We start from the raw sequence: 576,716 nt of genomic DNA on the forward strand, positions 1-576,716 counted from the left end.
TAATTCACATGTGTTATCTTGGCCTTTACTCAACCAATAAAGGCCATTATAAATAGAATATTGTTACTAGTCCTTAATAATGAAGGTGATAAGAAATCAACTTCTAAACTAAGAGCAATCTAGAAACTCTGACATCACGAAGCAGATGATTCAGAAATAACAGTACTAGGCACACAATAAAAATGACTTGTTTTGCTTGGTTTTAGAGTAACTCCTTAGATGTTAGAAAGGGCAAATCATTACCATTCATTTTCTTGTTCACCTTGCAAATGGGCTGGATCATTGCCAGAAATCTGAATTCTTGGGAGAGCCATTTAAATCTTCAAATAAATTGATTCGATATTCTAATAACTTATTTTGACGGTTAAGATTTAACATGAGTGTTACTACAGTTGAGTTGATCTTAAAAAAATACCAACCTTTGGGAAGAGAGAGGTAGAAGTAAGTCTAGATTAATAGAATTTATAGCTCAGTCACGGTGAATTTTAAAAATACATTTTTCTTTCAATAATTATTTTATGTTCTAAATGAGGTAAAATTTGTAAAATCTGCATTAAAGTAATGTTGAGGGCACTCTGGTGACAACAATGAGGTTTATTTTTGCCAAAAGGTCAGAGGGAAACATTAATTGCTGTTTATCAACTGGGAACTTCATACTACATCGTCCAAGGATAGAAGATTAGTGGGTATCACCCCATCAGAGAATCCTCACGAAAAAGCCAAATTCAAAGATTATGAAATTGGCAAGCCTTTCAAACAAAGATGTGCTCAGCACTTCACTGATGAGATGACGGGTCTTGTGAGTTACAATGGATGGGGATGATGTGAAACACAACCCCGTCCGGCCTATCCCAGTTTAGAAACCTGTGGGCGTGCTTCCATTTGCTTGGGCATCGCGCACACACACGTACACGGATGAATCAAGCTACAGCGTTAGAAATCACTGACATATGAGATCAAAATAAATAAGAGAAACGAGCTGTTCTTTATACCTAGAAATAGCTGAAAATCGCTGACAAATTTGAAAAGGTAACGGTTTTCACTTTAGCACCATGGATTGTGATGAAATCCCGTTTCTATCACGGTGGCAAGCAGGACTGTGTGCAATCAGGAAGATGGGGTGACGAGTTGGAGGCAATGTAGATTTCTGCTTCAAAAACAGAAGCTATGGTGTAATCTGAGAACAATGGGATATATATAGCAAATAAAAATTGTAAAATATTTCTTCTTTGCTGTTCTTCTTAGGCGGATTTTCCTGAACTGGGGGTCGCGGCTGAGGGAGTGCTTTTTGATAGAGGAAACCCGAGTCCTAGTCCTTTTGGCCTCTGCATGGCTTGAATTGGCTCAGCGATCCCCTTGCCATCTCGTCCAAGCCCTGATCCAGGGGTCCAGCCCATGTTCTGGAGCATTCGATTTCCAATGTTGTTTTCTAGGATTGGCTGTGCGTTTTCTCCTACAATTCCTGAAATTATAAAATGACGCAAAACATTAGTATGGAAGCTGAAGATCCTCTCAGGTTGAGAAAACCACGTTCTCCCAAGTTTTTCTTTCAATGAGGGCCGCAGGAGGGTCGTTTATTCATCTTTAGATAAGTAGCTTGTTGTGGTAGAGGAATCAATGGAAAAACAGACCTTGGTTAGAGTCTCAGATCTTCCGCTCAGTAGCTAAGTTATTTAACCTCTTCCGTGTTCTCATCTGTAGAACAGGCGTAATACGACCTGCTCTGGCTACTCACAAAGTTGTAGGGGTCAGATGAGATCACGTATGAAAAGCAAGTTCTCAGTAAATGACAAAGGACTCCACCAAGAGACTTATTTTCACCACCATGTTAGCCTCATAGATATTTCTGAAAATCACCAACTTACAGCATAATATCTTACATTTGCTCAGGGCCTTGACATTCAATAAAACCAAAACTAAAACCAAAGCAAAGAAAATGCATAATTGATGGGCATCCTTAATTCCTGGGATTTTGCATTCTTATAATCCTGTTCTTGTTATTTATTATTCAGTCTGGAACACATGCATCCTTTAATTCCATTCCTCTTCCTCCTTCCATTTCTATGTTTTTTGTGGAGTTTTTTTTGGCGAGGAAGATTGGCCCTGAGCTAACATCTGTTGCTAATCTTCCTCTTTTTGCTTCAGGGAGATTGTCACTGAGCTAACACCCATGCCAATCTTCCTCTATTTTGTATGTGGGATGCCACCACAGCATGGCTTGATGAGTGGTGTGTAGGTCTGTGTGTGGGATCTGAACCTGCGAACCCCGGGCTGCCGAAGCAGAGTGCAAGAACTTAACCACTAAGTCACTGGGCTGGCCCCATCCATTTCTATGTTTTATTGACTACAGAAGTAGGCAAGGAGGGAAAAATCGAGCAAAATAATATTAGACTTACATATAAAATAGTCTCCTTCCTATTTCCCTCCCTCCCACCCCTACTTACTTTCATTCCTTATTTTGGAAAAGAGATTGGCTAGAGCTTAACATGAAATACAGAAACTGCTGTTGTTTTCCCTATTTTCTTAGCAAAGACAACTGAGAGATGCACCTATTTTAGGCGTTTTCTATTTGGTGACATTTTCAAAGAGTGATTTTTAATTTACACTTTTTTGGCGGCTCTTACGGTAAAAGAACACATATACCATATATTTGATTCTAGGGGAAAACGTAGAAGCACTAAATATCTAACGTCGAAGGATTGAGAAATGAACAAATGCTGTAAAAGTCAAGGAATCTCAAGAACCTGGGCTGCTTCCTCCAGCCGCAGGCTTGGCCTTGGTCTGCCCGCCCCCGTTGTGGCACAGGCTGGCTCTCCGTGAGTGATCCATTTCTGTTCTTTCTCTAGCAGCGCCTATTACATTATGGTGTATGAAAACAGAATAGAGCCAATCTGGAGCTAACCAGATATAAGCGATCAGAACTCTCAATTACCAGAGCTGTTCTTGTGATTACTCCCCTTGCAGTAGAACGAAGCGATCATCAAACAAATATTGGATATTGTTTAGGAAAAAAGAGGTGAGGGTAGCTGAAAACCACCTTTGTTTCAGTGAGAACATATTCAGCCCAGTCTCCTACACCAGGGCTTCCCATGACGTCTGCTGCAGAACTCGGAGGCCACAAACGTACAGGGGTGTAGCATTTGCCCACCCTTCCCTCCCTCGGCCTCCAGGGAGAAAGATGTCTCACTTTTCAGAGATGGGCAGGATGCCTGTGCTCCAGCATATTTCTGCTCTGAAATGTGGGCTGTGTCTTCCGAGACAGTTTGAGGGTTGTTGACAGAATCATTCACGACTCTCAAAGGCTTGTGAGTCAGATGTCTCTTTAGCACCAACTCACATCCCCATCATCATCAATGTTTCCTCCCCCACTGGGGATTATGTCAGCATCTTCTACCCGACTCCTACCTCCCCCCAAATTTGGGACTCTCTGTCCTACTCCTTCTCTAAGACTATGTTTAAGATGGTGACACAAGGCACAGAAGGATCCTCAGTCATCAATAACAATAACAAAAATATTACCAATGGGACTGCAGAGCATAGTGTTCTGTTTCTTGGCTTGAGTGGTGGTTACACAAATGGCCAATTTATCACTGTTCTTTAAAGTGCACCTATACATTTCCATGTATCCTTTGGTATATGTATTTCACAGTAAAAAATAATAATAAGAGACATGTCAGGGTTGAACCAACAGTAATCTTATCTGGTAAACTGTAGCTGGCGTTCTGGGGAATAGCAAGTGGACTGTTCCTCCTGATTCTGACCTGTAGAAGAACGACTCTGCAAAGCGCTAGAGATGAGTTTTAATTACCAAAACTCTTATTTATTATAGAGTAATCACCAATGAACTTTCAAAGCCCTTTATGGAACATTTTCATATTCTCAATCTTCAGTGCATTTTAGGACTGAGAATTGAATACATTGTTGTCATTTACTAAATTCATTATCGTGAGTAAGAACTGGGTTACCACAATCATGAGTTGCCTTCGGGTTTGTCAAATTGGTTCTTAGCTCATCGAAACAAGTATCTCAACATGTAATAGCAAAAACCTTGGGGCTGGCCCCGTGGCTGAGTGGTTAAGTTCGCGTGCTCCGCTGCAGGCGGCCCAGTGTTTCGTCGGTTCGAATCCTGGGCGCGGACATGGCACTGCTCATCAAACCACGCTGAGGCAGCGTCCCACATGCCACAACTAGAAGGACCCACAACGAAGAATATACAACTATGTACTGGGGGACTTTGGGGAGAAAAAGGAAAAAAATAAAAAAAAAGAAAAAACCTTCAATTGCGAACAGCTTGAATGGCAACAAGTAGTGTCAAAGAAAAATTCTTGACTTACATTATTTACTGCTTGACCAGGGCAAAATACGCATATAGAGACTTTATATATATATTTAAACATATAAAAATATACATATATATAAAAAACAGAAAACGGACCTCAATTAGAAAACAAAACAAAGAAAAGCCTTTTGTGAGAATTCTTGCTTAATGTCATAACAAAAAAAGCAATTTTTATTTTGAAGTTACGATTATGGTGGCAATAAAGGCAGACCACTAGGCATCTAATTTTTTTCTTGAACAGCTGCTGATCAGGTATGTCAGCTTCAACAGCCCACTAACATTTTGTCCTATCTCTCTGATTTTTCAGTGATTGCCATGAATTAATTTAATTCCATCTGTAAGCTAGAATCAGATTGGAGGTCTAATGCTGCTCTGGGTGACACATCTGTTTAACCATAGTTTTGATACAAGAGCTTGCAAAAATTCAGGTCTAAAATTTGTTTAATATTTAAGAAAAAATATGAGGTCAATTTAAAACATCTCTGCAAAAATTGCTAAATGCGGTCAATTCTCAGTTCTAAAGGGAACAGCAAATGGTAATTCATTTCACTATCATAACTTTAAAATGTTGCTATTTCAAGCCTGGTGGTGGGATTGTCCACCCAACTCCTCCCAGGCTTGTGTTTTTATACAGGTGGAAAAGAATCCATTCTCTCTCTCTTTTGTAACACTCGTTTCCTTTCTCTTCTAAATGAAGATAAAAGAGAATGAGTAAGATAAAACAAAGCATTATCTTGTTCTTTGAAGAAAAACAATAAAAAGAAAGGAGGAGGAACATTTAATTTCTTAAATGCTACATCTTTCCACACAGAAACACGGATTCCTGAAAAAAAAGCAAAACAAGGGCTTTTCTATACAACCTTAAAAAAACCCCAGATACTTCATTTTTCACAGAAAATGATTCTAGAGTGAGACCTACTGTTGCTCTCTCATCCTTCTTTGATGAGATTAAGGCTTGGGAGTGGAACACCTCAGTCTCAGCACAGCATCCTACAACCATAATTTCCTTTTCTTTGGCTCCTGGCAGCGATAAATCCTTTAAGTCCTTTCCTAGAACGCTATCCTCCTGCTCGGGCAATTTTAGCAATACACAGCCCGCTAACCCTTCCGCAGGCTCCCGCTCCAGCCCCCCTTATGCTGGATCTCTTATATCTATTACAGCGGAGTCGGTCTGGTCCTTCCCCCTCAAATCTTCCACAGAGTATTGTGGATGGTAATTCACTTGCGTAATTGGCTCAAGAGATGAAAATCTTGTATCGGCCTCTCTTAGCTGCTAATCTATCCAGCTGACTGCAAGCCTAATTGGCAGCTTGTTTAGTAATTTGGCTCCTAAAGTGTTGTATTGATGTTGGATAAACAGCCAATGGAAGGGGAGGTGACACATGCTGCTTCCCACATCACAGCTCATGCACTCGCTCAGTCCCTACCCTGTATTCAGAAGGCGTGCCTTCAGTGTTCCTGCGCCCTCTTTCATCCCATCCTCCTTTCCCCATGACTTTACTAGCCAGCCGAAGGCAGAGCTGTTATTATTAGCCATGTTATTAAAATTGCGAGTTATAGCACTGTTGTCTGTTCTCAGTAACTAACTTAGGGACAGGAGTTTTTGATTACGGTTACGAAACAGCATTCAGCCCAGTTTGAGGTGTGAGAAAGCGGTAGGTGCTACCACTCTTTGTTAAATGTTTTAATCATTGCATTAATAAGGAAAAGCCTCACTAATTCTGACCATTCTACATTTTATCTGCAATATTGCAGATGGTTTTCATGTGAATTTTGTTAAATAAAATCCGTTCCAATAGTTAGCTCCTTACAAATATAAGACACTTACTTTTTTTTTTTTTTTTGAGGAAGATTAGCCCTGAGCTAACATCTGCTGCCAATCCTTTTTGTTGAGGAAGACTGGCCCTGAGCTAACATTGAGCTAACATTCGTACCCATCTTCCTCCATTTTATGTGGGACGCCTGCCACAGCATGGCTTGACAAGTGGTGGCATGTCCACACCCGGGATCCGAACTGGCAAACCCCAGGCCGCCAAAGCAGAACATGCGAACTTAACCACTGTGCCACCGGGCTGGCCCCCACTTACTTTTTAAATAACGAAAATTTAATGTAAAAGCAGTTTCTTGCTTTTTTTCTTAAGTCATGAAAACTTTGCAGAATAGAGAATGAAAGATAAGACCTGTATTGACATGTTTAGAGAAGGGAGTGTTTTCATTTATTTAATTTTATTTTTATTGAGGTAACACCAGTTTAGAATAATATATAGGTTTCAGGTGCACAACATTATAATTTGACATCTGTACACACTACAGCATGTTCACCACCAAAAGTCTAGTTTCCACGCATCACCATACAATTGACCTCCTTTACCCATTTTACCCTCCCCACACCCACCCAGAAGTCTTTTTATTAACAGATATTTTGGTTATACAGACATATTTCTTATGGAATGATTACGTATCAAAGAACAGTGTTTTCAAAAAACTAAAAAAATCTTAAAACTGTATTGGTTCTGGAGGCACACAGATCGTAACACTGTAACATTGTTACAATATAATCAGGACCATTTATGGTCTGTCTACTAGGTACCAGGCACGCGGTTTACTTGTTAGGCATATGACATTCATTATCTCCATTCCTCATCACAACTGTGCAGGGTGGGAACTATAATGAGCCTCAGAGAGATGAAATAACTTGACCATGACCGTATAGAAAGCTAAGATTCGAAGACTGGTTAAGCACGGCCTCCCTATGAGAATTAATGGCAAGCAAACAATTTTAGTGGAGATGATGTTTCAAATAATTTTTTAAAAAAATTAGTTGGGTTATAGATGAACTGGAATACTAACTCCTCTCAATTTGCATTTGAACAAGGTACAGCGCCCATACACTGGATAGCAAAATATAATGATGTCTGCAAGCTCTTAGAGACTGCAAATACTTCCATATCCATCATTTCTTTTGATCTTCCTTGACAACCTGAAAGGCAGGTATCATTGGCTCCGTTTTACAGATGAAACTGAGGTTTTAAGAGGTAACACACCTACCCAAAGTCAACTGGCTAAAAGGTGTCCAAGTTAGAACTTAGGATATTTCGACCCAAATGCCACCCTTTCACTGGCTGGACACTGAACTTAAAATATTACATCACCAATATTTTCCACTATGTCATTTATTCTGTCATATTTTCCCAAATGACTGAGATTTTGTTCTGTTCCCAACTTTCAAACTTCTGGAAAAATTACTAGTTTAAACTAGCATAGCAAGTCTGTCTGAAGAGAGTGTTTCAACTCTCCTGAAATCCTAAAGATTCATTTTGTTTGTTATAAATCCAGCCACTCTAGTTTCCTCTGGCTGGAATTTAAATTACAACCTAAGTGCTAACCTGTATTTATTGTGAACAGCATACACTGGGTTTTGTTCTTTTGTCCATTATGATAATCCCTGAATTTAACTGATACATTTATTCCATTTACATTTATTGTGATTATTGATATGTCTGGATTTATTTCTATTATATTATTTAATGCTATTTACTGTGCGTTTCTCTACATTTTTGTGGACTTCTCTACATTTTTGTTTCCTCCTTTCTGGCATCTATTGCTTGCTTATACTAGCTTGAAAATTATACGTTATATTTCTATTCTTTTGGTCATTACCTTTAAATGTCAACATGCATATCTGACTTATTATTCCCTCACATTTTACATATTGTGTCCATAGTTTTGGTTCCATCTTCCTTTTATATATCAAAATTAATCATTTTCATGGTCATGGTCACCATCATTATTACTTTTATATGTTCAATATCAGTTTAGCTTTACGCACATGTTTAACCATTTCTTTGCTGACAATTCTTTCTTGGTTTTCATCTTTTTTTTATGGATTCTGTTTTCTTCTACATGATGTATTAAATTTAGGAATAATGGGTCTTCAACTAAAAATGTCTTATTTCATCCTCACTCTTGGGAAATGGTTTAACTGGATATAAAACTCTAGATTGACTCAGCTATTTTATGTCTGCACTTTAAAAATATTATCTCATCTTCTGGACTATACTGCTGTTTTTAAGTTTTCTACCAGTGTAATTTCATTTCTATGTAGATTATTGGATTATATCTTTTCTCCTTCGGTGCTTTTCAGTTCTTTTCTTTGTCTTTAGTGATCTGAATTTTTATTACAATGTGCCAGGTATGACTTTATATTTACTATTTCCTGATAAAGACTTGTACTCTTTAAATATGAAGGTTCACATTTTTCTTCAGTTGTAAAAATTCTGTCATTCTCATTGAATTCTGTCAATATTCTCACGGCATACTGCATCTCCCTATTCTTTCTACTCCTTCGGGAAGTTCTATCAGACATATGTTCAACTTCACTGTCTTTCTAGTCCCACAGCTACTCTTTTATACTTTACGTATTTTTATCCCCCTGACCTTCTTTTAGCTTGTTTGTGACTGCTCTTAAAAGTCACTGTTTATTTCAGCTGTATCTAATCTGCTGTTGAACCTACCCAGTGAACTTACAATTTTTGAGATTTTTTTCATAATAAATAATCTCAATTTTCTACTTTGTTTTTTACCACTTCTGTCTTATTTTTTCTCCAGTTATTCCCTTTCATTTTTGAATCTGTTTTTATAACTATTGTTTTTTTTTCTTTCGGTTTTGGTTTATGAGGTCCTCTTCAGTAGGTTTTCATTTGTGGTGATTCTTGAGACTTGGTTGAAGGCAAGTACCACTAGAATGGTTTTGCATTTGCTTCAAAGATTAGTTTTTTTTTAAGGTATACTTTTTTGGTGAGGAAGATTGGCCCTAGCTAACATCTGTTGCCAATCTTCCTCTTTGTTTTTTTCTCCCCAAAGCCCCAGTACATAGTTGGATACCTTCATTGTAAGTCATTACAGCTGTGTGGGATGCCACCACAGCATGGCTTGATGGGCGGTATGTAGGTCCATGCCCAGGATCCAAACTGGCGAACCCTGGGCTACCAAGGTGGAGTGTCTGAACTTAACCACTCAGCAATGGGGGCCAGCCTCTAAAGGCCAGTTTTTATATTAATTTTTTGGCTTGGTGTAATTTTAAACTAGAAACTCATGTGAGGGTAGGCTCTTGGTTACAAATCTTCAGAATTTTCTGCTTGGAGCCCAGGTGGAAACAAGATTCTTTATTTTCCTGTGCCTGGCAGGGGGTGGGAGGAGGGGGAATGTGGACTTTGGTTTCTAGTATGCCCTTTTCTGAGGATAGAGCTTTTCAGAGGTTCTGGTGTGATAAGGAGCCTTACACTCAGTTCTCCAGCTTGGCTCCCTTCCCAGGTGGGGCACTAACTTATTGGCAAAACTGGGCATGGGCACGGTGGCTGCTAAGGACCACTTTTGGTCTTGAATATTTCTCTTTCTTTCCTGCAGTTTCAGCTATGCATGTAAAAAGATGGCTTTACATTTTGCTCAGCATGTCCAGGCATTCTGTAGTTGAGTATTTTCTCATTATTTAGTCTTTCATATTGTCAGGAACAGAAGTTATTTTCTATCTAATATGTTGCTTACCCTCTTGTTAAGTGATTCTTGTGCCAAATGCTAATGGAGAGCTATTTAAGATGCTACTATAACTGAAAGGTAGTTTGGTGGTTCATGTATCAAGAGGTGGAGGGTTATATATTTCCTTGGCTTTTCTTATGTGTTCAGATATAGTTTAGTTTCCAAATTAATAACAACAATCCCCCCCAAAAGTCTGCCCCTTTTAAAATCCTGGAAAAGATAAGATAATCTACAGTAGTCATACAGATTCAGTGATAAAAGAAGTAAAAATATAATTATCGACCAGATAAATTTGAACTTAAGACATATAGCATCCTGAAAAGGAGCTTGGTTACATCAAACCTTTCTTTCTTTCTTTTGGTTAGGAAGATTGGCCCTGAGTTAACATGTGTTGCCAATGCTCCTCTTTTTGCTTGAGGAAAACTGTCCCTGAGCTAACATCTTTGCCAGTCTTCCTCTATTTTGTATGTGGGACGCTGCCACAGCATGGCTTGATGAGTGGTGTGTAGGTCCGCACCTCGGATCTGAACCTGTGAACACTAGGCTGTCAAAGCAGAGTGCACGAACTTGACCACTACACAACTGGGCTCGCCCCCAAACATTTCTTGATTATGTGCAGTGTTGGATCTGAACCTGTGAACACTAGGCTGTCAAAGCAGAGTGCACGAACCTGACCACTACACAACTGGGCTCGCCCCCAAACATTTCTTGATTATGTGCAGTATGACTTTTAATTAAAAGCACGCCTTCTAAAAATCATCATCTATTATGATTTACAACCTGCCTTTACTGCCTTAAATATTCATAAAGATTATTTTATTATTGAAATATCAGTGAGATGCAAAGGAAAAAGTTGAAAAGCCACAAAAAGCTGCAATACAACCTCTTGCCAAGAACTTGCATGTCCATGAAAACACAGTTACCCTGGAGCAGTATCTACATTGAGATATTAAACTTCAATTGGCATCTTTTTGCATAATTTAAAATGTACAGAAAAAAGGTTGACTTACTATGATGAATATTTTCCCTAGGATATTATTTCAATAGAAAGCAAAATAATAATAGTAAATACTAATTGTGGAGAACAGTGAATTTAGTAATGTATAGTGGAAAAACATTTTTTAAAAAATGTAATAGCTACAATATCTCCATAAGCATAGTTAAATCTTTTTCCTATGAAAATCTCAATCAGCTATGACTTCCACCAAAAACAAAGACCAGAAGCGACATTGCTGACTGCCTTTTAAAAATGTGTTAATAATATTCCTATTCTGTTCACTGCTTTTCTTCACCTTTACAGATGACATTTTTCAAACTATAAAATGCATTCTGCTGGCAAGCCTCCTTGCTTCAACAGTTCTCAATTTTATAATAGTAAATCTACATCCTTTGCTACTGAGACATCCACTATCTTTTGGTATGTGACTTTGAATGAGGCAGAGAACAAGCCATACATTTAAAAATCAATATCTAACCTTATCAATATTCATTTTACTTTGTCAATACAAAATACAAAGGTGAAAGAGCAGTAAATAAGCAAAAGCAGTGAAATAAATCTGGTGTTCCTGTCACAATTAATAAATGTTCAACCGATAACACTGCTGGCTAGTCCATAGCCTTATAAAGCGACTGAAATGATGCTTCAGTGCTATTGTTAAAACAGGGTGATTAAAATTTTCAATACACTAGCAGGTAAAGATCAGATTTGGGGTGATTAATTTCATAAGGCACTTTAAATGTTTTTAAAAAATACTATTATGCATACAATACATAACTTATCTTCAGAGTCTTAAATTGTTGTATAAACTCAGTATGGGATTATAAAGTCAAAGTGCTAATTATAGTTTTCTGACAATTTTTTGGTAAATCTTTTCTAAACCTGCTGTTTGACCGCCTAATATTTCACATATAAATCAGACAGGATCATTAAACAATATTCAAGCTGTCAGCCTTTTATTCCCTGTTTCAAACGAGAGAAGTTATCTTCACCTGCATTTTTCCAGCTTAGACTGAATGTTCAATAAAGGCAGAAGGAACTGTGAAAATATGTCTCAATTCAATGTGATTTTTGGGAGGTCTGCAAGGGCCTAAATAAAATGGTGAGAATATTCTGTTTAAAATAATTCTACAGGCTAACTCAATTTGGGAAGCTTACAAATAAAACTGACTCTTTATTATGCGACTGACTATATTCCAGAATTTGAAAATTATAATTTTCAAAGATGAGATAATCTAGGATTCATAACCTCATTATCAAAGTGTATTTATGCAAAAGCATTTCTTACTTGAATTCTGATAATAATCTTCACCTTAGAGTTGCTTCACTAGTATTAGAAAATATTCTTTTTAAAACTGAAGACTTTTAAATAACTTCATTCTCTTCCTCTTTGAGAGGAGCAGTTACGCATGGATTTAAAAAAATGCATTGAAAATGAGTAACACAATTCTCCTACTCTGCTGCTTTTTGAGTAATTACAAAAATGCATTCAATTTCTACGAATTTTATTCTTTAAGTAAAAAATCTAGTATTATGATCAAAAATCCTGAATCTTAAGAGAATCACAACCGTTTTGAAATATAACATCTGGAATAGACTGGTGTGAGCTTATGAATGTTTTAGGCTAAAGTTTAATGTTTATACCCGTACTCTGTAGAAATGATTTCCTCAGATGCTATTGAGTTGTAACATCAAAATCACCTTGTAGAAATAATTATATTATCCTCTCCTCAACCATTATGCTTTTTCCTTCTCACTTCACATATGTTCTGAGTGTTAGGACCTGACCCTGATACTCTCTCTTTCTGATGGCTGGCACTAAGGTGCTTTAGTCACATTGCTAAGATTGTTCTTGTACTATTTCTGCCACTAATGTTTGAATCATTGAAAGATACGAGAATTCAGGGGACCATTCAGCTGGAATGGGGATATTAAAGAATCCTATACCTGCCTCATGAAAGATTTGAATTGAAGAACTTATGACATGTATTCGATCTAAGTGGCTACATGTTCCTGTATAAAGAGATGTATCAGAAATATTCTAACGAATGTTCTGTATCTCTACATAGCAATATTTAGAATAAATCTTCTATGAAACCTAAGACATGTCATAGTGGGTTCAAGTAAAGATATTAACTAAGACAGTCTTTACATATAGATTCTTACAAGAAGGCCATAACTATGTTGTCATGGAAAGAACATGGGTTTAGGAGTTATGCGGTGTGGGCTTGAAACTTTCCTTTGCCATTCAATATTCATGTCTTCTTAGGTAGCGAAGAACAGCCTAACACTTTTCTGAATCTTAGTTTTATGGTGTAATATAAGCAGGTATTTCCTACTTCCAAATTCTGGAAATTTGATACAGCTAGAAAATGAAGAGCAGATATTATGCTTATAACTACATGCTTAGTTTCATAATGTAGCCCTTTTGATGGATGGGACAACTGTGTTATGAATGCTTCAGCTGTAAGTTACTCCTCAGTTTTGTCATGCTCAACTACGAGATAGTTCCCGAAATAGAGAATTTAAGCTTCACATCTTTTATTTCCTTTGAAATCACCATGTCAAGATACATACATACACATAAATATTTTTCCCCCTCCTCACTGCTTACTCTTATGTTGACATGAATCTTATTTTCATATTCTATAATTAATCATGGAAAAAATAACTTTTCCTATAAAAGGTTTCCCAAATGGAGTTAAGAGAAAGTTTATGAATCTGAATGGTTAAGGGTCCCAGGCAACAGGCCAAGGCTATTATTCTTTGAAACTGATCAAGGATCTACACCGAAAACATTTCCTCCTAGTCAGCTTGCTGCATCACAAATCCATTATGGTTAATTGTTGTTTATTCCTACTTGGGTGTCTACGTTTTAATGCCTTGCTGGCTTCTTCCTATCACTGGTTTTTATCTCTGCCTCCCTTACCATTGCTCTTGCATGAAATTTTGCAATACATACTCCTGTTACTCATTTCCTTCACTACCCAGCTTGAGTCTTTGCCCTTCCAGCAAGGCGTCCTGTCCCCTCTGGTCTGGTAACTTCTCTGCTCAGCATGGTTTCCTCTCTACCACATTCATTGGAATGACACGACTTTTGACGTGGAAATGATGACAGATTTTTCACTCTAATGCTAATGTTGTCTAAATAAGAAAAGATGAATCTGCAGAATGGGGACTAGAAACCAGAGTGCCACATTCATGGCCAGTTTCCATTCACTACAACATGGGCCTTGTGTTTTGAAGTTGCTCCTAGACTTTGGAATTTATTACTATTCATCTCTTCTGTGGTTATTTGCCTTTTTGTCCATTTATGCCTTATTTTCCCAGTAAGTCTATAAATTTCTTGAGGTCAAAGACACAGCCTTTGAAGTTTCTGGGTCCTTCAGTATCTCGCACAAAGTCTTGCATTTGGGCAGGTGTGTAGCAAATACTTTATTGATCGGCTGCCTAAAAAATCTACACAAGGAACATGCAATACATCCCGACACCAAATGCAAATGATTTCCTAGTTTCTCATAACTCTGCCTCTTCTTCAATGCAAGTGATTAAGAATTATCGGTATTTTATTCTTGATAATTTATGAACTTTCTATTTGGGTCCCGCCCCATGCTCTTTTTCTTTTACCTGCTATAGAAGGTCCAGGCAATGGCGCAGCTTTTCTTCTCCGTTTGATATCTCCCGTGCATAAGGATCCTAAATGCATGCTTGTTTGCCTACAAGTAATTATCAGAAAAAACTATTAACAAAGAGGAAAAAATGCCACATAAATACACAGCTTGTATAATCTGAAGCTAAATCAAAACATTCTCAACAAAGATGGAGCAGCATAGTAAAACCACCAATCTTGCTTATATCGAAACATAATTACGTTTGTTGACAAGCGTTAAGCAGCTAAATGTGCCATCATAAATTGTTACTGGAATGAATAATATAAAAGGAATGCTTTTTAATTTTCAAAACTGGCAATCTTTCTGGCTCAACATAAAATCAAGCACTGTTGCTTCTGACAGGAAAATAGCTAAGATTAATTATCTAAAGAGATCACAATATTGTTGCTAGGTTATCAATTGGTTACTAATGCTTTACTGTCAGAACAACATTTATTACAGGAAAAGTATGATCAATTTCTTTTAGGATATTAGGTGGCAGTGAATTCTCTTAAAACATTTTAAATAGATAGAAGGAAATAGTGATGTTCTCCCTTATAAATCATATGCTTAGAATTCTTTAGTTAATTGTTTATTAGCTAGGTGAGGACACATAATTTGAATGCATTAATGCTGGTCTACCGGTACTAAACAGGTTAACTGGCTATTGGATTATGTTTGTAAAGACACGATATATAAGAACTGAGAAGCGGACCTTCTGCTATTCTTGCAACTAGTTAGATTATTCTGCCTAATTATGGACTCCTAAATTAAAGAGTTTTGGAAAAATTAGAAATGTCCCAAGCGGGAATCAACAAAAATGAATACAGAGATAGAAAGGACTTAAAAGTCCTCAAACCGTCCAAGCTATAGGACTCTGTGTTCATTTCCTGGATCAAAATCCCTGATGTGGAGTTGGGACAGTGTCTGGGGATCACGAAGCAGAAATAAATGAAGCGTGTTTATTGTAGCACATGTCCTTTTAGTAAGTCATAGAGATATTTGGTAGTACCCTGAAGTTTTATCAAACTCAATTTGAAAACCACCAGATTATTAGAGAAAAACTTAAAAGGAAAAAATTAGTTCAGGTAAACACCCAGATATATATTTATACACATACACTCAGGTGTTTAAATATAGCGAAAAATTGGAACTGGGGAGTAAAATCACTTTAATTATGAGTTCTACCTATAAGGTATCAAGTAAAGTGCAATTAATGAGCTGGCTGAGCCAAAGGGTGTAAGCAATCAAAGAAATATACCATGAAAATCCACCAATATAGAAAATAGCAAATGGGTATTTGTCTACTTTTCTCTTCCTTTTGTATGGAGGCATACTGTTTCTCTGTTATAGAATAAATATTTATAATTATTGAACTGTTTTTTAAAAACTAGTTCATTCAGTAATGACTAACTTTGCAGAAATATATATATACAGACACCTGTTTGTCAAAATGTTTATTAACATGCATAACTGTAACATTTTTATTGGATTTTGAGGTGTAACCTTGGCTCATATGCCAAGAAAAATGAATGGTTATGATCAGATTTACTTTTTAAGACTATACAGGAATTTTAAAAAGTTACAGTAATATCACAGAAGACACATCCCTTTTATATAAAGTTAATAAATCCACTTATTCGGCAAGCATTTATTAGTACCTACTACTGACTTAGCGTAAGACCCCATAGTGGTGGAGAAAATGAGAGGAGCAAAGAGGAGATGGAAGATAGAAAAGAAATGGAATGTTCAATTCCTATTATTGGAAGATTTTAATGTCTGAGTGGGGAGATAACGTCGTAAGTATATGAAATAATCAGGGACAGTGGTGGTAGTGATAGGCATAATCGACTTTATTAACTATTACTAGAGATGCTATTATTTAGGCCTTAAAACAATTCTAAACATGTTGCATTGAACACACCTTTTTTGCTTTGCAGGGAAAATTTGTGCTTCAATGGAAAATGATACTTTTAGAGTGTACCCTTTCAGTCACCTCATTCTGATTCTATGGGAGCTATTTTACAACTCTAAGTTACAGATAACGGAAAGCAAGGGAAAATAATTCTTGTTTATAGAAATGCAAATGAATTCTGTCCTGAGGAAGGCCCACCCTCCCTCCCGTGGAAAAGCCAGTTTTGCGTCCATTTGCCCATTCATTTCAATATTCGTCACTCCATACAAACTTGTGATTCTTTGACTTCTCCTTGGAACCTATAACAACATCTGCCTGGTTCCCTCATTAATTAATGAATTAAACAAAACCTCAAACACATGTTCATGGTATATCTGTAAAAGAGTCACGATTTTATCTTTAGGACAAAATTATCCTTTCACATCTCTGATCCCTCTTGAAACCCCTCCCTGGCAAAAGGCTGGAGGAGTTTACCTTCTGCAGAACGTTTACCAGACAGGCTCAGCCATCCGAAGGGCTGAGGAGGAGTGGAAGGTAATATTCTGAAAACAGAATAAAGTCAGAATCTGAACTCTGAAGCGTAGCCCTTGTGTTATTGAGCTGCGAAAACCAACCCGTGGACTATATCTGCTTCTGCTCCTCTTGTTAAAATAGAATATTCTTACAGTGTAAGCCACTGCTGGTCGGGTTTTCTATACTTGTGGCCGGAAGTGTTTCCAAATGATAGTTTGTTCTGTTCAGAGAATTGTGAGTCTTTCAGGATGGAGAGCCGTGTTTGGAGAAGGGACTATATAATGACAGAAGAAGAATGCTGGGGCTGGATCCTGGGCCATATATGCCACATATGCTCCATCAAGGCGGTTGGATTTTAGAGCTGATGTGGGGTCATTAAAGGTCACTCAGCAGGAGAGAAAGTTGGCCAGATTCGTGGGAAACTGGTAGATAGCTGGGGGTAGGCAGGATTGAGGTTAATGAAAAGGAGAGAAGCTAGGTTTGTGATAGTCCAGACACACATTTCCTCCGTGGTTATTCATCTCTAATTACGAATAACACAAAGTGGCCTCACAATGAAACTTCTTTGCGTTAGCACATCTGAGTGAGGACGTGGGCAGGAGTGGGAAGGCAGTCGATGAGAAGTCCTAATTCTGGATTATTTAAAAAATGATGCCCAGTTTTCATACTTTCAGATACATTTAAAGCTCAAATTAAGCTAAAGAAAATGAGCCAAGAGCATCCTTCTAAAGAAATATATTTTAGAAATAATTAGACAAAATACTTGAAAGTCTGATACAATAGAAGCTGCTCACTGTGACTGTAAGTACTGCTGGTTTCTACCTACATTGTCCCAGCACCAGTTGTATGTAACTGGAGTCTTTTAATTGCTTGAAAATCATTCTCCCAAGTCAATATTGCCTTTAAAACTTTATTATTTTTTTATACTATTAAAAATTATTAGGAAGGCCTGTTTACAAAGATGATGAAAAAACCCCCCAAAACTCCAGGAATAACTCCCTCTCCTAAACATTTTTCTCATCTGCTGGACCCCAAATTCCCTTTTGGGTCTCTTTATAGAACAAATGGAATATAACATTTTCATTCAACTCTCTTCCTCCACCCCCAACATAACTACAGAAAGCAAAAGAGATAAACATTCAAGGAGAATAAAGTTAGTTAATAAAGTCAGTACGTTGAACCCGAAGACCTGAGCCATAAGAAAACCAGCTGGCTGTATTTCAGTAATTCTATCAAGAATTGATTATCTGCTACGGCACATTGAGAGGTCTGGGTTATTGATCAGTAAGATTACCCCATTTAGGCTTGTCCTCCCCCCTTTTCCTTCAGACAGGTGGAATGGAGTTGCCACAAATAACACTAAGTAAGACCTACTCTTTTATTTAGTTGTCACTCTTAATGTAAAACATAGCAGTTATTTTTTAATTTAAAATCAATGAATGTCTGAAAGGCAGCCTTGGTGCTCCAGTCTGAATGAGTCATTTGTCTTTGCAAAGCAGAACACTTGGATTACTATTCAAGGTGACGGTTGGCAATTTTTGTTTTTTGTTTGTTTTTGGCTGTGGTGTTTGAAGAATGACAATACACTGGTGTTTGAAGAAGGACAATACATTGTCCTACGAACAGACCCAAAGTTATTAAAAAAGTAACGTTAAGATCCTTTTGTACGCGCTATAAGGAAATTACCAACCACCAATATCAGGGGATTTGTTCCAGCTGAGTAATTGCTTGCGGCGGAGGAGAGAAATCAAAACCTGGTAACTATAGCTATGGACACCTTTCATCTTAGGGGTAAACAAACACATATATTTAAGTGGAAAGGATAAAGAAATAATGCTGTTTGGTTATGGGTGATTAAGCATTGTCACTTAGTTATGATCTGAAACATGGTTTCCCGTGGACTAATTCTGAAAACTTTCCTATTAAATATTGGAAAAGCAGAGCTCAAAAAGAAGTCTTTGATCTGTTTTGTTTTGCTTTTGAAACAAACTTTGCTTGGTTTTTCCCATCAGCCTTTTAAATGGTGTGGTGGTAGAAACACAAAACACACGGCATTTTATCTGGAGGACAAAAGCTAAGAAAAATAAAAAATAAAAAATAAAAAATGTCAACAAACAAAAAAACAGAAACAAAAAAATCCTAGTGAGAACCACCTTGCCTGAAAACTTGGCTTTTGACACGGGCTGACAAGGACTGAAGCGGGCAGTGTCAAACACAATAAGATTAAAGAGCAGACAATAGGAACTTGTCTCTTCATTGTACGCATTTACCAGCAGAGGCTTTTCAGAGTATTAGGCCTAGTTAAAGCTGCCCTCTGGATAAAATGTGTTCCCAAGCAGCCTCAGACAAGCTGCAGAGGAGAGACAAACAGATGTGACTATGGTCCCTGGCATTTGGCAAGAACGCTCACTGTCAGTTAGAAAAATATAAGCCTGGACAGGGCATCAGCTGCACAGAAATGAAGCAGGTCTGTGGTGTCACTGGAGGAAGAATCCAGTGGTAGAGAGAAGTGTGCAGGCTGGAAAATCCAGTCCTGTGTGAGCTTCCCATTCTAGATCCAAATGACCCTCTCCTCCCTTTTATTCGGTGTCAATGTGTCTCAACATATTAAACTGAACAAGTAAACATCAGTATGTAGCTTTTTTCCTTTAGGACCCAAATGCACACTCAGTATTGAGTACCAGTCAAGCATAAATATTTCTTAACTACTAGGATGGCATTAAGTCCTTGTTTTTAACGGTGTTGTCTTTCAAAGCCCCTTCTTGTGCAGGAAGAACCCTCTGCATTTGGTTTTGTGGATCACATCTTGCCCAGCTCTTGGTTCTGGCACATTCTCTATGACATTGGTCGTTTGACTTCTCATTCTGCTTCAAGCCCATTTCCCCTCTCTTGGAACAATCCTGACTCTAGCAAGGGGTAGTTTAAGTTTTAACTCAGTGCCCTGAACTCAGTTCTTGCATCAGTAACTGGGCCCTTGCTTTATTCTGGACTTAGCCTCTTTCAACACAAACTTTCTGGTATCTTAGTTCGATCAGAATTAGGTCATTGCCTGCAATTCCCCAGATGTTAAAGTCTGGTTGAGAAATGCAACCTTGTGATTAAGGTTCTTTCTAATGCTGCCGGCAGACCCTCGACCAAGCATTGGCTGCTCCTGGCTCCCAACCCTGTTCACTGTCTACATGCTGGGACAATTCTTTACTCTGTGACTATTAACCTCCGATTACCTGTTGTCGAGTGATCTGCCTGCCCATGTGCAGTTCCTCTCAACAGCTTCGGATGGATCTGTCCTGTTCACATAGGCTCAACATAAGATTGACATAAGGGAAGCCATATTGTAAAAAAGAAACCATATTGTAACTCTGAATGACCTCTGATTAACTAACCCAGACAAGCTCCCAGCTGCTTTAAGTTAATAACTTTATTCTTTTGAGTTCCTTAGGAATGTGATGACCTCCAGGCAGAGAGTCTATGCTGATAACCATCATCAATGACAACTGCAAGATCAGGGTATAGGGCGTTGCTCTGGTCTCTGATGCATATCCAGTAAAACAAAAGACTATCAGAAACTAAGACCAGATGTCTGCCCCCACCCAGAGGCAAGCCGCCCATGTAACTGGCCTGTGGTCTTCGTTCTGTAAGATGGTTCTTTCGGACATTAGTCGGCCATCTTCCCTCTTGCTAGCAAGCCGTAATAAAACCTTTTCTCTCCTACCACCTTGTCTCCTGACTATTGGCATGTCTTGTGGTGGGCAGACGACCCCTCTTGGGCAGTAACACCGTCAGTGTCCCGTCAGAGAGTTTGAGTCCAGACCGACTTCTTCCCAATCTGCTTTATCCACATGACAGGTGGCTGCTACTGGAGCCAATGTTTGTTCTGTCTCTTCGGTGCCAGGTTGTGTGCTGATAAGCACTTCCCTCCTGTGGCTCCCAGTGCTCACAGCGAGCATGAGGGAGGGACTGCTGTGTGTCTGGAGCCTTCTCAGTGACCTTGGGGACCAGTTTCACTGCCTCATCAGTCAAGGACTCTCCCGGCTTCTTAGAGCAATGTCAGCGAGGCTGACCTGCAGTGAGCAAGGAGGAGAGACAGAGGGCTGGTGGGAGCCTTCAGGTGGTCTAGAGACCTCACGAAATCGTGTGTATGTACGCTTGTGTAGCAAGAGGGGCTGTGGTTCTTATCTGATTCTGAACCATTAACAGAGAGGGTTATCCAAATACTAGACAAAGTAGATTTATACCAAACTTCATAATCTAAAATAGAAAATACCTATCTTAAAATACATAGGCCAACTTTTCTAATTACATCATTGCAAACAACAGAATTTAATAATGCAAGTTTAAAAAAATCCTCCTCCAAATATCTACACTTTTCATATGCTCTATCTCAAAAAACACTGCCTTCATTCTGAGCCTCATCATCCTGTTTGAATTTTCTGCATGGGACACTAAACTAATATTTCCCAATCAATGAATATGCATGTGTGTTGGTTGAAAGGTATACGTGCAACAAAATACTGATGATGGTTCTCTCTGTGTGTTGGCATTTCGTGGCAATTTTCTTCGGGAGGCCTCTCATTATTATTGGACTTTATTTTTACAATGAGCAGGCAACAAAAAAGATACAAATTATAATTAGGTGGATTATAAACCGGCAAACAGTGGAATTAATAAATGCAAGTGGTTTTGGCAGCTGGAGAGGTTTCTTTGTCAAAAGCATAGTCAGACTTTTTTACCCTGTGGAAGCTGAGGTGCTAGTTCAAACTACAGGTTTTGGTGGCCTGATTTGCATCCGGGATGAGTCAGTCAGAACCTCTGTCCCTCTGATGCCACCATTTCTGCTTTCCCAACTAGTTCTCTGACAAAGCCTTTTTGTCACCATATTTGTCAATATCACAGAAGGATTTTTGCCCATCTTTGGCATGTTACTCAAACTCTCTTTCCCTCAATTTCTTTACCTTCAAGAACTGTGATTAGACTAGTACTTACCTCAAAGGCTTTTTTGAAGATTTTATTTAGAAATCATTTATGTAAGCACTTGGCAAAGTGCCTGCACACAGTCAGCAAGCAATAACTGTCAGCTATTAAATTTACTATTATTATCATCCCCATTGTATGGATAAGAAGCCCAGGGCACAGAGAAGTTAAATGATTTACCCAGGATCACACAGTTCAGGGGAACTGACGGGAATTGCTTTGTAGTACAAAACAGCCAGAGGAATGCCTAGTGCAGAATGTTATACACGCCAAATAAATACATGACCATAAAAACTCATTACATCTGAACACTATCGTATACTCCAATAATGATATGATTAGGGTCATTTCTAAATAACAAGTAGGTATTTTTTTGGTAGTTCAATAGAAAAGTTAAATTTTTCTTCAGGGCTTGCTTCTGCTTGCTTTAAATGTGTCACAGCATGTAAGAATAAAGTACTCATTTTTATTTCAAAAACTCAATAAAAATCCACGCGAATCTGGCAAGTCTGAAACCCACCGACTTTCTCAGCCCATTGCCGCCAATTTTCTCTCGGCCACCACTCAGTACTTCTTACTTCTAAGATGTCTTGCTTCTTCCATGTGGTGCGTCCCTTGCTTTACCTATAGCCCTGAGGATCTGCTATGCTAAGGATATCATTCTTTGTGTGTGTTAATAAACACACACTTCCATATCCCTAAACAACTCACTCAAATGCTTCTGCTTTTTGGACCTCTTCATTATTTGAAACAAATGGTACCCAAAAGGTGGTGGTCATTGTTTTACACAATTCAGGTAGATATTAGAAAAGTTCTAGGTGTATATGAATGAGGACATTCTCACATCCGGAGGAAAGCTCATCTTTTCATAGAGTAAATTAACTTCCATGGTACTGACATGCTTCCCAAATTTGTCCAATTCTTTTAGACCTGTTTTTTAAGGAAGTGCTAAGTCACTAAAGCCATTTATATATGTGCTAACACTAAAGCAATGTATTCTACCCGTTTGGAAAAACTTCTTTTCCATGTTTCCTGATTTCGAGCATCTTTGAGAGCCTGCTCTTTCTCCCTTCAGAGTTCTCCCGGTGCACTCAAATCTCAATGTCCTTTCTCTTCTTTAAACTTTCCTAATCTCACTGTCTTTCCAAGTGCTTTTTCTCTGTATTTCCTATCAATCTGGGCATATCTCTGTTGTTACACTTATCACACGGTATAGCCTCATGCTGTTTTCAGATTAAACATTAATCAGTTTGGCAGTTAAATATGTACCGGATTGTCAGTTAAATATATACCAGAAACAACCTGAGGCCAAGAACCATGCCTAATTCACAGAACCTGGCACTGCTTCTGTCATATATTAGAAACACAATAAATGTTTATGGAACTACAATGAATCAGACTACTGTAACAACCGTTGCTTCACATTTCCTTTGGCAATCAATCACGCTTTTTTGTGATAACACTTTTACTTTCTTGAATTGTTATTTAAATTCACTCACAAACATTCATGTAACAATGAACAAAACTTGACTGTGAATCAGGTATTCTACTAGATGCTAAATGAAACACAAAGAAGAGTAAGATGGTTCCAACCATCAAGGGGCTCATGGCCTAATGCAAGAAACACGAACAAGAAATTACTGTACAATGTAATAAATCCACAGGGCCACAGTAGCAGACCACCTCTCTGGGGAAATTGAGGAAAATTCATTTCGCCTGAATTCAAATTTGGATATTGTCTCTCCAAGCAGAATCTAAGATATTTGAGGAATCTTGGAGTATTCTTTATTCTTCACACCATAGTACCTAGGAAATAGTAGGCACTTAGTAAACTGATATTCATTTAATTTATTTGATTCCTAGCCATAGCTATACATTTCTGGAATCTGTTTATCATTGATATTTAGTATAGTTTTAACAATAAGCTTATTCTAATTTCCTTAAAAATGATAAAAAACAGCTGGCATTGACTCTTACGAGAGATAAAAAATTACTCAAAATAAACATGATTCTTTTGGAGATCTCCATTAAATGCAAGATGTGTCTACATTTCAAAAATTGGGATGTTGATCCTGATAACATCTTGCATCTTACATAAAAGAACCATCAAATCAGACTACAGATTCAGATATAATCTCATTCTCTCTCTGAAAATGACATTATGAAACGTTTCCTAGGATGTATGGTTGCCATGTTTAATATCTATCAATAAAATTATGGAGTATTCCTAATATTCTTAACTTTTTTGAGTGAAGTCTACGCATTACTCATTTTCGTATCCACTTCATTCAACGCAGTATATAATATTTGAATATGTCTGTGGAATTGACTTTTTACTATACTTTCTTGTTTGATATTTCTGACGTTAAACCAAGCTTTTAGTTCAGTTCTGAGGTAGCATTTTCGAACAGGCATGCTGAGTTTCTTTCATTTACCAGGTTCAGGGAACGATGGAGTTAAAAAGGGCAGGGCAGAGAATATATTTTATTATTTTGAATATATGTTGGTTTCTTAAGTCTTAGAATTTGTTATCTGAATTACCAGGAACATCTAAGCTCATTGGGTGCCAACTACATATGGGGTATTACGCTAAACATTTTCACATCCTTTATCTTGTTTAATCCTTACAGAAACATATCACAGGTCTGAGGAACCTGAGGTCCACAGTAACCGTTACTTGTCAAAGATCACATAAACAGGAAATGAAGTTATTGTATTTGAACCAAGGAATGCTTGCCTCAAAAGAATCATTTTTTTCCCCTGTACCATACTACCTCATTCAACTTAGTTTATTGTATTCCATTTAATAAACGTCTACTGAAAATGCAATGTACGCCATGCCCTACGCCATAAAACAGGATTGAGAAATAAAAAAGATATGTCTTTCATTTTCTAGGGGTTAAAGTCTACCGATCATGTGGCAAAATGATTTCAACGCAATATTCAAAGAGAATTCCAAGCTAGCATGTAAGGCATTCTAGGCCCCCAGGTGAGAGAATACATATGAAGAGGCACAAATGCCTTGACGTGCACACGATACGCCATCTTTGGGGCTCTGTAAGCAATTCGTTATGATGGGAGCTGGAACCTATGGAGGAGTGGAAAGAGACGACACCTCCTTGAATGCATCAAATTTTAATAAACTCAGTTAATCTGTCCATTTATAATTGTTTTAAATTCTCCAGGAAAATAGAATGAAGCTCCCTGTTTGACTAAATTAATCAGCTTATTAACTAAACTGACAGTTGAATTCAGTGGAAAAAGGCCTGTCCATAATTCTTTGTAGATATAGGATTTTATTGCAGCTGTAGTCAGAAAGTTAGTGCTCTAATGAAAAGATGGGATCAAATGCAGATCCATTTCCAAGGTACCTCTTGAAGTTGAGAGGTTTAGTTCATTCAATAGTCTACAATTTTCTTGCCTGATTGACTTGGCAGATACAGGCTCAAAACCGTAAAGGGCCACATGACTTTGCCTGTTGAGAGGGGACTTATGGCAATGTCATAATTCTATATGCTGCAGTGTACACTTGCTGAGTATGACTACTAAAGAGCAAAGGAAAAAGTGGTCGCTACTTTTATCTCCATATTGAGGAGGTGATAAAGACTACATATTTTAATAACAGGCCAGAATGTCTTAAACTTCTGAACGATGTAAGGAGTTATTTCTACTTTGGAATATGTCAGACAGCATTACTGTTTAATACACTTACTTGAAATTAGGTTAAATTATTGCTTGTTGGTGGAATTCAATTGGGAATCTATGACCCAGTTGAAATGCCACCTTCTTTACGCAGCCTTTTCTGATTGCCTTTGCCAGAAAAATCTCTTACCCTTTTGAGAAAACAGTATTTTCGAGCTTAAACTACAGCTACATAGGTACAAGAACTAGTACTCTAGCTAGACTGTGTATTCCTTGAAGGCAGTGGGGTCCACATCTGCTTTGTTTAAATAAATTCCCCTTAGCACTTAGAAGCCTTGCCAATATCAGGTACTTATCAAACAGTTATGGAATGAAATTTAACAAGGCATGCCAGAGTTTTTATAGTAACTTGTTTTTGTGATAATCAGTATTTTTACTGAGGTTCCAATTTCTATAGTAAATAAATGCTTACTTATGGTAGTAGAAAACCACAAAACTTATTCAGTCCATATCTTGGGCTTTGGGATATAAATAACTGCAAAAGCACTTGCACACATAAGCCAGCTTTTAAAGTATATGCAGGCACTTGATATTAAAGTATTCCCCTTTCTACATAATTTTGCCTTTCACTAAATTTAACTGTATGAAAAGAATGCTTTCAGTTCCTCCTCTTCCATGATAGTTTTTGGCAGATGAATGAGCATTATGTACACAAAACTTTTACAGACTTGTTAGCAAATGTTTACCAGACTGTGAAATATACCGTAACAGCTAGGTAATGTATCAGGGGGCTTGTGATGACTACATGAACACTAATGTTCTATAATCAGGAGGAAGAGTTCTCCAGGATTCTCCTAATTCAATTGAATGGAAATACTTGCAAAGTTGGAATGCATCAGCTTACATTCAAGATTAGTTTTGCCATCGAGATCTTTGAACCAAATATCCTTTATATGTATATAAATATATATATATATATATATATTTTTTTTTTTGTGAGGAAGACTGGCCCTAAGCTAACACCTGTTGCCAATCTTCCTCTATTTTATGTGGGATGCCGCCACAGTGTGGCTTGATGAGCAGCACTAGGTCCGCATCTGGGATCCAAACCTGTGAATCCCACGCCACCGAGGCAGAAGGCATGAACTTAACCAGTATGCCACGGGGCCAGTCCCCATCCTTTATAATTTTGGTAATTCAGATCTATTACTCTCAATATTTGGAAGATCTATTGCCTTTAAATGTCCATGGAGAAATATTCTACAAAAACTAATTTCAAATATAAAATAAGCCTTTCCTCTTCTCATTTATATAATAATTTTTTTTAGAAAAACATGTAAGCCTCTATATTTTTTAAATTTCAGAAACCAAATGCCAGATAATCGAACAGCAATCATTAGTCATGATTTCAAAATGTTGTCACTTTCTTTGCTGAATAACGTACAAATGGTCTAAATAATGTTTAAGATTACAATTATACAAGAGTCAATGGTTTTGCTTAAAAACAAGATACTATATTCTAGAAAAGTTAATCTTTATATGCCTTAGAAATAAGACTTGGAAAAAAAGGTACTGCTGTGTAAATTATCCACCATTTGCCCTGGAAAGTTACTTAACTCCTCTCTCTGATTCTTCATATGTAATATGGGGATAATAAGAATATCTACTGCATGGGGTAATTTTGGAAAGTAAATGAGTTAAAATAAATACATCACTAACACTCAATGAATCTTAGCAATATGCTATTAACTACAACAATGATGGGGATTTTTTTTCTTTAATTTAGGTATCATATTTTAAAATTCCCCTTCATTCTTGGTCCTCCTTACCTCCATACCCATTTATCTTGAAAGGCAGTATGGCACAATGGTTAGGACTGTGGACTCTGGAGGCAAAAGACATGATGTTCAATTCCTGTTCCTCCACTTAACAACCTAGGTGAACCTTGGCAAGGTACTTAATTTTTATGCCTCGCCTTTCCCATCTGTAAAATGGAGGCAATAATAGATTCAATCTCATAGAGATGATGTGAGAGTCAAATGAATGTGTGGCTCACGGTGTGCACTCAATAAGTGTTACCTCTCATTTCCCACAAAGGGAATGTGCATGGTGATAAATTAAATACTGCATAATTTGGCACCTATTTTTTCCAATCATAAGCCCAAAGAAGTAGAGAAACTCTGTGGACCAGAATATATTTTGTTGTTACAGTACAAATGAGGAAATATAATACGTTTATCGTTCACTAGTGAGGTCGAAATGTATTCTACAAACTAACACAGAAATGTGTCATTTATGTGAAGACAACAGAACATGGTATACCGAGTCATAGGTTGTCGGGCTGATTTCCCACAAGACCTTATATCCTTTTTATGAATCTTAAATTCTACCTTAGAGAGGACAGAGTTTACTTGAGGAATGGAAACAGGTTCATTGCAGCTGGCATATAGTGTTCAAGGTAGGGAGTAATCAAAGATGAGGCTGGAATAGTAGGAGGGGCTAGACCAAGAAAGGCCATGCAAGCCATGGTTAAGACTTGAGCCCAAAGGCAATGGGAGGCCATTAAGAATTTTTAAGTACATACAAATAGATCTGGGTTTTCCAAATGTCATTCTGCTATGTTATGGAGATGAATGAAGGCGACAAGAGTGAGAGACTGAAAGGAGTAAAGGGTAATGCCCAGCTTTTCCTGATCAAGATATAAGGTCCCGGAATGCAGAGACTGTACACGTCACCTGGCTTCCATACAGGTTACTTAGTCCAGTGGCTCTTATACACTCGGTATAAAAAGTCCTTAACTATGTGTTTAAGTAGTGCCTGAAACATCATTTTTTAAAGAAACATGGCCTATACCATACTAAAAGACTAGAAAATCATAATATGCTAAATGTATCAGTAGAGAAATGCAACCCTGACCACTATCACTCTAATAACTTATGTCCCCACTTAAAAATAAGCACGTTATGTAGAAGTCCTGGAATCCTGTGATTCTAAAAAAGAAAAGTCATAATTAGAGGATTCTGGGGATATGGTGGCAGTGACGCTTTTTTTCGTTTTGAGGAAGATTAGCCCTGAGATAACATCCATTGCCAATCCTCCTCTTTTTTGCTGAGGAAGACTGGCCCTGAGCTAACATCTGTGCCCATCTTCCTCTACTTTATATGTGAGACGCCTGCCACTGCACGGCTTGACAAGCAGTACATAGTCCACACCTGGGATCTGAACTGGTGAACCCCGGGTCACCAAAGCAGAACATGTAAACTTAACTGCTGCACCACCAGGCTGGCCCTGACACTGTTGTTTTTGAAGCTACATAATAACATGCAGCATAACCAAAAACCCCTGGACAACAATAACCAGCCAAAGAGAGATGACAGCATTCAGAAAGCAATTAGAAATAAAAGGAAAAAAGTCATTTCATAAATAAAACTAAACTAGAACACAAGAGTGAATAAATATGATGGAGAAGCAGAATATGAGAATATAATGAAACATGGAAAATGCAAAGGATAAAACATTAAAAATAAAAAGAAATAAAAAGGACCAGAGAGAAAGTGATAGCTACAGAAGATGTGAAAAGAAGATCCAATATATGTATCATAGAAAAATTTTGAAACAAAACCAAAGCAACGAAACAAAATAAATAAGAAAAATTATAATTGGAGAAAATTCTGGAATTTATTTTAAAAATAATAAAAACTACCTACTGAAGGAGCATATTTCATCCTTGGGAAAAAACACGTAGAATGACCAACTTCAGAATATAGTCTAGTCAAATTTCTGGGCTTTAAAGAAAAGGAAAATGTACATTGAGTATCTAGGCAGAACCAAGTCACTCACACATGAGAGGAAATCAGACTATATCAGACATAGAAAACAATGCTTCATACAGACAATGGAGTATCATGTTTAAGACAGCTAATGAAAGAATATGAGCCATGGATTGTATTTTGGCAAAAGGCCATGGACCAAGTGTTATAATATGCAGGAACTCAGGAGAATATTGTCCCCATGAGCCCTTCCAGAGAAATCAACTACAGAAGAAACTTCAGACAAACAAGAAGAATAGAAGAGCACTGACTTCAGCTCTGATGCAGATCATTACAAACATGTTTATTTGTAGAACTGAAACTAAATGAACTGAACTAGAACTGAAACTAAGAAGACACTAGGTATTGAATGGCTGTATAAGGATGTAGGAAAAAGAGAATAAATTTGCTGATTGTCCTATAGGTATCAGCAGAGTAATCACTGACTTCAAATTAAATGCTTGGGAGAGGGATGACAGGGGTGGAAGAGGTTACTAGCTAACTTCAGTGTTGCCCGTGGTGGGGAACCAACAGCAAGTAGCCCCTCACAAAAAGGGGAAATGGACTAAGGCTGTTATATAAGGGTATTAATATAATGGTAATTATTAGGGGGAAAAAAAAAAGCCTTCCTAAAAGTCAAACAGAATACCAGAGTGACAGCAAGAGCAAGAGAAAAGGAAATGGAAAAGCAGGGAGAGGGAGAAAGATATGTTTGCTTATGGTGTAGTGGTTAAGTTTGTGCACTCTGCTTTGGCAGCCCAGGGTTCTTCGCAGGTTTGGATCCCAAGTGTGGATCTATCACTGCTCATCAAGCCATGCTGTGGCAGTGTCCCACATACAAAAAACAGAGGAAGATTGGCACAGATGTTAGCTCAGGGCCAATCTTCCTCACAAAAACAAACAACAAAAACCAAACCAAAACAAAAACAGAAGAAAAGCCAATGGAAGGATAAACCATAAATAGAACAAAACAAAACAACAGCTTTGAGGAAGCAAAGGAATAAGTGGAGGGGACTGGGTAGAAGCTAGACTTCTTTGAAAATTTCTTGTGGAGATTTGATTGTGGAATCTGTAACTATTTTGATCTTATTATAAAACAAAATTAAATACATTTTAAAAAAGCAGTCTCTGTGAATTAAATGAATCTCATGAACCTAATTATACATTGGTATCTCTATTTACAGAGACACTATTTCAAGTAACTTTAAAACACAGGAATTGACTGCATATTCCTAGTGAAATATATACAAAAGTACAAAAAGAATAGAAAAAGGAAAATCTTAAACAACTTTTAGGAATTATTTTATTGGTGGTCATGATGGTATGGTAATTCTGAGACCATGGTGTGTGTATGGTGTGTCAAATTAATAAACAGAAACCTCATTAAATTGGAGTCAGGAGGCCAACGGGGGAGCTCTTATGCCCTAAGACATAGCAGAGCCCAACAGGAAGAAGAAAGAGTTCCTCTTCTTGACCGGCAAGCAGCTTAGCCAATGAGAAACTGTCATGAGTCAGCCAATGAAAAGCCAGCACACCTAACTCTTTGTTTACCACAGCCCTCCCACCTTTCTCTTCCTCTCTATAAAAAGTTTCTCCTCCCTTGCTGCGGGGGGACTTGCAAATGGCTTACTATGGTTGTAGACCCCGAAGTGCAATTCTTTCCTGATCCCAAATAAACTCATTTTTGCTGGAGAAATAACTTGCTATTTGTTTAAGGTCAACAGGCGGGATAAGTAAAACGAGTAACTTACCGGTGTCGTTGAGAGGTAATATTTTTAATGTTGAAAAAAGACATTAAAATCAATGATGGAAAGTACAAAAAGAATGAAGTCTTGAATTTGAACTGGAACTATCAGTATGAGCCAATATGTTAAAAAAAAAAAAAAAATTCTAACTCATTTCACTGAAAAGGCCTAGAAATAATGACATCCCTAACAACCAGACTGTGGTTGCTAAAACTATTTCCCAGAAAATGAAGCAGCACTTCTTAAAGAAATGGCTGATTCTTGGTCTAAGCCAGGAAAGGTCCAAGACAGCCCAGAAAATGTAAACATACTAGAAAGCAAGGAAGAAAGCAGCGCCTAGGAGCAAGGACACAGATTCAGGGACTAATTTAAATAACGTATTGCCCAAAGATGGGCCAATTTTAACATCAGTTAGGATAATAACTAATAGATTGAAACACATTAAGTGTATATAAATCAATGAGTTAAAAACAAAATAGAATAAAATTTCACTGGTCACCTTTGGAAAATGTAAGCAATAAACTAATTTTGAAAACAGATATGTAAAGGGGAAAGATCAAGTATTTATCTTGCTTTCCTACATGATCTGTACCTCAAAGTAATGACGGAGTTGAGGACGGGAAGTTTTTAACAGAAATAATCCAAGCAGTAAAAGTGAAATGATAGAGTTAACACATCGCCATTATAAGCCTTAATGAATGAATTTGAGCATTATGGCTAATAAATCATAGAAAGAGACGTGGAAGTGAGAGAAGTATGCAATATTACCTCTGAAAGGGTCTTGTCAAAACAAAACAAAACTGAGCCAGAATCTAATCAATTCTCTAGATCTAAATACCAGTAACAGCAAACACACGGGACACAGCACTATGTTATATCAGCAACATTCCTCAGATATGGGAAACTTCATAAGACAAACAATCTGACTTCCTCAGCCAAAAAATTTCAAGGAGAAAACAAAGAAGGGAGGAGGATTTATAAATCAAAGGGAACTTAAGAGAGATATATTCATCAATTATAACAGATAGATCTCATTAGGATACCAATTCAAACAATGTACAGGATCAAATATTTTAAAATAGAGAAATGTGACTGTCAACTGTTTGTATATATCTATACACACATATGCATATATACTCATATATATGAGGGAATTATTGCCTTTTTTATCGATGTAATAACGGTATGTGACTTTTTTTATAAAGAGGCTATTAATTTTTAGAGAAACATATTGATGTATTTCAGTTGAAATAATACGATAGATGGGTTTTGGAGTCAGAGGAAGGAGTGGGTGGGATATAGATGATGCAAGGTTGACAACACAGTGATAATTATTTAAGCCAGCTGATAGATACACTTAGTTTATATTTCTCTCTGTATTTCTGCATAAGATGAAATTTCCCATAATAAAATAGTTAAAAACTGCTTTTCCCATCCTCACATCGCAAGTGAAAGGCATCTTATCAACTCTTAAGACTACTGGGATAAAGTCTTCATAGGTTTTTCAAATCTTAGTGAGACTTCACAATTTTTAAGTGACCAAATTTGAAATTAAATTATCTGTGAAGTCTGTCATCTAGTCTGTATACACCCCTGGACTATAACTTGATATAAAAAGATTACAGAAATCCCTATCTGAGGTTTATTGTCCTTAGAAAGGATAATGCATAGTTTTTATTCCATCTTTCTAATTAGTAATTTAAGCATATGTTCAGCATTTAACTCTAAATGTTTGCCTTTTCCCCAAGCTCAAAGACAGCTGTCCAAGATTTGAATGCCAGAAAACATTTAAATATCAACATCTGTTGAATTATGTTAATTTAGTGTAATATAATTGGGCATGAGTTGGAATTTATCAGAAGTATATGAAATAAACAAAGGTAAATTTCCAACAATATCTTGATATACAAACAAATCACTACGGAGTGATGAAAAATATTTCTAAAGAGGAAGGGCAAGGAAAAATACTGATTATAAACAAATTGATTCTTTTAAAAACATAGTTCTAACACTATGGGACATTATTTTATGATTTTTAAATTTCTTTTTTAAATCGTGTCATAACTGAAAGGTAATGAAATTAGCTAAAACAAGTGATCATTAAATATTTAACATCTGAATATTTTTATAAATGATTAAGTAAAACATTAAAACATCCTAATTACACTTGTATATGCATTCAATTTTTTAGATTGCAGGATGATTCCTGTTCTATTATGAGCAATTACATACCTCAAAATTCAAGAGTTGATGTGATCTGTTCTACAAACATTAAATAGGATTTTTAAATTGAAAGTGTTGTCGACTTGGCAGAGGGATTTACCAGGTTTATTGTGGGGACTATAAGGGACAAATTATCAAGTAGCAGCTGTTGTTTATTGTATTGCTGATGTAAAATATTACTCTTTACAGTGATTCTTTTACTAATAACTTAGGAAAGCTTGTTGTTTGGGGAAGTATGCTGGCACATACACACATTGGAAGAACAGATCCCCAAACGTCCCCATAATGAAGTGATAACCCAGGCAGCAGGAGTGACACAAGCTGTTGTGATGTGGCCCTGTAGGTGTCTCTTCATTTCCTAGGGGAACCATCTTTGGGAGTTAAAGGTTAGTTCTGTGTCTGTGCCATTTAATCACAGGACCAATTTGGAGAGTGCCAACTGCGAAACAGACACCTGTCCTTAAGGAAATGGACCTCTGACGACAAATTTATTTCAGCTACAGGTCACTGGAACAGCTTTCACATGCTAACTATTTTCCATTATTAGTGACCATGGCCAAATGCAACGGCTGTCCGAAAGGGGAGAGGCTGTGCCTACTTTTAGTCATTTGAAAAGGTCTAGTTCATCTACCAGATTTCTAGAAAGGGAGGTCACCGTAATGAGTGTTTAACTGGGAGTCCTGATTGCTTTCTTATTTACCACACACTGGACACATCACGTATTTCCAAAGGACAGATCCTGTTTTTTTTTGTGTGGGTTATTCATACTAAACTGAAAAGCAACCTCTCAAAATGCTAACTGACTGATAACTAATTTTATTTAGGATAATCACAATTTAAAATAACTCTATAATCATTAGTTTAAAATTTTGGCAAGGAAGGTTAGAATTTCAGGATGCCAAATGAACAGGAGGCATGAGAACTGGCAATTTGAGGATACTGCATTTTTTTAACAGAATAATTTGGTCATATAGAGTAAAAGAGATTAATTAAATCCCTTAGAAACTATTTTATATTGTCTATGTGTTATGTTTCCAATTATTCTAAGTATCTCTGTACCTAGAAGCTATTCAAATTTTTTTTAATTAGAACACATATGCAACTAAACGTATTCCAATTAAACAAATATGGAATGTATACATTCTAATTAAAGGGAATATGTGAATATTTTCTTTTTGTTCATTCATGCATACATATGAATGAGTTAAAATAATCTAAAAGACACTTTTCTATCTGGAGGATCAGATAAACTTTTATAGAACAATGAAATTTAATGCAAATTTTAGGTTTAAAAAAATAATAAAGTACTAAAATTTTTTTAAAAAATAAAAAAGTAGTTTCAAGCCATTATATTGGACATACAAATAGAAAGTACATAAAATATATAATGTTGAGTGATATAACTTGCTTTAAAATATGGTGTTGAATTATTAGTTTTAATAGGACAAAGGAGGATTTGTTTTAAAATCCCAAATCTACTAACACAGGACAGGCAACTTCTCATCTTAAATAATTAAAATACAGCATCATTTTGTTGCTCTATTTAATTTTGTTGATACATTTCTGTGAAAGGCAACACTAAACAAATATAGTCCATGTCATTAAGCAGTACTCTAATGAACTGTTATCCTCTCCCAATTTATTAACAGCTGCTCAAAAACATAGTAATTAATAGTTTCATTTATTTTTGGCAAACCTGCAAAATGACAAATAGTTTCATATCTGTTGCAAATTAGGTCTCCTTCCCAAATAACAGATGACTCCATGGGGAGGGCTGAACAAACTGAATCCTTGAACATCTTTGGATCTTTAGAAGATCAAATAAAGAACAGCTGTAATTCTATTTGTCACATCTGCAACAAAATACAGGGTCTGGATCATCACAGGACAACAAATGTGGTCCGTGTGAAGGTAAACAGGAATGGTCTTTCAACGCGATGGAGGAAGTCTGACACGAATGTGAGTGTGTGAATGTTATGGGATTTACTTTGATTCTCTGGTTAAATCTATTGTCATCTTTTTCATTTTAGAAGGCTCTTTTTACTACTAATCAGCCAAGATGATGGCAAAAACCAAAAGTTTATTTCTTCCTCCTCACTGTCAATTGATGAGAAGATATCAGAGCACATAGCATCCAGGAATGACAAATCATTTGGCACTAAGTAGATGAAAAATGTAATGCTTCTAAGAAATAAGCAAAAGTGAATTAACAAACAGGTGTTTCTAAAAGGCATTTAAAAATATTATGTAGAATTTGATAACAGCAATAAAAATATTTTATTTTCAAATTACATTGGAAATGTAATTTCAAATACTTAAGTTCAAATTACTTATCAGACTACTGGATGATTTAGCCTTTGTGCTTCTCAAGAGTAAATGACAAAAATCATGTAAATAAGAAAGCAGGGAAAATTTCCAAAAAAAAAAACGATACCAGATCTAAAAGGAAAGGCCCTGACATGATTTAAATAATTCAGTAAAGTTGCTGTACACTATTAATCCTTTTGTATGGATTCTTAGAACAATAAAGACTAATCATAAACACAAAAATGTGTTAAAAAATGCACAAACTTTTCGAAAATGTACATCACTTAGTATCAAGCATCGCTTGATATATGTTTTACTGACTTTCAATTGGGGTAGACTCTATTAAGCTTTCTGGTACTAACCAAAGGCTATGACGGGAGAAACAATATGAAATGATTTAACTGTACTTTTAAATGAGGTGAAGGCAGGGGGAAAAGATCTTTGCAATTCTGAGGAGTTTAAAATCATATTTGAATACTGAAGTAAAAAATAGATATCAAGTCTGGAATGTAAGAGAAAGATACAGGTTGAAGAAATAAATCTAGATGTCACTAGTATTTCTATAAAACACTTAGGTGCATTGCCCCAAGGTTTAGCTGAGTGTGAGTGTGTGTGTGTGTTTCACTTTGGCTAATAATCTATTGCACCCAATGATCACTCAAAAACCATGCCTCTTAATTATTAAATATTGACAGTGACAGGTAATAGGTACTGGTTTTTAAAAATAACAATTGTATACGCTTTCATGCGTTTATTTATTGAAAGAATTTTGTGTTTTCCTAAGTTTTTATTTATGTTGTTAAAGGTTTTAAGGTATGTAAAAATGAAAGAAAGGGATGAGCAAACTCAGACACACTTACTCATTCAATATTAGATGAGAGATAAGATACACTAAAACTAAGATGAAACTTTATATTAGGAAAATGGACAGACAACACTGAAGAAACGGAAGAATGACTGGAAAAAAAAAAAACCCAGTTTGATTAGACTAGTCAAACAGAAGTATCAGATGAAATAATCAATAAGATATAAGCAACATGGAAGAATGTCAGACAGGAAACAGGTACCCTCAAGCACTGCAATGCAAAATCGTGGCAGCATATATCAAACGAATATGTGAGGATAATGTGATGATGCAAATTTTTCACATCCAGTATCTGACACACATACTCCATGACAAGGGCTTCCCACAGGGAATAAAAACGAAGCAACAGACTAAAAGGAAGATGTCTAAGACCAATATCACTTGAATCAATTAGATTAAACTATACCTCTGTTAATCATTAATGTTTGTTTAAATTAGTTTACATTATACCTATGTTAAGAATCAGTCAAAAGTTTGATTATAGGATCCATTAAGTATCATCTCTGAGAAGAATGAGAATGTTAATTATGTTTACAATAAACATATGATCAAATAAAATATTTCGTTAATAACTATTAGGAGATGATGGAATGGCACGCCACGATGATCACTGTTGATGGGAACTGAATCATGGGAGGATATACGTCAAGAGTGAGAACCAAGTTAAGAAATGCAAAGAAAGGCTGCCCTTTAGGACGAGGAAATATAGGAAACCCTGAAAAACAGAGTCCACTGCTCATGAACTGGAACTTCCTGAGAGAACCAACTGAAATTATTAGGGCGAGTCATTGGGGGGGACCTTTGTTTCAAGGAGACCTTAACAGGTTGTCACCTCCTCGGTACTGTTAGACATAAAATAGCCTAAGAGACAACTGTCCTGCATCCATCAGTGATTTAAACACCCCTGATGAACACTGAAGTCAATGTGGCAAAAAAAGGAGAAATGCTCGGAACTGGACACCCAAAAAATTACCCAACTGCATGAGAGTTAGTGGCACTGGTAAATGTGTCCCTTATACCTTTCCATGAAGGTGTGGAAAATTCCCCCAGGAGCTGAGGGTGATGTGTATTATACTTCGAAGGCTAACGCCATGACTGCACAGCCCTTTATCATCCAGAGGTCCAGTGAGGAAAGCCCACGTCAAGAGCAGGCTGTAGTCACACACTTCAAAATCTCAGCTTTGAGCTGTTAACAGCAGACCGCTTGGGTACTTAGCTTTTCTTACCTGCCTGGTACATTTTGGGAGTAAATGATCCTAAAATTTACTAATGCATGACAGTTCTCTTCTCTAACTTTTCTGTTTTTCCACAACATCCAAAAGGGAGAAGAAAAGTCAAGATGCTATTAAAAATACTAAGAAAGAAAATGACTTTCAAGGGAGGAACATGAAAAAATGCATATAAATAAGGAAGGTGAAGAATTTTTATCTTGTACTTAATATTAAACTTGATAATCAACTTGATAAACTCCTTGTGTTTATCTCACCTTTACAAATTGCCCCATGCCTACTACAACTGATACCCTCAGAGAGACAAGAAAGTACACTGCATCCAGAAAACAAGACAAAGAGTATATATGCAAGGAATGTTCCAGAAACAAGGCGAGCTCTTGCAAATGAAAAAATAATTTTTTTACTCAATAAAAGGTTTGGAACATAATGCTGATAAAATTGCCTGGAAATCTTTGAAGAAGACAAAAATATATCAAAGAAAAGGTAAAAAAAAATTGGAGGCTCCTCTAAGGGTGCTCCAACATCCAAATAATAGGAGAACAGAGAAAATGGCAACCAATGAGAACTAAAAGACATTGGAGCCATGCCTTCCAACCCCTGAGGCAAAATGGTTTCCAAACTGGAATTCAATTCCCAGATAAATCAATCAATGTGAGACTAGAATAAAGACATTTTCAAACATGTGAAGTCCCACAAATTTAACCACGCCTGTTCTCTTCTCCAGAAAGCTCAGGAAAAATAATGGAGTGGGATCCAGGGAACAGGTAATCCCACATAGGAAAGAGATGAAGAAAATCCCCAGGATGATAGTGAAGAGAAATCCCAGGACATCAGATGTGCAGCAGGTCCAGATAGTAAACGGTCCAGAATGGATCTTCAAGAGGGATGCCAGCAAGAAAAAGACTCGAAAGAAGTTATACTTCTGTGTAGAGGTGGTTGATGAATTGGGGACAGGCACAGAGAAAACAAGGCCAAAGAAGAACAAGACCATTATCTCTAGCACAACAGAAAAGTTATACATCTATGAATAATATCTACACCCATAACCATATTAATGCAAACACTGAATACTGATTTGGTCTGAATATTATAACTATTAGGGAGAAGGAGGGAAAGAAATGCAGATATGGTGTGTGCGTGTGTTGTGTATGGAGGGCACACAGCGGGAAGTTAAGAACTTCAAGAAATAGTAATATAAGCATGTACTTTAGGTCAATACTAGAAGAAACAGCTGAGAGCTGAAAGCAGTTGCTTTTGAAAGGTGAAATTAGCGAATGGGGAAGGACAGGCCCGAGGCCTGCCGTACTTGGTTATAAGTCTTAGAGAAGGATTTGGCATTCTAAACTATATACAACAAAAACATGATGAAAAATAAAATTTAACAAGTGCTTAGGAAATACACAGATGGAAATAACAATATCATACTTGTAGTAACAGCTGACATTTGAGCTTTTACATTTTAAATGCCTTATAGGCATGAACTCATGCATTCCCTACAAGGATGCTTTGAGGCAGGTACTACCATTTTCTCTATTTTACAGATGAGTAAACTCAGGGACAGAGAGGTTAAGTATTTTGCTCAGGGTCACCCAGCTAGTAAGTGGTGAACTGGGGTTAGAAGCCAGGCGCTAAAATTCCAGAGGCTGCACACTTATTCAGGGCACTCTACTGCCGTAGAATCAATTTTAAATTCATTCTACAAATAGTTTACGCAACAAATATTCATTGCCTATGTCATCAGGCACTGTTTTCTTTTACTTATTTTTTTAATTGAAAATGGCTCTCTTTTTTTTATTGATGTATAATTGATATACAACATTATATTAGTTTCAGGTGTACAACATAATGATTCAGTATTTGTATATACTGTGAAATGATCACCACGACAACTCTAGTTAACATCTGTCACAATATATAGTTTGAAAACTTTTTTCTTGTGCTGAGAACTTTTTAAGATTATTCTCTTAGCAACTTCCGAATATGCAATACAGTATCATTAACCACAGTCACCATGCTGTACATTACATCCCCACGACTGACTTATTTTATCACTGGAAGTGTGTACCTTTGACTCCCTTTACCCACTTTGCACACTCCCACACTCTTCCTCTGGCAACCACCAATCTGTTCTATCTTTAAGCTTATTATTTTTTTCTTTTTAGATTCCACACAAATATAGAATAAGTGAGATCATAAGGTATTTCTCTTTCTCTGTTCAACTTATTTCACTTAGCATAATGCCCTCAAGGCCTATTCACGTTGTTGCAAATGGCAAGGTTTCATTCTTTTTTATGGCTGACTAATATTCCACTGTGTGACTATCTATCTATCTATATATACATACACACACCACATTTTCTTTATCCATTTATCTGTCAATGGATATTTAGGTTGTTTCCAGATCTTGGCTATTGTAAACAATGTTACAATGAACATAGGGGTGCATATATCTTTTCAAGTTAGTGTTTTCTTTTTCTTTGGATAAATACCCAGAATGGGATTGCTGGATCACATGGTAGTTCTATTTTTAATTTTTTTCCTCCATACTGTTTTCCATAGTGGTTGCACCAATTTACATTCCCATCCACAGTGCACAAGGGTTCCCTTTTCTCTACCTTCTCGTCAGGCACTGCTTTTGGTACTGGGGATATACGAGTGAGTACAGCAAAGACCTTGTCCTCAGGAAGCTTAAAGAGAGGGGTAACAGAGACAATAAGGAAGACACACAAAGCAGAGAATGATGGTATCGGTGGAGTGGGCCTTTCCGACATTGAGCAGAGACTTGAAGGAAATGGGGAGCAAGCCACATGGATAGTTGCAGGGAGAGTGTTTTAGGTATAGGGAACAGCATGTGCAAGGGCCCTGAGACACGAGTGAGGTTGGTGTGCTGGAGGCACTGTGCCAGAAGCAAGTGCATAAGAGTTAGAGTAGGAGGAGATGAGGTCAGGTAGGAGGCAAAGAAGGGCAGGGCCAGATCACATACGGCCTTGAAGACTGAGATAAAGGCTTTGGCTTTTACTTGGAATGAAATAGGAAGTCATGGAGGATTTCATTAAAAAAATTTTTTTGAAGGACCTTTATTGAGGTGTAGTGTCAATGACACATATTTAAAGTATACAGTTTGATAAGTTTTGCCATACAAATACACATGTGAAACCATCACCACAGTCAAGATAATGTAGATACCCATCACCTTGTCAACAGTTTCTTTACGATGATTTGCAATCCTTCTCTCCCTCACCTCCCCAGTCCTCGTCCCATGCCCATGCAGCAACTGATCTGCTTCCTGCCACCATGTGTTAGTCTCCATTTCCTAGAATTCTACATAAATGTATTACCTGCACCAATTCTTCATTCCTTTTTATTGCTGAGTTGTATTCCACTGTATGAATATACCAGATTGTTTACCCATTTACTTGCTGATGAACATTGGAACTGTTTCTTTTTCTTAACTATTATGAATAACACTGCTAAGAATATTTGTATACAAGCCTTTTAAGCATTCACATGGACCGTACAGTAGGTCTATATGTATCACTTTAAGAAACTTCCAAATTGCTTTCCAGAGCATTTGCCCTATCTTAGTTTCCCCAAAACAATTCCATTTCGTCTACATTCTGTATGGTCAGCCTTTTTCATTTTAGCCATTGTAATAGGTGTGAGCGGTACCTTATTGTGGTTTTACTTTGTATTTTGCTAATGAATAATGATGTTTAACATCTTTTCATGTGCATATTTGCAATCCACCTATCTTTTTTGGTGAGGCGTCTATTCAAACTTTGGCTTCTTTTTTAATTGCTTTGATTTCTTATTGAGTTTTTAGAATTCTTTATATATTCTTGATATGAATCTTTTATCAGACACATTATTTGCAAATATTTTCTTCCAGTCTGTGGCTTGCCTTTTTATTTTCTTAACAGTGTGTTTTGAAGAGCAGAAGTTTTCAATTTTGATTAAGTCCAATTTATCAATTTGTTCTTTCCTGGATTGTGTTTCGGGGTTCTATCTAAAAGTCTTTGCCTAATCCAAGGTCACAAAGATTTTTATGCTGTGTTTTCTTAGTTTTACATTTTTAGGTTTTGTATTTAGGTCCATGATCTATTTAAGTTTGCTGTATGGCTTGAACCAAGTTCGTTTTTTTGCAAATGGATATCCAGTTGTTTCAGCACCATTTGTTGAACAGTATTTTTTCACCACTGAATTGCCTTTGTACTTTGTCAAAAATCAGTTGTCTGTGTATGTGTCAGTGTATTTCTTGACTCTGCTCTATTCCATTGATCTATTTTTCTATCTTTGCACCAATACCACACTTTCTTTATAATAAGTCCTGAAATCAGATAGTGTTAGCGTTTCAACCTCATTTTTTTTTTTAAAGTTTGGCTAAGTCCTTTGCATTTCCATATGAATTTTAGAATTAGCTTGTCAATTTCTATAAAACAGTCTGATAAGATTTTCATTTGGATTGTATTAAATCTATAGATAAATTTTGGGAGAACTGACATTTTAAGAATATTGTGTCTCCTGACCCACGAGCAAGGTATCTCTCTCCAGTTAAGCAGTCTTCTTTAATTTCTCTCAGCAATGTTTCATACATCAAAAAATATGATGAAATGCTTGGGGATAAATCTGATAAAATATGAGTAAGACCTATACAATGAAAACCATGAAACACTGCTGAGAAAAGTTGAAAAAGATCTAAATATTTGGTTCTTAATTATGTGTTCTACTTCTTGCTTCATATGGTTAACATTGTCCTGATTTCTTTTAGTTAATATTTATTATGCTAATTTAAAATATTTTGGTTTGTTTGTTCTAATATTTCTGCTTCTCTTGGAATCTGTAATCCAACATATAATTTTTCTTTCAAAATGGCTGTTCTCAAATGTCTCATTATCTTGCCCTACCAGGCAGTGCTACGGGGAGAGGCCAGTCTGCTGTGTCAGCTCCAAGCTGTTCAGTGATTGGGCTGAAGGAATCTTACTCCAATCAGAGAGGCCCTGGGACCAGAGGACCACAGTCATCACACCCCATCTCACAAAAGAACTCCTCTGGTCAGGAAAATTCTCAATCCCTCTCCTCACTCCCAGAGAGAATTAGAAGTGTAATTCTCCAGCTTCTTGGTTTATAGGAGCTGGAGTGAAGACATGATAATTTGTGACCTAGTCCCATCAAGCTTTCCCACTTCCTCACAAATACGCCACTGCGAGCTACTCTGGGCATACTTCTAAACAGACTTGGACCAGAGGTCTGAATCTTTCTGTATGGGGTAGACATCATTTGTCCCAAGGCAATGGCCAGTGATAAGCAAGTACAGAATTCCAGAGGTTCTCCTCACACCTCACTCCCCCTTACCCAGGCTGCACTGTCTCCTGCCTCAAGTCGAAGCCCCCCACCCCACATGCCCAAGTTCAAAACAGCCCCCCACCCCCTAACACCAGAGGCTTCCTGTAGCTTTCTGTTTCTTTTCTCTTTCTAAATTCCTCCTGAGTTGATCTTGGGGAGAGAAGCAGTAATCTTAATAGCTCAGAATCATGACAGGAACAGGAACAACACCAAATTTCTAATATAAATATTTAAAGTAGTAAAATTTCCTGTAATTACCATCTAACTGCAACCCACACGTTTAGATATTATCATTATGATTTTTTGACACGTGAGTTATCTAGAAATGCATTTTTTAACTGTAAACGTTTTAAAAAATTATCTTTCTGTATCTGATTTCTAACTTAATCACATTCAAGTCAGGGAACAGAATCTTTATGATACACATTCATTAAAATTTGTTGATATCATTTTATGGCCTGGTAAGTGGCCAATTTTTACAAATGTTGCATGTGTCTTTGAGAAGAATGTGTTTTCTCTAATGGTTTGGGTGAAAGGGCCTACCAAAAGTCACTATTAAGTTTGTTAATTTTGTGTTATACAAATTTTCTGTTTACACATTTTCTGAAGGCTTAAACCATCAATAATACGAGTTATGCTGACACAGGAGCACCGTGATAGTGGCTCAGTGAGTTTGTCCATGTACTAATATTGATATTTGCTTTACATATTTTGAGGCTCTTTTACTAAGTGTCTATAATAATAAAATTATCAATCTTTTTGGTAGGTTGAATCTTTTATCATTAAATGGCTTTTTAAGCTCATTAAGGCTTTTGTTGTTAAGCACTTTTGTCTCACGTGAGAGCTTTATTTTATAGAATAACTGGCATATCCTGTTCCATCCTTCAGTGCTCCATCTTTCTTTGTCATTATATTTCAGGTATATCTCTTATAAAGAACATATAGCTAGATTTTAAAAGAAAAATCAAATCTGCTTAGTTCTTCTTTGAGCTGACAAATTTAATCCATAAATATTTATTGTGATTACTGATATATGAATTCGATTAAATTATCTAACCTTGTTTTTGGTGTCCCATTTTCTCCATGCTTTTTTTTCCTCTTCCTTGATTTATTTTAAACGGCTTTTTGGGGGGTAATACTCTAATTCCACCACTGCTGTCCTCCACTTCTATCGATGTAGCATTTACTCCTGATATTTTACCGTGAATACTCAATACAGTCTTAGCAAGTATCAGTCTCTTAAAACATGAATGAAGTAAACATCCTAAACAATTCAAGGACCCTAGATTGGACTTTAACTATAATCACCAATACTACCAATTTAACATGTTAGTGGTATCTGCTATTTTAGACTGTCTTCCGAAAAGTCCTATAAATTACATATTATTATTATTATCCTTTTATATAAACAATGGTTAAATTTACCTAAATCTTTATCAATTTATCAGGTCTGCATTCATTCTTGCATCTCAGACTTTCCTTGGGAGATCATTTCTTTGAAGCACATCCTTTAAAAAGCCAAGGTCTGTTGGTAGTAAACTTTCTTAGTTCTAAAAAATCTGAAAATATCTTTACTTCATCTTCATACATGAAAGATGTCTTTCTAGGTACACAGTTTTAGGTTGACAAGGTATTTTCCCTCAGTACTCTGAAGATGAGTCCACTGTCTTCTGGTTTCATTGTTGCTACTGAGAAACCTGATGTATAGCTGTCATTCTTTTGAAGGTAACTCATCCTTTCTCTCTGGATTCTTTTAAGATCTTCCTTTTGGTTTTGGTGTACTACAGTATACTACAAAGTGTGGATTTCTTTTTATTTATTCTACTTGATACTCACTATGCTCTCTGCATCTGTGTCTATGGGTTTATAACTTTCACCAGTTTTGGGAATTCTTAGCCAAAATCTCTTCAACATCATGTTTTTTTCAGCCTTCTATTCTTTCCATCAAAGACTCTGATCAAATATATCTTAGACCTTTTCTGTGTCTCTTAATCACTTTTTAATTTTTCCATCTCCTTGTATTTTTATGCTATATTCTGGCCTATTTCTTCAGATGTACTTCCATTTCACTAATTATCTCTTCAACGATTATATTGCTTATTTCTAACAATTACATGTTTTTTATTCAATTCTGCTGGATTAATTCTAATAATGATCAGTTGCCTGCTCATTTTATTTCTACAAACATTTTATCCATAGTTATTTATAATCTGTATTTATACAGATTATAATTACAATCTATGTTTTATAATTTTAGGATCTGCATTCTTAGAAATAAATATAATAGTTTTAGGTTGACTATCAGTGATGGTCAACTTATTATGTGTTTAACAATTTTTGATTGTCTAAATTAGGCATGTTGGATAGGATTCACATTAACTTCTGCAGATATCTAGTGGGTTCCATGTTAGGGTGAGTTTGTACAACATGGTACTTCAAAGCCATATTGCTTTCTTGGGAATATTAAGCACAGTGGCTAGTACACTAAGCAACGGGAAGCCATGGGATGCAATGGTGGCTGCTGAAGCCAATTATCTTGTTAAAAATTGAGTAAGTTAAATCTCAGGGCAGTAGTTCTGATAGCCATTTTCACCTAAACAAAAATTAAGTTTTCAGAAACACTACATGCAGAATTTGAAAATATATTGTCTAAAACAATAAACTGGGGCGAATTCTTTCAATTAAAGAAAGAAAATAACATCAACTCAACAATATAAAATGAGCAAGAATCCAGAAGCACTTTTTTTTAAAAAAGAGTATATTTTCCATAAAATAATTTATATATTATTGGAATAAATATACATGTTGCTCTCTCATAAAGTTTAAATAGCAATTAAGTTTGGGGAAAAAAGATTAATTCTACTTTTTCTTTTTTTTTTGAGGAAGATTAGCCCTGAGCTAACTGCTGCCAATCCTCCTCTTTTCGCTGAGGAAGACTGGCCCTGAGCTAACATCCATGCCCATCTTCCTCTACTTTATATGTGGGACACCTAACACAGCATGGCTTGCCAAGCGGTGCCATGTCCGCACCCAGGATCCGAACGGGCAAACCCCGGGCTGCCGAAGTGGAATGTGCGAACTTAACTGCTGCGCCACCGGGCCAGCCCCTAATTCTACTTTCTTAAATTAAAAAAATCAAATAATTATTCTAAATCTTGATAAAAAATTCATTACTTATGGGAGACAGAAATTTTCTTTTCTTTTAAAACTTCAGTCTTTATTTCTTACCAGCTTTTAAAAATACCAATAAAATGGTATCTTTCTTTTCATTAGTAGAAATTCTGAAATAGATTCTTATAAAGAATACATAAAATATTTAAAGCTAGCTCTTTAGAACCAAAAGCAATCCAACTACAACTCACCATATTCATATCTGTATGAAAAAAATGGCCCATGACTTAATGATCAGAATTAAAAGGGATTTTGAATTGCTCACCTGCTGGCTGTTTTCACAGAACAGGTTTTCTTGTGCCCTCTTTCCGCTCGGTTATCTCTCAGAAGCTGATGCTACACAAAATGTTAAGACAAAGTTGTAGAAACAAAAACATTTTCATTATATTATTCTGTAAGTAAAAAAGTACTCTTCTAATTCAAAGGGACACTATTTGGTCACTTGCATTACTTTTTTTTTCCTACTGGTTTCTCCTAAAACAAAGACTACTACTTTCGCTAGGGATGCCCCCGACATTCTTGTAACCATCTTAAGAGTTGCTGGCCATTGCTTCCCTGACAGCTAACCCATTCTTAAAGTCTCTTAATATACAGCCAAGAGCTACAGGTCTAGAACTCAGTTTAAATACTGGGTCTCCAGAGTGGTCCTGGTTAAAATAATGTAACCTCCTTATCAATGGCCTCTACTATTCCATTTGGCTGTGAATTTTTTTTTTTCTAGATTTTATTTTTTTCTTTTTTCTCCCCGAACCCCCCAGTACATAGTTGTATAGTCTTTGTTGTGGGTCCTTCTAGTTGTGGCATGTGGAACGCTGCCTCAGCGTGGTTTGATGAGCAGTGCCATGTCCGCGCCCAGGATTCGAACCAACGAAACACTGGGCCGCCTACAGCGGAGCGTGCGAACTCAACCACTCGGCCACGGGGCCAGCCCCTGGCTGTGAATTTTTTTAAGCTTTGTCACCTACACTGATATAAAAGATCTTATATTATATTCTCTGTATTTACTGGCCTAACATGGTAAAAACACACACTTAAAACATTATTTTTCAAAGAAATTATTGGCTTGGAAATTTATAATTAGAAATATGTATATATTTGATTGCCTCCTCAAAATGCCTCCCCTTCCACTTCTCTTCACACTTGCTTTACCTAACTAATTGGAAGGAAAAACAACAAATAGTCAGTACTCTTTACTATGTTCACTCAAACTGTAGCTTATCTTATTTACGCAGAAATATGATTATACGCAAGACCAGGCTAAAAAGAAATTGTACAGCGTATTAGAAATTAACCCTAACAAAAATAGAAATCTTAGAAGTAATAAGGCAGGATGGATCTGGGTTCTAATCCCAGCTGTGCCAGTAACTAACAAGTCATTAGGTTTTCATCACAGATCTACCATTTACAAGCTGTGTAGCCTTACACTAAGTACTTAACCTCTGTAAGTCTCAGTCTCCATCTGTAAAACGGACATAATAATATCTACCTGGAAGGCTGCACTCAGTGTTAAAGAAGATAAACCGTGTAAAATGCTTAGCACTCGGAGTGGAACATAAGAAATACTGAGAAAATGTTCAAATGTTACAATTATGATCATAATTAATGAGCCTGATTGTCAGTGGGTATTGTCTGACCAGTCTCAATAACTTTTAATGAAATAACTGCCTTGAACTGTTTAATGACATCATTTAGAATCAATTATTAGCAACATCTGGCTATCTTTGAGAAAGAATAGAACTTAATTAGATCACCAAGAATGTGGCTATAACATTCATTCTTTCAGGAATGTCTTAACTAAATAAGTATATCTTAAATTTCTCTTAAATATCTACTTCTTTCTATCCTCACTACCACCACCCTAGTCCAGACCATCATTTTCTCTCACCTGTAACAATTTCCTAACTGGCCTCCTTGCCTCCAGCCTGGTTCCTAATTAGTCCATCCTCCATATTGCAGCCAGTAATTCTAAAATTGGAGCTGATTAATTACTCTCTTCAAATAAACCTTAAAATCTTGTACAAGGCTTTCACGGACCTTCATAATTTGGTTACGTTTCTAAACTCATAATTTACTACACTTCCTCCTACCCCCAACCTAACCTCCTTACTTCTAAATTATATGTCCCAGCCATATTGGACTTCTCAGCTTGGGGTGTGTACCACATTCTCACTTGCCTTTGGCCCTTTGTTTCAGTTATTCAATCTGCCTGCATCCCAAAGGGCCAGCACAGTGTCTGGAATGTTTTTAGTGCTCGATAAATATTTGCTGAATGAATGAATAAACAAGATAAAGAAATAGTGAGTGAGATCTAGTATCTGATATGTAGCTGAAGCCATATCTCATTATGATTCCTTATAGAAAATAGCAACCATTTATCTTAAGTCCATTAATCTGAAAGTGTTTCAATTTAGAAACACTTCGTACCATGAAAACGAAATTATTTCTGAAAATAAAAAAATTAATTGCTTTGGCATTTCTAAGTCTAGTGCCTTTGAAAAAATAACATACAAACCAACATTTGTGACACAGATAGCTACAGATGACATGATGAAATCTCTACCTCCGCTTTAAATTGATAGTACTAATTAACTAACTTTTCTAATTTTAAGATAAAAGACAGATAGTTGAACATTATTCCTGTGGTTTGTGTTAAAACAGTTAAAACAAAAGACTCATGGGGCTGGCCCTATGATGTAGTGGTTAAGTTTGCACGCTCTGCTGCTGTGGCCCAGCATTCACAGGTTCGGATCCCGGGCATGGACCTACACACCACTCATCAAGCCATGCTGCGGTGGCATCCCACATACAAAATAGAGGAGGGTTGCCACAGATGTTAGCTCAGGGCCAATCTTCCTCAAGCAAAAAGAGGATGATTGCCAGGAATGTTCAGTCAGGGTCAATCTGCCTCACCAAAAAAAACACACACACAAAAAAGACTCAAAATCCCAGACATAAAGTTCTGAAATAAGAAAAGAATTCCATAGTTTAGTTTTGAAAAATGCAACTATAATGACCAACATAAGTATTAGGTTGTACCTATTAGGCCTGGATAGTTCTCAGAGAGGCCACCACCCAGATGAACTTAAATGAGACAGCACCCTCTCTGTACTCCAGTGTCAGAGCTCCTTCTATTAGATGCATATCAGGATGTCTTTTCTTCCTCAAATTTATAGCTTTGATGGGCTTTGTATGTAAAAGGAGACAAATGTTAAGAGTTACCTAATACAATGCACCTATATTAAGAAGCCATCACAAAATTATCCTATTTTATCAATAAAATTATAAATCTGGGTGTACCTTTGCAAATTTAAAATCAAGCTCAGATAAAAAATACAGACTCAGATCTCTAGGCCACGAGTCTAACAAGTTCATAGGGGAAACTAGATCTTGTAAGGGACAAAGATGAAAAAATTAATCCAGAGTGTTACTCAAATAGGACACATATTTGTGTTTGAAAGGTTCCCAACATCTTTCTGCTGTGCCCCAAAGAATCAAAAAACGTGGGGACGGAAATCAGGTCATGAATTCATGAGGAAAGACACAAGAATCCTTGGGCTCTGATCTAATAAGCAGGAATAGCTCATCAGGTTTTGAGAAATTCTTCAATCATCTTATTGATAATTTTTCTGTTTCCTGGGACTCCTATCAGTGTCACAAGTGAGGTCACTTTTCAGGGTTCTGACTCAACAATGTCACCTCTGATTAAAAATAGAACTTTGAATATGGTGCGAAGTGCTTCTTACCTTTCGACTTTCAGATTGCTGGACTTAGGCCAAACGGAGACACAATTCCCTTATTAGTGACCTGCAGATGTATATTAAAAAATGACTCATATAAGAATCACATGAAAATTCATAAACACAAAGCCTAGTCCAACGTGAGGTTTACAAAAGGTACACAATTGAAAAAACTGCTGAGTTAAACCAGGGAGAGAAGTGTTCAGAACTGGATAATGGTTCTTATAGTTATAGAAAGGGAGTGAAGAATTTCGTTGGCTATTCATGATGATTTTACAAGATTACTAAAAGTTCCAAATGCCTAACAGAAGAATAAGAAGCAAAGGGCAGAATTCTTATTCCACAATGATCCTCCCTTACTAGCGGACGCTCAGAAGGCATTCAAGCTCAGGAGTGTTTCTATTAGCAGCCACTTTACAGCTAACTTCTCAAATGTCTACAAAATAATCTCAAGTCTCCTCACACTAAGCCTCTTAGTGTCCTCAACCTTAAAAAGAAAACTAAGTAATACCTAAACTGTGATCTATGACTCCTTAAGATACCTGTAAACGCAGTCAAAATGTCAAACCGTTAGATATTCAAGGAGCGAAAGCCTCAGAGTTAAGAAAGACAAAAAAATTAAAAAATGATGCTGTGTTTAGTTGCCTCTCTGTTATTCCTTCCACTTGTGAACCAACTTTCACACTTCTCTTCTGTGGCTTTTATTGTGTCCTCTCTGTGGTATTCCTAAACATTTATCAACAGACTGAATGATTGCTTTTCTGCCCTGGATTATAACCACCTATGCTGTTTTTATTAATCTCTCTTTTTGTAAAAATAGAGAGTATCTGATAGATAATGGCTGATGGATAATAGTTATTTACTAAATGTGTAATACAGGAATGAGAAGTATGCATGGTGCAAATGGAAATGGGAGTTAGCGCTAAGGAACAGAAAGAGGAATCATCAGGTGGGGAAACTAGTGAGGGGTGGGATTTCAAAAGAAGTGGAGTTAATGCTACCATTTCTGTATGTTTATAAGTTGGTAGGGAAAAAATAAAAGGTGATCATGCATGCTAATAGTCATTCATCCAACAATCTACGGAAGAATTTTATAGCTCTTCATGGTCTTGCATTCATCACTTGCACCTAGGTTTAGCCAATGGTTTACCGTGCTGTAGGTAGGTCTAAGTTGAACTAAGAAATTTGTATGCCTCAAAATGGAAGTAGTCTGTATGTGTTTGTACACACATGTATGTACAGTCATTCCTCATTATTTGCAGATTCCGTATTGTCAAATTTGCCTATTTGCTAAAATTTATTTGTAATGCCCAAATCAGTACTTCTGGCATCTCTGCAGTCATTTGCAGACGTGCACAGAGTGGTAAAAATTTAAGTTCCCTGTAGCGCACATTTTCAGCTGAGGTCTGACAAGGCGATGCTCTGTCTTCGTGTTTCAGCTCTCATACTGTAAATGTGTCTTGTTTGCGATGTATTTAGTGCTACGTTTTTTGCATTTTTGTGTTCTTGTTTTTGATTTCATTGTTTGCAATGGCCCCCAAGCACAGTGCTGAAGTGCTGCCTAATGTTTCTTAGTACAAGAAGGCTGTGATGGGTCTGACAGAGAAAATATGTGCGTTAGATGAGTTTTGTTCAGGCATAAGTTATACGGCTGTTGGCCATGGGTTCAATGTTAATGAAGCAATGATATGTATTAAACGAGGTGTCTTTAAACAGAAAACCACATCAAACAAGGATACGTATGGAGTGGTTAGTGAAAATGTGTGACCAGAGGGTCTCAGGGACTTTACCCAGTATTTTCCCCATGAGCAACGTTTCACTATTTGCCACTGTAGGGTTTGCATCAACTTTAAACATAGATAGCTACCACAAATAACAAGAATCAACCGTATTTATTAATTAATAACCCATCTGGTCGAGATAAAAATCTGAAATGGTATATCAAAGTTTAAGCAAAAGGCTGATTCAAAAAATGGTCAAAAAGACTTAAAAAATTTAAAAGAAAACATTGGTCAACTTTCTTCTTATGTTATTAGCTACTAGTTAATTTTTAAGTGCAGCAAAAAAGCTTGGCTGGAAGTAACCCATTATACTATAATTTGAAACATAAATTTACAACATCACTTTAATATCTTGCAAATTCTAAAGGGCAGAAAATGAGCTTTAAAAAATTGTACTTGGGGAGCCAGCCCTGAGGGTGGTTAAAGTTTGGTATGCTCCACTTTGGTGGCCCGGGTTCAGTTCCTGGGTGCAGAACCACACCTCTCCTCTGTCAGTAGCCATGCTGTGGCAGAGGCCCACATAGAAGAACTAGAAGGACCTATATCTAGAATATACAACCATGCACTGGGGCTTTTGGGAGGAGGAAAAAGAAAAAAAGAGAGAGGAAGATTGGCAACAGATGTTAGCTCAGGGTGAATCTTTCCCAGCAAAAAAAAACCTGCACCTGTTTTAAAAAAATTGTAGTTTTGGATAAATTATATCCTGATGCAACTTACTACTAGAAGCAGAATCTTACTGTAAACATTGTATAGGGAGGGATATGAACCATTTGGAAAAGCACAAAGTCTAATTTTTATATTCTGAACAATAAGATACAACACATCCCAGATGTAAGCTAGCCTAGATAATTTCCAAATCTTTAGAAATAGTGGTACATGTTCTATTATCAATGTGAGAAATATCTTTAAAGGGGCAAATCACTCTCATGGAAAAAGGCAAGTTTACAAAAATTCATTAAAACTGAATTCACATGATAATTTTCTTGAATTAGGCTCACATGTGTTAAGAAATATAGTACAGTTTCTAATGAAGCATTTGGCATTTTCTTTTTATAAGTAAAAGGAACTATGGTATATGCAATCAACTGTGGACCTGCTGGCCAGTTTAAGAAATAAAACATCACCAGTACAGTTATGTTACCAATTACCATTACCCAGCACGACCCCCTCTTTACCTTCCTACCTCCCTACCACTCAGAAGAAATGATCCCTGTGGATCTGAGGTTTTTTCATTTGCATGTATTCAAAGGTATTTCTTATATATCACATTTTTGGCTCACTTAAAAAATTACTTTTATAATCCACAATGAAAAAAACACTCAGCAAGGATGCAAACGCTAAAATGTAGATGCTTTAAAATTTATCAATAATTTAAACCTTAAATTACCTTAGCATGCTGCAGAGAGAGAACTAGCACATCCAAGGGACAAAGAAAGTGATGACTTATTTTATACGTAAAGTTAATTGGAATGAATGTCAAGTTCTTGCTACATCAGCGAATCATTGTGCTGCCACGTATACTAATTAGAAATTAAAAAAAAAACTCATCTAGAAATATAAACTTGTAAGAAACTATTACGACCTTCTAAACTTCAAAAATAAAAACATTCTCTTGCTGGCTGATCTTATGCTTAACACAAATCCACTTTTAAAGCATATTACTATTTTGAAAGCTTAACTTTCTGAAAAACAAATATAAATGGTGAAATCCTACAAACAAGTGAATTCCAGAACCTCTCCACGGAAGGGACACTTGTGACTGAGGAAGGTGGCAGTAAGGGAGAACGCTGATGTTTCTTGAGGATCCTTCAGTGTATTAAGCTCTGGCACAATTAACTCCTTTTTAAATAAGCTGAGATTTAGATACTTTCTCATAAAGCTGATCTACTGCATTGAAGGGAGATAAACACTTGAAAGAGACTGAGTAACTTCCTTTGGGATGAGAATGTTCCTTACCTGGCCATGCTCTGTCCTAGCCCCAGGGCTGAACCAATGTCTGCAGAGGAAAGAGAAAAGCAGTTAGTAGGAGCCTGGCTCAAAGCCCACGAGCTCACACAATCAACCTGCGTGAGCTTTAGGAAATGTGGTCGCCACCAGCAACAGCGCCTTAAGTACGCTTTATTTTAATGGATATTTCATGTAATTCTAGACTTACACCAATTTTGACAGAAATGTAAGAGTGCTCATAACCCAGTAATTTTCAATTTAATAAGCAAACTCAGTTAGAATTACATTTCCATTTAATTATGTTAACATAAACTGCTGGGACCGTATTCATTTTATGAATCAATTCTGGTTATAAAGTCTACAAACGCTATCATTTACCACAACTTAATTATAGCACCATTACAACAAATTATGACCTTCTGATTGTTGGAGTTTTAAAAAACATTAAAAATACAAGAATATTATATCCTCTGGCTATGTCCCCAGGAACCATCACACAAGCCCCTTGATGTGAATTCTGGAGCATCAGCTGAAGGCACCTCGAACCCATGGCTTCCATAGTTATAACAATCTGGATTCGGACTGAGAACAAGTTCAACAACATTTAAAATATAGAAGTCACTGCACAGTCTTTCCTTCTCACATTGTCCCTGCCTGGCCCACCCCACACTGCTTCAGCTTCTCCTTGGACTTTTAATAGTGACCTACCTGGCGATATTGTTCAAGAGGAGTTGCTATCATTAGCTATGTGTCCAGTCTTGTGACAGAATTCTGCATAAAAACTAATTGTAAACATCAAGGAGTCGAAAATCCAGAGACATTGTGGCAGATGAGCCAATGAAAGCCCACCATCACACGGCATGATACAGTTTATTTTTTCCAGAACAATAATATTGAGTACCTCTACGTACCAAGCACTCTTTAGACACATGACATGCATTGTTTCCTATGCTCAAAAAAACCTTACTAGGTTACTCTCATGTTCCAGATGCAGAAGTGAGGATCAGATGTTAGGTTATTTGCCCAAAATGTGCTTTCTCCATACCATACTGTAGAAGGACAAGGGGCTTCCATTGAAAGGGCACATTTCCTGGTACCCTCTAAGACTCCGAGGCATTCTCTAGCCTCTCCAGTACCAACATGTGGGCATAAACAGCCTCTATGTTAAAAGGATTTGTCTATGTCCTTACTGGAACATTTCTCAAGCTCACAGACAGCGATGCTCCTTGGCAGCTCAGATTCCACCTTTGATGTGGGAATGGAAACATTGGTATTGTAAATGACAACTGGATTAATTACCACCTAGAAACAAATTATTCACTGCCATTCCCCTGACAACGTGCCTACACATTTCCCCCTCTGCTATGGATTGTGCCTTCTTCTTTAAAGAAAAAAAATTTAATCAAATGCATACACATAGTTAAAACACAAAACAAAACAAATAAATGAAAAGGTTTAAAAACACTAGTGTTTTGTCTCATCTATCCTGATTCCTAATCTCTGTCCAGAGAAACCACTGTCAACTCTTTCAGTCTTTTCTTTTGCTACTTAATGATGCATTTGTAAAGAATATGGTTATACCGATATTTTGTGATTAATTTATTTTAGACATGAAGGACTGACTTCCTATTATTATAAATTTAACTCTTATACTACTCCCAACCCCCTATTTCTAGTTATAACACCATTTTTAATTATTGAATTGTGAATACTGATATTATGACTACGTGAATACTTTGTGCTGCTCAATTTCTTTCTGTTTCTCCTAAAGTTGGTAGTTGCCTTGTTTTTCTTCTTTTGCTGCTTTTTCTATGTACCCACTGACCTTCTTTATTAGAGCTGTCAAATCCTTATTACTGTTAATTTTCAAATATTAAAAAAATCTCTGATAATATACCCGTCTCTTACTCCTCCTCCCTTTTTAGCCCTGAGAGATCTCCTTCCAAAAGCCCTTTGTCCATTTGGTCTCATCTGGTTGCTGTTCTCCAGATCTGCCCTGGAGCTTCCCTCTGCTTCCACTGGGGCTTCACATGACTTCTCTCCCTTGCTGTTACCTCTGTTTCCTGTTTCCCAAAGCTTCTCAGTTTATTTCTGCCTTTTCTCAAATCACTCACTTGCACAGTATTTTGAGAGTGCTTGAGAAGTACTTTGTTTGAGCTGTTGAGTTGATCTTTTTTCTTCCTTATTTGTCTGCTTTCTTCTTCAGGTAATTAGTTTTCAATACACTAATTCAATATTTCTTCTTCTTCTTTTGCATGTGATCTGTACTTTTCTTCTCTGGATGTTTTCAAGAGTTTCTAATTTCACTAGTAGTGGGCCATTTTCCTTTACTGTGTTAGATGAGACCTTTCGATCTACAGACCTGCATCTTTCAGTATGAGAAAATTCATTCATTCGTTTTCTTTTCCCTTTTTTTTTTGTCTCTCCTTCTAACATTTAATTGTTAGATCTTCTGGATTGATCTGCTAAGTTTTCTTATTTTTCCCTCCTAAAATTTCTTTGTCTTCTTTTTTTAATTTTAATTTTTCCTTCTTCTCCCCAAAGCCCCCCAGTATATAGATGTATATTTTAGTTGTGGGAACTTCTAGTTGTGGCATGTGGGATGCCACCTCAGCATGGCTTGACGTGTGGTGCTACGTCTGCACCCAGGATCCGAACCAGCGAAACCCTGGGCCAGTGAAGAGGAGCGTGTGAACCCAATCACTGGACCACGGGGCCAGGCCCTCTTTGTCTTTTTATTAAGTTATTTCTTCAACTTTTAAAATTAAATTAAATTTTTTATTTTGAGATAATTGTAGATTTACATGCAGTTCTAAGAAATAAAACAGAGATCCCATGCACCTTTACATAGTTTTCCAAAATGGCAACATCTTGCAAAACTATAGTGTGATATCACAATTAGGATACTAACATTGATACAGTCCAGATACAGAACAATTCCATCACAATGATCCTTTTTGATGCCCTTTTATAGCCACACCCACTTCCTTCCCACTCTCCCTCTTCTGTACTTAACCCCTGTCAACCACTAACCTGTTCTCCTTTTTCAAACAATTTTGTTATTTCAAGAATATTACATAATGGAACCACAAGCTGTGTAACTTTTTTGGATTGGCTTTTTAACACTCAGTATAATTCTATGGAGAATTAACCAAGTTGCTATGTGTATCAATATTTTGTTCCTTTTTATTCTGAGTAGGATTCCATTGTATGGAAGTACTACAGTTTATTTAACCATTCACCCACTGAAGAACATCTGGGCTGTATCCAATTTTGGGTTTCTACAAATAAAGCTGCTGTGAACCTTAGTGTACAGGTTTTTGTGTGAATATAGCCTTCATTTCTGTGCGATCAACGCCCAAGAGTACAACTGCTGGTTACTATGGTAACTGCATATTTAGTTTTATAAGAAACTGCGAAAATATGTTCCAGAATGGCTACACCATTTTACAATCACACCAGCAATGGATCCAGTTTGTCCAGTTTGCCCACATCCTCATCAGCATTTGACGTTGTCACTATTTTTTATTTTAGCCATTCTGATAGATGTGTAGTGATAGCTCATTGTGGTCTTATTTGCATTTCCCTGGTGGATAATGATGCTAAACATCTTTTTGTGTGCTTATTTGTCATCTGGGTATTCTCCTTGGTGAAATGGTTGCTTATGTCTTTTGCCTATTTCCAAATTGGATTATTTTCTTTTTACCATTGAGTTTTAAAAGTTCTTTATGTATTCTAGAAATTAGTCCTTTGTTAGAGATGTGGTTTACAAACACTTTCTCCCAGTCTATACCTTCTTTTCATCCTCTTAAAGGGGTCTTTTGCAGAGCAAAAGTTTTGAATTTTATTAAAAAGACTATCCTTTCTTCATTGAATTACTTTTGAACTTTCGTCAAAAATCAGTTGACCATACTTTGTGTGGGTCTATTTCTGGGGTGTCTATTATATTTCATTGATTTATATGTCTATCCCTCTACCAATATCACATACTCTTGAATACTGTAGCTACATAAGTCTTGAAATCTGGTAGAATGATTACTATCCATTTTATTCCCTTTTAAAAATTATTTTAGTAATTCTAGCTCCTTTATTTCCCGATATAAATTTGAGAATAATCTTGTCTTTATCTACAAAAAAATCTTGCTGGGATTTTGATAGGAACTGCATTAAGGCTGTATATCAATGTGGGGCGAACTGACATCCTCATTATGTTGAGTCTTCCAATCCATGAACATGGAACGTCTCTCTATATTTTTAGATCTTTATTTCATTCATCATTTTTACCTTCCATTTCACCTTTCATCTCTTTTATTAAATTTTTTCCCAAAATCTTATTCACGAAATTTTGAAATATATGGTAAAGTTGAAAGAATTTTAGCATGAAGACACAAATCCATCATCTAGATCCTACCATTAACATTTAATATACTTGCTTTATCAGATATCTATTGATCTATTTTAATAACGTCTTCTGATGAGCAGGCACCTTTTTATCTCACTGTTTTGGTCTTTTACACTGAAAGCTTTTCTCAAATATTTGATGATCTGTAGTTATCCATTCACTATTTAAGAGGCACTAGAAACTGATTGGAAGAGATTTTCCAATGAATAAACTTCCCTAAAGAATGATCACACAACAAGTTTCTATTCATGGGGAAAACCGACAAAGGTTAATATCTTGTGGTCTTTTTAAATCTCAGATTGGTGAATTTATTAACAAAAGAATTACTCACTTTCTTGACTGGGACATGCTATTCCAGCTCCATGACTCACCCTGTTTCTAAGTTTTCAGCTTTTCTAGGTCCTATGAGGGGTAAACTGGCATTTCCTTCAGCAGATGCTTAAGTTTACAGTCCTTCTATCTGCTTAGTTAGCTGCAACCCTTCAACTGCTTTCCATCTCCAAAATCTGGTTGAAATCTCTAATCTCCTGAGGCGTCCTCTCCTTCTCTGTCATTGTGTGTTTACACCTTTTTCTTTCTTTCTGGTGGAATCAGGGAGGAAAACTGAAAATAAAAGTTCAGAAAGGCAAAAAATCCAAGAGACAGTGGTATCACTGAAGCCATAAAGGGGAAAGTTTCCAGAAGGGAGCAGTCACCATTGTTGAATACCATAGAGAAATCAAGTCTGACAGGGACTGACAGAACACAGTTGAGGGGGATGCTGGTGATCTTGTCCAGAGAAGTTTTCAGGCAGCAGTGTGGGAAGAATCAGGATTAAGGATTAGTACGTCATAGGTGGGTGCCGAAGAAGTGGGACGTGAGGAAGCAGAGTTGGTACAGTATCATTCATTCTTTCTAGAAGTGCAGCTTTCAAAGTATTTGTGTGAGAGAGAGAGAGAGGTCAGAAGGAAACTAAAAGAAGAGGTTTAGAATGTAGTAGGATAATGAAAGAAGCTTTTGGAAGAAAAAAGCTCCTTTCAATCAAAAGCACAGGTGTTGGAATCAGCCACAGACAGGAGAAGAAAAATCTAAGAAAAAAGGAAGTGAAAGAGGTATGTTTGGAGAAGTTCACCCAAATTTGTGGACCAACAGCCTTACTTCGCAAAGGTGAAGAAAAGGCCAGCTTCTCAGAGGGATGGCTGATAGCAAGGGCTTGGTGACTTGAGATATAAAATAGCTTTTGGGGACACAAAAAATGTTGTTAGGCAAGGCCACACGAAAGCACTGCTGAGGGATCTACTGAGGTGTAAGATTATAAATCTGTAGTAGCAACAAATCATATAATCTTGTGATTTTACCTGGCAGTGCTCAGCAGAGGAGCAGTGAAGATGGACAGCTGGATTGATTGACCTAAGGTTAGGAGTTTATAGGGCATTGTGGCAGGCAGAATTAATCCACATCCTTGTGTAACTTCCTCTCTGAGTACAGGAAGGACTTGGAATATGATGGGATATTCCTCTGATTAGGGTTATGTTACATGGCACAACTGGCTTTAAGAAAGGGAGAATATCTTTGGTGGGCCTAAGCTAATCAGGGGATGCCTTGAAGGGACTGGACTCTTTTGGGTGAAAGAGATCCAAAGCATAAGAGAGTTTCAAGGTGAGGAAGATTCTCCATTGCCAGCTTTGAAGATGCAGGGCCATGATCTAAAGACCCGAAAGGAACTTCTAGGAACTGAGATAGATCACTGGCTAACAACCAGCACGAAAACCAGGATCTCAGTCTTACAACCGCAAGGAAGGGAGTTCTGACAACAATCTGCCTGAACTTGAAAGTGGATTCTCTTACTCAAGTCTCTAAATGAGAAGACAGCCAGCTGATGCCGTGATTTCAGCGTTATGACACGCAAAGCAGAGAATCCAGCTGAGCTCTGCCTGTGTCAGATACAGGATTTGCAAGTATTTTCTCCGAGTGTGTAGTTTCTCCTGTCCTCTTATTAGTAGGGTCTTTCATAGAACAAAAGTTTTAATTTTGGTGAAAAGCTTTCCTTCCTCTATTGAATTGCTTTTGTACTTTTTTCAAAAATTAGTCGAGCATATTCATGTAGGTCTACTTCCGGGTTCTCTATTCTGTTCACTTATGTGTGTATTGCTCTACCAGCACCACATGCTCATGATTACTGCAGCCCTCAGAAATGGTGAGCTAGTAATGGGTATTCTTTTAAGTCACAAAGCTTATGGTAAATTGCTATGCAACATAGAAAACTAATACACAGAGTGAGGACACTGAAGGCCATGTACTGACCGGTAGAGGATAAATCAGAAAGGAGAGGACACCCCAAGGAGGATGATGGAGAAAATGGAGGACTTTTGGAAGGGCGGTCTTGATGAGTTTAAAGGGTAGTAAGCATAAGAGGAAAAAAAAGGCTGGAAGAATATTAGGTTGTGATAAGAAAATGACAGAATAGAGTTGAAAATTTCAGAGCTAGATTAGTTCTGGGTGATGGTTATGTTCACAGATGCAGATGAAGATCACTGGAGTCAAGAAGGAAAGTCAACTGTGCTAAATGCCAGCATATATCACCTAAGGCTCACCGCAGCTCTGCTGCTAACAGGAGAACCCAACATTTATTGCACCTTACTAAAAGCCAGGCACTGTTCTCATTTAATCCTAAAGGAATCCCGTAAGGTAGATACTCTCCCATTCTGCAAAGGAAAAAACAGGCTCACACTAGGTTAAGTGATCTGTCTTCCAAAGATTTCATAATTAAGTAGCAGAGTGGAATTCACACCTAGGTATTCCGATTCCAAAGCTCCTGTTCCTTCCAACCATTATACATATCGTCACCAACTTGGAGAGCAGAAATTGATGCAGAAAGGAAGACTGGCACAGGTGCCAAACTCCTCCCTGAATGGGGGCAAATGAGGAGGAATCAATGGTAGCAGGAACATCAAACAAGGTAGGACTTTTACACAGGAATGAAAAAGGAAGGATCTAGAAGGCGCAATGATGTGGCGGGAAAATGGTGGCCTCTGGGCCCCAGGGTTTATGGGAATGAGAGAAGGCTAGAAGTTACCTTTGGGCAGTCTGACTAACTCACCCTGCCAGATTTAGATGCTTCCTCTTCTAAACTTTCCATGTCTTTGCACATATCTCCATTAAAGCAGTTATATTCATATATTGCAGGTGTTTGTTTATCCTGATAAAATGTCGGAGGTCCTTGAGAAAGGGATAATGATAACTGTAATAACAGAACAGTAATAGTAGTTGTAGAAATGTCACAGTAGTAAGAGAAGTAGAAAGAAGAAGAGCAGTAGAAAGACCACAGCCACTCAGTAAATGCTGGATATGTGCTGGGTACCATGCTAATGGTCACACGTAGATTAACTTATTCAAACCACACAACAACCTCATGAGATAGTTCTATTACTCTTCAAGGTCACAAACCTAGCAAGTATTGGAGTTCAGATTTGGACCCAGGCTGTCTGATTCCATACCTTGCATTTTTAACCACCATTCCCCTTAAATTGCTTTCAATTAGAATCATTTTTTTGAAGGGGGGGAAGTAGTTTTTCCAGTTCTCTTTTCTCCTCCCCTCTTTTTTTTTGTACTACTGGAAAATAAAAGTCACTTAATAATTTTTTAGTGAAAAAATGAACAAATAAGGAAATACAGACCAAGTAGGGTCTTTGAAAGCCAAAGAGTAGAATTTATGTAAAGATAGAGGAGGAAAAATGGCATGGAAGAGGATGAAGCTGTAGAGGTGTTATTTACATTGGAGCCAAGGTTCCCAAAGGGACTCACAAGAGGGTTAACAGTGAAAGACGCATCTGGGAGGAGGGAGCACAGAAGAGCTTGCAACTGATCAACCGCAGGGAACGCTTGGCTGAGACACACAGCTGGATTGCCTGTTCTCAAGAATCAGAGGGGCTGAATGTGGTTTCCAAGCTCAGTTCTCCCTCTAGGATACAAACGCAGTTCGGGTCTGTCTAGGAACAAAGCTTGACATATATTATTTCATTTAGTCCTCACCTATCCCGCTGATTACAGAATCAGCTGTCACCTATTGAGCTCTTACTAGTATGAGTAGAGCTGTAATGATTGGCAACTAGAGAGTGGAAGGGAGTTGTTTTTAAAATTTTTTTTTTAAGTAACAAGTGGACAATAAATCCTTAGGAAAGAAGGTTTTTTGAACTAAAATCTCTGAAAATGCAGATCTCCATACTAATTCCTTCTCATGGTTCCTTAACCTCTTTCCCCAACCACAGTGTTGACCTACAAGTAGCAGAAATGTATCGGATTTCATGAGAAGTGAATTAATATTACATCCAAGCAAAAGGACAAAACCAACCTCAAAATTCTTAACTGAGGTCTCCTGAAATGTACTTTTTAGAAGGAAAGAGCTAGAGCAGCTTATAATACAGATTTTTATTTTCAGAGTTCCTATTTTTTTATAGAGTTTCTATTTTTGGCAGCATAATTTTATATTAACAGTGGTCTTGTGTAAATATACATATATATAATAGCCTAAATCTGTGCTCTCTAATACGGTAGCTACTAGCCATATATGGCTATTTAAATTCATATTAAAAGTTAAGTTCCTCAGTTGCACAAGCCACATTTCAAGTGTTCTGGACACATTTGATTAGTGGCTACCCATAATGGGTAGTGTAGACACAGAATATTTCCATTATTGTTAGAAGATCTATTGGACAGTACTAGTCTACATAGATTATCACTGAAAATTCAAATTATCTTTGGAAATGGTCTATAATCTTCTACACTAAAACATCTCTGTGAACCGTAACTATTTTATCGAAGAGATTTGTAAGTATGAAGAAGTACATAACAGAAAGGGTGGTTGGTGGGGAAAGGGGAAGTAGAAATATCTGCTGAACTCCTAACTCAATACCCTATAACAGGATTTCATAGATCAAAGTATGGAAATCAAAACTGAAGGGAGAGGATAGAGTACTAAGAAAAACCCACCTGGCTAGGTAAGAACTAGGTCTTGAGAGCAGCTACAACTGGGGATGTCAAAAGATCAAGGCGCATAAGACACTGACAGGGGGTTCCAGATGACCTTCAGAACCTAGGATGATATGCAAATTTTGATATTCTTGAGTCTATCTCTGGCCAGTGGTTCTCAAAGTGTTGTCTTCAAAGTGTGGTCTATGTAGGAGGGAAGAGGTCTCTGAAATAGGGGTAACTAGTAGTCATTGTATTCTTCACTGCCATGAACTTGTGGGGAAAAAATAAATAAAAGGAAGCCAGTGTCACTTAAGAATATTCTTGATATTGCAGTAAAAATTTTTATTAAATCTTAACTTCTGGGTATTCTTTAAAAAATATTTTTGTGGTGAAATGGGAAGTACACATGAAGTATTTCAAGTGCATTTGAAGTACAACAATTGTCTCAAAGAAAGTACTTATGAGCCACTGTTTTCATGGAAGACCATTTTTACCTCGAAGAATGACTAATGGACAAACTATGCTTATTTATACTTGGCTATTTGGAAGACATTTTCTTGAAAACTAAACAACTCGAGCCTCTAAATTTAAGGAAAACAACTACTTGTAACTCATGATAAAGTTTGAGCCTTCAAGCAAAAATGAGACTCAGACTTTAAAAAACGTGGAACTGCTGCCATGAACGTGACAGTTTCCCAACACTTAAAGTTTGTTGTGGTGATATTAATAAATGTGAGTTTTTCCAAATGAACAATGTATGATTTACTAAATGATGTACAAGTGATCCTTTCAGAGTTCAAGATAGACCAACAGATTTTAATGTAATAATGCAAAACAAGTTCACTGATGTGTTTTCAGATTACATATTATAATTAACCTTTGAGAAACAACCACTCTGTGTTTTGGAGTAGTATCAAGGAACATCCACACCCACAGTGATCTGAAAAGGCTATTAAAACATCCCTCCCTTTTCCAGCTACATATCTGTGTGAGGCTGGAACTTTCTTCATATGCTCAACCAAAGTAACATCTCACCACAAATTGAAAGCAGAAGCAGCGATGAGAATCTACTGTCATCTATTAAGCCAGACAATAAAGTGATCTGCAAAAACAATGTCACGTTCTCACTGAGTTTTGGGGGGAAAGGATGGCTATTTTTCATAAAAACATGCTATTTGTGTTAACAGGTAATGGGCTTATTTACTACATTTTTTAATGAACACACAAATACCTCCTAAAATATCCTTTTTGCTCCAAACCAGGTCTTGATCAGGAGGTCTCTAGCTCAATGAATGGCAGCACCAACCTTCCAGTGGACAACTGAACTCATCTCGGGCACCTTTCTCTCTCACAATGAAACCATCAGCAAGTCTATTATTTCATAAATCTCTCTTAAATCCACCCAGTTCTCAATATCTCTGGCACCACTTTAGTCCAAACTATCAAGTTTTACCTGGAAAGTTACAACTTTCCTCGTACCTACTGACTTTAATCCATTCAGCACACTGCAGAGCTAGCGATCATTTCCAAGTTTGATTCTGAATATTCAGTTATTCATACCCTTACTCAAGCAAACAAATAGATATTCACAACCAACTCCAAGTCTGAAGTGGCTTTCCACTACTCTTACGCGTGGAAAGAATCCCTAAAATGGCCTCTCAGAATTAGCACCATCTGGTCCTTACCTACCTTCCTCCAGCCTCATCCATACTACGTTCTCTTTCCTCACATTCTTTTAGTTTCTAGAACAGAGAAAGTGTTATTCTCTCTGCTTGAAATGCTCTTCTTGCCACTATTCCTCTAGTTCTCAGGAAATCTCATCTTAAAATTTTTTTTTTTTGGAGGAAGATTAGCCCTGAGCTAACATCTGCCACCAGTCTTCTTTTTGCTGAAGAAGACTGGTCCTGAGCTAACATCCGTGCCCATCTTTCTCTACTTTACATGTGGGACGCATGGCTTGACAAGCAGCGCGTAAGTCCGCACCCAGGATCCAAATCGGTGAAGCCCGGGCGGCCAAAGTGGAATGTGTGAACTTAACGGCTGGGCCACCAGACTGGCTCTTTAAGCTTCTTGCCCTTAAGGAAGCCTTCCCTATCTCCAAGGCTAGTTCAAATTCCTGTTTTTAAAGTTCTCTTTTGGAGTACTCAGCTCACTATAGGATAATGCATTTATGTGTCAGTGTATAATCATACATTTATGTTTGTGCTTATTGATTAGTTTATTTTCTCTATTAGGTTGTGCCACAAGGACAGCGATGATGTCTGCTTTATTCATTATTGTACACCCAGCATCTAGCACATAGTAGGCCCTCATAAATATTTTCTGAATGAATGACTTGAGATATAGGGCAGAGTTTATCAGTTAGAGCCAGCATGTTCTTCTACATGAAAGGACAAGAACAAGAGCACTGGGCTAGGTGTTCTTTCAGATGTTCCAGGTTCTTAGGGCTCTGTGGACTGGACGACCAGGATGGAAAGATATTCCTCATTCATTGACTTTTCTATGAAACAAAAAGTCTATTCTAAAACTATGCTCTAGAGGCCCTTCTAAAACATCATTTCTTTTATTAAACTATGAATGCAGGAAGGTCAGCCTGCTGTGGTTGCTACTCACGGTACATCATGCTACATCAGAAAAATCTAAGTTTGGATACAGCCTCTGGCACTTACTAGCTGGCTGAACTTCGACAAATTACTTTCATTTTCTGATTCTTGGTGCAATATTGTGATTTATAAAAATATATATATATCTGGTCATTCAGATGACTATATTTCTCATACATAACTGGTCTTCGTCTATGCTTCCTGACTCACAGCTCCCCAAACCCTTGGAATTTCCTAAGTGTTGAAAGTGACAAAGTTGTCTCTTGTTTTATTAATGAGGTGGCTTTTGGACCCCCACCTAAGGATGGGAGCTGGTTGCCAGAGGAACAAACCATGAGATTAGAGGCTTGGAACTTTCAGTCCCAGCCTCTAACCTCTGGGGAGGGGATAGGGACTGGAGGTTAACTCAATCGCCAATGGCCAATGATTTAATCAATCATGCCTATGTAACCAAGCCTCCATAAAAACCCAAAAAGGCAGGGTTCAGTGAGCTTCTGGGTTGGTGAACGTGTGAAGATGCAGGGAGAATGGTGTTCCTGGAGAAGGCATGGAAGCTCCGCTGGCCTTCTCCACATCTTGCTCTGTGCATCTCTTCCATCTGGCTGTTCCTGAGTTACATCCTTTTACGATAAACAGGTAATATAGTAAATACAATGTTTCTCTGAATTCTGTGAGCCGCTCTAGCAATTAAAAGAACCAAGGGAGGGAGTGGTGGGAATCTCTGATTTATAGCTAGTTGGTCAGAAGTACAGGGAACAACCTGGACTTGTGATTGGCATCCTGAGTTGGAGAGGGTCAATGGAACTTCTAATTTGTAGCCAGTGAGTCAGAAGCTCAGGTGACAGCCTGGGCTCGAGACTGGTATCTGAAGTGTGGGGGAGGGGGACAGTCTTGTAGGACTGAACCCTTAACCATGAAATCTGATGCTATCTCCAGGTAGACAGTGTCAGAATTGAGTTGAATTGTAGGATACCCAGCTGGTGTCATGGAGACTTGCTTGTTCTTGGTGACAAGAAGTGTCAGAAATGAAGTGTTCTTTGAGAGTTGTAAAGGAGACACACAGGAGAGAAACAGTAGGAAGGAAAAATGTGAGTTCTTCCTTTACACGTGGTTTCTTCCTCAACTATAAAATAAAAGTAATCTCACATCCCTTTTTGTATTGGAAGGCTTAAATAAGACGAAGAAATTGGCACATAGTAGGTGTTTAAAATAAATATTAATTTTCTTACCACACAGTACACAGTGGAATATAATAATTTGTGAACTTTTTTACTCTGTGAATTTTTGCAATAACTACCTATTTATTCCTAAACGTCAGCAGAGACACCAATGTTCATGGGCAATATTTCTAAGATCCCCCAACAGATGTAGCATGTTATCAAATACATAATAGATACTTAATATATTTGTTTCTTTAATTGACTTTTGGTTGAGGAGAGTACATACAGTGTGTGACTTTAAAAAAGTCAAATTATCCATAAAATGGGAGGGTAATACAGCTCTGACTACTTCAGAGAGGCAGTAAAAACATTAAAGAGAGTGGTACATACGAAAATACTCTGAAAAATAAAATATACTGTTCAAATAAAGCATCATCAATATCTTGAAATATTTTATACCTAGTTGAATAATCTTTCTATGTTTTATATAAGTACTTTGTAAAAATGTCTTATATAAGAAAGGACTGTTACCCTCCTCATTCTCTAACTAAAAATTAAGACACGTAAGCTAAATGACTTACCCAAGAGAATCATGATAAATCAGGAGGAATTGATCCTATATCTTATTTATCTCAAACTAAAGTTAAAGCCACTTTCACTATAAAGCAATAGATGCTAAATTTCAAAGTGTGAAAGTATTCCCAATGAACATAAACCTTTAATCCAGGCAAATCTTGCTTTAAGCAAACTCAATATTTACACAAAAGATAAAATAAAGGGAGAATAGTTGCTTTATAAAGGAATTCATCGTAGGATTATACATAGGCATCCTTGTGCATTTAAAATGTTTTGATTTACATAGAATTCTTCAGGTAAATATTTTCTACTTTAAAATACAATAAAAGCAAAATATAAATGTCAATTTAAAAATCAATTAATAAGTCATATTTGCTCAATTTAAAAATAGGTATCTCACAAGCGATTGGAAAAAAAGTTAGGAAAAAATTCTGGAACCATTTAGAGTCAGTACATAAAGGGAGATGGAGTGAAGAAAAAGAAACCCCATTTGATGCCTTAAATATTTTTTAAAAATAGGTAATCATATATTAATTTCATTTTCTACATTATAATATTTGTATTTTCAGAAAGTCAACAGAACAAATAAATGTGTATTTCAAGATTTAACATTATGTTTTTCTCAGAAATTAGACGTAATTTCTCTGCTTTAGTTGAATTGAGGTTCTTATTCCATACACAAAAATCAACTTAAAGGAATTAAAAACTAGAATGTAAAGATCTGAAATCCTAAGGCTCCTAGAAGAAAACAGAGGGGGTAAGCTCCTTGACTGTGGTCTTGGCAATAAGTTTTTTGGATTTGACACCAAAAGCAAAGGCAACAAAAACCAAAAATAAGTAGGATTACATCTAACTAAAAAGTTTCTGCACAGCAAAGGAAACCATCAACAAAAGGAAAAAGCAACCAACAGAATGGGAGAAAATATTTGCAAACCACATATCTGATAAGGGGTTAATATCCAAAATATACAGGGAATTCACAGAACTCATAGCAAAAATTCAAATAACCCAATTAAAAAACAAACATAGATATATTTCTATTGAATAGATATTTTTCCAAAGAAGGCATACAAATGGCCAATAGGTACTTGAAAAGGTGCTCAACGTCACTAATCACCAGGGAAAAGCAAATCAAAACCACAATGAGATATCAACTCACACCTGTTAGAATGTCAATTATCAAAAAAACAGGAGCTAAATGTCAGTGAGAATGTGGAGAAAAGGGAACCCTTGCACAGTGATGGTGGGAATGTAAACTAGTATAGCCACTCTGGGAAACACTATGCGAGTTCCTCAAAAATTCAACATAGAACTACCATATGATCCAGCAATCGCACTTCTGGGTACATACTCAAAGGAAATGAAATCACTATCTTGAAGAGATATCTGTACTTACATGTTCACTGTAGCATTATTCACAATAGCCAGGGCGTGCAAACAACCTTAGTGTCTATCGACAGATGAATGTATAAAGAAAATGTGGCATATATATACAATGGAGAATTATTCAGCCTTAAAAACAAGGAAATCTTGCCATTGGCGACAACATGGATGGACCTTGAGGGCATTAGGCTCAGTGAAATAAGCCAGATAGAGAAAGTTAAATATTGTACAGTACCACTTATATGTGGAATCAAAAAAAAAAAAGAAAGTCGAACTCACAGAAACAGAGTAGAATGGTGGTTTCCAGGGTCTGGGGTGAGGGGGCGGAGGTGGAGGAAACAGGGACAGGCTAGTAAAAGGATACAAAACTTTCAGTTATAAAATAAATAAGGTACAGATGGCAGCTATAATTAACAATACTGTATTGTATGCTTGGGATTTGTTAAGAGAGTAGATTTTAAGTGTCCTCACCAAAAAAAGAAAAAAAAGGAAAGTATAAATATGTGAGGTGATGGATCTGTTAATTAACTCGACGGTGGGAATCCTCTCACAACGCCATCTGTATATCAAATCATCATGTTGTACACTTTAAATATATTACAATTCTACTTGTCAATTATACCTCAATAAAGCTGAAAAAGAAATGGGCAGCTAAAACTGTGCAATACCCTGGCAGGGCATTTGCTGCAACGAACAGCAGTTGTGATCTTAGGGTGTAAATAACAAGGAAGGTCTTCTAAGAAAGAGAAAAAGAGGATAGCTCACCAAATTGGATATAGCTGCTGTGTCCTGCTGGGTTCTAAGTGCCCCATTTCCTGAATGGGAGTTTGGCTGAGACAGCCTGCCTTCTCCACAGTCCTGTATGGTATATGCAGGCACTTCTAATTTACAGGCCACCATACTACAAGGAGCCATTGTCAGATGTGATTAAAACTTCACTTCACTCAGCTGAGATTTTGAGATAGATGAAGTAACTGGACCAGATTCTGAAGCAGTCTTCTTTGGGAAAGCCAGGAAAAGTATTTGACAAAGTATGTATACAAGGGAGAGAGTGTGTGTGGATGTTGAGACATCAATGAGCTGAGTATGACATTTTTTTTTTTTGAGGAAGATTAGCCCTGAGCTAACATCTGCCACCAATCCTCCTCTTTGTGCTGAGGAAGACTGGCCTTGAGCTAACATCTGTGCCCATCCAAAGGTAACTGGAGCCAGATTGTGGAGGGCGTTTAACGATACGCCAAGGAGTTTTCTCCACTGACGATACGCGGTACTGGAAGTTTTCAGTAGGTGAATAAAAGGATCAGAACTGCACCTGAGTAGTAGAAGTAAATAGTATGTACAGTCATGTTTCACTTAACAACGGGGATACATTCTGAGAAATGCGTTGTTAGGCGATTTCGTCATTGTGTGAACATCATAGAGGGTATGTACACAACCCTAGAGGGTATAGCCTACTATAGACCTAGGCTAAACGGTACCAACCTTATGGGACCACCATCGTATATGTGGTCCGTTGTTGACTGAAACACCATTATGGGGTGCATGACTCTACTGACATAGTAAGAGAATGAGGACAGAAGGATTCACTAGGCTCCTATAATAATACAAAAGATAACAGAGCTTTAATTAAAGTAATGGAGGAGGAAGTGAAAAAGACTGGGTCGGCGTGAGACCATGAAGAAGCTGGACCAGCAGCATGTAGGATGTGAGGTAGTAAAACGACTCCATTTTGGTCCTGAGTGTTGAGAGAAGGGAAATCAAACACATTAGGATAAAGTAGGAAACTCCAAAAATAGTGACATTTGAGTTTCGCCCCCAGAGAATTTTATTTAATTGACGGAGAACCAATGGGGAGAGTGGTGTGGAAGGGATGTCAGGAGAATACAATGAGGGTCATACCTGCTAATTGGAGAGGCAATACTCAGTTGGCATTATTCAATTTGTCCTATTTTAAATTTACACTTTCACGTCTTCATTCACTCAATAGCTATTTAATGTCTACCAGGCACTGCTAACACAGGATCACAGTGGTGATAAAGAGATATGGCATTTGTCTGCCCTCAGAGCATTAACAATCGTTAGCAAATGAAATTTTTGGTTTTAAAAACAACTCAAATCTACTTGCTAGAGTTTTTGTTTGATATCAGAACAGAAAATTAAGAAGAAAACACACAAGTCTTTTGGTTGTCATTCCGAGATAAAAAATGCTTTACTCTTTTCATTTTCCTTTCTATCAGAGGGACAGTAGACAGAGAGGTCTTACAGGATAAAAAAAATGAATGAAATACTACTAAAACAGAAAATTACGATATCATAATCTATAAAAAATAAATAAGTATATAAAATAATAACCTATCTAAATATTTTACATTATAGAAATTATATTAATAATATATATAAGCTATATCTGAACAATAATTTGTTTTATATTTCTTAAAGAGTGGATTTTAAAAAATAGGATCTAGTGGATCCTAATTTGATTGCTTGCCAGAAAAAATTCATTCAATGATTAATTTATGTCTTTCCATACTTTCAGGCCTTTCTCCAGTTCAACCAACTTCACAGGAGACATCTGCGACCGAGCCAAAATATATAACGTATTTAAGCTATTCCAACAAAAATGTATCTGGAAATAGCATCTATTCTATCCAGAAATTCACCCAATAATTCACCCAAGTCAAAGCTCAACTGCTTAATGTTTGAATTACTTAGTAAATTAGTGTCTTCCTTTTGTTGGTAAATGGAAATATATTCTGGTCCCTTCACAGCTCCTGCAGGGCAGGAGCAGAGAGTAGAGAAATAACAAGAAAAACAGTCACTTACTCTTCATTTTAGTACTTTAGAAAGAGTTGGAGGAGGAAGGGAGTAAGGACAGAAGAATAGGAGGAGAGCTTGACGCTCCTTAATGTAATGAAAATGTAAATGTTTTAAGATAATACATGAACTTCAATAATGCATAAATTTCAAATTCTATCACAAATAAAAGAATGACTGTATTTAGAAACCTCTATTTAAATTTTTGCCATTGGTTTCATTAAAATTGTTCTTGCACAACTGTCACTGGTGTATGATGTTTACTCTTTCTTAAGATAGGTACAAATTAAATCACCTTTACTAGCAATAGCTACCAATTTCCCCAAAGAAAGACAGAATACCCCAACAAGCTTATGCAAGTACAGTGCGTACTCACTCGTGGTGATGAGAATCTGGGGAAAAGTGAACCATCCTCTTGTTACTGACTGGGCCAGGAGTGGTCACCTGAAAGGAAAGTTAAAACCCAAACTAAGTCACAGACAAGTTTCTAAAAAGACAATGAATAGCAGGGACACTTCCTTTTGAAGACATCCACTCTAAAAGGGAGAATATAATATTAATTCTCAAAATCTAAACAGAATTGCACAGACCAAATGTATTTAATTCCTGGTAAGAATGCACTACTTGTTTTGGTCTAGTGTAGTTCCTCTGCTAGAATTTTAAGGCTACTTTAAAAGTACCTTTATAATAGAATAAACAATTTTCTTTCGTTTTTTTTTTTTTTTTGAGGAAGACTAGTCCTGAGCTAAAATCTTCCAATCCTCCTCTTTTTGCTTAGGAAGACTGGCCCTGAGCTAACATCCGTGCCCCTCTTCCTCTACTTTATATGTGGCACAGCATGGCTTGACAAGCGTTGCCAGGTCTGCACCCGGGATTCGAACCGGAGAACCCGGGGCCACTGAAGCGGAATGTGCACACTTAACTGCTGTGCCACCGGGCTGGCCCCAAAACAACTTCCTTAAGAACTAGACCACTGACTCTTATTTTCAAATACCAATCAACTGCACATATATTTAATCATATGTGGAAAAAAAGAGGTTTACATAATTAGATTAGTGTTGAGCAAATGATATTTCCAAGGATCAATGTATTTGTAGTTAATTCCTAAATAGAAATAACATGCATTATAATGTACACATTTAAATGCATACAAAAACTTAAGTCAAGGAAATAGTCACTCGTCCTTTTTATAGTTTCCCCATAACGTTTGGAATATTTGTGTATTTACATAGAACAAAATGGCATTTCAACTAAAAGAACAATATTTTATTCTTCTGTTTCTAAACAAAATTAAAAATCTGATAAAGAATTAAAGGTTCAAATATTTTTTCATAATGTAACCTACTCCCATTAAAAGAAAAAATTCCACAACGTTCCTATCTTATAGAGGGCCTCAAAGGGAATGTAAGAAGCCTCAGGCAAGAACGAATGAACCATCACAATCGACAAGGTGTAAACTTACAACAAAAGGTCTTCAGTCATGCCCTGTCATAATTAAAAAAAAATCTTTCAATAATTATGGTGTAGAATCAAAAAAGGCACGATGAAGCAGAAAAATGCCTATGAAAAGAAATGAACATTTTCAAAACTTTATTGCCTCTCGTATCCCATGGGTAACAAGGATGCCAGAATATACTCTGAAATTCCACGAAATGCGAAAATTGCAAATGTGCACAGATGATGGCATTAATAACCCCATGGTTTGAGCACCACAGGTAAACATGTGGCTCAACCCCAGGACTACATACTGCGTTCACCTCAAAATGCGGTTTTCATGCTATTCCAGTGGGTATCCTTGGAATACGGTAATCCATTTTCTACACTGTGGCTATGAGAAAAGCCGACTGTGCCTATGTCATGCTTGGTTAGAAGTTCATGATCACATTATCTCATGGTGGACTTGACACTTTTATTCAGTTTACAGTATGTTCTATGTACAGGCAACTTATTTCCTTTGCCAGGGCTGCTGACAACCTTTTCCACACTATATTAATCTTGTTTACTGACTTTATCTTGGTACGAATATCAGAAAACTGAACTTTTTATCTCAGAGAAAGAATAAACAACGTGTTGACAGAAGCAGAAGCTATTTTCAGGGCTAAAATTGCTTGTTTACCTGAAGCTATACTTATGGAAAAATGTTTTAAGTCTTGCTCTGGCTTGAAATACATAATCTGAAATTTAATAAATGAAGAAATTTCACATACACCCATGTGATAAATTGCCTGATGAAAACAATGCAACTGAATACAATAAAACAGAATTTATAACTAATTTATACCACAATACAAATGTAAGCTTTCAATCTAGTCAGAAATAATCATACTACGTATTTCTCAGAAATCATATATATATATATATATAAACTATAAGCTCAATTCAATTGCTGCAAATAAGCCACAAAAGCTTTACAGTATCAAATGCAGACATCTAGATGACTTTATATATTTACCTAGTACATAGACCTTTTTTAAAAAAAACAAGAGGTGAACATCCTTTGCTGTCATTTCAAGTCAATTTTTGTTTTGCTTTTAAAGATATGCAAACAGGCAAATTTAGAATTTTTTCTTTTTAAATGAAACAAAATAGCACTGAGATCCATGCATGATTATCTTCTTAGGTCACTGGTCTGCCTCAGGAGTAAAATTTCTTCCAGTGGGAACCTTTTGCATCTTTAGTCACTAGACACTCTTACTGAAAATCTGAGAATAAGAGCTTCATGCAGAATTCAGCTTGTGGAAAGGAGTCCTATACTGAAGTTCCAGTGTATTTTAAACTTGAAACTGTGTTTAATGTGATTGATTAGATAATAATCTTTACACATAAAAATAAAATGAAGCAATTTTAAACATTCTGATCAAAGTATTAATTTCTAACAAAGAGTTAACTATGGAGATTAATTTTCCAAAATACATGCCTTCTATTTATTCCAGAAATGTCTTAGAAAGAAATTACAAATTAAAAAAAAACTCTCTTTAAATATTCAACAAATATTCACATAGTGAAGTTTATTTGTTAGAAAAAGTAGATTTTATTCCAACAGATTAGACAGGGAACAGGTATTCTGTCCTTCATGAGAAACGGTATTTCCACAATCCAATTCTTGTTATTTGTTAAAACTCTGGAGACAATCAATTATGTAATTAACCAATATTTACTGATGATAATCTCAGACATCACACTATACACTCGGAATTCTTATGATTCGTTACTACACGACATCAACAGTGACTACAATCGTAAATAAAGTAGGTATATTTCTTTTCATTACCAATGCTTATTACACAAATCATTAAATTAAAAAAATAAACTCAAAGCTAGAAAGGGATGGATGGTCTCTAGATAACACTGTTTCTGTCAACATCTGGCCTTTTTAGATTATGAAATAAACTATGAGGCTAAAAGACCACATGGGTCTTAGTTTTTGCTATCGGTATTTCATTCAAGTGTACCAACCTCAGAAAATAGGAACGCAGTAGTGATAGAGGAAGGTTTAATTAACACTTGTACAAGTACCACTATCAAAATTCATAAGGTCAGCAAGTACCCATATATGAGAAATTTAGCTAAATGATATCAATAACAAAATATCTATTTTCTCGTTTATTAGGTACATTAAAAGCAATTTTTTATTCTTTCTACTGCTAATTTATGGACACTAATTTTATGATTTTTTTCTCAAAAGATAAACAGAACAGTTGGTTTTATATCTCATTTCCATTTTGTTATTACCAAACCCATGCATCCCATCCTATTCTTCCACAATGAGATAGTTGACTAAATTACTTCCCAAATCAGGTCAACTTATCTGAGACACAATGGTCTTACAGGACCAATAAAGAGGTTGTTCCATATAGATGATCTCCTACTCATATTCTCAATGATTAAGATTCCTTCTGTAAATTAATGAAGTTTTATGCCCCCATTTAAGTACAAGAAACCATCAACCTATTTTCTCTCTAGTATAGTCATTCCCCTTTAACTTTGCTCTCATTTTCAATTATATTTCATTTGCTTTCCAAACGCTATTCTGCTTCAGTGCCCACACTGACAAACACTTAAGGTGGCAGGCTGCCGTTCAAAAGAAGGCCTTCAATTTTGTGAGGACTGGTCAATCAAAGCCACCCGGCCTCCAGGCCATAGGGAGACATTGCTTCAGCCTCCCCGTCAGTTTGTCAAGACCCAGAAGTTTCCGGCTTCTCTAAAGACCATTATTAATTTGACTCAACTTCTCTGAAGAAAGAATCAAGCCTTTAAAGTTTAGCAGGCTCTGCATGAAGGCCCCCTGGTACATTCAACAAATGTGTCAGTCAAATATTTGTGGCACATAATAAGGAAAACAACTCAACAAAAACAGGCTTCAAAATAGGACGTTAAACCCTGGGGTAGGAAATAAGGGGAGGAGAGCAGAGGTGGAAGGAAACTCATTGTAGTTGCTAGTCTATATGCTTATCTTCACTAAAAAACAAGCCCAAGAAAATAATATTCTAAACGTTTTCCAGTAATTAATTTTAGTTCATAGCTATTAAAATGAATGTGTGAAATGTTCATCTTTTAGCCCCATACAGAAGAATAAAGAAAGGTTCTCCAAAATTATTTCAAATGAGGGCACCTGCGTTTTTTATTGGTGTTCTAACAAGTTCTGTTACAAGATGGTTGGGAGAATGAATAAAATATTTCATTGTGTCATCCGTTCTCATATATAATATTACAGAATGTTCACAATTCACAAAAGGCACGATATATTTGGGGATGGAAAACATTCAAGAAAATAACACTAGAATTACTTTTAAAGTAACACATACAAAAAGTAAAAATTTTTACAATTTTACAATGACTTCTAAAGCAAATACAAAAAAGTGACAATGCAGGTAGCAAAAATGGCTATCACTTATAAGATTAAAGGGAAACAAAGTAGTTATCTGATTTAAGAGGAATAAGGGGCAAAAATCACCTCTGAGAAGGGAGCTGTATGCAATTCCTTTCTCCCCACTCCAATCCATTTTACCAACTTGCCAAATTCAACCTTCTAAGTCGCTGCTTTTCACTTGTCAATTTTCTCATTCCAGAGCCATCCACAGCTCTACACAGAAAGTAAAATTAAAACTAACGAGAAATGCATTCAAAGCCCTCTGTGACCAGATCCTTACTTGCTTTCCAACGTGATCTTTCTCTCCAGCTCCTTAGGCAGTAACCCATCCCGCCTTGTTCTAAACCCACAAGTGCTCTGCTTGATACAATTCAACAAATATCTACTGCTTACCTACTGTGTATATTAACTTATGCTTAAATTTACTACATAAGTGGCATATGGTTCCCATTCAGTTGGGTGACTTTAGTTATACTGTTATAGTGAACTAATTCTTTTGAGGTCATGATAAAGTGCTGAGTTAAGATACCCCTCTAATTCCAAAGTGTTTTTTAAAAGAACAAATGTATCAGTAAATAATTCATGTGATAATCTATATTTTACCCTCATTTGTCTAGATTTCTGTTAAAATAAAATTTGGATTTATACAGTGGACCAGGAAAAATCCTCTTCACTGGCTACAAGAAACTGAAAAATCATATAGGCACCCCCAGAATGCCTGATGTGTGCCTGGTAAGATGTTGGATACCAGGGAGGGGTCACTATAAGTCCTTACCTACCAAGAGTTTTAGCTTTAGACAATGTCCTTCTGGAAGAAACGTTCAGGAAAGAAGACGAACCTTTTCCGAGAAGAACTGAATGACATGAGATTTAAAAAATTCTTGTAATAAATTTACACATTATAACTTGGTTTTCAAACTAAGAAAATGATTCAAAATTTGGAATTTTTAAAACCTAATAATATGATAGGTAGATATACCAGGTTGTTATCATCACTCATATCTTTAAATATACCAGTATGCACAAACAAGCTTGCTCTTATCAGCAGAGCTCATACTGGTAAGACTTTTAGGGGAAAAACCTCTTACTAGGATTTATGGGGCATCTACTATTCACAGCATTCATGTTATCTAAACTATATTGTAGTGGATACAACACACGGGGTGAATCCGACCATTTTCCCTGTTTGTCAAGCTTAAGCTTCCACATTGTTGCATTGTATTTTTACTGTGCAGTTTTTAATCCTTCTTGGAAGGATGTAAGCATGAATAAATCAACAAAGAAAGCATCATAATGACCACCCACGCTACATCAAGAATTAATCTGATCAGAAGAAATATCATTATCATCATTAACAACACTCTTATTCTTTATAGCACTTGCCTGCTTATGAGGTGTTTTCACAAGCAAGATGGCTACAGTGAAGAGACATCATTATTCTCAAATAGTAGGTGAAGAAACTAACACTGTGGTGAGGTCACATGCCCCAGATCGCAAAGATTAAACAAAGCTGGATTTAAACCTAACTTGTCCTGTTCACAACCTACCACATTTTCCTCTCTAGGAGGCCACACAAAGGAGACAATATACTAAAACAAGTGATTTCAGTATTTGGGGATTTGCCACAGGACATGCTGGCCTGAATCTAGAATATACTCTTGGAACATCTCCGGCCTAGAATTATACATCCAAGGACACTCTGGTCCTAACTTGTGACTCCAGGGTAACCTATGGGGCTATTTTAAATATAGGCAAGAGTGAGCACAGAGGCTCAAACAGGGTTGTCAGCACACGTTACGGAGAGACTAACGAGAATCACAAATGGCTCCACTACTAGTCATTACAGCCAAAGTAGTAAAAAATTTAAAGACTGCACTAGAGAGGAATAAACATTCCATGATGAAAAGATGTGAAGGGACTTGGAAAATTAGAGACCTTAGACTATTTTTTTCCTTCAAAAGCAGATATCAATGTAAATGTGAGATGACACCTTCAAACCAGAAAGCTTTCACAAAGAATCAGAAAATCACAGAAAATAAAGCACAGAGAAGCACAAGGTTTTCCTTTTAGTTGAGGATTAGCCTTCCTAGCAGGAATTCTTGTGTGTCAAAGGGAAGATGCTAACCTTTGAGCTGTCAGCATCACATGGAGTAGCGAATGAAGACAGATTTCAGGTAATCTGGAAGTAATCTTAGTACGTTTTCAAATAACAGTGGCACATATATTTCTCCAAAAGAATTGTTAAAATGCAAATAACACTAAACTGGTGAAAGTTTAGAAATACACACACACACACACACACAAACACGTATGTATATGACAACATTAGCAATTGTTTTGTTTTTAATTTAAAACTAAATAATGTAATTATTTTAAATCTTCACTTTAAACAGTTTTTTTCCCTAGTTAAAATAAGTCAGCATTAATAATTAAGAATTTAGAATTATTGGCCTGTGAGGATAATAATACATACTTCTAATTATTAAGTGCGTAAATTCTCCTTTCTCGTATACACTAATAATGGAGGATCTCAGTGCGTTAATAGAAAAGATTAATCACGACATAATTAGAAAACAAATGCAACAACAACTTTTTTTGTACTGCTCTATGGTCATAATTTTTTTTGAGTAAGAAACTAAAAATTAACCAGCTCAGAATGACGGCCAATAGTGAGTAAAGAAAGAGTTTTACTTTGCTGTCCAGTTTTAGTAGCAAGCTGTGAGTGGCCTCTGCTGGCTGACCAAAGTCTTCCTAAATCACCCATTTATGATGCTTGCCATACCGTGGGTGTCGGGAAAATAAGCATACGTCAACATACGTTTATGCAAAATCCATTCTGCATAAAGATCTGCTTTTTATAAGAGTAAATGCCAAATTAATAAACAAAATGTGCATAAGATGGTGAAAAACTTTATAGTTTCATTCCAGTGCAACATACTTAGATTATACTCAAAATCCACACATCTAGAATTCTAATTTATATGTTATGATAGTATAAATGTGGATTATTTTATTTAATTCATATCAAGCAAGTCATGTCCACATTTAAAAATAAATATTTTCTTGAGGTTCATTACACACATGAATGTGCACAAGCACAAAGTTTTTCTCAGATTTAAGTGTTTGTTTAGGTTTGGCAAACTGACTTTGCAGGGAAATACAAAGAAAGGCTGGATTAAAAATCTTTAAAGAATTAGTAATTTTAAAAGAGGTATTAATATTTCATATTATGGGTTCTGAAGATACTATCCTGAAACCATAGTAAGGCGATGCAATTTTAAAGCTTTCTATATTAATTGCACCAGTGTTTGGATAGAAGTAATTTTATATTCAAAATTTAAAATAGCAATTAAGAAGTTGAAACCTTACTACTATTAGGTAATGTTAATTCAGTCATCATAACAGACAAGAAAAAATGTTTCCATTTTTGCTCAGCAGTTTTCTATTAAGAAAAGTCTCCTATGCATGGGAGAATTTGTGATTTTTTAATTTATCTCTTTTAAACATACAATTATATATTTGGTTCACTTCATACTCTACACAATCTATCCACTTAACATATACCCTATTAAAAATTATTATCAAATATGCCTAATGATGTTAAAGGTGACTACATTTATTTAAAAAACTTATTGTTCTCACATGTAACAGTATTCCAGTATATTTCAATGCTCATTTCAGAATTCAGTCACATTATCTTGCCTTCTCCAAACTGTTCACAGGGTTAGCGAGCTGACATATAAGGTAACCCTCCGTCTCGGTAGCCACCACTGGGATACGACACAATGACCCATAGTAAGCCCTTATTATTAGCCTGAAATACATAGGACACAATGTAGCGCCTGACAGGGAATTTGTTTATAAGAATCCTTTTATCTCTCTGAACATTCAAAACACTTTTAAAAGTAACGTTCAACTATTTTAAGGAATTTCCGACAATAAATAAAAATTTCAACGGGTGTTCTGAAGTCTCCTCTCCCATCTCTGGCAATTCTGCAGAAGTTAAAAAAAAAAAAGAAGTCATATACAGAAAATAGACACTAGAAAGTGTTTTCTCCTTGAAGCTTAGCTTATACAGAGTCTATTATAAAGGACAGAACTTAAAAAACAACAAAGATACTCAACAGCTCTCATTCTTAACAAGAATTACAACATACTAAAAAGCCTGGTACATGTGAAATTAAATTTTATTTTTTTAGTAGAAGAGGTCAGGGGTTAACACAGCAGTGAAGATAATTAAGATGTTCAGCAAACAAGATTGGTAACACAAAAAATTATTAAGATGGCTTTTTGGACAAAAATTCTACCATGTACATTAAACAATTTACTTTAAGAATATAAATACACTAGGAAAACTTTTAAGTGCTTAGTTCTAAAACACTTAAATTATTCCGATAATTGAAACACATGATCAACATTTCAGTAGCTAAAATTCTTTTCTTTCTATATTAATTATTTGATAATGTATCACATTATCAGTTATGCATATACTTTTTTTGACTTGCATATTATTTTTCTTGTTTTTCAAGTTGTCTTTACAAATTAGCCAATTTCTTCCTACCTTAAGCTGACAGTGATGTTATATGGAATCTTAATTTACAAGAAGGAAAAAAATTACAGCTCCCTTTGGTGTTTAAAAGATTGCTTCTAAGAATCTCAAGGATATATTGATAGCAATTTATAAGAACAATGTTGATAGTTACCCTGTATTTTTCTAGGAAAATTAGCCCTAAGGTAACATCTGCCGCCAATACTCCTCTTTTTGCTGAGGAAGACTGGCCCTCAGCTCACATCCGTGCCCATCCTCCTCTACTTTATATGCTGGAGGCCCGCCACAGCATGGCTTGACAAGCGATGCGTTAAGTCTGCACCTGGCATTCAAACCAGCGAACCCTGGGCCACTGAAGCAGAGCATGCGCACTTAACACCTGCACCACCGGGCTGGCCCCTGACAGTTGCTCCATTTTTGGACTGATATCTTAATATGGTTTACCTTTAGCAAATAAAATACTTAAAATATTATATTCTACAAGCTTTTCTCCTGAAGCAAACATGCAGGCCACCACTTCATCTTGTGTAACGCAGTTCAAGACCTGATTATTACACTGTCCATTGCACAAAAAATTTTCTATAACTTAAAAAAAAAAAGCACATAACTGTGACTTGAGGGAAGAGGAAAAAGATCACAAGTACAAACATAGGCAAACTATTCTTTAAGGTATAAACAAATGAGTGAAGGAGCTAATTAAAAAGAAATCAAATATTAGTCCACAGATAACAGTATAAGTATAATCTTATATTACATTCTCTCTTTCCTCAATGAGTGGCAACAAATCTCAAACAATAACCTGTAACTTTTAATATTCTTTGGCCAATATTTATTTCAAGGAAAAAATGACATAGTCAGACTCTCATATTTTTGGAATACTTACAAGTAGAATTAGCTTGAAATTAAAAATCTAGCTTAACTCTGGTTGCATAATAAAATCAGTCAGGGGGCCGGCCCCGTGGCCAACTGGTTGAGTTCACGCGCTCCGCTGCAGGCGGCCCAGTGTTTCGTTGGTTCGGATCCTGGGCACGGACATGGCACTGCTCATCGAGCCACGTTGGGGCGGCGTCCCACATGCCACAACTAGAAGGACCCACAAAGAAGAATATACAACTATGTACTGGGGCGGCTTTGGGGAGAAAAAGGAAAAAAATAAAAATCTTGGAGAAAAAAAAAAAAAATCACTCAGACAGCCATAGGTGGTTATGTGAGGTAAGTTCTGGTCAACAAGAAGTTCGTGCAATCACTGGCTGGAGCTTTAAGGAAAGTTCTTTCAATGGGATTTACTTAGCTGGCATATGCCTCGTGCCCGTCTTTGTACTTCAGGTTGCCTGGGATGTAGGCAGCAACATTCATTGTTTGACTAGGAGTGAAAGATCAAAAGAATCAAAGGTTTCTGCCCTGCCATCCTTTATCTGATAACGAAGCCATCAAATGCCTTCCCACGACATGAGGGAAAAACAAAACAAAACCCTCTCTTGTTCAAGCCACTGTTATCTAAGCATCTTGTTACATGCACCAAACTCAATCCCTAATGAGTAAAAATAATAATGCCAGTCATACTCATTAAATTCTACCTTTATTCCTAAAAAAACAACATGCCATTCAGTGGGTCAGGAATCCACAAAAAGAGAAGAGATATTGATCATCTTTTTATATGCCCAGCACTCCGTTAGGTGCTATAGAAGATTCTAAGGAATAATTTCATAATATAAACCCTGCTAGGTAATATGCTGCAAACTTAGAATTTATGAAACCAGTCAAGATTAAACAACTGTTAAGCTGTGGGCATTTCATCATAACTGCAATAGCAGTTCAAAACAGAGATCACTAAAGACCAATTTAGCAAATGTGTGTATTGGAGATGAGACTTAAGCTGAGTGCTAAAGATGGGCAGGATTTAAGCTGATGGAAGGAGGGAAAATATATGCTAAACAAGATACAAGGTCTGGAGCAAAAGGATATATAGATTGGAAATGAAGAAATAAGCCTATTTATATCAACTGTCAGAAATAAAAGTTGGATAGGTAACAAAGCCTCAGAAATCTAGGAGTATGGTTCATTCTCTAAAATAATCTATGCTAAAGTCTCCCAAAATTAAGATAGATTATCCTGCGTAGTTGATATTGTCAAACTCCAGAAATAAAAGGGTGCCCCAAATCAAAATGAATAGAAAGAAACAAGAAGGAGATCATATTTTTATATTTTAAATCACCATTTTTTTTTGCACTTTCTTTCGCCCAACTGTTAGATTTTTGCCCCACCGTACTTCCAAACTGACATCACCCCTTTAAATAAATGAATTTAAGAATTCATGAATAAAAGAATTACCTTTACATTAGAATAGATGAAAAATTTTTGCGTGATCCACACTCAGGCCATGGGGGACCAGTAGCATTCTCTCAGTCTGTCTGCCTCTTGCTTCCACAAATGCAGCATTTTTACTCTTGGGCCAAGTTGGGCAGAGTGCCAACTCAAATGCAGGGCCTCTCTTAGAGACTTTCGTCCTCTCCAGCTGTGCCTCAGGAAGCAGACATTCCTCAGTTCCCCAGCACTTCTCTGACCTTGTGCCTCATTTTACCCCCAGAGGAGTGGGGGCAATTAGAACATCGGTTTCTAACTTACTCCCCCTACTTCAGCCTCAGTTCTCCTTCCCATGCTCCATGGGAGTGTGAAAGGGCAGGAAGCGCCAAGGCCTAGCCATGCATCATAGGTAGAGTAAGTAGCAAAGCGTTAAATACTTTACTAGTTTAAACTTTTTCATTGTTTTACAGCAAAATTCCACCGAGCAAATATCTTTTTCAACCTGCAAGTTACAAAATCAATTGTGACAAAGAGGTAACTTTTATAACATTAGAAAACAAAGCAATATGGACTCCTTGCGTTAATTCTTGCTGTCCAATGCAGTGATCACAATGGGATATACCATCCACCAGGTTTACAAAAGAAACTAGAATTTATGGATTTCATCAATTTTCTCTTTTTCTCCAGTATAAAGTGGTTTTTAGAAGGAGTGGTTAAAAGTGTGGGCTATGGGGCCAGATTGCCTGGGGCCAAATCCCAATTCCTCCACATTTCAGCTCTCTGACTACCTCAACTTCCTCATCCATAAAATGGGGCTGAAAAGAGTACCTATTTTATAGAGTTATTATGAGAATTAAATGAGATTATTTGTAAAGCACACAAATCAGTGTCTATTAACTATCATTATTTGTATTAATTGTCAAAGTCTAATGCAAGATACAATCTCAATAAATATTACAGTAGATGTAGGCAAGAATAAAGGGGCTTTTAAAAGGCTTGGTGGGAGATGGGAGCAAGGAGGGTATGCATGCAGAGGAATGGAGCAACTGGAGACATCTATTATTGGGGCCATCATCACTCTTTTCAGTGAATTAAAAATCAGATGAGCAACTTTTTCTCATGAGCGTATTAGAAATGCAGATACATATTTAATATTCAAAACACACTGAATTATCAAGAAGAGTTTCTTTACAAATTAAGTTAAAACTACATGGTGGCCAGTCTGAATCACAAAACTTAATCCAGTAATTTCCACAAAGACATTATTAGTGACTACATAGGCTGGTGCTTTTCTGATGCTTTTCAATTAGTGTAAAGGTTATGAGTTTAAATAAAATAGAGTTAAGTATCTTATCTATAATAATAGTCTCTAAATTGAATGTTTCACAGCTGATTTGCTGTTCTTGGTCAATTCTAAGGGCCTGAAGGAAACTTGAACTGGCAGACCATTTGAATAGATGCTATTAGGGTAATAAAGAAAATGCCACTCCTGCCATGCCCTAATTTGAACAAACACACACACACACAAGCTTTCTTTTATTTTACACAAAATAACAATGAAAAACCTGGAAGGCTTCTCCAACCACACACAAGAGAAGTAATTTCTCTCTCCACTTTGAATTCCTATATTTCTTTGTATCTTCCTTATATTACTTAACAGACTGGTACTTGTTACAATTATTGTGTTGTGTACAAGAAAATACATTTCTCAAAAAGTGGCTATTGTCTAATTTACTCTTGTATCACAAAAAGAACTTGGTACATTTGCCCACCCTGAACCATATATTGAAGTAGTCAAAAGCACAAATATTATCCACTACAGCTGATCAGAATTTTGTCATAGTCATAAAACAACTTAGTATATATTCCAAATAATTCACAAGCAGGTTAAATACTGCAGTCTTGCAAAAATCTGGATATGTTGTTTTATAAGTAATGTTGCCATCTGTACAACTAAAACCATTCTAATACCAGTTTCCTAAGATTAAACAGTACAAAAAATAAAATTTAGTAGAAAGTATGCAAAGAATAAACTCAGTAAATCAATATAATTTACTACATTTTGCATAAAGGACAGTTCAAAGTTTTTAAAATATACAAGATGAAAGAGATGCTATTACTGTCTTTAATGAACTCCTAGAACACTTTCACATAGGTTGGTCAAAAAAAAGAATGCAAGAAAATAAAATTGCTGAATTATCTTTTTGGGATAGTACATTGTTAAAATAATTCATTGACAGAAAGGATGCTGTCAAGTATAAGCATATACTCTGAAGATATGGCAGGATATCATATGCTCTTAAAATCCATTCTAGAGAAGCTATCCATAAGGCAATGGTAGCATCTAAGCATCCTTATAACCAAGAGACTGGATTATCACCGACTATTCTCGAATTGTCCCTCAGATACTAACTATGAGCTCCATGAACGTTAAAGCACACCATGGAATCTGAAACAACAAGATTTTCTAACATGGTCAGTTTGAAACATTGACATGATGTCACTATAACCCACTTGTGGAACTGGATACACAAATGCAATGCTAAGCAGCACACTCCAGTGGACCATGAACAACTCCAAGTGAGAGATCTTGTTTGATTCTTTTCTTCTGTCCTCTGTGATGACCTCAGGTATGTACTCAGTAAACGGTACCCATTATTATTGATTTCAACAAACACGGAGCACTTTCTAGGGGGGCACAGACTCTTAGAAGCTGCATATACAGTATTTCTATGCTTACAACTCTGCAAGATTCTAATTAGTATCCCAATCTCATGGATGAGGCTCGGAGAGATTAAAACAAGCCATCCGAGGCCACTTACTTAACAAGCAAGAGCCAGTATTTTAGTCCGGAAACATCTGGTTTGCTAACTCAACAAGAAACTGTTGAGCGCTGATGATGCATCCTGGGCAAGAAGAGGAGGAGCTGCAGTGGGGAAGAAGGCCGACAAGCACTCTGCATTTATGGGATTCGCATTTTAGTCTAGGGAGATACAATGAATTAAAAACATACAAATTGACTAGAATACTATAGATTGTGGTAAATTCTATGAAGGAAATAAGTAAGGAGAAGATGGTGGGAGAGTGGAACCCCAGCTGAGCTGAGTCCTGTAGGATGAGATGAAGCAGCCAAGCCAAGAGGAGAGGGAGCGACACTCTCAGTCCAAGGGACTGGCATACAGTATATGAAGGCCAGGAGGCAGGAGAAAGTTTACATGTTCGAGGAGTAGAATCGAGGGCAGTATGGGCAAAGGAAGACTGGGATGGGTGAGGTCAGAGAGCAGAAAGAAGCCAGAACGTGCAGGATCCTGGTGACCTTAATTCTAAGATGCTGTCCTCTTTTCTTTATAGCAGCAGTTCTCAAACTTTACACTCTTAACAATGACTGAGGATTCTAAAGAGCTTTTGTTTATATGGTTTATGTCTATTGATATTTACTGCAATGGAAATGAAAACGCTGCTATTTTTATACCCAAGAATATTCAACATACTTCCTGGAGACTCTGGAAAATACCATCGTATGCTTGTGAAAAAATGAAAGTGAAAAAGACAAATCATATCTTAGTATTGTTTGGAAAACAGTTTGCCCTTACGGGTCCCCTGAAAGAGTCCTGAGTGTTCCCAGGGCTCCCCAGACCACACTTTGAGAAGCACTGCTGTGCACTGTGGCTGCCTAAGTGTGTTGCCCAGGCCAGCAGTAACAGCATCACTTGGGAACCTGTTGGATATGCAAATCTAGAAGCCTCACCCCAAACCTACTGAATCAGAACCTCTGGCTTGGAGCCCACCATCTGTGTTTTAACAAGCCCTCCGGGTGATTCTGACGCTCACTGAAGTTTGAGGACCACTGTTCTATACCTTACTGAAGGAGGTAGGACACCAGCAGAGAGGTCATAAGAAACGCTTTTAAAATATGCAAAAACTGGCTGTCATAAGCATAAATAAAAAGCTTGAAACCAAATGCGGGAAAAAAAATTAAAAACCCTGCGGTGAGAAGGAGAATCGATAGAAAGGTGACTTCTTTTTGAACAAAGGTTTCAGACTGAATGGAAATTGAAGAGGCAAAACTGTAAACACTGACAGATTCTGCAAACATGTGTGGCAGGAAATCCCAATGTCTGTTCGTGGGTGAATAACGCCAAAAGGGCTGTGTGTTACAGTGTGGGTCTTAGGCATATGGACACCACAGACAATAAACAATATCAAAGGTGCTAACCAAGATAACATATTTATGAAGGAAAAAAGCTACTTTTTATTGAATCATATCTCAGTTCTCACAAATAATTCTTCTTCTTAAAGAAAGGAACTCCACATAATTCATCAAGGCTTGTTTAGTGGTAGAAAAGAACAAACAAATGAGATTGTTTGGTGATGCATATTAATATCTTAATTAACTATTTTAAAACTGTCACTACATAAATAATATTTTGATTCCTTTCAGTGTATTGTAAATAAGCCCTATAACATTATGTACTTGTATCCATAGTGACATAATGATCATCCTTTGGGCTCCAGCAACCTCTATGTATCTTAATCACTGTATTTATATTATTTATTACATTGTGTTTTAATTAGGTGTTTATTTACCTAACCCTCTTATAGTCCGTAAGCATCAGAGAGTGGGAACCATGTCTTACTCAACTTTATTTCTCCCATACATTGCATGGTGTCTGGCACATGCTATGAAAGGAAATAAAACAATATTCACTTGTTGATTGAGGAATGTATGTTTTATCTTGACATCTACATTGAAATCTCAGCAAAGGCCATGGCCAATATTTTAACTGCTTTGAATCATATATGACAGAATCCTAGGTAGACACTCCTTCAGTAAGCCCTTGCTTATTGAATATAGATACAGGTATATATCTCATATAAATGTCAATGGGAATAACAAATATAATTAATGGGAAAACTCAGTGTGCTCTTTTTGTGTGTGTGTGTGTGTGTGTCTGTGTGTGTGAGGAAGACTGGCCCGGAGCTAATATCTGTTGTCAATCTTCCTCTTTTTGCTTGCGGAAGACTGTCGCTGAGCTAAGATCTGTCCAGTCTTCCTCTATTTTATGTGGGACGCTGCCACAGCATGGCCTGATGAGCGGTGCTAGGTCTGAGACCAGGATCTGAACCTGTGAACCCCAGGCTGCCAAAGTGGAGCTCGCAAACTTAACCTCTATGCCAACCAGGCTGGCCCTCATTGTGCTCTTTTAATTACGTATAGAAATATTTCAATGAATATAAATAAGATCTATCAAAAAGATTCTTATAGATCTTATAGTTAATTGCCCTCTCCCTATACTAAAAAAAATATACTAAAAAAAAAAAAAAATTCTATACCACTCACCTTTTGCAGACGTAGGAGCAGCCATTAAACATTCCAGCAAATTTCATTTAATTCTCAAATCAGAAAGCCTAGACTGCAACTTAAAATTATTATTAACTGGGTGGAGTATTAGCTTTATAACTAAAAACTGTCCATCTTCTTTCTAGTGATCAGGGCCTTGATGGTTCAATATGAACCAAGGCCACAAGTCACATTCAAAGTGAAATTCTGCTTTAAACTGCTTCTTCTGTTTATTAAACTACTTATAGGCTGAGAAAAAAATTCAGGATATTTAAAATTAATAAAAGCTCACACCTGGTATCCTCTGTACCTACCACCACCTGAACTAAGCAGCAATCAACCTTCTTCTTTAAATGTGGACCCTTTTGGCTCTCTCTCAAGTCTCGTAGGGTGACAGATGTCACATGACCACACAGTTGACAGGGATATGGTCTTTAGTATAACATGAGCTTAAGAGGTACTAATTATATTCAGTTTAGGATATTACAGACGCCTGGCTCAGTTACTTCGCCCAATTTGGCATTCAATAGTTGGAGGTTAATGTGGATTTTAAAGTCACATCATCTTGTTCAAATTCATGCTTTACTACTTTCTAGCTATACAAGTTATTTCACGTTTTTTTACTTCTGTTATCTTACGCATAAAAGGGCAATGGGCAATAATAGTAATCCCTGCCTGACAGGTCTTGTATGAGATTTACACTAATTAATACACATCAAATGCTTAGAAAAACGCCTAGCACATAGTAAGGGCTCAATGAATGATAGCTATTATTAGTATAAGTATTTCTAGATTTTATAGCCCCAATCTGTTTTAGCAACAGGCTTCACATTTCCCTTAAGACCTCGTTGTTAGGGCTATTCATTCCTTTGTTGTTGGTTTTTGGTACCAATCACTTGACTTAATCAATCCAAATGAAAAAATAACTTCCTCTGTATTAGACGGTTACCTCAATGTTAAGTACCTACCTTCTTAACTTGAGTGGGTGGGTTCTTGACATTGAGGTAACAGTTCAATAAGGAGGAAGTTATTATTTTCTTTTTAAGTTTATGTGCAAAATTTAGTCAAAGCCAAAAAGGAAAGATTCAAAATCTTATGGGGGCCGGCCCCATGGCCGAGTGGTTAAGTTTGTGCACTCCGCTTCGGCAGCTCAGGGTTTCGTGGGTTCAGATCCCGGGTGTGGACATGGCACCGCTCATCAGGCCATGCTGAGGTGGTGTCCCATCTGCCACAACTAGAAGGACCCACAACTAAAAATATGCAACTATGTACTGGGGGGATTTGAGCAGAAAAATCAGAAAAAAAAAAAAAGAAGATTGGCAACAGCTGTTAGCTCAGGTGCCAATCTTTAAAAAAAATGCTTCTTATTTATCTAATATAGTATCTACAATATTTGTTGAATGAAGGAACGGACAACTGACTTAGGTTTTAGGTGGGTATTCAGTATACTTGGAACTGGAGCTAAAAACCAAAAAGAAAGGAATGAACAGCTGACACAAACTAGCAATAGAGTCACTTCTTCAACTCTATTGATTTCAGATTTCAAAAATGGTTAAAAACTTTTTATTCCTTATCAATTTACCCACCTCTTTTTCTTCCACAAATCACTTACTTTTCACTTGTTATTTTCTTTGCATCGTTTAATGCAAACTCTGCAAAAGTTTCTGTTTATATGGTTATTCACTATGATTCCTTATTCAATTAGCAAAACTTCAAACCCACGTGTGTATCATCATGCCTGTCTGTAGAATATAGTTCTGGGGACTACAGAGGAAAGTAGACATAATGAAAGTATATATAAAATTTGGTGGTTCATAACAACGATGAAATAGTATAAAACAAAAAACGAAGCAAAGAAAACCCTGCCAAACAGTAGGACAGAGCCATCATATCTATACATTTGTTCATCTCTTCCAATTGAAACTCTCTCTTCTAATTTTCCAGTGATATCCTTTGCCCGTCATTCTTTTCTCTACATAATTACTCTCGGGGACAGTGCATTCACTCTCTCAGCTTCAACTACCATCTTTTTATTGACTCATCACACATATACAGTCTTTTCTCATCTGGAATTCCATTCTTAAAACAATCAGTCCCATACTTCCAGTAACTCTTTGGATGTCTCTTTTTGGAAATGCGAGAATCATCTCAAACTAATTATATCCAAATAAATTCATTATAATCCCTCTTGAATTAGTTACTCTTCATGAAGTTCAGTTTCTATTATTTATTTGTTTTTGACTACTGGTCAATGACGGCACTTTTCTAGCCTCACAGATGAGAAAATTGGGAGTCATCTAACTTTTGTCATGGTGTGGAAGAAAGAATGAGTACTTTGCAGTCAGATGAAGTTATCTTGGCTCTGCCACACATTAACTATGTCACCTTGCCATGTAAATTAGTTTCTCTATGCCTCAATTAGTCTCATCCATAAACTGGACCTAAGGCTGAGCTCACAGGTTTTCTGTAAGGATAAAAATAGAGAATATATAGGAAAAAAGGAAGCACAACACTCTGGCACATAGCAGGCACACGCATTCTGAATATTTTATCAGGACTTTTGTGCCAGGAATTGTCCCTTTTATACTTCTAATTTATTCCAGCCTCTTATTTCATTTTTCTTTTATTTACACTGTGCCTCCAGTACTCTCCATCCATCCAAATCTCACCTACACAGAAGATCCAATCGGCTGACATTATTATAGGGCATTCACCATTTTTATCAGCCTACATTTTTCTCTTCTTTCTTTGAAATCATATTGCAACTGTAGTGAATACTATACAATTTTGAATTTAACTACTTGTTCTCTAGTCATTAGGGAGGTTTTGCCTAAATAGTGACCCCTCTGAGTACACCAAATCCTTAACCAATGACTTTGTAAGATAAAACAAACAAAAACTCAGATGTATGAGCTTTAATAAGTCATTTCATGTCCCTGGACCTTGATTTTCTAATCTGTTAAAAAAATTTAATATTTTCTCTAAAATCCTTTACATGAAAAGCATTCTGTGATTCTAAGTTGAGTTCTTAGATCATTTTCATAGAAACTGGAAATCAAAGAAAAAGAGTTCTTTCTGGCTTTTTCCTTCTCTCTGAAGTTCCTCAGCTCTTTGTTCATTCCATTAATAAAGCACTTATCCTACCACATTAGATTAAGGACATGTCTACCCTGCGAGAAAGCAAATCCCATGACAGTAGGGCCTGTTCCACTTAATCTTTGGTGATTAACCTGGGGTTACTAAAGATGATGTCTGGCACATAGTAGGCATTCAGTATATTTGCTAAATTGAAATTAATTAGCTTAAGAGGTTTGAGATGGGCAAAGAACATACAAGCCTGTCTGCTTTGTACTGAACACAGTTCCCTCTCTACAAAACCCTCTTCATCACTCCCCATCCCACCATCTCACTGCTATATCTTGACACTACTCAAAATATTAAAATGTAAGTAGTGAAAGAATCATCACTACAATAAATGAAACCACTTCAACCTTATATACTAAGAATAGTGGAATGAATTCATCAAAGTACAATCAAATCCTTCAGGACTTCAATGCCCATTTAAATCAAATAAGAAAATTATTAAATTAATTTGGTAAATACAACTTTCCCACTAATTCAATAATTTGGATAATTCCAAGAATTTCCAATTGACAACGATATACTGAAATTTAAAATTTTTTTAAATTTCAAAAATAAAAAAACCCCATAATCAGATTATAATATCTAAATACCATGTAGATTTATTTCTTTCAGACAAAAACACTGGATTCTAATTACATAGACTTTACCTCTCCCTTACTAGGACTTTATTATCAGACTATATAAAGATGAAGTAAGTATAAAACCATTACTTTACTCCTATCTTTTCATCACAAAACAGATCAATTCTGCCTTAGATGGATTCATGGAGGTATCAACAACTGGAAAGTATATATCCTTTTTTAAAAATTTCAACTAAAAAAAGAGTTCCAAGAGAATTTACTCAAGAGTCCCAAAAGGCATCTGAAATAGCCATTCCTGATTTTGTGGCAGTTCTAAGGTGAATCACACGCATGGAGCAAGTTCCCGACGAGAAAGCTGAGCATCCATATCTCAGTGTTATCCCTAAACGTCATTATGCCAATATTGTTTACAATTTGTAGATTTTGTAAATTTGGGGTTAATGTTACTAAAATAACATTATGTGGTATGGAGTTTATTTTGGTGGCAGACTTTAATAGCTTTATAAATACTTTGGTCTTGTGTTTATAGAATCACTAATGCCCTGAAGGGTCACTTAATTTTTTTAGTTTTACTTTACTGGATTTTACGGGGAAAATAATATGCTATGTTACATCTTCCCACTTGCAGTAAACGAATGTCTCAGGACAAATCTCTTGTAAATGTCAAGGGTCTAGTGTAATTGTTTCCAGTCTGCCCATTGAAACTTAGCAAATGGGTAATACCATGGCCTCTCCATTCTGACCGTGACTTGGGTTGGAGGGTTAATCACCACAAACAGCAGAAGAGCTGAACCTGAAGCATTCAGATGGGCATAAATCCTAACTCAGAATGTATGCTTTTTTACCAAAAGGCTCTTCTGGTTACTATGGGCCAAGTTATGTCCATTGTCACTATACTTAACAGTATTGGATTGTAATTTTGCACATTGTTATGAATGTTATGTTATCAAAAAGCATGGGTATTTAGGGATAGATTCATGCCAATGCCTTGTGCCGACTGCCATCACCCTTTCCTTTATCAAATCACTTTCTAGAACTTTCTGTCCATGTAAAGGCAGATGATAAAGTTTATCAGCGTGGACGAGATATGCAATTTGGGGAGTGGATGTGGCTATACTGCATGGGTTTAAACTTTGAATTTGTGTGTGGTGAAAATTAAATAGTTTAATAGGTCAAAGTTAATTAAACCTGTAATTCTACATAGGAAGACATTATTGCAACAGTATTTTCTTTGTAATTCAGGAAAAAAAACATTGACAAGTATGAGTTCAAGTATAACATAAAGGCTAATTTCAGAAGGAGAAGCATCTCATTTTCCTCTGTATTCCTCCAAAATGTAACCTCTATGCTGAAGAAACGGTTATTTTCTCAGTAAAAGAAGGATCATTAATTTTAAATCAGAGAATGGTTTATATTTTTAAAACAGTATATATTTGCTCAATTTAATATCTGGAGATTCTATCCACAAGATGGAAACAGACTGACTACTTGAAATTTGAAAAGGGCAATGTTCACATTGTTCCCCTGGTACTATACAACGGCAGGTCAAACTTTTGTTCCTCTTGTCCTACAAACAATTTTCAAGCCCACGCTCAATAAATAAATTTGGTCTCAGCACTCCCAATCAGGGCTGCACAATTCCCCTCAGTAGCAGACCTATGATAAATGGACTTATTTTCCCAAATCAAACACTTGAATTTAAATTCAGATGAGTTAATGCAAAGGTCAACATTGTAATCAGTTCTTTTGATCTTTATAGAATTTCTGGAGTAATACATAATAAATCTGAAACAAGGCAATTTGCAGCTCTGTATGTGTGGCTGGCAATAAAAATCTTAACGATCACAGCCTTTATGTACTTAGGGATCGTTTTATAGTAATGGCAATGGTGAGAGCTTCAATGCATAGAAACAATGGTAATAGATAACCCTGAAAGACTCGATTTCTTGATTGTTTTTACAATTTATTTATATGTGTATTTGTATAAAAACAATGAATACACATCTATGCCCACTGTATTTTTGAATAGTCACTACCTTTATTATAATCATCCAGTTTTGGGTTAATATGTTGAACACAAAAATGGCTTTGGGTAAAAATGAGCATATCAGGTTCAACCTAAAATTTTTCAATATTTAAATTAGAATTACATTTCTTTGGAGTTTCTTTTTTTTACCTTAAAAAATTGGGCGAGATTAAGCTATTTAAAAATTAAGTAGTGCACTTCAATTTTATGACTGATAAAGATACACTGATTATGGCACCATCACAAAGAGCTCTGATGCTCTTTAAATTGAAACTTAAGGGAGGATGGGAGAGAGAGCAGGAGGAAGGGATGAAGTGAGGAAGGGAAAGAAAAGCAAAAAGAACAACAGACGATGAGCAGAAAGTGCCACCTGCAGCTAAGTGCCACCTGCACTGTGAGCTACTGGGTGCTACTGGGTGGTCTGGCTTCCAGCTGTTCCCTTGCTCTACGTGTCAATTCATCCTAAAGCATCAGAGTCCCTGTTTTTTCAACAGATTATGGGTGGAATAACATGAATTTTTATACAGATAGCAGTGATAAATTATAGGCTAAGTTTTTAAATTTGTTTGTATTTTTTATTTTTTTAGCAATACAGCAGAGATTACTCCTCTCTAAACAGTAAAGCCATTTCGTGGACTTTATTCCACTAAAGTGCCCGGTGCTCGCACAACAGTGCTGCGCTTTCATCAATTCTGATTCTAGTTCATGGGAATATTTTGAACCATTCTGGTGGTAAACGGGTTTTGACAAGTACTTTATTTGACTTAATATTCAAGATAAGTCTTTAATGAAATTAATAACGTAAAAAGCATTCGGATTTCTAGCAGTGAGGACTTCTAGTATCTACGGAATTTGAGGCAGTTGTCCTAGGACTATGTAGCTAAAGGGTAAAAGGAAAAAAAAGTCCCCAAGTGTCACGTAGCAACTGTGCTTCCTCTGTGTTCAGACCCATCCTAGGCCTAATTCTGCCAGAATCTATCCTCATTGTGGTTCTAACAATGAGGCTGAAATGGGGCTTCCTGCAAAAATTTACTGTAATTCGGGTTTCTGGAGACTCAATGAGAATACCAGTGCTTAAGAGACAGAAATACCCTGTGTAGGTGGAACATGACAGTTATGACTCCAACTGGATCCAAACATTGTACACAGTTCGGCCACAAAGGCAGACACTTAAGAACAAATTTGGGACAAATATATTCATCTGTAGCTTCTGAAATCAGTTCCTTCCTTCTTAGGCAAATCAGATTCAGGTTCATTCACTCCTTTTCCAACACTACTATACTGATATGCCTTCTATCATTCGAAGGTTTGATCTTCTCAGACAAAGAAAAACATGACTCATGCTGAAAATCCTGTCAATTTCTTCTAACTTGTGACTTTATTTCCCCAATAAACCTAGGCCGCTTCATAAATCTCTGATTCCATTGAACTCCAGACAATTCAGCAATAAGAAATGATTGGGCTCCCGTACTTCCTAAGACAAATCAGCAATGCTCCTGCTTTTTTCCCCTGCAGTCTCAAATTTAGAGTGTACAGATGTCCTGTCATAGCAGTTAAAAAGTACAGGCTTGTGAGTCACTAGGGGTCTGACAAGTCGAGTCTCTCAAAGCCTGACAATACAAAAAGTCCTTGATCTGAGAAAAGGGATCATTCAATTTTTTCATCAAGTTTCTACCTACAGTGTGGCCTATGTTAAGAAAACAGGCAAACAAAATCACAAAATTTAAGCTTCCATAGCCTGTTCAACCTCATAAGTACCCTAAAAACCGGCAATAGTTAAATGTACACATATAGGGAAAAATCCAATTTTTTTCTTAATCCATGCAAATATTTATTTATCACTACTGTGGGCAGGACAAGGCGTTGAGTAATTCACCACACCACCCAATAATTGTATCTGCAAGTTCACAACACAAACCTTTCAGGTAAACGATGCGGTAAAAGCTGAGAGCCTCCAAGGTGAATTTGATTAAAGTGTTGAAACCTCTTTCATAAGTTATATTTTAGGTATTCCGTCTGGACAGAGTGGAGTTTCCCACATGAAGACCAAACCTCTCAGTTTTCTTATTACCATGTCCTATGGTCCAACTACGTCATTTCTGCTCAAAAATGATGTAAGAACTTTCTTTTTGGTAAATTCTAAGGTCAAGAGGTCAAGAGGGTCTACACTATACTTACAAGCTTTGTTTCTTAAGGAATATTTGCTGGTTTTAGTGAACATCTACTGGTTGGGTGAAACCATCTACTTCTTCTTCTGAAAATAGCGCCCTGATTTTTTTTCCACATGAAAATATCCTTCTCCCATCCCAGCTGGCTAAAACTGTGCTGGTTCTGCAACGTAAATGGGCTGGAAGTTCATACTTAGGATGTTATCATATCTTACTTCTATTCTGTACATATAGTTATACTTGAGTTACCATCTATATAAAGTTCAGAAAAAATGAACTCCACGTATTTTTATATTAGACAGCTGAACTGAGATATGAACTGCAATGAAAACGCTCCTGCCTAGAAGGCATGGAGGGGCTAAGAGCACCCTGGAAGCTTCCATGAGCAGGCTTTCATGGGCTCTAGCTGTGCCTCGTGTACTAAAAATGCAACTGGATTTGAAGTTACAGAACATCTCACTCTGACGAAAATTCTATTCCTTTCCCACTTACTCTTATTCTTTCACCTGATAGGGATAATCAGTTTATTGACTTTTCCATTTTTTCCAAATTATCAGCTCCCCCTGTCTCTACTTTCCTTCCTTTCCAAACCAGAGGCCAAAATTGTTTTGAAAACAGTTCAATTCCCTTTGTCAACTGTCTTTTCTGCCCTAGTCATGAGCAGACTAACACTTCTCCACACCCCCGAACGTTATCTGCCTCCCATACCCAGGCTGTTAACTGCTCTCGGGGGAAAAACTACACAACTGAGGTGAGCAGAACTGTATAAATGTCTGCTCAGGTGGGCCATCCCAATGGTCTCAGATTAGCTCTCTCTTCAACTCTTTGGCCTTTAAAACATTCTCAAGTCTCTTCAAAACTTTTGACCACTTCCCTTCCCCGCGACTCATCTTAGCTAACAATTTTGGCTTCTATTTTACAAATAAAATAGAAATTTGAACACTTTCTCACTTTCTGCCCTGAAATTTGTAAACGTAATTCTAATCTACCCACCCCTTCTGTTTCTCCTAGTACAACGGAAGAAATGTCTTTCCTCCTACCTGAGGCTAGTCTCTCCATCCATGCTCTGGCTCCTGTTATCTGCCATGGAATCAGGAACCTAACTCAGTCCATAAGCCCCTCTCCTTTGGGTTTTCTCAACCTCTCCCCATCTACTGGAGCCTTCCTAATTGGCATTTAAACACACCCAGGCCCTCCTTTATTAAAAACAATCAAAAGTCTCCATAGTGCAACTTCTCTTTCTTTCTCTTCAAAGCCCGACTCCCTAAAAGAAGTCAACTCATGCTGTCTCCACTTTCTCACAGGCGACTAAAAACATTACATCTGTTGAGTTGGCCCAGCGGCCAGGGATTCCAGGGGACCCTCTAATTCAGAAATGGTAGCGGACAGCAACAGTGAAGCATTGTTTATTCACAGCCAAGAGCTCCCTTGTCCACACAATGGGCAAGAGTGCCAGGAGCACTCGTGGGACTTTGGGGAGAGGACTGGCTAGTGAGAGCTCACAGCGAGGTCTTGGCCTCTGCAGTCCTAGTCATAGAGCGCTCTGGGGCAGCAACCCAGAGTCCAGGGGCAGAAAGATGCATCCTGACTATGGTCCTCCTGCAGAAATGGAAAACAAAGGAAAAGGATTTTCCTAAGAAAATCAGATTTTTCCCAGTCCAAAATGATCCATCCTTCATTGAATGTCTAAAAAGTTAACAAACAGTAATTTGATTTAATAGCTGGCTGTGTAAAGACCTCACATTTGATTATAGGCTTCTTGGCAGCAGACTATGGACTATTTTTCTCTGTGTTGTCCATGGAACCACGCACAATTAGTTATAAGAACAAGCGAGAAAATCACAAGGCCAAACTGGGATTTTGAGGAGCCCTGACATACAGATAAAGTACACAGAAGATTATATAAACTGTGAAGCACCAAACAAATATGAAATTCTTTTACACACAGCTAGATTGTAACATGTATTTGCGAATATATGGATAAATGTTAATAGACCTTCATTTTCTTATAAAGACAACAATGCCATTTCAATAAATTTCTCTGAAGAGCTAGATGAGTGGGTGGGTTGAGCGGTGGGTCCGACTCTATGCCAACTGTTATGTTCTCACTTGTGAAAAGATTCTCTCAGCACTGAGTTTTTACATCACAAAGAATCGTGAATGATTACACGTGCTGCAAACAGGAAGAGACACCTGCTTCTCTGTATCGATGCAAAATAAGAAATATCAATTGTAAAAAGGATACTTTGAATATTATAGCTTTATAAAATGGATTCAAGAACTTATTCATTTAATACAATTTTTTACGGAACTTTTCTTTTTGCCTAGATTGGGAGACATGACAGTCTGGCAATGGTGTTCCATGCTCTTTAAAAACAACAAAAAAAATCCCCCAAGAGTTAACACCTGAGGATGCTTAACTGCCAAGCACAAATGAGCATTTGTCTTTGTATATAATTGCTTATTCCTTTTCTCCTTCTATACAAGCTTCATCTAATAGTATCTAAACACCTTCTTTTCAAAATATTTAAATTTTGGCTTAGTGTCTCCAGGTCTATTCATACAGTTCTGATCTAAGGCCACAGTCTCTCAGTTCCACTGCAAAACCATTTACTGAGCACCTATTATGGGCTCGGCACCATGGGAGATATATTTTATTTAATCTTAATTAATTTCAATGAAGGACCAAATGATAACTGATAACTCAAATAAATACTTTAAGATTTTTTCAATTTAATTACAAATTTACATTTCCCTTCAGGGTATAGACTTTTTTCTCCCATATGTCTTGCCTTGAACATTAGCATATGTATTTCAGGACTGTCAGTCATAGCTAACATTTGGGAAATGAAGATAGTAAATGTTGCTTTGGGATGAAAACGCTCCAGAAGCATTTAAGATATTCCTGCTACTGTGTATAGAATGATCGGTATCCCAGGAGAAGAGTCTGATTTGATATCTTCCTTTTCCATCTTTGACCTTATGATACAAATGAATGGTGCCATTCCATTTGAATTACAGCTCATACAAGACGGTTCAAAGGGAAATAACGAAATGCTTATGGCCTCTTGCCATTCACTCACTAATTTGTTTATTCGTTCTTCATTCAACAAGCATTCACTGGCCACTCCTATTCCTTAGTAAGATAAATCTACTCAGATAAAGAGCTATAGGAGAATAAAGAAGGAGTCCATTTAGATAAATCATTGAGGTAAGGAATACAGACAAAACATAGGAGGATTTCTTAATTGGCAAGTGAGTATAAAAACTAACTCGTCCTATGCAAATTCATAGGTAAAAAGAAAAAAAAAAGGGAAAAGTTAGTGACTGAAAACTTTCATTGCATTGAAGTTCACATGTCAGCTAGGTGCCAAAATCATGCTTTAGTTGGATGCCAATTGCTTTAAATGATGTGCAAACAAAATCAAACCTCATTTCCTTTTGATTAGCTCTTCAATGGGAGAGCTCGACAAGGAACAACTATCTATTCCCCAGTTTCAGTTTTCTATCTTCCTAAACGCCAATCTCATAAGTGTTTCATTCTCCTCTCCCCAAATACTATTCATGTTCCTAATTCACCCCTCAGAATATGAGACTTTGAGGCAGCCTGGTCTAGTGGCAAGAGCCTGGTTTCAGTAGCAAAAAGGCAAGGGCCCACTATTTGTTAGCTGTGACAGTGGGTAGATTTCTAATCTCTCCAAGCCTGAGGTTCCTCAGTGGTTAATATGTATTTTTATAGGCTCTGATGTGTATTGAAGACCACTAGGTATTGCTAAATACCTAGCAAAAGACCTACCATATAGTAGATGCTCAATAAAAGGCAACAACAATAATAATAATTCCTATTCACCAAATATTCATGGGTACCTGCTGAGTCCTGGGAAGTGACTTGACTCTAGGGACACAGTGGTAATCAAAGTAGACAGTCACTGCCCTCAAAGTTGTCATTCCCATGAAGGGAGACTAACTATAACCATGTGAAAAAATAAAACCATCTCAGATAGCATTAATTACAAACTGATGGTTATCATCATTAATTGCAATTCTTTTCAGTGAAGGATACTCATTCATAATTGAAAGTCAAGTTTTCTTGCTACTTTCTTGGTTTAAAAAATGACAACAAAGGGGGCTGGCCCAGTGGCCGAGTGGTTAAGTTCACGCGCTCTGCTGCAGGCAGCCCAGTGTTTTGTTGGTTCGAACCCTGGGCGCGGACATGGCACTGCTCATCAAACCACGCTGAGGCAGCATCCCACATGCCACAACTAGAAGGACCCACAACGAAGACTATACATCTATGTACCCGGGGGCTCTGGGGAGAAAAAGGAAAAAAATAAAAATCTTTAAAAAAAAATGACAACAAAAATCTATCGGTAAAGTGTTTAAGAACTTGCTTCAGTAACAGAAACTCACAAAGTAAAAGTTATTTCCAAAAATAAAGTACTGTACTTTGCACTAGAAATAAAATAATTTCAAAAATGATATTTTAAAACCATGTTTACTTCCATTGGCCAGTGAAAGACAACTGTTTGCTTTATATAATCTTAATGAACAAATATTTTCAGTATGAGCAGGAAAATGCCTATTGTATTGAAGCTATTTTTGTAATTATATATTATACTAATATAATTATTTAAATACATGTAGGAAGCAAGTAAGACATGATAAGATATGCAATTTCAAGATGAGTAAGTGTAATTATATAGCATACAATTAGAGATGTTATGGAGAATTTTTGCTTACATGGACAGATAATTTTTCATACACTGATACGTTATATTATAAATCTCTAAAAAGATTCATAATTTGAAATAATATTTTATTTTAATCGAAGTCATTCTAGAACCCCTAACTTCTTAAGAAAATAAAACAAGAATTTTTTATTAATCATTAATAAAACAGAAAGAAGTCTGGACCAATCAGGAGTACAAATCTGGCAGGTCAGATACAGAAAAAGATGTCCGGTCAGTAAACACAGTCCTCTCTTTGTAGCTTCACGGGCTTCCTACTTGGTGCCAGTGTCACCAAACAGCAAATGCTCCGTCTCATAAATTAAGTTCATTTCACTCTCTGGGTCAGTTCAGAAAAGGGTCTCTCTAGATCAGTGTTCCAAAAAAGAATGAGCATCACTTGAGAACTTGCTAGAAATACAAATTCTCAGACTCTAACCCAGATCCACTGAATGAGAAATTCTAGGGGTGGAGCCCAGCAAGGTCTAGTTGAACAGGCCCTGCAGGTGAGTCTGACACACAGAGAAGCTGGACGACCACCGCTCTAGGTTAATACATTCCAAGAATCAAGACTGCTATTCCTTTCTATTTTAACCTTGAAAACAGTGCCCCCAAAGTTCCCTTTGCGTCGTAGTTCAGCAATCTGAACCACAAACCGAGAGACAGGACCACAAATGTAATTCCATGCTGTTTTTGAACAAGAATGTCTGACACTTTTTGAAAATCTGGTGCAGAAATCATCTTAAACAGTTTATATCCACTAACACAATAAAATGCTATGAGATAAGTACTCTTATTTACCCACTTTTCAAGGGAAAATTGGGATTTAGCTAGAGAAATTATGTAACTTGTATATTGTCAAACAGCTAGTAACTAAAATAGCATGCTTGAAGACCACAAAATAACTACAATCATTTCATATCATCCATTTTTCACTTAAATTATTTAGTTTTCAATTATCAAAGTTGTAACCGTGATATGCCCTCGATAATATTTCTCAGCAATAAATGTCAAGCGTTTTATTAAGAAATTAAGATAAATTCTTAAATAATATCTCATTCTAACATAACTACAAATTGTAAGCCTAGATGTGAAATATCTAGAGAAAATACTGACTGACATACCAATAGCCAACCTGATGCGTATGAATAAAATCTCCTATATTCTTTCCTTGTAGTTATTGAAGCAACTTAAACTAAAGTTAAGCCTTTACACATAAAGGAGATACTTCAATAAATTGCTATTCATTAGATTCTGAAGCAGGTTCATATGACATATCCATATACATATGTATACCATTCAAAGGGTATTCAAATCATTTAACTTAGTGACTTATCTAGTTGAAGGTGTATGTGGCCTAATACAAATTCCATACCAGTTTACCTGTTCCAGAGGCAGGAAAGGTAGTGAAAGGAGCCACAGGAGGGCCAAGGGAGAAGAGTCTATGTACAACAGAGACTTTCAGCTGGACAGTGATGAAAAGTCCATATGTTACAGTGCCACCATAAATTATGTGAGAACGAATGGTCAGGCCACAAAGGGGTTCCAAAAATAGGTTGAAACTGCCCACAGTCTGAAAACAAATTGCCTAAACTCCAATATAAGAAAATAGTATTCTTGACATGTATTTTCATGTGGCCACGATTGGGTGAAGGTAGGTCTACAGAGATGAAATACAATATGCTTTGGCTTTGAAATTGGAAGTTCTTATTCCATCAAGACACTAAAATGCAAAGAAATCTGCATGAGCCTGGTGCCTCAAGGCTTAAAGATTTATTAGGAAGGAAAGACAAAATGAACGATGGCGTGTCTGCTGGCCTGAACCCTGGGAGGGAGCCTGCATTTTGGCGAAATGGAAACCTCAGAAGTCTTACCTTTTAATCATCTCAGGAGTTAAAGTGAATTTGAATTATATAATTATTGGTTTATCTACAAATGTACATTTAAATAATAATAGGAATATCATAAATCAAAAGCAAAAGTGCTCAAAAGATACCACTATTATTGAGCTCATTTTTCTTAAAGACCAACACCAAATCTAAAATGCTAAGAAAGAGTTATATGATCTTTTCCCTTAAAAGGTGGAAAATAAACAGAGAAAAAAGGTCATAAAAACACACTAAGAGGATGCTTATAATCTTTATTAATAGCTGCGGTTAATAGAAAGGGAAACCAATCACCTATTTTGGTTCAAATTTTCATTAAGAACATACAATGTTCAAATTTTCATTAAGAACATATCACAATAAAGACAACAGACAAAATACATAATTATATGGTCTTCATAAATGAACTGGTTCAACAGATTCTATATATTTAAAAACCTGATATGCCTCTAAGGGGGACAATAATCAACCCAAGAAGAATATCATATCGATAATCTTATCAGAGTTAAAATGTTGAAGGATCAAGTAAATATGGTTTTATTTTAAATCAAACAGTATTCAGTTGTCAATTTTGACAGAAATATCAGATGTACATTATTATTATTAAGAATATGTATACTATATATATTAACAATAGTCAACTATTTAGGGAATATTAAGTAATACTTCAAAAGTAATTTTAAAGTTCCAACAATTTTTCATATTGTCTGTATTACTGTTTTGAAAATTAAAAGTAGTAAGTTAGATTACGCAGAAGGAAATATACATTATTATTCCACATAACCACCTCATAGGATGCAGGATACAGATTTCCAACGTGACTCGGGTTGTATTAAAACTATGTTCTCATTTAGGAAGTCATTTGTCAACAATGGAAAATATTACTAGCTCAGTTTTGTAAATAGAACAGCATTTTTATGTAACTGAAAAGTAACCCAAAGCTTACAAACAGGGTAACAACGTTATATTGTATTACCAAGAGAGAACCAAGCAGTGTAAAGCCATATTGTCCCACAGTATGAAGTGATCAGATACCTGCCTAAAATGATGGACAGCTCTGGCCTAGTGAACAGGCAAAAAAAATCCCATTTACTCTCGTCCAGATGGGACCAACTGGACGCTTCAGCGCAAACAACTCATCCTTCTTCGGACTTTCTTGTCCAGCTCTTGAGCTAGCTCCAGCTGATAATGATGAATATCAAGGCTACAGCAAAGTGGGTGACAACAGAAGCCTTGTTATAGCTGCCAGTCTTTCAGTCTTGTCATTATTACACATTGAAGATTTATTTGAGTTTATTGTTGTGCACGGGGTCTAGCCATTTGCAATTCATCACCCACTACAGAAAGTTCAAGATAGTGGCCGAAGCTATAATTGCCACCTCCACCTGCTTCTGGAAATTATGAGGTCACTAGCTAGGGCAGCCCAGTCTTCACTGAGCCCCAAAAGTCCACAGCAGCCTCTAGTATACAATACTCGGCCTTATCTTCACTTGAGCATCTCTTGGGATCACATTAATAATGCTACATTGCCCGGCAATTGATTAAATTGTATCTATGGTACAGCCCGCTCTGTGGCAGATACTAAAAGGTTACAGTCACAGGAAAGAAATAATGAAACTATTAGAGCTTCCACAATCTAAGCATTATTGTTATTATTGTAAATGCTACAGATACTGTGTGTTTGATTCAGGAATATATAAAACCCATTAACAAGGCCCATTTATTTAATCTGATATAATCTTCTAATCTTCAGAAGTTAAACTAGTCTAACTACAAATCCGTTTTGGAAGCAGGTGGAATATAAATACTATTTAAAAACCCCAGGACTTTGGTAGAATTCGTAGGCTAGCTAAAATCAAATTTAAAGACATCATTTTATCTCTGTTCGAGACATAAGAAAAAAATCTTCGTACATTTGAGATTTGAAGATTACCACACCAGTATGTTAAATGAGTTTGACTCAAAAAAGGAATCAATAATAAAAATAACCATTCTTTCTTTTTAAATGAAGTCTTTTCTCCTACATTTATTAGTTTTATTTTTAAAAACGGTATCAACTTTTTTATTGTCCCTCCATAGTAGGAAAAATTTTTGAGAGCTTTTGTCTATACTATTGAGCATTCAAAATTTTACAGCCAGCTACAAAATAGGAGCTTATATGATCTCCATTCATCTAAAATGTATGATTCACTCATCGATGTACTTAGTATACAGATGTCTTGAAAATTTACGATACCTGAATCTTTTCCTACTTGGTATTATGCCATTGCTTGGTTTCTACAGCCTCACTGTTAATGGATTTCTAAAACCAAGATTTACTGAGATAGGTATTTTTTTGTTCCAGGCCCACTTTTTAAAAATCAACATGGCAAGTAATGCAGAAAAAAGGTAAGTCAGCATCATAATTTAATGTAAAACCCCAACTATTTATAAGGATTGTCTATACCTTATTTATCTCCAGACTCTAATGCTATTCAGTGATTTCCTTTTATAAAGTTAGAGAGGAAGCAAAGTTCTAAATGGAAAGTTTCTGTCTGTAAATTCTTTTACAAGTGGTTTCATAGATACACTCTTATAGCTTTCTGCCACACTGAGTATAAAGTCAGCTCAAGAGGACTTACTTCCTTGTTCCTGCTTGTATGTCAGGGTAGGAAGCTTTGGATGTTATGACGCATGTTTACTACCGGAAGTTTGGTGTCATTTGGAGTCTCACCTTGACTCACATCAGGAAGACCTGAGGTAAGAAATGGAATGTACGTGATACTTAATTGAATTCCTTCTCCAAAAACAAAACAATCATCAGCATAAATGAACACCTCAGGTCGCTGTCCTAGGGTTATCCCTTCCTGGAAGGCGGTGCAAACTGGACGCTGAAATCTTTCTCCTCAGTTTTCCCCCTCTGGTAACCAGCTCAGAACTGAAGGGACCCAGTAGCAATGATCACCTGCAGGGACAGCTGACAGGGAAAAAGTCTGCTGACCTGGGAGGAAAAGTTCACAAACCGAGATATTTCTACAAGAGTAACGACCAATAGGACAACAAAGGTCTATTCCCACCCACCCTATTTAGGGAATCTTTATGGCTCAAAAAAGTCACTTACAATCATCAAATTAGAGCCAACACACAAAACTCATATTTTGGTTTGGTGTTAGCCAGAGCGCTCAGCAACAGAAAAGGATGCCCAGAATTCTGATCTCATACACGCATTTTTAACTAACGTTGGCACTTCATCTTAAAGTTTATCAACTTCTTTCACATGCATTATCCCACAATAGTCCTCTGAGGGAGGAGTTAATATTATAACTGTTTTTACAGAAGGAGAGCCTGAAGCTCAAAGAGGGAGAGAATTTTTCCAAAGTCACAAAACTGGCTAAGTGGGAGAGCCGGATCTTGATAGCAGGTACGACTTCAAATCCTTTCCTTTGTACTGAACCACAGGCAAAGCAAAACAAGTTCCATTTGAAAATCATTTGAAGTGCTCCTTCTGTCCTAATACTGAAAAGACTTTTGAGATTGTGTAATAGATGGGTTTACATCTTTATATTTTCTCCAAGAAAGCTGATCTTTTTTTTCCTAGAACATGAATCTAAACTACTAATGGGACAGAAACAAAAATATGGAAGAAAACAATAACATTGTTTTCTTCCTTTTTTTAATAAAAAAGTATGAAATATAGCTTACATAGTTAAGACTGTACAAAAACACATGAACAGTTTCAGAAACAATAAGCTAGGCCAAGACCTAGAATGTTAACAAATTCCAGATGCCCTGTCCACACCATCACGTTGACATCTTCCCCCTTCTCCTTCTCAGCTAACCACAACCCTGAATTCTGATTTGATTATTCTTTTTCACTCATTAGTTTTACCATCAGTTTATGCATCCCTAAACAATATTGTTTAGTTCTGCCAATCTTTGAACTTTATAGAAATGGGATCATACTGTAGGTCTTATGCTGCAACTTGCTTTTTTCTTTCCATATTTTGAGATTCACTAATGTTGATGCATGGAGCTATAGTTCATTCAATTTTACTATCGATACAGTGTTCCACTGAATGAATATACCATAATTTATCCATTCTCCTGCTAATACACATTTGTGGGATTTCTGGTCCAGTTTTTTACTCTTAGGAAGATGGCTACTATGACTACTTTTGTACATGACTCCTAGCACAAAGTGCAAAAGTTTCTCTAGGGTATAGACTGCACGAGCAATTGCAAATTTACGACATGCACTCTTTAAAGGCTGTTGTCTTTTTCCAAAATAGTTATGCTGGTGTCCACTCGGCAGCAATGTTTCAGGCATCCCATTAATGCTTACTTTGCTAACAATTTGTATCGTCTGTTCTTAAGTTTTACCAATCTGATGAGTGAGAAACCATATCTCATTGCGATTGCAATTACTGTTGCATAATTTCTAATAAATTTGAAAACATTTCATGTTTATAGGCCATTTGTGCTTCCTCTTTTGTGAAATACCTGTTCTTTTCATTTGCCCATCTTTTTATCAGGCATTTATTTTTCACTTACTAATATAATATATGTGTGTGTGTGTGTAAGTGTGTGTGTAAGACTGGCCCTGAGCTAAGATCTGTGCCATTCTTCCTCTATTTTGTAAGTGGGACATTGCCACAACATGGCTTGACAAGCAGCATGTAGGTCCATGCCCAGGATCTGAACCCATGTACCCTGGTCTGCTGAAGCACAGTGCACGAACTTAACCACTGTGCCACTGGGCCGGCCCCTAATTTATATTCTTTATATATTCTAGATTCTAAACTTTGATAGTTATCTGTGTCCCTAAAAGCTTCTCCCAGTCTGTGGCATGGGGTGCATGCGTGTGTGTATATGTTTTCATTCTCTTTGACAAATGTCAAGTTCTTAATTTTAACGTGGTCAAATTTATCAATCTTTTCCTTCATAGTTTTCACTTTTTTGTCTTGTTTAAGAAATTCTTCTGCTTGGAGGTCTTAGAGTTGTTCTCCAATATCTGCTGTCAAAGTGCTATAGCGCTGCCTTTCCATTTATGTGTTTAATCCACTTGGAGTTAATTTTTGTGCATGGCGTGAGGCAGGGATTCCAGTTCCATTTCCCCCCATATGGATAACTCATTGTTCCGTCATCACTGATTAAAAAGCCCATCCTTTTCCCACTGATCTATAGTATCACCTTGTCATATACCAAATGACACGATTTGTGTGGTTTTGTTTTAGACTCCCTGTTCTGTTTCATTTGTTTATTTTTCCATTTCTGCAGCAATATCAAAGTCCCTTAACGTACCTTTCATAAGACATTATTTTGAATTCCTAAAAATTTCCAGTACATGATATTTATACTGTAAAATAAGCAGAAGTCAAACTTTATTACCATTTAACAAGTTAACAAGCTGAAGACAAGTTAATCTGTAAAATGCTTCTGGATCACGATCCACATCTTACGCTTCTCAAACTGATGATTTTCTGACCCACTGACTTTTTCAAAGCATTTTCATGGTATCTCATCAATCTCAAACTTAAAATGATACTAATTAAACATAATGGCTTTATATTATTGTGGGAAACACATAGGCTTTGGAGTCACACACAAAAGAGGATTAGAAACAGGGCTCTATAAAGACTGGGTGCATAATCTTGGGCCAGTCATTTACCTTTCTGAGGCTGAAGTCACCTCATCTGTACAGTGTTGATAACCACTACCTTTAAAGGGCTTCTGTACGTAAGAGGTAATATATTTAAACACGTTGCACTATGCTTGACACACAGCAAGCACTAAATAAATTATATATGTTTTAACACTGAATGCATGTGAACTTAGGAATCCTATACTAATGGGGTTTAATCTAGGATAACATTAAACAACAATGGAAGCAGACATCAAACTTCTGTTGTACTTAACTGCACTGAAGAGCTCTAATGCTGACCAAATGCATCCAATTGACTATTAAAAAGTTGAGAACCAACCTAAGAAGTCCACCAGCCATCCTGCCATCCAGTTCCTGTTCTTTAGCATCTAATATTTTTTTTTGGCCCTGAGCTAACTACTGCCAATCCTCCTCTTTTTGCTGAGGAAGACTGGACCTGAGCTAACATCCATCCCCATCTTCCTCTACTTTATACGTGGGACGCCTACCACAGCATGGCTTTTTGCCAAGCGGTGCCATGTCCGCGCCCGGGATCCAAACCAGTGAACCCCAGGCCGCCGAGAAGCAGAACGTGCAAACTTAACTGCTGTGCCACCAGGCAAGCCCAAATTTTTAAAATTAAATTCTGATATCTTTCCTGTTTAGAGTTCCCATATTCCATCTCATCAAAACTCAAAGAAGTTGTGGGTTATCATTAAAAGAACAGAAAACAAAAGACCACAATCAATCAACACCCAAGCAGAAGCCTGGAAGTCCCCCCACACTCCTCCTTCCTTTCACTTCATCCAACTCTACTGGGGGGGAATCAAATCTTGTTCACCACATCCACTAAACCTCTCTCCAGCAAACATCTCCCTCCTCAGGCCTCTCTGGCCACACTGCCTCACACTGCCACAAGAGAATGTGTGATCATATTACTTCAGACAATTAAAAACCGAATCAAGGGGCTGGCCCGGTGGTGTAGTGGTTAAGTTTGCATGCTCTGCTTTGGCGGCCTGGGGATCGCAGGTTTGGATCCCAGGCACAGACCTACACACACCTCATGAAGCCATGCTGTGGCGGCATCCCGCATACAAAATAGAGGAAGACTGGCACAGTTAGCTCAGGGCCAAGCTTTCTTACCAAAAAAATAAAACTGAGCCAAATCTTGAAAGTTACGACAAAATCCTACAACATACAATTATTTTAGAGCTGAGAAAACGGAGGCAGGAAGAGGTGACATGACATGTCTAAATCATACGGCTTCAGGGACTAGATCTAGACTTCGAACTAGATGAGCTAATGCCAAAACAAACCTCTCAAAGACCACACTAGGCCAGGGGCCATGACTGATTATTCTAAGTTGTAAACTTGTATCACCTCCCTGCTCAAAATCCTTTACAAGGTGTTGAGAAATGATCCAATTCTCGATATATTTTGAACATAGATCCTTCAGTGGCTCCCCTCTACCTATGACATGAAAAACCAAACCCTTTTTCTACTCCTCCACTGAGTGCTGGCGCTGCCTTCCCCGAGTCCTAGTTCTCACTGTCACTCACTTTGCTCTCTCCTCTCTGTCCTTAACAAAGGACCGTCCTTACTTTTGTCTTACCACATTTCAAACATAAAGCGGCTTAAGGGGATAGAAAAAAAATAAGGATAAAAAAACTGACAACCGGGGGCGGGGGGGTGAAAGCAAGAGGGAGAGCAGTCCTGGGAGAGCCCAGGCTTACGTGTGAGTGAACTCGAGAGAGTGAGGGAGCCTGAGAGAGCGAGCGAGCACATCCAGTAGTTCAAGGAGAAGCCAGAGTCTGAGAGAAACCAGACAGCAAGCAAGAGCCCAAAAGTGAGCGAGAAGCAGAGAGTTAGGAAACTGTCAGAACCCATGAGAGAGACTGAGAGATGCAGAGACACAGAAATCCAGCCACAGGGAGAGGTCTATGCACCCCTTGTCCCTCACCAGGCTCTCCTGGGGCTGGCGTGCCTTTGAGGCTGCCTCCCCACTTCATTCCTGGTGACTCCTCGTTGTCTTTGAAGCTCAGCTCAGGGGTCTTATACCACAAAGTCTTCCCCACAGCTACACTAAGAGTATCATGTGCCGCTCCCCTCTGCACCCACAGGATCCTGTCTTTACCACTATCACACACTTAGCAAATGGTTTTAAAGTCTCTCTATGACTTTCTTCATCATTCAACCACAAATTCCTTAGGAGGATTTTTTTTCCCCTCTTTAATCATCAGTGTCTTGCATACACTGGGGTTCAATAACTGTCAAATGAACGACAAAGGTTTTCAATTTTTCCAACAAACACTTTGCAAATATAATGAAGAAACACAGTGTCCCCAATCTTTCCTATAACACACACACGCTTTCTTAAACTTATTTTTTCTTTAATCAAGATTGAATGGTATCAAATAAAACCCTAAATGAATACATAAAAGCAAATATTTTGAATATAATGGCCCAGCAATATGAAGCATGGCTTTTGTGTGTGCTTCATTTAGATGAGGGTTTCTCAACCCCAGCACTATTGTCATCTGGGGACAGATACCTCTGCTGTGGGCAACTACTGTCCTGGGCACTGTAGGATGTTTAGCAGCATCCCTGGCCTCTACCCACTAGATGCCAGTAGCACTCTGCCCTGTTGTGACAACCACAAATGTCTAGTCTCTGCTCGGGGCTGGGTGGGAGGGGGCAAAATTGTGTTTAAGAACCATTGATTTACAGTAATTTTCATTTTCTTCAGGTACTGATCAGTTAATGTCTCATTCTAGGCTTTCTCCATATAGGACAGCTCCATTTTAAGATCTTAAGTTTGATATAGACTGTGGTATGGGTTATTTAACTAGGTAGGAAAAAAATAAGCTCAATTAGTCCAAACCTTGTTTCAGAAGGCAAGGGAATATGAGGACACCAGATGAGTTTGAAAAGAAAGTTTTCAATGTGTGACTATGTGCAGCGATGGCTTTAACTAACTTTACCGTAGTAATCATTTTGCAATATATACATATATTTAGTCATTGTGCTGTACACCCAAAACTAATACAATGTCATATGTCACTTATAGCTCCACAAAAAGAAAAAAGCCAAGAAAGTTTAAATAACATGAGCAATTCCATTCATTTTGGGAAAAAAAAAGAAAATACACTATCTGTGCATTATTTACACCTTTTTGGAACGCTACAGTTTTCAAAGTCATTTCTGTGATACACCTGTTTTTTGCCTTCTGGGCAGAATCAAATCAGACATTTAAAATTACAACTCAACATGAGGGTAAATAACTACATCTGCTATGAAACTTAATAAAATAATCACAAACACCACGGCTTTGCTGACAGGAGGAGCTCTGATGTCATTAGAACCGAATAAAAGGTTTATCTAAAAACATATGCACAGCAGTCACTGGGATAATATTAAATTTGGAGAGGAAAACACTGCAAAGTATGTGGCACTTCAAGCGGCGCGAAGATTTATGATGACATTTGTCACTGGTGTCTGTATATGTATTTAATGCATTTCATGCAAGCCCATCATATTTGGCTGAAGCTCCTTCTGTTTGCATTTTTTTAACCGCATAGTTCCACTACGCTTTTCAAATTTTGATCCATGCTAAGCTCATTTTCAAAATTGGATCTTCACACATTGGTATTCTTTCCTCTTCTACCAATGGTCTTTCTTCTAGAAGGGTCACTGAAAGTCTGGGTGGTACACCTACAGACTAAGCATCCATTAACTGGATCATCTTTATTCTCTCCCCCTGACAAGTGCAGGAGATAAAGCAGAGAGACCACATGGGGTACACAGCCCATGACACCCCTCCTCTGCAGGTATGGCTAGGTATTTGCTTTGCTTTTGGCTGGCTCAGAGGATCTTTTCTGGGCAACGCCAAGCCCTTAAGGACAGAAAATTCCTCTCTCTGAGGATTGGTTCTGGTTTGGGTTTCTGCAAGCAGGAACACTGGAATTTCAGAGGAGAATACACCTCTTTATCAGGCATGCTGAGCTTTGACCCTCCTGACCACATACCTGTTCTCCTCTTTACCACCAGGTGCCAGAGTACAGGAAAACTACAGCAACACTAGTGCCCCGGGAGTCAGTCTCAATTCTAGCAATTTCAAATGACCAGAAAAGTGCTCTAGTGTTTAGGGACGAGACAAATGGTTTGGAAATACCACTGAAAAGTGGCACCCAAAAACGGCTATTTTTTTTTAAATATGCATTTTATACTAACTTCACAAGCAGGTGCACATAGAGTTCCAGTAATAGTGTTACATGGAGTAGAGTATATTATTTTATAACTTTAGGCAGTAGAAACTCTCCTAATAAACTCTTGCTCAGAACCCTAAGTCTGACTGAATTACTAGACTGATGGCAGGCTGGAGTCCTATTCTCTTACCCACCTCCCGGCACCTTCACTAGGCCTGAGGTAGCATATGACAATCAAGGGCTCCATGGAACACAGCTGGGAAACAATTACTAGAAAAACACTGATCAAGAAAACGTACGGCCTGGTCTTAAAAACTTTAAGGGAAAATAAAAATAAGAGCAACAACAACAAACTTAGAGTCAAAAGATTAGGATGTGAACCACAGTTTTGCATTTATTAGCTGTCTAATCTGAAACCAGTTGTTCAGCTCACTGAGCTTCCATTTTTCATTAATGAACTGAAGGTAGACCTGTTTGCCCAAACCACAGGGTGTGATCAGTATCAAATGAGTCATTTCTTAGCTGGGTGGTCCTGAAGAAGCTACGTCCTCTCTGTACTTCAGTCTTTCATCTGTTAAAAATGGATATTATCCACCTCATGTAGTTACTGTAAAGATTAACTGAGATACGTGGCTTGTAAGGAACAGTAAAAGTCAGCTATTCCTCCTACTACTTTCCAGTAGTACAAAAGTACTATAAAATATTTGGCAACACACTATTTTTGTTACATTAGTAAACTTTTGTTGTTATTGCTATTCTTGATAATGACTGGTCAAGTTGCTAAGTTGTTATGGCATTTCTCTTGAGTTCCAGCCTACCCTTAAATTCCAGAGTCCTCACTTGTCTGATGTTTACCACCAAATTTAATCTATCCCACAAGTCAGGGAAACCCCTCCTTCCTACCCTTGTTTAATAATCTCAGCTTGAATTCCTTTTCAGAATTTTACTAAGCCAGGAGATTCTGCAACAGAGCGACAATTTGTCCATTTATCTGAACTACAGTTATGCAGCCACTGTTAACCTTTTCCTTGAGATAATGAATTGTGTCTGGTATATATTTAGGAACACCGACAACCACAAAAACTGGTTACACTGTTCAACCGTTCAGATTTTTAATACATAGTGAATTTTACTGTATCAAATGCTGCCTCCTCATGGACTGAGCCATAATGAATGATACTGGTTCTAAGGGAAACAAACATCTTTCTTTCTAATAAGACCTCCCATGGTAGTGTGCCAGGAAAGACTTACAGGCTAATGAGTTCAGTCCTAGATATCCAAAAGAAAGAAATCTGAATTTTAATTCAATTGACTTTGATGAACGAAACATTTTTTTCCCTTTTGAACTTCTGACATTCTATTTTCAATACCTAAAATAGTCTAAATTTCCAGAACTTAAGAAATAGAAAACAAATAAATTTTGACTGAACGTAACTATAACATTCAACAAAATAAAAGGTAAACCAATATTATCTCCTTTAACAGCAGCGTGTAAGCATGTCAGAAGAATGAAAAGAAAGTTTGCAAGAAGTATATGTAAAAAGGATAATTTATTCCAGAATAATTTACAGATAGAAAAGAATGTTGCAAATGACTCAAACAGTTCAAAAAGTTTCTTTAATACCTTCCTTGAAGTCTGATAAAAATCCTCACTTAAAAAAAGGGTAACGTTATTTGCAAATTGAGCAAGAGGCCCCGATGATAGCCATATATAATCAGTTGTCACCTTGCAGCTCAATTAGCCCTCATGTAAAAACGAGGCATGTAAGGAGAAATGAGGTTTTGACATTATCTCTGCCAGCAAGATAATTACACAGCCTTCATTTAACAGTAGGCCAACACTACTGTAGCAACAAATTAACTCAGCTCCATTTGCAATTCATGGTGTGTTTTCACATTTAATACCATTTGTCTTCCCCCAACTGAATGTTTCCATTAGTTTTCTCCAGCACAGCAAATACTCAGTTTGACTCCACACATTACATCACTGAGTCAATGCCTACCTTCCAGCAACTCTTGGAGAGCATATTCACAACGTGATAGACTGTTCCCTTTTTCCATTTCAGCTACAACTTTTCTCTGGTTTATGGCCAAATAATACAGTAGGTGTATCTGTGTTGAACAATCAAGGACATGAAATTCCCTACGTGCCTACAATCAGTTTCAGAAGAGTTTTCGCTTTTCATGAAGAAAAATCAAGAAAGAAACAAATATTAGCCAGGTCTTAACCTGGGTACAACCATATATTATTAATAATATATTTCCAAAAGACATTTTAGGAAAGAAACATTGTTTTTATGTTAAATGTTAAGTTTCTATATATAACAGGCTTAGCAGATGACTCCGTAATCTCATATATTTTCCTTTCCACATTTCATATTAAAACTTTCCCTTTGCTTGAATTTAAAAGTCACTTGATGCCTCTAAAAGTAGCCATGATTAAGGAAGGTTTAAAAAGAAGGAGGAGAATGCTTAAAAGGTCATGGGCACAGAAAACAGGAATTGGTGACCTTCCGTATCGTCATAGAAAGGCCTATCATTAAACTTTATGTTCAACTCTGAAAGGTAATGCTAATTTGACTACTGATTTATCATCTGAGATTTTACACATTGAATTATTCACTATTGACAATACAAGAGTTCGTACAAGTCCTGAGAGCCACAAGTCCTTACAATTGCTTTAGTCCAAGACTTAAACCTGTGCCCAGAATGCTGAGCTTCAAGCATTCAAATATACAAAGGCAAGTGCACTTATTTATAACCAATGTATGTTACTAGGGAAAAAAGGAAAATTGAATCCTATTTTCTAAGTGAATATACAAATATTCCAAAGTAAGAGATTTTCAAAAATAAGTAGTCACTATTCTGCATGAAATTTAAGGAAATTCCTGAGGAGAAAAACAATACTTTCCAGGAATCTTCTTTTGTTTATCACAATAGTGACTGGCAAAAATATCTGTGGAAAACTGCATTATTTTATACTCTCAAAGAATTAGGAATAAAAAGATACATATGTGTACACTTCACACAAAGTTTCATTGCTAAATGGTGACTTGAACATTGTAAACCAGCAAATAAGTGTCCACAAGATATTAGTTTTCTGGGTTTTTCTTTAACCATTAAGATAATTCATCAATATCTTTACACTCTCGAGTAAGTAAGTAACGAATAGATTCAAGGCTTGAAATTTAACTTATAAACAAAATTTTTCAAAAAGAAAGTTCTATGCCTTTCTGTGTGGTCTAATCTGTCTTTTATCTCTAGTCAAAGTTATGCTATGTGAAAGAAGATGAAAGAACCAGTATTTTGCTAGTTCTTACAAAAGCATTTTATAAGTGAAGCTTTCTTCTCTAAACAGAAATTTATTTCATAGACTCTGACTGACAGTTATCCAGCCTTGGCTCAAACCAATTGAAATACAGAGAACAGATAGGAAATAAAGACAATGAAAAGTTAAAATTTCTTCTTGTGCTCCTTGGCCTTATCAATTACACATTCATCCACTTGCTGTGAGGAGGGTATATTGCTTAATCTTTAGATGTTCTTCTAACATTAGCTCTAAAACTGGATGTGTATTACCACCACAGGCCACTATTTTGTGTACTGAAATGGTAAATTATACACAAATATGACAGAGAACAAATTAGCATTTTGTTATATATACAGAACACAAATCAATACTTGGACAAAGGATATGAATGAACGTCACATCCAGTGTATGGAAAATTAATGCATCAATCCAATTATGAATGAAATAGATGGGGAAATATTCATTCTTTTGTTTTCATTCCTTTATTACTCATTTAAATAGTTTGATCAGTTTGGACAAGATCAGGAAAGGCATGTATCCAAAACTGATATTTAAATTAGCACTTAAAGGATGAATATGAATTATCTTTAAAGTATGCAATTAAAATATGCAACTAAAACACTGTTATACCATTTTTGCACTTAACACAAACTAGACTGTTAAAATACAACATAGACTGTTTTGCTATGGCAGAATTTTACTCCTAAGAAACTACATAACTTTCTAAAATTCTTTTTTGTTTTTGCTCATGAAGATTAGCCCTCAGTTAATATCTATGCCAATCTTCCTCCACTTTATATGTGGGTCGCTACCACAACATGGCTGACAACTGGTAGAGGTCTGCACCCAGGATTTGAATCCACGAGCCCAATCCTCCAAAACAGAGTGCACCAAACTTAAACACTATGCCAAAGGGCTGGCCCCAGAAACTTCACGATTTTTTAATGAAATTGAAACAATTGTTTCAGTGGGACACGTGGTTGGAAGATCACTTTTAGACTCATAATAACAGTTATTTTCAGGCAAATATTTAAATACTAAAAGGCTTTTTATAAGTGTAGAGCTACAATATCTAAACATCACTAAGCAAATACAGCTCTTAATTATATTTAGCTTTTGTGTAAGAGTATTGGCCTTCCCTTTCCAATTCATGATTAGCACCATCATTAATGCAGTGCTTTATACATTTTTAAAAAATCATCTATAATAAAGCACAAAGCCAATAAAACAATGCAACTGTGATGTATGGGGTGCAAAAACCTTACCTTAGCTGGTTCAATTAAACTACTAGGCTCTTATATCCAATTTGCTTTATGAACATACACACATAATGCAAGAGAAATGCCCATGTGTAATGTTGGGGGGGACCTAATGAAACAGATTTATTTAGACAATACTGATAAATTGGTATAAGACTTTTGGCTTTAAATATTTAAAAAATCTATAGTCTTCAACAAAGTAATTCTATTGAAGTAACTCACTCTAAGGAAATAATTGTGTGTGTGTGTCTTGGAAGGGAGAAACTTTCATGTACAAAGATGTTCACCAAAATATTATTTATAAGAGTATAAAAATGGGAATCTAAACAAAAAAATCTAAACAAACATGATGGAATATTATGCAACCATTAAAATCTATGGTTATTAACATATATCCATATGTTAAGTTAAAATGCATGATTCAAAGCTACATGTTCAGTGTGCATTTATTTGTTCATTCAAACATGGAGCACGTGTCTGCTATAGGTCAGGCACTGTCCTAGGCCATAGGCACATAGTTATGAATGAAACAGGAATCTCTGCCTTCAAGGACCACTATGTTCTAGTGAGAGCCAACATACAATAAACAAATACAGATGGGAGTTTGGATAAGTGCTATGGGAAAAAGTAAAGCAAAGAAGAGAGAGAGAGAGAGCTGGGACAGGAAGGTTGTGGTTTTTAAATAGTAAAGGAATGCTTCATTTAGGTGAGAGAGTGAGCCAGGGGTGCACTCAATGGGAGAGTTTACATACAGGCAGAGGGCACAGCTAGACTGATGGCATGCGGGCAAGGAGGCCAGTGTTGCTGGAGAGAAGTGAGCAGAGAGACGAGGAGCAGGAGGTCAGAGAGACGAGGGTGGGCAGCGTTGATAGAGGGTCTTGTCTTGTAAGCGACGGTAGGACTTCTGCTTTTATTCTAGCAAGATAGGAAACCACTGGAAGGTTCTGAGCAGAGGAATACGGTGATGGGACTTACATTAAAATGGTTACTGGGGCTACTCTTCGTTTTTTTTTTTAAGGAAGACTGACCCTGAGCTAACATCCATGCCCACTGTCCTCTACTTCATATGTGGGACGCCTAGCACAGCATGGCTTGACAAGCAGTGCCACGTCCACATCCGGGATCCAAACCTGCAAATCCCGGGTCGCCAAAGTGGAAGGTGCAAACATAACCGCTGCACCACCGGGCTGGCCCTGGGGCTACTGTTTTGAGAACAGACTGAAGGAGGGCAAAAACAAAAGCCAGCAGCTTTGAAAAATCAGAAAAGATGAACTGTTGTTAGAACACGGAGGTAAAACTGAAGGTGATTAGAAGTGATCTGATTCTGAATACATTTGAACAGAGGTCCAGTTAGATTTACTAAAGGGGTGAGAATTCTACGAGAGGAAGAGAGGAATCAAGGATGACACCAGAGTTTATGGTCTAAATAACTAAAAAGAGGACTGTTTACTGTTTTAAGGAAAAACTATATGAAGAATAGTAGTCAAAATTTAATATAAGACTAATCAGAAGTTTTGGAACACACATTTCTAATTAGTTAAGTAATAGATTCGATTTGAATAAAAATACTAGAAGAAACTATATCTGAAAGAAGGATATGTTACTGTAATCAAAGTTCTGAATAAAATAGGATGACTGATTGCAATAAGTAAACAAGTGGGGGGGTGACCAATTTTATGAAGCTAATATTTAAGATACTAGATCAAATGAGCCCAGACTTTAAAAGAAGACGTACATTATCCAGAATGAAACCAAGGATGGACAGAAAGCAGTAGCACAAACTCATCACAAAACCACGAGGACGACAAGAACCCACAATAAACCGGGGCTGGCGGAAAATGCTAAAGGCAACACAGAATGGGAGTCTAATTTATTTGTGGCAATGTTTGAAGCAAGGAAAATGAACAGAAAAGATATACATTCACTGCTTGGAGAGCCGGTATAGGTGAGAAAATGAAGGCAGAATTTACTTCAAATCCTTATCTTTTCCAAAAGAAAAGTGCTCTTCAAATTAAGAAGGTCTAAACAACTACTAGTAAGAACTAAAGTCTAAGAGACAAAAGACATTTTAACAAGCACCTAATTCTTTTAAATGAATTCAAACTCTAGGCTCACACAGATTAAGCTGTACGGTATTGTCACATTTTTGAATATAGTTTTCAGAAATAAATTGTGAAAATCTTTTCCAAATCATGAAGAGGAAGAAAGATGCTAGAGAAGTAGAATTGTCTAAACTATATTTATTTTCAAAACTGGGAGATAAAAGGGGGTCGGCCCCGTGGCCTAGTGGTTAGTTTCGCACACTCCGCTTTGGCGGCCCAGGGTTTCGCTGGTTCGGATCCTGGGTGCGGACACGGCACCGCTCAACAGGCCATGCTGAGGTGGCGTCCCAAATGCCACAACTAGAAGGACTCACAACTAAAAATATACAACTATGTACCGGGGGGCTTTGGGGAGAAAAAGGAAACATAAAATCTTTGGAAAAAAAAACAAACCTGGGGGATAAAAAATACAGCTGGAGCATAACAGGCTAAAAAGGTTAGTGTCTAATCAACCATCAAAATTCTAGAATGAAACATAAAGCTGATTATTTGTCAGATTAACAAATATTCTCCTTTTTCTCTACACTGCTGAGAAGAAAAGGCAATCAGTAAGAATCAACAAAAGCTTTACTAAGAATATTGCACTTTTACAGTCTTTCCTAGTTTTAGCTGCTTATAGGGTTGCCAGGCCAGTGGATAGAACTGTACTTTAGAAGCAACTTAACGCGAGCGTGACTTTAGACAAAGTTTCTTACAAGATATCACAAAAGACAAGATAGGGCAAGGGGATACATTTATAGCTAAGTTACCTAAAGAATACTCACTTAGTCTCAAAGAACCTTAAAGAAAGATTCTGGCAACCTACACACTTGGTTCTGCCCTTGGGAAAGTAGTTACTGTTAAAAGTAACAATATGCATTTTAATAAACTAACATAAAAGTCCTATGTTTAGATAAGAACAATCAGCGATGTATAGCATAATGGAATTTTCCTCACAATTAATCAAGTATGTAAGACCTAAATCTTTTGGTTTTCCAGCAGTTAGAGACAAGAATAAAACAGGATTGCTAAAATCAGTGTAATCTTTTGACATGTCAATGGATGTGGAGTTTATTGAACACCTCCCATGTGTCAGGTATTTTATTAAAAATGTACCAGGTACCTCATTACAGGCTATATTCACAGATAAATAAAAAGCTAGAAAGGAAAAATACTGATTTCCAAGACCAGAATTGAATAATTGAATAAAAGAACTGACACAAACTCTGGAACCAGAGAGATTTAGGTTTGAATTTTGGTCTGGAACTTATTCAGTTATGTGACTTGGTTAATTACTTAATCTTTCTAGGCCTCACTCTCATCAGTAAATACATGGGTAATAAATTTACCTCAAAAAGGTATCCTGAGCAACAAATGAGGCAACAAGTATAATTCAGAACAGGTCCTTGAAAGGGGCACTAGAGTTCCTTCCTGTCCCCTTCCCCAGCTCAAACGCCACTTCTCCTCTAAATCCTTCCACTAATATCACAGCCCAAGACAGAGAAAAGAGAACATTTATTGTTTTTAAATTAGTTCAAATCTCTAAGTTCATACACATATCCAAAGATGTTTCAAACACAATCCTGGAATTGCATTTTCTTCCTATCTATAAAATGTTAGGAGATCTACAAACTAATAAGCATCACGGTGATGACAAGCGGAAGGACAATTCTGCATCACATTATTAAACAAAGAGTTATGAGGACCTAGAAGAGGAGATAATAATGACTAGGAGCTAGCAAAGGTTCACTAAGAAAAGTTCTACCAAGGGAATGGCATTTCATTTCACTGGCAAGGTTACTATGCCGAAAGGGAGATGGTAGACATACAGTATACTAGAACTCCAAAAGGTACAACGTCTTTAATAGTATTATCTGCAACAATGAGAGTAAGCTATGGCTGACGCAGAGTTTACTTTAAGTGGAATAACAGAATTAAACAACCTTAGGTAAAGGAAATTGATTAACAGATTGGGATAAACCTGCAAAGAAGTTTCTAGTGGCAGCCACTCTTGGCTCTTTCAGTTTAATCAGCATTATTATAACAGTACTGAAATGAAAAAATAGAAAGTATGTTTTTTACACTCAATGATACAAGACTACATTAGGTGACAGAATCAAGATTCAAAAGAAAACCTTGACAATTTAAAATTCAACCTTCAACTAAAAAGAAGAAAAGTAATAGGGGTATTTATCTTAACGCAAATACAAACACACAAACACACACACACACAGACTGCTCTAGAGAAAACGGACTTCTACCTTGATAGAAGCTTGTGTAAATTAATGGTCTTAGTTGCAAATTCAAAGATGCGCTCAAGAAATCTTAGCCTAAATACAATGTGAGAAGTCCCCGCCCCACCTCTGCCCCCAAATGAAGCATTCTTAAGCTGTTTTAAGGTAACTTGTGTTCCCAGAGCAAACGAAGAAAGATATCCAATTAATTCAATGGTATTTTATTTCTGGGCACCACATTTGAAGGACATTAACAAACAGGCATATTTAAAAGACTGCAATCAGAAAGGTGGAGAAGTTTGGAAAAATGTGAAAAATAACTGTAAAGAAATGAGGTGATCTAGTATGAAAAAGATAAGAGATAAAACTGTCCAAGTATTTATGGGATTATCATGTGGCAACTCTTAATTCCTTTTATTTGCCTAATATCTTTATACCCATCTTACAGGTGAAAAACTGAGGCTTAGAGAAGTGACACAGATAGCTAGTGGAAGAACTGGAACTTCAAGTTAGCTCTTATGAAATAAAGGTATCCAACTGATTTTGTGTAATTCCAGAGGGTAAAACTAGAACCAGGATATCGTGAAGCCAGATTTCAGGTCACTATAAGGAAGAGGTAAAAACAGAACAAAAACTTAAAACCTTATATGATCAGGTACAAAGTCGCCATAAAGTCTGGAGATAAAGGCAAATAAACATAATGTTATCAAGGACAACTTCAATCTGTAAAAACGTGTTATTGGTGCTTCCACACTTAACAGGCAGCTTGTATATGCGGAACAACCACTGCGCCAGGGGCTCTATACTCCCTTAATCTGCACAACAACTCCAATGGAAACACAGAATCTTATTAAAACACTAAAATAATTTGCCTAGGGTTTCAAAGCAAATAAATTAAGAACCAGAATTCAATCACAGGTCTTCCCGATTCCTTCTTCTACAGTCTCTCTCCTGTGCACACGTTAAAATCACCCAATGCTTTTTAAAAATTCCAGTGTCTGGGTTCCACCCCTGGAGGTTCTGATTTAATTGGTCTGAGATGAGGTCAGTTGTTGAGACCTGGCTCTGATTTCCTAAATAACTTGGTACAGATATGGCCACACATGTAGGAGAGAAAAGCTACTTTTCTGGGGGGGAGGGGAGGGGTAACAGTGAAAGGTAAGAAGAAATCTTAGCAAATAGAATGTTTAAGCATCTTTATAAAAATAAATTCCAAGTGCAATTTTGTACCTACTTAAGATATATTAAAACAAAATCCAGATGTCCTGAGGTCCAAACATTAGAAGTGTAAGAAAGGCAGGCTGACACTAAAGTTCATAAGCCACTCACCTAAAATATGCTTTTTAAACAAATAAAACGACACTTTTAAAAGTCAAATACTGTAAAAGATTACTTGTCTTCTGCACAAGTGGCAGATCTGTTATCATTCTCATCATATTGAAAGCTTATCCAACAGATGCCCTCTCCGTACCCTCCAACAGCTCTTTGTGCACTCAAAATTAACCCCACTATCACAGTGTTTCTTGGATTAACCAATGTAAGATATTTGAAGAGGGTCTTTGTTGTTGTAAAATGAGAAAAGTGGCATTAAAAGCATTAAAATAATTGTGGTCACTTGGAAGAAATATCAGCAAAATACTGTGCCAGCATTCTACGGGAGCCATTCCTTGCAAACAACGAATACAGTTTTCAGCTCTTTAAAGAGATATTCTTTAAAATTGGGAAGAAATGTTAAGTTGAATGTCATCCCTTTCCTCATAGAATGAATGACCTCTGATAAGTATCTGAACCATTTAAACACAAACACACATAAAATGTGATTTTTTTTTTCTTTTTATTTAACAAACATGAACTTTGGAGTAGTGGAAGAAAAGCAAGAACCATTTTCTAAACTTAAACAGAAAAAGACAGAGCTGATGAGCAGATGAATTGTCTAAATAAACTTTAGAAGCTGGATACCAAGAAAAGGAGTGTCATTTTTTGTTATAAGAGCCCAAGGTGACTGCGTATGTTTTGAACTGCTAGTTAATTCTAGCCGGGGCACAAATCTGTCTTCTCGCTTATAATTAATTCTCAGTGTCAGAACTGCTAGACGTCCTTTTCAGAATCAACCTATCCTGGCTGTTAATTATATTACAGAAATATGTTCAAATAATGTTCACGGCCTGATTCTAATGCTCACAGAACAAGGTATAGGTAAAGCTCAATTAATGACTTGGCTAAATATGTTTACTTAATTATTTTGCCGAGACCATGAAAATGATTTGCTATTTGCAAAAATGATACCTGAAGAGATGATTCTCACAAAGAAAAGGAACGTACAGTCTTGACATGGATACAGGATAAGAACCACTGCTTGGATATTAGACAAATACTGATTGCTCTAAGAAGTACGCAACACTGAAATATTATTTCTTAGACTAGAGGGTTTCTCAAATGGTGAGAAAATGGACAAATAAGAGAAATACAGTGACCAAGAAAAAAGTCTTTTGGAGGGTAGTGATACACAGTGTGCCTTTTTAACATTTTTATATATTCAGTTACAGTGGTCTTATTTTCTCAATGGTCTGCATTGCCTCAAGCCCCACCCCAGACCCTGCCCCAGAGGCTGCCAGGGAAATTTAGATGGAAACCAAGAAACCCATAACTGTCCCCAGGGAGAGCGTGGACTTGACCGAGTTGACTGGGAATGCCCTAGAGCTCCAAGACTAGTCTAAGTCCAGGACGCGCCCTTCTGCTGATGAGCATAATGGGGGATGACATTCAGTGACTGTGTTTGGCTTCTGCATGTGGACAGCTGGCTTGTAATTTATCAAAGTGAGACAAAAAATTAAGTGGAGTACTTGTAGACCTAAAAAGAGAGAAGGGGAAAAAAAATTGAACATTTCTGAGCACCTATGACAGGCCAGTCACGCCGCTAGGTCCTTTACATATGTTACATTCAACCTCTCTTCTCCCAAGAATGTTTTCAACTAACCATTACTATTCCCATTTGCAAAAGCAGAAGCTGAGGTGCCGAGAGATTAAGTAAATTGTCCAAAATCATGCAGTCAATAAGTGATAGGTCCAACCAAGATTTGAGTCGGGGTCTTTTTGGCTCCAAAAGCATGCTTATCTAGCAGACCACAAAGAAAAGCAAAACTCAAGATCACGGTCAGAGATAAGGAAAGTATAAAATTTAAACTCATATACTCATACTTGAAATGTAAAAAATCATTAATTTCCCTTTAATTCCTGACAAATTCACACACGGGTTTTGAAATCTGGTACTCATTACGTTTTTTTCTAGATCTGAGGAGTGATTTGAGCCTATGGTGACTTTTCAATTTAGAATCATAACGTGTAGGTTAAAAAAAAAAAGCTTTGGGGTTGGCCTGGCGACATGGTGGTTATGTTTGCGCATTCCGCTTTGGAGCCTGGGGTTTGTGGGTTCAGATCCTGGTTGTGGACCTACACACCGCTCATCAAGCCATGCTGTGCTGGCATCCCAGATACAAAACAGAGGAAGACTGGCGCAGATGTTAGCTCAGCAACAATCTTCCTCAAGTAAAAAGAGGAAGATTGGCAACAGATGTTAGCTCAGCAACAATCTTCCTCAAGTAAAAGGAGGAAGACTGGCAACAGATGTTAGCTCAGCAACAATCTTCCTCAAGTAAAAGGAGGAAGACTGGCAACAGATGTTAGCTCAGCAACAATCTTCCTCACCAAAAAAACAACATGCTTTAAGGCTTCCTGATTCTCTTACAAATGAGGACACAAAGACGTAAAATGCTGAAACGTCTTGCCCAATGTCACAGTGCTAGGTTTTTGCAAAGCTGAGATTAGACCTCAGATCTGACTTAAGGTCTACTGTTCTTTCTATTACAAAGTGTTGGGGTTTCACTGCTTTTTCCCCCCCAGTTCCCGAAAAAGTTGTAACTATTAGTTATCATAAGTACATGATACAATCATGAGAAGAACGTCATTAAAATCCTTCAAAAAATTAGCACACTCAATCATTAGCTTAAAAAGGAAACCAATCATCTGGGTTTATATCAATTTTGTTTTGGAAAATTATCAAACGGCATTAAGAGAAAGACAGAACTTACTTAACCAAAATAAAGTTTGGATTTATTGGTCAAAATTCCAGGTGGCTCAGATTTAAGACAGAACTGCTGTAAAAGATCAATGTATCATGACATGAGAAAACTGTTAGTGATTCTTTATGTGCTTCCAATTTGATTGCTTTGGCCTTCCAAACAAATAAATGGAGGCCCCAGAAACCTATTAGTATGATAATAAAGCCTCGCTCCTGGATGTGTACCATCTCTACGTCTGGAGGACAACAAATAAACAAATAAACAAACAAGAATCCGCGTAACGATCTGCTCTAGATTTCAATAAAAAAATATTCAAACTAATTGTAAAACGTGAAACTTTAAAGAATTTTAGAATAATCAGATTGTCTTTACTTTCTTTAAGTCCCTACACAAATCCATTTCTATGTCTTAAAAGCTAATAACTTCTATCTTTTAACCCATTGTTCCTATTTTAGTTCATATGTTTTCAAAATTGCAATTTTTAAAAATGCAAATCTAACTGCTTCAGGTTATTATCGTTTATTACTATTCAAGACACAGGGAGTACAGTGGGTCTTTTTATATACATAAAATAGTAAAGTTGACAGGAATACATTTTATTAATCACTGTTAGCAGAGAAAATGAAAATACATATAAGGCATGTATCTATACAGAGATGAGTACATGCACACGGATGCACATGTACGCAGATTTACACGCACACTTCAATATTGGGAATACGTTTATTATATACCTCCCATCCCCCCAAATCAAAGTAGTTTCATAATTTTAAAATGCATTTTCTTATTATGAATACATACTGTTTCTGTCATATGTAATGAAATAAATTTGGAACAGTGGTGACAAACTGGCTGGTAATAATTCAATGATCTATTTAAAGTGAAAGCGTACTTTCCTAGAACTTAACACTGCTAAATCATTTATGTTTCATTACCACAAATGATACAATACCATAAAAGTAATACTGATGGCAAAAAAGAAAATGGGTAAGAGTTTTCCTATTTTTGTTCAACTTATGTAACTTTAAAAAAGAAACACATGCAATGAGGCTCCCAGATTTGTACATATTCTATTTACTCAATTGTAGTCAGCCACATAATTCACATGCAGAACTATCCCCCTCTGAACTAAATGAATTCTGTGATAATGGAGAGTTGAGACTTGAAAAAATTGCTTACAATTGCACATACAAGCGAAAAAGATAGCTAAGTCTAAATTAAGATGTTGGCTATGAGGTTTCCAATAGGACCTTGACATGACTGTTGACCTACTCATGACATGATCACACCAGTACGGATTTGGAATTCTATTAGTATTACCAGAGGAAAAAAAGTCAAGGAGTCATCAAGAAAACAAATCTATATCTTCTACTCCATCAGCCAATTACTGTTGTTAAAGTGGAATTAGATGGGTATTGACAATGCGAAGGGATAAGGATTAAGCAGATGACTGAACATATCGCAAGCAGTAGTGATCAGAGTTTTTCAGCACTGCTGTGTTTTTGCTGCACAAAGTTTTTAAAAATTCTAAAATAGGAATGTGCAAAGTAGATTACTGCTAATACCATGCCTGAGAAAATACAAATTATAATATGTTTGCTGACTGGATAATGCACAAATATTTTCACATAAGGTACTATTTTATACACGTATATATGCAACAGCTTAGCAAAGATTTAACAGAAATCCGTGTCTGTCTATAAATAAAGGACCCTAGAAAAATTAAATAAAAGACTTTTAAAAATTCACTATTTTCCTTTAAGGCAGAAAACTCCCCAACTGCACTTTGAAAACTATCTTTTCTCAAAAACTAAGGATAATATAACTCAGCTGAATATAAAACCAAAGCCCTTCTATTGCATGAGGAGGCGGCACAGGGTAATATTTAAGAGCCTGATCTTTGACTTGAGAGAGATCTAGTTTTAAGTCTGGGCTCTGTCATTTGCTATAGCTTCATGACCTTGAAGAAATTACCTAACCTACACCTTAATTTCTATCTATGTCACATGGTTGTTGTGAGGATTGAACGAGTGCTTGTGTAAAAAACTTAGCATAGTATGTGATTTTTGTTAGCTTTTGCTATTATAAAATTTTAGTGCTATATTTCTATTGAAATCAGCCAGTTACTTTGTCTACAGATAAAATTCAGCTTTGTTACACGGTAATTTGGAATTCCTGAGCCACCACTGGTCCAAATCAAGGATCCTGTAAAAGTATTGGTTATCAATGCTGAAGTGTTATATAATAAAAGCTGGTTTCACTTCCTGCTACAACCCCCACCCTGCCCAGAACAAAAGTCACAAAGCATTGGGCAACCTGACTGAAAGGCGGGAGAAAGATTACTAGCCTAAACTGCAAATAATACCACCAAGACACAAAAAGTAGTTTTGAGGTTTTAAACAGAAATATTTCCTCCACAGCTTGATTAGTTCACCTAATCCTGGTTAAAGTTCCTGGTACTATTTTTTGCCATTTTCTTCTGGTATCAAAGTTTTTGCTCATTTACACACTAAGTTGTATGGATTAAATAACACTGTCACCTTCTCCTTATTACACAATTCAATTCACATATTTTGATATTAAGTATATTCATTACACCCTTTGTCTTTTAAAGTCAACTTTAGATATGAGAGTATTCATGCCAGTCTAAAATATCTATGTAAAACTATAATCTAATAAATATATCAATGAACTTGGATTAACACCATTCGATGCTACTAGTTTCTGTCTTTCTAGTGTGTGAATATGGAATGACGGAGCCTCTCATCCATCTTAAGTACATGATAACTGACATTCTGGGTTAGTCAAAATACGCATCGCTTTTACTTATGATATCAAAAAGCAAATGCTTTATTCATACGCACACTTAGAAATTATGTTTGATTATGCCTAAAGTTTTTAAAGATTTTATTTTCTTTTTCCTTTTTCTCCCCAAAGCCCCCCAGTACATAGTTGTATATTCTTCATTGTGGGTCCTTCTAGTTGTGGCATGTAGGACGCTGCCTCAGCGTAGTTTGATGAGCAGTGCCATGTCCGCGCCCAGGATTCGAACCAACGAAACACTGGGCCGCCTGCAGCGGAGCGCAAGAACTTAACCACTCGGCCACGGGGCCAGCCCCTGAAGTTTTTAAAACCTCATAGAACTTTTCTTATTTCCAATCAACTAAGGTAACTTTGCCTCACAGTCTGATTTTTCAAAAGGTGTAAGTTCTCCAAAACTTAAAATTTACAAAAAAGCATATAAAAGAATATGACTCAGTTTTGTGATTCAAATAAAATTCAAACAATAATATATTCCCTAATCATATAAAAAAAACTAAAAAGATATTGTTTTAAAAAACAGTAGCAAAGAATGCCAAGGATGTAATTAGGAATGTCAAGGTTTCCAATGGCCATTCACTGAAGACAATAATCACAAAAAATAGTAAGAGGCATGAGAATGTGCTATTAAAATTTTAACACTTTTTTAAAAATAAAATTCTAATCAGGAATAAAAAAGCAGAGAGCTGCCCAAACAGAGACAAGAAAAAACCTCTAGCAAATCTAATAAATTTAACTCACCCTGCCAGATCTTTTCAACTTATTGGAAAATTCGCTTGACTTAATATTGACACAGAGATGTGTAAATCAATACATTCAGAATGAAAGATATATTTTAATTTAAAAATGTTCAAACTGCAGCAGTCAATCTATGCACTTAGCACATAAAAATCATCAAGAGTTTGAATGCTGAGAGACAGTATTGGGGCTAACCAACACCTAAAAGTGAATACCAAATATTACATTTTTACCATTAAAATTTTTACTTTTCATTGTACATGTAAGGCAATCGTTACAGAATTTACTGAAATATATTTATAAGCACCAGATAAGCTGAATTTTATAGAGAATCCATTAAAGCCTGCAACCAGGGCACCACCTATCTGCTGTTTAAAAAAATCCTATTTTTATACATAACTAGCAAGCTACAGTGATCTTTCCAAACGAAATTGGAAAAATAAAAGAAATGAAAATAACCCCCAATATCAGTGATTTTCTATGCAGTCAAAAGCTTTAACAGTTATCCAATATGGTAGCCATCAGCCATATGTGGCTCTTAAATTAAGATATTTGTGTCACAAGTATAAAATATACAAGATTTTGAGGTCAAAAAAACTGTAAAGATCTTATCATTTTTGCTAACATAATTTTACAATTACATACACACATTTTCAGAGTACAAAACTAGAAATAATCATGTGTTTTACTTAGGAATGTATTACATAAGAAAACAAGACTTTCACACATAAGCATAAGAATTTACTATAGTTTAACTTTATCTCATTAAATAAATTTATTATATGTGCACAAGTTTAATTTGGTAAATCACACCATAAATCGAAATAGTCTTGAATTTAAATAAATTGGGAATATCCCTACTCCCTTATCTTCAACATGCTGCCTCTTAGATATTATAAAAAGTATGAAAAACAGAATAATCATAATTCTGATCACTAGTAAAATAACCTTTCATCTTTAAATTTGAAAGTTAATAGGAAAATCTTATACCTCTAAAAAAAGTCTGAATCAAACAAAAAAGGGTCAGGAAGTGCTTATATTTACGAAAGTGCATCTCATCATAGCTAAATTGTCCCAATTATCTCAAAATCACAGCAAAGAGATTTGCTTCTCACATCCTGTCTATAATTTATCTTCATAAGTAGTATATAATTATATAATTATATATTTATATAATTAGTGTAACTTCTCTCCTTTTACTCTTACCATCCTTCTCCTTTAAATCTTTCCCTTCCCCAACTACCCTCTCGAGCTCTGCTATTTAAGAGTGGTCCGCAGACCAGCAGCATCAGCATCATCCAGGAGTTTATTGGAAATGCAAAATCTCAGGCCCACCCAAGACTTACTGAATCAGAATTTACATTTTAACAAGATCCACCCCCAAGATTTGTACTGAGACTAAAATTAAGAAGCACTGCTCTGGGCTTGCTAGAAAGGATTTCCACTCTCACAGTCTATTTCTCTTGTCCTTACTCTTTACATCTCTTTACTGGTCTTAAGGTTAACAAGGTTAGAAAGCATCTTAGAAATCACTGATTCCAAAACTTTCATTTTACAGATAAAGCAAACTATAAGTAAGTATTAATATCTAGCACCGGGACCTTGCATGAAAAGGCCCTCAATAAATGACAAGTTGTAAGACAAAGGCCAGAGGAGAAACTGAAGCTGAAAGAGGTTAAGGACTTATACAAGTTCCCGTAGGTAATTAGTTGCAGGGCCAAAACAACAATCTATGTCTCATGCTGACTCTGAAGTCCAATGCTCTTTCCAATACTTAATGCTACTAGCAAGACATGGCCAGAGTTTCTGAGAGATTCCAGGTCTCCTCACTCCTCATTGGGATGTGTGGGAGAGTATGTCTCTTGTGACTGGGTATATGTGCACACGCCAACACACACATGCCTAGCTCTGGAGTTATTTACAGAGGGCCAGTTTTAACAATCGAAAGCATAAAAATACAACTTTTACAAACATGGCATATATTTTTTCAGTTTAAGGTCAAATTTCCTTTTCTATATTCTTCGATCATCTTTGCTTCTTTGAAAAATATCTGAGTCCCCTGAGAGGTGGGGACCAGGAAGTAACAGGTAAAGGTCATATGAGGTCAATTCAAAGCATGACACAAATGGCCTTAACCAGGTTGGGCATTATTACTTGAATTGGCCACTGTTCATTTTCCCCTACTTCTTTTCTTTTATGTTCCTCTTCCTCTTTGTCACCCTCTTCCTGTTCCATTGCCCACTCTTCCTTTTCTTTAACTGCCACAGAAAAGACAAAGTTGAAAAGTTACATGCATAATGCCTGACACTCTTTGGGAGGAAAATAGTACATAAATTATTACAAGTAATAATTTATAATTCTATAATATTTTAAAATTTGTACCAAGTATTTCTACGAAGCATTTTCATACAGCCATCATAATCCCATAAGGTCAAATGCTTTCAATAATGACAGTGAATATAAAGACTGACTCCACATAAGAGCATTCTCTGGACATGGTAAATCTGTTTACATTTTCTCGATTGATAATATATTATGAAAAGTTGTAAAAAGAGAAAAGTATTCAAGCAATAAGCCCAAGAAATGAACAGCAGAAAAGGCAACACCACAACTTTACCTTTAAAAAAACAAAATACTCAGTTTTAAAGTGGGTCAAAAAAGAAAAATATTGTAAAGCTCAAAAATGAATGCTTAACATCAAAATATTGTGGTGTTAAAGACAATGGATTAAATCATGTCTTATCAAAGACCAGAAGAAAGTGACAGGCATGTAAGTGATCCACAGTATAACTAGCCAGCCAGTCAGTAAACAGAGAGCTTTAATGATTTAAACGACTGGGTAATTCCTTATTCAGTATCTTCCTTTCAACTAACATTTGAGTATAAAATACACTTAACTGTGATTAATGGGAGCACCTGAGGTTGCAAAGTTTATACTACAACAGAAATAAGTCTACTGAAATACAGCATTCGTTGTAAGGATATTATATATTGCTAACCTTAATTATAAAGGGCTCAAAAATTAGAATTTTCTGAGTCTGTAAACTCCTTCTTGGGTAAAATGCAGTAAAACATGAGTAAATGAAAGACTACTAGCATCTTATAAATAATTACTGAAAGTATTAGATTACTCCCATTAACAGAAAAGATGAATTAAACAGTAGATTAGACACAGATAAAAAGAGAATTAGTTAACTAGAAGTTAAAGCTGAATAAATTACCTACAACGCAGCTCATAAAGACAAGGAAATGGAAACTAAGAGAAGAGGGTTCAAACACACTGAGAATAAAATGAGAAAGTGCAACATATGTCTGTCTAGAATCCTAGAAAGATAGAAGACTGATAGTGAGCAAGAGGCAAGGGCTGAAATTTTTTTTAGAATTGGTTAAAGACAGAAATTTCCAGACACCAGAAAGACAACATAAAAGCAGGGTAAATAAATTCACATCTGTATATAATGTTGTGAAACTACAGAATATCAAAGACAAAAAAATCAGCCAGAGAGAAAAAAACCACATTATCTATCATTAGTTTGACAACCGATTTCTCAACAGCAACAATGAATGTCAGAAGACAGTCATAGAATATCTTCCAAGTATTGAGAAAAATGATTTAACCCAGCATTATATATGCAGAAAAACTATTTTTCATAAATAAGAGATTAAAACGAATCCAGTTTCAGACTAAAAACAGTAAATGTATCAGTTTTCGAACTTCACTAAAAAAGCTTCTAAGAAAACACTTAAAGAAAAATGACCCCACAAGGAAAATATGAAATGTAAGATGAAATAGTAAGAAAGAATCTGGTAAACCTCAAAGATCTAAATAAACACTGTATATTAATAATAATGACTAATTCATAGGTTTATAAAACTAAAAGATTGGTGTGCAAGAAAATGTTTAAGTTTGAAGACAGATGATCAAAATCAGTATTCTAAGGTCCTTGTATTGTCTTGTCAGAAGTCCTGACATCATTATCTATGTATCTTATATTTAACACACACCTGAGTACTCAATATTTCTTAAACTAGCCAGGCATTTTTACAACTCTTTATCCTCAGTTATGCTGAATTTAAGCACTAGCCTTAGAACCAGATGACCTCTGTTTGCTCACAAAGGGAATATCTCCCAACAAATCTATGTTCATCTTCACAAGAACCCCATGTTCATCCATTTAATACCCTCACTAATATACTAAGTTCTTGTGATGTATCAAGCACCGTTCTAGACACTAAGGAGAGAAAGAGAGATGAACAAGACAGCTAAGAGACCCTCCCCCAGTAGTTTACATTCTATCAGTTGGAGACACTAGACAGGGAAAAAAAAAAAAGATAATTTCAGATTATGGTAGGTACTTTAAAGAAAAGAGATTAAGTCATATGAGGGAAAGCAATTAAAAGATGGAGGGAGATAAGAGATCAAAGCAACTTTGCCAAAGATCATGTAATAGTGGTAACTCAAATCGAGCTCCTTCTAATTCCAAATCTCCTGGTCTTTCTACTATAGAACACCCCTCTTTTTTTTTTTTAAAGATTGGCCCTGGGCTAACACCTGTTGCCAATATTTTTTTTTCTTCTCCCCAAAGGCCCCCAGTACATAGCTGCATATTCCTGCTGCAGGCCCTTCTAGTTGTACTATATGGGACGCCACCTCAGCATGGCCTGATGAGTGGTGCTAGGTCTGTGTCCATGATCAGAACCAGCGAGATCCCAGGCTGCTGAAGCACAGCACGCAGACAATCACTTGGCTACAGGGCTGGCCCCAACACTACCCTTTCACCTCTTTGTGGAAGGACCTAAGCAGTGAAACGTGCAGATCAAATACTCTTTTGTATACCCCCTGGTAGAAGTGATCATTCTCTTTATCTGGTCTCAATAGTGCAACTGATTTACATCTCTGTTATGGCACTTACAAGTTTTCTTAGCTGTGCATTAGTCTGTACATCCCAAATGATTGTAGGCTCCCTAAGAGTAGGGACATTTGTCATTCATTACTTTTGGACTTTCAGACCTTAGCTGAGTACCTGGGACACAGTAAATCTCAATACCATTTTGTTCTTCAACTCAATGATGATATTCATTTTAAATATATTGAAATAAGTACTATTTATTTATATAAACTGTGTCTTCTTCAATTAAAGATTTGGGCATGCTTTAAAAGAAACAAGAATAAATAATGGAGTATCAAGCCAAATCACCATAGTAATGATCTGATGGAGATGAACAGAAAGGAGCTGAAATTTTCAAGGGGCAGAAGAGAGATTCTCTGGTGGAGAAAGGAAAGGCAGAGATAGGGATGAGAAGGGACATGGCCATGGGTCATATATTATAATTACCTTGGCAGGATTTTCAAACTATACACTCTGTTCCTTACTATGGAGGCAATGGGACTGAGCTATGACTTCCATCCATGGTTAAGAACTGCCTCCTGAATGAGTCATTATATTGAGGTAATACGTTATTACTTCTCAGGTATATTGGGATGGAAAAAAACACCAAGAACCACTGGGCTAGAGGGTACATGCAGCTAAAGATAAAGACCTAGTTGCCTTCTGCATAGAAGAATCGAAACCTATTAGAGCAAAAGAAAAAGCACAGACAGAAGAGATCTGATTAAAAACAAAAGGAAACACAAAACAAACATGAGAATGTCAATATCTAAGACATAGGAAAAAGAGAAGCCAGGAAAACAGACAGAAAGGTAGAGGAGCAGTTAGAGAGGAAGGAGGAAACCGAGACAGCAAAATAAAGAGAAACCAAGGTGGGAGTTTTAAGAAAATACTTAAAGGAAAATGATCCCACAAGGAAAATATGAAATGTAAGAGGAAATAACAAGAAAGAATCTGGTAAACTTTGTAAGCTAAGTCAACAGTGTATATTATTAATAATGTACAGAAGGTGCTGAGGTGACAAATGCTGAAGAGAGAATGAAGAAGACGAAGTTGAGAAAGGCTCTGAAGAATCATTAGCTGGGAGTTCAATGGTGACGTAGGAAGAGGACGCTACCAAGGAGTCTTAAAGGAATCAGAAGAGGGTGGAAAAGACAAATCCGTGAAGAAAAGAGATATAGTCTGCAGAGAACTTAAGAGTCTTCTCAGCAACATACACAAAGATTCAACTGCAAAGGACAGCTGATAGCAATTACTTAATTCTGACACTTGAACAGCACTGGGTCCCACGACGGTGCCTAAGAAAAGAAGAGTACTGATCTACATACTAGGAAGCTATTTCAATGGAACAATTTTTTCAAGTACACAGTTGTGTTTTCAAGTAGTATTATTATTATGATTGTTAGGATGATCTCACCATCAACAAGGCTGAAGTTTTGTTGCTTTTTCTTAAATGAAGCACTTTATTAAAAATTAACTGAACCATAAGACATTATCCACCATGTGACATTCTCAGAAAAATTCCAATCATATGATTAAATGCCCCTAGAAGGAATTCAACCTAAAAAGTAAAACGAAATAACATGCAGATCTTTAACTCAGTCATACCTTCTTTATGGTTCTTTATTCTTTACTTGGTACCATCCTTCATGCAAACCACTATACATAACAAGTGAAATAGATTATAACCTCCCAAAATAATGGATTCTAAGACAGGTAACAGTCATAAACTAATGCCCAATGTCTACTGACATTACAAGAGAAAATCCAGTCCCTCCTCATCCCAGGGGAGGTGACAATTTAATGGAGATAAGTTAAACAAATATTCCACTGTCAATACATAAAAAACCAACAGCATACAGTTAAACTCATCTGAAATATACATAATCAAGAATGCAACTAGTAGCAGTTATGCAAAGCCATTTGTTTATATAAATCAGACGGAAAATAACTTAAAAGGATATTTTTAGGATGCTTTCAATGAAAGAGGAAAAGCGAGAGATTATGAACAAGACATTGTATTGGGAAAGGTAAAAGTAAGCCACCCAGGTGGGACCAATTATTCCAAAATCTGAGCAGCAAAAGTTATTTGGTCCTGTTGGGTGATATTATACGTGTTTTTCTTATACTCGAAAGAATGTGAACCCACATGTCACATCATTTAAAAATCTTCCAGGGGCTGGCCCAGTGGTGCAACGGTTAAGTTCGCACGTTCCAATTCTGCGGCCTGGAGTTCGCCAGTTTGGACCCAGGGGGGCAGACATGGTACTGCTTGGCAAGCCACGCTGTGGTAGGTGTCCCACACATAAAGCAGAGGAAGATGGGCATGGATGTTAGCTCAGGGCCAGTCTTCTTCAGCAAGAAGAGGAGGATTGGCAGCAGAAGCTAGCTCTGGGCTAATCTTCCTCCAAAAAAAAAAAAAAAAATCTTCCAGAGGGCCTGATTGCCTTCATTAAATTTTGCAATCTCCTGGTGTCCCAGGGCCTGCCCCTTCTTACTTCTTTTGTTCATCCCATGCCACTCCCTCTTCTACAAGTCCCACTCTAGAAGGCTAACTGCCTGCGGCACACACCATGTTGCTTCATGCCATAAGTCTTTGCTCATGCTTTTCCCACTGTGGAAAGCATGTGCCCTATTCTTCTTCACTTGGATAACACCTATCACTTTTGGAAGACAGCTCTCAAGTCCCATCTCCTCGAGGAGTCAATCTCAGAGTTCAAGGAGCTCCATCCACCCTACCGTCTTCAACTGGACAATGCTGATTCCTCTTTGAGTACTCGGTTAACACCATTTCTTTGATGTTCTCCTAAAGCTAGGTGAAGTGCCTCTCACCTCTGTGTTCACTCAGCATCTCCTTCAGGAAACTCAGCCCATTATTTTATAATTCTCTATATCTATTTCTGTAGAGTGTAGGCTCTTATAAAGGCAAGAGCAAAACTTATTCAGCTTTGTGCATCTCATACCTAGCAAAGGGTTGACATATCATAGGTGCTATCCACTAAAACGTAAGCTCCACAAAGACAGGGATTTTTGTCTCTTTTGACCTGCTGATGTACCCCCAAGCATACAGAACGGTGCCTGGTACACAATGACCGCTCAATGAATATTTACTAATTTATGTTTAAATAAATATTTCCTAAACTGAAATGAGCTGGATGATTGAAAGACATCCAGTCTTTCTAAATGCTCTAAAGTCCCCCAACTTAGAAGTGTAAGATGTACATAACATTGTAAACCAGTTATAAAGATATATACACAGCTGGAGAGTTCTATATTTACAGACAAGGAAAATTATCTGGGCAAGTGAAAAGCCTAGAATGGAATCCATCAGTTACTTTATAAATGAACAAACACTCTAAAAGAGAGTCTAAGGAAATACGGAAATAACTTTAAGGGAAGTCTTTTTTAAAATGAATTTGTGCTAGACAACTTACTGAGCAACGGTTTTTTATTGTCTCAATGGTTATTCCTCAAAGAAAAGGCATTGTTTCCTTATTAGATATTCTAGGGAAGTTAAACGAGATCAAAAGATTTTAATTCTCTTTCCTGAAAGGAACATTGTACCAAGCAGATCATAAATGTCAAATTAACAAAGCTTTCACTTATTTGTATTCAATTAATCTAATAGAGTCAAGTTTCTATTAGTGAGTACCACAGTTAAGCTTGTGTCTCACTTATTTAGTTTTTCAAAATGGTGCACTGGTTTTGGTTATCCTACTGGAATACAGCTTTTCTTTTGTCAAGGTCTTTTGTCACCAGCTTTTCATACAATAACTGCAGAGGTGGTCGTTTCACCAGTAAATATGAGAAAAATACAAAGAAAAGTATAGACACATCAGAGTCTTTTGGGCCTTTGGTTTTTATTTTAACATTGAACTAAGTCTACATTACTTCCTTTCAAAGATCTGAGAATTATTTGTACTTGAAGCCGAGTTTTAAAAGTGGCTTCTAACACAAGGGATAAGATATATTTAAATCTCTAAAGATGAGAAAATAAAAAGCACATTTCCCAGATCCCAGGGAAAAGAATCATTAAATCTGAAGTAGTAGGGTTGTCTTCAGGCAACTACCGAAGATCAGAAGGAAAAGAAACTGAATGGAACAGACACTAGACTCACACTTACTGCCCTATTTAGTCTAGAACTTGTTAATTCAAAGAGCACAGGAAAAATAACATCCTTACAGTAAAATGCCTGAATTCTCAATTAACTAAAATAGTGCTTCTGCGGTCAACGGTATTTGAAAAGGAGTTAAGGCAAAAATGTGCACAGCATATACACAGAAAGTTTTCACCAGAGAAACAAAGAGAAATTATGGTCCATATAATGTCATTTTTTATAACTCCTGCTTGCTGATCAGGAAAATAGTTTTAAATGCAGACATTCCAGGGTCAGCCCAGTGGTAGAGTGAAGTTTGTGCGCTCCGCTTTGGCAGCTGGGGATTTGTGGGTTCGGATCCTAGTTACAGACCTACCCATCGCTCATCAAGCCATGCTGTGGCGGTGTCCCACACACAAAAATAGAAGAAGATTGGCACAGATGTTAGCTCAGCAACAACCTTCCTCAAATAAAAAGAGGAAGATTGGCAACAAACGTTAGCTCAGGGCCAATCTTACTCACCAAAACAAAACAAAAATGCAAACATCTCATTTCCCAGATTATACATCTAAACTTCACTTACCACTTAAGTCATTCACTTATTCACTTACCCTCTCAAAGCTCATTAAGTACCTGCAACATGCAAGGTTTTGTGGGAAGGCAAAGATGCTTTACTCAGCTTAGGCTTGGATAAGGAAGATTATGAACACAAGGTGGCACGGTATTTGCCCGGTAAAGAGGATTTGTTTTTCCTTTGGGCCATCATAGCATCCTAAAATGTTTTGAGTTTGAATACCTTCAGCTAGAGGATGCTCTTTCTAGTGTGCAATTACATCTTGAACACCAAGCTCCTTCACACACATACACATCATCAGCCTGGCCCCTGAAGGCTTTGAGCTTTGGACTCCTGAAGTAAATGAGTAAGAATAGCTCCTTTATAGTCCACAAAGTCCTATTATATACCTTACTTCATCTTATATTTTATTATCCCCCTTTTAGGGATGAGGAACCAGAAACTCAAAAAGTGATTTCTCCGAGGTCACACAGCCAGTAAGTCATGGATCTGAGAGAAGTTCTTTTCATTTCTAGGTCCATGCTTTTTGCTTACACTATGCCAGAAGTGGCTAAAACATGGTTCTGCGAGTAATGAAGTGATGGGGGTGAGGCCTCCGAATGTCAGGAGAGATGCCTGCCGGTAGGGAAGTTTTCAGATAAGGCTTTAACTAAGAGGCATTTTGATGAAGGGGCAAGACTTCCACAGACTGACATGAAGTACGATGTTTTAAAATGGTAAAAATAGAAGGAGCAAACTGACAGAAGCTGGAAAGGGCAAGACATATTTAGGACGCATCAACTGGGGAGAATTAGGATATAAAGATGGAAAGGTAAGTTGAAGTCCTAATAGCAAAGACCTAGAACAGGAAAAAAAGGAGTTCACATTTTATTTGGTCAACTAAGGGGAGGCACTAAAAGATTTACAGTTAGAAGTCAAAAGGGTTGCAAGGATCCCACCAGAGTTTGAGAAGAGTGGATGATGGTTTGAAAGAAAGTAGAGAAGGAAAGACTAAAAAGGAGAATAGTTAGGCTATGTTGATGCCCAAGAGATTGAACTAGAGAATTGGGGAAAAATATATGGATTACTAATTGACCTCCTTAAAAACATTCATTTTGCTTGAAAATTGTAAAATTTACCTGGTGATTCCTAAAACTATGGTCAAAAACATTAACAAAATGTCAGTCTCTAGGATGAATTCACATTCCACTAGAAAGATGAGAGAGAGGAGGGTGGGGAAATAGAAAAGCACCCTGGACCAGGCATTAGGAGACTGACCCTCACTCTGCCTCTTAGTAGTTAGGTCAGTTACTTATCTTCTCAGAACCCTAACTTCCTCCCTTGAAAGGTGGGTATGGCAAACCTGTTGTGCTTCAGAAAACTGCATACTACCATGCAAAGGTGACAACTGCGACATTACAGTTATTGTTGAAGTCTTCAGTACTGACATGAATAGAGAAAAACTCTAAATACTTAAGCAACAAATTGACTCTGTATCATTAACCAATGCTTACAAAGCCATCAGAGGAATACCACTAAAATCTATTATCAGCATTTTTAAAAGAAAGGCAGAAGCAATTCGGGTTCTCATGTTTTTTTATTTCAGAGAGCACGATTTGATTTACTTCCATGTTTAATGTGATGGGAAAATCAAATTAGGAAGTACACATAAGTCAGAGATTACTTTAAAGTTTTTACAGCTAGCTAAATTTATTAAAACCTATAATTTGTTAGTACAGAAATTAATTTAGTAATTCCAAAAAAGTAATATACTTTATATTAAAAAATCCATATATCAACAAGAAGTGTAAGTTCACAGCTTTAGAAAAAGAAGCACTATTGTTAGATGAACAAGTAAGACCTGTAATTCAGGTCTGATCTTTGCCTTACAAACATGTTTTCTCCACTGTGTAGTTAGCCCAACTAATGAATTCTATTTCAGCTATTCTGGTTATAAAAATTACTTTTTTTAACTGCTCAATCAATTATGTGACATCTTATATTTTAGCAAAGACACAAATGTGGCAATGAATTACAGGTTTGATTCAAATTAATGCCACTTTCATTTCTAATAATATACATTCTGAAAATCTATTTTAGAATTTTAGTTGATATAAAAAGTATAGGCTTAACACCAATTCCCAGAACATGTTGATCGCAAACACATTTTTATCAAATTTATAGGGAAGTAAACTGATTCTCACCTTCATTTAAAAATTATATATTTTTATATATATAATGTGGAGGGAAAGGTGGGGAAAAAGGAATACCAATCTGACTCTACTACAGAGTAAGTGAAGAAAGGTACAAAATTAAAATGACAAGAGTCACAGTTCACCATACAACATTTGAAAAATGTAAGTCTAATGGTAATATTAAGAGTATAAAGAATGTGAAATGCTCATTTACCATGTATTAAATTAAAAACATAATGACTACATAATAAAACATAGTATGTGTGAAAAACCAATCTGATTTCACACTTAGAATACATTAAAAAAGAACGATCTGAAAATATACAGATAAAGATTTAAAAAGTGTATCTGGAGATTAATAAGGGAAGATGTCTCTGCAAGACACAGAATATAGCTGATTATTTGTGCTTCTTTTTAATGCCACTTTTGGGTTACTGTTATCAACAGAAAATAAAAGCAGGCTCCCAATATGATCAATAGCTGATCCTGATTCAAATGGGTGTTTCTCTTCTTTGTACCGACCACCGACATGAGATGATGGCACAACCCCATGTATCTTTCTCTCCCCCCCTTTGATTGAAAAATGGATCTATGACAACAATCATCTAACAACCTCCTAAGTGTTGGTTTTATGAATCCGGCCCTTACTCAAGAAGTTACATTGAAAAGTCTTTTAATCTCCTTCTGAAAAGAATTTACAGGATTGCATTTAAGTTCAAGTTCAAGGGTATTAAAATGTACAAAGGAGAGTGAAAAAGGTGCTAGGTTATAGATTTTAACTTCTTAACTAGAAAACGGACTCAAAATAGATTTTCTAATTTACAATGAATCAAAAGAGAAAACATCAGACCATAGCAAAAGTGGCACAAATGTATCAAAAACCAAATGAATAAACATTTGAGGAGATTTATTATTAGAAATCGCAATAAATTTTGGAAAGATGAATTGATTTTAGTTAAAAGGTATAACTGACAATTTATTGGGCGGGAAGATGCATTATTTTCCAATTGTTATCCATCTACAGTAAAACTGATTTGTGTCCTATTGTATTTTATGGAAAAGGAGAGCGCAACTTTCACTGATTTAGATTAAATGTATTAATCATAACCAGGCACTGTGAACTATATATCTACTATTAAAGAAGATTTTTGACATTTAATTCTGTAGCAATATTTTGGCTCTGTACCACTCTTCCTAAATTCAATTCCTGCTACAGTTGGCAGATTTCTCCCTTTTAATTTTATGAGGCTTAAAGTAGCATTTAACCACCCATGCGGTAAATAATGCGGGATTAGAAATATTTAGTGTTTTGTTTCCCTTTCAAGAGTGGTAATCCATCAAATCCAAAAACGTTCTCTAAAATTTTTCTATATTTTTGGCAATCTCTAATATATGAGACCATAAAACCTATAAAATTAAATAAAAGGCATTACACGGCCAGAATAGGTCTGCTTTTCTAAAGAACTGCATAACCTAAAAGAGCAGGTAAAGGCCCCTTTGAACCAGAAACGTGGAATCCTTATTGAAAAACAAAACAAAATAAAATGAAAAATAGGGATTAAAACACGACGCTTGATTAGAATCTTTTAATTTTGTTCCCTCAGGTAATGAATCTTAATGAGAGTGCAAATAATTTCGAAGCAGTTTAACCACTTCATATCCAACTAAACCACACACTATTGCAAGACGAAGTATTAGAGTAACATAGGAAAACAATGATTGAACACCTGACGTGCCGGATGTTTCCCTAAGTGCTTCATAAATGCAAAAATAACTTCTAAGTTTAGTACGTCCTGTGACGTACATCTGCTCCCAACAAATAAGCTTAATTCATAATCTTTCCATACAAGTGAGGCACAAGACAAAAATAAACTGATTAATCTACAGAAGTTAATATTTCTAACTATAATTTAGCACAATTATAAAATATTTTTATATTTAACACGTGAGCTTAAAAATAATTAAAAACTACAACTGAAAAGTATATTCTGTTCTTAAATCAAAATAACCACTGGAAGTAAAACTGACTTTAAACAAAATCAGATGCCAGTTTTTAAATTTTAATTTATAGGAAATGTTACTTTTGATTATTAATAAATCCAAATGATTCCAACAATCACACTGCAACTGCATGCAATACTTTGAGATACATCAAAGTAATAAAGTAACCTGTCAAATGAGTAATTATCTATATTTAATCTATATATAAAACAAATGGCCCAGAAATGAGTCGTCTGTAATTCACTCAAGACACATTGATGCCATATATTCATGGTTAGAACATCTAATTTCTTCATACATATTCATATCTTAATTCACTTTTAACGAAGTTTATGATTAGGATTGTTGTGAAAATAAGTGTACAGTCTCATAATGTCTAAATGAAATTAAGGATTACCTACCAGAAATAAAATAAGAAGGAAACGTGTGCGTACGCGTGTGGGTACGCACATGGGTGTGTGTGCTCGTGTGTGTGTGTAAAGGCCCCTTTTTCATATATGAAGCGTCTGCTTTGCCCTTCTTGCCCTTCACAGTGCTACACTGTGGAGCTGGGAGTTATATGCTGGGAAAAATAAGAGGAGAGAAAATTCATTCAGTCAGCTAGCCAGCCAGCAGCTTTAAGGAGCGTTCCAATGGAAAGTAAAGGCATTTCAATAACAAACATATGATATATACAATAAGGTGTTAATAATGTGTTAGTAATATATATAATACATACAATAATTTGTTGAGCAAATAAGATGACTCTGAGATTACGTTCAATCAAGGAATCAGATTAATTTGTATTTCCTATAAACAGTCAATTCTAAAAGTTGGGCATGTACTAGTGTTTTAAGAAGCTATATGAGGAAGTAGGATTAGGAAAAAGTGATATTAATAAATATGAAAAAGGCTAATGACAAACTTGTAGCATAAATTAATTACTTCAATACAATTTGCAACAATTTAAAAGGGTAAACTAAGAATTCAACAATGAAAACTCCTGAATCTTTCCTCAAAATAAGAACCCAATCAAAACTTAAAATGGACAACTTCTACAAGTTGATAAGAAATTTAAGTTTCAAGTCTCCTGGTATTTTCAAAAGGTATTCAAAAAAGCAAAATCACTGTAGCTCTAGCTAAAAATATAGAAAAGAGTATAACTTCTGAAAATTTTCATTTGTAAAAAAGGCCTGGAGTTCAAAAGACCTGGCTCTGATCCTTCTTTTTGAGGAAGATTAGCCCTGAGCTAACTGCTGCCAATCCTTCTCTTTTTTGCTGAGGAAGACTGGCCCTGAGCTAACATCCGTGCCCATCTTCCTCTACTTTATATGTGGGACACCTGCCACAGCATGGCTTGCCAAGCGGTGCCATGTCTGCACCTGGGATCCAAACTGGCAAACCCTGGGCTGCCAAAGAGCAAAGTGCGCACTTAACTGCTGTGCCATCGGGCTGGCTCCTGATCCTTCTTAATGAAGCTCACTCTTCGAAAATCACTATGAATCCATAAAATGGGAATTACAATAATACTTACATCACAGGATGGATGGAGATGTAAAGGTGCTTTTTACAAAATATTAAATGCTATTTAAATATTTATTGCTGTCACTAACCTTTTTGGATATGAAGAAAATCTAATTGATACGTAACAGAAAAATTTACCTTCCAAAAAATTGGAGAAAGAAAACATTTAAATGTCAGCAAGGATCTAATACGTTAAATCAACAGGTACCAAAGGATAGGAGAGAAAACGTATGTGAAGTGGAAGGAGAAGAGCTGACGGGAGGGATGGACAGCATATCTACATGATGAAAACTATTACATTGAAAAATAAAACATACATTCAAGTCAAAAGATTTAACTTGATCAATCAAACAGAATAATGATCTGCCCAATATATTCATTAAATTGACCAAACTGAGAGGTATTATTTTAGTGGGCCATTAGGCTTATCTAATTTCTTACAAATTAAAAATTAAGTGGAGGGCCAGCCCCATGGCCGAGTGGTTAAAGTTCCGCATGCTCTGCTTCAGCGTCCTGGGTTCGCGGGTTCAGATCCCAAGTGCAGACCTCCACCACTCATCAGCCATGCTGTGGAGGCATCTCACATACAAAGTAGAGAAGACTGGCACAGACCTTAGCTCAGGGTTAATCTTCCTCAAGCAAAAAAAGAGGAAGACTGGCAACGGATGTTAGCTCAGGGAGAATCTTGCTAACAAAAATTACGTGGAAATACATTTTTTACCCTTGAAGGGGAGGCTGTATAGCTTGATGGTTAATTCCTTGAGGACTGGGCCACAGGGTCAGAGTTTTAAATCCTGACACTGTCAATTACTAGCTGTGACCTTGAACAAGTCATTTAAGCCATCTGTCCCTGTTTCCTCATTTATAAGATGGAAAGAATAATATTTACCTCAGTAGGCCTTTTTTGAACATTAAATTAATTAACATACATAAAGAGACTAGAACACCACTGGGCAAATAATGATAACTCAATAAATGTCAGCTAACATAATTACTAGCAATCAAACATTTGTCCTTTAATATTAGTTACATAAAATAAAACCTCATATGAGAAATAAACTATTTAATAATATACTATAATGAAATATTATGCTACCAAACAAATGAATGAAAAAATAAGTATAATTTATAAACTCTCAGACATTCTTTTAAAGGGTAAAAACCAAGGTGCAGAGTGACAGATGCTGTATTTGCACAGATGGGTGTGGGAGGAATTGGGTATAGGGCAAAGACTCTCCACTGGATACTTTTTGTCCTATTTGACTTTTAAACCCATGTATCTATTACTTTTTATTTTTTCCTGAGGAAGATTCACCCTGAGCTAACATCTGTGCTGATCTTCCTCTGCTTTCCATGTGTGTCGCCATCACAGTATGGCCGATGAGTGGTGTAGGTCTGTGCCCGGGATCCAAACCTGTAAATCCAGCCTGCTGAAGCGGACAGTGCTGAACTTAACTACTACACCACAGGGCCAGACCCCTCTGTCACTTTTTTAAAAAATGAAAATTAAAAGAGGGCACTAGGTAGGACTTACCAGTAAACATAACCCACTGATCATATGTTTATTTCATCTCCCTCCCAAAGCCCCACTCAAATGCCAATAAAAGAATAAAAAGGTCTAACTCCACCAGGACAAAGAGAAAAGGAAAGGAGATCCCACCCAACAAGATATGTCGTCACAATCTAAGAAGATGAAAATCAAATGATGTGCGGCTGCCTGCTCAGCTTTCTCTAGCGCAATGGGGTAGGGAAAGCATGGAAATAAAAAGTAAGCTGATGGAAACAGCAGACTCCAAAAAGGTTCAGAAATTGGAGGGCCCAGATACCTCTTAAACAGGGAATTGGTGGAAAGTCCATTTTTTTAAAAAAAGTTGATCCCCGATCCCAGTCCTCAGCCACACATTCATATTATGTTGCTACCCCCACCCTAGATCCCAGCAGAAGCTCAAAGTTTACTATACAAAAATGTTAAACTAGAAAGGGGTCCTATCTTTGGGCCACATGATACACCCTTACCAAAATTAGAAGAATTTGTCAAAGTCTGCACACCGAATGCCCCGTCCTCTGCTTTGCAATCAGAATGCTGGCTAGTGGACTCCATCACTGCCCCACCCCACCCCAAATGCGCTGAGGCAGGAGATAATTTATGAGATTATTTCAAAAGGAAATCCCTAGGATAGCAACATTTAAGGATTCTCCAAGCAAAAGGTGAGCAAGCCCTATGTCAGCACCTAGGTACCCAATCAGCCTTCTCTCTCTCTCTTTTTTTTTGGTGAGGAAGATCATCCCTGAGCTAACACCTGTGCCAATCTTCCTCTATTTTTTTATGTGGGATGCCACCACAGCATGGCTTGATGAGCAGTGTGCAGGTCCGCACCTGGGCTCTGAATCAGCAAACCCTGGGCCACAGAAGCGGAGCACACAAACTTAACCGCTACGCCACTGGGTCGGGCCCCCAATCAGCTTTTTAGTGCTCTCTCAAATGGAGTCTTCTCTGCTACCACATCATGAAATACATTAAAAGGACAAACGAAAAATAATGAAGGGGCTGGCCCAGTGGTGTAGTGGTTAAGTTCACATGTTCCACTTTGGCGGCCCAGGGTTTGCAGGTTCAGATCCCAGGCGTGGACCTACATACGGCTCATCCAGCCATGCTGTGGCGGTCAAGCCATGTACAAAATACAGCAAGACTGGCAGGGATGTTAGCTCAGTGATAATCTTCCTCAAGCAAAAAGAGGAAGATTGGCAACAGATGTTAGTTTAGGGCCAATCTTCCTTACCAAAACAAAACAAAACAAAAAAAAATGAAGAACTTAGATACTAATATTGGTAGGAAATGATGTTACTTAAGGTTGCACTGGCAACATAACGAGTGGGGGAAAAGTCCCTAAGAAACATAGGGTCATACCCAGTAAATCCCTATCAAGACTTTAAAAATTATTAAGCACATACTATGTGCTAGGAGCTGGACTCCTGTCATTGGGGGACTCCACGTGCTTGGGGATACAATTCAAACAAAAGAAGATGAATAACAGTATAAAACAGAAAGGGTGCCCATCAATGAATGAAAGAATGGCAGAGACGGCAAGTGTGATGCCATTTCAGAAGAAGGAGTGATTTGAAGTGTGAAGAGTTGGGGAAGGTTCTGAAGCAAAAGTATAGAACTTGAACTGTTTCTTGAAGGACATGCACCTAACAGTAAGAAGACGGGTGCACTGCTGTGAGTAAAGCTATAGGAGGAGTCAATGTGGCAGAATATAGCGCAGCTGAAAGAGGGGTGGGGGTGATGTGAACCTAAGACCATCTGGAAAGGAGTGAAGAGTCATAGGTCATGCGTGAGCAGAGAAGCTAGAACGGAACACACCCAGATTTTACAGTAAACTACTTTATGAAAGTATTTTTTGGCTAACCACATTTTTATAAAATGTTTACTTGGAGTTACATGCGATATGGATTAGAGGCAGGAAGACTGGAAGAAAGAGAGACCAGGGAGAAGACTTGTGTCCTATCAAAATGTAAGGTTAGAGTAACTACCCTAGGGCAATGATAGATGAAACTGGAAAGAAGAGGCTAATATGACAGATAAAGAAAAATCAGATTCAGATGCGTAGCTGTAGAAAGAGTGGAGGAAGACAAAGATAACACACAAAACTAAAATTTAAACTGAGGAATGAAAAACCACTTAGGTTCAGTGCTTCCTTAACAAATGCTAGGTCTCTTTTCTCTCTCTGTCTTTCCCAATTAATTTTTACTCACCAAACTGTAAAGTACTTGAGGACAAAGACATATCTGGCTCATTTTGTATTCCCCGCCCTTCCCACACTGAAGACATCATAAGCCCTCATTACACATGCATACAACAGAACCAAGAAATCTATGCCTGAAAACACAATTAAGCCACACATCAAGTTTCTGAGACAAATGTAACGTATTCTTATTCATCCAACAAATGACACAAAATACTCCTTCAAAATATTTTTCTGGATCAAAACATTAGAAGCATCTATCAAAGATATATGTAAATGAAATAGAATGAGATGAAATCAAATAACTGTTTAGTTTTTAAAGACTAAGTAGTTTTCAAAGGAGTATTTCTAGACCATATACCTCAAAATCTGTAAAAATATGAATGACCTCAAAAAGACCAAGTACATATTATTAAATATGACTAGAATTATATTGCCACCTAAACATGCTTGCAAGTTCAGAACTGTATTGACCTCGAACCCTATAATGGTGAGCTGTCTATAACCAGCCATCAGATGTAAATATGAAGTTCCAAGAGGAAGATGCTATGCAGTTAACGGCACAAATCATCACTTCGTAGGTATATAAAGAAATCAGTAAACTTCTACTTTATTCCTCCCTTAAGTACTGGTCAATATTTTAGACAATTATGATTTTAACAACAACAATTTTTAAGTTCTATTGGCTTAAAATATCTATAAATACCTGTTGGCACCTATCGCTGGTTTGTCAGAATCCCCTTGCCCGGATGACAGGCAACAAACATCTGGTTGGCATTTGCAAACTATAGTAAAGGGAACCCCTTTTATTTATATGACTTCTTTGTGAATTCTCAGTTGTTCAAATTGACCTTCAGTTGGAGGATGCGCAGGTGACTTCAATAGAGAAAGCGCTTGTTAAATATTATTTGGAAGTGTTCTGCCCATCACTGATTCTGAACTGTTCTGATACGAGGTATCTGGCATATCTGAAGGCAAATTAGAAAAGTGAGTTTTACAGACCATCAGAATAATTCTATCAGCAACATAAAAGGCAGAAAACCAGAGTCGAAGCTTCGAAGAAAGGGAAATGTTTGCAGCATTTCTATTTCCCCGGTTTTGCTGAAAAGAAAAAAAAGGAAAAATAATGGGGACTCTGGCAATGTCATCACCATTTCAAAGAGCAATAAGGAAAAGGGGTCTTTAGTCTCCATCTATGGAGTCAAATGGTTACCAATCTACAGCCTTAATTTCTAAAAAAAAAAGAGTATTTTAGAACATATTTCAGAGGTTTCTTAGGATACCAAAGAGAAGAAAAGTTTTTAAATGATAAGCATAATCCTTCTAAGAAGTATTTTTAAAAACTTCAAATTTTTGCAAATTCAATGTTCTTAAGGAGATTTGTTGAAAAGTTCATACATCATTTCCTCAAAAAAAAAGAAAATCAATCTTACAACAAAGCTTTTCTTTACAATAAAGTGGATGACCTAAGAATTTGCATGCAGGTACCACACTGTAAAAAATACAGACAGCACAGCATTTTGTCCAATTTTAAAAAGGCAATAGAAAGACTGGTTCCCCTGCACAATATTTAAGTAGCCATGAAAGCAGAACAGCTATTACAATATTAAATTTCAGAACATACATTATGATTAAATCTAAAGGGTAAAATCAAAGCACTATATAAATATTTGGCACCTGCAAATTATCTTTTAGCAAAAAAAGAATTCAAAAGTACCAGTAGTAATGCTATACTTTGTAAACAAAAGTGACATTCTTTTGCCATTTGTGGGCCCATGTACAGTGACATTGAAAAGCTATGGTCAACTTGGTCAGGAATCAGGAGAGATGTCTAGGATCTATTCCAAGCTCATGAATGAACAGGTGTGAGTAATGTACACCTTTGTTTCTTTCCCCACGTTGTTGTAAGGTCAAAGAGGAGAAAGGCACTAGATCTGCCACGGCTGAACACAATTCCAGCCTGCAGATCCCATTCTCTCCAATCACCTTCATGTCCTATAATTCTCTATCACATTACCCTGTTTAATTTTCTCCATGGTCATTTTTATTTACTTACCCTCCTCCCCCAACCAAGTTTATTTTTATTTTATTTTTTTAAAGATTTCATTTTTTCCTTTTTCTCCCCAAAGCCCCCCAGTACACAGTTGTATATTCTTCGTTGTGGGTCCTTCTAGTTGTGGCATGTGGGACGCCACCTCAGCGTGGTTTGATGAGCCGTGCCATGTCCGCGCCCAGGATTCGAACCAACGAGCAGAGCGCGGGAACTTAACCACTTGGCCACGGGGCCAGCGCCCAACCAAGTTTATTTTTACTCACTAAAATATAAGCTCCAGGGAACCTTATCTGCCTTGTTCACCACTGTACTCCCCAAAGCCTAGAAGAGTAGCTAGTATATGGTAGAGACTCAATAAGTACGTATGAATGAAAGGATACTACCCGAAAGTCAATCAGAATATCAGGTCCAGTAAAATATAGGGATTCAGCCTACTGTGGATACCACCTACTAGGGGAATAGGTCGGGGACACCTGTAAGCACCCAACACATCCTCTATAACTATTCATGTGATCTTTCAAAAGACAGATCTCATCACCTTAACCCCCTCCTCCTCCCGAGAGATTATATCAGTTCACATGCATGCCCATGAACCACAAAGTCCAAAATAATCTAACTCCCGCCTACTTTGCCAACCGAACCCTGTCTCCTGCATGCTCCTCCACACAAGCGTACCTTATACTTCAGCAAGACTGGATTCACAGTTTCTCGAACACTCCATGCTGTTTCACACTTAAGCCTTGCCCATCCAAACTTCTGTCTGCCAATTCCATCCCCCATGAGTTAGGGAGCTCCGACTGATATTTGAAGTCCCAGCTATAAGACCGTCCTCCTGTGTCAAGTCTACCCAGAATTTTGCCAAGTTCCATTAGAAAGGGGAGGAAAGAGGCAAGAGAAATACAGAGGATATCATCACAGTTGAACCGAAGTAGGAATGTGCTAACTACAAGGCACACTGTACAAGCCTGGAGGGATAATGGGGAACCACGGAGTGCAAGCAGGGAGAACAGTCTGAAACAGAAAGCAAGAAAGCAGACCAGAACTGGATGATGTTAAAGATCAAGAAGGATGTACTATAAACCACCTGAGAAACAAAGAAAAGGATTGGAATGGAGGATTTGGTTCTAGTGATTAATCTGATGGGAGCAGTAAAACATTTTAATTATCATTTTTATTATGGCACACACCTTGACTGTGCTCCCTATTCCAGACAGCAAAGTATGCTGTGGGTATTTCAAAATAACTCACACTTCCAATAGCATTTTGTAACCAGGAATGAAGACTATTTTATGAAGAGAATTTATTAATGTTTATTAGCAACATGACAATCAATGAAGAAACTTCCAGACTGCATTAATTTTGGCTTACCAAAGGAAAAAAAATTAAAAATGTCTAAGTTGTAAATGTTAACCTACATTATAGGGATGTTAATAGGATTAAATGAATTAAAATATATAAACAGCACTTAGAAAACATTTATAAGCATTGTTATAAATGTTTGCTATCATTGCGAACATTCTCTTCACTAGGTTCCAGATTTCTGAAGCATCACAAACACAAATGACAATATATGAAGTCAAGCCAATTCTAGTACCTAAGTTATCAGAGAAGCAACTACAAATATCTTAAATATTTGGGGAAAAAAGTATATGTGGCCAAATTTGATAGTAATAAAATACCAAATTTGAACATATGCTTACCCAATTTTTGCAAAAAATGTTTAAGACTAAATATGGAGAAAAGAATAAGCATTCAAATACTTGTTGAATGAATAAATATATAACCATATATCTGTACTATGTAAATTTGTATATATCTATTCCACTTTTAATAAAGGGTAATATTTAAATAAGACTAAATATCAATATTGATACTATTTTTAGTGGAACAGAATGAAAAATTGTTAGATTCATATTTTCACATATCAATTATGGGTATTATATTTATATGATATAAAATATAAAGTTGTGAATAGTGACATCAAAATAGAGAATTTTAAATCAAACAAGAGATACTATTAAAATGTCTTTTGTGAAAGAAATATTTAATTCTATTAAGCCGTAATTTTCTCTGATACAAAATCCACTTTATCTCAAAATAAGTTTTAAGAAAAAAATGTCAGTTTCTAGCGTGAAATCTGGATCTCAAGCTGACTTCAAGGTAAGATAAAAACTAAATTATTAACATACATAGTGATAGATTAGAATATATATGATACAACATATATTTAGGATATAAAAATTTCTAAATATATATTCTGCTTGTATTCTGCAAAATATCCAAAAATGCTTTAAAGATACAAACAAATATCTATTCACAGAGATTATAAATAAGCATTGAGTTATTAAATTCCATTGAGAAATATTAGTTACCACATAATCAAATTACAGTTGGGGACATATGCTGTATTTTTAAAAATCATTTTAGATTTGTTTTCTATTATAAAATTTCTCCTTTATCTTAGACTAGTCTAAGAGAAAAGTTTATGTAGTTTATTTAAATCAAATCCATTTAAGAAGGCCCTTCTGTTGTAAAAGGCTCTAAATCAGACTAAATATTCCTACTCTAGTATCCTTAGAAACAATAAAACAAACGATGAGCAAGCATACAAAGTAAATCACTATTCTAAGATTATCATGATCAATATGCCACTCATGAAATCTAGTCTTCCATGACTTCATAGAAGGAGAAAAAGCATAGAACATTCCTTTTCTCTTACAGAACGGACTGACTCAAGATTCCAAACAGATTCAAGCTACTGTAGAATTGAATATAAACAGTATGTTTACTTGTACAGCATGACAATTTAGATTAGGGATTGATGTTCACATTTTTTTCAGATATTTAAACTTGATAAACATGTATAAATAAAAGTCAATTAAGTCAGATTCATTTTCTTTGACAATAACCACCACCACCATCCCCGCCATAGTTGTTCTCATTCCAAGCATACAAAAAGATGGACTGAAACAATTATAAAACTTTTAGACAGAACCCTGTAACCCTTATGTACAATTTCTTATGTAATATTTATGTTGGATTTCAGGAAGTATATTTTAAATGGAGCCATTTATTTCCTGGACTATCAATAGATGACTCAGTTTGAATGCTAACTTAGAATAACGTTAGACCTGTTGAAAGACCATAGTTTAAGAAAAAAGAATGAAAAAAAAATATCACCCACAGAAATCATTGATTAATTAGGAGGCGTAGGGGTCAGATGTCCTAGGCTAACCGAAATGCTACGCTTAAGTCAGGGAACTTGGATTCACTTTTGAAGTTCAGTATCCCAAGACTGATTGTGGCCTGGATCGTTATTCTGAGGATTATTATTCTGAATTGTACTTGATGCACCAATTCCGGAAATACAGGAAATTCATACAACTGAAGCTACTGGATAATGGCCGCAGGATATCCCTTGGAATTATAATTTTCTTAATTTTCCTAAAAGGGGTGAATATTAAAGTCTAATAAATAGCTGAGCTCTAATAAACTGATGCTTTATTTTAACAGAAGGACAGCAATAGTTGATTCTTCTCAACATTAAATTCTCAGGACTCTGTCTGCATTCACTCCTCATGTACATGGACAAAATTATTTTTAAAAATCAGTTAACTCTGAACCAAAACCTCCTAAACAGTATGGTTTTTCTACAAATGAATAACTTAATGACTGGGAGGGAGGGAGAAGCGTTTCTTAGTTTGCAATTAAGTTTTGAGATTTAATGCAGTGGCTGTCAGTGCAAAATTCATTCAAAATAATTCTTCACAGACCATATTAAAGATGAGGGCCAGCTCAAATATAAATGAGGTATAAAAGAAACATAAAAGGCTGTAATATAAAGCACTTTAAATATTAACTATAAGGCATATTATATATAAAATATGAACAGAAAAGTTTTAAAGTCTAAAATTCTGCACTTTGACCTATGATACAAACGTTCTCTGAATCATGAGCTTCTGTGTTTAATATACCTAATAATAACAGTGCCTATGATTTATTTAATATACACTACGTGACAGAGATGGTGCTACGCCCATTATGTAAACATAATCTCATTTAATCCTGATAACACTTCTGCCAAGTAATTATTGTCTCTATTTAACAGAAAAAGAAAATGAGGTTCAAATTTCATTATAAGTGAAAAAGAAGAACCAGAGTAAGGATTCACAAAGGTCTGACTTCAAAACCTATGTTTTCTACAATGTGACTTGACTCTCTACGAAAATAAAGTCAATCCTCATTCCTATCTCCAGGTTCCACATTTGCAAATTTGCATACTTGCTAAAATTTGTAACCCCAAATCAGTATTCAGAGTGCTTCCCCGGTCATTCACGGACGTGAGCAGAGAGGGGAAAAATCTAGGTCACCTGTTGCCCATGTGCATTCCCGCTGAGGTCAAATACGGCAACGCTCTGCCATCTTGTTTCAGCTCTCATACTGTAAACAAGTTCCTTTTTGTGGTTAATTCAGTGCCGCGTTTTCCACATTTTTCTTGGTGACTGAATGGCCCCCAAGCACAATGCTGCAGTACTGTCTAGAGTCCCTAAGCACAAGAAGGCTGGTGATTGATGTGCCTTATGGAGAACACACGTGTGTTAGATAAGCTTTGTTCAGGCATGAGTTCACTGCCAATGGCCATGAGTTCACCGTGAATGAATCAATGATATATATTAAATAAGGTGTTTTTAAACACAAACATTACAGAAAACAAGGTTATGCACTGCCTGATTAAAGAAAATGTGACCAGAGGCTCACAGGAACCTAACCCTGTATTTCCCTTAGGAGCAATGGTTCAGTATTCACTAATTAGCATTCACGGGGATTTTATAGAACACAACTATGGCGAATAATAAAAATTCCAGTTAAAAACTTTTCCTCCAAAAAATGTTTACATTAATATTTCAGTAAAAGATTCTTCTTCTGTCATTTCCTTCAAAGGTCATCACTCTATTTGTGCAGCCATCATTCATCTGCTTAAGAAAAAGAATCCTGTTGCACTATTCTGTCTAATGGGTTGCAACTACATGTGTTTGACTTCGCTTAGAAAATGAATCTCTCTTAAAAGAAATCTGGCTTTCCAATGTGAAAGTCTAAGGAATTAAATTTCATTTCTTACTATTGGATGCCATAGGTACTATTTATGACTGCTTTGCGAGATTACGATTTTTAAAACTAGATTATTACATATAATACGGACAGCATGAGCCGCCACCACCACCACCACCACCACCACCACAACAACTCAGCATAGGAATTTAAAAATATCAGCACAGATTGGAAGTCTTACCTTTCTTGCCCAAGTCAGATACTTTATTGAAAAGAAAAAGATTACAGTACTTAAAAATCCAAACAAGGACAATTCAAGATTGAAAGAAAAAAACCTGAAGGAGCCCATTGTCTTCAGTAAAATTTTGAATACAAAAAAATGTAGACCAGGAGAACAGTTTATGGCCTAATGCACCAGGTCCATGATAAACACACATACACAGTATATCTCCATCAAGTGAAACTTAATCACCTTTTTACAATTTAGAGAGGGAAGGCAGCTCTTACTATGGTTAAGCCATGTATCATCAATACCATGAAGCTAGCCTATCAGTTGTAATAGCTTCTATAAAATACCACAGTGAGATTGCAATAAGCCCAGAAAATGGGCTACAAATCCCAGCTATGCTCAAGCAGGCAGTGAACCAAAAAGAAAAAAAGGTAAAACTGAACCAAGAACTGGAGAGCATTCATCCAGATTCATGACTGGTAAGGCAAAGTTCACGGGCCAAGGTTTGAAAGGGACTTATTCAGATCTAAAAGACAGTCATTATACAAAATAAAATAAAAGCATTTATGTAATGCAGGAAAAAATTCATGAATTTTCACTCCAAAGGACATAGCACAAAAAAGCTTACTTACAATCACCAAACACCATATTATTGTACCTGTAAAATATCACTTTAAATATGCAAAGGGAAAGAGACTCAAAGTTGCACTTTATTAATCTCTCCAGTTTAGACAAGCAATCTAAAAGATATCATACATTCTTCATTAGTACATTTGCTGAAATCTTTCAGATTATAATAACTTTAGGTAAAGGAAATGTCAACTTTGAGTTTCTTTTCTGATCACCATATTTAAGTTAGCCATTAAATGCTGAGTTCACAATTAATCCATACAATAATAGAAAAATACATGTATTAATCACAGTTTTCATCAAGTATTGAAACTTAATAAAAATATCAATCATTTTAATATAACCATTTTGAATTCAAATGGCCTCAATGTAGCACAGTGTCTCAATAGAAATGTTACATTTTTCCCTCTGCTTGGTGAAAAGGAGCCCATGGAAGTATTTCTGACACTCACAGTGACACACATGGTCTGCCATTCTAAAGATGTGCAAGCAGCTCTCACTTTTAAACATGACAATATGATTTAGAGTCATACAATATTTGCTGAAATGCCAGCTTTCACATGATTTCAAAAAGCTCTAAACCAAAATGCTACTTTTGCTTGGTTTCAGGTATCAGACAAAGCAGGTAATTTAAAAGGTAATAGTCAATGATCCTACTAGCACAGACTAGTTATCATTGTGGCTAGTTCAAAACTAGGGTAATTTTTGCAGTACAATGAAAACTATACTATAAAATACAATAGGTTTGCAATACAGAGCAGATTATCCAAGTAGAAGGCAAACTTGAACAAAATACAAACTCTAGCAAAGATTATCAACCTTTACTACTCATCGTAGCCCTTGTTAAAATACCCTGAGTAAAATGCAATTATTTTAAATAACGCTGGTTATATAAGATTTCTCTAAAATTGAACCATAAATGTTCATCAATGCATCACGTTTTTTATTTACAACAGTCAGATATGTAAAAATTAGTTCTTAGTGAGTCACAATATCAACATGAAGGAATACTTAAGTGAGATCTGGAAGTTCTTAATTTTCCAGCTTTCGTTAGCATTTTGGCAAAGCAAGTGATACATAAATGGTTTCAATGTAAAAAAAATCATAAAAGAGGAAAAATATATAAAATTTACAGTAGTTTCTACCTACCCTGGGCCAACCTAGACCCCTAGAAAGCCCCCCCAACCAGGTTCACTTCTGCCTAAAGGAAGAATACCAGTCCTCCAGCAAAAACAGCCCCATCTTTTCATCAAAGAGGCTCTCACTTCAATGATATTCCTCCAGGGGAAGAGGACAGGAGCCAGGTTCCCTCGAATGTCATTCCCCAGATGTTCAAAACGTAACTAATTTATTAGCATTAGAAGATTTGGTTTATAGGGGAATCTCACTGGTCCAGTGTGCAGCCTACAAAAAAATGGATTATTTTTCAGTATAACATTAGAATATGAATAAAGGATGAGGATGTGGCTTTTTATTCCATAGAAATGGATACATTTCCAAACATGACAATTAAACAAAAAAAAGCATGCCTACCATTGAAGTTGGGGTCCCTCCAGATTTTTTAATGTTCTTGGAAGGCATTCCATGAAGGCGACTGAGTCGAGCTTGGAAACCTGGAAAATCAAAGTATTCAATTTAGGAGATTCTATGATCATTGAAGCATAGAATAAGATCCTATCAATTCAGAATTCAAAGTAAGTTGGAGGAGAGAAAGATCTAGAATAGTTGTGAGGAAAAGGCAAAACTCACACTTACGAGATCTGAAGCAACGCCTAGTAGGGTTCTAATGTGGACAGGACATAACTATTGATTATTTAAGCATTAGAGTATTATCTAGAGCTTTTCTTTCCTCCCTATTTACCTTTACATCATTTCAACATTTCCACGATGGGCCTAGCAAGAAAGCAAGTCAACCTTTCTAATAATGTGAAAGCATGGTAAACGCAGTAGCTGAGTTGCTACTCCACATGTTTCTGTACAGCATCTTGTGTTCAGATTCTGTCCTTTCCATTTCGGCCTAACCTCTTTCCGAATAGACTGACTACAAGCCCACGGTATCCACCAGTCAGGCAATGCTACTGACCTCTTCTTCCCGGATGTGACATAAGGGGGAAGGAACCAGTTAAGATACTTTCAAAGACAGGATCTGGTAAATTTTTGTCTAGCTCAGTGGGATCTTCCTTTTCCCACCAGGGGATGACTCCAGTGATGCCACACGCTCCACCGGATTCCTTTTCATAAAACCAGTCGCTCTGCTCATCGTCACCTGTGCAAAGACAAGACATCCCCCCAAGATTCAATTTTATCATCAAATGTACACAGTGGTCACATTTAGATTTAAAAAATACAAGACAGCAATCAAATTTGAATTATATATAAACAAAATTCATATAATTTTTAATATGTAGCACTTATACAAAGTTTTTAGTACAAGTATATCCAAAAACTCCATGAGATATACTAAAAAGCAATTTGTAATTCATCTGAAATTGAAATTTAACCAGGGATTCTGTATTTTATCTGGCAATCATATATATAATCTAGAAAGAAAACTTTTTATTCTACAACATAGCTTCACTTAGGAAATGTTTTTTAAGACTATACCAAGAACTGCCATCGACAAAAACAAAATGTTATGTTTTAGAAGGAATTTAAAAATGTGAAAAACAATAACAAACTGGTTAATCCTTTGGCAAAAACTGTAGGGAAATCCATTTAAGTTACTACCCTTCCCACATTAAGGAAAAACAAGCGTTAGTCTCCTGCTGGGAATTAAAAGGTATGAAACTGTAGCATGTTCTCTGCAGCTGATAATGGTATATAATTAGCTTAATTTCATGATTTGTATGGAGTGTAGAAGAGGAAACAATCATGAACAGATGTGACTAAAGGAAATTAATCTGATTAAGTTCATTAAGAAATAGTTGTGAAAAAGTTGATTTTAAATGAAAAGTGACAATACCATGGAGTTTACAAAGAAACTATGGACTACCACAAGCAAGACATTTTTTAAAAAAGACCACTTTTCACTGTTACGTTTGACTTTTGGGAACATCCATGAGTATAGCCGTGGAATAATGATCAATTTGAAATTGAATTTGAAATGTGCCCTGGGTGTGAATCAACAGTATTTTATATTTAAAAAAAACGAACAATAAAGAGATGTATAAAGAGACCAAAATACAGAAGGAAGCAGATGGTTTTTAAAAATAAGAGACAAATAGCATTTTCAATATGATCCGAGATTTATTAAAGTCTTCACAATTCTTAGGAAAACTACTAATTCTGGTTTCTAAGAGGGTCATCACAACTGCCATATACTTCTTCTCTTTAGAGAAAGAGAGCGTTGATTTCCCAAATCTCTTACTACAGACATTTTTAAATGTAAACTACAAAAACCCTTAAGCTTCAACTGAAAACCATTTTATTGGGGAACATCCGTATCTCAAATTAGGAGGGAGTGAAAATTTAAAGCCTTTGGAAACCCAAAGTCACCAGTTTATTTCAATTAAGCATTTAATAAAAATTAACTTACAAAACAAGCACAATTCAAAGCATATCAATATCAGTACTGTTACTGAGAGTCACATGAAAATTTCACAGATCAAGTATAAGCACAAGAAAAGAAAGTCACTTGAAAATGACTACCCAAGATCTTAATTCCAATTAAGACAACATTATTACAGAAAAATGAGGTTATTTTATTTTTGATGTGATACACAACTTTATTTTTTTGAGGAAGATTAGCCCTAGCTAACATCTGCCGCCAATCCCCCTCTTTTTGCTGAGGAAGACTGGTCCTGAGCTAATATCCATGCCCATCTTCCTCTACTTTATATGTGGGACGCCTGCCACAGCATGGCTTGACAAGCGATGCCATGTCCACCCCAGGGATCCAAACCGGGGAATCCCGGGCCACCGAAGAGGAGCGTGTGAACTCAACTGCTGCGCCACCAGGCCGACCCCCACAACTTTGTTCTTAATAGGGAAATCAAACAGCTAAGGATTAAGAACTTGGACTCTGAAGTGAGATAAACCAATAAGAATTCCAGTATTTTTGTAAGGGTAGGGGTAAGTTACTTCAACTCTATTAGCCTAGATTTCATCACCTAAAAAAAAGAAAAAGAAAGGGAATCTATGTGTTGTTTTAAGAAATAAATAAGAACTTAAAGTAAATTAAATGTAAAAAAGCACTTAGCAATGTGAAATACAATAAGCTCACAACAAACGCCAGCATATTATTCCAAGTCACTCAGTGCTGTTCAAAGATTGATAGGCTTGTGAAAATGTTTTTTTTTTTTGAGGAAGATTAGCTCTGAGCTAACATCTGCTGCCAATCCTCCTCTTTTTGCTGAGGAAGACTGGCCCTGAGCTAACATCAGTGCCCATCTTCCTCTACTTTACATGTGAGACACCTACCACAGCATGGTTTGCCAAGCAGTGCTGTGTCCACACCCGGGGTCCAAACTGGCAAACCCTGGGCCGCCGAAGCAGAACGTGCAAACTTAGTCGCTGCGCCACTGGGCCAGCCCCTCAAAATGTTACTTTTTAAAGAGTTTTTTCACTTTATTTCATTACCGAATTCAACATTTACAATGTAATTTTGGATAGACTTACACATTTTAACAAGAATTTAGGTATATTATCAAGATAGTCAAGCTCATCCTCAGCCCCGAGATTCTACCATAATTCAGCAAAGTCTCAACTTTGAAAACTCTAGTCTTTAAAACAGTTATGAACCTATTTATCTGGGACAAATGGCTTATAACTAAGCAAAAAAGAAGGATTATTTGATTTACTTTACTGGTATTGCCAAGAGGATGAACAGATTAAGAAAAACATGCTTGGGGCACGTATTATGTTGTCCTTGTTTCCATCACATCCTTAAACTACTTATAATTTAAAGAAATATTTTGTTTTTTCCCCTAGAACTTACTGCTTTCCTCTCAAGATTCTCAAGAAAGGAAGATAACATTTGTGACAAGTATTTGTATGTATACCTCCTGCCCCATTATAAGGACTTCATATTTTCTTTCAGAACAGGTGGTTTCAAAATAATGCCATACGAAACTGTGAAAAGCTTCAGAAAATTTCAAAGGTGGAAAAGATCCAAGTCTTAAGACATTACTGTTTAACGGTTTACAACACTGAATTCACGAAAATCATCTAATTACTCACAAACTGGGTAGGATGAATAAATGTCACAGCTGAATAAAAATGACAAATGACTTGCAAATCCACCTTTATTAATGCTTAAACAGTATTAAATACGTTTGGAATCGGGGAGAATGAGAACCACTGTCGTGTGAAGTTGCCTTAAAAAAGACAAAATTGAAAAGACTGAGGTCTGCAAAGCTTTCTCAAGGAAGGTAATCCTGCCTTAATATTATTGGCTCCACATACTAGTTTTTGGACATCATCGATTACTAGGATACCCTTCCTAATATATAAAAGACCCAGACCCCAGTCCACTAAGCAGCGTGTGTACAGCAAATGGATGGCAGTCATCAACTTCTATGGTAACTTGTAATAAGCGCAACTTTAAAATGAAGATGTTTTTGCAAAGAGAGAAAAAACAGCGTTTCAGTACCTTGTCGTCCCTCATCATTGGTAAACAAACCCGCATCAGTGCTGCTGAGACTGCTGGAATCACTGTAAGAAAAGAAAAAAACAGATCAAAAGAGCAATTGATCTCTCAGTCGTAAAATTTTCAAGAGACATGGCAGCTCAGAGATGGAACTTAAGCCTGACAAGGATCTGAAAGAAAATAAGATGATTCTTTTTTAATCAAACTGCAAATATCCTGGTTCCATTAACTACAGAGCATATTATTTTTGGCACATAAAACCACGGGAATCTAATGGGACCCTGACAGTAAGCCAGATGTGACGGCAACGAGGTGCTGACACAATTGATGCATTTTATTATCTGCTTTCATCAAATGCTCATTGCTCCTTTCTTATGCCATGCAATTCAGCTGGAGCTGGGATCGCCACTGCTCAATAAAATGGGAAAAGTCTCAATCAAAAGCAGGGGAAGGCTTTCTTCAGCACATGAAGTACAAGGGCCTGGTAGGAAATTACTTTTCATAACCACAATTTCAAATATTCTGGGAAAGAGACTGCTTAAGAATTCACAACAACTCTATTACTCCGCAAGGAAGAGAAAAAGTTTACAATGGTAACAATCCATTAAATCAAAGTTAAGGTTCTTTTGAGCAAAAACTGGGCAAAAAAGAGAATATTACCAATATTAAGGAATGGGTATACAAAAATAGCAGGTTCTCATTCCTTCCATAGAAGTTTGAGAGTATGATAGAGAGTCAAATTTAACATACAGATTAAAACAAAGAGTAGATAGTAGATTGACATGAATAAACTGTCATTATTAGTTCTAACAGAGGCAATGTTTATATGATAATCCAGTTAGTTTAAAAAACCACAGGAACAAGGTGATATAATAAGAGGTTTGGCCTCTACAGAAAATTGAATGACGTTCTTTACAAATTCTCCTAAACTCTCTTTTTACTGTAATTCTTAATTTTACCAACCAGGAAATTGCCTCAGGTCATTTTTTAAATTATAATACATTTTCCATTAACATGGAGTACTCTGTAACCTGACTTAAAAGAAAAAAAGGCATCCTAATCTGTTTTAAAATACTTAAATTGAGTTTAGAATTAAAATTATAGTTGAGATCTAAATCCATACGTACTTTGTGAATATAAAACGTCACCGCGTTTTCGTTTGATTTTTAAAAAATAAATATAAACAAAAAGCATAAGAATTTGTTAAGTGGCACATTTTCCCAAGGACTCTGAATTAGGACCTTTTTATTTAACTTTCTGCAAATGAAGAAAATAGATGAAGCTCCCTATACTCCAGTATACTGCATGATTGTTAATGTAAGAAAATGCTTTCTAGGAGCATCACGTCCATATTTTCTTCTTTATAAACGTGTGCTCTTCTATGCATAGCGACGTTAGTGTTAAAAACACTCTAGAAACTTTATCATTTTGCTATTTATCTGTCCAAACTACTAGTGATTTTTCTTCTCTTCTGTGACTGAGCTGTGCTTTCCTGTCTGCTCTCATCAACACAACTCTAATAAGGGGCCTATCATACATACCTTAAGTCACGATTCTTTTTCTGAAAGCCTTGAGGCAGAATGTATTTAAAATTCAGAATTTTTCAAAGTTTAGGGAGGTAAGTTCTAAAATGCCTAAGGGAAGCCCTCCATAATCAAACATATTAATATATTTTTTCAATTAAATGAATGAATATCCACAGTAAATACAGATCAAGTTAGGTCTGACCACAAATGAATTAGTTTCTCACAGCTTTCAAAATTCAGATTTGCAGATAAAGGATTTTGAATCTACATGATTTTTTTTTTTTTTTGTACAATGGTCTTCTAATCTCTCTGAGTTCAGATTTACCCTAATATAGTCTACATATAACCAGGCTCATCTTTTCAAAATAACTTGCTGACTAAAAATATCGTGATATCCTAGATGGGATCCTAGAATACAAAAAGGATATTAAATAAAAACAAAGGAAATTCTAATAAAGTATTGTCTTTCATTAATAATGTGTCAATGTTGGCTTTTTAATTCTGACAAAGGTATGATATTAACAATAGGGGAAACAGGGTGTGAAATATATGGGAACAGACTATACAGGATACACATTATCTTTGCAACTTTTCTGTAAATCTAAAACTATTCCAAAAGAAAAAGTTTATAAAACACACATGTACATATATATATAATAAGTCTTCTATTAAAAATCTAAAATTACTTCTCCACACTTGTTGGATTAAATTTAGATTTCAGGGGCTGGGCCCTTGGCGGAGTGGTTAAGTTCGCGCGCTCTGCTGCAGGCGGCCCAGTGTTTCCTGGGTTCGAATCCTGGGCGCAGACACAGCACTGCTCATCAAACCATGCTGAGGCAGCGTCCCACATGCCAGAACTAGAAGGACCCACAATGAAGAATATACAACTATGTACTGGGGGGCTTTGGGGAGAAAAACGAAAAAATAAATAAATAAAATCTTTAAAAAAAAAATTTAGATTTCAAAGCTCTCTATTGGTGGGGCCCCACCTAAATTCTTCCCATCCCCATCTCTGGTCCTTTTGCTTCTGTTCTTTCTCCAAGTGGCAACCCTATCTTATCTCCTCTCCCTTCTCTCTCTGCCTGCCCACTTTTCTTAAAGATATAAGGAAACCAGAATTCCCTCTTTTAAGTATTCCCACTCCAGCTCTTGGTCCTTAGCGGTCCTTGTCCTAATTTGAGATATTTCTATATGTGTTTTAAACATGTTTCTGTCTTTACATTTCACCTCATTGACATCTAGCTAGTTGTTCCAAGTATATCATGTAGTTGTTAGTGTGTTCAATAAATTAGAACAAGAGTGGCTGGCCCCGTGGCTGAGTGGTTAAGTTCATGAGCTCCACTTTGGTGGCCCACGGTTTCGCCAGTTTGGATCCTGGGCATGGACCCAGCACCAGTCATCAGGCCATGCTGAGGTGGCGTCCCACAGAGCACAACCAGAAGGACCTACGGCTATGATATTCAACTATGTACTGGGGGGCTTTAGGGAGAAAAAGGAAAAAAACCCAAAAGATTGGCAACAGATGTTAGCTCAGGGTCAATCTAAATAAATAAGTAAATAAATAAATAAATAAATAAATGAAAACAAGGACTTAAATAGAAGCAAGCCTTTCATTTTCAGCATCTGATGGCCATTAAGGCTTATCTCCAAGGACACCTCTTCCCACTTTTTTTAGTATGACTTTTACAGCACAGTCTTCGGAGAATATATTCCAGGAATGCTTGGTGAATTAACGTATGTATACTAATCCCAGTCGCCTGCCCCAATCTGCTCATTTCCTATATTTTCTATTCTTGAATCATCTCAGAGTCCTCTTTCTCATCTATCCTCCCAAACACAGCCCGCCTCCCATGGATTCCAGCTCTTAAAACTGTTCTCAGATTTTTTTTTCCTCCACTATCACTGCCATAATTCATCTCCCGTTTGAGGATGGGCTGAGGGTCAGTCAAAGCTAAACAAAACACTGCCGTCAAGATCATGCTATCTCGATAAAATATAAATTTAATTGAGTTTCTTCACTGCTAAAAATTCTTCACTGACTTCCCATTACCTACAGGACGAAACCCAAGTTGTTTACCACAGCACACGAGGCCTTCAACACAAGCTTATTGCAGTAGACTCAACCCCCACTTTACATTCTAGTCATAATCAACTACATATACTTTCCCACTTGCTCCACAATCCAGGCCTTTGCACAAGCTGTTCCCTCTACCTAGGAATGCCATTTCCCTCTGTCCTCTTCCCTCCTCCAATCTGAACGAGGCTTAGTGCTTGCTTTAAATCTCAGCTCCTTTATGACATCTTCCCTCACCAGAACCTTCCACACAGCACACTTTATTTTCATCATTTGCTTGTCTGCTATTCCAGACTATGAGGCTGTAGAGAATAGGTCTGTCTTATTATCAGTCTTGGTATCATGAGTGACTAGTAAACAGTAGTTACTCAAATGTCCGTTAAATTGCACACAAGGAGTAAAGTAGTTCAGCTCTTATTTATAATTCAGATCCATGGAAATATATAGCTTTTCATTGAAGGAAAGCTTTGGAAGTAGTCTCAAAAAACGCTTACACTTGTTAGGAAAATATCTTAAAGATTTAGCAATCTTCCCACAGAAGAAATATGCACCTAACTCTTAAGGGACAAAAAAAATACATAGGTAAGTTTAAAATAAAACAAATTTTTAAAATTTTATTCAGGAGTGAAAACATCCTCTTTGAAAATGTGTACCTGGGCTACTGACTGCTGGGCAGGCTGATCATACCTAATAGATACTCAGATATTTTTTACAATGAAAAGAAATGAAGAGAGTTTCAGCTCATTTCTCTTGCAGGGTAGATGTCTGTCAATAAAAGGCAGATATCAATAAAAGGAGGGGCTTGCACAATCAATCCAGAAAGCAGATGATCTGAGAATAATCCAGAATTGAGTACTTATCTCCACTGCCACACACTCTCCCAGCAACTGAGCAAGATAATGACCTTCGTGGGAAGCTGAGTGGTCCTCAGTCACAAAGGCCCACTACTAGCATACAAAGAATTCTCATCCTGGTATAAAAATGACAACTTGCTTGGAAGAAAAGCAGACACCATAAGCATTTCAAAACCTTCCTGATACATTTTTTTGTTTTAAGTAATTTTACTTCTTTAGATACACTGGACAAAGTGTCAAAGGATCATTGCTTTTCTCATTCGTCTAATGACAAGATCAAGTGTTTCTAGACTATAAATTGGGTTTTACAATTCATAAGTGATCAGAATTTCTAGCAATCCTCAGACTTCTTAACATATCAAGCCACACACAGTCAAGTGGTATAAACTTTTGATTCGCAGGAATCAGAATAAACTGATGCATGGCGACATTAAAAAACACCAGACGCTAAAGCTCTATAATTAAAAAAATAAATAATTATAAATCCAATTCTAAGAGTTACAAATGTGTGTCATTCAAACGCGCATTCTTTCCCATTGAAAATCCATTTCCTTTTCTCTTTGTAGCTGAAAATTAAGTCATTATAACACAATCAAAAGACTTTGTGTAAATCAAATAAGCAATTTTGCTTTGTGCTAAACATCATTAAAGTATAAGGAAATATAACCGTGGTTAAATAGTAATAGAACTATCATTATTATAATTTATAATTATTTTAAAATAGAATTAATTAAAATACAAACCACATTCAGCCACAAACAGTGGAGACACATATTTTTATATTTAGAGAATATAAAAGTCACCTTTCACTCATGAGTTCATCTGAGATCTTCTGCTCTTCATAATCCATTTTGTCCTTATTGGTCTGGCTTATTTCCTCACTTTCTAAAACTACTCCTTCATCTTGGATCTTTGGTCCTTGTCTAACGATTTTCAATTTCCTTTTTTTGACTTTGCTCTTGGTGAACTCTTGATATTGGTAAGCTCTTTCATTGTCCATGTCCTGATCTCTACAACCTTCTGGGGGCTGGGTCATTGTCCGTTTGTTAGAGATGTCCTGGGGGAGATCTACTGCCATTCGTTTTACCTTTCTCCTCCTGCGCAGAGTTCTGTTGCCAAGGTTGTCCACTGCAAAATCAGACTCATGCCATAGAGGTCTTTTCCCTCGAACATTATTATTTAAGTTTGATGACGGCCTGCGCTTTGCCACTAACATTTGGTCATCAGAGTCACTATGATCTTTTTTATTATTATTGTGGTTCTCTCTATAGTCCTTGCTTGGTTCTTCTAAACTAGAATCAGAGCCTTCACTTAAGCAGTGACCAGTCTCCCATGGGTGATGGACATTATACGACCTTCGTTTTCTCCCTCTCCTTTTCCTTGCCTGGCGTTTCAGAGGGCAAGACAGACTTCGAGAATGGTCTCCCGTTTCAGCAAATCCACCTCGAGCTTGCTCTGAGCTCTCCTCCAATGCTGAGACAAGATCGTGAACCAATTCTTCCATGGTTCGACTGAAATGCCTATATTTTTTTAAAGAAAGAAAAACATTTAAAGGAAATAATCAGTATCAACCCCATTAACCTAGTTTATTACAGCTGACGATTCACTCTAAATCTGAATAAAGTTAATAACTATTATAAAGAAATGTTTAAAAGCTATTTAATTTTTCTATCCAAGATATTACAGTTCCAAATATTCTGACTCATTTTTAAGCTCCTTTTTCTTGTATAAGTTCTCTTATTAAACACAGGAATTACTTCAAGATAGAGTAAGCATAATATCAGCAATGAAAGACCCAGTTAATTTTATATTTTACTGTATAATTCTGGAAAAGTTATTTCTGCTCAAATTGCTGTTCTTTAATCTACTTCCGTCCTTTTCCTAGAGGAGATAGAGAGAACTTCCTCAACCCCCCAACCCCCCAACACACACAATACACATCTCTAAGTGAAGAAGGAAGTACAGCGTAATTCTCTCCTCACCACACGCTCTCCCCAATCACCGCCATGAAACGTGACGCAGACGGAAAGACTGACAGGTACTTTCAAGATTTGTATTAAATGTGAAAAGAAAGCTTAACCAAACACTAGACATATCCTCAGGCCACACTAATCTCATAACCCAGTGAAGCAGAAACTATGTTCATATTCAAACTGGAACCTCACTGATCTAAAACAGCCATCATTTCTCTTACAATTCATTCTGAGGCAGCCTCTTGTCCTTTTTTAGTAAAAATAAACAAACAAACAAAAACCATTCAATTATATTACCAGTGAGAAAATTATCCACTGAGGTTATCAGCAAGGATAAACATGACTATTCTTTGTGGACTTTTATAAACTACACTAGACCTTTCAAACCCAACTCCCGAAGATTCTAAATCAGTTGACATTATAGAGGGCCCAGGATTCTGGTTTTACTTTTTAAACACTATAAGTAACTCAAATATGCACCTTTCTTAGGAAGATCATGAACAATCACTTCTCAAACTGAGATCTAGAAGCACCCAGCGATCAAAATATTCTCAACTAAAGAGGACTATTTAGTTTCTAGAGTCCATTTGCAATTCTAACGACTTTCTACAACAATTCTGTCTTTTCAGTTTAATGAAAACCTGAAAACAAACATACATTGTGATTCAACTGCATTTACCACTCAACACGTGATGCACCCGTACAGCTTCTAACACTTGAGTACTTACTGTGTGCCATTTCTAAGTGTCTTATATGCCTTACCTCATTTCATTCTCACATAACAACCCTATGAACCCTATGAGGTGGCAGATGAAATACACAGACGGAGATTAAGGACAGCCTGCCCACCGTGACACATTTATGAAGTGGGAGAAACAGGATTCAAACTCCAGTAATCTGATTCCAGAGCCTAAATGCTCACCCAACCACAGCCAAGAACAGCTACACAATTCCAGGATTCGGTTTGTACTTTTGTTTATGATCGATTTATCAGCAGGAAGCACTATCTTAATTGTAGAGGCAGAATCAATATACGTCTTAGGAAGCCCCAAATGACTCACAGTCAGGCATTCTATTCTTTTGACTAGAAAAAGGGATGGGAGACCTCATCAACCCAAGGCTCGGGGCAGTACAGGTGGTGACAGTGAGCTGAATTCAGAGAACCAATGCTGTAGTCATCAGTAAAATGCACATTGAGCAATTAAGTAACAGGACATTGCCTTTCAGTTAATGTGGGTTTGCATTTTCCAGATCTATCTCCTTTGGCATTCTCAGTGAATAAACAAAAAGCCTATAGGGATACACATTTTTCAAAAATACGCCGATTCAAATATATGTTTTAAATGAACTCTGGAGGGCCAATGACATAACTTTTTTCCTTTAAAAGGGTTCTAGGGGCCAGTCTGGCAGCATCGTGGTTAAATTCGTGTGCTCTGCTTCAGCAGCTGGGGGTTCACAGGTTCGGATCCCAGGCACAGATCTATACACCACTCATCAAACCATGCCGTGGTGGTGTCCCACATACCAAATAGAGGAAGGCTGGCATAGATGTTAGCTCAGGGCCAATCTTCCTCACACACACACAAAATAAAATAAATAAAAGGGTTCTATATATCACTCAGGTTTCAGAGCACTGCATTTGATTAAGAGAAAGATGTGTCATGTAGGAATTATCATTAAAGTCAAAACAAGGGCTGCAATTCTGGCTATGATGATAAGCTAAATGGATCTTTTCTCCATTACCTGTATGTTAATGATTCCCTTTTTGTTTTCCCTTTGTTGCAATGAATATTTTGTTCTTTTCCTTTAACATTAGCTCTTTGGAAGAAATGTAGTCTGAAGACGTAACATCTCTGAATATAATATTACATCTTTAACAAAATTCACTGGCGTCTGTTTCACATGTATTACAATAAGGATCATTTGTCTAAAGGAAAACTCACTATCACCTGGTTCTTGAGTAGTTTAATTTTTGAAGAAACAGTTTTCTTATCAATGAGTGAATGACTAGTTACAAATATTAATATGAAATTAACTCAATGATTGAATATAATCTCTAACTACATCTGCAGGTTATTTTGGAAGTAACAATTTAGTGCTTTACTTCAGAAGAGAAAATGTGGTCGTCTTAACATTAAAAAAGGGTAACACATCAGATTCAATTCACTGAAATCTGATATTCTCCAATTAATTTCATTTAAAAAGCATTGCTGTAACGAACAGAGTTTAACAAAATATAACCAATATCATTACTAAGAATGATAGTGAAATTTCTTTATAACCTCATTAAAATTGTCTCAGCCTTATTCGATTTTATATTCTTTTTCTCAAGAGAAAATACAACATATTTCTTTTTAATTTTTTTTTTTTGAGGAATATTAGCCCTGAGCTAACATCTGCCACCAATCCTCCTCTTTTTGCTGAGGAAGACTGGCCTTGAGCTAACATCGGTGCCCATCTTCCTCTATTTTATGTGGGATGCCTGCCACAGCATGGCTTGACAAGTAGTGCGTAGGTCTGCGCCCAGGATCCAAACTGGCGAACCCTAGGCTGCCAAAGAAGAACCTGCGAACTTAACCACTGTGCCACCGGGCTGGCCCCGAAAAACAACATATTTTTTAAAATATTTTAATTAGAAGAATGCAATTTATCCCACGATGTCACTCAAATATGAATCAACTAAAAAACTACTTTAAAAAGCTTTTTAAAAAATCCTATAAAAACAGAAAAAATACATTTATTCTAAGTGCCATTGAGAGTTCAAGTCACTTTTTTCCCCTTCAGTTTCAAATAACCAGACTCTGGCAAGTCAATCCCAACCAAAATGCCTATTAACGAGCCAGCAATATTATAGTCAGTCAGTCAAGCTGTTTCACCAATTTTCTTGGGTAAAACTGGTATCAACTGGTCTCACAGAAATAAAATTATAAGAGACCATCACATGATCAAGAGCTTATTTATTTTCTTTGCCTTGGCAGGTATATTGAAGACTACAGTTGTGAAACACTTGATCCTAAAGATATTTTCTTAAATAAGACCTTTCTTATTGGAAGGAAAGCTAGAAATCTGTAACTTTTCTGTATAAAAATCTGTTAATTAAGCATTCACAGTTTTCAAGTTTGAGTTACAGTAAAATTCAGTGAATTACCACTTAGCTAATGTGAAAATTTTATATTCACATTTATAAAACAATTCCTTTTCATGTGGAATTCACTGGAAATGAAATCTTTTGGGAATAGTGTGCACTGGGTATAATGTCTAAGATAACAGCTCACTAATACCTTTCTTAAGATAGTCCAAATGAATAGCATAAAATCATAGTCCCACTATTCACATAAAGTTGCATTTTGTAGAAAGGAATGACTTGGGTAGATAAGCATTTTGGTTTTTTTCAAGGAGTTATTAGATTATGCTGGGCAATATAAAATGTATACCCAACTCCAAATCTGATATGCTAGTTTTAGGTAAAAATTCTTGGCTAAAGGTCAAATTTGTTTGTTTGTCCTCCTCTAGGCAACACTAAACATCCAGTAAAATGAGTGACTTGCTCTCCTTCGCTTCCTTAACAACAAGCTCTAATTAATTCAGAAAAAGCCCTTCTGAAAATGTATGTTTGCCAGTGAGGAAGATCAATTAATGAAGAAAATGTGGCACTGAGTTTAGGGTTTTCTTGCAAATGTTTTTGGTTCAAGGAAGAAGAATCAGAAAGCTGCCTTAGTCCTAACTTACTGCTTGTATGTCCCCAAGGACTGGCAGTTGACTGAGGAACCAAGAGCTCTCAAATGGCAGTCAACAACCTACAGGCGGGCACAGCAGGAGTCGAAGCCCAAGAAAGCCCAGAAAACAGACCCCCCGGTAACTAACAGCCAACTATTTTGTCAATGACTATTACTTTTTGAAGCCTCTCTTAGCAATAACTACTATTCCTAAGAGGGAAAAATATAGCATGTATAGAAAACTTACTCAAAGAATAATTTCCTTGCCTGGATACAGATAAACATAACTATATAACAAGTGCATAAATGTGTATCTACTGAATAAACCCAACAAGTTCATTGAAAAACAAACAAAAATCTTCCAGATAAAACTAAAGGGTAATTGACTATGGCTATCGAATACCTAGTTAAGGAAAAAAATATATACCTTATCACCTAGTACATGGTAACATTCTCATCTTCATCTCTGTAAAATACAGATTATCTCTTCTACAAAGTTAAGTAATTTTAGGAGTAGAGTGCTAAAAGTAAGTTACCTGTTGCTAAATACAACTGCTTTGTTGGCTTTCAAAAACGTAAGGGAATAGCCATGATTGTGTTAGTTTCCCAATCAATAAAAACTCAATGTGTACATCAATGCTGTACTAACACACAGTACACGGACAATAACTATGCTGATGAATATACGCTATGTCTGATCACAAACTTAAGAAAAGAGTCTCGGAATTACAATGCCTCGATATTCATGTTAGCTTTTACTTAAGACAGGAAAGGTTGGGTGGTTCTTAAAGTATATAGCAAATTGCCAAATAGTACACAGACTAAAATTAATAGATAATAGTGGAGACCATGACAATGCGTGAGTAAACATGCAAACGGTGAGCCTTAAAGATGCCACATCAAGGGCTAAATTTTATAACTAACTTAACAGAATATGGTCCATAAGAATTTTCAAACTTATTTCTGCTGCTCATAGAATTTATAAATTTCCTTCCTTAATGGTAATACAATTTGTCAAAATAAGTTCTTTCTCTCAGCCTAGTAATCTAATAAAAGATTATGTCTTCAATTTTCTCCTTTTATATATTTTGGGGCAGGTCATCTTAGGAAATTAAGAATAAACCTAACATTAAATGTTAACACTTGAGCTAGTTTAGAAATTCCTTGACCAACCCATTTAAACCATTAATCAGAGTAACCTTTTCTCTCTCTCTGAAAGACGGAACATGGCGGGGCGGGGAACCTATCTTATTCTAAAAGATGTAAATGACTAATTATAACATTACATTAACACTAGGCAATAAATACGGAATAGAATTCTCTAGGGGGGGAAAAAAGGCTGGGAGGAAACTGTAGAGAATACGAGCTTTGGAACCAAAGCTGTAAATTTGAAAGCTAAATTCTACTATATTGATTAGCCATAGGGCCTTGAACAAAGTCCTTATCTTCTGATTCTGTTTATTTATCACAAAAATGGGTATAATTTCTACCCTGAAGGGATTCTGTGAAGATGAGAGTGGGTACCTATGTGTCAGAGCTGTTATTTCATCTTTCAACAACCTCTACACACAAATAAGACAACTGGCCACTGAAATATCATGTTATTCTGCTTTCAAGGTATAACCATGGGGGGGAAGAAGTGGGGAAAGGCACATGCATGTATGGTGACAGATGGCAACCAGACTTTTGGTAGTGAACACAATGTAGTCTATACAGAAGTCAAAATATAATGATGAACACCTGCAATTTACATAATGTTATAAGCCAATGTGACCTCAATAAAGAAAATAAGGGAATAACCATATTATGAATGCTGAGAATATCATAACAAAAGCAAAGACTGTCAACCTTTCTGAGTTCTTGAACCACAACGAATGATGGGGAGCGGGGGATAACAGATATTTGCAAAAGTCTGGCACACAATTTCAAGATATTCATGGACTCCTTAAAGACTTTTCTGGATCTAAAAAACTCCAAAAATTTCAAGTAAAAAGAATTAATGCTGTGTATCTGACCTACTTCTATCTTAATAATATAGAAATATAAGGAAAAAAAAAGATTAAAGAAAAGCATACTTTCAAGTTAAGAGTCACAGGATTCTGCACCAAACAGAAAAACTCACATCCCACAATGGGAGGAAAAGCTCCACTGACTTGCACTCAACTGGAGGTGCTGCTGGCAGCTGCTACTTTGTCATGTCTGTCACCACAGGAACACTTAGAAAGCTTTCTTTCCTCTTTACCCTAGCAACTTGACAAAAAACAAATCATACAGGGCTTAAAGTTTAATTGTACTTTCCAAATAGTGATTTCATAAGGCAGGCTCCTTTATTATTTAAATTTAAGAACATTCTTTTGATTTTTTCACTTCATTCAATAACTTTGAGTCATTCAAAACTTCTTTCCTTATACTCTGATCGCTTTCAAAATGTAAACTATTGAATGAAAAACCATCTAAATGAAATGAAGTCAAAGTCTAAAACAAACAAAAATAACTTTGTTTTTAAACAAAAAACAATTTTTAAAAATGAACTTTAAGTAAATATATATTATAAAATAATTTGAACATAATAAAAAATAAAAAAGTAATAATTAAAACAAACAAAATCTAAAAAATAATTCATTCCAATTCTTGTAACACCCATATATTAAAGTATATGTAGGTAAGCTTTTAAAATGTAGGAAATGAGGCCCATTCATTGCTTATACATGGTAACTGCTTGGTCTTTACTGAATATATAATATATTCTGAATTCCTAGATTAGGAATGAGAAAGCTGACAATTGAATATGGATTACAACTACCTACCATAATACTTGACACAAAAAAGATGCAAAAAAAAAAAAGTCTGTTGGATGAACAAATCAATGAAGGGCTAAAAGAAGGAACAAATAGTGAAAGAAAAATATGACAACTAAAAGTTCAGACAATCCAGGTGGCAAATTTTCTGCCACATTAACAAGCCAGATACTCTAACTTTTTAGTTAAGTAAATGTGGCAGTACAGGGAAAATTATCAAAGATAGGGTTTTAAGACTTCCAGCTTGCCATAAATAAGGATGCTAAGAAGCTATACCAAAATTAATGAGTTACTTGGCCAAAATCATACTGGCCATTGCTCTGACTGCTAAGTGTTGACAGAAACCTGACTCAAAACAAGCCTAACCGTATGAAACTGAGTTCAAGGCCAAAATAACCACATTCATTTTAAAAAAGGCACATTTTTGACTACACAGTTTTCCAAATCTATAGAAAATCAAAATACCAAATAGGAAAATGAAGCTACAGAAAAAAAGGTCCAGAATCAATAGTTTATTTTTAATGACTTTTTTTAAAGCAAAGCCACATAAAGTTAAATAAATAGACACTACAGTTCAATATATCAATAATGATTCAATATTTTCAATATCAAGGACTTCATTTTTAAAATTTTAGTCCAACCTTTAAAATCTTTCCCAAAACCTCCCAGAAACTGACTTTAAATATAAATCACTAATAAAGTAAAAAGTAATAAAGGAAAGTGTATCTAAATTCTAAATGTGATTTGTCCATTAAATGAATCAAACTTTAAAAGGCAAGTTAATATTGTAAGTCCAAAAAGAAGCTCTTTGGACCTAATTTCAAAATTGTACGTGAGTGATGAGAGCGAGAGGAGAGAGACACCCTCAGCTACAAAGATTGTATAAAAATATAATATGAACCACTTATAAGATTAACTTGCATAAAAAAGATATTAATTTCCACCTGCAACTAAGATATACAACTATGTATGGGGGGGTTGGGGAGATAAAGCAGGAAAAAAAAAAAGATTGGCAACAGTTGCTAGCTCAGGTGCCAATCTTAAAAAAAAAAAGACATTAATCTCCTCACACACACACACACACACACAAACATAGGATCTTTATTATTTTAATGTATAAGACTTTTCTTCCTTAGGCTTTTTAATTACAAAATAAAATGTCAGTTCTACTTTCCAACAAATTGTTAAGAAAGAGATAAATCATCTACACTTACCCAGTTGGTGTCTAAAAATTGAAAAACTAGCCTTGACACTGGAGAAAAAGTTGAAGTCAAGATGGAAGTTAAGGAATTCTGGATTGGTTAACAAATCCGGCACATACTTTCCAGTTTATATATTCCTTGAGACACATAGGCAGTATATTGGGTGGTTAAGAATTTTTTTAGATATACTGGGATCATACTGCAAATACAACACTTTGGTCAAGTTATCTAAACTACATTTGTTCCCATCTCGTCATCTCTAAAATGCAAAAGATGATCTCACCTACCTCAAAAGATTTATGTGAGATGATATCCTATGGAAAACCTGGCACCAAGTAACTATTATAAAGAGGTACCTGATCATGATTCGAGTAGAAGGTGGAAAGGAGAGCAAGGAGTTGAAAGAGTCATATTTTTTAATCAGTTACCTACTCTACAAATCAGTGATCACCACAGCAAGAGGACACCAGTCTACAGGGCTTACACATGATACACAACTGCCAAAACTAAACATACTTAACACTTGAGAACTACGGGTTTTATTTTATGCTAATTATATCACCATTAAAAAAAATAACTCATTTAAAAAAACGCTCCCTGCTTTTCTTACTGGAAAATGTGAGGACTTAGAAGGAGCATAACCAACCTATATTCATTATAAAAAGAGCTACAGAATGATCGCATCACATTCAAAACATTTCAGGCAAGACATTCTTTTAACTTTTCAGTGATAGGTGATATAAAATGAATTCTTCGAGATCACAGACTACTGGAATTCCCATGTTCTCATTTGCTGCAGACTCTAGGAATGGACACACATTTTTTTAGCCCCATCCCACCTGCCATTTAACACTTTATGTTTGAGGACTGTCAGTGGAAAACTGGCTTGTTTGTTTCACTGCTTGTCTTGGGTATGCTTGGAGGAAAAGAGCTTGGGGAAAAAAAAAACAGGACAGACATTACAGAGTTTTCAACTAGACCTCCCAAAATCAGCCTCTAGCCCTAGGACTAAAATGTGCATGTCAATTTTGGCCACGTCACTTACATATCCTGTGCCTCTGATCATCTCCTATCACAGGACTGTCACAAGGATAAAGTGTATTAATTTGTGAAAGCACTTTGAAAAGCCAAAGCAACATATTATTCTAAAGTAGCATTGGTGATGTGATACTGTAGATACAGTTAAACCCCAAACTGAATCTTGGCATTTATCTGTTCTTAAGCAACATACATACACATCTCATTTGAACTAGAATGAAACGATCAAGGGGCAGAAACAGGTAGGTTACTCCTACACCCAAATAGGGAGGTTGGAAGGTAGGGTCTCTTCCACGACTAAACTTCCAGAACTCTAGATTTCTGGGATCTGCTATTCCAAGACACCCGGTATAATCTAGTAAATTTAAAAAGGAAGTGAGGGAACAAGGTCTGGATTAAGAAAAATTCTTCTGTCCCTGGTCTTGTCAGCCATCAACGAGGAAATAACTGAACTGCTCCTGGAGTGCAGAAAGCTTTACTCCTAAAATATCATCGAGCGTCAGACAAGCAATCAGCACGCAGCGACTGGATCCCTTCACAAATCTTTAGCGAATGCCTCAACGCCTTCCTCAAACTGCGTCCATGCCGGGCACGAGAGAGAGCAAGGCCTAAATGTCTTCAGAACATCCATCACAACTCCCTCCCCCTTCCATCCCAAGGTCCAGTGGCCTCCGGCCATCACACCCGTTCCGGATCTCCCGTCCCCCGGGCCGCCAGCCTCACCAGCTGTTCCCGGCGGCTGGAGCTCCGATCGGTTGGCGCCCGGCGGCCCCGAACATTAACGCCACCCGGGAGCCTGGCCTCGAGGCTCAGGCCCGAGAACACTCTCCAGCTAGCACAGCACCCGCGACTTCCAAGAGCACTTCAGCATTTTGAGCTGAGCTTCCGGAAGCAGGCGGGAGGCGGAAACCGGATGCTCGGAGCAACCACTAGTTCTCCTCCCCCCCTCACCCCCTACTGCTTTTTGCTTCTATAATCTCCTCTTTTTACTCCCACAAGAGATAGAGGCAAATGATTGGAACGTTTTCCTACGCAAAATTTCTTAAGTTTCTTTATAGTGTTGCGGAAGCTGAAAGAGGATGGGAAAAAAGTGGAGTAAATGGAAAGTTAACCGCCCCCCTGGACTGGCTTTATGGTTTAGTCCGGTTGCCTGGGAGACGGATAGTAACACCAGTGGTAAACCAGATGCGGGAGGCTATGGCCACGTTAGCCCGGCTGCAAGCTCGGTCGAAAGCTGTGGGACAGCAGTACTACTTTAGGAACAGGTGAGTCATCGACTGGAGCATCGCGGACAGGCTGGCTGCACTCTAGCCAGTACTTCCTCTGTGGGAGTTTCCTATTAATAAATTCCTTAATTCGATACGTACCACCCACTTCACCCCTTCATTTGTGGGCTGCAAACATAATCACAAGTTTAAAAGTAGTGCTACCATAGAGGGGGGATTATAGATAGGGGGTGGGGGGTGGGGGCATAGATATCAGCTTGAGCTGATTTAAGTAAAAGCCCCGTATGGATAAAATTGTAAAGCGTTTTTCTTTGACGCCATCATTCTGAGAAAATGTCCACCCTCTTGATGGGTTAATAGCCTGACTGGAGTCACCCAGGCCCCGTAGCTGGGTGAACTCAGTGTATCCCCCATCTTCCTGGGAATGTGAGCCTCCATTATTTCACAAATGTCATTGAACGCAACTGTTCTATGACTCCTTTGTCTTCCCAAAGTGACAATATCTAAACCACTCTGATGAGATTATCAGTATCAACATATTAATTAATAGAAGAGGGCTAAGAAGACACTGGCAGGTTTGTCCATCTCTCTACACCCAAACTTCTCACTCAGGGAGAGGTTCATTTTAACAATGGCCTCCTGGAAGCAATGCCCCAGGAGATGTTCCAACTTAAGAGAAACTCCAAATAAGTGAATTAGACCGTGATAGAATATGGGGACACAGCAGACCAATGGAAGATAGGTCAATAAGACAGGATCTTGCTGAGCCGTTCTTATTCTAACATTTATCTCACCTACTACATTCTCAGGGCGCCGTGTACCTCTCTTACAGCACTTATCTCAATTCAATTTTACATTCTGTCGTGAGATGATATCCATCATCTCTCTTAAACTAGAAGTGGAGAGTGTCTGGTTTTTGCTCATCATCATTTTGGTCTCCAGTGTCTATCATAGTTCCTGACACATAATAGCTGCACAATACTTTTTTTAGTAATTCCATAAATGAATCTTTCAACCAATCATTGATCCTGGTTTAAGTAAATGTACTAAAACTAGCTAGAGATAAAAATTATCTATTTATTTAGCATTCATTTAGAAGATGTGGCAGGTCCTGTGTTTATGGACATACATATATAAAAGAAATAAGCTTCATCCCTCTGGATGTTCACAGCCTAATATGGAATAGAGGTATTTAAAGAATAATTACAGTAGAGTAAGAATGAACAGGAAGGTAAACAACTAACATTTCTTGAGCACCGACTGTCTGCTGGGCATTGCACCGGGAACTGTTTCCTAGAGTATCTCATTTGGTTTTCATAACATTACAAGTTAATATGTTAATCTATATTTTTAGAGCTCAAGAACAGTTTCCAGAAAAGCCTGGTGAAGTGCCACGTGACTGCAAATAGACACCATTTTTCCACAGATTTTGGGGTCAACCTTTGTCCCCATCTCCTGGCTTTTGACAATGAGTATATTTCTCCCAAAGTGGATGTTGCTTAGAGAAAAGACTAGAGCTATGCAAAGGCCATGATGAGAATAGGCTGGCATTGCTTCCATTTCATTTATTATTATTAATATTTTCAGCATGAAGGAAAATCTCTAAAGATCATGAAGGAATCAAAATTCCAACGTTTGCATAGTTAAAAAAAAAAAGCAGGATATTAACAACTTTGGGGGCAAAAAACCATATAAAATATTAGTATGTGAAAAAAGTAAACAGGCAATTTCCTTAAGAAATTATTGTCATTATTGTCATTTCCCATCTGTTATTGACTAGATCAGTTCTTTGCAAACATCAGTGTTTGGTGGAATCGCCTGAGGATCTGTTAAAATGCAGATCCTGATGCTTGGGTCTCAATTATGGCCAGAGAATCTGCCTTTCTCACTAGAGTTCTTGTGAGGTCCCATTTTGCATAAAAAGGGAGACTTTCTAGAAAAAGAACTGTGTGTGGGCCTATTATTTAATTATAAAGATCCTTAGAAATTATATATTTTTCCCCTTTTACAGGAATCAAGCAAAATGAGATTCAGATAGATTGGGTAATTTGTGTAAGATCGCACAACTACTATGTCTCAAGGCCAAGTTATCCACTTCTAAGACCTATGCTCTTCACTGCCGCACGAGTCAAGGTTTTCTTCTCCTCCACTGGTCTGATGAGTTAAGCGGCAGTAAGCACCAAGATCCAGAAATCCACCTGGCCTGAGCTTACTGTTCCAAATCCAGTAACATGTAGGGAACAGGGCTGGAGGAAACCATTTTAACTCTCCTTGGTTCGTTTCAGTGTCTTCCTTCCATGTTGGTATCAAGGCAGAGAAAAAAATGTTTCTACCTAACAGCTGGCACCAGCATGCCTCTGAACTTGAAAGATTACTTTGTTGGGGAAATATATTATTGCTAAATGCTTAGGTTAGCACCTGAGTCCTCTAGGGCTGGGAAGTCCACTGAGGAAGAGAGAAGCTCATCTGCCTGCCAAAGAGGAAGGATTTAGAGAATTTCCCAAGATGTAAGAAGCAAATATGGGAGGAGCTGATGCAAGGAGAGAGCTAGGGAGCGTGGGGAGACTGTGCATTGCCTGACCAGTCCAGATCCTCTGGAAAGTTGCTTACACAGGAAATATCTGTGGATGTTCATGTTTTGATCTGCCCATCAAAGAGGCTGAATGTTGTGTCTAGGATGTTACACGGTGGGAAAAAGGTAGTACTCAGTTGTTATTTGACAAAGTATTGTCCTTTAAAAAAAACCCAACAAACCACTTTCATATTAATTCCTAGTTTCATTTCTATTCTTCTGCATTATTGAGATTTTCTTTGCAACTTATTGGTCATTTATACTATTCTATTTGTGGAAAGAAGGGTTTGATATGTGTGCGTTAATCATATTGTTCATTTTCCCCATTCCCTTATTTAAATTTTGTCCAATTAATCTGTCAAGTGGTAATAGGAATGAGTTAAAATGTCCCTCTTCTGCCAGTTTCTATAGTGGTATCTTTTGATGCTATGTTATTTAGCTTACACATGTGTCAGGTGGTGTCTCTTCATTATTGACTGTATATTGGTCATTTTTAATGTGCAAAATGTTTCACTTTTAAATTCTACTTGTTGTAATAGTGATATCAAACCTCCTTTATCTGACGGCAGTTAATCGTATCATTCTGTACATTTCTTTTTACAAGTGGCACATTTTTTAGTTTAAAAAATCAAAACTGGGCTGGCCCAGTGGTGGAATGGTTGGGTTTGCACGTTCTGCTTCGATGGCCCAGGGTTCGCCGGTTCGGATCCCTGATGCAGACCTATGTACCGCTTGTCAAGCCATGCTGTGGCTGATGTCCCACATATAAAGTAGAGGAGGATGGGCACGGATGTTAGCTCAGGGCCAGTCTTCCTCAGCAAAGAGAGGAGGATTGGCAGCAGATGTTAGTTCAGGGCTAATCTTCCTAAAAAAAAAAAAAATCAAAACTAAGGAAGGTTCATGTCCTTGAGTTTGGACAATCATCTTAGTCCTATTAACCTAAACAAATAACAGCTTAGTCAGGTAGATATGCGTCTCTTCCTCTGATTCTAATTAATTGCTGATTTTTCTGTTACTCACAGCTGTACTCAATTCTGACTAGTAAGCTTTAGCAAGGCTTCTGCCAAGTATACAAGGATAATTTGTGCCAGAGTGCAAGAACCGTTCAAATCCTAAAGCTGTATTACTTTAAGCTTAAATGTAAGCGCTTAAATTTATACTCTTACCTTACTTAAACACTTTAAATATCAATTTTCTCATCTGTAAAAGAGGCAATAATGCCTATGGAAATATTAACTAAGAAGATTAAATGATTGTCTGGCACATTAGTTGGCACCCAATAAATTCATAATTATAATAGGAAATCACAACAGGAGGGCAAAGGATAAAATGCGTATGATCAACTCAATGGATGTTAGAAAGGCAGTTGATAAATTTAATATCTATTTCTGAGTTTTTCTTTTCTTTATAAAAATTTAAAAATTGTAATTGATAGATACATTTAATGAAGTCCATAAGTTGTAAGTGTACAGCTCAGTAATTTTTACATATGTGTATATCTCTGTAACCATCACTCAGATGAAATTCTTCAGTATTTTTAAAAATGTTATAATGAGAAATAAAAAGAAATGTGTTTAATAATAAAGAATATATTTCTAGGGGCTGGCCTCATGGCCGAGTGGTTAAGTTCGAGAGATCTGCTTCAGTGGCCCAGGGTTTTGCCAGTTCAGATCCTGGGGTAGGATATAGCACTGCTCATCAAGCCATGCTGAGGCGGCATACAACTAGAAGGACCCACAACTAAAAATACACAACTATGTACTGGGGGGCTTTGGAGAGAAAAAGGAAAAATACAATCTTTAAAAAAAAAAAAAAGAATATGTATCTAAAACCAGTAGTCAACTTCATATGTATTGGTGAAATACAATATAGATGGTTCCATTTAATTCAACAGCAAGACAAAAATGCACATTAATCCCAGTCTTTGAAAGTTTTTCTAAAGATTGTAGCCAACACTATAATAAAAGAAAAAAAATTATTGGTAAGTATTGGAAGGGAGGAAATAAGGTTGTTAGCTATAGATTATGAAATTATAAGGCTGAGAAAGTACAAAATAACCTACTAAAAAAACTCTTAGAAACAAAATGTTTGGTAAAGTCTCAGATTACAAAGTAAACTTAGAAAAGGCAGTAACTCTCCTCAGGATCAGCAATAACTAGATGAGGAGTTGGATCAACAAGACAGACTAAGCACTTACATACACCTCCCCTTTCATCTGATTGAAAATACAATTAAGTGTAAAAAAAATACTTTTAAAGAATAAATATGCAAAATTGTGAAAGCTAAAAAAATACAATTAATAGACCAGTAATTTTGAAGAATTTCTGGAAAACAAAAATTCAATAGGAAGAGGGAGAGATGGCAGTCTTCCTCGAACATCTGTGCTTGAACAACTCAGTGGTCAAAATGAGGGAACCACAGCAATAAGGACCAAGAAGCTCGCCTTTGGTAGAAGCTTCAGATGATGGCGATACTTGGGGGACCTCTGACTGACGTACGTGCGTCTCCAAAATCTGCTACCAAAAGCTTAAAGAATCACATCTGAGAATGAGTGGCTTCTTTTCTGTGACCATGGAAGCCCTGGAAGCCTGACCTAGAATTGCTCTAAGAAGTGCCTAGCCTCATGCCCCCAAAGAGACATCTCAGTTTGCCAACTTGTTCACTGCTGGCTCTTTGAAGGGAAAAAAATTTGACAGTAACTTTTGCTGCTTGTCAGTCCATTACTGCCCAAATGACCTGGGCAGACAGCCCTGCCTAGATGTCAAGCAATTGAATATCTATCAACATAAATAAGCAGAGAAAATTCACAAGCCATTCAAAGGAATGTTAGTTTGGAGGAAAGAGATTAAGCCAAGAAACCAGAACAGGTGGCTATTGTGGAGCTGGAACTAATGGAGGACACAGATGTAAACGTCAAAGAAAATGTAATGAGAGCTCATAAAGAAACAAAATTACAGGAGAAAAAATAGTTACTGCAACTAATTAAAAAAATAAATTTTTCCAATTTAAAAATGTGATATTGAACTAAAAAATAGAATAGTTGCTACTGAAATGTAAATGTTTTAGCAAAACAACGTGGAGGACATATCCAGGGACTTAGGATGTGAGTAATAGATACTGCAGTATTCGGAGTGGGAGTGGGAAGGAGATAGGTTAATAATAAAGAAATACCGGAAGAAAACTTGCCTAAACTAAAGACATCCTCCTTCTTAAATGTTATCTGGCAAAATTCCAAGGATATAGAAAAAATTTTACAAGTTTCGAATCTAGACAGAAAAGAAAAAAGTTATTTGCCAAGAGACCAGCGTTGGATGGCTTATATGCAACACAGGGAGCTAGAATGTGAAAGGACCATAATTGTTGATTATTTAAGGCAACATCTAAAAACCCTAAACCCAGCAAAGATCTTACTCATTTTTTTTTTGATGACAGAAAGACATTCTCAGACGTAAAGACTCAGAATTATCTCATCCACGCACCCTACCTGAAGAAATGGACTCAAGAAAGTACTCTCTGTAATCAAATGAAAATTAAATTGGAACAAAGATCTCAAGATGAGAAGAGGAGCAAAAGCAGTGATAGAAACAATGATGAGCAATTATACTTGTATTTATAGTTACATTTAGATTGACATTATGTTGCTGAGATTTACAGGGTACTCCTTATTCTGTGCAGTTAAGAGAATCCAACTGGCACTTTCAGAATTCTTCCTGGACATCTCCTTGTGCGAGTTCAAAAATTCATTAGTGGGCTGGCCTGGTGGCACGGCAGTTAAGTTCACACGTTCTGCTTTGGCAGCCCAGGCTCGCCGGTTTGAATCCTGGGTGTGGACCTACGCACCGTCTTGTCAAACCATGCTGTGGCAGGCATCCTGCATAAAATAGAGGAAGATCGACAATGAATGTTAGCTCAGGGCCAGTCTTCCTCAGCAAAAAAAAAGAGGAAGATTGGCAGCAGATGTTAGGTCAGAACTGATCTTCCTCAAAAACAAAAAACAAATCCTTAGTATATTTTTGATCTTTAAGTGATTACAGGCAACAGTCTTGGTAAGTTTCTCACTACTAGCTAATGCAGTTCCTTCTTTATCTAGCTTCTAGTGTCAGTTTCCTCTCTACTCTTACAGCCTACATGAATAGTCTCTCTACTGGGCTTTAGAACCACCCCCCCACGTCCCCCACCACACAATCTCAAAGCCAGTGCCATACGTTTTAGGGTTATAGTGCTGTCTACCATACTATCTTTCAATTTTTAAGTTTTAGGTAGTCAAATTAGTCAATGCATACCTCCAGCTTTGGGAATTTTAGCCTTTCTTGGAACGGTCTTTCCCAACCCATAACTGTAGGAAAATTCTCTGTATCTACTAATATTTTTAAAGTTTTATTACATCTTTCCTCCACTTTTTATGCAATTGTGTTTATATGCATACATTGTATGAGATAGGAACTTAGCTTTTCCTCTAGAAATAAAATTGTCTCAAAACCATTATTGAACACTCCACATTTTCCTTACTGGGTTTAAATGTTGCAAGATAAATAAATAAAAGGCGTAAAAATTGCATAGTAAGAAGTGAAACTGTCTTTATTCACTGTCAACATGATTGTGTGAATAGAAAACTCTCAACCACCTACCAAAAAAAGATTTAAAAATAATAAGTGAATTTAGCAAGGTTGCAAGGTGCAATATACAAAAGTCAGTTATCTTTTTGTACAATAGCAATGAGCACTTGTAATCTGAAAGTACAAAAACAATACAATTTACAGTAGCATTAAAATGCATGTTGTTTGACCCCCCAACAGAGTTCATTCTAGTTTTCTCTCTTTCTTTTTCTAACAGTGAGAAACCTGCTCCTGTTATCCTTGATGCATTGCCTTATTTGATTAATCCCTCTGTATGTAAACGAACTTCTGTCCCCATAGCTGCTTTCTCTTTTGTGGATACCTTTTTGACCCAGTGTGGGCTCTACCTCCTTTCCGCATGCTGACCTATCACCTCCTCACCAGCCTGGATACCCTTTTCATCACTCCGCTCTTGGGCTCTGATTCCCTGTGCGGGCTGCACTCCCAAGGGACCAGTTCCTCAACTTTCCTTCACACCTTAAAGCCAGGCCTGCTCTCCATGGGAACACTCCTTACTCAGACTATGACATCCTACCCTGTGCTGCCCCCATAGATGGGTGCCCAGCTTACCCTACACAGGCTCTGATACCCCACACCAAGCCACTTGGCTCTTCCCCCAAGCCGCCTCCAGCCCATGTCTCTACTTTCCTTGTCCACTGCCGTTTTCTTTAGGACTTAATCATTCAGAAAATGAAGAGAAGTGGGAAGGAAGAGGAAGAAAAGTAAATATAAAACATTTTAAAAATGCACTAGTAATATAAATCTGCACAACAAGCTATGATAACTCCACTTTGTGATGTAATCCTCATATATGTGCAACTCATTACTCATTGAATTGTGAAATAGTAAACATAAGGAGGACTATTAATGAAAAAACATGGCTTCTGCCTTCTAAAATTAGTCTATTTCTCATCATCAAGTAGTTACTGACCTCTTACTGGGCGCACAGATGGTAGGCAGAACACAAGACACAGAAAAGTTTGGATTAAGCATAGTTCTTGCCTTTTTTCTGAGGAAGATTAGCCCTGAGCTAACATCTGCTGCCAATCCTCCTCTTTTTGCTGAGGAAGACTGGCCCTGAGCTAACATCCGTGACCATCTTCCTCTACTTTATATGTGGGACGCCTACCACAGCATGGCTTGCCAAGCTGTGCCATGTCTGCACCCGGGATCCGAACCGGCAAGTCCTGCGCCGCAGAAGCTGAAGGTGCCTGCGCACTTAACTGCTGCACCACCGAACTGGCCCCATAGTTCTTGCCTGTAAGAGGCTTGAAATCCTTAACACCTAATAGTGAAATGGTATGCAAAAACATAATCATTTTACACATCAATATATCTTATAACATAGGACTGCTAATATTGGAATTTTATTCCTAATGTCTAAAAAAGTTTTGAGTTGTATGATAATGAGAAGGAAGGAGTATTGAGTTTTTAATGTATTTATTCAGTAGCCAAGGTCAGACTAAGCACCTTGTTGATGTGTAAAATGCATATTTTTTGCCTATTACTGGAAAGAGATTTAACCACACATTTTTTCATTTTCTACTTATTGTCAGTTAATTTCTGGCCACTAATGATACACATGAATATAGTGTTATCCAGGGTTATAGTTCTTATTTCTAGTTGATGATGAAGTGACTGGAAACTTCCAGCTTTTTCTCCATGTTTTATTACATTCCTAGTAATACTTTTGGTCTTTCATCATTATTAATTCATTTAGTATTCATTGTGATAATACTGATCATAATAAATTTATTTCAAATTCATGTAGATGTCATATTTTATTCACTGCTATAGGATTTTCATTGTAATTTGGAACTAATTAATATACCATTAAAATAAAGTGTTACCCACATTTTTCATTTTAAACATAAAATATCTAGCAGTTCATGACACATTGTATGAGTATTCAACATCCCAGTGGTAACCCAAGTATCTGTAAGTTTCACTTTTAAGCAGTTAAAAAAAGGGCAACATAAAAATGTGTATAGAAGTCAAATTTTAGCATATAAGTTAAAACTTAGCAGTAAGTTAACTACTAGTTATTTTAAAAAATGTTTTTGTTTAATTTAATGTATGGTTCTTATTAGTATAATATGTATGCTTGTATTTATATACATTATTGTTCATAACTCCAAAAAGATATTATTTAATCTTCCTCTTGACTATATACTGTATGTTAGGATTATTAGTAGAAAAGAGTTTAAAAGACATAAACTCAAAACAGATAATTTGATTGCTTATCTTCTATATTTCTAATGACAATTATAAGTAAAGAGTAAGTTCAAACTAATACATTAGTTCAAAAAAAGTATTAGGTGTGTTTCTATACTTTATTCATGCTTTTCCTCCCTCCTTTGCAAAGGTATTTGGTTGGTAATTGTTGATGGGGAAGGAGAGACAAATGATTTCAGTAACTTAAATAGATATATTAAAAAGATGGAAAATGTCTACTATAGTAATATTAAGTGTTAATGGTGAAAAAGGGTTAAATAACCGTAAGAAACTATTTTAACCCATTATGAATTTCACTTCACATCAGCCTTATTGAATGATTATTCTTTCCTTATCTTCTTCACATTCTGTCTTCTTTGAATTGCCTGCTCTACTGGACATTGTGTTGCTGAATTTTTTAAAATTTTTTTCCATGAATGACATTTATATCCTTCACTTTCACACCTTATTTTTGGCTAGGATACCACTTTAAAAGAAAAATGAGGGGCCGGCCCCGTGGCCAAGTGGTTAAGTTGGCGCACTCTGCTATGGCGGCCTAGGGTTTTGCTGGTTCGGATCCTGGGCGTGGACATGGCACCACTCATCAGGCCATGTTGAGGCTGCGTCCCACATACCACAACTAGAAGGACTCACAACTAAAATATACGACTATATACTGGGGGGATTTGAGGAGAAAAAGCAGAAAGAAAAAAAGAAAGAAGATTGGCAACAGTTGTTAACTCAGGTGCCAATCTTAAGAAAAAAAAGAAAAATGAAAGATTCCCTCTAACCCTGCAACCCCTTGAAACAGTGGCTTTGTTTTCATGACTTCTTCGTAGCGTTTGACACTGCTGAATCGTGGTCCCTTCCTGATGCCTTTGCATTAACTTCCATGGTGGTGCAAAATAGTTCTCTCTTCTAATTGGACCTTGTTTTATTCCTTATTTAACATCTTTCACTATAAATCCTTGTAAACCAGAGACTGTTAAACTTTTGGGATATGTGGTTCCAGGGCCACAATGATGATATTTAGGGAGTCCAATATCCCTTAATATTATGCACAAAATTCTGAAAACTAGTTAAGAACCTTGCCTTCTGCCTTGGCTTTGACTGTTATATATATTCCTCTCTTCCTTCCGACCCTCCTTCCTTCCTTTTTTCCTCCCTTCCTCCCATTTTTTCCTTCCTTCCTTCTTTCCTTCCTCCCTCTCTCCCTTCCCCTCCTCCTTCTCTCCCTCCTTTCCTCCCTTCCTTCAGCCCTCCCTCCCTCTCTTCCTTCTTTCCTTCCTTCCTTTTATCTTTCCTTCCTTTCTTTTTCCTTTCTCTCCATCCCTCCTTCTTCTCTTCCTTCCTTCCACAAACATTTGTTTAGCTTCTCCTATGTATCAGATACATTACTATGTGTTAGGATACAAATATAAATAAAATGTGAGCCCAGATCTAAAGAAGATAAATGTTATAAGTAATATGTAGAAAAAAATGACGAGTACTGTAGAAATAAATCTTGTTGGAAATTATAGTTGAGAAAATCATTTCAAGAAGAGGGAGTAGCTTTGTGATGGTCTGAGGGCAATAGAGCACATGGCTTATTCTGGGAGCTGTAAGAGCAGAATGGCTTTATCATAGGATGGAAGTTGTAAAAGAAGACATGGAGATTCAAACAGAGCCAAATCTGGAAAGACTTTGAAATTCGAAGGGCTTTAGGCCTCATTCAGAAGACTTGGGATGTTTTGTGGGGTTGGCATGAAAAGGTTAAAGAAAAATGTGACATGATTAGATTTATGTTTCAGAAAGACTATTCAAAGAATAGGTTTGGAGGATAGAATAGAGAGGATGAAGACTAGTGTCTGGGAAAGAAGACTTTTGCAAGTAACTAATCTTAACAAGATGAAGATCTGAACTAATGTTGAGAACTAATTGGTTTCACAGTTTCTGATGTGAGCAACTGGGTGGAAAATGTTGCCATTTATGAGAAAGGACTTGCAGACAGGAGAGCTATTCTAAGAAGAATAGAGAGTGGGCATGTGTGGAGGAGGCGTGAGCTGTTATTTTAGATACGTTGAATTTGAGATACCTGGGGAGTATCCTAGCACAGATGTTAAGAAGTTTTAGATGTACAGACCAGGAGAGCTGCCCATCCTCTGAAAACCTGTTCAAATACTTCTTTTGACTCCCTTCTTCCTTTACTCTTTATTTCCTAAATCAAGCTCTTCTACTTCTGAATTTTTCAGATCTTTACTTCTCATACGTTATTGCACTTTTCACGTACTTTTATTTACTTTTGCTATTTTCAGTTCTGTTAGTTTGTAAACTTATGCTTGAGAGCACAGAATGTGTCGTATATATAATTTGGTTTAAATAGCATACTAACTTACACATAGTTTACGTATAATAAATATTTTTTAAATTAATGAATAAGATATTGACAAATTGGAATGTATTTTTCCTTCCTGCAGTCCACAGAAATGCCCATCATTATGTAAAAATGAAATAATAATTATCTTTTATCGAGAGCATATTATTTACCAATCTTTCTTCTGGATTCTTTATGATATGCCAACCAACATACCTATCATGTATTATTATTGAAATTTTACAGAAAAAACTGAATTTTAGATTAAAAATTTTTCTCAAGGTTACCCAACCAGTAAGTGACACAGTTAGGAATTGAACCAAGGTCTTTCTGCGAAGCGAAAGTGCTATCCACTATTCTAGCATTTTAACTAAGCTAGCCCGTGGTTCATATTACATTAAATGGCCAAATTTATTAGTGTTTAATACCTAGATAAGTCTAATGCTTTAAGGTTAAACTTAAAAAGTTATTCATATTTTTCTAGAGAATTGTATTAGTTTTTTTCATTGTTTAATTACAAAAGCATTACATGGCTATTATACAGTAATTTAAAGAATTCAGAAGTTAATAAAGTCAAATTTCATTCACTAAAGACAACCACTTTTAATAACCTCATTTGTATAAAAAAAGACTTTCTCTGTGTATACATTCACATATTCATACAGTTAAAATTGTTTTCTGTAAATAAGGAAATGTATAATACTACACTGTATGTTTCTTTCTTTCACGTTACAACATGTTGTGTCTCTCTATGTCAAGACATACTGATCCACTTAATTTTTTGTAAGGACAAAATAGGATTCCATTTTATGGATGTACTACAGTCTATTGTTTATTTAGGTTATTCTTATTATTTTAATAATATAAACAATGATACATCATAAAAGAATAAATTTGTAGGGAAAGAATTACTGAGTCTTCCTTCAAGAGTTTAGTATCTTTACATGCAATACTTAAAATTATAAGTTGTTTTTCTTTTCTGTATATTGTGTCTTTTCCTGCTTTTCAATTGAATTGTTCAATTTTTTCAGCATTTCTTTTCTTTCCTTCAGATATAGTGATTACAGCACAAAAACATTGGATTTCCCCTTTATGGAATTCCTAGTGCGTGAGCACATAACAGGTTTTAGAAATTGACTCCTTCTATCCTGAAATTTGTGCTTTATCATTCCCATTATAGTTTTACTACGTGTTTGCACTGCTAATAAACATTCCTAAAGTTTTGCGAGTTTTTCATTTATGTAAGTGAAATTTTTCTGTATGTGTTCAAAGGACAGATTGTTTCCTACCAGCAATATGTGAGTCCCTGTTGCACTCCATTCTCACCCATACTTGGTAGAGTCAGGAATTTTTGATTTTTGCTTTGGGTCTTGGTGTCTTTTCACATCTTAGTCTCTTAGTTTATTGTTTTAAGGAGATCGGTACTATTTTGTGCCACAGAATTTCAATATTGTATTTGAAAATGGCTTACATACATTCTTCCTTTTGATCTTTTTTCCTTTTTTTCTATTCCCTTTCTCTTCCCTCCCTTCTTCTGTTTTCATCCTTCCTCGTTTCTCCTTGAGGGGCAGTGATGGTTAAGAACCCAGCCTCTGGAGCCAGGCTACCTAGAATCAAGTCTGAGCTCTGACGCATACTAATATGTGACCTTGGGCATATTGCCATACTTCTCTCTGCCTCAGTATCTTCCTCTGTCAAATGGGCATATAATTATCTACTTCATAGAGGTGTTGAAAGGATTATGTGGGAGTTAATTCACTGGTGTAAAATGCTAGAACAGTGCCTGGCACAGAAAGTACTAATTTGTTTAAGATATTCTTCTTCTCTCCATTTCTTTCAACAGGTTCTTTCAAATATCTGCCTGTCTTTTACCCATAATCATCCAGGATTCAAGTTACTAAGAGCTAGGGAGCACCTCAGCAACTCGGACATCCTAAAGGAGGGAAGGATTTCAATGTTGCAAGTGGGTCTAGTGAGGGAAGACTGTGAGTGGCATTCCTCACAGGGATTAAATATGCCAGGAGGCATGTTTTTCCCCCAGGGCAAGCCGCTTTACTAAGACCAAGGTTGAGTCTTAGAAATAACATCAGTTATCTCTCTGGAGCCACTGGGAATGCAGTATGGGACAAATAGATAAGATTACGGCCTTTCAGATTTTAAAGTGTAGTGGAGAGACCATCATTAAACAAGCATTAAATATGATCATGTTAAATATTATGAAGAGCTACGAGGGTGTATAACGAAGAGGCATAATGAGGTCCAGGGAGTCAGGGAGGGGAGGAAAAAACTTTAAGCTGTTCTCTCTCCCACGATGAGTACAATAACAAAAGCCAAGAATACAGTTCATATGTCTCTGCTATCTTTTGGTACATGCAGTATAAGCATAGAACAATAATGAAACTTTCTTTTCTTCTACTCCCAATTGTCGAGAGTGATCTCACACACTTAGTTATTTCTAGCACATTTCCTTGCATTGTATGGTCATCTTATCACCGTCCCTTCCACTCTCAGGTAATACAATGATATTCTCTTGTGTAGTTTTACAGTTTGTTGTACACTTAATACTACGCCTTAGGTAACCTTACTGATTTGTGTGACTTCTCTCCACTTCTCCACATCTTGAGTCGCTGATTTTGATGAATATTTTTTCCTCCTCTCTTTGGTTTTGTGGGTCTTTTTCAGCCAGGCTTTCTAAGTAACTCTCTCTCCTGCTTGTCTAAAACTATAGTCCGTCCACTTGTTTCTCCATCTATTCATCACTGACAGCTTAATTGCTAATCCTATTTGCTTTCTCTCAGCCAACTTCATAGTATTGTCCAAGAATTTTATTGTTTGAGGTATTTTTCTCCATTCTGTTTTCATTCTAATTATAGTAAATTTAATGAAATCTATACATTTAATCCAACATATAATGACAACAAAAAATAACCTGTCCAAGAAAACACATTCTGAAGGAAGTTTTAAAAATAAAGTAAGCAATAAATGACTATCCATTCTTTACTCATTCAGCAAACATAAAGTGCTAATTAGGTGCCAACCAGCAGTCTAGGAGAGAAATGACTCTGTGGTCCACAGTAGTTGCCCTCAGCAATATCACTTTATCAAATGGGGATGGGGAGGAAGAATTGTAATGACGGATAAAATTAAGATGGAGATCTCTCTTTACTAAGCCTTTTCTTGCTGTAAGTCAGTAAAATCTAAATGCTGGGTTTCTTATCTCTTTATAAGACTTGTGGCCCTGACCCTCCCTCCTTTAACCGAAATGGACTTTATGAGAGTTCTTTCTAGAATAGGCACTCTGTGATGGATTCATTTTACTTAGAGGCAATTCATTTAACTGATGCATCGAGGGATATATGCAAGTATTTTAATTTTGCTTGACATGTGTAGTGGCATTTCAACAGTAAATTCAAATAATTATGTTTTTGAAATAATGATAAAATAGCCCATTGACTTTTTTTATTTCCTTAGAAAAATTACTGGCAAATTAATTAGTTGCAAAATAGGTGATTATAAAAATAAAAAAAGTAAAGCTGTTGAAAGCACGTAGCCTCTCACAGAAAGGTTAATTTTTAAAACTTAGCTCATGATTTCTGAAACGCTTTCTTTATTTAGTATTTTAATTTTATTTAAAATGGCATTTGAATTATGATTATCATTTGGGAAGAAATTAAAGATTAAGCTTAACAGGTTGATTTGCTTTAGAATTATGTTAGTCACTAATGAAATGTTTAAAAAAATTTCTTTTTAGTGTTGTGGATGTATTTAGGAAAAAGGAGAATGATGCAGCTGTTAAAATCCAGAGCTGGTTTCGAGGATGTCGAGTTCGGGCATATATCAGGTATATGATTTTGTCATGGAAACCTCAGATATATCATAAAAATGTACTCCTTAGAAAATGTAATTTATTCATGTAGTGCTCATTGCAAATAATCTTTTATTTTACTTGTAATGAAGTTAATAAATTATATCATGTCCTTTTTAAAGATATAACTCTTTTTGGCCATTTTTTCTTACGTATCAAAAAACTAAATTATATTGACCATATCTCTACTTTCAAAAATTCTCAGTATCGTAAACATGCTTGATCAGCTTCTTTTCTTCAAGTGCAATGGGAGGTGACAAATGACTGAAGTGACTGGACTTGTATTTATAGCAATGAATTCATTGCCTGGTAAAAAAAAAAAAAAGAAGCTATTCCAATCCTCTCTAACATGTTGGTAGCTAAAAGCGAATGATGCCAGAATGATGCCATTCTGATTACAAAGAGACTGAAGTTGTCTGTCTTAACTGTTCCCACTTTTTCTTAAGGGCCCAAACTTTCTGTCAGTCTCTCATCAATTCTGAAAAGTATTGCCCTGGTTAAGGAAGAATGTGCCTAGTCCATAATAAGCCAGATGGCAGGATGGAGATTATACCGTGTACTTCCTTATATTAGCTAATAAGAGCCAGACATGCAAATAGAAGTGTGAGGATGGGGCTTCCCTTTTGGCCAGGAGCATGGCCTAGGAGCATGGCGGCAAAGAGAGTATTTTTTAATTCAGCACGCTAACATGATGTTAGCTTGGACAGACTGGGTAATATAACAATAAAAAAGTGAAGTGTTTCTGGACCTCAAGAATTATTTCTAAATACTTACAGTGATTCACCTCAATAGGGCCTGGCTTATTCTCAACATGTCACTATAACCTGTTTTATATTGTTAACGTTCAAAAATATTTCAGAGAATAAGTATTGAGGAGTAATTAAAATTTAAAAAAATATTTGATCGTAAGCCCAAAGAAATACTGAATAGTTGTCTATGCTTTTTTTCTACTTTTAGGAATGATTAATTCTATTGCAGAATGATAACTCTCTACTCTTTAAAAGTACACATAAACTTGGCTTTGAATTTGATTTCTTGAATTGTAGAAAGGTATATTCTAAGAAAAATTTAAGAAATGTTCATGTTTCAATGAATACTAATAAGCGTATTTTTCACCCAGGCATTTACACAGAGCAGCAATAATTGTTCAAAAATGGTGGAGAAGTTACTCAAGCAGGCAACATTATCAACTAGTTGTGAAGGTAAATATTATAAAATGTATATATGTTAGCACTTGAATTATACGATATGCTGTAACTTATTCACTTCAGTCATATTTAAATGTAGTTTTGAAATTACTCATAATAATTATTTATATAAGAACAAAAATGGGGTTAATTTTTAGCATGAGCCCTTTTCTGAGAAACCTTTCCTGATTTTCCCATGGAGAATTGATGACTCATTTCTTTGTACCCACACTACACCAGATATTTTCTTTTTGTTAAAGTACCTTTCACAGTGTATGCATTTATATGTATTTATTTGTTGATTATCATCTCTACTTTCTAGATGGAGAGCTCTGAGAGTAGGCACCATAGCTTCTTCATTTTGGACCACCAACATTTAGACCAATCTCTGGCCCATAGCACAGTCAATAAACATTGGCTGAGTTGAAGTGCCCCAAATTAATTCTACAAAATATAAAAATAAGGCAATTTGTCTCTGTGCTACTTAACCATTCTCTATTATTGACTGTTGGGATATTTTGAAGATTTGCCTTAAGAAATGTAGCATACCGCAACCATCTATGTCCACTGAGAGACTTGTAGAAGTGTATGATAGCAGGCCAAATTATACTTCAGTTAGGAATTTTAGGAAATTAAGAAAAAAATAATTTTCTTCATACACAGTGAGAAAGTTGCCAGTCAGTGGTCTACTTCGTTAATTTCCTGATTTGTTACTATTTTCTACTATGATAGTTTAAATTTGTTCTTCATTTATTCTTTTTCTTTTTTTAAAGATTGGCCTTGAGCTAACATCTGTTGCCAATCCTTTTTTTTCCTTCTTCTCCGCAAAGCCCCCTAATATGTCCGCAAATGACATATTCTAGTTGTATGTCCTTCTAGCTAGTTCTGCTATGTGGGACGCCGCCTCAGCATGGCCTGATGAGCAGTGCTAGGTCCACGCTCAGGATCTGAACCGGTGAAACCCTGGGCTATGGAAGTGGAGCATGAGAACTTAACCACTTGGCCACGGGACTGGCCCCCCTGTTCTTCATTTATTCTTAATGAGTTGCATCTAAGTGAAATTAAAACATATACAGAAGGTAAAGAAAAAAAAATAAGTAGATAACTAATATGAGTTCACCTTTAGTGAGAAAATTTTGCAACATGTTAATAAAGTATAGAGACTACTTTAAGGCAGAGCTAATATTTTAGATTTAATGAAATAAATAAACTAAAGAATTCCAACAATAATGCTGGCATGATCTCTCTGATAGCTAGGTTTAAAATCACTATGATGTTCTTATAAAGCAGATCTGAGGTCCTGCACAAATTTTTATTATCCAAAGGTAGCCTTGCCTTAATATCATCACCTCCGTTACTATGACTTTTCTTCAATACTACATTGCTCTTCTCCAGAAATTTCTCTGTTTGATTATGTAAAGCATTGATGAAAATGTTATTAACACATTTATGAGCTAAACCTTGGAGAAAATCACTTAAGTCCCTACAGATGAACCTATTTCGGTGATAACTTCCCCAAATCACATGATTCTCTCGAGTCCAGTTCCTATTTTAATTCTGTATGTTCCCAGCTAATTAAGGCCCCTTAAGATTTTTAAAATCCACCAAAACCAAGGAAAAGTTTATTCTTTTAATTCAACTAGCTAAGCAAGCCTGCTTTCACGTCTGTAGCAAACTTAAAGTGTTTCTCATTAATCTCATTAATCATTAGCATGTTTCCTTGTCTTGAAAACTAATCTTTTGCATCATTGGCGTTTTAGGCCACTTAAAAAGTATTTTTAAATTTTGAGATAATTACAGCTTTACAGAAAGGCTCCGGAAATAGTACAAAGAACTCCCATGTATTCTTTACTTAGAAATCTCTCTTCTCTCTCTGTACATATCTTTTTCTTTTTTCTCTCTCCATGTATTGTTTTTTTGAATCATTTGAGACAAAGTTGTAGAAGTGATGCTCCCTACCTCTAATTTTATCAGTGGGTATTTTCTACATAACTTTATTAAAATTAGTAGAATCAGGAAGTTGACATCTGTAAAATGCTATTCTCTATCTATAGACTGTATTCATATTTCACTGATTGTCCCAATAAAGTCATTGATAGCAGAAACATCTTTTCTAGGGTACAAACCAGGATTTCACACTGTACTTAGTTGTATCTCTTTAGTTACCTTTAATGTATTTAGCATGTCTTTGCTTTTCATGACCTTGATATTTTTGAAGTGTACAGCCTGGTTATTTTAGTTATCCTTGCTTTTGATTTGGTGATGTTTCTTTATTATTAAATTGATGTTACGCATTTTTACCAGAAATACATTTCAATACATCATATTAGGGCCACATGATATCCATTTGTTCCATGACAGTTGGTGCTTTGATGATTTAAAGCGGTGTCTCTCAGGTTTCTACAATGTGAGCTCACTTTTTGAAATCTTATCAAGGGTATTTCAAGACTGTGTATATACCTTCTTCCTCATCAAATGTTTTTGTAGGTGCTAGGTTTAAGCATCCAATGAGGGTTCTTACCAGAATCAATTATTGTTATATTTGGCACACAATGTCTTTCTAACTCCATCATTTCTACATTTACTTGTTAACATTTTACTGTAAGAAAGAGCTTTTTCTTCTCTCCCATTTATTTATTGATTTATTTACTTCAGTATGAACTCATGGATTCCTATTTTATTCAATGGGCTATAATAAATTATTATCAGTAATTGGTTTGGTGCTCAAATTTTCCCAGATTTGTTTAGTAGAAGCTCCTTCAAGCCGATTTTTAATAGAATTAGTTAACTTAAACAGAATGATCAATGAATTACGGTATTTTCTATGGAATAATGAACACCATTAGCCCCATTATTCTCTAGTGGTTGGAGATCTATATGAATGTATAGATAAGACAGTAGAGTATACGTATGCATATGACATTCTGTAAGCATTACTGACAACTTTCATTGCTGTAATTTGTACTCACAAGCCACCAGTCAGATGATGATGAATGATTAATGAGCTCTCTTTTTAATCAAACGTACAAGAGTATATCCAGCTTCAATGATTATTGTCAAAGTATTCAACTTGGGAGTCTATATTCATTCTAATGATTCTGGGGTTGCTGAAAAGATATTTTGAAAAGTTCAGGTAATAAGCCACACAAGAAAATTTGTTTTATTACTTTAGTGCCTCACCTGGGTTTGATCAAAAAGAGTATCGTTCAGCAGGATCACCAAGTTATTCTCCATATTTGTATCTACTTATCTTAGGGCTCTTGAAAAAAATAAAAAGATGGAGATTTTCTTCAGATTGGTTCTTGATGGTTTTTAAATCTATTAAGCTGTAAGCTATTTTAGAACAGGTCTGTTTCATCTATCTATTTTTGCCATTGTGTACGCAGTGCCTAACATAGGGATTTCAATATATAACATAATCAGATGTCAATAAATAATTTTTGAATGAGGTTGAAATAGCCTCCATTTACTGATTGACTAGTGTGCGTGAAATATTGCACTAAGCATTTTACATCCTTAATACGTACACCGTCTACATTAAGTCTCATACCAACCCTATGAGTAGTATTACCATTTCATAGATGAAGAATTTTAGATTCAGAGATGGTTACTTCCCCAAGGACACACGGTTAGTGATAAGTAGAACAAAGTTCAAACCAAATTTGATCTGATTCCAAAACCCTTATATATTGAGCTGTAGGCAATTCAATCACAGGCATTCTTGGAGATTTTCCTCCTTTGGGTTATTCAGAGGTCCTTTGAGACTTAAGTGGTGCCAACATATCAGACATTCCTGCCTCTGTGGAGCTTCCATTCAAAAAATGTCGATTGTCCAAGCCCATGTTTCTGATCCTTCAAGGTTCGACTCTATGGCTGCTGGGCCACATAAAGGGAAGGGGGTTTCTGCCAGAGCTCGGGTCCCTAGTGTTTCCGGTCCTGTCTCCTGCACAGCTGCCACCAAGTTTATCCCTAGACTTTTAGCCACATCCAGGAGCAATAGGAATGCCACATGCTGTATTTCCTCATTTCAAACAGCTGGTGCACAGCTCTTTCCCAGTTATGGAGAATTTTGCTCCTCTATTTCTCCTCCTCTTTCCATGCCTCTCCTCTTAGCCCCCATCCCTGGCATAATCTCTCAGGGCTCAAGTTTTCGGAAACAAAGCTAGGGATGGACAGTCCCACACAAACCTTCTGAAACAAGAATGCATATAAAGACCTATTATTTTCTTGGGTTGGGGCGTGGGACTTGAATTAAGGATATTGTTTGAATCTACATTAATTATACTCTCACACATGTTAGTACATACTGTCACACACAGAGTCCTATAGTAACTATGTTTAAACCATTGTTTTTGAATTTATTCTGCATAGTTTTTTGTCTAATAGCTATATACAATAATAGTAATAATACCATATGATATATGACTAAGTTATAAAATGAATGGTATAGGTTAGTGATTTTAAAACACTAGTAACACAACTCCTCCTTAACTAAAATTTTAGCAGAATTTTTAGCCGTATGTGTTAAAACAGGTACAAACAGTGCAGCTATTTTGGAAACTGAAGAAGCGCAACTGCTTGGGCTCTTTCCTTGTGGCCTCTATTGTCACTTGAGCCATAAGAGCATAATTTGAAAGTCACTGATTTAATTTGCTTGTTTCTGGAAGAATCTCTAGAGAGATCACAAAAACCGATGATATTAATTACCTGGGGGAAGAGAACTGAGTACTTGAGGAATAAACATAGGAAAGAGACTTTTACTATAAATGCTTTTGTAGCTTTTGAATTTTAAGCAATATGAATGTATTATCTATTAAATAAATTAAAAAGGAAAGTCAATTTAAAAGAGACTCACCCCTCCCCCACCCCAACACAGATATGGACAGATAATAAGTGCTCAGATGGGGAGTTAATGTTATCTCTAAAGGTCAGAGAAATAAGACTTGAGCTGACCTTCAGGGGACCAGAGGATTGTAGACTGGGGAGAGGGAAGGACATTTCAATTAGGAACAGCATGAATGAAGTTTTGAAATTAGGAATGATCATCTTATAATGGGAAACAGTAAGGATGTTGATCTAGATGGCTGAGTTTGGGGAGTAGCAGAATGTTGGTAAGGAGGTGAATGTGACTTTTGTAAAATAATTTCCTTTATTTTCAAGAGAATTTCTTGTTTAAAAACATCTTTTCATTCATTGTTCCATATTTTCCAGCAAGTCTGTCAAGCAGAAAGTGCAGGCGTTATCTTCGTTTGCTAGATGAGAAATGGAGGCTCACAGAGATTAAATGATGTGCCCAAGGTTCTCAGTTGCTGATCGTATAGATCCAAATGCTAAATACTTACCAAAAATCTTCTCTGCATATCCCTTAGCTACCCCAACTCAGCTCCTCCTTCTATTTTCCTGTACACGGGTAAATGGTACAACCATTCAACCAGAAACCCAAGCCTGAGAGTCATCCCAGACTCCCCACCACCTCCTTCTCCCTAACCCCTGTCAGCTATCGGTCATCAAATTCTCCATCTTCCCTCATGAAAATCTCCTGATTCCAATCTAAACTTCATCGTTTTCCTCTCATGACTTCAGTCCTCCTCACCCTAGCACACGGCATGAAGTTCACACTCTTCAACCTGACATGTCAGGTTTTTCACAGTCTCATGCTTGCTTCTTCCCTGACCTCTCTTCTTGCTACACCTGTATAAATATACTTTGGACAATTAAACCATTGCCATTGCCAAAATATGCAATATCCTACAGGTGTTTACGGATGCTGTTTACTCTGCCTGGAATGCCCTTCTTCACTCCGACCTGCCTGCCATTGGTCTGAATTCCTACTTATTGTTCAAGACTTCACTTAAAAGATTAACCTTCCCTGATCTCCTGAGGCCGAGTGGAGAATGATGGGAGACTGTCAATGTTAGGTGCGCCTTCCTAATGCCTTGCTCATGTAGGCATTTGCATCGCTGTGATACATTTGTTTATTTACATCTCTCATTTGATTGGGAGCTCCTGAAAGGCAGTGATTACTCTATTAATCTCAAACATACCCCAGTAAATTTCACATGGAAAGCCTGCAGAAATTTTTGCTAACTGGATCAATGAAGGATTCATGGGGATGTAAGTTGGAAGACTTTGTTATGGTCAGTGTGGCTGGTGATTAGTGTCAATATATGCCCAAATTATTCACTACCACCTTCCTCATAAAAGAATGATTCATCCCCACCCCATTAATGCTGGGCTAGGACATGTGTTGTGAGCAAATGAGACATATGCCACACCCACGGTGAAGCTTTAAGAGGCTGTCTCTCTCTTCCCATCTGGCACAAGAATGGCACACCTCCGTCTTGGGCTCCTTCAGCCTTGGGGCTAAGATGAAGAGACATGTGGAACATAGCTACAGGGAACCTCAGCCCACATATAATGTGAGTAAGAAATAAACTTTTTTTGGTAAGCTACCAAGATAGCTGCCTTTTTATCTCAGCACAGCTGATTAATAGTTATAATGATAACAGAAGCATGGATGCTTATAAGTAACATTCTGAATGGGGCACTCAGTGAAGTTTACCAAAAGATATTTTGAGCTTTTGGAGTCTGTGATGATGTTAGGACACCTCCGTGTGGTGATATCTTGTAAGGAGATTTTGCTGTCTCTCAGCAGAGTGTCTGGAACATCATAATTAGCACTCAACAAATGCTTATTAAAGTGAACTATTGAATGGGAGCTTAGATTAAAAGTCAGAGCTGGAGATAAAGGTTTTAGAGCTTCCTTACAAGAGGACAGGATTTTCTACCTGCTGGAAAAAGTATCTGAGCGGTAGAGCAGAGGGCCAAGAGTTGAGGCTTGTGGAATGTATTAGGTAGGATTTAGGCAGAGGAAAGGGAATTATAGGTAGATAATAAAAAGCAAAGCAGGGACACAAAAATCACAGGAACCAGAGGAGAAAGCTGACGGGAAACTTGGAATCGTTAACAGTCACAAACGTGGCAAAGGTCAAACAGAAGGTGAACTGTACAAGGACAGAAGTCCTAGGATCACTTTAGACAGGTTCTGTATTTTCAGACAGCCTCTCTCAACATTCTGCTATACCAGAATATTTCTATCTAGCTTTCAAATAATTCTCACAGTGACACCAACTAGCTTATCCAGCCCTAAAGTGTCATGCATTCTCCACTGCAGTGCCCTCGTTAACATACAATCATAGAGCCGTTCCAATTTTCTTTTGTGATTTGACTCTTTCTTGCTTCCTAGCTGACTGTTTTTGTTTATTTTTATTTTCAAGCTCCATTTCTGGCCTTCCTGCTGACTTTCAGGCCACTCTATCTGGCAACATAACCCAAATTTATCCATCTCAGGGGTCTAGGACCATTGATTCCCAATCTTGAAAATCTTCTCCCGTTAGTGAGAATATGCTCTGATTCTTCTTTTCTGCTCTTATTTATTATTTTTATTATTTCTTCTTCTTTTTTGTAGTCACCTGATGCGTGTGCTCAGTGCACATGTATTTCATCCCTGTGAACGCTCACTGTAATCTTACTTCAACCTGCCCTTCCCACTGGATGCTCAAACGGTCCTACCGTATCGGGGCCCTTCTTGTTTTCAACTGTATAATGTTCTAGCTTGTCCTTACTACTTCCTGCTCTATTTCATAAGTGGTGAAGTGAAAGTAGTCGTTTCTTTAGGTGATAATACCAGAAAAATGTTGAAATATTCTTCCGTCTGCCTCTTTTGGATCACTAGCCCTTTGATCCAAGTTACCTGAGTGAATTCATCAATCTAACCTATAACAGAAGAGCCGGATCCATCTTGTTATCCTTTTCTTTTTAATATTTTACCATTACGTAGTTTACATTATGTTTAATATCAAATATACTATTTTTTATCACCATACTCTGAGAGCAGCAAAGTATAAGTGCTACCCTAATATATATGATTAATTCTATATGCATTATCATGAAATAAATGTATATAGCTATAGTCCTAAAGAGTTCAATGTTATGTTTGTAAATTGAGATCAGTCAGTGCACAACAAATGTATGGCAACCACATTAACAGAATTTAATTAAAATTTTTTCTTAAAGTGTTTTAATAGCCTATGGTAGAACCATTTAATTTATAAAGATAATTATTATTAAAAAATAGATTATTCTTAAATTATAAAGATTTGGGGCCAGCCTAGTGGTGCAGTAGTTAAGTTCGCATGCTCCACTTCAATGACCCAGGGTTCACAGGTTCAGATCCTGGACGTGGATCTAGCACTGCTTGTCAAGCCATGCTGTGGTGGCATCCCACATATAAAGTAGAGGAAGATTGGCACAGATGTTAGCTCAGAGCCCATCTTCCTCAAGCAAAAAAAAAGAGAAGGCTTGGCAATGGATGTTAGCTCAGGGAAAATCTTCCTCACACACAAATAAATAAATAAATAAATAAAATTTCTTTTAAAAGTTTAAAAAAAACTGATGAGATTGACATGGTTGCTTCTACAGACATTTTTATTTCTCTTTATTAGATGAATAGATGTTTCTTCTGTAAATGAGAAAATGCCCAACTCTGTTTATAAATGTCTTTGTAAGACTTCCAAATCAGTTATAAGTTAATGGGGCAACATTTATCACCCTTCAGTGTCAGAGCAGAAAACTGAAACATAATATATTTTTTCCCTTTGGGTCTTTCATTTTACATAAATACCAGGCTGAATAACTTAAGACTCTGACTTACTAATATTAATTCAAAACTTTACTAACATATTTTCATTACAATTGTGAAATTAATTTAGATTTGGTTCACCTGCTTTCAAAGATTATATTAATAAGTAACTACGAGAAATCATATAATTGGCTTTTAGTTTTTTCTGTGGAAAAAGAAAGTTTATTTTAACAATCAGCTGTTTTGATAATGGCCAGATTGGTATCAGTTACCAGCAAACAGGCAAAGCATATGCACAAAGTACTCGTGATTATTTGATAATGTGATTTTAATGATTATACTCAAAATTATTAAATGAGGATGGCACTGATGTGGAAACTAACAAGGACTCAGGTTCATCAGATCTGTTATCTTTATGGATATGGTTTCTCAAGTTTCCATGGTCATCACCTTACTGCAAATATCTCCTCTGTGTTGCCCAATCTAGTAAATGAAGCCAGTTGATCTCGTCAAGTTTATATAGATGTACTATTCAAAATTGTTATAAATATGTATTACTTTAAAATGATTGACCATTTTCTCTGTGAAACTCATCTTTTCCTGGTCTCCCACCTAAATGCTCAAAAATAAAAGAAAAATTAAATAATTTATGGTATGCTCATGTAGAAAAATACCATGTAGCCATTGTATATAAAACTATGTGAAGGAGGAACTTAAAACTGAGGAAGAGGAAATATGTATACTAGATGGGTCTAAACTAGGTGCAAGAGCCTTTAATAGAAATTAAGCCACCAGGGCTTTAAGGAGAGGAATTTGGAATCTGAGTTCAAGATTCAAGAGGAGGAACATTTTCAGTTCTCAAGGTCTGGAATGTGGCTATGGGAATGTAAGGCTAAACTGAAATGGAGGCCATTGGGACTGAGAAAGGCAGGCCCTTGTGAGATTACGTGGTTGAATGTGTTGTCTACATGAATTTGTAGGATCAAGATAATGGCAGGAGTTGCCATGAAGAGTAAGACCTTTAGCTTGGTGTCAGAATCTTTAGATCATATGGTTGGAGTAGGTCAAAGAGAGGCGAGAAGGAAGCGAGAAGAAGGATAGTATAATCTGGAGACCTGAGGAGGAATGACAACGCCAAAATGGGATAGAGAGTGATAAATGTGAAAAGCTTGAGATTAAAAAGTAAGTTTTTTGGTTTTTTGTTGTCATTGTGGTTTTTAAAGGAGTACTGCCTGTGGTTTGAAAGTATCCATTGGAGCTAGGGGAATGCCAGCTTCTTCTAGTTGCTTTTGCTTGGAACGGGGGAGAAAGGTAGTTTCTCATAAATGCTTGCAAGAAAAACTGAAGAGATAGGATTTAGATAGCTAGAAAAGAATGGTAAGACATTTCAGACAAGGGGAGTAACAGGAGCGTGGAGGTGAAGAAGAAAAAATAATAATTGATCATACTGAGGTTTAAAGGAATGGAGTGATGAGACACAATTGGAAAAAAATTGGGACCTGATTGTGGTGAGCTTTGAATGTCACTTGACCTCTAGGAGAGTGGTTCTCATTTATTTTCCCCCCACTGTAATTCATCTGATAGAAAGAAAAAAAAGGAAGAAACTCATGTTCCCATCAGTGATCATGGTCCAATCCCACTGAATAACCACTCTGTCCAAAAGGTCCTCATGGATTAACCACTCATAAAATTGATTTTTTTTTTTTTTGAGGAAGATAAGCCCTGAGCTAACTGCTGCCAATCCTCCTCTTTTTGCTGAGGAAGACTGGCCCTGAGCTAACATCCATGCCCATCTTCCTCTACTTCATATTTGGGACACCTACCACAGCATGGCTTGATGTGTGCTATGTCCACACCCGGGATCCGAACTGGCAAACCTCAGGCCACCGAAACGGAACATGTGCACTTAACCCCTGTGCCACTGGACCAGCCCCTGATTATGTACTTAAAAGGAATACGTTCTCCAGAAAAAAATTTCAGAAACCTAAAAATTGAGCTAGGTGATGTGACAAAGGCCATACAGCTAACAAGTGGTTGATTTCATGTTCAAATGCTGAAAAACTGTCTGAAATGCTGTCTGAAAATACAGAACCTGTCTAAAGTGATCCTAGCACTTCTGTCCTTGTACAGTCCACCTTCTGTGTGACCTTTGCCACGTTTGTGACTGTTGACGACTCCAAGCTTCACATCGGTTTTCTCCTCTGGTTCCTGTGATTTTGTGTCTCTGCTTTTCTTTTTATTATCTACCTATAATTCCCTTTCCTCTGCCTAATCCTAATCTCCAAAACTCTTCCATCATCTCAAATGGAACAGTAACTCCCCTCTTCCCCTCGCCCCTGGTAACCTCTGTTCTGCTTTCTGTCTTTGTGGATTTGACTGTTCCAGGTACCTCATATGAGTGGACTCATACAGTATTTTTCTTGCATGTGTATTTTTGGTACTTTCAAAAGCATCTGGCCTAGTGAATTGAGAATAAATATAATATCAGTTGGTGGTTCACATGGGAATGATACAATGGAATGAAAGTGCTTTTTTCTAGGGGTCAGCCAGATAGCATAGTGGTTAAGTTTGTGCACTCCGCTTCCGCAGCCTGGGGTCTGCAGGTTCGGATCCTGGGTGTGGACCTACACACCGCTCATCATGCCATGCTGTGGTGGTGTCCCACATACAAAATAGAGGAAGATTGGCACAGATGTTAGCTCAGGGCCGATTTTCCTCACCAAAAAAAAAAAAATGCTTTTCCACCTTTTACCTGTAAAATTCAGAATTCTCAGGCTTAAAAGCTATATCTCTCTCCTCTTCTTTCAGAATAAAATGTAACCTCTTATTCGTTTTGGAATTTTACTTACAGCTAAATTACTTACTTTTAGCCACAAAACGTGTAACTATACTACTGATAATCCCGTTTGTAATGACCATCAATTATGTCCCAAGCCCCTTAAATACTTTATTGAATTTTAATCTTCACAACAACTCTATGAAGTAGGTAATGACCCATTTTGTAAGGATGGAAATCAAGACTGAGAGACTTTACGTAACTTGTTCAAAGCCACACAGCTGTCAGGTCACTCATAAATAGAAGATAAAAACAAAGACAAACAAACACACAGCAACAGAGATTGGATTGCTGGTTACCATAGGGCAAGGGGGGAGGGGAGGAAGGTGAAAGGGGTGATTAGACTCACATGTGAGGTGATGGACTATAATTAGTTTTTGGGCAGTGAATATGATGTAATCTACACAGAATTTGAAATATATTACGATGTACATCTGAAAGCTATCTAATGTTATAATCCAATGTTACTGCAATAAAATAAATTAAAAAAATAAAAAACAAAAAATAAAAGTACTAACACTTAAAAAGAAACTTGGCTTTGCTGGGCATTAGGTTAGCTCATAATTTTTAACAGTCATGAATAATACCTCACTGATGTCAATGCAACCTACATGAATAAAATACAATTTCAAATCTTTTTTTTTAAAAAAAAAAACAATGTCAGGAATTGAACTCAGATCTGTGGCTCGAAAACTCAGACACACTCACCACTGCTACCTGAACAACAATGTGATAAAGATTAGAAACAGTTATCTTTTTCGGAACCCAAACGTCTTCAAATATATAATTTCCACTGTGTTTCTTCTGTATAAAAATATTTAGTGGTTATATTTGCCTCAAGAGGACTTGGAGAAATACGATATTAAAGTCAATATTTTAAATTCACCTCAAATACCAAGAATTATGCCTCGCTTACTATAACAAAGAAAGAGAATTTAAAATGAAGTAACATTATTGTGTTCATTTGTAAATAACATATTGCAGCCAACTGTTTCTTAATTACTCAGACTGTTGATAAATAATCCAGCCCTTCTGCTCTCCACAGACAATTTGCTGTGGCTCAGACCAGGCAATTCAAACAATACTAATTACAGTGAAACCCTTTTATATGAATTCCTATTTGTCGTGGGGAAGAAAACCCCGATGTAAAAGATTAAGGCACTCTTCTCTGATTTTTTGTCTGAAATGTAGCATCTATTACCTGGTAAGGCACTCTTCTCTGATTTTTTATCTGAAACGTAACATCTATTACCCGGGCTCAGATTATATTAGTCGAATGAATTTTGAGTGAATAAAAATGGATGAAGTTGTATTTTGTGTTGAAAAAATATGTTTCATTGCTTTTACTGTTTATCGTACATTGAGTTGTGTTAATTTTACATTTTTAATTAAAAGATAGAACATATGTGGAAGCTTTATTTAAAGCACTATTTTCATTGAAATAAGTTATGTTGCTAAACGATTATTTACTGTAATAGAGATTTGTATATTAATAGATAAATGTGTCTCTACTAGAAAGAAACCAAGACTTTAGGAAGCCTTCACTATATCAGGGGATTTGCTGTAACGTGATATTATTGTATTTATGATTTTATGGTGTTAAAATGAATATTAAATGAAACAAAATTCCCAAGGATTACTCAGGAGGCATCTAAGTACATAACATTTTGTACAGATGGTTGGAAGGCACAATTTTGTTCCATCACTGCATCCATATCCTTGAACGATTTCGACTGAAGACAGCATTTCTTTGAATTTTTCATTAAACCAGACGTCTTGAAATATGAATTCCTTTTATGTTTCTGTGAGTTTTGGCTAAAAGAACCCCAGTGAATAAATCATACAATACTGCGTGTCACCAGCACTTGTGAATATTTCTGCTTTGTTATTCTATCCTCAGTAGAGCACCATTGATTATCAAACTCAGCGGAGAGCACTTTATGATCATATATCTCCATTAGCTCCTAGTTTGACTACCATAGATTTTTCTGGTTAAGCCTGCATTATGTATTAGGAAGCCTATCTCTTCAATACAAAGTTTGATTTCATTTTTCTAAGCCTAGAACTCTTATTATGTATTATGTATAAAGATTCTTATCTTTTATATGTAAAAATAGGCTGCAGTGTCTTTCTGTAACTGAAATATATGCCATCTTTTTTTTCTTGATTCACAGTTAGCATATTATACTATGAAGATGAATCTCTACAATGAAATGGCTGTCAGGGTAAATATTTCTTCACTTGTTAAACAAATGAAAAGTCAATTGTGCCCTGAATTTGCTTTTAATAAAATGAGCAAACCAGAATAATGCAAATTTGATTGATATGCTAATGGTAAAGAGAGAAAAGAGTACATGGTTAAAAAGTTAGTTATACTAAATAATCCTGGCAGTATTTAAAAATTAAGAGTAAAATGTAAAACATGTAATTAGCAATGCTTATGTTTTAGAATGTTAAATATCTCTGGGCCATATCTAGAGAAAGACTGTAAATATTAATGAAGCAATGTATTCGTTTCCATGTGTCATATAGAATATTATGATAAATAGATGAACATGGTTCTGGAATATAAGATTCCTGCCCAATACAAATCAATTAGAAATTATTCATATGATTTAACAGTAATAAAGTCAGTTGCCAGCTTAGAAGTTTTATTTCTATCATTTCTATTTCATTTTTATGTGTCATTTTCCCAATAGAAAGGTGAATTTAGTGATTATAGTGCTTGAACTTGGTTTCTGCAGAGATTTGGGGAAGGGGCACAACAAAAATATTATTTCTTTTTTCTCAGGCAATATGGTGATAGCTTAATTGTTAAGCTATTAGAAGTGGAGAAATTACTTAAGTGCGTTTCATTAATATCCTTAACACCTACGTTGCCTTATATTTTCTTTCATTAATCTGTTCTTACTTCTGTTAATAATGGATTTCGTTTTGGGTGAGGCAAGGTAGCAAATTACCTTCTGAAAGTCGTATGTTGACCCAGGGCAGGTAAATTAACATTAAGAATTCTTTCCTCTACACGTGTGAGTGTGCTGAGGTCCTAGCCCAGGGACATCTCCAGTATATCTGTCCGTCTACCTCTCTGTTCTTCTGTAGTTTAAGGAAAGAAACAAGAGGAAGAAGTGGATCTTCTTGCTTCTTTCCTGAGCCAGAGGCAGATACTCCAGCTACAGTGGGCTATTTACCTTTCGTAATGATACAGTAATATAGGAAAACAATTTAGTTTTCCTCTTTTACTAGAATGCTTGAGTCTGGGAATTTAGGAGATCTTGATGCTCTGTACATTTCTGCCAAAGACTTAACCTCTGAGCCTAAAATACTGTTAGATTCTTTCTTTTCTATTTACCCCATGTCAGATGCATCTCCAAAGTAAAAAGCAAGAGATGAGCAAGAGCCTAGAGCAGTTGATGACTGAAGACTTAGATGTCCTTATAGGTCACCAGGGGAAGACAGAGGCACAGAAGATAGGGTTAGAAAAATGCATTCTCTTATTATTGTTTAGCTCCAAATCTGTGTATAGAATTCTAATCTGACTTGAATCGTTAAGCTTCCTTTTACCTAGACTCGGCACATCTAAGAACCCCCATCAATCCAAGCCGCATGGAAGGCAGAGTTTTTGGCTTATTCCCTCATCATACTAAAGCTGCATTTCCTCATCGCATTGCCCAAAGTCAACTTGTCTTTGATTAACGTCAATGGACAATGTTGAACTTTCCCTGAGTCCTATGATCCTGGAAAACAGCAAAGTTTAAAAATTCCCCCACCCTTTTGTGTTTTGGAAATAGCTTTCTGCCAAAAATCCACCCATCCCCATATGACTTAGATACGAGGCACAGATGCTCCCGCTCCTTTATGTACGATGAGGCCACACACAGACTCTCCCTAAATTCCCATTCTTTACCTCACAGATGATTAGCTGAACTGCTTGTCCCCATAGATCAATTGGAAAAATATGTTTGTTAACCCTGTGGTGGTTAAGTTCGCTCCCTCCCCCGGTCCCTGAACTTCAGCCAGCAGAGAGCATCTCCTTAACACCCCCTCCTGAAAATAGGCCGACTACAGGGTAAAACGTTCTCTGGTCTACTATCTGAATTTGCCACCCTTTCATCTCACTTCCCCATATCTGCTTCTTTCTAGCCTTTTTACCCCTTCCTCTAAAAGGGAAACACTTTTTGCCTAATCCTTGATGTGCTTGCACTCCTATGGTCAAAGTGTTCTCCCTATTGCGATAGCTCATCTCCACATATAGCAGTGGTCACTCACCCCCTCTTCCTTGCAATAATTCTTTCAAATGAAGTCTCCCCTTACTATGTCGGGATTTGCTTTTTATTTGACACATTCCAAGAAAGAAGAGTAGGAGTGGAAATGCAGTGGGCATTAAAGTGAGGGGAAGGAAGACATGAGCATTACCTAGAGTCTGGAATGATCCACTAAAGACTCTCAGGAATTTTTGTAAGACTACTTGGAGTGTGTAAATACTACTGTAGAAAATTTGTGATAGAAACACTTCTCTAACAAGGAGCTCCAAAGACTTCCTTCAGAGGTTGGGTGGCTTAACCTGGAAATGGACTAGGTACTTCCTGTTCCTTTGATGAGGAATCGGGAATGAGGCTCACTTGCATAGAGGCCATAAGTGATTCCCTAACAGAGGTTAATTTTTAGCATTGATTGGTCACAGAGACCCAAACTGAATCTAGTGGTAAATGGATTTTTGCAAGACGGTGCTCTGAAAATTTTGCTCTCTACAAGAGTGAGCGCCTGAAGAGACCGTTGTGTGGTCCACAAAGCTTCGAGTTGTACACATCTACAGATTACAACCCTAATTGGATACCAGTAGCTGAAGCTTTGCTTCTGATGTCTACAGCTCTTTCTTTTCAGATCATAAGCTACAAAGTAGCTTTGTTTACAATAACTACCCTAGAAATGATTTAAATATGGGTGGCAGTGAGGATTCAAGAAGAACCTCTAAGAGTAACATAACTGCCAAAAATCTATGTGGCCAATAATATTCAGACAGATAAACAGGTACCCAAATCATGAGTAGGATCTTCACGTACAATCGATAAGGAAAATTTTTGTCTTAATTTGCCTCATGTACTGAGCCAAACGCAAGTTATATATTTAACTGTTCACTCCTAGCATAACAAGTACATTATAGTCAATTGCCCAAGAGGCTAGTGGAGCATTTTTGAAAAGAGAAGCATTTAAAAAATTTATTTTTAGCCTATCCATTCCTAACTAGATCTCACTCTTTTATAATGAAGAATAAATTATGTGTATATGATTTTTTTATGTAACAGATATTCATGGCCTGATTTGCTGCATTTATTTTTTAAAGGGTCACCTTTTGTCTAAAGACTTTATGATCCCCCTACCTTGTGGAATTGATCACTCTCTCTTTTTGTGTTCCTATTTTACCATTGGCATACTTCTGTTATAGAACCTGTAACATTTTATTATCCTTACTAATTTACATCCACCCCCTACACACTGTAAGCCCCTTGGGGCCTGGATCCTATCTTCTGAGTCTCTGAATCTACAGTTCCTGACTTATAGTAGGTGGTTAAATAAATGTCCCTGGAGAAGTCAATGAATGTTGACTCATTCTTTTCTAAACAAGGAGTAAAATAAAAGTCGTTTGTTCTAAATACTTTTTCTCTAAGTCCCCAAGTGCCTTTGTTGGAAATTATTTAAGCCTTTGCTGGGGGATCTGTAAGGTTTTCTTTGTTACCTGACTAGCGTGTGTGGTGTGGATAAACTGGATGGTAAAGTAACATTTGGTTAGCGCAGTTCGCACGGGAATGCAAAACCTCAGGAGCTTTGGGTCCTTGCCAAAGGACCATGATAAGTACAAGTTTGAAGGAGCTTTGCTATGCTATAAGCTACTGTCAGAACCCACAGTTTGCCTTTACAAAACCCCTGTTACTGATTTGCTGCTAGGCCAGTGAAGTCAATTAATACAGCAATAAATTGCTCAGTAAATTTTTATTTTAGCTCCTGGGACCCTATTCCCCGTTTCTCTGTGTGACACTCTATTGCCTTTTGGTCTTCAATTTTACTTTGCTCCAGATTAGGGTTCTACTTTTCTTCCAGCACCCTGGGCATGCCATTGTGGATCTTATTTAAATTTGGCCTCCAACTTTTATTTTCAGTTTTCTTTCTTTGATACCTTTCAGTATCTTATACAAATCTTACGCTATGATTCAGTTGCTCAACTCATTTCTCTCCCTGTCTCATCTAGATGTACAATTATCTATCTTCTGACAGCCTGGTAGAAATAACTCTCTATTTCTGGTTCTAGCGGGCATCTACTTAAGCACTTGAGTGTCATCTCAGGCCGACCAAAGACTGGGCAGAGGGGCCGGCCCGGTGGCGCAGTGGTTAAGTTTGCATGGCCCACTTTGGCAGCCCTGGATTCACCAGTTCAGATCCCCAGTGTGGACCTACGCACTGCTTGTCAAGCCATGCTGTGGTAGGCGTCCCACATATGAAGTAGAGGGAGATGGGCACAGATGTTAGCTCAGGGCCAAACTTCCTCAGCAAAAAGAGGAGGATTGGCAGCAGATGTTAGCTCTGGGCTAATCTTCCTCAAAAACAAAAATGTTATCAGACTTTTTCCTTTCGGTTTCAAAGATCTATGAGGAATGAAAAATGGTGATAATCGAAAGCTTACAGAGTTTTAAAGAACTACAGATGTAATTGATTGTTTCCGGTAGAATTCCTTTTACCCTGGAAACCTTTACATGTTATTGATCAATCGCATATATTTACTTAGAGATATTTTGCTGGAACCTGGAGGTTCTCACTGATCCTTTATTATTGCAGTTGTTTTAAAAGATTTAACTTGAAATTAGTGCCCCAAAACATTTTAGTTCAGATAGAAACCCTCACTTTAAGGAAAATAAAAACTATAATAACAAGAGAAGCGCTAGACTAAAACAACCCACTTGAAAAATAACCATAACTTTATTGGCTTTTTCCTCTTAGAGCTCTGGATCTATATAAAAAACTTTAATTTACAGAAATTAATCTAACTGGAAACATCAATTAACCATTTTATTTTATTTCCCACTTGTGTTTAAGATATAAAAAAAATATGAGAAGAGTTTAGATGGTGTCTTTAATTAAAAAATGGGGGGCCAGCCGGGTGGCGCAGCAGCTAAGGTTACACCTTCTGCTTCAGTGGCCCAGGGTTTGCTGTTCAGATCCTGGGAATGGACCTATACACCACTTGGCATGCCATGCTGTGACAGGTGTCCCACATATAAAGTGGAGAAAGATGGGCATGGGTGTTAGCTCAGGGCCAGTCTTCCTCAGCAAAAAGAGGAGGATTAGTGACAGATGTTAGCTCAGAGCTAATCTTCCTCAAAAAAATAAAAATAAAAATGGTTAAATATGTGTCAGATATACAAGGATTCATCGCAAGGTCCTAAACTATTTATAATCCTATTTTCATATTTTTAATACTATGAAGTAAGTATTTATGTTTAGAATAATGACTCTAAGATTAGATAGATACAGTTAAATAGACAAATTAATTCAGGGAAAGGATTCTGAAGGTCTCATATACTAGACATTATGTTAGATTCTAGGAATACAAAATGAGTAAGACACAGTCTTGTTCATGCAGAAAAAGGCGTCCCAAAACGTCAGCCTAAGAAATAAGGGGGAAGGGACCATCTCAACAATCCCGAGCTTTTGCCTGATGATGGACAGCTATTTAAATGTTCCATCATCAGGCAAGACTATTTCTTCTCCCTTCCTGCTACTTCTAGTCCCAATATCATCATGAAATGATTAAATGTCTTTGTAGAGAAAGCAAGTATAATGTCAGATAGAGTCGGGAAATGGAATGTTAAAGAGAAGAAACTGCCCCTGGAATAATTATCCAGAATCTTCTGCTAGCTAAAAATATCCAGTTAAGATTTATATATGTATATTTTTGACATGATAATGCAGTGACAGCTAGAATGGAAACTTGGAACTTACTGTATTTTAAACACCCTATCTTTGAAAATTTAGCAGACCCACTCTTCTGTGCTCACTGTAGAGTTTTGTGGAATGTTGGGCATTCTAATAGTGTAATTGTGAATAACTGAGTTCTACTTCTTTGCTCTCATACACATTTAGAGCATTAATACTAGGTAGGTTATTATCGATGAATTTGTTTTCCATGTCTTCATTTTAATTTTAGGTGAGAAAATGTTATTTTTTTCTCTGTTTTGATAGCATTCCGGTTACTTTGAATTTTGAGGAATAAAAGTAAAGCCAGTGGAGGGAAACTCTTTCCTATGAGCAGATGGCTTTTGCTATAGCAAGGTTTTGCCATTTGTTTTAGGGCTTAAAATAAACATTATTTATAAGACCACTTACATTTTGATGTTACTTAATGAGGAATATGCATCATTGATTTGACTAGCTTAAGAGGTCATTTAGAACTTGCCCGTTAACAAGCTGTAATCTGCTGAGCACACAATGGCTTTGTTTAAAATTATCTATTCAGAGCTGATCAATGACAATAATTGTTTTATACCAATCACTTTTGAAAGTTGCTAATTACTTTGAAGGACATGAATACTAGCCCCTCCCTTTTGTTTTTTGGAAGTATTAACCCCTTCACCTTGAAATTAAGAAGAAATGTTATCAAAAGTCATCTTGCCTCTTGAAAGTACTTTTCCTTCTAATTAAAAGTTTATTCACTAGTACTGGGATATCAACAGGAAATTTAGGCAAAATTCAATATGTCATTTGTTCCTATAACAGGAAGTACAGTAGAACCTCAGCATATTGTGTCTTATCATGTCAATTAGCTGTTGGTTAAACTGGGCTCCCTACGGTATAAGAAAATGATATCTTTTAAATTTAAGAACACAGCCACACTCTCTCTTTATAACACGTCCGCGCTCTCTCTCTTTGTAACACGTCCACACGCTCTTTCTCTCTTTCTGGGTCCATCCATAAGATGTTCTAGTGGACTTTAGACCACGACAGAGCTCCGTTTGTATCCTGACTGCTATTTCCTCTTTTACTGGTTATGTGACCTTGATCACGTTATTTAACCTCAGTTTCTCCATTTCTAACAGAGATCATGGCCTATTCACAAGGTTATCATGAGAATGAAAGCAGTTAGCAATCACTTGACTGGATGGCGGCCTGTTCACCCACTCACATGCCCACTACGCTGATAGGACCTAGTCATAAATCAACATCTTCCTCTTTCCTTCTTGACACTCCAGCATGCATCTTTTATGTTTCCTGGCACATTTAATCTTATTTTATTTAGAACTTAATGATGTTTTCATGTGATAGGTAGTGCCTCCCTTAACACTATTTGATATCCCAATATTTTCTCTTGCCTCCTGAGTCACTCCTGTTGCTGATGATGGGTTTTCTGTAGGTACTTTTGTTTACAAGTCTTTTCTTCAATACGATCATTACTGTGCATGCAGTAAGAGTATGCTGAAACATTTGAAGTTATCCAACCAGCTACATGACCTTAGGCAATTATTTACCCTCTCTAAATACCAATTTCCTCTTCTATCAAATGAGGCTAATAATAATTTCTACCTCAGAATGAGACTGTAATGATTAAATTAGATAAGCCAGGAAAATATTCACCTATTTGCATGTATGATTTATACATGTATACATATTCCAATTGATGATTCTTTTTCATTAGGAAAGTGCTTTGTGTCAATTCCTCTTCTTTCCTTATCAGTCGTAATATGATTTTGGTCAAATTAGAGGGAGATAGTTTCTAAATTGAGTATATAATTCTGGAAAAATTAATTTGCATTTAAAGAATTAATCTCTAAAATAAGATCATTTGAAAAATATTTGGAAAGACGTTCTATAACGTTGTTGCATTAGCTTGCTATTTCACTTCGTTTTACTTTCTGGAATTATTGTCTCTGATTTAATTGTTCTTACAAGCAGTTTTGCATAACTTCAATTATTTTAGTCATTCTCACACTGGGGTTAACTAAAACACTTCTTTAGAGTCTTTTAAATGGCCATATTTTAAAACAGAGAAAAATAAAGGATCAGAATTCAAGTAAAACATGTTTCCTATTTATTCTTATAGCTCCAATGTTCAAGTTATAAAAATTTTAAACTCAACATATTTAGTTAAAATGTCATAGGCAAATGAGATAAAACCAAATGCACTTAGGTATAATCTCTATAGTAATTACTCTTTCCTATTAAAAAAAAATAATGTTTAGTGAAAATGTGTGTTCCTAGCCTAGCTAACTGTGCAAAACATTGGAAGGACATCGTATCAAGAAAGAGAACCATATATAGTATGTGAATAACTCATAAATATATGCAAAATTGCTATAAAATTTTAGAGAATAAAGTTAAATCTTTATGCAAGGCTAAGTGAACATTTTTTCAATTTTTGCTCTTTCTTCTGTCTCTAGTCCTTTAAAGAAGTTGAGATTTTTTTTTCCTACAAAATTAAGATCTATGCATTTTTATTTTTATTTGTTTATTTTTTTGAGGAAGATTAGCCCTGAGCTAACTACTGCCAATCCTCCTCTTTTTGCTGAGGAAGACTGGCCCTGAGCTAACATCCATGCTCATCTTCCTCTACTTTCTATGTGGGACGTCTACCACAGCATGGCTTTTGCCAAGTGGTGCTATGTCCTCACCCAGGATCCGAATCAGCGAATCCTGGGCCGCCAAGAAGGGGACCGTGTGCATTAACCGCTGCACCGCCAGGCTGGCCCCTATACATTTTTATTTTTGTTTTGAGTTTTTCTAATAGAGGTAATATTAGCAAAGATAGAGCTTGGGGAGATTGACTGATTCTCATGATTATTGGGGCATTATAAGGCATCTAGCAGCCCTCTTACGTATCTTCTCTTAGAGCCCCCAACATTCCTCTCATCTGAAAAAAACAGATACTGTCAACAGAAATGTTCATTCATTGAAAATTGCAGTTCACTTTGTTCCCAGTTCCATATTGCAGTGGTTTAGAGAATGGGCTCTCTGAGGTCCCAGTTTCATTCCTGGATCCATCACTAGCAGCTGTATAATTATGAGAAAATTACGTAGCTTCTCTTTAGCAGTTTTTTCATCCCTAAGCAGTATTCTATTTCATCTCATAGCAGTATCCCATGAGTATTTCATCTCATAGCAGTATTCTAAAGACTAAACACATAAATGAGAGCAAAACTCTTAGAATAGTGCGTTGTATATAGTAAGAACTCAATAAATGTTAACTGTGGTTAAAGAAGTATTAAAATGTCATGATGAAGATACAAGACAACATTTTGTTTAGAGACTTTGATACCGCTGAATTTAAAAAGCCCATTAAAAAATTGATTTCCATGAGACCAAATGCAATCTTCAAGTCAGTTGGTTATGAAAAACAAAAGATCCATGTGGTCAGGCTGTGGAAATGGCAGGAAATGGTAAAGCAAATTTTTAATCTTTCAATAGTTAACTTCACATTTAGTATTTGTAAGGCAATTATAAATGTTTTAAAAATATGTATAATGACATGTTTTTGTCTTTATAATATTTTATGATAAATCTGTGGGTAAAACTTACATTTGCAACTATATAAACAGTTATATTAGTGGAAAAGCCTAACACTTTGTTTGATATGAGTTATCATCCATCATGACCTTGATTTTGAAGAATTATTAATATTTTCACTAAAAAAATGTTCTCTGGCATATTTTATCTTTTTCTTTTACTTCAATAGATTCAGAGGCGATGGCGAGGCTATAAGATTCGGAAATACTGCTTTGATTATTTTTATTTGAAGGAGTACCTGAGAGCTGTTACAGAGACCAATGATGCGATTAGGTGAGTGGTATAATCATTAGTCTACTAGTGAAAATTCCAGAAAGGATACTCAATAAATGTTGATCGTTAGCTTATTAGGGAATACTTTCTAAAACTATTTTAGGCTGACATTTATTGATAAGGTAGAGATAAATTATTCTGTTAAAAATTTATTGTTATATTTTTAAATATCTTGTACTCTTGACTCTTAATTAGATTATTTATGTGAGTAGTAGGCCTATCTTGTTCCTACGTGAAATAGTTTGGTTTCAATAAAATTATCACCTTTTGGGATGGATGTTTCTGTAAAATGATCCCTTAGATGCACCTTAACTCTGGTAAGCCTCTGATGTATCTTGAGAAACATGTTCAATAGCAAGCACTTGCCTCTCAAAGAAGAAAATATCATGGAGGATATTCAAATAGACTACTTTACTGTCGGTTTTTATTTCTTTCAACATGTGGAAAGAAAGCACCTGGATTTAGGCCATTAGGATGATGTCGTCTATAGATTTATACAAAGTAAAGTTATTGTAACACTCTTCAGTCAGCTTTACCAAAGCGCTATTTATTAAGTTTTAATATTACGTCAAAAATAGTTAGTTTTTTGCTCTTGTAATATGCTGCATTCTAATAATATATGACCATATGCCTAAGATACATTTAGATAAAAAGGGAATAGTAACTAATAATAGTCAACATTTATGTAGTAGTTTTACTTTCAAATTTTTTTCCACATACATTATCTTATTTTACTCTTAAAATTCTTTCAGCTAGAGAGAATAATTGGCAATAAGTTGTTAAAATATTTTGTCTGGGACCCTAACCTTATATATATTGTAAGAAATATCTAAAAACTAATTTCCCTGGGGCCAGCCCCGTGGCGCAGCGGTTAAGCTCGCATGTTCTGCTTCAGCGGCCTGGGGTTCAACAGTTCGGATCCCGGGTGTGGACCTATGTACTGCTTGTCAAGCCACGCTGTGGCAGGCATCCCACATATAAAGTAGAGGGAGATGGGCATGGATGTTAGCTCAGGGCCAGTCTTCCTCAGCAAAAGGAGGAGGATGGGTGGCAGATGTTAGCTCAGGGCTAATTTCCCTCAAAAAAAAAAAAAAAAGATTTGAAAACTAATTTCCCATGGTATAGCAGTTAGGTTTGCATGTTCTGCTTCGGGGGCCCGGTGCTCGCTGGTTCGGATCCCAGGTGTGGACATGGTACCACTTGTCAAACCATGCTGTGGTAGGCGTTCCACATATAAAGTAGAGGAAGACGAGCACGGATGTGAGCTCAGGGCCAGTCTTCCTGAGCAGAAAGAGGAGGGTTGGTGGCAGATGTTAACTCAGGGCTAATCTTCCTCAAAAAAAGAAAAAAACCAAAACTAATTTCCCAACTTTTAAATTTCTCACATATGTTGTAGATATAAAAGAATCTGCTCTTCGGAGATTAACTCTAGCAAATTCATGAAGTTGATTTCTTTGGGAACAGGACTAAAGGTTTGGGGAGGCTGTAATAGGATTTAGTCAATGAGAGAAGTTGGAAAACTCAGAAACGTGGCTCGTAGTTGACTGCTGTATAATTTCTTCCTAAGAAATCTGCAGTTCTGGAGATGGGCTGGCTGGCTGCAAATGGCAGACCTGAGCTTTCAGGAAGAGAGAGCTAGTAAAGTATGCAGGAGAGGGAATTTGAGCAGGGCTGGGACTAGTTGAGGCAAGTGAGGCTCTGACAGCACCCACTTTAAGGAGTTGCTCACAGTCAGGGTCATGCAAGGGCCAACCCTTCAATTCCAAACCCCCAAGAGTGTCTCCTTAAATTCAACAGTTTAGAGACCTCCCTCACTTCACTTGGTCCCATCCCTGAAGAGGAGAAGGACCTCAAAGAGACAAACATGTGGATGGGTGGTTTGGAACGGCCTGTACCTTCTGTTCAACAGGCATCTTCATTAATCCTTGTTTTTTTCCTGATTTACAGGGAATATATCTAGTCACTAGAGAGTCTGGTGTAGCAGTGCTGACAATTTTATTTAGCTTGGTATTCTTTATCATATTACAGACTTATTATTATATGTCTACCTCTCTTAGAGTTTTTAAGCCAGAATGGAAGTTGAATGTAACAAATAACTTTTCCATCATCTATTAAAATAATTGTATATGATGTTTTTCCTTTTTGACCTATTGACATATTAGAGAATGTATTTCTAATGGATATACTAATATTAAACCATCATTGTGTGCTGTGAGTATATCTAACTGAGCCATTGTTAATTATTCTTTTTTTGTTTTGTTTTTTGGAGAGAAGGATGATTTGCCCTGAGCTAACATCCATTGTTAATCGTCCCCCTTTTTTTTTTTTTGCTTGAGGGAGATTAACTCTGAGCTAACATCTGTGCTAACCTTCCTCTGCTTTGTATGTGGGATCCCTCCACAGCATGGCTGATGAGTGGAGCAGGTCCGTGCCCAGGATCCGAACCCGTGAACCCAAGCCACTGAAGCAGAGCACACAGAATTTTAACCACTCAGCCATGGGCTGGCCCCCTATTCTTTTGATTTACTACTAAATTATATCAATATTCTATGTAGGATACTTATATCCACTTTTGTATGCTTGGTTAGTTATGATTTTTTTCTTGTCTTGCAGTTTATAGGTCTTATTTATCAGGTTTTTGCTATATTTATTAGATGAATTGAGTAGAGTATATGACATGGGGATTACCGTGTTGAAAAGGAAGATCACTCCTCTGTTTTCTGTGTACTCAACACTCTACTCTCAGTACTTCTGGTCAACAAATATGTGGGTTTTCCTACCAAGTCATTCTTAGACACCAGCTGAATGTCCTACAATTAAACTCAATTCTGACACTATCTACCTGGAGATCTATCTCCTATCTACCATCAGATTCTACAGGTTAAGGGTTCAGTTTCACAAAACAGCCTCTTCCCGACCTCAGCTTCAGACACCATTTGTAAGTGTGGGGCCCCAGGTTACCCACCACTTCTGTCCAACTTGCCTACAAACAGAAGATTCCCAGGACCTCCTGCTTAGGTTCTGTCATTAGCTAGAACAGCTCAAGAACTCAGGAAAACAGTTTATTTACTGGATTGCCCATTTATTATGAAACAATACAACTCAGGAACAGCCAGAAGGAAGAGATGCATATGGCTAAAGATGGGGCTGAAGGGACCTGGAGCTTCCGTGCCCTCATGGAGGGGCGTACCGTCCTGCCAGCACTTCCGTATGTTCGGCAACCTAGAAGCTTTCTGAAGTCTGCAGTTCAGGGATTTTTATGGAGGCTTTCTTACATAGGTATGATTGATTAAATCATTGATTATTAGTGATAACTCAACCTCCAGCCCCCTCCCCTCCCCAGAAGTTGAGAGGGTGGAGCTGAAAGTTCTAACCTGAGCTGATTGGTTGCCCTGGTCACTAGCCCCATCCTGAGGGAACCCCTAGCCACCAGTCATCTCATTAGCATGCGAAAGACCCTTATCACTTTAGGAAATTCCAAGAGTTTTGGGAGCTGTGTGCCAAGAAACAGGGATGAGGACCAAATATATATTTCTTATTATAAGTCACGATATCCACAGTTGTATTAGTATTTTATATAGAATGCTTATAGTCAATTTTGTAAGCATGATTAGTTATAATTTTCTCTCTTGTGTTGCAATTTTCGGGTTTTGATATCAGGTTTTTGCTGTATTTGTTAGATATATTGAATAGATTGAATATGAATAGGCCTGAGGATTACTGTTTTTAAAGGTTTAAAAGAAATAGTTTATGAAACTATCTGGGCCTTAAGCCGTTCGGAGAAGGTAAATCTTTAACATTTGCAAGGCTCTATTCAGATTTTTATAAATCTATTGGAGTCTGTTTTATTTATTTCCAGGTAATTATTTAGTTCACTGATGTTTTAAAATATATCGTGATGTTATTTATAGATATTTTAGTTAAAATATCTTAGCTGTTGCCCATTCCATTTCTCATTTCTAATTTTGCTTCTTTAAATTTTTGTCTTTTGTCCTTGAAATGGTCAGACATTTTATCACTGTTTTTCAAAGACTCTTCTCGCAGATTTTTGTCGTTTTACTCATTTTTTGGTTTCCTAACTAAATATCTTGTTTCCATTTTTTAAAAACCCTTTATTTCACGTACTACCTATCTATTGCAGTAATACATATCCATTGTAGAGAAACTGAAAACACAGGTCATTTAAAACAAAATAAAGTCATCTCTAATCCTATCAGTCAGAAGCAAATACTATTAACATTTTGATGTGCCTTCTTCCAGACCTCTGCCCCTTGATAACTTATGACCTTGGGCAAATTCCTAGAATTACTACATAGATTTCTTATGAGTATGAATCAATCAATGTATATGAATCCTAGAATTACTACATAGATTTCTTATGAGTATGAATCAATCAATGTATATGAAACACCTAAACAGTGCTTGGTACATCATGTGCACTTAATAAATGTTACTTTATTATTTTATTTCTATGCTTACCCATATGTACTTTATAAAAAATGAAAATACATTGACTATTGTTAACCTGTTGTCTTTCAATTAACAAAATATTGTGAATATTTTCAGGGCAAAAAATATACCAATACCATTGTTTGTAATAGCTTTTTTAAAAAAATGAATTCCTTATTGTCAAAGCTGTAGATGTTCCAATTTTTTTCTATTTTCTAAACATTTCATTATTTTCTAACTGTTACTTAACATGGAATTTCTTTTAGTTCTTGCCTGGTATGTTTATTACTCTGCTGGTTGCTTTTTAGTAATTAAAGCATTTAGACTATGTCTTGTTTCTATGTGTAGTATTGTCCACATTTCATACATTTTGATATGTAGTATTTTCATTTTCAATTTGCATTTTTTATTCCCTCTTTAAATTTGTTTTTCAATTTCCAGTGCTTGGGCTTTTTCTTATGGTAAACATTAAGCAAATTTATTTCTGGGTTTATTGTGTTACAGTTAGAAAATATGTTCAGTGCAAGTATTACTTTAGGAAATTTATTGAGATTTTCACCATATATATATATTATTATTTTTAGGTGTTCTCTAAAGGAAAATAAATGGATTTTGCTTTTCCATCCAAGCTAAGTTTTTGCATTTTAATTGAGCAACCAAATGTTTACCTTTATCATCTTAACTGTTCCAGTGTCTCTCCCTTTGCTTTCTGTGTCTGATTTTTATGTTTCCTTTTATATGTAATTTATGATTTGTTTGTTTATGTAACTTTTTTCAGCTTTATATGTGTTTAACTCATCACCTCTTTCTGCTCCTGAGTTTCAAAAGTGAGTTGAACTGATCTACTCATTTTTTTTTGCGTGTGTGAGGAAGAGTGGCCTTGAGCGAATATCTATTGCCAATCTTCCTCTTTTTTTGCTTGAGGAAGATTGTTGCTGAGCTAACTTCCATGCCAGTCTTCCTCTATTTTGTATGTGGGACACCGCCACAGCATGGCTTGATGAGCGGTGTGTAGGTCTGCACCCAGGATCTGGGCCCACGGACCCCAGGCCACCAAACAGAGCGCACAAACGTAACCACTATGCCACTGGGCCAGCCCCTGATCTCACACTTTAAATCAGATATCCTACCTCTCCCTCTGTTTGCCACTTCAATTGCTCAGCCTGCCACCAAATCACCCACGCTTTATATACAGACTTACATCATCTCCTCCCTGGACTCTTGAGAGAGAGCATTCTAACACTTCTCTTTTCTTCTGGTTTTGCCATTTTTCAAAACAGTGTTGAGAGAGGTATCGCTCAAATTATTTTTCTTGGCTTCAAATCCTTTGCAGTCTCCCTGTTCTTTAACACGTTGTGTAAGCCATCCAGTCTCATTTCCTTGGGTCCACCCATATTCAATGTCTTGTCGATTTTGAAAGGCATCCTGTTTCCTTAGCACTCCAGCCTCTGCTCATGCCGTTCTCTCAACCCCTCATCTGCCATATAAACCCCTAACCATCCTTTATATCGCTGCCTAAGTGTTGTCTTCCGACCAACATTGATGGGCTTCAGACACTCTTATGTCTGAGTGCCCTAACTCTCTCATGCAAAGCTTCATTATACCATCTACCCTGTGGTATTATAATGACTTACATGTTTGCCTTTCCTTTATGTGTGAGGTCACTGGGGGCAGGGGGTGGACAGCCTGTTTCAATCATCTCTGAAACCTTAGTGCCTAGCACGTCACTGACATAGGGTAGGTCGAAGGTAATAGCGCTCACTGAATGAAGGAGTGAAGGACAGATAGAGTGAAACTCCATTTCACTTTTCACTTTGTCAGGCAACTATAATTTTGACTATATTTTTTCCCTGCCTTGATAATTGGTGATTTTCTTCAATTCGACAAATATTTATTTAACAACTACTATGGGCCAAGGCACTAGGTTAGATGTTGAGGATACAAGGATGAACGTGACAGACTCAGGCTAGCCTTCATGAAGTTTGCAGATTAGTGGGGAGAAATCATAAAAATAACAACAGTAAGTGGCTGGCCCTGTGGCGTAGTGGTTAAGTTCAGCACATTCTGCTTCGGCAGCCTGGGTTCCTGGGTTCAGATCCCGGGCACGGACCTATACCCCTTGTCAGCTGTGCTGTGGCAGCGACCCACAAATAAAGTGGAGGAAGACTGGCACAGATGTTACCTCAGGGCTACTCTTCCTCAAGTAAAAAAAGAAAAAGAGGAAGATTGGCAACAGATGTTAGCTCAGGGCTACTCTTCCTCAGCAAAAGCAACAACAATAACAAAAAATTACAGCAAAAGCAAATAACAATTATAATGTTTTTTATGTGCCAGAAAGTATGCTAAATTCTTAAAAGTATTACAGGCAAGTGTAACACAGTGTCCTAAAAATCTCTATCTGCGATTACTCTATCTTCTAAAATTCTAGATAAATACAGCTTAATCCTTCAAATTGAAATCCAGTGCACCTCCCCTTTTGATATCTTCTAGTTCTTAAGTAGCTTGTCTTGGTTATTTCTTTTTCCCATGACATGTTTCTATTAAGTACTCAGTTCCATTCTGTTTTTCACTCACTTTCTGCCTCTTTCACTGCTTCCTCCTCCCCATTTCTGATGCTGATCAACTCCCCTGTATCTCCAGTCCTGCCAGGAGAGCGCTATTGGGCGCTACAATGTTTCCCTGAAGGTTTGAGGGAATGGGTAGGTGGGGGGAAGATGGTGGTGGCAGCCTAAAGCATAGTATAACCTAGGCAGCTTCTAACAATGCAATATGTTCTCCACCACTGGGAGGGTTTTGGGTTGTGTTTGCTCCATGAGCCGCTGCTTATTACTATTTTCACAATATCTCTTTATTGCTTTCTTTTTCTCTCACTCCTTTTCCTGTTCTTCCCTCTTTTTTTCTCTTACATTCTTCTGCTGGTTTCAGGGTCTCACTTTATCCCCAGGATCCCAATTCTCTCAAACTGCTCTGATTAAAGTTCTCTATTATGTTCTTATGTCATGTCTTTTATCCTTATTCTTTTTGTTTTTCTTGACTAAAAAGGTCCTTAAAGTGTTTTCTTAAACAAAAGAATACTATATTCCAGTGATGGGTGATACCAATCGCTTAGAACGTGGAAGCAAATGTAGTATGTTTAAGCGTGTGCGCGCACACACACACACACACACACACGATGCCCAATACATACAAAACTCAGTTTCCTTCCACCCCTGTCATTTGGTCTTCTAGTTTCCTTCATCTGCAGTAAATATTCCAGCCAATTTAATATGTATAGTTCTAGAGATACTCTATTACACAGGAGCATATGTGTCCCTCATTTTTAGAAAATACAATTATACATACTGTTCTCTAACTTGATTTTCTCACTTGTAAATAATAGCTTGAATATTGTTCCGTATGAGTACTTGATCCTCCTCCTCCTCCTCCTTCTTTTTTTTTTGTGAGGAAGACTGGCACTGAGTTAACATCTGTGCCAATCTTTCTCTATTTTGTATGTGGGATGCCACCACTGCATGGCTGGATGAGTGGTGTGTAGGTCCATGCCAAGGATCTGAACCCGTGAACTCTGGGCTGCCAAAGCGGAGCGTGCAAACGTAACCACTGTGCCACCAGGGTGGCCCCCTTCATTCTATTCTTTTTTTTTTTTTTAAGGATTTTTTTTTTCCTTTTTTTCCCCAAAGCCCCCCAGTACATAGTTGTATGTTCTTCGTTGTGGGTCCTTCTAGTTGTGGCATGTGGGACGCTGCCTCAGCGTGGTTTGATGAGCAGTGCCATGTCCGTGCCCAGGATTCGAACCAACGAAACACTGGGCCGCCTGCAGCGGAGCACGCGAACTTAACCACTTGGCCACGGGGCCAGCCCCCTTCATTCTATTCTTTTAATGACTGCCTAGCATTTTGTTATATGGATAAACCATAATTTATCCAGCCAGTTCTCTAGTGATGAATAATAAAATTATTTCTTTTGCTATCACAAAGATAGAACTGCGGTGAATATCTTCATGTGTATCTGGATTGTCCTTGGGTCTTCGTTGTCTCATAGAAATATTATAGTATCAGCTTGTCAAGATCTTCAAAAACTTCTGTAAGGGATTTAATTGTAGTTTAAATGAATATATAGGTCAATCTAGGGAGAAAGAACATCTGTACCCTAGTGAGTTTGTGAGTAAACATCTCTCTCATTTATTCAGACTTTGTTTAAGGTCTTTAATGTCTTTGAGTAAAGTTTTAAAACTTTTTTTTATCATATATTAAATTTATTTTTAGGAACCTTGTTGTTTCTTTGTAAATGATGTCTTTTTGAATTTGCTTTTTTTTTTTTTGAAGAACATTAGCCCTGAGCTAACATCTGCTGCCAATCCTCCTCTTTTTTGTTTTGCTGAGGAAAACTGGCCCTGAGCTAACATCTGTACCCATCTTCCTCTACTTTATATGTGGGACACCTGCCACAGCATGGCTTGACAAGTGGTGCAAAGGTCCACACCCAGGATCTGAACCGGCAAACCCCAGGCCGGCGAATCAGAATGTGCAAACTTTACTGCTGCGCCACTGGGCCAGCCCCTTGAATTTGCATTTTTTGACGGTAACTGGTATATAGAAATACAATCTTGTTTTACTCCCTGAAGTCCCAGTATGTAGTTGTATATCCTAGTTGTGAGTCATTCTAGTTCTTCTATGTGGGACGCCGCCACAGCATAGCTTGATGAATGCTGTGTGGTTCCGTGCCCAGGATCCGAACGGGCGAACCCCAAGCCACTGAAGCACTCGAACTTAACCACTCAGCCTCCACAATTGGTTTTATATATTAATATTACATCCAGCCACTCTGTTAAAATCTTATTGATTTTAGTAATTAGTCTGTTGATTTGTGGTGGTTTCTATATAAATTATCCCTTATTATTATAAATTATTATTAATATTTTATTAATAATTAATAATATAATAATAAATTAATTTATTGATATTTATTATTATAAATTTCTATATAAATACCCTTTGAAATAATTATGGTTTTGTTTGTTTTACTTCAACCTTATACATTTATTCCTTTTTTTCGTCTTATTACATAGATTAGGACATAGATACAGTGTTGACTAGAAACATTGGTAGTGCCACAGTGGTCTTGGTTTTAAAGAGCATGCTTCTGATATTTTACCAAAAAGGACAATAACTCCTGAATATTTTTACTAGATATTTTCTCAGCTTGAGAAAGTTCCTTGTAATCCTGCTTTACTAAATATATGCTCTCTTGAGAAATGTCTGTTCATGTGTTTTGCCCATTTTCTAATTTGATTATTAATATATACATATTTTTAAAGATTGGCACCTGAGCTAACATCTGTCGCCAATCTTTTTTTTTTCTTTATCTTCTCCCCAAAGCCCCCCATACATAGTTGTGTATATTCTAGTTGTGCCTCTAGTTGTGCTATGTGGGACGCCACCTCAGCATGGCCTGACGAGCGGTACCATGTCCATGCCCAGGATCCAAACCGTGAAACCCTGGGCCGCAGAAACGGAGCACGGGAATTTAACCTCTCAGCCATGGGGCCAGCCCTGGATTATTTATATTTTTTACTGTTAAGTTTTGAGAGTTCTTTATATACTAGTGTTTTGTTGATGTGTGGCTCAAAAATATTTTCTCCCAATCTGTAACTTGTCTTTTCATCCTCTTAATAAGGTCTTTTCTATTTGCTGTAGAATAGGAGATCATAAATGTAAACGACTTTGCATCTCGCCTGACTCGTTCCTGTACAGCCCTGTGTTGCTTAATGATGGGAATACGTTCTGAGAAATGCGTTCTTAGGTGATTTCATCATTGTGTGAGCATCACAGAGTATACTTACGCAAACATGGATGGTATAGCCTACTACTCACCTAGGCTATATGGTACTAAGTTTGTGGGACCTCCATCATATCTGCACTCTGTTGTTTACTGAAACATCTGTGCAGTGCATGACTAATCATAATTTCCAGTTATTTTAGCCTTAATCATATATTTAATTGCTCAGAATTCCTTTTGCTGTCCTTTCTCCATTTATATCTGGTTTGACTCAAGTTTCTTCTCAGTAAATTTTCTAACATAAGAATATAGGAATTAATATTTCTCAAATTCTTGTACTTGAAAGCATTTATTCTTGAATGATAATTTCCTGATAATTTTGTAAGCCTTTTTCTAATGTTATTTAGTATTTGATGTTGCAGTGGAGAAGTCTGAACCTTGTCACATTTTTCTTTTCTCTTTTTAGAGGTAACACGGTCATTTTTCCTAGATTCTTCAAACAGTCTTTATGTTTAAAGTAGTATCTTTTGTAAGGTATCTTTACAGTCTGTTTGCTATGGTTATATACATATATTTGAATTATTACCTTAGTTCTATCAACTCATCCTATTCTTTTCTTTTTGGAAATTATAAATAATACAGAAAAGTGTAGAAATTAATATTGCAAATACTTAGAGGCAATCATTATCCAAGTTTGGTATATAAGTATTCAACTAATGTTTTTCTGTGTTTACTACTATGTATTCAAAAATAACATGTAGTAATGTTTTGTGTGCTTCAAATTTTACGTAAATGCTGTCTTACGGTGTGTAAGTGTTCTACAGTTAAACCTGTTTTTACTTACCACTGCTTTAAAAATCTATTCACATTGATGCATATACATCTTGTTTATTTAACTGCTACCTTATAGTCATTGCTTGTACTTAGCAAATTTATATGATATAGTTCATCACTCATGTTTATTTTTCAGTGTTTTCCCTTACTACAGTTAATGCTAATCATTTTACTTTAACTTATCTCTTGTAAGCAGGGTCAGGCTGCTAGATATTTCTGTCTCTAATAGATTACGTTTATTTCTTTACATTTCCTATGATTACTTGTATATCTGGGCTAATTATTTTTATCATAATTAAAAATTACCTTGCTTTCCCTTACTCTGTCTTTTTCCTTTTTGTTACTAGGTCTAGTTTTCTTTATTCCTTTTTTTCATCTTCTACTCATTCAGAAGGTATGTATTCCAATTCTTTTCTTTTATTAACTCCCGAGTTTTAACATGCTGAATAACATATGTACATTTCTCCTCTTTTCAAATAATAAGCAAAACTTAGAATACATTAAATCTGATCTCCCCACCACCACTTGTATCTTCATTTTTATGGAAATCAAGTACTTTGGTTTTTACTTTGTTTTAAAATCTGCTTCAGAGTGGCATTTTTAGAATTTTTGAGTCAACACTTGCTTAGATTTGTCAACATATTTTTCTAATTTCATTACACTGTTACTTTTTAAATCTCACTACTTCCTTGTGGGTTTAGTTTTCTACTTGCTGAAGGTTATCCTTTGGTATTCTTTCAACTAGAGCATGTCAGTATTAAACTCTGTCAGTGTTATATATCTGAAATTAGCTTATTGTATACACTTTATTGAATGATGATATAGCTAGTTATAAAATTCTGGGATGATAAGTACTTTCTTTCAGGGCTTTGATGATATTATTTCATTGCCTTCTGTCCTAAATTGTCTGATAAACAAAGTATGCTGTTGGTAAAGTTATATTTTGAAGGCAAGCTGTCCAGTACCTTTAAATTTTTTTCTTTACTTCTCTGATCTTTTTTTTGCCACAATGTATCTAAGATTTTAAAAACTACATAGTACTTTATATCCAGTGTTCTGCCTTAGTTTTATGACTCGTTTCCTTTTAGTTTAATAAAAATCTCAAACTTTACTGGTATTGGTTTGTCTCTAAATCCTGTATTTTTTTCAAAGACTCCTATTAGATGCATATTTCAACATTTCATTCTCTTCTTCTTGTCTTATAACTTGTTTTTTTATATTTTTATTTATATTTGTGCTATGAGTAATTTCTTTAAATCTATTTTCTAATTCATGAATTTCTCCCTTTAGTTAGTTATTATCTGCTGTTGAATTAATTCATTGAGTTTTTAATTTCAAAGTTTATACATTTAGAATTTTTCTCAGACTCTTAAAAACTCCATTCCCTTTGTTTTTTTCATGTGTCCTTGTCTTACAGTTCTATTTTCTAGTTTCTCTTTAAACATTTTAAACATACTAGATTTAAAAACTCTTTCAGATGTTTTTGTTTCTCATTTTTAGGATGAAAATACTCTCTTTCTCTCTGGCCGTCTTCTAATTGTCTTGTGATAGTTGCTTTCCTTCTATAGTTTGTAAATTTTGACTGTGAACTCATATAGGCCACTCTGTTGGAGTCTGATGTGTCAAGAATTACAGAAGTGTTCTTACCATGCAGTTTCCTTTGCCAATCCCCATGGGTTTCACTGTTCCAAGGATTTTTATTGTAGTGGTTGCACATTTTTAGATGTTGATAGCCTAGCCTATGTGGGCAGTGGGATTTTAGGCCATTTATCTTATATGGTCTGGGTTTCTAATTTCTCAGTGGGAATCTTTTTTATTCACCTCGTCTGAGCTGCTGGCAGCTGCCTAGCTGGAATCTTGTTCCTTTTAGGACTCACCCCTGCATCAGGATGTTAGTTAACTTCCCTTCCTGTGTGCAGGGACACAGGCCAGACAGAACAGCCTCAATTTGTTCCTGATAACCTTAAAGGCTGGTTCAGCTTTACTTCTAACCTCTCCAATGTTGAGCTTACACTTCTGCTGTATCAGTTCTTGGTTTTCAGTTTGGCTAAATATCCCAAAAATTATTTTCTTTTATTTTTTTAAAGATTGTCACCTGAGCTAACAACTGTTGCCAATCTTTTTTTTTTTTTCTGCTTTATTTCCCCAAATCACTCCGGTACATAGTTGTATATCTTGGGTGCAGGTCCTTCTAGTTGTGGCATGTGGGATGCCACCTCAACATGGCCTGATGAGTGGTGCCATGTCTGCTCCCAGGATCCAAACCAGTGAAACCCTGGGCTGCTACAGCAGAACGTGTGAACTTAACCACTCAGCCACGGGGCTGGCCCCCCAAAATTATTTTCTTCCATGTGTTCCATATATTTGGAGTTGGGAAGGGAGGGGGGCAAATAGTCTGTGTCGTTCAGTCCACCAAGTGAAGATCTACCCATTCCTTTTCATTTCTTTCTGTTATTTCTTCTTTCATAAGCCCTTGCAGCATCTCTACTCTAATACTTTTAAGCGGTAATTGATTGTTGTGTTGCTTTCATTTAATTCATGGTGATATGTGATAATGGTTTTTTTGTTAAATGTAGTCATGTTTTTCAACTGTATATTCTCCGTTGGTGGTTAACTTCCTAATTGTTTACCCCCTCTCTGTTCTTGTATTTATTAATAGATTATATGTAGTTCCTTGTTATTATTGTTGCTATTTTTATCTTGGAATGGGTGCTGTAAAAAGACAGTGTTGAGGAAAGGGCGAGGCAGAGCTCTGGCGGTGGGAGGAGGCCTCGTTGGCTCAGAGTATAGCCCTGCATGATAATGTGAATGTGTCTCTAGGTACGTGAACTAGTTTAGCTTTTTGTGTTTGTTTTAAGTGGACAATGATTGGCAGTTATATGACTGCTTATTGCTTCTACACTCTCTTCTTTCTTGGAGATCTGTGGCAAAGATGGCACACCTGTGCATTCCCTCATTTAGTCCCACGTCCTCTGCCCCTCTGTGGTATTGGGTCAGGGAACCTGCCACAGTCAAGTTTTGCTCTACAGTCCGTTCTGAGCAGGGAGGGCATTGCTGGTTTTATTCCTCAGGGGATGCCACCTACTTTTGGGAATTTTGCACCTGGCAGTCTCTGTCTGAAATCTGCATCTTTAGGTATCTTGTCTCCTTGACATCTCCCTAATCCTGGTTGAATTTGCACTACTCTTGGTGGCCCTTCTTCTTCTTCATCTCTTACTTTAAGTGTTTCATAATTTTGCTGATGATAGAGTTTCCCTTTATTTTGTTATTGCCGTTCTCATTGTTTGGAAGTTTGAGAAAGGGGTGGAGATAATTTTACTCTGCTGTCTCAGAATGAGAAATATATAGTTAACTTCCTAATGTAAATCACAATTTATTTTCCTTTCTGTTACATAAGCAGTTTTATAAATGTGATGAAAGCATGGCACATGGTACCGCAGAGGAACCACGGAAGAGGAACATTTACGGCACAAATGACTGGTGTGGGTCAGGGTAGGAGTTGGAGCCTAGCGGTTAGGGACATTTCTCAGAGGCAGTGAAGCTAAGCCCTGAAGGTTGTGCAGAAATTGGGCCATTAACACATGAAATTCCACTGAAGTTGGTGCATGGAAGATGGTGGAAGGATAGGCTAGGAATAAATGCAGGCGGTGTAGCAGGAACCATATGATACCAGGGCATTTGAGGCCATATTAAAGAGTCTGGATGCTCTTCTAAGAGCATTGGAGTGGATTTCCCTTTTAAGAAGAGCAGTGGCATGATTACATCTGTGTTCGGGTTAGCATGTTGAGTTGCATTTTTCATAATAGTCATGTTTAAATAGTCTAATGAATTTTAAAAGCTTCTCTTAGGGTTATTAATTTTGCTGAGATAAAGTGTTTTTTTCCTTCTCAAAGAAAAATGTACATCGCATTTGTTTGGATTTTCCTTCACATTTTTTAATTCTTTTTTTCATTGAAAATCATTGGAATCATGACTCTAGTGGCCTTTCCTGAATAACAAATGACACCCAAAGCAGCTTAAAAATAATACACTTATTATCTCATCATTTTGCCAGTCAGGCATCTGGGAGGGGCTCTGCTCTGTGCCTAGGCTAAGGTCTCCCCTGAGGTTACAGTCAATTTCCCAGCCAGAGCTGCAGTCTCCTGTGAAGGCTCAGTTGGGGAAGATCCATTTCCAAGCTCATTCACTTGGGCCCCAAGTTCTCTCTGGTTGTTGGCCACTGACGCCCCTCAGTTTCTTGCCACATAGACTTCTCTATAGGGCAGCTTGTAACATGGAAATTATTTTCCCTTAGAGCAAGTGAATGAGACAACAGGAGAAAACGTCCAAGATGGAAGCCACATTCTTTTGGTAACCTAATATCAGAAGTGACATCAGGGTCCAGCTTGGTGGTGCAGCAGTTAGGTGCGCACGTTCCGCTTCTCAGCAGCCCAGGGTTTGCAGGCCCGGATCCCGGGTGCAGACATGGTACCACTTGGCAAAAAGCCATGCTGTGGTAGGTGTCCCACCACATATAAAATAGAGGAAAAATGGGCATGGATGTTAGCTCAGGGCCAGTCTTCCTCAGCAAAAAGAGGAAGATTAGCAGTAGTTAGCCCAGGGCTAATCTTCCTCGGAAAAAAAAAAAGTGACATCATCCCATCCCTTTTGCTGTTTTCTGTTCATTTAAAGCAGGAGACTAGGTACATCCCATACTCTTAGGGAAGGAATGACATAAAGGGATGAACACTAGAGTGGTGCTCATTGGAGCCCATCTTAGAGGATGCTTCCCACACTCAATGACTTACATATAATATTTTTTCAATAAGCTTGTTGATTTTCAGCATTTTTCATTGGACAAAAGTTACTTTACATTTACTCAGGGCAATATTTTTATATAATGTCTTTTCAAGATTATATTTCAAACTTTAATATTGTGTCAAAGCAATTCTGGTGTATCCTGATTACTTACACCAGCAAATATTAAAATGTGTAGTTTCTGGATTTGAAAGAGATCATGAAAGATATAGTGCATTCCTCTGTCTTTGGGAAGGGTAAAATCATTTACAGAAAAAAATTAGTAAAATGTATTTTAAGTCAGAATATGTTTTGCATTTAAATTGTGTAAGATACCAGACAACATTGAGCTTAACTTTAGTTTATCTGCTCTTTTATTAACATAAATAGTTTATTCTATAGTTAATCATAAAAAAATTATGTATACATATACAAGAATGTATTTTTGTAACCAATAGTGGACCTATCACAAAGATAAATGGAAATGATTAATTTAAGGCTGAGTTTGTACTTGGTAGACGTGTCTGTTTGTAATATCTAGCTTGATATGGGAAAACTGCCCCAGGTTATGAATAAGAAAATTATGTAATGAAATTAAAAATTAGCTACAGAATTATGGATTGGTAGCATTAATAAAACATTATTAGCTTGGAATGCAGAAAACTGACTTTTTTTTTGACAGAAATTCAAGCTAAAAGTAATATATTCCCCCGAGTTTAATGCATCAATGTAGTCCTTGGTTGTTAGTATCTCATAACAATAGCTCTGTTTTGAATATAAATTTGTCATTCGTCAAAGCAAATTAGTTTTTCAGCATGTTCATTTTGTATAGCATGGTTTGGCCATAAAGGTTTTTATGAATATTATTCTTTACCTATCTTTTAATGTATCATGAAAGTTTTTTTAAGGGATATGTTTGTTTTTTTATGGTAACAGGTTTATTGAGATATAATTCACATACTATAAAATTCATCTATTTAAGTATACTATTCTATGGTGGTTAGTATATTCACAAAGTTGTGTAACCATCACCACAGTCAATTTAAAACATTTCATTATCCTAAAAAGAAATCCTATACCTTTTAGCAGTCACCTCCCAATTCTTCCATCCTTTTTCAGCCCTAGGCAACCCCTAGTCTACCTTTTGTCTCTATAGATTTGCCTGGTCTGAACATTTCATACAAATTGTATCTTACAATATATGGTCTTTTGTGACTGATTTCTTTCATTTAGCTTGATGTTTTTAAGGTTCACCCATGTTGTATCGTATATCAGTACTGCATTCCTTTTTCCTGCCACTTAATATTCCATTCTATGGATAAACCACATGTTATTCAGTTTATCAGTTGATAGACATTTGTGTTGTTGCCACTTTTTGACTATTATGAATAATGGTGCTGTGAACATTCATGCACAAGTTTTTGTGTGGACATATGTTTTCTCTTGGGTACATCATGAAAGCTTTTCTTTCTTTTTAAAGCTTGTCACCTAAGCTAACACCTGTTGCCAATCTTCTTTCTTTTTTTTTTCCTTCTTCTTCCCTTTTAAGTCCCGTGGTACATAGTTGTATATTTTTAGTTGTGAGTCCTTCTAGTTGTGTCATGTGGGATGCAGCCTCAGCATGGCCTGATGAGCGGTGCCGTGTGTGCGCCCAGGATCTGAACCTGAAAAACCCTGGGATGCAGAAGTGGAGTGTGTGAACTTAACCACTCGGTCATGGGGCCGGCCACAGAAAGCTGTAAGCTAACAGATTTAAAACATGAAAGGTTAGGAACGTTGACCTTGGAGTCAGATTGATGTGGATTAGAGTCATGGTTCTGCCACACTTTCTACAGTGACCTTTAACTAGTTACTTCATCTTACAGAAATTAGGGTTCTTCATCTGCACATTGGAGCAGGAATATTTACTTTGCAGAATGTTTGTGAGGGGTACAGTACATGAAACGCTGGGCATATAATTGACACTCAACAAATAGCAGCTGTTATTATCAAGGACAAGGTAGAAAAAAAGAGAGCTAATATTTGTAAACTTATACTTCCCTATGATGTTATAGAATTAACATTCAATTTTATGTGAGGCTATTTTTAATTCAAAGTAAGCAAACAGGTATAAAATTTCATGAATTAACTTATATATTTTAAAAGAACTTATAGAAATATTAATTGCAGAGTGCAATATACATCATCAGTATTTTGTGACATTAAGCCAGGCTAAAAATGGTCTTTCTTCCAACGTGAAGGAAAAGCAAATGATGGAACATAGTACAAAATTGGGAAAGATATAATAACTGAAAACACAAACTTATGTTTTTCTTTTTAAATTAGAATTCATTTACCTTTTTTTTTTGATGAGGAAGATTGGCCCTGAGCTAACATCTGTGCCTATCTTCCTTTATTTTGTATGTGGGATGCTACTACAGCATGGCTTGTTGAGTGTTGTAGGTCCACGCCTGGGATCTGAACCCGCAAACACTGGGCTGCTGAAGCTGAGTATGGGAACTTAACCACTACACCACCAGCTGGCACTTCATTTATCTTTTTAAAATAAGAAGGGAATATATATCAGCAATATATGCATATTGCTAAATATATTACCTGTTACCAAATGTTTCATAATAGATAAAAGAATTGCCTTGCCACATCCTTACCAGACCCCTAGTGGTAACCACTTTTTTCTTTTAGCTATTTCTTCTTATACCTAATGTTTCTAAACTATGTGCTTATCTGATTTTACACCTTCAGATCTTTTAAATTACTTTCATGTAATATGGCAAAAAGGGTTTAACTCTCTTATGCTTCCCACGTCTACTTCTGTGTATTTTTAGATAAATCTACATCAGTGTTAACATTAGTATGATTTTGGAAGTCGGATTCCTTACAAGGGCAATTAATATAGATGAATATATTTTCTTTCTCCCATTTTTCTGTTAATTTATATCTTCCTTATCTTTTTCCTCTTGCCCTATATGCAAATTATGTCTGCCATTAATTATTTTCCAGTTGTTCTATCTTATCAGGAAATCGCTTTAGTAATAAGGCACCTCTTCCTCTGGAGCCTGCCCTCCTTGGCCTCTCCGTCATCCTACTCCAAACAGACAGGATTTCCTCTAGACATGGTGTAGATTTCTTCTTGAGTAGACTTCTTTTAACTCTCTTTCCCCTGAGCTGGACTCACTATTTTGTGGATCTCAGTTACCTTTTCATGATTTATTTCCTTGTTTTTCTGAAGAAAGTGCCTTAATGATGTGTGTGGAAGGCAGCTTTTGGAGTCTTTGCTTGTTTTAAATATGTCTTATGCTATCCTCAAACTTGACTAGTAGTTTGGCTGGGTACAATATTCTAGGTTGCAAATCGTTTTTCCTTAGAGTTTTGAAGGCATTGCTCCATTCTTTTCCAACATTCAGAATTGCTAACTATGCACTATTCTGTTTATCTTTTCTTTGAAAGTCATCCATTTTTCTTTTCCATTTTCAATGTGTGTTAGTTCAAGTCCACCAAGAAGCAGATGCTAAGATGGAATTAGATGTGCAGGAAGTTTACTGGGGAGAAGAAGCAGGAGAAGTTAGGGAAAGCCTTCAGTCTACAATATAAGCCTGACACCTTTGAAAACAAAGAGGGAAGGAAGGAAGGAAGGTTGGGAAGAGACTGGAAGAAAGGCTGATGGGTACTCCTCAAGCCAAAGTTATCCTTTGGAGGAGTCTGCTGTCTCACCAGAATGATCCTGCCATAGGAGCCCGCCATTCTCAGTCACTGGCTAGAAGTGACCTGAGGGAGGTGTGACCTGGGTATGAACATGTTGGTGGATCCAGTGGTACTGTTTTGTGATCATTACAGGATCTTTGAAGGTTTTTTTCCTTGAAGCTTTTGAAGTTTCTCGGAATTATGACTTTTAAAAGTATTTTGCATCTATTGTTCTGAGCAATCAATGGACCTTTTAGTTCTGTGATATTTTCTGATGTTATTTCTGTGATAATTTACTAACTTCTGTTTTCTTCCATTCTTCCTTCACGTGGTTTTTATTGGTTGGGTGCTGGACCTCCAGAAGTAATGTGCCAAGTCTCTTAAGCTTTCCTGCCCTCTCCATCACGCCGGGCCTTTGTCCTTCCATTTTATTTTTGTGAGAGACCTCCTTCCTACCCTTCTACTGACATTTTTATTTTAGCAATAGTTTTTAACTTTCATGAAATATTTCTATGATTTTGATCATTTCTATTTTCATAGCATTGTTCTTATTTTATTAATAAAATATCTTATATTTCTTTAATAACACTGGAGCAGTTTGAGTCTTGGCAGGAAGCAGAATCCACCTCAGGATTTATTCCTCAAATAAAGAGAGTTAAGTGAACGGATGATTGCAGAGATGTGGGCAGGGTTAAGGGCTGGGCAAGGGATGTTTTGGCCTCCAGAGACCAGCAGTAGTGGGGTGTTGCTACTGCCAGAGTAGAAGAATTAAGAGGAAGAAGTATCATGAATGGTTACAGTAAAAGCCAAGGAGAAGTTTACAACCCCCACCCCTGTTTACTTGTAAAGGAATGCAGCTGTTTTCAGAGGTGTGTGGCACCAATGGAGAGAGAGAAAGGAGGCAGAAATAGCCCGACTTCTTCCTCCTGAACTCCTGTCTTCTTTTAGACTAAACCCAACTGGAAACCAGCCCAAGTGATCCACAATTTGTAGGGCTTAGCCTTCTTGGTCACAGTGCAGGACACTGAAGTGTGTAGAATGGATTGGGGTATGGCAAATCAAAATAACCAGCATAGATAATAACTGGAGTTCAGAGGTTAAGTTTTATTCAGTCTCTGTGTTATCGATTTCCTCTGGGGTAGTTTTTTTTTCAGTTGATTATTTTCATCTTCCCTTTTATGTTGGACTCTTTCCTCCTACCACTGGTGATCTTCAGCTGTTTGTTTAAACATGAGCATGGGAAATTGAAATGCCAGTTTGAACATATACATACATAGGCAGATTTTATTGACTGGTAGGCTTCATTTGCTTTAAAGTGATTAGATGGGGAGCTCACCCCTTTCACTAGGGGATGCCCAAATGCCAGTATGTATGGGTCTTTCTTTTAGGATATTTTTCTCCAAAGAAATTTCTGATGCTCCCTTGAGGGAGTAGATGCTCTAGCTGCATTTCGGTGAGGGGTGAGAGAAGGTCTTTTGTGTTTCACACCCACGGTTACTAGATTCTGAGTTCTGTGGCTTTCTTTCAGTTTCTTCAGAGAGCATACCTTTGATCTTGCCCGAGGAGATCAAAACCTGGATGCTGACATTCTCTGTGTGTATGTGTTAAAGGAACAAACAGAAGTGTGTGGCCTTTGTAGGTGTGTAGCCTAAATTGCTAAATTGTAGTAGGACTGAGATGGGATTCTAGATTTTATGACCTCAAGAATTGTGCAATCTCCATGTATGTTCCTGTATGCAAAACTAATGAAATAATAGAAAGATCTAGGAAGTAAAACTTCCTGAGTTGGACTATCTTGGGTGCATAGTGTTCAATTCCAGATGCCACTTTTTATGGTGAACATTGACTAAAAAATCTGCATCCAGCAGAAAACAACCTGGAATCTAAGGGCTTTGGAAATCATAAAGAGTTGACCAAGACTGGAAAATAGAAGCCCAATGGAAGGCCTGATATCTGTCTTCAAATTTTAAAGAACTGTCACATGCAACATTTATAAAAAGGGAAAAAGTTAAGACAAATGGGTAGATGTAAGTTCGACATGGAAAACGTATTTTCAATAATTAGAGTTATTTAATAATAGGCTGACTTGTGAGGTACAAATAATCTGACAGAAGGATTCATCTAAAATGGCACAACTAGTGTTGAAAGGATTTCTGCATTTGATGACAAACTAGAAGATTTTCAATTTCCCTTTAAATCTGAGATAATTTGCTTAATATGATAAAAAATGTATTTAAAAGGCACAAATCTATGTATTTACCACAAAACTCAAAGCACTTTGACTTCCATAAAAGTACTAGGAAAATTTAAATGAAACTAATTTATGGCATAAAAGATTCACAATAAAGTATATGGTTTAAAATTATCATTTACCATGACCAAGATGGATATGATAATACATGTAAATCAAGATTTTTGTATATAAATATAATAACTATATATTTAAGACCCTCTTGTAATCTAAAGTTAAAAGTCCTCTAAGTCTATCTTGAAATTTTAAAAATATTTATAATACTAAAAGATATTATTGAAATATATACCTGAAGCATAAAGGTTGCTTTGCATTCCATAGATAGAAAAAGTTTTTCAGAAGTGGGGACACCTCTGCAAATCACTAAATTGGTCTTTTAAAGTTTTGGAGAAGAATAACTAATGGATTTATCATTAATATGACCATTATTCTAATTTTAATATTGTATCTTGGATTCATTGACATGCTTGCCAAAATGCAAAATTGGAGAAGGCAACGGCTATTGAAATGCATTATCAACTTCTTGTGATCTGTGTAGTGCTGATGAAATTACACATTTATGAGAATAACCTCTAGTCTTTTCAAGATCACTAGGCAGCTCCACCATGTTGGCTAGGACTGGGCTATGTGCTTAGTTTCCTTGGTTAGTCTGAAGTCCAAATGTGCATACATTTAACTCATCATATTAAAAACTGACTTTCTGCTCTTTGCCTATTGCTGTTATTTTTCTGTGAACAACTTCCAGTTGAACTATGAGAAATTCTTAGTTCTTAAAATTCACACTTCCTCTCTGTGTGTTGTGTTTCCTGTTAAACTGTCAGTGTTTCCTTAATAATGATAGTCACAATCCAGAACAACAGCTAACTAACAGCTTGCTGTTTCAAAATACTTATGTCAATGTTTGTGTTAAATGTTGTCTTTATAATCTGCTAATTTGCATTTTTTTCAAGGATAAAGCAAAAGAACTTTGAGAGATTTTTACAAATATGTGTCTAGTTTCTAGGAAATTCAATTCAAAAGATTTGAACATAAGCTCTCATCCTTATAATGGTTATCCGGGAGCCTCAATATGACCACCATTATAGTCTTTAAGTAATCTTGCTGTGGCAGAAAATCATACGGAGTCAACGAATGCATTATGCTAATGACAAAACTGAGAACTGTGGGATCACTTACCATTCTCCATCGGAGAAACACAGTCCTAAATAGATTTCTAGTTCTCTGGAAGTGGAGACTTTTAATACATTAAGCTAACTAGGCAGCACGTTTCCAATTGTGCTTTAATTAACAAAGAAATAGAAACATGAAGGGAATGAGCATGTCTTCTTAGACTGGTAACGTGCAGCCCCCCAAAATCAAAGCAGCGACTACTAGAGTAAAATCTAAAGAGTGGTGTTGATATTCGCCCTCCTTTTGCTGCCTCATATGGATTCTTCAGGACTTTCACAGCTTCATTTTTTTTTCCTTCTTCTCCCAAAGTCCCCCAGGTACCTAGTTGTATATTCTAGTTGTGAGTGCCTCTGGCTGTGCTATGTGGGATGCCACCTCAGCATGGCCTGATGAGCGGTGCCATGTCCGTGCCCAGGATCTGAATGGGAGAAACCCTGGGCTGCTGAAGCGGAGTGCGCGAACTTAACCACTCGGCCACGGGGCTGACCCCTCACAACTTCATTTTAAAGTCAGAATTAATATTAAGTGGGAAAATACTAATGTGAACAATAAAAATCTAGAATATATCTAGTCTATCGAGATTGAGTACATGCTTGGTAAAAATAGTTTCCTCTTTAGACACATGCATAGTGTGGACAAAAAGCACTATTACTGACGTTGCTTAAATGGTGCAGACATAAAGAAATACTTTAATTACAGACTCATCCCAAATTTCTGGCTGTTGGAATAGCATATCTATGTGTTTTTTGTAAATAACAATAAGAGAAAGATGACTCTCGTAGTGATCAGAAAGTGCCGTAATTAATTATCAAGCTAGAAGTTTATATGGACACATTTAAACATTGTAAACAATGACCAGCTCAGTAAATCGACTGCAATCACAGGAAATCATCTTTACTAAGCACCTATTTTGTGCATGGTGTTTTATAAGTTATCTCATCTTTCCATACAGATCCCCTTGTGGGATGTATATTATTACATTGCAAAAATGTACAACTAAAACTCAGAGTTTAAGTAACTTATGTAGCATCATGCACCTAGAAGTGGTGGCTCTGGAGATGTGAACTCAGTCATTTTGTTTTTTTAAATCAAAACACACTGCATCTTTGTACTTTTGAATTATTGCAAGTTGTATCAGCCATGTTTCCCTTGTGGCATATAGCATAACTAGGCTCCCTTAAAACCCATCCCAAACTTCTTATAAATTGCCTTCTGTGCTTTTGAGGCTGGAAAACTAAAAACTCACTTTCTTAGACATCCTTGCAATAGAGGTACCATGTGACTTGGTCTTGACCAATGAAGTAAAGTGTAAAAAGTAAAGGAACTTTGAAATGGGAATTTGACTATTAGAGGCAGTTTGGTGTCAGATTAGAAACCGTGATTTATGAAGTGCAAAGTATTTTTTTCAGATTCCAGCTACTCTACCACGTGATGCAGATCATTAACAGTTGTGGCTTTGACATTAATTGAAATAGTAGGTACATTTCAGAACATTGGCGTGTGCTGTCTCCTCTTAGCCTCTTTCAGCAAATTCCTGTGAGAAACAGATGAATTTGGACTAGAAGTAGCCGGTCTGCAAGCAGAGATGGAAGATAACGCAGCATTGCTGAGGGAAGCGCTCTCTTGTGCTGTGTGTGTTTAATGGGAGTCCTGTAATTTGGAACCTGGTGGTACTGAAAAACCCAGCTGCTTCTAGACCTCACACTGATGTGGTTGTAAGTAAGTAGCTATGAAGTTTAGGGCCTTAGCTGGAGATAAAGCCCAGGCCTTGACAAGTATGTGAGCCCAAGACAAAGATCAGATTAAGGATGTTATCTTGTCTGATGATGGCTAAGTAATTTGGACCAACCATCCTCATGATGACGTCTAAGCATCAGAGAGCCAGCAACGTGGTAAATAATTTACTGGGCAAAATATAGGAGAAGATGAGAACTCAGAGGTGTACGTCCACACTCAAGGCTACGTTTGCTCTGAAGGCACCTGCCTATCTGAAAGAACATCTGCCTAACTATAAAAAGAGCTGTGCTTTGGCCAGGCTTGCAGGATCAGCTGGAAAACAAATTCCAAGTCAGGGCAACCAAAGGTAGGAATTCTGATTACTGCCCCCTGTTCCTTCATCCAGGTCCCAAAAAGCCATAACCTTAGCGTAAGTAATTAACAAAGGAAATGAACTAGCCTAACGTGAGATTTGCAGTCCAACTGCTAGTTATATTCAGGGAACCTGAAGTCTTGAACTTGAACTTAGGAGCTCCTAGACTAATGGGGACCCAGGAACCCGACAGAAACATGTGAAAAGCTTCTCTTGAGAGAAGATGCCATCATTCTAGGCCTAAAATTATTCTTACAAATTAGTTTTCAAGTGCAACGTCCTGCACAGTGAAAGTGCCAGAGAGTTAGGAAAACAAGACACCATGAGTGAGAAGCAGCAAAAAATTTAAAAAACAGATAATGGAAACAGAATTACAAAGCATCAACCTATTGGAATTACCAGAACCAGGCTATAAACCAGCCAAACTTATTATGTTTAAAAAGTAAAATCCAGGCTAGAAAAATTTGGCTGTTTAGTTCATTGCTCTCTTCCCACACAAATCTATTGTTCTGGATGAATGGAGCCCCTGGCTGCTAAAAGATAGGGTAAGGAGCAGAGCACAGAAGTCAGCATCTAAGATCATAAATTTCTAGGCTTGAAAACTATGTCTAGATAAGATCTTTGGTTGTGGTGACTTGCTCATAGAACTGACCAGAAGTCAAGGAACCAGAAGCTTACTATATTGTTAAGGGTATTTATGAAAGAACCCCAGCCTGGCCAGCTGCAGCCTGCCCTCAGGTAATCACAAGGCTCCTGAACTTGCACCAACAGTTCTTAGTGGGCTGCTAGAGTGGTGCAATCCCTGGAAGGTTATCCTCTCCAATGCCCACCCCATACATGGTCATGGAGGATAATGGACCAGGAATATTCTGTTTGTCTACCCAAGAAACTACCCCTCGAACAGAGACTCTTCACTCTTCCTGTGTAGCAGGATTCGATGTTTGCTATGGATCAGTAACTGCTGTTTGTTTCTCATTTTCCATCTTTCCCAACGGGCAGTTTTTACTGTGTTTATTTCATTCCTTCTCCACCGCTACGTGCTGAGTGTGCTGTAGGCAGATAATTTGCATTTCAGTTTAATTGACAGACCATTAAGAGATGCCCAGACCTGATGGACAGGTCTGCACATGACTTAAAGCTGAGTACTGTAACAGATGAAAAGTTGGCCATGTCTTCTTTGGGAAGGGGATGGGTGCACTCCATATAAAGTTTATGTTAGGAAAGAAGGTTATTTGGATGTTGTGTTAGTCAAGGTCTAGTCAGGACACAGAAACCACATCAGTAATTTGAACTGGGAAAATTTAATATGATGACTTATTAACTAATAAAAGATGAGCAACTTTTTTTTATTGAGGTCACATTGGTGCATAACATTATGTAAATTTCAGATGTACATGACTGTGTTTTCACTTCTGTATAGACTGCATCGTGTCCACCACCAAAAGCCTAGTTGTCATCATCACCATACATATGTGCCCCTTTACCCCTTTTGCCCTCCCCCACCACTGTCCCCTCTGGTAATCACCAATCTGTTCTTCATACCTATGTGTTTGTGTATTTGTTTATCTTCCACATATGAGTGAAAACATGCGGTAGTTGTCTTTCTCTGTCTGACTTATTTTGCTTAGCATAATACCCTCAAGGTCCATCTGTGTTGTTGCGAATGGCAAGATTTCATCTTTTTTATGGCTAAGGAGTATTTCATTGTATATATGCCACATCTTTGTCGATTAAGGTGAGTAACTTTTAAAAGAGATAGAGAACTCTAAAGAATAAAGAAATAGTAAATACTGGGAGAAGTTACTACCTCTGGGCCTAAAGAAGAATACTCAAAGAAGGAAACATTTTGGAAGAGCTCCCCTGGACCCCCCATAATGATGAGAGTCAAATCTCATTGGAGTGGATGTGGCTGCAGCCTGCTGGATCGTGGAGTTTTCTGAGATGTCACGAGTCAGAGCTGTTTTAGAGCGAGTGGGTCAGCCCTGACGAGCAGGCACCTACCAAGTGGGGCTGATAAGCTACTTGTTGGAGTGATAGCAAAACTCACTAGAGTTTGGGCGCCACTGGATCTCCTGCAGGGAGCTGGCAGCCATGCCATAGAAGCAAGAAAGCAGGCCTGTTGGGACCAGGAAGAGAAATTCCTTTCTCTGCTGTGTCTTGAAATATTCCTCCACTGCCCTCTATTTTCAGACTAATATTGCTCTGGCTAGCAAAGGGAAAGTGTTTATGGGTCCAGAGCCACTTTTACAAAGCATAGCAAAGAATAACAGATACAAAGCTGAGAAGCAGAAAATTGATAACTGACACAAATGTTGACTTTGCAATGAGATGGACTGCGGAAAATTCCATAGACTTGGTCATTCAATGTCCATTCCAACACTTGGCAACTTTCACTTCTATTATTATTTAAGAGCTAAGAGTGACAATATGACTTGTTCTGGGCAATGAGATATACCAGTTCTTCTTCCATTTTTTTTCTCTTTTCCCTGGAATGTGTGCAAAATGATTAGAGTTGCAACGGCTGTCTTACCAATGATAGGAAAAAGCTAAGATTATAACACGTAAACAGAATTAGAGGCTGGCCCAGTGGCGTAGTGGTTAAGTTCATGCACTCTGCTTTGGTAGCCTGGAGTTTGCCAGTTCAGATCCCAGGTGCGGACATGGCACCGCTTGGCAAGCCATGCTGTGGCAGGCATCCTACATACAAAATAGAGGAAGATGGGCATGGATGTTAGCTTAGGGACAAGCTTCCTCAGCAAAAGAGGAGGATTGGTAGCAGATGTTAGCTCAGGGCTAATCCTCCTCAAAAAAAACAAAACAAACAAACCTACAGCAACAAAAACTGTATATGGTATTATAATTTGTATATTATAAAAGAATACTCTTGGTCTTATTCACTGAGTCTATGTAAGTGTGTATAAAAGTTACTAAAAAGTCATGTATATCTAGATTTACAAAATTCATCTACATAATATACTATGGATTGAGAATTTGTTTATTTGTTTCATAAGGAATAACACTCAGATGTACCACGGTATATAACAACTTTATATCCTTCGACTTTACTATTCTCTATGAATTCTTCAGCTCCATTCTGTCCTGCCAGCATTTGGATGAGAGAGGGTGAGAAACTAAATATCAGTCCTATTTGTCCCAATAGAGTAATTTAAATAATTTTTTAAAATAAGTCAGTCTTTTTCATAATTCCTGAGTTCCCCCTCGCCGTCTCCAAGATGCTTTATGGGTGTATAAAGGGCTTAGGTAACCTTCTAGGGGTTAGAGGGAGCCCTGCCTTATCTTTAAGTCGCAGTGGCTGGTATCTGCAGCTGTGTGGTTATCAGTCCTGTCCCCAGGAATTCTGCTGGCATCTGCTGCTCAGACCTGCATTTGCTGTAACTGGTCTGAGTCTCGGCTTGATTTAGGTCTGGTGGTTTTGCTTAGCTGACCAGACCCTGCATCCCATCTTTCTGTCTCTGTCAATTTCTTTGAGATCTTCCATAGGCTTTAAACAATGCCTTGGCCAGGGCTAACTATCTTGAGGACTCTCTTCAGGGCTGTCTGTATTTTTGCCATGTGGTCCTCATGACTTGACCCCTGGCTCTCAACTTAGATCTTACTTGTCCCTAAAAGGATATAAACAATCTCCTTGGTCCTCGTACAGGATGTAGGAGCCAGGGAAGACTTTCGAGAGCTAAGCACACCCTCTCTCCCTGATCACAGTGCTTGATCCTCTTTACCATCGTGGAGCCATCCCCATTGTCTCGAGCTGCCTTGTACAAGTGGTACCCTCCCAGGATCCCAAACAGGAGGTAGGAAAACACTCCCGTCTTTGACATCCCTCTCAATCTATAAACCCTCATCTCTGCTTCCAAGACTGGCCCCTAGAGGTTAGAGGTCATGGCACAGGTCACTACATTCTGACCTCTCTCCTAAGCTCTCTTCTTCCTTCTGCAGTCCCCTGGGGTTGGAAGGGACAGACTTTTCACCCTCCTTTCTTCTTCCAACCCTCCCCCATCTCATCTTTTCTTCATTCCAAGGTGGGACCTGCTTGCTCATTGGCTATAATTAGTTGTGCTGTAGGGAGAGAAATTGGCTTATTGACATGGGAAAATAAATGAGAGTATTTTGAAAAATATCATGCCTATTGTGTAGACTTTACTGTGGTTTGTATCGGCATTTTCCAGTCCTACCATCTTCTTAGCAGTATTATTCAAACCAATTGGAAATATTTTTGGGAAAAGAAGCATCTTGCATTTCTATTTACATAGAAATAATTTAAGATTAGCAATCCTTAGAAGTGAAAAATTAGTAAAAAATATTCAAAAATATTTAAACTTTTTATCACCTCCACATTATTTTCTGTAACTTTTTTGATAAAATGATATAGGTTTTGTAAACACTCAAACTGTGTAGAAAATTAACAATACACATAGCTAACGTTTACAAGTAAACAATTTCTTTTACAACTAAAAGAAGAGCATAAAACCTCTTTCAAAATCTTACCCAGCAGAAAGAAGCACTCTTGGAAAATAACCTTTCATACATGCTTTTGTGTATGTTGTGTATGTATATTTGAATGACCTGCTTTCTCTCTCCAGAGCATAAATCTTTTTCCAATTAAGTTTTCTCCTCCTAAATTGTCTAAGGACTCTGGAGCTTATCTGGTCAGTCCTACTCTCAGATGTAAGGCAGGAACGAAGAACTGGCAAATCCAATCTGTTTCCTATCCCCATTGTTTTGGTCACTGTCTGAGGAAGTTTGGGATGCTGTAACAGAATGCCGTACACTGGGTGTCTTAAACAACACACATTGATTTCTCATTGTTCTGGAGCCTGAGAAGTCTAAGATCAAGAAGCTGGCAGATCCTGTGTCTGGTGAGGGCACTCTTCCTGGTTTTCAGACACCTGCCTTCTTGTTGTATCCTCACATGGCAGAAAGAGAATACTCTAGTCTCTTTCTCTTCTTGTAAGAACACTCATCCCATTGTGACCTCCTCTAAACCTAATTACCTCCCAAAGCCCCATCTCCTAACATCCCACTGGGGCTTAGGGTTTCAATATATGAATTTTGAAGGAATGCAAACATGTGGTCCATAACAGTCACTGCCCCCACTGTCTGCCATTGATCACTTGGCCTTCAAGGTATTGTGAATTTTTGTCCTACTTTGGGAATGCCCTTGATGTTCTGGAGTATTGCCAGGGCCATACTGGCACTCCACCCTGATCTCTGAAATTACCACTCTCTTATTGCACACTCTCATGCAGCATCCATTTTTTTTCTAAAGACAACACCAGGTCAGAATGGCTTGGCCCAGAGGGCCGAGAGAGGCAGAATCCAGAGTAGGTAGGCCCAGGGAGTCTTCTGGTGTAGACACAGGCTATGTCAGAATCAGCCTTATCTCATACCTTTTGTGTTGAGCCCAGGACACCAGTCCATGTGATTCTACTGACTCATGTTGAGTTACCCTTTAGCATTTGGTTTCCTTTCCTGTTAGCAAAAATCACTTGGGACCAATCCAATTTATTTCAACAGAGGGTCTGTAGTGAGCCTCAAAAGTGAAATGGGATCTCCATTCCTTTCCTCCATTTATTTTGGCACCTCTGTTAAATTCTATATAACTTCTTCAGTGACCCACAGTGCATACCTTGAATACATTTGGAGGATCTCCTTCATCAAGCCACATAGAGTTTCTTTCCTAAGGTCCTAAGGTCAGGGGGCCCATAAAAGTTAATTTCTGTTATTCAGATTTCCTCTTAAATGTCATCTCTTCAGGGAAGTCTTCTCTGCTTTCCTACTTACTCTCCCCCCCACCGCCCCCATCATATATACTTCCAGAATTCTCTGTAATTTTTCTCCCCAGAACTTATCCCATTGTAAATGATTGGATTTTGTTTGTTTGTTTAGTTATTTGCACAATTCCTATCTTGCCTCATAAATCACAGTACTCCTAGGACCTACCACAGATTGAAACATAGTAGGAACTTAAGAAAATAAGTAATGAATGAATCATGTTACAGGTTTGGGGAAGCACATTAAATCTTACTGTTTTTCCCTAAGTTCTGGGCCAAGTGAGAAGTAAAACAACAGGGCAGATGAAAGAACAAAATATCACATTTATGACTGATAAAGCTGATAGTATAGGACGCTAGAGTGTAGGATAAAGATCATAACATACAATGTATATGTGTGCAAACAAGTGGTTTTTTTGAATACTGGACAATGGGAGTTAGGCAGCCTTTCCCAGCCAATCACAGCAGCAAGGGGCAGACGTTTCCTCCCCGCGGCATTAGCCCCTGGTCCTGCCGACTCAGTATGTCTGCTCCAACCCTCACTGTGGAGGGGCGTGGGCTCGGCTGTCCTCTAATCAGATGAAACTGCTTTTCCAGCAGCTGGACATCCCTCCACGTGCAGGAAACAGGAGAGGGGGAAGTATTCCTTCCCTGTAATGAGTAACATCTTCTATGTCAATAAATATAAATTTGTGTCCAAATTTTCAATGCCTATAGTGTGCATATGCATATGATATTTACACCATAATTTCTTTAAGCAAGTCTTCTCTATATTGATGGACTTTGACTATAACATTCCTTTGCATACAGTTTTTTGCATTTGTACTGTTATCTTTTTTCTGCATAGTTCTATAAGGGAGACTTTTGGGTAAAGTTTTAAACATATTTTATAGTTTGATACATATTGCCTAATTCTCTGTCCAAAAAATATCAGTTTATCCTCCTGCCAACAATACACGGGACTTCCTGTTTCCTTACACCTTTGCCAATACTGCATTTTAGCTTTTTTATCATTGTCAATCGAATCGAGTGAACAATTCCATCTAATTTTTTAGCTATTTTTTTTTATTTTTAGGAATTTGAGTATCTTGTATTGGCCACTTGTAGTCTTTAATGACTTGCCTGTTTATACTTATCCCATTCGCCTAATTATTTTATTTTATTGTTATTATTGTCCTTATGGATTTGTAAAAAGCCCTTTCTATGTTCAGGAAACAAACCCTTTGTCATCTGTGGTGCAATTATCTTTCCGTGTTAGTGGTTGTCTTTCAAACATACTTATGGAGATTTTGAAACCTACTGACCTTTCAATTCTTTCTGTGGCTAAATTTATCAAAAATTTCTTTTTTTGATTTCTTCTTTGCATGACTTTAAAGATAGTCACCCATAACTTTTTTGATATTTTAGGATTTCTTTTGTAATTTTTAATGTTGAACCCATCTGGAATCTATATGATATAAGAAGTAAATTTAAAATTCAGCTTAAGATTTTTTTAATGGCTAACAACTTATTCCAATAGCATTTATTAAATAATTCGTTTATCTCTCACTGTTAAATGCCATCTTATCACATACTAAGTCCCCACATGTACTCAGGTCCGTTTCTTGACCATCAAAGCCATCTGATTTATCTCTGTATTTGTAATCCTGTATAGTATTATGTGGCTTAAGTAGCTATAAATTACTTTTATTTTTCAGGAGATGTTGTGCCCATTTTTGCTTAATTTTCATCTAGCTAAATCATAAATGATTTTGGCATGTTTCAAAAAATATCAAATTGGGATTTTAAATGGATTTAAATTAAATTTGTAGAGTAGTATAGGGAAAATTATATATTTAATAGTTTTCCTCTCAAGCAATGAGGTATATCTCTTCATTTGTATGGATTTGTGTGTGTGTGTGTGTGAGGAAGATTGGCCCTGAGGTCACATCTGTTGCCAATTTTCCTCTTTTGCTTAAGGAAGATTGTTGCTGAGCTAACATCTGTTCCAGTCTTCCTCTGTTTTATATAGGGTGTGGGGGGCTGGTCTTGGCCACCCCAAGATATGTCTCTTTGGCATGAGGATTATTTGAGGCTGGTTGCTTTTGATAAACTGGGACAGGGAAGGAGGCTCTGAGGGGTGGAACTTGCTTGCCCTTTGTTAGGAGACATTTACATTGTAAAGGAAATCTCTATCTGTAAAGGTTCCTCCCTCTCTCTACCAGGAAGAAGAAAGGGGATGACCTTCTCTCTAGAAACTCTTAATCAATGCCAAAGGCAAGGACTTAAATCTGAATCTTGTTTACTGTACTTGTGTGGTAATCTCCCATGATTGACTCCCCCTGCACCCCCAACATCCTCCTTTGTCTTTAGATATTTAAGTGGTGGTTTCGGCCATTTTGGCGAGTTGCTCGGCTTGCCTGAGCCTCTCCCATCTATACATTGACAAATAGAAATGGCAAGCAATGGGATGGGTTGTAGTACATGAGGAAGCCATTTGGTGTAAACCTAATGCGGCCTGACTTTGCTATTTTTTCCTAAAGGTCCTGACTGTGGCCATTGAGCACCCATTGTATATCTGCTTTAAAACATTTACTATGGCAAGATCAAAGGCCCTTGAGATAAAGGTGTGACTTCCCTCCCCCTCCCAACGTTGGCATCTCCTTAAGGATTAAGCATCTTTCCTTAGGGAAGGAACTGGTTGCTGCCCTCACCTGTGACCACCCAGCTCAATAGACTTGCCTCCTTCTACGCCCGCCGAGATAGCAGACCCACTACCTGCTGTGTCCATCAAGCGCTGTGCCGACAGGGCAATCTTGTGACTATTGTGGGAGGGACATTTCAATCACATGTGAAACATCCTGTTTGTGGGTATATAACCACCCTGTGTACCCCCACTTCTTCGGTGCCCTTTCTTCCTTTGGGAAGAAAGGCCCCAGGCCATGGTCCTCATAAAACTTTGTTTAATTTTCTCCTGCTATTCTGTCTCAGGTGAATTTAATTCATTCTCCTGCCAGACGAACCCAGAAAAGGTCGAGGAAATGTCTTTTCCCCTTCAGGGACTTAGTGAGTGGTGCTAGGTCTGTGCCTGGGATCTGAACCTGTGAACCCCGGTGTGGGGAATCGGAGTGCACGAGCTTAACCACACTACACCGCCAGGCTGGCCCCTTATATGGATGTTTTTAAATTTAAAATATCCATTGGTAAAATTTTATTATTTTCTTAATACAGGGTCTACATATTTCTTGTTAATTTTATTTTTAGGAATTTTCTATTTTTCTGTTATATTTGCTAATGGTATATTTTCTAAGTTATTTTTTACAGGTAGGAAAGCAATACATTTTGATGGAGTAATTTTATGTCTTACTGAAATCTCTACTTGGGTCTTGAAATTCTTTTACTTTTTTTAATGCTGCTAGATGTTGATGGATTGTTTAATCATTCAGTCATCCAACTGTCTGAGGAGGTGCGGAGAGTAAGCTGGAGCGATGGGCAGCTGTGCCCTTGCCACCCTCCCAAGTCCTGATTGACCTCCTGTCACTGTGGGTGTGGATTTCATGAAGCAAGATCAGTGTGCAGTTCCACTGCTCGTGGATTGTCTTTTCTTTCCTCACTTTACTTTATTTAGCAGCTTTCAGGCTGCTTTCCCCCTTCTCCTCCGCCCAGTTTTGCCATCAGGTCTTGACTCATTCAGAAGTTCTGATCAACAGAGAAATCTGCAAATTCTCTCCTTCAGTCCTGCATCCAAGTTATTCCCAGTCTTTCTCTCTCTTGGTCGAGATTCTTCAAACTTGTTCAGTTATTTCCCACATTACACTGACTTTGTGATTAAGGAAAATACCCTATACTTGTGGTTTAAATTTAGTTGAATATGACAGATATCCTTCATTCATTCAATTCCTAGTTATTTTCTTGCATTTATGAGGGGGTTGTGACTGTTCCTTGTTGTTTCCTGTATTTTTGTTCATTTGGCTGATTTTGGAAAAGGATTGTAGGCCAAAGAGTACAAATTCACTGTCTTCCTAGAAATCCATACATAGTTGTTTTAACAGCCCTCAATATTAGCTATTATTGTTATGCTTTCCTTAAATGGAGTGTCATTTCTTTAGTTTTTTCAATCTTACCCTTTCTTCCAGGTGTGGAGCCTAAGCTGTTTTGCATTTATAAATGCATTTATAAACCTCTTTTTGTATACAAGTCTCCTTTCTTAATTAAAGCAGTTTTATTTTGACCCTTGACTATAGTCTTCTCTCACTAAGATATGGAAGCCTTTATGACTATATTGTGACTATATTGACAATTTTCCTATTTCCTTTTGCAGTTCTTGACGTAGAGGGTTCATTGAAAAAAATCTTCGTATATAAGTAAATGTATGGATGCATAAATTTTTTGAAGGTATATTCTTTCATAGTACATAAATGTTCATTAATTGTGATATATTATAAATTTAGAGGAGCCATATTAGACTTTCAGTAATAGCAAAGTCTAATTCTCTTAAAATATATAATACTTCTTTTATATATTGTTTCACGTTTTACACTGTTTGTAATTAAGCAAACATTTACAATAATATTGCGTCATTATCCTAAATGCCACTTCATACCTTTTATATTCTCAGAGGCTGTGTGATATAGATGAGAGAGCAAGTGTAGAGGTTTAACAGACCTCAGTGTGAACCTCTCATTGAACACACTAGGGATTAATCTTTTTCTCAGATAGAGCTATTGTCACTCAAGCACATTAGAAATTGGTAACATATATTGAGCACTTATTGTATACCAAGTTTTGTGCTAAGCCCTTTATTTTCATTATCTCCTTCAATTTTCACAACAAAGCTATGAGGTAGATATTATCCAGTCTATCATTCAAACAGAAACATTTTAGTTTTGCCTCATTATGACCAAGACTTCCGTCTAAGTGTTTCCCATAAGATCCTTAATTGGAATGGAAATAGCTGTATAGATGTTTGATAAAAAATGAAAAGTGACCTTAAAGTAAGGCTAAGCATAGAATATAGAAAATGAACTATTTCATAATTGATTATTTGGTAAAATTAAATGAAACTCATTCAGAGTCAATATTAAGAGTAATTTCTGTACTGTATTAGTTTTCCTTAAGAAAACACATCCATTTACTTTTTGCAAGATATTTTATTTTATTTATTTATGTATTTATTTGTTTTTGGTGAGGAAGATGGTTCCTGAGCTAACATCTGTACCCATCTTCCTCTATTTTGTATATGGGATGCTGTCACAGCATGGCTTGATGAGCGGTGCATAAGTTCACACCCAGGATCCGAACCCATGAACCCTGGGCCACCGAAGTGGAGTGTGCGAACTTAACCACTACGATACTGGGCCAGCCCCAAGATATTTTATTTTAAGGCTAGTCAATAAGACCATTTATTTTTATTAAATAAATTATTTTAAGGTAATGAAAAGAGTAGTAGATTTTCCATTTTTGATATATGAAAGATATTAGAATCATAGAAAGTGGCTATTTTGTAGATTCATTTGGTCAGTAAACTGTCAGGTAGCCTCCATAAATGGGCTGTCATGTTCTTTCATTTACTTTTATTATTTGAACTCAAATTAACTTCACAGTTTCACAATTTATCTATTGTGAATCTGAGTGGTTAAGTAGGACAGAAGAAAAGGTGCAGTTCCATTAAGCACTAACATATCATTGGCTGTCAGGTAAGGCTTGTTATGCTGTCCATCCTCATTTAACTATCCCACAAGATCTCTTAATGAAGTTAAGCCCCAAGTTCACTCCAATAATTCTGTGGCAAGAGTTTGTGCAATGTAACAATTCATCACTTGTCAGGAAGGCACTTTTAGTTTATACATTTAATAAGGGCATCCTCTAGCTTGGTTAATTAGAAGTGAACAGTTTGCATATTTACTAAATGCAGAGTGTCATTGCCACCACGGCCTATTGCCTACATGAATTATTTCTCTATCTGCAATAAACAGCTGGGTAATTATTACTGCCATAATCAGATAAATTCCCTCTGTAAGGCTTTTCTTACATGGCAATTCTTTGAACTCATCCAAAGCTGAACAAAATTTATGAACTCCAGCAGCTAGGCCACTTTTTCATACTATGGTGTCCCTGTTCCCTATTTCAAGGACATAAGTAGAGCACTATAGATACTGTGTAAATAAGGAGAATAAGTATGATTACCTAAAGGTGACGTTTCAATAAGCCTTATTTAAAAAATATAATATTCTGATCTCAGCCAACTAAATGATAGTAATTTGGCTTTATCTAATTGTATCTAGACGACAGGCTCTTTTGGTAAGGGCTAGCTAGCCTAAGGTGTAAAGAAGATATTGTAGTTTTTAAGAACCAAATTCATCTGTAATGTTAACTATCCATATGACTCTTTTTCTGTAGAATCATTTTATGTATGAAGATACAATAATTATAGCAATTAATTTGGTGGAATTTAGATAATAACATACTAGAGTGTCTAACAAAATATAGCATATATTCTTTGCTTTTAAAACAGTCTTGTTACTTATCTGTAATTAGTAATTAATGACATAAGCTATATAATCGCTTTAAAATATGGAATGATATCAACCATTTGATCACAGCCTTTTCACATCCTTTATTTTTAGCAAGAATGCACTATCTTTAACAATTTGCTACCTCAAAGAAATTTTTTCATTTTTTTTGCTGGGAAAGATTGGCCCTGAGCTAACATCTTTTGCCAATCTTCCTCTTTTTTTCTTTCCTCCTCAAAGTCCCAGTGCATGATGGTGTGTCCTAATTGTAAGTCCTTCTAGTTCTTCCATGTGAGCCGCTGCCATAGCATGGCTACTGACAGATGGGTGGTGTGGTCCCGCAACTGGGAAAAGAACCCAGGCTGCGGGGTGAAAGCACCGAACTTTAACCACTAGGCAATCAGGGCTGGCTCCAGAAAATTTTAAAAGCAAAGTGTATAAAAAAGTTTCATTCACAAGATAGAATTAACAAAGAAAAAGTTTATTATGTTGGGTATAATTTCTTTGTATACATATATTTTAATTTTTTCACATTTAACTCTTTACACAGTAAATTTCAAGCAGTTTAGAAAAAGATGTATAAGAAAAGAGTAAAAGAAATAAGGATCATGGTAAAGAAAATACAGAATGATGAGTTTAATGGTGTGATTGATCAGGGAAGGTGGTTAGTTAAGTATGTCCCATTGTTAAAATGGAGAAAACGTTACTGCCTATGCCAAGAAACAGCTTTTTCTAGCACAGTTCTAAAAGAAATTTCACATATGAATCTTCAATAGGAGACACTGAGTAATGTAATGAAGTGACTTCTGTAACTTTTATTTTGTGAGGAAGATTGGCCCTGAACTAACGTCCATTGCCAATCTTCTCTTTTTGCTTGAGGAAGATTGTTGCTGAGCTAACATCTGTGCCAATCTTCCTCTATTTTGTATGTGGAACACTGGTTCAGCATGGCTTGATGAGCAGTGTGTAGGCCCATGTCTTGGATCTGAACCCACGAACCCCAGGCCGCTGAAGTTGAGTGGTGAACTTAACCACTACGCCACCAGACTGGCCCTTGTACCTTTTTTTTTAAATCGGAAATAAGCTGTCTGAATTTCGAGTCTCTTTTTCGTGGTACTATTTGAAAAAAAAAAGAAGTGCTGGAGTGTAGCGTAAATTGTTACTCATTTGAATGTGAGGGACTAGAATATGTTGGTTCATGGGTTCAGCCTTGTGGTTGTCCAGCTTTGAGGAATGGATGGATTGGAATTCTTATCTCAGTTATACTAGCTAATCTTCTGATAGGAGATAGATGGAAAAGAGTTCTTTTTTTCCTTTTTAATTCTGTGATAAGGACCGATAATGCTATTTTTAATATTGGTGATTGAGAGGAAATTTATATTGTAGAAATCAAGATTCAGGTACCTGATACATTTAAAATGAACAGACTTTTGCGGCCTACCCTGTGGCCAAGTGGTTAAGTTTGCAGGCTCCACTTTGGTGGCCTAGGGGTTTGCTGGGTCGAATCCTGGGCATGGACCTAGCACCACTCATCAGGCCATGCTGAGGTGGCGTCCCACATAGCAGAGCCAGAAGGACCTACAACTAGAATATACAACTGTGTACTGGGGGGCTTTGGGGAGAAAAAGAAAAAAAGAAAAGAAAATTGGCAACAGATGTTAGCTCGGGTGCCAATCTTTAAAACAAAGTTTAAAATGGAAAGCTCTTCACCTTTAAAAAAAATATACAGACTTTTTCAGGCATACTTGAAGATATGTTCAAGTTATTGTAAAAGTGTATTGAGAAAATGTAACTATTGCTAAAATTTTTTTTATAATACTGCGCATTGGGCTATCAGCCTTCATCTTGTTTGGCCTCTGTGAAGCGTATGAGACCACTGATCCCTTTCTTCTCTAATCACTCTTGCAACTTGGGTTCTCTGACAACACTCTCTCCTGCTTTCCTTTCTACTTTTCTAGCGTTTTCTTCTCCATTTCCTCTGTGTACTCACCCCGATGGGGCTGATCTTAAATATTAGTGTTCTCTCTTTGATGCACTTGCCTTTTCACGCTGCAAGTTCTGGACAATCTCTTCCACTTCGATGACTTCTGCTACCGCTTATATTCTGATGACTCATAAATATGAATATTCTCCAGCCCAGAACTTTCTTCTGATTATTATAACCGTCTATTCAAATGCCTGATAATGTTGCCAGCTCAAGCTAAGCATGTTTACATATAAAATAATCATTTTCCCAAACCTCTTCTTCCTGTGGTGAATCGGACCATTCTTTATTTAGCTGCCCAAGCCAGAAACATGGAATTCATGCCAAAGATCCTTTTCTCCATTCTATTGGCGACCAAGCCCTATCATTTCTTTTCCTAGCTCTCCGTTCTCATTCTTCATCATCTATCCTTCCTACTACTGCCTGAATAATTCCTCTAAAATACACGTCTGATCAATGCAATTGTTACATTTCCTTCCCGTTAAGGGTTCCATGGTTAAAGATGATTTAGGGATCCTAGAAACATGCAAAATATAAACACTAGGATTATATTTTAGAATATCTTCTTAGCATAAGAATTTAAAAAACTCGAAATAAATACTCGCATTATATTCTTAAACAGTTCCAAAAGCTAGATATTTGAGGAAAAAATGTTAGCATGTATCTTAGTTAAGACGTTATTGTAGAATGGGACTTCCTAGAGTATATAACTAAAAAAACAGAAATTTTGTGCTAAAGAGGAAACGTGTGCATTGGTGGCATACTACAAAAGCAACGAATTAATAAAGAATCACTTATTTTTTTAATACTTTTCTCCTTATCCCTATGTAATGCTTTTCAGCCTTTTTTGTCTTGTTCTTTTCTCAATCTATCCATTTCCTCTCTCAGGAGTGACACTGAAGAGAATGGAGAAAGAAAAATCACTCCAGTTTCTTTCTCCCTCTGTTCTTTGTGCTACCATTTCGTAATCTTTTCTTATCCTGCCCAACAATAAAAAGGATGGGGTTCTTCCATACTGGTGTTCACAGGGAAGTGATTTCCAAGATCTGCTATAAAACAATTGGTCAATAAATAGTTTTCCGGAACTCAGTAGATAATTTTCTGAGGTTACATGTGATATCTGCTTTCAAATACATTGACATCATCCTATGGTATGTTATTGCTTTGTGATGGCATCAAGATTAGTTTAGGGATGTCCCTGGTATGTGTTGAGTGGATTGCATGCAAAGGCAGCAGAAATTATTTTTGCTGTAAAATGAAGTTAACACATTTTAAATGAGAGACAATGTGTGATTTTTGAGTAAACGCTAAGTAAATAGGACCTTGCAATTCTTTTCATATGAAGTGGGCACTTTAGTTGCCTCGACTCTGAACTCTACCCAAAACAAAACTTCAGGAGCTTGCCCCTTACCCTCCACGGCGGATCATTGTGAAGGAGAGAGAAGGTGATGTGCCTTGATCTACCTTTGTGCGGAAAACCCCCATACTGTGTCTCAAAGTCACCATCTGAAAAGTCATTTCATTTCACAAAAGAAGATCAGGAACCTTGTTAATAATACCTGCCCCATACCAACCTCAGTGGAATGTTTCGAGGATGAATTAATGTCGGTGAAGCACTTGGAGCTCCAGAAGATAATGCATTATGTAAATACATTTTATTATTATGCCTGTTGTTGTACTTTGCTCAATGTCACTCTCAATTATTTGACATCATATATATGATATAAAATTTTGCTTCCTTTTACAGAAACTATCCAGAATAGTGAAAAGAAAATAATTTTGCAGTGAGATATGTGCATATTTTTAGAAAGAATACTATACAAAAAATTCTTTTCAACTAAGTTTATTCAAAAGGGCCAGAAGAAGAAAAAAAGTTGATTTTCATGAATAATCTTTAAATGGAGTCTTACTGCTTTTTAAAATCATGCAAAGTAGGCAAATGAAATAATGGTGCAATTGGATGATCCCTTTTTATGATCAGAGCGGAGTCATGGTATTGTAATTTTATAACATCGACCATTATCTTCTTCTTTACTTTTTTCATTCTCAAAATATCTAGTCTATAGAGGACAAATTTGCTAGCATTACCCTAAGAGAGCCCATTCACCCTTGGTCAGAAAATCTTTCTTCTGCTCTAAAGTGCATTTCCTCCTTTGCTGCTGATGGCCCGAGTCTACAAGGAGAGCTAGAGCTTCTTGTGACTATTCCACCCTCCTTTCATTTCCACTTTCCTCTATTCTGGCTCTCTCTTTTTAGTGAAAGCCTGCTCATTGTTCAGTCCCCAGTGCCACCACCTGCATGAAGCATTTTCTGATCCCTCGAATCAGAAACGAGCTCTCTGAACTTAGGCACTGCGTGTGTATTTCTCCATAGACTTTGTCTATGGTCTAGTTAGTTATCAGCTATTTTATTTGTAAGCTCCTTGAAGGCAGGGACCGGGCATTCCACATCTTTCTTTCTTTTACTATTTTAAACATTCTTGTGACTGCCTGACTGAATAAACAAAGGAGTGCTAATTTTCTTCATATTAACTCTTAAAGTAGCTCAGACATTTTGAAGAGAATTTGATCTATACTGCAACAAACAAAGGATTTTCAAGAGTAACTAAAAAGTCTTTTTAGGAGAGGACGTTTCTGAATGTTTCCAAAATGTTAAAGTCTCAACTCCGGGTTTCAGAGTAAAGTATGAACTTCAAGAACAACCTGAGCGCTTGAATGTTAAGGACTGTGCTTCGGAATGCTTAATTTTAAACTGTATTTTCCCTTTAAGTGCCGCCCTGATGAAATTTGCAACACCTGTCCACCAGTTCCAGGGCCAGAAAGATAAAATAAGTGGTTTAAATGGTTTGATTGAGTTAAAGTGAAGCTTTTGTTTCTAATGCAGGTGTTTTGGATATCTTAATGACTTCCAGATAATCTGGTCTAAGGTTTAGTCAGTCTCAAAATATTTTTGGATCTCACACACCAAGTCCAATCATATAATTGGCTTTATTCGTGGTTAGTATTTTTACATAGCCTTCTCTGTTTCCTTTTATTGCTACTTATTTGGTTAAATTAATATGCACATATTGAGAGCGGACAATTATTAGAGATAAAACATTAAGCACATTCAATAAATTTAACTAAAATACTTTTGTCATAATATACCACAGTAGAAACTAATCCTGTTCAACTATTTTTATTTTGAAATCTCCTTACAACAGAAGCACATCGCTGTCTTTGCCATCAAAACATTGTGAGAACTCTAGGGAATTGTTTAAATCTATTTCCTTAGAATTATTTTTTCTTGAAGATAGTGCAGATGAAGGCATTTTTTTTTATTTGAGGAATTATGTAATATTGTTAGGAGTTTCCTCTGAAATTTTGGGCATTTATGCTTTTAAAACAATGTCTATGTAATTTTTTATTTCTCTGCCAAATTATGATTTCTATGAAAGTAAGTGACGTACATATCCTGTCTCCTTTGTAGTACTTTGTACCACTTTAGCTAATATGGTGATATTTGTATTAGGGTTATTAACTGAATATAATTGCATCTCTTCATGATGTCATACTAGTGAGTAGAATTGAATCGTCTTAATTCCTCAGCAGAGCTGACAGTTTTCATTGCCGTGGACTGGTTCTCCTCAAACTTTAGCAGGCAGGAGATTCCCTCGGGAATTTCTGATTGAGTCAGTCTGGGGTGGAGCCTGAGAATGTGCATTTCCAGCAGTTCCCAAGTGAAACTGATGTTGCCGTTCCAGGGATCACCCTCTGAGAACCACTGTCCTAGGCAAAGAACCAGAGTCCTGGTTCCACCCGACTCCCAAGAGAGGCTTTCTCAATGTGGCTTCTCTCTTCTAATGAAGCCATCAGAAGTGATGAAATGCGCTACTGATCAGTTGAGAAATAGTTAAAAAGAATGCTGGCATCTAATTTATATCAGATATTTGGCCAAATACTTTGGGAGAGGCCCATCAATAAATAAACCTTAATCCTGACCTTTGGGACCTCAGCGCTTAGTAGGAAGGGAAAAGCAGGAAGTGGTGCATGTGTACAGCTGTAATATACTGTAGAATGTAATATGCATAGAAAAGAGAAATAAAGGATTATGCGAGAGGGAACAGTTAGAATTAGCTATTGTTAAGGGGATCTGTGAAACCTTTTTAGAGGAAAGGGTAGAGATTTTTGTTTTTTTGTTCTGGACTTACAAAGAAGAGAAGATAAAAATTATTAACACAGATTTTTTTTTTGTACTATATTTTGAAATGAATAAGACAACCCGACAGAATAGCAAAATAGCTCCCTTCTGAATGACATAGATGGCCATCTTAATAATTTTCATTATGGTAAATAAAGTATTACATGAGTCTGCTGAACGCATATTAAACTGTGAATAATTTAGTCATTATTGTATAGGAGAGAATAATTCCCAAATTGCAATTATGAGTTTGGATATTTTTCATCTTATAAATATTATTTGTGAAAATAATTTAATTTTGAGCAGAGTGCTCTTTTTTTCTCAAAAAGATAGTTTATGGAAATATATTATTTTTCTCCTTTGGCTCAGACATTAGGCAAAATTGAGAAACAATTTAAAAAGAAAAGCTGGGGGCCGGCCTGGTGGTGTAGTGGTTAAGTTCACATGTTCTGCTTTGGCGGCCTGGGGTTCACTGGTTTGGATCCTGGGCACAGACCTACACACCACTCATCAAGCCATGTTGTGGTGGCATCCCACATAGAAGAACTAGAATGACCTAGAACTGGGATACATGACTATATACTGGGGCTTTGGGGAGAGTGAAAAAAAGAGCAAGATTGGCAGCAGATGTTAGTTCAGGGCCAATCTTCCTCACCAAAAAAACCCACAAAAAACAAACATTATAAAAAAGACTTTAGGAAAAAAGAAAAAGGAAAGCCATTGTGCTAAGAGAAAAGATGTGAAACACAAGAAAACATGAATTATCCCATGATAGGAAGTAATCATTAGCTCTCTTGTGGGCTCAGGACTGAGCAGGATTATGTACTTGTTTTTTGCAGGCACCTCTCTCAAGTTCCTATCATCATTCATATACATAAACCTCCATACTCATTTAGAGACAGTAGAGTATATTCTTTAAAACAGTTTGTATCCATCATAATGGTCCCACTGTCTAGGATTGTCTTTTCAAAGAAAAATCTATTGACTTGTTCATTCAAATAAACATGGACAAAATAGACAGTCTTTATTTTTATATAGTTTGCTGTCTAGTGGGTGAGACATATTAAGTAATCAAATATATCCATAAATATATGGTTATTATATTTGTTACTTTCTATAGAGGAAAAAACAAAATTACAATATTATGAGCGAGAATAATAGTGGGAGAAGAATTCAGATTGCTGTAAAGGGAGTTTAAGGCAGAAAATACACTATAAGTGAAGGCCTTGAGGTAGAAATGAATTGTTCGCTAGGAAATGAAATATAGCCATTGTGACTAAAGCATAGTAATCACAGGAGGAAGTGCCATAAAGTGAGATGGAGAGAGAAGCAGGCCAATCCTGTAAGGCCTTGTGGGTCTGTGTTCTTTACTTGGGTTGTGCCAATCAGCTTTTAAGCATCTTTTCAGTTTCAGTCTCTTTTTATATATTAGTATAATGTACCTTAGCATTCTTTCCATACACAAAAGATGTTTTCTGGTGGAAAACACATCTTAAGGAAGAGAGGAGATCTGTGGCTGCAAATGCAAAAGTTTGTATATTGCATAGTCACAAACAGCTATCCAGTTAGAATGTTATGATGTGATGAGGAAAGAAAGTAGTGCCGGATCATTTAAATTATTCCAAAACAGAGCAGCTTTTTCCTTTTGTGTACTTTGGGAAAATAATATGGATACTACAGTATTCAAAGTTACCTTCTCAGAGGAAAAGGTAGTATTGATATCTACATAAAATATTGGATTTGGGCAAAATACATGACTTCAGTGTAGTGTTGTGCTCAAAGGCGTGAATTTTGGTGTCAGACCTGGATTCAAATTCTAGCTCTGCCACTTTCTAGTTTGGGAGTTTGGGCAGAGATGTAACCTCTGAATCTCATTTCCCAATCTAGAAAATGGGAGTAATAATACCTGCCTCAGAGGACGGTGGAAGGATTAATTGAGGTAATGCATATTAGGTCTTCGCCAGGAACCTCTTGGAAATAGAACGTAAGTCAAGGATTAAATTGCTAATACGTTATTAGAATGGTTCAAGCCCAGGGCAGTGAGGATGAGGAAAAAGGGGAGTGAAGTGTCATAGATGGAAACAGGCTCTGATTTGGTGCATGAGTGTTATTGGGGGGCATTTTGGGGAATAACATCTCTAAAGGAGTGAAGGAGGGCAGAGGGGGAAGTTGAACTGCCTCAGAGGTCTCACTCAGCCAATCTTGGGAAGCGTGGGACGTGGATGTGTCTGTAGAGTGGTCCCAAATTGAGACAGAGGCTCTGAGCTTGTGTATTCTCTCAGTCACCAGTCATGGGATGCACATGAGTGGGGGAGGGGGCAGCTGATGCTCTCCAGTGGGGTACCGCTGTGAACTTTCAGCCGCCAACACTCACGGCAGCTGGGGCACTGGGTGCTTTAGTCCTGTAGGGAGGAATGTGATATGATGCGCTTCCGCAGCCCTGGCCACCACTCTACATAGAACCCCACGGTGACTCCACACAGTGCCCCAGGTGTGCTTGCTGTCATTAGCCACACAGGCTGGCAAGGAGACCTCTCAAAGTAGTCCATGGAAGACAGGAAAAAGGCCATTTGTTTGCATGGCTCTCTTCATCTCCCGTTTGCCTCTGATCAAGGTGTACCCCATGTCTCTTAGGAAGCCAGATTCTCTGCATTGTGGAATTCCATCCACAAAGTCCACATTGACCAGGACTGATAAAGGAGGGGATCGTTGAGGGAATTTGAGAAAGTATGAAAGATTCCTGTCCCGTTGAGTAGATGAAGCACATAGCCTAGTCCCTGGCTAGAGACAACAGTCCATAAATAGCTAACACTTAGGTACCAGCTTTGTGTGTGCCAGCCGTCCTCTGAGGGTTCCCATAGATAAACTGATTTGATCCTCTCAATAGCTTGATGAAGAAGATACTAATACGACTAATTTGCATTTTATAGATAAGGATATTGAGACTCAGAGATTAAACAGCTAGTAAGCAGCACAGCAGAGATTTTATAAACAAGTGGTATTTCAGAGTCTATGCTATAAACTGCTCTTCTATATTGCCTCCAAGTGGCTATTATTCTTTTTATTATTTCTGTCATTATTAGCATATGTAATTATTTTGTTCTCATTATAAATATCATTAGCAAAATCTACTCAAATATGCAAGACTTTATAAAAGGGTCAGTAATTTAAAAATTTTTTTCTTTTATTTATAAGTATTTTATTTTGATTTTATACCTTTATTTTTAAACTACTATCACAAAATGCTTTGTACATATGAAAACTGATTCAGGAAGTCTTGGGACTTACTCAGGTTTCTTTAACTATACAGTAGAAAACAGAATCATCAGATAAAAGAAAATATGCGTGGTTCAGTCAATAAAAAGTATCTTCTGCATAGTATTTCTTGTATTAGGATGACTACGGCTTGGTCTGGAGTTAGAGAATCTGCAAATCTGGGAATTCTAATGCCATCTCTGCTATTAACTGATTTGCTATTCAGAGTAGGTCATTTCATCTCTTTGTGTCTCCATATTTGTCAAATAGGGTAATTAGTAACGCCTATCCCATATATATCACAGGACTGCGTTTCTGAGAATAGGAATAAGACAATATACCTGAAATGAAAAAATATATTGAAAACAACCTGAAGTTATTTGGAAAAAAATTTTCAGTGTTTTAAAAGTATTGCATTTAAAAAAAAATCCCTGGATAAAAAGTGGATAATTTTTATAATTTTGTACAGAATCTTATTTAAAATGGTTTCCATCATTTAATCTTTAGTGGGATCATAATTTTTTATTACATCCTTTACACTGAGCTATAGCTTCAGCCCTCTTGATGTAACAAAAACTTGTAGATCAAGAATAAATAATTTATTCAGCTCTTTCTACTTGGTCACTCAACAAAAAAAATTTGACATAAATATAACTGGTGTTCAACATGTCTGAGTACTCTCAAGTAGGGCAATAAGTCAATTAGGAATGTAAGATTGAATTTTTAAAATAATTGTATGAATTTATTTAATTAATTACTTTTATGTTTTGAGATTACCCCAGATTCGTTTTTCTAGTGTTTTGTCAAGTTTCTTGGATTTATTTTGGGGCTCCCCAGTTTCTGCTGGGTTTACTGTGTGTTTTCTTTATCTGCTGGAAACTGATGTTCTCTTGCATGTCTCTCAGTTTCAGCTTTCCTTGACAAGCTCCCCAGTACACACTGTTATTTTCCATTTCCATATCCTGAAGAGGGACTGTTTTTACTACTTCAAATAATTTACAGTTTTGATTTTGTATCCAGTCCTATGTACTTCTTTATACCTTACCTGCTCATGTGTGTGTTCAATTACATAGAGCCTTTTTTCTTTCTTATGTAAGATCTCTTCGTATTCATTAAATCATTTAGAGAGCATAAACTTCTCTGTAGACGTATTTTTTTATTTTATTGCTCAGAAAATTATTGTAATTATCTTTGGAGTGACATAAATTGTATACATGCATATCTGAGTAATTATCCTTATAGTGACAGTTCATTGGTTATTTTAAATTATCTTAAAGACTTATAAGAGGAATTATAGAGGAAATATTTATTTTGTTACATAATATCAAAAGTAAAGATGAAAATTAACAGTGTATTCATTTTTTTATGTAACAGATGATTGTTATTTTTCCTGGTAAAAATTCTCGTTTATTCATATGTAACCGCCTTGAAATTTGTACCTTAAGGACAAAGAAAGGTCACCAATCCCTCTAACTCCTAGTTCTTTGTCAAAAATGGACACAGTTAATGAGGTTTGTTTGGTACAGAACAAATTCTCAGACACAGATAGAGATCCTTTCAATGGAAACAAATTTGTTTGGCTTTACCAGGTTACTTAGCGATTAATAATAGCCTTGAGATGCAGGTCAGAGAGGTCATTGTACCAGCTTGCCAACACAATCTAAATGTGCAGCTAGCCCAGCGCTGTGGGCGCAGAAGCCCCCAAAATACTATGCATAAAGTAAAACAGGCTATTTTCTGACTCCTTTTTTCATATTAATAAGCAATTTTCAAGAGAAGGGTGGCAAAATGAGGGCCGTGCCACTCCAAGTAATTCATTTATTTTGCAATTTAATCTTATGTTGAAAAAAATTGCTCTGTTGCAATAGCATAGCATGGTGATTTTTAAACGTCAGTGTGTTTCATAAGTAACCTTGTATGAAGTATTGTATTAGTAGCTTTGAACAGAAAATCGCAACAAAAATATTTCTGGACATTGAAGTAGAAATGAGAATCTTTTTTTATTTCGGGAATTTTCCCCTACTTTCCCCTAATATCTTTGACATAAATGCTTAGATGATTTACTTAAAATTCTACTTGTAGAACTAGACACTAAATTACATATCTATTTTAAAAGAATAAAGAATAATTTCAAAAGATTATTTTAACATGAATTGTTAAATTTGTTCTATGAAAATAAAGGATTTATTTTTCCCTGTTTGGGTTTGTTTTCCATATTTAGCAGCTGCTTTTCACATAGCACATTTTAAAAGCTTATTTTTTGTTTAAAATTCTCAGATACACACATAGAAATGATGAAAAAGTTTCATTTTAATGGAATTTATTATACTTAGAAAGCTGTGAACTTATTCACCTAATTTAGCTTTTATTCTTATTATATATATATATAATTGGACAAAATGTCAACCTTTCAAGTGCAAAATAATGTATGTAATCATGTTGATACTATTTGAACTGTTAACTGAAGTAAACTTACAGTAAATTAAGTGTATGTATAAAAGCGTGTCACACTTTTTAAATTAGCCCATTAGTTAGTATACAAAATAAATGATTAGAGATTTGTAAATACAAAATCAAAATTTAAAGGAAATCACTAACTTGGATGTTTCCTTGGGATATTTAAGTATGTCTAAAATAGTTAATCTTCAACCAAAGAAAATGATCATACAATAATTTACTTACTTTGCATTGATACATTTCCTCAGCTATTGAATTAATTATAATATGTAGATATTTGATTTTAAAAGTTTAACCACTGAGAAATCACTCACATGTTTTTTAAAGATTGCAAAGATTCCCCTAGAATGTGCGGATTCTGACAGTTGTGGGTGATGGCTGCCCCTAAGAAACTTACTTGATTATCAATGAAAGAATTAAAATGCAAGCAGATTTTCAGTATCAGAAATAATTGCGGGTTGTTCTGATACAGGGATGCGCTGGAGGAGTTTGCAGAGATGAAAGAGAGAGAAGAGAAGAAGGCCGCCCTGGAAAGGGAAGAGAAGAAAAGAGATTACCAAGCCCGAAAGATGCATTACCTCCTCAGCACAAAGCAGGTTGGTCTACCAGTGCCTGACAGCTCCCGTAAGCCACTGGGGCCCCTCGCCTGACAGAGATAAACTAGCAGGCTGAATGGGACATGACTTGTTGAAAAGATATCACAAAGACACTACTTCGAGTTCAATTTCGTGCTTCTGTGCAGGTGCGCGCAGGCACCAAACTCGCCTGTGACAGCAGCTTCATAGAGGCAGCCTCTGCAACACTGGCAGAAAGGTCCACGTCCGCAGTGTGATCTGCCACTGTGATAACACAACACGAAGGGCATCACCTCGCTTTCAAAGCCCATTCTGAGTGGCTTATTGTTGTGTTGCGAATTGATCAAGAACTAAGAGGTTATTAAACCCAGCTCTTTCCTGCTTTCTCTTTTCACTGAGCTAATGTTGAGATTAAAACCATTCCCGCACCCTTTCTAAATTTTAATGCCAGTTTTCAGGTAAAGCTTTTAACAAAACTTCCTCAGCAATTACATCTTCATTTAGAGATACAAATGTGGACTTTGGAATACTTTAGAAATTTGTTTTCTTATACAGTAAAATTTCAGTGCCTCCGATCTTGCCATGATTGCTAAGAAAAAATACATCACGTGTTGAATATTCTGCTCACAAAGAAATACAGTTAAAAAAAAGCATGAATTTGGGAGTTGAGATGAGTTTTGTTACTTGAGCATTAGGCAGGAAACTAGCAATTTCTGGGTTTTGATTCTTTCTCATAGACTTTCAAGTCTAGTCTCATAGTTCTAGCCAGAGTCACGTTGTCAGATGTCTCAGACATGAGCAAGCCAAGGCTCAGTGGTGGAGGGTGACATCTTACACTGAATGTCATCCTTAGAGGCAGCCAAGTTCAGAAACATGTGAAGTACTGGACTGGCCATGTGCCTTTGGAACAGAGACCTCTGCACCCCTAGCCTCTATTTGTTAGTCTTGATGACAATACTTTTCCACAGTGATGACTCTCTTAATATTTACTTGGATTTGGATAGCTGATTTATCTTCATTTATCAGGTCAGGAAACTGAAATTCAGAGATAATTATGCGACTGCTTTACAGACGCAAAGCTGGCAGTCAGAGATCTCTTACTCAAACCGGGGTCTACTTAGGCCATAATTTAAAGATAATTTTAAAAATAGAAAGTCAAAGGATTTTCATTTCTTATTATGAAATCCATAACAATGTAAAAATTTTAGCTGTATGATTGGTGGGCTACATTTTTTAAAAAATAGAATTACAAATCAATAATTCTTTTCAGCAATTCTTTTAACTTTAGTTATTAGTAATTTGAATTTTTATGAAACTAAGGGGGCTATAAATATATTCTTTAATTCTTTAAACTTGATAATAATTCTTGGGTACAATTGTTTATTCTGATAACTCTGAACCCTCTTTATACGTCGAATCTTTCTTAATCTAAGGTCTAATTGTGCTGTTTATATTTATGATAAGTAGTGTATTAGAGAAAGCAAGTTTTAAAATGGTGAAATCAGATTTAACTGAAACATTTATTAATTCTGCTTTATCCGTGGTTATTTAGATATTGAGTATGTAGTGAAATAATTTAGAAAGTCCATAAAGACATAGTTGTTTTACTAATAAAAATAACATAGTAGCAAATATGCAGAGTTTTTACTATATGCCAGAGAGTATGGTAGATACTTTATAAGCTTTATTTCTTTAACTATTTTGATTTCATTTCAGTTTTAAAATTAAGCACCTGGTTTAAGAAATTATTTCACAAACTTGATCACGTGACTTGACTCACGGACTTTCATGAATTTTCAAATAATATTTCCATTGTGTTTTAGTTATGTTTGTGTTAACAAATACAAGCTGTCAATGCTTTGGCCCATTTTTCTTCTTGTTTATATATGGACATATAAACTTTAGTTTAATGATCCTTTGTCTCCAGAAATCCCTGGCATCCAATAAAATGATTATTTTTTGAGGTGCTGTATGGGCATTGTCATCAGACAGAGCTAAGTTGACATCCAAGCTCCCCCACTTAGGGTAAGATGTTAGGAGATTACCTGGAATTGCCTGAGCCTGTTTCACTGTGCACCTTGAAAGAACATTACGAGGATTAAATGTAATATATTTAAAATACTGCCAGGCCCTTAGAGAGCATGGAGTAATTGATAACAATCATATTATTAAGATTTAACCTGTCAAGGATAAACTAAGAGTCTACACTTTCATTTTCTTCTATTTGTCTTAGCTGTTGGAAACATTCATTTTCTCATTTCCTTTCTTTGCTTTCCTTTAGTGATTAATGGAAATTAGTCAGAAATCGTTATAATGCTGTCTCCTCCCCCACCCCCGTTTTACACCTGGCTTCATAGACCTGAGGGCAAATAGAGAGGAAATGATGTTCTCAAATCACCTCCCTTAGAGAGGAATATTATAAAAACATCAGGGATTTTCCTTTGGACCTCGCAAGTTGATATATATTGTCATGGTGATCTTAATATTTCATCACAAGTAACTAGAGACAACAGGACAGCCCTTTGAACCTATGGAGACGCTCTAGTTCCCAAGGCAAACTTTCTTTTTGTTTTTGGTAATAAAATAGAATATTGATATCATTCTAGTCTCATCTGGTTACTGTGGGCAGGGGATTAGTTGCACTGAGAGGATAGTACTGGAAATTTCCAGTGTCTCATTCCTTATATATGCCAGATTTGTTTTACTTAGCTTTAGATCAGCATTTTTCATCATGATATAAAAATGGTTAAATTTTAAAACTATTATTATAAGTCACAATTGTAAAGCATCTTCACCTAAACAAAAATATACAATAATTTATCCTTACCTAAACAGAGACAAACAGCTCTAAGGTTTAATAGAGTAAACATAGATCTTAACTTTAAAATGCACAGTTAATTTCTCTAAAGGACACGCTTTTGAGTACCTACAACCTCTGATACTCTACTAGAACTAGGACATAGAAGTGTATACTATATGATCCTTAACCACAAGGAGCATTCAGTCTAATTTCAGACTGATGGTAAACAAATTTCTTTAGTGAAAGGAATTTGGCCACTCCCCCTTACACCTTACACAGGTAGTCTCACTGAAATTAGCCACCATTTATATTTATGATTTTACTAATTCCATTTACTATTTTATTTTAATAAAAAACTTTAAATACTTTCCTTAACCTAAGGAAGACTCAGAGAATGAAAGATACATATTTCAGTTTGAGTATTATTGCTGATTTTCTCAGCATGACTTGGCTAGTGGGGAGAAATTAAGCTGCAAATTAAAAAATGTTTCTGACTCAGATGTTTACAGATTAATTTCATTGCTTGCTTTAAGAGTTTTGATTTCAAACTATACTAAATACACATTTAAGTACAAAATAAAAGCCAAATGTGAATTGAGTATTTTGAAAGTCTTGGGTGAGTTTTAACTCTCAATTTGTGCAGATATTTGAAAATTTACTGAATAAATATTCAAGTATAAATGATTTTTATAACAAGTATATCAGGATAGGAACAGTTTTGTTGACCTGCTTAAATGGGATAATTCTAATAACACTTTTAGCAAGGAGAGAAACACTGCTTTATTGGTGATTTCATTAATTTAGGAATGATATTAATACAGTCTCTAGAACACTAATTTTCATATTTCTAATATAGCTTAACTTAAATGAGTAGAAATAACGCATTAATTCAAATAATGCTTCTGAAAAAGTGAAGAATTTCATAAGCCTAAATTGTGTTTGTGAATTCACATATAGATAATAAATCAGATCATGTGTTAATATGTTAATAATTGTAGGACAGTTATGCTGATATACTGACATACTCATACTGATAACATAGTTTTAAAGTCAGTTTTAAGCCCATTTTTAGAACAAATCTAATGTGTATCTTAAAATAGTGCTAAAATCTATTACTAATTTTTACTGATATTAATTATCTCATCTTTATGCAAGTAAATATGTTAGCGCTAATAGGAATTACACAAGTAAATAACTAATATTGCAATGAATGAATTAATAGACCCCTCAGGGTTTTATTAATTAAAAAGTTCAAGTCATATTAAAGCACCTTTTGTATATGTTTATTTCAATCACAAAGCTGAACATGGTAACTTATTTGCATAAATAATCAATCACCATTTACTAGTAGTAATAAGGTTAATTTGTTGCTACAGACATAATAGGATTAGTCAATTATATTTCCCAGAAAATACTATTTGTTATGCACCTGATCACCTGTAAAACAGGATTTGCTTTAGCGCCCTTATTAAATGCACACATCAAAAAAATCTTTGTCCCTGTAAAAGTTTTATGAAAAGAAAGCTAATTTTAGTTGATTTGAATAAGTAAAATGCAAACACTGCCTCCATTTGTAAATTTAATTTATCTTCCTGCAAAGATTGATTATTTAATAAAGTTATTTATTTTGATTCAGTAACCAGTCAAACTAAATCTAACACATATAGGACATATTTCCTTTGAAGAAAATCTCATTTGCAGATTTGTTTTATTCCGAATAAACTGACTTTCATTCCCTTGTCCTTGTTCTTGGATAATAAATTATGGTATCTACTCCACCTACTGGTAGATTTATGCAAAGGCCTATTGTTGGATTCATTAAAGGATACTGCCTCTAAAATGTAGCCAGAATTTTTAAGGATCCTCCTGGAGATCAGCAGACTTACAGATAAAATTGTAAAATTGTAAAATCATAAAAAGTCAACGTTTAGAAATATAGGTTATTGACAGTTTCCGGATTAGTGAAAATATTACCCTGCTTTTTATTTTAATATGCTAATAAAAAGATAAATACAACATATATCCGTAACTCGTATTTTATAACTATGTATATTTTGTTTTAGTAATGGCTTTTAGTAGTTTATACATATTCAAGTTAAAATGAAAATAAAAATTTATAAATTTAATTAAAATTTGTACATCTATTTTATAGAAATGATATTCATGTCATCATTTATATAATAGGTTTTCAATGTTTTTCTTTAGTGAGTAGTGAAAATTTTCACATGGACACTGAGATAATGATTTTCAGTTATTTATGATTTTTTTAAAAACCCATATTCTCATTAATATTAATAAAACTTTATTTTTAATTTCTGTATTTTTTGAGAGAAACAAATGATTTCAGCTACTTTTTCTTTCAAAATCGTATCAAATCACATTTGTATACAGGAGGAAAATACTGATTCTAAACTACTCCTAGTCGTCCAAATTTTTTAAATCTTTGGCTTTTTTTCATTTTTTGTGTAAAATCACCAACCTCTTTCAATTCATCCTTCCAAGTGTCTTTCAAATCAATTCCACTATGTCCGTCCCTGAGCCCTGAGCAATGGTAATAATCTCTAAAATGATTTTCTTTGTTCAATCAATTGTCCTTTGATCCAGTATATTTACCCCCATCCAATAAATTTTTCTAAAATAGCATTTTTTATTTCATGTCTTTTTTTAGTGTATAAACATCTGAAGATTCTCTGTTGTCAATAGGATAACATCCAAAGTTTTCAGCATAATCATTCAGAACTCTCCATAACCTGACTCCATCCTGCCTATGCAGTCTTATCTTCCTTTGCTCCTCAATATGAACATCCCAATGCAGTCTGACTTTATATCCTGGAAAAATTCATATTAAGAGTCTCTTTATATATATGGGGTAGGTGACTTCTTGTGGCTTGTCCTATTCGGAAATTCAGAAGCTTCCCTATTGCCCCTCACCCCCCAAAAAGGGGCAACATCTCACATACTTTCTACTAATACTTTGATTTTGCCATTATTTTACTGTTAAAGATGTATTCTTTTTCCCCTATTAAAATACTTTTAGAAGGAGACAGCTGTTAATCTGTTCTTATTAGTATAGCTTGGTGGAAATTAACAGCTGTGAATAGGAGGGAAGAAAGTATGTCCAGAGCCCCAAGGCAATGCCTGAAGGATGAAGACTCAAATGGGCATAAGGTTGGTAAGGAAGGGATCCCGGAATGCAAAGGGACATAATGACTCCACGGAATATGGGGAGAAAAGTGAGTATTTAAGGCACTGAAAAGAAAATCAAGAGGACGTGCAAGAGAAACTTGTCAATTTTGTCATTTTGCTTAAGATTACTGCTATTTAATATCACTAATTAACCATATCACTCTAAATACCTCATTTTTTTCCTGTATGACACAACATTTTCAATAACAAATTCTTAATTCTTACATTATCTGCCCCCTAGTTATGGCAAACTTCTGTATAGCAGTTGAAGAGGTCTGGCCATAAAACTGAGAATTATGGAAGCACAGAGTGGCGGGTAGATTCATAAGTTTTACGTGAAAGATCTTATACTTGTTTGCGCCAACTTCCCAGTAGTTTGTATGAATGTTTTCATGGAGAAAAATTTCACAATAGGAACTCATATTAACAGAGGGCCCCTCATTGGAATGTGCTAGAGCAGCCTGGGATCTTTAGAGCTGCTTTTTCCAGCCCTTTCTGTTAACAGATTGCAGAAACCAGGTTTGGAACATAAAGCAACGTGCTCAAAGTTACATAACTAGTTTACAAAAACTCTATGATGTTGGGGCATCCTCAGTGCAACACAGCTACAGTGAAAATCTATTAGTGGTCTACATCTGTGGTCTCCATCTGATTCACCTAAATACGCAACTCCACTTAGAAGGAACTTTATCCTAGGTTTGTGACTATCCAGTTATCCTTCTTGAAAACACCAGCATTCTGATTATTTACTGCTCCTTGAGTTACCCTCAATTCGTGGAACTCTGTTTTCACCCTTTCTCTGAAATGGTTTGGTACTTATAAGAAACGTTGACTCTGAGTGAGTTCATGTACAAAGACAGAGCAAAATGAGGAACTATATATAAAAGAGTGAAGCAAGCCAGAGCATAACGTGGATTTGTATGATGCCTTCCTGTGAATGGCTCAAAACACTTTTATTATATTTGCCCCCACAATATTCTAGGAAGTGGCAATTATCTGCCTGGTTTTTTAAATACTGTTGTTCGGTACTCATCTTTCCTCTGGACATGTGGCAGATTTATCCTTTCAAGAAGATTATGTAGTGAATAAAGATCTGACCTATGATCTTTGGATCTATAGTTTAAGAGGCAGGTCTTCAAGTTTGGCCATTTGTCCTTAGTCCCAAGAGAATAGTCCACATCACAAAATCATCACATAATTTGTTGCTATTGGCAGTCTCCATTCAGAAAAGGCCAAGGACTGAACTAGCATGGAGAATGAATTAGCTATTAACTTTTACATTTTATTTCTTCCCTCTTTAACATTACAGTTTTTATTATCCTGTAATATATGAAAGGGATAAAATTATTAGCCATTGTCAGTACTCTTTGAAGAGACAGAGTGAAGTGGTTAAAAAAAATATCTTGTTGTGTCCCCAGATGGATCCCTTTTCTGCTCTTCTTTCTTGGCCATCATTAAACCACCACGTATCTAAGAAATAGAGGCCAAAATGCTGATAAAAGCAAGAATAAAATCAAAATTAATTAAAAGAGAAACCACTTAGGTAGAAAAGTGCCTTAGCTCCTTTTCTTTTATATACAAGTTTCTTTTCAACATGCTGTATTTTACAAGTTATTTTAAAATATGTTCTTTAGCAAAACACACTATAAACCTCTTCCATGTGTGTGATTGGGGGCACATTCATATGTGGTGGGGCCTCAAGCTTATACAATTGTGGGATCCACTTTTAAGAAGAAAGTAACAAAGTTACAAATGCGAGAAGATGAACATCTTTTAATAAGGAGCAAAAAACCATTTCAAACACATTTCAAAGTTTGACAGTCTGACAATACCACAATTCAAAATCTAAAAATATAACAATATATTTTAACTGCCTGACAACTCTATAATATTTGTTCTCCGTATTTTGGCTTCATACTCTTTGATTGCTTCTTTATTTGACTATAATCTTTTTATATTTTCTAAAGTGAGAAGAGAAAGTTTGTTTACTCTCTTCTCTAGGAATATTGATCTAAATTTTTCATTACTATAGAAAAGCTAAGTGATGTTTTTCTATTTGCATATGCTGATTATTGAGTATATATATATATATATATATTTGTGTGTGTGTGTGTGAGGAAGATTGGCCCTGAGCTAACATCCGTGCCCGCCTTCCTCTGCTTTTGTATATGAGATGCCGCCACAGCATGGCTTGTTGAGCAGCATGTAGGTCTGTGCCTGGGATCTAAACCCTCCGAAGCAGAACATGCGAACTTAACCATTGTGCCACCTGGCCAGCCCCATGCATTATCGAGTATATTTTTAAAAGGAGAGGTCTCCCTGCAATTTTGTATAGGAAATGATGAGAATCAAATTCTCCATTTGTAATTTGCACGTGAATTTTTGAATAATTCTTTGTAGTCTAGCTGTACACATTTCAAACCCCACTTCTCCTCTACTATCCACATCTTTCTGGGGCCAGGCTCTGGAGGATGTCCATATGGCGGTGCAGCCTCTGCCTGCACCTTTATTCGAGTCTGTCCAGTGAGTGCACGAATATTCCTGGATGTTATTCCTACTTAGGAATTGCTAACAAATTTTAAGTTCACTTGGAAGTAATGGAAAAAAAATGTAAATATAACCAACTAAACCTAAATTAAATATATGCCCACTCAGCTTCTTCCTAGTTTGATCCCCAACATGTCCACAGCTACTCTCATGCCACACAACCCAAGCATGAGAGAGGATAAGTAAGAGGATAAAGAAATAGTGGAATTAACTGATAACTTACTTTTGCAAATTTTACAAAAAATACAACCATGTGAGCACATTGCCAGGGCCCCTCCCTGTGTCTTGAAAACGACCTAAGAAAATAAAGGGCCTTGAAGTTTAAGCTTCATTAATTTCACTGCCGTTTCACCTCTGGGTGGACGACATCTTCGTACTGTGTGCAAATCCTGTTACTCTTGGTAAGCTTGCTCAAATAGGTTTTAATTTTTATTCCAATGTGCTGTAAGTAATTATCAGTACACCAGATATCAAATCCAGTATTTGAACATTTAAATAAACCTTATTATTTTACTTCTAGCTTTAAAGTTAAAGCACCTATTTTCTTTGGTTCTTTCTCTTTTATTTATTTATTTATTTTTTATCTTTGGACATCAAACTCAGGGTCAGTTTATTTGTATCCTGTAGACTGGGCAAAATTTTAATGTATTAGACTATGGGATAGGAGAGAGTTCTCATTAGGTATTGAAAAATAACCTATATATGCACACACATGTATATGTGTGTATTTATATGTTTATTTATGTGTGTACACACACAAATGCAGACTTGTATAAAATTTCAAATACAGTTTTAATAGAAAAGTCAAAAAAGAATTAGGACAAAATGTGTAAAAAAAATAGTTCCCATTTCCTACTTCAACGTAAAATGTTCTTCCACTTACCTCTGTACCCCAGCACACCATATTTTAAAGTGCATTGTGTACAAACACTTTACACAAGATAATAGAGAGTTAACTAGTGTATGCTAATTTCTATTGGTTTTGTATAAAATCGATATTGTTGGTAAGTAAATTACAATCAATTCTAACAGTTTCTTCATTGATTAGACAAGACTGAGTTTTTAGTGGTTCCTTTTTTTCACTGAGAAAGAGTCTCCCTGAGCTAACATCTGTTGCCAATCTTCCTCTCTTTTTATTATTTTTTTAATTTTTAATTTTTTAACATTTTTATCTTTTAGAGGAAGATTAGCCCTGAGCTAACATCCACTGCCAATCCTCCTCTTTTTGCTAAGGAAGACTGGCCCTGAGTTAACATCTGTGCCCATCTTCCTCTACTTTATATGTGGGATGCTGCCACAGCATGGCTTGCCAAGCGGTGCCATGTCCACACCCGGGATCCAAACCAGCCAACCCCAGGCCACCGAAGTGGAACGTGCACACTTAACTGCTGCACCACTGGGCTGGTCCCCCAATCTCCCTCTTTTTTTGCTTGAGGAAGATTAGCCCTGAGTAACATCTGTACCAGTCTTCCTCTATTTTGTGTATGGGTCACTGCCACAGCATGGCTGATAAGTGGTGTAGGTCTATGCCTGGGATCTGAACCCGCAAACCCAGGCTTCTGAAGTGGAGTGTGCCAACCTTAACCACTACGCCACAGGGCCAGCCTCTTGTGATTCCTTTTGAGATCACTAGTTTCATTTATTATATAATGAAACCCAAAACTTAGAAATACAAGTTGTACCATTGCGCTAACTAGATCTGATGAAATAATTGGGGCTATAATAGTTTTGTAGATTTAAAGGTTTATTCCTATTATTATTATGACTTTTCTATTTTCAGGACACTTCAGAAATATTTTGGATTGAGACCAGTTATAAGTTAGATGCTGTTATAACTGACAAATAATGAAGAGGTGGAGTTTGTCAGCTCATGATTCATCCTAGCTCTTTTGCAAGACTAGAAGAATAACTTTATATAGATAAGCCCTGCTCTCCCTAGATCCTTGATTTTTCTTTTTCTTTTGATGAGGAAGACTAGCCCTGAGCTATCATGTGTGGCTAATCTCCCTCTTTTTTGCTGAGGAAGATTGTCCCTGGGCTAACATCTGTGCTCATCTTCCTTTATTTTTTATATGTAGGACACTGCCTTAGCAGGGCTTGATGACGGTGTGTAGGTCTGCACCTCAGACTGAATCTGCGAAACCGGGGCCTCCAAAGTGGAGTGCATGAACTTAGCCACTACACTACCGGACTGGCCCTATTTATCTTTGATGTTTAATTCACTCTTCTGTACTGGAAACCTCTGAAATATTTCAACTGAGTATCTGGTGGCCAAATTTTAAAACCTCAGGTTTAGGTTTAATTCACCTTCTTTCTTCCCTTCTCTTTCTTCCTCTAATTGTCCTCCTTACCCTCTTCCCTAGCCCTTCACCCTATAATCAAGCACACCGGGCCCTTCGTAGTAAAACTAGGGACATAGGGGAGAGATTATACTTCCAAATATTTTCCTCAATTGAACCCTTAACTAAGTCAATGGTTAAGATGCTCAGACATTGACTAATGTGGCTGACTTGGTCATTAAAGACAGTGCTAAGAATGTGAGTATTTCTTAACTTTTGAGCTTAGATTAAGGTATAGTCCAACACAAGAAGTCATCTATGAACTCAAGATTAAATGCAATATAAAGTAGATAAATGTTTTTGAAAACATCAAAAGTTTGCTCATTATTTTATGTATTTATTATAATTATGAAAGGAATATAACCAAAGAGGAATTACAATTGTTTATTTTAAGAATATATAAAATTAGTTTCATTTTGGTGTGATGCCCATGAGTTTAAGCATTTTATTATGAAGTGGCGGGTTTTCTGTTAAACTAATAGCTTAGTTGGTGTTTTTTTGGTACTGTATCTTTTGACAGTTAGAAGTATGTCACTCAAAAAAGAGTTCAGCTCTCCACACAGTATCACAGCAGACAGTAAAACAAAAGAGGAAATGGAAGGAAGGTGTGGAGAAGAGAGGGAAGGGAAAGAATTTGTCTATATGTCTTCATCTCTGAATATCTCTTGCGCCTAAAATAAATAAGCTGCATGTCTCAATAGCTATTATTATACTGAAAGACAAGTCTTACCAAAAAGATGTCATCTTTCTTAGTTTAGAGAAAAGTTACATTTTCAACATGCTTATCTAGTGTAAAACGTTCCTGCTTAGTTTATTAGGCTCCTTGAGTTGAATTTCAAATTTTTTTCTCTTAAATCTATTTGGCTTTATTTTCCATTTACTTTTAAGTTAAAGCATGTATATATACACATATGCATATAATTTTAGTTCTAATATCCCATTGAAATAAACTGTGAATCATTAAGATAATATAATTTTGTTGTACTCAGATTCATTATTTATATTTATGCTTTATATGCATAAGTTAATTTATGCTCATCTATATTATTCTTGAACTCACATCATTAAAATGATTCAATTTATTGTACCTGGATTCTTATTTATATATCCATACCAAAATCAACTTCTCTGTCAACTGCCATCTGAATGATGAAAGTGTTGTTGAGCTTTCCTTGACCTTCCAAGGCAGAGATTTTCCTTGCTTCCTCCTTCTGTTTCTTAATATAACCTTTACCATTGGTATTATGGTTACATCCACTTCCCTCTAATGTAGGTGAATTCATAAAGGAGAGCAATCATGTCATTTTAATATCCCCAATTTCTAATACCAAAGTAGGCTCACCAGTAATATCAATTGACTAATAAATGAATGGTTTATATACGTCTTAATTCTGATTTATAATACTTTTACATTCCAAACAAGAAAGGTGGCTTTTATTTCATTCCCAATTATTGCACTAAAACAATTATTTTGACAGCTGTAATAATTTTTAGTAACTGATGTGTATATTTGCTAAAATATATTTTGTATGTTTTTTTAAAGGGCAAATCTTATATACAAAGAAAAGGCGAAGGGGAAGCTAACATTTTTAAAGACTCCTTATGGCCCAAGTCAAACCAGTTTCCATAACTGATAGGGTGGAGCTGAAATTCAAACTGAATTTGGCTGTCTTCAAAACCATGTTTTCTCTTTATGGTATGGTTTGAAAAGGGCTGAGAAAGCTCCTATCTCAAGAATATTTTCCTGGATGATGGCTGAAATCATATCTTTAAAGTTCTACTTATTTGAAGGTATCTACTAGACAATGTATTCAACATTATTAGCCTTTAATGGCTGGGTGAATTAGCTTATTAGTTCCTTTAAACATCAGGAGGTGGGAGGGAGGCAGAAGTTTGAGATGCAGGGCTCTCTCACAGGAAGGCAAGCGGGCCTTCATGGGCACTTCTGGATAGCTTTTCAGCCATGTGTTTGTCCTGTTAGGAAAGAGCCATGAAGAGAGGAGGAAGGCGGGACACTTGTCATCTATTAAGTATTTTCATCTTTGAGATATCAGCTGAAATTCTGAAACAAGAGAAATTCCATTCAACACTGAGTTATGCATTATTTTGTGATCATTTTATGTAAGGTGAAGAGATAACTATAAGAATGCAAGTGTCTTCCTAGTAATACTTGGTCTAACGAGTAGTACTTACTTCAATTCATGAATACTCATGGCAGTGAAAGAACTGGGCTTGTTATGTCCCAAATGATAAAACTGAAACGATATTTTTTGGTATGTGAATCACCATCTGACATGTCAATATGGTCAATGGCAAAAGTGAGTCATGATATTTGCCAAAGCACTGTTACAGACTGGTCCATGGTCAGGGTGGAAACTGGCTGAGAAGGGAAAGAGAGGTGACGGGGTTCTTCTAAAGAGCCCGATACTTATACCCGCCTTTTCCCTGCCTGAGTTCAGAGAAAGTTGAGAAAAAGATAGAAAAGACAGATGAAGATCAAAAGTATTAGTTTTATTGGTATTGAAAGCTGGATTAGAAGTTTGTATCTGAAGCAATAGTGAGCTTCATTCCGTAATTAAATCTACCTCTCAATCGTGGGCAAAGCAGGAAAACCGAGTCCATCTTTGTACATCTTAAAGCAAGTGGGAGCAGAGGCATGGGCAGGCTGACTTTCAGGAGGCAGGAGGAAGGGCCTCACTGAGCTGGACCAGCTCCTTTCCTGATGCAGCAAACTGAGAACTCATTCCTTCTTCCTTGCTAGAGTGAAAGGCAGAGAGGGGCCAGGGAAAGCATGAGGAATGGGAAATATGTACTCCACGTTAATTAGATTCATAGGCTTGCCAAGGAAGCAGTGTTAGAGGAGGGTTTTTAAAATGAAAGAAACTTGAATATGTTCAAAAAAGAGGTCCTTGCAGGAGAAAGCTTGAAAATATAGGAGGGATGAAGTAAGTAAATAGCTTTGGACCCAGAAAAGATGGGAGAGGATGTGATGAAGAGCATAAAGTTGTAGGCTTAAAAAGGTGGGAGGACACCTTAATCTCTAAGTCAGGAAGGAATAAAACAAGTGTAGGATCATATATGGATACTTTTGTAGGGAGGGTTGGAGGTTAAAGTAATTGATGTTTGAAGACTTCAATATTCTGGTTAATCTTCTAAAATAATCCTGAGAAGAATCAGAGAGGGAGGGCTGTGTAGTGGCACCAAGGGCCCAGCTAAATTTCAAGCCTGTAAATATGGAGAGTCTCCCGTCTGCCTGGCTGTATGATTTATTCCCGCAGTTATCGGCAGCCTGAGCTTGTCAGTGTGCAGAATAACAATAGTAACAGCAGCTGATATTTATTGAATACTTCCTGTGAACTAAGTATTCTTCTAGCTGCTTTATACGAATTACTTCTCTTAATGCTCATATACCACCCTATAAGGGAGACTGTTATGACCCCCAATTTATGGATGAGGCTCAAAGAGATTAAGTAAGGAGCCCAAGGTCAGCGTTAGAAAGTGATGGTCTAGTTTCAGAGCTCACATTCACAATGACTGCATGATACTACCTCTTTTAAAAAATTAGCGTTTATTGAGTACTTACTTTGTGTTAGGCACTTTAGCTGTATTAGCATATTTAATCTTTATCAACCTGTTGAGGTAGTTCCATTATTTCAGAGGAGAAAGCCATGATACATTGAGGTAAAGTAACACAGGTGAAGCTCACAGAAGTAAAAAGAGGTGGAGTTGGGAATCCAGATTTAATTAACCACTATGCCATATGCATGGTTGAATGGATTCTGGGTTGGAGTACGGCCCAGTGGATATATGGATATAGCAGGATGGTGGATGTTAGGGTCTTGAGCAGTGAAGATAATCGACCATGTGGCTCAGATAAGTAGGGGGAAAAGTGAGGGCAAAAAGGAGATGATAGATTAGGAAAAGCTTGAGGGGTTCATTGACTTGAGATTTTTAGGGAATGAATCTTATGGTTGGCAAGAATAAGAATCTGAGAAAGCTAGTGGACTAGAAAGTTGTGGTAGAAGGGTGAGATATTGATGTTTAAGGTTGAATTGTTAACACGCAGCAGTTCTGGATAAAGAGGATGTATGGGGTGTGGCTAATACTGTATAAAGGTGAAGGTCAGTGAAGACGAAGGAGTGAAAGAACTGTGGAGCTGTGCTATTGGGATGGGTCGACCATCTAGATTTTAAATCTCTTAAAATCATCCCAGAACACATAGTAGAAAGGAAAACTGAACTAAGTGCCAAAGGCTATTATGAATATGGGGGAATGACCAGCGAGTCTGTGTATGGCAACCATAAGGAGGGACAAAAGAGGAGATACTCAGATTGCAGGAAAGTAGATGAGTACTGGTTTGAAAGTGACATTGGAGAACTGAGATAATGCAAATTTGTCTCTGGTCACCCTGATACAGGGAATGAAATGCTTTGCTCAGTAGGGCTGCAGGGGAAGTGGTTTTCTAGAGGAGAAGGAAGCTTCAATTGTAATATAATAAAAAAAAGGTAGAGAATGTATTTATTGAAAAGTTTGGGGACATAGGGAAGTTGTTTAGGATAGATGGGAGAGGTTCCACAGGGCAGGGTGAAAGGATTGTAGGCAAGGGAATAAGAAGTATTGGGATAAGTAAGAGGGTAGTTGAGGATGAGTATACCAGAGAGTATAAAGGAGACCTGTGATTAATTTGGCAGAAAATTATATGGACATAAGCAATCTGACCGAAAAGCAAATAGCTAAATAGTGACTTGATCCACCTATCTCCTAGGAGAAATTTAAATTGCTGTTCCCATTCCTAATTTCAGTTAATAGTGATAATATAGTAGACTGAAAATGAATTATGGATTAAAAAGTACAAAGAGGTACTGGTTCCTCAGATTCTGGAAAGTAAACAAAGAGACCACATAACTTGTGAAGCAACCCAGTAATACACCCAAAAAGCTAGAGACTCGTTTTAGATCAGATCAGTTTTTTGATCAAAATCTTGCATTGGCCAACTTCTTTCCATCAATTTTCTTTCCCTCTATTTTGTGGCCAAATTATGTTACAGTTTGAGTGGTAATAAAAGATAATATGGTTGTGAAGTGTAGTGGAATTTTCTGGGCTCCCAACCATCCAGGAGATGAGAGCAAAAAAGGAAAGCAGAAGGTAGCCTAAAATTTGTATTGAAGGATAACACACAGAAAAGTACAAAAATCCTAATGACTCAGTTCAATAATCACAAAGTGATTAGTACCCTAAGAGGTACTAATTAATAATTTCTATATGAGAAGCCACAGGTGTACAGAATAAGACGGTGTGAGAGCACAGTAGTCTGAAAAGGAGATGGTCTTTAAGATCTGGACACAAGATTGTGACCAACCAGATTAAGACATCGCACTCCCTCACGAGGCAGTCAATCCTATACTTTGATAAAACTTAAAATGGCTTCCACCTGTTTGCTTAAAAAATCCTTCTTCAAAGACACTTGGGAAATCAGTTTCTTGCAGAGCCCCACATAACACTGGGAATAAAGTTTGACAAATGCTCCATTCTATTGGTACATTTTCTTTAACAAAAGAGAATTTTCATTCAGGTGACAGTTTCTGTAATGCGAAGTAATTTTTTTTTAGCAACTGTCTTTGGAGTCATCTTTTAAACCCAAACTATGAAATCATTTTCAAATCAAATCATCTGTAGAAGACCAAGCAAGAGAAAACTAGGTTTCCAGAGGGGGAAAGAAAGGTGTATAATGGAAGGTTTCTAGGGGGATGGTGGTCGTAAAAACACGCTTCACTATTTTTCTTCGGGCATGCAGCCTCCATTAGTATGTATAATAAGCCAGCTCAGAATGTGTGGAAATTGTGTATGAGAAGAGTCGCGATGGGGAGTTTTCAAATCATTGTGGAATTCAGTGTCCATTTCCACGGCTCTACTGAAAATGTGTCTTGGTCCGGGCACGGGAATCTCCTAATTATAAATCCATGGAACCTTTTGGAGGTTTGCCCGCTGCTCACCACACCTGTAATCTTGAAACCTCCTTTGGCCTTTGTGACACTGTGATCAGCTTTGTCTCCTACTCTGATCATTTCTTCTCAAGTCTTCCTCAGTAATTCTCATGTCTTTTGTTTACTCTGATATCCTGTGGGGCTATGTATAGTTCTTTCACGTCAAAGTTATTTAAAGTTTCTGTTCCTTTGCACGTCTTGTTTTTGTTGTTGTTGTTTACTGGGAATGCCTTCTCCCACCTTACACACCAGACAAATCCCTTCTCTTCCTTCATTCATGATACTGCTCGAAGCCCAGGCCCCCCAGCTCCACAGAATAGTCTAGTCGCGGGATGGATATACTTCCATATCAACACTAATTTCAGTGTTTTATAATTATTTATAAAGTATCAAGGCTATGACTCAAATGGAAAAACAGGAATCACAGCCAAATCTGAAGAGCTTGCCAACGTGGCGGACACAGGAGGAGGTAGATGAGGCCGTGTTTGTGGTGACGGTGGTGGGGTTGGCTGTCAGGTGGAGAGAAACTACCTAAGCAAGAAACAAGCCACTTTCATCCAGTTCTTGCAGGGATCAGTAAAATAGAGACCAGACTCTTATAGATAAAGAGGTAAAGGAATCATTTAGTGGGGAAGGTTCCCCAGAAAGTCTTTTATGTGGACTCTTTTTCAGAAAGTCTTTCAAAATGCAATATGGTTCAAAGGAAATCCTGACTGGGAAAAAAAAGATATTTTTTTCAGTCAATGATATTGCTTTGGAAGTCTCAAATCAGCCTCCACTTCTTTTTCCTTCTTCACGTTCAGTGAATTACTTTGTGGTCTCTGTGCCACAGGAGCAGAATCTGCTTCTGCAGAAGTCACCTGTCACCTTCTAATTACCACTCCAGTTGTGCATTCCCCATCCTCCTGCTGTCCCACTTCTCCCCAGCAGTTGACACTGCTGCCCTTCTTCATGAAAGATGTTAGCTCAGGGCTAATCTTCCTCAAAAAAAACAAAAACAAAAACAAAAAAACTAAACAATGCCCAGACATGTGCTTCAAAGATTCTGATTGAGTTGGTCCAGGGCAGAGCTTGGACATCAGTATTTTTCATGTTCCCCAAATGACTATACTATGTAGGCAAAGTTGAGAACCATAAACTGAAGTATATAGAGGTCAAGAAAATGGGCACTGTTCTCGCCCTGATGGAGCTTAAATCCAAGTTGGGGAGATAGACGTTAAGAAACAAATAGTCATATATGTGTATCATTAAAAGTTGTAAGTACCATGAAGAAAATGGACAGGAGACTTTGAGACAAAGAATATAATAGGACAATGTGTATGGGATCATGAAAGATCTTTCTAAAAACGTGATATCTGATGTGATTTCTTAAGGATAAGTATACTGTGGCCAGGCAATAAGCAGATGGAAAAAACATTTCTGGTGAATTTGAGTCATGGAAGAGTCTGGCATGTTTTGAGGAAATGAAAGAAAGTCAATGTGAATAGTGTGTAGTGAGGGAAGGGGAGAGTGGCTTAAATGAGGTTGGAATAGAAAAAAGGACTTTGTGAAGAATTTGTTAGGTTTTTCTTAGGTGCATTGAAAAACTATTTATAGTCTTTTAGAAACTAAAGCAATTGTTTTATGTATTTATTTATTTTTTGAGGATGATTAGCTCTGAGCTAACATCCGCTGCCAATCCTCTCCCCCCACTTTTTTTTTTGCTGAGGAAGATTGGCCCTGAGCTAACATCTGTGCCCATATTCCTCCATTTTTTATATGTGGGACACCTGCCACAGCATGATTTGATAAGCAGTATGTAGGTCCACGCCCAGGATCCGAACGGGCAAACCCCGGGCCACCAAAGTGGAGCGTGCAAACTTACCTGCTGCACCCCTGGGCCAGCCCCTCATTTTTAACTGTTACTCTGGCTTCCCTGTGGAGGATAAGAAGGGTTCAAAGCAGAGCATATGGAGAGGTACTAAATATAAGCCTGAAGCCTTCGGTAAAGATGATATGGTTGCTTGGACAAGGGTGTTGGCAATGGATATGAATAGAAGCCTGTGGACTGAAGGTCTATTTTGGAGGTAGAATTAATAGAACTTGTTGGCAGGTTGGATATAAGGGGTGGGGGAAGAATACTCATCATCAAGGATAATTCTCAGGTTTCTGGCTTAAGAGACCGAGAGCTGGTAGTGCCATATACTTTTTTATTTAGTAGATGTTGTTTTAGAGCAGTTTTATGTTCACAGCAAAACTGAGTGGAAGGTGCAGAGATTTCCCCTAAACCCTCTGCCTCTACACATATCTTTATCTAGATTTGCCTTTTCTGGACATTTTATATAATTGGAATTATACGATATGTGGTATTGCATCTAATTTCTTTTATTTAGCATAATGTTTTTGAGATTCTTCCATGTTATAGCAGGTTACAGTGTTTCATTTCCTGTTGTTGAGTCGTGGTTCATTCTGTGGATAACCGCATTCAGTTAATTTATTAACCTGTGATGAGCATTCGGATTATTTCCAATTTTTGGCATCTTTAAATAATGATGCTGTAAACATTCTCATGCAAGTCTTTGTGTGGACATATATTTTCATCTCTCTCGTATAGATTCCCAGGAATAGAATTGTTGTGTTATATGCTAGGAGGGTGTTTAAGTTTTTTTTTTTTAGGCTTTATCTTTTTTTTTTGAGCAGTTTTGGGTTCACAGCCAACTTGAGTGGGGAGTTGACATATACTCTCTACCTCTACATGTCATTATCACCCAAAGTTCATAGGTGACATTACAATTCACTCTGCTGGTGTATTCCATTCTGCTCTCATCTTGTTTGCATGGTTTCTGAGGAGAAGTTGGGTGTAATTCTTATCTTTGCTCTTCTCTGGGTAAGGTGTTTATTTCCTCTGCTTCTTTTTTTCTTTTCTTTTGGAGGAGATTAGCCCTGAGCTAACATCTGCTGCCAATCCTCTTCTTTTTGCTGAGGAACACTGGCCCTGAGCTAACATCTATGCCCATCTTCCTCTACTTTATATGTGGGATGCCTACCACAGCATGGCTTGACAAGGGATACATAGGTCCGCACCCGGGATGTGAAAAGTTGAACCCTGGGCCACCAAAGCAGAATGTGTGAACTTAACTGCTATACCACTGGGCCCGCCCCTTCCCTCTGCTTCTTATAACATTTTTTCATCTTTGATTTTTTGAAATTTGTATATGATATGCCTAGGTGTAGGGTTTTTTTGGCATTTATCCTGTTTGGTGTTCCTTGAGATTTTTGGATCTGTGATTTGGTGTCTTACATTAATTTGGGGAAATCCTCCATTATTATTACTTCAAATATTTCTTCTCGTCCTTCTCCTTCTGGTATTCCCATTACGTGTATAGTATACCTTTTGTAGTAGTCCCACCATTCTTGGACATTCTGTTACACTTTTATCAGATTTGGTTTTTTTTCCTTTTCCATTTTGGAAGTTTCTGTTGACATATCTTCAAATTCAAAGATTCTTTCCTCAGCCATGTCCAGTCTATGAATAAATCCATCAAAGGTATTCTTCATTTCTGTTACCATACTTTTGATCTCCAGCATTTCTTTTTGGTTCCTTCTTAGAATTTCCATATTTCTGCTTCCTTTGCCCATCTGTTCTTGCATGTTGTCTACTTTTTCCATTAATTCCTTTAACATATTAATCATAGTTGTTTTAAATTCCTAGTCTGATATTTCCAGTATCCCTGCTATATCTGAGTCTGATTCCAACTCTCTCTTTGTCTCTTTAAACTGTGTTTTTCACCTGTGTTTCCATGGAGAGTCTTTCTGTAGCCTTCATGCACCAGTAGGGCCTGCTTCAGACTTTTTCCTGGGTTTACCTTCCAGAAGAGAATGTGTAAATCAAGAGATTCCCATTTTATGCAGAATTAAGTGCAATCTTGCAGATTTCTAGAATTTGGTCTCAATTTATCTTTACAAGCTCATCTCTGACTATAGCCTCATCCTTAAACTGGCCAACGTGATGTTCACTGAATACTGGCCCTAAGCTTTCCCATAAAATGTCTTTATTTTTACCCTCCCCTTAGCCTGGAATGCATTTATTCCTTCTTTTATTGCCAAAATTATACCCATCTTTAGGACAAACTCAGATACTTTTCCAGAGCTTTCTAAAGGATATATACCTTTACCATAGCTTTTGATGTATACCTCGTTTACAACAGGTATTAGGGGACACTTACTATGGGTTGATTATGTTATCACCAGTCATAGAATCATTCTCTAATCCCACCCTCTCCCATTATTGAGAAGGACTTGATAGGAGTGGTCATTTCTTATTGATCTCTGTACTCCCCTTAGATCCAGCACAGTGTTTCTAAGTTAGTAGATGCTCAATATTTATTGAATAGAATTAGTATCTCTATAAGATACCATATAGACAATGATATTTTACTTAAATTTCATTTTAATCAACATTTCATGAGAATATTTTAATATGTAAAAATAATGATTAGGATATCAAAATGATTTATAAAGATCATTCTGTTAACCTAATGAAGCCAGCTACATCTGGGGTCTACATTAGCATAACCCCACTCTATATTATAATTGGGGACTAAATTTATTTATTTTTTTTTGAGGAAGATTAGCCCTGAGCTAACATCTCCTGCCAATCCTCTTTTGCTGAGGAAGACTGGCCCTGAGCTAACATCCATGCCCATCATCTTCTGCTTTATATTTGGGATGCCTGCCAGAGCATGGCTTGATAAGCGGTGCATAGGTCTGCACCTAGGATTCGAACCAGCAAACCCCAGACTGCCAAAGCGGAGCACGTGAACTTAACCACTGCACCAATGGGCCGGCAAGTGGGGATTAAATTTTACTAGATAAAACAAAGTTAATGTAAATATATTTACATATTTTAATAGTGTTTTTGAACTGGCTCTTCTTTGAGATTTTTTCCCTATATAATTTATAGAAGAAAAAAACTGTTGAAAACATTTTAGGCAACCGTATAAACCATTTTTAATGTCATGTTAACATGCTCTCACTATAATACTAAATATAAAATAAAGTAGATACATAAATAGATGGTTTAAATGCTATTAATAAAATAAAATATACACATTTATAATCAAATAACTTTCAGTGAATAGTAATTTTTAAGTGGTTATAATTTTTTAAGATTATTTTTAGGGTGATTTTGTGCGAAGAGAAGGTTTTAATTGTAATGAGAAAAAAATAAACATATTAATAAGACCATTTGGGCATAAAATATAACTAAATCTACATAGTCTTTGGAAGAGAAATAAGAGAAACCATTCTGTTTAGTGATGGTCTAATTAAGTGAAGTGTGATAGTTCATCGTTTCCACCACCTTACAGATTAAAATAGTAAACTACATACAATTTAACTATGTTGTAATTTATCATTTAAAAATATCTATCTACCTGAATAACTGCTACGAGCTATTAACTTTGCCCCCATTAGAAATCTTCTTGGATCTCCAGCCACATTTGCATGCACGTGTATACATGGCTAGATGGGAAATGCAAATAGACCAGTAGACATGATAGCTTTCTTAAATTATATTTTGCAACCTATATGGAGACCTCCTCATGTGTATTCTCTTTGCAATTTAAATCAAATATAGATAGAAAATATATATTTTAATTGAATTTGAAATATATCATTTAAAATCTTCAAGGTGTCGGTATTTTAGAAATTAATTTAACACATTTGCTAACTTCACGTCAATGAAGACAGTCCAGCACTCCTTCAGTCTCAACCGCGAGCAACTACCCTATTTATTTATATTGATACAGTGTTAATTATTATTTCTTTAAGTAAATAAAACAACCTTAACTTGCTATTGTCTCAGTTGCTCTATTTTATAATTTTTAAGCCACTTGTGAATAATGGTTTGCTGTTGATTTTTAAAAACATTACCACGAGTCGCAAAAGACAAAGTTGATCCTAAGGGATGATGACATATTTTTCAGTTTTCACATTTTTCATGACTTAGAAGGGCTACCGCCAGCTAGCTTTGGGGACTTCATTTTCAGCAATAATTTTCTAGAGTGACCAGCACTATGGGGAAATCTGTGCTAACTGTTTAAAAAAAAAAAAAAAAGCCTACAACTGAGTTATTTGCAGTACTGTCATGCTAACATTCAACTCAATAAGACCCAAGAAATCTCAGGAGAGGACTCTGCTAATAGCTTCGTACTGACCTCCTGCAGCAGGCCCGGCTGCTGACTGGTGGCCCAGTGGTGAATACGGTAAATGAGCTGTGAAAGCACTGATTTTTTTTAAAGGCTATGATTCCGACTCGTCAGAAGGAAAAAAAAAAAAAGGCAATGAGTTATATAATAGATATATATTTTTCTTGAATTCCCCCCTTCAGACCCTCCATCACAGGAACTTAAGCATGACCTGGAATATTAATTATGTCAGGTTGAGCTACGAGCAAATGTACCATTTGTTACCCAGTCACCCTTAGCATTACATTAATATTTTGAACTCTTCCATATTTCTAACAATCTATCAGTTGGCTCTTTTCTTCTCAGTTTTTATTCTCATGCTTAAGGATTGAACAGGAAAGTACTTTAAAAATGCAATGGATTCAAAAGCAAATGGATATACTCGTTATATTTGGAGCATCTACTGTTTTATTTCATGAAGAATGTTTTTATGGTTATTTTCCACTCACGCATTGACCTTTATTTTGTAATTGCCTGGGGGAAGCTACAGTCTAATTTTTTTCTGTTCTCTTTGTTTCTGAGGTTTACTTTTAAAACAAGTTTCTGTAAAATAAAAAGAATTTGAAACAGGACCGCATACACCTAGAATTCCCAAAACACAATTCCTAGTGCTCCAATTTCATATGTTGCCATATGAAAAATAATACTTTCTCATGATTTCAAAGTAACTGCTTATTCCAGGATTGAAGAACTATTAAGTATACAGGGTCGGGGGGAGAATTCAAATTTTACTTTTGCCAATGACAATTATGCCTCAAACAAGAGTCACTGATTGCCACAAAAAGAAACAAAAATAAAAAGTATTTTCTGAATTTGTGATTCAGAAGGAATTCAGCATTTGTGACTACTGTGAGGAAAACAGTTCTGAAAGGAGGGCTGTCTAAATTACATTTGGGTTCTAAGTTTTAATAAAAAATGCTTTAAATAAATAAGATGCTAAGCAAATGCAGAATAGTAGTAAAGATTGCTAAGAACTACAAAGGGAAAGTGGGCCAGAGAACTGTGAATGAAATATTTGCTGGGGTAGGGACTGCTGAATCAACACTGACCAATGCACTTCATCATAATTATCAGGACATACTAGTGCCAGGGGATTTATAAAAATCCCACTCAGCAAATAATTGCCCTGCTGTTAGGAGATAGTCAGGGTGTTAACACACTGTCACAGTCCAGCATTTAGTAAGATAGTCTACATTCAATTACTCTTGCTGAGAACTTTAAGGAAACACGGTCATTTCTCAGGTCCGGCAGCTATGCTCCCACATACGTCTCAGACAATAGTCATGTTAACCCTCAGAGACAGTACCCCAGAAGGAATAAGAATTCCATGGAAACACTAGGGACTTGCAAAGAATATATTTGGTATAGAACTCATCTATAGAAAGCAAGATTTCTAAGATAAACTCTGACTGAAAAACTATTATAAGTGCCTTTTCTCTTCTTTTACTTCGGTTAAGAAAATAGAATTTTTAAATGTTTTGAGCCAAATTATAGAGTGGGGTCTAAATGTAGACTCCAGATGTAGCTGGCTTCATTAGGTTAACAAACGATCCTTATAAATCATTTTGATATCCTAATCGTTATTATCATATATTAAAATATTCTCACGAAATGTTGATTAAAATGAAGAAATTTAAATAAGATACCATTCTCTATATACGAATTCAATTCAATCAATACTGAGCAGCTACTAGCTTAGCAACCTTTTGCTGGATCTAAGAGGGGTACAGAGATGAATAAAAAGTGGTCACTCCCATCAAATCCTTCTCAGTCGTGGGAGAGGGTGGGGTTAGGAGAACGATTCTGTGGCTGGCAATAACATAACCAGCCTGTGGTAAGTGTCCTCTAATACCTGTTGTAAACGAGGTATACATCAAAGGCTATGGTAAAGGTAAATAGCCTTTAGGAGACTCTGTGGAAAAAGTATTTGAATTTGTCCTAAAGATGGGTATAATTTTGGTGATAAAAAAAGGAAGAAAGACATTCCAGGCTTGGGGGAGGATATACAGTCATGTGTCGCTTAACCAAGGGGATACATTCTGAGAAATGTGTCCTTAGGTGATGTCTTCGTTGTGTGAACATCGTTGAGTGTACTTACACAAACCTAGATGGTATAGCCTACTACACACCCAGGCTATATGCTACTAATCTTATGGGACCACCATTGTATATGGGGTCCATCGTTGACCGAAATCTCGTTATACTGCACATGACTCTAATCTATAACTTCTTTGAAAGAAGTTGATAAGATTTTGAAATAAACCTCAAATATTTTGCTAAGATATTTAAGTGGCTTTGGAAAACAAGAGTGAAATAGAGGCTTCATGGGCCTTTCTGAACAGCACATTGTTATTCTAGATAAGCATTTAGCATTTATTTTTTGAGTGTCTACTATGTGCCAGGCGCTCTGCCAGGCCCTGGGGATGCAAAAATATCTAAAACAGAGGCCCTGTGCACCAGCCACTTGCTTGAGGAAGATTGACACACACAAAGGTAACTATAAAGCAATGTGATAGGTCCTGGGATGGAATTAACTCCGGGCTATTGAAGAAGCACTAGGAATGGGTGCTAACTTGAGCCTGAGTTGGTATGAGATAGATGTTAACAATTAATGAAGTGTTAGCCTGGACATATGAAATTTTCTAGGATAGTTTTTCAAAGACAACTCTCCTAGTTAACCATAATACTTTGGAACTGCTGATTCCATGAGGTACATATAGCAACCAGAAATATTTATGGCTATGATGGGGGCATAAGAGAAAAGCACATTTTTAGGAAAAACAGAGAGGTTTAATGGATACATTCTTTACATTAGTCTACAGTGTCTACAGAGCAACCAAACAAGTCGTACTATCCTTTAAAATGTAACTTTTCCTTATGAATATGCATTTGTATATATGAAAAGAGTATCAAAATATGGTTCTTTACAGTTTGTGTACTCAAACACCATACAGTTTTTAGACAGTGGACATCAGCTAAACCTGGCCTTACTATTTGTCATACATACATCTACTGAACCTCAGTTGCACAGCAGGCACTGTGCTAAGTCTTGACTATTTTGATGCAATGTGTGGCAAGATGAGTGGTAGAAATAGCAAGAGTAGTATAACAATACAGAAATATAGCACCTAACCACATGAATACAACTCGTTAAATACAGGACCTTATTTTGAATGATACATAATATACACACATATATGATACCACCAGTTGGATTATTATTTTAGAGTAAAGAACTTAAAGTGAGTGCCATGAATTAGGTTGTGTGATGCATAATCATTCAACCAATCAAATACTTATTGAGTACCTACCTTGTAGCTGCAACTGGTTCATGCATTGTATATTTGAGTTTACGTGAGTGAATGTATGACTTATAGATATGATTACATATTAAAATGTACATAGTTAATGGTTAGAATACAGAATGAATGACTTAAGGTCCTTCTGGTATTTTTTTTCATAAATACAGTTATATAAAATATGCCATGTGTGGCAGATAGAAACTAACTCGGTAGTTTTTAACATGTTTAGTCTTCAGCCAGGAATGATTCTGAAATTATTGGTCTGGAGTGGAGACAAAATTTTTTGTAGCCTCCTTCGATGAATCTGAAGTCTAGTTAAGAACTAGAGTTGTAGTTTAAAACAGTCCTTTAACATGTGAAAATTTTTGTGGTACAACTTTATCTTCCTTTTATTTCGTGTGGATATTAAAGATGAAAGTCAAAATTATGTTCTTCTTTCCTAGATTCCAGGTATATACAATTCACCGTTCAGAAAAGATCCTGATCCGTGGGAGTTGCGGTTACAGAAGGCAAAGCCTTTAACACACCAGAGACCTAGAGTTAAGCAGAAGCATTCCATCAGCCTGACCAGCTGGCTGGCTTGTACGAGCAACCGTTCCTTTCCTCGGTCTGAAATTCTGCCACCCATTAATAGGAAACAATGTCAGGTACTCATTAGTCCTGTATAAGAACTCTCTCGATTGCGTTGTTGTTGTTTTTAAAAAAAGTTGTTGTTTTGTTTTGTCTTTGTGACAAGAAAGAAGAATGATTTTTTACAGAATCTAATTTTATTATTTGTTTCTTTTTTGGTGAGGAAGATTTCCCCTGAGCTAACTGCATTGCAAATCCTCCTCATTTTTTGCTGGAGGAAGATCAGCCCAGCTAACATCTGTGCCAGTCCTCCTCTACTTTGTATGTGAGATGCCTCCACAGCATGGCTGATGAGTGGAGTAGGTCTGCACCTGGGATCCAAACGTGCGCTGCAAACTGGGGCTGCCCAAGCAGAGCGCATGGAACTTTAACCACTTGGCCACAAGGCTGGCACCTACAGAATCTACAGAATCTAATTATAAATAATAAATATAAAATACCTTTACAATATATACCAAGGGAGTGATCAATATTTCTTTGGTACTGAATTTTATTGTTTTGAATATGAAGTTAACATAGGATTTTTGGCTAGGATCTAGACTTTTTATGTAAAAATATTGTTATAATAGTACTTGTTATAACCTATGGTTGCTAGAAAAATCTTATGTATTATCAATTTATTTGATTTAGTCTCTCATCTGCTGATCCATATCTTTATTACACTTGTAAACATAATTTAGGTTTGAGCAATGAAAAAGATTAAGTTGGACAATTAGAAAGGACTCAAAATAATGCACAACTCAAGCAGAGACTATAAATCTTCAGGATGGATTGGAATAGAGCAGGATTGGCCAATGACTTCCTGGGATTGAAGGGTGGAGGGGGATGTGCTGAGTGATGATTGTCACTGTCCTGAAAGTCCCAGAGAACAGCAGTTCCACCATCCCCATCAATATCTAAACTACAGTAGGGAACTGCCACTGGGCATCATCGACCTAGAATTGGGTTGATTTTGGTTCACACAGTAGGGTCCTAGAACTCTCACATATTAGCAGCCTATGCAGGCTTGCCTCTCTCTGTCATTTGCTGCGTAATAAATTACTCCAAACCTGATGGCTTAAACCAACATACATTTCTTATCTCATGGTTTCTGTGGGTCAGCATTGTAGATACAGCTTAGGTGAGCACCCTGACTCATGATCGCTCATGAATTTACAGTCAAGGGGTCAGCCAGGGCTGTGGTTTCATACGAAAACTTAGCTATGGGGAGAAGAAGATGGTGGGGAGGTCCTCTTCCAAGGTCACTCACATGGTTGATTGTTTTCATGTCTCAGTCCCTCCTCATGTTGACGTCTCTTCAGTGCTACCTCAAACATGGCAGTTGGCCTCCCTCAGGGTGAGTGCTCTAAGAGAGACTGAGAGAGAGCCCTCAAACAGAAGCCACGGTCTTCTGTCCTCGTGGAGTTGGGGTGCACCATGCTCCTGGCACCAGCGCAAGGATGTGTATGCCAGTTAAGAAGCTCACCAAATCTTCTTGTGCAAGAGTTTTTATAAAGTTTTATCTCCAATTCCACTCTCCTCCCTGGAGATCAGAGGTTTGGCGGGAAGTTCCAACCTTCCAATCACTTCAAATGATTTCTGGTGACCAGTCACATCCTGAGACCATCTAGGGATCCCATTCTAAATTACCTCATTAGCATAAACTCAAGAGTTGTCTCATTATGAATAAGAAAAGACACTCCTATCACTCAGGAAATTCCAAAGATTTTAGGAGCTCTGTGCCAGGAACAAAGATCAAATATATTTCTTATTATACCACAATGGTATATATATGAAGACACAAAAAAAATACATACATTTATATAAAGATATATGTGTGCGTATGTGGCCTATACTATATGCATGGAAGATGTTACGTATTGTATCCTCCTGGTCCTCCTGCCTCTCCTGCACCCCATATCCTTTCTTCCTTCCTTCCCTCCTCCCTTCCTTCTCATTCTTCCTTTACCCATCTGTTCTTCCCACCTTCTTCCCTCTTATCTTTCTTTGGGTTCTTCTTTCCTCCCTTACTTCACTTCTTTTTTCCTTGTTTCCTTTCCCATTTTTCACGGAATGAGATTTTTAACATTGTGGTTTTCTTTGACTGAACCACGTCCTGTATGTTACCTAATAGTAAAAACGTACATTCATCATTGGGGAGATTTAAGGCTGTAAATGCTATAGTCCAAATGATAATATTTGTACTCTGACAGTCTGTCTACTTGTGAGGTGGATTTCTTAAATGTGTGAGATAATAGTAATCAGTTTAAAAAATAAGGTCATTATTATTTAAGCTTTCGGAAGAGTTTAAAAACACAAGATGACTATAAAGTAATGTGAGTTATTAAAAATATATATAAGAATAATATAAATATGTTTGACTCACATTATCGGGATTTGGTTGGAGGCAAAGAAAGTTAAACATTAGAAAACTATTAGAAAGTTAAACATCTAAAACTATTAGAAAACTATAGATAAGTCTGAGGAGACTTATAGGTTCAGGTTGAATCTTAGATGGTCTAGATATTCCAGGGATTAATTTTGGGAAATGAGTACAATTCACAGATCTGAAGTTTGAAGGTATGTCCAAAATCTGGGACTCCCTGTCACTCCAGGCATGGTTAGTATAAGTGATCACTTGAGATCTAAAAGGCAGTCTATCAGATTAACAGAAGACAGATTACAGAAGGAAACACAAATTAATAGAAGCTTTGGCACAAGAGAAGCTTGATAGTAAGATGTCAATTACTAACCAGGGAGGAGGACTACTGAGCTCAAAGGCAAGACACTGATTGTCTAAGCTATAAATGTATGGACCAGACACTGAAAGACACAGGGAGATGGGCATGATTATGCTACCACACATAATTGGGGTTCTCTTGGCCAATGCGCATAAAAAACCAACTAGTTACAACATCAGCCTTTGTGAAAAGAGATCAGCTTTATTCTGTGAGATTGATCTGCAGGGAGGTGGGGGGCATGTGCCCTCAGATCTGTCTCCCCAGTTCAGGATTTGGGGTGAAATTTAAGAGGTTAGGGAGATGAGGCTGGCACACAGAAACACTGGCAAGAAAGGTTTTTGATTGGTGGGCTTCAATCATTTATGATGAGATTCTAAACATTTGTGATGGGGTTCTAAACATTTATGATGATGTGGGAAAGGAATTTTAACACCGGATCTTCCTGAATGAGGGACCCCTTGCTTCTGATAGGAGTCTGACTTTTAAGTTCTGGTCATGTCCTTGTCTTTTGGTTCCAAGGGGAGGAGAATCTTTGGTTCTATGGTCATTTCAGGTCAAGATTTCTTCTTCTGTGCATGCTCTAGCTACATGACATTGCAAATTTTCTGAAAGGCAAGTTCTTAACCACTTTGGTGGTAAGATGGGGTGAGTTGAACTGGTCCTGATGGGCCCATGGTTACAATTACAGAAGGATTGGGGTCACAAAGATTATACTGAACCCAAAAGGAAGACTGGGTCTATTTTTATTCCATATTTTACTACTCAAGTAGAATTCTTCCTCTTCCATTTCCTTGTCTCATTGGAAATAGTAAGTTCCAGATTATATAGTGGGATAAGCCTACAAATGGATGTGTGTGTTATGCTGATACACCAACAAAGGTTAGAAGGCAGATCTTGGCCACCAAGAAAACCGTTACTCCTTGTGAATACTGGCCCCTTCAAAGTCATAGCCTTGGCCATTTGCTTATATATTTGATGCTACTATTGTTGAAAACCTTTTACAAACTCCTCTTGAAACTAAGAGTTATAGTAGTAAAAATAATAATAAAGCCGTAGATACCATTTTTGACTATTTACTATGTTCTAAGTAAAATTCTAAGAGTGTTACTTACATTATCTTACATATCTTAAGAGCAAATTTGTGAGATAGCTAGTAATCCATTTTACATACAAGGAAAAAAGGCCTAGAGAAATAATTTGCCTGATAACACAACCAAATATTAATTTTTAAACCATAGAATTTGTCAAAGTAAACAATTAAGAATCTGTAAAAAAAAAAGTCCCCATTTGATTTCTTAATCATGAACTTGGACTCACGTTACTGTATCTTTAAAAACTAAAGTTCCAATAAAAATCCATTAACCACTTTCAAATATAGCAATCCTCCTGTCCAGCTGTGAAAAGTACTAGATGATACTTATTTGCCATTTGTGTTATTTACGGTCCATGACTTTTATGGTAACTGGTTCCTATTATTGGTTTCTATTAATGTAAAACATAAGTGAACATAAATGAGGCGTGAATCATTTCTTTTTATTAGCCCCACAGTCTTCACTCAGTGCTTGCAGTAACTCCAGCTGTGTCTTGTTAGTGATAACCTATTTAAAGAAGAGATCTTGAAGGATGAGGAATATGATTAGAAGTCTTTGTCCATTTTATATCACTTCTCTCCTGCACAACGATAAGTAGTGAGAAAAGAAGGCACTATGTAATTCATAACACAGCAAAATGTCCCGCACCTCTGATTTGTATTGTGCTTACTATGATTCTAATCAGAGAAGCAGTGGATTCTAGCAACTGGTATAACTCCTAATTTAAAGGTAGGATATGTTGTGAAGCACAGTTGAAGCTCATGGATTTTCCTCTGCTGTATATTTACGTCATTAAATGATTGCTATTGTATCAGAGTTATTAAGCAATACTTAGAATTTTAGATAAAGAATACTTGAAATAATTAAAAATGTGACTCTTCTATGTTTTGGGGGGCCGCCAATTAAATATAAGATTTGGCATTCACCTAAAAGCTTTATTTTAATGAAAACACACTCACTTTCTTGTTTATATTTATAGTAGGGCTCTTTGAAAGCTATACTCAGAATCTTTTCTAATATTTTTACTTAAAAAGAGAGAAAATTGTTTTTAAATTATATTAGAAGAAATGTGCTTTTTAAAATTAGAAAATAAAGCAATCTATAACTACAAATTTACAAGTTCTAGGATAAAAACTCTTTTGATATATGTGGGGAAAATTCTGCTTCATTTAAAACATTTTAAATATAATCACTTGTAGGGTGAGAACATTCCTTGAAGATAAGTGGTATTCTTGTTTTGTCATATATTTTCTAATTCAGAGAAGAACAAATTGTTCTTTAAAAAGAATTTAGTAAACTTGTGATATTTTATAGATATTCATTAGCCTTGGTCATCAATGATATGACCAAAAACCCTCCATAATAGAATTTTTGCCCCATCCTGTCTTGTCAGGGGCCCTTCCGCGATATCGCTGAAGTGTTGGAACAGCGCTACAAGCCTTTGGAGCCAACGTTGCGGGAGGCAGAACCAATCAATGAGTTAAAGGAGGCCAGAGAGGACCTCAGGAGACAGGAGTGGATACGAAATGTAAATGACAACATGTGAGTTCTTAGCTTCACAAGAAGTAGCTGTACCATGTTGGGTGCCTTAAATTTTCTAATATTTTCCATTTCCTAATATTGTAGAGACTTTTATTTGTGAGAAAAGGTGAAGCCACCATCGATCTATTCAGAAGTAACCATTTTTCAATATCTAGATGTTTTAGATAATGTCAATATTGATGACAATATTGATGGCTAATATATATATACACTATATGTTAATTACTCAAAGAAAAAAAGAGAATGAATGGCATTTCAAGGGAATAAGTGACCACTATCCATGCATCTGTGAAGGTAATTTCCTTAATTATCCATTGAAAGCATGTGTATTTATGATGCTTCTAAAATAAGATCCATCACAACAAAAACGTTTTTCTTAACATGGACTAAATTTCATTTGTATCCATTGATAAAACAGTAATTTTAATAAATCAGGGGCAATAAAAGCAGTTAATTTCTTTACAACTGAGGAAGAGGACTGAAAAAGATAAAGGATGACCCAATAGTACATGCAATTTTAAATGATTTTATTAGCATCATTGATTTGGGTCTCAATTCATACATCTTTCGGCGAGACATTTCCTCTCTTTTAAGGCATTTGTCATCAATGTAGTCATATATAATTTATAAATAGACCATTTAAAATCAAGAATGGCTTTTTAAAAATTATTATCCTATAATGTATCTTGTAATTATCTTTTACTGTATCTTATAATAATTCTTTAGTACTATATATACTAAATAGTAAGACAATTATTCTAATATGAATTCTTATAATAACTTTAATATAATATATAAAATAATATTATGTTACTATACAAATGTCACCAACATATGGACAGCAATTATTATTATTTTTTAATTGAGGTCATAATAGTTTGTAACATTGTGAAATTTCAGTTGTACATGATTATTTGTCAGTCACCCCCTTCACCCCTTGTGCCCACCTCCCAACCCCCTGCCCCCTGGTAACCACTAAGCTCTTCTCTTTGTCCATGTATTGGTTTATCTTCCATAGATGAGTGGAATCATCTGGTGTTTGTCTTTCTCTGTCTGGCTTATTTTGCTTAACATAATACTCTCAAGGTCCATCCGTGTTGTTGTGAATGGGATGATTTTGTCTTTTTTATGGCTGAGTAGTATTCCGTTGTATACATATACTACATCTTCTTTATCTGAATATCAGTTGATGGGCACTTGGGTTGCTTCCACATCTTGGCTATTGTGAATAATGCGGCAATTAACATAGGGGTGCATAAGTTTCCTTGTGTTGTTTTCAAGTTCTTTGGATAAATACCCCATAGTGGGATAGCTGGGTCATATGGTATTTCTATTTTTAATTTTTTGAGAAATCTGCATACTGTTTTCCAGAGTGCCTGCACCAGTTTGCATTCTCACCAGCAGTGGATGAGGGTTCCCTTCTCTCCACAACCTCTCCAGCATTTGTTATTTTTTGTCTTGGTGATTATAGCGATTCTAATGGGTGTAAAGTGATATCTAAGAGTAGCTTTCATTTGCATTTCCCTGATTATTAGTGATATTGAACATCTTTTCATGTGCCTATTGGACATGCGTATATCTTCTTTGAAAAAACGTCTGTTCATATCCTTTGCCCATTTTTCGCTCTGGTTGTTTCTGTTGTTGTTGCTCAGTTGTGTGAATTCTTTATATATTATGGAGATTAACCCCTTGTTGGATAAATTATTTGCAAATATTTTCTCCCAGTTGGTGTGTTGTCTTTTCATTTTGATCCTGGTTTTCTTTGCCTTGCAGAAGCTCTTATAATTATAATAATTTTAATATAATATGAAATATTGTTATAAGTTGCTGTACAGTAGTCAGCAACACATAAACTGCAATTATTATTGTTTTACATAATATATAATATGTACTAATCATATTATGTGTGTTACATAATAATAATTTATATACTAATAATTCCAAAATACATTACAGAGTATATTTTGTTATATAAAGAAGCTAGAATTACTCTTATCCAGCACAGTGGCTTTTGGGCCATTTTATCAGTCAGAAGGCATATAAAATGTGCTTTATTTTAATCATGCATTTCTGAAGACTCTCTTGAAAAATAAAAATTGTTACACAAAGTCATATGAAAGATAAAATTGGCAAGCATCTCAAGTAATTTTTATAAAGTTTTTCATTTTATAGCAATTACTTGAAGTGAAATAATTACTAACTGCTTATTTAATTTCCTGGCCTCATAAAGATAGACATGTGAAGAAGAAAAATAATTTTCTTCAAGAAGGCACAAGAAAATAAAATGAATTTCTTTAGGAACAAGAACAAACAAATAAAGCTTCAGCAAATTCTTTCAGTAATTGACTGAGTTACCCATATATGATGACTAAGAAAATAAGAAACATTTATTTCCAATTAGTTTTGGGGAGGTAGGTTTGTTTTACCAAAGGGATTATAGAAGATTAATGCTACTCAGACTTAGTCAAGTAAAAATGCAATTTAATAGTGAATATCCAAAGAGGTATATTAGTCAGAATTATTTTTCCATTTTCAACAATACAAAGGTTTGTGAAATAACAAGATTAATTGCTGAAACAAGTAATTGGCCACATTGATATTTCTACAGAAATCATTGTGTATCAAAGATACTGAATATCCTTGCTTAGTATTTTCCTTGATAAGCCTGGAAAGATCAGCTATCATTGCTATCCCCAAAGAAGTGTGCTGAGCTTGTACTTTCCGTGGAATACTTGTAGATATCTTCAGCCTCTATGGTACTGCTAATGACTCTTTACCCTGAAGCTTTCAGATTGAAAAGTGCTTCCAGGATTATCAACCAATCAGAAACAAACCAAGTTGGGAATGCTAAAGAAGTTACTTACAGACTTGAAGCTATCGTATTTGCAGCATAGGACTAGGCCATTGGCCTTAGCAATTAGCCTAAGAATAATTTCATTTTTTGGAGAATTGAAGCAATGATATCTTGTAGCTTCTTCTGACACCATTTTGATTTTTGTATACTGGATAACATAATTGGAGTAGCAGACACTTGGTCCTGTCCAAAATGTCCGTAAGACATTTGGTCCATGCCAAAAGATCCTTGACATTTGGTCCTGTCCAAAACATCCATGAGCACATTTGGTCCATGCCAAGTGGTTTCAGACAGGGCCAAATATGACCAGATATCAAGGACCTTTTGGCGTGGACCGAATATCTGATGGATGTTTTGGACAGGACCAAATGTCCTGCAAGGAAATAATTGTATTTTGTGAGGCTAAAGAAATGTTAGAAATTTAGGTTTTATATCTTTGCAGATAATAATTCTGTGAAAGAAATTAGGAAAAAAAGTATCCTTTTACCACAGAGATGTACGGTTTTTTAATGCAGGGGGCCCTTTTTTTTTTTGCCACATTACCAATTTCACCTCTAGGAAATTGAAGGCAATAGGTTTGCCATCCAAGGGGCTTAATTAGGAATTCTCTATCTAAACCTGAAAAAGTAGAGCCTTTTATTTCTAGTCTTAAGAATTCAAAGGGAGGTATTATGTCTGAGGGGTTGATACATTTAGCTATTTTGTTTTCATATCATTATGAAAATTGCAGTGTGGTGATAGTAGAAGGAAAATGGGCTTTGGAACTAGATCTATGTAAGCTCAAATCTTGGCTCCATGACACAACTGCAGTATGATTGTGGGTAAGTAATTTAGCCTTCCTGAGCCTCTATTTTCCTGTCTGTAAAATGGGGAGAGAAATGTTATCTTAGATGCTGTAATAAAGATTGAATGAGATAATAAATATAAAATGCCAGGAACATATAAGAGTCTTAATAAAATAATTATTTAATATTTTATATTTGCTACAAACATAGTAATTCTTTTTGTAATACAAAATGTGAGGAGGAAATCAAGGTTCCACTGATGGCCTGGATTTCATCTACGAGTCCCAGGAACCAGGAGTTAAGGGGGATCATGAGCAGAGCTCTTCACAGGCCACTGTGTCCTAACCTCATAGGCGATTTCTTCTTTAAGCTTCTGAACGACAAATTTTCTGAGTGTATTCGTTTGCTTGAGCGATCATAGCAGAATACCACAAACTGAGTGGCTTAAACAACAGAAATTTATTGTCTCACAATTCTGGAGGCTAGAAGTCCAAGATCAATGTGTCAACAGGCTTGGTTTCTTCTGGGTGGTGTGAGGGAGAATCTATTCCAGGACTCCCCTCTAACTTCTCGTAGTTTGCTGACAACCTTTGGTGTTCCTTGGCTTGTAGAAGCATCACTCTGATCTCTGCCTTTGTTTTCACCTGGGAGTGACCCTCTGTTTGTGTCTCTGTCCAAATTTCCCCTTTTTATAAGGATACCAGTCAAATTGGCTTAGGGGTCCACCCTATTCCTTGTGACCTCATCTTATTACATCTGCCACAATCCTATTTCCAAATAAGGTCACATTCTTTAATATGTTCTTTAAAATAAGCATAGGAAGTGGGACAATAACATTTTACAAATAAAGTGTGGATTACAGAGGGCTTTTCAGAAGTCACTTTAAAGCTTCCCTTGTTTGTTCTTGTCCTTAAGAAACTCATTTTATTTTCTTGTGCCCTCTTGAAGAAAATGGTTTTTCTTCTACACATGTCTATCTTTATGAAGGCAGGAAATTAAATAAGTAGCTAGTAAATAATTGCCAAGTAGAAGCTCTCAGCTAGATATTGTGAGGAATATAAGGGAGTATTTACTGATTCAACAAATATTTGCATGTCAGGAATAGTTCTAGGCTCTAGAGATACAGCACTGAATAGATGAAAATTTCTCTCTCATGGAACTTCTATGCTTCTAGCTTTAAACTAAACCAGAAAACCTAATGAAATCCTAAATGAGAATTACCATAGGGAAGTGCTGGATAAATAGTCAAGTGTTTGTTAAAGACCGTAAGGGCCATGATTTTTTTTTTAATGTAAAATTTGCTCTGGCCTCTGATGATCTTGGAAGGTATTCTTCACAGAAAAGGAAATGAGTTGGGTTCTGTGAAAGATGGTTAAGATTTTGATAGAGAAAAGCAGGTTGATGTTATGAAAGAAAATGGCGGTGGGAAAAGTTCACAGAACAATGAGAAGACCAGTTTGACAAAAACTAATTTTTATGTGGGAGGCAGTAGAAACGAAAATTGTGTGAGGTTTCAAGGCCAAGGATTTGAGGGTTTATCTGTAGATAAGGGAGAATTATTTAAGGTTTTTGAGTAAGAGGATGTTATGAAAAGAAAATGAATTTGTTGATTGTGAGACAGATGTATTTGAGAAGTATGCTGGAGCAAAGGAAACCCATTAGGAGAACATTCCAGTACTTCCGGTGAGAGTGAGTAGGATAGAGTTAAGGGGATAGCAGGATTCAATATTCAACTCTTTGTCTTTACTTTCTTCTCCTTTCCATACATAGTCTCTCTGAGTGATTGCTCCTATTTGAGAGACTTCAACGACCACTTCTACGCTAATGATTTCCACTCTAAAACTCTAAGAGCTCACTCCTACATTCCAGATTTAGATTTTCAACTTCCACCTTTATTTGCATCTCTACCAGATGTCCCAAACTTGGTACATCCCACATTGGTCTGCTTATTCTAGAGTGTGAATTGCAGCACCAACTGTATGCCTAGAGACTTGTGAATTACCCTGTTATCCTTCTTCAAAATTTGGTCCTCAAATCCTGTCTATTCCACCTTTTAAGTATATATCTCTCAAATCCAGCCCCTCTTTCCTTTCTACTACTGATTTAATTTAGGCACTTATAACTTCTTCTTTTAATTACTATGAAAAGCCTGCCTGGGGGCTGACCTGGTGGTGTAGTGGTTAAGCTCACAGTTCTGCTTCAGGAGCCTGGGCTTCACTGGGTCAGATCTCAGGTGCAGACCTATCCTGTGGCAGGTGTCCCACATACAAAGTAGAGGAAGATGGGCACAGATGTTAGCTAAGGCCAATCTTCCAAAAAAAAAAAACTTGTCTGATCTGCCCAGTCCTACTCCCATTTAATGCATTTACCACAACACTAGAAAAATTTAAGCTAGCTATTATTCAGCCAGATGCTTTTTAATGGCTTTTTATCACTTCTGGGATAAGTCTTAATTCTTTATTGCAAGACACAAGATCCTTCAAGATCTAATCCAGGCTTATTTCTCCAGTGAATCTTCTGCCACATTCCATAAGAAACTCTGTGCTCCAGAGCTGCTGAGCTGTTTTCATTTCTCTTTATATCCCATGTTCTCTTCTGCTTCCATTAAGGAATTTCCTGTCGCCCTTGATTTATTCAATCTGCTCAAATCCACTTAAAATAATGAAAGGATTGTTTGATCGCGTTTTAAAACATGGAAATAGCAACACGTATTTACTGTAAAAACTTTAAACATTATAAGGTGATAGATTCCCCAGTTATATTTTCTAGGGGCAACCACTATTAACCACTTCTTGAGTATCTTATCCAGGCATTCTTATTTGCATATACAATTATGTATGTTTATATTGTCCCTTTATTTAAAAATGGCAGAATGTCATAGATGTTGTGCTTCCTCTTTATGGGAGATTGTGGTCAGAGAATTTTTGGATTTTTCAGAGAGCATTTCAAGGAATACTTTCAGATGTAAAATGGGGCGATGCAAGTTGCCTAGATGAAGTGAGGAAAGAAGTCATTATTATTAAGAGGTGGAAGAAATGGGAGGCCACAGTGGCACCAGAGCTAGCATGGTAAATGTTTAATTTATCCATCAAGATGGCAGAGATGGAATGAAATGGGTGATCATAAATCAGATGATATAAGCTAATATCGGCTTTACTAAAGTCTCATGAGAGGTGCTAAGGTCTATATGTTAATATCTTGTCTTAGTTATAGACATCCTGCATTAATAGAGGAGACTATAATTATGCATACTATAACTATATCTAAAATGGAGTGGATTTAGGACATTGCCGTAGAAGTCAGTGCCAATCTGTGTTCTGGTGGCAAAATAATGGTCCCCAGAGAGTCCACATCCTAAGTCCAGGAACCTGTGAATGTTTTACCTTATATGATATAAGATGTGATTCAGGGTTTAAAGATGGGGAGAATATCCTGGATTATCAGGGTGGGCCCAGTGTAACCACAAGGGTCCTTAAAAGTGGAAGAGGGAGGCAGAAAGAGCTTTGACTACATAAAAATCAGAGTGATGCCATGTGAGAAGGCCAACTCATCTTTGCCAGCTTTGAAGATGTAGGAAGAGACCACAACCAAGGAATGTAGGCAGCCTCTAGAAACTGGGAGAGGTAAGGACACGGATTTTCCCCTAGAAGGAATGCAGCCCTGCTAAACCTTTATTTTAGCCCAGTGAGACCCATTTCAGACTTCTGACCTCCAGAACTCTAAGATAATAAATTTGTGTTCTCGAAGCCACTCAGTTTGTGGTGACTTGTTACAGCAGCAATAGAAAACTCATACAAATGTTCTTCAAGTCAGGGAGCTACCTTGCTAGCTCAGACTTTGGTGTTTTGGTTCATTAATAAATAAAATAATTAATAATTAATAAATAAATCTGAGCTAAAATTGAGGAAAATCCTTGGATCCCTAAGGAATCAAGATTCTTCTGCAGGTTTCGGGTGTGGACATTTAGCAGATTAAAAAATATGACTGTGGCTTGAGTGTCCTTATGAGGAGAAGTTTATGATTAAATCATATTCTAAAGATATTACATTTCAAACTTGTGTAGGCTTTCATAAGAACCTGAGTACACACAGCTCACTAGCTGTCTCTACATCTTTTTGAAAAAATGAAAGGTCTTAATTTTCTGATAGTTGTTGTAGGAGTGGCAAAACTTTATCTCTACCCTCTTACAGTCTTCAGCTGGGCCTGAGAATTAAATTGTCATAAAACAAATTAACAGGAGAGAAGCATATAGATTTATTTAAGTTTTGCATGACACAAGAGCCCAATAAGGAAATGAGCACCCAAAGAAGCGGCAAACGCTAAGCGCTTATATACTAGGTTGAACAGGAGAAGCAATTGTGGAAAAGTAACTAAAATTTGTAGGGAGACCAAAGGAAGATAAAAGCTATTTAACAAGGTCTGTTTGTACAGAATTATCTCAGCTTCAACTCCCCATCTCTGGTGATAAAAATGTTTCTTTTCTCCTGGTATAGAAAAGGCGTCTGTCATATAGGAGTGTTGTCTACTGATTTTAGGGGAAAAAGGAAAAGTCAGATCACTTTGCTTGTACCTGTTGTTTTCAAGTGCCTTTGGCTCAAAACAATCTTGTGTCAAAGTGGCTTTATTTGGGGTGGCATATTCTGTCATCCTTCGTTATTCAGAGTAGGTGAAATGAGAGACACCCTGAAAACATTTAGTAACAAAGCAGAACTAACCGCACAATTTCGTGACCTCTCCATTTGCTGGCACTAATGAAAAACATTCAAAAGTTATGAATCTTATGTATCTGCCTTCATTTCTCTCAAATTTGCAAACTAGCTCAGACAGAAGCCTTAGTACATAGTAGATTACTCATTTTTAAACCTTTTAAATATTATTTCTAATAAAGTATCAGTATCATTTCATAGACAGTACCATAGGAAAAATGTTATGGGAAAGGTTAAGAAACTAGATCTAAATAAGAGTTTTTAAAAAAAGCATTTTAAAAAATGTGGTATATATAGATGAGATCTGGTTATATTTATTGCTAAAGAATAATGATAAGGAAATTAAAATACATTCTCAAAACTTTTTTGACTTTTGTGATTTTTCAAACACTTTAGACCTTTACGATTTGCATATTTTCTGAACTGTTATTATATTATGATAAATAGGGATTATCATATATTTTCAGATAATGTTTTCTTAACAATTCAACTTTTATTTGTAACTCTTCCATTTATTTTAATTACTAGCACAGTGTGCAACATTTATTAATCAGCAGAGCCTTTTAAAGTTAAAATACGAAATTAGCTAACCCCATTAACACAGAATACTCCAAACAAGCTGTAACAGGAGAAGTAGTTACTGTGCAAATCGTATTATACATGCGGGTGCTCTGGGGCACAGTTAAGCGTGATTACCCTCTTTTGATCCAGTATTCCTCTGCCTCTCCCAGCTAATTTCCAGTGGAAATTTACAAAGCGCTGCCTTCATTTTTTCCAGCTTAATTTTTCTAATGAAGTTCTGGTACTTTATAACACTGGGGATACAGATAATAAGCCTGTGTATAATTAAGAAGTTCTAGAATTTGTCTACAAAAGAGCCCTTTATTACTTTGGCTGTATAGTGAGAACTGTGCTCTCTTTTTGTTCGCTGTTTCCAGGGGAAAAAAATATGGTTTTTTAAATAAATGACCACAGAATATTAGAATTGTGTCCTTACAGACATCTAAGTATAACGAAGTTTAAGATTTATAGCATCAACGTAATGGTGATTATTGGGAAAACTTTTTATGATAGTCCAAGAATATTACGTACAATTTTTGGCGTATGCAATTGGACAAGTCATAAAAAGATACTTTTACTCTTTTTAGTTAGATTTTATCATATTCAAAGCACTCTTCCTAATACAATGCCTGGCATATGCTAAGTAAAGTTTTGCCAATTGACTTTCAGTAAATTTATGAGAAATCAAATTTCTTTTGTGAGAGAAAGTCATTTTGCGCCATATTTATGTTCTTATTTTGGTATGACATTTATACATCCCAGATTTTCCTGTCTTAATTTAAAGTTCAGAAGTGGGTTGAGGTCAGAAGAGATGTAAGAGTGGCACAAGGTGTGGCCTGGATGAAGCCAACTTTGTGTGAAAAAGGGCACACCTCCTGGGGGTTTCAGTTTGCCTTCTGAGGCATCTTGTAAAGCTTTGTTCACAGCTTTGGTACCTCATGCAAAGTGGGAGAAATGAGATGGAAAGTATAGGTGGAACCAGGGCGTAAAGGGCCATGTGCACCATGATAAAGTATTTGGACTTCACCATATAAAAGACACTGTGAAACCATCAGTGTTTGAATCACTGGAGGGAAAGGGTCAGACAGCTCAGAAATATCACTTTACCAGCTATGTCCATGGTTAAGAAACAGGAGTCACTGGTGACAGAGACCAATTAGGGGACAATTGGTCATAGTCCAGTTCATAGATAAGAGGACTTGCAAGAGAACAAGGACATTGGTAGTAGGGGAGAAGAGAAAGGTTGATAAACACCTTTATAGGTTGAATCCTATAAACCCTAAACCTAATTTAGGGGCCAACCTGATATAGTGTGGATGGTGTGGTCAGGAGCACAGATGTATTTGAGATCACTGTCTTAGAGCTTTCTTAGTTGCAAAAAACAAAGATCCGTTCAAGGTAACTCAAGAAGTTAAGGGTGTGTTTGAAAAGATACATCGAGGAATCTTATAGAATCATGAGGAACCAAAGGAAAACTAGACTAAGGTGACTCTCTTGGGGGCTGCAGGGGCATGGTTTTCTCCTTTTAGTGGCATCTCTGCTTTTCTCTGCATTTCTGCTGCTTCTCTTTTTCTGCTGACTAATAAATCTTTCCCATAAATCTTCAGCTTGCCCTTAGTTAGCATGGCCACTCCAGGCCTGATTCAGTATAAGCTTCCAGCTCTAGAGCCCATGGTTAATTCTGTATTTTGGTTCAAATTCCTGAAAGATAACCTGTTTTGCTCAGTTTGTATTATCTCCCCACACAAGTCATAGGCTTGGAATACAATACATGTTTAATATGTGTTAAATTAGTGGATATGCAGATTAATATATGACTATACCACAACTGTGGTCTTGGCAAGGGTGTGTCACATTCTATCAAGTACAGAGAGTAGGGCCATAAGCAAGGGTTTCTTCAGATTGAGGAGCGCCAAGGTAGGGGGTCCTTTAGTGCCTTGACTTCATGGCTTCTCACTGAGTTGACCTGCTAGATGGTGATGTCTTTACTTAACTAAGAAAAATGCTTAAGAAGAATTATTGGCTTGATAGGATGGTGGTTTGAGATAGAAGTTCAATTTGGAGGCAACTGTCTTTGAGGCTCCCATTGTGTAGCTAGATAGATATTCCTAGTGAGTATTTGAAAATACCGGTCTTGAGTTAAGGAAAAACATTGTGTATAGAGATAAAGATGTAGAAATCATCACTGTAGAGGTGATGGTTAAAAGCTTGCTGATGGAAGAATCTCCCAGGGGGAAACTAGAGAGAGAGAAAATTAAGTACAGATTCCTGCGAGTTGCTTTAATGTTAGGGCAGTGGTTCTTAATTAGGTTGCTTATCTGCATCACCTCGAGGTTTAAAATTGTATACATTTGCATTCCTGAGTCTCAATCACAGATATTTTGATTCAGTAGGCATGTGTATTTGATGTACATGCCCAGGTGATTCTAATGCACAGTTCTGGTTAAGATAAGAGTCATTAATTCAAGATATTGGCAGAAAATGATGAGTCAGTCAAGAAACTGAGAAAGCTAGGAAGAGTGTCAGGAGGTATGGTGCAAATCAGAGGAAAAGAGAATTCGCTACAAGGACTGGATGAGTTCAAGTTAAATGCAGACTAAAAAGCTTTCAGATTTGGTTGTTGATTTTTTTTGCTTTCTTCTTTTAACTATCACCTAGTTCTTCTTTCTCCCATGTTCTTGAGGATATCATAAAAAAGCTTGTCAAATTCTTTGCCAAACTTCAGATATACTGTGTCTAAAATTTTAGTCTTATCTGTGGTGATATACATGTCTATATGTATATAAGTCTCTCTCTCTTTATATATATGTATATATACACACAAATTAAAATATTAAGATATTTTTAAATTGTATTTTAAATATTTGTATTTAATTTTAAAATTTAAAATATTAAAATATAGACATATTAAAATGTTAAAATACACTGAATCAGTATCACATATATGACTATGTCATATATATGTCACACTTTTCTAGAATTTTATTTTACTATTCCATTTTAGAATCTTGTGGAAAATTAACATCAAATTAAACCACCGATATGTTATAGAATCTATATTCTTCTGCTTTTAAAGTCATTTTGTACATCTTTGGCACATTCACAATTTCTTGAGAATAACTAATGGTGATTTGGTGATTTCATCCAAAGGTCTGCTCAGTAACTTGAGATATAATACATTTTGGTTAGAGACCTTGAAGTCATTGACAGAGCCAGATGCTCACTTATAAATTCTAAAGTAGAGGTTGCAAGCTAGTAGCTTCTGAGTTGCATACCGCCTCCAGCTATGTTATATTTGGATCCTACAATTTTCTAAAAATTACATTAATTGAAAAGTAATTTAAAGTGGCAATTAAATCTTTTAAAAATCCAGATTTTCCAGCTTCTAATGCAAATTAGGACCCACAGTAGGCCCACAGTCTCACATGGCATCAATTGAAGCTGGCAGTCTTAGCTCTACATCTGACTCATTTGCATTACCTGGCCCTTCTAGACGTAGAAATTGGAGATCCATGTTCTAGATGATAAGTTCCTCAAGAACAGAGCCCGTGACTTATGCAGTACACTTAGCACAGTGCTTGACAAATGGTAGGTGCTAATTTTTTTTACAGTTTGAGTTTGAGCTTGAACTAAGTCCTGTTTATTTTGTTCTAATCTAGCTGATCATCAAAATCATTCTCATTGAAAGAACAATCAAGCAAAAGAAAATGAGTTCGATTGTGGTTTCTCCTTGATCTTCGTGAACATTACCCTAGCAGTCCCACTAACAGGCTGGCCTTTTTTCTTTTTCTCACTCTCAAGAGCAGTTTCCAAACTATATCTCTTGACACACTAGTCTGGAAGATGTTATTGAGTTTTCTATCAAGTAAATTTGGGAAAAATTATATTTCAAACAGTTGCACTTTCTTTCTATGTAGTATTATATTATTTTTTGTGGTATTATAGGGCTTCTCATTTAAGGCTTCTCAGTCTTAAAGGTAGTCATATTTAATGTGAACTTCAAAGAGGGGACATATAATATATAGCATATTGCAAACTTATTCACTCATTCATTCAAGAAATATTATTGCATGCCTAATATGTGCCAGGCACTGTATTAGGCATTGGTGATGGAGCAATGAATGAGGTAGACAGAAGTCTCCTGGTTCATAGATCTGAGGTCGAGTTGGCCATGGAATGCCTTTATCCACAGCCCATAGTGTGGAATATGGTGCTCTGGAATGTAACTCAGCAAAGAACATTTGATTTTCCTTAGCGTGTTTTCTTGTCAGTTTCGGCATATTTTCTTAGACCTTGTTAACAGTGATTTGTACAAGTATTTCCCACAGCCTTCTTTTCCTCCTTAATTATATATTCTTTATATCAATTATGCAAGTCCTTAAAATATCTGAGGTCATCATTTTTAGCCATTTTGGCAGTGTTGTTAGTTTAAAACATTTAGTGTTGTAAATGGCCTAACAGAAGAGCCTGTGGGAATGTTATTTGGCTGGGGCATTTAAAACTAGTATCTTTTAGCAGAGACTTTTTCAAAAGTTTTTTGCAATCAGCTAAAGAAAAGTAAGGTCAACTCTGCAAAATATTTATCAGAAAGTTGTTGCAGAGATATAATGAAATTACTGAGTCTGCATGCCTTGAGATGGTTAATAATAATAATGTATCCAGGGAATTCTATTCCTCTTAAGGTAAGAAAAAGGTGAGGAAGAGGGCAAGATATGTCTTCCCATTTAAATTTAGAATCTTGCAATATAAGCTCACTGTCTAGTCAAAGAGATAGTCTTGACATTTGCATTCTTTATGTTTAACTATTACATTTCTATGTCCACCCTGGGGCAGAGAGCTGTTATTGATACTGCTGCTTAAACATTTTGTGAGTTTTAAATTTCTGCTATGAACTCTACTCTACATAGAAAATATTTTATATATTAGACACTTATAGCTATGGTTGCATTAAAATCTCAGTGAAAGCTCCCTTCATCCACAGATGACGTTTAATTCATTTACTATTTTCTATATTATAATAATGATTAAAATATTAAAGTCTAATAGAATAACTTTTGAGTGGGTGTATTTTTATGATGACACAAAAATTACTTGTTGTTTGTTGGTTGGTTTATTAGATTAAATCAACTTGCTTGATTCATATTTACTCCTTTAATCCTTTCATCAGCTCTTGCCAAACTTTTATACCAAGATGTCTTTGCTTGTCAGATTAAGTTTTGTAGACCAGAGGGAACTCTCTTCTCATAATTGGCCCATAGTGGGCTTTTTCCCTCCTATTCTTTCTTTACCTCCAATTAAATGACTATTCTATTTTGAACATTAGAAAGCTCTTAACCCTTGCTTCTCCTTTTGCAAATATTTTAGTTTTACCTTTTGAGCAAAGATCCTGGGAGGAATCCTAGCACCCACTCCAGTGTCCCCATTAAGGAGTGTCCGTCCCACTACTGTTGTCAATGGTTGGCGTGAGAGGGGCTGCTCCTGGACGAAGATCTTTATTAATGCTGTATAATGTCCTACACTTTATAGAAAAGAAAATGTAATGTAATGAGATGATAGCATAGCAAATAAGGTCTTATGAACTTTACTGTCTCTAATATTTGAGTAATTGAACTCAATTGTTCAAGTAGTAGTTTACCTCTAACTATCTTAAGAGTGATTCTAAGATGCTATTGTGTCTTAACCATGCACTGCCAAGGGAATAAATGGCCAAAGAATCTCTTTGAAAATTAATTAGTTTTATCCATGTACTAAGCAGAGTGGGAATCATGACAATTATTTTTTCTTATAGCAATGATGGTTTTCTGCTATAACAGTTTATAGCAATTTTCTGCTATAACAGTTTTCTTATGGCACAACCATAGAATATGATCAGAAGATTAAATCATTTTAGACCCAACCTGAAATGATGGAAATGTATTTATTTTTGTTTTCTTTCCCCACATGAAAGAGTGAATGTATTGGTAGTCACTTAGTATGTCAGAATCCTGTATTTGTTTAGTAATTCATAAATAAGAAAAGAATCTCTTCCAATAAAAGGTGGAAAATGTCAAGTAAGTCTTGGTATCAAAGGATCACAAGGCATGTGATTTAGCAACACAGTTTGCAGAAATGAATGTGACAATGAGCCATCCTTCCTTGATCCCCAGTAGTATTACCCTAAGTAATGCTGTGGTCAGGTCTGCTCCTCACGGAGAGCATCAGCTTAGGGCCCAAGTGATGGCCACAGAGTTTGGCAGTAGCATCTGTGAGAAAGGAGAATGTAACCGGGATAAGATTCCCTCGAGATGTTAAGTAAGATGAGAAGACTGCTTAAGCTTAGCCTGTCCTGATGGGAGCCAGTATAAGCACCTTATGAAGGCCATTCTTCCTGTTTTCCAGCAAATTAGCTACATAATTATCAGACCCCACAGGTGTGTCCCAAACTTTTTCGTCTTATCATCTAATCATACTGGGCCCTTACTTGTGTCCTCTTCCTCCATTTCCCCATCCGTCTAGTGAAGTCTAACCCAGCTCAGGTTAGATCTTGTCCCCAGTGCTCTCTGTTCTCATACTCTTTGTTTTACCTCTATCATGAAGCTTTCCTTTTTCCCCCCTTTATATTATTATAGTGACTCGTCTTTTTCCTTTTTTAGATTTTAAGGGTCTTAGGGGAGGCATCTGCTCATTCACCTTTTTATACCCGTAGTGTCTAAGTATGATGTGTTGAACGCAGTTATTTAAGGCATATCTGGTGGGTTGAATTAACTATGAATCAAGTCATCCAGCATTTATTATCTACCTACAGTTTCCTTATCTGATACAGGCTGAGCAGTCAGTACCCATCTCAGTATTGTAAGGAGCTGCCTCTAGGGGAAGCTTCAGGCTCTCTTTGCCTCCCCTGCCCTCTCTTTTTCCCTCCCATCCGTTCTACCCCATCAGCTCCAGGAGGAGGAGTGCTGTGGTGATCCGTCCCACATGGGGCCATGTTCCAGTGAGGTTTCCTTCTCTCCAGTTTCTCTTGACCTCTCAGGATTTGCTCCCACTGGGGAGAATCCGAGCCTGTCCCTCCTTTTCCATTCTTTGACCAATGGTTAGAGAGTAAGGCTCTTCTCCCTGGAGGTACTTCTACGTTGTCATATGTCTGCTTTTGCTAGCTGTCAAGACTCTGAGGTCAAGTCAAAGACTAGTTCCCACCTTAGAAAGTGTTGGATTACACAAACTGCTATCAATTTTGGAACAAACTTGCTCTGGTTGGGTGTTTCTTCTGCCTTTATCCTCGGCAAAAAGACTTATTTGGATGCTCTTGCATAGCCCATTGTAACATTTATTGCAGCCTGGAACCAAATTCCTAACTGGTAATAAAGTGTCCCTTTTTCCTGCTTTGTGCTTAATGCATACATTTCACTAGGAGCCCTTTAACGGAGAAAGACTGATCTAGAATATGTTTGGTGTTGGAGACCAATTCCATAAGCATGTATCTTGATATCTATAAATTGTTACCACCACGTACATTTTAAGATGATTTACCTAAGCCAGAATCCATTGTGGCTTGGAATAACTACCTTCTCAGGCAGTCAAAATTTGTATATGTAAAAATAAAGTATTCTGTGGTATATTACTCTACATTTTCTCCTTGAACAATCCTCTCCACCATAATGGTCATGATCTGTTCTCTTTCTTTCATAAAGAACCCAATTTTCTAGCTATGTTGAACCCCTTTCAGTTCCTTCAGCATTCCTTTTTGTGCTCCAACTCACCTGCCTATTTTGTATATGTTGTTTCTTCTGTCTAAACTAGCCTGCACCAGCTTCTTAAACTTGACTAACTCTACTAGTTTTTCAATCCTCTGCTCTGGCTTACAAGGTCTGGGGCGATAACTTTTTCAGGCCCCACCCCCCAAACTCTCTGCCAATAACTCCCCACGCTGTGTGCATATACATATGCGTATTACAAACACATATGCATATACAAACATAAACCTTCCTTTGCACCTTAATTGACTCTTGTGTGTATATCATCCCCAAACTTAATACGTCCTACTGTGTTGTCTCATTCTCCACTCTCTACTATAAGGTGAATTCCTTTGAAGTATACTGCATCTTCCATCATTACATCCCGGTGTTTTTCAAAGTGCTTAGTATATAAAAGCATTTCATTTAATGTTTGCTTAACGAATGATGTTGACATAGAGAAATCCATGTGAGCTGGAGTGGGACAATTAGGTTGCTTAGGAAAGCTGGGTGTTAAGCTGGATTTTGAAAGATGAGAAGTATATGGGTCAGCATTTCAGGAAGAGGAGCACAGATGAAGGCAGAGGTAGGATGGAAAGACAGACAGAAAGACAGACAGGAGAATGGCATCAATGGAAAGAGTGGTAGGAGACTGAACAGACCCAGTCCATTTTAAAAAGCCTGACAGCTGGGCTGAAGAATATAGGCTTGAATCAATAGGCAATAGGAGTTCATAATTTGTAGATTTGAATTATCCAGCAGTGAAATAAATGGGTTGTAGGAAAACCTAGAATTATGAGTGACAATAGTAGAACTATAAAGAAGGGGGAAAAATGAGAGTTATAAGGAAAAAAATAAGTGTAATTCATTAGTCTTCTTATGTGGAAAATAATATTAAGTATATTAATACTCAAAGTGTAAAGACTTCATGATACATTTGCAATGGACTCATTTTCCCTGAAGCTGACTATTTAAAATTTTTGCTTCCTGAAACCTCTACAAATTTTTCTCTCACTGCCCAGACATTCAGGTAATGACTTGCTTGTATATGCGACTATATCTCCATATTGTATTTAAGAAGAAGAATTTCTGCCAGATCTGTATCTTTGATGAGATTGTAAAAAATAAGAGGGCAACTCGTGTCTTCTTCTTTAATATGGTATTCAGTGAATTGAAAAGTACTCCCTGCAAGCATAAAGTATATCTGACTAAATATTTAAAACAGGTAAAAATAACATTTTTAAAAGCAATTGATTATTATCTGTAAGTTTGATTATAAACCGAATTTATTTTTAGGGTTTTCATAGATATTTGTACTTTTATAGAGCAAACCCCATTTGAGAATTAAATAATTACTTCCTAATTTGAAGATATATATTTGAAAGTTATAAAACATCTAAATATTTTTGAAAAAATATATATGCACATACATACATACACTTAAGAAGATGCATACATGTTGCTTTTATGAAACATTATGGCTAAATGAAAATTAATTCATGTACAAGGAAATACCTAGTCTTTCAGCATTGTCTTCTCAGCCATCCATTCCCTTGAGAAAGCAAATTGCGTTCAGACACAAAAGAAAAATGTACTATTAAAATGCAATTCAGAAGTGATAAAAACTGGAAATGCAGCAGCCGCTCACAGCACCTCCTTTGTATACTCAGGGACATTGGGGCCACATTAATTTTTGTGTGTGTGATGTCCATCCCATGTGCAAATTAGCACAGGAAGGACCATAATCTGTCTTCTGTGAGAGCTCTTCTCCCAGGAGCATATGTCATACATGCTTGTGTAATTTTGTGTAATTCAAAGCTCTGTGTTCTGTTTATTTGTTTTTATTTTAGATAGTATTAGAAAATGTTTTCTTAGGAAATATATTAAAAAGGAGTTTATTAATAGACATTAAAAAGAAATTGTAGAGAGTTTTGAAAATTGATGAAATACTGCTTATCTTCAGCTTATTATTTTTTAAACAAATTTGTGAATGTAATGGCAAGAAACACAAATTTTCAATTGAATTGAGATTAAAAAAAAAAAACCTTCTCATCTTAATTAAATGAGATAATGGGGGCTGGGCCGGTGGCGCAGCAGTTAAGTTCTGACGTTCTGCTTTGGCGGCCCAGGGTTCATGGGTTCAGATTCTGGGTGTGGACATGACACCGGTTGTCAAGCCATGCTGTGGCAGGCATCCCACATATAAAGTAGAGGAAGATGGGCATGGATGTTAGCTCAGGGCTAGTCTTCCTCAGCAAAAAGAGGAGGATTGGTGGCAGATGTTAGCTCGGGGGCTAATCTTCCTCAAAAAAAAAAAAAGAAAGAAAAGAGATAATGTATGCAAAAATATTGGCATATGGTAAAGGCTCAATAAATTTGTTGAACCTCAACTTTATTTTTTCAAAGTCTGAATTTCAGAATATTTAATTTTGCTACAAATATTTTTTATTTTGCAGAGCTTGGTCTTTTTCTTGAAAGGTTCCCTTTATTTAAAACAGCATCTACCTCTAATTTCATTGATACTGTATTTCCATTAATTATATTAATTAAAAATTTCTGAAGTTTCCTCCTATTTTCTGCATTAGATCTGTTTCCTATATCTTTCATGTTTGGATTTGTGTCTTTCTTTAACGTTGGCAGTTTCCCCAACTGGTAATCCATTCTTAACTTCATATTGAAAAAGAGACTCTAAAAATGAGATTAGTAACTGTATTTGTGTGAGAGAGTGGTTTTTTGACTGATAGACTTTGTGGCATGACAATGTGACATTTTAATTAAGAAATCCCCAAGTGTTGATATTTGAAGTCATTTCTTTTGAGAAGATGCATTAGTCTTCTGAAGTATGTAAATCCAATAGCCAGCTCACTTAGAGATGAGCAAGGGAAGAGTTCGATGGGTAGATTTTGAATTAAAATCTATATATTCCATTTGGTGCCTCATTCTGGCCTTCTGCTGTGCCTGCTTTCCCTGAGCCCAGCACTCTCTGGTGTAGTTTTCTGAGAATAGCCTCTTCTTATGGATGCATGGACTGGGCAAGGAACCTGGGGATCTGATTCCTCCTTGCGTAGACTTTTAATCTGTGTCCATCCCTCACTTTCACCCTCTACTGAAGCTTCTGTTCCTGAGCTTTTCCAGGGTTCTGCGGGACAGATTGCCTTAATTCTCTTTGGCCTCTCCCTCTTCCGGCACTGAGACTTCAGTTTTTGAATTTTCTATCTGCTTTCATCTGCCAAAAATTTGTTGATATTTTCATCTGCTGTTTCTCCTCTTTTGTCCTCTTTCTTCTTGTGGGTTTATAACTTTTTTTATTCCTTTACTTTTATTTCAGAGGGTTTGGTGAGGGGTTTTAACAGTTCACCAGGTTACGCTACAAGCATATCACAATCTTAGCTGTTCTGGGAGAGTTTATATGGGTTTTCAAAGTTTGGTCTTTTATCTTGACCATAATAACACTTAAAAGTAACAATGATGATGATAATGATGATGAGAGCTACAGCAACAAGCTACTTCTATTTTAACTTCTACTTTCAGCACCCCCATTATTTACTGGACACTTGCTCTTTTCAGCCTCCATGTTAAGCTTTGCATATATTAAATTATTCTTTCCTTAGAACAACCTTATACAAAGTAAAATCTTCCGGAGGTCAAGCAACTTGCATGAGAGAACACAGCTAGCAAGGACAAAAGTAAGAGTGAATACAGGTCTGGTTGACTCAAAACTTCCACTATTTACAACCTCTACCAAAAACGCCTCCATTATTTGGATGAGTTAAGATTTGAAGAAAACCCATTTCACTGAGAATTACGTATATTGGCCATCCTTTTCATTTGGGGATATCATTTTAAAATTAAGAACAGTTTTACTTACGTGATGAATTTTGAATTATTTGGCACCATTATTTAATAAATTTATTATTTAGCATTGTCTATATTTACGAAATATTTGAGACTCACAGAAATTCTGTGAAGAATGTTTTAGGATCTCTGTTTACAGAATAGGAAATGAAAAGTCATAGAAGTTAGCAACAGAGATCTTCGGTGGCAGAGGCTGAAGTGGAATCCAGGCATTCTGATTCCAAGCCGTGTATCATTTTCACTATACTTTTCTACGTCCCTAAATTCTGATTTTTAAAAATCAAATGTCTCTGGAAATCAAATTAAGAATATCATCTAAATATTCTTTCAGGTTTTTGCCATTTTCTTCCTACCATAAAAATGAAAAATACGTCCCATCAATGCATTCTTCAAGCAAGTATGGTCCCAATTCTTATGGATGTCAGCGTTTCAGAGATGAAAATCCCAAGAAATGGATCTGTCCCAAGGTGAGTTGATGCAACATTTTAAAAAATCTTAATTCTTTTTAAAAGGCCAAAAATATGTGATTACAGTAAATATAAATATTCTCATTGTAATTAATACCTTTATGGTTACAAAACTATTTATAGCCATTTTATGCAAAGATGGTGCTGCTGACTTTTGTCAGTAAGAAATTTGTTTTAAGGTTTTTTTTTAGTGTTGTATTCTTATGTTTTATAGTTCAGCCACCCTGTGATCAATGACATGGATCATTAGCTTTGGCAGAGCCAACCAGGGTCAAGGCTTGAATGTGTGGCCACAGAATGGAGTTAAGCCAATACTCAGGTGTCAAGATCAGCGCTTGCTTGCTTTCTCTCAATCTCTGTGTGTACATAGATAGATAGATAGTAGATAGTTTTATAGATCGATAGAAAGAGATAGAGATATATGTGATATCATATATATATATATATATATGATATAGAAAAGAAGAAAACAAATGAATATTTCTTATCTGATTCCAAAATAATATTTGTTAGCACTCATAAAAATTTCCGAATTGGGGAAACACCAAGATGTCTTATACTATAGGAGGTGAAAAGGAAAGTTCTTACTCTGTGTTTAACCTACTCTCTAGCAGTTAGAAACTATAGCTTATTTATAGCAAAATGGCATATGTAAAATGAAGTAGTAAGTGATTTTCTGGCAAGGGGTTGGGCCATGAGTTCCATGTCCTACGAAACCTGTTGGTTCTATTAATATTCTGTCAATGAGGATTTGTTCATTTACACACACTCTCCTTCCAAAAGAATTTAAGGCACCTTACTAAAAGGCAAATACAATAAAGGTCATATTCCAGAAATAAAAATAAGCGGAAATGATCTTAGACAAGAAGAATGCCTATACTCACACACAAAAAAGGGAATTGTTACTATGGTGTAAATGGCTTAGGAATTTCAGCTTGTGAATGGCAAAGATGAAGAGGAAAAGACAAGTTGTAGAGGGATTCTCATTGTTCAAGAGGAAGAATCACGTCAGACCCTTAAGAAAAATGAGATCTTTTTTTACTTTACCAAACTATAAGAAAAAAATCTTTTTTTTAAAGGACGTTGTAAATATAGAATTACCAAGGGTAAGTCATGCTGGAGAGTAACGTGGATACTTCAGAAAGTGCCTTTTTCTTTTGCAGCTACTAAGTCATCGTTAAAAAAAAAGTGGCCTTCTAAAACACTAAATAATAATTCCATTGGATAGGGGATATTTACAGCGAGCAGTTGGATCTGGTCCATAGATTGATAAACCTAGATGTTGGTGATGATGTTAGTTCATAAAAATCTACAGTAAAAGTATTCTAGGCATTTCTTTTTACCTAGTATTTAACCTTTCAGAATATAGGCTAAATATGATTCTTAAACTATTTATTTAACTTTGTATTTTAAATGTGCGTAATATGACCTACATCTCATTTTCTATTTGACATATACACATTTTTTGTTTGTATGCCTTCTCACCATTCTATTTAATTCAAGGAAGTGTTGTTTCTTTGAAATAGAAGTGACTTACCTAGGACATTAAGCTACTTCAGAGTAAGAAAGATCTTTGTGTAAAAGCTTCTTTCCTAAAATAATACAGCACTTCTTGTTGGTCTTATAGAGCCCATTCACTTCATACATTCTGACATGTTCCAGGAATACACATTTATGTGACTGAAGTAAGCAGCTTCATGGAAACATAGGGACTTTTGGATACTCACTAAAAAGAAAAATAATTTATTTTGTTCTTTTGGAGGAGTCGTTCTGTGCCTCTGTATACTTTTAGAAAGTATACAGACAAAAAGTTATAGCAAATAATTGTTCTTGAAAATTAAGAGAGAAAAGTGTAGGTATTCTTTAAATCTTAATAAATCATTAATCCACTTAACCCTACACAAAGCCGTGTAGAAAAATATTAAATGCAAATTTAAATTCCTCCCTTCCTAGTTCTTTCTATCTTTCGATCTCTTCGAATAACCGTATTAAACAAACGAATTATCCTTCTGTGTGGCTCATATCTGCACAATGCGGAAATAGTCATTCTATTGTTTATGCATAAAATCTTACGACTATTAAAAATAGTTTATATTTTGATTTGATGTCAAATGATTTGGATGAGACTTGTACCGTGTAAGTTGCTAAAATCATCTTATTTTTATTTTTATAAAACTTAGTTTCTTGATTATGGAGATTGGAGACCACACCTTATTCCTTATTACTGGATTAAGGATAGTTTTAGGGAGACTAGATTTGTTGAGTTCAAAATGTTGAGGAAGGGAAAGGCTGACATGGTTTTATGCTTCTGCTATGGGAAGATGGACTACTTAGAATCGTTTAAATACACACAAGACTTAGCTGAATGCCACAGATTGATTGCAGTCAGGAAACAGCTCAATTAAGTACATTTGTTTCCTGTTCTACACCTTTCCCATCAGTTTTTAAGATTGTCCACATGGAGAATTTTCTTTTTCTTCTATCATCTTTAAGCATGGGGGGTATAATTTTCAAATGATTTGTTACACAATTGTGTTAAAGGATATCAGTCTAGAGAATCAAATGTTAATAAAATACTCTTTCTCTAATCACATTCACATTAAATCAATTAATATATCAAATATTATTTAATATTTTTGTTTTATTTTTAATACTATTGATCTGAAGAACACTATACAAAGACGTCACAAAGTCAGCAAATTGAGAGCAAATAATACCATATTTTCCTGAAAGTATGAAAATCAATCATGAAAAATAACATACATAGATTTTTTCTTAAAAGTATGGAAATCAATAATAAAATAACGTCCATATATATAACTTACTCATGTTTCTTTAATCTCTTTGTAAAATGCCCCAAGTTAAATTGCTAGATTCTAGGTCTGTCTTAAATCATCCAACTTTTTAAGTTCAGGTAAATACTTTCTATTTATAAATTCTTTATTGTGCTGATCTCAATATTTAAAATACAAATGAAATTAAATAAGCAATATCTACCAGTCAGTAACTATTAATTTAATCTATTCGGGTAGGTCTAAAAGAGTTGGACAATAAAAAATTCAGTATACTATAAATATTCTTTTGATTGTCAAAACATTCACATATGTTCATATTTACTGAAGCACAAATGATAATCTAAGGCCTGTATCTGAATTAGAATGAGTATTCATATGCATGTTAAACAACTGATTTTCATAGAACCATTTCCTGTTCTCCTATGTTTGGAAAATTCAGGAAGAGACTTTTAAGATGGTTCATGTTGATAGAGCGTTTCCTCACATGCCTTATTAAAGGTGAATTACAATAGGAGAGCAGCCCTTTTTTGTTATTTTCATGTGCGTTTTGGTCCTAAACAGAATTTTATAAGCTATAAAGCATAAAAATATCTAGTACTCCAAAGAATTAATTTAGAGAACCTAAGCATATTGCACAGAACATAAAGTTGACCTTTACCGTCTACGGCTTTTGGAATGGAGTGGGATGTGGAACACATCATAGATTTAATGTGGCACATCGCTGTCTGCAGAAACTTGGGTGGGCCTGTGACTGCTTGCCCATTGCACCCGGTGATTGAATCTGCTGTCACCAGCATCCTGATAATAATGAACATTCAGCTTAACGACCGTGATTATGATTATCATAATTGATGTGCAAGTGCAGTGTGTGGGGATCATTACAGCTGAGCTGTACAGCAAAGCGACATGCCTCAGTTATGGAGAATTTTACTTTTATGCATTGATTGGGGTAAAATATGCCTTTCTATTTAAACAGACCGGCTTCACATAATTTTAAGAATCTTTCTGTACATGTTGATTGATGATTACGCACTTGCTGAAAAACAGCCCCTTACAATTGTTTATTTTGTGTTGTTTCATTTCATTAGTAAATGTAAACAATTAAATAATTAGGTGTAATGGAGGGAAAATATTTTGCTTACGAGGATGGCCTTAGATAATCAAATATTCGGTTTAAGGGCATTTTTTTCTCTCTTTTCCACAATACACCAGGCATTGAAATGCTTCCATTTCCTCCCTGTGATTACCCTTGTATCAGTTTTTTGAGGTCAGTAGGCTTCAGGAAAATTATGAGTTTATATAATTTTTATTATAAATCCATAGATGCATTTGTCTATGCATATATTTTTATATACTCTAGTTTATTATGCATTTTAGAAAATTGAACAGAGCCAAATATTGTTATATTATTAAAATAATATTTAACATATAGAACAGTTTAAATGTGTAATGTTAAGATGTATAAATTTACTCTACCTTTGCTTTTTAATTGGATAGATCTATTATATTGTTTCTGATAAATTTATTATATTGTGAGTAATTTTCAATTATAGTTTTAAAAATGGCTTCAAAAGAGTTTCTGATTTGAATTTTAACTTGTGAATGAAAATAATAAATGCAGTGGTGTATCTAAGATTTTCAGTAGATTAGATCTGACCATATTAATCTGATTATTAACCTAAAGGCACAATTTGTCTTTGAGTCTAAAATATTTCATTTGGGTAATGAGCAAACATAATGGGACACATTTTTATAAAGCACAGAAAGCCATTTAAAACAACTTTTATTTTGTAACTGCAATACAGTCTGAGATTGAGCAATCGCTCCATCAGATTATTAATAACTGTACAGCTCTTAAGAGACTCTGGCATACGTTCCCTTCTGAGGTCTGTAAGATTTACATTACCCCAGGTAAGCAGCTTGCCCTAGATGAGCAGCTGCCCACTCTGGTGTAGGACAGAATCTGTTTGACAGTGAGAGGCTTTATAGCTTGCCTATAAAATTTTCCTTCTGAAAGTTTTTAGTCTCAATGTGATTCTTGAACTTTGTGAAGAGTTCCTCTCGAAGTTTGGCTCTAAATATTCAACATATACTGGTCTTCTCTGCCTTATTGCTAATCTACAATAACAAGAGTTAAATTCTTCATCTGACAAAGGTCTAGGATTATGTTAGCTGCGCTTCTCTGCAATTTAAACTGTAAATGTTAATTTTTTTAAAAACAAGTGCCACAACTTACGTTTTTGTCCTTGTTGTTGGAAACTGGGTTAACATATCAGTGAGAATTTTAGGCCTCCAGACCTGTTTATTACCCTTATCCTCAGATATAGGATCATAACTTTATTTTCTTTCTCTGACCTCCTGGTGATAACTTGATCTGATTTGGCAAAAGAGGAGATTTACCGGAATCAAGAGCCCAGAATGACTAGAAATATAATTAGGAAATAGACTTCGTGTGTTAGAAAGAGACTGACTTTGATCTTAGGAATCATGAAAGCATTTGAAGCATTACATGAACACAAGAGTTAGCGTTAACAGCACTTATGCAAGTGTCATTCTGACCATGTTTGGAGGTTTCGTATGGAGAAGTCAAAGGGATGTTTCTGTGTCCTTCTAGGCACTATCAACCCACTTCACGGTAATGTTTGAGCTCTCCCACTTCAGCGAACATTCTTACACGTATATCTTTGCCCTAATGAATTCCCGAAAGTGAAATTTCTGAGTCAGGGCTGCGATGATTAGTTTTATGTGTCAACTTGACGAGGCATTAGTACCATTATTTAATCAAACGCTAATCTAGGTGACGCTGTGAAGGTATTTTGCAGATGTTGCTAACATCTACAATCAGTTGACTTTAAATAAAGGAGATTACCTTTGATAATGTAGGTGGGCCTCAGCCAATCAGTTGAAGGCCTTAAGAGCAAAAATTGAGGTTTCCTGGAGAAAAAATTCTGCCTCAAGACCGTGACTCAGCTCCTGCCTGAGGTTTCAGCCTGCCAGGCTGCCCTACAGATTTTTAACTTGCCAGTTTCCACAATTGCATGAGCTAATTCCTTAAAACAAATCTATCTATCTATGTATCTATCTATCTATCTATCTATCCAGTCTATCATCTTTGGTTCTCTTTCTCTGGAGAACCAGGGCTGATGTAAACAGCTAGCATATTTTTTTTCTAATTTTTTCCAGGTTTATTGACATATAATTGATGCATAATATTGTATAAGTTTAAGGTGTACAATGTGACGATTTATGTACACAAAATGATTATCACAGTAAGGTTAATTATACATCCATCATCTCACATAGTTACCTTTTTTTTGTGATAAGAAAGTTTAAGATATACTCTCTTAGCGGTTTTAGATCTGCAGAACTTATGCATCTTACAACTGAAATTTATACCCTTTGACCAATACGCCCCCGTTTCCCCCACCCCTAGTCCCTGGTAGTCACCAATCTACTCTTTGTTTCTATGAGTTTGACTTTTTTAGGTTCCACATGTAAGTGAAATGATATAGTATTGGTCTTTCTCTATCTGACTTATTTCACTTAGCGTTTTGCCCTCAAGGTTCACCTACGTTGTCTCAAATGGCAGAATTTCCTTCTTTCTTATGGCTGAATGATATTCCATTGTATGTGTGTGTGTGTGTGTGTGTGTGTGTGTGTGTGTGTGTGTGTATCACATTTTCTTTATCCATTCATCCATCAGTGGACTGTCGTGTTATTTCCATGTGCTGACTATTGTGAATAATGCTGCAGTGAACATGGGGGCGCATACATCTCCTCAAAATAGTGATTTCATCTCCTTTGGATACATCTCCAGAAGTGGGATTGCTGAGTCATATGGTAGTTCTATTTTTAATTTTTTGAGGAACTTTCATACTGTTTTCCTTAATAGCTGTACCAATTTACTTCCTGCCAACAGTGCCCCAGGGTTCCCTTTTGACCACATCCTCACCAGCACTTGTTATCTTTGTCTTTTTGATAACAGGCTAGCACATTATTAAGACTTTTCTTATATATTGTTATTTGTTGTTTAATTGCCCTAAAGAAAATGTACATCTTATTTGTTATATGTGTTACCCTTCACATCATCAGCATTAGTTATCATCAGTATTCATTTAAAAAGATGTTCTTAGATGTTTAGTCTTAGATCAGCTAAAATTTTGTTTGCTATTGTGTAAATTTATAGATTAATTTGTGAGGAATTGACTTTCAATATTTTTGAGCCTTAACATTCCACAACATGCTTCATCCCTCAATTTATTAGTCTTTAAAATTGACCTCTAAGAGAGTTCTGTATTGATTAAATATATTCCTAGTTATTTTATATTTGTATTGCTATTGTGAATAGGATTTTCTTTCATCATCTTGCTTAAATTATTTTTGATTTATAAGAAAACTACAGATTTAGAATGCTATGTCTGAATGATCACCTTACGAATTTTCCTGCTAATTCTAATGGTTGGGTTTACCAGGTAGACAGTTTTATATTGTCTGCAAATATTTGTACTTCTATCTTAGACTTTATAATCTTTCTACTTCATTTCTTAGCTTGTCTTGTCACATTGACTAGCACTTAGAGAATGATGATAAATATTAAATATTAATGATGAAAGTGGGCATCCTTGATTTTTTCTGGACATAATATTGGCTATTGGATATATAGTACATACACACACACACACTATTGTAATCACCTAACAGTGTTATATATACATATAAATATATATTTAAAAATTGTATTGAAATTTTTAGGAACTACTACCTTTTAAAATGAGAATATTGAGGAACCAGTCTGGTGGTGTAATGGTTAAGTTTGCACGCTCTGCTTCGGTGGATGGGGTTTCGTGGGTTCAGATCCTGGGTGCAGACCCACTTACTGCTCCTCAAGCCACGTGGTGGTGGCATCCCACATACAAGAAAGAGGAAGATTGGCACAGATGTTAGCTTAGGGCCCATCTTCCTCACCCCAAAAAATAAAAAAAAAGAGAATATTGAATTTTATCAAATAATTACTCAACATCTGAAAGATCAATATAGAGTTCTTCTCCTTTAAAAGATCAGTATGGAATTTTTCTCCATTAAAATAATACAGTACATCAATATATGCCCTAATATTCAACCATCCTCAGATTCTTGGTATAAACCTTGTCTGGTTATGAAGTGCTGTTCTCTCAACAAGATGCTAAAATCTATCTTATTTTTATACATATTATAAATGAAATATATATGTAATTGTCTCATAACTTAGCTATTTTCTTCTGCTTCTACTTCCTTTGGGTTCAGCTACTGAATTGGTCTTACAGGAAGTTGGACTTAATCATTGAAAAACAATGAGTACTTTGACATGGAAATCTTATAAAAGTTGTATTTTAGCGAAATAACTCAAATGTATTTTAAGAAAGTTAAAAGATAATGAACTGGAGGATATTTCATAAGTGTAGTCTCTCATTTCTCTCCTGTTTTCTCATAGATGACTTTCAGATAGTGATGATGGTGTGTGTACGTCCAGAGTAATATCCTCCACCTAATGGGAACATCCCAAACCTACTTTAACCCCAACCATGTTACCCTGAAATCCAGTATAATTTACCTCTGGTTGCAAAAACTACCTTTAAATGAGCTATGTTACCTGGGTCTAACATGTTTGTTCTAGGTGTGATTTTCTACTCTACCATTGGCCTTGTGTTGCTATGTGTCCATAGGTTGATAACTAGAAATCACACATGTATAGTTGGCAGGAAGGCACAATTATTTGTCTCCAACTTTACACAGCATTTTATGTCTCTATACTTCAACTTCCCATTTATCCTTGTATTATTGGCTGATCGTCGTCTTAATTTTAGCATCCTGTGCAGCCCTCATGCCTTACTCCCATCCAAGAAAGGGGATCTCAAACAATTAAACTGACTGTATTGTGTTATTTTCTTAAATTACATTTTATTTAATTACATTATAGTAATAATTCATTATAATTTTAGAAAATTTAGAAAATAGAGAAGGACAAAAAGAAAATAAAACCGCCTGTAATTCATTGCTAACATTTTGTTATTTATTCTTGCAGTCCTATTTCTATCTGACTTTTATGCTTATTAACCCACAGAGCCACATACAGAAACTGAGATTGTACTTAATATAGGTTTTTGTAGCCCTTTTTATTCACTTCCCATTCTTGGACATCATAATTTGCCTGGAGGATCTGAATATTTTTTCTTTGTCTTTTAAAAACAAACAGTTTGACTAGGATATGCCTTTAGTAGGATATGAGTTTATCATTCTAGGTTCATTTTCTCAGGTACACGGTGGACCCTTTCAATATATCCATTTAGGCTTCCTCTTATTTAAAATCTAAGAACTTGTCCTTAGTTTACAGCTTTAAATATTCTTTTTCATTGTTTTGTTTTTCATCTCAGTGATTCTCATTATATTTAATGTTGGATCTTCTTTGCCTTTCTTCCATTTGAATTAATCTCTCTCTCTGACCCCATTTTCTTATTTGTCTCATTTTCCTTTGCTTGGCTGTTTTTCTGTCTTCTTTTAATGAGCTTTATTAAATTTTCATTCAAATCTATTTTCCTTGGGACAAGGATAATTTTTCTTCATATCTAATATGGTTTTGTCTTTTTCTTTAGTTTCCTTGCTGAGTTCAAATCTCTTGCTGCATATATCTGTTTTTTGGTTCATTTCTGTTGCTAGTTTGTGAACTTACGATTCTAGGTTTTTAAAAATATAGCTTCTAGTTCTTATTTAAGGATATTTAATTCAAGTTGGAATGTTTCATTACAGTTTTCAGGAATACTAATTAGCTGAAATGTTTAGATTCTTATTTTGTTTTCTCTTTGCAGTGACATTTTATGGGGTTCTCATTTTTTCATTCTCTTGCATTTTATGGACAGAATTCCTAGTTCTAGTCCACTCTTTTCTGTCAGTATGGTAAAGTCCGGTCTCTTTAATGACATGATGTTTTGTGGGGAAAGGAAGGAGGTGGTGTCCTGTGGTTTTGTTTCTGCAGAATCCTTATTTTTCCACTTTTGCTTCCTTCTTTGCTGCAACTTCAAGTGAGCAACTCTCTCTATTTAGCTCCTTCCCCAGAAGCAATCCTCTCACTTTCAATGCTCTTCTCTGTAGCTGATTCTGTAGATGAACTATCGCGTCACAGCACTGTATTTGGCCAGTTTTAACTTTCTCCTTCTGGAGGTGATTTTGTCTGTGTCCTCTGTGCCCCTCATTTCTTTTTGTAGCATTTAGTAAGCTTCATTTTCTCCTTGTTTTCCACACCCATAGGTTTATAGCAAGTGGAGGAGCTACTGTATTGACTCTTGGAATTTGGTATTTATTTCTCTAATGATAGGCAACTTGAGATTTCTCTTCTGTCCTCTAGTCATGCTGAAGGTGTGGGTCATGTGTAGTTTTTCTTGTTCTCCTTGGTAATCTTAGGATTTTTTTCAGGGGCCAGGGAGGGATGTGATGTATGGAGAGATCTGGATTTAGGATGCTTCTATGTTCTGAGGGCCAACTCAAACTGCTTGAAAATCATGTTTAATAGCAGTTTTCTTCAGTCATTCAACAAATATTCATTAAGCACCTTCTGTGGGTCAGGCGTTGTGCTAGGCATTAGGGAGATAATCTTGAGCAAAGCCTGATATGGTTTCTGCTCCCATTGAGTTTATAGTCTGCTAGAAATTAATCACTGCTTTAAATGCTCTAGAGAAGAAGGGCATAGATCTATAAGACTACATAGTAATGAACCCTGGCTTGTCTTGGGAATCTGAAGGAACTCTCCAGAGGAAGTGATGCCTCAGCTGAAGTATGAAGAAATTGTAATTACTAATAAGACTGTGTGTGTGTGTGTGTGTGTGTGTGTGTATGGTGAGTGAGGAAAGGAGATAGCTAGAGAGCTTCTGGACAGAAGGATAAGTGTCTGCTAGACACCTATGACTGCAGAAAACAAAAGCTTTTCAGTTTTAGAAACTGAAAAAAGGTCATTAGAACTGAAGTTGAAAGAATAAGGGGAAAGATGTTGGAAGATGAGGCTGGAGAACAGGCCAGGAATGGAACATGTACCCCCCTAGACAATCCTAAAGATGTTGGTCTTTATCCTAGGAGACTTGTAGGTAGATTAACAATGATTGAAATGATGAAATTTGTTCTTTTAAAAAAATCACACTGAGTACAATGTGAATAATGAATTTGAGAGAGGGAAGAATGAATGGGAAAGAGATCAGCTTAGAAGTAGTAGTCCAGGTGAGAATTAATGGTAGTTTGTTGTAGAAGAGTGGCAGTAAATTTGGAGAGATGCGAATTCTAGAGGTATGAAGAATACAAATAAGGCTAAAACTTGAAAATGAATTGGCTGCGATGGAGTAAAAGAGAAGGAAGTTCACAAATTACTCCTAAATTTCTGCAAGGAGCATGCTACCATTAAGATTGGGAAAGAGGAGGATCAGAATTTGGAGCACCATTGTAGGGAAGAGGTCTTGAGTTCAATCTTGGACATATTTGAATATGAGATGACTTTGACTCACCCAAGTAGAGAAGTCAAATGGATAGTTGAATATACAAGTCTGTTGCTTGGAACAGCAGCCTTGACCAGAGTCACAAAATTGAGTATATTTGATTCATCAATACAACGTAATATATTCAGTTCATAAATAATAATTGAAGCCATGAAAGCGAATGAAATAGCCTAGAGTAAGAACACAGAATAAGAAGAGAGGAGAGCTGGAAGAAGTATGGAGGAATGCCAGCATCTGATGGCCATTTGGAGTAGGATGAGCATGTAAAGGAGGCGGATAAATGTGAAGAAAACCAAGAGAATTATGCTTATCAGAGAAATCAAGGAAAGATAATGCAATAGGAAGAAATGAGTGATGAGCAATGGCAAATGATGCTGTGAAGTTAAATAAGAAGGAGAAAAGTTTGCATAAATTTAGCAAACTGAAAGTCATTGGTTACTTAGCAAGGGCTGATTCAATAACAATATAGGGGACTAAGCCAGACTGGAGTAGGTTGAAGAGGAAGTGAAAAAAAAGGAAGAAGATATGAAGTGTAGATAATAATAATTTGAATAATTTTGGCTATGAAAGGGAGAAGAGAATGGGCTATAGGTATAGGGAGATATACGGTAAAGTATCCTTTTTTTCAAGATGGAAGAAGTTTAGCATGAATAAGTTATATTATGCAGTGTGGATATCATTATTTAACCAATTTCCTATGATTTTATATTAGTCTTTTACATAAGTCTTTTCAAATTTTTAAACTTGGAAGCAATGCTGAGGGAAGCACTCTTGTAGCTCAATCTTTGCCTACAAATGTATTTCCTCAGAATGAAGTTTCTAGGAATGGGAATAATAGGTTGACGCAGCTGGTCTCTACCAGGGGCAATTTAGCAATTTGGGCAATATATGGACACATTTTGGGTTGTTACAGCCGAGTGGAGGTGGGTGCTACAAGCATCTAGTGGGTAGAGGGCAAGGATTGCAGAATTTCCTGTAATGCACAGGACAGCACCCCACAACAAAGAATTATTGGCCCAAAATGTTGATAGAGCCACAGTTGAGAAAGCTTGGGTTAAAGACTACGCATGTTTGTAAGACTTTTGATCAATCTTCCCAAACATCTAACAGGAGCAGTAAACTAATTTACATTTCCAACCAGTAGTTTGTATGAATTTTCATTTTCCTGCATCTCATCAGTACTGAGTATTGTTTTGTCATCATTAATTTTACTGATGAAAATTGTATCTTTAAAAACTTACATTGCTTTGATAACAACTTATGCTAAAAATCTTTTCGGATATTTATTGATCACTTGATCTTTTGTAAATTACATGTTTATATCTTTTGCCCATGGTTCTTTTCATGAGTTTGTCTTTTTCTTGTTATTTTTCTAATTATATATATGAATACTTAGTTTAGTTGTAGATTTCTTCTTTTTATCCTCCTTGGGATTCCTTATCTATGATCTCTTTTACCAAACTGGAAAAATCTTAGCCATTATGTCTTCTTCAATAATACTATTTCTTCCTCTTCTCTAATATTTTCTGGAATTCTGATTTCATGTATCTTCTAGATGTGATATGATGTAACTGCCATTTCATATTTTCCATTGCTTTGTCTGTTTATGCTGATTTTTGTATAGTTTTATCAAAAGTATTTTCTATTTCTCTCTTCAATTGTGTTTACTCTATTGTTTAATCCATGGGGTTTCTATTCTCAATTAAATTTTTTTAAATTTAATTAATTAATTAATTTATTAATTTTTTGAGGAAGATTAGCCCTGAGCTAACATCTGCCACCAATCTTCCTCTTTTTGCTGAGGAAGACTGGCCCTGAGCTAACGTCCATGCCCATCTTCCTCTACTTTATACGTGGGATGCCTACCACAGCATGGCTTGCCAAGCGGTGCCACGTCTGCACCCGTGATCCAAAACAGCAAACCACGGGCCACTGAAGCGGAACGTGCTCACTTAACCACTGCACCACTGGGCCAGCCCCTCAATTATCATGTTTTTTAAATTTATGGTGGTTCTGCTTTACCCTTTTTTCAAGTCAGCCTCATCAATTTTGATAGTGTTTTTCATCTCTTGTACTTAGAATTCTTCTGTATTTGCTGTCAGGAATCCCAAAGTTTTCTTTCTTTGTCTAGTTCCAAAGTTCGATATTCAGTCAACTGTTATTAAGTTAGTTTGCTCACCTATGGTCTGTTTTGTTACTTCAAAATTTTGTTTGTTTATTCGCTCTTTTTTATTGCCTTAAGAGTTTTGAGTGTGAGTTTTCGTTCCTTGGAACTTTATATGAGGATTCTTTGAAATCTGATTTAAAGTGCATTTCTTCAGAGAAGGTTTTTGTTTGTTTCTGCCAAGAGCCTAGTGGTACTGCCTACCTAGGACTTCTGAAAACTAAATTTTGGCTTGAAGTCCAAACCTGTTTGAGTACAAGTTCATGGTTAGGAACTCTCAGGAAAGGCTTTTCTTTCTGCTCTCCGCCCAACCCAGAACCAAGAAGGAGACAGCTACCTATGATCAAAGTTTCCTTAATAGGGTCTTTTCCTTTCTCTACTTCACCTGCTGAGAATGTTATCTTTGAGGACTGCTGGGTTTTATACAAGGTTCTCCAGTATAATCTCTCACTCTGCTCCAACCCCAGGTATCAATTTCTTGACCATGTGCCATGTTACACCCAGACACTGGGACTCTATAGATAAGTATATACTATGGGACAAATGCTGACTCTGACTCTCACTAGATTTGTGCTTTCTTCTCAATTCTTTCTTCTGAAGAATCCACATATTTTTTCTCCAGGTCATTTATGCATTAAAAAGATCTTGAAATCTTTTATCTAGAATTTTTAAGAGGAGAGGCTTCTTGAACCTCTAGTCTTCTGTATTGCCAGAAATTAAAGTGTTAACACTTTCTCTATCTCCAACGTTGGAAATATTTTTACTAGGTGACAAATTGTCTGTTAACTTTGTGGCATTATTTTAGAGGGGAAATGGTTCTTGCCTAAGATATGTTTATAAAGTTCTTCTAAATATTAAATAATCATTTGTTTCTTTTGCTACCTTTATTGTAGTATAAATTGATCTGAAATTTATTTTTGTATAAAGATGACTCAATTTTACATTTTTCCAAGTAGCTACTGAGGTTTCTTAATATCATTTTCTCTATTATTTCTCATGATTAGCAATTCTATTATTTTTATTTGTTCACTTTGTTAATTTACTATTTTATTTACTTTGGGATTTTTGTAGACTCTCTAATATTTTATGCTAACTCTGTTATTTTATGCACCCAACTACAGTTTTATATATTGTATATTTTAAAAAATTTATCTTGATTATGTGTGAAGCAGATACAGAATACTAGAATATCATTTACAAAAATAATGATACACTGAACTCTCCACCTGACTTAGGGAAAGAAAATTCCTATTATTTTGAAGTCTTGCATGGCACTCAATGATTCTATCCTTTCTCTTCCTGACTAGAGATATTCACTATCCTGAATTTTTAATAATTTCTTTGCTTTTGCCTATACTATATTACATATATTTGCATTCCTAAGGAATAGCTAGTTTTGCATATCTTAGGCACTTTATATAAACAGTGTATAAATCATACCATGTGTATTTTTTTAACAACTTACTATACAACACACTCATTGTTATTCAGCTGCATTTCATCCTTTTCCACTGATGTAAAGGATTCCACACATGAATTTGCCACAATTTATCTGTTTTACTGGAGATGAATATGGGTTGTTTGCAGCCTTTTTGCACTAAGAAACCATGCTGATATGAATGCCACACTGGTTCTTTTGCGTATCTCCTGGTTCACATATGAAAGAAAGGTATTCCTGACTGTAGGATATGTACACCTTTAAATTGGTTCCGTAAGAACATATTTCTTAACAGGTTGTACAGATGTAGTCTACAACAGTGATATCCTATATTCTTGCCAACGTGTATCATTAACTTTAAAATTTTTTGCCTATCCGGTAAGTGTGACATCACTGTTTTAATTATCATTTTCTTCATTTTCATGAAGTTGAACTTCTTCTCCAAGAGCACAATATGTCTCTCCATAAAAATTATCATTTTTCACATAGATTCCACACATTTGTTACTAGGTTTATTCTTAAGTGATTTATATTTTATCGTTATTATGAAAAGCTCTTTTCTCACTTATTTTCTACTGAGCTCTTGTTATATAGTAACTTTTGTTGTTCATATATATTTTTGTTACTGTATTAGTCCACTTGGGTCGCCATAAAATACCAGAATGGGGGGCTTAAACAACAGATATTTATTTTCTCACGGTTCCAGAGGCTGGAAGTCCAAGATCAAGGTGCTTTCAGAGTTGGCTTCTGATGATGAGTTCCTGCCTTCTCAGCACTGTGACCTCACATGGCCTCTTCTCTGTGCGTGCATGGAGAGAGAGGTGTGGTTGGTGTCTCCTAGTCTTCTTATAAAGATGCCAGCCCTACCAGATTACACTCTGGAGTCAGATGCCCTGGTTTCAAATTACTACCTCGATGCATAATTTTGACCAAGTTATTTAAATCCTCTGTATCTCAGTTTTCTCATCTGTAGAAAGGGAAAATATTCTACCTTAATCACCATGTGGTTATGATGACTGGATTAGGGAATCACATAAATGACTTATAATACCCAACGTGCTAAATCCCATATATTTTAGCTATTATTATATTTATGACCCTTTTCATTTCTTTCCCTATTCTATTAGTATCTTAGTTAATTGTATATTATAATGATGTCCTAAATCTCTGATGCTCTCTGTAACTATCATTTAGTATTTCTCCATCATTTGCCCCATTTTCATGTATTAACATTATAATAAAAGCTATTTAGAAAGTAATAATGAAATAACATTAATAAATTGAGCTCTAGATGATTAAAAGATTAATTTGCCTCTTATTAATATAAATTCATTTTCCATACTATGTATCTCATGTTTTAACATTATAAATTAATTACTGAAATTTAAATATATCAGACATCTAACTTGTGTTACTTCTGAGGCAAATATGTGAAAGTTTTCTATCAAGCCGGATTTTAATTTATATATAACATTTCATATCCTCTTGTATCTTTCAGTTGATTTTTATATCAGAATATAAAAGGCAGTACTTTGACAATTATTTTTGGTAAATTTCCAAGTTGGTGCTTAATATTGTTTTCAACTGTTACAAAAGGGAAAGGAGACCAGGAGCAACATGGATCATAAAATAAAGGACAAGTCAACACTTCTCTTATTTTTATGTGACCTCGTCACTTCATGTCACTGTAGACAATGAGCACCAAGGAGTGTTGAGAACCTCACTCATCTGTTTCAAACACGGGGCTTCCTACTTGAGAATTCATTTGAAGAAACTGTTCCATAGTGAAAGCTATTGTCATGAATTTAATTTATTTTAACATACTTAACTGAATACTTTCCAAATTATGCCTAAATACAATATATTTTCTCTTAAAGACGAGAGTTATTTAACTAAATATTCATATTCATTGTAAAAAGATCCTGGGAGCCATACTACCAGACTGATTTTGAGAATGCTACAGTTTGTAACTTCTCTTACAAAAATGGCAGATTGAAAATTGTGTTATTAACTCTAGATTAATCTGCAAGTTACTTGTTAGGAGGCTATTATAAGGTTGTAACATGTTATTGGAAAATTTAAATCTGAAAGTTTAACAAATGTGAAATATCAGATGACTACAGAGTGATAACATGATAGTCTGGGCAGCAACTAACTTTAAGAATATTGATTAAAAACTATAGGGGGCTGACCTGTGGCATAGCGGTTAAAGTTCCATGTGCTCCGCTCGGGTGGCTAGGTTCGTGGGTTCGGATCTGGGCGGGGATCTAGTCCACTCATCAGCCATGCTGTGGAGGCATCCCACATAGAAAAACAACGTAGAGGAGGATTGACACAGATGTTAACCCAGGGCTAATCTTCCTCAAGCAAAAAAGGCAGAAGATTAACAACAAATGTTAGCTCAGGGCGAATCTTCCTTACCAAAAAAAACCCCCAAAAACCCCACCAAAATTATAAAGGTACAAAAGTGGTGAAAATGTTTTGCACTGTTGGCTGTAAGGATACAAATGTTGACCTTACTTTCTTATTTAATCTATTCCAAGAGCTATTTGCAAAGAGTTTGCTCGCAACAATTGGAACATTTAATAAAATCTAATTTTCCTCCTCTGTAATTCTTCGGTTGGAAAATGTGGTCCCTTGATGATGATCTAGGGCTTTGAAGAATAAATGGATTTTAAAGAGAAAATTAGATGGTACTTATTATGCTGTCTAACTAGCAATGCATTGTCATTTGTCTGTTGTATTATAAATGTCTTGCTCTCCCTACCTTCTTCATTTAATCATGTATCTTGTCTGTAAGCAGCATTAGAGAAAGAAATGTTGCTGTATTACTCTTTCAACTATTTTCTTTGCTTATCCCAGAGACAACTCACACTTATGCCCATTATGGAACTCTTCATCTACTCCCTGACACCTGGTGCCTTCTAAATTCCTTCCATCGACATAGTCAGTCACTTTAATGCCAAATGCTAGGGAGACATTCTAGTTTTCTCTCTCACCTTCCTTAGGAAAACTTTGTCTAAGTACACTCTCTCTCCCAAGTGAATTTGTGTATGACTGGCACGTTTAGTATTTAAAAAATTAAATCCTGATATAAAAATTACACCGTAGTACAAAATTAAATTTTCTTATGGTAAATAAAATATGATTTCTGTGTACTTATTCAGTGTTTTACTATATATTCTTTCTGGGTATGTTTTTGTTATGAATTTAATCATTTGTCATTAGAAGACTTGGATGGAAGCATGTCTGTCCAAATTTCTTTGTAGTTCACCAACCTAATGCCTTATATCAGGATGATATTTATTAGAGCAATAATGAAGAGTAAATAGCATTACCATATACTTTTTTCCTTCACTTTTATGTCATTTATGTACTAAGAAAATTACTTCCATTTTATTTGTCAACATATTCAGTAGAAATTCATTTGTATTGCTCAAGCCTATAAACCATTAAAAAAGGTTAAAACATTTTCTTCAAAATAGTATTTTTTAAAGAAATAAATGGAATTTGAAACTATACCTGTTTGAATCTGAAGCTTTGTTTACTTTATATGATTTTTGAGACACTGCATATTGTTTTTGTAATTGAATTCAGAAATCATCTGTCATTTTAGTTTTGACATTTAATATGCATAAATAACGTCTGAAGGGTAGAAGCAATCTAGTCTGCAAGTATTAATATACTTCTAGTTCTAATAGCATAATTAAGGAAGTGCAAAATACTATATGTAAAATGTATACTTAGTTTCGAAAGTAAGTTTCCATGTTCACTGCTAGTGTTACCCAATGTCAAAGCACAGTAAAAATTCTAAAAATACACTAGAGAAAAACATGATTGAATACGTTAAATATATTCATAACTAATATGTATACTTTTCACCGCAAAACATTACTGATAAAATTTCCCATGCTTTAACTTTCTAACTCTCATCTTACGGATCTATAATAGACGTAAGTGCTGACGATAGAAAAGGATGTGAAGTTGCATGAATTTGTCAGATTGGGAGATTTTTAGGCATCAAATGTTAAGTATTTGGGATTCTATGAAGAAAATCATTTCAAAATGTAGCTACTGCATTAATATAAAGTTATAGCTTAGTAGCATTAAAATAATCAATGGTAGCTTCAAGGATTGACTTTTGATGACATGCTAGCATAAAAATAAAATTCACTTTCAAGAAAGATTCTTTGTACTGTAGAGTACAATATAGCTTATAATACTGTCTCGGTGTTATTCCAAAGCAAAAAGTCATTTCTTTTCAACATTACTTGTCTTTTCAATATATATTTTTACTTTTTTGGTAAATTAATACAGATTTTTATCATTATTATATATCATGGCCTCTTACGGGATAACAGTGCACTTGATTTTGTACTTGATCTTTAAATATTATAATCAAAAAGTCAGTTACCTTCAGAACGCATTAGCTGAAATGTGTCTCCTACATATGCTCAAGGTTTGTCTTTCTTTGCCCCAAGGAGTTCACAAATCCTTCACTGCACAGCTGTGAACACACACCCACATGCAGGAAACGCATCGCTTGGTAGGGAGGAAAGGGGAAGTAACAGAAGAACCAGCTCTCTCATGTTGAAACTTACATCTGAAAGTGATGTTCTGCGCTATGAGTATTTTCTCTGTGGAAGTATGATTAACCAGAGTGATGCAAGACAGGGAGCCCATTACAGTCCGTGTTACATGGTTGTGGGCTTGGTCTGCTGTGCTCAAGACCTGTCTACCTATACAGACTCTCCAGATCACTAATATAACTCAAGTGACTATCTTTCTTCCACTTAACCACGTGGTTTTATTTCCCTTTGTAGGAAATCTTTTTACCTACCTCATTTCTTGTACTTATTTTATGTGGGAAATTTGATTTGAAATATGACTGGCAAATGGCTGGCACAGTGAGTTTTCACTTTAATTCAGGAGACTGCTGCTCAGAAATATGTTAAGACTTCATATGAATATTTTGATACCTTTTTTTTGACATCTGACTCTTTAGAGTATCTAATTGAAGCTGTGGGCCTTCTCTCCAGAAAAAAGAGCGAATATACAAATGCACACAACATTTTCATGCCATCAATTTTATTTTATTGGAAACGTTTCCTTCAAAGATCAAGTCAAACAATAGTTTCTTACTTTTTATTTATAGTATTACTCTCAAGTGTCTGTTTTATAAAAATGTGGAAATGAATCCAAATTTTTCAGGTAAAGAAATGAAATTGTATAAAACTAAATTTCAAAGAAAACCACTGTGGTTTCACTTGACTAAAAAGTTGAAATGTCAGGGTAGCCTTTTAATATGGCAATGCACTTATCTTTGACATTAATTTAATTTCACTTCTTTTGCTGTAATGACAGCAACTGTTAAAAATACTAATTTGTCTCAGTATGTAGTGTCAAGTGGAATCAGAACTCCAATAACTGTTTTGTCAGAGAGCAAAAGTTGGGGTAAAGGAATACAAAGTTTTCTAAGAAATCTCTAGATTGGACTCATGTCATTTCATTTCCTTTGTCCTTAAGCCATTGAGGTTATGTGTTTTGGAGTCTGCATTATTGATATAGTCTGTGACAGCTGAAAGTTATGAATCCATGTATCATTTTAGGGACGTTGGAGCAGAAGTGAACTTCAACAGAGATTTCTTCCTGTACAGAAATAAACAAATTGTCATTTTCCACTTCAGACTGCAAAAGCACTTCCTCCAGAATTAGAGAGTTGGCATAATTATCTTCCTCTAATCTCATTTGCCAGAGTAAGCTTGTTCAAAGGGATTCATGATTTTTCAGCACCGTGCATAATATGCTCTAGTGCATTGAATAATAATAAAATTATCTAGGTAATCCAACCCATGAATAAACTCCTTATCATATTGTTCTGAGCATGGTTTCCCATTTCTCTCAAGTATTTTGAAATTTCTACTTAAAATTGACTCCTTATCTTCAAGACTTTTCATCTTGTATTCTGCTCTCATTTCCTCACGAAAAATTCTCTGAAAAGACTGGCTTTGAAGCTGACTAAAGGAGTATGCACACCTCCATTCAGGATTTGGGGGCAGCATCTTTGGCAGTAATTTGCGATGATGTAGCAAGAAGTGACCAAGATGGTACATGGAACTTTTTCATCAAATAGCAAAGCCAGATGTGTTTCCAGGGATTGCAGATACTGTACCTAGTCACGAAGTTTCAAGATTTTCCTTCCAATTGAAGTTATGCTCAACAAAGGAACTTTTAATCATTTTGAAGACAGGAAAATAGCCTATGTAGTTTCCTAAAGGGGCTCACAAAATAGGAATTTTTTTGTTATGATGTTAGTAGGAACTCACTAGACCAAATCCATGAGCCAGTTGCTCTCAGTTACATCCTCGGGTATGCTGAAGGAAAATGCTAACTCTGTCATTATCTCTATAACATGCTAGAAAATATCAACTATTTGGGAGAAAATGAAGTATTCTTTCTATTTTATTCTTCTATTCTAAGTCACAAATCAACTTCGACATTTATTTTCGTGTGACATGATTTCTCTCCTATGGATGGGGCTTCTTCTATTTGCATTATGAGATATTTCCAGGCAAAAGTCCTTGGATGGAGCAAATCTTAGTTTGGTTAATTTCCAGCCTTCTCCAAACAAGCCACTTTTTGTGACAAAAAGTGATCTTTTCTGTCTCTGAAGTACTTTCTCTGGAGTACTTTCACAAAGGACAGAAGTACTCCAGCTATATTTACTTCAAGGTTTTTGGCAGGTTTTTTTTTTGCTGAGGCAGATTTGGCCTGAGCTAACATCTGTTGCCAATCTTCCTCTTTTTGCTTGAGGAAACATCTGTGCCAATCTTCTGCTATTTTGTATGTGGTCGCCACCGCAGCATGGCTTCTGGTAAGTGGTGTAGGTCCGTGCCTGGGATCTGAACCCAGGCTGCAGAAGCAGAGTGCACCAAACTTAACCACTAGGCCACCAGGCCAGCCCCTTTACTTCGTGTTGTTAATGGTGACATCTTCACTACTCAAAAAGTTGTTTATTTCTCTGCTATTTTATAACCTAAGTCTCAAGATTCTCTCTTTTTATTTTATGATATTAAGATGAATGGTTCAACACAATTTTGAATATTATGTAGTACTGCAAGAGTTAGTTTGGGTGTATCCTCCACTGTTTAAAAATTAAATCAAGAATAAATAGTAGAGATGTAGAATTCTGGGAGGAAAGCCTTCCCCACACTGCAGTACCCAAAGAGAAGTCATGTCTGTAGTATCCTTTGAATAGCAAATGGCTTGGCAGACTTAGTTGAGATTAGTTTCTATATGCTTTTTGTATGGCTGTTTAGAGCCACTAAATTTAGACAGTTTGATTCTGAGCATGTTTCCTGAGATTTTTAGGAAGAAGCAATTTGATGAGAAAATCGAAAACAACAATATGGCTGAATTAACCATAGATTTACCAGATAATTAACTGTGGTCAATATGCCAAGCTAATTGCATATATATTATAGGCATGAGTAATATTAAAATTATTTGCTAACAATACTCCACAGGTACTAAACAATGAGAATGGACAATAACCCTGGGGCTCCGTGCTGGGATGGATAGTAACTATTTAACTGCTGGATTGTGGGGGCTGTTGAAGGCTGTACTTGGGTTAGCAGTTATTTGCTGACAGATATGAAAACATTTCCATGTGTTAATAGCCAGTATGACCACACGGGTGCATCCTGGCTGACTTTCAGCTCTGGTTACAGTGTGGATCTTGTTTTAACCGTGCATTTCTGCCCTAGGAATTGGCACTCTCTTTCTGACCCTGTGGGTGGCTATTCTCAGCCTCGGTGGTGTGCATGCCCTGTTCATTTCTTAAGTCTTCCATCATCTTCACTGATTATTGGGATTCCTATCATCTGTTTGCATTTCATCAGTGTCCATTTATTAAATTAGAAGGACTTTTACTCTTCCCTGTAAAGAATTGATTCAGCTGCTATTACGTCTGTTCATATAAATCCTCTTCTTGTGTATGTGACTCCATAGAATTCCAGAATTGCTCTGTTTGCTAAGTAGCAAAAAAACAACTCCCTGAGAAAGAAAGCTCCACATTCTCTAAATTTATGTCGTTTGGTATGCTAGTCTGTAGCTATTGAGCACTCGAAAAGCGGTTTCTCTGAATTGAGATGTGCTGGAAGTGTGAAATAGACAGTGGATTTCAAAGACTTAGAACAAAAAAAAAATGTAACATTCATATTTTTATATTAATGACACATAACTGACAATACTATAGACATATTGGGTTAAAATATTTTATTCCTATACAATTGATTTGACCTATTTCTTGTTGCTGTTTCTAATGTAGGTACTAGAAAATTAAAATTCCATACGTGGCCCACATTGTATTTTTATTGGACAGCACTGCTCTAAATTATATGTTCGCCCAATTGTTTGGGATAAAAAAGACTTGATTTTAATGGAACCTAGGGAAAATTTTCTTCTGGAAACTCCGGCAAGCATTTTTCTCTGATATTGTTGTTTTTTCACTTTAAAACTTTTTTACTATGATGTAGCAGATTTGAAAATGCCGCCAGTTTCTCCAGCTATGACTGTTTGTCTGTGACACCTCACTAAATTTTGCTTGCCTGTTCATTCATTAAAGGTCAGTTAAAGAAATGTGTTTTGTAAAATAGGTACACAAAGTGGAAATTTTTGGTTTAACAATAATTATCTTTTTTTTTAAGATTGGCCCTGAGCTAACGTCTGTTGCCAATCTTACTCTTATTTTTTTTCTCCCCAAAGTCCAGGTAAATAGTTGTCTATCCTAGTTGTAAGTCCTTCTAGTTCTTCTATGTGGGATGCCGCCACAGCATGGCTTGGTGAGCCGTGTGTAAGTCCACACCCACGATCCAAACTAGCAAACCCCAGGCCGCCAAAGCAGAGTGCGTGAACTTAACCGCTATGTCACCAGGCTGGCCCCCAACAATAGTTATCTTAATTCAAATAATTAAGGAATAATGAAGCCAAGGGTATTAAAAATTAAGACTTTGATGAAATTTTTAATGATACCATCTATAGGTATGTATTATAGATTTTGGATCAGCTTTGCCTGTGGCCAAAGAACTAAAAGAAATCACTTTTGTTCTGAAGAAACCAAGTAGGATTCCCCTTCCTACCATTCCTTTTAATTAGACTTTATGACTTTATATTGTGGAAAATCAGAGTGTATTCCCTTAATCCAGGGATAAGATTATAGTGTTTTATTTATAAATATAGGTAAAATTAATGTAGCTCTATAGCTTGGTTAAAACATTTTTAGTATTAGAAGGTTTGCAAACATATCTGAAAGATGTCACTGTATGGTCATCGGAATATATGAAACCACTCTTTTGCTGATCTATGGTTAAAGTAGTAGGCTCTGGTGAGGCAAAGTACAGTAACCAAACTTCTCAATATTTTAGAAGCTGTTTTGAAATTCTGATCTAAATAAATAGGTATGAGTCTTGGACCCAGAAAACAGGGAGAAAAATCAATCAAAAATACCCTGGATATTAAAACCGACTTTGTGCTCTAATGTGAAGCTGCTTGATTGAGTAGTGTGGTGTCAACCATATCGTTCTTCTAATGCTAAAAGTAATGCACATAGACAGAGTGACAATCACAGCACAGCCTGCCATCAGCAATAATTAATCTTTTAGTTAACAGAGACTAGAAAAGGGCTCTCATCAGCCTCTTCTGAAGTCTGAGGGACCCTGTTTTTTGATGTTTGCATTCTGAGGAAAATTGTCCCCACCAGTTCGAACAAATTGAAACACCAGGCTAATTATGGCAGCTAATGAAGTGTGTGGAATGGTCACAGCTTGTCGTGAAACTGTTCCTTCAGCTCAGATTAGAGTTTCATCAATCACTTTTTTAAACTGATCCAGAATTGCTTCTGCCCGGCGCTTGGCATTTTTAATGCTGTTTCTGTAATTGGTTTTTTCCCTAAAGCTTAGACTGTTTTTTGAAATATTACAGTCTCGGGACAGGACGTGCAAACTCTAGTTTATAAAAAAAAAATTTATTATTAGTGATATCGGCTCATCAAGTGGTAGAAAGCTAATAAAAGGACCACCAAAATAAAATTTGATATACTGTTTCAATCCTGGTAAAGGCAGCGATAAAGCATATCATGTATATCATTATTTTTCTTCAAGTGTATGTAGAGTACGACATACAAGAACCACAGTTGGTGGTTAGGTGACAAATTCCACCAACAGTTTCTATGAAATTAATACATAGATGTTAGTTTCTTGTTAGGGAAGGCTAGCTCTCCATTGATCATTCAGCACCATTTTATAAAATGTCTATGTTTTGCATTGAGCCAAACATTTTGAAGCATTAAGACCAAAGACGTGCATATTCCCAGTTAAATCATTCTGGGTGGACCTGGAGTTCAACTCAGAAAACGCTGTTTAGAGCTTTTTATCTTATCTAAAAAGAGAGATCAGTCATTTTGCAGGCGTGACCGTAATTTCTAAACAACCTCATTTTCAATGTTGAGTTCAGCAATAGCTACTATTGAGCCCCACTATGTGCACAGTATTGCCTCTATTGGTAAGGCAATTCAATAAATCAGAAGTATTAAATTCTACTTGCATAAGTTATATCCTTTAAATGATGAGAAAAAGACTTTAGGATGTTTTCTCTATGGCTATTTTCTTTGGAGGCAGGGTGTATGGGCAACAAAGTTTCTATATGTGTCAATTCTCCCCTTTTCATTGATAAAATTGTTCTTGGTAAACTGACATGTATTTAGAAAGACTAGGTGGGTTATCACTTTCAATCCTCAGAACTACCTAGGAGGGGGGTACCATCATTTCTTCTCATTCCATAGATTAAAAATTAAGAATAAATAAAGCTAATCGTTGCCAAAGGGATGTAGGTTTTTATTTATCGATTCAATTCTTTGAATTTATATAGGCTAACATAGATTTTTATTTCTTATTGTGATTATTGTGCTAAATTGTGTTTTTTTTGAGTTTGACCTATTCATCTTTTTCAAATTTATTGACAAAAATTGTTAATGATCCCCTTTTATTATATATTTAATGCCTGTAGCTTGTGTAGCGATGCCATCTTTTTCATCCATGATATTGATAAATGTTTTCCTATCAATCTGGCTAGGGAATATTTCAATTTCATCAATCTGTTTGTAAAACTAACTTTTTACTTTGCTTTGATATTCTTAATTGAATGATTATTTTCTGTTTCATTAACGTCTGCTGTTTATGTTTTTCGTCCTTCAACTTTTTAGATTTGCTGTTTTTTTTGTTACTTCTCGAGATAGATACTTAGATAATTCATTTTCAGTCTTTGTTTCTAATATATGCATATAAGGCTACATGTTTCAAAAAATGGGTTTAGTGACATCCCACAAGTTTTCCTCATAAATTTCAAAATTTCTTCTATTTTGACTCATGTTTTGTTTAGAAGTATATGATTGACTTTTCTAACATTTGGAGATTTCCTAGTTATATTTTTATTAATTTACTAGTTTAATTCCTCTGTGGCCAAAGAATGTTCTCTATGATTTTAATCTCCTGGAATTTGTTGAGAGTTCCTTTATGGCCCAGAATTTGCTCAATTTTGGTAAATGTTCCAAATACATTAAAAAGAATATATTTTCCACAGTTGGAGTACAATGTTCTCTATATATCAATCTCTTGAATTTTGTTTATAGTGTTTAAATCTTCTAAGTCTTTACTTATGTTTTTTGTTTGAGATCATATTGATATTACTGATTCTTTTTGCTCAGATATTAAAATGAATCATTTTTTGATGCATGGGATATTCAGCAAAGGCTTTATTTATAGGAAGGCATGGATAGTACCTGTTCTAAGGCCTTGAATATGTGCCTCAATATCAGTTTTCCCCTTCGTCTGTACCAGCGGTCAGCAAACTCTTAAAGGGCCAGAGAGTAACTATTTTAGGTTTTGAAGACTGCATGATCTATGTTACCACTACTCACGTCTGTCATTGTATCACAAAGGTAACCACAGACAATACATAAAAGAATGGGCGTGACTATGTTCCAATAAAACTTTATTAAAAATTAGGAAGTGGACTAGCTTGTGCCTACAGGCTACAGTTTGCTGACCCTTGTTCTAGACTAATAGATCTTCTGATTTATAGCTGGGTATATGGCTGCCTGAAATAAAAACTGCATTTATCAGCCACCTTTTTAAGCTAGTTATAGTCCTGTGACTAAGAGCTGGAAAATGGAATGTAAACAAAAGCGTGGGTCAAGCATTTGGGAATTATTAATTAGACTTTTTCCCTGCGTATGTAAGTCTGATGGTGCGGAGGACAGCTAAAAGCAGAGCTCTCACCCAAAGAACTATACAAGCTAGTAAATTAATCTGACACAGTCCTATAGATGCTGATAAAAAGACACAAACATCGTAGGTCAGAGATTATTCCTCACAGCTCAAGCAGTAGAAGGAGTTTTAGCATAGTTGTGCCAGTTTCCTGAACCTCAAATCCCACAGGGTGGTACAGAGAGCCGGGTGGGGCCTACGCATGCAAGCGTGCCGTGGGAGAAAACCCCCGACTGTAGGAAATCCACCACTTTTATAGGAAGCAGGAAGCAAGCCAGCTCTGTCCAGAGGGAGACCAGGTGTTTGTAGGACTATGGGATCCATACTGTGAGATGTTACATCACTTCTCAGGATTGTCAGTTGCATAAACAATGCCAAGAAGTGACCCTGAGTCTGGGTAAAAGAATGATCAAGACTTTGTGATTCTGACACATTCAGCAAGACATGTAGGAACTCAAGAGTGCCATGGTGGACTGCCTCCCATGGTGTTTTTAAGGAAAAGCAAGTGTCATTCTTCTCATTTCTTCCTTCTTGATGTCTGCAATGGGGGACTTCATAGCTAGCTATTGATTGACGTCTTCAATCATACTGTAATCCTTGGATCAAGGTAGGACACAAAAGATAGAGCAATAGTGTAGAAGAACCCTGGGTCCCTTACACTGTGGAGTGTCCCACCAACCCTGGACTTTAGTGCAGAAGAGAAACTTCTTTCTTGTTTAGGCCACTGTTAATTTGGACTTTCTATCAGTTGTAGCTGAATCTAATTCCAATTAATACAATAACAGAATACCTTTCTTTTGTTTTCATATGTAACTGCCAACTAGAGTTTGTATAAGATACTGGGCCCATACCCTTTTTCTCTTAACTTTATAGGTATTAATTTGTGATCTTCTATCAATTACTGTTAGAAAAGAAATATCTGAGATAAGACTGATTCTTTGTGTAAGTGTTGGGGGGTTGCTTTTTTGAATTATTTCCTTTATTCTAAAATATAACCTTTATTGCCAATTCAACTCAAGAATAGCCAATTGTTACTGCTAAACAGAATTTTAATTCTGCTATAGTAATCTTAGTTTATTTACTCTTTTCACCTAATGTCAGAGGACCAGGTTGTTTTTATGGGTATCTAGTTCTGTTATTTTAGCCTGTTTTATATTTTTTGGCTTTGGCTCTGTTTTATAGAACCTATAATTTCAGGAGTTGGTTGAAGTTGACAATATTCTCTAACACTTAAATTGTCTTTAGGTTTCTGTAAGTGATGACTTGCAGATGTCAGCTTTTCGTACAAGTCTTTAACATGTGGGTCTCTTTTTCTTCCATGGGCCTGTGTAATTATTTTCCTCTTACCCTTCTATTTGAAGAGCACCACACACATTCACTATTTACCAACATAGAGGCCTGTGGATTTGGACCTTCCATCTCTTTGGACCAAGGCCTCCTTTCCGGGCAACCCAATTCACTTGCTCCCATTGCCTAGATCTCCAACACTAATAATTGATGGAAGACATGGAAATTTATAGTTCTCACCTGGTCCTGCCTCTCACAACTCTTCTTTGCATGGCGTAGAGGCCCTGCATACAGTGAGTTTCTGTAGAACCTATGTAAAGCCTAGCCTACAGCTTGGTTTCTGTGGCTCAACAATTTTGTGTTTCCACTCATTGTCTTGAGGAGTAAAAGTTTCTCCTGAAAAAACAATGACCCAGAAAGAAACTCCACTTTAATGCTTGTGATAAAGTGAAAAGTAAGTAAGGAGGAGTTCCAGAGCAATTTACTTGGACTGAGGATGATCTGCTGTACGAAGCCTACCAAAGACTTGCCGGCACTGTCTGAGCACCAGATCCTTTACGGAGATAATTCTTTGATGACTTTTTCAGTTCTACCGTGAAGACATAGACGTTAGTAGCTGTTGTTTGCACTCCCCGACCCCCACCACATCCTGAGCCAGTTCTTCCATGTGCTATTGATGGTGGAAATGGAGAAGAGTTTTCTTAGGGCTCTAAATATAAGATTTCTTGGAAGAGGCAATTCCTTCTCCAAGCTAATTAACTAGTCCCATGATAGATAAGAACTTAATGGGACATTGTGAGGCTAATACTCAGTAACTCACATTAACAGTTTTGAAAACTTGGATAGGCCCTAACCATAGTTGGAGAGCAGACAAAACTAATTGAAATAGTTTACCATTAATTTCCAAGCTCTTGGAAACTAATGGGTTTCTAGAAATATCATCAGTGAAGACTAACACCTACATATATCATAATCTATTATTAGCTAAACATATGTCTACATAAGTGATATGTAAAGTATTATGCATTAATATCCTAAACTACATTACTAAATAGTTTGCATAAAATAAATCTACAACTCAATTATTTCAGTCTAGCATATTAATATTACGTTCATGATAGAGGTTTAATGTGGCTTTTCAATATGAAATAATTGTTATACTACTTTTCCTGAGTAAAGTAAATATATACTTGTCAAAATTTTACTTAGTAACATCAAAGAAAGTCAAGATAATTCTTGTTCTTATTTCTTAAAAAGACTCTATGAATTACCTCTGGAAGGTTTTGTTTTTTTAGGAACACTTTTAACCTATCAAGCTTAGTTCAGAGATATTTTCTACTAAAAATTGAACTTCAAGTTGCTAGTGGATACAAGACATGTTAATATCCCAGTAAACTATTTTAGCCTTTTTATATCAGAGCCAAATCAACTACCTAGAACTTAGTGCTATGTGTGCTTGCTACTTTTATACTTGTTTTATTTTTTCCTATATTGAGTTTATTTTGTATTTCTTATAAAAAGTTTTTGTGAAATAGAATAATAATTTAAACCACATTATAAGAGTGGTTAATGTACTTGGGTCAAAGTTTCTCAAGTATTTGTATCAACTACACAGAATTCACTTACTAAGAATATAACTTATTAATGGTTTAGTTTTAAAAGTATAATTTAAAAAGAGATATCAACTAATTAGCAGTTATATACTGGCTGCGGCAAGATATTCTTGTTTTTGACTTTGTTTCTGATAAATTCTTATTTATAGAACAAAAGTGGTCTAGTCAACACGATACAACCACAGTTGAATTTAACTTTATTCAAGAGAGTTTTTTCTCTTATATTGTATATCTATGCCAGCCATAGAGTTTCAGATGGCCATAATCATTTAAACTGTGCCATTTTTATATCCTTTCAATCTTTAAATTTTTATATTTTTGAAACAATGATGAAACAATATATTAAATGTTGAGAATAAATTATTACATGTATCATATGTCAATATTCTTGAATTTGACAGTCTTTCATTGATAAAGTTTAAATAAATTAGGAATTATATTTAAATGTTTTTCAATAAATTGTGCTTTGAATGGCAACCCAAATAAGCATTCTGTAGTATTTTGAATCCCAAGGTATTTTACTTACATATGTTTTTTAGTTCAGACTCAGTAAAGTTCAAGGGCATCCAAGTATGAAATAGCTTCTGAAGAAATTCACATTGCTTTCTTAATTTGATTTAGTTGGGGAAAAAAGACATTAATTCAGAAAATAGATCATTGTCTTTAATAATTTTGGTTCAAATATAGATGTTAAGTATTGTACGTAGACTAGTAAATGTGTATATAATTTTCCCAAAGCTTATAAAGGGAGTGGCATTATAAAATACATTAACTTCTGTTGACTATCTTATCTGCATTTTAATGTTTTATTATGTTGATTTCCTTATGGGAAGCATTGTTAAAAATGCTCAGAAAGGAAAATATGGCAAAAAAAGACATATGAGAAACGATATATTTAGGAATTTAGGATAAATGTAGCGAGGTATTTTATATAAATGATTTTTAAAAAGGGCATCAATTACTGAAAGAAATGCAGTTGAAAAATAATTGTCCAAATAGAAAGGAAACTTAATTCTAAGAATAATAAATATTTTGGTACACTAATTATTTTTTACTTTATTTATATTAAAGTGAAAGAGGTACACAGTTAAGATAAAGTAAATATGTTCAAAGATTTGTAATGTTAAGTGACAAGCTCCTGATCCACTCTTCTCCATCCTTCATGTCCAGTCTTCTTTTCTAGAGATCACCACTTTCAATTCTTTTATCTTCTACCTGAATAATATACTATCTCTTGATTTATCAGTTTTAGATATTAACCATTGACCTTCAACTATGGAAGATGAGAATTTAACTCTTTTATACCAGCATCTCAATGTTTTCTTGGAATATAATTATAAGTCTTGAGTCAACAAATATTCAAACTTCAAATTTTTTTTCACTGTGGAAAGATGATTTCCTATTAAACCAAGAAGTGTTCTAAGATGATGTTTCCTTCTTGTATAACTTTCTGTATTTCCTGGAATGAATAATGGCCTTTTCCCTCATTTGCTTAATTTTCTTTACACCTCTTATCAAGTTTTCCTATACCCTGTAACAGCCTCTCAATATAATTATTATTTCTGAAAATTCCATCTCACGTGTAATTGATATTGATTAGGTATGGAATTTTAGGTTGAAACTTGTCTCTACTGTTTTAAGCCATTGTTATCTGTCATTCTGCTTCTTTGGGGAAATATTCTTGCATTCTTTTCTCTTTGTTTTCTCAGATTCTTTTTACTGGAGCTCCTGTAGTCAGAGATCAAATTCTTTAAAATTAATTCTCAACTTGTCTTTTCTTTAACCTGTATCTCCTATTTCCATTTCATTGTCCTTTTGTTTTACTTTCTGGGAGAGTTCCTTGGTGTTAAATTCCAATTTTTCTTTCAAATTTTTATTTCTTTTTCTGCTTTCATATTATTAATTCACTAAGCTCTTATTTTTTTCAATTGTTTTTAAGTAGAAGCCTATACTTGCTTAATGGATGCAATAGCCTTTCTAATGTCTCTCAGAATATTTGTTTTGGATTTTAATGATACTTTGTCCTGCTTCTTAGTTGTCTCAAATTCATCTAAACTGGTTTTCTACTTATCTGTATGTTAGGGTTAGCATTAGGGTTTTAGGATGGAGGTTTTTCTCACACATCTGTATGTTTTTGGCTCTTCATTCATATTCAAAAGCGAGGCACTAAATGCTGGGTGAAATCATCGTGTGCATAGGCAGGGCTGTTGACTGAAAGCTTTCACTATAGAAATGACTTTCTGTGGAGGGGCCACTACTTATGGCCATTCAGATTTTCCAACAAAAAGTTCTCTACTCTCCTGCCAAGTGTGCTAGTCCTCCGGGAGTTGGGAAAGGGGGTGGGGAATAGGATGATGTTTTCACAGTTCAGTATGAAGAGTTTCACTAATTCTCAGTACAGTGCCTTACCCTTGCCCTCTGCGAAGCCTAATGTCTCCAGGTTTTGTTTTTCTATTTTTTTCCCTGAGAGAACAAACGACCTGAATCTTCGGGGATGAATGAGAGGGAGCTTCCCTAAGGGCAACTTGGGGAGGTAGCTTGGAAGTTAAGTGTTCCTTATTTAGACTTCCACGAGGTCCTGTGTCTCACCTTTGCCTTCTGGAGATATCTGAAGAATCCGGAGCCTGAGGGTTCTGGGATTTAGGTAGGAAGAAAAGGCTGGGATTTCACTGGCATCTCCCTCTCCAGACACAAAGGTGTCTCTGTTCTCTATTCCTTTTAGGGCTGGTACCACTCCTCATCTATCTCTCAACATAAATTATAATTTGGCGTCGCTCCTGTCTCCTGGTTTCATTGAAGATATAGTTTTGTAGATATTTATAATTCTCCGTGTTTTGGGGGACTATTTCTGAGAGGATAAGATAGGGCAGAAAATTCATTGCTCTGCCATCTTAAAACTAGAAGTCTTTTAAATGAATAATTTCAAAATATAGGTCTATACAACTTTTATAGAGAAGCTTTTGAAATAGTAGTGTTATTTCCAAAAACATAACACCCAGAACATTTTATTCATACCAGTAGGTTTTCATTTTCAGTTATATTTGAATGTAATACGTGGAGACTATAAACATGGAAGACCCGAACCCTACCCCCAGGAACCTTGTCATCTAGTCGGGGAGATGGAACATGAGGGGAATTCCTGTGGTACAAAACAGAAGATATAAAGGGCTGTAAGAAAGGTGTAATTAGGCACCGTAGGCATCCACTGCAGGGAGATTGAATTTACATGTGAGGAGAGAAGGATTTCCAGAAGGTGGTAGCATTTTTATATGAGACAACGTTTGAGTAGGATTTGCACCTAGTAAGAGCTTAATAAATATTTGCTGAATATAATTAATGCCGTTCAGCTTTGGTGGTTTGACATTTTTCTTTCCACCACTATTAATGGTAAATATTCTTTTCTTCAGTGCGGCATATCAGCAACAATCAGTTTCACTTATTTTTGTCTTAGTTTTCCTGAGAGGAATTAACAAAAACATTGCTATAGAGAAAATCCATGATTCAGTGACAGTTATGGATGTCTCCTATAATTACAAAAAAAAAAATCCTTCCTGTGAGAATTCCATTATATTAATGATGCATGTATATTATTAAGAATTATAAATATCGAGTAATAAAGCTTCAAGTTCGCATGTTCCCACATGTGATTTGGGGTCTACCAGATTAGCAATTTTTCAAAACATAAGCAGTAATTAGAAATCTTTCATAATTTCTTTCCGAAACAGTGCTTGATTTTAATTCTTTCATTTCAGAAAACTTGTAAGAAAAAACTCCGTCAGAACTACTGACATTTTTATAGCTTGACGAAAATTAAACATAATTAAAATGAAATATTTGTTGCATAAATTAAACTGCAATTAATATGTTTTCTGCCGCTGTTTGAAGGATAAGATTAAAACGGGGTAGTTTGCAGACTCCCCGCTGTAAGACTAATTTCTTGATTTTTATACCACACATTAGCATAGATGCTCTTACAGTAAAAGGGTAAACCGACAAGTGGAAAACATTGTTTGATGAAAATGGTATACAGAAGGAGATAAACCGGCTTTTATGAAGGCAAGGCGATATTACTTTTTATTTTAAGATCTGATGACTAGTTGATTCCAAGGGTAAGATTTGCACTTTTAAAGCCATTACAATCAGTAGAAAATTGCCCTTCATTTTCATTAGCGCCAGCTTGTAAGTCAGCCAGTTTATTGTTTCAGAGTGTTTGCTTATTCAAGGGGTAATTAGAAAATGAACAAGACATGTTATGTAGAGACCTCCCCTCCAGCTAACCAAGAAATAATAATAAATCCCGTCACAAAAACTTAAATGTGAACAATTTCAAGAAAAGTGGAGGAAAAATGCATTCTTTGAGTACTTCTCTGGGAGGCGGCTTGCTTTTTCTGATGGGAGCCCACAATTGCTAAAAGAACACTTAACCTTGCCAAAAGTTAGTAATTGCTACCTTAAAAAAATTTCGGTGGTTGGCATGGTGGCATAGTGGTTAGGTTCACACACTCTGCTTCAGCTGCCCAGGGTTCATGGGTTCAGATCCCAAGCATGGACCTACACATGACTCATTAAGCCATGATGTGGGGGCATCCCACATACAAAATAGAGGAAGATTGGCACAGATGTTAGCTCAGGGAAATCTTCCTCAAGCAAAAAGAGGAAGATTGGCAACAGAGGTTAGCTCAGGACCCATCTTCCTTACCAAAAAAAAAAAAAAAAAAAAAAAATTCAGCTGCCACTTACCCAGATGATGCATCCAAGTATTATTTTCCTGTGAATTTTTTTCTGGCTAATTACTTTTTGACATTAGACACCATTTGTAGCATCAATGAAAGAAAAAGGTAACTGTTATTAATAGTCCTCTTTCTTTCTCCAAATGGCTCCCTTGGGCAATACTACATAAGGGATCTAAATGCACCAGTGGGAATTAGGAATTACGGGCTAGGCCCCATTCCCTGCCTGAACTATTGCTCAACTCCTTCTCAGGAGCCGGGATGCTGTCAGTGCTCGTCGTGTGACGACAACACTAGGATATGACAGCGCCATCAACGTCAAAGAAGTGAGATTAATGGAGCTCCATTCATTCACAACAAGGCCACATTGCCCCTTGTGCGCTGCCTTCGGGGAAAAGGCAACACTTTTTTATTGCTTGATTCTGACCTACATTCTGCACCGCAAGTGCCAGATGCACCACCAGGTTTCAGACGTTGGGAAATTTTGCCCTCCACAAGTGTTACAGCAGAACAAGTGATCTCTTTAGGGTAGCTTAGCAGGTTTTGGTTACTGGAAGTGGTACTAGCGCTGTAGTGACGATGTTGGTAGCTGTCGTTATGCTCTCACTTCACATGGTTACACCCTCACCTCGTTCAGGTTGGTGCCTGTGTCACCCCAGAGCAGCCTTTCCTGACCACCTGATTTGAAATTGCGAGCCCTTGCCCTCACTCCTCAGCCCTTCTTGCCTACCCCGTCTTATTTGTCTTCATCCCACTTATTATAATCTGACTTATTTGCTTGCTAATTGTCTGTCTCTGCTCACTAGAAATTTAAGTTTCATAAAGACAGGAATTTTTGCCTGACATTTTCCTTGCTGTATCGTCGTTGCCTAGTGGAGTGCTTGCCATCAGTAGGGGCTTGAGTCATATTTTTTGAAAGAAAGAGAGAATGAGTGAGTAAATAAATGAATGTTTAAAAATAAATTCTTCCAAAAAAGCAGAAAGAAAATAAACCAACGTGATAATTCCTGATGATAATGTGAAAATCTAGGGTTAGTAGAGGGTTATGAGAATTCTGCTTATTAAAGCTTCGTTTATACTTTACCTTATTTTTTATTTATTTATGTTTTTGGTGAGGAAGATTGTCACTGAGCTAACATCTGTGCCAATTTTCCCCTCTTTTATGTGGAACGCCACCACAGCGTGGTTTGATGAACAGTGCTAGGTCCGTGCCCGTGATCTGAACCTGCGAACCCTGGGCTGCCAAAGCGGAGCATGTGAACTTAACCACTATGCCACCAGGCCGGCCCCTACTTTATCTTATCATTAATCTCAGAGAAATTATACTGAAATGAAAACAATTTCTTTTTTTTAAATAATGGCTAACATTTATTGAGCAACTATGGGATTATTGAGCAACTGCTGAGTGCTTTGTACAGGGCTTCATGTTGAACCTCATCACTGCCTTATTATTCTGATTTTATTTTTGATTTTATTTTTAATTTATTCTTATTGAGATAACGTTGGCTGATAACATTATATGAATTTCAGATGTACATCATTATATTTCAATTTCTGTATAGACTACATTATGTTCACCACCCAAAGACTAATTACAGTCCGTCATTGTACACATGTGCCCTGTCACTCCTTTCACCCTTATCCCTGCCTGCTTCCCCTCTGGGAACCACCGAGGAATCTCTGTATCTATATGCTTGTTTGTTTGTTGTTGTTGTTGTTTTTATCTTCTGTTTATGAGTGAGATCATATGGTGTTTGGTTTTCTCCCTCTGATTTATTTCACTTAACATGATACCCTCAAGGGCCATCCACGTTGTTGCAAAGGGCAAGATTTCATCTTTTTTATAGCCGAGTAGTATTCCATTGTGTATATATTCCACATCTTCCTTATCCATTTATCCTTTGGTGGGCAGTTAGGTTGTTTCTAAGTCTTGGCTATTGTGAATAATGCTGCAGTGGACGTATGGGGTGTATATATCTTTACGCATTCATGTTTTTATGTTCTTTGGGTAAATACCCAGCAGTGGAGTAGCCGCATCAAATGGTAGTTCTATTCTTAATTTTTTGAGGAATCTCCATACTGTTTTCCGTAGTGGCTGCACCAGTTTGCACTCCCACCAGCAGTGTACGAGGGTTCTCTTTTCTCCACATCCTCTCCAACACTTGTTAATTCCTGTCTTGTTAATTATAGCCATTCTGACCGAAGTGAGGTGATATCTCATTGTAGTTTTGATTTGCATTTCCCTGATAGTTAATGCTGTTGAACATCCTTTCATGTGCCTGTTGGCCATCTGTATATCTTCTTTGGAGAAATGTCTGTTCAGATCTTTTGCCCATTTTTTAGTTGGGTTGTTAGTTTTTATGTTGTTGAGATGTACGAGTTCTTTATATATTTTGGATATTAACCCCTTAACAGATATATGGTTTGCAAATATCTTCTCCCAATTGTTAGGTTGTTTTCATTTTGTTGATGGTTTTCTTTGCTGTGCAGAAGCTTTTTAGTTTGACATAGTCCCATTTGTTTATTTTTTCTTTTGTTTCCCTCGCCCGGTCAGACATGGTATTTGAAAAAGTGCTGCTAAGACTGTTGTTTTCTTCTAGAAGTTTTATGGTTTCAGGTCTTACATTCAAGTCTTTAATCCATTTTGGGTTGATTTTTGTGCATGGTACAAGATAATGGTCTGCTTTCCTCCTTTTGCATGTGGCTGTCCAGTTGTCCCAACACTACTTATTGAAGGGACTCTCCTTTCTCCATCGTATGTTCTTGGCTCCCTTGTCGGAAATTAGCTGTCCATAGATGTGCAGGTTTATTTCTGGGCTCTCAATTCTGTTCCATTGATCTGTGTGTCTGTTTTTGTGCCAGTACCATGCTGTTTTGGTTACTATGGCTTTGTAGTATATTTTGAAATGAGGGAGTGTGATACCTCCAGCTTTGCTCTTTTTTTCAGGATTGCTTTGGCTATTCTGTGTCTTTTGTTGTTCTGTATAAATTTTAAGATTCTTTGTTCTATTTCTGTGAAAAATATTGTTGGACCTTTGATAGGGATTGCACTGAATCTGTAGGTTACTTTATGAAGTATGGACATTTTAACTATGTTAATTCTTCCAGTGCAGGAGCACTGAATATCTTTCCATTTCTTTGTGTCTTCTTCAATTTCTTTCTACAATGTTTTATAGTTTTCAGTGTACAGGTCTCTTACTACTTTGGTTAAATTTATTCCTAGGTATTTTATTCTTTTTGTTGCAAATGCAAATGGGATTGTTTTCTTAATTTCTCTTTCTGCTACTTCATTGTTAGTGCGTAGAAATGTAACTGATGTTTGTATGTTGATTTTCTCTCTTGTAACTTGACTGTACTCATTTATTATTTCTAGTTGTTTTTAGTGGATTCTTTAGGATTTTCTACGTATAAAATCAAGTCATCTGCAAATAGGGGCAGTTTTACTTCTTCCTTTCCTGTTTGGATCTCTTTTATTTCTTTTTCTTGCCTGTTTGCTCTGGCAAGGACTTCCAATACCATACTAAATGAAAGTGGCAAAAGTGGGCATCCTTGTCTGGTTCCTGTTCTTAAAGGGATAGCTTTCAGTTTTTCACTGTTGAGTAAGGTATTAGCTGTGCGTTTGTCATATATGGCCTTTTTCTGTTGAGGTACTTTCCTTCTATATCCATTTTATTCAGATTTTTTTTGTCATAAATTGATGCTGTATCTTATCAAATACTTTCTCTGCATTGATTGAGATGATCATGTGATTTTTATTTTTCGTTTTATTAATGTGTTGTATCATGTTGATTGATTTGCAGATGTTGAACCATCCCTGCATCCCTGGAATAAATCCCACTTGATCATGGTGTATGATCTTTTTAACATATTGTTGTATTCAATTTGCTAGTATTTTCTTGAGGATATTTGTGTTGATGTTCATGAGTAATATGGGACTGTAATTTTCTTTTTTGTATTGTCGTTGTCTGGTTTGGGTATCAGGGTAATGTTGGCCTCATAGACTGAGTTAGGATGCTTTCCATTCTCTTCAATTTTTTGGAAGAGTTTGAGAAGGATAGGTATTAAATCTTTGAATGTTTGGTAGGATTCACCAGGGAAGCCATCTGGTCCTGGACTTTTATTTTTGGGGAGGTTTTGGTTACTGTTTCAATCTCCTTACTGCTGAGTGGTCTATTTAAATTCTTATTTCTTCTTTTTTGGAAGATTGTATGATTCTAAGAATTTATCCATTTCTTCTAGATTTTCCAATTTGTTGGTGTATAGCTTTTTGTAATATTCTCTTGTAATCTTTTGTATTTCTGAGGTGTCCAGTGTAATTTCTCTTCTTTCATTTCTGATTTTATTTATTTGAGCCTTCTCTTTTTTTCCCTCAGTGAGTCTAGCTAAAAGTTTATCAATTTTGTTTATCTTTTCAAAGAACCGTTGATTTGGTTACATTGATTTTTTTCTATTGTTTTTTAAATATCATTTATTTCTACTCTGATTTTTATTATTTCCTTCCTTCTGCTGATTTGGGCTTTGTTTCGTCTTTTTTTTTTTCCAGTTCCTTTAGGTACACTGTTGGATTGTTTATTTGCTATTTCTCTTGTTTTTTCAGGTAGGCCTGAATTGCTATAAACTTCCTTCTTAGAACTGCTTTGCTGTATCCCATAGATTTTGTCATGTCATATTTTCATTTTCATTTGTCCCCAGGTATTTTTTATTTCTCCTTTGATTTCTTTATGACTCAATCATTGTTCTGTAGCATTTTGTTTAGTCTCCACATAATTGTGGCTTTTCTGATTTTCTTCCTGTAGTTGATTTCTTGTTTCATACCTTTCTGGTCAAAAAAGATGCTTAGTGTTATTTTGATATTCTTAAATTTATTCAAACTTGTTTTGTGGCCTAATATGTCATCAATCCTGGAGAATGTTCCACGAGCTTTTGAAAAGAATGTGTATTCTGTGACTTTTGGATGGAGTGTTCTCTATATATCTACTAAGTCCATCTGGTCTAATGTGTCATTTAACGCCAGTGTTTCCTTGTTGATCTTCTGATCGGATGATCTATCCATTGGTGTAAGTGGAGTGTTGAAGTTCCCTACTGTTATGGTGTTACTGTCTATTTCTCCTTTTATGTCTGTTAATAACAGATTTATACATTTAGGTGCTCCTATGTTGGGTGCATAGATATTTACCCCTGTTATATCCTCTTATTGGATTGTTCCCTTTACCATTATGTGGTGCCCTTCTTTGTCTCTTGTTACAGTTTTTGTTTTAAAGTCTATTTTGTATAGTAAAAGTATTGCTACCCCAGCTTTCTTTTCTTTGCCATTTGCATGGAATATCTTTTTCCACCCTTTTGCTTTCAGTTTGTGAGTGTCTTTAGGTCTAAGTGTGTCTCTTTTATGCAGCGTATTCATGGGTTTCGGTTTTTTTTTATCCAAACAGCCACCCTATGCCTTTTGATTGGAGCATTTAGTCCATTGACATTTAAAGTAGCTATTGATAAATATGTATTTATTGCCATTTTGTTACTTATTTTCTGGGTGTTTTAGTAGTTCTTCTCTGTTCCTTTCTCCTTCTCTTGCTCTCTTCCCTTGTGGTTTGATGGCTTTCTTTAGTAATATGTTTGATTTCCTTTCTCTTACTTATTTGTGTAGTTATTATAGGGTTCTGGTTTGTGATTGTCATGAGGTTCGGATATAATATTCTATGTATATAGCAATCTATATTGAGTTCATAGTCTCTTTAATTTGACCTCTTTCTAAATGTTCTACTCTTTTGCTACCTGTACTGTATTTTTGCCTTTACCAGTGATTTTATTGCTTGTTTTTTTTAAAAATAATTTTCTTATTCCTATTTGTGGTCTTCTCTTTCCCACTTAAATAAGTTTCTTTAGCATTTCTTTTAAAACTGGTTTCTTGGTGATAAACTCCTTTAATTTTTGCTTGTCTGGGAAACTCTTTATCTTTCTTTCCATTCTGAATGATAACCTTGCTGGGTAGAGTATTCTTGGCTGTAGGTTTTTTCCTTTCAGCACTTTAAATATATCATACCACTCTCTTCTAGCCTGTAGGGTTTCAGCTAAGTCAGCTGATAGCCTTATGGGGTTTCCTCTGTATGTCACTTGTTGCCTTTCTCTTCCTGATTTTAGGATGCCCTGTTTATATTTAATTTTGGACATTCGAATTATAATGTGCCTTGGTGTGGGCCTTTTTGGGTTTTTTTTTTTTTTTGGTGCTTTCTGTGCTTCCTCTACTTGGATGTCTGTTTCCTTCATTAGATTAGGAAAGTTTTCAGCTATTATTTCTTCAAATAGATTCTCTACCCCTTTGTCTCTCTCTTCTCCTTCTGGGACACCTATAATATGAATGTTAGTGTGCTTGACATTGTCCCAGAGTTTCTTTAGACTGTTCTCATTCTTTTCAATTCATTTTTCTTTTGTCTGCTCTGCTTGGGTGATTTCCTCTAGTCTTTCATCCAGCTTGTTGATCTATTCTTCTGTATCATCTACTCTGCTGTTGAGTCCCTCTAATGAATTTTTCATTGCCAGTATTGTATTCTTCATTTCTTATTGGTTCTTTTTTATATTTTCTAATTCTTTATTGACATTCTTACTGTGTTCATCCAGTCTTCTCCCAAGATCAGTGAGTATCCTTATGACTTTTTGTTTGAACTCTTTGTTGGGTAGGTTGCTTGTTTCTGTTTCATTTATTTCTTTTTTGGGATTTTGTCCTGTTCACTTGCCTGGAATGTATTCCTTTGCTTCCTCATTTTGCCTCTTTCTCTGTGCTTATATCTATGTATTAAGTGAGTCACCTACATCTCCTGATCTTGGAGAAGTGGCCTTATGTAAGAGACACCTTTTGAGGCCCAGCAGTGTACTTCCCTCTTGCCACCAGTCCAAATGTTCCAGGAGTGACCACCAAGTGAGCCACTTGTGTCCTTCTGCTGTGGCAGGGTTGCTCTTACTGCAGGTACCCAGGAAGTCTAGGCTTTCCCTCCCTGGCCAGCTGTTTGTAAATTGTGTTTGGGGAGCCCCAGCACATTTGGCTGCAAGGTCTAATAGCACATTCCTGTTGCAGTTTATCTGTTAAGTGAGTAGCCCCCCAGCATGGCTGGTTGCTAGGCTCAGGGGCTCACAATTGCCATAGCCCTCTCACCTAAGAGGCTGTAACCTCTCTCAGGAATGCACCTGGGTTGAGCTAGCCCCAGGCAAGGCAGCACACAATTACTTCAGGCATTGTAAGGTGTGGCAGACCCCCTGTGTGGCTGTTTAGGAAGCACAAGTCTGCTGCAGCTGGAAAAGCCCCACTGTGCATATGCCCATGCACCCCATAAACACAGTCCTGCCCCATGCACTTGCCCTGCCTTGCTAATGGGGACCCACTTGCCCTGCTGCAGAGGCCCCACACACTCCACCAATGCAGGCCTGCCCCTTGTGCATGCCTTACCCCAGAGAGGCAGACACACTCACCGTGCTGCAGGGGTCCCACATACCCTGCCTATGTGGGCCCACAAGTTCCCTGAGGGCTTCCTGGTGGGTGGAGCAAGTCCCTAGAGCTGGCTGCCTGCCCTGGCTAAGCTGGATCAAATTGGTGCACTTGTGGGTGAGGCAAACCCTTGTGCTAACAGGCCAGGAGAAAAACTCCAATGGCATCTGCCAGAGTCTGAGTCAGCGTACTTTGACTAGGTCACAAGAATGGCTGCTGCCACTGTCTTTGTCCCTGGGGAGGTGGTTCCAGCCACCACCTGCCTCCCTAAGATGTCCCCCAGAGCCTATCAAGTGAGTCTATTTCACCAAAGAACTGTGTATCTTTCTTTCCGGCAATTTTATGTCACTTTCTGGAACAAGCAAATTTGGGGTGGGCCCTTTAAGAGCAGGCTTTTCTTTCTAGTATGTTCCATAACTTTTCTGGGGATATTCTGTGTTGTCTTTAATAACCAGCAAAGCCAGATGTTGTGACACTCATCTTGGTTGTCCTGAGTCAAAAAACTGCTTATTATGCTAAAGCCCTCCTGCTCGGATCCCCCACTCCCCCAGGGAAAGCTTGTGCCTTAAGATTGCTTGCAGCCGAAGCGCCACAGCTAGAATGTGGCTTTTTCCTCTCCAGAAAGATATTTCTGCCTCTTCCACCTCAGTCAGCACTGTCCCTTGTTATGGGGGTTCTTTTTATCCAGTTTATGGTTCTCTCTCGGGGATAATTGTTCCAAGAGTAGTTGTAAATTTGTTGTGTCCATGGAAGGAGGCGAGTTCTGATTCCTCCTATACCACTATCTTCCCAGCAATCCTGAAAACTATTTCTGGGACATACAACTTCTATCTGCTTCTCTTGGTTTCTAGAGTGATGAGGTTGAACAAGAGAATAAAGATGTGCTATTCCAGAAGACTCAACCTTTGAACAGTTCATGGTTTCCCCGGGACCAAGTCTATTTATTCATTATTCAGTCATTCCTTTGGCCAAATAATATTTTCCTAGCCCCTATTTTGTATCTGACAATGCTAAACCCCGAGAATACAACTGTGAACACAGTGTGACCTGTCTTTTAGCAGTTCTTTCCCCTCTTGAGGATTTTCTTGGAGTGCCTCACTGCATAGAGGCAATCAGATTCTTTCCTACTAAGAAACACTTACTATTTAGGAATGTCACATGCTGGTTTCAGTTGTTGTTCCTCACTCTAAGTGGTTCTCCTTAAGCCATTCTGATATCCCCTCTGAACAGTTTTGCAGCATATTTTCCAGTACAACAACCGTATGCAAGCTGAAACTTTCCCTTTAGTGCCAGTTTCATATAGCATTCTCAACATTTAAAATGGGCTGTCTTCGTATATGAAATTAATGTTACTGGAACTTCTTCCCTGGTATCATTAGCTTTGTTATCAAACCAACTAGCAGACTACAGATCATTCTCACTACACCATTGTATCTAGTTGGATGTTCTGTTTCAGTGACTTTTATTTAGATGACATTCTTATTGTTTTTAGTTGAAATTAAAACAGTTAAGACCACATTTTATATCTACATCTATATTTATATATCTAGATCTATTTCTTCTGATACATCTTTATATCTTGTATCTCTTTTATTATGGCAGTAATACTTATACACCATAGTACAATGAACTGGTCAAACAAGATACTCCATTACTCATCCTTCAATTTACATGTCTCGCCTGCCATTTCTCACCTGTGTATTTATAGCCAAGGCTATAAAGATGGAGGAGGAGCATGAATTAAATAAGAGAAACACTGATAAAAGTATTAAAAAGAAGAAAGTTGTACAAAAATGGAAAAAGAATGAATAGAAACACAAATATATAACTTTAGAATTTAGGTGTACCCACATTGAAATAAAAGTAGGAGTCTGATAGCAAAGTCAAATATAAATGACCTTAGAATAAGTGACTATTTAGCATTATTCATCCACAGCTATTTCCCAAAGAATAGGGGTATTTGAGAATTTCTTAGTTTGAAAATAACCCACAGATATTAAGTACTTGCTATATGCCAGACACTATTTTAAATTGTATATATGTATTTAATGTATATATGAACTCATATGATCATTGTAACAATCCAGTGAGAAGGGTATTATGATTTTTGTATTATTTCATCTCTGTCTTTCAAATAAGGTTACAAGCATCTCAGAGCCTAGATAAGTTGTCCAAGCTCACAAAGCTCTGAAGAATAAAGCTAGATTTCCAACCCAGGTGGCTTGGCTCCAAAACGATACTGTCTCAGAGTAGAAATCATCAGAAAGTTTTCAAACAACCTTTGCAAATACCGTCAATGAAACTCTGAGCATAATATACCAACGAACTTGGTTTCCTTTTAGTTACAGATTGATGGTGCATCATCAACTCAATGTCAGCTAAAATCTGTTTCTTTGGGAACACGTACAAATGATTTAATCAAAAGATTACACGATAAATCCTAAATCTGTGGGATTGAGAGAACACAAATAATAGAGGATGCTTTAGGATGTTTTCTTGAAAGGTCAGAGTGAACAGAAAGAAGAGAATAACTCCTACAACACAACTACAATTGTTAACAATTACCTGTATATTCTTTTGTGCTCAAGTCATCACAGAATTTTCTACATGTAACGAGAACTAAATTTGATTGTGTAGGATTAATGCCAGGTGATCTTTTAAACCTGCCTGTGAACTCTCATTTGAAGACTATGGAAAATCCCAAGAGCTAGCCAGACTTAATTGTGGTCTTCATTCAGGAAATATTTTCAATTAAATTAGTATTTAATATTCAGCTAAAAACTTTTGCTACCCTTCCTCCCCCCTTTTTTTTAGCAGTAAGAGAAAAATCTTTGCAATGCTTTGGAGCTGAATATGTAAAAAATATTTTAAGGGGCCGGCCTGGTGGCATAGTGGTTAAGTTTGTGCATTCCACTTTGGTGGCCCAGGTTTTGTGGGCTTGGATCCCGGGCCATCAAGCCACACTGTGGTGGCATCCCACATAGAGAAAATAGAGGAAGATTGGCACAGATGTTAGCTCAGAGCCAATCTTCCTCACCAAAAAAGAAAGGAAAAAATGTATTTTGATCTGAATGATATGTGCATAACCTGTGATTTCCATCTTGTCCCTCTAATCTTGGAGGTTTTGTCCACTATGGTGTATCAACACTGTGTTGCTTACCAACATTGAAGCTGCCTGTTTAAGTACTCAGTTGTGAGTATCTGACGAAAAGCCTTAAATAACTAGATAAACAGTACAGCTGCCAATCTAAAGTAATCCTACATTTAGGGGGTGAGTGGCCCAGGAAATTTGCTCTTTGTCATTTTGACTTGGGTTTGAAAATGGACCTGGGCTGCCTTCCAGCTCAAAGAGCCATTCACTTCCAAACACTCCTAAATTGTCCCAAGGAACTCATTTTGGCAGTGGATTATTTGTGTTTGGCTGGGCATCCTAATAGCAAAAGCTGTCTGTTCTGGCAAGCAAGGGCTGTGGCAGGATTTAGAATTTACCATCCCCAGTGTTTTTTCTTGATGAAGTTATTTTTCGGAAAACCAATCCCCCACGCCTGTTTAAAAAGTGACACTGCACGAGAATTGTGCAGGTGGTTCTCTTGAGCTCTTAAATAGCTTCCCATGGCAAGGTGGCCTGTTTTAGGTGTTAGAGGCAAATTTTAAACAAATGAAAACCAGCACCAGATTTTTGACCAAACCAAAACTGTCTTAACGGAATATTCACCTCTTCCTGTATCAGAGGTAAGAGTTATTGGTTGACTAGGGCCAAGTAAGAAAGTAGGGTTTTCAATTAGAAAATAAGATTGATAAAGAATTTCTGAAAGATTTTCTTTTAAGGGATGTGGAGTGTGGGTACTTGAAGAGTCAATCCTTGGTTATCTCTCAACGGTAAATGCCTGTTGTCTGACTCTCCCACTAGCCTGTGAGCGCTCCTGGGAAGATACGACTAAGTTTCGGTTACCATTAGTCAGAAGCCAGCTACCATAGTACTGACACACTGTAGATGCTCAGATGTCAGTGGAATGCACAGATGAAAGTATAGCACAGAATTAAGTGATGCTTCCTGCATTATAGTGGAGGAGTTCAAAATTAAGTACATGAGAAGATCCACAGAAATGAAGGGAAAAAATATTAGAATTTCTATTTCTATTTATCTCATTTGTATTTCTACTTAACATTTCATTATACTACCACAGTATTACACATGTGAGTTAGCACAAATAACCAGACATATATTGACAGTGATTGCTCAAAATAGTTTTACTGATGGAGGATATGATCAAAATCCTTTGAGTCCTGCTTCGCTACATTTATTGCACCATAATTAGTCTCCCATAGGTGTCAATGAGATTTATTTAATTTGATTTTTGAAAGAACATGGTGCATAGAGTTTTACTTTTGAAGGAAAGGTGGAGGAAGATACTAGCGCTCAGTGCCAGATGTTTCATCATGTTTAATCTTCACAACCCTGTGAGACAAACGTCTTCATTTTATAGATGATGAAATAGAATGAGATAGGAAGTGCTTCCTGTAGAAAGCTCCTGTTTTCTGGAACAATTTATAAAGACTTGGTATCATTTCTTCCTTGTTTGGTAGAATTCACCAGTGAAATCGTCTGGGCCTGTTTTGGAAGGTTATTTATTATTAATTCAATTTTTGAACTAGATATAGGCCTATTCAGATTATCCGTTTCTCCCTGTATGAGTTTTGATAGATTGTGTCTTTCAAGGAATTGGTCCATTTCACCTAAGTTATCAAATTTGTGAGCGTAGAGTTGTTCATACTATTCCTTTATTGTCCTTTTAATGTCCACAGGATCAGTAGTGACGGTCCATCTTTCCTTTCTGATATTAATAATTTGTGTCTTCTCTCTTTTTTCTTAGTCTGGCTTGGTGTTTATAAATTTTATTGATCTTTTCAAAGAACCAGCTTTTGGTTTTGTTGATTTTCTCTACTGATTTCCTGCTTTCAATTTAATGGAATTGTGCTCTGATTTTATTTTCTTCTGCTTTCTTTGGATTTAAGCTGTTCTTTTTCTGGTTTCCTTAAGTGGAAGCTTAGCTTAGTGATTTTAGATCTTTCTTCTTTTCTACTATATGTGGTCAATGCTATAAATTTCCCTCTAGGCACTGCATTTGCTGCATCCTACAAACTTTGTTAAGATGTATTTTAACTTTCATTTAGTTTGAAATATTTTTTTATTTTTCTTGTAGTTTCTTCTTTGACCCATGGTTGTTTATAAGTGTTTTGTGTAATTTCCAAATATTCTGGGATTTTTCAGTTATCTTTCTGTTACTGATTTCTAGTTTGATTTCATTGTGGTCTAAGACCATACTTTGTATGATGTCTGTTCTTTTGAATATGTTAAGGTATATTTTATGGCCTAGAATGTGGTCTGTCTTGGAAAATGTTCCAAGTGAACTTGAGAAGAATGTGTCAGCTATTGTTGGATGAAGTAGTCTATAAATGTCAATTATATCTAGTTGATTGATAGCGCTGTTCAGCTCAATTGTATTCTTACTGATTGCCTGCCTGCTGGATTTGTCAGTTGTTTATAAAGGGGTATTGAAGTCTCCAATTATCATAGTAAGTCTGTCTGTTTCTCCATGCAGTTCTGTTTCTTTTTGTTCCGTGTATTTTGATACTCTGTTACTCGGCACATACACATTAGGGATTGTCATATCTTCTTTGAGAATTGACCCCTTTATCATGTAATTCCCATCTTGATCCCTGATAATTTTTTTACTCTGGAATCTGTTTTGTCTGAAATTAATATAGCTACTCTAGCTTTTCTTGATTAATGTTAGCATGGTATATCTTTCTCCATCCCTTTACTTTTTAATCTGTTTGTGCTTTAGTATTTAAACTGGGTTTCATGTAGCCAGCATATAGTTGGCTTTTGCTTTTTTATCTACAGTCTCTGCCTTTTGTTGTTATATTTAGACCATTCACCTTTAAGTGATTATTAATGTAATTGGATTAATATCCACCATATTTGTAACTGTTTTCCGTTCATTGCCCTGTTCTTTGTTGGCTTTTTATTTTTTGTTTTTGTTTTTGCCTTCCACTCTTTCAGGCTTCTCTAGTTTAAATTCAGTGTTTTATATGATTACACTTCTCTCCTCTCTTAGCATATCAATTATACTTCATTTAAAAAACATTTTTAGTGGTTGCTCTAGATTTTGGAAAATACATTTGTGACTAACCCAAGTCCACTTTCAAATAATGTTATACTGCTTCATGAGTAGTTCAAGCGCTTCCTTTTTTTTTTTTTTTTTGAGGAAGATTAGCCCTGAGCTAACATCTGCTGCCAATTCTCCTCTTTTTGCTGAGGAAGACTGGCCCTGAGTTAACATCTGTGCCCATCTTCCTTTATTTTGTATGTGAGATGCCTACCACAGCATGCCTGGCTTGCCAAGTGGTGCCATGTCCACACCCAGGATCCAAAGCAGCGAACCCTGGGCCGCCAAAGCAGAATGTGCAAACTTAACTGCTGTGCCACTAGGCCAGCCCCTCAAGTACTTTCTAACAGATTATTCCCAATTCCTCCCTTTTATCCCTTATAACATTGCTGTCATTCACTTACCTTATCCATAAGCTACAATCACTGATTATGTTGTCATTATTATTATTTTGAACAACATATTCAGATAACAGATATGTTACCTGTAAGGTTGATTAAGAAAACTAAAAATAAAAGGTTTATTTTACCTTCATTTATTTCTTCTCTAATGCTCCTCATTTCATGTAGAGCTAAGTTTCTGACCTATTGTCATTTTCCTTTTCTCTGAAAACTTCTTTCTAACATTTCTTGAAAGGTAGGTCTGCTGGTGACAAATTTCCTTAATATTTGTTTGTCTGCAAGTCTTTACTTCTGCTTTACTCTTTTTTTTTTTCTTGAGGAAGATTAGCTCTGAGCTAACATCCACCACCAATCCTCTTTTTGCTGAGGAAGGTTGGCCTTCAGCTAACATTCATGCCCATCTCCCTCTACTTTACATGTGGGATGCCTGCCACAGCATGGCTTGATAAGTGGTGCGTAGGTCTGTGCCCAGGATCTGAACTGGTGAACCCCGGGCCACTGAAGTGGAGTGTGCAAACTTAACTGCTATGCTGCTGGGCCATCCCCTCCCCTTAGTGTTCTTAACTGTCAAGCTAGGCCACACTGAGCCACCAGGAATTTGTCAATTAGTTGAAGGTGTTTCTGTGGTATTGGCTTCAGCAGTACACTTCTCTTCCTGAGCTTATGCTCCTGGTAAATTGTGATTCTCTGTATCTGCTTATTTATCTTATCCATTTTCAGGGCAGCAATTTGCCCTCTGACTGTAATTCTCTGATCAATCTAAGAAGAGTTGTTGATGTGAAATTTGCTTAGCTTTTTTCCTGTTGTGGGGTTAGGAGTGATGAGTTCCAAACTCTACATATCAGACCAGAAACCAGAGTCCAGATGAGTAACTGCTGCTTCTACAAAGGTGTTGAGAATATGGAAGTGGTTTAGAAGACAGATGCAAAAAAGATTTTGGAAGTTTGGAAAGCAAAGCCTTTAAAGGAAAAGCACTCTGTGTCTAGGGAAGAGAGGCTGATAGTCAATTGCTTAGGTCTCTAAGTGTATGAAGAGCAGCCTCCCCCCCCAACATTTACAGAACGTTAAGCAAGAGCAATGGAGGCCACATATCAAGTCTGATTTAAAAGCTATAAGTCAAGCTAACTGTTAAATAAAATATGTTGTGTCATCTTACCTTAATAAAAATACCTTTATAACAACAACATCAAAAACTACATGTAAAATAAAGATCTAAAGTTGACAAACTATAGACAACAGATTGGGGCCAGCCCAGTGGCGTAGGGGTTAAAGTCATGCATTCTGCTTCAGCAGCCCACAGTTCATGGGTTCGGATCCCAGGTGTGGACCCGCACACCCCTCATCAAAGCCACGCTTTGGCAGCATCCCACATACAAAGTAGAAGAAGATCTGCACAGACGTTAGCTCAGGGACAATCTTCCTCAAGCAAAACCAAGGAAGATCGGCAATAGATGTTAGCTCAGAGCCAATCTTCCTCATCAAAAAATATATATATATATACAGACAACAGACTGTAATAATTGTTTCCATGACAGGGTTATCTCTTGATAGGTCTATAATGTTTGGATAAGTGATAAAATAAAGACATACATAAGTTATGCATAATTATGTATCCCATATAATTCATTTTCCTTACATTTATTTCAGCATAATCATTAATTATATTTTTTAGAATCAAGATTTTCGTTTAATTTGTGTTACATTATCAATAATAGTATAAACTGGATTTAAATAGAAAATATAAATCTATTTAAACTATATACAATTTGAATATACTTTTATCAAAAATATGTTAAACATAAAAAACAAAAATTTAAACTTATTTACATGTTTTAAAAATGAGTTATTGGGAGATGGCTTGGTGGTGTGGTAGTTAAGATTGCATGTTCCACTTCGGTGGCCCAGAGTTCACAGGTTTGGATCCTGAGCATGGACCTAGCACTGCTCATCAAGCCATGCTGTGGTGGCATCCCACATAAAATAGAGCAAGATGGGCATAGATGTTAGCTCAGGGCCAATCTTCCTCACAAAAAAAAAGAGTTATTTTGAATAGTCAAAATTATCTATTATATTAAAATGAGGAATAAATATAATTAGTCAATATCAAAAGTTTAAACTAAGATCACTAAAATAAAATTAACCTTTTCATTTACTTTTTTGAAACTTAAATTGTTGTATATGTTTATAAAACTAAAACTATTGACAGATCTAGGTTTCAGTGTTCATCAAATGCCAACATAAAAAAATCACTACCATGTGTCACACATAGGCCTAAACTTCATACATTCAAATTTAAGAGTAATGTGAATTATTTACTATTGCAAAATGCTCCTGCAATGTCACATATCTCACATGCAACTCTTGCAAATACTCTCTCGATTCCTGAGTACCTCTAGAATCACAATTTGGAATAAAAAGAGAGAAAGAATCTGAATGTTCAGCACCACAGGGAGATAATTCCTCATTATATAAAGTTCTATTGCATTCATGCTATCCAAGAGGAAGGGTTTTGTTCAAATTAATTAATTTGTCTTTTATCTAAGCACTTTTGTCACCCAAACTTTCTTTGTACTGGAAAGCAGTGTCTGTTACAACCTACCGTCCTTCATGTCACTTGGTCATTTTTGTTTCACAAACACAGAGCAACAGATCTGGAGCTTTTCCCTGGGACCTGAGGAGCGTTAGTCACAAAAGCAAATATTGAGGGTTAGGGACTCTGTTGTGTCAGAGAGGAGAGCCAGGTCTCTAGTGACAGAGGTACCTGCATGTTCCTTAACACATTTATTTTTTGTGTGTTCATAATGTATGAACTCTCTAGAGAGGTGGATCCAAGGCAGAGGTCTTTCTTTCCAACGTTTTCTTAAGAAAAAAAATCCGAAATCATGTCCATTAAAGAGAGACCTCCTTTATGAGAAGAAACATATACCTTTATATATCTGACCATTTATTTACAGTATTCACTGTTGATTTAGTACTTTACCTCTTTCATGACCTTGCCTGTTTAACATGGATGAAAAGCATTCATTTCTATCATCAGTCAAATGCTACTTCTCTGGTTACCCAACAAAAAATGATGTTTCCCCTCTTGCCTCTGAACTCCTTTAGCATTCATTTGAATCAATTCTGTGGTACTTACCACAGTTGGCCCTCTATTAGAGTTATTTAGGCCTCTCCCCTTTTCCTTTTCATTCATTCAGTCAACAAATACTTATTTTCCACGAAACAAAGTACCTACCCCTATGAAGCTTATAGTCTCGTGGGGGACACAAAATAAATAAATATATAATACCAAAGACTGGTAATTAGCGAAGAATATAGAGCCAGTTCAGGTGACAGAAAGTTTCAGGGGTGCTCTGTTATATCCAGCAGTCAGGGAGGGCATCTTTGAACAGAGATGTGATGAAGGGAGAGAATGAACTGTGGGAATAACTGCAGGTAAAGCTTTCTATGTGGAGGCATCTGTAAGTACAAAGACTCTGAGAAGAAATGTGTTCAGTAACAGAAGTGTTGCAAGAGATGATTAAGTGAGGGGAAGTGTCAAAGAAAATAAATCACGTCAGAAAAGGACCCAGAAGCATGATCATTCGGGGCCTTACACAGGTCAAGGTGAAAAATTTAGATTGTGAGCCTCTTGAAGACAGGTGGCTATGTGTGATCGTTGCGTTGCTCAGAGCGTCGTGAGGGGGCCATCCACAGCTATTCAAAACTGTGTGTTTAAGAAAGCTTCAATGTCTCTGCCATTCAAATGATAAAACTTACCTGCTAATTTTGTTTCATTTGAGGGTATCATGGGAAATTTGAAGTGTTGTTAAATGACACCTGTCTAGCAATTTAATATAATATAGATTACAATAAAATAATAATAATAATAATTATTATTATAATACAAGGGCAGTAAGATCTCTGTAGAAATTTTTGATCTTTTTCCTCCTAGGATTTCCAAACTGTATTACCATCATTTGATCTCTTCTCAAAGTATGGAAAATTATATTCAAAAGCTGGACAAATTGTATAAAGGTATGTATTTTTGCTAAAAATTACTTTGAAAAGTATATTAAATAACATGACAAAATCAAATGAAACTGACTTACCTTATCAAGCATTTTTAAAACTATGCTATAATAATATTTGTATATAATAAAACTGCATGTATTTTTTTCATTCTAGTCTAATGATTTTCAACATCCAAAAACCATGGATTTTATTTTTTAAATCTCTTCTCCAAAACAGACTCAAAATACTTTAAGAAATAGAACTGAGAAAAATCTGAAGTATCCTTTCTCTTTAAATTAGTTAATATAAGGAACAGTTTTACACAATACAATTAAAAAATATTGATAGTGTCCAAAAGCTAAAATATTTTTCAGAACTGTGTTGATACAGTCCAGTTTAAAATGCTATATTCAATATATGTGTTATTTGAAGTACAAGTTGTCTTTAGGGGATTCCAAATAAATAGCTTCTAGGGTCTCTGATTATTAAAGTTTCCAGCCTAGAGAAGAAGAGAGATACCCACATAAAATTCAAGATTACAAAATAAGCTCACAATCAATGCTGTATTTAATTGCTAAGGTGTTTTAGAATAGAGAAGTGATTACAGTTAAAGTAAGGCTAATAGGAGGTATTCTGGCATTTTCAGCCAAATTTAAAGGAAGTATTGGATGAAGACAGTAATGATCACTTCAGCTGAAGGAAAGGAGGCAGGAATGAGAAATCATGCTAGACAGAATTCCCCAGGTATCCTTGCACACCAAGACTCCAGGGGAAGCACTGGCCCATTGGAGGGAGCACAAGTAGATTCAAGCAACTTAGGTTCCTTAGATTTACTGTTAGTGTCTCCCCTCCCCAACATATAACTTCAGCTTAGAAGTCAGCATGTTAAATGCAGAGAGCAATGTCTCTCTACTCCAAAGGAATCCACGAGTGGAAATATGAAATATTCTGAGCTAACAGAAAACTACAGACACATGACATCAAGTGGTTTCAAAGGTTTATAAGGGATCATTACCCATTGCAGTCTTTATCTATTATGTGTGACTTGCGGTATGAAGAAGTCTAAAGAAAATTTGTCATATTTGTGAGTGACTTCAGATTTTAATTCAAAGATAGATCCTGTTTATAATGGGGAAAGATTGAAAGCAACTTGAATACTCAATATATGCAGAGTTAAATAAATGATAAGATACATAAAATGCAACACCATGAAGACGTTAAAAATGTTACCGTAGATCTGCACCCATTAATTTGAAACAAATCCCTCAATATATTTTTAAGAAAAGAAGGCTGGATTCAAAGGAAGCTGTGTAGTCTGATTCCATTAAAAAATATGTATGTGTGTGTGTGTATACACACACACACATATATATATATAATGTGTATTTATGTATAAAAAATGCATGCACTTATCTGTATGTTACATGTGTATACATTTGTATAAGGCAAAAATGTTAATGGTGGTTGTCTCCGGATTGTGAGATTATGGGTAGCTTTTTAGGGGGTAGTTCTTTGTATTTTTACTTTTTGAAATTTTTATCTAATCAGACATAAGCAAAATTTTAAAACTGAAGACTGCAATAGATACTACTTGCTCTTCTCTACCAATTACAAAAACATCTTCACTTTATTCTATTCAATCAGAAAAATTTAGAGACAATTATCTTTTTTTTGAAGATAAAATAATTGCTTGCTAAATTATGTGTAAGAAAGACAAGGATGAGTAACAAAGGTTTCACATTACTTCAAAAAGAGTGCACAATGCACAGAGACAAATATGTGTCAGAAATTTTCAAAAAATGTTTGCCAACTCTTCTCTTGGATTTTTAACTATTTTGTGAATTAAAAATATAATCAAAGTGTCATCTCCTCCTCTTAGAAAGGAAATTAATGTCTCGTGTTTAATTTTAGTAAGTGAAGGGTAGCTGCCTTTGCTAAGGCTCTTCTATTAGGATTTAATTTCGCCGAATTCAACAAAGTGCTTCTGCTCTTAGTAAAGAAGGCCAAGACGGGGACACTTGCACCAACGTGTTGAATAAAGATGCTGTAGTAATTTTGAGAGCTATCTATTTGATTGCTTCAGCTTCACGGTAGTTCATCACTTCACTATAATTCACCCGCCATTGCCTCTTACCCCATACTCCATTTTCCCATCAGTCCGATTAGAAATAGTGATGCCTTTATCAGATTAATCTTTCTTTCCTTTCGCATGTCTGAATTTAGGATAAACAGAGGCTATCCCTACCTATTTTGATTAATACACTAAGATTTCAGCCACTGAAATTGTTCAGAGTGAATTAGATTATAAGCACACATATTTTCAAATCTACTCTCCGGCTAGAATGATGGGACTCCTTTTAATTTCTCCAATATTTTTTTTATAACTGTTCACGTTTGTAGCCTTTGATAGTTTCCCAAAGGCAGCTTCGTCTAAATCAGAATATGTATACCATATCCTGTCTGATTGCTTTGCCATCTTTTTAGCTTCCTTCATCTTTCCAAACAGAATTTCTTTAAAGATTAGAGTGGAGAAAAATTATCAAGATAAAGCACAACATTACAAGATAAGATTTCTTATCTTAGAAGGTAAGATTTCTGAGATAAAATTAGAAATCATTGGTTAGTCCTGCATTGATGTGAGTTTTCTTGCATTATGTGTTTCTCAATTTTCTCAAATTCTGTCTTGCAATGGACTTTGGTCCAGGCTGTCTTTGTCCTAAAAAAGTGGTTCCATTTTGAGGCCAGATGAGATACATTTTAATTAAATTATTTGTTATGCATGAAAAAAAGTGTCTTTTTTTCCCCTTTTTCATAGAAGTTGGCATATGAATGACTCAAATCCTTGAGTAAAAAAGTAAAATGAAAAATAAGTTTGATTAGCTCCTGACTGGGAAAGGAGTGAAATTTCATTGTCTTTTTCCAGGGGAAATAAGGTCTTAGCAGCTGTGTAAGGAAAAAGAAGTTATCTGAAGGAGGGTAATAATTAGGCATACAAGCTAAATATGTGCCTGTTGGGGTTATATTTTTAACTCAACAGGAAAAATTATTAAACCTTGTCATTCAGTTTGGCACTATGTGAATCCATAACCGTTTTCACTTTAGTCATAGTGAATTGGCAAAAAACAAAATAAAACAAAACAAAAATCAAGATATCTTTAGTATTTTTCTCTTGGGTAAATTGTCCTTTAAATAAAGATGATATAACAGATGTTCCACTGTGTGTCTCTATCACTGAGGTACATTGGCTGAACACTATCTAGTGACACACACAATCAGTGTTGCTTTTCAGGATCTGCCCTGGTGTAGACAGAGAACAGAGAATAGGGTAATGCCAGCAGGGCTAGAAATGAGTCAAATCAGGGGTATAGCCTTCCAGACTTTTAACTGAGCTAAGTCTAAGTGAGGAAGATTTAGAGAACTCAAGAACTCTTATATTATCGGGTTCTTTTTTTTTTTTTCATTTTGCTGTTTTTTTTTCTAGAAAATAAAAGAAAAAATGTAAAAATGAGGTTAAGGCATGAAGTGAGCATGGAATAGAAGACTCCACTGCCTGGAATCCTGGATTCTACTTAAGTAAAGTTGACACAAATCTCTTAACCTCTGAAGTGTTTCTCATCTGTCCAAAGAAGAAATTGGAAGCATCTCTGATTCATTCAAAAGCTCTACAGTTCTAAAAGGAAAATACAAGTGAGGATCCTACAGAAAATACACATAAACCATACTTCTTCTTATGATTCAATAAACTATAAAATTTTACAAGTGACTAGTCACGAATTATAGTGTGAAAAAATATATATATAGTGTGTGAATAGTGGGTCTTTTACCTCTGAGAATGTCTATCACAGACACAGCCCCTGGTGACCAAAACTGCCATAAATTATTCCATCGAAGTGACCATATTCTGACCCCATCACCCTTGTCACAAATGGTGAGGCCACCATTAGATACGCAGGTTAAGGGCAGCCAACGTGTAAGTATGAATGATGAATGGCTTGAAATGTGAGTGGTATGAAGTGGTTAAGCATGAAAACTTTGCCCTGAGGGAAACAGTGACTCATGAGACCAATTAGAACCCCATTAGGACGTTGAACTTGGCATATGCAGATATAGACCAGTGGGTGTGGGAGTGGAAACATAGGCACCCTCAAATATAGGGTTGCACCTAGCACGTTGTATTCACTTAGTATTACTAGTATTCACTTAGTAAATGGTTTCTGAATGAAAAGCAAGTGTCTGACTGATTAGATTGTGACATTTTAGAGTATACCTTCTAGCCCTTTGAATCTTTAATAACAATTAGCAATCTATTAGGTATTTTGTAGATGCTGGATGAATATTTGTTGGTTCTGATGTTAGCGCAAACTTGTTAAACAATTGCTGGAATTAGGAAGAGTCTGAACATTGCTTGCTTCAAAGCTACATGACAAATCTTGTGATTCAATCCATAACCTTGCCCTTGTCAATATGATAGCCAAAGCTAGAATTTCTAAAACTGCCTGTTATAATGAGGTATTATTATGCCAGGGGTCATGATTTGTGACGTTTTATGTGAAGAAGATTCATATCTTCAGTGCTACTTTTTAAAAAACAGTTAACGTTCATTCACTGCCCAAATTATGGTGGGAGTTATAGTAAGTATGGGCTTGTAGAAAATTCAAATAAGTGATAAGGGCAAATGCTTTTCTTAATAAGACAACATTTATTGCAAGGAAGAATTTGCTGGCATTTTGGGATAGGGGAATAGAAATAGAGTATAAAAATATGTTATTATTGGGTATTATGCAAAATAATACAAGAAAAGAAAGAATTATTTTATTTCATAAAGTGTCGGAAGTTGAGTAGAAGTAGCTAGATCCAGAAGACAGCAGATTCCTTTGAAACATTATGCAATGAGTCTGTTCCAGATGATAACAGACAATTCAACAATCAAACTTGCTTTACTCTAGAAACAACTAATGAAAAAAAAAAACCTAGGTGACATTTTTGGGGCTGGGGAGTGTCTAACCTGGCCTTTTGTTATAATGATTCTAACTCTACTAAGCCTAGTTTCTTTCTTCCTCGATTATCTTTCTCTTTCTTTTTAATAGGACGTATTACCTTATAGTAATGGAATCAATGATCCTTGTTCTTTTGTAATAATAATCTTAGGAGACTGGAATCTTATTCTAATGCTGCTGCCAGTGCTCACAATATTTGAGGAACTCATTCTTTCAAAATAATTTTCAGCATTATTTTATTTGATATTACATAGCCTCAATACTCCAAAGTTACCCATCTGTGGAGATTCAGAAACAAAAGTAATTGTGAGTGGCATCTGACTTCTCTGCTCAGAAAAGTTAGCCTGTCCCAGTCTGCAAGGTTCACACGTAGTGACCTACCTCTCTCCGACTCTTTCTCTCTCTCCTTTTTTCAGGTTAGATCTGTACATCCAAGAAAAATAATTCGTCCTCTTGATATATTCTTGGGAACTGCTCAGTATCTTATTATTGAGAATGCCAGTTTTATCTTTCTCACTGTGACCCAAGCTCTTGAGTGCTTATGGTGCTTGAGAGCTGATCCATGTAATGTCCTTCACCCCCTCACACACAAGCTCCCACAACTATAGAGGTGTTCAAATGAGTCGAAGATGCTTTTCATTGAGAAGAAAGAAGACTGAGACATGGAATCTTATTAGAGAATATAATTGGGGAAAGCAACTAGTCTGTTTCTTCTGGAAAACTACTTCACTACATCAACTTATATATAATTTCTTTCCTACATTCTCAATATGAGCCACTCAAAAAATTAGTGAGACCTAATGTCTGTAATAACTTCATCACCCATCTTACTCACGAAACTTGATTCTGAATGAAGATTGACAATTAAAAACATCAAGAGCACCACCGTGGTTGTTTAAAGGCATATACTTTAAGAGTATTAAGAATTGGACCCTCCAGTGCTTGTGAAATCAAAACACTCATCAACTTTCTTGTAGTTAGTCAGGTAATGTCTTTCTTCCCCACTTGTCTCTAATTTCTTTAAGGGCAAATACTGTCACTCTTGATAAATACCCTCTATCCAATGTCTAGCAGAACATATGGCACAAAGTAAAATATATGTTTGATAAATGTTAAAGAAATTCCAAAAATGTTTCAAGGAATAGACGCTATAAAATAGTAGATAATTTCTTAAGATAACACCTATAAAGACAGCCTTGCTCACTTGAATGCACACATTATGGCATGTTATTTTTAACTAGTCTCAACCATTTATAGCTATGTTGTATATGATTTTGGGTATAGATTTTTATATACACTAAGTTGGTTGATCCTGAGGTCAAGTTCTGATTGCTGCTTGGGTGAAGTGTTCCTTTTGAGAAATAACCGTTCATATCCATAAATTTTTGAGTAATTATCCTTATTTATTATTATGGTTGTAAACTCCAGATCGTATTCTTATTTGAGGGGAATCGTGACTCTTGTTATTGATTGTATCTCTTTTATACTCTGGTCCCTCACATTTATGACCTACTTCTCACAAATACATGGTGTCCATTTTATGTGCTAATCTTATCTCCAGTGTCATTTTCTTTTCCTCAGTTCCTCCTTTAACTTTTCCCTGATTTTCTCATCCATATTGTTTTCTTTTCTATTGTAAACTGGCTCAAACCTTTTAGGAACAAGGTGGAATATTAATAAAATCGCAAAATTATATGTAGAACTTATCTAAGTTCATAGTGATACTTGAAAAGTGGCAGTATTGCTGGATCAATAGAACTCACTTGGTCCAAGCTCCAGTTTACGTACAGCATAAATTTTTACTGAAAAACAAGTGAGGGAGTGAGTGAATGAACCGCTGGAAAATATCGTTTGGATTGCTCTGTATTCCATGAATTAAATAAAATTCTAGTTAGCTCCTGTCTTTAAGCTTATCTAACTCACTACAACTCACTACATTTTTTGTGTTACCTCTTCAACAGTGAACTTCCTAACTCTTTGTAGTAAATTAACTCTTCTTCCATTTGCCACTGTCGGTAAAAGATTCTAAATGAGAGTAATGGCATTAATTTGGACTGAGAATATGACTGATTATTTGATGTGTCTTAGAAAGAGAACCCAATGCCAAAACACTAATCTATTCTCCCATTTTATTAATTCAAAACTTTTTCTGGGAGGATGGAGTGAAATCCCAACTTGGTCTATGGTTGTGCTTTGCTTGCTCCTTTTAATGCTTGGTGTCCCCATCTGGCTCCCTCACAGGACACAGTAGGGGATTGCTAAGCACTCTTCCATTTCTAAGCACTTCAGCTCTTTAATGAGGGAATCACTTTGCTGCTGGTACTAGCGGATAAAGTCACTTATCAGAACATTGAGTTTAGTTTATAGTTCTCCACTTCATATTCATGATCATGGGATGCAGTGAGCCAGTTCATCACACTGTGGAATCCTGGCCACAAAGTGACATGTCTATCCATTTAAGAATCTTTACATTAAGAAATGACAAAACCGCACATACTGATTAGAATAAGTCATTGGGGGCTGGCCCCGTGGCCGAGTGGTTAAGTTCGTGCGCTCCGATGTAGGCGGCACGTGTTTCGTTGGTTCGTATCCTGGGCGCGGACATGGCACTGCTCATCAAACCACGCTGAGGCAGCATCCCACATGCCACAACTAGAAGGATCCACAACGAAGAATATACAACTATGTACCGGGGGGCTTTGGGGAGAAAAAGAAAAAAAAAAAAAAAAAGAATAAGTCATTGAAGCAAATAGAGAAACATACAGTGTGTGTTTAATGTTAAGTTGAAAAGTTCGTTTGCTGCCTTGTAGGGGGATTGTAAGACCACGCAAATTGCAGGCAAAGCCTGAGTTACTATTAGAAAATCCAATGATTATTTACTGGGTTTGAATTGTTCCATAGTTAACCTATTTTCCAGCTTGAAATTATTCTTGCTATTTAACCTATTTTTCAAGGCATTTATATTTAATTCCAAACTACCTAACAGAAGTTAGTTTTCATACCTCTCTTACTTTGAAAGTAATCCAATTGAATGAAAGAAACATAAAATAGTTAAAAAATAAAAAAGTAGTCCTTCATTCATGCTTACTGTTGTAAACTATTGTGTCATTGACCAGGAGAAGGGAACACACACAAGATCACTTTGTGATTTTTAGAACCTGGATAGTTCACTCATTCTCTGCTCAGCAAGGGTTGAATACAGAATCTTTCATTTTTGAGCATTACTGTATTAAAAGTAACGTGAGCAGAGAAATTTTTTAGTAAATAAAAGATGAAATTACTACCCTCAAAGAATTAAGTCCAATTGACAAGAATAATCTGAAGAGTAATTAAAAGTGAAAAAAGGTTATTTAATATAAGGGTTTTTTGTAAGTTTGCTGCATTCCTAAAAGGTAAGCAAATAGTGTAAAAGTGGGAGGGAAATAGTTAAGGAAAATTTCCTGGAGGAGACAAATGTTATGATCCTAGTAGTAGGAAGGATCTTGAATTGACTGAATTGAAAATATGAGTGAGAGGGGCTTATCAGGCAAAGAAAATTATATAAACAAAAGCACAGAAACAGAAATGATCAAGATATACACAGAATGAAATTTTAAAAAATCTTAATTGGACAGGTAGTAAATAATTGATTAAAATAGTTTGATTTGAAGTGAACTTAAAGGAGTTAACAAATATTCAATTGATACATAAGTAAACCAGCTCTAGCAAACTCTCAGTTTTTCATCCACTCATTCACTTAATAGCCTCAAAATACCCAAGTATTTTGAAATATTTACAACACTGAAAAGATTTCCATTTTTATTTTTATCATTGTTGCAATGTTACTGAAACCAAAGTGGGTTCACCTCCTGGCAAGTTAAATCACACCCTCCACCAAAAGTAGTTGTCACACAAAGTAAGGTATATTTTAGCATATCGTAGACCACGAGGAATCATTTCCAAATTCACGGCATCTCTGAACAAAGGGAAGCAGGCACATTTATTCAGATGGGGAATGAATATTCAAAGGAGAGAGGTGAGTAATCACTTGCTCAGGCTCAGCTGGAAAACACACTTCCACATACACTGCAGGTGACGGTAATAAGGCCTAAGCTCCTCCTGGAGAGACCTTAGCATTAGAAATAAGGCAAAGGTCATAGGCGTAGCTCTCGTGGTGAGGCTTGGTCTGGTCCAGGGTGATCGGTGATTGCATCTCCTTAATACGACAAAAGGAAAAATACAATAAGGAAAAACGGTTAAATGCTTCCAAACCCACCCTTGAGTTCCTTGGGGCAACTAGTCAATGACAGAGACACAAACATAATATATCCAAAGAGAAAAAATACTTTGATGGATAACATTTTTGATGCAAAATATGACTCTCTTATCATATGGTTAGATCACACTTCTCCTACAGGGTATTAGGTAAAAAAACCAAAGAGTAATGAGGCCTAGGAGAGGATTTCGATCTCCAGGACATATTCTAATTCATGCTAATAGCTCAAATGTTTAGAAGATGCCAAAAGCCTACTTTAGAGAGAGGAGAAGAAAATCAGTGAGAATTTGTTTGCTTCTGGGCAGTTCAGAGAGACCTTGGCAGGAGCATGAGGAGAGAACAATGTAAGTGATGCTTGAAGGTCCAAATAGATAACAATAATGAGCGTGGGCATTTTTTCCTCTTCTGCTTCCTACTATGAAGTAGATTTTATTGGAGAAATCCTGCCAAAAAACAACTCTAAAAACTAGATAAAATACAAGACCACCTGTTTGAATATAACAGAGAACTAACAATGCAGCCACATCTTGAGGGGTCAAGACACTAGAAAGAAGAAAGAAACACCTAACAGGCTCCGCTGCCCTTTCACTTGAGGCATTTCTTTTTTTTTAATGCTGCGGGACTAAGAAGCCCAGACTGCAAGCAGAAAGTGGCAGCTAAGAGACTTGAGAGGCAGAATTGACCTTCTGTAGTCTTATGGAGCTAGGAAGATATAAATTGGACTTCAGGGCTATGTAGTGACAAATAAAAATGGCAAGCAATAGGATATATTGGAGAATATGAGGAAGCCATTTGGTATAAACCTAATTCGACCTGACCTTGTCTTTCCAAAAGGGCCTGACCATGGCTGTTGAGCATGCATTGTATATCTGCTTTAGATATTCCCTATGGCAAGAACAAAGGCCCTTGAGATAAAGGTGCAACTACCCTCCCCCTCCCAACTTTGGCATCTCCTTAAGGATTAAGCGTCTTTCCTTAGACTAGAAACTGATTGCTGCACTCACCTGTGACCACCCAGCTCAAGACAATAGACTTGCCTCCTGCTACACCCTCTGGGATAGCAGACCCACTACCTGCTGTGTCCATCAAGCGCTGTGCTGACCGGGCAATCTTGTGACTATTGTGGGAGGGACATTTCAATCATAGTGAAATGTCCTGTATGGGGGTATATAACCACTCTGTATACCTCAGTTCTTTGGTGCCCTTTCTTCCTTTGGGAAGAAAGTCCCCAGACCATGGTCCTCAGATTTCAGCTCATAATAAACTCACCCAAATTTTCATTTATAGATTGGTTATGGATTATTTTCGTTGACAGTAGGAAGCTAGGACATAAGAAGGCTGGCCCGGTGATGCAGCAGTGATGTGTGCACGTTCTGCTTTGGTGGCCTGGGGTTCGCACGTTTGAATCCTGGGTGCGGACATGGCACCACTTGGCAAGCCACGCTGTGGTAGGCATCCTACCTATAAAGTAGAGGAAGATGGGCATGCATGTAACTCAGGGTCAGTCTTCCTCAGCAAAAAGAGGAGGATTGGTAGCAGATGTTAGCTCAGGGCTAATCTTCCTCAAAAAAGAAAAAAAAAGATCTAAGAGAGATGAAAGTGAAAAAGAAATGAGCCCAACATTCAGAACTTTTTCTCCTTGAGGCATTTTGTGATTTGTAAGAAGCAATCCAGAAGCTGAGACACTAAGCAGAGCTTAGTTATATGAGAAAGCAACTGAGTTGAGGATCTTCGAAGGATGAGGAGCTTTGGTAAACATATTTCATTTTCAGGTGGAACTCTGAAGTACTATCCTAGTACAAGAGTGAGCAAGAAATAGATCATCCTCTACATTAGCTTGCTCAGGTGGCCATGACAGAACACCACAGACTGGGTGGCTTCAACAACAGAAATTTATCTCCTTGCGCTTCTGGAGGCTGGAAGTCCAAGATCAAAGTGCCAGCAGGGTTGGTTTCTGGTGAGGGCTCTCTTCCTGGCTTGCAGATGACTTCTTTCTTGCTATGTTCTTACATGGCCTTTCCTCTTTGCAGGCAATGCACACTCCTAGGGTCATTCTCTTCTTATAAGGACACTAGTCCTATTGGATTAAGGCCAAACCCTTGTGACTTCATTTAACTTTAACTACCTCCTGTCCCTAAATACTGTCACATTGAGGGTTGGGGCTTCAACGTACGAATGGGGGCAGGGGCACAATTTAGTTCATAACACCATCACAGAGATGGAAACCTATCTTCAAATCAGCTTAATCCCACAATAGATTAAGGTGATCTGCACTCCCCTTAATTGTATTCCAGAAGTCAAAGAAAATCTTCTTTGGAAGAGCATCATCTTGAGCCACTACATGCTTCATAAATCGACAATGAAACATTGACTAAAAAATATGAGTAAAAACACCCAACAGAACAATTCCAATAGATAACCCAGGTCTTGAAGTGATCAGACAAGATCTTTAGTATAATAATGATCCCATGTTCAAGAAAAGAAATAAGACAGTGGTAAAACTCACTAGAGAACTAGAATTTGTATAAAAAATAAAAGAAAATTTCTACAACTGAAAAACAATGTAACTAAATTAAGAACTGGATGGATGAGTTTAAAGATTAGACAGTTTAAGAGAAGAATTTATAAAATTGAAGATATATCTTTGAAAATATCCAGATTTAAGCATGATGAAAACAAAAAGGATAGAAAATACAGAAAACCACAGAAGATACATATTGGTGGAAACGTATAATATATAGGTAATCAAAGTCCCAGAAAACAATGAGTCAGAGAATGCAGCAGAAACAATATTCCAAGAAATAATGATTGAGAAATTTTCAAACCAGAAGAAAGACATCAAACTACAGATTCCAGAAGTGCCGTAAAAAAAGATACCTAGGAATATTAAAGTCAAGCTAATGAAAAGCACCCAAAGTCAAAGAGAAAAATCTTGAAAGCAGAGGGCAAAAAGACATATTGCCTTAAAAAGAGCAGCAGTAGGACTAACTCTTGACTTTTCAAGAGAAACAATAGAAGCCAGAAGACAATGAAATATTTTTAAGTTGTAGAAAGAAAATTGTCAACTTACGCTTATCTATTCTTCAATGAAAATATCTTTTAAAATAAAGGAAGAAATGAAGATTTTTTTCAGACAAGTAAAAACTAAGAGAACGTGATCACTAGCAGATTTGCACTAAAAATGTACAGTTCTTCAGGCAGAAAGAAAATAATTCCAGACTGAAGCCAAACATACAGGATGAAATGAAGGGTGTTAGAAAGGGTATGAATGTTAACTGTATATAATAATACAATATCTTTTATTATTTAAATTATATGTAGAATTAAAATACATGACAGTATTAACACAAAAGGTGTGGGTAGGTGGAAGAACTTAAGAAGTTTTAAGACCCTAGCATTGTTGCAAAAGCGATAAAAATATTAATCTTGAGTCAAGGCTGTATATTACAATGTGTAGAGGTAACCACTAAAAGAATAGCAAAAGAATGTGTAACAGGATGATAAAGAAGGGAAATGGAATAATTAAAATTTCCTTGAGAGAAAACGAGTACTGAACGTGTAGGACAAATAGAAAACTGTCTTATTTCTAGGATTCCCTAGAAATGACTTTGAAACAGAGAATTGAGTGCACAGGGTTTCTGGGGAGTACTCTTGGAACCTATACCGCTAAGGAAATCAGGAAATCAGAAATAGAAGGAGAAGTTGACCAAAAGTACAGTTGCAACTGAGGCTTCAGCTGGTCCTATAGGAAGTTCAGAAATTGGAATTCCCTTCGAAGTTGTCCCAAATTGAGATATAGGATCAGACCTTTTTATCCACTCATTGGCTGTGGAGCATCCCCTGGAAAGGATAATAACCTTGAGTGAGACACTTCCCTTAAACCAAGAGCAATTCCTAGTGAGAGGCACAGCTATTCACTTTCAGCAGCTTGTAGTTCCCAGAGCTGGAGATGAGTGCAATAGCCCTGAAAAGGGAATCTTGACAGATAACCATGTGTCCACTATAAAGCCAAGCATGTTTGTAGATTTAGCTTTAAATATGTCACTAATTACATAAACTATACACAGACTGAATATTCTAATAGTCAAAGATTATCTGATTTGACAAAAAACACACACACAAAATTATAATCCCTAAGGAGACCAGGAGATGGAGAGTTTGAAGGTAAAAGGATAGAAAAGTATATACCATACAAAAACTAATATCAAGCAGAATAGACTTGAAAGACATGAAGCACTACTAGACACAAATATCTATTTACTGTTTAAAGGATGAATCCACCAGGAAGATACAACAATACTGAAACTGTATGCTAGTAATAATATAACATTGAATTATACGAAGCAAAAGTTAACAAAACTACAAAGAAAGTATACAAACCCCACAATCATAGTGGGAAATCTTAAATGTAGCCATGTCAGTGACTGATAGCATGCATATACAATAAATCGTAAGCATATTGAAGATTTGCGTAACCTGATGAAAACATTTTCTTCATTGAAATACATAGAACAGCTGTAGATACATATTATTTTTAGGATCACACGGAACAAAATTGAATGTAGGCTGAACCATAAAGTTAATCTCAACGAACTTAGAGTGTCATCTCAGACCACAGTGGAAGGAAGCTAGCGTGCAAACAAAAACATAACTTTAAGAAATTCTTAAATTTTTGTAAATTAAGCAATACATTAAAAAATACCTAAGTGACTAAGAAGAAATCATAATGGAAATGGTGCTGGAATAACTGAAAATCCATCTAGGAAAAAACCACTTAGATCCTTATCTCATATCTAAACCATTAACTTGCTCATAGATTAAACCTAAAAACTGAAACTATAAGACTTCTAGAAAAGAAACACAAGAGAATGTCTTTGCAACCTTGGAATGGCAGGGAACTTTCTGTAAAGGGCACAAAATGAACAATTTCTAAAAGAAATAAATGACAAATTGGACTCTATCCAAAAAAACTCCAAAAACCATTGTCATCAAAAGACACTGTTAGAAACATGAGCCACATACTGGGAGAAAATATTTATCTACCTATCTATCTATCTATCTATCTATCTATCTATCTATCTATCATCTATCTGTCATCATCTATCAACAAAGGACTTATATCTCAAATATAAATGGAACCCCTACAAATTAATAAGAATTTCAAGAACAGGTAAAGCTAATACATGATGATAGAAATCAGAACTGTGTTTGACTATTGGAAAGCAAGAATTAACTGGAAGAAGGCATTCATGAACTTTCTGGGTGATGGAGATGCTCTATATTTTGATTGCAGTACTGGTTACAGAGGTATACACATTTATCAAAAATTGTGAGAAGCTGTCAGATAGGGATAATTTGCCATGTTCTTCCTTCTAACATCAATCTTGATAAGTTGTACCTTTAAAATAATTTGTATATACAGTTAGCTTTTGCTATGTAACAAACTGCCCTAAACTCAGTGACTTAAAATTAAAAAAGTTGTTGCAATACATATTTCCAGCAATGGACTAATATGCAGACTATATAAAACACTCATAAAAACCAATAAAGGAAAGGCTAATTACCCAACAGGAAAATGGTCAAAATATTTGAACAGGTACTCCACAAAGAAGAATACTCAACTAGCCAGAGCATGTGAAAAGCTGCTCAATCACACAAGTGATCAAGAAAATGCAAATTAAAAACATAATGCCATACCAGTACATACTATAATCATTACAGTTAAAAAAGAATGACAAAATACTATAAACATCTCTATGCCCACAAATTTGACAACTTAGGTTCAATAGACCAATTCCTTGAAAGATAGATCTGCCAAAACTCATACAAGAAGAAATAGACAATCTGAATGGGTCTCTGGCCTCTATCCATTAAATAAATAGGATCAATAATTAATAACTTTCCAAAATAGAGAACACCAGACCCAGATGGGTTCACTGGTGAATTCTATCAAATATTTAAGGGAGAAATTATACAAATTCTCTACAATCTCTTGCAAAGGATAGAAGTAGAGGGAATACTTCCTAACTCATTCTATGAGGCAAGCAGTATGCTAATACCAAAATCAAATAAAGAAATTACAACAGAAGAGAATTACAGAATAATATCTCTCATGGATATAGATGCAAAAATCCTCAAGGAAATTTTAGCTAATCGAATCCAACAATGTATAGAAAGAATTACACACCACACCAAGTAAGATTTACACCAGGCATGCAAGCCTGGTTCAAGATTTTAAAACAAATTAATGTAATCTATCACATCAACAGACTAAAAAAGAAAAATCACATGATCATATTGACAGATGCAGAAAACTCGACAAAAATCCAACGCTCGTTCACAACAAAAACTCTCAGTAAACTAGGAATAGAGGAGAAATTCCTCAACTTGATAAAGAAAATCTCCAAAAAACTTTCAGCTAATAATCTTAACGGTGAGAAACTAGAAGAACTTCCCTCACTCCCACCTCTGGCAAATACCAATCTGTTCTTTGTGTCTATGAGCTTGTTCTTTTTTTTAGATCCCACATATAAATGGGATCATATGGTGTTTGTCTTTCTGTGCCTGACTTATTTCGCTTAGCATAATGCCCTCAAGGTCCATGCTATGTTGTTGCACATGGCAAGATTTTATTCTGTTTTTATGGCTGAAAAATATTCCATTGTGTATATGCCACATTTTCTTTATCCATTCTTTCATCCATAGGCACTTAGGTTGTTTCCATATCTCGGTTATTATAAATAATGCTGCAATGTACATGGGGGTACCTATATCTTTTCAAATTAGTGTTTTGGTTTTTTTCAGATAAATACCTAGAATTGGAATTTCTGGATCATATGGTAGTTCTATTTTTAATTTTTAAAGGAAACTCCATACTGTTTTCCATAGTGGCTGCACCAATTTACACTCCCACCAGCAGTGGACGAGGGTCCCCTTTTCTCCATATCCTTGTCAACATTTGTTATTTCTTGTATTTTTGATAATAGCCATTCTAACAAGTGTGAGGTGATATCGCATTGTGGTTTTGATTTGAGTTTCCATGATGATTAGTGATGTTGAGCATCTTTTCTCCTACCTATTGGCCTTCTATATGTCTTCCCTGGAAAAATGTCTACTCAGATCCTTTGCCCATTTTTAAATTAGATTGGTTTTGTTATTGATTTAATGAGTTCTTTATATATTTTGGATATAACGTCTTATCAGATACATGATTTGCAAATATTTTCTCCCATTCAGTAGGTTGCCTTTTCATTTTGTTGGTGGTTTCCTTTGCTGTGCAGAAACTTTCTAGTTTGATATAGTCCTATTTGTTGATTTTTACTTTTGTTTTCCTTTGCTTTTGGTGTTAGATCCAAAAATTCATCACCAAGATCTACATCAAGGAGCTTACCACCTTTGTTTTCTTCTAGGAGTTTTATGGTTTCAGGTCTTCCATTTAAGTCTTTAATCCATTTTGAGTTAATTTTTGTGTATAATGTAAGATAGTGGTCTAGTTTCATTCTTTTGTATGTGGCTGTGCAGTTTTCCAAACCACTCATTGAAGAGGCTGTCCTTTCACCATTGTATATTCTTGGCTCCTTTGTCATAAATTAATTGACCATGTATGCTTGACTTTACTTCTGGAGTATCTATCCTGTTCCATTGACCTATGTGTCTGTTTTTATGCCAATACCATACTGTTTTGATTACTATAGTTTGTAATATAGTTTGAAATCAGGGAGTGTGATGCTTTTAACTTTGTTCTTCTTTCTCAAGTTTGCTTGGGCCATTTGAATTTTTTTGTGGTTCTATAAAAATTTTAGGGTTGTTTGTTCTATTTCTGTGAAAAATGTCATTGGAATTTAGATAGAGATTGCATTGACTCTGTAGATTGCTTTGGGTAGTATGGACATTTTAACAATTTTAATTCTTCCAATCCATAAGCAGGAATATCTTTCCATGTACTAGTGTTTTCTTCAATTTCTTTCATCAATATCTTATAGTTTTCAGTGTACAGGTCTTTCAACCACCCCCCCCCCCCGGTTAAACTTATTCCTAGATATTTTATTCCTTTTGATGCAATTTTACATGGGATTATTTTCTTAATTTCTCTTTCTGATAGTTTGTTATTAGCATATAGAAGCAAAACAGATTTCTGTATATTTCCCATTTTGTATCTTGCAACTTTACTGAATTCATTTATTAGTTCTAACAGTTTTTTGGTAGAGTCTTTAGGACTTTCAATACATAATATCATGTCATCTGCAAATAGTGACAGTTTTACTTCTTCTTTTCCAATTTAATGCCTTTTATTTCTTTTTCTTGCCTAATTGCTCTAGCTAGGACTTCCAATACTATGTTGAATAAGTGTTGCAAGAGTGGGCATCCTTGTCTTGTTCTTGATTTCAGAGGAAAAACTTTCAGCTTTCACTGTTTAGTATGATGTTAGCTGTGGGCTTCTCATACATGGTCTTTATTATGTTGAGGTACCTTCCTTCTATATCCACTTTGTTGGGAGTGAGAGTTTTTATCAAAAATGGATGTTGTATTTTGTCAAATGCTTTTAATGCATCTATTGAGATGATCATATGATTTTTATCTTGCATGTTATTAATGCGATCTATAACATTGTCTAACTTGTGGATGTTGAACCATCCTTGCATCCCTGGAATAAACCCCACTTAGTCATGGTGTATGATCTTTTTAATGTATTGTTGAATTCGGTTTGCTAATATTTTGTTGAGGACTTTTGCATCTATGTTCATCAGGGGTATTGGCCAGTAATTTTCTTTTCTTTTCGTGTCCTTGTCTGGTTTTCGTATCAGTGTACTGCTGGCTTTGTAAAATAAGTTTGAAAGTTTCTTCTATTTTTTGGAAGAGTGTGAGAAGTATCGGTATTAATTCTTCCTTGAATGTTTGGTAGAGTTAACTAGTGAAGCTTTCTGGTCTAGGACTTTTGTTTAATGGGAGGTTTTTAATTACTGATTAAATCTCCTTACTAGTAATCAGTCTGTTCAGATTTTCTCTTTATTCCTTGGAAGGTTGTATGTTTCTAGGAATTTATCCTTTTTTTTTTTTGGCTGTCCAATTTGTTGCCGTATAATTGTTCATGGTGGTCTCTTATTATCCTTTGTATTTCTGTGGTATCAGTTGTAATGTCTCCTTTTTCATTTCTGCTTTTGTTTTATTGGTCTCTTTTTTTCTTTGTGAGTATAGCTGAAGGTTTGTCAAATTTTGCTTATTTTTTCCATGAACCAGCTCTTGGTTTCATTGATCTTTTCTATTGTCTTTTTAGTCTCGATTTATTTCTGCTCTGATCATTATTTCCTTCCTTCCACTAACTTTGGGCTTCATTTGTCCTTTTTCTAGTTCCTTGAGATGTAAAGTTAGATTGTTTATTTGAAATTTTTCTTATTTCTTGAGATAGGTATATATTACTATGAACTTTCCTCTTAGAACTGCTTTTGCTGCATCCTGTGTGTTTTGGAATGTTGTATTTCCACTTTGATTTGTCTCAAGGTATTTTTTTATTTTGCCTTTGATTTCTTGGCTGACCCATTGGTTTTTCACTAGCATTTTGCTTAATCTCCACCTATTTGTGAATTTTGCAGTTTTATTCTTGTAAGTGATTTCTAATTTCCTACCATTGTGGTCAAAAAAGATGCTTGATATAATTTCAATTTCTTTAGTTTGTTAATACTTGTTTTGTAGCCTAATATCTGATCTATCCTGGAGAATGTTCCATGTATGTGTGAGAAGAATGTGTATTCTGCTGCTTTTGGATGGAATGTTCTCTATATATCTAAGTCCATCTGGTCTAATGTATTGTTTAAGGTCAGAGTTTACCTATTAATTTTCTGTCTGGGTGATCTATCCATTGATGTAAGTGGGGTATTAAAGTTCCCTTGTATTATGGTAATGTTGCCTGTTTCTTTTGGTCTGTTAATATTTGCTTTCTATATTTAGGTGCTTCTATGTTGGGTGCATAAATATTCACAAATGTTATACTCTCTTGTTGGAATGCCCTTCTTTGTCTTTTATTACAGTCTTTGTTTTAAAGTCTATTTTGTCTGACATAAGTATAGCTACCCCAGCTTTCTTTTGGTTTTCATTAGTATGTAATATCTTTTTCCATCCTTTCACTCTCAGTTTGTGTGTGTCCTTACGTCTTGTAGACAGCACATAGAGGGTCTTGTTTTCTTATCCATTCAACCACTCTCTGTTTTTTGATTGGAGAACTTAGTCCATTTACATTTAAAGTAAGTATTGATAGGTGTGTGCTTATTGCTATTTTGTTAATTGTTTTCTGGCTGTTTTGTATTTTCTCTGCTCCTTTCTTCTCTTCTTGCTCTCTTCCTTTGTGGTTTGATGATTTTCTTTAGTGATATGCTTAGAATCCTTTCTCATTATCTTTTGTGTATCTACCATATGTTTTTGCTTTTGTCTACCATGAGGCTTACATATAATTTATACTTATAATCATCTATTTTAAGTTTATAACAAGTTAAGTTTGAACACATTCTAGAGCTCTACACTTTTACTCTCCCCTCCCTACGTTTTATATTTTTGATGTCACATTTTACAGTTTTTTAATCTTGTTTATCCCTTAACTAATTATTGTAGTTACAGGGTTTTTTATTATTATTATTATTTTTGTCTTTTAACCTTCAAACTAGCTTTGTAATTGATTAAACCACTAACTTTACTATAAATTTACCTTTACCAGTGAGACGTATCCTTTCACATGTTTTCTAATCACTAACTAGTGCCCTTTACTTTCAGCTTAACGAAGTCCTTTTAGCATTTCTTGTAAGGCCAGTTTAGTGGTGATGAACTCCTTTAGCTTTTGGTTGTGTGGAAAACTCTTTATCTCTTTTTTAATTCTGAACAATAACTTTACCAGGTACAGTATTCTTGGTTAGAAATTTTTTCTTTCAGCACTTTGAATATATTGTGCCATTCCCTTCTGGACTGTAAAGTTTCTGCTGAAAAATCTGCTGATAATGTTATGTGGGCTCCTTTGTATGTAACAAGTTGTTTTTCTCTTGCTGCTTTTAAGATTTTCTCCTTATCTTTGACTTTTGACATTTTAATTATAATCTGTCCTGGTAGAAGTCTCTTGGGGGCTTATCTTATTTGAAACTCTCTGGGTTTCTTGGATCTGGGTGTCTGTTTCTTTCCCCAGGTTAGAGACGTTTTCAGCCATTATTTCTTCAAATAAATTTTCTATCCCTGTCTTTCTCTCTTCTCCTTCTGGGACTCCTATAATGCAAATGTTAATCCACTTGAGGTTATCTCATAAGTCCCTTAAGCTATCTTCTCTTTTTAAAATTCTTTTTCTTTTTTCTGCTCTGATTGGGTGAATTCGTCTGCCTTGTCTTTGAGTTCACTGATCTTTTCTTCTGTTTCATCTAGTCTGCGGTTGAACCCCTCTAGTGTATTTCTCAGTTCAATTATTGTATTCTTCAGCTCTGTGACTTCCAGTTTTGGAACTTTCTTATATTTTCTATCTCTTTGTGAAAGTTCTCACTGTGATCATTCATTCTTCTCCTGAATTTGATGAGCACCTTTATGACCATTATTTTGAACTCTTTATCAGGTAAATTGCTCATATTTGTTTCATTAAGGTTTTTTTCTCAGGTTTTATCTTGTTCTTTCATTTGGAACATATTCTTTTATTTCTTCATTTTGCTTGATTCTCTGTGTTGGTTTCTATGCATTAGATAAAACTGCCACCTTGCCCAATCTTGAAGGGTTGGCCTTGTTTAGGAGATGAAGCTTATCACTCAACCCTGCCCTAGTTCTTGGTTGTCTCTCAAAGGTCTCTTGAGCCTTTGTGACCATCCAAGCAGCATATTTTATTTTTAATATCTCTCAGTAGTTGAGGGTGTGCCAAGACCAGTCATTGTCCCAAAGGGGAGGATCTCAGTCTGCACTTGGATTCAGGCTGATTGGAAGCCAGACTCTCAGGCAGCAACTTTTAAAGAATGCAAATATATAGAGCCCTGTGGGACCACAAGCATAAGCCTTGCTGGCCCCTGGAGCAAGACCACCTGGATGTGCTCCCTGGGTAACAGTCACAAAAATCGTGGCTCCAGATGAATGTTTAAGCTCCTTTCTGAGAGATATGGGTGAGCTATAGTCAGTCAGAGGGAGAGTGCAAAGACAGCATTCCCTGGCCTCCATTCGCTGAGAGCACCTCTGTAGTATCTAGGTGTGTGCCAGACTTGAAGAGCATCCCTCAGGCCAAAACTCCAGGACTAGCAAGTAGACTTCCTTCACAAAAAGACAAGGACTGTGTTTCAGTCTACTGTCTGGGCAGTGGCCTGCCAGGAACTGTCTCTCCAATCATTACAGTCCCATGGGACTCAGGAATGCCAGCCTCCATGGCCACCAAAGCCGGGTGATCAAGGAGTATCCCAGGGTTCACAAAAACCAGACCACCAAATGAAAAATTGGGGGTACAAGACACGTATAAGAGCTCACTTTTGAGAGCTGCTGGCACTCTGAAGTGCAGAGAGAGAGAACAAAGAGAATGCCTACCCTGCAAAGTCTCAGGGCAGGTTTACAGTTGACCTTAGATGTGTGTTTAGTCAGAAGCCTGCCCCTTGGGCTGCAGCTATTAGGATAGGCTAATAGGCCTTTTTCACAGAAAGACTGAACTCCTGGGTCTGTTTCCTCTGGCTGTGACCCAGGAGTGGTAACTGTTCAAGAACACTTTCTCTGTTATGTACAGTCCTGTCGCACCCTGAGCATTAGCCCCACTGGCCACCAGAGCCAGGTGATATAGAAGTGTCCCCTGGCAGCAACCACAAAAGTCAGGGCACCAGAGAGGCATATAAAGTCCTTTCTGGAAGATACTGGTAAGCAGGAATGAGGCAAGGGGAGAGTGCAAAATTGTGGCCCTTATTCTCTGAGATTAGCTCCATAGGCCCTATAAGTGTACCAAACTGGAAGCCCGCCCCTTAGGCCAAAGCTCTTGAACAAGCAAATAGGACTTTTTCTCAGAATAATTGACGGTGTGTTTCAGTTTGCTATCTGTACTCTGCCTTGGGGTAAGGGACTGCCAAAATCTGAATCTCCCATTGTTACAATCCCAAGGGATCCAGGGAAGACAAGTGCCCCTGGCCTCCAGAGCCAGGCGATCAAGGGGTGTCCCCTGATGGCAGCTGCAAAAACCAGGTCACTGGATGTAAAAACCGGGGCACCTGATGTATGTAAAAGGTCCCCTCTGGGAGATAGGGGCACTCTAGAGTATGGCAGAGGGAGAGCGAGAAGGTGCCACCCACTGGCTGGAGCTAGGCTGAGGGGGAGAGCAAAGATACACCCACTCAAAGAATTTTAAAAAAAGAAAAGAAAAAGAGAAATAAAGGAAGAAGAAAAAGAAAAAAGAAAGAAAGAAAAAGAAGAAGAAAAAAAGGGAAATTTCAAAAAGTGGGGGAGAGATGGCGCCCTCTGGCTTTAGCAAGCAGAGGAAGATCTTGGAAGATGATGCCTGAAGATGGCACCTGGAAAGGAAAGAAAAAAAAGAAGAAAAGATATGCCCTCTGGCTTTAGTAAGGCAAAGGGAGAGCAGAAAGATGATGCCCAACAGCCTCCGTCCAGGGAGTATCCCAGCAGGCCCCTAGCCCTCAGACCAATGCTTTAAAATTAGCAACTGAGTCTTTTTCACATAAAGTCAAGCGTTTTTCAAAGGGCTGCATCTGCGCTGTGCCCTGAGGTGGGTGAGTCTGCCCACGGGCCCTTTAAGAGTTGTACCTCACTTCCCCACAGCTCCATGGGTCTCATGGGCGTGAGCCACCTTGGTCTTCAAAGCCAAATCAAACCACCTACGTTTTAAGAGAAACTGGAAATATTTACATAAAATTCCTTACTTTTAGCTGTTAGCAAAGATTTCAATTATAAAAACAATGTGAAAACCATACAAAGCACAACCAGATGTGGGTTCTTTTCTTGGTTGACACTTTTGGCAACTGTAATGGCTATTTCGAGTGGCCCTGTCACTTACTATGCCCATGATCTTGGCAACATTTCTTAACCTCTCTAAGCCTCAATGTTCTCATCTATGAGAATTAGAGTAATAAAACTTTTCTCTCAGGGTTATTAAGAGAGGAGGATTGACTACACGTTAACGTCACCTGAGACTGCGTCTCTAATTCAGCAAGCTCTCAATAAATGATCATTGTTATTATTCTTATTATTGCCAGAGAATTCTCCAAGGATAACCAAAAAGAAAAAAGGCAACAACTTGAAACAAAGACTTACGGCTGCAGCTTCCCACATCCATACTTCCTGTCATCCCATCTTCCTCCTGTCCCACTAAATGTGTTCCCGTCTCAAATCTCCCCTCACTAAATCCCAACTAAAGCCACGGAAGCCACTGCCACTTGTTTAAAATGAAAATGGGAGCAGAGCAGGTGAAAGATCTATTTCTGTTGCCCACGTTGAGTCTCTGAACTCATTTTCCCCCGTAGAAATGCTATTATATGTGGTACTTTATTTCTAAAATTTTATTCCTATTATAGAGAAAGTACGATGCGAGTTGGGTCAGTTTTTGTGGACTGCCGGGGACACCTAAGCATGACGAATAATACAGCATAATTTTCAAAGGTATATGCATTCACAATTTCAAACTGCCTAAAAAGAAATTTGGTACACATCTGTCTTTTACATGGGATTTCCTGTACCACAATATTGGCTCTTTAATTTCATATGTACACAAAATACTAAGGGTAATCTCATGAAGTGAAAATTATAGATAACTAAATTTTCATTTTCTCTCTTTTAACTCAAACTTTACAAACACAAGTAACATATAACAACATTTTACATTCCAAAGTGCCTGACCCGATATTTTGATAATAATCTACTGCAGAAATAAGGAAAATAAAAAGCAAGTCTTGTCAGAGAGAAGCAAATCTCAAGGGTAAATCGGAAAGTGAATAAAAACCACCTGTAAAATCAACAATTGGCCCCAATAAATTTTGACGAACAGATTTTAGGCATTCAAGATACATTTGGATATACTTATCCATCTGACCCTTTTACCTAATATTTATGTTGAAAATCAGTAATATTCAATAATTAAACATTATTTGTATGGCATAGTTTGTAATTATTCTGATTAATATTTCCAAAACTATATGAGGTTAGGATTTATTATCCCATATGCAGATGAGGAATCAAGACAGGATAAGTAACTAAACAGAAGACTTCATATGGTAAATAGCAAAATTCAGATTGCACTCTGATCTAGTATGAGTTTCAGCTCAGGGTCTTAGTCGTTGCATTATAATGATGCTTGGGTGATGGTTGTTAATAGTTCTCCAAAGTCCATCCCTTTCTCTCCTTGGCAGGAAACAGTATTCTGGAAACCAAGAGGATACCAATTTACTCCTCCCTTTTGGTGAAGAATTCCATCTTTTGGCTCAGATCAGAGTGGTGATGATGATCTCTTTTGCTGTATTTTATAAGGCCCAGCAAGGTCAGCTTATTTCCATATGCCACTGTTATGAAGGAAGAAAGAGACATTTTTTCATTGTAGTGAATCATTTCATTCTTGTAAGGCAGAGCCAAAGAAAGACAGCAAGAAAGGGAACATGAAATCCCATTTGGGGATGAAGAAAACAATGATTTCAGATAGTATATAATTGTGTATAAGTAAATACGTGTGTGCATAAGAAAAATGTAGAGGGCAATTAAAACATCGCAATATCTCAGCAAATATTACGCATAGAAATTCTATGTTCCAGCTTCTTTACTATCATCCTGTCTCAAGCCACTGGCTTTTTATACCAAAATATGCCCCCTGTAAAGAAATGTAAGTGGAAATAAAGATAGTAACTCAGCATCAAGCAAGAGAAAAAGTGTGAATAACATATTGGGAACAGAAACTGCTGTCTAACTTGGGCCTCCCCACCTTCATTACCATCCTCCCAAATAAATCTCCCTGCTCCTCTTGAGCTGGCAAATAAAAAAATCAACCCACAAGATATATGTGTGTGCTTCTCCTGATGAGCATGACCATCCATCTACAGTACGTCCCACATGCCACTTTAAAGATGGGCTAGAGGGAGAATTAAAGACTTCAGAAAGTGCACAGCATAATCAAGAAGGCTTTTTTCTTCTGACTACACAGCTTTCATCTCTGTCTTGTGTGATTTTCTCCCCATCTCCTTCACTCCGTGGCAGAGATGCTGATTGCTGATGAGACAATAACAGATCATATGCCTCACCTTCTAGGGCAACCAATTGGTTTCAAATATATGGCACGAATAGTTTTGATAAGTTTCATTCTGGTGGGAAGTGTTAGTCCAGTGTATCCACATTCACACATTAGAATCCTGAATTCTGAGATTTCCAAAGATGATGCCCAATTTCCAAATTGTTTTTAAAATTTCAAATAAAAAATATCTCTTAAAATACTATGGCAGGGTGCAGACATTGTCTCAGATTGGGATAAAATTTCAGTGGAAGTACTAACTCTATTAATTTACCTGAAATAGTTGGATATTTTTCTGTTTTTATTTCAATACAGGTAACCCTGCTCTCAAAGGTGATGTTTTTCATTGTTTCAGGTTTGATGGTATGTGGTAAAGTCCCTAAGAAATCGTTTATGCTAACTTCCCCCACCTGCTGGAATCCTTGTTAAGATATCTCTACCTGTGCTTCAGCACTTCAAAGTCTTGGGAATAACTCTCCCTCTCAAGAAAGTATGTTCCATTTTGAACTTTTCCACTTATTTAAAAATTCTTTGGGCCGGCCCCATGGCTGAGTGGTTAAGTTCTCGTGCTCCGCTTCGGCGGCCCAGTGTTTCTCTGGCTCGGATCCTGCGTGCGGACATGGCACCGCTCATCAGGCCGTGCTGAGGCGGCGTCCCACATAGCACAACCAGAGGGATACACGACTATGAATACACAACTAGAATACACAATTAGAATACACAACTACGTACTGGATGGCTTTGGGAAGAAGAAGAAGAAGAAGAAGATGGAAAAGAAGAAGAAAAAGAAGACTGGCAACAGATGTTAGCTCAGGTGCCAATCTTTAAAAAATAAAAATAAAACCTCTTCGTTACATGGAGTTTGTGATTTCACTTACTGGTACTATTTTGGTGCTTTAGAATAAGTCAATTCTCTTCTTCATATGGCTGTCCTTCAAGCATTTTGAAAAGATACCATGGCTCACCTGAGATTTCTTTTCTCTGTGTTAGGTTCCAGAATTTCATCCTCTGGTTGTTTATACCACAACCTCTCCATGGCGGACATTGCTAATCACAGTCCTTATGTCTACTGACCTGAGTTCAGAATGCTTCTTCACATGGCTCTCCAGGAAGCCACCATTCCACTTGAATTGGAATGCAAATTGAAACTTAGTTAGCATCCTTGGTATTTTGGTTTCAGTATGATAAAGTTCGGTGAAGATGAAGATGGGGAATGGATTAAAGCTCTTTAATAATTTGAGCATGCTCTAACTTGGGTACCAGTCCAAGGTTGATGTCAGTGTTTCCTCTACTTCAAATTAAATTAAGGAATTACACAGGATGTCAACTATGCCCTTGATAATGCAGCTTCCATTAAAAGGAACTGTTTCTGAGCAGATCATTGGGAACAAAATACCCGTATTTGGCAAGATCCTTGGTGCTAGATTAGTAAGAGAACAAGGCATTAAAAGTGAATGAATGAATGATATTTGTGAACATTATGTCAGAACTTTGGTTTGGCTTAGTTTAAGAAATGATTAATTAGTTTTTATTCATCATTACTCAAGTCCATTTCCAGCTTGTGTCAAACACCATGAAACTAGAATATCCTTGTTTGACAGCAATATATACCTTATGTTCACAGCAGGTTTCATTTAGGAGTGCTATTTCTTTATAAAATGCTTGTAGAAGATTTTTAGAAGAAACTATCTCTTAGAAGCTTAATCTCCTTTTATACTCCTCATCATCTTCTGCCAAGGGAACTGGAGAATGTTCTCTTTGATGCATGAGATCATGCACATTTACTGCCAAACTTCAGAGAGGCCACCCAGAGTACATATTTCTCCATCTGTCAGCACCAGGAAACCATTGAAATTTATGGATGAATAATCATTAATATAATTTTGTGGCTTTTTCTCTGGGTGCAAGTTTTTGTGAAGAAGTTAGGCATACGAATATAGTGACTGTCTGACATAAATAAGTATTAAGCTCGTTAGTTTTGATTATTTGTTTTCACAGTCAAGTTGGTTTCAAATAATAACAGAGTACTTAATTTCTCCTACTTGATTTATATAGTCTATATATGCTGGTGGCACAGAATAAGTGAATTGGCAAATATCTCTGATTGTGGCTGGAATGAAGTGTAATACCAGTTTGTTTACTTAGAATGATGACCCAAATGTCTTTGCTTCATAAGGATGGAAAAACTATGACTTAAATGAATTTTTTGATGAAAATCTTTTAAAAAATGAACTCTAGGAAGATGGTTGGATGGATAAAAGGAGGGCTTAGTGGCAAAATGAGTAAGAACCTTGATGAAGAGTCCTGTTGACTTAGGGAATGTTGGTACCACATAAATCTTGGAAAAGGGCCTGGTTCAGAAGGGAGGATGATTCGGTCTGAGATAAATTTACTTTGAAGTGACTCTATGATATTTAAGTAAAAATGTCTTGTAGAATGTGAAATTATGAGGTCGTGGTTCTGGTGAAAAGTCAGGAACCGAAAATATAAATTTAGGCATCAGTCAGAATATAGATTATGTCTGAGTCAATGACAGGGAATTAGTTCACTAGAGTGCTTAAAAGTGAAGAGAAAGCCTGGGAATGGAGCATGGGAAAGGGAATGCAAAGGAAAAAGATGTGGAGTAATAGTAGAAATCTTTTTAACTGTGACAGAAGCCTAAGGAAAAGAGTGTTCAAAGGGGCAGTGGTCATCAACTTCTAATGCTGCCTATGAAGATGATGTCACATGGCTAGAGAGAGAGAGTTCAGCTGAACTGATTTTCTTTATCACTGATTCTTCCATTTGCTCCTGGTTTCATCCAGTAACCAAACAGTTCTCACAGATTTTTGTGATGTGCTGCTCTTCATGGTCACCATTCAACCAGGTCGCCATAACTAGGACATGAACTTAGAAGTACTTTTGTTGGGTAAGTTTGATGGGTTGCATCGTCTCTGTCTCCTGACAGCATCTTTCAGCTACTTAGCTAAGGATAAGCATGAAGTTCTGGTTATGGAATGAAGTCTGTTGCTGTGTAACAGCAACTTGACTGTATAAAAGTAAAGTCTGGGACTTTTGCATCATTAGTATAATACCATGATCAACTGAGCTAACTAGCCGGGCCATTTGATTCAAATTGCATTGCATATGCCTGATTGATTCAACACAAATGGATAAACAAGTTATTTACATTTGAAGAAATATATGTTTAGACAGAAAGAATATAGTTTCTTATAAGAATTGGTTACTACTAAAAATGAAGAAAGAAAAGGAACATAGGTGGAGTGTGAGTTCTTCCAAGTGACTGGCTGAATCAAGTAAACCTTTTACTCATAGGTTATGATGATGAACTATCGTGTGAAAAGCGTACTCATGCATGAAATAGAAGGCCCAGGAAATTCTTCATTTTTCTATTCTCCATTTTGGCTCTTCACACTTGCAATTGACTTCCTACTCATCATGCAGAGAGCAACTAAATTCTCAGAAATAGATGGTGATTCCTTTACCACCAACTTATCCTTCTGCAGTTCTGCCGTTGGCACAGCCAGATGGGTTAACATCCTAAAATTAAACTTTTCACCAAATTCTTATAAGTAAGCAGACATTTTATTAATATGGAACTCTGGACAGGGAACAATACACAGAGATGATTGATTAGATAATCTAATTAAAGGCAACAATGTGGAACTGAAGCAGTGGGCTCATTCTGAAAATAAGGAACATGTTTATATTCCATACTCTTTGAGTGACAAAACTAAACCAAGAATATGTTTTAGAGGGCCTGGTCGAATGGCCATTGCTTGCTCATGACTTGCATTTATCCTCAGACATCTAAAACTGACTACAGAAAAAGCCAACAAAAATAATGTATAACATATTAGGTCTCAAGAACATTTTTGACTTTGGGAGAGAAAGTTGGGGCACCACTCAAATTCCTAGCTTCTCTTAAGTCCACTGATGCTCTGCCATCCAAAATTCACGTTAAAGATTTGATTTTATTTTTTAATTTTTTTAAAAATGTTTCCTTCTCCCCAAAGCTCCCCCAGTACATAGTTGCATATTTTAGTTGTGAGTCCTTCTAGTTGTGGTATGTGGGATGCTGCCTCCACATGGCCTGATGAGGGGTGCCATGTCTGCGCTCAGGATCCGAACCAGCGAAACCCTGGGCCGCTGAAACGGAGCGCAGGAACTTAACCACTCGGCCACAGGGCCGGCCCCCAAAATTCACTTTTAAAAGAACAATCCATGGATATGCTTAGTGTTACAAGAACCTGAGGAATTTAGTGAGGTGCTTCCCCCACAGGAATTAGAAAGGAAATATATCATTCCTGTACGTCAAACTATAAAACCAACTCAGAGCAGAACAGAAATATACGAAGCTACAGGCTGGCTCCATCTTGGTCATTCAAGTCACAATTTAAATGTCATTTATATTATGCTTGTGCTAGCAACCATAACATAACTTGATTATCAAACATAACATCTCTAGCCTTCCAGTCACTTTTACTTCAACCTTGTTTTATTTTCTTCATAGTTCTTCTCACTCCCTGATGTTCATTTGTTTATTAAATGCTTTCCCTAGTATGTGTGCTTCCTAAAAACTGGGACATGTCTGTCTTGTCACTAATGAGTCTTAGTACCTCAAACAATATCTGACACACAGTAGGCACTTATAAATATTTGTTGAGTAAACGAGTGAATGAATATAGAGGAGGTAGATGATTCCTAGGTCAGTAAGTCTGCCCTGTAATGAAATTTAATATATTAATGTATCTGGAAGTAGGTCAATCCTAGACTAGGTTAGTTCATGGAGGCACAGAGGCAAAAGCTTACGGTGCCTATCCAGGAACCATCCAGAAGAGAGGCCACCTAGTCATCACATCGCTAGTACTCCTATTATGAATGATAGGAACCAGGTGGACTTGTTTTCTGTCCTCAGACCTCTCTCTCTCCATCTTCCCTCCTTGGAAGTGTCTCTTCCTCCTTCTCTCATTCTCTTCCTTACAGGAAACATAAAAATATCCTAGGCACTACAGCCTAATTTCCAGGGTTCTGTCTTGACTCTGCCACTTATAAGGTGATCTTGGGCGAGTTACTCAATCTCTCCCTGCTTCACTTTCCACAAATGCAAAATAAGAATGATAATCATACCTAGGTATTTTCTTTTCTTTTCTTTTCTTTTTGTGAGGAAGATTGGCCCTGAGCCAACATCCATTGCCAATCCTCCTCTTTTTTTGGCTTGAAGAAGATTGGCCTTGAGCTAACATCTGTGCCAGTCTTCCTCTACTTTGTATGTGGGATGCCTCCACAGCATGTCTGATGCATGGAGCAGGTCTGCACCCGGGATCTGAACCAGCAAACCCAGGTCACTGAAGTGGAGAGCATGGAACTTTAACCACTCAGCCATGGGGCTGGCCCCCCTGGGTGTGAATGAAGAAATCTATGTAAATCACTTCTGTGTAATCAGCTAGAATAGCGTCCAGCTGTTCCAGCACAGAGTAAGCACTCAGTAAATGCTAACTATTATTACTACTTTATCTTCTGTCAATTTCTGCTTCTGACATATATAGGAACTCAAATATTTGATTTACTTCAATTGCACCTCTTACTTCCAAGGCTCATCACCTTTGCTTTAATGAATTTTCAATCTCCCTTTCCCTTGTGTAAATGGATTCTATGTTTATTTTCCTTCCTTTCCGTTTCAGGATGTGCCCTCTGGTTCTATTCTTCTAGCATTTGGTGAACAATTCTAATCTACTACATCCGTACTCTTATTTATTTTTAATTCAGATGTATCTCTCCACCGCTATCTCTTTTAAACCTCAGTGCACACAGAAAAAATTCTAAATCATTTGCTTCTCCCAACAGTCTTCTTCACCTTACATCTTTTCTGAGATGTGTGTGCTGGGCAGAATTCTGAGATAGCCTCCAAAATTTCCTGCTCCCCTGGTGTGCACACCCTGCGTCATCCCTAAGAGTATGAATTAGGTGGTTTAGTAACGTTCTGTGGCACTGTAGAGAGATTACCCAGGTGGGCCTGACCTAATCACATGAGCCTGTTAAGCAGAGCTTTCCCTGGCCAGGCACAGAGCTAAGTCAGATTCGAAGCATGAGAAGAACTTGATGCACTGTTGCTGGCTTGAAGATGGAAGGAACCATGTGACAAGAAATGTGGGTGGCCTCTGGGAACTGAGAGAGGCCCAGGACTTAAAGCCATCAGGGAAATTAAAGCCCCGGTCCTCAACTGTAAGAAACGAGGTTCTGCCAATGACAAGTATGAGCTTGGAAGCAGATTCCTGCCCAGAGACTCGGGAAGAAAACTCATTTCGGCCAACACCTTGATTTCAGCTTGTCATTATTCCCTGATCAGAGAACCCAGGCACACTGAACCAGACTTCTAACCTACAGAACTTCTAGCTAATAAATAGATGTTGTTTAATTTGTTACACAGCAATAGGAAACTAATATCATGTTTTTCCCTTGAGGTATGCTGACCAAGTCTGTATTGATTATTGCAGGTGCAGCCAAATTATGGTTACATACTAGAAATACTATCAGCCTAAATTAATATCAGTCCTAATTATTGAGAGAGGAAACTGGCCGCCATACTGGATTCTCTAACAGTAAGGAAATTGACTTCAAAATCATTCACATTCCTTTATATGGTGATATAGCTACATTTCAAATTATTTCTGGGATTTTAAACATTTAAATATATACTCTATAATTTCTTGAGTAACATGATTGCAGCATAACCTTAAAAAAGAGTGCACTGTTTAGAGCAGTAAATCATAGAATATGTCCAAAGCTGGCATTCATTTCTCCTCATTAAATAAGTCACTACAAAAGGGTTTAGATAGTTAAAAGAAGATCTAATCAAATAAGCTATCTATTCACATAACCATTTATAAATAAACAATATATAAAGCCTTTAAGAAGATTTCAAATTAACCCAAGGTCTGGAAGAGGTCCTCTATTTCTCCCTTCTTGGGATGTAACCACAATTCAGTCTGGTTTATAAGTGTCTAAGGCACGAGGTCTTGTAAGCTCACTAACAGGATGCTTTCGGGGCTGGGACCACATCACTCCTGCTAGTCCCACTTCTTCAAACCTTTATCACTGATGTCAAGGAAATTTGAAGATTTTTCAAATGTCTAATCTCTCTGTCATGTTTAGACTTTGAGAGGTTGAATTCAGACACCTTTATTTCACCCTATATTTGCTCAAAAAAGCCCAGGATGACATCCCCTCAGAGGCAGAAGATGGAAAAGGGCAAAGAAAAGTTCTTTTGGAGTTTTTCTAGTGAGATGAGAGTGATTAAAAAGTGAAAAGAGAGGGGCCATCCTGGTGGCAGAGTGGTTAAAGTTCTGCACACACTTCAGCAGCCTGGGTTCGTGGGTTCAGATCCCAGGTACGGACCTACTCCACTCATCAGTCATGCTGTGGAGGCATCTCCCATACATGGTAGGGGAAGATTGGCACAGATGTTAGCTCAGGGCAAATCTTCCTCAAGCAAAAAAAAAGAAACAAAAGAGGAGGGTTGGCAATGGATGTTAGCTCAGGGTGAATCTTCTGCACAAAAAAAAAAAAGGAAAAAAAGGAGAAAGGAGATGGAAATGAGATCACTTTTCCAAAGCTGTATATGCTCTCTGATATAATGCTGTCCAAAGAGGCTTGTGGAGTGGCGTCATTTTGGCTTCGGGTCATGCTTAATGAAAGCCTTGGATTTGAAGGGGCTTTCTAAATAGAGCTCCATAGTAATAGATCAATAAATCTGGCCTATCATTGAGAGTAGAATTTTTAATAGCATCCCTGTAGAGGGAAAAAACTTTACAGATTACATGGCTGCTTTATTTCATAGGAAAATAAATAAATAGAAGCAATTATGCAAGCCCTAATCCCTCTGCTATAAATTACTTTGTAATGACTCATAGAAACTAGAATGTATAAGTCAGGGTCCAATCAGGATACAAACCACACAGTAATTTGAACCAGGAAAGTTCAACAGGAAGAATTAGTAATCCTAACACAAGATTGAGTGCCAAGGGGTTGGCTAGTAAGAAGTACAGGGAACTCTAAAGAATGTAGGAGTGGCAGATGGAAGGAGCAGCCACTAGACCCAGAACTGATATACAGCTTCTAGGGCAGAGTTCCCATGTTCTAGAACTGTTAGGGGGCATGGCTCTGCCTCACTGAGTGGGCGAGAAGTCGCTCTGGTGCTGCACCAGTGAAACTTGCTGTAAATCTACCCTTTAGGGTACTGGGAAAAACTCTTCACAGGAGGTGTCTTTCTGGAGCCGCTCTGCTACCAAACTGCCCAAGGGGGATCCTGAGGGATGCTGCTGGCTGCCACACACTGCAAGTGGCAGACTCTTGACAAGCTGTGGTGCAAGGAAAGGTGCTAGGAAAACACAGGAGCCGGGCTCTGGAGAAGCTGCCCATACTGCAAGACCCAGATGCTGGAGAAGCAGCTTACATTACAGGCATCTGGCAATGAAAAAGTCACATGTGCTGGAGAAGTCTGGCCTTTGAGGGTTGCAGGAACTGGGTGCTGAGAAGCCACGTACACTGGACAAGTGGCAGATGTTGCAAGAGCCTGCCAATTGAGCATTCTAGAACCAGGAAGGAAGGCCCTTCCTCCTGACATCTCTCTAGTGCCCTCTGCTGAGAACACTTAACATCATCCCGTTTGACAAAGGTGAAATGTTTCAAGGACCCAGACTTATTTTCACAGGTTAGGCAATGAGGATGGAGTTGCAGCTGAGAGGCAATGAATTAATAACTGGCAGAGTACTGCCTTTAATGCAACTCCTATATCAGGTACATTATTTGCTATCAGTGAAGGAGTTCTCTCTGATACTTGTTCTTTCTAGACTGACTGCTTGGGAATTTCACCTTTCACCACCTCCAATCATTTGAGAATGTTTGCATTTTTATGGCCAATAGATAGCATAACTTTCATATTTATAACGTGCTGGTAAATCTACCCAACTCTTCCCATTCCTATCTCTTAACACAGACATACGTTTTCCCCCATTGTTGAAACCATCTCTGAGTGAGCCTGTATCTCTACCATACTGAGCTTTCTTTTCCTGGCCAAATATGACCAAACATTCTGATGCTAGAGGAAGTAGGACAGACAGGATAATGTTGTTCTTGTCCTGACTGATTTGCTAGAGTGATCCTCAGAAGTGAGACTCTTCTGCCTTTGACTTTCTCTGCCTACAAGGAGGGCTGTGATGGTTTTACACAGAGCTTCAGGGGAGCTGAGAACTTTTGCGATATTTTCACTTTGAAAGATATAGATTATCATTTTTTCTTTTTTATTTGCTTTTTGTGTGTGTGTGAGGAAGATTGGCCCTGAGCTAATGTCTGTTGCCAGTCTTCCTCTTTTCTTTTGCCTCTTTTTCTCCCCAAAGCCCCAGTACACAGTTGTATATCCTAATTGTAAGTCCTTCTAGTTTTTCTCTGTGGTATGCCACCACAGCATGGCTTGATGAGCAGTGTGTAGATCCACTCCCAGGATTGGAACCAGCGAACTCCAGGCTGCCAAAGCAGAGTGCGCAAACTTAACCGCTATGCCACCAAGCTGGCCCCAAGATCATAGTTTTTAAAAACTGTCACATTTATTGTATTTTGGAAAGTAAAATATATAAAAATATACTTCACTCATGAAAATGTTTTGCATGTATAGGTGTTTGTCATCCTCAGTGCTAAGTCCCTAGAGACCTTTATATCATTCCTTTTCGTTTATCCGCCATATTTTATCCAGAGACTTTGGAGAACATTTGATTATAACTTGAATTTGGTGGCCTTTTTCTATGCTACCAAACATTCATTCACTAATCAGTTATTCATACATTGATTCATTTGTTATATAAATGTATATTGAGCATTTAATTCTCCATGAGTGGTTGTATGGAGAAGGGTGGTTGCAAAAATGCATGACAGATTTCCCATCTGTACTGCACTTAAAATGAACCAGTATAATTGTTATAATACAGAGGAGACTGTGACAGATTTTTATAGACATGTGCAATAGCAAACCAACGAAGAGAGATACAAATTCTATAATCTAAGAACCAATTAGCTAATAATGGAGTTTTAGGATCAAGATCACTTAAGACTGTGAAGATCACAGTAGACTAAGCAAGCTCCTAAGGAAAGAAGCTCATCATGCTTACTACAGCCTTTCTAGCTCCTGGTTATGGAAGACTCCTTTTATATATTTGGTGGTTGCCTCTGGGCACCAATGAATTAATGAGTAACTAACGATCTAAGTGGAGTTGCAAAAGTGAATGGGAAGAGTTGCTTTGTTCTGATTCTGCCACTAAACAACTATGAACTTGGAAAAGTCACTTGTGTTCACGGATCCCCAAGACCACCCTCAAGTTCCAAGATTTGCTAGGAGGACTCGAAGAACCCAGCAAGCCTGTTATACTCATGGTTACCATTATTACAGCGAAAGGACGCAGATTAAAATCAGCCACAGAGAAAGAAGCATAGATCAGTGTCCAGGAGACACCAGCTACAAGCTTCTAGTTGTCCTCTCCCAGGGGAGTCATGCAGACAACACTTATTTTTCCCAGCAGTGATGTGTGACAACACTCATGGAGTATTGCCAGCCAAGGAAGGTCACCTGAGCCTTGGTGTCCAGGGTCTTTACTGAGGTCAGTCTCACAGACATAGCTGACCACCCAAGTGGCTGAACTTAATCTCTAGCCCCTCCAGAGGTCAACCTGCTACCACATGGCCCAAGGTCTCCACCATAAATCACACTGTTAACATGGACTCTGTCATGGACCCAAACCTCCAGGTACTCAAGGACAGTCTTATCAGGAAGGACATTCCAAGGGCTTATATGTTACCTTTCAGGAGACTGGCGAGGCCCACATCTTTCTTTGAGATGTGCAGAGTCTGGACAATCCTGAGTTAATCATTATTGTTCATTGTTTCACCTCTGTCTTTGCCTAGTTGTCTTCATCTGCAAAACAAAGTGAAGGCAAGATGGAGCAAGATCATTCGTAGCTCTGAAGTGCTACACTGATTTAAATTTTTAACTCAGCAACACAGAAGTAGAGTGAGCTTTGAAAACCATTCTAATTCAACAAATAGTTTAAGAAACACCAGTGTGCAAAGCAAAGACATATTTTTGTATATTTCTTTTAATTAGGTAATAGTTCTCTTTATCTTTGCTTTCAGTTTTAAAGACAAGTGGCATTTTCAAGCCACATTCCCTTCTGGCCCTTCCATCCTGCCTAGAATTCCCACCCAACTCTGGCAAATGAGTGTCTCTCAGGAGACTTCGAAGATTAGTTCAAGCTAATTGCTGCTGGATAAATAGTGTTTAGCAGCTGTTTAAAATAAGAAAAAAAAAGGGAGATGTGTTCTTTTTGCAGCAAGAAGAATTTAGGTTCAATTTAAGGACAATTTGCTAATTAAAGAAGAACATGAAAACCTGAAATAGTTATCAAGGTTTATGGAGTCTTGTTGTCTGGGGAAAAAAATCAGAAAACGTATTCCTTTGCTTTTCTTGATAGTTTGAGTTTGGATCTGACCTGACAAAAATGCCAGGTTTTGTTGTAATGCTTCTAAGCTCAGAAGCTAAACCACATCCAAAATAAACTCAGCAGATCAGGCTGCAAAAGCAGACTAGAATGTTTTAGCAGACAGAGCATATTTAGGGCACTTCCCATTTTCAGTCTAAGCTTCAGGTTGAAGATGGATTAATTTTGGAGTATTGTACTGAGGTTATCTGGGATGAGAAATGCTAGAACATAGAGTTATGCTTTGAGCTGGTATTCCAGCTCCCTGCAGGAGTAGGCTTCTGCTCACAGGAAGCTCAAATGAATTTGAAAGCTACAATTGCCATGTTTGCAGAGAAAGAGATTTTCTGCTCAAAGGGTAAGGCAATCAGTACCTAGTTAGCAGGTAAATTTGACTCAGTTTTGGGCAAGGCCAATTAACATCCAGTGCATGCCAACTGTTACCTGCTGATTGTCACTTCCCTCCCTGATTTTATAGAATGGCATCCGTACAAGTGGTGTAGGAGGCCATCACAGGAAATCATTATTCTGGAGTAGACTAGGACAATGTATCATTAAACATCCTCGTGGAAAGTGAGATGCATTGGCCAGTTCACAGTTTGTATAATTCTAGAACAGTCTCATTAAGTTAAGAGCTCATTTATTACGAAAATTAGTGAGAGAGAATGACATAGCATCTAACCAGGGATGAATTGCTCTTGGTTTAAGCAAAAGTGGTGTTAAAGTCACTAAAATTAAATGTTCAGGACACAAATACAGATGATCAAAGATGCATGGAGTAAGTAATGGTAAATATATCCTTCATATGAGCTAGTTGATTGGTTTGGAAAAATTAGCAACTGCTATAGACTGAATGTTTGTGTCTCCCGAACATTCACATGTTGAAACCTATTCTCCAATGTGATGATATTTGGTGACAGAGCCTTTGGGAGGCAAAGCCATCATGCATGGGATTAGTGCCCTTATAAAAGAGACCTCAGAGAGTATACTAACTCCTTCCACCATGTGAGGACACAGCAAGAGGACAGCCATCTACGAACCAGGAAGCAGGCTCTCACCAGACACTGAATCTGCTGGCTCCTTGGACTTTCCAGCCTCTAGAACTGTGAGAAATAAACATCTGTTGTTTAAATCACCCAATATATGCCGTTTTTGTTATAGCAGCCCAAAGGACTAAGACAGCACCCCCCTAAGCAGTCAAAAGAAACATAGTGGTTTGACCATCAGAAAAGTTTCCCAGTTGTCCTTACCTGTGTGCTCTCTTGGGTCCAATTATCAGCAGCCTCAGCATTGCAGCTGGAAGACTGTGAGAGATGTAAACTCAGGTCCCAGTGTAGACCTACAGAATCAGAATCTGCATTTCCACAAGATCCTGGCCTGATTCCTATGCCCATTCAAGTTTGAGAAGTACTGCTTGCAAATCTGGCCAGCTGCCTGTTTCTGTAAATTAAGTCTTATGAGTCAAAATGTTTCAGTTATATATTGCCTGTGGCTGTTTTTGCAGGACAGTGGCAGAATGAGTACTTGTGACAGAGACTGTATTGCCGACAAAGCCTAAAATATTTACTGTCTGGCCCTTTACAGAAAAGATCTGCCAATCCCTGTGAGTCCAGAATATTATTTCCTAGCTTTGTTGAGATAGGAAGGAGACTGTCCTTTATTATCAGCAATGACATAGGCTTTTAGATATAGGCTTTTTACACCTTCTTTACTTTTAATTTTCATAATAATCCTTTTTGCAGATAAGGGTAAGCAATTTGTTCAAGACTCCCTTCCGAGTTAGTGGTGGGACCAGACCTCAAATCCAGATCAATTGGATTTTAAGGACCATGACCTTTGCCCCATGCCCCATGACTTGCCCCACAGGAAGTTGGGAGTCTCAATGTTTTGCTTATCCAGGGGTTAAAAAAGAGAGCCTTACTAAAGAGAGCTAATGTTTTCTGGACTCATAGTGACAGAACTGTTCCAGAAGGTCAATTTCCTAACTTATTCTGAGAAATCTCCCTCCATGCAGACCAGTCGATGGCAAGTGGACTTGAGAAAACAGATTAAGGACAGAAGGAGGCTGGGGCAATTTCTAGAACCAGGACTCAGTCTGTCTCTGCACAGATAAGCTCCCCTGGGCCTCTGCAGTGGCCTGGGCCCCACTTTCCCAGTGCCTTCTAAAGATTAAAGCCTGTTTCACTTCTAAGTCCTCTTTTTTCAAATTCCAGTGGCTTATTTTAATGATATCAACTTTGTGTTGAAGAGAAGGTCCCCAACTGTTGTGAGTAGAGTCACCTATTCAAAGGGCTAGAAGTAGATTGGTCCATTAGGGTCCCCACCCTCCAGAAACTGGCAGTGTAATCAGATGAAAGTAAGGAGTGGTATTTCAGATGAAAAGCAGTGGACACTACCTTAGAAACTAGAGCCCAAGCCAGCCTGGAGGATGAGAGGTGCTAGCATGACTCTAAGAACTTTGTCTTAACACGTTGGTCCGAATATCTCTGCCCCATGGTTGTTTATTCTCTCTCTTTATTTAGCCGCGTTAACTCGCTTAATCTAAATACACTCATCTTCCAGGTCTAAAAGCACTACTCATTTTCCTTTTTCTTTCTTCTTTTTTCTTTTTTCTTTTCCTTTTCTTTCTTTTTTCTTTCGTTTCTTTTAAGAAGATTTCAAGATAAGTAGGAGAATGGAGATTAAACATAGTTTGAGAATTTTTGCACTATAGAGTAAATTATGGAAAAATAACTTGACTATGTAGATTATCCTTTTCTAGATTAGAGTGTAAGGGATGAAATATCATAGACCACATTTTACACATTCTTAAATCTCCTAAAGTGCCCTGAGTACATGGCTTCATACATATAGTCTCTTCCTCTTCTCCAAACCCTGAACTTACAGCACATCACTTCCAACTGCTGTAGCCCATTTGCATCGTTCTTACGTTGTTCTCTTGTTCTAGATGTAACTCTCAGCTTCCTACCAAGACTACAAGCCCTCCAAAGCTAAGTATTTTACTGGTGTTCTTTGAGCATCCCTCTTTAATGCTTGCTGGTCCCCCAAAAAATGTAACACTTGATTCTTGTTTGCGAGGGCAGGCCCATGTGCGACTCTGTATTTCTGGCCACCTACACAGTGTCCTTTAGGTAATAAACACTGAAGAAATGCTTGTTGTATGATCCCTTTCCCAAAACATTTAAAAATAATAAAAGCACAGTCCAACAAAAGTCAAAAAGACCTGAAACTTCACTATAACTGCACTACAGGAAATGTGGCCTTTGTAAAGAAAGTCCCCACAGGACAGGACTTCTATCCCTGACAGGGACACAGTAACTTTATGGCTAGCCATCCATTCTCCAACCTGCACTTGTCCTGCTGCTTTTTGGAGACCATGTCAGAACAGATCTACCATCTCATCAGCATTTATGAATATGCATTATTTGTTAGCCACCAGTATACAAAAAAAAAACAGCTTTGTTCCAAACAATGTTGACGTTAACTTAGGCTCATGACTTCTTCCAGATACCAAATGTCCTGGGCAGCCAGATGGCAGCCTGATCTTAAGGTTGGAAAAAAAAATTGATGTGCTTTGATTTCCATGCACCTCTTTGCCTGAGAGTCAGTAGAGGACTTTGCAAAGATTTCACCGTGAAGAAAGGATCTGGGTAGAAAAAACAAAACAAAATTTTTTTTTTTTTTAAGATTGGCTCCTGAGCTAACAACTGTTGCCAATCTTTTTTTTTTTCTTATTGCTTTTTCTCCCCAAATCCCCCAAGTACATATTTTAGTTGTGGGTCCTTCTAGTTGTGGCATGTGGGATGCAGCCTCAACATGGCTTGATGAGCCGTGACATGTCCATGTCCAGGATCTGAACCCGCGAAACCCTGGGCTGCCGAAGCGGAGCGTGTGAACTTAACCACCCAGCCACAGGGCTGGCCCCCAAAATGTCTATATTTCTTGACATTAGAAGTAGCAGCAGGCCTACTGTTCTGAATATGCAGCATCCACCACAAATGAATGCCAAATCCTCATGTTTAGTGTTGAAGAGTTTCATTAAAGGACCATTTATTGCAAGGGCTTGTACTTATACAAGTACAAGTGTGAACTAAATAGACATATCCTCTGCCTTTGGAAAATTACTCTAGGAAAGATCGTTTATTTGTCACATTCAATAGGTGTTTATTGACTGCCTACCATGCTGGGCACTGTTATACAAGCTAGGAATATAGTAGAGATGAAAGTAACAAACCAAACTCCTGATTTCACCCAGCTTATATTTTAGTGGGATCTGTCACATTAAATAATAGAGGATAAGTACATTGTACAGTGTGTGAGAGGGTGCTAAACGGTAAGAAGAGGTATGGGACGAAGGGTTGGAATTTGACATAGGGTGGTCAGGGAAGGTCTGCCCAAGAATGTGGATGCCCAGGACCTACCCTCTAAGACTTCACTGTGGAAAAGACTGATACAGGAATGGGTTGGCTCTGAGCTTATCCGGTCCACTAATATGACAAACGAGAAAGTAAAAACAGCTAGGGATAGAGGGCAGCGCATCAGACGTTGGCAGCGTGTACTAGCATCAGCCAGGGCGTTAGCCAAGGAGCGAGTGTCTGTGTCGGGCAGGCACTTAATTATGATGGTGTCATAGAGGAAGTGAGTTGGAGGAGCTCCTGGAAGAAGAGAAGGCTGATGTAATCTGACCACATTGTAGGTTTATCTGGAATAATAATTTTCTCAGGACAAACAGAACGCCCTTTCCATGGAATGTATTAGTTGAGACTCTTCAAAAGGCAACAAAGAAAGTGAAGACAAGCCAGTTCACCCTCTCCCCAACCCCCGGGTCCCTTACCCTTCCTACGCCTCTCATTCCCTCCATACTGTCCCACCCAGGGCCTTGGGGGAACTAAGCAGAGCTCCACTTAGGCCAGTCCCATGCTTCCTGGTAGGAGAGGGCAGAGTAAGGGGCAAACGGCAGAGCAGCTAAGCCAGAGGAGAAAAAATAAAACAACTTATTACATCAGGTGCTCTCAATTTTCATTCTGCAAAGCCAAAAGGGGCCACAAAATTCTCTCCCTTTACAACAAAATGGCAATCCCCATTATCAGCTGGTACTAGCTGGGTACCACTCCTGTTTCCTATTGCTGTGAAACACATATGGCTGTGTGGCTAGGACCCCACAAATCATCCAGTAAGTTCATTTTTATTAGTAGCTTCTGCTTAATTAAGGGGTGAACTATGCTCTATCAATCAGCTTCTGTGCGTTCGAGTCATCCCCAGTCACTCCACCACTAATCGATATGGCTCTGGTGCTTTAGGAAGAAGAGAAGATCTGGGGTACACTGGCTCCAAAAGCCAAGGGGGTAACGTCTGACTGCTGGAGCCCTGCTGTGGCAATTCCTTTAAACATGAGACTGACTACATGGCCGGCAGTAGATGATGCTTTTAGTGCCTCTACCACTCAAAGATGTGAACTTTGATTCATTGGACCAGATGCCTGTTAGATATACAGTGCTTTAAAATATTTATATTAGATACTCAATTGCATACAATAGAGTGAACTATAGTTTTTCATTATTTAGAAAAAGTACATAATGCAGGATAGATGGAATCCCATGGGGCCAACACAATGGACAAGAATGGGATTGGTATAGACTTACTGTGTTTGACCCCATTTAGGTTCCTTATTCAAGGTGAGCCTCTAAGTCAGAACTACTACTTTACAGCATCTTTCGCCAGAATTGGTTTCTAAAAACTTTCTAAGTACAGTCCATCCTCATTATTCACAAATTCTGTATTTGTGAATTCACTGACTCTCTAGAATTTATTTGTAACACCCAAATCAATACTTCCAGCTCTCTCCCTCTTGTTTGTGCACAAGCTCAGAGTGGTGAAAATGAGATTCACTCCACACATACTTTCCCAGCTGAGGTAGAGCAAGTGGAGGCTCTGCATTGGTTCAGCTCTTGTGCAGAGTTGACCGCAGGACAGAACTGACTGGAGACCTCAGCACAGCGCAAGATGCTCCAGCCCTGTGGTCCATTGACCAGGGTTTGAATCCCTGCTTCTGGTACCTGTTAGTAGAGGGCCTCAAGCAAGTCACTCAACACTTCCCAACCTCCTTGCTCTTTTGTAAAATAAAGAAAATAAATCTATCAGAATGAGTTGTTTTAGGATTTAAGATTATAAGCTACGTGAGATATGTGTATATATATGTGCATATTTCCCCTAGGAGCAGCAGATCAGTATTCCCTAATTCAGTGTTCATGGTGACTTTATAGAATATAACAATGAGAATGGAATAAACAATGAGAATTGACTGTAATATTTTCCATTGACAAATGTGAAATGCAAACGTTTTTAAAATTTACATAAAAGATGCCACATTGACAAGGAAGATATTTATTAAAATTAATTTTACAAGAAAATAACATAATTTAACAATTGGAAAAATATATGAGCAGAGACTTCCTTAAGAAGATATAATGATGGAGAGTAAATATATGAAAAGATGCTCAACATCATTTGTCATTAGATAAATACAAATTAAAACCACAATGAGATACTACTACATACCTGTTAGAAATATTAAAACCATGAAAACTGACAATACCAAATGCTGACAAGGATGTAGAGCAATAAAACTCTGGTACATTGCTGGTGGGAATACAAAATGGTGCAGCCAGTCTGGAGGTCAGTTTGGCAATTTTTTATAGTTAAATATACACTTAACATATGACCCAACAATTCTGCTTCCAAGTGAGTTGAATGTGCTCCCAAGTAAGTATATTTACCCAAGTGAGTTGGAAACTTATTTTTATACAAAAACCTGTATGTGAATGCATATTGTGGTTTTATTCATAATGACTAAACACTGAAAATAGCCAAGATGTCTTTCAACAGCTGAATGGATGGTACATCCATATAATGGAATACTACTCAGCAATATAAAAAAATTCATTAAATGATTCATGCAACAACATGGAAGAATTTTAAATGCATTTTGCTAAATGAAGAAAGGCAGAACCAAAATATTACATAGTGTGTAATTAGTTCCATTTATATGACACATGGAAAAGGGAAAACTATAGGATGGAAAACAGATTGGTGGTTGCCAAGGAATGGGGAAAGAAGAAGAGTTAAATAGAAAGCAGCCACACAGGGGAACTTGTAGGGTGGTAGAACTCTTTTGTACGGTAGTTGGTGGGTACATAACTCTGTGGATTTGTTAAAACCAACAGAACTATGTGTAACAAAGTGTAAGTCTTTCTGTGTGAAAATTTTAAAAAAATCAATCAAGATACCAGGGATCCCAGGATGGAAAGAAGATTGTACCTAATTGCCTTACAAGTGTATGTCATGATAAAAGAGCAGGGAGTAAAGGAACCAATCTAAGTAACTTCGGGAAAATGGTGTTTTGACTGGATATTGGAAAACTAAAGAAAAAAAGAACTATACATAAACAATGTACTCTGGGTGGTAAATTTTTTTCTCATATGGGCATGGGTTACAATTCTGAAACTAATTTACATGTTTACCAGGGCTGAACAAATAAGTGAATAAATTGGAAATAATGGAAACCGTGGAAACCAACTTTCTCAATGTTAGAGAAACAAATTACAAATACGTAGGCAGCTGTGGAAGAAAGGCAAGAATAATGCCTGTGGTGGTGGCTTAGAGTTAGATTAGTATGATTTATTTTAACATATGCACAAATAGATCAAATATAGAAATAGAGATATGTGTTTAGGCACGGATTGATATATATACATATAGCCTAGCCCTGTCTCCTGAGACAGCCTAGAAGCAATGATACCTCCATAGCAATGAGCACATCAAGTGCCCAGTTCTTGGTTTCTAAACTCCACTGGAAAACAAAAGGAGCCAGGTAACCTTGGAGAAACAGCTGATGCTAGGATTGGGCCAAAAAAATACAGGATGGCTCTAGAGCATCTGTAGCATTGCAGCGTTGTGACAACAGTAAGGGAGTGCTCAAAAAAGAAAAAAGGATTGAGGCATTCGAAAGAACATAGGAGTTGACCTGAAAGAGCTCCTAGGGGCTAAAACTAGGACAATTTGAGGAACAATGTAATAGTGATAATGTTGGACTGTAGCACAAAGAATATAATAAAGATACATGAGTGCACGCTGATATAAATACGTCAATGGGGAAGAACAAATAAATTTTCCTTATGGGAAAATCTGAAATAATATAGGTAGAGATCTCCCCATCCCCAGGAGATGGAGCTTAATTCCCCTTCTCTGTGTTGGCTGGACTTTGTGCCTCACTTCCAATGAATGGAATATGGAAAGGAAAAAAATAGTGACTTTCCAGTGCAGAAAGCTAGCAGACATCACCTTATTCAAATAATCAAGATTAACATCACTTGTGATAAATTATATTGATCTCATGGACCCCCTGACGTGATGAGTGCTTTACCTCTCCGAGATTTTTTCTTCAAAACTCTGAAGCTCATTATAAAATAAAATTGAGGGACATTCTATAAAATTCCCAACTGGCACCCTTCAAGATTGTCAAGGTTATGAGAAAGAAAGAAACACTAAGATCTCTCACAGATTAAAGCAGACATGACAAATTAAGACAATGTGGTGTCCTGGATTGGATCTTGGAACAGAAAAAGGACATTAGTGAAAAAACTTGTGAAAACCGAATAGTCTGTAGCTTAGTTAGTGGTATTACACTAATGTTAATTTCTGAGTTTGGACAAACAGCACAATTATGCAAGATGTTAGCTTTAGGGAAAGCTGGGTGATACTGAACTCTCCATACTATCTTGGCAACTTTTTCATAAATCTAAAATTGTTCTAAAATAAAGAGTTGATACAAATGAATACATACATACTTGCACAAATAAATAAATAAATTGTATAGGGTGCTATTACAAAATCATTCATTTTTTAACACAATAGAGAGAAATGGTGTTGTAACATCATGGGGGATCAGAAGAGGAGGAAGGAATCAATTTTGTTCCCCCTAATGTACAAACTTAACTCCTCAAATTCTTTTCACTTGTTCTCCACTTGAGATTTTTATAGAGGGAAGAGAGAAGCAAATATGAAGGAAGATGAGGAACAGAGAAGGAGAAAGAGAAGAAATGACAAAAGAGAATGTAAATATAAGTAAAACTTTCAGAACTGTACAAGCCATAGATAATTCTTCCTAACAGTCTTGAGTATCAACATGATTCAGAAAAATAGAAATAATGACGGTCAACAAAACCATGGGTGGTTCAGAAGCTGGCTGGAAACTCTGACTCTGGAACTCTAAATTCAACAATTCTGCTTTGGATGTCTTCGACCTGCCTCCCAAGTTCTGTTTATTCACGGAATGATTGCTGTGTCTACCTCCCAGAGCACTAGATGCTTTAGATCGGAATGGCTGTTTTTGTTTTGTTACTATTTAATTACAAACAGTACTGTCTGGATCTTTTCAAGGCAGACAGTCGATGATTATATCACTTGAAGAAAGAGCAAAAAATGTGATAGAAAATCTGTAAAAAGTGACAAGAGGATGCCCAGGGCTAAATTTTGGCTTTGAGAATTTGGCACAAGTGCCAATGACAACATGGTCACTTAGCCCAATTTTCCTCTATGCCCAGGAGCGTGGAACCCTCTTCAAAGCATGGCAGCAGCAAAAGGCCTGTTGGGAAGCCTGTTCAGTGGAGGCCAACATACAGTTGGCTTGAGAGGACAATCAAATTCCCTTTCAGTCCTCGAGCAGTGAAAAGGTGGCACATTAACCCCCTGCATTCTTTCAATAACGAGGAAAGTAAATCTAATAATACCTTACGACGAATGGGAGGCTGTGTCGTCAAAAATACATAGGTCAACATTTTTCCCTGATGCTTTTCCACGTCCGTTTTATCCTATGCACATTTTATTATTATGATGGTTATTAAAAGGTCTCACACACAATGCGGAAAGTGTGAAAAATAGCAGCCAAACATTGAGTATATCTATTTTTATAATATAAATAAAAGTGGGTTATATTGTTATATGTATATTATTACGTACATTCATTATTACAATAAATATATGAAGGAAGTTTTATACAGCAGGGGATATCTCAGGCCATTTCCTCCCATTTATCCTTAGATTTTCTCCTGCAGGGACTGTGTTAAGAAGTTTTGTGACTTTTGGAGGAGAATATATAGGTGGTATGAGGTAGCCTTAAGCTTCCTCCACTTGCGATTCTTTGTGAATTGAGTCGGATTATGTCATTTCCTCCGACGCCCTGTAATGCAGCCTTAAGAATAATGACCCTGCAATGTGGCTCTTCTGAAAATAGCTTTTCCAGTGCCAGAAAAAGATGATTCATACTTGGCTTAGGAGCCATTTCTGGAAGCTGCCAGAACAAAGAACAGAGGTAATTCACTAAGGCGCTCTATCATTGTCTAACTCAATTTGGAAATGATGATACATCACTAAATACAAACATTTCAACTGACATATTTACATATATACAGATGCGTGTGTACGCCATGTACCTACTGGTTTGTATGTGTATATTTATACTGAAGATGTGTTTATACATGCTCATATAATATGTATGTATTTGTTTTAAGGACAGAGATATATCAAGTTGTAGGCTACAGTTAGTCCTCATCCCTTGATTTTGATGACGTGGTCTGAGAAAGTTTGAATGACACCAACCTGAAAATAGGAGCTTGGTTGAAATTGTAACTCTGCCATCATATGTACTCTTGATCCCAGAAATTACTAAAATATGAAAAATAAAAGACATGTATGGTCATCTTGTCCACTTCTACTGCCTGCCATCAAATCTCAAAAAGCATCTGGCTACTGGAAACATTAACACTTCCGATGGCAGGGTTTTCCACCACTCTCGGAGAAGACTGTATCCTCCGAGACCTCAGGGAATTTGTCTCCACGGTCCCAGAGAATGCCTTCAAGGCAGCATCTTACATACCTCATTTGACCACCCAGTTATCATTTTCCTCTTTGGCTATGTGTCAAGCTGCACATTTATTTTTCTTAATCTTTTTTCAAAAATCAATTCTCTGCGTCCCTTAATCATTTTTATTGATCTCTGTTGAATTTTCTCTAATATGATGGCACCTATCTACTCCTGAACTACTTTACTTATCTTTGCCATTCAACATTTAGCTTCGGCTGGGTACCACATTGTATATAGCATGGAGGGTGCCAGCTGATTTTTGTCGGACAGAACAGCCACATCCCACCATTTTGTGGACTCATAAATAAAATATAATAGAAGTTTGACAATTTGCTGCTTGCCCATGTATGGTGTCTCCTGTGGTTTTTTTCAAAATAAGATTCTGCTGTGAACATGGCTTTCCATTACTAAGTGTTTAGTGCATTTTCCAGGTCATGACTCTCTGGATGTCTAAGGCCAAACGTCTAACTTTCCTTCCATAATTCTACTTCCCTTCTCTTTACTAAACTGCACTGCATGCCAGCTGAAATTTTTAAAACTCTTATTAGAATGGGAATAAAATACAGGGGTTTTTTAAATTAAAAATCTCTTATTTTGCAAAGATGATAGGTTAGTTATACATGCAAAGAGTTTATCTGATAAGTAGTAAGGAATACCTGGAAAGTAACACAAGAATCCCAGGTTCATTGTTAGGTCACGGGGTTCCAGGATCTGGCGAAAGGGGAACTTATGCTGTAAGCTCCATTAGGGAGAGGGATTAACCAAAGACTGTACGTGATGACAATTGCTAAAATTTTGTGAGTGCTTATAAGGTACCAGAACTAGTCTAAAGTGTTTTCACACATCTCATTTAAACTTAAAGCAAATATTTAGGAGAGACATAATTATCATGGCCATTTTCATGGATGCAGAAACTAGGGGATAGAAACACTAAAAACGTGCTCAAGGTCAGTCTACTTACATATTTAATAAGTCAACAGCATGTGGGATTCAAACCCAGACAGTCCACTAAAGGCCCTGCAGATCTATTCACTTTTTTTTTTTTTTGCTGAGGAAGATTTTCCCTGAGCTAACATCTGTTGCCAGTCCTCCTTTTTTCACTTGAGGAAGATTGGTCCTGAGCTAACACCTGTGTCAATCTTCCTCCACTTTGTATGTGGGTCACTGGCACAGCATGGCTGCCAAAGTGTGGTGTAGGTCTGTGCCTGGGAACTGAACCCAGGCCACTGAAGTGGAATGTGCTGAACTTAACCACTAGGCCATGGGTCCAGCACCTCTGTTCACTTTTTAGTGTCACAAATAAGCCCACAGTTGGAAAGTATAAATAGACCCAGGTAGAAGACACCTGAGGTATGTACCCTAGCCTTGATAATCAAAAACACATGGGTAAAACTTTGAGAGTCAAGTTGCCAATGGTATTAAGTCAACTAAGGATTGTTCAGAAAAGTAGACAATTCTGGCTAGAAACTGCTGCTACTTATATGTGACTTTTTTTAAAAAAAAGTTTTTTAAAGAAAATATATATATTACTTTATTGAGGCCTCTTTAAAAATTCTTTGCCTGGCAATTGACAAATTGACTCTCATCCAAAAGAATATTCTTAAAACCATCTTAGATCATAAAGTCTTTCTTTACAAACGTTGCTCCATGAATGTGCATCAAGTTTCTTCATCACCTGTGTGTGCATATCAACCCCAGAGGGAGAACAGAAACCTAGTTGGAAAAGATGAATTCAGAAGGAAAGGCAGTTGGTCGTTAGCTTCTTCTCAACCTACAGTATCCCTTTGGCCATCACTAGAAAAGCAAGAAGGAACCGTCATCTCCTGATTGTAAGGGAGGCAAGTTCAGCTGAGCTAAAATCAAATCCAGATTCATCAAATCTCTCTGTTTGGATCACTTATGTCAAAGTGAAAAGTTGTATTTCAAGGAGATTCAATTTATGTTCCAAGAGACATAAGAACCATCCTTAAAATATGAATGATTCTTCAGTGTGAATTATTAGTGGCAACCTCTGGTCCTTTCTCTCAGAACTGTTCCAAGGAAGTAAAGATGAATTTCCCATTTCTCATTCCCAGAGTTGAGAGGCCTACAAGAATGACTTTTTCAATCTATGACTTACTGCCTGTTACTAAGTGATTCTGGCTGTGTCAATAAATTTGTTCACAGCTCTAATTGTGTTAATGAATTGAACATAATTAAACTTACAACATGTCATGAGTTTCTTCTGGCAGAAGTCAGCAGACTTTTCAAAAAAGATCACTGTGGGAAAACAAATAATGTATTGCACAACTTCTGCCATCGCCATATAGTGTCTATGGAGAGAAGATTGAAGTAAGGGATTCTGAAATGGACTTCTTGAAGAATTTCCCTCTCTGAATAAAGTTTTATTCAGTTTGCAATGAGTGTGACCTCATTAAATTCACCAGATTGCAAGCTCCTTTAGGACAGAAAGTATATGTTATTTTATTTTTATACCCAATACTTAGTAGAGGACCTATTACATAAAAATGTATGGTGAGAGAAAGTTGCCCCGTGAATAAAGTCACTCTGAATAGTCCCCTCTGGGGGCTCATGGAGGGAAGGGGGCCTACCATTTATTTGGTCATCGCCTATGTTGCGGTCACTAAGCTCACTGAGAACTTACAAAATTGTATCTAACCCTCACAAAAGCTACTGAAGGAGATAAATTATCCCCATTTCGTATGTGAGGAAGCTAAAGCTCAAAGAGTTTGAGTAAGAAATCTGACCTCAGACTTACTTAAGTGGAAGACTTGGGATTCAACTCATGTCTGTTGAACTCCGATATTTGTGCTCCTTCATGACCCCATGCTGTCTCTAGACATCACACATTGAGTAGGTGTGTTGTTAGGCCACTGGTTGAGCAAAATGGACTATCTAAAGTTATCAAGAGCTCTTTAGGCACCAAAACCTTTGCTTAAATGATTTGCCTTTACCTAAATCATTTTTTTTTTTTTGAGGAAGATTAACCCTGAGCTAACATCTACCACCAATGCTCCTCTTTTTTGCTGAGGAAGATTGGCCCTGAGGCAACACCCGTGCCCACTTTCCTCTACTTTATATGTAGGACACCTGCCACAGCATGGCTTGATGATTGGGGCGTATGTCCATGTCCGGGATCTGAATCAGTGAACCCAGGGTGGCCAAAGTGGAGCGCAGGAACTTAACTGCTACACCACCAGGCCAGCCCCCTAAATCATTATTTTAAAAAGTAAAATTATCTGACAATTAAGAAGTGTTTGCAACTTTTCTCCAGATATTTTATGTACGTGTTGTCTTCAAAGTTATGTATCATGATGTAACATTTCTTTTCTAACTGTTGCAGTGCAAGCCATGGGTCTTGCACACTGGGAGTGTGTTTAACAAGTGCTTGCTGGTGACAAATGTGTCATTTGAATTGTTGTTTCATGAGATGCTGCTGCCAAAAGAGCATTGCTTTTAACTTACAAGACCCAAAAGCTTGTTTGACAAATAAGAAAAGAGAACTCAAGGCCTAGACAATATTCATTACTTATGGGCAGGAGAAAGGAAAAAGTTCCCAAACCTCTGGTTTAGTCAGAAGATTGATATTCACTTCAATTTTGCTAGAACCATTCACAAAAAAAATTTCATGGAGTTATTAGAGTTTTAGCTATTTTTCTAATAGTGAAAAGCCTCACAGACAGAGAGAAAAAAAGAAGAAAAGAAGCAAAAAATCCAGATAAGTTATGATAATCTTGATATTTATTTACAGTTTATAAGTTCCTTCAACATGCTCTTATTCCAGCCCAATAATAATATTTCAGCCTCCTCGGCATGAGGAGGGCAGGGCAGTCAACATTATCCTCATTTCATAGATGCAAAAATAGAATAATTTGACATTATACTTAAAAAGACCAACCTGAGACAGGCTGGGTTTACTCACTTCCTCTTGTTGCTTTTCACCCTCTGGAGATGAGTTTGCTATGGCAGATGCTGGAAAGTACTAAGTTCCAGGCAGACTAGGACCGCAAGGTGCAAAGGCCTGCAGCAGACAAGGGGTCCAAGTTGCTCCAGCAAATGCACCCCAAGAAAGCTAGGGCAAGGTGAAATGAGCTTGAAGACCCTCTGTGCATTGGGAGAGGCTAAAAGAATGAGAATGAAAATGCATAATTGAGGGCAGATCAGATGGCAAAACAGCTCAATTTGTCTAAGGAGCCAAGAGAAATGATACAAATTAGACAAGTAATCAATAGCCTTCAGATATCCAAGCAAATATTGCTGAACCCAAATCTCCAGCATATTTAATTCTGTCTCTGAAAAGGTTTCCTTTTGTATAAACGCAAATGATACTTTTTACCGACTGCTTCAAAAAAAATAAGATATTACATTTTGAGGACCCGTAGCAACAATGTCTCTTAATTGATTTTTCCAGCATACCTCTTTGTATAAAGTGCAATCAATCCTTATTATTTGTAAAGTCTGTATTTATCTACTTGCTAAAATGTATTTGTAACCCCAAAATCAATTCTCAGGGTGTTTTGTGATCATTTGAGGACATACGCAGAGTGGTGAAAAATTTGAGTCACCTGAGTTTGGATGAAGTGATAGCCTGTTTCCTTGTTTCAATTCCCATACGCTATAAACAAGTGCTCTTTTCACAGTCTATTTAGTGCCACCCTTTTCACATCTTTGTTCTTTTTGTTGATAATTTTGCTGTGTGAAATGGATCCCAAGAGCAGTGCTGAAGTGGTCTCTGGTGTTCCTAAGCACAAGAAGGCTGTGATGTACTTTACAGAGAAAATATACGTTAGATAAACTTCATTCAGGCGTGAGTTATAGTGCTATTGGCCAGGAGTTCGATGTTAATGAATTAACAATATTAAATAAAGTGTCTTGAAACAAAACACACATAAAACAAGGTTACGTGCTGATCAGTTGACGAGAAAGTTGTGACCAGAGGTTCTCAGGAACCTAACCCTTTATTTCCCCTGCAAGCAAAGGTTCCGCATTTGCTAATTCAGTGTTCCCAATGACTTTATAGAACACGACTACCACAAATAACGAGAATTAATTGTATGTTTTAAGAGTTAGTCCAATGAGGGTCTAGTTGGTTGACTGTGAGTGGCAGCATGGCGCATAATTGACCCTCAACAAATGTTTTAGTGAATGAACAAACAAAGCCAAAGGGTTGGCACTGGGTAGCTTAGCAAAGATGTTAGCTAGAACCTATGCCAACTGGTTACTTATGCAAACTCCATAAAGAGAATGGAGAGAATGGGGCCAGGATAACAAGAAATGGCCTGAAGCTGACTCCCAAAGAAAAAAAATTGCAGGATAAGTACCCATTTGGTACCACTTCAGCAGCTTTGGGGAGACATGGGGGTCCAGAGACAGAAAGATTCTCAAAAGAAAGAAAGAAAAGAAAAGAAAAACACCCCAAATCAAAAAACAAAAACAGACCTGTGACTCCCAGGCTGGAGAACGAGCAAAGCAGCCCTCACTTCGGCCTGCCCGTGAGAGAGCGGGGTGGGAGTGGAGCCACCAAATAGAAACTAACAGCAGCTCCTCAAACTTTGGGGAAGCAGTCCCAGCCCTAACACTGGGGCAGATAAGGCGCATCCATCTTAAAGGAGGTAGGCGGTGATTTGTTCTCATAATCATTGGGGTAGGCAGAATAACGGCTCCTGGAAGTTGCCCATGTCTTAATCCCCAGAACCCAGGACTATGTTATATCACATGGCAGAGGAGAATTAAAGTTACAGATGGAACTAGGTTTGCTAATAAACTGATCTTGAAATTCAGAGATTACCTTGGATTATCTGACTGTAGAGGAAGGAGGTGACATCACAAGGGTCCTAATAAGTGAAATCTGGAGGCAGAATAGTCAGTGTCGGAGCTATGCGATGTGAGAAAGACCCCTCCTTCCATTTCTGGCTTTGGAGAGGGAAGAGGGTCATGAGCTGAGGAATATGGGCAACTTTAGAAGCTGAAAGAGGCAAGGAAACAGATTCTTCCCTACAGCCTCCAGAAAGAAACACAGCCCTGCCGACACCTTGCTTTTATCCCAATGAGATCTGTTTTGGGCTTCTGACCTTAAGAGCTGTAAGATAATAAATATGCATTGTGAGGTGGAGAGAAAGGAGCAGCTGGAGTTAAGGTAGGGGGAGGGGGAGATGCTCTATGCATATCCAGGGTCATATTCTCCTTATCTGGATTCTGAAGGATTATTCTGGTTTGGGCTGACCCAAGGATAAGGATCCAGAATGCGGATTCCAGCGTGGATGTCAATCAAGTCTCATCTCAAGACCTCCAGCTGAAACCAAAGAAGATAAATTCCAGTTTGTGTTCAATCTCAGATTAACTTCCCTCTCTGTGTGTGAATTCCCAGGACTGGGCCAGGTTGACACTTATGAGGTGAGAAGCTGGTGCTGGAGGTTGGGTGAGAGGGAGTTGAGGATAGCAGTGGTGGATGCCAGGGCTCTGACTGCCAACCTTTCATCTCAGTAAATAATATTCAGCCTACCCATTCACTTCAACTGTTCTGTTATCCTGTAAAGTCCACCAGGGAACACAATTAATAAAATGAGCAGAATCAGTTAGTGGCCTTGGACCCGTGAATGAATGGCGATTTGTAAGCCTAAATGAGATAGACAGTTTAGATGACACAGGTCAATGCTAAGCAATGGAAATGATGACTCAGTAGGTGTTTTTGATGCCCAGTCATCTGCAGTGACTACAATAGTGACGTCCTCATTGAGATGACTGGTGACTAACTTCCCACACAACTCTATCTCATCACATGTGGAGACATGAGCTCCTCGGGTCAGAGAACGTGCCCCTGAGACTTCTCTGTCACCTCCTTCCTCTACAGTCACGTGGATGCTTGGTATACGGTTTCTGATTGTGGTGAGGATAAATAAGACAATAGTGGTTTCTACTTGGAAGCTGCATCCAGCAAACTGCAGGAGCTCTTTTGATGAGTTTAGTCTTCAAAACCACAAATCTGCCCCACCATCCACCTGCCTGCACTCAAATAACACGTTTCCATATAACACTAGAACAGACGTTTAAGCATCTTCTCTTTCGTAGATGAGATAGAATTAAGGGAGTCTCAAATAGTAGGTTTTCAAAGCAAAGACTGGACAAGAGGAGTTGGGATGGAAAGAAGTTCCCAGCAAAGGCAAGCAAGGGAAGCTTAGGGTATAATTGGGAAGCAGGGAACTTCCTCAGAGAGTGACACCTGTCCTGTTCGAAAGGAAGAGCAGTTTTCAACCTAACATTTTGTGGTGATGTTCTCCTGAGTCTCTCTGGCTTAAGCTCCAGAAGGCAGAGTGAAACCAGCACTGGCTGTGGAGTCCAGAAGATGTGAATTTCACTTCTGGCTCCACAGTTGACTACCTGCATCTCTACTTCAAATGGGAAACTGTGAGGATTCAAGGAGAGAATATGTGCGAATGTGCTTGCAAGGTGCTCTGCAAATGTGCCTGGTGGTTGTGTCTCTACACTCTCTAATTCCTCCTCTGCTGTCTTTGAGAGCCTTGGGGGATGACTGGGACAGGTGTCCTGTCATGGTAAATAGTGTAGGCTTTTGTCCTCCTTGGGGGAGAAGGTTGCTGTGGGGAGAATTCTGCCAAGTGGGCAGCAGCCTGAGAATGTGCCCAATTTGTGGACATTATTTCACTTGTGTCTACTCCAAGGGAAGTTTCTTTCTCTGCAAATGAGAGCCAGTCTGTCACCTTTGCTCAGGCATCCTGCGCTCACCGTCATGTCCCTCACACATATGGTGCCTGGCAGGGTGCACCTCCACTCCGAGGCCCTTTCTGGAGAGCATCTGCTAACCCTGCCAGCCTGATGCCTTCCAACCTCAGCATCACCTTTTCCCAGGTTTCTTGCTGAATCAACCAATTAGCTCAAATCGTCTCTGACTGCTTTGAACTATGTCTTGTTAAAACACGGGTGGATGGGGACCTGGTGAAGTCCAAAAGTCACTCTAAGAAAACCAAGCATCCGAATAGAGCCCTCATGCCGGAATGTCTGTCTTCCACTTAATGTAGTCAGAGGTCTTAGTGCTCAAGTTGTCAGTTGGCTTCTGGCAGGATCTCGGTAGGGATTCTGAGCAACACCTTCACTGAAGCATTCCTCATGACATTTCCTCCAGGATCTTTCCACAACCTAAAAGCTAAATTGCATGATTTATTTTGAAAAAAGAAATTAATAACTGACTCTGAGCTCAGTGATCAATGATACGTCACAGATTATCTTTTCTTTAAGTGCTACACCTCAGCTCATGGTGTCCCTGTGACAGACCCGTTAACTGTGGCCCAAAAAGTAAAATAATCGTACTAAAGTCTCATCAGCTATGTCCGGTTTCTAATAGGCATGAACTCTGTGACAATAGAATTCCCTGCACCTCCCCATGGAAGGTTGTCCCGGGGTCCCTACACTTTTACAAGCCAGGTGGAAGGATGGAGAAGAGATGTCTTGTCATTCTCGGAAAATATCTCTAGTGACCTAGCATTTTGAAGTTATTGTCTTGCACTGACTCCAAACATTTATTTTAGTTCCTAAGATTCTATTGAGGAAAGTGCAAAAACTAAATATTAAGGAACTTAATATTAAGGGAACCCAATAAAAGCATGTTCTATATAACACGTAAAAGACTTTCATAAGCTCTAAAATGGCCCCAGGGAGGTTATGTATTCTTTATAAGTGAAATTGTTCCATTAATAGATTACCTTTCTCTACCATTGAAGTTTATCCTTCTACTTGAGAACTACTGTGGTTTGTTACACATAAGAGGCACCAGGCAAGTCATCAGTCAATTCCTCGTGCAAACTCCTGAAACTTCTACTAATGAAAACTCCCACCAAACAGCACAAACAATACCTCCGTTTTGAAAGGTGACATCTGCCTTAATTATTTGCAAATGACTTTGATATTGCACTTGATATTATTAAGGGGATGAGGCAGAAATCTATATAAACCACGATTTTCTCTATGTTTAAACGATTTCTTCTGACCAAATGGATTATTTTAGGTTTGCACGCTCAGTGTAATTAGTGCATATGGTCCAGCTGTGAAGAAATAGCTGAGGAGTCCTAACTTATTATTAATTAGGCTCATTAAAATGCAAGTAAGGGAACGTTGCCTAGGTAAACAATACCTTATGTCAAAAAGTCATTACTTGACAAGAGCTAGTCTTCCTAACTAAAGTCATTACTGATATTTTGTGGAGGGTTTTTTTTAAGGCACCGTGGGTGCCAGTTAACTACTTTTGACTGACATCAAGGACAGACATGCAGAGCTGGAAGGAGCCGGTGGTACGACACAGCAATTCTTTTCACATCATTTCAAAATACGTCTGGGGGAGGTTAAAGGTTGACAGCCCAATGACAGGCCTTCTTCAACTGCCGTGGTGTCACAGCAGGAGCATGTCAGGAAAATTTCCTCGGCCCCTCTGAATATCTTACATGTTCACATTTCTTTTCCTGTCTCACAAGTAGGGAGGGATTGGCAGCTTTGTGACAAACACCTGGGAAAGAGAAATGTGAATTATCCCTGTTAGGAACCAGGGAGGTACTGAGGGGAGAAGACACTTGAGCTCAAGTGGGAAGTCTCTCCTGGTATTTTGCTAAATTGGAGGGCAGAGCAGTCCAGACCAGTCCAGAGGGACATCATGCATTAGCCCCTATGTCCTCTATTTTGGGGCACTTTTCCAAGGGATTGTATAGGTTAGCTGTGGCCTCTGCCCCATAGAAATGCAGTTCCACAGTCTGGTAACTCAGGAATTAGCTCAGCTCACTTGGTGGAGGCCTCCCAGTCTGATGAGTGTGAGACCACAGAAGATTGGAAGAATCAATGTTGGACTTCCATACCCAGGCCCTGGAGAGCATCCAGGTTCAGGGTCAGATGCTCTAGTTAGGATCTTTGAAGGTCTTAGGCGTTATTTCCCAGGTATATTCTTCTCTCTAGGATTCTTTGTTTGAAAGCAACAGAAGCAGCAATACACATGCCAGCTGATTTCTAAGGTTCTAGAAATGTTTCCCTCTCTTTGAAAGTCCATGCACATGTCAGTATAAATCACTACAGGGATGCAGGCTCCGGTCTAAATGGATCAAAAGAGACTATTGACAGATGCTGAAATGAGTGTCTACCTTTAACACTGGGCCAATTGATAAGTGTCTGACCTAGACTTTTGACTGACATGAAGAGCTGTCAAGAAGAAATCGTCTTTTCCAGTGATGACAATGAAGCAGGAGGAGAGGAGAGAGAGGAAAGGGAAACCCAGGGAAGACCTCACTCCCTGGTGGACACATTTGTGTCCTCCCATGTGTACCCCGGGCAACTGCTTATTTGAAGATTAAATTCAGCACCTGTGCTGGATAAAGGATGGTCTACTCCAGTTAAATAGGAGGGTTCCATGAATGAAACTTGGAAGAAATTAAAGTTTGTCTCAATCAAATAGAACATTATCACTATTATTATTATTATTTTAATATTTTTTATTGTAGGCTTTTTTACTTTTGAGGAAGGGTAGCCCTGAGCTAACATCTGCTGCCAATCCTCCTCTTTTTGCTGAGGAAGACTGGCCCTGAGCTAACATCCATGCCCATCTTCCTCTACTTTATATGTGGGATGCGTACTACAGCATGGCTTGCCAAGTGGTGCCATGTCCGCACCCAGGATCTGAACTGGCAAAGCCTGGGCATTATTTTGGTGAGGAAGATTAGCTCTGAGCTAAAATCTGTGCCAATCTTCCTCTATTTTGTATGTGAGTTGCCACCACAGCATGGCTGTCGAGTGCTGTAGGTCTGTGCCCAAGATCTGAACCCGCGAACCCATGACCAGGATCTGGAGCTGTGAATCAGGGCTGCCAAAGCAGAGTGCGCCAACCTTAACCACTATGCCACAGGGCCAGCCCCTCTAATATTACTAGTAATACTACTAATAATGCTAATATTATTTTTAATCCCTATTTCAAAACTATTTAAAGAAAGACATTACACTGAAAGAAAAATTTTCCCGTGTGTTCCTATAGGAAAATTTGCAGGTTTGAACAGAAATACTCACTGGCATGTTGGAGAGGTCCAGAAGCATTGTAATCTGCACTATTTCTAGTTTAGCAAGTGGTCATATGACTTCTCCAAGAGGAATGTTGTTGGGTGTATCCTGTTTTTGCCATGTCGTTTATTCTATATTTTAATCTAACTGATATCTGCAAAGTTATGTCATTTAGGTGACTTCACATGTCCAGAAGCTATGATTTTATAGTTATGCTTTCACTTTTGAGTTGTGATGATGTGTCCTGACAGACAGCAGGATTCAGTTGTTAAATCATGATGCTCCCCAAACCCAGACTGTCCTTTGCTTGGTGGTCCTTGCCACTGCTCCACAGAGATGCCTCTTCCCCAACCAGATCCTGTGCTAACAGACTTTCTTGTTGATTTCCAATTCTCACCACAACCTTGCAAGGTCAGTATTGTCACTGCTACTTTATAGATGAGGAGACTGGCTCAGAAGGGTTTAGTAACTGATCCAAGGACACGTGTACACTTGCTTTTTTAATATAATGGGAATTAAAGAAACTATGAAAAAGAGAATGTTCTATAAAAAAGTTATAATTTGAAGCTAGTTATTAAGAATCTATTCAAGAAGATTTTGAAAGCTTCTGTCATACTATGTTCTTCACATAAAAGTCAGGACCAAAGAGAGTTGGATGTTTACATGCAATTACAGAAGCTTAATTTAGATTATACTTATGAAGGTTATGATGGTGGAGCTACTCTCAAAACTGTATTTAGCTTATGTACCACCCCAGTGAAATATCTTCTTTCCTAATATGACACTACTAGATGATTAACAGCTCCTTACAGATATCCCATACATCTTCAGAATATTCACAAAATAAAAGTATTGTATGGATGAATTATTCTTTATAAATGAAATATTGCCATTAGTAGATTAACTTTCACTATCACTTCTGTTTAGTTTTCAACCTGAGGACTGTACGTCTAAGGAATATCTAAAACAATGAACTGCGTGCCTTTCTCCCCAGTATCCCATACTTCAGTCTGTTCTCTATCAACGAACATTTACTGAACGTTTGGATTTTCAGGCAATGATTGGGTGCTAAAAGCACAAAGCTGAGCAGGATATGATTCCTCTGTTCAAAAGCCTTGGAGTCTAGATTAAATTCAGTGACCTGTAGAAAACTAGCACAGTGGAGTATTGTAACGGTTGTGGTAGACTTTGGTGCAGATTTGGAGATGGGTCATGGATGAGAGATGGCTCAAGGAGAAGATTCTATCTGGGACAACCAAGTAGAGAAGTATGAAGGAGGTAGGTTTTAAAGGTGAGTCTGAAAAGATGAAAGATGTACCAAGTGGACAGAGATAAGGATAAAGGGGATGGAAGCCCATGCCTAGAAGAAGTGGAAGGTAGAACAAAGACTCGTTAAGTATGAAACAGGCAGGTTTGCTTGGAGCATTATAAGCAGTGCAGCCTGGCTTCAGTACTGTAGAATGTCAGGCAGGGCAAAACACGAATTGAAGACAAAGAGGTGGGGGAGTGGACATTAGTTTCTGCTTGACCATCTTGCGTTTATTCACCCTTTGGTTAATAATAGTCCTTAGTTTTCATTTGGGGATCCATTTGTGCCATACTTTCTCAATCTATGTGGTTCCAGAGAAACTGCCTCCACCACCAGCTCCAAAGGTTGCATATGACTCAAGTCTGGACAATCAGAGCATTCCTTAACCACAGTGATTGGCTCAGGGATGGGCACATGCCCCATCAGAGTCAATTAGATGCTGTAGGATACTAAGGGAGAGTGGTCTTGAAGTTGCAACAGTGTGAGACAGGTGTTTGCTGCTGCAGCCTTCTTACTACCATGAGAGAGGGAGCTAGCTGATAAAGAAGTCAACCCAAAGGAACTAGAGCTGAAATATGGATGGGGAGAAACTAAACCTGGTGCTACTGTTTGAGTACCTGGACCATGTTCTAGAAAACTGCCAAGGACTTTTCAGTGACGTGTTGCTTTGTTTTGTTTCTGTTTTGAAACAGAACGATTCCTACTGGTTCAAGAAGTTCAGGGCCAGTGTGTTTCCTTCAGAAGAGGGGCATGGTGGGGAGATGAGTCAAAGAGTTTGGACTGTACCATAGGGCAATGAGGGTGCCATTAAAATACTTAAATCAGGAGAATGACATGGTCAAATTTTTATTTCAGAGAAATTATTCTGGCGGCAGCATAGAGGCTATCAGAAGAAGACAATTCTGAAGGGAGAAAGACTAGTTAGGAGCCTAAGCGATGGAGGTGAGGCCTGGGGTTGGAAACATGGGTTCCAGACACTGGCATCAGCAAGAAATGTTCTATTTGCCCCGCCATATTTTATCTCTTGAGTGTACTCTGATCCTTGACTGATACCATGCTCTTCATCTGCTCCCCATTTGGAAAGACCAAGAGACTAGAATATAGACAACCATCAAGGCATTCAGATTCTGAATCCCCACAGAGGCAGACTCTCATGAAAATGAACCTATAAATTAGAGAAGTATAGTTGGCCAAAGAGTCATTGTGTGTGTGAGTGGCGGTGGCAGGGAGGGTGATAGAGAGGAAGCAGAGGGCGTGAAGGAGGACTCATCCTAGTTTGTAGTTCATTTTTCCCTTATTTCAAGCCGTTGGTGATATGTGCAGATTGGGGAACAAACAAGTGAAATTATTTATAAAATTCATCAAAAGGAAAGCTTTCCAGAAGAGTAATATAAAAGAACAAAGCTGGCACTGCCCCCAGGAAGCCACCATACTGGGAGCAGCAGCACAGACCAATCTGGAGACAGCAGGGCTGGGGCGGGGGCATCCTGCTTCTACATACACAGATCCTGAGTCCTCCGCTGTCTCTTTCTAAAATGAATATACTAGGAAAGAAAGGCCAAAATCACACTATGCAGGAGCACCAAGACTAGGTCAGGCAATTCCTAGCTTGAAAGATAGAGGGAGACTCAGAGCCCTGGAACACCGCGTTAAGGGTAACTAGGAGAAGCCTGTGTGGGCTCGCTCCCGTGGGGGCCTCTCCATCCTGCTTTCTGGCCTGTGACTCTGACCCCTAGGGAACTACAGCAATGGGCTATAGTGCCCTCCAGTCTCCAACTGGTTTCCCTCAACAGAGTCCTAGCACAAAGCGAGGGAAGGAAGAGAATAAAGCCACAGCATGAGTTTTCTTTATTCCCTATAAGCCACCTCCTCAAAAGGCCACTGCTTTTCTCAAGGGGGCCAACTCTGTACAACTCTTCCAGTAACCTCTCCTTCCCTCATCCTTTTGAGCCTAGGGGTGTTGACAGTTCTGCCACAGCTAACCCATGATTCTTAAAGTATTCCTACTGGTCCCACAACCCATCGTACTCTGTGATTAATCTCTTTGTAAATATCCTTACTTGGACATACCATCTGTTGGGACTTTTCCTAAACAGGGCTCCAGTATATACATCTCCTCCAGGTTCTCCCAAGAAATTTACTCTATTTCCACTTACAAATCAGACAGGTGCACAATACAGAGGGAGTTCTGGAGGTAAAAGTGTGCAGAAGTGGAAATTCCACTTCCTGTGGTAGTGCAGGAGTTGGCAAAAGCCCAGATTTCCTACTGTCCAAGAATATAACTCTAGACAACCTTTTTAAAAATTATTTATTTATTTTGAGGAAGATTAGCCCTGAGCTAACATCTGCCACCAATCTTCCTCCTTTTGCTGAGGAAGACTGGCCATGAGCTAATATCCATGCCCATCTTCCTCTACTTTATATGTGGGATGCCTGCCATGGCACGGCTTGACAAGTGGTGTGTATGTCTGCACCCAGGATCTGAACTGGCGAACCCCGGGCTGAGGAAGCAGAAAGTGCGAACTTAACTGCTGTGCCATCGGGCCGGCCCTCATAACCTTTTATTAATTTAGTGCCCACTAGCACTGTACAAATATTATTTTGTCTAATTTAATTCTTACAACACTATTCTAAGAGAGTATTATTTTCATCCCATGTTGTGGATGAGGAAACGGAGACTCAGTTTAATAACTTGCGTGAAGATGCACAGTTAAGGGCAGAAGTTGGAAGTGGCCAGGGGCAGTGCCTGAAGTTCCCTGGTAAACTGGGCACTCTGTGAAAATGGCAGAGGCTGGCATGACTCACAAGGCATTCTAAAGGCCTCCTGCACTTTTGCTTTTCCAAAGTATCAAGAGCGTTAAAATGTTCTATTCTGTATGAAATGATAAGTCCATGATGATATCAAGACTCGCCATTTCAGAGAGACTTGCATATCCAGTTGTTGACTTGACATCTCCACTTGGATGTCTAAGGGTCTCCAGAACTTAACTCGACCCAACTCTTTAAACCACCACACTCCGAGCCTGCTCCTCCGGCCATCACTCCCTCTCAGTCGATAGCAACTCCCTTCTTCCAGTTGCTTAGGCTGAATACCCGGCACTCATCTTTGATCCCTCTCTTTGTCTCACCCCTCATTTATCCTGCCTGGAAACCCTTGGTGTCTGTAGTGGGTGTCCCCAAAATTCGTGTCCACTGAGAACCTCAGAATGTGACCTTATTTGGAAATAGGGTCTTTGTAGATGTAATGAGTTATGGATAGAGAGGAGATCATACAGCATTAGGGTGGACCCCAAATCCAACAACTGGTAACCTTACGAGAAGAGAAGGGAACACACAGAGACACAGAGAAGAAGACAACGTGAAGAGGGAGGCAGAGATTGGAGTTATATTGCCAAAGTCTCTACAACAGGCCACAGAACCCTATAAGATCTGGGCCCCCAGCCCCTTTGATTTCATCTCCTACTGTATTTCCACTTTCTCACTCTGTTCTGACCACACCAGCCTCCAGACTCTACTTCTAACATGTCGGGCTTATTCCTGCTTCCAGCCTCTGGCATCAGCTGCTTCTTTCTCCTGGACAACTCTCCCATCTGAGCTCTTCACAGCTCACTCCTTCACTTCCTTCAAGTCTTTGCTCAGAGGTCACCTTCTCAATTATTTTAAATAACAACTCCCACAGTTACACACACATACGCTTCACACTTCCTTTCTCTCTTACTCTGCTTACAGTTTTCCTCCAGAGCAACTATCATCTTTAACATACTATAAAATTGAATTACTTCTTGTGTATAATGACTATTGTCTGTCTCCCCACCGCACACTAGAATGTAAGGTCCGTTAGTGCAGAAATCTTGATTTTGCTCATTGATATAGTCCAGGTACCTAGCAGGGTGCCCAGAAGATAGAAGACACTTTAAAATGTTTGTTGAATGAATGAGTGAGGGAAACAGAATTAGTAGAAGAGGACAGTAGGAGGTGTCTGGGGCCAGATTACATAGAGACTTTTAAATGCTGAGAAGAATTTAAATTTCATTCCAAGAGAGATGAGTGACTACATTTAACCTGGGTGAAGTATTTCACTTTTCTTCTACTTATCTGAAGAGTTAATGTGATCTAATTTTCTCTGATATAATTATATCTGCTAAATATATTGTTATATATATATAACCAAGAGTTTGTATATTTGCCTCAAGGATGATAACTAGTCAATTAGTTTAAAAATACAAAAATGAGATGACAAATTTAGGAACCATCATAGAACTTGTACCAAATCCTCATGTCAAAGGAGGGAACTTTTGTAATCAGAAGGGTTCAAATGATGGTTTAGAGAAAAGAGCAATTGGCTTCTGCACCTCACCAATGTTTAGTAGCACTGTCTGGCTTCCTAGTCTAGGCACCCCACCAAATGTTATCATTTTAAGACATTTCCGTACTTGGCCAAAGAAATGTTCAGTAATTGAGAATTGCTTCAGCCTTGGCTGACATCTTTCTCTGTTTGTTCATAAAATGTTGGTGCCTTTATCCCAGAGGAGGGAAAATTACCTTTTAAAGGCCCCATCTAACTTTCCTCTGAGCTAAAAGCGTACATTTTTCTCTGAGCGCAAAGGTACGTCTCCAGTAAAATTTGTTCCCATGTTCCCTTCTGTTTTAGAGCTGCAAATTTGTTGTCAAAATGCTTCCCTGACCTTCTCCTTCCCTCTCCATCACACACTGACACATCTAGCCTAAATTTGCGTCTTGCATCACCTCAGGAAACTCATGGCTAATTTCATTATTTGGGAGAGAAAAATGCAAATGAAGCCAGACAGCTGGTGCTTTCCTCGCGGCTGAGAGTGATGGAGGGGCCGAGGCCCACCTCGTCAGAGGCCCAAACACCCTCCTGCTCAGACAGGACTTGGCGGGGGGAGAGTGGAGAGCCTGCCGGAGCAGCAGGAACAGATGGCTAGGAGGGGAAAAAGATGGAGAAGCCCAACTTGCTGGAGAGACTGGGGAAAGGTGGAGTGTCAGCCGCCTGGGCAGTCAGATGAAGAACACAGGACAGGGACGGAGCGCTCGCAACCCTGAAACACCGCCACTCACTTAACAGGGGAGCCCTGGATGCAGTCAAGTCGCATCATCGGCCAACGGCAACTGGCATTCCTCTGCTCTGGCCTACCTGGCAGAGCCTACCTTTCACTTTCTGTCTGTGTCCTTATCTGCTTTTTGCCAGAAAGGAGATATGGACACAGACAGAAAGAGAAAGGAAAGAAGGATGGGAGCCCATTTCTTTCACCCTGAAAGAATCTCAGGCTGCAAATCCAATGTGTAAGACACCTGATTTTATTTTTCTGTAACGGAATTTTGTTTTCTGGTCATACCCGGCTGGAGTGATGGAAACTTTATTTGGTTCATTATGCTCCCTTCTTCTCAAGTTCATTGAAATAGGGTAGACTTAGAAAGTTCCAAGGGAGGGGTTAAGTCAGCATGTCATCCATCCACATTGCTCTCTGCTGAGATGTCCATTAGACTGTTTGAGATGGACTGTCTGAGAGGGTCCCCCGAGGGCTTTCACTGGCCACTCCATTTCTTCTTCTCACATCCAGGTCTTTCTGGTACACACAGATATCAGTTTGGTATGCCAGGCCTGGGCCAGGCTGGGGAAACTCTGTGGGCTGTTTCAGCCTCTATCTAGCCTTTTAAAAAATTTTTTGCTTGAGGAAGGTTATCTCTGAGCTAACATCTGTGCCAATCTTCCTCTATTTTGAATGTGGGATGCCACCACAGCATGGCTTGATAAGCAGCATGTAGGTCCACACCCGGGATCTGAACCTGTGAATCGCTGGCCACCGTGAACTTAACCACTACACCACCAGGCCAGTCCCTCTATCTAGCCTTCTGACACTTGGTTCATAGAGATTGTTCTCTTCCTGCCTCTTTTCCTCAAAGGTGCAGGGCATGTGGGGGAGTGGGGGGGGCGGCAGGTTCCACTAACACCTATGCACCCTTCACTTCCCTGCTATATCTCCTTAGAGAATCTTAATCTAATCTGGGCCAGCAACCCAGTTCTTGCTCATTCTATATTCTCCCAAGATTTCAACCAAGACTAGTTCTCAAGGAAAAAGCAAGGAAAAAAAAAACAACCCAAAACAGTGGTTAGTATTTCAAGGATATTTACTTATCATACAGAAAAGAAGAAAAGATGGGCATGGAAAGAGGGGGCCCCCAGCCAAATCTAATTGGAGTGGACCTGGGAATCAGGTCTCCTCAAGCTATTCGGCTCGCCAGTGGGATGTCTTCAGTGGGATAAGGCCACCCTTGTTCACCCCACAGTCTCTGCTACCATGAACTGTCCAGAGGCCCCTCAGGCCCCTTGGGGATTTAAATGGCATCCTGGTCCGAGGGGCAGAATGGGACTCCTGTGGTCCAATTTACACCAGGAGGAGCACCCAAAATCCTAGAAATATCGACTGCAGCCCAAACCGCAGGGACAGCCTTGTCGGGAAAGTAGGGAGAAGGGAGGGGAGGAGGAGCTTGCTGCAGAAATTTAATCACGGCCTTCAAATCATCCCACTGATTACAGGAAGCCTGGAGAGGGCCTGTGAGAGACCCGTAATCATTGCCTTCCATTGCACTTGGCCTCTACATTGTATAACACTTCTGCTTTGATTATCTTGCTTCGTGCTCACAATAGCTCTGTGAAACGGAGTTGTTTTAGAGTAGAGGAACTATGCAGAGATGGAAAGTCAAAGTGCCAGTCTTTTTTTTTTTCTGTTTTTTAAGGAAGATTAGCCCTGAGCTAACACCCGCTGCCAATCCTCCTCTTTTTGCTGAGGAAGACTGGCCCTGAGCTAACATCTGTGCCCATCTTCCTCTACTTTATATATGGGATGCCTGCCACAGCATGGCTTGATGAGCAGTGCTTAGGTCCGCACCCGGGATCCGAACCGGCGAACCTCGGGCCGCTGAAGTGGAGCACAGGAACTTAACCACTGCGCCACTGGGCTGGCCCCCAAGTGCCAGTGTTTAGTGGCTCAGTGGGGTCTCCTGAGTCTCCTCATTTCTGTGCTCGGTTGTCTTCTTGTCTCCTCCTCCCACCTCGCACCGTGAGGCCCCCAAACTTCCTCCTCTTCCCTTTATACTAGTTTGTTTATACCTAGTTACATTGAGATGATCTTCCCTCACACTATAACTAGCCAAGTGAGGAAGTCCTTTCTGGTACCTGAGCCCTGATCCATGTGTCACGAATCATACTGTATCCGTGTTAAATCCTAAAGTGACCTTCGTGCCTCCCGTCTACTGAATCTGCTTTGAATGACTCTGGTCTTTGAGGAACTGACCTGCCTTCCAGACATCAGCGCCATTCTGTCTTTTGTAGGAATGATGTAGAAATTATCCCAGTTTTTAATCCTTCTGGAGCATATGCAGAGTAAAATATAAATGCTTGTTGATGTCTTTATATGCATACCACAGTTTCTCCGAAATTATCTCCCACCAAAAAATGAAAGGCTTTTAATCTCCATTAATCTTGACAATATTCAGGGGAAGGAGAAACTGAGGCACAACAGATATTTTGGCTCAAAGTCATGAGTCATGGAAAAAAGACAGAGCTTTCAAATTCAATTATCTTAGTTTATACACCTTTTTACTTTTAAAAGCTTCTCCCTTTTTTTACACATCTTTTTGCCCTATAGGCTATGATGCACGTTGACGTATGTCATTGCATTATCATTATCCTCTTTTTCCAGGTGAGAACAGGAAAGCTCTGAAAGGTTAAGTCACTTGGACCCAGCCTGCGAGAGCTTCTCCCCCACACAGTCAGAGCCCCATTTCTGAGCTCTGCTCAATGGCTTTGCGCCTCCCTTTCAAGGAAAAGCAGCTGGGGCGAAGTTCTGTAAATGCAGTAATAGAATTTGTTAACCACTTCCACGTGATTTTTAAAGTAAATGTCACACTGCATTGTAACAGTGAGCTAACAACGTGTTAGCAGGTTCTCTTTCTCATTTAATTCACTTTCCCAATACTGAAGTTGCTGCGATGCCGGCAAGGGCGGCCACGTTCAGCGAATTACTCAGCAGCTGGGCCATTTATTTCTCCACTTCCCCCCTGCTGCCTCGCTGGGTGGTGTTTGAAGTTTAGTTACGGCTATGCTTTCTCTCACGCTGCTACCCCAGGAAGGATGTAGCAGTTGGTTTAGCGAGCAGTCAAATCTGCATGTTCAGGCCACTGTAGGAAAAGTTGACCCCACGCTGGCCTGGGCACTCAACAGTCCCCCTGTCCACTTTGTCTGTGGCGCGCCCACAGCTGGAAGCACAGGCTGAGCTGCTGGCTCTGTGCTCGCCTTGTCTGAGACTGTTATGTGTTGAACTGTTTCCCCCAAGATTCATATGTTGAAGTCCTAACCCCCAGGCCCTCAGAATGTGACCTTATTTGGAAATAGGGTCAAGACAGAGGTAATTGGTTAAGAGCAGTTCTTATTGGAGTAGAAGGGGGCCCTTAATTCAGTATGAATGCTGTCCTTAGAAAAGAGGGAAATTTGGACACAGAAACAATCAGCAGAGAGAATGACATGAAAGATTGGAGTTACGCTCCACACACTGAGGGACTGCCGGAGCAAGAAGAGAGGCCAGAACAGACTCTTCCCCAGAGCCTTCAAGGGAGCATGGCCTTGCCGACACCTTGATGTCACACTGCCAGCATCAGAACTGTGAGACAATGAATTTCTGTTGTTTAAACCACTCAGCGTGTGGTACTTTGTATAGCAGCCCTAGAAACTGTAGATACTGTGACCTGATCCACACTTTTCCCATTCCTCCCACCCAAAGGAGCCTTTGAAAGAGTTCCAAGCAGCCAGGGAACCCCTGGAGTTCTGGGATCCAGTGATGACTTCAAAGGTTGGGCTTTCTGCCCTCTTAGCCAGTGACCAGAGCTGGAGACTCTTGAAAGAGGGAAAATCCCAGCATTCCCTTGGGAGCTCTAGGGAGAAGGGTCTTAGAGGAGCACTGTTTTAGCCAAATAATATCTACACTGGCCTGCATTGACCACTAAAGAATAACATGACCATCTCTCCTGTATCCTGGGGCTCCCCGCACACTGTGACAATAAGACTCTGCTCTGTCTCTAGCCCAGAGTGATACACACGTCCAGTTAGGAGCACTTAGTAGTGATGTTATCTGTATGTTACTTTACGAGGCCCACCATCATCATCACAACAATAATAATGATATCAATCACCACCACAGTGACTCAGGCACTTACTGAGCATCAACTACATGCCAAGCCCTTACTTAATCTCACTTCCTTGCTAAATGACCCTGGGTAACTCGTCTAATCGCTCTGTGCCTTTCGTTTCCTCATCTGTAAAATAGCAATAATACAAAGCATTTAAAGGTGTTAGCTAATATTATTACTATGATTATTATTATCATTTTTAATATCATAGATGAGATAAATATGATTTTCCCATTTTAAAGATGAAGAAATTGATGATACGGAAGGGTTAGCAACTTACTGAAGGTCACTGTCAAGCAAGGGACACCTGTTCCCTCCTCCAGAGACGGAGTCCTACTGCTTGGAGGAGAGCAAGGAATGTAACAGTGCCTGTCACTAGGAGCAGCGGTCCTGGGAGGTCAGCCTACTGTGTGGTTTTCAGGTGTCAGGCTCCCCAGGAAAGACACAGCTCACACAAGCACTGGGGAGAACAACACTTCACGCACACAGAGGAGACAGAGCAGCTCAGCTTCAATAGTGAGCAGGGGTCCGCCCTGGCGGGCGGTGCTCACCCTGCAGCTGACACAGGGCGATGGTCTGCGCATACCCTTCTGTCCCACTGGGAACAGATAGAGCAGTGAGGTTGACCAGAGGCCCTATGACGCACATGCTTGAGCAGAACAAAGAAGGGTGCATTGAGTCCAGAACAGGAAAAGAGATTCCCAAAGAGATACACCCAGCCCAGGCTGTGAGCGCTCTTTATCTCTTTATAAAGAAATGTCCTGGGTCCAAGGCACATCCTTATGCAACTGTGCAGGGGTTGAAAGACTGCACACATGTGACAACCTTTCCTGACAGTGACACAACTAGAAACTATCAGAGCCAGGACATGAACTCAGGTCATTCTTTTCAGCCATTATATGTTGACTATCTACTGTGTGCATGACATGTGATAGGCACTGGGAGGTCTACAAAACGTTTTCAGACACAGAAGTCAAGCTTTCCTCAAAAAGCTTACACTAATGGAGACAATGAATGTATACTCATAAATAGAGCACAGTCTTTTAGTTAAAAATCTCATCCTTTAATAACGTATTCAACATACATCTCTTGAGAATCTGGTATTTGCAGGGCCCATGCCAGGCACTAGGATACAATGATGAAAAAAAGAGCATTCTTACTCACAGAGCTGCCCACGGATTCACAGCACAGCAAGCAGACAAGGACAAACAACACTCTGACAATTATGTGTGAGGCACTGAGCTAGGCCCGAGAGATAACAACTGAAAAATTAAAGATCTGAATGTATACTTGTGGTCCTTACTGGACACACAATCTAAGGTGAGGCAGAGAAGCCTTGGGCAATTACAGAACCATAGAGGCCAGGAGGGACTGTGTGTAGAGTGCTGTGGGGATGTAGGGAAGGGCACCTCAAAATGAGGCCAGGAACAGCTTCCTGCGAGAAGGATGCCTGAGTTGAATTTGATGGCAAATAGGTTTTAATCAGATGGAGGAGAGGGGAAAACATTCTTCTCAGGAGCAGGAAGGGCCTGTTCAGAAGTACGTGAGCACTAACCAGCCAGCCGAGTGCTTTCAGAGTACAGCACAGAGTTTGGGGCGGCTGTGACGAGAGCTCTGAAGGGGTGGCAGGAAGTGAGGACAGAGGCGGATGCTGAAAGTGTGGGAGGATGGAGACAGAGGCAGATCCTGGAAGGCCTATGTAGAAAGCACAGGGCACAGAGGCTCAGCTAGTGCTAGAGTTAGCTTGGGGGACATTCAGATCAAGGAAAGACAGAATCTGAAAGAGATGGGAAAAGTTTGCCTCTGTGACACGGAGGACAGTGGACCTGCTAAGAAAAGAGGATCTTTTGGCATAGCTGGGTGTAGGAAATCACATGACGTGGGACTTTAGTCTGATGCATATCTGAGTTTGCACATGAGCTTCATCATTTAGGTCCTTGGCTGGATCACCTAACTTCTCTGAGTCTCAGCTTCCTTATCTATAAAATGTAGATAATATTTACTCCAAAGGATTGTTGTGAGTGTTAGATATGTCCATTGCCTGGTACATAGTAAAATCTTTAGTAAATAATATTTTATGTATACTTTTGAAGAGCTTTTGTATGTCTGTATCTATTTACTGGTTATTAATGTAGCAATACTCAATACAAAAACTTAAAAAATAAAAAGGTATATTGCATAAAACTCAAATCACCCATTGAACTCAGATCCATCTGGCTTATGTAAAAAGGGAATATTTAAATGTACGTAACTGAGACAATCAAGGATGAGATCTTACTTCAGGCAGGACTGTATCCAGAGACTAAATCCTTTTCATCAGGACTCTGCTCTCTGCATCCTTAACCAGGTGTGTTCCTGAAGGGGACATATCCCTAAGGGAGAAATCTTAGTGGAAAGAGAGCTTGTTCTCTACTAGCTCTCTGAAAAAATACTGAAAAGTTTCTGAATAGACCATTTCAGTCTTGCCTTTAACCTTGAACTTGTCTGAGCACTGACTAGCGGGCCAAGGTCACATGTCTGCCTCCCTGACTGGAGACAGGGAGGAGTCACCCTACCTAAAGCCAGGGAAGGGGACTTCCAAGGCCAGCAAATTAGACAATTAAGCTGTCTGCAACAAAGAAACTCAGTTTCACTACATCCTACCATCCAGAGAGATCACCTTTATCATTTTGGTGCATTTCCGCCAGATTTGGTCTCCTATACAAACATAAACATATATGACCTTTTAAAAATGTTTTGCTACCAAAACAGATCCTATGCACACTGTTTGTTTGGTTTTTTTGTTTTTTGCCAAAGAAGATTTGCCTTGAGCTAACATCTCTGGCCAATCTTCCTCTATTTTGTATGTGGGCCACTGCTACAGCATGGCCACTGATAAATGGCGTTGATCTGCACCTGGGAACCAAACCCAGGCAGCTGAAACAGAACGAGCTGAACTTAATCACTAGGCCACCAGGGCTGGCCCACTCTATCTTTATTTTAATCACTTCCCGATGGATGTATCACAGACTTTTTTTTCATGTGAATAAATATAAGCCTAATAAATCTTTTTAAGCGGTTGTATAGTGTTCCACTATGTTCCTGCATCAAAATGTATTTAACTTTTATTAAGTTCTCTGAATGGGATGACCCTCCAGGAGAGGACAATAGTGTGACTGATCAGAAAGAAGTGACTTTCCATCTCATATTTGCAGCCTTGGATGGCGTATGCATGCACAAGTGTGGGTGTGTAAGTGTATAGGCGGAAATGCACAAGGCTATTTACATGATCCAGAGTCATCAGAAAATGCCCACAGGCTTGAGAGAAAAAGGAGGTCAGAATCAGCCCCTCAGAAGCCCTAGAATGACTTTTACCAGCCAAACTGATGGGTCCTAGAAAGCATTTAAAGCACATGACTTGACTCTTAGTCCTGATCAGAAAAGGATGGGAATCCACACCAGATTCTGAATCTCATGAATCTCAGACAGACAGCTCACTCTAAGAGCTTTACATTTTTATGTGACCCAGTGTAGAGAGGTTACACGAGTAATTGAAATGAATATATGACTAGAAATTTATATTGTATGCAATAAAAAGATAAAGGACAATTGTTGGGCTCCTGAGAGAAGGAGGGAAATGCCAAATCTGAAGTCTGAGACAAAAGAGGAGATGCTTCACTAAAAAACAACAAAAAAGATGGGGCTGGCCCAGTGGCATGGTGGTGACGTTGGTACTCTGCTTCAGTGGCCTGGGGTTCACAGGCTTGGATTCCGGGTATAGACCTAAATATCACTTATCAAGCCACGCTGTGGCAGCATCCCACGTACAAAACAGAGGAAGATTGGCACAGATGTTAGCTCAGGGACAAGCTTCCTCAAGCAAAAAGAAGAAGATTGGCAACAGATGTTAGCTCAGGGCCAATTTTCCTCAACAACAACAACAACAACAAAACAACAGAAGAAAATTTTTATGAAATTATGTAGGTGACCCAGATTTCTCTTTTAAAGATTCTCTTTCCACATTTCCCTAGGAATTGTTGCTGTGGTTTTAAAAATAGAAGGCTGCCTGCTGACGCTTGGTGCCAGACTCACAGAAGGGCCCCACTTCTCGCCCTGCTTCGTGCACAGGAGCGCTGGAGTGAGCTGAGTCAGCCGCGGGTCTGCTGCGCTCCCCAGCCGATCTGCCTGCCCACGGCCTACCTGGAGCCCAGGGCGCACACTGCCCTGTGCACAGCCTCAGTGCCAATCTCCAGCCTCCCCGCTGTGAGAGCCAGCGAGAGGACCAATTAGTGCAAGCTGTGATGTGGAGATGGGTCCTCTGAGGACGAAAGCCCCTCCTCGTTCTCTTGGCAGAGGCCACTGGAAAGGGCCATCAGATGTCAACAGCTTTCCGTCACTCCCGCCCGGCTCCAGGGGCTTCCTGGGCACCTGGCCCAGTCAGACTCAGCTTGGCTGCAGCAATTGCTCACTAGAGTTCCCACAGCTTCCTGCCCGACAGTCCTTCAGATCCCTTCTTGGATGTAGAGCCAATTGGTTATCGGTACACTGGGCTCTTTTAATCCAAGGCAGGACTCCGGAAGTGAAGGAAAGCATTTTAAGAAAATAAATATATGGCTTTCTAGCCATTTTGCAGATAAGGAAATGCCCTTCACACATACTCAGGAGCTTCTTTTGAGGGCATCTGTATGAAAGAGTGTACGTATGTACATTAGGCGTGCCTATGCACCATTCGTTACATATCTGAAAAAGAAATCGCTTTATAACTCTTCCAATATGCATAGACAATCAGGTCCTGCAAAATTTTTTGTGAATTACAGGGTACAATAGGAGATGGCACATATTTCACACACATAAAAATTGTTTTAAGGAGAATTCATTTTGCAGAAAAGATTCTATATAGTATTCACTGACAGGTAGATAACCAGATGACTAATGGTGTTTTTTTTTCTTTGATCAACTCAATCTTGTTAATTTCATTTGAACTGAGAAATGCACATGTAATTCAACAAAGTCATTAATTCAAAATCCTTCTGTCAAATTCAAGAATATATTACATGATTTGGCAAGCAACAAACTCTTTCTCCAGCTATGATTGGATTAAACCAACAACAAACTTATGAATACGTTTCAGCTGTATTGGGAAGTGAGGCAGCTTAGAAACCTGAGGAAGCGAAATCAGGGTGGTGGGATAGAGTGAACTGTCTAAATTTGTTGTAAAGAAAGGAAATAGGTACTTCAAAGCAGTGGCTTATCCAAAGGCAATGTTGCATGTTGCAACCTGGAATGCAATATTTGTGGCTTTTTTTCTCCCCTGCAAGATATACATACGTATGCATTTATTTATTTTATGCTGTCCTCTGGAAGACAAGAAGAGGAATAGTTCCTGACTCCTAGGAACAGGACACTAACTCCCTAACTCACGTGAAACGATACTAACTACACAAGAAATGACAAGTTTTAAAAGTGTGTGTGAATATAATTGGTGCCATAGGAGTTCAGTAATAAACCAGGTATGCTTAAAAGCCAGAGGGTTATCAACTTTCTAACCTCATATTTATTGGTTCCCTTCTCAGTTCCATGACCTTTACTTCCCCACCATTTCAGGATCCCATTTTGCCTGAAATACTCAGAGCGATCCCACCTTAGAAGTATTAGGTCAAATCCACCACTCTCTTAACACAACTTTCAATCCCTGTGGTTGTCTTCCTCTCTTACTCTACGTGGTCCACACTACTCTGAAGGAGAGCTCCCCAACTTGATAACTCTATCTCCTTCTAGTCTGTCTTCACTCCCTTCTCTCTCCAACCAAGTTCTTATTTTCCTTCATTGAACTGCTCTCACCTACGGCCTTGCCTCCTTATCTAATGCGTGCACAGGAACATCAAAACTTCAATCTGTGTATAAAATATTTAATTGATGTGTTTGCTTTTGACCCTCCGCAATTTAAGGAGCTGGACAGGTGGTCACCCACTGCATTAGAAGGCTATTATGGATGAAGACACCTCATTCTTATCTTTTTGGTTCAAAAGCCTCAATCCATGTATCAGATAGGAAAGGCTGGAAAAGATACATGATGATTTAGAATTTGTTTTTTCTTGCTCATGCCCAAGAAAAATCATTCCAGCTGGAGAGGAGAGAGAAGGAGGATGGGGAAGGAGAGAAATGAGATGTGAGTGTCTCCCAGGAGAGGTAGGGGTAATAACCCCTTGCTTCAGGTATTTGGGGATCTGAGAGCACAGGGTAAGTGACCGGTTTCATCTAGAGACCTAGGAGGGAGTGAGCCTTGCATAGGCACCCTGTAACCAGAATGGTCCAGGGACAGTAGAATGGTGATGGCTGAAGGGTTATTAGAGAGTCGTGAGAAGGTAGAGTCTCCTGCAGCCCCCAATTAGCAAAAAGAGCATTCAAATCCCCTCTTCCCCTACTAGCCCCAGAGGGAGCTGTGAAAGTCAGCTGAGCTAGCTGGTAGATGTGCAGGGCCATTCGCAACCAGTGTAAAGAGAAGCTGAAGAGGAAACAGCAGCCTGGTCCAGCCAGTGGAAGTCAGTCCTTACCTCTCGGTAGAAGCCACCTGGAGATGACACACCTGAGAAGCAGATGGAGATCAGGGGAGACGGATAGGCAGAGCACAGATAGGATTGTTAGGGCAGTGAAAATACTTGTTATGATATCCTAATGACGGGTAAATGCCATTATATGTTTGTCCAAATCCATAGAATGTACAATATCAAGAGTGAACTATAATGTAAACTGTGGTCTTTGGGCGATCATGATGGGTCAAAGTAGATTCATCAATTGTAACAAATGTACCACTTTGGAGGAGGATGTTGGTAAGGCTATGCTTGTGAGGGAGCAGGGGTCGTATGAGAAATTTCTGTATGTACCGTCCCCTTAACATTGCTGTGACTTAAACCTGCTCTAAAAATTAGAAAGTCTTTAAAAAAGAAAAACAATTGGGAAGAGTTGCATCTCAATGTAGTACAACATTGGCCTGAAGATACAGCTATGGACCACATACCCCACCTCTGCAGGGGGGCTCCTCAGACGCTATGAAAACCCCAGGCTCGGGAGGAAAGAGGACAAAAAAAAAATATCCTGACCTTGCCTGAATTTGGAGCTAAAATGGCTGATAATGAAGCAAATGTGACTGAGTTTACCTAAAATCATCTAAATTGACTGCCATGAGAAAGGAATAGGAGGCTCAGGATAACAGTTGAATTCAGTTATAGAAAAAAATGCATACCCTGTCACATACCAGCTTTGGAGGCTCAAATTTGTACTTCCCACACTTCATTGTCTTTCTGATGCACTGACCCTTCAAAACCTCAATCTTCTAAATTCTCTGTTTCTATTCCCAGGCTGCTGAGCCCTGTTGAAGAAAAGCACACTGAACAAAGGAGGCTGGAGCTCTGGGAGGCGGGAGAGGTGGGCTTTAAGGTTTACCTTCATTTGATGGACAGGTTTAGAGAGGAGAATGAAGGAGGGACAACAAAGAACTAATAGCTGCACAGAAGGTTCCAGTTTGTGAACAAGGTATTATCTATGCATTATCCCACTCAATGCTCACAATAATCTAGGAGGGAGCTAGATAGCCCTTTGTGCTATTGATTAAGGACGCACAGCTATCACCAGCACAGCCTGGGCTTGATGCAACTTTTCTGACTCTAACTCTCTCATTCTTTCTGCTGTCCCTTGCTCAGGGTCCTTCTTTGGTGTCCAGAAGTTACCTATGGTTCACGCAAGGTTCCTTTAGCTTATTTGGTGATAGGTTAGCTTCCACCTTCAGAATCCCACCTGGTCTTATTACTATTACTCCCATTTTACAAACGAGCAAACTGAGGCTCCCTCACTTGTTCAAGGTCACTGGATTGTTATCACATTAAGCCTGAACTGAAAGCAGTTTTTCTGCTTCATGATTCAATGACCTATCCATTATATCTGGCTAATATTAAGCTGCAATAGTACACTATTAATGTTATATTTTTAGAGAAGCAAAATACTGCTTTATTCATGGAGAAAAGTGGATGACTGCTGGAACTCTTTCCCTGGATTCTTATGAATGTCGCATATATATCACAAGACGAAAGAGAGTCATATTTGATTAGATTTCCATTTCCTTTCAATGAGCCTCACTAAAATTACATATTTTAATCTGAAAAATTGAGAAATACAAATGTAATTTTGGTGACAAAGTCTAGAGCAAGCAAAGCATTACTCTTGAAGTAGAAAATATTTCAAGTCAAATGCTTATTCTTTTTAACCCAACCAGTTTCTCAATATTCACTTTGAAATCGGTGGCAAATTTGTCAGTTTGTTTTTTAAATCGTTCCACACCAGTTTCCTTCTCTTCTTTTGATCATTTTGCTGCACTTGCAATTTGATATCTCATTCAGGGCTCTCCTGTCTGCAAACTCTGTTTAGTGCAAAGCTTTGCGGAAAAAAAAAATCTCTTATTTGACCATGAACTTTCGATGATCTAGTTAGCGTTACTGTCAAGCTTCCCGCGGTCTTTTTGAAAAGCAGGACTTGTCCGTGCTGCCCTCTGGCCAACTTCAGTGGGACTTAAATGCTAGCAAGAGCCATCAAACTGCCTGACGGCTTGTCACCAGCGAGGCTCCATTAATTTACACACATTTTCCACTGTTTGGCATCTACCATGATAACTCTTTTCTCTTCCAAGCAGCTCCTGTTTGCATTTAACACTTGGGTTAATTTTCATCAGAGTTTAAATTTAGCCATCAGTTATTTCAGGCGAGCTGTCAGCCAACATATGGAGAGAGGGAGAAAAAAATCCTTCTGAATTTATAATAAAGTGGAATCTGTTGAATGTGAAACAAAAACCAACTGCAATATAGAGAGGCCCCGGTGGGGAGGGCAGGGTCAGGGAAGAACTGCAGAGTGGATTAGCTGTTCTATTCACCAGAGCCACATCTGGGCACCTCAGAGCTCCTTGATATATCAAAAAATGATGGAAAGACACAGTTCAATTTGTCCCCCTTTTATAAAGGATAATTAACCTGTCAGTCTTGCTCCTTTAACAACTTCATTAAATTGGAGGCGAAATGGGTGCTGAGAAGTCTTGTCTTTATCCAGAAGGAACACAGGGCACTTGTCTAAACGGTGGAAGAGGAAGGAAAACATACACGTGCACCCCGACAATACTGTCTGGTTCCTGAAAAATGGAACATGCTTCTTCCAATTATGTAATAATCCCGCCTTTACTATGACCTGCTAAAAGTAATTTTCTTAACTCGGAAGGCAGAGGAAATAATGTCACAGCCCAGCTAGGCCAGAGAAGTGCACCATTTAAAAATTGAGGTTATAGGGTTTCAGGTGCTGTTGGGCCAAACTATTTAAGACCCAGAGTGATGGCCACTACAGGTGAACAGCATTTCACAAGTAATAAAGGGAAATGAAGGCAGAGCTCCCTCAGTCCTCAGCCCCTCCCTCTGCCGCCCCCAATGTTGGCTTCCAGAATTTGTATCTCAGCAAGAAATCACTTCGTTTCTGCTGCAAAGATTCTAAACTCTAAAATCCACTCATTCAAGAGAAAAAGAACACAACTCATTTTCATGTTTGAAAGCTTAAATAATCTTAGCTTTTTCTTTTTTAAAGCTAACATACTGAATATTTGAAGTAACTGAAATAGCAGTTTAATTAAGATTATAGTCGTCTTTAGAAATTCTACTTTGTATAAATAAGTATAAAGGCACAGTCAATAATTAATCATATATATTTCAAATTTTATTAAAATCAAAATTATGCTATTTGATAGTTGAAAAGGAAATGGTTTTGTGAGGTTGATAATTCATTTCTACAATATTGCTTTTAATTATTACAAAATAATAATTTATCACAAAACAATAATAAAAAATTTCAACTAGCTATAGTAAAAATAAAATTTAATATGCTTCTCTTGTCAATATAGTCAGGAATTCTGGGTGTGATCATATAATTTTCCAAAAACGACAATTTTTTTTAATTTAGAAAACATTTTGAATGGTTAAAAACACAAACCAATTTATATCTTCCCAACTTCTTTGCCTAGTATTTTTTTCATGAGATTACCAAAAAGTAAAATTTTTATAAAGCTAATATTAGCCCTTTAAAGTTTGTTCTAAACTTATGATCCTTATGAAACATGATATTTTTATTTTAAATTCATTTAAAGTATTTCATTTTTGATAATTTGTGAATGTACTAGGAACGTATAACTAGAGAAACTCATACTTATTTTAGTATGATAAATGCGACATAGATGAAAATCTTTCAACTTTATTTCAAGTGATTTTTAAAAAAGAGTGACAGCGTTATTCACTAAAATATTTACATGCTTTATCTGATGAAGACATCAGAATTCATCTAATTTTTGTTTTATTTGAAACAAGGCTTGGTACATCTAGAATAATTACGCTACTACGATAGCTAGTAAACTAACATTTAAGAACATAGCTTTTTACATACTTTTTAAAACATAGTTCTTTTACATACTTTTTATAATGAAAATTGCCTAATTTCATAGAAACAATCCTAAAAATAGAGAGATGACACTTCTGAAGATCAGTGATATTCAGAGATTTTCAGTGCACATTTGGTTTTATCACATCAGTTACAGGATTTCTATTTACCCCACCTCCCCATGGATTGTGTTTATCGTAAAGCAGACAATTCCTTTTTGTTACAGTTTTTGGAGAGAGAGTTGGTCCTCCGTTTTCTCCAAAGTGACTTTTTCCTGTTCCTGAACTTGCCTGTCTCTATAGTCAGACAGTAATTAAGACGATACACTGTGTATTGTTTTGACTTAGACCTCTGTCTGCATGCATTTGCAGAGAAGAATTAAAAGCTTTATGAGCCCTTCCCCCACGGTTTTGTAAAAAGGGGAATCGTGATTCAGAATGGCAAATGCTCTTGCCACTGGTGCTTTTGCAAGTTGTACATGATCTCAAAAATCGTGGTGGCGGAGGCGCCACACCATGACTGCTTCTCCACAGCAATGACATCCACCTCTTTATATATAGCACTTGGCATGTTTGCTTGCTGTGTCTTTTATAGGAAAGACCCAAGGGCCATTGAGATTAGCAGGCTCCTCAGCCGTGTCACCCTCTCCAGCTGGTCCGGCACCAGGGGCACTGCAGACTGAAAAGTAAATGACTCTGATTCCGTCTGCACTAATGTTGGGAGACTGCGAATGTTCCGAAGGAAAGCGGCATCCGTCAGAGCTTGTTGGCCGTTCACTGTAGACAAATGAAATGGAACAGGGACAAGGGAGAAGGTTTTGTGAGATCAAATCCTACTTTCGGGTGTAGAGGTAGGTTCGTTTTACTGTGCCTCTGAAAGAAGTTACAGTGACCCAAACCTTAATTCAGAAACCGAGGGACTCCACATGCCCAGACAGAATATTCCAAATGGGAAACATGGCTGCCTTGTGTCAATGTGGGTTTGTGAGACAATTGGCTTGCACAATTTAAAATGTACACATCTGACACATCAAAACTTCGTTTTGAATGAAGAAAGTGTTGTTTTAATTCAGCTGTGCATAGCCTTCTTGTTTCTCATTCTAAGACAACAAAACACTGCTAATTGTAGAGAGTAAACACTGTACCAAAAGCTAAAATAAGCAGCTAGTATCGCTAAATAAACATGGGAAGAAGTGCAATTTACCATTGTAGCAAACTATTTAAATTGCCTCAGATTTAATCACTGTAATTTAGTAATTTTGTGAATGTAGGTCAGCCATTTGTTGGTAGTGATGTTTTTGATTTAAAGGGCATATTTCTTTTCACGATAACCCTCAAATTTGCTGTCAATTTATTCCAAAGAAGAACCAAATTATCAATGAAGCATAAATATAATTAGGTCTCCGAATACACAGCACAAGTAAAACTATCCGCAGAGTTCTCTGAGCCTGATTTTAAGACCAAGTCCTCACAGTTTGTGACTGCATTAGTAATTGAGAATGAAGTGGTGTTTTGACAAATCATTTAGGTGTTTGCAGCAACTGCAAAAACCTGTTATCTTCATTGCAAAATTTTCTTTTTCTTATGTTATCACCAAATGATGCCGTCAAAATTACCTCTACTACCACCACAGCTACCACAGTAAAAGGAGTGGAGATGTGATCGTTATCTGAGTAGTTTAAATAAGTTTATGTTGGATAAATTATCTGTCTAGTTTTTGAAACTATTAATTTGGTTTCGTGTCTATATGGGGATCAACACAAAGCTACAAGGTACAGAGGGACACAATGTGGATTAGAATCAGTGACTCCTAATACAAATTGTAATGGAAATGCCTCTTCTACTTCTCATTGCCGTTACTCACATTTCAGAAACAGAAATATTTTGAATCAGATCACCAGCTCTCCACCGCCTACTCCTAAGATTTGCAAAGACAATGAATGACTCATTTCCTTCACGGCAGATGCGTTGGTGCTGTCTTTCAATTAGCATATCCCAAGGGTAAGAGAGGAATTGAAACTCTTCACTCCTGGTAGTAAAACTGCAGGTTAGGAACTGATCCTGGTTTTGAATCACATAAAATAATAATGTAGTAATTTGCATATGACATGTTTCATAGCTTTCGAAATACCAATGTGTAGTTTTATTTGAGATGCTAGTTTGAGGAAACCTTACGGTTAACAAAGCTAAAGCTAGATTTTTTTGAATTTGTGAGTATTTCACACAGATTCAGTTTGGGGTGGGCTAAAAGGCAGATTTTTCAGGGCACTAAATTCCGCTTTGTTTTGAGGGTTTCTCTTTGATTCATTTTGTGACAAATAACTAAAATTCTATATGTATATGGCAATACACAGCCTACGTTTTGGTAAGAATTTTAGGTCCTGATATTTTAGGGCTCATTTCTATAAATTTCTCTTTTCTATAAATGTTTTGTAACACGCGCTGTCTGTTAGCCAACCTAGTAAGTGCTGTGGTGTCATCGTTAATGGAATGTTCTAGATAAATAAGCACTGATGTTTCCATATTGTCTCTCACTAGCTGACTGTCCAGATCCTCTCAGAGGCCACCACTTATCAGCGAAGCTCTAGTGATCTCTCTCCCCTGATTCCTATAGCAAGTAAAGATCCCTCACTGTATATTCCAATACACACTTCCTCCTGCTAGTCATTCTCTCTCAATATGGACTTGTCTTCTCTCCTCAGTCAAGCATCCTCAAGCACTGTCCAGTACCTGCAATCCAGGTAGGCTGTTCTATATCATTCTCACAATTGTGTGAGGAAAGCAAGACCACACCCATTTCACAAATGAAGAATGAACTGAATCTCAGACACATTAAATAATTTGCTCATGGCGACCTAATTATCCAGTGATGAAATCGGGATTTGAAGTCAGTGCTGTTGAATTTCACATCCCATACTATTTCTGCCTCACAAGTCCATACGGGTGTCTTGAATCCAGCACAGTAAATTACTCCTCCTTCAATTTCCCCAGAATGCCTAGCTTGGTGCCAAGCTCATGGTAAGTACCCAATAAATACTCTGGGATTGCACAATTTCTTGTATTCCTCAGGTAGACTGCCAGTCTATACAAAACTCAAACACTTCATCTTAATCATCTGTTTACCCACCTGTCCCTTGAAGGAGGTGTTCTTTGATTTTACTCACCATTGTACTTCCAGTGTCTGACGCATGGTTGTCTCTCAGTAATCAAGGGATCCAAGATGGGGGAAGCACCCAGAGAGGAGTCCAAATGTCGGCAACAGGAATGGAGATCAGCCCCCTCTGTGATATTGGAAAGATGAAACTTCAACAGTAGAAAACCCCTAACGTATCCATTAATTAAGTTTTCCATTTAATAGAAAGAGACTTTTGAGATTAATTAAGTTTTCCATTTAAGAGAAAGGGACTTTTGAGAATAACTTTTCTGCTATACCATAATTGTACATGTAAATGGCCCATGCGATCAGGTAGAATCTATCTAGACAGCCCAAAAGTCCCCGAGAGTAATTTGTCTGTTTGTTTGTACTGAATCATTGATACTAGCTTGCTTTCTGGTCAATTACATCTCTCCTCAAAGATTTTTGTAAAGGCTGCTTCCCAGTTTAGCAATGTACGTACATCTGTATTTGGTGTTGAATCAGGAACTGAAATTCACACCAGAAGTGATTCTGTGCTCCTGCCTTTGCCATGGCATACGCACGTAGGGACGCACATAGGGACACACTTACAGTGATCCATACATAGAACAGCAAGAAGGTAGGACGTATTCTTGTGAGTTGAATTGTGTTCCCCTGAAAAGATGTTGAAGTATCCGTGAATATGAACTTATTTTGAAATAGGGTCTTGCATGTGTAGTAAGTTATAATGAGGTCGTAAGGGTGGGCCCTAATCCAATTTGACTGATATCCTTATAAAAAGGGGAAATCTGGATACAAAGACAAACAGGCACAGAGGGAGAATGTAAGGAGGAAGACAGAGATCAGGGTGATGCTTCCAAGAGCCTAGGAACACTAAAGATTGCCACCAAACCACCGGAAGGTAGGGAATAGGCAAGGAACAGATTTTCCTTCACAGCCCTCAGAAGAAACCAACTCTGCTGATCTCAAACTTCTAGCCTCCAGAACTGTGAGATAATAAATTTCTGTTGTTTAAGCCCCCCAGTTTGTGGGTATCTGGTTATAGCAGCAATAGGAACCTAATACACTTGCCTTACACTAAGATTTATAGACAATAGCCTTTAATTAAATGACTTCTATCTTGACTTAAAATTAAAAGAAAAATGATGTTTTCGTGTTTGCTTTTTTCTTTAGTCCAAAGATACAAATGTCGGAGTCATTATACACAAATATGTAGAAACATATTAATTTTAAAGTACTTAAGATAAAGTCTCTCTCTCTCTTTTTATCTTTTGTTGCAGGGAAAGATTCGCCATGAGCTAACATCTGCTGCCAATCTTCCCTCTTCTTCTTTCTTTCTTCTTCCCAAAGCCCCAAGCATGGCTGTATATCCCAGTTGTAAGTCCTTCTAGTTCTTCTATGTGAGCCATTGCCACAGCATGGCTACTGACATACCAGGGGTGTGGTTCTGCGCCCAGGAAACAAACCTGGGCTGCCAAAGCAGAGAGCATGGAACTTGAACCACTAGACCATCAGGGCTGGCTCAAGATCAAGTCATTTTTGATGCATCTTTTGAGTACTATGGAAATAGTACTACGGAAATAGGCTGTATGTTAGTGATAATCTCTGACAACATTTTATTAGAGATGCTGCAAGATATAATAATTTACTGCACAGGTGAATAAAGAGAAAATACTGGGATGAAAGATAGAAGTTGGTCAACTCTCAGATATGATCATCATCTTCCCCGTGTTGTTTTGGGCATCGCAGACATTGATCAAAAGTGAGAAATTTAGGCCAGTTGGTTTGGATGCCACGTAGAAAGCTTACTGGGTGGCACTAGGATTTCTGGGAAGATGCAGGGGGCTGGGAACTAAGTGGAGACCTTGGGGACTGAGCTCTCCACTTCCGCATCAGCAAGAGACGCCCCTACTTTACCAGTTTGCTATATTGGGGTCCTGCATAAAGTTTCATTTGAAAATTTTAAAAAAGTTGAAACCATTGTTTTGGTATTGTTTCCTGTCCTGCCCTTTCAAACTTGCCAACCCTACAGAACTATAGGCAATAGATAGATAAGTAGATAGATAGAGCAGTCCAAAGTTAATTAAAATGTCATTTTTTGAGATCACACAATTTCACAGTATCGCTTAAAATTACCAGATGAAAGTCTGAATATATCTAAATCTACATTTAGGAGTGAATGCTTCTTCTAATCATGACTTGTTTTACTCAATTCAAACCTTTTGAAAGAATTAAATTGGTTTGCTGGCATATTTATTCTCTGACTTGAAAACTTTAAGGACCTCCCAGCTCTGAGAACCCTCTGCTCATTCTGATGATCCTTTTCTTAAAATGCTTCCTAAGGAGTCATTTTTCTCCTTTCAAGCTTGAAGTAATGTTTGTATCTTCTAAAACCAAGTCTATGTTCTGGTGTGTGATGTCAGATCATTATTGCTTGGTGTTCTTCACTTAAACTATAAGACTGTGTAATAAATGCTCATTATAACCAGGGCCTCTGGTTCTCTGGTCGCTACCTGAAGAGACCTGGGCCTCAGCCATTTTGATGGCACCAAACAGCTATGCTATGTTCAGTTGTACTATGTTGAGTTGTGTATGATACCCATCAAATATAGTTAGGCTTCTAAATGCAAACCTCCCTATTTCAGACCAACCACTCAAGGTTCCAACTTGTCAGCCACCCCCTTTTCTCACTACTTTAAAACATGGCCTTTTAGCCTCAGCTAGGCTCCCCCCTCAACTATTCCTTGATTTCACTCCATTTTATAATCTCTGTGTAACCATGCAGACTGTGCCTTTGTCCAAACACATGGACCTACAATTACCTCCACGCTTTAAAAAATAAGTCCAAAGTTCCTTAAAGTGAACCCAAGTCCCTTTGTCTCCCCTTTTCTTCTCTGAAGTCAAATGTTTCACACAGTCCACGTTGGCACAAGATGGATGGTTTCCTGATTGAGCCCACTCTGTGTTCTTTTGTCTGGTTAGAATGCCCTCAGTCTTTCATGGTGTACTCCTTAAATATCTCCTACAATTGTTTCTTACAGTTTCAGGTAGGTCTATCTTCTTTCCCCACTTAGATTATAAATGATCTGAGGGCATGGAACAAGTCCTTCTTTAATTTAGGCCCCTCATAGAGCTAATAGTGCTGAGCATGCTTGAGTAGTCAATTAATACCTAAAGGGGAAAATTTGGATTGGATTGACTGAATTCTAAAGCCCTCACCAACACAGAAAACTTATCTGTAGTATTTCTGCTTTCATGACAGAAGCAGGAGTGATGGTAAAGTCAATTTCAGCGGATATTCTTGACAGGATAATCAAGATGACATTGATGGTGATATCAGAAATGTGTGCTGTCTCAGTTTCTAACGCAAGCCACTCCTTCAGACTTGTGGTTAGTGATAAATCATCCACCTTTGACACAAACCGTTTAGCAAAGGAGTTTCAGCTTAGAAACTAGGAAGATCCTGAAGGTTGGAAATACAGTCTCTCTTGTAAACCTTGTCCAAACTAGGCACCTATTAGGTACCTAATAAATGCCTGTTAAAAATGAAGGGATTAATATGAGGCTACAGCCACCACAAATGACAGTGGCATAGAGCAAGTATCATTCATTTCAGTAAGTCAAAGATTCTCAATTTTTTCTACTATTTTTGTCTTCTTAAAAAAAGAAGATAATAGATAATTAAATTTGCTTCAAACAGAGCTCTGAAATAGGACTGTGAATGCTTCAACAATTTTCTTTAATATCCTAATCTGAATCCATTTGTTCCTTTTAGAAAGACAAATTAAAACACAGCCACTTGGACACAAAACAGAGTTCTCTCCTCTGTGAATGCCCCTTGGCGGCTGCAGAGAAAAGTAATAGTCGACATTGACACAGTTCTCCGAAATAACAGGCTCTTCACTGTTCCCTTTGCTGACAAATTGGTGACAAAGTGACATTTCTCTAATTGTTCAATACCCGCAAGATATTTATATATTTCATGGTGTTGGATCCATGTGTTCGATGTATTTGGGTTGGGGGTGTCCATTGACTCCATCTAAATAAATTGTAGTTTCTCGTGGTCTTTTAAAAGTCCTCTACTTAATGTTCTGTGCTTTCTCATCACCAACTTTGTTTTTCCTTATTATTTTCCAATTTGGAAAAGAAAATTCCACATATTTAGAGAGCAGCTGCTGCACATGTCTTATTCATGCATGCCATCTTCCCGTTTCTCCAGCAGTCTGACTGCAAATTTCAGTGATCACATAGGTAATGGGGCATTTGGGATTTCTGGAATAAAACTAGCTGTGTCCCCATAACACTTACCCTGGATCTCCTCAGCATTCAGATATCAGATTCGGTGCATTCTTATCCATGTGGTTTTAGTTGGAACTCCTTCCTGGTATTCATGTGTTCATTCTGACCTTGCCTGAGGGACTCCCCCCTGGTCTCAAAGGCAGAGAGAATGCATCCTTCTTCTCACCAAACCCTAAAGAAGCTGACGCTGCTTCTGTATTATTAGGGGCAGGAGTCATGGAACAAAGTTGACTGCTTAATATCTCATGTTTAACGTAGTCAGCCCAGGAAAGCAATCATTTCACACACACACACACACACACACACACACACACACACACAATAACTCAGGTGAGTTTGCAAATTCTCTAGATCAAGATACTCTCCCTGACACTCACAATAAGCCTTCTTACACTTACACAGGCCGATATTTCCTTTCTGGAAAAAAAAAAGGAGACGGTGTCCCCTCTCCTTAATACGGGGGAGCCAGGGAAACGCACCTGTAGTGGAGAATAAATATTCTAATGCTTCCGAACCTTTTGGTGAAGGTGAAGGGGGCTTGTTGAAAACATTGCTGTGAGCAGATGGACCCCTGAAACCATCTGCTATGAAGCAACTAAATGTTCAATGATGCATTACGGAATTATTTAGCTCTCAAAGAGCCTGAAAGTAGTTAGTAATGATGGCATCTGTACCGAGAGCAAACAGCCTATTTATATATGATCTATCACTTCATAAACCGTTCGGAGACCCTCACTTCTTAAAGAAGCAGCAGCCTTCTTGATTGTAGGTGTAAAATCATTATTGCAAAAGTTGTCAGTTATCATCCTAAAATTAGTATCTATTTTCCTCTTTTGGGTTACGTAAACTTTTTCCTGAACTCAATTTTTTTTATCATTCCTCAATAAAAGTGTATCCGACTAAGATTATTTGATACCACTTAAATCAAAAGAAATATAGCGTATTTTCATTTCTGCAAGTCATATCTCCTTGATATTTTAATATCTACATAAATAAGTCATCTTTTTCAAAATAAAGTTTTTCTATTATAAAAATGATATGTGCCCTTTATAAAAAACTGGACAAATAAAAATAGGAAAAGAAAAGAAGTTATTCATCAAAGAGAATCACTATTAACATTATTGGTGTATTTTCTTCAGGTCTGTTTTCATGCTTAGTTTAAAAACAAAAACAAACAATGAAATTTAGTTCTATAATCCCTACGAAAGTATATGCGTTCTCCTAGAGAATTGGTTTGGTGACATACGACTTGATGGCGTATTCTGTTTATTCATGGTCTTCTTGAAATACATGAAATTCAAATGGTTTGTCCATAGAATGGAATGCTACTCAGCAAGAAAACAGAACAGACTGTTAACACGCACAACGACATGGATGAAGTGCAAATGCACTGTGCTAAAGGAAAGGAGCCAGACCTAAAAGGCTGCATGCAGTATGGTGGCATTTATATGACATTCTCGAAAAAGGCAAAACTATACAATGGAGAACAGATCATTGTTTGCCAGGGGTTAAAGGTGGGGAAAGGGTTTGACTAGAAAGAAATAGCATGAGGGATTTTTTTGAGGAATCATAGAATTGTTCTGTATCTTGATTGAGGTGTGGTTACAGGACTGTATGCATTTGTCAAATGCATAAAACTGCACACCCAAAAGACTAAATGTTCCTTTATGCACATTAAGAAAGTTTTTAAAATAAATTCAGAAGAGTATAGACTATACCAGTTATCAGGTCTCAGCTTTATCAGTGCTTAAGAAAATGTATTTATTCATTCAACAATCATTTATTGAGTGCTACTCTGTTGCAGGCACTGGTAGGTCCTGGGGATAGAGCAGTGAATAGACAAAACACCTGCATTTGGGGAGCTTAGACTCTAGTGGGGGAAGACAGAAAGCAAAATAAATAACTGAGTTATTTTAGATCATGCTAAATGCTATAAAGAAAAGTGAAGCAGAGAAGAGAAGTAGAGAGGAAGGCATCTCTAAGAAGGTAATATTTGAGGAAAGTCTTGAAGGAGACGAGGGGATGAGCCCTGTGGCTCTCTGGAGGAAGACCAATGAAAGGCCCCAATGTCCTGAGGGAGAAATGTGCTTGGTGCAATCAGAGGAGAGAAAGGATGGCTTGCCTGGAGGGCCAGGAGGGAGAGCCCGGGAGATGAAGTCAGAGAGGTAAGGGAGGTGGGTCTTGTGACGCTCCCAGAAAAATGTAAAGACTTGGCTTCACTCTGTGTGAGGAGTGCTGTTGGAGGGTTTCAAGGAGAGGAGCAGTATGATCTTACTTACGCTTAAAAAGAATCAATCTGGCTGCTATGTGAAAATAGAGTGTAGGTTTGGCTTAGGGGCAGGGAGAATCAAAGAGGAAAACCAGCCAGGAGACTCTTCGACCCGTGAAGAGATGAGGGTAGCTGGGCCCGGCATGGTAGCGGGTAGAGTTGGTAATAAGTGCTAGGATCCTCAATATACCTGGAATTAAAGATAACAGGATTTCATCACAAAATGCATACAGTCCTGTAACCCCACTATACAATGGAGAACAGATCATTGGTTGCCAGGGGTTAAAGGTGGGGAAAGGGTTAAAGTGTTTTAATGTAACACACCATTCTGCTATACACAAACATCTCAGAAATCTTAAGCATTTACCCTTTTCATTTTATTAGAAACAAAGAACTTATAAAACTCCATTCTTTAATTGAAACTACAAATTTGCTTTGTAAGCCTAAAGAAAATTGTAAAGCAACAGAAGAGTTAAAAATACTATAGAACTAGCCTCTCTCACTGTCTTCAGAATTAAACCTAGAAAATATTTCTTATAGGTATTCCCCCTGCACCTTATTTATGTGGTGGGTCTGTGTTTTATGTTATTTTTTTTTTTATTGTATTGCATCAAAAACAAAGTTCCTGAAAAATAGGTGAAAAATATGAAGGGAAATCCTTGTCACGATGCTTCAAACAGGTTCCCCAAAACCACAGAGGTGGAACACAAGCTCTCCCCATTTCCTGAAGCCGGCTCCATCCGGCTCCACCTCACCTGTCAGTCCATCACTAGTCAATCAAGGAGAGAGGCACAATCAGCAGCTTAATGACAGCCAGATGGCACCTGCCTTTCATGAACTGTGTTCCGAAGTCAGAGGCGGCCTGGGACTAGGCTCAGTGTTCTATCCTTGGGTAATAATAAGATGTGTTTGTATTCAGTGTAAGCTGTAACGTCTCACACCTATGGCAGGACCCCCAGCCTCCTGCCTCGTGAAGAGAGTAGGTTCTCCAGCATTCATTGATTTGACATAAACAAAGTGGTCTCTAATCATTAAAACAAGCAACCTCACTTCCAGTCTGATTTCAGAACAACAACGTGTTAATTGGCCCTGCGAAAAGAGGTAGGCGACATTGAGGGGTAAATAGCCAGCCTGCATTTTCCACCTCCGAGGAGCAGTGCTGACATTTAAATACGGACTGACGTGCTCTTCCTCACACGGGTTTACCGGAGCTTTCAACCTTGACCTGAAGGGAACACCTTTTCTGGAAGTGACAGGTAATTTAGCCTTCTTGCTAAGTTCTGGGGCTCTCTGGTGGTGAATTATGTATGGTGCTTCTATGATATGGACACCTGTCCACTGAGAGCCAAACCAAAGCTGATAGATTCCTCTTAAAGACCTTAGATTAGATATAAACTACCTTTTTCCCCCTAGAAAAGTCGTCACGATGCCAATCACCTCGCTTTTCCTTTCCTCCCATGATTTGAGAGATCTGAGAGAGAACTAAAACAAACTGAGTGATGTTTGCTTTTACAAAATGATTCTTTCTAGCGCACTCAGTTTCTCTCCTTTTTTCATTTTTCTGAAACAGTCAAAAACTCTTTTCTGTTGGAGCAATAAACTTGTGAATTGTGAATTACTGCTGTCTGCCCCCCCAACCCCCCGGGTCTTAAAATCATTCACTCAACTGTATAAATAAGTGCATTGTATTAATTAAATCGGAGTTTCCAGCAAGGTTGCCAACTAGTTCAAAAGCAGTTTTTGGACTAAAAAAAGCAAAATTACATCACACTATACTTCTGGTGTTATAATTTGAGACAGGTAAATCAAATGTTTTGGATCTGGAAAGTAAGAAAAAGGTAATGTCAGCAGCATTGCAAAAATCCTGGCGGATATAAAGAGAGGCTAGATAAATAGACGCACATGAAGTGTTTTAAATCTCTCATTTGTGAATGGTTTAAGCTCCTGTGGGTGGTGGGGAATGAAGGGAGTGAATGAGTGTTATATTGGGAAGGACAGCATTCTCCAGAATAAACTATATTTATGTCTCGCTTGAATGGTCCCTGGCCAGCCAGACTTTGGCCAAGACTTAATCTGGAATCTATGGAACCACCTCAAGTACAACTGAAATGGTTCAGATTTTTGGTGCCCTGGGGAAGACCCTTTGAAATGCTATTTTTGTTGCTCACTATCTAGAGTGTATAATGCTAGTGGCAAAATAGAAAACACAGCACTTCCACACAGGAGCAAATCTCTTTCTGAAACATGACTTGAGGCTGGACATTTGCTTGGAGCCCTTTCCATGAACTGTTCAGCCCAGCACACACCTTTAATTCTGTGTTTCCCCCTGGAATTGGAAAGAAGCCCCCATTTCTCTGTAGCAGTGGCTGCTTTCTGACTTCCTGCCCGGGATAGTCCAGGAAGGGAAATTTGGTCACCTTATGACTCAAGGGCAGACAGGTCCATATCCATTAAAGATGGGATGTAAATGGGGAAAAATCTCCTGAGATGAACCCCTCCCACTGCCGCTGTTCTCCGGGTCCCTTGCCGGAGTACAGACTGAGAATCTCATTAGGAATCTAATACAATAAAGACATGTAGATCTTAAGGGTGGGGGTGGAGTACAAATCAAATTAGCTTCATTACTTTATTCTGCACCTCACAGCGCTTCTGCCAGTGGACAATTGCATTAGATTGGCAAGGAGATGAAAAGGCAAAAACTCCCTGGAAATTCATTGTCTGAAGCAAGACCAGGGGGCGGGGGAGAACCGATGGGAGAAAGCAGGAGTAAATTGTGTTGACCCAAGACATAAATTTAGTATATCTACCCACACTCATGCTGGGCCCTTTTCTTCACTGATTCAACTTCCAGGTCAATGTCTTGTTTTATCTTGGTCGTGGGAGGTGGAGCAGGGAGGCCCAAGTGAGAAGAGAGGAAACAACCTCTTACCTCCAACCTGGCTCTCGAGTCATCTGAGCTTTGAGAGTTTTGCTTTCACACTTTAAATTTCAGAGCGCCCTTAGAATTATTTAAGTAAATACATAAAAATGTTGCTGAAATGTCTCTAGACTCCTTGCCAAGAACTGCAATATAGAGGGAGAAATGTTCAGGAAGGGAAACGTAAGCAGATCTGGTTAAAAAATAGGTGGCATGTGTGTCTTTACAAGAGAGAAACTACGATCAGAGGTGTTATTGTTTTTGTAAATTTAACTGAAGATAAATATGATAGCAAAATAAGATGCGCCGTAATTCAATATATACTCCATTTGTTTAATGAATAATTCATTGAGAGATTAAGAGTTGGAGGTGGACAAAAATGAATGACTTGTACCAGAAAGGAAGGAAATGTTCAAAATAACAACAAAATAATGGGGGCATATCAACGGGGTACAGGAGCCAACTGAAAGAGATCCCAAAGGTCAAAGCTGGAGTAATTTGAGTAACAAAATAAAGTACTATAGGATTATAACTACAAGTATGAAATAAATATCTAAATATCCGTGAATGCATACTGATATTAATTAATAAATGCCGAAAAGAGCTAAATATCCTGTGTAGCAGAATTCCAAATAATTTATGCAGATCTCCATCCTCAGGGAAGTGGAGCATAAACCCCCCACTCCTTTAAGTGTAGGCTGCACATAGTCACTTCCTTCCGAAGAGGACAGTAAGGAAAATAGGAAAAAAGACTAATTTCATGGTGGAGAACCCTGACAAACACCTCCTCAATCAGTAGATCTAGGTCAACATTAATAGTGATGTAATGTTGACAGTATGTACCCTTGATATGATGCGACAAAATTGGCACTTTGCCTCTGTTTCATCCTCCTAAAACCCAGAGATAGGGTCCTGGAAGAGAATAAGGACATTAGGTAAAACTAAGGAAATCTGAATGAAGTATGGACTTTAGATAATAGTAATGTATAAATGTCAGTCCATTATTTGTAACAAATGAATCATCCTAAGGTAAAATATTAATAATAGGGGAAACTGGGTGCTTGGGTATATAAGAAATCTTTGCACTTTCTCAATTTTTCTGTAAATCTAAAACTGTTCGAAAAAATAAAGTCTATTTTAAAAAGTGAATAACATGGCTCTCCTCTCAAAGAACTTTCAATCAAGTGGGAAATAATCCAGAGATGTCTATAATAAATTCCCTTCCCCGTAGAGTTGGTGCTCATCAGAAAATCAAATCACCAGAGTCTTGCCAAATTGCACTTACAGAACTTAATTTTAAGATTAAAAAAATTAGAGAATAGTTGCTATTAACATCATCTGAAGCTATTATTTATTCTATAATTGCAGAAGAAAGGTTGTCAGAAATCTACTAAGGAGGTTTTTTTTTTTTTTTACTGATGTGGGTCTTATTTCATTACATAATTGTTAATTAAAGACTTCACACAAACCAACCTTGGCCTGTAACACTATCCAGTGGTCACAGGCATTTCTCTCTCTCTCCCCTCTTCTCTCTCTCACACTTGTATAACACTCTATCCCCAACCCCTTTACCCAACTCTATGAAGATAATTGTAGCTGATCCAATCACCTCTTGGGTCAAAGGTCCTTTTGGAATTCTATGCAATACATTCATCTACAAATCAATAGATACACACTGAGAATCGACTTTGCGCAGTTGCTAGGAGCAAGACAAAAGAGAATAGAATGTAACATAAAAAGTTAAAGAAAAACTAAGACAAAACAGAAATTGCAACATTTGTGTGGTTCATCTCCAAATAACTGATATAAACCGTAAATGTAGCCATTTCTAATGACTGTTCAGGGCTATTGCAACTTCCTAAACCAAGGTTCTACAGAAAAAAATGAACTTGAGTCTGGTCTTGGAAGGGTGTAGGATTGGAACAGGGAAGGAAACTGGGAATTCATGAAAAGTATAGCACAGAGATATGGGAAGGGATAACATAAGAAAAGGTGACTATTATTATTTGAAAAGAGTGGAGGTTCTACCTGAAAGAATGAGCAGTTGGAACCCGTCTGGAGGGAAGACTGTGGAGGCCACAGGATGTTTTGATGATTTTATAGGCAATGGGGAATTAGAAATTGTGGATCAATCAAATATCAGCACTATGCTATTAAAAATTCTTTGGTTGGTGGGGGCCAGCCTGGTGGCGCAGTGGTTAAGTTTGCACATTCCGCTTCGGTGGCCCAGGGTTTGCCGGTTCGGATCCTGGGTGTAGACATGGCACCACTTGTCAAGCCATGCTGTGGCAGGCTTCCCACATATAAAGTAGAGGAAGATGGGCATGGATGTTACCTCAGGGCCAGCCTTCCTCAGCTAAAAGAGGAGGATTGGCAGCAGATGTTAGCTCACAGCTAATCTTCCTCAAAAGAAAAAAAAAAAAAGAATTCTTTGGTTGGGCCATGCATAAACCAGGTTGTGACAAATTTGTTTCTCATAGTATAAATTGTCTCATGAACATATATATGTTTCTGACCTTATGTCAGCTATATAATTTGGGTGATCAGGCTCAGAAATTCTATACATATTATATATATATATTTCATATTTTTATTTTTTTATAGATATTTTTTTCCCATGGCATCTAACTAGCCATTCCAGAGTTAGCAATCTGATATATAGGGTGTCCATAGAGTGTACAGGACCCAGGATAAATATTTTTATGGGACTCCTGTCTACATAAACAATTTGATTAAAAAATTCATGAACCCATGTGAGATATAGCGGTTTATCAATGAAGATTTAAAACAATGGGTAGAGAAAAGGCACTTAGTATTTGTTTATTGTTCAGTCTGTGCACATAGAGATTCTTCTCAGTGTGTAGGTATGATCAATTTCTGTTCAAACCCAGGAACCATCTCTCTGTGTTCTTTTAAAATTGTCAAATGCTCCGCTCCTAGCTGATTTCATATCTAAAAAGTGGCAATGCTGTTATTAGTCATCACACCATGGGTCTTCAGAATCTGTTTGTACTGAAACAGTATACTTCCATTTTGCTTTTGCAGTTCCCTAATACCATTTATTCAATGCTTTTTCTATCAACCATGGTACCACCCACACATATGGCTAACAGTGACTCTGAAAGGTTGTTACTGCACTCCACTGAGGATGACCACAATGCAAGACTTATCTAGAGTATGCGGGAAAACATGAACCATAGTTCATTTTCTGGTCACGGGAAATTTACCAATCAGAATTGTACACATAAACAGATTTTCCAACCGTGACTCTTGAACCCTTGGCTGTCATTTCTGCACTCCTAGAATGTGGTCCCTCAGTGTTGATCCCACCCCTGCCTTCCACACTTCATCCCGTGGACGGGGCGGGAAGAGTGGTCCCATTCCCATAAGGAACGCATCTCCCTTTTGAAGACCAACCTGAGAAGGGACGCTGTCAGGAGAGCCTGTTGGCCTGGTGGGACAACCACCACCCATGACTGCCTGGCAGGTGGCGCAGAGCCCGCGCAGGGTGGGTGATGGCCTTGGGTGCCAGCGGCGGGGACGCACGGCGTAAAGGACAAGGAAGACTTGTCCGTAAGCAGAGAGAGGTCGGCCGGCTACCCGTAGATGCCCAGAGCCCTTAACTCCTCCTTGCATCAATGTGAATGGGAGTCACTCTGAATCAGTGTGTCAGCACCATTCTTCCCTTCCAGGCTCGCTGGTGGGGGTCCAAGAGCACCTCAAACCGGGGAGAAACAGGGACTGGAGCCCACGCGGGTCCCCGTATAGTTTCGAGGTTCCCTGCGCGGTCCCAGACAGGAGAGCTAGACCTTGGAAATTGGGGGAAAAGCGATACAGAATGGCGGGGCGGGGCTCGGGAACGTTCAGACCCTGAGGGCTGGGCTGGGGCAAGGGCGCCCATGCCTAGATCTGAGGATAGTACACTTGAAATGTGCAACTATCTTTTTAAAAAGTGGCTTCGTAGCAACAACAAAAAAAGTGCATTATTGCTTTATTGATTTCATGACGGAGTTTGTGCGTCCTACATTGGTCCTATAGGAAGGTGTTAATTTAACCCATAAATAGGGCCGATTTTTGTTGGGTTTCACAGAAGCATTAGAATTTAGGCAGACGTTAATGGCTAATGTGGAAAGGATACATTGAGTTGGAGGTGATGGCATACAAGGATTCCTGGAAGTGAATGAAGACATATGTTGCCCTGCTTGCTGTCAACGGCTATCTTGATCCCTGGATGGAAACTGTAAACGTGGAGCCAACACACTATGGAGGGCAGAGCTTAGAAAATTCCAGAAAGAGGAGGTGGTTTCTTGATAACACTGAGCCAGAGGTTTAACTTACCACTGGACTTTTGAATTAGGTGAACTGCTACTGGAACTTTTTTAATCTTTAAACCAGTTTGAGATTTATTTATTTATTTATTTACTTTTTGTGAGGAAGACTAGCCCTGAGCTAACATCTGCTGCCAATCCTCCTCTTTTTGCTGAGGAAGACTGGCCCTGAGCTAACATCCGTGCCCAATTCCTCTACTTTATATGTGGGATGCCTACTACAGCAGGGCTTGCCAAGCGGTGCCACGTCTACACCTGGGATCCGAACTGGTGAACCCCGGGCTGCTGAAGCAGAATGTGCGCACTTAACCACTGTGACACTGGGCTGGCCTGAGATTAATTTTTTTTTAAATTACTTGGAACCATAGAGACCCTAATTGGCAAAAGCTCTGACTGAAAAAACAGCCTTAGCTGGAGTTGTCATGCTAGGAAGAAAACAGCAATAACCAGGAGGAGGATAGACAGTTTGTGAAAACTCGTGAGAGGCCCCTGGGGGTCCTTTACATAGTTATTCTGACATAACCAGAAGGAAATGAGTAGAATTATTCTTGTGCTTGTTCCTTGACCCAAGTTCCATTAGCCTTCATTAATTACATTGTGCCCATGCCATTTCTATCTTTCCTGACTATCCCTAGGACTCATTGACTGTATCATATTCTAGGATTTCATTGTGTTACCTTTTCTTTTTCTCATCTTGCTCCAATTTATTTGTATTCATTCTCCAAATAGATTACAACCTTCTCGATATCAGGGTCTGTAGTAGGGAGCTTTCAAGGAGGGTCCTCAGTGACTCTCTCTCCTTTTGTTCACAACCTTGTATAGTCCCCTCTTCTTGAGTATGGGCTGGCCTGGTGACTTGCTTCTAACAAAGAGAATACGGCAAAGGTGATGGAACATCACTTCTGTCATTGCGGTATAAAAGATTGTGAATTCTGTCTTGCTGGACTCTTACTCTACAAAGGGAGAATATCCTCAGTTGTAAAAATATCGGATGAAAAGAATCATTTAAAAAATGTCATGGGCTGGCTCCTAAACCATAATAAAATATGACTGACGAGAGTATCTGTTTGACTCTCCTTCGATTCCCTTTTAGTCTGCAAGTGAAAAATCATCTCTAAAGCAGAAACCAGTACCATTTTTTATTATTCCTTAAGATCGTCTCTTAGGGACTGGCCTAGTGAAGAGCGTACTCTTCCCAATGTCTCCCTCTGTCTTCTTCATGTATTTGCCTCCTTCCTTCCCTCAATGCTCATCTTGCACCGAAGCATTTGTGTCACTCCGTTCCTGCATTTGGCTGTCTCTTAACTTCTGAACTGAACTTCTCAAAGAGTTGAAAGGGGAGATGAACTGACAAGGAGATTTTCTTGTCTCAAAGCTTGGCTGTGCCTGCCTTTAATTAAAAATGGTATTGATTTTTCTCTGCTCTAATGATAGGCGCTAGTCAACCCTCCTGATGTTAGTCCCTGACAGTTTAAGTATGAAACAAAGGGCATTTATTCAGCACTTAATGCGAAATTATGACTGATTAAAAAGTGATTTATCATAAGAACTACATCTGTATAGGCTTTGGGGTTTTCTTAATGCTCACATTAACCAGAGTTTGGAAGGGATAGCTAGATGATTGGAACAATTCTCTCATTCAGTTCTCCTTCCTTGGTTTCTGCACAAAATTAAAAACAAAATTTCCACTGAATTCAGCACCAAAATACATGGGATGGAAATGAATTCTGGAAGTCAGACCTGTAGCATATCCCTGATGTCAATTGGTGAGTTGTTGAGTTGCCTTTAGGGGGAAAAACAGTCAGGATTTTTCCAGGACTGCATTCTTCTGACACCTGCTCCCCTCCATTTCCTATTTCACATAGCGTTAGACACTGTAGAAATTGACCCAACATCCTAGAAGAAAGAAGAGTGCAGAAGATTTGAAAGCAACACATGAGAGCAAGGGAAGGAAGTTATGTCCACATAATTCAGTCAACACTCATTAATCCTTTATGAGTTTGGCTCTTTTCCAGCCATAGACCCAGTCTGCCCTCCTTCCTGAGAGCAATGAGTAGTGGTGTGTCTTTTCTGGTTAAGAACACAAGCTCTGGAGCCAGACTCTCAAGGTTTAACTCTCATTTCTGCCACAGATTAGAAGTGTGGCCTTAAGCATGTTATTTAATCTTTCTATGCCTCAGTTTCTCCACCTGCAAAATGGAGTTCATAGTAGCACCACCACGTAGGGTTAATGGGAATATTCAACAATGGGAGTATTAAAGAAAACAATTAGAATGGTGTCTGATGCATAATAAATTCCCCCCAAATATTACTAGGTTTCATCACATATAAAATGCTAAGATACATCTTGATTTCAGCAGTGTTAACATATGAAGAAAAGATACCTCTTAGAATTGATGAAATACTATAGACAGTTATTATTGATGATGCCTGCTTATTTACAACTATGAACTCTAATCGGAGGGTGGAAAAATATTCAATTGTTGTGGACTTTCATAAATATCCGTATTAAACTAGTAAGAGTTGGTACATTTTGCACTTGTATTTGCTAGCTCCTTCTATCCTCAGGTAGTGTAAGATAGTACAGACTCATGGATTTTGGCATTAGACAGGCCCGAGTCCCCACCCCAGCTCTGTCACCTACTAGGAGTGTGTCCTTGATTAAGTTACTTCCTCCTCCAAGTGTCAGTTGGGTTTAGTAATGCCCACGTCACAGTGTTCTGGAAACCCCTCAAGCATACAAGCTTGGCATAGGGCTCAAGCAAAGCAGGGGCATGTACCAAAATTTTTGGAAAAAATTGTATATTATCTATATTTTTAAGTTTCAAACAATCAATGCAGGGGAAATGAGAACTTTATTGAACTACTTTATACTTACTTTACTGTTCAGAGTTTTGAAACCTTGCACACAGTGGCAAGTGGAGGATGGAAAGGTGGGCATCGCAATCTTTTTAGGATATAGGGCTTCTTCAGGTCTTAAGTCAGTCCATAGTCAGGAGAAATAAAGAGAAAATACAGAGCGGCTATAGCATAGAGATTGGTATACGGTTTCTTGTGCTCCCTTTATGCTGCCTGTATTTTGTGATTGAAGCAGAATTGCAAACAAGGTAATGACTTGCTAAATATCCTAGAGTTTATTAGCAGCAGAGCTTGTACGAAAGCCCAAGTGTTATAAATATCAAGACAAGGGTTCTTTCCACTAAGGCATAGAAAGGTGGTAACTTGTCTTTTAGCATTAAATGATAGGAACCACAAAAGGTGAGATGAATTATTAATTTAGAGAGCAAAGCTCACCGATGGATAAATTCCTTGCATAGTGCTTATCAAAGCAACATTGTATGTGTGTTTCTGATAGTAACGAAATTAAAATGTAATGTCTATGTTTCTTGTGGGGAAATCCACAAGGATCCTGAAGCTAAGGAGGAAATGATAAGTTCATCAGATTTCCTATCAAACAGTTCCTTAAGAGAGAAAAGCATGAATATGAGACTAGATGATGGGTAGTAAAGAGAAAAAAAAATGCCCAAGGTTGAGGAGACATCAGGAACAGTGGGCATAATGCCCAGAGATTACTAAGTGAGGAAGAAAGACAGAATTACAGAATGAAAGAAAAAAAAAAATCAAGAAAATAGAAGGCAATCCAGGAGCAAAATGAATGGAGAAAAGTCATTTACTTACAAATATTTATTGTGTACCTACTATGTGCTAGACTGTGTTCTATGTAATTTGAATACGTCACTGAACAAAATAGACAAAGATCCCTGTCCTCATGGAGCTTACATTATAGCAGGGAGATACAGACAATAAAAAACTGGTGTTAAAGAACAATATATAGGTTGATCTGTATAACTATAGAGAATACAGATCAGGTTAGCGTGACAAAGGTTAAAAGTGATGGGCAGGAAGACTTTTTGAGGTGACGTTGGACAAATACTTGAAGGAGGTGAGGACATTCTAGGCATACATCTGAGCAAAGAGCATGCCAGGCAGGGGAAGTACCTCACGCCTGGCAAGTTGGAGGAACAGGAGCAAAGCCATTGTGTCTAGAACAGAGTGAGCAAGGAAGAGAGAAGAAAGAGTCGAAGTCAGAGAGATAATGGAGGGCCAGATCATATAAAGCTTTGTAGACCACTGAAGGCTGTGGCCTTTACTCTATTTTGAAGAATATTATCGGACTTAAATTTTGAAAAAACTTACTCTGGCTGATGTGTAGGGGGGCAATGGAGGAAGCAGGAAGACAAGTTCAGAAGCTATTGTGGTAATGGACAGGAGCTCTGAGTTAAAACTTGATTTGGATTTCATCAGTGGAGCAGGTAAGAAGTGGTCAGATTCTAGATATATTTTGAAGATAGAGCCAATAGGATTTTCCCAGAGATTGAATGGGATGTGAGAGAAAAAAAGAAATCGATGATGATGACAAGGGTTTGGCCTGAGTACTAATATTATGAAATTGCCATAAATTGAGATAGGAAATTTTGTCAGTGGGCAAGAGGGGCTATCAAATGTTTGGCTTGGGGCATAAATGTGAGATCTGAAAGATTTAAGTTAGATATTCAAAAGATGTTGATGAGGAAACTGGATGTTCAAGTCTTAATTTGAAGAGATATCTGGACTAGATGTAAATTTAGGGGGCATCAGATATAGATAGTGCTTAAAGGCAACAGACTGGATGAGAGCTGCAAGAGAATAGATGACAAAAAGAGAAAAGGGCCATGAGCTCTGTATTAGTCTCTTGGGCTACTATAACAAAATACGACAGACCAGGTGGTTTAAACAACACTCATTCATTTCTCACAGTTCTGGAGACTGGGAAGTCTAAAATCAAGGTGCTGGCCTGTTCAGTTCCTAAAGAAAATTTAAATTCAGAAAGGAAGTTGACAGCTCAGAAAATATTTATAAATAAAAGAATTAATCATTTCAGAATGAAAATTAGAAGGAAGAAAAGAGTAAATAAGTCCAATAGACAATGCTTAAGAGAAACAGAAAAGGAAAAGGAGTAAAATTCTAAAAAAAATTTTTTAAGTAAAAAGGGATTTAAAAGGAGAGTGATAGCTTTGGAAAATAAGTGACAATGTTTCAAAATATATATCATAGGAATCCCAGAGAAAGAAAACCATGTCAATGGAACAGGATAAATATTAGAAATTTTATTTCAAGGAAACTCCTTGAAATACAGATAACTTAAAATATATATTTAAAGGGGACACTGCACCTGGGAAAACTGAACCAAAATGACCAACACTGAGAAATAGTGTAATAAAATTATTGGCTTTAAATTAAAAAAAAAAAAACTTCTTTGTCCATGCAAGTAAAAAGACTGTAAGGAAAAGAATGCAATTTTGTTATTAGGCTTCTCAACATTCAAGCTTTATTCTAGAGGACAATGGTATAATGTTTAAGGTATTCAAAACAAAATACGTAAGCTAAAGATTTTACATTCGGCCAAATTTACTTTCAAGAATAAAGACCACAAACCATAATGTATATGAAAGATTTCAGGAAATACCCTGAGACCTTCCCGAGAAATTGAATATTAAACCTCAAACAATCATAGTGATAAAAAGGACATCAACATAAAGATAGTTAAATATATAGTTACTTACAGAAACAAGCTTAAATAATTTTTAAGGGAGATATTATAAAATGTACAAGATTCTTCTCTGACAATGCAGGCACTGCATAGTTATAAAAATACGAGCAGGGGTCAACGTCTGCTTTTGGACGTGATGGAATGACAGTAGGACTAAACTTGCCCTCCCACTGTAAATAAGTATAAGTAATTATAAAACTGGGCAAAAGATATGAAACAAATGTTTTTAGACATTGGAAAACTGTCGGTGAACAATATATGATCTCTAAGAGAAAGGAAACAACCCAAATAATTCCTGTAATTGTTCAGCTTCTGCCTGGAGGCACTTTCTACTGCAGTAAAGAGAAGGAGAACCCAAACAGAACACGGCATGCTGGCTCATTTTATGAAAGAGAAAGACGTTTGAATTTGGGCAGGTTACAGTGGCTGACATTTACAGAACAGTAGAGACCACAGTAAACTAGTGTCTTAGTAGTATGGCTAAATTAACCTTAAATCAAAAGACACTTAAGACCCTTCCAGAAAGCTTAAAATTAAGCCTTGAAAGAAGCAAACTAATCACAAATAACTTTGCTTGACAAAATAAAGTTCATTATTTAAAAGAAAGTAAAAAAAATTGATATTCAGCAATGTAAAAGTTACAATGTACAGCATCCAATCAAAACATATCAAATATAAAGAAATGAGAAAATATGACCTGCAATAAAGAAAAAAATTAGTCAATAGAAGTATACCAGAAATGACAGATGATGAAATTAGCAGGAAAGGCATTTAAATCTCCTATTATAAATATATTTGAAGAGTTAAAGGCAACAACATAATGAGAAGAGCAATGGAAGATAAAATAGAAACTTCTAGAAATAAAAAGATAAAATATCTGAAATGAAAAATTCACTAGATGGGATTAAAAACAGATTAGATGTTGCAGGAAACTTGAAAACATGGTCACAAAACTTGAAACCATGGTCCTAAAAGTTATCCAAACTGAAACAAAGGGAAAAAAGATGAAAAAAAAACCCAAAGCAGTAATGAGTTTTGGGACAATATGTGGTGTTCTAACATAAGTGAAATCAGAGTGCCAAAATGAAGTTAAAAAGAAAGATGATAAAAAAGAGGTAAAAATTTTTTTACAAAATAGAGGCCAAAATTTAATGAAAAATATCAATCCATAGTCAAAGTTAATGAACCCTAAGCAAGGTGAACACAAAGAAAACTACAATAAGATAGATCATAATCAATGGAGTAAAATCAGTGGTAAAGATATAATTGTAAAAGCAGCCAGAGGGGCTGGCCTCATGGCCAAGTGGTTAAGTTCCACGTTCTGCTGCAGGTGGCCCAGTGTTTTGCTGGTTCAAATCCTGGATGCGGACATGGCACTGCTCATCAAACCACGATGGGGCAGCGTCCCACATGCCACAACTAGAAGGACCCACAACGAATAATATACAACTATGTACCGAGGGACTTTGGGGAGAAAAAGGAAAAAAAATAAAATCTTAAAAAAAAAAAAAAGTAGCCAGAGAAAAATGAACATTGGAAACATAAAAACAAGAATGACAGTATATTATTCTGCAGCCAGAAAACAACGAACACTCTTTTTAAGCACTAAAATATAAAAATGGACAACTTGGAACTCTATATACAGTGAAAATATCTTTCAAATATTAAGTCAAAGTAAAGACATTATAAGATCAACAAAAGCTAAGAACATGTATTGCCAGCAGACCTGCACTATAGACATGTTAAGGCAAGATCTTTAGGAGGAAGAAAATTATATCAGATGGAACCTTGTATCAACCAAAGGAATGAAGATATCCAGAAATGGTAAATTTGTGGATAAGGATAAAATAAATTTTCTCATTTTTAAATTTCTTTAAAAGATCATTGAGAAGGGGCCAGCCCCGTGGCACAGCAGTTAAGTTCACACGTTCTTCTTTGGCAGCCTAGGGTTCATGGGTTCAGATCCCAGGTGTGGATCTACACACTACCTGTCAAGCCATCCCATGGCAGGTGTCCCACATATAAAGTAGAGGAAGATGGGCACAGATGTCAGCTCAGGGCCAGTCTTCCTCAGCAAAAAAAAAAAAGGGGGGGGGAGGATTGATGGCAGATGTTAAGTCAGGGCTAATCTTCCTCAAAAAAAAAAAGATAATTGACTGTATAAAGCAAAAGCTATACAATATATTGTGGAGTTCATAAGATATATAAAAGTATAATGTATGACAATTGCATGAATGACAAAAGAGATGAATTAAAGTATATGATTATAAGATTCTTACATCAAATATTAAGTGGTATAATAGTATTTGAAGGTAGTCTGTGATGAGATAAAGATGCATAATGTAAATCTTAGAGCAACCACTTAAAAAAAAAAGAGGTATAACCAATGAGAATAGTGGTAAAAAACCCACAATGCTTGTTTAATCCAAAAGAAGGCAAGGAAAATCAGGAACAAAGGAATGATGGGACAAATAGAAAACAAATTAGTCTTAAACCCAATTACATTGAAAATTATATTAAATGTAAATGATCTAAATACTCCAATTAAAAGATAGTCATTCTCAATGGGATAAACAAAGCAAGACCCAACTATATGTTGTCTGTAAGAAATGCACTTTAAATATAAAGACACAAATAGGATAAAAGTAAAAAAGAAAAATAGTATTAGTATGGCTGGAGTGGATGTATTATTATCAAAGTAATCTTCAGGAAAGGAATATTATCAGGGTTAAAAAAAGAACATCTCTTAATGATAAAGTGCTAATTCAGTAAGACTATATAGCATTCCTAAATGAGTATACATCTGAATAGATGGGGAAGAAAAAGAAAGAAAAAAACTGGAAGTATATCAATTATAAACATGTACTTTTTGTATGTATAGTAGAAAATTTCAACACCCCTCTGTTGGTAATTAATTAAGAATTATTACAGAGGTTGGCAGACTGGCTCTAAAATGGCAAATCGTAAATATTTTAGGCTTTGTGGGCCACATTCAGTCTCTACTATATATTCTTTTTAAATAACTCTTCAAAATGTAAATACTATTCTTAGCTTGAAGATCATGTAAAAAATTTGCTGACTCCAGAGATAGAATATCATTAAGTGTATAGGAGACTTGAACAACATTGTCACCAACTAGATTTAACTGGTAATTACAGAGTACTCTACTCAGTGACAGGAGAATACCCACTCTTTTCAAGCACGCATAAGACATTTGCTGAGGTAGACTGTATGCTGGGCCATGTCAAGTCTCAATAATCAAGTCTCAGTAAACCTGAAAGGATTGAAATATATTATGTTCTCTAGCCCAGGCAGAATTAGATTGGAAATAGTGGAAAGATAGCCAGATAATTAGAATCCCCAAATATTTGGAAAGTAAACAATATGCTTCTAGATAACTCATGGGTCAGAGGAGAAATCACAAGAGAAATTAGAAACATTTTGAACTGAACGAAAATGAAAAGGCAACACATTAAAATTTGTGGATGCAGCCAGTGGTGTGCTGGAACTGACTCATACTGAGCCAATTGTCTGCCTCTCTTCTCAACTCTGCATTCAGTAACATCACATTGGTAACTTGAAATTAGCTGTAGTGGAAATATTTGCACTACAGATATTGGCAAATGTTACAAAACAGGGCTTTTTTTTTTCTCTCTCCAGAAAACCAGTTTAACACTGGATGTAGTTACAGCAGTGTTTAGAGAGAAATTAGTAGTTTAAAATGCCTACATTAGAAAAGAAGACATACCTAAACCAATGATATAAGTTTTCATCTGAAGAAACTAGGAAAAGAAGAATGAATTAAACTCAAAGGAAAAGGACGGAAAATAAAGATGAAAATGGATCTCAATGAAAGAGAAAACGAACAAATGATAGAGACAAACAATGAAGCTAGAAGTTCAGTTCTTTCAAATATCAGTAAAATCAATATTCCTCTAGCTAGACTGATAAAAAAAATAAAAAGGGATGCAAGTTATAATATTGAGAATAAAAGAAGGGATCAACCACAGATTCTACAGACATTAAAAGGACTGTAAGAGTATAATGAACAAGTTTAGTGCAATGAATTTGACAACTTAGATGAAATGGAGAAAATCCTTGACAGACATAAATTACCAAAATGAACTCAAGAAGAAATAGAAAACCTGAACAGCCCTATGTCAATTAAAGAAAGTGAATTTGTAAGAAAAAAAACTTCCCACAAAGAAAATGCCATACCCAGATGGCTTGGCTGGTAAACTCTCACAAGTATTTAAGGAAGATGTAACACCAAACGCTGCATAAACTCATTCAGGATATTGAAGAGGAGGAAACACATTTCAACTCAGTTTATGGGTCCAGTATTAACTTGATGCAAAGACATTGGAAAAAAAGACAATTTCAGACCGTGAGCATAGGTGCAAAATTCTGCAACAAAATATTAGCTGCTTGAATCCAGCTCTGTGTGTATGTGTGTGTGTGTGTGTTTATTATAACTGAGAAGCAAGGAATTAAATCAACTGGAGTGTGATTCATTTATCTCCGAATTAATGAAAGGGAGTGATCTCATTCCCAGAGAACTAGCCAAGAGACCTTGTCTAATCTCCTTGTAACTGGAAACTTGTCGCTAGAACTCCTGATAAACAGACTCATGATATTTGGTAAGAGTAAAGTCCTTATCTATGGAGTGCTCTTTATAAGATGTCCCTGATTTAGGACTGCTTATGGTAAACAAACTAATATGTAATCTAGTGATAATTGAGGAATGGCTCCCTGGAGAATGTCACCTAGGCTATATGAGCATATGAGATATAAAATGGAGATATTCCATAACCTGAACACACTCTAATGTGTAAGATGACCCACCAGCTTCACTTAGGGACCTCAGTTATCACCCTGGTCCAGAGAGCAAATGTGCAATGCAGGAAGGAAGTACCTGGGGAGTTGTGAGTTTTCACACATCCCTCCCTTCTTTGCTTGTGCCTCTTAATTGCTTGTGTCCTTGGAAACATTAGTAAAGCTTGATCAGGTGAGTTGGAAGGGTCAATGTGTTAGCTCAATTGCCAGGAGGAGTTTGTGCCAAGTATGCAAGTTTGGTTTACACTCAAAAATCAATCAACGTGATTCATCATATAAATAGAATAAGAGTGACAGATATAAACACAATATCATCTCATAACTCAATATTCATTTGTTCCATAAATATTTATTGAGTACCTCCTGTTCCAGGCACTGCTTGAGACTCTGAGTACAGCAGTGAGACAAACACATACACACACACACCGCCGCCACCACCACCACCGTCAACAGCAACATCTTAGCTCTCATGGAGCTTGCATCCTATTCATCTGAATCTGGCATCTCTGGGAAAATTTGAGATAAAGATATTTCTCAGGTATTTCAGTGCAAAAAATGGTAGCTGCAGACATCTTTCCATAAATGATCAAAATCCCATCAATAAGTATCTAATTTCCTGAGGATATGAAGAACTCTGATGTATTAAAATTTCCAGTGCAAGCACTCCAGTCCAGCTAATGGGAGGAGTAGATAGACTCAACGAAGGAGTCCATGTGGGAGACGGGTTGTTGTGTTAGTCCACTATCGTCCTCTAGACCCCTCCAGGGCTCTAGCCGAGCCACCTTCAATTCAGTGGAGTGTGCAAGCAGCCAAGCTTTGGTAATAGCCCAAGCTTTTGCATTCTGTGAAATCTAAAAGGACTGACTGGTGAATAACTACAATGAATCCTCTTTTAGTGAACAGTAGCTATGTATATTTTGTATGTGGTGAAGAAACCTGCCTGATAAATGATGACAGCTAATTATATACAGGCCTCCTGGGTATTGTCGTGAGGCTGTGATGGGAGAGTTGCCTTGAAGACAGTGTGTCGGGTATCTCTATAAAGGTGATTTCCTTTCTCCCATATACTTGAAATCAATGATGCTACTTTCTTAGCTCTGTAGGAATGAACACTTTAGTCAAAAGCAAGAAAGCCCTGTGGGTAATCACACCAAGTTCTCATTTTCTGATGGATGTGGCAGATGGCATTACATCATAGCCTAGAATGCTTACCAGGTATGTCAGGACTATGAAGGAAATATATGTTCCAGGTCTTGTGCTAAACACTAAGAATATTAGAGATATGGTCTCTGCCCTACCGGACAGCTTGTAATCTACCAAGACAGGTTGACTTCGGTGTAAGTATTATAAAGGAGAAGAGTTTTCAGCAGTTGCACTCAACGTGGTCTGATGGATGAGAGATGGCTTCCTTGAGATTATATTTACATTGAGATTGAAAGATGAGGTATGAGTTCATCAGGTGAAAAGAGCAGAAAGGAAATTTGGCAAATATTTCAGTTGGCTGACCCGACTACAATTTCCACCTGCGTCTTATGGCCTGCCTCTTCCACATAAATATATGCTAAAAATTTGATATTCCAGACCTCCTTCCAGCTGGAGTAGCCATGCGACACAGTTCTGGCTAATGAGATAGAGATGTAAATCTCTGAGAAGATTCATTCTCTAATACAAAGACAAAACCTTGCAACAAGAAAGCTGTTCTTGTCTTGTCACCTTTTGCCCTTTGCTTTTGTCTTTTAAATTAACCTCTCCTTTCTTCCTTTCTGGTACATTGACTTGATGACCAAAAATACCGTAAATATTTTGCCACCATGAGGCGACAAGCATGAGACGTAAGATGGCAAAGGAGAAAGTATTGCCTGGGTCCCCAAGGCATTGTCGTGTAGCGTCCCCAAACCTAACTTCCTTTAGAACTGGTGTAGACCTTATGCTTGTGAGACAAATAAACACTGTCTTTAGGCTACTTAAGTAATACAGGAAAGGAGAGATGCTTTGAAGAAGTAGACTTATACTAAGTCTACGTAATGCCAGGCCTTACAGGCCATTTTAAGGATTGTATCAGTCAGGGTTCAATCAGAGAGGCAGAACTGTGTGTGTGTGTATTCACATATGTACACATATACTCATACATATATATACACACACCCTGGTTGATTGATTGCTTACACAATTGTGATGAATGGTTAAGTAAGTCTAAAATCTGTAAGGCAAGCAGTCAGGAAGAAAACACCAGAAGCAGGTTGGAACCCCACAGGCGTGAGCTGTTTAGAATCTCTAAGCTCAGGAACGGCCTAAATCCTCTTTTAAAGAGCTCACCTGATTAGGTCAGGCCCACCCAGGATAATTTCCTTTTTGATTAATTTACATTCAATTCACCGGGACTGTATATCTGAAAAATCCTTTCACAGTAGCACCTAGATTAATGTTTGATAGAATGACTGGGGACTGAGTTCAGCCTATCCACTTTGAAACATCAAAAACCATCACATGGACTTTATCTCAAGGTCAATGGGAAGTCATTGTGTTTTAAGCAAAGAAGTAGCATGATCGCATTTGTAATCACTGGCTAAAGTGTGGAAGGTGCATTGGAAGTGGCATAAGTTTGGAGAGCAGGAAAATCGTGTAGGAAGTTATTGCAGTAACCTAGGAGAGAGACTGTGAAGACCTGAGCAAATATAGTGTGAGTGAAGTTGGAACTAAGATGAGAAACTTGAGAGGCAATTAGGACTGGATTTGGTGAGTGACTGAATCTGGGGGAGATGGAAGAATCAAAATGACCTCTGGGTTCCTGAAGTGCAAAAGGGATTGTTTACCACTTACTGGGGCCTATAGCGCTAGAGAGGAAACTATGCCATTTACTAAGATATTGATAAGGAGAAGTGAATCTAGAGGGAAAAATTACAAATTCCATGTTGGTGCCTATGAGGAGCCAATGAGATATATTCCATGGATTTGTGAGGAAGTAGTTAAATGATGAGGTGTGTGTTGGTCTAGACCTCAGAGGAGAGGCGTCGACTAGAGATATAAATGCAGGAGTTGTTGGCCACAGGTACCTGAAGCCAAGAAAATGGATTAGTGGGTCTGGAGGAGAAGAGGAGGGATCCCAAGACAGAGCCCCCTGTGCATCCAATATTCTGTAGTCAGGTGGAAGGGGATCAGGGGAGACAGTGAGAAGAATGATCTAGACACAGATGTGAGGACCCAAAGGTGTTATTTTAAAAGCTGAGGCGACCCTACTAACATGGAAAAGTCTGCAAGAGTCCCAGGCTATTGAAAGACTTCTACATCCTTCTGGAGAGGATGTAGCCATGTACATGAGACTGGCGGAGGAGAGACAAGACTAAGTTTTATGTTCCATAGACTTGGGAATACTTCCCCATCCAACCTCAACTCTGCAAACTCAATTAAGTTACTTAATATCTCAGAGCCCCAGTTTCCCCATCCATTAAATAGGGCTACCGCATACAAATTGAGGTAAAGATTCAGTAATGTATTTCACGTGGAACATAAACATCACTCATGAAATCACTTTTAAGGGGGCTGATTCTATAGTATCCCCAAACAGACATAATGACTAAAATATTTTTGAATGTTTACTATGTACCAGGTAAGTTCTAAGTGCTTGACATGTATGAACTCATTTAATTCTCACAGCAAATCTTTGACGTAGTCCTTGCTATTCCACATCTCAAGATGAGGTAACCGAAGCACAGAAGTCTGTCCAACTCCATTCATTCATTTATTCAACAAATACTTACCATGTGCTTTTTGAAATGCCAGAGCTACATCAGTAACAAAACAGACATAATTTCTTCTCCAAAGAAGTTGACGTTCTAGTGGGGAGACAATGTCAGAAGGTTATGTGATATGGAAGATTCAAGCAGGATAAAGAGAAATGTCAATGCCAACTTTAGGGCTCGGGATTGGGTGCAATATTATTAAATAGGGTGGTCAGAGTAGGCTTACTAAGAAGTCTATATTTGGACCAAAACTTGATAGAAGGAGCCAAAAGCACAGCAAGGAGGTCCCTTCAGCCAGAGTCAAGGGGGCAAGTGACAGAACTGTAGAGCGGAGCTTAGGGAGTTAGTGGCGGGCCACTTGGGGCCAAGTCTTGGAGGCCATTGAAGGACTCTGACTTTATGCTGAGTGAATTGGGGCCACTGAAGGGTTTTCACAAAGGACATCTTTTGATTCACATAATAAAAGGATAACTGTCTGCTGGTTTGATAGAAGATTGTATGGGGGCAAGATGGCAGCCAGAAGATAAGATGTCAGGCTCTTGCTAAGATCCAACAAGAGATCAGTTGGTGCTTAGACCAAGGAAGTAACAATAGAGCTGGAGGTAAGAGTTTGGATGTGTTTTGAAAATAGAGTCTACTAGATGGAGAATATGAGAAAAACAGAGGAGTCAAGGATGAGAAATTAGAAGAAAAGAATTGCCATTAATTAGAATGGGCAAGACTGCTGGGGGAGTAGATTTTGTGTAGAAGGTAAGAAAATTAGTTTTGAACATGCCAGGTTTACCATGAGTTTAAGCAAAGCAGATTTGAGGACTCCCTGTTCAACTTAGCCCGACCCTTTGGTAATCAGGACTTTGAGAGTGGAGGGTTCCCAGCAGATGTTTCCAGCCTCTTCTCCCCAATTTCTCCACCCTCCCTTCTTCCATTTCTTACAATCAAGCATCCTTGAGCTCCGCGTCTGCACATCGGCGCTGGATAAGGCTCTTCCCGTCTCCCACAGGCTGGAGCTCCTCAAGCTTTGCTGGGTGGTGACTGACACTCAGTCCTGGCAGGATGTGGAGGCCAAGAGGATGGTTGTCTGTCCTGGAGCGAGGGGGCGACAGGCACCTCATTCCTTTTCGGTCTTCCCACCAGTGCCAAGTTCTCCTAAGAAAGAGGCATAAGCTAAACATCAATTTTTCTTATCTTTTATTAAAGAGAGAATATTCTTCCTATTAGGACGGCTTTGCCCTCGTCCTGTTTGACACAATGCATTCACCATTATGGTTTGTCCCACTCCAGAGCTTGGCTTGCATGACAAGGGTCACCACATTCGCTGAAAACAGCTTCCTCTTAGTCAGTCCTGCGGTGTCTGTGTTTTTGTTTAGTTCAGGCTTAATCCTGAGAGAAGGAGAGGATTTTGTAGTTAATCCTGTTCCTCATAATTATAAGGATAAAATGGACTAGATGATTACGAAAGACTGAATTAAAACAATCCTCATACATTCACCAAGACATGTTGATATTAATTATAGCCTAGCATAAAGCACGCACTAAAGAGTGGCTGGGTTATAAAAAGTAAAAAGTAAGAATCTCTTTAATCTTGTATTCTAGATGTATTTTGAAGAGAGTCAAGATGCTAACCTGTGTGAATAAATCACCACGGCATTTTTGTGATATTGTGATTCATAATGAGAACTATATATTTGGTCCTTGTCCTCTTTCTGGCACAGAGCTCCTAAAATCCTTGGAATTTTCTAAGTGATGAGAGTTACAAAGGTGTCTTTTGTTGTGTTAATGGGTGACTTTTGGAAAGTACCTAAGGATGGGGGCTAGTTGCTAGGAGAACCAGCCACGTATTTAGAGGGATGGAACTTTCCGTCCCACCCCCTGACCTCTGGAAAGGGGAAAAGGGCTGAAAGTTGAATCAATCCCAATGGCCAATGATTTACTCAATCAGGCCTTGGTAAGGAAGCCTCCATAAAAACTCAAAGGGAGAGGGAGAGCGTCTAGGTTGGCGAACACGTGCAGATTTGGGGACAGTGTTGCTCCCGGAGAGGGCATGGAAGCCACACACCCCTTTTCCATACCTTGCCCTATGTATTTCTTCCATTTGGCTGTTTCTGAATTATATCTTTTTATGGTAACCTAGTGATCTTAAGTAAAATATTTGTGTTCTGTGAGTCACTCTAGCAATTTAATCGAACCCAAGGAGGGGGTCATTGGAACTCCAATTTGTAGTTGGTCATTCAGAAGCTTACGATTGGCATCTGAAGTCCGGGGTAGGCGGAACAGGCTTGTAGGACTGAGCCCTTAACTGGTGGAATCTGACACTATCTCTGGGTACACAATGTCAGAATTGAGTTGAATTGTAGGACACCAAGTTGGTGTCGGAGAATTGCTTGTTGATGTGGGAACAAATCCTCCCCGCCCACATATATTGGAATTGGTACTAGCACTAATCTTTTTTCTAAATATCCTAATATTTTGGTGACAAAAACATGTTCTTGCTTTAGATACGTTTGTCACAGCACACCTAAAACTGGCCCTTTCTTCTCTTGGATCATCTTCCTTCAGTTTTGCTACTTTTTACTTCCTTGTTCAATCATTCTTTTCTACTGGAACCTTCTTCCAGCATACAAGTGTGCTCACCTCTCCTAGACAGAAAGCTGTTTCCTGGAATCCAGTGATGTCTTCACCTTCACCCACCATATCTCATTCCCTTCACCACCATGATCCCCAAAATTATTGGTAGGTGTTGCCTCCACTTCCTCAACGTGCACTAACTTCTTAACTCTTCACAATCTGCCCTCCATTTCTCCTACTCTATCGAAACGATCATCATAGAAAAATATTTTATCTCATAATTTAAAATCTCAAGGATAATCTTCTCAGTATAATCTTAGTACTGGTTTCCATACTTCGTTTCTCAAAATTCCTCCTTATCTGGCTTCCATGATGTATCCATTCTTGTCCTGTTTTTTAAAACTTTCTTAGTTCCTTTTCCTGTTTTTCTAAACTTAAATGCTCCTGGGTTGTCATATCACACTCTTACACAAAGACCTTTAACAGCTTTTCATAGTTCAGTGAGTTAAGCTTAAATTCCTTAATCTGTCATTCAAAGCTCTCCATAGACTGACCCTGGAGTTTGAAATCCAAGTCAATGAGAGAGTCTAGGTGGCAGAGAGCACAGGAACTTGAGCTTTGGCCATTCTGTGTTGCCCTGTATGAAAGGACAGATAAGGAGAAGTCCCCATATGAAAGGAAGAGCATGGAGCCCTGGCTATGCTGCTCTAAGACGTGGGGTTAGGGAGGTCAGGGTCAAAGCATTCTGAGCCTGCCTAACCCCACGCAGTCACTTATCCCTCCATGAACATGGATGACCCCAACAGTCTCCAATCAGGAATGTCAGAAAAGAGTAAAAATTACTGACAAATATACCCACCAGACCATTAGTAAATGGAAATGTCAGCAGACATGACTGAGCTGCTTGTGAAGACGTACACTGAGATTGAGTGGCACTTGTACCATTGAACAGCAAATAACAGCTCTCTCACTTGGGGATCCACCTAGAGGAGCTATGGAAGGACACACAATCACCAATAGGTGAGGGTAAAACAAGATCGTGCAGGAAAGAAAATCTCAAAGCAGAATAATTTTTCTAGGTGTGTCGTAGCTAATGTCCAGACAGGACCAGCCAATAAAGAAAATAGACCCCACCCACATAGAACTAGTCATGGCTTCCTGGACACACCATAGTTTTTCCTCCTTGGTTCCCTTCAGCTTTTTTTTCTTTTTTTTAATGAAGATTAGCCCTGAGCTAACATAGGCTGCCAGTCCTCCTCTTTTTGCTGAGGAAGCCTGGCCCTGAGCTAATATCCATGCCCGTCTTCCTCTACTTTATACGTGAGACACCTACCATGGCATGGTGTGCCAAGCAGTGCCATGTCTGCACCCGGGATCTAAACCAGCGAGCCCCGGGCCACCAAAGTGGAACATGCAAACTTAACCGCTGTACCACTGGGCTGGACCCCTCTTCAGCTATTTTTTTCTCGATGAAGAGAGAAGTTAAGCCACTTGCTCAGGATCTCATAGCTAGGAGGGACAGAGCCATAATTTGAACCCAGGCAGCTCCAGAGTCCATACTCTAACCATGATGCCATTTGGTGAACTCCTATTCATCCTTCAAGACTCAATTCAAATGTCACCCTTTGTATGGAATATCTCAATGCCATCATTCAGAGTTGGAGTTACGTGTTCCCTCTTCAGTGACCCAATAGCACTCTGAACATACCCCTACTGTACCATTCAATTAAATTATTTTATTTAAAATAAATTAAAATTTTTATTTTTTGTGAGGAAGATTGGCCCTGAGCTAACATTTCCAATCTTCCTCTTTTTGCTTGAGGAAGATTTATTGCTGAGCTATCATCTGTGCCAATTTTCCTCTATTTTATGTGGGATGCTGCCACAGCATAGCTTGAGGAGTAATGCTAGGTCCGTGCCCGGGATCTGAACCTGCGAACCCCAGGCTGAGAAAGCGGAGTGTGCGAACTTAACCGCTATGCCACCAGGCCTGCCCCTTAAAATTTTTATTTGAATTTAGTCTATATTTGGGGTAAACATCTTGAAGGTGGGACTATATTATAAATCTGTACCTGGAACAGAGTGGGTGCTCAAAAGCATTTGTTGAATTGAGTTAAATTCAAATACATTGAAATGATTTATCAGAGATTGTTAGGGCTCAAAAATAGTTAAAAAAGTCAGATAAAAAGTTAACAAATTTTAGCTTGCAGTCTCCAAAATATTCATTCATTAAATAAACAAATTACTACGTGGAGGAATCCACAGGCCCAAAGAGTCTAGCCAATGGAGCTGTCCATCCGTCGGAAGGTGAATGGGTCTTTGGGAGTGCAACTGAAAAGAGCAGTAAGAGCTTTCAGCCCTATACTAATGTGCCTCTACCTCAGCTGTTTGCTAAGCGCCTCTACAGTTTTCATTTTTGTGTGGGAAAGCTGTCCCTGCTATTCTCACTTTTCCAAAATCTCTACTTAACGCTCCTTTACATAATAAACCGCTCCACTGCATTCTCAACCTCGTCTGAACTTGATACTTACAAGTGTATCATATTGGCCATCATTACCCGTTTTTCTTACCCTCCTTAACAAAGAGTTGCTATGGGGAGCACAGAAGGACAGCAGTGGAATTTAGACGAACTCTGTCTGTCAAAAGTGTGATGAAGAAATCATGGGGTCCCAGTATGAGAGGAGGGGCCCATTGCTTTCCATTTTGCAAAGCTCATGATTCTTCGGCTGTCTAAAAATTTCTCCTGTCTAGTTTCTATGCAAGGAGGCTAAGATTTTATATCCCAAGCTTCATATTTCACCTCTGCTCCAAAAGCATCCATTTGGAAACAAAATCTAGCTTGAAAGCTGGCTAGGAAAAAAGTTGACTCCGGCACTGACTCAGAGCTTTCATAGGGTGCTAAGAAACTGTTATCCCAGGAGGAAATTAGATGATCCAGTTTAAGAATTTACTGAATATTTCTTTCTTTATTTCTGAGTTACTCAACAGCAAATCCAATAAGACCTGTAACAATTCAGCCAGGCATTCAGGGCACTAAAGTGTATAAAATAGCCCCTGGCATTATGGAGTGCATTCTCTAAAAAAAGAAAGCAGGCATTGGACAAACACTCAGATAGAACTACTCACATAATTATAGGTGTACTAAGCGCAGTTTTAGTAACCAGAAAGGGGGCTTTCGTTATGAACAAGAACCATCATCATAAACAGGTGACAAATGGCAGTTGTGTAAGATGTGTTCAGTATATTTTTAAAAATCAACACAGGAAAGAATGGGTTTCTCTTTTGCACAATTAACTGAGCAGTTGTGCTAAGTGCTTTGCACACATTGTTGATATGATCCTCATTGTAATCCTAGCAACTGGAAACTATTAGTATCCTCATTTTACAGCTGAGGAAACTATGGCTCAAAGGGGCTAAGTACTTGCCCGTGAGGATGGCAGAACCAGGAATACAATCTAGGAGTGATTCCACTATCTGTGCACTTCACCACTCTAAATGCTTAGTAAGTGCCTTTAAAAATGATTTAATTAAGTTTAACTCCGTAATTTAACTAGAAGTTGCAAATCTTTCTCTTTTCTGGGAGAACATCACCCAAGCTACTCAGGAAACAGAGCTGTATTCACGGACCACACGGCAGATGAGAAAAGCATGGATGCTGGGAATGGACACAGCTGAGTTGGACCACTGGCTCTGCTTGAACCCTCTGAGCCTCAGTTTCCTCCTAGAAGAATGGAAATAATAATGTCTACTTCGCAGGATTGTAGTGAGGAATGACTGAAACATCCACCCTTTCATTTGTCATACATTTTTGGAGCATCCGCTCTGCAACAGCTAACGTTGCAAGATGCTGGCGACACTCAGACAATAAGGCAAATTCCTTGTATTTAAGAAGTTTACCGTGCTAGTGGGGAAACAGACAAGGAAACAAACAAAAAAGTGTGCTGAGCACTGTATTAGGACACTGAGGGAGCAGGTAATGTGTGCAAATTTTACAACCCATAGTTCGTGGTCAACAGAGCCCTTCTATCAAGTTTACTTGAAAAGTTGCTGTATATCTGTGATTTTTAATTCTTTGGCTTTCCGGGATTCTTGGTGGCTCCCACAGCTGCCAGGAGGAGAGCTGGCCTTGTATCAGAACCTCAGGGAGAGGGGCAAATGCTCTCCTTTTTCCACAAGCCTCCTCTCCCCTTTGCTTTGAATTGCCCGAACGCCAACCAATGAACGGCATTTAATCACAAGTGCCAAAGCCCCTTCCCAGACTTTCTTTGCCATCTTCAGTTTCTGTCAAAACAAGGTCTCTTGGCAATGATACCCTAGAAATCTGAAGCCAATTCCTCACCGATTGCATTGGGAAGTCACAAGTCAGAAACCTCCAGATTTCTGTTGGATCCCATTCAGCTGTGCTTGAAGATTTTGCCTCAATGGAGCAAAATAGCCCAGAGGACAGCGGAAACCCTTCTTCCAGTGCCTGACCCACCAGATTCTTTTTCCCCACGATCAGATAGCTGCTTCCCTCTGGCTTTCCACCTGGTGGCGCGAGAACAGGAGGTGGCCAGAGATGGCCACCGGTGACAGACGGAAAAGCGGCGGAGGGACATCTCCCTCCGAGGAACCTACACGGAGAACCTCCCGGCCATAGAGAAAGTTCCCGGGGCTGAGGGCAGGAGGAAGGAGCTTCCTTTCAGAGCACTGCTAATGACCTGCGGGGAAACCGCACAGCAGTCATTTCGCAGATCCGATGGCAGGTCACGGCGACAGATGTTCCCAACATATGTGGAGAATTAATTACCCACTAGTAAACAAAATCTGTGATGCGGAGAGTCATTTTGTCCAAATTTCTTACGATTTTGCTGTTATTAGGAGCTTAATTTTTCTTGATCATCAAGATCCTCTTGGGTTAAAGCACTCCTTAATAGGCTGGAGGAACTTTCCAACGAAGAATAAGGGCCCAGTTGGAGGTAGAGAGGAGGAGGAGGCGGAGCGGGTCTTACGCAGCAGCAAGGACGGAGTTAAGGGACGAGGCTGATGGGAGCCTACACCATACTGCGTGATTAGCAAATTATTTGATTAAAACATTGGATGCTAGTCATGTTTTTTTTTTAAATATTCTAATGGTTACCTCCTATTTAACAGCGCTTACACTTAATTTAACTGCTTGCTGTGGAACAGCTGGAGTTTCTAAAGGAAATTACAACATTCTGACAGAAATAGGCTTCCAGAAAGGTTTTCTTTGGAGTTGCTTTTAAGATTCTGAACATGTTTCTGACTCGGCTCATGGAAGCAAATTCGGATATTCATCCTTTAAGAAAATAGATTTTCTTAAAAAGGGGGATTCGAGAGTCTTTTGACTTTCGTAAGGCAATTATTTCCTTGTCCATTTTCATCAGTCACGAAAACTGTCAAAAACGCAATGATTCGCTAAGTAAATAAATCTAGAAGGCTATTGAAAAAAGTGGTTCCTTATCCATTCAAAAGTTTGTGACTGTTCTAAATCTTAAGTTCATAATTGTCCCTTAAATCATTTATTTCACAAAGTAGAGTAAATTTAAAAGATCCACTGTTTCCATGAAACACAGTCTATGATTGAACACACACACACTTCTTGTTTTTCTCATTCACTTCCTCGTTCATCCAACAAATGTTTGTTGGGTTATGTGCTGGAGGAAAAAAGATGAATAAGACAAGGTCTATAATTTCATGGACTTATGCAGAAAACAAACCTGTAAACAGATAGTTACCTCACTAAAACTAACTTCCTTGGGATGGTTAACACAATGCCAATAGCACCCCCATCACTGCGACATCCAAAATGCCCCCTAGAGGGCGAGATTGCCCCCTACCCCAACGTCGGAATCACAGATGTCGGCAATACTCAAAGTGGGGCTAGAAAGAAGTGGGCCAGAAGTTCTTCTGGAATGTTTGTGAGCAACTTCAGGGCTGGGACATTTCCAGGGAACATGGGCCATGAGAAGTTCCATTGCTGCAGTGATGAGAATGAAAAAGACAAAGTCTATTGATGCGCAGATAAAATGGAAGGAAACAACAAGCTTAAGAAAAAGCCCACTTTTATCGCATTTCTTACTCCAGGCATTGATTTCCTGTCCTTTCTTTCTACAAATTTGACCCATCACAGGTAACAAAATTCTTTGTAAAAATGTCTATGATATAGAACCACAGTTTGGTATTCATTTTTGCTGCTAGTCACCAGGATCTGACAGGTGAAATTTATTTGGGTGAAACTTCCCTTCACAAATAAAAATTGCTTATCCCACTTTCTCAGGAGTTCTGAATTTCTTCCTGAATTCCCAGAAATTTGAGAGGCATGTCAGGAACTGGGGTGGGGTTTACATGGCAGCTTCATTAGTTGGAACGAATGAAACCTGTTTTATGAATATTTTAGGTGGTAATACTTTAGCTCTGTCATTTAACTTAGGGCTTTCCCTTTTTTGGTAGTGGTTGGTATTAGACTATAAAAAACACCTAATAACCTATTGTGTTCGATAGAATGTAGTATAAATGTGAGAATGGCCTCTCTCTTGCATGGTGGATATTTATAAGTAAAAAACACAGAATAGGAAGAGGCATAGGCCGATGATTTGTGAACTCGCTGTAACTCACTTTTGAACTTTATAAGATCTCTTGTTTCATAATCTAGGTGTGGTTTTACCCCCACATGAACCACTCTTCTGGCATGTTGCCACAATTTTGCATTTTCTTCTTCTTTCATTAGGTAAAACAATAACCACCTAATAGCATTCATATGTTTTCCTGCTTCTAGTCTCGATACCAATGTTTTACTTTTCATTTCAGAGCTTATACATAATTCAGTCCTATTTGAACATGATCACATGGTACACTATGTCAAATATTTAGAAGCAGGCCAAAATAGACCTCGTTCAAGAGACAGCGTAGCATCTTCAGCAACAGTAATTTATTATTCCTCGCAACAAATGATTAAACCAATTCTCTGATTAATCAAAACTGTACTTTGGAACTAGCCACATGAGACCAGAATTTTAAATCATGTTATGCAGACTGTAGCAATATAGAACCAGATTGAAAAATTAATTCTATAAGAAATATTAGTAAATAAGCGTTAATCTTCCCTCAGACTTCTTGAAAGATCAAAGCCACATCAAGCAAACTTTAAAATATACGCCTTGCCAAACACCAAGGAAAATGTCACATTCTTTTAATAGGTGCGCAGTGTTACCATGAATCACTTCCCCTTGAAGGACTTCAGCACTGTTTATAGCTTTTCCTGATGACACATCTTTCCTCGTCACCTTTTCTAGTTACTGTTTGGGCCCCCTTTTCAGCACTAAAGAGAAGGGCCTGAATTCTTCTCATTTCCCTTTGCTACTTCCACAAATATAATTCAAGAACACTCCCTCATTTGAAGGTATTGCCATTTAATTAGACCACCTTTTTCCCGTCTTCATGTCATCCACTGAACTCCATCTTCATTTCTCCACTTTCTCCAAACTCGACTTACAATTTTCTGTTCTGTTCTATCCTTGTTCTCATTAGTTAATGCATTCACTCACTCTTATTCATCAAAGATTTATCAAACGTTTTTTAAATGTCAGAGACTCTAAGAATACAGAGGTAAATAAGAAATATATTCTGTTCTCAAAACAGTGGAATAATCCCAGTGACTTTACTTGGATGGGGTGTGTTGGTATGTTGGTGGACTGGCACTTCTCCCACAGCATAACATAACCCTCAAAGCCCCAACATATTATCCTGGTATATGAGAAGAAAAAATTAGCTGTACAAAACATGGAACACGATAGTTTGTGACTCAGTAGCATAAATTGTGCATATGTGTAGTTTTATTTATTCTATGAAAAAATACATTTATGGCAAGATATAAGCTAAAACTAAAATAATAAGTGCCTAAGATGGCTACTACCATCTCACCCCCCACCACCCCTCACCCCCGGGCATTCTTTCCCATGGAGAGCGGGCATAAACAGTAAGATTTTCACAGCAATCATATCAGCCGCATGTGAGCTGCTCACTTCCAAGTTACAAATTCTGAAATTCACCTCTTTTACCAAAAACAACTTGTTTTACGGGTACCTTGCCATATTTCCAGTGAACAAACTATTTGTTCTCTAGTCATTTAACTTCTCCTGTTCTCAGCTTCTACGAGTCCTTCCTACCTTTGTTTTCTTCCCTGGTTTGGCTATTAGACACCATTTCAACTCTTCCATCATCAGCACTTTAAATTACTCCAAATTTATGAATCTAGGGCCTATGGCCCATCCCTAAATATGGATTCATCCAACTCAAAATTTTCTTGTCTTTTCCTTCTGATCCATTACACCTTACAAGTAACGCATATAACTGCACTAGCTGGGTAACTATTGTGTAAGCTAATTGTGTAAGTCTAAACTAGTTCCACAAAGTAATTTATCAAATCTTCAACTCCTTTCTAAACACCTTGCACTCTCTCCCACCCCCTCTCCAATGCTCCATAGAGGCTACTGTGATCTTTACTAACGCTACTAAAACTTCCAAGTGAAGAGAACAAGGTCATTTGATAATTTTCCCAGGTTCCCTCACTTCCATGATAAATATCTCTATGTCTCCTCCCATTTTTTTGGTCTATGTTAGAGGATAAAATGTCCTTATTTGTTGTTGGAGATAATCTATTTGGCTGTGTCCTTAGTATAATTAAGATTCCTACCCTTTCCTTATGAATTCCATCAGTTATTCTATTTCCTCTCCATACTTCCCATCTCTCAGTATTCCTTTTTCCTTTCCTGACCTTGGCCACGTACCTTTCGTATTTCAAAAGGGGATCGTGAGAAAGTTGCTCTGCAATTTCCTGATAGCTTAATGAGTAAATAGTTACAGCCACTGTTGCACGTTGATGGATCATTTCCTTATTTGCTTTTATTTATAACATTACAATATTGCAACTTAAACATTATCTTTCTTTATTAATTGACACATTTAGCCTAAAGAATTCATTTCTCTAGGTAGTTAGATAATATCTTAGTTACTTCAAAGAGTAACTTTTGTGACTACAATGTTTTTTATTTTTCTTGGTCACAAATTTAAATGTTCCTTATATTGTTTTATGATTCAAAGCATAGGAAATTTTGAGTAAGTAAATAAACACATTATAGACCTGTAATTAGTGCTAATTATAAAGTGAGCAAGAGGAGACTTCCACTGTGATTGGCAATTAAGAATCTTGGGCATTGAAATTAATTCAGTTTAATTCTCTAATCTAAATACACTGACTTCATAACAAAATTAACATTTAAAACATTAAAAAAGTTATGAACAAAAGCTTAGAGGAAATTAATTTATCTCTAAGTGCATTAACAATAATCATTTGATATTCAAAGAACCACTAAATTCATAGCCTGTTATCAAATGTTGGCCTTTTTCCCCCTCTTTCCTATTTTAAAAGTGAAATCTGTGCATTTAGAATGACCTATATGTCATAAAGTACTATTGGTATTTTCTAACAAGTATCAAAAGGTGCCTGTCCCAACTGAAGAGCATAAGGCAAGGATGGAAATTTCTCAGTTTCAGTAGCTTGTTCTGCCATTGACACCTTACTCCCATCACAAAGTTCTCTATACATTTTTGGACCATCAAAACAAATATTTGTTGAGCATATGCTGGGCCCTATTCTGTGTGCTCAGCATTCAGAAGTGAGCAAGGCAGACCAGTATCTATGTGCAATATTCTGCTAGACTAAATCAGACCAGCAAAAGGTGTACTCCTGAAAGCCAGCCCATAAGATCTGTTTTGGTGCACATATGACTTTGAACTGTTGCCCCACTGGTAAAGAGAATTGAATAAGATAAATGCCACAGCAATAGGGTGTAGATCGTAACCTATATTAACATAGTAAGGAAGGCTCAGGAACACCTGCGCTCGCATTACTTCACACCTTTCTTCTTCTCTGTCTACCTTCAGTTGCCTACAATATAGTGTGCTCTTTGCACAGATTATCTCATTTATTGCCCTCATCATCCTTATGAAGAAAGTTCTATCATCTCTAGTTTAGAACTGAGAAAACTGATCATCCAGAGAAGGCATGGAGAATGCCCAAGTTCACGCATCTAGTAAGGAGCAGTGGATAGTAATCATGGTCTGTCTGTAATACTGTCTTCCCCTGAAATAAAATTCCCCTGTGCTAAATAAGCATTGAGTACATGAAAAATGGCTAACAAGGAGCTAAAAGAGATAAATAGATGTAGATAAGTTCCCCACTCCAAAGAAAAAAAGAAAAAAAAAACAACTATGGTAGCATTTCTCTTTAGTCCTATGGTAGTTTCTTTAGAAAAGGTCTTTTTTTGGTGGACAACAGCAGAACAACAGGAGACAGACTCTGTTTTCCCTTAGCAACATGTGCTTCCTATGAACCTGAACACTGCTTTGAAGTTATGATGTTTCCAAGAAAGCTCATGGGTGACTCAAAGCCTCTGCCATCTTTTACAAGCTGTTAATCTTGTTCAAATGTTTGTTAAAATGAAAAGTTAAGGAAATCTGATTAACATTCTTTCTCTAGCCTTTAAGAAGGAGACAACAAATTTGATCATCACGTTGAAAAAAAAGTGATAAACAGGGGAAAATGGCAGTGTTTCGCCACACTGACTCGTAACTCATTTTGCCTGGAAACCTATTGACTTCATTTGCAATGATTTTGTGGAGTAAGTGGATTACTGTCAATGTGAACAGTTTGTATGTGCAACTTTTGTTCCCACGGCAAAAATCTTGGCTAAGATGCCAGCAACATTAGCTGCCTGCATTTACAATCACCCAGGGAACTCCCATTGAACAGCCACCAAACGGGGACAGCTTAATGTAAATTGAATAGTGTCCCGAATATTACATTGCCATTTAGCGCTCAACTTCTAAGTAAGTGTCAGGGTGGCCTGAGCCAAGTTCTACTCTGGGACCTGAATAGTGATTCATGAACCCCTATTAACGTTACCAACCATTACAACAAAAGCATGTCACTGAAGCTGAAGAAACCATCCTGCTGATGATGCCTTTTTTCTTTTTTTTTTTTTTGCTTAATCCTCATCTAATACACCCAGCTCTCCCATTCATTTCAAAAGAATATTTATGTGAAGACAATTGCAATAAGGCCAGCCCTGGTGGTCTAGTGGTTAAGATTCAGTGATATTGCTGCCATGACCCAGGTTCTTTTCCTGTCAGGAAACCACACCACTCATCTGTTGGTTGTCGTATGGTGGCAGCTGTGTGTTGCTGTGATGTTGAAAACTATATCACAGGGATTTCAAATATGAGCAGGGTCACCCATGGTGAACAGGTTTAACAGAGCTTCCAGACTAGACAGCCTAGGAAGAAGGAACTGGCCACCCACTTCCAAAGAAACTGGCCATGAAAACCCTATGAATAGCAGTGGAGCATTGTGTGATACAGCACAGGAAGGGACGAGGATGCCACAAAAAGACTGCGCAGGGTTCTGCTCTGCTGTAAACGGGGTTGCTAGGAGTTGGAATTCACCCGATGGCACTAACAACAAAATTGCAGTGAGGGATGGAAGGTCTCTCCAGCTAAACCTTTTCAAATGGGTAGATTAGATACAATTCCTAGGGCAGGACAATAAAGAGAGCATGAGCAATATTAAGCCATTAAGCAAAGGAAGCTTGGGTCAGAAATATGAAAGTCAAATGTGAGAAGAGACCGGATGCAAATTCGAAGTGAAATCAAGAAGATGATCAGAATCAGATTGTGAAGTAATCATCAGGACACAGAAAAATCAGACTGGGCAGAGAAAGTATCCAGGACCACCCCTAAAATTTGTGGGTCCCAAAACAATAGTACAGATGGAAGCCCACATCCTGTATGTCTTACATTTAAAAGTTATAACTCAAGCTCTACCCAAGGCCTGGCTCACCTTCACCCCCAGGGTCTCCCACCCTGGAGGCCTAGCCCGCTCCTAGGAGAGAACTTTGTGGCTGCTAGCTTGGGTGGGAGTGCAGATCTGCTGGGGCAAGGCCTCGACCAAGGCACCTGGGAAGGGACCAGCCCAAACCCAGAGTGTAGAGTGACCAAGTCAAGCTCCTTGGGGAGCCAGGAGGAACAGGTTCCCATCTCCAAACTTCAACCATTCAAGATGCTCAGGCTGTTCTAAATGCCTCCCCAAACTAAACCTCTGAGCACAAAGGAGGAAGGGAATGCAGTATCTGGAGAACCTGGTCTGCCTAGACAACCACCTTGGAGGTTGGAGCAGCCAAATTTGAGCAAAATCAGCCTCTCTTCCTCTGATGAGCCAGGACAGGGGCTGGATCTTCTCCTCCCTCATGCACACTTGCACAAGCTCAGGTCTGCTCTCTGACCTGTAGTGCCTCGTACCAATTCCTCTAGCAGGTACTTCATCTGTAATGCCTGTTTGCTTAATTAGCTACAGATCCTTCCAAAACCTTTCTTAGGAAAAATAAAATTGGTCTTGAGTTTCAGTGTTTGTGATATGCAGTGCCCTCTAACATGCAGACCCAGGACCCTCTTGCCTGGATCTAAGAGCAGAACTGAAAGGATCCCTTTATTTTTAGCTCTGTAGAAGCCAACTGCAAACAAAGAGGAATGGAATTGGTTCCTTAAATCCTTGGCATTCCCTGATGATGGCCCCTGCTCTATGCTCTAGGTACACACAACCAACCTGCATCTCGGGAGTCTATTCCTCTCTATGAAAGAAGAATAAAAGAATCAAGTTTAGAAAGCACTTGAGCACATCTTCAAATAAGGGTCAGAGTCATCTATTGCAGAAAATCTAACTATGGACAGATGAGTCTGGCATGAGCTTTTAGGAGTAGAGTAATTACAGTGGAGCGCAAGCTTTGGAGTAATCTCTCAGTCTATGAGGCAGCTTTTTAGACAGTAATGGGTAGTGAAAATTGTAATTTCAGTCTGTGAAAGATTAGCGGTAATCTACAATTTTTATTAAGCATGTTTATATACAAAAACAGAAAGGACTCACAGAAATGATCGCCTTCAATACACATCACATGAATGGCTACAATTTGTGCCTTGTTGAATTTATAAGAAGGAATAGATGTTAGGGCAAAGAGATTTAGCTAAGAGACCACAAAGAAGCCGAGAATGAGTAGAAAGTCAACTACTAAAATTAGGATTTATTCCAATATTCACTACAGTTGTCTGCACACAATTGATCCTCAATAAATGAAAATGACCCAAACTGTAAGAAATAAAATTTTCCTTGACTTCAAACTAACAAGCACCAAGCTTTTCTGAATGCAAATATGATTTTGAGCTGTAAATAGGTAGAACTCTTAATATTGACTCCAACCTTCTTCACTTTCCACTCAACCAATGACTCAGTTTAGCCTGGTTCTATTATGCATATTTATGATGTAATGATTTTGACTCTGTAGAGAGTCTCTCTGGAAAGAAGGTAAATATCAAAGTACTTTAAAATGCTGCCATGTAAAATTTCTTGGAATATTTTGAAAAATATAAAGGAAGTCTCATTATTTTTGTTGCACAAAGCAACTAGTTTCAATAAGGAGTCCTGAATAACAAACAAAAATTTAAGGGATTCAGAAATCCTTGCTGCTGCCCATGACAGGGAGGCTACAATTAACAGTGTCCCCCAGCTAGTGTCCAAACAGACACAATGGGGAGTGGTCTGTATTGAACTGGGAAATGGGCGTTCCCGGTTGTAGGGAACTTTGCAGAATGAACAATGTACATTTATAGATATACATAAAACATGGAGAAGAATTTTGGAAGCTTGCTGTCTTAATTTAGAATAAAAATCAGCTAAAGATAAATTACTTCTAATTTTGTTTGAAAAATTGGCAACCCCTCCACAGAATATATGCCTGAAATTTGGAGGATCGTGCAAACGTTATCTCTGTACCAAAGACAGCAAATCTTCTCTCAACCTTCAAAACAGGACCTGCGTATAATAAGATGCATTAGTCTACTGTGAAGTCTTTCTGTATTATGTTAAACCAGATCAAGCCAGCACAGAAGAAGCCTACCAGTTGGTTCAGACTATTGTATGCAAATTCTCATATGCTGCAACCACTATCTGCTTCCACAAGGAAGGAGAGACAAGCAGCCTATCAATCTATAGAAACAATGCATCTCCATATTCTCTACTGAAGCTCACACATAGATGATAACTTGAACAATTTTCCAGTCCATAAAGAGAATAAATAAATTACAAGGCAACATAGTGCTTAATTTTTTTTTCTTTCTTTCTCTTTTCTCCTTTCTGGCTTCAGGCTGCAAAATGCTTAAGCACTGAAATGAGCAAAAAGCAGTTTTAAGAATATAGGTCAGGACGTTAATATAAGTTTGATCACCTCCTTTTTATTCTCGAACATTCCCCACCATAAATCAGCTGCCTTTCCTCCACCCCCTCCTCACACACACTTCACCCTCCCGTCCTGATTTCCGATCGCCGGATGTAAATCTGTGACAAGGGTATCTATATATAATATTAATGGTGCCAAGGAGGACTGGTGTGAAGTGTGAGCGCTTGCCAAGAAGGGAGCGATCGGAGCCCAGCCGTTCATCCTCTGCAGTGCGCTCTACATCATCTACAGGACAAATGTAACATCATTAGGGGAAAAAAAAGGAAAAAGAAGGAGGGAGGAGGAGTTGGGAAAGTAGCCATTTTGCAAGGAAATGGCTAAGTTGGAGGTTCCAATCCATCTAGGTAAGCCAGGTTCCCTGAGATACTGTCAGCTGCTACAGACAGAACAGATTACAGGAAAGGTCACTTAGAGTCAAACAAACAAACAAACAAAAAACCACAGAAATACAACTTTGCTATGAGAGATGTAGTTAGGCGCCGGTTGGCATTTTAAACTCATTTGCCAGTTTAACCCTACTTTACATGCCTAGGAAAAAGAAAAAAGTTTGCTTTATGCCTAAATAAAGGACTCCAAGCAACCAGCACTCTAGGGGCTACTCTATCAAGGTCAATAAGCATATGTTGTAGATATAAAAAGAAACTATTGCAGATATCTGTGAGTCAGAGTTTACAAAAAAATGCAAGAAGGATAAAAGGAATTTAAGTCTTAAGCTTTACTTAAGGCCAGAGGCTAGCCTCTGGGTTAGTGTGTGCCTGAGTTGTAAGGTTTCCAAACCTTACAATAAATATCAAAGTACTTTAAACTCTCGCTCCTGCCAACTATTGAAATGAGGACCCTGTTGAATGGAGAAGATGACATGTGGGTAGTTCCAGATTGAAGGTAGGGCAAAGAAATAGTACTTAATATAACCAGACTAAGAAAGTACCAGATCATATTTCATTGTATCAAATCGGATTCTTTAAGCTCTAACAGGATTTGATCAATAACTCAGGAAATACTGAATTTGTCTAATAATGATTCTTTTCCCTTCTATGAATGACCATAATTTATACTTCCAGTTCCATTGGCTCTTCACTCAGTTGTATGTATAAGATTGTGTCCAAGTAGAGAGCTTTAGGCAATGAAACTACAGACCATTTGATGGCTAAGTCTCTGCTGGTGAAATAAGGATCATCTTTGCCATAATATTAAACCACCTAACCCATGGATAACTAAATTTAAGATAACCAATGGCAAAGCAAAACAATGAACAGAGAGAACGAGACTAACATTTTCCTTAGTTATTTGGGCAGGTTAAATAAAATCCAAGTTCTCTTACCCCTCTGATTTCACTTAGTCACTTGTCATTTAATTCAAGGCTTGACGGGTTATTCTGATTTATCATCTAATCTGCTGCCAATCTATACTTCTGAGCTGTTTAGTTGCAACCTGGAAGATTTTTCTCTTACAAATATTTTTAGCATTCACTTTGGATGATTCCCGAGTCCTTTGACCAAGGGTCAGAATTGATCTGGACCCAGTTAAGAGTTTTCAGAGCTAATAAATCTTAGCCCAAAGTCAACAACTTGAGTCACTATTGGTCAATCAGCTTTATTTCAAATTTTAATGAATGAATACCCAGGATAACTCAGAAATCAATTACTGAGTATTTTAAACTTGCCCCCTCTTCTGTATCCAATATCTTTTTAAAGTTTGTTCACTAACAGTTTAAAGTAAAAGAAATCAGGTGCTTACCTTTGACCATAGCCTTGTTTCCAAATTATGATAAGCAAAACTATTGCTCCTGTGAACCATTGAAATTAGGGCCCTGTTGAATGGCGAAGATGATGGGTAGGTAGTCCCAGATTTAAGCTAGTGCAAAGAAATAGTGCTTGATGCAACCAGACTAAGAAAGTGCAAGATCATATTTCACTGAATCAAACTCGATTCTTTAAGCTCTAACAGGATTTGATCATCAGTAATTCTTGGAATGCTGAATTTGTCTAATAATGATTCTTTTTCCTTCTACGAATTACCGCAGTTTGTATTTATTTTAAACTGAGATATGTAAAATGATAATGACGGTTATGGGAGAAAATCAGAATAATCTTTATTTTATTAACAATAACGTACTGGGTGTGCACAGTGTACACAAATATGCAAGTAAGTTTAGTGACTCTTGAAGGAAGCCAAGCCAAAACGAGAAAGTATTTAAAGAGAAAACTGATTTGGACACACATGGCCCATTATCTAATTCTGACTCCAGAAAACAGTGTCCCCTAATCATAATTATCACTGCACTAACAATTCACCAATCCATTCTAGAAAAAAGAACCTGGCAGAACTAAACAATTAAGGAGCCCTGGGCAAGTGTTTTCACATTTCCTGTTCTGGTCTCTCCTGTAAAATAAGAGTAGATGGACTGAAAAATGAATATCAAGGTATGAATGAGAATTATTTTCTTATTATTCTTAAAACAAACAGCAATGGGTAAAAGTTATTCACATTAATTGAAAATGAAGATACGATGCGTTTGCTTAGTCTGGTTCATTTTGTACCACTTCACCTACAGAACAATGGAGAAATTTGCAGAATTAAAATAATGTTGCAACTCTAATTTGATTCTGATGATTGTGGTGGCTCATTTTTATGGTTGATCTCTTTTAAATTTTAAATTAGTGGGAAATTAATTTATTTGCTGACATTTAAAAGTTCTTTATTGTCTCTCCAAACAGAATTAATTTTCTATTGCATTTTGGAAGCTTTAGAAAATATATAGTACAACATGATGTTCAGAATTTTCTTTTTCAAAAAGTAAAGCTGTGGCTTATTCATTAAATATATGTGACATGTTCTCCAAATTATTTGCTCCTTGTGGCATGGAAGTGTCTCTCATTCATCATTTTATCCGGGGCACTGATGCAGGATTGGGCCTTCCTGTGGATGAGAACTCTGTGACTTTGTACAAGTCACTATCTGTCTGAAAGTTTATTACCTCTTTTATAAACTGCAGGTTTGGATGAGGTGATCAGTACAATTTCTTCCCACAAAGAGAGCTATGATTTGATGAGTTATGAACTGAGGACACAGTACCTACTCTATTGGGTCTTAGAGTTGCATGTCTTTGTAAGGAAAAATCATGTAAACAGCCGTTTGATAAGATGAAGCGAAACAAGCAGTGTAATGGACAAGTTGCATGGGAAGAGCTGGTAATCATCCTAGGAGTGAAGAAAGACTTACAACAAAGAAATCTTTGAACTGGGTCTTGAATGATAAGTTGCATTTCTGGTAGGAAAAGAGGAGAAAAGTCACCCCAGGCTGCAAGAAGAGCCTGAGCAAGATAAAATGTGTGTGGAGAACGGATGATTAGCCCAAGGTAGCTGGGGCACATTATAAGTGAGCAGATGTAATGGGAGATGGGAATAATACTGACACTAAGAACTAGGATTTGAGAGAAAGGAAAGAGAAGATTAAATCGTGGTGCCCAAGAAAGCTTTAAGGGAAGAGGTGGGATTTGAGCTGAATCTTGGAAAATGGGTAGGATTTGAAGAGGACAAGGACAGGATAGAGTGAGTTTAATATAGAGAAAAGTATATTTGATAGATATATTTAGGTCTGGAAAACAATTTGATTAGAATGCAGACTTCATGTGAAAATAGAGACTGTTAACAGGACATCAGGAAGATTTCAGAGAGGACAGACTGAAGAATTTGCCTGTTTCTCATGTATTGAGTAATTTTTCCTATGTTATATGCAGAGGAGACAAACAATGATAGCACTGGAAAGCCCTTGATGGCAGAGGAATATAGGGTGGCCCAGAAAACAGAAAGACTGGAATGGGGGAGCCAGTGGAGAAACTATTATCCAGGTCCAAACATGGGGTGATTAATAAAGCAAAAGAAGAAAGAACCTCAGGACTTAGTTGACAAAGTGGATGTGACATGTGAGGTGGAAAAAACATTCAAAGAAGTTATGAGAACGTGGTACATTTAGTGCTCATATGTAGGACATATAGAAATATCTCACACATTTTGAGGAGTCGTCGTCTTTATGTGGAGTGTCATTGCAAAAACGCAGCAGGCAAAACCAGGTCTCATATAACAGAGGGTGCTCACTGGGAAGTTAAGAAATTGACAATACTTATATGCATCTATGGAAAAGGCGGTCAGTTGCAAGTAACATATATCCCAATCATGGGTTACAAACATAGGAATCTAATTAGCTCATGTAACAAGAAAGAAGTCTGTTAGTAGGCATTTGCTGTTTAGGTTCAGATGCTTGGCAGACTCATCTTTCTACTCTGACATCCTTTAGATATAAATGCTCATCTTTATGCTCCTCACCTCCTGGTCACAATATGGCTGCTATATTTCCAGACATTATATTTCATTTCCAAGGCAGGAAAAAGAGGTAAAAGTTTGTCCTCTTATGTTAGGAAAGCAAAAGCTTTCCTAGAAATCCTCAGCAGACTTTCATTTACATCTTATTCATCAGAATGGATTGACATGGCCACTTCTAGCAACAAGTTGAGCTGGGAATGTGTTTTCTGGACACATTGCATATCAAAGTCAGGATTCTGTTGGCAAGCAAGAAAGGAAAATGGATATTGTGTAGGTAATTAGAAAGATACGCCAGTGTGTGTGTGTGTGTGTGTATTTTGGTGAGGAAGATTGGCCCTGAGCTGACATCTGTGCCAATCTTCCTCTATTTTTTGTATATGGGTTGCCACCATAGCACGGCTTGACAAGTGGTGTAGGTCCATGCCCAGGATCCAAGCCTGCAAACCCTGGGCCACCAAAGCAGAGTGTGCCAAACTTAACCACTATGCCACAAGGCTGGCCCCTCAGAGTATATTTTATAGTAAATAAACAAAATAAAATTTCTAGAAGGTGATTTCTTTTAAGTGATAAAAAATTTGTTGTCATTAAAACTTGATCCAGTTGGTTGCCTTTCTAAACCTCTCTCAAAATTGTTCTCTCCCTGTCTTCTCTGCCTCCATGAATTCTACCTATGTGGCTTAGACTATGACAATGACCTTACCTGGTCACTTTGCCTCCATCCTTTTGCCCTAGCAGTGTCTGTTTTCTGTGCAATAATAAGAATAATCCTCTTTAGAGGAAGTTACAACTCAATTTATAGTTTACCTAAATATCAATGAAAATAAGAACACTAGACATCAATTTGACCGAGCTATTTTAAGTAAAGTTCTTAGCCTTAGATATTTTTGGTATTACACATTAAAAATGAGTTAAATCACATTCATTCACCTGAAGAAAAACCACAATAAGATACCCTAAAATTAAGTGGGAAGAAGGAATTAATAAAGACAAAAGATAAAATGGTTATTTAGAAAAAAATCAGTAAAATTGATCAATAATAAAAAGAGCTAATATTTTTGAAAAGACCAGTAAGTGAAAGCTTTAACAAGGCTCTTTAAGGAAAAAAGACTATACATACACACATATGTGTATTCATATATACATACATACACACACATATATTGTGTGTATACACAATATATGTATATATAACAAATAAATTCTAGAGTATAACCAATGCCTTTAAATATGAGAAAGAGCTATAATAAAATTGTATTTTTGTAATATGAGAAATTGTCCTATACAGTTTCACATAATAAATTTGAAAGGAAATGTGAGATTTTCAAGGAAATGTCAAATAAACAAAATTACTTGAGTAAAGGATAACCATAGAAGAAAATTAAAAGCTGTCCTGGGGCTGGCCCCGTGGCCGAGTGGTTAAGTTCGTGCGCTCCGCTGCAGGCGGCCCAGTGTTTCGTTGGTTCGAATCCTGGGCACGGACATGGCACTGCTCATCAGACCACGCTGAGGCGGCGTCCCACATGCCACAACTGGAGGAACCCACAACGAAGAATACACAACTATGTACCGGGGGGCTTTGGGGAGAAAAAGGAAAAAATAAAATCTTTAAAATAAATAAATAAATAAATAAAAAAGCTGTCCTGCAGATAACACCAAAAAAGGAGAAAGCTCAGGCCATCTTAGAGGAAATTGCTATCAAATCTTCAATAATACAGTATTCTCTATGTTGCTTACCTTATTCCCAAGCACAGGAAAAGGCAGAGAGCTTTCAATTTATTTTTTGTGTCCAAAATAATTCTGATATCAAAACTTGACCTAAATTGTACTAAAAATTAAGCCCATGGTCTAGCCTCAGTCATGACTATATCTTGCTTTCCTCTAGTCTACAAAGTTTATTCTAAACCTTCTTCATAGTTCTCGTTGAACTATCATCAGGAAGTCACTTCCTGATCACTTCCTCCAGCGTTCTCAATCTTTCTAGAGAGAGAATAGAAGCCGTAGGGTGGGAACTTTCCCTCAACTGTGGGCCACCCAAAGTATAAACTGCTTGCAGCTGCCTTCATCTTGACTCAGTTGCTTCCTGTTAAAATAGAGGTGTTCCCTCGCAGGTGGGAGGTGGGGCCAATTCCTCTGCCTGAGCTCTGGATCCTATCCCCTACCACACTCTCAGCCCTCTCTCACTAGGAATATTCCCCAGGCACATCCATTCACCATTTTATCTTGTGAAAGCCTCCTCATCAACATTTACACGTTCTCAAGTCTTCTTCCATCTAGGAGAAGAAATCCTCACTTGACTAACCTTGCCATCTGCTTACCCCTATCTCTCTCCTGCCCTCCCGTTTAACTTCCTAAAAGAGAGATCTGAAGGCTTTTCTTCCAATTGCTCACTTCCCACAAACTTCAAAATCACTATTTACATGGCTTCTGTTCACAATCAATATTAATATGGCTTCTGTTCACTCTAACTTTACTTTAAGACTTCTCTTGCCAGTACATATTTTTTCTACTCCATGACCACTAAAGCAGTATTCCATACTGATGACTACACCTCATTTTTAAATCTCTCTCTTCCCTTAAATTTGATAACACCACACTCTTTCCCTCCTAGCTCCATAATGTTTCTTCTCTGTCTCTGCGGGATCTTCCTCATCTACCTACCATTAAATATTAGAGTGCCTCACATGAAAAGATGGTCAACATCACTAATTATTAGGGAAATGCCAATCAAAACTACAGTGAGATATCACCTCACACCCATCAGAATGGCTATAATTAACAAGACCGGAAATAACAAGTGTTGGAGAGGATGTGGAGAAAAAGGAACCCTCGTACACTACTGGTGGGAGTGCAAACTGGTGCAGCTGCTATGGAAGACAGTATGGAGATTTCTCAAAAAATTGAAAATAGGTATACCATATGATCCAGCTATTCTGCCACTGGATATTTATCCAAAGAATATGAAATCAACAATTCAAAAAGATTTATGCACCGCTATGTTCATCACAGCATTATTCACAATAGCCAAGACATGGAAGCAACTCAAGTTCTCTTCAATAGATGAATGGATAAAGATGCGGTATATATACACATCTACTCAGCCATAAAATAAGACAAAATCTTATTTTCATTTGCAACAACATGGATGGACCTTGAGGGTATTATGCTAAGTGAAATAAGTCAGACAGAGAGAGACAAATACTGTATGATTTCTCTCATATGTGGAAAATAAATGAACACATGCATAAGGAGAATAGATTAGTGGTTACCAGAGGAGAAGGGGTTGGGAGGAGGGCAAAAGGGGTAAAGGGGCACATATGCATGGTGATGGATAAAAACTGGACTATTGGAGGTGGACATCAGGCAGTCTATACAGAAGCTGATACATAGTAATGTGCAACTGAAATTTACACCATGTTGTAAGCCAATATGACCTCAGTAAAAAGGTAAATATATATATGTGCCCAAATCAAAGTTTAGTCCTAGGCCCTCTTTTATTCTCAGCCTAATTCCTAATTTCACTTCTACCGATAGTTTCAATTGCCGTGACAAATGTAAAATTTTTATCTGTCACTCACCTTGCTCTGATCTCCAAATGCACATATCCAATCATTTATCTAATGTCTCTACTATTGTCTTACAGTCACTTTGTAGATGACATATCCAAAATTGAATTCATGATCTTCTCTATAAATCTACTCTTCCTCTATTATTTTTAAGTAACGGCCTCATCAAATATCCAGTTTTACAAGCCCAATGACCTTGACAACTTCTTCTTCATTCATATATATTCAACTATCAAATCCTAACAGTTTTGCCTCCTAAATACCTCTTGAGTTTGTCCACTTCTTTCCATCTCCACTGCCAAACCCCACAACCCTACCAGCTCTCTTGCATAGATAAATCTATTGCTCTCCTAACTAGTCACCATAAATACTATTTCCCTCCTCCAATCTTTCTTGACCCTACAACTAAAATAATCTACTTAAAATGCTTTAAGGATCTAAAGACAAAAAAGCAAATTCTTAACCTGTCCTGCAAGGCTTTATACAGTTAGCTTTGGCCTTCTCCCGAATCCTCGTCTCAGGCTGCTTTCAAGTTTGCTCTTTGCGTTCCAGCCACCCTGGCATTCTTTTATAATTCATCAAATGAAATGTTCTCCTTTCCATTCCAGAGCCTGTGCTCTAATTGTTTGGAATGTTCCATCTACTTGATTGTACCCCATCACTTCTGCCTAGTTAACTCTTATTCATATTTGCTGTTTGACTCAAATATCACCTCTACTGAGAAGCTTGCTCTAGGCTGTCAGAGAATAGAATACTAATTGTATTCTCTTTTAGCACTCTATATTCTATTTCAATTGTAACTAAATAATTAGTTTTAAAATGTGTGGTTCTCCAACAGACTGCAGACTCTAGGAAGACAGGCACTGTGAATCCTCATTCATAACTATCTTTTCAGTTCCTACCGCAATGCCTTGTACAAAGCAGACATTCAATAAATATGTGTTGAATTTGAATATATGAATGTAAAAACACATATGAGCAACACAACCATCTGAACAAGCTGGTGTATTTCAGGAATGCAAAGATGGCTCAATATCAGACAATCTATTAATTTAATACATGACTTTAACTTATTAAAGGTATAATCATATATAGATATGACAAAAAGTCATTTGATAACTTTCAGCTAGCCAAAAATGTCTTAGTAAATTTGAGAATAAAATCAAAAGACACAATATGATAAAGAATATATGTGATAGATAACACCTTTTTATGTAACAGGGATATACTAGACACATTCCTATTATAGTAAGGAACGAAAAGAAATGCTTATGTTGAAGATTGCATTATTGTTCTAAATATTTTCTTCTCCTCTCTATAGGAAGATTATAGATCCCTACCCCTTCAACGACAGGATGAGCCATGTGACTTGCAGTGTCCTTTCTCATAGAAGAATTATATATTCCCATCTCACTCATAGTGGTAGTTGCCATGTGACTTCCTTTGAATAATTTATTGTGAGCGAAAGTAATGGTGACACTCCTAAACAGAAGCTTTAAGGAGCATCTCATGATTCTGCTACATTCTTTTATCTCCCTTGAGATCACAGCATCCCAGATAGGGACTAAAATAACAACCTGGGTCTAAGAGACAAGGCAATATAGAACAGAACTATGGTTGACCCATAATGTCCACAAAATGTGAGCGAGAAATAAGCCTTTGCTGTTGGAAGCCATTGAAATGTGGGGGCCATTTGTTACTAAAAGACTTTAGCTTAATTTGACTGATACCACATGCCATCTCCATTAGTATTCTGCGTTTTTCTGAAGGTTCTAGCCAATATGATAACATCAGAAAAAGATAGAAAGTATATAAACATGGGCAAGGAAAATAAGTAATTGTCATTATTTGCTAGTGATATATTGCTATTGAATGTGACTGCAAGATAATCAGCTGAAAATCTATTAAGATTAATAGAACTGGGATATAAGAAACATTTATAAAAGCCAAGCCTTTCTTAATATCACAAATACCCAGTCAAAAAACATAATAAATGTGATTGCATTTAAAATAGCAACAAAATAATTAAAATACTGGAAATTGACTTAACAACAAACGAGCAAGACTTATATAGCTATGTTGAGAAAATCATTCATTGGCATTCAATAAATATATATTAAGTGCTAGGCACTATTACAGGGTCTCAATACAACAGTGAACAAAATGCTGCTATCCTGGATCTTACATTCCACTTGGGGATGAGCGTCAATAAACAAGTAGGCAAACTAATATGTAACATGTGAGGTAGGGATAAGTACTAAAGAGAAAATTTGAACAAGATTAGGAAGATAGGAAATGCCAAGAAAAGTGGCAAAGGAGGCACAATTTTATGAAGGATGGTCAGAAAAATCCTCGCTGAGTAGGTGACATTTGAGTAGAGAATGAAAAAGGTGAGAAGTGAGCCATGAGGCTTCCCTGGAAAAGTAAGAGCTTTCCATGTAGACGGAACAACAAGCACAGAGGCCTGGAGATGAGTGTGGCACATCCCTGGACCATCAAGAAGGCCAGCACAGCTGAAGTGGAATGAGTGAGAGAAATGTGGTGGGACATGGGGTGCCAGAGATCACAGAGGGGTGGTGTGACACAGCTTATAAGGGGATTGGAAATTTTCCTCTGAATGAAATGGAAACCACAAAGTTTTACTGAAGAATATTAAAATAGATAGGAGTAAATGCAGCCATAGATTCTGTCTCCAGGATAAAAGTTTCCACGATCCAAAGATGCCATTTCACTTCATAGTAATATATAAATTTTATAAAATTCCAAAGAAGTCCCAATGGGTTATTTTTAGAATTTAACAGATAGAATTCTTTTTAAAGTTTATATGGAAGAATGTACATGAGGAAATATTCGAGAAATTTTCCTATATCAAGAATAAGAAGGAAGTACTCACCCAATCAGACATGAAAATATATCTTAATCAAAAACTAATACAGCCTCAGATTATATAGGGAAATTTCCTATATGAAGAAGAGGTCATTATAAATCAGTGAGTAGGGAATGGATTATTCAGAAGATAATATTAGATCAATTAGTGAACAGGAGAAAAAATTTAATTTCCTATTTCATAACATATAAAAAATATTCCCGGTGGAAAATAAACCCTTAAGCCATAGGAATACAAAAATGAAATGTAGGACTTTTTTCTTCTAATTTACACTCTTTAGTTAGGGAAAGCTTTTTTTATCATGATACCAGTGAAAGGAACTAAGAGGTAAATAATTGAGAAATTGACCATGTAGAAGGTTAAAACTTCTGTATGGAAAAAAATTACCATAGAAAGAATTGAAAAACAAACCACAATTGAAAAGAATGTTTTCAATGTACACGACAAAGGGAAACATCCTTTGGTGATTGTATAGAGGGCTCCAAGAAAAAGAGGACTAGTTCAAAAGCAAAGGGCAAAAATAAACATTTATACTTTCAAATGACTAAAATTTATTGAGCAAATGTCTCCTTCTTACCCTAAACAGGGTGGTTACATTAAGAGGGAGGAAATAGACAACATATACGTTAGAAAATAAATAAATAAGCTGAGAATTGAATGACAAGAAGTCAGCCATTAAAAAGCTGAAGGAAAATTCTGGAAAGAGAAAAGTATAAATCCCCAGGGTGGGAGGGAGTTTGAAGTTTGCAAGGTAGGGAACGAAGGCCAAAATGGAGAGGGAGAATGATAGGTGAGTTCTAGGAAATACTCAAGACTTGTTAGGCCATGGGAAAGTGTCACGCTACCTGCATTGGGAAATCATTGGAAAGTTGAATGCAGGTGGATGATAGGATCTGACGCTGGTTTTGAAAAGATCAATCCATCTGAAATATGAAGGGTGGATTACACGGAATTAAGAGTGGAAGCTGAGAGATCAAGTAGGAGGTGTTTGCTAGAAAAATACCTAGGTTTGGCAGAAAAAGAGGTTAAGTTGGACTCTAATTTCTGCAATGGTGGAGATTCCTAAAAGAAATGTCCGAACTGACAGTTCTACACATGAAGTATTTTGCTAGATATTGTCAATCTGCTCTCTAAAAAAATGGAAGCAACAACTGTATGGGAGTGCTTATTTCCTCTTATTCTTATTAATACTAGATATTTTTACTTTTTTCATCTTTGGTAATATGATAGACAAAATAGTTATATATTCTGAATATCCTTTATTTCAATAACAGTAAGATCAAACATCTCTTTTATAGATGTATTTGACATTTGTAGCTTTTTAAAAAAATTGCATACCAAATTGACTATTGAGTCAATTCTGTCCTCATCTTAACCGGTCCTTCAGCAACATTTGACACTTGGACCACTTTCTCTTTTTTGAAACACTTTCTTGTACAATAGTTGTGGACTTCACATTCTCCTGGACTTCCAGCTCACATTCTGTCCTGTCCTGTGTGGGCTCCTTCGCAGGCTCTGCTGTGGTCAAACCTCTGAATGTTGGAGTGTCCCAAGGGTTTTGACCCTCTTGCTCTCTCCCAGCTGATCTCATTTCATCCTATCCGAGGCTTTCAACACTATCTAGATGCCGTAGATTCCCAAATCAGTATCTCCTCCCCAAACTTCTTGCCTAGCGCATGGGGTATACATATTTACACTTAGTCTAGCAGATATTTCGAACTTACCCTGTCTGAAGCATCCTGACTTGCAAGGCTGTTCCTCCCTAGTGTTCCCCATCCCAATGAATGGTTCTTTCATTCCCTCAGCCACTCTGTTCCCCCTGTTAAAAAACAAAATTCAACTGAGTAAGTTTTAAAGATCTTATTGGCTTTATTCGGTAATTTATGAATCGGGTGGCATCCAATCTAGTAGCTAGAAAGGAGCTTCAAAGAGCTATACAAGGCAAGAGATTTTATAGGCAGAAGGAAGTAGGAACAAGTAAGTTGTACAAGCAAAAAAGCCAGTTATTACAGTTTGGTTATTACAAAGTTACTTTCCTTTTAGAAGATGGCAGGGGTTTATCAGGCAGATTACCTAACTAATGCTGACAAGGTAATTCCTGATTGATTGGTTTAAGATTCCGTTTCTGAGAGAACCAAAACTGTAATTAAGTCTCGCTGTGGTGACATGGGGCTTAACATAAGCAACTCTATTTTGGGCCTGTTGTCTTATCTTTAACATCCATTTCTCACTCCCTTCACCCCACACATTTAGGAATCTGTCCTCTATATAGCAAATGGGAGCCAAAATATAAGGACAAGAATGTCTGTTTGGCATTATTTGTAATAATTGAAAAATAGAAACAAATTAAATATCCATCATTAGAGATTAACTAAATCATGATACAATTGAGAGGGAGTAGAATACATCATCCTAAAATATGCTCCTTTGGCATGTGGATCATTTTAAGCCGAAGACAATCAGGGCCTAACAGACTCAGGAAGAGCTGTTGACCTTCCCCTTAACTGCCTAAAAGAATTTAGATAGACGGTGTGTACCAGGAAGAGACTAACACCAAAGATAACTTTATATGTTGGAAAGACTTATCTGCATGGCGTGTCAAATTTTTGTTCACCCAACATCTGCTCTTCCCATCATTCAGTGATTTGTCCTCCTTCCCTTTGAAGCCCCAGCCCCGACCCGCTTTGTCTTAGCTAAGGATGGTGTACAAGCCTCAAGTGCCTGGCTGTCTTTGAGTCTCATGTCTTTGGGGCTCCTGTACCTGTGAAATTTGTGTTTTTCCTGTTAATCTGTCTCATGTCAATTTAACTATTGGACCAACCAAAGAACCTAGAAGGGAAGAAGGAAAAAGTTTTCTGCCTCTACACAATCATTGAATGGGAGACTATGAAGCCTTTACAAACCACAAAATAGATTTACTATTAAGCGAAAAACACAAGTTGCAAAGCAGGATAATTTCAGGCTGAAAGAATACAAATCAAACTGCAAAATGGAAAGTTTTCTTCAGAAGTTAAGATTCCATAGTAAGTCCTTTGAACATTTTTGTTGTGCTCAAGTTTTTTTTTTGTTTGTTTGTTTTTTGAGGAAGACTGGCCCTGAGCTAACATCCGTGCCCATCTTCCTCCACTTTATCTGTGGGACGCCTACCACAGCATGGCTTGACAGGCAGGGCCATGTCCGCATCCAGGATCTGAACTGGCAAACCCTGGGCCACCAAAGGGGAACATGCGAACTTAACCACTGCGCCACTGGGCCAGCCCTGTGCTCACGTTTTTAATGAGAAGCATTATCACTTTTATGATACAAAAACAAAACTGTTTTAAAAATAGGATTGGCAAAATAGAGGAAGGTAAAGATCAACATGTGAGATAATAAATGAATTTTTTCAGAGTTAAATTTTCATAGGAAAACCACAAACAGGGCTAGTAGAAGAAATGTTATTGGGTATCTACAAGCACATAGCCATGAACTGCTAAAACAGCAGAATCAGGAAGTTGACGTAACACCTTCCCAGCCCTAAAGCGCTTCCTAAGCAAAAGGTTTGGAGGAATGTTCAACAAAAAAGCCGAAAGAACAAGATTTTATAAATGTTAATTCAGTGGCTATGACATATATCCAGCCATTTAAATATCTATGTTTTCAGAACTAGTTACTACAGTAATCGTTAAAAACTTATCTTGAGCTTCTTGGGGCTGGCCTGGTGGTGCAGTGGTTAAGTACACACCTTCCACTTCAGCAGCCCTGGGTTTGCCGGTTCAGATCCCGGGTACGGACATGGCACCACTTGGCAAGCCATGCTGTGGTAGGCGTCCCACATATAAAGTAGAGGAAGATGGGCATGAATGTTAGCTCAGGGCCAGTCTTCCTCAGCAAAAAGAGGAGGATTGGCAGTGGATGTTAGCTCAGGGCTAATCTTCCTCAAAAAAACCCAACTTATATTGAGCTTCTTGCCAAGAGGGTGGATGGCATCATCTAGTGAGAAGAGTACTGGGCCAAGTGCTGGAAGAAGTCATTTAATCTTGGATATGCCCTCTCCTGGGTGACCTTGAGCTTGACATTTCATCTCCAAGCCTCAGTTTTCCAATTTGTAAAATAGAGTGATTTTATCTGCCTTTCCCCGCTATGGGCTTATCGCCAGGCTCAGATAAACAAATGAATGGAGCACCACACAAATATAAGGCTCATCAAAACTTACGAGAATCTTGAACAAATTTCTTTGGATCTCACTTAGGATTGTCTGCTGACATACTATTATTGCCACTATTATAAGCCTCTTTGCCCTATGCTGAAAATAATTTCCAAAAGGTTATAGTTGAAATTTACTTTAAAATGCCGCAAAAAAATTAAGATGGATTGATGGATGAATAGAAGAATGGATAGATCGCCACAAAGCAAGTACAGTAAATATACATGATAACATTGAGGTGGTGGGTACACAGGTATTGATAGTTAATTTGTATGTGAAGACTCAGAAAAGGGGAAGTCACGCTAGTGGCCTGGCTCCAGTCACAAATCTAAACGTAAGCCAGCCTGCACTTAGCAAGAACACCTGTCAAGTAAATAGGACCTGCTAGCCTTGTAAGGAAATCTCCTGCCTCCTAGGCCATCATGCCTGTTTCTGCATTGCCTCTTCTGACACTCTACATAACTTGCTCTTGTCCAAAATCCCTGGGGATGAGTGTACCACTGTTTGTGAGGCACTGGGCTCTGCCCATCCATGAATTGTTCTTCCTTGAATAAAGGCCCTCAAACTCATCGCTACATTGTTTTAGTTTTGTCTTTTGACAGTGTTCACTATAAAATTTTTCCGATTTTTTTGTGTTTGAAAATGTTCACAAGAAAACGTTGGGAGGAGCACTCATTAAAAAGAGGAATGTGGTGTTTCCCCTTAGTCGGATAAAAGCAGAGGGGTTTGACTCGTGCTCAGAGAGCACCCTGTATGGACAGAGGACCAGTTGTATTATGCTATTTAAATGCCAGCAGTTTTATGTCAAGTAATTATGTCACAAACGTCAGTTAACAATCACAGCCAAGCCAAAGCGTGACCTCCCCCCAGTCCCCAACATCAACGACCTTTCCAGAGCCATTTAACACAAAGCCAAGTGAAACTGCTCGTGGTAGGGGTCTCAGCTTTGCATCTGTGTTGCTGTGTGACCTTGAGAAAAGCGTTTTACCTCTCCCTTTCCGAACCGTCCCATCTGAAAATGGGAACTAGTATTAATGATCACAGGACCACTGAGGATGCACAGAAGGATTTTTAAAGGACTCAGAAATGCCTTAGACAAATTAAATAATTCCTTCCCTCTTTCCGATTGTTTCCCTTTTGAGTATTTTCTGAGAATTTAAGACAAGTTTCCAAATGCACTCCCTGTGCCATCCTCCAGGGCCTAGCATGGTGTCTCATACATAGTAATCACTCAATAAATATTTATTGATTTGATCTGATAACCTCACAGTGTTAGAATGCATTTATTCAGAAAACATATTAGTCATTTGATCATTACAATTGCTTCGTCCTAAAGTATACATTACAAACCTTGAGACCTGTCTGATGCAGCAGAAACTAAGCTCAGATGCTAATCCTAGGAGACCTTGAAGCAAAGGCCGCATTATGTCTGGGAGGTGTTTTTTTCAGAGCGATACATACCGCAGAGTCAAGAGAAGAGATAATAAATCTAATTGATCGCTTTGGACGTTATCTTAACACAGAGTCAGGCACAAACTGGCCTGCAATATTTAAATGACAGCCACACAGCATCAACACGATGCCAGAAAAGAGAATAGACTGATATTCTTAATTCTGAAAAACTGTATTGGTAATCAATTGGAATGCGAGAGCAATTGAAAAGCTGTCCAATTTTCAATTGCAGTATAAGTTGGGAAACAATTTGAAAATAATAGCTCATACAAAGAGTTTTTGAAGCAGTCAATAGGGGCCCCATGTGAAGGACAAATAGGAGTTGGGCAACATAAGCCACATTTAGCTCCCGTGCATCAGACAGTGTCTACAGCACCCACAGAAGGATCCCCCTCAGATCAGAATGCGAACTCTGAGTATGGCTCTATTCAGACTCCATTAAATGGGATCTTCACTGAGAAAGCATTTCCAGTGAACGCACATTAACGGGACAGTGAACATCCCTATTAAAGTACAATCATTGCAAAGGTATTTACATCTGTGCTTTACTGAACTGATTCACATTAGAAATGTTTATCTTATGTTATATCATGACATAGCGATGCTATGAAACTGCTCATAAGATTAAAAGTAACTTCCACCGTCACCCACAGACTGTGATCCATTGCAGGATTTTTAAATTTTCTTATACAAAAGATTATCTGTGTTGAAAGAACCAAACAACACGAAAATCCTCACGTTATGGTTTATTTATTTACATGGAGAAAACAGAGTTCTCTAGCTGAGTTTCACTTGATCACGAACTATGGAAATAGGGAAAGTTTATAGAACACAGTTATACATTTGACTCCTAGAGAATTTTACCTTCTTTTTTCAAAGCTGGTATGATCTCAGTGGATCTCGTGAAATAATAGAGAGGACCCACATCGCCTACAGCCCTCCCCAAACCTGCTTACTCTTCCCAGTATTGGGGTCCTATCTGGTATTACACTCTGCATGACATATATTGCAAATATTTATCACCGCTGAAAGCAAAGACAGCAGCTAATTGATTTAGATAATTCATTTGCTGCAGAAGCCTTCGAATCCAATTTTTAAAATAATAGCTATTCCAGAATGAAATAACGGTGCTATCCCTCTTATCAGACTGAAAATAAAAAATAAAAATCCACACCACATACTGTTGTTTTTTTTTCCTTCCATGCATACGTTGTTCTTTTCTCTTTTTAGCAGTTTATCCTTGGCTAAAGATCTTAACAAGCAGACTAACGCCTCCCCCGGGATGATTTAAATGTAGTGTGCCTGAGGATGTCCTGGATGCTTTCTGGAACTCCCTTCCAGGCCGAAGTTTGTAGTTTTGATAGACACGTTTTCCGAGGGCCTCATTTGCATACCCACACAAACCCAGAGCAGACAGCTGTTTGCCCACACTGACTGAACTTGTACCCACACAGGCATGCAAATTAGGTGGCGCACACTTAGTGCAGTTGTGTGTTTATTAAATTTACTCACTTCCTAATAGGCCTGCCTGACAGGGGCTGAAGGAAGACCTTTTAACTGTTGATGTAGAATGTAGACAATAAATAAGGTGCGGTGTTTTCAAAAGACACCTTGAAAAAAACATAAACTAAGTGATTCCAGAGGCTGATTTCTTTCATCTCTAATTTAGTGGCTAAAGGAATTTTCCTTAAATGGTTAAAATAGGTTGAAGTTACAACTGTGAAATTTGTCACTGGAAATAGCGTATTACTTTGTTTTATGCTCATCAGGATCTCTGATCTCTGTTCTTTGTTTCAAATTTGAGTTGACCCTAAAAACAGATTTTTTTTCTCCATTGATGATAATGTTGCTTTCTAGAAGGGAAGAAACCTGAAAGGACAATTGTCTCTTTAGAACGGATTCCTAACTCAAGGACAGGGAATCCTTGAGGGACCCTAAGAAGTTCGTACCAGTCTATCAGCACCAAGATTTGCCTACAGGGTGAAGACATAAACACCTGTTTAAGATGTGAATGTACATATTTTGGTTAATAAAACTCAGAAAAATTCACTGCAAAGTGTATGTATTGTACTCTATGTACTTTTCAAATAAAGAGACACTAAAATGTAATTGCTATCGTGCACAGGTTGTGTAACTTTAACTTTTTATTTAAAGATTTCCAGCCTCAAACTGGATATGATTATGAACTACTGCTGTAAATAATCTTTGCTTTCTCCTTTCTGCTATCAAAAGAGAGCAAATGCAAGAACAAAAATCTATAATGCCCAAACTCATGCTAAAACAGGAATAATTGTGCCACTTTAATGTCTTAGAAGTCCTAAATTTCCTTCCGTACATCAAACCTCAACAGTCACATGAAGACAAAGATGTACCTAAGGCTCTCCAATCTTGTTTTCAAAGTCAGGAAGGGACATTTTTAGTCACTTCTTCCTTCGCGTCTAGACAGGATGGCATTAAAATCATTCTGGACCAAAATGCGTCATTTCTTTTCTATTTTCAAAGCTCTCCAGGGAAAAATAGTTTTCAGACTTTTTTAGTCACAAATTTCAGTATTATAAAGATCTTTACCTGTCCAGGCCATCTATAAGATTTCTGACCCCAATCCCCTTCATTCACTTTAAACCTCTTCCCTCTTTTTCCTTTCTTGGTGGAAATTGGAAGTATTTGATCGCATTCTCCTTAATCTCTTATAACTTCCTATATACTAGAATGTTAATTACAGATCATTTCTTGGCTTTCACGTCACCCAGCTGGAAAACCCAAACTTCTAAAATTTTTGCCATATGCCTAATTTTAACATCCCTCTGTTTCTGTGACTCTCCTAAGAATTATCTATAATTTTAGCTTATCCCAGTTAGTTAAAGACCTTGAAACTAGGTTCTGATCATTGTCAACATGAGAGGGTTAATGATCTTTTTCTTTTTTTCTTTTATTTGTGCTTTCAAGATCAATGATTTTGTAAAGACACTGCAGACCTGAATCAGATTCAGCTTGTGAAACACTGTGAAATTGCATCCTTTTCTGCAATATTCCTGCATATCTACTCATTTCTCAAGCTAAGATTTTTTCCCGCAGAATCATCTGTTATAAGATGAAAAACCCTTTCGATGAAGGTGTTCACTGTGGGTACACTAGATGAAAATACAGCATGTCTTACTGAAAATGCAATGTGTATGTTCCAAGCACAGTTTTTGCTCTCTCCATCTCTATTTTCAGTGAGGATCTCATTAACACCCTTGGGAGTGTGGCATTTTTAAAGGTCTTGCCTTGAAAATATTTCTGTCCAAGTCCACATAATTAAAGAAATCATGAGAATAGTAAGTGGAACCCCTATAGTGAGTAGTACCTATGGGAAGGGTAGGAAAAATATGCCTGGAATCCTTTTGATCATGGTACTTAAAACTTTAGTTTGATCCTAATCCTAATTTATCAGGATTTAACATTTTAAATTTTCATTGTTAGAGCAAAGCGTTAGGAAGATCAGTGTTCTAAGAGATTGTTTTCCTATCTGCTAGTAACCAAAAACTTACACTTTCCTTTTGCCTTCACATCTCCAAGAAACAACCCAAAAAACTTAAGAAGAGACCTTGAGCAAATTTTCCTGATTTCTGAGTTCCTGTTGCATTTATTATTCACGCCATAAAATGTATCACTTAACTGGATTGTCATGTTCTATCCAGTTACTTCTTGTGTGTTAGTTCTTGTTCCACAGTAGGATTTTAAGATACAGTCATCATTAAATTATGATTATTATATTAAGCAGGTAATGAATAATATTCAAGATGAATGGAAAGAAGCACACTGATGTAACTCATTTATTCTTAGCGAACGTTTTAGTCAAGCTGGCTCTTCATTGCCACATCACTTGGCTAGATCTCTCCACCTGCAAATGTGCATGTAGTTCAAAATTGAGAACTAATTTCAAAGTTTGCCTGCATAAGAGAGGGAACTGGTCTTTACCGAGTGCCAGTACCATGGCAGGCTTTCTGCGAGGCAATTGGCAGATTCCATCCCACCTACTGTTGAAAACATCTACCCAACTCTGCACGTCTATCACAAATTCGCATTTCTACCATCGATGATCTCTGGGTATTCTCTTGGTTTGCCTGTCTTTGATAAATCTCATCTCCATTAAAATAGAGAATGGAAAATTGGCAGTACTTTTGCTCCAGATTTAGTCTTTACAGAAGAAAGCTGAGGTAATTGTTTAAAGAGAGTAAGCCAAAAAGGCTTTTTGGAGGAAGATGACTTATTGGTTTTCATATGACAGATTGATATCAGAGACGTTTACCCAATAGCTGCGTGTCTTCCCATATACGTGGAGATGAACCATGGGCTCCGTGGAGCTCCAGGGCGCTCCCCCAGGCAGCTGCTTAAGAAATAACCAGCAATCAACATCCTTACAACATCAAGGAAACAGCAATGCTGAAATGGGATGCAGAGTTAAATAAAACCCTCACTCCAGATTTCTTTAATGAGAGGGGCCTATTTTTCTCCTTGAAGTAGCTTTGAAACAAGGTTCATTTTCCAGGCGAGAATAGCTATGCTTTGTTAGCTGATAGCTTGTGACATAATTAGCTGACAATCTGGCACCAGAATACGATGTGCAAACAGGACAACAATGCAGGAGAGTGTGCTAAGGTTAACCAATTTGGAAGCCTTTCAACATTAAAGGAAGCCCCGAAGAGGTAAATCATAGCCTGGTGTTAATCTTTTACAGCTAAAATCAGTTTACGTCATTACGACGGCTATAGAAGAAATGAGCGGTATCAGTTTGTTGTAGGTTTGCAAATATTTACCATACGAAATGCAACAACACCAACTTGATACTCATATTCCTTCATTGATAGCAGTGGAAGAGTCTGAATGAGTGATAAGCCAATGATTATCAAATTAGGGAGCTGATGTTTAGAACTCATCACATTGATACCAACAGCGAGCCTGCGCTGCTCCTGGAAGATTTTAAGTTATTTTTCTCTCTGTGACTTTATCATCACGTGTTATTTTGGGACAGGTTGCCACAACTCCAAAATATGTGACGCAAACATGAAAACTGAAGAGGGAAATGAAAGAACAGGGATGTGGACTCTGAGACCCTGATCCTCACTATTAGAGAGAGAGAAACAGAAAAAGAAATCTGTATTTTTAGAAGGAAAAAAAAACTTAGCATGTCTTCAGTAAGTTTGTTTTGACGTTAAAAGTGAAGTCTGAATTTCCCTTTGAAGGGTAATAAACTGTTCAATTGCTGCCATCTTATGTCTCCATCAATAGCTTGTCTTTTCTTTTTTTTCTCTTCCAAGGTGGAGTTTGTTCTGTGGCTGTTCTGCCTCCTTTCTCTCCTTCTGGGCTGTCAGATTTCTAAGGAGACCTGGAGGGAGAAACCTTGAAGAACTTGTTAGCCCACAGCTGCCTCTCTGTCGAGGACGGTGGGTTTGATTAAAGGGGAGCGCCCCCCCCCCCCCCCCCCCCCCCCGATTTCACAGATCACATCAATCACTTTGATCAGCGCCCGAAAGGCAACATATTGTCTGGGACTCAGCCAAGGAGGGATATCAATTTCACAATTGCACTCATGTCTTTCAGCCAAGAACCAGTTTATTTTGGGCTCCTGAAGTCTGAGGCTCATTTTGGAGCAGGATTTACACTTTCACGCTCTCAAAGATAACTTTCTCTTTAGTCAGATCGAGGCATCTTTACATAGCAAATGAACTCTGCTCCACAGTCCCTCTCTAAGGGCCTTGATTTATATTTTCACAGAGTTTTGAGGGGTTTTTTTCCTTTTCTCTTACTAATTCTTACTTCTATAGAGAGATTTCTTGATGGAACCTCCTTTCAAAGAAAGCTGTGGGAAAACAGAACCATCAGAAGTGGCATTATTCTAAGAAAAGTTAAAGAAAAACAAAAGCGATGCTTAAATTTCCAGTTTCTGATGAAGCTAACAGCAATAATAATGATAGTGTTCAATGTATGCTCAATAGTATGAGAAAATGAACCCTAACGGCTCCATCAATTTTTGGTATCAGGTACATTGTATGTCTAAATGTATTTAAAATAATTTTAAATATTGTACTTTGAAAATTGGGGAGAATCATTTATATATCCTATCTTAGGACCCCATGAAAATCAGACATAGTTTGCTTGCATAAAATTCTGACTTGTGATTACTTTGTATTATCTCTTCACCTTTAAAATATATACTCTTTTTAATCCATTTATTGTGGTTGCTTTTTCTATTTGCCTATTTATCATTAGGGACCTTTACTCATCGTGTCTGGAATTCTGGCTCATTTAAGGAATAAAATGCTTACCAGGAGATGGATTACAATGAAAATTAGATTAATCACTAAAACAAATATTTATTGAGGGAAAAAAAATTCAAAACATACTCTTTAGAAGTTCATAAATAAAAATCCATCTTCCAACTAGCGTAAATATCTTGTAAAACATTTTAGGCTAATAAATGAGAGCAGATGATTCATGTATTATCTAGTGATTTTTGCTTTGTGAATTATATAATGAACTACAGAACTAAATTTAATGACTTTTTAAAACCAGGTCCTCGTTGGTTTTGACATTCAAGAATTTAAAAAACAATGTAAAAATTCAAAAGCTGAATTCTGCTAAATCCTTTTTTGGGAATAGCACCTCTGTGAATTTAATGCATAATGACCACAGCTTCTGTAAAACTTTTTAAATAATAAAGGATTAAAGATATATAATGTGCATTATTTGTGAGTTAAATTTATTCAAACTTGATTTCAACTCATTATCAGATACTTTTCCTTTAGTTCTGAATACTCTGAAACAGATTTTTAACACCAGTTTCAAACATTAAATTGAACATATTCTTTGACTAAGTAAATAAAATAGATTTTAAGTAGACTATGTTTAGGAAATACTACGTGATTGTGTTATTTTCTTTTGAATCATATAGAAGTAGGTGATACTTTTTTCAGTTATTTTCTCAGATAGCAAACCATAAAAAGACATCATCACAATGTGTTCCTGAAAATTAACTTGAGATCTCAGCTTTTAAGTTTAGTGTGATTCCATTACAGGCATTTGGAGCTGAAATAAGTGGTGGAACCTTATTGTGTTTAAATGAGGTAAAATCTATTAACTACCGTCAGCAATAACTATCTTTGAAATGTACTGCTGGATTCGTTAATTACCTTTAAATACTGTCCTCAAATTATTTTAAAATGCTTCCTTTTGGGTTCTGAAAATATAAATGGTTCCTTTATAGTCTATGTTTACTATTTAACCTTCATATCTATAAACAATCTTGTTTAATTTTTTTGATATAACGACTATTTGATCTAGTACTTCTTTCCCATTGATACAAAATACTGCAAAATCTAATTTGAAATTCCATGCTTATTATTTCTCCAAAGGAGACTGTTGTGCAGTCGAGTTCATTTTAAACGGCAAAAATGCTAATTAATACTTTCATGCAAACCATTATTTTGATAAAAATCTTTATTTTTTAACCCCACGACTTAAGTGTGTTTTTAAATGTGAATGACAGGGATGTCTTTCACCAAATTACATATAGAAGAAAGATAAATGATTGATGTCTGTAGAGTGACATTATTTGTCATGATGAGATGTTCTTGAGAATATGCGCTGATGTGTCGTATTTCCCTGAAATTGGGATTTTGATAAAGTAAATATTTTAATGTAGTTTTAATTAATTATATTTATAACATTCTACTCGTAAATTAGAAGTGTTTGTTTCTCTTTAAGTCACATGTTAAATCTCAGAATAGAAGGTAACATTAAAAATGGCGGAAAGCTATTATTTGCCTAAGTGAATTTCACAACCGGTGATAATTTATCATTAATTTAACTGAGTTCCTTGACTTTCTTCATCTTGATTTTCCTGTTAGATATCTACTTCTTCAGTGCATAGCCAATATTATCATGCACTGAACTAAGTCAGCAGTTTTGACATCTTCATTTCAATGTCCTTTTCTGTACCTTCAGCAATGTTAATGTTACAAATTATAGGAGGGCATATTAATAGCCATACCCAAGAAGCAGAAAGAAAAGTGCATTTTTTTAAACTAAGTACTAACTTGGGATTTCCTGGGCCCATTGTCAAGTCAGCCGAACCCACAGCTCCTCCATTGTGATGATAATGGATTCCGTGTTGTTGGCGCAAAGGTCGCGAGGTCACCGTAAGCTCCTTAATGGACTGTGAAATAACTTTAACTGCATTAACCTCTCTGGATCACATGGGTGGCACCAACAGCCACTCCTGAAATTCTCATTCGCTTATAGAGACAATACCATTAGATTATTATATTTTCCATTTCGAATAGCAATAGGCTCAAAGCAATTATGCAGTTAAGCATTTCCATTAAGTGAATAGGACCTTAAAGAAGATTAACTAGAACATCTCTTGCATCAGATATGTGGGGGTAGGGGTGGATACTTCAGAAAATTTCACTGGACTTTCCCATACCTTAAACTCAAAAGATCTACTATCTTAGGTTTTAGGCTATTAATTGACTGGGTTAAATGAAAATATCTTACACGTATTACTAAGCCCAAATGGATTCTCCCTGTCCCCTGAGCTGAGCAGTCTATTTAGAGAATAAAAGTTTTCCCCCTCTATTAATTTTCCTTAATGAAGGCAATCATAAACTATGAAACTAAAAGAACTGAAAACCAAAAACTTAAGCCAGAGAAAACCACATTGGAAGTCATATACATTCCTTTCTGTGACTCCTGGAAACAAATTCTCTTTTCCTCAGGAATTTAAATGCTGTTATTCTAATTTCTGTCTCCTGATTATTGTGTTTAAAAGACCAAAATGCTTTCGTTTGAAACCATGTAAAGCTGGGAAGCCCTATTATCTGAAGGACAAGAATAATTGGCACTGGTTTGCATAGATATAATCAGACATCTATTTACCTACAAGTTAAGCCCTGTTAGATAAGTATCCAAGAGAGATTTAAAGAGTACTATGGTCATCAGTGTTATCATTAAAGTACCTCATTGTCATCTTGATATGACATAATGGAAAAACACACCACATTAAACACATGTTTTAAATGCAATTTCATTTTACAGTGAGAGTATCATAGACTGAAAAGTGACAACAGATAGACCACATTTCTTTGCTTCTAAAATGCATATTTTAATATTTCCAAAATCAGGCTCCAACTTGCGTCAATTTTTTATATTTAGTATAGTATTTTTTTTAATTCTGGAAAATCTATTATAATTGAAAATATCTTAGAATTGGGAAAATATACTGAACTAATTGAAGGTATAAGCATCCTTTCTTTAATCTTCATCTGTGTGTGTTTGTTTTAACCTTGGAAAAATTGCTTTTTGAGTGTTAGATGGGAGTTAGTTATTGTTTTCTAGAAATGAGAAAGGAAAAGCTTAAGAGCGTGGTGGCTTGGCCTTTGGGGTATAAAATGGAGTGGCTTATGTTATCTAAGAAATCTGACAGAGGGGCTAACTTATACTTCTGCTAAAGCCAGATGCATTGAAATCTGCTATTTGATCATAGTAGCTTCTGTATTAAAAGATCTTTTGTGAAAGTCTTTGCCTCTTTCTCTGGGAGCTCCTTTGGTTTACTTGATTAGAGCTGCTCTGCCTCTGATGGTCGCCCACCAAATGGATCAGCCCCAGCTTGCTATTCACTCAGTCGACAAGCAACTATTGCTCTCTTTCTGTATGCCAAGCACTTTTAGTATGCAGTTGTCCTAGTTATGGAGACTGGCAAGTAGATCAGCAGTGTGGTGTGGTAAGTGTTATGAGGGAGTCCTGTGGAGGCAATGTGGGAACTCAGAGAAGGCCATCTATGTTGCACTTCCTTAACAGGCGAATTAAAGTTGTGTTTCGTGTTTCCATATCTCACTTCTCATTTCAGCTCACAATAAAACCACTGCTCAAGAGGTTTGGAGCTATGTTTCCCGAACATGGCATGCTTACTTTGATCCCCTTCTCACTTCTTCAGTTGGCTTTCCCAGCTTGCCACTCCATGAGGAGTCTGATGCTCTCCCTATGGAAGGCTGATGAATGTGATCAAGATATCAGACATGACGTGTGAGTTGCTTGCTTGTCTCATGACTCAGTTGCAAAAACATGGATCAATCAATTAATTAGGCTACAAATATGTACAGAGTATCTTCTCTGAAACAGCAAGGGGCTAGCTGGCTTTTTCACTCAAATGTGTGTTTGAAATTTGACTTGATAAGGATGCAGTAAGCTATCACATGACTAAGTGAGCTCCCTTTGTAATCCTTGAGGAAGCTAAGTCTTTTCAATAATGGTCAGAGTTCAAGCCAACAAATATTGTTAATATATTGTGATGTATATAAAATACAGAACCTTCCGTGGAATGCCTGCATTTCATTTGCATGATCAGGTTGCCAAGATATGACCATACTCTTTATAGAGTGGGAAACTCATTAAAAAGTCTACAGTATATCCAGCAACATATAAAAAGAATTACGCACCGTGACCAAGTAGGATTTATCCCAGGGATGAAAAGTTGGTTTAACATCCAAAAATCAGTTAATGTAAAATATCATATCAATCAAATAAAAAACAAAAACCACACAATCATCTCAATAGACACAGAAAAGCATGCAACAAAACCCAATACTTTTTCATGATAAAATACTCAACAAACTAGGGACATCTACAAAAAACCCACAGGTAACGTTACACTTAATGGTCAAAGATGGATGCTTTCCACTTTAGATCAGGAACAAGATAAGGATGTCTGCTCGTGAAGCTTCTATTCAACATTTGTACTGGGGATTTTAGCTAGGGTAATTAGGCAAGAAAAAGAAATAAAGGAATTCAGATTGGAAAGGAAGAAGTAAAACTATCTTTATCCACAGAGGAATGACCTTGTGTATAGAAAATCCTAAAGTAATTCACTAAAAAACTATTAGAGCTAATAAATGAGTTCAGCAAGGTTGTAGGATATAAGATCAATACACCAAAGTCAATTGTATTTCTATTAACTTGCAATGAACAATCTGAAAATGAAATTAAGAAAACAATTTTATTCACAGCAGCTTTAAAAAGAACAAAATACTTTATGAATAAATTTAACAAAAGAGCTGCAGAGCTCATACTCAGAAAACTACAAAACATTATTGAAAGTAACTAAACAAGATCAAATACCCCATGCTCACAGATTGGAAGACTTAACATTGTTAAGATGACAATATTCCACAAAACGATCTGTAGATTCAATGCTATCCCTACCAGAATCATAGATTACTTCTTTGTAGAAATTAATAATTTGATTTTTTAAAATTCATATGGAATTGTTGGAGACCAAAAGTAGCTGAAATGATCCTGAAAAAGAAGAAAAAGGTTGGAATATTCACACTTCCTGGTTTCAAAACTTACTACAAAGCAACAGTAATCAAGACAGTGTGGTACTGGCACAAGAATAAACATATAGATTAATGGAATAGAACTGAGAGTCCAGAAATAACCAATATATCTATGGTCAACTGACTTTCAACAAGGGTGCCAAGACCATTCAAAGGGGAAAGAATAGTTTTTTTCAGCAAATGATGCTGAGACAACTGGATAGCCATGTGCAAAAGAATGAAGTTGGACACTTACCTCACATGATATAAAAAAATTAACTCAAAATGGATCAAAAACCTAAATGTAAGAGTTAAAACTATCAAACTCTTAGAAGAAAATGTAGGAGTAAATCTTCATTATTTTGATTTGTCACAAGATTCTTAGATATGACACCAAAAGCAGAAGCAATAAAGGAATAAATAGATACATCGGATTTCATCAAAATTAAAAACTTTTGTTCTTCAAAGGACGTCATCAACAAATTGAAAAGAAAACATGGGAGAAAATATTTGCATTTGTATATCCAATAAGGGACTGGTATATACGATGTATAAAGGACACTTATAACTCAATAATTAAAAAAAAAATAACCCAATTAAAAAACGGCCAATGGATCTGAATAGACATTTCGCCAAGGGATATATGTAAATGGCCAATAAGCACATGAAAAGATGCTCAGCATCAGGGAAACTGTGATATAATAAGAAATATACTTTAGGTCTTTGTCCCCAGTTCCTGGCACAAGAGCTTCTAAAACTCTTGAAATTTGCTGAGTGATTGCGGTGATAGGAATGTCTTTTTTCTAATGAGGCAACTCTTGTTGAGCCCTAGATAGCTTCTGGATGCAGGCTGGTCACCAAAAGGACCAAACCTTTATTGGAAACTTAGAACTTTGAGCCTCATTCTCAACCTCCAGGGAGGAGAGAGGAGCTGGAAATCGAGTTAATAATTGATCATGCTCACATGATGAAAACTCTATAAAAAAGCCAAACAACGGGCTTTCAAGAGCTTCCAGGTTGATGAACACATGCATGTGACAGGAGGATGGTGCAGCCCAGCTCCATGGGGATAGAAGCTCTTGTGTTTGGGATCTTTCCAGACTTCACCCTATGTACCTCTTCATCTGGCCATTCATTTATATCCTTTATAATATCCCTTATAATAAACTGATATTAATAAGTAAAATACTTTCCTGAGTTTTGTAAGCCATTTTTTAGCAAATTATCAAACCTGAGGAGGGGGCTGTGGAAACACTTGATTTACAGCTGTTGATCAGAAGTATAGACGGCAACCTGGTATCTGAAGGGAGGGCAATCTTGTGGGACTGAGCCCTTAACCTGGAGGGTCTGAGCTAACTCCGGGTAGTTAGTGTCAGAATTGAATTGACCTGTAAGAAGCCTAGTTGGTGTCGGGAGAGTTGGAGAATGGCTCAGTGGGGGTAGGGATGGGGCCACCCTACACATTTGGTGTCAGAAGTGTTGTGGTGTTGTGAGTAACAACAGTTCAACATCGTTTATCATTAAATCAAATCCAAATCACAATGAGATACCATTTCACACTCATTAGGATGGCTAGAATCAAAAAAGTCAGACAATGACAAGCATCGGAGAAAATGAGTAGCAACCAAACTATTGTGTACTGCTGATGGGAATGTAAAATGATGCAGCTGCTTTGGAAGATAGTCTGGTAGCTCCTCAAATGATTAAACATCGAGTTACCATGTGGTCTGGCAATTCCACTCCTAGGTATATACTCCAGAGAAATGAAAACATATATCCATACAAAGATTTGCACACGACTCTTTGGGTCAGCGTTATTCATAACAGCCAGAAGGTGGAAACAACCCAAATGTCCATCAACACAAATTGATAAAGAAAATATAGTAAATCCACACAATAGCATATTATTCAACCATAAAAACGAATGAACATGCTGATACAACATGGATGAACCTTGAAAACGTTATGCTAAGTGAAGCAAACCTGTCATGAAAGATCATGTATTCTACAAGTCATTCATATGAAAGTTCAGATTAAGGAAATTTATAGAGATAGAAAGTAAATTAGTGGTTGCTTAGGGCTTTGGGGAGATGGGAGGGGGAGTAGGGGAATGATAGCTAAGGGGGACGGGATTTCTTTTTGAGGTGATGAAATGTTTTCAAATTGTGGTGATGGTTGCACATAGCTTTGAATATACTAAAATTTATTGAATTGCACACTTTAAATGGGTGAATTGTATAGTATATGAATTATATCACAGAGCTGTAAAAAAAAGAAAATTCTACAGCATATATTTTAAGACATGTGCTCTAGAACTATCAAATTACCTTTGAGATATGGGAAATCATTTTCCAGCAATAAGTGTGCAAGATAAAGAACTTTTTATTCTTAGTGTTGTACCTTTGTAATCAGATTGGGTTGGGGGGAGTTAAAGTAATTGGCAGCAGGTCTTTGAGGCACTAGACAACTGAAGTTTTCATGTGCACAAAGTCTAGGTTGGTTTAACCTCCACTTTCATGTCTAGATTTATACAAGCAAGACTAGGAGCTTGAAACATTCAATCTTAAAAACTCAAAATATTTCAAGCCCAGTTATCTAAATGTCATTGTTTGAAAGCAACATTGCCTTAATTTTGCCCCCTTTCCCCTATATATAAATTGGACTTTAGTATAATTCTTGTTCCCAGGAGAGATTTCCAATTTCCAGCGTTTGTATCATACCTATCTTCTCTCTGCAATTTTTGAATAACAGCTGATTTCCTCCATAATAGATACAAGTGACAGCATCATTCTGAAAACCAGAAATAATATTCTAAAACGGAGTAATATTTAAGCATACATGTATGGCCGCTTCAGGATAAATGCAACCACTAGACTCAAAGAGAGCTCCTGAAATCCATTTCTTGTCCTTGTAGAGAGGAGAGATTATGGGTGAATGTGTCTTTATGTAAATGTTCTCACAGAAGTTTATTTGCTTCAGGTCTTAAGGTGGCATAGCATTTTCCCATGAAGGCTCTTGCAACCTTACTTTGCGCTATCTGTACCTTCACAGGTCTTGCTCCCATTAGTACCCACTGAATGATGGATTTTTAATCCACACGGGCATTTTTCATATATCAGAAGACAATTTTTAAAAGCCTAGAGATACCTATATTAATTTCACACCCTTCAAGGACATTTCAAAATTCCCTAGAGGGCTATCTCTTTTTCTCTCTGCAATGTACATGGTCTAAGAAAATATTAAGCACTATTACTGAGTACTTGGCCTTTCCTATTTAGGACAAAATGATGATTCAGTAAATCCAGTGGGATGGTTCATTGATGTCAGCCTGGTAACTAATGTTTTAAGAGAATCACAGCATCAAGACTCAGTTATATGGTCAAGATACTCAGTCATTCAACAATGGTGGATTGTGTGCCCATCATGTGCAAGGCATTGGGCCAGCTGGTAAGAGACTCAGCCCCCAAGAGGAATGAGGGACATGATATGCATATATAGCTGCCATATTAGGCTACATGTAATGAAAGCCTTTGAAAATGCACACATTTCCGTAGGACTACAGAGTGAGAGAAGATCATATTGGTTTCCTGGTGGTGGTGGTATTTGAGTTGGAACTTGAAGAAGAATGGTATTTCAACCCGTTGTGGGGACCTGGAATTGGCCACCCCAAGATATGTCTCTTTGGCATCAGGATTATTTGAGGCTGATTGCTTTTGATAAACTGGGACAGGCAAGGAGGCTCTGAGGAATGGAACTTGCCCTTCCTTAGGACACATTTACATTTGTAAGGTAAATCTCTATCTGTAAAAGGTGCCTCCCTCTCTGTACCAGCAAGAAGAAAGGTGATGACCTACTCTCCAAAAACTCTTAATCAATACCAAAGGCAAAGACTTAAAATCTGCATTTTATTGTGCTAGTCTGGTAACCTCCCGTAACTGACTTCCCTCCCCCTCCCAACTTTGGCATTCCTTAAGGATTAAGCATCTTTCCTTAGGCTAGGAACTGATTGCTGCGCTCACCTGTGACCGCCCAGCTCCAGACAATAGACTTGCCTCCTGCGACACCCACCGAGATAGCAGACCATTACCTGCTGTGTCCATCAAGCACTGTGCCAACAGGGCAATCTTGTGACTATTGTGGGAGGGACATTTCAATCACATGTGAAACACCCCGTTTGGGGGCTATATAACCACTCTGTGCACCCCACTTCTTCGGTGCCCTTTCTTCCTTCGGGAAGAAAGGCCCCGGGCCATGGTTCCTCATAAAGCTTTGTTTAATTTTCTCTTGCTATTCTGTCTCATGTGAATTTAATTCGTTCTCCAGCCAGACGAACCCCCATTTGGGGAGAGGACATGTCCTCCTCCCCTACACCGTTAAGGGAGTGACAAGCTCATTAAAGAGAAAGGTGAGTGGATAAATAAAGAGACATAAATCTCAGGATATTTTAGGAAAAGGTGAATAATTATGTTTGGCTGGACCATAGAAAATTCATAGGAAAGAAGTCTGGAAAGTAAGCTGAAGCTAGATCATGGATGAGATTAGAATACCGCTTAAGAAATTCGGATTTTACAAAGGGGATGCCAACAAGCAGACTGTTGCAACAAGTCCAGGCAAGTGTTAACAAGCACTTTCACGATCTCTGAGGATTTTCTAGGATAGAGGAGAAAGAGATGTTTTAGCATCAGAGTCCATAGAATTGGAGATTGATTGGATAGAAAGTGTGAAGGTAAGGAAAGAGGCAAAGATCCCTCCTGGGTGCCAAGATTAGGATGTGAAATAGAAATGGGACCACGGAAGGAAAGACCTAGTCTGGGGAGAAAGATTATGAGTTAGGTTTGTGATATAACGAGATTGAACATTTCAGAGCATATCCAAAATGTCGTCTCGGGCAGTAGGTGGAAGTGTGAGCTTAGAGTTTGAAGAGAGGTCAAGATTGTGGATCATAGATTGGGGTCCACCTATACACCAATGATGCCTTAGAGCCTCGTGAACTGACACATAACTAGAATGAATTACATATAAAATAACATAATTCAAGAGATATTAGGAAATAAAATGTATCACTAAAGAAGATAAATAAAGGGAAATGAAGAAGCATAAGTGAAAAAAGAAAATCCAGAGACAAGTCAAGGACAGAATATTGAGGACATCCACATTTCCAGATCAGAGGAAAGAAGGAAAGTCAGGGATGGAGCACAGTTGGCATCTGAAAGGAAACATGGAACATGGAGGAGAATTTCAAGGATAAGAAATTAATAGGAGATAACAAGAGAACAATGACAACAGATGCCAAGCTAGCGATTTGAAAATGAGGACCCTCTTTGGAGAGAAATCAACAAACAAAAGAATTGAATATACAATAATACTATTATTAACTTGCTATTTTCACAACTTATCAAGCACTTTCAAAACTTCTGAGTAATGTGGGAAGTTTTACTAATAAAGTGAGTTTTTCAAAGTTTCAAGCTTAAATATGCATTTGCAGAAAGCTGAGTATGAAACCAATGAGAAAACCAGCAATAGATCAGAGAATAGGCTAATTATCATTTAGAGTGTAATTAATGTACCTTATAATTAATTAATAGAGACTAACCTCAATGAGAACCTCCAATTCCTACATCATTTGTAGGTGGATCAATTTTAGATAACCATCTCATATTAAAAAGGAAAAGTGACCAAAGTTTTGAATTTAAAAAAGGAAAATGTGAAGGTCAGCTTTAATCTTTATAACTGTAATAAAACTGAGACAACTTTTTACTAAATTCAAAGGTTAAATAAAAGAATCAAGAAAGAGAAAAGGTGTGTCCAGGGCAATCCTTTTTAAACTCCATAAGATTAAATAGACCCAAGGGATAGACTGCAGAACTCTATACAAATCTCTTTTCACCAATAAAAAAATTACCTTTTATTTTTTTAAATGTTTTTCTTTTTTCTAAATAGATGTCATGTAAAAAAATCTTTCCCTGCAAACAATTTAAACTCAAAGTTTTAAGAAGGAAAAACTGCAAATTTAGCAAATTGTTTCCTTTATTATTTTCTAAGTGAGAATTTCAAATATAAAGGCTATTTCATTTGGCTCATTGGGGGGCCCTTCTGTTTGTTAAGGTAACTCTCCTTAGTTAGGAGAAGATAACTCTGTAACTGTTTGGAAGGATAACCTTGTCTGTCCTGATAAAATATTTAGTTCTACAATCTTTAGGACAGTTACTAAAAATTAGCACATGCTCCAGGAATGTGAATAAGAAACCCTTCCCAGTGATACCAGATTCATGGAATCTTCACATGTCTGTTTATATTTTCCATTTAACCATAGGCTTTCTTTTCTTTGAATATACAGACGCTTGATTGTAGCCTTAAATTTGTAATATTTCTGACAATTTTAGGACTTTTCAAGATAAGCAGATAATGCTTGTGTTTGCTCATTTACAATCTGTTTTCCACACTGAAATGCAAGCTCCCTTAAGACTCCATTGTTCATTGCTGCAATTACCATCTCTAGATCAAGGTCTGGCACATAGGAGATTCTCCATCCTTATTTCTTAAATGAATGAACAAATAGTGACATATTCAAATCAAGTGGATAAACATCAACATGAAGAATAGTTGTGTTCAGGGAATGAGGACAGGATCTGAATTGCGGAGAATATGAAACTTGAATCAGTGTCATGAAGATTGTGTCCTTTTCCTTTTTAGAACAGGTTTATTTAGAACAGATTCCACTGATCTATATGAAAAATTACGTCCTGGACTGCATCACACTTAGGTATGGTTCATTCATTCAATAAATATTTTTGAGCCTCTATAATACACCAGATGTTGAGCTGTGCAGTGAGGTTGAATAAATGATGAATCTTTACCTTTAGGAAGGGTCAAGAGTAAGGAAAGGGGTTGGTGAAGTATACTTAAGATGAAGAAAAGTGCCAATTTCCATTGGGCTTCTGGTTTCTGTGGGAGAGAAATTATACAGGGCAGGATCACATTTGTTAGAACTTTGAATACAGTCATGTGATGCTTAACAATGGGATACCTTCTGAGAAATTCATCCTTAGGCAATTTCATCATTGTGTGAACACAGAGGGTACTTACACCAACCTAGATGATGTAGCCTACTACAGACCTAGGCTATATGGTACTAATCTTATGGGACCACCGTCGTATATGTAGTCTATTGTTGATCAAAAGGTCGTTATGTGGCACATGACCATAATTATATTCCCCTATTTATTTTTAAGATACCTTGTTACAATTTGCAGTATCCCCAAAAGGGATTATGTGCTGTTTGTAGTGGAGAACACAGAAGGGCATGCTGGAGAAACTGTGTCTCACTTGACCACCAGGCTGTGGGGGAAGGAGATGCTGGAGTGAACGGAATCTCAAAAGATACAGTGGGTGATGGCAGCTTGTATTGGAGAAGAAGAGAAGAAGACCAGGCTAAGATCTGTGCCTTGCTGCCAGAAAGAAAGCAAAGTATGGAAATCCTGTTTAACCTCGAGAAGTGGAAGCCCTTGGGAAGTCTTCCAGTTAGCCACTAACACAAAAGGAAGCACAGGTCTGAGAGTGGAAGTGATCTGCCCCGCTTTCTACCTTCAGTTTTGAGAGGAAGTAAAGGTTCAAATCCTGGCAGTGACAATACCTATCATTGTAACCTTAGACACGTAACTTAAACCTCTTTGTGCCTCAGTCTCCTCATCTGTAAAATAGGTATAATAGTATAGTTGTGAAAATAAATTATATGTGAAGTAGGAAACACTATGTAAATATATATACACATATATGTAACTTGCAATGTCTGGGAGACATAAGGCAAATACATCTAGAAGACAGTTGAAATGTATTCTGAGAAGCAATCAAATCTAGTAATATAAATCTGGGGGAAATCACAAATAATGTGTACTACCAGAATATAGTATTCACCGAACAATTTATTGAGCACCAGCTATGTTCCCAGCATTACTCTGGGTGCTGGCTATATACCAGTACACAAAATAAACAAAAATTCCTACCATCATGGGCTTACTTGAGAGTGTTGAAAAATGTTATAGATGGAAAAATAAAAGAAGACTGCCAGATATTGATACTTTTTAGTGTTTGTATTTAATAGGTAGGAGGTAAAGAAAAAAAAGTGATAGTGAAGAAGATTGAAGGGTCCAGAGAGTTAATAGTGCAAGAAATAGGGTAACATACTAGAATCCAAGAAAAAAGCATTTTAAGAATGATGGAGCGATCAACATCTGGTTTGACCATAAGTCCCAATTTTCCTTAGATAATTTCAGTTTCATCTATTCTTGCAGCATAAAAGTGCCCAAGGTTGATGTTAAATTAGACTGTCATACTATCAAAGTTATACAATTTTGAGAGGTCTGAGAAGATGGGGACTGAGACAAGGCCACAGACCCCTCACCCCTTTGAAAGAGCACATTCAGCACAGTGCTGAGGGGCATAGCCATGTTACTAAATGGTAAGGAGAGAATGGTGGTCACAGAAGGAGTATTAAGTACAGAGTAAACCTTTGAGAAGTTTCAAGATGAAGGGAAGGAGAGAGGGTTGTCAAATTTAGCAAATAAGAGAATACCCAGTTAAATGTGCAAGGTTTGGGACACGCTTATACTAAAAATGTATTCTTTGTTTATCGAAAATTCAAATTGAACCAGGTTTCCTTTGTTTTATCTGACAACCCTAGAAGGAGGGAGATAAAATGGTAACTCGAAAAGTAGCACAAAGGAGGGAGGATTTATAACGTTTTGAACTATGGAACTTTTACTGTGTCTTACAAATCCCAAAGACAGATTTTTTTTTTCTTTTGTTGAGGGATGTTGAAAGAATAAGGAAAGTAGGAGATGAAAGACTGAGAGACTGAGCTCCCTGGATTTCAACTCTGCCTCTACCACTGTCTAGCTGTGTGACCTAAGGCAAATGATCGAACCCCTCTGTGCCTCAGTTTCATAGGATTTTTATGATGATTAAATGAGGTTATTTTTTAAAGCACTTAGAACAGTGGAAGTGCATGGAACATAGAGTATAGTAAGCAACATAGATGTATCTGTTAAATAAATAAAAAATTTAAATTATTACTTGTAAGTGAATGCTGCTGTGATTTCCAAAACACTAATATTCTCTTTAAAGAAGCAAATATTCCTGTCTTCTGAGAACTACCATGCCAAGTCTTCAAAGATGAGTGAAGAAGACAATTTAGGTGACACAAACTATTTAACACTTCATCAAGCTGGCAGTCTCCATTCCCCAGGATCCAGAGAACTACAAATGGGACAGGAGGCAGGGAGCTTTTATAGGATAAAGAATAAGGAACAAGGAAGAGACAAATAGAAAATACTCAATTGGCTGGGGCCACATAGTCAACCTCGTTTGGGGTGACAAGGAACGGGGAAGTGAGTGGAGAGCCAGAGTTGACTTTGGTCTTTGGGGATTGGCTGACAGGATCCACTGCGTTTCCGGTCTAGTGGAACATTTACAGGAACACAAAAGTTATCACATTTTGGTTTGCTGAGTCAGTACCCGGAAAGGAGAGGCTCCACCTTGGGCTTAGAAATTTATTTCAACGCAAAGTACGTTCTCTATCAAAAATTTCACCAGACAATATCCTGATCCGCGAGGTCAAAGAGTACTCAGTAATTTGTATAGCAGCATTAAGGGGTCAACTATAAAGATGAATAATTACCCTGGAGGACTCTAATAACAATGAAAACAAGTGAGAATAATCTCAAATGGCTAAGGACAATCGTAAGTAATTTTAATAATTTAAATCATAAAAATATTTTTTAAAACTTTTAATACTGAAAGAGTTCATTCCTGACCCTTGTCTAATGGAATTTAGTGATATAATTAGAGAAAAGCTAAAAAGTTGAAGTGAGTTAAGGGTATCTGCCTTCTGGTGAGTTCTTCCCTCTTTCACTCAGGAGTTCAAGTGTCCGGAAGGGAGGAGCAGAGCCGTCATTAGGAGCCGTTCTGTCTTTGATGGAAGCACTTAAAAGTCAATCCGAGAATACCAAATTATAAAGAGGAGACGAGAAGTGATTAAGAGAATAAGAAGCGGAATGGAATAGAAAGTCTTGAAAGGTTTTGGAAATCATCTGAGCCTCAGGAAAAACACTACCGATTTTCGTTTCAAAGGGTTTTTGGCTGTATCTCAGAACACCTGCCTGAGGGAAGATTGCTTTTCTCAATGATCTTATATACTTCATTGGACCAACAAGAATCTATAGATTTCCTTTTTTTCTATTGGCTTCCAGGAAGCTTAAACCAAATTTTAGTGACCAATTGCTGCCCAGATCTCTGAGGTTTTTCACACTGTATTCATATGCTAAAATTTCAAATCCAAACAGTTATTTTACCTCTGCTTTTTTTATCCTAAGACACCCCAATCTTTAAAAAATCAGGCTAGAGTATGATTTTTCTAAAAGAAAGAATTTTAAGGTACTAGATTCCAAATCTCTCCCCAGATAATAACTTCTCTTCCTCTGCACACTCACACAGACTTATTACTACCCCCAATCTAAATCCAAATCATCTAAAGGGTTATCTTTTTCACCAATTAGAAAGAATCTTATTTAGAAATAGGATTTTTTTTAACATCCTGTGTATTACTAAGATTGATGATTTCGTTTGTTTATTTTCTTCATACAGTTAAGTGCTAATGGAGAGTCAATAGAAATAGTTGAAAGACAGCATCAATATATAAAAATCCATAATATGGATTCTAAAATCAATATTGCAATATAACTTGAGAAAATTCTTCTTACGGAAGGTTAGGAACTGTCAAGATAAACACAAACTTTCTTTTTCTTTTATCTTTTCACTTGCAAAGTGTATGTCATTCTTCTGGTAGCATTTCATTTAAAATACGAATTCTAGTAATCGACACAGAATTTGAAATATATTATGATGTACGTCTGAAAGCTATATAATGTTATAATCCAATGTTACTGCAATTAAAAAAATTTTTAAAAAAGAAAAAATAGAATATGAATTCTAGAAGAATAAGAAAGACTGAGGCCCACATCTACAAGAACCACACCAAGACGACAGCTGTCCAGCAATGGTTTTATTATAGTACAATAATGTCAAAAAGCAGAGAAATTTGAGATTATGTATAATAAATGTTATATGTAATATGTAATAAACATATAAGTATGCAATTAAAAACAAAATCAAAGTGGCATTGCATAATCATAATAAGATAATATTCTAAACTTAGGCTGACAATTGGAAATACAGATGTCTGGAGCCTATCCTGAATGTGCTGATTCATTAAGCCTGGGATGGTGTGAGAACCGAAAATCAGACCACAGCAAATCTGGACATCCTAAGGAAATAATCAGAAACGAAGAAAATAAATAGGCATAACGATGTCCCTCACTCAATTATTTCTAATAGCAAAGTAGCGACTTGCTATTATAGTAAGTTAAGTAAATGCTGTTGTGTAAATGGACTGGTATGCAGCTATTCATAATTATGAGTCTAGAAAATTTAAGAACATAGGAAATTCTCGTAATAGTCAGAGTCCATTAGAATGTAGGCTGCATGGAGGTAGGGACTCACCTCTTTGGTTCACTGTTCCATTCCCATGTGCCTAAATAGTATACGACACATTGAATGTGCTCATTAAATACTTGTTGAATAAAAGAATGGGTAAATAACTTAAAAAACAGGATAAAAAATTGCACATGTAGTAATAGCTCAATACGTTTAAAGATCATTAAAAGTTGAAGGAAATATGCTGTTTGTTTTCCATTCAGGAAAAAAATGAGAAGCCAAACAAATTTTAAGTGCGAATCTATGCTCGTGGCATCTGTTAAGCAATGATGTGGCAAGGTAATTCCAATTTTGACTGCGGAAATCGAGGATTCATGAAAATGTTCACTCACACATTCTCCTAGATCAAAAACGTTAGAATATAATCAGTCAGGCAGGAGTGGGAAGGTTGGTCTTGGCAGGAAAATGCCAGAGACGGGATCTAAAGGGAGTTGTGGGACCCTATGTGTCTCTGAAAAACCGGCATTTACAATCTGCTCCCACCAGAAATGCTTCCTGGAGATTGAATCTGACTCTTGACACTTCGTGGTCCTTCTAGTTGATGGGGATGGCGCTCCGGCACCATGTGCTTACCCCACAGCAGAGGAGGCCTGTTGGGCACATAAGGTGCGCACAAATGCTTGATGACTGACTGGTTGATTGGAAAGAAGAAGATATGAGTCTGGAGGACAGACTGTCAGTTCCAGATGGTCCCCTGAGGAAGAACAGGAGGTGATCCAGGAATCTCTGCCCCAGAAAAACCACAGGCTGTCAATTACGTGCATCAAGCAGTGTTGAGAAAAGGCAAAGTGGAAGCAAAAAAGAACTAAGAAGTCATTCTTCTCGAATGCATGGCGTTTGCAGTATCTTCATTTCATCTTTACCAATTTGCAGGACCTTTCCAGGAATGCTTCGGTCCACACACAACCGCCGAGGGCCTACACATCTCATGTTTTAGATATGCTTGAAGTAAAAACAAATTGACTTCATGATTCTATTTCGGTTTTCTCCCCAAGCACCATCCTTTCAAAAATTTTTTCTTTTTTTTCTTTTTGAAAAAGTTTATTTGCTGCCAAAGAGAAAGTGTGGGTCTTTGTTATTAATGTTGTAGAAATACAAATATGTCCACCTCAGAAAGGAGTCTTCATTAACTCCCACAGCCCAGAAAATTAAGACACGCCTCATCAGGACCCGAGCTTGCTGTCGACTAAATTGCAAGGGACTAGTTGAGTAGCTGGGGTTCATAATGCTGATAGAGCGGTTTCCACATGAATGAAGGATAAACAGCGATTAATTTCAGCCAATAAATAATGGCTTGAGGCCCACATTGAAAGAGGAACAATTACTTTTCCATTTTTCCTGCCAAATGAGCTGATAAGAGAAAACAGGGGAGTTGGTCACGTAAATCAGTCTTAATTTTATCTTCCCCATTAAAAAGCAGCCATTAAGACCATCTTCGGCTCATTTCATCCTCCTCTTGTTTCACTTTTTCAATTTGCACAAAAGGGGGGAGTTTGCTCGTCATAAAATTTCACTTTGGCTAACCTATCATTTGCATCTGGGCCAATAAATAGCAATTAGCATAAACATTTAAATCAGGAACTGGAACAAATCCTTGTTCCCCCAGCAAGCTGTTAAATTACAGTATTTTACTATATATAAGAAGCACTAAACAAAAGATCTGTCGGGCACTATTATCCTCTTTCCAATAGGACATGGTTGAAGAGAAATAATAACTCCAAACACCCAAACTTCTCACTCAGATCCAGGATGTCTGTTTCACGTGGTCTTGACTTGTAGAATCAGTGTGGCTTGCCTACTCGTTAAGTTCTCACCCGAATGAGCAGGTCTTAACTCAGTTTTGCGAAGTGTGAAAATCACAGTAGACTTTCTTGGATAAATAAATACTTTGCATTATTATTAAAAGATGCATCAACAAGGAGTTGTTGTGAGCTCAAGTTTGAATCCATTACACAAAGTGCAATGAAATACATATAATAGGGAGATGAGAACTGACTAATTTGGAATTAAGGTGCCCTCCTAAATTCAGAGGAACGAAGATTATTCTGTGACCAAAATCTTCATGTGAGAAGGTCAAGACCTAGCCTTTGGTTCTCACGGTGGTGCCTGGAGATGGCTGGTTGTAAGAGACGGGTTGTCTTACACAACGTTGTTCTCAAAGACAGAAATGCAGACTCAAACTTGCCTTTATCTAAACATACTTACATTTTTGGCCCATGCTCTCTCTTGACATATCAGAGGGCCAGGAAGAGGCTTTATAGAGAGATATAGAGAGGAAAAATACAAAGACAGGCCCTGGGTGACTGTCTCTAAACCAAGGATTAAGCCTGGCACCTTCATTTCTCTTTAAGCCCCTTTTATTGTCATCCGAAACTTAGTTCATTATTTATCTATGGCTCATTGAAAGTCAAGGTGAGTGCTTCTCTTGATTAGGCCCTAATTAATTTTGGCTGGATACCCAGAGTGGAACAGAGTGGTTTTGACATTTTTTTATGAAAGCTTTCATTGGGAAGATTTGGGTTTACCAATGAAACACTATTAACTGCTTCCAGTTTGCATATAGATGCAATATTTATTTGCAATTATTACATAGGTTCCAGTGAGAAGACACTGAGAATTTGAATCAATTGTTCCTTATGGCTGTTTTGATCAATTATTCTCTTCTTTCTGCAAGGCATTTAAAAAGGAAAAATATTTTGCCTGACTTGTAAGGAAATTTGAACACAGTCAAGCTGGTGTCAACTAAACGCAAAAGAACGATGCTTCCATCATCTCTGGTACTAGCCAACTGTTAATTGACATTGCTTCTATTTCCTGCAGGACATCAAACAATAGTGAGCTCTCAGCTTTGAGTTTAGAATTTGTCAGTTTAGTTATGTGAATGTGCATGTCCCTCCTTTAGGCTTTCCCTTTCTAGCTCCCACCAAACTATGCACTGCCCCTTATCCCATCGTACCTGTATTTGGACCTAAAAACACAGGAGAGAAAAGGGAAGAGTCGCTTATGTTCTGCCCTGACATTCAAAGGAATGAGCAGAATTAAAGGCACCAGGAATCCAAAGCCTCTTTCCTTCTATCTTTGTGGCCACCTTCCCAAAATAGATGATGAGAAATTTATTTAATCTATCCATTTTTCTTGAGGCCTGCTGTGTACCAGACCCTGGTAAAACCACTGCATGGAATGCCTGAGTCCTTCTCATCTCAAAATTTTGGTACAAAAATTTAACATAACAAGTTAGAAATATTTGCCAGGCAATGAATCAATAAACTTCAAAGCCCTAACGTTATTGGTTTGCAAAAGCACAGAAACTGCTCTCACTCGACCTGTTGCCCAATGTGTTGGAATACAAAAATCAAAATAGCTAGATTATTGTTCATAAATACAGACAACATTAGAGCATACTTCGATTGGCCTATAACACTGGAGATGAAAAACATTTTGACACGTGTTCAACATTTTGTTAAATTGAAAGGAAAGCCAGGTTGAGATAGTTTCCCAAGAAACCCAGGTCTGGTAAATAGACACCCTGTCAAAGCCTCAGAGAATGTGGCCAAAACAATGCCACTTGTTGCCACACCAGTTTCTCCTCTAAGGCACACAGCAAAACTACATTTCCCAGTTTCCTGTGCGGTTAGGCTGTGGTTGGCTAAGTTCTGGTTAATGAAATGTGGACAGAAATTACATAAGTCACTTCCAGGCCTGGCCCTAAAAACATCTCATCTCTGTTCTCTTCTTTCCTCCGGAACCTTGGGGACACAAATTTCAGATGGAATAGCTAAGAGATGAACAAGGGCGGTATTAGACTGCAACATGAAGGAAAAGTCAACTTTTTGTGTGTTAAACCACCAAGATTTCAGGGTTTATCGGTTGTGGCAGCTGGTTCAATTACCCTGAATAATGCAGACTGGGAAGAAAACAAGTAAGGTGATTCCCAAACTCTCTCTCTGATTGGGAGAGCCAGAGATTAGGTTTGTGGAACGCCCAGAACTAGGGAACTGCTCTTTCTCATGCATCTTAGAGAATAACAAAAATCAAAGGCAAGCAAATTAAATAGTAAATTAGGGCAGAGTGAGGCAGAGATACAGCCATTGGGATCAATGGAAGCAGAAGGTGGTTCTTCTAAGGAAAAGAAATTAAATGAACAGCGAAGGAGTTTACCATAAGTTGTGTAGTGCCATGGACAGGCTGCCCAAGAAATGGGGTCCCGTGGGGATGGAGGACTTTCAGACAAAATTAAGGAAAGTGAATGTCAAAAAAAGTCAAAGTGCTTAAAGTAAGAGTAAGTTAACTTTGGAAATCAGTGACTAATAACAACTTACTTTTGAATAAAGTAAGTGTAATTATAACCCCCTTATTAAAATAGACAGAATAGCAGGAGAAAATTAAACAAAGCTTTATAACATGTACACATGGGAGGCTCAGGCAAGCTGAGCAACTCGCCAAAATGACTGAAGTCCCCACCTTAAATATCATCTTCAGCTAACGACAAAGGAGGATGTTGGGCGTGGAGGGGGAGTCATCTTGGGAGATTACCACACAAGTACAGTAAACAAGTGCAGATTTAAGTCTTTGCCTTTGGCATTGATTAAGAGTTTCTAGAGATAAGGTCATCCCCCTCTTCTTCCTGGTACAGAGAGGGAGGGACCTTTACAGATGGAGATTTCCCTTACAAATGTAAATGTCTCTTAACAAAAGGGTAAGTAAATTCTACTTTTCAGTTGCTTTCCTGTCTGCAGTAACCAGAGCCAAATAATCATGCCAAAGAGATGTTTCTTGGGGTGGCCAATTCCAGGCCCCCACAGTATTAAATTTGTTGCCTGTACTGGTAATGATTATTTATTGTAATAACACATTAGCTCTGTTTATTTCCATGTTTATCACGATTCCTTTATGATATACCATTCCTATGCTTGAATTCATTTTTCATTTTGCTAGAGCTTATCTTTACGATTTTTTTCCCCAGGCAGGATACAAAAGTGGTATATTTTTGAGCCCTTCTTTCACTGAGAGCATCTTTATTTTGGTTCCTCACATGAGTGATAAGTTGGGTTGGTATTTAATACTCAGGTCACAATCTATCTCCCTTAAATGACTACAAACCTTGCTCCATTGTTTTTTGGCATTTAATGTGGTAGAGGTAAAGTCTGAATGCTTAGAGCTATTTTATTTATTCTCAAAAGTCAACTTTTTCCTGGGGCTGGCCCTGTGGCCGAGTGGTTAAGTTCGCACGCTCCCCTGCAGGCAGCCCAGTGTTTCGTTGGTTCCAATCCTGGGCGCGGACATAGCACTGCTCATCCAACCATGCTGAGGCAGCGTCCCACATGCCCGAACTAGAAGGACCCACCACGAAGAATATACAACCATGTACGGGGGGACTTTGGGGAGAAAAAGGAAAAAAATAAAATCTTTAAAAAAAAAGTCAACTTTTTCCTATTACATGGGTCTCTCAATCAAATTTGTCTAGATTTTAGAAATCTATCAAAGTCTAGATTGATATTTATTGGCCTCAGAAGTTTTTCTATTACAACTGTGATTAATCCTGTCCTTTTGTTCTGGTTTGTCTCTCTGGAATACAGTTAATCAATTTAGCTAATTTTATAAATATTTATTGATTACCTAGTATGTGCCAAACACTGTGTTTGGAATTGATGGGTATGGTGGATACAGACACAAACAAGAAAGAATTGTTGCTTCCTTCATTGATTTTACAAGCTTGAAAACAAAATAATTCACAATGATTAAGGACAAGTACAGGATCCTAACTCCTAGGATGATGCATATTTATAATACTTAGTATGAATATTCACTCTTTATTCTCTGTGCCTGTGATCTTCTTATTTTGTTTTATATCTTTGTCATTATGCTCTGCATTTTTCTTCCTCGTCGCTCTTAAATTTTTCTGAAATTTCATTTCTGCTCTTAACTGCCTTCGATAAAAACTTTAATTCTACTCATATTTCGTGTTTCATAGATGCTTCTCTTTTTCATACTTACTTCCCCTCTTATCACATCCTTCCCTTCGTCTGTTTAAAATAAAGCGACTTGTTCCTTTACTACAGAGATGATGTCCTCAGAAATCTTTCTCTCCCAACTTTAAAAAAAAAAAGCTATAATTCATATATCCTCCAATTCACCGTTTTGATTGAAGTACGCAATTCAGTGGTTTTTAGTCTATTCTTAATGTTGTGCAGCCATCACCATCCCCTAAATTTAATTCCAGAATGTTTTTATTACCACAAAAAGAAACTTCATACTTGCTAGCAGTCACTCCCCATCCCACTCCACCCTGAGCTTCTGGGAACCACTAATCTGCTTTCTATCTTTATTGATTTGCCTAATTTAGACATTTCATATAAATGGAATCATACAATAAGTGGCCTCTTCTGTCTGGCTTCTTTCGCTTAGCGTAATGTTTTCAAGATTCATCCATGTTGTACTATGTGTGACGACTGCATTCCTTTTTATTGCCAATTAATATTCCATTATAAGGGTATACCATATTTTGTTTCTCCATTCATCAGTTGAGGAACATGTGGGGTGTTTCCATTTTGCAGCCATATTGAATAATGCTGTTATCGACATTTGTATACAAGTTTCTCTGTTTCAATTCTCTTGGATGCATAAGTAGAAGTGGAATTTCTGCATCATATGGGAAATGTATGTTAAAGTTTTTAAGAAACTGCCAGACTGTTTTCCACAGCTGCTGCACTAGTTTACGTTACCATCAGCAATCTACGCAGGTTCCAATTTCTCCACTTCCTTGCCAGCACTTGCTAGTTTTCTTCTTCTTAAGTTACAGCTATCCTAGTGGGTGTGAAGTACTATCTCATTGTGGTTTTGATTTGCATTTCCCTGATGACTAACAATATGAGCATCTTTTCATGTGCCTATTGGCCATTTGTATATCTTCTTTGGAGAAATATAAACTCAAATTCTTTGTTCATTTTTTAAGTGGATTTACCTTTTTCTTTTATTTACCTTTTTGTTGTTAAGTTGTAAGAATCCTTTATATTTTCTTGATGCCAGAACTTTATCAGATATATGATTTACAAATATTTTCTCTCATTCTGTAGATTGTCTTTCCATTTTCTTGACATTGTCTTTTTATGCACAAACATTTTTAATTTTAATGAAGTCAAATTTATATACTTTTTCTTTGGTTGCTTGTGCTTTCCACTTTCTTGACATTGTCTTTTTATGCACAAACATTTTTAATTTTAATGAAGTCAAATTTATATACTTTTTCTTTGGTTGCTTGTGCTTTTGGGGTCATAGCTAGGAAATTGTTGCCTAATCCATGGTCATAAAGGTTTATGCTTATGGTTTCTTCTGAGTTTTATAATTTTAACTCTTTCCTTTAGGTCTTTGATTCATTTTGAGTCAATTTTTCCATTTCATATGAAGTTAGGGTTCAAGTTCATTCTTTTGCAAGTAGATATCCAGTTGTCCTATCACCATTTATTGAAAAAACTGTTCTTTTCCCATTGAATGGTCTTGACACCCTGGGCAACAATCAGTTGACCATAGATGTATGGATTTGTTTCCGATCTCTCACTTCTTTTCCATTGATCGAAGTGTCTGTCCTTATGACAGTACCACACTCTCTTGATCACTGTAGCATTGTAGTACGTTTTAAAATAGGACAGTGTGATGCCTCCAACTTTGTTCTTCTTTTTCAAGATTGTTTTGGCTGTTCTGGGATCCTTGCATTACCACATGAATTTTAGGATCAGTTTGTCCATTTCTGCAATAAAGACAGGTAGAATTTTGATAAGCATTGCATTGAATCTGTAAATCAATTTGGGGAGTGCTATAGTCTCAACAATATTAAGTCTCCCAATCCATGACACAGGACATTGCTTTACTTATTTAGATCTTCTTTCATTTCTTTCAACAGTATTTTGTAGTTTTCAGCTTACAACTCTTACATTTCTTTGGTTAAACTTATTCCTATTTATTTTATTCTTTTTGCTTCTTTTATGAGTGGCCCCTGATCTTTTATTTTGGGACATTTCCAACTTATAGAAAAGTTAAAGAATACATAGGACAATAGAGTCCCATATACCCTACCCTTCACCTAGACTCACCATTTAACATTTTGACATATTTGCTTTCTCTTCTTTTCTCTCTTTCTCTCTCTCCCACTCTCTTTTCCCTCTTTGGAAAAACATTTCTAAATAACAAAAAAATGACTTACAAATGAAAATTTTGAACAATACCTTTTATATCATTTGAGAACTGCTAATTTTTGAAAGAGTAACATTAAAAAAATGCTGCTCAGCCTTTCTTTGATGATACAGAGAATACTTCCCCTACCTGAATATTATCACTTTGAATGATGATTATAATTGTTTAAGAACGAAAGACAAGGATGGTTAATGACATCTCCAACTGCCAAACTGCAGATAAATATGTTTCTACTGTCACATTTTCCAGGAACGTGTTTCCTGGGGAGGAACCAACATCAACAAATAGATGAGAAGTCTTCTGTGGAACCTCGACTGGTATCTCTTAATTATGGCCCCAGTATTTTATGGGAGAACAAAGCGCCAGTAAAGGCTCCTTCATAAAAAGAAGTCATGTGGTTTTATTTACTCATTTATTCATTCATTTAATAAACATTGTTTAATAGTCTGTTATTACCAGGTATGGTGCCAGGTTCTAGGGACACAAAGATGAAAACAGACCTGGTCCCTGCCCTGAAGGAAGTCATAGGCTGGTGTGGTGACAAACCTTGAGCAGACAAACAAATAAATATATGCAAGTCCATAATTCCTTAGCAATTATTTTGATGTCTATAAGGATATCAAAACAGAAACTATTTTGTTTTCACTGAAAATATAAAGTATTTTCATAATTCCATTAGCAGTAAAACCTTATCTGTATAGACATGAAGCCAAATTTGTTTATTTATCTATTTATCCATCCATCCCACTTGGTGAGAATATTCATATCTTTCACTATAGAAATATTAATGTGCTTGATTACAGGGTGCTATTCCTGATTCTTTAAAATAAGGTTTATGCACCATATCATCTCTCCAAAAGAAAAAAAAACAATCTAAATTCTGAAATACACCTGGTATCAATAGTTTCAGGTAAAAGGAATAGAAGGGGATGTCTGGAATAGAAGGCATTTAAGTGACAGGTATTATGAAGGAAACTAGCAAAGTGACAGGATGCAGGGATAGCAAATAGTGAGGGGTTTGTTTGTTAGGGAGACATTGAATTTATTTGGGAGCAAAGGCCTCTCAATTAGAAGGTACAAGCTAATACTTGAAAAATAAGGAACCAGCCAAAGAAAGTTGGGAAGATGAGACAGTACCGGGAGAGATACAGACAAAGGGAGCGCAAGCACAAATTCTCTGAGGAGGGACAGAAGGCCTTTTGTGGCTAGAAGTTGCAACTCTTGCTACTTTGGGAAAGTGGAGAAGGATTTCTTAATCCATCCACAAATGTAAGCCTACCTACCCTTTCTTCCCCAGCTCTTGGAACAAGGGTGTCCTAGCCATTGTTGAGAACATGCAGGATGAAGGTTCACGCTCTTCCCCCTCCCACAGAAGGTGTGTTCTGGAATAAAAGACTTACCTGACTGATTAGAAACATCTTAGCAGACAATAAACATGACACCCTGCTTAGAGTCTCCTGTCAGACAAAGGGTGTTATTTCTCTGCCCGAATAGTGTACGTCTCACTAAAGATAAGTCTTACAAAAACAATTTGATCAACAGCTGGAATATTCCATTAGACCAAATGTTGGCATCATACTTAGAGAACCTCTTTCACAATCCTCATTCTCAGACCCCCTCCACAAATAAAGACATTCTGTTGAGTTCAAACAGAACAATTTTGTATGTGCTTTGTATTGAATTCAGACAAATTGATTTGAATCCGAAATGAAATAAACAAACAAAACGAGTAATCTAACAAGTGTTAACCACTCTTGTTTTACAGAGAGGTGCTGAATACCACTTCATAGCACTGTGAAAGGCATCTCCTGGCCAGGCACAGTATTTACCCTGTTGAGAACAGGGCCAACACACATCAATTCCTGTTTGGAGAAAAACGAGAGTTCAGTAATAGGTGTTTTTTGAAGCTCCTAATTAGAATGAAATCTTAGACCTCTTACGGTCAAGCCCCAGGAAATTGGCATGTCTCATCCTTGTAAAGTGTTTGCAATTCTGCCCAGATAACTAGAAAGAGTTAGGCAGTGTGATTTTGCTTGCTGAATTGCAGTGCAAATTATTTCCTCTTATGTTAAGGCTGCCTGTTTTATGAATAGAAATTTCCTCATAATTATTAGAGGTTCATAAAAAAACTTATCGGACCATAAGAAGAAATTTCGCTGCCCACCATGTTTTGAACTCTCCCAGAAAATTTAAAAAAAAAAGACTACTAGACTGTTAACATTTCTGTATGCCTGTGGAAAAAAATAGATTTTACACAAACTTCATTGAGTCTAAAGCAGCATTTACATGATGGCAAATACTGGATTAAGAAGAAATTTCTGTTATCTGAATGTTTAATCATATAACAGCTACATCAGCATAATGGAAAATAGCTGATAATTGGCCAGATGTTTGGCTTTTCATTTGATTGGTTGTTTGCAAATTATTTTCTACCCCAACACACCTGAGGGTCACAACACCCGCCCCCATCAGTTAGAGTAATTCTCAAGGAGAGAAGGGGTCTCTTCAGCCCCAAATGAGGGAGGAGGTTGGAAAAAGTCCCTCAGGTGACTCTGATACATGCCCCTAGGGGACCATCATGTGGCAAAGACTAAGCAGAAATGAGGCGTTTTATGAGTGGGCTGTTTCAGTGGCATCACACTAAAAATGATATCATCAATTATGGTATTTAAGTCCTCCATTTTCAAAGAGGAAAACTCTAGATGGATTTTAAGGCTAGGCTTACAAGAGCAAACAGAAAACTAGATAAGAAGGACTGAGTGGAATTGATCAACTTTGATGACTGTGTGAGAATATTGAGACCAAACTGCTACGCTCACCTTCTTTCTACATAATCAATTTGGCGGGGGTAACGCTTATTTAAGCAGGAAATCATTTCAGTCTGTATTTTACTTATCTGTTAGTTCATTCAACATGCATTTTGCTGCATCTACTTTCTACATTCTACTGGGTTCGGCAATTCCATATTGTACAGTTCTGATAGTTGCCAGCTTCTTGCACATTAAAAACATCTTGAATTGCTTTCAAAAACCAGTCCAAAGGATGCATATCAACCTTAGGAATGTAAAACTCAACCAAAGCCAGTTTTAAATTTGAGAAGTGAATTTCCCGTATGCTTTTTTTGGAAGCCATGCCTTAAGTAGTTTTGCAGTTCCGTGTTCTGTATATTTGGATAACTACATATTATATACATGTATCTACATGCCCATGGTATGCAGACACACGCAATTTAACTGTATTAAGCCAAAGATTAATGTCCAGAATTAGGCGACTAATATACCACACGAGCTTGGTCATTTAATTAATATCAAATGTTCAAACATAAAATAAAATCTAAGAACTCTTACCCTCACTTTAGCATATATTACCTAGACAATTAAGAAAGATGTAATCACAGAAGTATAATATGCTTCTTACCCTGTTTCTTTTACTTTGATTAATTGTTTTGTTCCTGACCATGCCTGGGTGGCTTTCCAATTTCTGAGGTCCCACTGTATATATATCCAAATGTGAAAGTCTTTAGTATTTTTATGATGCTTAAAACGACTGTCAGTTAGCTCCAGAAATGAGCTTGACATCTTCCAATTCCAAAATCTACCTGCAAGCTTTTGTGATAGGCCTAATTCTGTTATGTTCCCAATTATGAAGCAAGATATTTCCCCAAAATTATTCTTCAGAAAAGAAGGAATCACCTTATATTTAAAGCCTTAAGAGCTTTCTCATATTCAAGGGGTTTACTTTCAATTACTTCATTTTGAAATGTAACATATTGTTTAAGAAAAAAAATGAACAGCCCTAAATGACCTCAATTAATACTGCTGATGGAAATGGCTTAAGAAGAAAAAAAGTCTAAGAAATATAACATAGGTTAGTAATTATTCTGCAAGTATAAACTACAACTACACGTATTTTCTACCATATAATCAAGTCTTTTAAAGAACAATTTAAGACAACACTATGAATAGATGTGTTGTGAGGAACCCAATAGACACTTACAGATTGAGCAGAATACTAAAAGCTATCCTTAATACGAATGGCACGATGGCTTGGGGTCACATTTTGAGTAACACTATCTTATATAGCCTTAAAGATGTTCTATCTCAAACAGCTTAGAAGAAAGTGCAAGAAAAGCCACCACAAAACTCTTCGATGACAAACGAGGCTCAGTGGTGACAAAGACACGGATGTCAAAGATGTCAGGAAAGAGTTTGAATAAGACTGTCGTATGAAATACGAGCATAGACAAAGCATTTATTTTTTAAATTGGTATATTATATTATGTATATATAAATCTCTAAAGTAAATTATATATAATTATATACAACAACATATATAATAATTATATATGATTATAAGTAGACATTTGGCTATTCCAAAATTGTCTCAAAATTAGGCACGTTCGAGAATTAATTTAAAAATCTAAAAATGGGAATAAATGAATCTTGTCTTATATTTGAGCTCACATTATATGTGGGCATGTATGGTATTAGGTTTATACCTTTAAATTTCAGAGTTAAGTATGTTAACCTGTGCCCCACTCAACTAACTTATTTGTTCCTTTAAACATCAATTATTATTTGTCACTTAATAATTATTTCATGTTAATTGTAATAGCAGGCTATCTCTGTTTTTTCTTACCTTTGCAGGTGTATTTTGTCATTATAGTCAGAAGATAATGTGTTGGTCACTTGAAATTTTAATGTTTATAATATGAAATTTTCTCTGGAGTAAAGTGGCCAGATTTAGCAAGTAAAAGACAGGTTGGTTACATTTTAATCGCAGCTAAACAATGAATTATTTTTTCCATATAACACGTATACTAAAAATCAGTCATTTATCTGAAATTCAAATTTAACCGAGAGTCCTGTATTTTATCTGGCAACCTTTTCCTCGAGTGAATTGAGAATTTACTTTTATTATACTTAAAATGAGTGAGTGGGGGAAACTGTGAGTGGGCTGTTCAGTATGCTAATTTTAGGCGTAGATTTATTTTCTTGATTCCGAAACATTGAGAAATGGGAACAAGCCCAGCCTGTCCTACTGACTCAGTACGTACTATATCCAGTCCAAAAGAGCTCCCTTCTCTGTCTTCATGTTGTCTTCTCTCCCACAGCTGATATATGTTTTTTTCACTTTCACTCTCTAGAGCTATTTCAGATCCAAATTGCATGAAGGGTGCCATATCAACAAAGCAGCATTGTGCAGGATGCTAGAAAGAAATGTTTGGGGGCCGCACGTTATTCCAGTGAGGGGAAATGCTCCGTCCATCAGGGAAACATTCCTCTAAGGTGTATTTCAGAGATATATTAAAAAAAAATCATAAAATTTGAAATTCTTCTTATCATCTTGCAGCCTTCAAAGAAGGTTTTTTAAAAAGGATAACGCGTAGGACTGGGTGTTATTTCTGCGTGACATTAGCGCCCATTACTGTTCCACATGCATTATAAACATTACGCGAGGGTCTTCCTGAGCCCTGCAGTGCAAATTTTCATAAAGCGATTTATTCCTACCTTGTGGGCACTTAAACCTCCTTTGTGTATAGGAGCAAAGTGTGTTCCGGCCATAAATAGTAGAGAAAGCACTGTCAGGCTCTTTCCTCCCCCGCACGTGCAGACCCTCGTGGATCAGCCTCATTCTTCTCCTCTTTTGAACCATCGACCGGATGCTTGGGCACCATCCAAAAGTCACACCACTCTAGATAGTCTGTTATTGGTTAACTAGACAAAGCCCAACAGGTCCCGTGACCTATTTTTGCTTTTTGACAGTGTAAGTCAAAGTACTTAACTTCAATCACGATCTCATTTACAAACCACCCCCCCCAAAATAAAAAGCATGACAGTGAACACTAATATGATGGTAATTTCATATTGTTTCTGCTTATGAATTTGTCTTTCCCTTATTAATCATCCAATAAAGTACTGACACTGCAGAATCCTGACGTGGCTCAACAAACCATGGACTAAGGACAGTAGCACCCTAAAGGAAGCGGCTACAGGCAAAGCGGAGAAGCGCAAAGCTCTTATTAACACCAGAGGCCCATTAGAGTGCTCCCTGTTCACCTTCAGTGGAGCAATAAATGAAGAGAGCTTCACCGGAGAAGACTCCTACTGTCTTTGTGCTGGTAATGCACAGCCAAGCGCTAGTCATGTTGTAACGCTTGTAAGAAACAGATGTTCCTTCCCTGACAAATCTCCTTTCTTGATTTATTATTCATTTGCTCAAATCACAATGGAAAGTCTTTGGCCCATTAATTAAATTCCAAGCAAAATAAAATTTGCAGCAGAACTCATTACTGGTAAATGACTTTGACACTTCATCAGATTTGAAGGTAAAAGAGGCGACTTTAGGAAGTTAAAGGTGGAGAGCCTGGGCCTTTTCTGCAACCACTGCAAGATGATAAAGATTGTGATGAAATTTTTATGTTAAGTACTGATCTTGGAAAGTTCAATTTTCTCCCCCCACCCCCGCCCAGACCACCCCCCAACCTGCCCCCACCATGATCTACTTTCTGGCTTCTTTTAAAGGAGGGTCTGAAGGAAACACTTGGATTTCAAATACATTTATGTATGTGGGTATCATGCCTTGTTCCAACGACAAAAGCATGTATTTTTTTCAGTATGCTGAGCTTAGTGCATTGTATAGTTGATGTATTACCTTTTGGATAAAGGTCCAAGGAAAATCTAATAACCATGAACTATGGGATGCTAGAGGAATTAAAACTGGAACCTGAGAACAGAGCAGAGGGAATTTTGATATCCTGATCCAAATATTGAAAATATTATCTACAGTGAAGCAAAATGTTAGAATTTCAAGCCATGCATGACTTACGCCGAATCACACGCAACTAAAAGGGGAAGAAGATAAATGCTTTTGGGAGAAAGGCTGAACTCACGGGTTTCTTCAGAAATAGAACACACATTGACAATGGAATTTTGAAAATGTGAAAAATCTAACCAGCTATACAAAAAAGTTGGCTTGCATGAGAAGTTGGATTCTATTTCTATTTATATAATGTTGATTTTGGTGTGAGTCTTACTAATGAAATCTATCTTGTCCCAATAAACCAATTAGACTTTTCCCATGCAATTGTGCATTATGAAATTTTTCTTCTGCAGTTATTTATACACTAAAGGAATCAAACATTAAGGGCATTTATATGTTAGGAGATGTTACATCTTGAATCTAGGCCACTGGAAGAGGAAATACTTAACAAATGCCATATTAAAAATCGGACAAAAATTATTATTTAACACTTGAATCCAAGTATCCATTTCTGAAATATGGAGTTTTGGTGAACATTCACCGTGTGATATTAAGTGGCTCTGCCTGTCCACTTTAAGCAAACTTGTTATTATAGGGCTTACAAGAAAACGTAATAAGATGAATGTAAAATGGTGGCAACCTTTAAGCAAAATGTCAATTCATTATTTTCATTTCAAGGACAAGGTTATGATACCTACTAGCTTAAAATTAAGATGAAATGAGGTGGATATCAGATATAGGTAAGTTTTTAAGTGAACATCAAGGTCTCAGATTAACAGCGTTTAATAAATATGCCTTAGTAACATTCTCAAAAGGCAGTCACCTTTAACGAAAGATTTGGGATAATTCAGGATGAGTCAGTGCTGAACTTGCATACCAAGTCCAATGGTGTTTGTTACACGAATGAGATGCCACCAAGAGACAAGTGAAATGTAAACATAATTGGGAAAATCATCTATATTACCTAAAAATGTTGATAAGATGATACAGTTTATTTTCACCAAAAATTTGAGTAGATCCATAAAGTTTCCAATCGCAAAGAAAAACAAAAATATATTTTCCATATACTGGAAGGTAGCAGCTACATTTCTACTGAAACATTCTTCTCATTGATTCAGACTGCCCTTGTCTCAGCTGTTCCAATTAGGCCCTCTGTCTTCAGGCACGTGAACAGAATAGCTGTTGCTTGCTCTGAGAAACTTTCTGCTTTCTTTGAGAAACAAGAGTACAAGAAACAAAGAAACTCACATGTGAAAATAACCCAGCAAAACACACAAAAGAGGCTCGTGCAAACCAAAGAGCCAAAGAGAGCCAAGAGAGTGTTATGAAAGCTAAGGAAGGAGGATGAAGTTTAATCTCTGGTCCTGTAAAAGACTGACTGCCTTCATCATGGCCGAATGATGGATCCTTTTGGTCTAACGCTAGATAATATAGCATTTTATACAAAGGTGAAGAAAGTAATAAATTATGAATCTAAATCATTTTATAATTTAACAAACACACCAGTCTTTCTATCAAATAGGTAACTGTCAAAGCAGTTGTTTTACTTAACTACCCACTTGTTCTAATGACACTGTCACTGCTCAAAAAGTCTCAGTCTGTATGAAATGCCTCGAATTCTTAGTGTCATTTTTTAGTCAGATATCTTTTTAGACCTGAGTGATATTATACCACTGACGATCAAATCATCCATCTCGTTTTACGCCTACATGGCATTTGGCTATTTCCAAAAAACAAGCCCATCTTCAAAAATATCACCAACTGCTATTAACCAGGACATTCTCAAGTTCTTGAGGTTATTTCAATAAAGGAGTTATAAAGTGTTGCCGCATTAATGGAATTTATGTGTATATTCCCAAGGCGATAACTTGTAAGGGGGCACCACTCATTTGGATGAATTAGTTCTAGCTTATTAGCTAAAATGTCATGTTATAGTCATACAGAAGCTCTAGAGAGTAAAGAAACTAGTATGTAGACATCTCTATCCCCTTATTTTTGTCATACTAATCGACTGAAAGTGGAGGGATGAATGCAATAGCCAGGAACCCCTTCAGCATCTACTCCTGCACCTTAAAGTAAAAAATTATAATCTCCAAAGCTTTAAAGGTGTGTACTTATCCTTTTTATACCCTAGATAAAAGTATTAAGAGGCTACACTGTTAGTTCTACTTACATGATATAGTAGATATTTGGTGCCTAAATTATTATGAAAAATAAAGTCTTGAAGCAACTGATACGAAAAGCACAGATATAAATAAAAAGATGACTATACAAAATGGAACGAAGCAATAGAAGAATACCAGGAGCTAGAAGTCAGTCAAAGAAACGGCAAGACCTTTCAAGGATAATTGATTGAACAAAAATATACCTGAAAAAAAAAGGAAACAGAAGGGGAAGGCAGTGGAGGAGTTCATGGCAGTGGACTCTTTTCTCCAATAGGTTTGTAAAGGAGAGGGGGTCACAGATGCCAGACGTGGGAAAAAGGAGAGAAAGAATACATCCTGTTGTTCTACCACTAAATGAATAAACATCAACAATATCAAGGTTTGGGGGCCTAATCATAGTTTAGTGGTACCTTAGTGGCCTTTTTGGCCAATTGATTCAGTTGCTTATAACAGCGGGCTTCGGGCCACAGTTAGAAGTTCAATTTTCTCATTCTGTCCCTTGACTCTAGACTACCTGTAACTCCATATGCCCCCCTTGGAAACAAGCACCCGTTTCAGAAGGAGGTTGCGTGAGTCAGGTGTGTGGATCAGTACAAATCCATGCCCATTACATTAAAAGTAATTCCAAAGGGTAATTCAAAGATACTAAGCCCATTTGAGGGGCAGATAACTGTTATTTGAGCTTTTAGATTTTTTTTTCCTTTTTCTCCCCAAAGCCCCCCGGTACATAGTTGTATATTCTTCGTTGTGGGTCCTTCTAGTTGTGGTATGTGGGACGCCACCTCAGCATGATTTGATGAGCAGTGCCATGTCCGCGCCCAGGATTCGAACCAACGAAACACTGGGCCGCCTGCAGCGGAGTGCGCGAACTTAACCACTTGGCCACGGGGCCAGCCCCTGTTATTTGAGCTTTTAAAAATCAGCAGATTCATCTATAACATGTCTGACAATAGACATTATGTATAAATAGCATGCTGTGGGATTTCAGGTACTTGTTTGGGGAAAAAAACCCCAAAAGACAAATAAAGTCTACACAATACATGCTCCCTTATCATGCAAAATAAAATACTAAATTTAGGAAACATCACATATTGACCAAGTGGAATTCTAGTTAAATTATCAGAATGAATAAAAAAAGGTCTATGCAAATTCTTGGAAAATTCTGTTGCAATTGCTCAATTTCAACATCTAGAATAGAATTAAATTCGGAATTTATGTGTCTGCATTCAATATTCCGAAGACACACATTATAGTTGCCCAAGTTTTAGACTCATTGCTATATACCCTCTCAACAGCATGTGATAATAGTGAGTCGGATGGTCACTTTTGCTTATAGGAGCAGCCCAGCCCTGATGACTATTGGCTTACTCAACCATTTCATGCCATGATGCCAAGAGAATGAGTTCCACTGTGACACCAGTGAGTGGCAAGGTAGCAGAAGGCATCCAAGAAAACATAAACAAATGAAGTTCGAAGGGCCTGGAAGCTCGGTGCTGCAGGAGCATAGAGTAAAAGGATTGGAAACACAGCAGACTTGCCACTATATTCCTCCTAGTGACATCTCTTTCTCAGAGGCCCCGTGTATGCCAATGGTTCAAAATACGGAGAAAGGGTACATTTTGATCTTTACTCTCTGGGTTCCCAGCACTTCTTTTCCTCTTTCTCATTGCTTCATGTCTTTCTCTAGATCTACACACATAATGTGCCAATATGTGCAGTAAGGGAAGAGCGCATTGGCCACCAGAATGTAATGGATGGAAGCCAGATTCACAGACTGACCAGGTTTTCAGTAATTAGCCCTCCAAACAGTTGGCTGTCACTGGGAGTTTTTTTTTTTTTTAAAGATTGGCACCTGGACTAACAACTGTTGCCAATCTTCCTTTTTTTTTTTCTGCTTTATCTCCCCAAATCCCCCCTGTACACAGTTGTATATCTTAGTTACACATCCTTCTAGTTGTGGGACATGGGACACTGCCTCAACGTGGCCTGACGAGCGGTGCCATGTCCGCGCCCAGGATCCGAACCCTGGGCCGCCGCAGCGGAGCGTGCGAACTTAACCACTCGGCCACAGAGCCGGCCCCTCACTGGGAGTTTTAACAACAGCCGTTAGAAAATGAGCAATGCTCTTGGAATCAAAAGACCAAGACTTGAGTCCCAACACTGGTCCTTATTAGCTGTAAACCCCCGGGCAAGTAAGTCACTTTGATCTCTTTGAGGCTAGGTCTGCTGATCTATAAAGCATCAAATTTGTAATCCTAAATTCCTTCCAGATCTAACATTCTAGGATTCCATTCATTATTTTAAATTGATTTCGGTTCTTATCTCAGATTCTGAGGTATATACTTAGGAATAAGAACTTTCACAGCATAATTATAATAACTGTTCATTGAGTGCTTATTATGTATAAGCTCTGGGTAAGATGTTTTATGCATATATTTTCTACTCTTTCCAACAATCTTCAATCTCCCTTTGTAGATGAGAAAACTGACCCTCAAAGATATTAAGGAATTTTTCCAAAGCCACATAGCTGTTAAGAGACTGAGGTAGGATTGAAACCCAGTTTTATTTAATCCCAATGTCTACACTTCTTCCATTATACTGCACTGCCTTCTCCAGGATCTCAAATAAGGCATCTCTTCTAAAAATCCACAGGGCTGTTTTTGCATGGATGGAAAAGTTGAAGGTGAAAACATATCCTGAGCCATAAAAGTGAAAACTGAGCACAAGTGATTACACACAGACATAACTCTGGAAGCCCTTTTAAGTTAGACTATCAGAAGATGGGATTTTGCCTCTCCAGAAGGGGATTTAAACATAACCCAAATTAGCAAACATTATTAATTGTTCACTATTTGGTTCAACAAGCATTTCTTGAGCACCTACTAAGTGTTAGCCTCAATGAGGGGCACTGGGAATACATAGTCTCTGCCTTTGGGGAAGTCTTAACTATAGCAAGCCAACGCTGGACCACGGCACATTGCAGGGGTACAGAACAGTGTGGACGAAGAGTTTCTAAACCAACCTGGATATTAGGAAAGATTCTTAACAAGGTATAATGCAAAAACTGAATCTTGAAGAATCGGTACATGTTATACAGAGGATGTAACCATGGGGTGGGGGTGGGGGGGACAACAGAAGGATGAGAGGAGGTTTCTTGGGAAATCATGTGTTCTGAGGAAATCATGTGTTCAAGATTGCAGGAAAGTCTATGGAAGGGACTCTGCTTGAATCATAGGTTGCATGTAGGAGCATGGCTGAAGATGAGGCTGGAGAGGAGGGAATGGATCAGATCATGAAAGTCTATAGAGTCTCAATAAAGAGATTTGACTTCATCCTAAATGCAACTAGAGCTATGAAAGAATTTTAAGATGGAAAGTAATACGCTGAGATTTTTGTGTAGAAAGTTGGCCATGGCAGTAATGTGAAGGACCCGATAAAATAAAGCAAAATACTAGGCCAAGTGAAATAATGATCAAGGGGACCTATCAAAACCCTCAAGGAAGATATGCAGAGTTGACCATACAGAACACAGAGGATGATGGGTGCCTTAAGAAAGTTCTTGACAAAGTGCTGTAGGAGTGTGACCTATGCAGTCAGACGTGACCCAAGACGTAGAAGGGCCTTGAGTTTGGTTTAATGTCCTGCTGTTGACATCTTGTGTTTTGTAGCCAAAGTCTGATGGGACAATGGAGCATGAGTGTGAGTAGAGGAGATACACACAATATGTGTGTCTGCTATTCCTTGACATCCCATTTGGATACAGTGTTTGCAATGCCCCAGGAGCCCTGAATTTCAGTAGACTCATGGTGTGTAGGATTTCAGCAAGATGCAAGGCAGGTACAAGATAAGCATGTTATGCCTAAGATTCATTAAGAAGGGGTATTGACAGCCATTAGAGGCTACATTCACTTGAACCAGAAATGCTTCAAACACAGAAAGAAGGCAATGCCATTCTGCGAAATGGAAGTAACTAGGGAGCTCTATCATATCCTTACATGAGTTACGTCCTTATACCTACTTAAGCTGAAAATGACACGAAAGAAAAGAGAAAGAGACAGCAACCCATAGTTCCTTTTCTTTTCAATTCATTCCTTCCTTTCTTATCATCTGTAAGTCAGAGATAGAGAGTGTTAATAGAACACATGCATATCAAGAAGTGAAATAAATACAGTTGAGTTCATTTTGTACAGCATAGCCACGGTTCTGGTAAGAACAAAAGACTCACATATTCAAGCTATAAAGTATGAAATGTGTACTTTTGCTGATTCTGCATATGGTTAAATGTTCTCATATTTGAACTTAAAAGTGGCATTGCACGATGTAAGGATGAATGGTAAAACTGATGTTAATAATTTAAAATTTGAATTTTTCTTGGCTTAGAGTGTTCAATAACAAACAAATAACATCAGGACAAGTCAAGAGACCATGGAAGAAAGGGAAAAGTTTTATATTTTAATACATTTAATATCACTTTTTTCCTGCTTTTTGAACAAGGGGCCCTGCATTTTCATTTTGCACTGGGCTATGGAAATTACGTAGCTGACTCTGGGTGTGCTGAGAGACTGATAGGAATAGTGCAAAACACATGTGAATATTTCCAAATAGGGTCAGAGTAACTGAGGGTATTGAAAGTGTGGTCCGTGGACCGGAACTGGGCTCTGAACTGTTCGTTCCATGATGAGATATTAAGATACAGCAATTGAGCATTTTTAGAAAGATGATAGCAAGTTGACAATAATTTTGTTTGTTGAATCTAGTAATAAGAATATCTAAGGTTGTATTTGTATGCATTTGAGTTTTTAAATTCATTTTCTAGCCATTCATTTTTATTCTATTTTACAAAAGTATCAAGCCGTAACAGTTTAGAAATTAAAACAAACTAACAAAAACCTGCTCTTTCCCCACAGAAAGTTTGAGAAGCCCTGTTGAAAAGACTCTTCCTTCACTGCAGCTTGTATACGTTTTGTCTATGAACTGCTCTTGCTTTTACACATCTTGTCTTTGCAGAGATGTGACCGTTTCTGGGACAGATGTTTAATTCTTTTTAGAAAGGGTGACAAGGGGTTAATATAACTGCACAGCTACTTCTGGAAGGCACGGTTCCATCGTAATCAAGAATGCCTATAGTTGATCACAACTTCCTCTCCTGCTCCTTTTCCCCACTCAATTTGTCCTCTCCCCCTGTATCTGGCTCTATAGCACCTCCATCCTTTCTTGTCTTTGCAGTCTGCCCATCCACCTTCATCTGCTCCCATTCATGTGTAGGAAGTCCTCACATAGACCTTTGATGGCCCCCCTCCTTCATCCTCTATCTGGATTTGCCAAGTTTGCTTGTTTACAAACCTGGGTACCTGTTAACAATCACTGAGGGACCCTTTTTAAAAAAATTCCTGGACCTCACCCCTAGTTTTTCCATATTATTGCTCCACGATAGCTCTCAGAATACAGCATTTTTTTAAAGCCCCTCTTGAGATTCCAGTGACCAGTCTGACCCCAACTCTTGGAAAATTCAATATCTATTTCCTCTGCTTCTGCCTTTGGGCTGCAGAACAAGGTGGAAGAATTCCACAGTGGACCAATTAATTCCATTCCTGATGGAGTCATATGACTCACTTGTGTCAGCTGGGTTACTGGCCATCCCCTTTGTTTGTAGTCAGTGGGTGGCTATCAGAAGAAAGTCTGCAGATTGCAGAGGTTAAGGGTGTAGATTCTGGAACTTGACTACCATGTGATGTTGACTCTGCTGCTTACTGGTTGTGTATCCTTGTCCTTGGGAGAGTTTCTTAGCGTCCGTGTCCCATCTGTAAAATGGAGGTGATGATAACACTTAGGATTGTGAAACAGATTAAATAAGCTAATATTGGTAAGGCATTTTTATAGCAGTGCCTGGTACATGGTAAGCACCACAGTGGTGCCCCCTTATCCACTGTTTCCCTATTAGTGGTTTCAGTTACCGGTGGTCAGCCCTGGTCCCAAAGCAGATGATGCTCCTTCTGACTTACCATCTGAAGATCAATAGTAGCCTAATGCTACATCACAATGCCTACGTCATTCACCTCACTTCATCTCATCACAGAGGCATTTTATCATCTCACACCATCACAAGGAGAAGTGTGAGTACAGTATAATAACGTATTTTGAGAGAGAGAAAGAGAGAGACCACATTCACATAACCTTATTGCAGTATATTGTTATAGTTGTTCTCTTTTATTATTAGCTGTTGTTAATCTCTTACTGTGCCTGATTTATAAATTAAACTTTACCACAGGTATGCACATATAGGAAAACCACAACATATATAGAGTTTGCTACTATCCGCGATTTCAGGCATCCACTGGGGGTCTTGGAACATATCCCCACGGAAAGGGGGGACTACTGCATATAAATGCTTGTTAAAATAATAATCAATCAGATTTCCTACAGGGCCTACTCCAGGACACTTTGCAATCCCTATTGTCAGTTTCCTTCCTCTCTTCATTTAACTTAATCTCATGTTTTATTGATAACATTTGACACGGGCTGCTTTTTTTTCCCCCTCCCTCTCATTCAGATATTTCTCTTAATTTCACCCATTCTTCTCCTTCCTGTCCATCCAGAAGAAAGACATAGCCTTGGTTCCTGTTTTAGTTAGCTACCGTCACCCATGCCTTCGCCTCTATCCCCCACTGCCCCCTGGAACCCTCGGCTGCAGCCTTGTCTCTCTCACTCTTCATTCTGATTGGATCACTACTCTCAGCGTAAAAGCATGCTCAGCTCTCTTCTCTCCCAAACCTGCTCCTCAGGTTGCCATTTCTCTTTCCTTTCTCCAGCAAGCTTCTTTTTGTATTCTTGCTGAAAGTTTTTCCTGAACAACTTTTCTAAACTCAATAACCTTTTAAAGATCCGTTTGTCTTCATAAGTTTACCGCTTCTGCTCAAGAAGCCTCTTAATTCCATGGTTTTATTTCCCTCCGTTATTATGCTTCATTTTTTGCAGTGTTTAACACATGGACTGCCTCCTCTTACTTAAAAGTCTCTCCTCTGTTGACTTTGATGATGCTCCACACCCTTACTTCTCGACTACCTTTCTATTACTTCTCTAATTTGCCAATGCGGTATTCTCCTTGGGCCACCCTCCAATGTAAGTGTTCCCTAAAGATCTGAGTTGGGCTCTGACCTCTGATCTCTTCCCTTTATTCTCTCTCCCTTGATAACCTTACTCAATTTCTTGATTTCTCTATGTAGATGAAATGAAGTTCTCTCGCTCCATCCTAGTCTCTATTTTCAACTACCAACTGGGCATCACTATCTCGTTATCACAAAGACTCACTATGGATAAAAGTCGAATAAACACTTTCCCTCTCTGAGCTTCCTGAGTTTCCTAATTTTATTAAGTGCATCACCTTCCTGCTAGTGAAACAGACTTGAAACTCCAGGGCTAGCTAGCGTGACTTCCCCTTCCCCAGTATTCTCCCCTTCCAGCCCAGAATGTAAGTCCATCAGTTCTGTCTCCACAAATGTCTTTAACATCCACCTTCTTATTTCCATTTCCACTGCCAAAACCCTATTGTGGGGCTACATCACGTCTCAGCAGAGCTGCTTCAGTGTCCTTGACTCTGGCCCTGGTCTTCCCATCTTGAATTCATCTTAGTGCTACCACAAAACTCTGAGAAATTCACATTCCAAAAGCTTCAAAGGCTCTCTATTACCTAGAAAGTAAAGAATTCATTCCTTAGCCCCGTATTTGAAGTCTCCCATGCTCTAGTCTCAGTCTACTCTCTAACACCTCAAGCTGGAGTCAAATCCACTTCCTCAATATTTCCTGTCCATGCACTGAAGGATCCTACCTCTGTGTTTTCATCCCTCTGATCTCTCCCAAAACTCAGTTTGCTCAATTAGCTCAAATCCTACCTGTTTTTTAGTGTAGATGCCTTGAATGGAATTTAGAAACAAGGCCAGAGGCTTGTCCTCCATAAATCAGGCAACTGTAGATGGAAAGGTAGACCTCTTTACTTTAGATCTCCTTGATGACAAGAGCACAGTGGTCTGGAGGACCACTCATTAATCCAGCCTGGATTAATGATTTGGTCCGTGCCCTAAAGAAGGTCAAGAAATTGTAACGGTGAATAAAGACTGTAGATGCCGAGAATTTATCTACAACAGAAACCTTCTAACTAGCCTAAAGTAGCAGTAGTAGTGTGTGGTAGCTGAAATATCTATAGACACTTTCATGCACACACAAACACACAAACATAAAACATTCATCGTAATTGCTAACACTGCGATTTAGTAATTTAAAATAACACAAAAACATATAAGAATATTTGGACTTTATGTCAAACAGGTAGTATTGAATTATTGGGATGGACAACATTATAGAAATGGAATACTTGAGTTGTTTCTCATTCAGGCTTTGCCCTTGCTTTCCTGGCCTCCCTGGCATGTCATGTTTTCTTTTTGAGCCTCATTTTCTTTATACAGGGATAGCCAAACAGCTCAAGAGGAAATTCTACCCAAAAATATAACCCTCCCCATCTCCCGTCCTCTGCAACTTCACTTTTTACCATAAGTGCTAACCACTAAAAATTTATTTCCAATAATGTTTCTTTTGAAGGAATAAATATGTATGCTGAAGGTACAATGCCTTTATATTCCAGTTGATATCTGAGCTGTATCTCTTTCAAAAGATTTAGTTTTACTTTCCTAAAAACTTCTAGCTTTGCCAGTTGAATGCCATCTAAATATTCCAGTAGTTGAATATATGGAACAATAGGATTAGAAATGAAAAAGGAAAAAAATGAAGACAAGCGCAAAGGAAAAAGAGTAAAAGGAAAGGGGAAATTGTGGAAATTAAACAGCTTCAATCACGTATCAAGCTGATACTCTGGGAAGAAACGCTATGAACTGAGGTTTCTCTTGTGTCGGTTTGTCGCCCACGTTCCAGCTAGGCCATCCTCTCTCTGTATTGTTTAGGCCCAGACATTGCAAGGCCACAAAACATGTTCTCCTGAGTAGACAATGAGTTCTTAAAGTCTCTTTGCTGTAGGTAAAATTTATATCTTTCAAAACACCAAATTATATCTAGTAGTTAGAATCATAGAGCCTTCGGGTTAAATTGTTTCTTATGAATGGTTCATGATACAAGAATGCGACTTATGCTAAAGCAAGAAACAAAGAGGCAAAGGCAGGGATCATTTGGGAATACAAAAGTTGACTTCAGGTGTGACCTTGAAGTAGTCACTAAGCCCCTATGCCCAAGTTTTTACAACATGCAATAGTAACTTGTATTTCTATGAAAACTCGCTGAGCAGTTCTCAAAGCCAGCAGGTGACAAGGTATTTTCCCAGCAGCCAAAATAGCCTGTATAACAGATGATGGCTTTATTTTTTCATGTACAGAAAGATAGACACAAATATTAGAGATCAGTCAATGATTAAAAACAGTTTTCTCCTGCATAAAATAAAGATGCAAGTAGCCAGAAGACACGAAAGCTAAATGTAATAATTCTATCAAGGTTTAAATACGCAGAAGCTTCCAGCGCAAATCTATTTGAGCAGTATCAGAAACACATTCACCATGGGCAGCAAACAGCCTCTTTACATTTAATTAGGCAAAGAAACTCCGGCTGAATGGGTTAAAAATTGCCACTATTTCACAGTAAGTGATTTTCTTAACCCCCAAGGGTTCAAATTACTTTGGCAGGAAAAGCAATTATGCAATTAATAGGGGAAAAATCTCCAGAGCTGTGTAATTTGCAAAGAGGAAAAGGTTCTGCTGTGGCCTGCAGGGGACAGCTGAGCTCTGAGGCATTTTTCTCTTTCTTTCTTTCTTTTCAAATTTTGACCACACCCGAAATAAAAACCAAGGATATTTTAAGGAGTAGGAAGACCAGCTCAGATAATGCCCCTGCCAGTATATTCATTACAGACTCATCAGAGTGGATGTCTGCAATCGGAAGATTAAATACCCATTTACCAGGATCAGAAGAGAGTTTGGTTTTATAATATATTGTCGTCTATTCCCTGGGAGCCTGCTTTGTTTGATAAAATGCTGAGTGTGGTGTAAAAATATCCCTCTCTCTGTAATTTGCACTCCTCCCCACTTAAAGCTATTCTTGCTGCAAACGAGAATTGAAAGCTGCTAAAATTAAGTGGTGTCAGTTTTCAATGACACTTTAATGATAGAGCGCTCAGCAAATGAGATGAGAATGAATTCCAGCATCTCTGCTAAAGATAGCAACCAGCCCCAAACACTGTGATGCTCCAATGGGGCCACACTTCACCTGCTTTATTCATATTTAGTAGAACCGAAATGGGGAAACTATAATTTAAATAGCCATAAAGAGAAAGGTGAAAATATCTGATGGACATTGGTTCAAAGCAATTGAGAGTTTGGGGTTATAAGTCTAAGCTACTATCTCTGGCTGAGCACCCTACTTCTGTACCAAGACACTCTCAAGGGTATAGGACATTTTATTTCCAGGGAGTAAATGTCCCATTGACCAAGAAAGTCTTTTCTTAAATTGTGACCAAAAGGATTTGTGGCTCTGATCCATTTTATAGAAGGTACTAGAAATACTCATTCAAATTATTGGCTTGGCATTCTTTGAACTGTCATGTTCTGACAGATTTGATTGTCTGAAGCATTTGGCACCAACATAGCATCATTCATGGAGATGGCACACTTCTCACTATGGCTGGACAAGGAGCTCTGGGGCAATAGCAGAAACACTCCTGAGGCCCCTCGTGCATCAGACACCACCACACAGGAGGCCCACTGAATAAAACAATGACCTAACTGAATTGTCCTCCCAACCCAGGTTCAGGTGGTCAGTATCATATTTACAGTCATGGGAACTTACCTTCAAGGCAAATTCACCAACATTTTCTTTTACAAGCCTAGAACTCAATTCAATAATCAATTTCCATATCCGAGATTACAAAAGTCACCCTAGGAAACTTAAAAAAAATACATATGGAAAAATGGGCTTTAAGGTACTTACAATCTACTTAAGGGGACAATTAGACAATCACGAAAAAATCTAGATGACTATTTATTTCAAAGTAATACATAGATACGTCTATACCGACAAGGCACAGACTCTCAAGATGGATAAATACGAGAGGAAAAGACCACTTAGTGACTGTCTAAGGTGCATGTTGCATGAATACCTTAAATGGGCATCTATTGGAATGTGATCTGAGTAACATCAAGAAGTCGCCATGTCCCCGAGGCCCTCATGGGTGTATTGCAAAAGCTGAATGAGATAACATATGGGAAAGCAACTAGCACGACAATAAATGTTGTTAGTCTGTTCTGGTGTTATTTCTGCATAGGGGTGAGACATAATGAACACGAGGCTTCAGGAACAGTGATCTGTGCAAGAGGAAGCAGAGGAGGGGAGCACTGTGGCTGGTGCAGCCATCAGCCACAGGGTGACTAGCACGCCTCACCACTGAGAATATAGACCATATGTCACTCGATTTCAAAAAAGCTGCCATCTGCCACTGTAGCAGTGTGATGGACCTCTGCCGCCTGTACGAGGCTAGCCAGGGACCTTCTGGACAATGCATCCTACTGTAAAATGTAGTCACACATGTTTCTTGAAATTAGTGTGGTTATAGAAACAGGCAGATGTGACACATAGGAAACAGCATAATAGCAAGGCCACCGATTGTTCTTTTATGCTAGGGCTCCATTAACAATCTTCTAGAAAACACTGGAATTCCTTACGGCAGGGCGCCATGAGTGTTTGTGAAAAATGCTTCCAAGTTTTAAAGCGAATAGCTATTTTTGCAGTTATAATGGAAGATATTGAAATAATTTTTTTCTACATCTCTTGGGAGCATTCGTGGTCTGGCAGCACAGCAAGCTTAGCTGCCATCATGCTAGTCTCCTCTGAGCTCTCATTTTTTCATATCCATCTATCAGCTTGGCAACGATCAGAGAGCTTCAACACAGTGTGACTTTATGGTAGCTGAAGGTGCCAGAGATATGCTTGACATAAGCCAAAGAGCCGAAGATCTTTTGCTTTAAACAATAAATATTGGTAAACAAAGTGGTTACGAGTTCTTTTTTTTTCTTTTTTGAGGAAGATTAACCCTGAGCTAACTACTGCCAGTCCTCCTCTTTTTTTGCTAAGGAAGCCTGGCCCTGAGCTAACATCGTGCCCATCTTCCTCTACTTTATGTGTAGGACGCCTACCACAGCAGGGTGTGCCAAGCAGTGCCATGTCCACACCCGGGATCCGAACCGGCGAACCCGGGGGCCACCCAGAAGCGGAACATGAGCACTTAACTGCTGCACCACCCGGCAGTCCCTAGTTACAAGTTCTTAACTTCAGAAGGTAAGGGACACTCAAGTGAATTGCCTTGTTTTGTTCTTGTAGAATTCTCTATAGTTTGGGTTTATTTGAACTCACAGCAATTTCTTACCAACTTCATTGAGGTATAATTTATGCATTATAAACTGTGTCTTAAAGTACACTTTACATGTGCAGTTCAGTTAAAGTATACATTTAAAGCGTACAATTCAATAGGTTTTGACATTGGTAGATACTCCTGAAACCAGCATCACAATAAAAGAATATCTCCTTCATCCCCAAAATATTTCCCATGGTCCTTTAGAGCCCATCCCCCCTCCCATCCCCAGCTCTGGGCTGTGGGTCACTATATATTAGTGTCACTATCTATTAGTTGGCCGTTTGGAAGGCTATCAGATAAATGGAATCATACAGCATAGACTATTCTGTCTTGTGCCCTTCACTCAACATAGTGATTTTGAAATGGGTCTATGTTGTTGCATCTATAAGTAGTTTGTTCCTTTTGATTTCTGAATGGTAGTTTATTGGGTAGATAACCACATGCTGTTTCTCTATTCACCTCTTGGTGGATGTGTTCATTTCCTAGGGTTGCCTTAAAAAATTGCCACAATCTGGGTGGCTTACAAGAACAGAAATTCACTCTCTCACAGTTCTAGAGGCTAGAAGTTTAAAATCATGTTGTTGACATGACTTCTTCTCTCCAGGGAAGAATCTCTTCCATGCCTTTCTCCTAGCTTCTGGCTGTGGCCAGCAGTCCTTGGCATTGTAGACTAGCTCCAATTTCTGCCTCTGATCTTCACAAGTTATTCTTCCCTGTGTGTCTGTATGTCTATGTCCAAATGTCCCTCTTTTTATAAGGACATCAATCATATTGGGTTTAGGGCCCACCCTAATGCAGGACAACCTCCTATTAATTTGACTACATCTGCAAAGACCCTATTTCCAGTTACGATCACATTCACAGGTGCATGTTGACATGAATTTGCTGTGGGGTTGCAGGGCATACTATTCAACCCAATACAGTGAGCATTTGGGTGTTCACAGTTTTGACTATTGTTTATAAATCTCATATATGCGTTGATGTATAAGTCTTTATGTGGAAGTATGTTTTCATTTGTCTTTGGTAAATACCTAGGCATGGAATGTCTGGTTTGCATGGCAGATGTGTATTTAACCCTTTAAGAACTGTCAACAGTTTGATAAAGCAGTTGTACCATTTTATTTTCCCACAAGCAATGTATTGAGAATTTAGTTCCACATCTTTGCCAACACTTGATATGGTCAGTTTTATTATTTGAAGAATTCTTTATGTAGGTTGATACAAATCCTTTGTCAGACATATGTATTGAGAAAGGTTTCTTCCAGTCTTTAACTTGCCCTTTATTTTCTAAGTGGGGATTTTCTAAGAGCAAAAGTTTACAGTTTTGATAAAGTCCAATTTATCAATTTTTTAAATGGGTTGTGCTTATGTCCTAAGAAATTTACTTACCCCAAGCTCTCAAAGATTTTCTCACTTGTTTTCTCCCAGAAGTTTTGTAGTTTTAGCTTTTATATTTAACTTCCAATTCCTGTTATTTTTGGAAAGTTTCATAGAGGTTCTTTTTAAAAAATATATATTTTTAAAAAATATATATTTCTGCTTAGCCTCAAAACTTGTAAAACCATTCCATAATATATTCATTCATTTTTTGTGTTATTGTCTTTTATATTATAGAAATAATACATGCTCACTGTAAACATTGTTGAAACTAGAACAATAGTATAAGGAAAATTAAAATTAAAATACCTACAGTTCCACAGCTTAGACATGTTAACTTTTGATATTTTGGTATGTATCTTCTCATATTCTTTTTAAGAACATTCTTCCCCCTGCACCTCTATCCAAATTAGGATTGCCTTTCTTTCTTAAAATTATTTGAGAAGAGGCCTGGCTTGGTAGCATAGTGGTTAAGTTCACACGCTCCACTTCGGTGGCCTGGGGTTTGTGGATTCAGATCCCGGGCGCAGACCTACATACCGATCATTAAGCCATGCTGCAGCAGCATCACACATACAAAAGAGAGGAAGATTGGCACAGATGTTAGCTCAGGGCCAGTCTTCCTCAGCACACACACACACACACACAAAAATATATATATATATGATAAGAAAATTTCCCATGTCACTATTAACTCTTTGAAAACATTATTTTTCCATAGCTGAGTACTCTTCTAATATATAGGTATATGAAAACATCTTTAATCTTTGGGGAAATTTTCATTTGTTTCTAATATTTTGTTAGGCTAAAAAGCAGAATGGAAAACATTTATGTAAATCTATCCTTTGATCATGTCTCCAATAATTTTCTTAGGAAAAATTCCTAGAGGTAGAATTAGAGGTAGGGATAAAATTGTCAAAGGATGTGCCCCATTTTAAGATTCTTCGAACATTTTGCTAAATTTATTCTCACAGGAATGTGCAGGAATTTCCATCTCGTGCTATCACAAACATTGGTATTATCATTTAAAAATAAGTTCAGTTATTTGACAAAATATATATATCACAATGCTCCTTACTTTTTAATTTCTACACAATACCAGTGAGATTAATTTTTATTTCATTAATTGACATATTGCATTTCTAATTTGAATCATCTCTTCACACATCTGCATATTTTCTATTAGGGTTTTGCCTTTTTTTATTAGTTTATAAAAGCTTTGATTTGGAAAGATACAGTAATTACGGTTCTTTGGTAAGTGCACAAAATTGACAGAAAAAATCAAGGAAATGAAACAGATTCTAGTGTTAAGTTGAAACTTACACTTTGAAAAAGGAAACATCACAAAATAGCATGAAAGAGACTCGTTATTCAACAGATAGTACTTGGAGATTTGAGCATAACTTGGGGGTAAAAATCATGTTATAGCTTCACCCCATGCCATACACCAAAATACGTTTTGTTTGTATGAAAAAGGTTTTGTTTTCAAGGAAATCACTAAAATCTAGAAGAAAATATAAGTAAGTTCTTAACTGATCTAAGAATGGAAAGGACTATCTAGGCATAAAAACAGAGATAGGAATTATAAAGGAAACTGAATCAAAAGTAAAATACAATTGCCAAAATTTGCATCAAATCTGACATAAGAAGAGGAATGTCTGCAGTGGGTTTAAGAAGGCCATGAACATTTCGAAACTTCTGCTACGGAGAGGTGAGGTCTATGTCTCCTGCCCTGGAGTCTGGGTGGCCTCTGAGATGGCTGCCACCACTAGAATATGGATGGGAGAAATGACACCGGGCCATTTTCAGAGTGAAGACCTTAAGAGACTGGCAGCTGCTACTTTCTCTCTCTGGGAACATTCTCTACAGGAGCCCTAAAGCCACCGTGCAAGAAGTCTATCTACCCTGAGGTCATCTTGCTAGAGAGACCACGAGCAAGCATCTCAGATGATAGCTTCAGCTGAGCTCAGACTTCCAACCATCTTCACCAAGGGGTCAGACACGGGGGCAAGTCATCCTGGACCCTTCAAAGCAGAACCATCAGCTGAACACCACTGAATGACATCAGTCAATGCTCCATGGAGCCAAAGAATCACCCACTTGAGCTCCTCTCAAATTCCTGACCCATAAAATCACAAAACACTGTAAAATTGTTGTTTTTCAAGCCACTAAGGTTTAGGACCAGTTTACTAATTAGCAAGAGGTAACTGAGATAAAATCATTAATTAATCCATTGAGCTTTGCAACACGTAATACTATCTGACATTCTGGGCTCTGGTCATTTAAAAACCATTTTTTTAAAAATTAAAACTATATTTAAAAATTAACAGCTGCGTTTTAGTTTATAAATTTCCTTACATTTGGTTTGTTTAAAGAAGGTAACTTCGAAACTGAAATAAAATATTTCTTGAGATAAGTCAAGCCTTAGAGACCGGCATGGTGCGTGGTGTTGAATCTGGATGAGGACTGAGCCTGGACTCAGAAGTTTCGGTCTCCAGCCTTCCCACGTCCAAGCTGTGTAGCCCGAGAAATGCTTCTAACCTCCTCTGGATTCTCACAATGCACGTGAAAAATATGAGCTTTACTTTTCTGATCTACTGACTTTTCCAATTAGTTCTGATGGTTTTTTTAGTTGATTCTCTTGGATTTTTCTAGTACCTACTTTCACTATCATCTCCAGTTAATTTCTCTCTGTGTAGCCAGCAATCTTTTAAAAAGACAAATCTGATCATAACAATCCCCGTCTTGAACCGTTGAATAGCTTCTCATGTCCCCGATAAAGTTCCATCCATGACCTTGAAGGTCCCACGTCATCTGACTCATGCTCTTTCTCTCCTTCTGGACTCCAGTCATGTGAACCTTTTTTCAGAAGTGCCCTATGCTCTATCCCATCTTAGAGTATTTGCATATGCTGTTTCTTCTCTCTGGAAACTTCTTTTCTCCACTCATGACCTAGTTAACTCATAATCATTTTTAAGTCTCCAACTAAACTTTATTTCCTCAGGTGGGAGTTTTCCAAACCCCAAACCAAGGGTTCAGCTAACCTGAAATGTTCTTTTCAGGAACCTGCTTAACATCCCTCCCCAGCATCCAGCCCAATCCATTGTTAGCTGGAGACAGCATGGACCATGTCTGGCCTAAGAGAGGGCCCGGGATGCTGTGGTCCTCAGTCAACACTGATGGACTGAATGGAAGGATGAATGGAAGAGAGCAAAAGCTTTTTGTGGACTATAAAATGCTATACGTATGTTAAAAATTATAATGTCAGAAACAGCAGTGCCCGTCTCTATACATCTCAGTTCATTTCTTAAAGGAAAGATCTTACACAATGAAACCATCTATATGTTTTCCTCAGCACCAACAAAATATGAAAGTTGGTAGTAAATTAATTTTCCTGTAATTCCAACTCACAGGATTATTGCCTGTTATTAATTCTGTACTATTCCTTTGACCATTAATCAAATAGTGTCTATGCATCTGCTGTATTCTTGCCCTGTTTCATTACTAAAGTTTTTTTTTTTTTTGAGGAAGATTAGCCCTGAGCTAACATCTGTGCCAATCTTCCTCTGTTTTGTATGTGGGCCTCCTGCCACAGCTTGGCTTGATAAGTGGTGTGTAGGTCCACACCCAGGATCTGAACCAGTGAACCCCAGGCTGCCAAAGTGGAGCATGCAAACTTAACCATTGTGTCCCTGGGCCGGCTCCAATTACTAAAGTTTTGTTATGTAACCTTTCAAAAGTCCATACAGGCCTCCTAAAGTAGACTATAAACTCCAGGTGGGGACAGACTTGCTTTTTATCCCACGTGGTACTGGCTCCCAGCACTCCAGTCAGGGCAAGTGTTTCATTACTCATTGAAGAAATAAGGAAAAGAAATTTATTCAATTTTTCTGACACTACACTCTTCTTAAATTAATTCATTTAAACTCCCCTTTCTTTTTGAAATTAAGATTATATAGCTGGGGGGGCAAGTTATGCCTTTAATTGATAAAAATAAAAATGGACAAATCTATGTCAGTCTCATTTCTTATTG

At 37.4% G+C, this 576,716-nt stretch overlaps 2 protein-coding genes across 5 annotated transcripts; one reads left to right on the forward strand and one right to left on the reverse strand.

The window, feature by feature from the left end:
- Positions 1-574: 574 nt before the first annotated feature.
- Positions 575-178,169, reverse strand: GPATCH2 (G-patch domain containing 2). 3 transcript variants are annotated; one of them, XM_014849879.3, is made up of 10 exons: positions 177,989-178,169; positions 167,342-168,058; positions 162,088-162,149; positions 158,581-158,763; positions 158,031-158,110; positions 71,987-72,054; positions 53,732-53,771; positions 46,523-46,593; positions 14,499-14,587; positions 575-1,462 (listed from the first exon to the last, which is right to left on the reverse strand). In XM_014849879.3, exons 1-10 carry the CDS (start codon positions 178,042-178,044, stop codon positions 1,242-1,244), a joined length of 1,587 nt encoding a protein of 528 aa, XP_014705365.3. In that variant the 5' UTR covers positions 178,045-178,169; the 3' UTR covers positions 575-1,241. The 3 variants fall into 3 exon arrangements, with proteins under 3 accessions (XP_014705365.3, XP_044618578.1, XP_014705366.1); XM_044762643.2 differs by lacking the exon at positions 46,523-46,593; XM_014849880.3 differs by lacking the exons at positions 575-1,462; positions 14,499-14,587; positions 46,523-46,593; positions 53,732-53,771; positions 71,987-72,054 and adding an exon at positions 155,867-157,901.
- A 123-nt stretch (positions 178,170-178,292) lies between these two features.
- Positions 178,293-374,586, forward strand: SPATA17 (spermatogenesis associated 17). 2 transcript variants are annotated; one of them, XM_014849877.3, is made up of 10 exons: positions 178,305-178,530; positions 193,998-194,087; positions 195,232-195,313; positions 208,950-209,000; positions 218,492-218,595; positions 268,251-268,374; positions 295,182-295,385; positions 300,573-300,721; positions 321,523-321,658; positions 374,504-374,586. In XM_014849877.3, the coding sequence occupies exons 1-10, from the start codon at positions 178,451-178,453 to the stop codon at positions 374,582-374,584; spliced, it is 1,101 nt and encodes a 366-aa protein (XP_014705363.2). In that variant the 5' UTR covers positions 178,305-178,450; the 3' UTR covers positions 374,585-374,586. The 2 variants fall into 2 exon arrangements, with proteins under 2 accessions (XP_070357696.1, XP_014705363.2); XM_070501595.1 differs by lacking the exon at positions 208,950-209,000 and having other exon boundaries at positions 178,293-178,530.
- The last annotated feature ends 202,130 nt before the right edge of the window (positions 374,587-576,716 follow it).

This window comes from Equus asinus, chromosome 30 (assembly GCF_041296235.1).
Source record: "Equus asinus isolate D_3611 breed Donkey chromosome 30, EquAss-T2T_v2, whole genome shotgun sequence".
NCBI classification, from domain to species: Eukaryota; Metazoa; Chordata; class Mammalia; order Perissodactyla; family Equidae; genus Equus; species Equus asinus.

What these genes read in the sequence shown, in the direction of transcription:
- GPATCH2 (XM_014849879.3), bottom strand. Translation starts at nt 178,044, where the DNA reads ATGTTCGGGGCCGCCGGGCGCCAACCGATCGGAGCTCCAGCCGCCGGG. An exon ending in GATGAACTCATGAGTGAAAG is followed by an intron (nt 162,150 to 167,341) that starts GTGACTTTTATA and finishes CTTTTCTTACAG; the next exon opens with TGATTCCAGCAGTCTCAGCA. An exon ending in CTAGGACAGAGCATGGCCAG is followed by an intron (nt 46,594 to 53,731) that starts GTAAGGAACATT and finishes CATTTTGTGTAG; the next exon opens with CATCAGCTTCTGAGAGATAA.
- SPATA17 (XM_014849877.3), top strand. Translation starts at nt 178,451, where the DNA reads ATGCGGGAGGCTATGGCCACGTTAGCCCGGCTGCAAGCTCGGTCGAAA. An exon ending in CAGTACTACTTTAGGAACAG is followed by an intron (nt 178,531 to 193,997) that starts GTGAGTCATCGA and finishes ATTTCTTTTTAG; the next exon opens with TGTTGTGGATGTATTTAGGA. An exon ending in TTAATAGGAAACAATGTCAG is followed by an intron (nt 295,386 to 300,572) that starts GTACTCATTAGT and finishes CTGTCTTGTCAG; the next exon opens with GGGCCCTTCCGCGATATCGC.